The 449,418-nt window shown below is 54.1% G+C and overlaps 22 protein-coding genes and 1 long non-coding RNA gene across 58 annotated transcripts; 8 read left to right on the forward strand and 15 right to left on the reverse strand.

Moving 5' to 3' along the window:
• Positions 1-7,530: 7,530 nt before the first annotated feature.
• Positions 7,531-16,308, reverse strand: CATSPERQ (catsper channel auxiliary subunit theta). 4 transcript variants are annotated; one of them, XM_034420049.3, is made up of 6 exons: positions 16,232-16,306; positions 15,390-15,532; positions 12,442-12,539; positions 11,288-11,480; positions 9,481-9,566; positions 7,531-7,720 (listed from the first exon to the last, which is right to left on the reverse strand). In XM_034420049.3, exons 2-6 carry the CDS (start codon positions 15,517-15,519, stop codon positions 7,574-7,576), a joined length of 654 nt encoding a protein of 217 aa, XP_034275940.1. In that variant the 5' UTR covers positions 15,520-15,532; positions 16,232-16,306; the 3' UTR covers positions 7,531-7,573. The 4 variants fall into 4 exon arrangements, with proteins under 4 accessions (XP_034275940.1, XP_034275941.1, XP_087747601.1 ...); XM_034420050.3 differs by having other exon boundaries at positions 16,032-16,256; XM_087891475.1 differs by lacking the exon at positions 16,232-16,306 and adding an exon at positions 16,124-16,166.
• A 3,613-nt stretch (positions 16,309-19,921) lies between these two features.
• FBXL6 (F-box and leucine rich repeat protein 6) lies at positions 19,922-25,450 on the reverse strand. Of its 2 annotated transcripts, XM_034420043.3 has the most exons (9): positions 25,218-25,450; positions 24,967-25,125; positions 24,821-24,884; positions 24,603-24,734; positions 24,373-24,480; positions 23,502-23,615; positions 23,131-23,362; positions 21,647-21,896; positions 19,922-20,361 (listed from the first exon to the last, which is right to left on the reverse strand). In XM_034420043.3, exons 1-9 carry the CDS (start codon positions 25,433-25,435, stop codon positions 20,193-20,195), a joined length of 1,446 nt encoding a protein of 481 aa, XP_034275934.2. In that variant the 5' UTR covers positions 25,436-25,450; the 3' UTR covers positions 19,922-20,192. The 2 variants fall into 2 exon arrangements, with proteins under 2 accessions (XP_034275934.2, XP_087747593.1); XM_087891467.1 differs by lacking the exon at positions 24,967-25,125.
• Positions 25,451-25,653: 203 nt separating this feature from the next.
• On the forward strand, positions 25,654-34,330 carry SLC52A2 (solute carrier family 52 member 2). Its single transcript, XM_034420028.3, has 6 exons — positions 25,654-25,818; positions 26,853-26,938; positions 28,956-29,097; positions 29,731-30,595; positions 32,035-32,158; positions 32,907-34,330. The coding sequence occupies exons 3-6, from the start codon at positions 28,965-28,967 to the stop codon at positions 33,117-33,119; spliced, it is 1,335 nt and encodes a 444-aa protein (XP_034275919.2). The 5' UTR covers positions 25,654-25,818; positions 26,853-26,938; positions 28,956-28,964; the 3' UTR covers positions 33,120-34,330.
• Positions 34,331-40,336: 6,006 nt separating this feature from the next.
• LOC117666947 (riboflavin transporter 2-like) lies at positions 40,337-45,825 on the forward strand. The gene is made up of 4 exons (XM_034420031.3): positions 40,337-40,694; positions 40,857-41,940; positions 42,925-43,048; positions 43,803-45,825. Exons 2-4 carry the CDS (start codon positions 40,997-40,999, stop codon positions 44,013-44,015), a joined length of 1,281 nt encoding a protein of 426 aa, XP_034275922.2. The 5' UTR covers positions 40,337-40,694; positions 40,857-40,996; the 3' UTR covers positions 44,016-45,825.
• Positions 45,826-46,268: 443 nt separating this feature from the next.
• Positions 46,269-50,363, forward strand: LOC148114998 (uncharacterized; the record flags this gene model as incomplete). Its single annotated transcript, XM_087890776.1, has 9 exons — positions 46,269-46,576; positions 48,130-48,185; positions 48,417-48,467; positions 48,671-48,727; positions 48,909-48,944; positions 49,074-49,205; positions 49,489-49,533; positions 49,711-49,752; positions 50,223-50,363. Coding segments are annotated over 9 exons (738 nt in total), but the record flags the coding sequence as incomplete, so codon positions are not given.
• A 2,460-nt stretch (positions 50,364-52,823) lies between these two features.
• On the reverse strand, positions 52,824-90,655 carry HSF1 (heat shock transcription factor 1). 2 transcript variants are annotated; one of them, XM_034420023.3, is made up of 14 exons: positions 90,229-90,589; positions 78,966-79,074; positions 76,931-77,067; positions 75,054-75,178; positions 60,144-60,219; positions 59,761-59,822; positions 59,546-59,642; positions 58,057-58,187; positions 56,458-56,679; positions 55,639-55,731; positions 54,475-54,580; positions 54,311-54,376; positions 53,850-53,919; positions 52,824-53,584 (listed from the first exon to the last, which is right to left on the reverse strand). In XM_034420023.3, exons 1-14 carry the CDS (start codon positions 90,340-90,342, stop codon positions 53,379-53,381), a joined length of 1,614 nt encoding a protein of 537 aa, XP_034275914.1. In that variant the 5' UTR covers positions 90,343-90,589; the 3' UTR covers positions 52,824-53,378. The 2 variants fall into 2 exon arrangements, with proteins under 2 accessions (XP_034275914.1, XP_034275915.1); XM_034420024.3 differs by lacking the exon at positions 55,639-55,731 and having other exon boundaries at positions 90,229-90,655.
• BOP1 (BOP1 ribosomal biogenesis factor) lies at positions 90,654-145,162 on the forward strand. Of its 2 annotated transcripts, none has more exons than XM_034420011.3 (16): positions 90,654-90,980; positions 93,105-93,290; positions 105,818-105,922; positions 140,299-140,453; positions 140,621-140,738; positions 140,853-140,954; positions 141,485-141,697; positions 141,821-141,982; positions 142,144-142,224; positions 142,442-142,511; positions 142,930-143,062; positions 143,507-143,687; positions 143,768-144,056; positions 144,236-144,320; positions 144,561-144,668; positions 144,754-145,162. In XM_034420011.3, the coding sequence occupies exons 1-16, from the start codon at positions 90,660-90,662 to the stop codon at positions 144,905-144,907; spliced, it is 2,463 nt and encodes an 820-aa protein (XP_034275902.2). In that variant the 5' UTR covers positions 90,654-90,659; the 3' UTR covers positions 144,908-145,162. The 2 variants fall into 2 exon arrangements, with proteins under 2 accessions (XP_034275902.2, XP_034275905.2); XM_034420014.3 differs by lacking the exon at positions 90,654-90,980 and adding an exon at positions 91,744-91,924.
• Positions 128,573-137,043, reverse strand: SCX (scleraxis bHLH transcription factor). Its single transcript, XM_034420052.2, has 2 exons — positions 136,046-137,043; positions 128,573-129,095 (listed from the first exon to the last, which is right to left on the reverse strand). The coding sequence occupies exons 1-2, from the start codon at positions 136,595-136,597 to the stop codon at positions 129,057-129,059; spliced, it is 591 nt and encodes a 196-aa protein (XP_034275943.2). The 5' UTR covers positions 136,598-137,043; the 3' UTR covers positions 128,573-129,056.
• A 1,893-nt stretch (positions 145,163-147,055) lies between the features above and the next one.
• On the reverse strand, positions 147,056-180,285 carry MROH1 (maestro heat like repeat family member 1). Of its 11 annotated transcripts, none has more exons than XM_034420001.3 (43): positions 180,120-180,285; positions 176,457-176,753; positions 170,418-170,563; positions 170,057-170,188; positions 169,612-169,774; positions 168,491-168,589; positions 167,159-167,310; positions 166,839-166,979; positions 166,532-166,624; positions 166,186-166,264; positions 165,987-166,100; positions 165,467-165,540; positions 164,744-164,863; positions 164,156-164,266; positions 163,772-163,916; positions 162,898-162,938; positions 162,428-162,569; positions 162,038-162,090; positions 161,526-161,633; positions 161,158-161,277; positions 160,634-160,756; positions 160,409-160,555; positions 160,284-160,310; positions 158,921-159,043; positions 158,569-158,648; positions 158,156-158,291; positions 157,880-157,975; positions 157,692-157,796; positions 157,465-157,600; positions 157,071-157,183; positions 156,711-156,863; positions 156,128-156,282; positions 155,452-155,617; positions 154,571-154,767; positions 152,959-153,096; positions 152,195-152,309; positions 150,940-151,086; positions 150,376-150,564; positions 149,506-149,661; positions 149,287-149,421; positions 148,629-148,731; positions 148,474-148,539; positions 147,056-147,318 (listed from the first exon to the last, which is right to left on the reverse strand). In XM_034420001.3, exons 2-43 carry the CDS (start codon positions 176,476-176,478, stop codon positions 147,233-147,235), a joined length of 4,947 nt encoding a protein of 1,648 aa, XP_034275892.2. In that variant the 5' UTR covers positions 176,479-176,753; positions 180,120-180,285; the 3' UTR covers positions 147,056-147,232. The 11 variants fall into 11 exon arrangements, with proteins under 11 accessions (XP_034275892.2, XP_087747576.1, XP_087747573.1 ...); XM_087891450.1 differs by having other exon boundaries at positions 160,296-160,310; positions 162,898-163,007; XM_087891447.1 differs by having other exon boundaries at positions 162,898-163,007.
• On the forward strand, positions 180,278-190,219 carry LOC117666943 (testis-specific serine/threonine-protein kinase 5-like). Its single transcript, XM_060682188.2, has 8 exons — positions 180,278-180,783; positions 183,980-184,087; positions 185,689-185,891; positions 186,922-186,977; positions 187,914-188,046; positions 188,130-188,245; positions 189,210-189,392; positions 189,527-190,219. The coding sequence occupies exons 1-8, from the start codon at positions 180,580-180,582 to the stop codon at positions 189,967-189,969; spliced, it is 1,446 nt and encodes a 481-aa protein (XP_060538171.1). The 5' UTR covers positions 180,278-180,579; the 3' UTR covers positions 189,970-190,219.
• LOC148114999 (uncharacterized) lies at positions 183,728-185,803 on the reverse strand. Its single transcript, XR_015733624.1, has 2 exons — positions 185,731-185,803; positions 183,728-184,013 (listed from the first exon to the last, which is right to left on the reverse strand). It is a non-coding gene; the product is annotated as an uncharacterized LOC148114999 (long non-coding RNA).
• Positions 190,220-190,961: 742 nt separating the features above from the next.
• Positions 190,962-193,372, reverse strand: HGH1 (HGH1 cochaperone). The gene is made up of 6 exons (XM_034420034.3): positions 192,613-193,372; positions 192,436-192,536; positions 192,261-192,359; positions 192,065-192,156; positions 191,445-191,567; positions 190,962-191,355 (listed from the first exon to the last, which is right to left on the reverse strand). Exons 1-6 carry the CDS (start codon positions 193,242-193,244, stop codon positions 191,212-191,214), a joined length of 1,191 nt encoding a protein of 396 aa, XP_034275925.2. The 5' UTR covers positions 193,245-193,372; the 3' UTR covers positions 190,962-191,211.
• Positions 193,373-194,707: 1,335 nt separating this feature from the next.
• On the reverse strand, positions 194,708-276,603 carry WDR97 (WD repeat domain 97). Its single transcript, XM_087890777.1, has 54 exons — positions 276,399-276,603; positions 273,439-273,574; positions 273,192-273,349; positions 271,715-272,307; positions 271,216-271,337; positions 270,181-270,841; positions 269,706-269,854; positions 267,794-268,030; positions 267,596-267,686; positions 267,006-267,138; positions 266,777-266,904; positions 266,127-266,202; positions 265,842-265,997; positions 265,169-265,324; positions 264,789-264,860; positions 264,321-264,494; positions 263,751-263,855; positions 263,065-263,217; positions 262,338-262,472; positions 260,872-261,066; positions 260,667-260,789; positions 259,474-259,674; positions 259,135-259,256; positions 257,718-257,877; positions 257,172-257,243; positions 256,827-256,907; positions 255,694-255,753; positions 254,721-254,857; positions 246,727-246,879; positions 244,688-244,891; positions 244,357-244,462; positions 235,859-235,936; positions 228,997-234,165; positions 225,478-226,400; positions 224,848-225,073; positions 224,456-224,668; positions 222,958-223,164; positions 222,235-222,416; positions 221,584-221,704; positions 221,201-221,275; positions 220,966-221,085; positions 220,627-220,810; positions 212,841-212,974; positions 211,876-212,076; positions 210,404-210,552; positions 207,259-207,418; positions 206,999-207,107; positions 205,683-205,816; positions 203,259-203,370; positions 200,114-200,319; positions 198,615-198,823; positions 197,627-197,729; positions 196,144-196,192; positions 194,708-195,756 (listed from the first exon to the last, which is right to left on the reverse strand). Exons 2-54 carry the CDS (start codon positions 273,461-273,463, stop codon positions 195,641-195,643), a joined length of 14,118 nt encoding a protein of 4,705 aa, XP_087746903.1. The 5' UTR covers positions 273,464-273,574; positions 276,399-276,603; the 3' UTR covers positions 194,708-195,640.
• Positions 276,604-276,982: 379 nt separating this feature from the next.
• On the reverse strand, positions 276,983-283,066 carry MAF1 (MAF1 negative regulator of RNA polymerase III). The gene is made up of 8 exons (XM_034420045.3): positions 282,777-283,066; positions 281,045-281,184; positions 279,894-280,022; positions 279,380-279,545; positions 278,666-278,787; positions 278,466-278,585; positions 278,253-278,372; positions 276,983-278,127 (listed from the first exon to the last, which is right to left on the reverse strand). Exons 2-8 carry the CDS (start codon positions 281,125-281,127, stop codon positions 278,106-278,108), a joined length of 762 nt encoding a protein of 253 aa, XP_034275936.1. The 5' UTR covers positions 281,128-281,184; positions 282,777-283,066; the 3' UTR covers positions 276,983-278,105.
• Positions 283,067-286,748: 3,682 nt separating this feature from the next.
• Positions 286,749-300,333, forward strand: SHARPIN (SHANK associated RH domain interactor). Of its 2 annotated transcripts, none has more exons than XM_034420015.2 (14): positions 286,749-287,165; positions 287,272-287,446; positions 287,977-288,060; positions 291,164-291,305; positions 291,396-291,486; positions 291,648-291,918; positions 292,028-292,164; positions 292,312-292,485; positions 297,414-297,574; positions 297,672-297,783; positions 297,926-298,105; positions 298,533-298,631; positions 298,758-298,901; positions 299,771-300,333. In XM_034420015.2, exons 1-14 carry the CDS (start codon positions 286,956-286,958, stop codon positions 299,849-299,851), a joined length of 2,061 nt encoding a protein of 686 aa, XP_034275906.1. In that variant the 5' UTR covers positions 286,749-286,955; the 3' UTR covers positions 299,852-300,333. The 2 variants fall into 2 exon arrangements, with proteins under 2 accessions (XP_034275906.1, XP_034275907.1); XM_034420016.2 differs by having other exon boundaries at positions 286,904-287,165; positions 291,167-291,305.
• Positions 300,334-300,467: 134 nt separating this feature from the next.
• CYC1 (cytochrome c1) lies at positions 300,468-303,574 on the reverse strand. The gene is made up of 7 exons (XM_034420042.3): positions 303,399-303,574; positions 302,308-302,501; positions 301,758-301,884; positions 301,365-301,522; positions 301,101-301,261; positions 300,925-301,025; positions 300,468-300,786 (listed from the first exon to the last, which is right to left on the reverse strand). The coding sequence occupies exons 1-7, from the start codon at positions 303,489-303,491 to the stop codon at positions 300,682-300,684; spliced, it is 939 nt and encodes a 312-aa protein (XP_034275933.1). The 5' UTR covers positions 303,492-303,574; the 3' UTR covers positions 300,468-300,681.
• A 1,274-nt stretch (positions 303,575-304,848) lies between these two features.
• On the reverse strand, positions 304,849-309,772 carry GPAA1 (glycosylphosphatidylinositol anchor attachment 1). 2 transcript variants are annotated; one of them, XM_034420017.3, is made up of 12 exons: positions 309,473-309,772; positions 309,196-309,378; positions 309,007-309,118; positions 308,773-308,923; positions 308,582-308,683; positions 308,086-308,282; positions 307,624-307,820; positions 307,379-307,532; positions 306,837-306,929; positions 306,449-306,645; positions 306,157-306,327; positions 304,849-305,462 (listed from the first exon to the last, which is right to left on the reverse strand). In XM_034420017.3, exons 1-12 carry the CDS (start codon positions 309,544-309,546, stop codon positions 305,219-305,221), a joined length of 1,875 nt encoding a protein of 624 aa, XP_034275908.2. In that variant the 5' UTR covers positions 309,547-309,772; the 3' UTR covers positions 304,849-305,218. The 2 variants fall into 2 exon arrangements, with proteins under 2 accessions (XP_034275908.2, XP_087747584.1); XM_087891458.1 differs by lacking the exon at positions 306,837-306,929 and having other exon boundaries at positions 304,855-305,462; positions 306,449-306,637; positions 307,317-307,532; positions 309,473-309,606.
• A 70-nt stretch (positions 309,773-309,842) lies between these two features.
• EXOSC4 (exosome component 4) lies at positions 309,843-310,842 on the reverse strand. The gene is made up of 3 exons (XM_034420046.2): positions 310,672-310,842; positions 310,370-310,576; positions 309,843-310,276 (listed from the first exon to the last, which is right to left on the reverse strand). The coding sequence occupies exons 1-3, from the start codon at positions 310,840-310,842 to the stop codon at positions 309,917-309,919; spliced, it is 738 nt and encodes a 245-aa protein (XP_034275937.1). The 3' UTR covers positions 309,843-309,916.
• A 7-nt stretch (positions 310,843-310,849) lies between these two features.
• OPLAH (5-oxoprolinase, ATP-hydrolysing) lies at positions 310,850-324,265 on the forward strand. 3 transcript variants are annotated; one of them, XR_015733622.1, is made up of 27 exons: positions 310,915-311,262; positions 311,536-311,727; positions 312,492-312,600; positions 312,709-312,832; positions 313,267-313,462; positions 314,050-314,215; positions 314,299-314,437; positions 314,676-314,743; positions 314,835-315,088; positions 315,402-315,514; positions 315,734-315,904; positions 315,986-316,123; positions 316,205-316,343; positions 318,897-319,009; positions 319,241-319,392; positions 319,487-319,647; positions 319,789-319,890; positions 320,104-320,278; positions 320,371-320,555; positions 321,047-321,193; positions 321,748-321,882; positions 322,002-322,151; positions 322,457-322,614; positions 322,763-322,815; positions 322,942-323,102; positions 323,458-323,555; positions 323,644-324,265. XR_015733622.1 is itself a non-coding variant. In XM_034420004.3 (26 exons), the coding sequence occupies exons 1-26, from the start codon at positions 311,089-311,091 to the stop codon at positions 323,803-323,805; spliced, it is 3,882 nt and encodes a 1,293-aa protein (XP_034275895.2). In that variant the 5' UTR covers positions 310,850-311,088; the 3' UTR covers positions 323,806-324,265. The 3 variants fall into 3 exon arrangements, 2 of the variants coding, with proteins under 2 accessions (XP_034275895.2, XP_087747581.1); XM_034420004.3 differs by lacking the exon at positions 322,763-322,815 and having other exon boundaries at positions 310,850-311,262; XM_087891455.1 differs by lacking the exons at positions 310,915-311,262; positions 322,763-322,815 and having other exon boundaries at positions 311,588-311,727; positions 312,460-312,600.
• A 6,531-nt stretch (positions 324,266-330,796) lies between these two features.
• On the reverse strand, positions 330,797-340,214 carry LOC117666940 (sphingomyelin phosphodiesterase 5-like). 5 transcript variants are annotated; one of them, XM_087891462.1, is made up of 9 exons: positions 340,106-340,192; positions 339,475-339,896; positions 338,147-338,802; positions 337,829-338,062; positions 337,464-337,536; positions 336,472-336,792; positions 336,226-336,289; positions 335,472-335,622; positions 330,797-332,839 (listed from the first exon to the last, which is right to left on the reverse strand). In XM_087891462.1, the coding sequence occupies exons 3-9, from the start codon at positions 338,735-338,737 to the stop codon at positions 332,735-332,737; spliced, it is 1,539 nt and encodes a 512-aa protein (XP_087747588.1). In that variant the 5' UTR covers positions 338,738-338,802; positions 339,475-339,896; positions 340,106-340,192; the 3' UTR covers positions 330,797-332,734. The 5 variants fall into 5 exon arrangements, with proteins under 5 accessions (XP_087747588.1, XP_034275910.2, XP_087747586.1 ...); XM_034420019.3 differs by having other exon boundaries at positions 330,800-332,839; positions 336,472-336,561; positions 336,652-336,792; ... (1 more) ...; positions 339,475-339,600; positions 340,106-340,214; XM_087891460.1 differs by having other exon boundaries at positions 330,802-332,839; positions 339,475-339,600; positions 340,106-340,214.
• A 26,256-nt stretch (positions 340,215-366,470) lies between these two features.
• SPATC1 (spermatogenesis and centriole associated 1) lies at positions 366,471-400,881 on the reverse strand. 2 transcript variants are annotated; one of them, XR_015733621.1, is made up of 6 exons: positions 400,577-400,881; positions 399,607-399,834; positions 373,173-376,367; positions 371,506-371,530; positions 367,389-367,528; positions 366,471-366,869 (listed from the first exon to the last, which is right to left on the reverse strand). XR_015733621.1 is itself a non-coding variant. In XM_060682153.2 (5 exons), the coding sequence occupies exons 1-5, from the start codon at positions 400,761-400,763 to the stop codon at positions 366,540-366,542; spliced, it is 4,080 nt and encodes a 1,359-aa protein (XP_060538136.2). In that variant the 5' UTR covers positions 400,764-400,881; the 3' UTR covers positions 366,471-366,539. The 2 variants fall into 2 exon arrangements, 1 of the variants encoding a protein (XP_060538136.2); XM_060682153.2 differs by lacking the exon at positions 371,506-371,530.
• Positions 400,882-407,422: 6,541 nt separating this feature from the next.
• Positions 407,423-436,124, reverse strand: GRINA (glutamate ionotropic receptor NMDA type subunit associated protein 1). Of its 9 annotated transcripts, XM_087891470.1 has the most exons (10): positions 435,554-436,094; positions 435,033-435,176; positions 434,687-434,872; positions 428,783-429,111; positions 410,549-410,854; positions 410,134-410,246; positions 409,306-409,506; positions 409,047-409,175; positions 408,437-408,580; positions 407,423-408,295 (listed from the first exon to the last, which is right to left on the reverse strand). In XM_087891470.1, exons 5-10 carry the CDS (start codon positions 410,835-410,837, stop codon positions 408,146-408,148), a joined length of 1,026 nt encoding a protein of 341 aa, XP_087747596.1. In that variant the 5' UTR covers positions 410,838-410,854; positions 428,783-429,111; positions 434,687-434,872; positions 435,033-435,176; positions 435,554-436,094; the 3' UTR covers positions 407,423-408,145. The 9 variants fall into 9 exon arrangements, with proteins under 9 accessions (XP_087747596.1, XP_087747595.1, XP_087747597.1 ...); XM_087891469.1 differs by having other exon boundaries at positions 434,687-435,176; positions 435,554-436,124; XM_087891471.1 differs by lacking the exons at positions 434,687-434,872; positions 435,033-435,176; positions 435,554-436,094 and adding an exon at positions 432,622-432,770.
• Positions 436,125-436,173: 49 nt separating this feature from the next.
• On the forward strand, positions 436,174-443,924 carry PARP10 (poly(ADP-ribose) polymerase family member 10). 3 transcript variants are annotated; one of them, XM_034420007.3, is made up of 10 exons: positions 436,174-436,664; positions 437,231-437,476; positions 438,041-438,277; positions 438,367-439,211; positions 439,466-439,678; positions 439,809-439,932; positions 440,115-441,041; positions 441,193-441,326; positions 442,244-442,418; positions 443,291-443,924. In XM_034420007.3, exons 1-10 carry the CDS (start codon positions 436,508-436,510, stop codon positions 443,626-443,628), a joined length of 3,396 nt encoding a protein of 1,131 aa, XP_034275898.2. In that variant the 5' UTR covers positions 436,174-436,507; the 3' UTR covers positions 443,629-443,924. The 3 variants fall into 3 exon arrangements, with proteins under 3 accessions (XP_034275898.2, XP_034275896.2, XP_087747582.1); XM_034420005.3 differs by having other exon boundaries at positions 436,394-436,664; positions 441,193-441,500; XM_087891456.1 differs by lacking the exons at positions 442,244-442,418; positions 443,291-443,924 and having other exon boundaries at positions 436,396-436,664; positions 441,193-442,061.
• The last annotated feature ends 5,494 nt before the right edge of the window (positions 443,925-449,418 follow it).

A 449,418-nucleotide genomic window follows, 5' to 3' on the forward strand; every position in this document is an offset into this window, starting at 1 on the left:
CGTCTGAAAGCATGCAAGTGCCTGTGGATAAGCTCCGTTTTCATTGGCAGAGGGTTGCAGGAGACCAACTGGAAACGGAGGTTGGGAGTGCATTTTTGCTGGCAGAGGTGCCAGGGGCCGGTCCTTCGCTGTTTCCAGGGTGGCCACGTGAGCCAGATCTAAGCACCCAGCAGGCCGTATCTGTCCTGTGGGCCTTGAGTTTGATACCCCTGTGCTAAACCAAAGATCAGGAACACCTATGCAAAGTGAGGGTTTTTTTTCCAAAACAGAAAGTGCCTTAATTGTATTGGGAGGAAAGGGGTCCGGAAGACAGGCCTCCTTGGGAATAGCCCTCCCCCACCGTGAACCCCCTCCCCCTCCTCGAGATCAGCTCTGTTTCAGGATCCTTCTTGAGTTCCAGACGGGCTCATAACCCGTTTTATGTGGATTTGACTTTGCAATGAGGGCGCCCAGAAGCCTCAGCGCAGGATTCTTGATTCCATTATTCTATGAAGTTGTAACCTGATGGCTTCTATTTCTTTCTGCTTCCCTCAGTAATGCAGGGAAGGGTTCCCCGCCTTTTTTAATTGGGACGGTCTAGAAATATCATGCTAGATAAATATCGATATGATGCATAAATAAATCTAAATAGGCAAGAGAGGAAACTGCAGAGAGAGGAAACTGCAGTGCTTTCTTCCTGCATCTGATGAAGTCAGCAGTGTGCCACAATTAAGAAGCGAAGCACCGAGGCGCATTGGTGCATTTCAGCTCTTCTGTGCTCCAGATTCAGGAAAGGCAGCGGAGCCCCACAGAGTCTTTTGCAAGGAGGGGGGGCTGCTTTCACTCTGTCCCTGCAGCAGGAGCCACCCCTCCCCAAAGCCCCAGCCTCAAGGACAGGGGCCCTGCCCACAGCAGCTGAGGAAGCTGCCCCTGGCGCCCCTTGCAAGATCGGCCAGAGAGGAGCTCCCACTGCCAGCCGCTCCTCCCTGGGCAGCGCCTCCTCCCCGCCGCACCCCCCCCCAGGAGAAAGGGGGCGGGAAAGGCCAAGTATTGGCAGCCCCTCTTCAGATTCTGCCGGCTGCATCTTCCGGCAAGAATGGGGAGGGGGCGCGTGTGTAAGGGGCGCTCTGACGTCCTTGAACGGCCAGTCATGGCCCCGCCTGAATGGGCCCCCGGGGGTGCCCAGTTCCAGTAGAACCAGCCTGCATTGGGGGGGGTTGGGATTTGAATCTGAAATGCTGCTTGTGAGCCAAACCAACCCCCCCCCCCGCCACTTCCCTGCTACTTCTGGCATGGGCCATCCTGACCCGCTGCCCACCCCCAGGGCCCCGAGTCTTATGGGCTCCTGGGTCGCCTGGAGTTGACGAGGGGCCCCCGCCGAAAGGCTTCCGGGCTAGCAAACCGGGCTCTACCTCCCGCTCCTGGGCTCCTGACTACAATGCCCATTCTGCGCAAAAGCCTCGGTCAAGGACACGCTGCTGGGGTTGTCAGCCGGCGCTAGGACCCAGAGGGCTCCCTCAGCCCCGCGCCCCTCCCCAGCCGCCAACAAATGAAGCGGTGAAGAAAGAAAGAGCGCAGCGCCCCCAGGGACGCCCCGCACTCGCCCCCCCCCCACTTCCCCCGGGAGAGCCGCTTTGGGCTGCGGGGCTCCATTGTTCGCTCCAGAGCCCGTCGGAGGAAGCGCTGCATTGGCTGGGGACTGACGGGGGGGTCTGGTCCGAAGGGGAGGGAGGCGCCCCCCCCCCAGCTCTCTCGCACGCGCTCAGACTCCGCCAGGCGGGCGAATGCAACAGGCCGCCGCTCAGGCCGGGCTCTGCACGGCATCCTCCCCGAACTAAGAGGGCCTCGGGCCGGCAGAGCCAGTTTGGTTGCGATCCAAAGGGCCGCCTAGATCCGAGGAAAGTTTTGCCCGAAACGTGCCGCTCAGCCTGGCCGCCATCGCGCAGAGCCCGGCCGGGGGGCTCCCCTCGCCCCATTCCTGGAAGCCCCTGTCGCCACGGGAGGAGGGGGCTGCCGGCCCCCCCCCACTTCTGGAAGGCGCCCGGGGAAGCCCAGGCTGGGGGGGCGGGTAACTGCCGTGGGAGCCACCCCGATTATCCCCTCCCGGACCATCATTCTCCCCTCGCTCCACCAGCAGCTCCTTCGGTAGGGAAAGTGAACTTTGAGCAACAACCCTGCGAGGTAGGCTGGAGCAAAGAGTGACGTGCGCTTCCCTGGCGAACCTCGCCCCGGCGCTGCTCACGGGGGGAGGGAGAAGCCGCCCCCTGCTCGAAATGGGAAGGGGCGCCAGAAGCAGGAGGCCCCGAGCCCTCCCCGCCCCGTTTGGATGCTGCTTCCCTTGAGCCGGGAAGGACCCCCCGCCAAATGGCCCTGCCCCCCGCCCCCCCCCGGGGCTCGCGGGGTCGAGATATGCAGGTTTCAGGAATAGCCCCACCAGCCACGCAAATCTCGCGGAGAAGCAGCCGAGCCGGCCCTGCGGTGGAAGCCCAGAAAGCAGCGGCGGACGGGCTCGGGGCTTGCTGCGCTCCGCTCCCTGCGAGGAGGAAGGCCAAGCGCTGCGTGGAAACGCCGCTCCCCCCGCGGCCGCCCCGGGAGCTTCAGCTGCGTGGGCTGCGATGCCCAGCGGAGGCGAGCCAGCAGCGCCACCTATTGGCCGCGCGCGGAACCGGCTCGGGCTGCCCCCTGGGCTGCGTCGCTGGGCGCCTGTGGGTGGGTGGTCGCGGGAGCCAGGACAAGAAGCAGCAGGAGGAATAGCGTCGTTGGGTGCCGGAAGGTCCCGTCCTGCCCGGGATCCTGAGCTGGTTGTGCCACTTTCCAAGGCCATCTCCGTTGGCACAGCCGGGAACTTTTGCTGGCACCTCCCATCCCCCTGGCTTTTCTGTCCAGGATGGTCCCTGATGTAGAAATGGGTTGAGCAGCTCTTGCACTGTCCTCCCTTTTGGGCCGCCCCCCCCCAGGCACTGCAGAGAGCCCCTCCCCACATGACTTTTCCTGCTCCCAGCCTCTTCCAGCAGAGGCCGTTGTCTGCAAGGACAGCTTCAGGCTCAAGAGAGGCACCAGGTGCTGCTGAGGCCCCAGAGCCAGCCTGTAGGTTTCAGTCAGTCAGTCAATCAGAAGGGACCTTGGAGGTCTTCTAGACCAACCCTCTACTCAAGCAGGAGACCCCGTACCATTCCAGGCAGGTGGCTGTCAGTCTCTTCTTAAAAACCTCCAATGATGAGGCACCTCCAAGGCCAGCCGTTCCACTACTTAACTGTCCTCACTGGTAGGAAATTCCTCTTTAATCCCACGTTGCTTCTCTCCTTGATTAGTTTCCATCCGTTGCATCCTGTCCTGCCCTCAGGGGCTTTGGACAATAAGTTGAGCCCTCCTCTTTGTGGCAGCCCCTCAAATACTGGACTACTGCTATCATGTGCCCCTGATCCAGTGATGGCTAACCTTTTTGCCATCGCATGCCAAAAGCGGGGGGAGCCCACACCCATAATTCAATGCCCCCCACCCCCCGCACATGTGCACGTGACAAACCCCCCCCCCCGGATTCCACTCGCTTTTGGCACACACTGGCAAAAAGGTTACCGGTGGGCCCATTTTTTTGCCCTCCCCAGGCTCCAGAGGCTTTTTTGGAGCCTGGGAGGGTGAAAACGGCCTCCCCCACCACCACCCCGGAGGCCCCCCAGAGGCCGGAAACGGCCTGTTTCCCGACTTCCGGAGGCCCTGGAGGCCCAAAAATCAGGTGGCTGGTGTGTGCATGCGTGCTGGAGCTGAGCTATGGCAACGCTCTAGGAGCAGGAGCAAGAGCAGAAGCAGAAGTGAATGAACTTCCTGCCTTCCTTTATATGTCTGCTTAGCACAGCCAGTTAGTCATCTTTGTAGCAGTTAAAGTTACAGAACATAGTTTTCTATATATTATCTACCCAACCGTAGGATAAGCATCCAACAGCGTGCCCACAGATATGGCTCTGGATGCCACCTGTGGCACATTTATTTATTTATTTATTATCAGATTTATATACCGCCTTTCTCCCGAAGGACTCAGGGCGGTGCACAGCCAAAGTAAAAACATAAATACAAACATTAAAATACAGTTAAAAAGATATATATGCGTTTGGCCCCATAGTTAAAAAACAATAACAAACCTATTAAAAACATTTTAAAAAGTGTTAAGCCAGCCCGGCTTGCTGAAAAAGAAAGGTTTTAAGGGCACGGCGGAAGGCACCGAGGTCTTGGATTCTTTGTATCTCTGGGGGCAGCTGATTCCAGAGGGCAGGTGCCCCCACAGAAAAGGCCCTCCCCCTGGGGGCCACCAGTCTACATTGCTTGGCCGATGGCACCCTGAGGAGGCCCTCTCTGTGGGAGCGCACGGGTCAATGGGAGGTCGTCGGTAGCAGCAGGCGGTCTCGAAGCTATCCAGGTCCTATGCCATGGAGCGCTTTAAAGGTGGTAACCAACACCTTGAAGCGCACCCGGAAGACCACTGAAAGCCAGTGCAGCTCACGCAGGAGAGGTGTTATGTGGGAGCGCCATGTGGCTCCCGTAACTACCCGCGCGGCCGCATTCTGGACCAGTTGGAGCCTCCGGGTGCTCTTCAAGGGGAGCCCCATGTAGAGAGCATTGCAGTAGTCCAGGCGAGAGGTGACGAGGGCATGAGTGACTGTGCACAAGGAATCCCGATCTAGGAAGGGCCGCAACTGGCGGATCAGGCGAACCTGATAAAAGGTCCCCCTGGCTACAGCCATCAGATGTTCCTCCAAGGACAGCTGTGTATCCAGGAGGACGCCCAAATTGTGAGCCCTCTCCGTGGGGGCCAAAGACTCGCCCCCAATAGTCAGTGATGGTGTTAACTGACTATATCGGGATGCCGGGAACCACAGCCACTCAGTCTTGGATGGTTTGAGCCTGAGCCTGTTCCTCTCCATCCAGATCTGCACGGCCTCCAGGCACTGGGACATCACTTCAAGGGCATCATTGGGGTGGCCCGGGGTGGAGATGTACAGCTGGGTGTCATCAGCGTACTGGTGGTACTTCACCCCGAAGCCACGGATGATCTCACCCAGCGGCTTCACATAGATGTTGAACAAAAGGGGCGAGAGGACCGACCCCTGAGGCACTCCACATATGAGGTGTCTCGAGGTCGACCTCTGCCCCCCTGCCAACACAAACTGCGACCAGTCCAAGAGAAAGGAGGAGAACCACCGTAACACGGTGCCCCCCATCCCCAACTCTTCCAACCGGTGCAGCATGATACCATGGTCGATGGTATCAAAAGCCGCTGAGAGGTCTAACAGGACCAGAACAGAGGAGCAACCCCTGTCCCGAGCCCTCCAGAGATCATCTACCAATGCGACCAATGTCATTTCCGTGCTGTACCCGGGCCTGAAACTCGACTGGAATGGATCCAGATAAGACGTTTCCTCCAGGTATTGTGGAAACTGTTGTGCGACCACACTCTCAACAACCTTCACCACAAAGCGAAGGTTGGAGATGGGACGGTAGTTGGCTAATACTGCCGGGTCCAGGGAAGGCTTCTTGAGGAGGGGCCTCACCACGCCTCTTTCAAGGCCGTGGGGAAGTAACCCTCACTCAACAAAGCGTTGATAATTCCCTGGAGCCAGCCTCGTGTAACCTCCCGGGAAGCCAGTACTAACCAGGAGGGACACAGGTCCAACAAACATGTGGCCGCACTAAGTCTCCCCAAAGTCCTGTCCACGTCATCAGGGGTCACAGAGTCAAACTCTTCCCAGTTAAATTCTCAAAACTATTCCTCGCCACCCTGCCCGAATCTACCCAGTCAGAGTCCAAATCCCCCCGAATCTGTGCGATTTTGTCATACAGATACTGTCCGAAATCCTCAGCCCTGCCTTCCAGGGGGTCCTTCTGCACTCCTGGATGTAGCAGGGAGCGGCTCACCCTGAACAGGGCGGCCGGACGATTATCTGATGACGCAATAAGAGCGGAAAAGTAATTAAACTTTGCCGCCTTTATTGCCACTGGGTAGGTCTTAATATGCGACAGTCAGATTCAGCGAGACTGGCCCTCCAACCGCTCTCCAGGCGTCTTTTCCGGCGCTTCATCTCCCTCAGCTCCTCGGTAAACCATGGAGCCACATGGGATCGGCACCGGGTCAGAGGCCGCAAAGGCATGACTTGATCTAAAGCCCCACCAGCCACCCGATCCCAGGCAGCTACCAGGTCTTCGGCTGAGTCGTGTGCCAGATCCTCAGGAAATGGCCCAAGCTCCGTCTGGAACCTATCAGGATCCATCAGGCGCCTGGGGCGGACTCACCTTATTGGTTCCGCCTCTCTGCGGCGGGGTGTAGCGGTTCGAAGGTCCAGGCGAAGGAGCGAGTGATCTGTCCATGACAAGGGTTCCATCTCTATATCCCCTATAAGAAGACCACCCAACCACTGGCCAGAGACAAAAATCAGGTCCAGAGTGTGTCCCCCCCTGTGAGTGGGGCCATGAACTAACTGGCCGTCATGGAAGCCATGAACTCCCGGGCCATCTCAGACGTTTCACCAACGGATGGCAGGTTGAAATCACCCCTGACCATAAGCCTGGGTGTATCAACTGCCACCGCGGCTATCACGTCGAGTAGCTCAGGTAGGGCCGTTGCCACGCGGCAGGGAGCCAGGTACGTTAGCAACAAGCCCATCTGAACCCTCTGACCCCACTTCACAAAGAGGGACTCACACCCGGCAATCTGTGGCACAGTGGTCTCCCTCGGACCAAGACCTTCTTTAATAATAACCGCCATCACCCCCCCCCACGCCCCGGGCCCTCGGCTGATGGAATGCTCTGAAGCCTGATGGGCACATCTCAACCAGAGGGACCCCTCCCTCCGGGCCCAGCCAGGTCTCCGTAATACCCGCCAGGTCCGCTCCCCCCTCCTGTATAAGATCGTAGATGAGGGGGGCCTTATTTACCACGGACCTGGCATTGCGCAGCATCAGCCGAAGGCCCCGGTCCTGAGCCATAGGTTCACCATCATAGCCCGTCCTTTTCTCTAGATCAGCCAAACCCAAATCCTGCAACCGTTCTTCACGTGTTTTTGTCTGCAGGCCCTTCATCATCCTATTTGCTACTCTTTGCACTCAACATCTTTTTTGTAGTGTAGTGACCAAAACTTACTAAGGTTTTATAAAGCAGTACTAATGATTTCGATTCTATGCCTCTGTTTATACAACTCAGGACCGCATTGGCCTGTTTGGCTGCCACCGCACACGGCTGGCTCATATTTAAAGGCTCGGCCACTGGGACTCCAAGCTCCATCTCGCACCTACTGTTTTTGAGCCAGGTGCTGCCTAATCTGCACTTGTACCTTTGGCTTTTCTTCTACCTTGCTTTGCTCCACGTTAAATGCCGTTCTGTTGGAGAGGGCCCGTTGTCCCCATCTGCCAAGATCTGGGGCTGGACCCATTGGGATGCAGGTGACCAGAGGGGCCCCGCCTCAACAGGGAGGCCGGGGCTCTTCTTGCCACTGTCAGCCCCGGTGCGGATGTCAGTCTGCACCGATAAAGAATCCTGTAACCATCCCCATCAAGGTTTGGAGCCTTTCATTTCGGGACCTTTTAATTGGCAGACGCTCTTACATGTGTTACACAACCAGTGAATCGTCTTCGTCTTCGTCTTCATCCAACTCGGGGGGGAAATGGCGGATGACGTGGAGCGTGGAGAGGTCCTCACTGTCAAAATAGTTGAGGTTCAGGTAACGGGCGATGCGGCGCCCAAGGCTGTCGACCAGCTGTTTGTGGGGGAGAGAAAGAAGTCGGAGCCGAGCTGCAGCAATCGCCCTTAGACTTTATATACAGTCTGTCATGTAGTGCTTTTCCAGCCCTCCCTAAGCGGTTTACAGAGTCAGCCTCTTGCCCCCCAACAATCTGGGTCTTACATTTTACCCACCACAGAAGGGCGGAAGGCTGAGTCAAGCTTGAGCCGGTCAGGATCAAACTCCTGGCAGTGAGTAGAATTAGCCTGCAGTACTGCATTCTAACCACTGCGCTACCATCGCTCTCCAGCATAAGGCCAGACACGGGGAGGGGTCCTACTCCAGCCCCTCCTCTCTACATCCTCTTCCCTCTTTGGGCAGCTTCTTTTGGGTTCAGGGTCCTCGGCCCGTCCACAGGCAGGCACCCTGATCCCTGCAGCAGGTGGGCCATACGAGTTGGGTTGCCCCTTCCCCTGTGCTTACTGGCATGCTTGGACTACAGTTTTCATGGGCCTCTTCCAGAAGGATGCGGTGCTGAGATTTGGAGTGTGCAGGGAGGGTGGCAGAATGGCAGATCCCCAGGCCAGCAAGACAGGCAGAGCCAGATGGAGGCTCATTTGTCCGTCTGCAGCCTGCTTCTGCCACCCTAAAGTCTCTTGGGAAAAGCATGGCCAGGCAGGGGCAATGGGGTGGGGGCAAAGCTGAGGGGTAAGGGGCTGTTCTCCTCCCTCGTGAGGCGCTCAGGGCCCCATGGAAGGGTGGGGGCTTCCTCAGCTGGGCAGGAAAGGATTCTCTCTCTCTCTGGGTGGATGCACAGACCAATCATAGAAAGCTAGATGCTCAGTTAATGTCCCTCGTCTTCCCTTGGAATTGCCAGGGCCAGGCTGGCCCAAGGATGATAAGCCACCTCCTCCCAGGGGGCTGCAGGCTGGGGGGGGAGGGTCTTTCCAACTGGAGCAAAAGACGGGGGGGGGAGAAGCAAATCTCAGGATGGAGGAGCAGCAGAATGTTGCAGAGGTGGGGGGGGGGAAGTTTGGCAATCTACTTGACCCTGTCCTAAACATAATCCCTATCACTCACATCCCACAAGCCCTGCTGGCTGGGGAGCATGGGAGTTGTGGTTCAACCAGCTAAGAACATCTATTAATATTTTTATCTGCTGTGTTTTATAATGGATGATTTTGACGTTTTCAGAGTTTTTATGTTACAAGCCCCCAGAGTCGTTAGATATGAGGTGGGCGGCAATAAATTTTATCAATAGACAGACAGACAGACATGATAATAGAAAGAGAGAGAGAGAAATAGATGATAGATAGATAGATAGATAGATAGATAGATAGATAGATAGATAGATAAGAGAGAAATAGGTGAGAGAAATGAGAGAGAGATGTATATAATAGATATATATATAGATATAGAGAAAGATACAGAAATATAGATAATAGAAATAGATGATAGATAGATAGATGATAGATAGATAGATAGATAGATAGATAGATAGATAGATAGATAGATAGATAGACAGATAGATAGACAGATGATAGACATAGAGATAGGTGATAGGTGATAGATGATAGATGATAAAAAAATGGATGGATGGATGGATGGATGGATGCCCAGATGGAGGAAGATTGTTTTGGCACATTTCCACAACCCAAAATGGGGCAGCCTTCAGGATGGGGTGAGGCCAGCTTGCCAGATGCTGGGAGGATTGGGGAGGAGATGGACTTCCAGCCATTTGCCTTCACCCTCTTGCTGCCCCATGGAACAGCCTCCTCCTTCTCCCCAGCTCTCACCTCATGGTTCTTGGTTAAGTGCACCAGGGTGAGGACTTCGAGGCGGTACCCGTTGATGATGAGGCTGTAGAAAAGCTGTCCATGGGCTGGAAGAGGACAACACCAGATGATGGCCCTGGACCTTCAACAGATGGTTTCATGCTTTACGGCAAAGGTCTTCTCAGCCACCCCTTGGTTGAAGGCCTCAAATCTCCTTTCACTGACCGCAGATGTGGCAGCTTAATGATAGTTGGAATAACTTTCAGCCATGGTTGAAACCATGGAGAGACTAAAAGTAGATCTCCCCCCATGATGCTTCTGGATTGGACTGATTCACACAACCCCAAAGCCACTGGTGGTTGGGATTTATGACTTAATGTAGCTTGTGAGTCCGGTTGCTATGCTTTGGTCAACGAACTGCTTCAGTTCATCCATGCTAGTGACTTACTCTGGTTTCTGAGTTAATTCATTTTCCAGGTTTAGACAATTACAGGCTAATCGGAAGTCCTGGGTTGCTGCAATGTGCTAAACTGGGGGTTTTAAACTTTAAGGCTTGTGGACTTCAAGTCCACAAGCCTCAAAGTTGCCAAACTTGAAGAGTCCTGGATTAAATCACCCATAAGTGAAGAAACCAACCAACAACTAACAAAGCTTATAACGTGTACTTGGTCTCTCAGTGCCCAGTTGAGCCCACCATAAACAAACTCATGTGTTGGTCCTCAGTATTGCAGGCCCACAACATCTCCTTAGTTGTGGTGCCTTAGATTCCCCAAAAACTTCCTCTCTTTCTAGTGTTGACCTTTGGGGGAGGTTGGAGGCATCGGCCAGACCTTTGCTAAGCAACTTGGAGGCCAGTGGTCATTTCCTGCCAGGAGCCGCTCAACTCCTGACCCAGAAGGAAGCCAAGGGGGGGAAGAAACGTCTGGTTTGGGTGGGAAAGGGCGATGTCCCAGGGGAGTTTCAGAAAAGTGCCTCGCCCTAGGAGGGGGCCCGCAAAGGGGGCAGGGCAAGGAGCGGGGGGGGGGAATGGCCAGAGGAGGGGTCTTTGAGGAGGACGGAGGGGGGGCTTGGGGTCTCCTCTCTTGCCTGAGCCTGGTGGGGCCCCTGTCCATTCAGCTGAGGAGCCCAGGGTGGCCGTTCCGTCCCTCAGGGCTCGACCCACCGCAGGGATCGGGCTCCGAAGGGGCTTGGATTGACTGGATCGGCTGCACAGCTGGCAAGCAAGCTACAGGCAGTCCTTCACTTGGAACGGTTCATTTAGTGACAAGAGCACTGAAAAAAGTAACTCATGACCGTTTTTCACAGCTGCGATCGTCCCAGCCTTCCCCACAGGCTCAAAATCCAGGCACTTGACAACCAACTCATATTTATGACGGTCGCATAGGCTGAGGACCTGCTTTGCAACCTTCAGACAAGTGAAATCAACGGGGGAGCCAGACTCGCTTAACCACCTCAGTACTAACTTAACAACCACAGTTGACTCATTTAGCAAGTGTCTCGCTTAGCGGCAGAAATGTTGGGCTCAATTGTGGTTGTAAGTCGAGGACTACCTGTAGTTGATTTAGCGACCATTCAAAGTTACAAGGGCACTGAAAGAGAGACCTTTGACCACTTTTCACACAGCTGTTGCATGGTCACATGATCAAAATTCAGACGCTTGGCAACTGACTCGTATTTATGACAGTCGCTGTGTCCCAGGATCACACGATCCCCATTTGTGGGGATTCTGTCACTTAGCGACAGAAATGTTGGGCTCCATTGTGGTCGTAAGTCCAGGACTGACTGGGAGAGGGAGAGGGAGAGGAGGAGCAAGGGCCCCGGGGGGTACCGTCTCGCTGGCCGACCAGCCGGACGTAGATCTGGTGCAGGGGCCCCTCGTGCCAAAGGATGCCCCGGATGTAGAACTGGTAGTACTCCCGGATGTGGTTGATGATCAGCCGCCGCTTGCAGAGGTTGCTGACCAGGACCCAGAGGCTGGCCACCAGGCTGAAGATGAAGAAAGCGGAGAGGTCCTGGTAGGCCTGCAAGGGGGGAAGGGAGGGGCCGGGCTCAGGAGGAGAGGGGGCCCTGCTCGCTCCCTTGGAGGAACCCCCGCTGGAAGGAGCTCGGGAAGAAACGGGGGGCACCCGGGGGGTTTCCTGGGAGTGGGGGGGGGTTGCCTTGGTCCCCAGCAGGGAGGCAGGGAAAGCTGGGAAGCCATGGGACCCTGCAAATCCTCCTCCTCTTTCTCAACTCTGCAATCCCCACTACTGCTAGCACAGCTGATGTTCCCCAGTTGGGTCACGAAATGTCTGCAAGAAAACCATCCAGTTCAGAGAGCACCCAGGACCCCACAGTCCTTTTCTTCCTCCTCCCCCCCTTCCTCCTCCTCTCTGCAAACCCCACTCTCTTCTAGCACTGATGTTGTTCCCTAGTTGGGTCATGAAAAGTCTGCAAGAAAACTACCCAGCTCAGAGAGCACCACAATCCTTTTCCTCCTCCTCCTCCTCCACCAGCCCATGAACCCCCCCCCTTCCAGCACTGACCATGCTACCTAGGTTTGGGCCATGGAAGGTCTGGAAGAAAACCACCAAACTCCGGGAGCAGCAAGGAACCCAGTGGATGAATCTCTCCTTCTTTGTTTTAAGTTCCTCAGCTGGAAAATGGGCTGGGAACAGGGACTTGCCTGGGTTACTGCACTGTGTCCTGAGCATGATTCGCAAGTGGGGCACCCCGCACTCAGGGAGGGGGGGCTGGGTTGGGGGGCGATGGCCGCAGAGCTGCAATCCAAGGCAGAGGCTGCCTGCCCCAACAGCTGGGTCCCTCCAGAGGTTTTGGCCAGCAACTCCCAGGCTCTCTAACTCTGGGCCCTCTTGCCTGGCCCCCAAACGGCCCCTAAGGCCAGGAGCGGCTGGGGAGCAACGCAGCCCCCAAAGGATCGGACTAGAGGTGGAGCGAGGGGAGTCCTGGGGGTCCCGAGTCAGAGCAACGAGGAGGACTCACCGCAGACATTTTGAAGTAGAAGATGCTGGCAACGACAGAGATGACAAAGCAGAGCAGGCCTTTCCAGACAGTGTCCTTGTAATACTCCATCACAAACACTGCGGGAAGGACGCACAGTCAGGGCGGCCCTCGGCTCCTGCCAGGAGGGGCCTGTGGAGGGTCTTCGCCCCAGAGCCGCCCCCTCCCACCCCCAGGCCAGGCCTTCAAAACTCACAAAGTCTCCTGTGCAATTCAAAGTCTCTCTCCTCTCTGAGCACAAGATTAAAAGGCCTCCCCATCTCTTCTGGGCAACGGATGGATCGCCTGATCTCGGATGCTGACCCACCCACATGGCCAGCAGCTTCAAGAGCCAGAAAGGCCACGGAGTCCCACATTTGGACTTGCCAAGAAGCCGGGGCTGAAATCCGGCAGGTTCTAACAGGTTCTGGAGAACCAGTAGTGGAAATTTTGAGTAGTTCGGAGAATCAGCAAATACCACCTCTGGCTGGCCCCAGAGTGGGGTGGGAATGGAGATTTTGTAATATCCTTCCCCTGCCACGCCCACCAAGCCACGCCCACAGAAGCGGTAGTAAAAAAATTGGAATTTCACCACTGCAAGAAGCCCCTCTGTGGCTCTGGCATGCGCATCCTGAGCCAGAGAGCTCTGCCATTTCCCGTGCTGGAGATCAGCGTCACATCCCGGCCACTGGCCACAGCCTCCTTCCCTAAATGCCCATGGAGATTCTCCATCCTCCAGGACACGGTTGTCTTGTCCCAAAAGTGCATTTTCCAAACGGCAACGGGACTTTCTTGGTTTTTCTTTGAAGATGTTTCACTTCTTAGCCAAGAAGCTTCTTCAGTTCTGACTGAATGGTGGCTGCGTGTGTGAGTGGAAGGAGGACTCTCAGAAAGTGTACTAATGACCAGCTGTCTGCAAGGACTGTAAGTCCTCCCATTCCCCACCATTCAGGCAGAACTGAAGAAGCTTCTGGGATGAGAAGTGAAACGTCTTCAAGGAAAAACAAAGGAAGTCCAGTTTTGGCCCCCCTCCCCAAAGGTCTCCTCGGACAGGCATTCTTCCACTGCCATTTCTGGCTCTCCATATGGAGAAGCTCACCTGTGCCAGCACCAAACGGTGGGATCTCCTGGCTGCTTTCTTTCTCCAAACCACAACCAGCTGCAGGAACAGCTGCACTCGGTTACTAAATGAGCCCATTTTCTGGATTCGCCTGAGGCCCTGAGCTGTAAGCCAGAGGTGCTTTTCCCAAAGGCAACTGGACTTTCTCGCTGGTCTCCTTGAAAACATTTCACTTCCCAGCCAAGCAGCTGAACTCAACTTTGAAAGCTGAACTTTGAGAATTGAAGAAGCTTCTTGGAGGAGAAGCGAAACGTTTTCAAAGAAAAAAACCCCAAGAAAGTCCAGTGGTCTTTTGGGGAAAGCACCTTTGGGGCAACCGGGACCTGGGTCAGTGGTCCCCAACCTCCCTGACTCTGTGGAGGTGGGGGCAGCAGGGGGCAGCAGGGGGGAGGAGTGGGGATGGGTTTGCCGCATGTGGTCACCCACCTCTGGGGCGGCCCAGTTCTCAACCGGCCACAGCCAGTACGGGCACTGTGGACCGGGGATTGGAGACCCCTGACCTGCGTGACTGAGGGTCTCCATAGACATCGAACTCCAGACTTACCCAATGGGTTGAAAACCATTTTGCCGCCTTCTATATAAGGACTGCCATACCGTTTTTTTCAACCTTAGCCCAATAGATTTACTCTACAGGTAGTCCTCGACTTACAACGGCCCTGGAAAAAGGGACTTATGACCGTATTTTACACTTACAGCCGTTGCAGCCTCCCCAGGGCCACGGGATCAAAATTCAGACGCTTGGGAACCGACTCATACTTATGACGGCTGCAGTGTCCCTGAGGTCACGTGATCCCCTTTTGCGACCTTCTGATGAGCCAAGTCAGTGGGGAAGCCAGATTCACTTAACAACCATGAGACTAACTTAACGACTGATTTACTGAACAACTGTGGCAAGAAAGGTCATAAAATGGGGCAAAATTCACGTAACCATTGTCTCGCTTAGCAGCAGAAACGTTGGGCTCGGTTGTGGCCGGAAGTTGAGTTGCCTGTACTCTGCAGTCTCTCCTTGATTCTCCTCGTTTCTAAACCTGAATTTGGGTCCAGTTGCAGACCAGCTGTTCTGGGGCTTTGGGCCAGTTGCTTTTCAACAACCTTCCCCCAACTTTGCCCTCCCAGAGATGCCACCTTTCCACCCCACAAGTGCCCAGGCAGTGGGGCTGAAGGCTCAGGGTGTAGAAGAGGCGACTGTGGCCCTGAAAGCCTCTCCGGGGGCCCCCTCATTTCCTTAAAAATGTTGCATAACATTGGGCCCCAAACACTGCGGAATAAATGCTTTGCCTGCATTTCTGACAAACCCTTCAGAGGCTGGTTGGTTGATTTATGATGTTACGCCTTTATCGTTTCTATGAATGACTCAAGGCGGTGGACACACTGAATGCGCCTTCCTTCTGTGGCAAGAAGTACAACTATAGCAAGAAAGGTCGTAAAATGGAACAAAACTCGTTTAACAATTGTCTCGCTTAGCAACAGAAATGCTGGGCTCTATTGTGGTCGTAAGCCGAGGCCTCCCTGTCGTTTGAGATTCCTTGACTGTCCTGTTTGGCATTGAAGGCCTGCGACCATCACATTCTAAGATTTGTTTCTGTGTGTTCTTCAGTGTAAAAACGAGCGGATTGCACAATCACACTTTGTTCCTCACAGTCCTCCTTACGGGCCAATTGCCCCGGCCCCTGAGGCTCCATCCAGGTGTATCCATCAACCCCCCCCCAAATCTGTGCCTGGTTGCCCAGCCGAGCCCTTCTTCACCACAGGCTGTATGCAGGACCTGGAGAGGCTCGGGGGCCCTTCCCCAACCCCCATTCTGCCCCCCCCACCCTGGAAAACTCCGTACCTTTGGGCTGCTGCACCTGGAAGGGGAAGTATTTGTTTTCCTGGAGTTGCTGGTGCAGGTACTCCTCCGAATTGACAAAGCCGCAATACCAGAGGGCCAGGGGGCCCCTCAGAATGGACTTCAGAAGCATCCTCCCAGGGGTTCTGGGAAGGAAGGAAGGAAGAAAGGGAGGGAGGGAGGGAAGGGGAAGGAACAAAAGCAGGAAAAGAGAAAAGAGAAGGAAGGAGGGAGGGAGGAGAAGGAAGGAAGAAAAGGGAAGGGAGGAAAGAAGGAAAAGAAAAAAGGAAAGAAGGGAGGGAGGGGAAGGGGCAAAAGCAGGAAAAAAGGAAGGAAAAAAGAAAAAAGAGAAGGAAGGAGGGAGGGAGGGAGGAGAAGGAAGGGAGGAAAGAAGGAAAAGAGAAAAAGAAGGAAGGAAGGAAGGAAGGAAGACGTGAGCAGAGAGGGAGGGGCAACACCTGGCAAGGAAAGGACCCCCACCTCCCTCAGATCAGCAGGATAAGGGGTAGCCCTTGGGGGGAAGGGTGGGGGGACCCTGAGCCCCTTGTCACACCCCAGGAAAGCCCACCCAGCACGTTGACACTGCCCTGAAGCTACCCTGGTAACCATCCCCCCCACCTCCCAAACAAAAGCAGGATAAAGTACTAGGCCTCCTTTTCCTCTGATCTGGAAGACCCAGCAGAGGCTCAGTGGCATGGGCAGGGGGTCTGCTCTGCCCCTCTCTGGCAGCCGCCCACCCGCGAATGGCCCCTGGGGGAGCTGCAGAGAGCACGAGGGCAGCCTTTGCGCCAACAGAGGCTCAGCAGTGTCTCTCAGGCACTTGGCTGGCACCAAAGGCCACCCACCGCCTGTCTCTCTCGGGTTCAGCTGGGTGCAGCAGCCGCCAGCCTGGCAACGGGGAGCAACAGAATGCCACCTTCATGGCAACCGGACCCCGCAGCCTCTGACCCTCAGGAACGGGGGCCACCAGGGGACAAAAATACCCCCCCGCCCCCAGTGGGACCCTGACAGATCTATTGCCACCACAATAGCCTGGCCCCTTGCAAGCAGGTCTGAAAGTTTGAACATCTTCAAGTAGTCCTTGACTTATGATCACAATTGAGCCCAAAACGTCTGTTGTTAAGTGAGACAGTTGTTAAGTGAGTTTTGCCCCATTTTACCACCATTCTTGCCACCGTTGTTCAGTGAATCACTGGGGTTCTTAAATTAGTCACTGTTTCCCCGTTGAGTTTGTTTATCAGAAGGTCCCAAAAGGGGATCAGTGGCACCAAGGACCCTGCAACTGGCATTGCCAAGGGTGTGAATTTTGATCACATGACCATGGGAAGGCTGCAACGGTCATTAAGTATGAAAACTGGTCATAAGTCCCTTTTTTCAGTGGTGCAGTAACCTCAGTCACTAAATGAATGGTTGCAAGTTGAGAACTAAGGAACTAAGCTTGTCAATCAAAAGGTCGGCAGTTCAGCGGTTCAAATCCCCAGTGCCGCGTAACGGGGTGAGCTCCCGTGACTTGTCCCAGCTTCTGCCAACCTAGCAGTTTGAAAGCAGGTAAAAAATGCAAGTAGAAAAACAGGGACCACCTTTGGTGGGAAGGGAACAGCGTTCCATGTGCCTCTGGCGTTGAGTCATGCCGGCCACATGACCACAGAGACGTCTTTGGACTGTGCTGGCTCTTCGGCTTTGAAACGGAGATGAGCACCGCCCCCTAGAGTCGGGAACGACTAGCACATATGTGCGAGGGGAACCTTTACCTTTTACCTTTTTAGCTGAGAACTACCTGCATTTGACCCAATGGATATGAAAGAAAAAAATAGTTAGCAGGTTAAAGAACAGCAAAGTTAAAGTTCAAAGTGCTCTTTTAACCGTCTGTTATCGTTGTTTCCTCGCAGAAAGTCTAAAGTATGTGGTTTCTTATTTACCACAAATCACCCCCGACCCTCATCTCTGAGTCCTGGGTCAAATACCCCCCTTTGGTTCTTCATCATGAAATGTTTCCTTAGCTTTTTCACTGGGAATTTTCCCAATAATCGCATCTTTCCATATTTTTAATTTTTGTTTTTAATTCACTTTTGAATGTTGCCTCTGTTTCAATGTTCTTTTGAATTTTGTATTTTAATCTTTGAATAAAATAAAACTGAACATAGAAAAAAGGAACGGGGGCCACCAGGGGTCACACACAAGAAGGAGACCCCCCCCACACACACCCCTGCCTGCTGCTCACTGCCCTTCCTCCTTGGGGCAAATCAGGGTGTGGTTGTGGACACGGGGTCTGCCTGAAAGGGAGGGGGCATTGCTGAGAGGGCGGGGAAGGGCCCAGAGTGAGCTGGATGGGGCAGAGGAGGGGGAGGACGGAGGGGGCCACATGTGACTCTTGACGTCAAGAAAGCTCAACCGAGGCTCAGGGCAGCTTCCTGTTTATGATCCTCTCCCTCGTTCTCCCACCCAGGAAAGCTCAGGGGGGGAAGAGGAAGCGCTACCCCTCACGGCCTCTCCTACCGTCTTCACGGTTTAAATAGGGCTAATTGAATGTCGGCTGGCAGCCCCCAGGGGGAGAGCCTTCTCTGTGGGGGCACCTACGATCTGGAATGAGCTCCCCCCGGAGATACGGAGGATCCCGGATCTATGCACCTTCCGCCGTGCCCTCAAGACCTTTTTATTCCATCAGGAGGGCCTGGCCTAATTTTTTCCCTTTTTCGAATGCAAATTTTAATCTGTTTTAAATTAGTGGGGTGTTTTAAATCTGTCTTCGGCCAAATTGTTTAATTCGGTTTCATTTTGCTTTTAAATTTTGTATTTATGTGTTTTATCTTGTGGCTGTTCACCGCCCTGAGTCCTTCGGGAGGAGGGCGGTATATAAATCAAATAACAAAAATAAATAAATAAACGTTAAGCATGTTTGGGTTTATTGTCTCAATTCCCCCCACCTTGGGGGGTCTCTGAGCTTGGTTGCTTTCTTGCAGCTGGTTCATCACCCAACTAGGTAACATCATCAGTGAACCTGGTTACACACTCCCCCCCAGCACTGATGATGTTCCCTAGTTAGGGTCATGAAACGTCTGCAAGAAAAAAGCCAAGCTGTAATGCTCTCTACATGGGGCTCCCCTTGAGGAGCACCCGGAGGCTCCAACTGGCGCAGAGTGCAGCCGCGCGGGTGGTTATGGGAGCGACATGGTGCTCCCATGTGACCCCCCTCCTGCGCGAGCTGTACTGGCTCCCGGTGGTCTTCCGGGTGCGCTTCAAGGTGTTGCGTTACCACCTTTAGAGCGCTCCATGGCTCAGGACCTGGTTATTTACGAGACCGCCTTCTGCCACCGGTAGCCTCTCACCGGCCAGTACGCTCCCACAGAGAGGGGCTCCTTGGGGTGCCGTTGGTAAAACAGTGTCGACCGGCGGCCCCCAGGGGGACAGCCTTCTCTGTGGGGGCACCTGCTCTTTGGAACGAGCTCCCCCCGGAGATACGGAGGATCCCGAATTTACGCACTTTCCGCCATGCCCTCAAGACTTTTTTATTCCAACAAGCTGGGCTGGCCTAACTCTTTTTAATTTAATTTTTTAATTTAATTTTAAAAAAGGGGTGTTTTAAATTAGTATGGGCCAAATTTGTTTAATATGTTTTAAATTGTTTGGGAAGGGCGGTATATAAATCCAAGTAAACCTAGACCTAAAAAAGCTCAGAGAGCAACAAGGCCCCGAGCTACAAATCTTCTCCTTTATCAAGAGTTTCTTGGTCTGCCTGAAACAGGAGTCCAGCCACACTTAAAACCTTCGCCTGGGTTCACACAGAGGCCTAGTCATGGTTTGCTTGAACACCGGTTGTCGGGGCTAATTGAGCTCACACATCACGGCAAGCCAAAGTCACCCCGCATTTTCTAAAGAGCCCTTGGAGCAGCAGCCCAACAACCCCCACGGGTTCCTCTGGAGTTGGCCGGTCTTAAAATTGCCAAGCTTGGAGACCCCTGCCTTAAACCACGGTCTGCTCCGAGCTCTGCCATGGAATCTGCCAACAGGGAGGGCCATTTTCAAACTTGCTCAGAGTGGAGAAATGGGATGGGGGGTGGGGGCTTTTTTTGTTGAGTTTGTATATTGAGGTTTTAAATTTGTAAATCCCCCCCCCCCGAGTCATTGAAAGTGAGCGGGTGGCCATATAAATGTTCTTAAATGAATAAACAAAGTACAAATGGAAAGAACAGGAAAGATGTGGTCGTGGGGCACAGGAAGATGAGTTGAAATCAAGATAAAACCTATGAGATTCCCTCCCCCTCTTTTTAAATGTGAACAGCTTGAAGTGCCTTTGTGAGAAAACATTCACAGCCAGCTGAATTGGAGTTAAATCCAGTTTCTGTCCACTGGTTTATCTCAGAGATAAGAGAGTCCTGGTCAGTCCCTCCCTCTCTCTCTCTCTCTCTGGCCCCCAGTGAAGAAGTGGGGGAGGGGGGGCAAGAAGAGTGAACAAAACTCCAGGATTGGAATAAGGGGGGCAGGGAGAGGGTAGAATTTCGGCACCAGGCCCAGCCGAAGAAGAAATGCTGCACCAATTACAGAAAAATCCTTTTATCTACAAACTTGAATCTACAAACGTTAGAAAAGAGAAATACGTACAAAAGCAAGAGTTAACAGTAAAGGTGCTTCAATATTTGTTTTCCTGATACTGTGGGGAGGCCCCACTTTGGACGGAGGACGGCACCTTCAAATTCGGGGTAGAGGATCAGCCATCCTGGAAAACGGGGTGTCTGTGTGTGGGGGTGCCCAACTTGGCAACTTTGGAAAGGAGGTTTGTGCTGCCCCAGAGTCCAGGAGTCGCAGCTCTTAAATTGGGCCCCCGGGGGTCTCTGGGTCCTCCGAGGTGGTCGAGAGCTGCTGCAAACACTGGCGGATTTCATCCGGACTGCGGTAGACCTTCTTGGTGCCCCGGGGCAACTGGCGGCAGGACGAGAGGTTGAGGTAGCTGAGGGCAGGGCAGCTGGCAATCAGGGCCCTTGCGTGAGGAGGAAGAAGAGGAGGAGGGGGAATTCCCATTAGGGCCATTACAGGGTTACCAAAGTTCTTAATCAAATCACGGCAGTGATTAAGTTAGTAAGACGGTTGTTATGTCAATCTGGCTTCCCCAACTGGTTTTGCTTGCCAGAAGGTCGCAAAAGGGGGGGACACTGCAACCGTCATAAATATGAGTCAGTTCCTAAGCATCTGCATTTCGATCAGGGGACCACGAGGCGGCTGCAATGGTTGTTAAGTGGGAAAAATGCTTTTTTTCAGTGCCGCTATAACTTCAAACAGTCACGAAACAAACCGTTGTAATTCAAGGGCTGCCCAAATTCTTTTCCACCTTGCAAAAGGCCTCTGTAGCCGGGGGGTGGGGGTGGGGGGACTCTGGCCATGTTGCAGCAGAGCTGGCTCATGAATTGTGGGAGTCGAAGTCCACCGGTCGGAAGGTCGCCAGAGATGCCTGTCCTGCTTTCTAGGCATCGTAGAGCCCCCTCCTCCATCCAAACAGAGTAGACTAGAATGAGCCGGAAGGGACCTTGGAGGTCTTCTAGTCCAGCCCCCTTCTGAAGCAGGAGAACCTAGCTATACCATGTCAGACAAGTGACTGTCTAGATCAGGGTTGTTAAACTCGATTTCATTGAGGGCCGCATCAGGGTGGTGTTTGACCCCGAGGGGGGGGCAGGGGGGGCGTGGCCAGCTTGACACCACTCGTGTTGGGGGCTCCTGTGGTGGCCGGAGCCTCTGCCAGCAAAAATGGGCTCCCAATCTCAGTTTTCGGCTGGGACAGCCTCCTGCAACCCTCTGTCGGAGAAAACAGAGCCTGGAAGGGCCGCTCCATTTCCCAGCCGAAACTGGAGAAGTGGAGCCCATTTTTGCTGGCAGAGGCGCTGCAGGCTGGTCCTTCACTGTTTCCAGGGCGGCCCCTGGGCCAGAATCAGCCTGCAGACTTTGAGTTTGACACCCTGGTCTAGATTCCTCTTAAAAACGTCCAGTGATATCGGCCTCTCTAAGACGGCCAGGGCCTCCAAGCCTCAGATTAGCTTCCCCCAACCAGCTGGCCTCCCCATAGCCAAGCCCCGGAAGGCACAGGGCAGCTGGGCTCCTTGGCCATGCCGATTTCTGGAGGGCACGACTGGCGTGATGCCCCCAATGCCCAGGCGGAAGGATCTCCAGATGCCCCAGTGGGTCTCTCTCTCCTCCCTTGTTTCTTGGCACTCCAAGTTGAAGCAGCAAGGAAAGAGGGAGGGTGGCCCCTCGGCGGGCACTGCCAGGCTCACCTGACGGTCCGGAGGGCAATCTTGGTCCCGGTGAGGCTGAGGGAGCGCAGCAGCGGTGCCCCTCCCTCGCCCCCTCCCTGAGTGAAGGCGGCCATGGCCTGCTCCAGGTCTTCCTGGCTGAAGCTCTGGCTGGTCAGGTCCAGCTCCCGCAGGCTGTGCCGCCACTTCCAGGTGAGGAGGGGGCTGCCTTCCAGAGGCCGGGAGAGGTTGCTGTCGCTGTAGTGCAGGCCCAGGTAGAGCTGCTCCAGATCTGCAGAAAACGCTTCGGAGGTCAGTAGGGACAAGGACACCCAGAGCCCCTTCCCTCGGGAGGCAGAAGGGGTCCCTCGGGAGTGGGTCTTGAGCAGGCCTGCCCCACCCGGTCACCATCCTCCTGGGGGCACAAGGAGCTGATAACCGGCTGCTCCAGCCACTCCACACAAGAACCCAGGAATATCCAGCTGCTCCTGATGGGACCATTTGCTAAAGAGCCAGAAAGTGCCAGTCAGGCTCCGGCACGGAAGATGCATGGGCTGGAAGGGACCTTGGAGGTCTTCTAGTCCAACCCCCTGCTCAAGCAGGAGACCCTATAGAATTTGGGAGAAATGGCTGTCCAGCCTCTTCTTAAAGAGCTCCAGTGATGGAGCACCCACAACTTCTGCTGGCAAGCAGTTCCACTGGTTAATTGTCCTCACTTAATTTGTGAACACTTAGAAAGTTTCTGCTTAATTCCAGGTTGCTTCTCTCCTTAATTAGTTTCTATCCATTGTTTCTTGTCCTGCCTGCAGGTGCTTTGGAGATTAAGCTGACCCCCTTCTTCTTTGGGGCAGCCCCTCAAATACTGGAAGACGGCTATCCTGTCTCCCCTGGTCCTTCTCTTCACTAGACTGGCCATACCTAGTTCCTGCAACTGTTTTTGGTATGTTTTAGCCTCCAGTCCCCTAACCTTCCCTCGTATCAGATCAGTTCCTCCACTGCAGGGGGCTGAGAGTCACAGGGGGTGAAAGTCTCCCTGATCTCATAAACTTCGACCCATCCACCCTCCGAAGAGCCAGAGTTAAAAGCTTCTGTTAGCAAAGTTTTGGCCCCAAATCCTCCGTCCTTCTTCCTCCCCAGGGGCGTTAAAGCCCCCCGCAGCCAGGCACTGCAGGAGAGGGGAGAGAAAGGCCCTTCCCCTTGGGTGGGTGGGCTTCAGTGATGCCATTCATGCCGCCCGTTTGGTGTGGAGGCAGAGCGTCAGGCTAGAACCCAGGAGCTCTAGTCCTGCCAGGCTCGATGCCAGCTGGGTGACCTTCGCTCAGCCCTGCAAGGAGGAGGCCGGGGCAGACCGCTCCCAGAACACTCCCGTAGTTTCCGTCCGTTGCTCCTTGTCTTTTCTCCTGGCGCTTCTGGAGAAATCTGCAGCCTACAGGGGCCAGATCCAGCAAGGTGTGGGGCTGGAGGCTTGGGGGGGGGGGGGCTAACTGGTTGCCTGGGAACAGGGCAGATCCCTCTTCTGCACCCACCTGGGCAGGTCAGCTGCTCCAGCCCTTTGGGCGTCACACGGACACAGCCACGCAGGTCGAGGACACGGAGCCGGCTGGAGGTGCTCAGAATCCGCCACAGCATGTGGTTGTCCACGTAGGAGAAGGCCGTGGTGGCCAGGCACAGCTCCTCCAGCTGCGGGAAGCCCGGGGACGGGGGGGACGAGGCGGGGAGTTGCTTTGGGTAGTAGGTGATGTTGAGCAGACGCAGCACCTGTGGGCGGCAGGAGTGGACAGACCAGCTACTGACCGGCCACGGGAAACCGGCTCCTCTCCTTGAACAGCCCCCCTCCCCCCAGCAGCCAGGAAGTCACATTCTGACTTGGGGAGGGGGCAAGAGGGACCCCACACACCTGCAGCTGTGGACAGGCAGCCTGGAGCTGTTCAATGGGCAGCTGGAAGTGCTGGGTGGTCTGCTTGATTTCGGCATTCACCTCCAGCAGCCGCAGGTCCGGGCAGCAGCCACCCTGGGGGATGAGGGGGGGGGGGCAACCAGAGGCAGATGAACAGGTTGGGTCAACTCCAGACGTCCCTGGCGCAGGAGGGGCTCCCTGGAGGGCTGTGCCCAACACAAGCCAGCAACTGCCTGCTGCCCCCGGCCTGGCCTCTTTGTGCGCTGCCGGGCGCATGCAACTAGAACTCCCAAAGTTTCTCTCTTGATGAACAGTGCAGCACAGGAGTCTCCCTTGGAATGAGTGAATTGCTGTAGTTGTTAAGTTAGTAACATAGTCGTTAAGTGAATCTGGCTTCCCCATTGCCTTTGCACCTCAGAAGGTTGCAAAAAATGATCCCATGACGCTGCAATGGTCATAAATACGAGTCAGCTGACAAGGGTTTTAATTTTGATCACAGGGATTCTGTAACGGTCGTGAAAAACAGTCATAAGGTCCCTTTTTCAGCGCTGTTCTAACTTTAAACAGCCCCTAAACACATCACTGTAAGAAGAGGACTAGCTGCAAAACCCCCGACTGGAAGCTAAAACTGGCCAGGAGTCGATGCCGCCCACAGAGATGCCACCGACTGCAGCAGCTGCAGCTCCTTCCGGGACCCCCGGCGGGCCGGGCTGCCAAGGGGTCCCCTCGGTCACCCCCACCAATAGCCGGCAGCTGCGCTCTTGGCCAACTGGCGGAGACCACCCATCGTCAGGCCGCGTCCCCCTGGGGGAAGGGGCTCCTCCGTCCGGGGAGTCAGGGCCGGCCTTCACGGGTCGCCTGGTCTGCTTACCACCAGAAGAGCAAAAATGGCACTCAGGCGGCTGCTGTAGGTCAGGGAGAGCTGCTCCATCCGGGCGCCTGCCGTTTCCAGGAAGCTGGTGACCGTCCAAGGGTCCACCTGGAGATGCAGAAAACGGCCCAAGAGCTGCCGGTCATCCCCTCCGTCCTCCAGAAGAGCCCCCCCCCAGCAGGCCAGGGCTGGCAGGCCCCGGGGACCCCCGTCCTTTGGCAAAGGCTCACCTGGGAACCCTGCAGGTTGAGGCTCACCAGTCGCGGGCAAGACGTGGCCAGCAGGCAAAGGGGCTCGGCGGTCACCCCACTGCAGTGGTTGAGGCGCAGGGTGGCCAGGTGTGGGCTGGAGGCGGCCAGAGCCTGCAAAGACAGGCAGGGAGGGGGGGGTCAGCTCCCTCGACCCCCTCCCAGGAGGACGGCAGGAACCCACCGGCCCAGAGGCTCACCTGCAGCACGGCCGGCACCAGGCTCTTCCAGTGGCCGAGCGCGAAGTGGCGCAGGAGGGAGAACCTGCGGGGCACAGAAGGCGGTGGGGAGGGGTCCTGGGGAGGGGGAGGGGGGGCGGGTGGGGGAGGGGCGTCCTGGTCCTCACCTGTGGGCCGCCAGCCACTGCAGGGTGCCCAGGGCCGCCTTCTGCTGCGCAGGGACCCACTTCTGCCCCGGGGCCGCCCAGCACCGCCCCACCGCCACCCTCTGCCACAGCACCGGCGCCGCCGCCGCCCGGTACCACAGCCGGCACACGCAGGCCGCCCTGGGGGGGGAGGGAGAGGGGGGGTCAGGCGGGGGGGTCCCGCGGTGCCATCTCCCCTCCCCCCGCCCTGCTCCCCCCCCCCGGGCGCTCACCGGCAGAGCAAGGGCACCGCGCCCCCCTCCGACGCCGCCGCCAGCCCCAGCACCCGCACCAGCAGCTCCGCCGGCAGCCGCGACCCCCACTCGCCCCCGCCCGCCCCGGGGCCCCCGCCCGCCTCGGCCACGCGCCGCCTCTTGCGCGGCCCACGCGCGGCCCCGTCGCCCTCGGCGGGCACGAGCAGCAGCGCCGCCTCCTCCGTCTCGTGCACCATGAAGCGCGGCGACGCCCCCGACGCCCCCCCCCCGCGGCGCCCCCTCCCCCGCCTCCCACTCCTCCTCTTGCGGGCGGCCGCCGGGCAGCCTCTGCGCCGCATGGCCCCGCCCCGCCACGATGCCCGGCGCGGGGGGGGGCGCGCGGGGGCCGCCGGGAGGGAGGGGGGAGGGGGGGAGGCGCGCGGGGGAGGCCGGGAAGGGCGGGGCCCCGAGCTCCAGCGGTAGACTGCGCCCAACGCTGCAGGCTCGAGGGGGGGGCGCGCAGGGGCGGGGCGCCCGGGGAGGAGGAGGCGGAGGAGGGGCGAGGGAGGAGCCGCATAAAGGGCGATGCTGAGCCCCGTGCCCGGTCTCCGGCCCCCCGCTTGGCTCCCGGGCTGGGCAGGTAAGCGGGCAGGGGGACATTCCGGGGCCCCCCGGGGAAAGGGGGAGGGCCGGAGGGGTCCGGGGAGAGGAGGAGGAGGGAGGGGGGCTTCCTCCCATAATGGCGGCGGTGGGCGGGGGTCTCTTCGGAGAGTGCTGGCCTGGGGGGGAGGGGGGCAGGAAACGTAGCTTGGATAGCCGCCCCCTCCCCTCCCCTCCCCTCCCTTCCCCGGGCGTCGCGGGAGAGCCTGGCGGGGCGATCCCTGTGGAATTTGGCCCGGGGATCCGAGGCGAGAGAGCGGGAAGGGCGGGATGGACGGATGGCAGGGGGTCTGCGTGGCGGAGCTGGGCGGCCGGCGAAAGGAAGGGAAGCAGCCAGCGAGGCTGCGGCGGAGGAGGGAAGCCCAGGACCGGCTCAGCCTCCAGACGCCTCCGCGCGGGGCGACCGTGGGGCCCCGGTCCCTGACTCCTCGGGGGGAAGATGGGGAGGGGGAGAACGCGGCCCCTTCCGGAGCTCAGCTGACGCCCGGGGCCGCCCGGCACAGCCCGGCTCCGCAGGCTGCGGGATGATCTTCAGGCTCGGGACGGGAGCTAAGCAGGGCCCGCCCTGGTTTGCCCTTGGAAGAGCAGCCGCCAGTCCCAAGGCTCGGTGGGCGTGGAAGTGGCTCCCGAATGGTTGCTGAGACAGTTTCGTGGAGGGATCCGGGAGAGTTAACTCTTTTGGAAAAACCACCGATCAGCACTTTTTCAGACCCTGAGCTGACCCTCCCACCACCCAGAAGGAGCAGTGAGGAGGTCAGGGGGCCTGGGTTGGCTGCCCTGACCTCTGAAGGTTTTTCCAAACTCCCTAAAGATAGGAGTTGCGTGGAAGGGATGCAGGCTGTGGGTTTAGCCCTTGGTGCCCAGGCGGCATGAGCCGTGGGAGGCATCGCTCTGATCTCCTTAGGAGACTAAGCAGAAGACCAGCCTGGCACGAGGCTTCGGGGGGGGGGGCAGGGGGGAGGCTGCAGGATGTCTTTGGCAGAAAATATCACCTGGCATTTTCCTTCTCCAAAGCTGTCTTGGCATGCCCATGCCCAGTTCCTGCCCTGGAATTCCAACCGACTGACTGACTTCAGAAAGAGGATTGGCCTCCAGGCCGGGTAAGAGGGGTCCCTCCCTCCCTCCTCCCCTCTCCCCCCCCTTATGTCTCTGCTCCTGCCTGGCCCCAGGGCTCCCAGAGCCTCTCTACCTCCGTGTCTCCCCTCCCCCATCAGAGGCCCCTCCTTGCCTCTCTCTCCACAGGCTCTCTGAGTCACGCCAGGCCTTCCTCCTCCTCCTCCTCCTCCTCCTCCTCTGGAGCTCTTACTCAGAGCCAGGACAGCTGGAGGGCTGCTCACCCTCCTGCCCCAGTTCACCCACGAGGCCCCACTGCCTTCCGTGTCTGCCCCTTTAGAAAAGGGGGTGCAGGTTCAACAAACGGCGGCTGCCTCGGAAGTAGCCAAACTGCTCCCGATGAAAGAAATGGAAGAGTCCTCAGTTCAGCCCAAGTGATGACTCTGCTCATTTGTGAGGAGTCCTTAGTGCCGTGTTTCACCGAAAATAAGACCTCGCCTGGTTTTTTAAGCATGCGCCTAATACAAGCCCTTCCCCAAAAAGAAGCCCTAGTGAAGGAGGGGGCGAGCACGCACAGACCGACGGAGTGCAGCGGCAACTGCTGCCTGACAAGTTGATTCCCTGTCCAGGCAGAGGCGGGGGAGGGGGCCACACAATCTGGACGCACCACGCAGGCTGCCGGAAAGCCAAGAGTCGTTGGGCCGGAGCAGCAGGTGGTCGCAGGAGGCTTGGCTTCGCACAGTGGCACCAGCAGAAGGTGGAGGCAAGGTGCGTGGGGGAAGGCAGGCAATCCGGACGGGCTGCGCAGGCCACAGGAAAGGTGAGAGTTGGGCCGGAGGCTCATTTTCGCATCTTGGCTTGTCTCCGGCCCACACGACACTTTGGGATCGCGTGCCTCTGCCTCCATTTGGTGCCGGTGTCGCTGCACGAAGAGAAGCCTCCCACGGCCGGCCGGCTGCTCCAACCAACCAACTCTCAGCTTTCCTGCAGCCCGTGCAACGCATCCGGATCACCTGCCTCTGCTGTTTGGACAGGGAATCAACTCACCTGCACTGTGTGGGCTGCACATCCCCACAGTGCATTGACCGAGGGACCAGCAGGCTGCAGCTGCTGCCAGATACCGTTGGTCCCCACATGCCTACCGCCTCTTTTGCACACACCCGGGGGGGCGCAAGGGCACCCAGCTGGGCTGATCGCCCTGAAATCGTGTTTCCCCAAAAATAAGCCCTAATGCTAAAATAATAGTAAAATTATTAATAATAAAATAAGCCTAGTGCCTAAAACATAAGACCGGGTCTTATTTTGGGGGGGAAGACAGCACTCTCAGAGTTTGGTGGTTTTCTGGCAGACATGCAGGTAACCTCATCCGTGCTAGAAGGTAGCGGGGCTTGCACCTTCTAGCACTGATGATGCTACCTAGTTGGGTAATGAAACGTCTGCCAGAAAGCCACCAAACTCGGAGAGCACAAAGGACCCCCCATTTCCACCCTGTGTCAGACCTGGAAGCCAATTTCCCCCAGAAGGATTTGTGGGAGGCCTGAAGCCTGCAGGCACAAAGGTAGAAATACGACTTAACATATTCTCCTTTATCTGCCCATTTGCGCATGGAGGAAAGAGCCGTTTTTTGTCCCTTAATATCTCCTGGTGCCACATGATAGAGCCCTAATTCCAGTCTCCAAGCTGAGCCTTGTGGGGAGGGGCTTCAGCAGCGCCCTCCGCATCTCCCCCCACAACATGGGGCTGTTCTCTGAGGAGGACTTGCAGGGGCTGCCTAACACCGCGCTCTCCAAACGTGGTAGCTGTAAGACTTGTGGACTTTAACTCCCAGAATTCCCCAGCCAGGCATGGCTGCCTGGGGAATTCTGGGAGCTGAAGTCCACAAATCTTTTAAGTCGCCACTGTTGGAGACCCCTGGCCTCAGGAAAGCAACTTCTGGTCCTGCCCCACAGACTTTGAGTTGAAGACAGTGGGGTCAATGGGTTTGTGGGGGGGGGCGTTCACTGGCCCTGCGTGCTCGGCAGCTGGAGATCAAGTGTGGTGTTTGGGGGCTTTCTCCCTCCGTAGGCCCTCAAGATGTCGTCGACCTCCCTGGGCAGCCCGGCCATCCTTCCCCACGTGCTGGTGGCCCTCTTTGGGATGGGCTCCTGGGTCTCCGTCAACTCCCTGTGGGTGGAGCTGCCGGTGGTGGTGAAGAGGCTGCCGGAAAGTGAGTGAGGGGCTCCCAGGGGGAAGAGCCTGTTTGCCTGGCAGGGGGCACTGGGGGGAGGGGTGAAGCTGCCTGGCTGCCATCCAGAGAAGCGGGGGGGAGGGGTCTGCCAGGGAAGGGATGTAGCCGCATGGCTTTCAAGGGGTGGGGGCGGGGGGGAGGAGAGGCTTTGCTGGGGGGAACTGGGAGGCCTATTTAGGAGACGACAATGAAGAATGGAATGGAATGGAATGTAGACTATAGACAAATATAGAAAGAGTACAGAACAAACAACTGGAAGGGATCTTGGAGGTCTTCTAGTCCAACCCAACTACTCAAAGAGTAGTCCCTATACGAGGAGTGTCCAACCTTGGCAACTTTTTTTTTTTTAAATTTGATATATATGCCGCCCTTCTCCGGAGACTCAGGGCGGCTTACAATGGGTTAAGCAATAGCCTTCATACTCTTGTATATTTTATACAAAGTCAGTTTATTGCCCCCACAATCTGGGTCTTTTAAGACTTACGCACTTCAACTCCCAGAATCCCCCAGCCAGCAGAACTGGGGCACCCGGCTTCCAGACGGGCAGAGCCACCCTCGGTGAGAAACTGCCAGGCACCTGGGTTGGCACCGTTGCCCCTTCTTTTTCTGCAGGCTGGAACCTGCCCGCCTACCTCTCCGTCCTCATCGCCCTGGGGAACATCGGCCCGGTGAGCGTGGCCCTGATCCACCGCTTCGCCCCCAAGAGACTGAAGGAGCAGTGGCTGATCCATGGCATCCAGGCCTTGGCCACGGCCACGGCGCTTCTCCTCGCCCTCTTGTGGGACCGCACCGCCGTGGTGGCCGGGGAGCTTCGCAGCGTGGCGTTCTTGGTCCTGGCCTTCCTGCTTGCCCTGGCCTGCTGCACCTCCAACGTCTCCTTCCTGCCCTTCATGTACCAGTTCCCCCCGCTCTTCATCCGGACCTTCTTCATCGGCCAGGGGCTGAGCGCCCTCCTGCCCTGCATGCTGGCTCTGGGGCAGGGCGTGGGGCAGCTGGAGTGCCTCAACGACACCCGGGGGAACGCCTCACAGCCACGCTACCTGCAGGAGAACTTCTCCGCCAGCACCTACTTCTGGCTGCTGGTGGCCCTGCTGGTGGTCTCTGCGCTGGCCTTCCTGGCCCTGGTCCTCTGGCACAGCCGCCGGGACACCCCGGAAGAGAGGGCCCCTCCCGAGGAGAGGACGGACACGGAGGAGGCCTTCCCATTGCGTGACGACAGCGACACGGCCTTGCATGGCGGCACCGCCGAGGGCCCCCCCGACAGGGACTCGGCCTCTCCGCTGACCTTCTGGACAGGCAGGAACATCTACCTGCTGGGCCTCCTGGGAGTCTCCAACGCCCTGACCAACGGGGTGCTGCCCTCGGTGCAGACCTACTCCTGCCTGCCCTACGGCAACACCGCCTACCATCTCTCGGTGGTCTTCGGCAATATCGCCAACCCCGTCGCCTGCTTCGTTGCCATGTTCCTCCTGTGTCGGTAAGTGCTTGAAGGGCCGCAGGGTTGGGGAGGGGGCTTCCTGGCTCAGCCCCTGTGAGGCATTGGTGGTGGGTACAGGTGGGTCCGGTGGGAACCTGAGAGCCGGGTGTGGTGGGGGATACAGGGAGTCCTTGACTTACGCCCACAGTTGAGTCCAGAATTTCTGTTGCTAAGTGAGACAGTTGTCAAGTGAATTTTGCCCCATTTTATGATCTCTCTGGCCAGAGTTGTTAAGCGAAGCTGGCTTCCTCACTGACTTTGTCAGAAGGCCACAGAAGGGGATGCTGCCACCATCCTAGATGTGAGTCCATTGCCAGGCCTCCGAATTTTGATCCTGTGGAGATGCTGAAAGGGTCGTAAGGGTGGAAAGAGATCCTAAGTCCACTTTTTTCAGTGCCGTTGTAACTGCAAATGGCCACTAAACAAATGGTTGTAAGTCGAGGACTACCTGTAGCGATGTCCACCTACCTGCCCTGCCATCTCTGGGCTGACAGGAGGATCCCTCCCGGGTTTCTCAGCCCTGCCGAGTTTAAGATGCATGGACTTCAATTCCCAGAATCCTCCTCTTTCTCCGGCATTTCCACCTGAGTCTGGGGAAGCTCAGGTGTTCATGCCCACCCGGGAAACTTGACTGCGGTCAGTGAGTTTTCCTGGGTGCAGCTGCTCCTCCTTGAACCTTATGGAGCCATTTTAGGGAGTTCTCCACTCTGCCCTTGATCCAGAGGGCTTCTCGGGGGTCTTCCTGGAGGGGGGGGCTACCCCGTCCCGTTTGCCCCTCTCTTTCACGCAAAGGTCACTTCCTGGACCAGAATCTGATTCCTCTCACATGACCGATGCGGTGGTTCCCTGGTCAAATGACCCAAGCGCCGGCCTCTGGAGACCCGTCTTTTTAATACTCGTATTTTACCGTGTTTTTAATGTAGGTGAAAGGTTAACATATATGTCAAGTCCGTGTATGATATTGCCACCTGCTAAATAAGTGGATCAATTGCTTCCCTGGCCCTCAGGCCGGTTTTGGAGCCGCCTTGCACCTCTGGAGGATGTTGAGCGCAGAGGCAGTTCCTCCAACAGACACACAAAACCACACACACACCGATTAGGATGGGGGGGGGCTTGGACTCCCAGCAGACCCAAAGGGATGGGCTTCAGTTGTTGGGTGTTTTGTGCAAAGCTGTCTAGGATTGTGCTGGACGCAAGCAGGGACGGGGGTTGGGGGGGCTTCAGCCAAGGCCTCCAGCACTTGGGGGTCTCTTGGGGGAGGAAGCAGCAAGGTGAGGACAAGGCAGTGGGAGGGGGGGGGTTCCCTTGTCAAACTCCCTTGGCCATTGCCTCTTGGTCTCCCTGGGAGGATCAGCCCACAGCTTTTTTTGGGGGGGGGAGAGTGTGCCTGGGCAAGGTGCAGACCCCTCCCCAACCATCCTTCTCTCTCCCTCTTCCAGGTCATCCCTGGTGCTAAGCACCATCTCGGCTGCCGGATGTGTCTTTGGGGGCTACCTGATGGTGCTGGCGGCCCTCAGCCCCTGCCCCCCACTGCAGGGCAGCCACGTGGGGGTCGCTCTTGTGGTGAGTGGGGTGCATGAAGGATGGGGGGGAACAGCTATGTGGTCTTCCTCCTGGCCCCCCCAGGCCTTTCCCCTCCAAGGCCTCCTTTTCCAGCGAGGGGGGAGCCATTTGGGCAAAGTGGCATCCAAAGCAGGGCCCCTTCCCACCCCCAGCCCCCCCTTCGGCCCTGAAGCTGCCGCAGAACCAGCTGGCCTCCCTTGCAGAGACGTCGTGAAGACGAAGGCAGCCCTAAAGCTCCTGGGTTCATGCCATTCCGGAGGATCCTCCTTCCTGTGTTATGCCAACAACAACCCTGTAAGGGAGGCTGGGCCATGCTCCCCAAGAGCCTCTGGTGCTGAAGGGAGACTCGTTCCTGGCTCTCCCCGGGAATCAAGAGACCCCCCCCTCTCCTCCAGAAATGACCCCCAACAGCCCCCCCCATCCCTTTACTGACGGCAGAAAAAGACCCACAAAATCTGCCCCAGTCTTTGTTTGTTTGTGTTTTCTTTTACATTTATCTTTTATTTTTTAATTACTTTCTATTTCTTGTGGTGAGATTTAATGGGTAAATAGTAACATTCCCTCGTTCATTCATTCCTGTTGAATGATAGTCGTGGGTTTCTCTCACTGCCTTGAGGACGGAGCCTCCGCTGGAGGTGGGCTCCAAGCTTCCGCCGCTCTCTCTGCCTGTGAAAGTCCGTCCGTCAGAGGAGGGACAGGGGCTTGTCTGGAGCGTGTTTAAAGTCGGCCCTCTCTTCCCTCCACCCAGGTGCTGGCCTGGACCTTCTTCTCCGGCCTCTTCGCCTACGTGAAAGTGGCCATCAGCAGCCTGCTGCACGAGGCTGGCCACGCGGCCCTGCTCTGGTGCGGGGCCGTCATCCAGGCGGGCTCCCTGCTGGGGGCTTTGGTCATGTTCCCCCCCACCAGCGTCTACCGGCTCTTCAAGAGCGGACAGGACTGCGTGGACAACTGCAGGGCGTGACTGGGGCCAGACGGAGACCCCAGCGGTGGCCTCTGCACCCCGCAGCTCTGCCTCCGAGGACGGTTGGCTCCGGCGCTGGGCGGAGGGGCCCCTCGGCATCCCTCTCGGAACGTGTGCCCCCTTTCTGGATGGAGCATCGCAGGTGATCCAGAGCTTCTCCGGGTTTCTGGGCCCTTCCGCGGCTCTTGCACTGAGCTACCTCATGCTAAGCTGGGTCCCTTCCTGGCTGCCCCAGGAGTTCCCAGCACCATCAGGATTGGTGCCTTCCAGGGGTCTGCTCCCTCTCCACCCCCTCCCCCCACCCCAAAGCTTGGCAGCAGCGAGGGAGGCCTTCCCAGGAAAGCAGATTTGCCCAGGGAGGGACCATCCGCTGCCCCAAACTCTTGGGGAGGCTGCCAGCCCCCCAAGGGAGAAGAGGAGCCTTGGGGGTCCTGCTCAGCACTTGGGTGACGTTTGCCTGTTGCCGATGCTGGGAAAGGTTGGTGCTTCTGGGTGGAGCATAGGTGATCCTCGAGTTACGACCGTCATGGAGCCTCCCCACCATCTTGTAACACGTGACGGTTGGAAAGAGGGTCGGTCCCTGACCCACCCAGTCATCACTTGTTTTGTGGCCGTTGTTAAGCGAATCATTGTAGGCATTAAGCCAGCCAATGGTTTTACTGGAAACCATCATAAATCTGAGTCAGTTACCAAGGGTCTAAATTTGGATCACGTGACCAAAGGGAGACTGCAGTGCCCTTGTAACTTCAGGTGGTCACTAAGTCCAGGACTCCCTGTAAAAGAGCCCCCTTGCCAAGCACCTAGGCTGCACTCACTGACCGCCAGGATCCTTGCCCTCGGACTTTCGAATCTGGGTTATAAGCCCCCCGCAAGTAGGTTTGTTGGAACTTCACTTAGTGACCGTTCATGAGTTGAGGACTAGGTAGTGCCTGTGAGCGAGAGAGTTTCACAGACTCCACCCCCCCCTCCCCCAGCATCCCATGTGTATCGCAAGGCCAGGTTGGTCTTTGCTTCCTCATCTCTCCCCCCCCCACCCCCCCAAGACTTCTGGATCCAGGGAGTGGTTGGGGCTGCCCCAGAGCTCCCTTTGGAGCCTTTGCCTTTTAAAAAATGATTTTCCTACGTATTTGTTTCCTCTACGTATATTTTTGTACCTTTTTAAATCTTGTTTGTATATATATTGGGAACAGAATTAAACTTTATAATTAAAACCAAAGAGTGTTTTGGAGAGGGCAACTGTGCCCCCGTCCTTTGCCAGTAGGGGGAGGTGGGGAAACTGGCCTCCTCGGCTACCTGAGTGGTCCTGTTTCTGGAAGTCCACTGCCCCCTCTCCCCCCCCCAACACACACACACACAGATCCCAGAAGCCCTGGAGGAGCTCAGCTGAGCCCAGAACCCCCAGTTTGCCTTCTCTCAGGGGCTGCCCCAAAGAAGAGGGGCTCCACCGATTCTCCAAGCACCTGAGGGCAGGAGAAGAAGCAACGGATGGAAACTTCACCAAGGAGAGAAGCAACCTGGAACTAAGGAGAAATTTCCTGACAATGAGAACAATTAACCAGTGGAACAGCTTGCCACCAGAAATTGTGGGTGCTCCATCACTGGAGGTTTTTAAGAAGAGATTGGACAGCCATTTGCCTGAAATGATACAAGATCTCCTGCTTGAGCAGGGGGCTGGACTAGAAGACCTCCAAGGTCCCTTCCAGATTTGATTTCTATTCTGTTCCGTTCCTTTCCTGCTGCAGGATTCGGCCTCCCTTCTTGGCTTTTGGCCCCCTTTGGCACTGTCAACTGGCCTGTCCTCACTCCCACTGAGCCGGCCCTCCATGGCTTCGGCAGCAGCCTTTGGGTGGGGAGAAAACGGCTTCTGCCCTTGACTTCATTATTGCCTAGAAATCCATTGGCCCCTCCCTCCCACCCTCCCTCGCTCCTCTCCTCTCCTTGCTTGGTTCTGCTCCAGTTGGTTGCTGCAAATCTGCTTCCCTTTTACAAGAGTTGAGCCCATTTCCTGAATACCATGATGGTGCAATTCCCTCGTTCTCTCCTTGGGCCCCCTTCTGCCAGAGACCCTCCGCTCGCAGCCACTTGGGTAGGGCCTGAGGGGGCTTTGCCAAAGTGCAGCCTCTTGTCTTCTACGCCGGCCTGCCTGCCTGCCTGCCTGCTGTGGGTTGTGGCATGAGGAGGGGGAGCTGCCCCCTCGCGTTGCAGGGGCCCCTCAGCCTCCAATGGAGGATGCCAGCCCTGCCCCTTCCCTGGGTGATCTGGTCTCTGGAGCCAGGGCTGTGCTGCCAGCTCAGCTGGACCCACAGCAGAGGGAGAAGGGGGGGGGCTCTTGCTGCCCTGCGAGGATGGATCAGGAAAAGGATCTAGTGTGATCTGCATTTTTTTTTTCTCTTTTTTTTGTGATGATTGGAATTGAAATTGAATACAGAAATTGAAATGAAACATGCCCAACTCCTTTGCCGTTCTTAGAGGGCCTGGTTGCAGATCTTCTCAGCAAAGTCCTCCTCTGGTCTGGGCCTGTTCCACTTTTTCTCCACTCCTTGGTCGTTTGTGCAGCGGAAGAAATAGATGCAGCACCCAAAATGTGGCCTCATTGGCACGTTCCCTCCAGTCAGTCGGCCACAAGGCTTCCCTTTCTGCAGTTCACAACCGCTTTGGCCTTTTCAGCTGCTGCATCAGGCTGCGCGCTCAGGTTTTGCTGGTGTCTGCTGGGTCTCTTGGGCTACCACCACTTGATCCTTCCGGTCCTGTGCTAAGGCCTGCAATCCCCCCCCCCCGCCCCCCAAGATGTATGAAGGGAGCCTTATCACAGCCAAGCATCGTCCTGTGGGATCTGACGGGATCGTGGGCCCATTTGGGCTTGTGGGTTTCTTTTCTTCTATCTACGGTACAATCCGATCCCCTCGGCGTGGCGTCCTCTTCAAATCTTGCCTGTGCAGCCATCCTTCAGTTGGTTGCTGAAGATGGTGAGCAGAACTGAACAGAGAACGGAGTCCTGGGGGACCCCACTGGCTCTTCCCTTCACGACGAGGCAGAACCATTTCCAGGCAGACTTTTCAGGCGTTTGGCCAACCAATTGGGGACTGGAGGCTAAAACATAGGAAGAAACGGTTGCTGGAACTGGGAATGTCTAGTCTGATGAAAGGAAGGACCGGGGTGACATGATAGCATCTTCTAATATCTGAGGGGCTTCTCCAAAGAAGAGGGGGGGGGTCAAACTATTCTCCAAAGCACCTGAGGGGGGCAGGACAAGAAGCGATGGATGGAAACTGAACAAGGGGAGAAGCAACTTAGAACTAAGGAGGAATTTCCTGACAGAACAATTAACCACTGGAACTCCTTGCCTCCAGAAGTTGTGAATGCTCCAACACTGGAAGTTTTTAAGAAGAGATTAGATAACCGTTTGTCTGAAGTGGTGTGGGGTTTCCTGCCTGGGCAGGGGGTTGGACTAGAAGACCTCTAAGGTCCCTTCCAACTCTTCTATTCTATTCTATTCTATTCTATTCTATTCTATTCTATTCTATTCTATTCTATTCTATTCCAAATCTCCCAGGCTGAAGTACCACCCGGTGCCCCTCCCCCGCCCACCTCATCCAGCAGGGCAGGGCAAGAGGTCTTGGCCAAGTGAGCTCAAGTCCAGCCCACCCCCTCAGGGGAGAGAAGTGCCCTTGATGGACCCAGGCTGGCTCCTCCGCTGCCGGATGCCCCCTCCTAGGGTGCCTTCCCAGGACACGGGTTCCTGGACTGCCCCTTCCCCTTTTTGACCATTGAGGGATGTTTTTGTGCCCCTTAGAGGTTCTCCAGCAGGAGGTTTCAGAGACTCGGTTCAGCAGCCCTGAGAGCCCCTTGGCCGGCTCTGCACAGCTGGGACCGGGGCTTCATTTGGGGGGCAAGGGGAGTCCCCAGCTGCACCCGCCTCCTGTCTCCTTGCAAGCAGCCTCTCCTGAGAGAACGCAGCTCCCCCCCCAAGAGAGCCAGGGAGTCCTCGACTTACGACAGTTCATTTAGTGACCATTCACAGTTACAATGGATCCGAAAAAAGTGAGCTATGACCATATTTTCACAGTTACCTCTGTAGCATCTCCTGATCATGTGATCAAAATTCAGATGCTTGGCAACTGACTCGTACGGACGACTGTTGCTCTATCTCAAGGTCACATGATCCCCTTTTGACAAGCAATTGGGGAAGCCGGATTCACTTAGCGACCGGGTTACTCACTTATTAATTGCAGTGATTCACTTAACAATTGTGGCAAGAAAGGTCGTAAAATGGGGCAAAACTCAACAACTGTCTTACTTAACAACAGGAATTTTGGCCTCAATTGTGGTTGTAAGTTGAGGACTAGCTGCATGAAAAGGAAATAAGGTTGACTTCCTTGCTCATGACAGGAAACACAAAATAATATGGCTTTAAAACCGGAGACGGAAGTGGTGGCCGAGTGTTGGGGTCCAAGCAGAGCCCTCATCCGGGCCTTCCCAGCCTCCAGGACTGGCCCAAGCTCTTCCTCAGCCTCCTCGCTGTCCGACTCCACTGCCAGCTCCGCAGGCTGCTGTTTGACTACAACCCTTTGGGGCTCAGCCTGCTGAGGTTCCACTGCCAAGCCTTGCCCAGAGGAAAAGGCCAGGGCTGTCCACGAGCACCACGCCTTCTGGGCAAGGCCTGGGTGGCGTCTGCGGAGCCAGGGAAGCAGATCTCCGGATAGGAAGAGAAGGCAGCCGGTTCCTCCTGAGGGCAGCCACTGAGGCGAGTCGGAGGCTCCCTCCGTCTGGTAAGAGGCAGCCTGGGGAGGGCTGGGGGCTGCCGAAGGTGCGGGTGCCCTTTCTCCCTGTTCCCCAGCGGGAGCAGCCCCTGTGGCAGCAGTGAGGGCGCCTGCCTGGCACGTGGCCATGTTTCATGCCCCAATGTCTCTGCCAAGCTTCTGACCAGGCTGGTTTCCTTGCTGCCTTGGCCCTCCTGGGCAAGCGGCTCCTGCTGCCCCTTTGGGGGTTGAGGGGGAGTTTGAGGAAGGTGACCCTTTGCTTCCTCTGAGGAACAAGCAGGAGGGGTTTGCATCTCTCAGGATTTACATATGGGAGCCCATGTAGCCCACATAAAGGGTTCCCCTGCCCAGTCGTGCCCCACTCTGGGCGCGGTGCTCATCCCCATGTCTCGGTTGTCCAAAGACTCCTCCCTGGTCATGTGGTCGGCAGGACTATACACCGAGGCACACGGAACGCTGTCACTTTCCCACCAAAGTGGTACCTATTTATCTACTCGCTTTGGCATGCTTTCGAACTCTTAGATGGGCAGGAACTGTGGCAAGGATGGCGGCTCAGCCCTTTGCATGGTACTCGGGTCTTGAACCCAGGCTGGCAGCTCCGTGGGCCATGGCATTCCCCCCTCCCCCGCCCATAGCACACTTATAGCATCCCTTGTTTTGGGCTTTGGCCGGTGCTCCCCACCTGTCCGTCTTCCCGGGTAAAGCAGGCAGGAAACGCAAGCAGAGGAATTGATTCCACTTCACCCTAAGGCTCCATGGACAGAGTCCTGCAAGTCGGAAAGAACAAACTTCCTTGTCCCGTTAGGACGGGTCCTTCCTGAGTTCCTTCCTCTGACCACGAAGCGACGGGGGGCTCCTGCCCCTCTTCTCTGGTGGCTTCCTGGACAGCCTCCCTTCCCCTCCTCCAAGGCCATCCACCCTCCCCAATACACTGCCCCTCCCTGGCCCAGAAAGAAGTGCCCGGGGGGGGGGCTGCAATGGCCCGTCCAACCGGCTCCTCACCAGAGCAACGAACGAGGGCCTGGTGGGAGATCTCCAAGGGGAGCAGGGTAGATCTCAGCTCAACGCAGCAAATGGGCTCCCTGCTGGCCTTGCTTTGCACAGGGAAGCTGCGTGGTGGGTGCCCCTCGTGCCCTGGCTGGCTATGAGGGGGGGGAGGCAGACCAATGGCACAGCCACAAGGGATCAGGTTTTCAAAGGGTCAAGTTGGAGCCAGCCCTGGGCTCTGACAATATTTGGGTGGCTCACTGGACCCTGGCCAAGAATTGGTGGCCTGGCCTGAAGGAGACAGGGAGAAGCTCTCTGGGCCAAACCTCCTCGCCCTGCTTGAGAGGAGGAGGAGGAAAACTGGAACTGCCACTATTAACGTTGACAGAAGCCATGCTTTGAAAGCCAACAGACCGTTCAAATCTGGTGAGAGGATGCAGACAACCTGCGAAGTTCCTGGGGCTGCTTGCAGTGCTTGTGGCTTTCAGGAAATCAGAGCAAGGCAATCCGAAGAATCCTGCTTGTGGGTTCCGTGAATGGGGACCCCTCCCCTCCCCCTCCCCCTCCCCCTCCCCCTCCCCCCCTCTGCCTTCATAAACCCTGGAAGGATGGAAGGAAGCCATGGTTCTTGGCTGCTGCCTCCAGTGGTTTTCCCCTCCCTCCCTCCAGAATGAGAGACCTGGCACAGAGCAGGGGAAAAGACGGTGAGCTAAATACAAATTGATTTATTAAATATATATGATTGCTTCCCGTCTATTCGATGGATGGAATTTGCTCACAGGGCTGTGGAAGTGGCCCTAAACTGTCCTACAAACATGTAAAGGGGAACAGACAAATTTAAGAGGAGAAGAAGAGAAAGAAGAGGGACAACCTAGTACTAAGGAGGGATTTCCTGACAGTGAGAACAATTCATCAGTGGAACAGCTTGCCACCAGAAGTTCCGTGGGTGCTCCAACACTGGAAGCTTTTAAGAAGAGATTGGACAGCCCTTTGTCTGAAATGGTATAGAGGGTCTCCCACCATGGACAGAGGATTGGGCTAGAAGACCTCCAAGGCCCCTCCCAAGCCTGTTAGTCTCTTATCTAACTTCCATGGCACAGAATCTCTCTCTCTCTCTGTGCAATCTATTTTGGTCGGGCTGGGAAGGGGCCTCATGTGCAACACGGCCTCTCTTGATGCTTCAGGGCACAACTGCTTCCCTCGTGCTGCTTAGCTGCTGTTTGGAAAGCCTTTTCATGCATCCTCCTCAGGCAGCTGACTAGCAGAGGGAGGATGGGGGGGCTCTTCTCCGTCAGCCTGCTCTTCAACAGGAGGGGCCACAAGGAGAGAAACCGTAGTCGGAGAGCTGCTGGTTGACCCAAGCAGAGCAGAGCAGAGCTTTGCAAGCAAAAGATGTGTGGACTTCAACTCCCAGAATTCCCCAGCCAGCGTGACAAACGTTGCCTTAGACCAGGGGTGGCCAGCCTTGGCCCCTTCAAGGCGGCTGTCGGGGGAATTCTGGAGTTGAAGTCGGTGCGTCTTGAAGAGCCCAAGGTTGGACACCTCCACCTCAGATGTCTCACTCAGCTCCCCCCCCCCCTTGTCCACGCTGACTGGGGAAGCCTGTGCAGAGTGGCTAGCAGGGAAGGTGCCTTCGTACCCAGGCCAGAGGTGGCACAGGGGGAAAGCCCCGTGGACAGGAGGGGGCACGGCTGAGCTGGGCTGGCAGGGCCGGAGGTGGCTCTTCCCTCCTTCAGGGCAAGCCATTCCTGTCCTTGATCAGCGCAGCCATTTCGGCTGCAGAGAGATGGAGCTACAACACGGGAAACCTTCCACTTACGTCCATTCGGTTAGTGACTATTCAAATTGTGGTATGAAGTGGAGGATTGCCTGCATTTTAACGGACGCAGCTCAGTGATCTGTTTCCCTGATTTCCATGGGGCTGAACTGTGTTTTGTTTATTAAACGTCCCCCCGTTTCCTCCCTCCTACTCTTCCTTTATTTCCTGCAGTGAAATAAAATCCGGGCGCATCAGAGCCTCTGAAGGAGGAGGGAGGCGACACCCCTTGGCACCCCGCAGTCTTGGCACAACTGGATTCAGGCATCGCATATTAGGAGCTACATCGATCTGAGCACAGCCCGCTCAGGAGGATGGGCTTCTTAGTCCACCTGCTGGTCTGCCTGCTGGGCACCGGCTCCTGGGTGGCCATCAACGGCGTGTGGGTGGAGCTGCCGCTGCTTGTGCCCCGCGTGCCTGAGGGCTGGCTCCTGCCCACCTACCTGACCATCATCATCCAGCTGGCCAACCTGGGGCCCCTGGCCTTCACCCTGGCGCACCGCTTCCTCCGGGGCCGGGCAGACGAGGTGGGCGTCATCTACGGGCTGCTGGCCCTGGGCTGCCTGGCCTGCCTCCTGCTGGCCTTCTTCTGGCAGGAGACGCGGCCGCTGGGCGCCTCCCAGTACAGCCTGGCGCTGCTGGTGCTGCTCTTCTTCCTGGCCCTGGTGGACTGCACCTCCTCCGTCACCTTCCTGCCCTACATGCGCCGGCTGCCACCTCAGCACCTCACCAGCTACTTCGTGGGGGAGGGGCTGAGCGGGCTCTTCCCGGGGCTGGTGGCGCTGGGGCAGGGGGTCAGCATGGCTCGCTGCGTCAATGCCAGCCTGGCGGGCAATGGCACCACAGAGGTGCTGGCCGAGTACCAGGAGGCCCGTTTCTCCGTCCGGACCTTCTTCCTCTTGCTGAGTGCCATGATGGCCTTCAGCCTGGCAGCCTTCCTCGTCCTCAACCACCTGCCTGGGCTGGCAAAGGGGTACCGTGTCCAGCAAGGGAGCCCGGATGGCGCAGCAGCCACCGTGACGGGACATCGCGCGCTCAGGGCCATCGACTCCCGCTGCGGCCCGGTCTCCTCCCGTGCTCAGAAGGCCTGCGTCTTTGGGCTGATGGCCTGGGCCAACGCACTGACCAACGGCCTCCTCCCTCCGCTGCAGTCCTACTCCTGCCTGCCCTACGGCCGCCTCGCCTACCACCTGTCAGCCACCTTGGGCAGCCTGGCCAACCCGTTGGCCTGTTTCCTCGGGATGTTCCTGGTCAGCAGGTGAGCGGAGCCATGCTAGGGAGGCCCCAGCCCCAGTCCCAGGGTGGGAACTGGCCACACAGGGGCAGCCCAGCAGGCCCCTGAGAACCAGTGGGGAGAGATTTCAATCGGGGGCTCTTTGGCGGATGATCTCCCGGCAACAGTGAAGACAGAGGGCTGCCCCAAAACTCCCATTTCATTGGCCGCCTACATAGCTGCGCTGGGCACCCCTTACCCAAAGCGCTTGTCTCCCAGCTGGGGGGCAGGAATGACGCCGGGGAGGGGGCTTAGAAGGACGTCCTCCCTTACCAAACCTAACCTGACTCTCAAGACCCTCCTTCAGGTAGACCCAGACCCTTGGTGCCCAGATGCCAACGCTGCACCTTCAAGGCAGCTGTGCAACTCCCCTGAGGTTGGGTGGGCAGCCCACCTTTGTGGCCAGAGAATCTGCCGGTGGGGGGGGGGATGTTCTGGTTTGAGGAAAGGAGCACCTAATAAAGCAGCTTCCCATTTTGAGTGGCGTCCTGCCCAGCCTCCTCCCAGACCCTGAAAAAGGAGAGCCCATCCAGGGCCCCAGGTCAATGGGACCCTCCCCACGTGGGCTTGTTTTCTCCTGGAAGAGGAAGGTGGGTCTCAGCAGAGCAGGCTTCAGGTGGGCAGCAGTGCAGAGGGGAGGGTGAAGTTGGTGGAAGACCCCCTCCTCCCAGGGAATCTGGCTCATGGGAAATGTAGGTCTGAATAATGATGCTCTCCTTTCATTTTGCACTGGTGGGAGGTGGCAGCACAGGAGGACACACACACACACACACACACACACACAGACAGACAGACAGAGGCTTTTCTGTCCTGAAGAGACAGGCCCCACATCCCAAGAGCCCTCCAAGCACAGGGGTTTCTGAACTGGGGGCAGGAGTTGGGTTTCCCAGGCTGCACCAGGCAGGCAGGTCGGTGTGGGAGTCACCCGCTGCCTCCTTTCCCACCTGTGTCCCCCCCCCCCCGTTTCAGGTCTCTGAGGCTGCTGGCTCTCCTCTCCTTGGCTGGATCCCTCCTGGCCTGTTACATCATCAGCACGGCATCTCTCAGCCCCTGCCCGCCCCTGCTCCATTCGCCCCTCGGCATTCTCCTCATCGTAAGTCCCCGCCCCACCCCACTCCCCAAGGCTGCAGGGGGGTCGGCTGGGGAAGGGTCTGCGTGCCTGAGCCAAGCCTGCCCAGCTGGTCACTATCCCTGCCCTGGCCCACTTGACGGGGCCCCTTCAGCTGCAGTGGGGCCTCTTGGCTTTGGTGTATTGTGTGAACGCAGCCTCCGTGGCTCGTGCGGGTGACGGGGTTGAGCTCAGCTAGTTGCGGCTTATTCAGAAAAGCTGTTTGGTTCAAGTCAGAGGTCTAGAATGGCAGAGCCTGCGGCTGGGCAGCTTCCACTTCGACACACAATGCCGCATCTCACAACGACAACAGAGGAGGACAGTGGCACCTTCAATTGGGTTTAGTCTATTTTGGGACCAGCTGCCCAGGAGTGAGGAGTCCACCCACACAGAGCAATTGGAGGAACAGGAGGGGGAGCCTACAACTGAGGCGGGGAGGCTGTGCCTGAAGTGCTTGTGGGGGGGGATCAAGGTGGGGGCCTATCCCAGCCTTCAGAAGGCTGCCCAAAGGGGCAGGGAATGCCTACAACTGTGCACGAGGCAGTCACGGTTGCCCAGAGTGGGGGACGCCTGAAGGGTCAAGCTGGCCACGCACAGCCATCCTCCCTTGGGCAGCCCCAGCATCCCTCTGAGCATGGGAGGTGGGGAGTGAGGCCCCCTTGTGGCCCTCTGGGGTGGGGCAGGCTGTGGTACCAGGGAGACGCCCAAGGCTTGACTGCTTCCCTCCCTTTTTGTTCAGGTCCTCTGTTGGGTCCTCTTCATCGGCCTCTTCTCTTACGTCAAGCTGATGATTGGCAAGATTCTGCGCGATGAGGGACGCAGCTCCCTGGTCTGGTGTGGGGCTGTGGTCCAGCTGGGCTCCATGGTGGGGGCTCTCATTATATTCCCCCTGGTCAGCATCTATGGCTTCTTCCACTCGGGAGACCCCTGCAACTCCAGCTGCCCCAGCTAATGGCACCCCGGAGGGGCCCACCACCACTGGGATTGTTGGCACTGGCCCTGCCACAAAAGCTGCCAAGAGGCCCCTCCCCCCCAGTCCTAGTCAGAATAGAGCTGGAAGGGACCTTGGAGGTCTTCTAGTCCAACCCCTACTCAAGCAGGAGACCCTGAACCATTTCAGACAAGTAGCTGTCCAGTCTCTTCTTGAAAACCCCCAGTGATGAAGTACCTACAACTTCTAGTGGCAAGCTGTTCCACTGGTTAATGGTCCTCACTGTTAGGAAGTTTCTCCTTAATTCCAGGTTGCTTCTCTCTTTTATTCATTTCCACCCATTGCTTCTTGTCCTGCCCTTAGGTGCTTTGGAGAATAACTTGCCTCCCTCTTCTTTGGGGCAGCCCCTGAGATATTGGAAGACTGCTATCATGTCCCCCCTGGTCCTTCTTTTCTCTAGACTGGCCAGTGGCCGTACCCAAATCCTGCAACCGTTCTTCATAGGTTTGTCTTTAAACATCCTAGTTGCTCTTCACTGCACTTTTTCCAAAGTCTCAACATTTCTTTTTTTTGTAATGTGGTGACCAAAACTGGACGCAGGATTCCAGGTGGAGCCTTATTAAGGCTTTATAAAGCGGTACTAAGACTTCACGTGATTTTGATTCCATGCTGTCTCCCCCCCCAGCCCGGGAGATTGTGCTTCAGGTCAGCCTTGGCGGGAGGTGGTCTGGCAACAGCGGGGTCTCCTCTTTATTGCTGTCCCTTTTCTATATCCAGCTGATCCCCTCTGTGGCATTTAAGCTCCATTTTCTTTTGCCACAAGTTATATAAGGTTGGCAGGTCTTTTTTAAGGTGTCCAGCTGTTCTCTGCTTTCTTTCACAAGAGCAAAGTGGGGGGTGTTCCTTTTCCAGAGCAGCAGAATTGCATCAATTTTACAATTCCATCTTTGCGGGTGGGGGCAGAGTCAGCAGTCAGAATGAGCAGAATCTTCATTGATGAGTCTGGGGGCTACAAGCCAGGCTGGGAAAGTCAAACACACACACACACACACACACAGCTTCTCTGCTGTTGCTACCAAGGATTCCCCCCCCCCCATCTGTTCACTGTCCAACACTCAGTATCCAGGGCAAATTTCACCCTGATTCAGTTCAGGCAGACTTCCAAATTTGCAGAGCAGACTCGGGGTTCCAAGTCCCACCCAGAAGAAAACTCCCCAATCCCCTCCCACCCAGGGAGTGCTACTGCCAGCCCTGCCCCATTTGCTTTCCAAAGGGGGTCAGGCAAGCTTTTTTTTTTTTAATTTTTTTAATTTTTAAACAAAACATAAAAAATCCATCTTCCATAACAATTGCAAACAGTGTGTCGGTCGGTTACAAATTCCTTGTGCTTCGTCCCCATATTCATATTTTACTAATTGTCTAATTTCTCATATCATCAACCTAATATATATCTTTGTATCATTATCCTCATTTGTTATTTATCTAACAATGGCATCATCATTCCAGAAAAAATTATCTTCACATATTATAACATTCATTTTAGATTTCATATTTCATTTCCATGTTTTAGTATCTAGCCATTGATAAAATAAGTCCCATATCTTGTAATATTGTTTATCTTCTTGTTCTCTAATTTCAAATGTCAATTTATTCATTTCAGCACATTCCATAATTTTCTTAATAACATTATCTTGTATTGGTATTTTCTCATTTTTCCAGTTTTTAGCAAACACAATTCTAACCGCTGTCAATACATTCACAATCAAATATCTCAATTCTCTATTGTATGTTTCTGGCACAATTCCTCATAAAAAAAATCTCTGGTTTAAAATCTATGTGTTTTTTTGTCATTTTTTCCAACCATGTGTGGATTTTAGTCCAGTATCTTTTAGCTTCTACACATGTCCACCACATATGGTAATATGAGCCCAGTGTCTGATGACATTTCCAACACTTTTCTTATTTGTTCTTGAACATTCTGGCTACTCTCGTCGGGGGTAGATGCCACCTGTAAAACATCTTATACAAATTCTCCTTGAGCAAGTCCTTGGAGGTAGACCCAAGGACCTCGTGCTGCAGTGCTGCTCAGGGCCACCAGAGGGCAGTAGGGCCCGTCAAAGAACCAAGAGCCGGTTCAGCCTTGGGGGGGGGGGCGGGGGGGGCGGCGGCAGAGGGCCCACCTTCAGCAAAAGTGGGTCATCAGCCCAGGCTGACCAGGCTGCCCAAAGCCTCGGAAGGGAAAAGGAAGCGGGGAGCCCCCTCCCCTCCAGCTGACCCTTCGCCGGCCGGGCATCCCTACAGGGTCCATCGGCCATCTGGCTGCCCCGGGACCCCAGCAGGCCGTTGGGAGGGAAGGTCCAAGCAAGGCAGCTGTGCGGTCCGGTGCCCTCCAAGGACGCTCCGCTCCCGCTTGGGCGAGGGGGCGTCGGGCGAAGAGAGCAGAGCCGGAAGGGAAGCCGCCCCGCCCGCCTGGGCCAGACTGGGACCCCCGCCCTCGCAGCCAGAGCGGCCGGCAGTTCCCAGCCTCGGGGAGACGGGCAGGTGCCTACCTGGCCCCTCATTACGGGGGCGGACACGGGCAGGTGAGTCCGCTCCGCCCCAGGGCCCCTTTCAAGGCAGACAAAGGCGCATTGAGCTTGGCAAAGGCCGCCTTGTTCTGCAGGGCCAGCGGGGGGGAGGGGGTCCCACCTCGGCCCCACTGCCGCCTCGCTGACCCCCGGCCCGCCCGCAGCGCCGCCTCCTGCCGCACACGGGGGCCGCCTAAGCCGCCGCGGTGCTGCTGGGGCAGAGTTGGCACGAAGGGGGCCCCGCTGGACGCCCCAGGGAGAGCACCCCGTGCCCGGCCCGCTCGCCGCCCAGCGCCCCTCGGCCTGGCCAGAGAGCCCTCGCCCTCCCTCAAAGGGCCCTGGGGAGACCCGGCTCCCTTCCAGCGCCAACTGATGGCGGGCAGATGCCAAGGGGGGCACCGATCGCCCTCCTCGCGGCCTCCTTGAGCTGTCCCCGCCCGGCCTTCCGTCGGGGAAGTGAGGCCGAGTTTCCCGGCTGAGACCGGCCCAGAGCAGGAGTCAAGCCGGGGCTGTGCGGGCTAAGGCGAAAAACGGGCCGGGGGGGCGGCGGTTGGCTGGGCTGATGAGCAAGAGCGGCCCCGAAGGGAGCCCTGGGCACGGGAGAGAGGCGGAGGCGCCCCTGCCGTCCACCGGGGCCAGAGCTGCCGGCCGCGTCTAGCGCCAGAAAGGACGCCCAGAGACCCCCAGCCGCCCCCGCTCCTGCCCTCCCTCCCTGCGCGGACCCGAGTCCGACCTGAGACCCGCCCGCAGGTGGGCCGGCGGGATAGAAGAGGCCGCCTCTCCAGCTCCCCCCCCCGCCCGGGCAGAAGTCGCTTGAGAGCCGGACCGACACAAAGGGCGCTTTGTTCTCCCGGTTGCTCCTCCCGGCCGACTTTCGGGGGGGGGTCACCACCCAGCCCGACCATCCCCCGATTGCCTAACTCTGGGTTGGGGAGGGGCCGAGGCGGAAACCCCGGGGGGCTGCAGGGGACGGGGGTGGTGCGCCAGCTCAGCCCCCGAGACCCGGCCTTAGGCAGGCAACCTGAGCCCCCCCGCCGACCCTTCCACGGGCCCGGTTGCTCCGAAGGAGGCGGAGGACGGCGGCCGCATCAGCCGGGGCCCCACTCTTGGGGCGGCCCACCGCTCGCCTCGCCCGGGCTGGCTGGGCAGTAGGCGGCTTCCCCGGCTACCTGCGGCGCCGCTTCCTTTCTGCCATCCTCGGCCGGCTCGGCGCCCCCTGCCCCGTGCTTGGGGGAGGTCCCGGCGGGCTTGCCGCTCCCCCCTTTCTGCCAGCCGGGGATTGGCTGCCCCCACCCGGCCTGGCGCCGCCCTGGCCCCCGAGGCCCATATAAGGCTCCCGGCCGGCCCTTCTGCCCAGCGGCGTCATGCGGGCGCAGCACAGGTGGGCGCTCTGGGGCGGGAGGCGGGCGAGGGCTGCGGGGCTCCCCGTCATCCCGCGGGGCCCTCAGGAGCTGCCCGAGCCGCTGGCCTCGCTCCTGGGCCGGTAGGAAGGGCGGGGGCTGGGCCCGACGGCTCCATGCGCCCCGCTCGCCCGCCTTGACTCGCGGCCCTTCTGCCCTCCGCTGCAGGTTCCTGGCCCTCGCGGCAGCCGCGCTCCTGCTCCTGGCCGTGGTGGCCGCCGACGGTGAGATGCGGCCGCTCCGGCGGCCACCCCGAGACCTCGCCCCGACCCTCCGTCTCCCGCGGGAGCACCGCGCTGGAAAGGCCGCCATCGGCTGGGAGGGCGCTCCGTCTCCAGGGGCCTCTGCGCGCCCCTCGGGACAGCTGCTTCGGTGGGCTCGAGCCTAGCTGTGCAGCCCCCCCTCTGCCCCTCCCGTTCCAGGCCTTTGTTCCACCTGCCTCCCTCTTTTCGCAGAGCCCCTGAGCTCGCCAGAGCCCCCATCCCCAGCCGCCAGCCAGACCCCAGGTATGATGTGGGGACCCCCCCCCCAGGCCTGGCAGCTGATCGGTTCCTGGGCTGCCTCCACTTTTTCAGAATCCCTGAGACCCACCAGAAGCTGTGGGGAGGGGGGGGAGGCAAGAAGCAGAAAGCAGCTTCTGACCCCTTGCAAGAGTTATGGGGGAAATGTCCAGTGGGGGAGCCCAGCCTCTTCCTCTCCCCTTTTTCAGAGCCCTTGGCAAATTCTGAGCCCCTCATCGCTGGCAAATCGGAGGCCTCTGGAGAAAGTAAGAGACCCCCCCCAGAAAGCAGGGCTCACTTAGGGTCAAAGCAGTCAAGGGGGGGAGGGGAAGGAAGCTGCCCAGGGTGAATCCCAGTTGACCTCAGTCCCCAGCAGCCCCCCAGCAGCCAGCTTTCCCTCATCTGTCTGCCAGGCGTCCTTTGATGCCTCTGCCTCTCTCTCTGCAGGTGAGATCGCCAGTCCTGTGGAGCAAGCAACGACAGGTAGGCCACGGGGCAGTCTGGGCACTCTCTGCCCCCATTCCGGCTCTTTGCAGGGCAGCCTGCTTTGGCTGGCGCCTGCCCTGGAAATTGCCCCCGGCCCAGCCTTCCTCCCCGCTCTTTCTTGGGCAGGTGGGGCCCCCGTGAGCTTTGAGCAGGCCGATCGATCTCACACTGAGGAGATGAACGGGGACCTGCTGCACAGTGATGCCTCCAACCTCGGCTCCTTCAGCCTGGACCCCCTCCCCGGAGACGCACAGAGCGGTGGGTGGGCTGCGGCAGGGCAGGGGGGCTTGGCCCTGTGTCCCACAGCTGGGAGGGAAGCCCCAAAGGCTGGTGGGCCCCGGGCTGCCCAGGGTGTCCTGTGGGAGTCCGGCCAGAGGGACCTTCTCTGGGCATCTCCTCTCAAGCGGTTGCTTCCCAGAGAAAAAACAGCCGCTCATCCTGGCTGGCAAAGCTACAAGCTGGGTGCCATCCTCTCCTGCCAGCCGCCTTCGCCACGCTTTGGTGCTTGGGCAGGGAAGAGACGGGGTCTTTGTTTCCACAGGCCCAGCCATGGAGGAGCCGTCCCACTCCCACGAGTCCCAGGAAAGTAAGTCCTCCCTGGGTTGGGAATCCGGAGAGGAAGGGGCAGCTCTGGCACCATTCCTCCTCCACCCAGCCTCTCAAGGGGAGGGGCCCACACCTGCCTATGGGCTTGGGCTGGCCAGGGAGGGGGGAGTTAGAGCCAGGGAGGCTGTGCTTGCATCGGGGTCTCTCTCCCTTCTAGGCTTGGACCATGAAGTCGATTCGGAAGAGTCCCTGACATCCCCAGATAAGTGTCCCTGGCAGTGCTCTGCCTCCCTCACCCCCTTGGAAGAGCAGGTTGCAAATCGGGGGGGTTTGCAAATGGCAAATCCTGCTGGGGGGGGGTGTCTTCTTCCCACCAGGTGGGGGAAAGAGCCCCCAAGTTTGCGAGGTGTGTGTGTGCCCTCGGTTGTCTTCCTGGTTGCCTCTCTGGCTGCTGGGGGACTTTCAGCAAGGTGCCCGACACCCAGGGATGCCCAAGTCGGTGGCCCAGCATGACTTACTTTGCTTCGGGGGTAGAGCACAGGGTCCCCGCTTGGACGGCCAGGAAAGCTCTCTGGGAGTTGGGGGGGAGGTCAGCCAAGCAGCGCTCCGGTTGGGGGGGTCCTGGAGGCGAAACCCAGCTCTGTCCTGCTGAGCCCTCGGGGGGGGGGGAATCCCGAGGGCCACCCCGGCTTCTTCCAGGGCAAGGTAACGAGGGTCTCTTCTCCTCCACAGGCATGTGAGGGGGGCTGCTGCCACCTCTTCCCACCCTTCTGGAAGATCCTGAGATGCCCCGGTCGACCGCAAAGATCTGCCTGCTCTTGTGCTATCTAACCCGGATCCATTGGCTCAGCCATTCCCTGGTTCCTGCCACAGCTAGGCCCAGAATAGGCGTGTGTGTGTGTGTGTGTGTGTGTGTGTGTGCGCGCAATTTGGGAAAGATGACAATGGCACCAGCATGTTCCTCTGAGGTTGCGGCATCTTCGTGTCCTCTGGCCAGAGGAGCGAGGCTGCAGCTGCTCTTCCAGGGAAGGCCATTTGGCCAGCCCTCCCTCTCAAGCAGTGGCCCTTTTAGGGCCTATGGACCAACTCCCAGAATTCCTCAGCCAGCCGTGCTGGGATTCTGGGAGTTGAAGTCCACAAGTCAAAAGGGGGACTGTTCCCCCCACCCCGTTCTCTAAAGCATAGATATCTATGTGCCCCCAACCCCTTACCCATCAGCGCTTGGCAGCAGCAGCAACAGTGGCCCTTTGGGGGGGGAAACTAGGTGACTCCCAGCACCAAGCGGGGCCCACCCCCAACCTGTCGGTCTCGGCCTAAGCACCTCCAGGCCCCCCCGCAGCTGCCCTGGCCTCTGCTTGGGGAATCTCCCCATGAGCCGGCGTCTCCTTGAAGGAAGGGGGCTGGGGGGTGGGCAGTTCATCCATGGTGCTCTCTTCTCTGCTGCCCACTCGTGGCCCTGGCTAGATCACCTACGGGTGGGACGGAAGATCACGACTTCCCTGTCTGGGGAGGGGGGAGGGGGGGCATGCCTGCAGAGGGAAGGGATTATGGGCCCAATCTGCAGAGCCTCAACGGAGGCTCCCTGAGATGGAGACGAGACCCCCAGAGGGGCTCCAGAGGGGCCTTCCTGGATTGACAAGTGGGCCCAAAGACTTTTATGGAGTGGATGCCAAAACAGGCCTGGCTTTATTTGGTCCACCGTGTCTGTCTAGAGCCCCGCAGGCTGGGAAACCTGCCGTCCAGTGGCCATCTTTTAAGATTTGGGGGGTGGGCCTTGTGGAGGAGGAGGGGGGGAGGTTTCTTGAGGATGGATGGTGACCTGGTCAGATGTGTGTGTGTGTGTGCTCCAGGCTTCCCCTTGACCCCGTAGAGGTGGTGGTGGTGGGCTCTGCCTTTGCTCTGCCTGGCTGCTCCTTCAGCACCTCCCCTTCTGTAGAGACGGGCAGCCTCTGTAATCAATAAAGATGTACAAACCGCTCTGGGTCTCCGTGTTGCTGACCCCCCCCCCGGCCAGGAAGCTGCTTCCTTGTGTGCCCCACAACCATGGGGCACCCGCCTCGCAGCTTGGCCAGGCCCACCTAACAGCCCTCAGGCGGGAGGATCCCAGAATTTGCCCTCAGATCCTGTGGAACCCAAATGGGGCCCTTTCAGCTCTGCCGTCCTCCGGCATCACTTCAGGTTCGCTCATTGTGGTTGTGGCCACAGATCCTGCCCCAGAAGTGGGGAAAAAAGGAGTCACGAAGCCAGGCAGGACCTGCAACACCTGGGGTGTGACAGGTGGGGGGGGGGGAGGAAACGCCCCTCTAAAATCAAGGGGTGGGGAGTGGGTGTGGGGGGGCGTTAAGGGACTGGGACCAGTAGAAACGGCCACAAGCAGCTGCTCATCCCAAGAGGCTCATCCTTCACCAACATCCCGGACCCTCCTGCTTCCCCCTTCAGGTCGGCTGCCCCCACAAGCCCCACCTGCTCATGGGGCCTGGTGGACGAAGGCTTGAGGAGACGGAAGCCACGGACCCACCGGCCTTCCTCTTTTGCCTTCCGCGGGAGGACTGAAAGCAGGCTGGCCGCCCTTGCTGGAGGGGCCACCGGGGGTGGGGGATCTCAAGGTTGACTCTGCGCTGTCTCGGACCACTGCCCATCGGCCCACCGTTCCCTGACAGCCTGCAGTGGCTCAAGGGCAGATGCCAGCCACACAAGGCCAGGCCCCCCCAGAGCAACAGCTCCCTGGCTGACCTCTGGGATAGGGTTGGGCAGCCCCAATGAGGGCGAAGGCAGCTGGGAAGCTGGAACTGGCTGAGGCTGAGCCCAAAGAGCCACCCAACGGCTGCCCTTTCTGGGTGCTGGTCATCCGCCAGCCTGGCCTGGGAAAGGGGAGACCAACGGCCAGCCCTGCAGCAGGCTGGCATTTAGCTTGGGAAAGCCGGGGGGGGGGGAGGGGGTGGTGGTGAGAGGGAAGGGGCCTGGCTTCCGCTTCCATGACTTCAAGTGTGGGGGAGGGGGCAGTCCCTTGTCAGAGGCATTGAAGGAGGGGGCCGGGCATGGGGGCCCCACGGCCTCCTTCCCAAGGGGATTCTGCAAGACCTTTTCAGAGCTGCAGGTGCAGTGGGAGGGAGTCAAGAGGGCGGGGGGGGGCTCAGGGTGCAGGCACAAAATGTAAGCCAAGCTCAAGGGGAGCTTAGGTGTTTTTCCCAAGGCGCCTGTCGGACTGGGACCAGACCGGCCACTGCCTGACCCCCCTTCCTAGGCCGGCCGGCCGGTCTTCTCCCAAGTTCCCCTCCAGAAGGAGCTGCTTCAGAGGCGTCCAAGGCAATAAAAGTTGATATCGGGATGGGCTGTTCCGTAGAGATATATATATATTTGAGCATGTATATATAGATATTTATATTGTGAGAGAAGAGAGAGGAAGGGGCGGCTAGCGTCTTCTCTTATGTAAAAATTCAAAATACAATTTTTCTAGTAACAATCAAAATGTAAATGTACAAACCCTTCACTGCTAAGCCAAGGGAAATAAAATAAACCCCACTGGGGAAAGGTGGGGGCTGGGGAACCTTCTCTCAGGGGTCCCCAGGAGGCAGGGCTGCAGCCGTCCTCCGGAGACCCCTCCATCCTTCGGCCGGCTGCTTGGAGGAGCCACCGAGTCTCGGACAGGCGGCTTCGCCTTCAAGACACGGAGAGTGACTGTCACGCAGGCGAGACAAACATCCTCTGGCCGCCACGGCCACGTCCCTCCGCGCCCCGTGCCTGCCCTGGGCCGCTCTCTCGGAAACAGGGCCCACCACACCGCCTTGCGAAGCACACACGCAGCGGCCCCCTTGTCCCGAAGGAGCTCAGCCCCGCGGCAGGGCAGGCGGTGGCTGCGGCAGGCCTTCCCGGCTGAGCTGGGCCTTAGGAGACCGCGGGGTCCTTGGGCTTGGGGTGCTCCGTCCCAGAGAGCAGGGAGAGGCTGGGGTCCTCCAAGCAGTCCTCCCCCTCTGGGAAGCCCGGTCCTTCGCCCAGCTCGAAGAAAATGGGCACATCCGCGCTGCCCACGTCCACCGTGTTGGAGTCCACCAGGAACAAGGGCTGGGCCGTGTAATGTACCAACTGTTTGCCTGGCAAGGCAGAGAAAAGGGGCAGGGGACACAGATCAGAGGGGAGGGAAAGGCAGGAAGGCCACAGCCAAAAGCCCCAGAAGCCCTTGGATCGGGGGCGGGGGCAGCTCTGGCAACTATGCCAACTTTACTGTGGACCCCCAGAATCCCTGAGCCAGCCACGGCCTGCCTGCCCTCGGGCCTCTTGGGGTCTCCCCAGACAGCACCCCCCCCTGCTCCAGCTGGCCCCTCTGGGCTGGCCCAGCATGCAGAGCCCAGTGCCCACCTGCGTCTGTCGTGGCGTCTTCTCCCTCGGCTGGCTTCTGCTGCTCTTGGGAGGAGAGGAGCTCCTGGATCTGCAAAAGAGCCCCTCAGGGGTGAGATGCCGGGGGAGCCCCTCCCTCACAGATGCACCCAAGCAAGAGACCATGTCCCCACCCCACGCTCCTTCCTTCCCCCATTCCTTGTTCCTGCAGCGGCCACTCTCAGTGCTCAGAGGAGGGGCCCCTTTGGCTCTGCGCCGCTTCCTGGCAATCAGCATGCCCCCGGGTGCTCCCACCGAGAGGGAAGCCTCTGCCGACAGGCCTATGAGCCAAAAGCCGGTCACATCTACGGCCAGAGGCCGGCCCCTCTGAAGGGAAAGAAGCCCCCGGGTGAGGGAGGGAGGACCGAGGGGGCAGCTCAGCCTCGTCTGATCAGGGCCTGCTGGAGAGGGGGTGGGGGTGGTCTCTGCCAACGCAGACTCACGCTGGCCAGGCTGCTGTCCAGATCCGGCAGGTTCATGTCCGTCACCCCCATGGAAGGGCTGAAGAGCTGTTGGGAGAGGAGGGGAAGGGGAGCTGGGGTTAGGGGGGAAGGTCCACTCGCCCTGAAGCCCCCCCGCTGCCCGAGGCTCCGGGAGGAGGGCTTACGTCCAGCAAGGCGCTCGTGTCCACGCTGAAGCTGTGGGTGGTCAGCATGTTCTGCAGGTGGTCCAGGCTGGAGTCGATGGTCTCCAAGTGCTCGTTCAGCTCGTTCCTGGGGAGGCAAAAGGGCACCTCGTGGGGCGGGGGCGGGGGAGGGCAGAGCACGCCACGGACTCTATGGGCACTGCCTGACAACACCACGAGCCTCTTGTTCCTGCTCCGGAATCTTTTGGGGGTGGGAGGAAAGCACCGAGAAAACCAGTGCCCGGGCTCCCCCTCAGAAGCTGCCCCTCCAGCTCCTCCTGCCATCAGCTGCCCCTGCGTTGGTTGCGCATGTGCAACCACACGCACGTTTCACGAGTGCTGCCTCGGGGTCTCTGAATCCACATGCAAGAGGGCCCTCAGCACAGCCGCTCTGCAGTGGCAGCCCCTCCCAAGAACCAGCAGAGCCCCCAGGAGGTGCAGGCGGTGGGGAGGGAAGGCTGGGAGGACGCCACCTTGACTCCTCTGCTGGGTGCATGTCTCAGCCCCTCTGGAGCCGAGGGGCTTTTGACACTCGACAGTGTGTCTGTGTGTGAACAGACAATGCCTGGGACGAAGAAGAGCCTGGGGCCAGCCCCCACCCCCACCCCAAGGATATGGAGAGGCCAGCTGGACCCCTAACAGCTGCGTAATCCACCCAGGGCCCCCTTCTCAGCAACCAGGATGGGCCTGGACACTCCCTCCTGTTCCTCTCTCCATCTCCTTGGATCTACTGCCAGCGGGGAACACCCCCCTCCCCAATCTGGAGAGCCTTCAAGAGAGCCCCAGGCTTGGAAGATGTAAGACCCCCTTCCTTGGGCTCAAGGGTGCCAACGCCAGCCGGCTGGCGATTCCCCAAACTCCAGGAATGGCTGCCCTCTGGGTCAGCCCAACTCTGCTCTGGCTCCCTCGGCCCTCCACATGGAGGTCAAAGGGGGGATGCCCTTGCCGCAAAATCAGGGTCTGCCCTCGGTGGGGTGAGCAAGGCTGCGTCTCTGGCGCTGGAGGAGCCCCATAAAGCTCTGCCAGCTCCGAGGGCAAAGCAGCCGCCCCCTTCGGCCCACTTCCCTGGGCTTCTCCCTCTCAGCTCCCTGCCCCATCTCCCCACACGGCTCCTGAGGGGGCAGCCACGGCTGAGGAAATGCTAACCCTTGCTGTGGTCTGCAGTGCAGAGAGGAAGAGGAGGAGGAAGGGCTGGGGAAAAGGCAGGTGACCTCAGACATCTGCGGAGCACGACCCACACTGAAAGATACAAGAAGAAGAATCGATGGAGACCCACAGAGTCTCACCTGGAGCGAGGAAAGCACGGAGGGCTTGACCAGCCAGAGAGCTGCTGAGGCCCAGCCCCCTCATGCCACGGGGCTCTTCCTGGCAGAGAGGAAAGGAGGCTTCCTCCAAAGGATGCCACCCCAGACTGAGTGGGCTCTCTCTGTGTGGGTGAGTGTCCTGGGGGGCATTCCTCTACTTCTTGGGCCTTAGCCTTTTGGGGGCTTTGAACCTCACAGCCCGGAGAGGGCTCAGAAGCGACACCCTTTACGCCACAGACGCCCCTCGCCCAAGGGACCCCCGTCCATCTTGTCCAGGCCACCTCCTACAACCCGAGACTGGAAGTCAGTTCTATCTGGCTCTGGAGCTGTTCCAGCTCAGAAGACAACACCCCCCCACTTTCTGGTTCTGGTGTGCCCACTCCCCCAAGTGCAGAAGGGCCTTTGGGGCAGAGAGGAGAATCCTGGTCCTTCCTGGCCTGCTTGTGTCAGCCCCATGAGGCCCCCATGAGGTCAGGGGCCTCCAACCTTGCAAGTTTAAGACTTGTGGACTTCAACTCCCAGAATTCCGGGTGTTAGTCTTACAGTTGCCAAGGCTGGACATCCCTGGACTACAGCAAACCTACAGGTGGAGCTCGGGAGGCAGGCTGGTGGGCAAGAAGGGGTGGGACCCCCTGCCCTAGGCTTGATGCCACACACTTACTTGTCAAGGCAGGCCACGCTGAGGCACTTTTCGTGGGGCTGCGCTTGGGTGCCGTGGGAGGGAGGGGCTGTGGAAGAAGTGCTGCCGGCCTGCTCCTCTTGGAAGATGGAGTCAATGAAGGCGGAGGGCGAGAGGGGGGTGCCCAGGGGGCTGACATCCTCTGCAGAAGGGCTGCACGAGGGGCTCGGGGGCTCTTCTTTGATACGGACCACGGGGCTGCTCCTAAGACAGTCCGGGAGACAAGGGGAAGGGGGAGAAGCAATGAAGGCAGGCAAACTGGCTAGGAAAAACACCAGGGGCTTTAAGGACGAGGCTTGTGGCTGCAGGCAAGAATGGGGAGGGTCTCGCCACCACCACAGAGCTGCCCTCCCCAGCTGATTTCTCCTCTTCTTAAGCGCAAAGGTGTCAGAGCAAACCCTGGGGACAGATAATGTAATAACAGAATTGGAAGGAGTCTTGGAGGTCTTCAACCCCCTTCTCAAGAGGGGACCCTGCACCGTTTCAGACAACTTTCCAGTCTCTTCTTAAAAACTTCAGTGATGGAGCACCACAACTCCTGGAGAAAAGCCATTGCACCAGTTACTTGTTCTCCCAGTAGGAAATTCCTCCTTAGTTCCGGGCTGGCTCTCTCCTTGCTTCTTCTCTTGCTTTCCTTCAGGTGCTTTGGAGAGCAGCCCCTGACCTTCCCTCGTCTTTGTGGCAGCCCATCAAATATTGGAAGATGCTTTCATGTCACCCCTGACCCTCCTTCTTTTCATTAGACCAGACCTACACAATTCCTGCAATTGTTCTTCATATATTTTAGCCTTCGGTCTCCTAATTATCTTGGTTGCTCTTCTCTGCACTCTTTCTAGAGTCTCCACGTCTTTTTTACATCGTGGCAACCATGGAGGTGGAGGGGACGTCCAGTGTTCACACTCCAGCAGCTCCAGAGATGGAAAAACGGAGCAGAACTGACCCATTTTGGAAAGCAACTGGGCCCCCTTGAGAAGCAGGAGCTCCTGTCTGGCCATAAATGACCTAAGTGCCATGGCTGCGTCCCTTGGCAGGGTGAGGGGTGGGGGAGAGGAAGCAATAGGTGGCTGGGGTCTTCACGGCCCTGAATCCAGGGAACGCTGGGCAGGGGACCAAGCAGGCCACCGCCCTGTCAAGGGGCCGTTCTCCTCTAGGCGGGACTCCTGGCCCCAGAGCCCCCCTGAGGCTCAGCAGCATGGGGGAAGTGGCTTCTGGGCAGATGAGGCAAAGCAGCCTCAGAGCCTGTGGTGAGTGACAGGAGCAGAGCTCACCCATCAAGCCAAGATCCTGGGGCTGCTCTACTCGGCGTGGCAGAAAAGAGACCTCGCCACAAATGACGATCACCCCAGACAGACTCGGGAGGTCCCAAAGCCACCTTAAACCGGCAATCAAGCCGTTCCTAACTTTTGTACCATTTTTCCTTTTCTCACTGGAAAAGGGAGGAGGATAAATACCCAGCTCTCCCCTTTGGGTGCGGATGCAAACTTGATCAGAGGCAGGCCAAGACTCCGAGACAGCCTCCCGCCCAGGAGAGACAGCCCACCTTCTGAGTAAAGCCCCCCCTTGCCCAGAGAAGCCCCCTACCTCTCCTCCTCAAAGCTGCTGCTGCTGGGGCAGGGAGACGGGCTGGACTGGGCCAGTTCAGTCACATCGGAGATGATCGGGCCGGAATCTGGAGAGTAAAGTTTGGGGCCGCCATATGCTGGGGAGGATGCCTGTAATGAGAAGGAAGGGGGACGGGACGAGTCTTTCCTCTGCTAGCCATGGGCCAAGAGGCAGCCCCCCCCCGAGGCAAGTGAAGCACAGGGCCCCACTCACAGGGGAGAAGGGGTCTTTCCAGGAGGGGCTGCTTCCTTACCCCCCCTCCTCCCTCCTGCAGAAACTGCCTCCCTCCCTGTCCCTCCCCCCAAATCCCTTGGTAATTAAGCTTGAGAAGAGGGCCAAGAAAGCCAAGAAGAAGAGAAGGCGGAAGAGAGAAGGGGGGGGGGTGTCAGGAGGCAGAAAAGGGGCTCAGACAGCAGCCTCAACCGCCAGGCCTGCCTTAAGGGAGCCCAACTCCTGGGTTTGCACCATGTGGGACGAGGGCTGCACCTACCGTGGGGAAAAAACAGCAGGATCCAGGCACAAATGTTAATGAAAGGCAGAAGCACCTGTGAGCTGCAGCTCAGGAAAGCCCAGATCCTTTTAATAACATTCGTTTGCTGGAAAAGGAACGCTCGGAGTTTTACTTCTGACCCGAGTGCTTGCCGGGCCACCTGCCTGAGGATTCACCCCAAGGGCTGCTTCACACGGGTCCAGACTCTGGCCGGAGTCTGAGGGGCTGCAGCAGTCAATCAATCAGAATAGAGCTGGAAGGGGCCTTGGGGGTCTTCTAGTCCAACCCCCTGCTCAGCCAGGAACCCCTGTACCGTTTTGGACAAACGGCTGTCCGATCTTTTCTTGAAAACCTCCAGAGATGAAGCACCCACAGCTTCTGGTGGCAAGCTGTTCCACTGATTAACTGTCCTCACTGTTAGGAAGTTTCTCCTTAATTCCAGGTTGCTTCTCTCCTTGATCCGTTTCTATCCATTATTTCTTCTCCTGCCCTCTGCTGCTTTGGAGAATAATTTGACTCCCACTTCTTTTTTTCAAATACCGGAACACTGCTATCCTGTCCCCCTTAATTCCTTCTTTTCTCTAGACTAGACTTGCAACTGTTCTTCCTAGGTTTTAGTCTCCAGGCAACACCTTTTTTGTAATGTGGGGATCAAAACTGGATGCTGTATTCCAGGTGGGGCCTTACGAAGGCTTTATAAAGCTGGTGCTAATCCTTCACGTGATTCTGAGTCTAGGCCTCTGTTTATGCAACCCAGGATTGCAATAGCTTTTTGGGCTGCTGCCACACACAGCTGGCTCCTGTTTAAGGGATCGTCCAGACGAGAGATGCCAGTTCTCCTGTCCTCTTGGAGGCTGTCCCTGCAGGGAATGCAGCCGGCTCTGCCCAGGGACACCCACAGGAGGAGGTGGGGTGGGGTGGGATCCAAGAGACAGCCTGAAAACAGTGGAAGCCAACCGCCCGTCCCTCTGTACTTACCGAGTAGTGGGACGGGCTGTGGAGGTGCTCCAAGGAGTACTGCCGGCCGTATTTGGGCATGCTGTGGGGGGAACTGCCGTCGTTCAACATCAGGGGGCTGGAAGGGAGCGAGAGGGCAGTGAGGCCACCCTCTGGCCAGCGTCCCCAGGCCACCCTGCCAGACCCAGAGCTTCCCCGCTGCTGCCATTCAACGGTGCCCCTGGGGGCTCACTTACATCTTCCTCTTCACCCCAAGGATACGATTGGACTGCACCAAGGAAATCAAGAACTGGATGAGCTGCAAGAAGAGGAAGAGAAGGCCCTGAGGGTGCTGCACCCGAGGCAGCCCCAGAAGAGAAGGCAGGTACGAATGGGGGCGCCTGCTGGGGGTGGCCCATTGCTTCCCTAGGCAGCGGGGCTGCTGAGGCCTTCGCCCCTGGATCTCATGGCTCAGGGCCTGAGACCGAGGATATGGCCCCCATCGCTCTGGGCTGCTTCCAACGGTAGGTGGGTGCCCTCCGGTCTTGGGGCAGGCTGAGGATTCACAGCAGGGCCCTCTGCAGGGGGAACTCTTGAGCCAGACAGGACGGGGGGGGGGGGGAAAGGGGGTCAACCTCACCTTATTGACGACCTTCTGTTGCTGTGTGTGCTTCTGACGCAAAGTGGCCACCTCCCGCCACAGAGCCTCGTTCTCGCTGCAAGGAGAGGGGCAAGCAGGCCATTAAGAGAGCCAGCCTTGTCAGCTGCCCTTAACCACAGACCTTTGAAAGGGCCTCCTGCAGACGGGCGCTGGCTCCAAGCAGCTGGCAGCCCAGGGGATGCCATGACCGGGAGGGTTGGCGGGTGCCCAATTGGAGGGAGCCGGCCAAGTTTTAGCCTTGGATGTGTGTGTGTGGGGGGGGGACGGATGAACGGACGGATGGAAACAGCAAAGGCCCCCCCATCTGAAAGGAGCCTCCTTGAGTGGGGCAAAAACGCACTCTGGAGGAGGACAGAAATGCGGCTCTGAGCTTCCCGTCCCTGAAGGTGTTGCCGGCAAGAAGAATGGCCTTGGGAGCTACATGCCTCCCCCCAGGGCCTCTGCAGGGCTCTCTGGGCAGCTCACAATGTAAGCATGATTTGCATGGGGCTCCCAACAATCGGGGTCCTCATTTCCACGACTATCCAGAGAGGCCTCTGGGGCATTCAGTGCATCTGGGCCTGGGGCTGTCCTAGAAAAACCCCACCCCCAAGGGAGACTACAGGCAGTCCTTGTTTAGTGACCACAACTGGGACCCGCAACTCAGCCATTAAGCAAAGCAGTCCCTAAATGAAACCATGGCTGCTTATGACCTTACTTCAGCTTTCCTTCACTTTACAGACTGCACAGGTTGTAACTATGAGGACTGGTTGCAAAATTACTTTTCTCCACACTCAGCAGTGCCTTTTCAGTATCTACCAATATCACCTATTATTTTTTATTATTTTATTACAAAAATAATTAAGCATACAATAGCCAAAGCGCTCTGGGCGGTTTACAATAAAATGTTCTTGTGCTCGGCACTCGGAACATGTTAAGTTCCTCGGCTTTACTATTGATTAATCATCACGGTTGCTATTGTTTTGATGTTTTTAAATTGTCTTATAATTTTAGAATTGTAAGATGAGCCACTTGGTTGAGTTGGGCATCTATAGGAACGGAATGAATAAATAAAATATTCTGAATGCTTGCCACACAGAAGGAATGAAATGCTCTAATCTTTGTTTAAGTAGAAATGGCAGATTCAACTTTTGTCAAGAACCGAAGCGTAACAGAAACTTTCACTACTCTTCCTGAATTATGCTCGCACAACGCCTCCGTTCCCAAACGCAGGCAGCTTGGTGTTGACTTGCAAGGAGGCTCCGGATCAGAGATCTCTGTGTGAGAAGCCTTGAGGTAAGGCTGGGCTTTTTTTTTTTTTTTTTTAAAAATTGATTTATATGCCGCCCTTCTCCAGAGACTCAGGGCGGCTTACAATGCGCTAAGCAATAGCCTTCATACTTTTGTATATTTATACAAAGTCAGCTTATTGCCCCCACAATCTGGGTCCTCATTTTACCTACCTTAGAAAGGATGGAAGGCTGAGTCAACCTAGAGCCTGGTGAGATTTGAACTTGCAGTAATTGCAGGCAGCTGATGTTAATAACAGTGCTTTAGTCTGCTGCGCTACCAGGGCTCTTAATACCAGGGCTCTGGCATCCTGCCCAACAGGCAGCAAAACTGATACCAAAAAAAAATCTCAGCTCAAACAATATGAATAGAGAGAGAAAAAAAACTATTTTTTGCAACTATTAAAGATGAATATTTTACCTAGAATCTTGTATCTTTTTCAGACAATTCCTGTAAAGCTGGGTAAGGAATTTTTTGCAGATTTAAATAAAATGGTTTTGAAATATGTTTGGCAGGGAAAGAAGGCAAGGATAAAACTCAAACTGTTACAAGATGCTAAGATGAGGGGTGGTTTTGGATTACCGGATTTTGAATTATACTATCAAGCGGTTTGCTTAATGTGGATTAAAGAATGGGTGACATTGAAAAATACTAGATTATTAAATTTGGAGGGACATGATTTGCTAATGGGATGGCATGCTTTCTTATGGTATAAAGGAACTAAAATTCAGGGGTATTTTAGAAGGCACCAGATACGTGAAGCTTTGTTTTTGACATGGGAGAAGATCAAAAAATACCATTATCTGAAGATTCCAGTCTGGGTATCTACAATTGAAGCTTTTTCTTATCCAGTGGTATTTGAAGGGGAACAAATTGTTAGATATAATGAATTATTGGATGAAAAGGGTGAACTTAAATTGAAACAAAACTTAGAGGATCAGGGAATTAAGATAGATTGGTTTTCATACATGCAAATACTTTCCAGATATCGAGAAGACTTTAAACAAGAAGGTATTTATAGTGTTTCGACTGGTTTAGACAAGATATTAATGGGTTCAGATGACCATATAATTAAAAAGCTATATGGATATTTACTTGAAGCAAAACTGGAAGAAGAACAAGATAAAGAACCAATAATAGCATGGGGAAAAAATTTTGGTTGTAGTATTGATTTAGAGAAATGGCAAAAATTGTGGTTATATAATTATAAAATGACAATGTCAACAGCATATAAAGAGAATTTGTATAAGATGTTTTACAGGTGGCATCTACCCCCAACGAGAATAGCCAGGATGTTTAAGAATAAATCGGAGAAATGTTGGAAGTGTCATCAAACTCCAGGATCATATTACCATATGTGGTGGACATGCGTGGAAGCAAGGAGATTTTGGACTAAAATACATACGTGGTTAGAAAAAATGACAAAGAGACATATTGACTTTAAACCAGAAATATTTTTATTAGGAATCTTACCAGAGACGTTTAATAAAGAATTACAATACTTAATTGTGAACATTTTAACAGCAGCCAGAATTGTATTTGCCAAAAACTGGAAAGGAGAGAAGATAATTACCGATGAAGAAATTATTATGAAAATGTTGGACTGTGCTGAAATGAGTAGATTGACATTTGAAATAATAGAACAGGAAGATAAACAATACTATTTGATATGGGAGATATTTTATCAATGGTTTGATAAAAAAGTATGGAGATGAGATAGCATATATGAAATGTTTAAATATTTATCTTTAGTTTAAGTAAAGAATAATTGCTATATGAGGAGATTTGGAGAATTGTAAGCACGAAATGATTTTAACCGATTGAGATGCTGTCTATAATTGTTTTTAAGGATGCCGGGTTGGCTTAAGAAATTTTTAAAATTTTTAAATTCTTTTAATTAGTCTGTGATTCTTAACTTTCGGGCCAAAATTTATATATATTTTTAAATGTTTTAATATTTGTATTCTATGTTTTTTATCTTGGCTGTACACCGCCCTGAGTCCTCAGGGAGAAGGGCGGTATATAAATTGGAAATTAAATTAAATTAAATTAAATTAAATTGTTGTTGTGGGTTTTTTTTGTTTTTTGTTTATTTTTAATCTAAAATAAAACTTTTCAAAAAAAAAATAGAGAGAGAAAAAAAAAGGAAAAATAGAACAAAAAGAAGAATGAAAAGTGAATAGGAAAGCAGCAGAGAAAATGTAGAATGGTTTTAAAGAAAACTACTCTGGAAAGGTGAAGAAGGCAAAACAAAACTGAATAAAATTCAAAGTAAGTGATGAAATGACCTGGAATGGAACTGAAGTGAGAGAAAGGGGGAAGGAGGACCGCATGCGGAAGAGAGGAAATCAAAGTTGCAAATGTATGAATTCTGATTGAAAGGGTAGAAGACACAATAAATGAATTTATGCTGGCCAATGGCCTGGCCAGATTGACTCTTTAGCAAGTCATATTCACTGAATACACCGATATGATCAAGTTTAACTTATGTTAATTGTGTTCTTGGCTGGCTTTTGTTGATCCTGGCAGCTGACTAAGCACACACCTTGGAGTCCTAGTGGACAATCATTTAGATATGAGCCAGCCGTGTGCAGCAGCTGGCAAAAAAGCCAACACAGTTCTGGGCTGTATCAACAGAAGGGTAGGATCAAGATCACATGAAGTGTTAATACCACTTTATAAGGCCTTGGTAAGGCCACACTTGGAATATTGCAACCAGTTTTGGTCGCCACAATGTGAAAAAGATGTGGAGACTCTGGAAAGAGTGCAGAGAAGAGCAACGAAGATGATTTGGGGACTGGAGGCTAAAACATATGAACATAGGTTGCAGGAATTGGGTAGTTTAATGAAAAGAAGGACTAGGGGAGATATGATAGCAGTCTTCCAATATCTGAGGGGCTGCCACAAAGAAGAGGGAGTCAAGCTATTTTCCAAAGCACCTGAAGGCAGGGCAAGAAGCAATAGGTGGAAACTCATCAAGGAGAGAAGCAACTTAGAACTAAGGAGAAATTTCCTGACAGTGAGAACAATTAATCAGTGGAACAACTTGCCTCCAGAGGTTGTGAATGATGCTCCAACTCTGGAAGTTTTGAAGAAGATGTTGGATAACCGTTTGTCTGAAGTGGTGTAGGGTTTCCTGCCTAAGCAGGGGTTGGACTAGAAGACCTCCAAGGTCCCTTCCAACTCTGTTATTCTATTCTATTCTACTCAAAAATATGGTTTTAAATTGTTGCTAGCCATCCGAACTAGTCCCTTCAGGGAATGCTTGAGACAAGCTACACGCCTCGCATTTGGACCCTCTGACCCTCAAACCGAAACTTAAGAGGCCTCCGGGGACCGTCTTCAAAGTCTTCCAGGGGAAGACAAGTCATTCTGGCTCAACCCAGTAAGTTCATTTTTGTGTTTAATTCTAAAGAAATGGCCCACTCTGCGTTCTGTCCAAGGTACTCGAGGTCCCGCAGTGGCTCAAACAGGAAGCTCCTGCATGGTGAAATGAAGGCTTTCTTTGATCCCCAGAATTCTCGGGAGAACCGCTGGGCTCTTTTCTGACAAGAGAACCTAAGAAGGAGCCTTCTCCAATTTGGCCATTAGCGAAGCTCCCTGGAAAGGCTCCGGTGGAAAGTCATGCAGGGAAACATCCACCCTGGGAGGCCCCTCCCTCCCCCCCAAATGAAAAGATCAAACAGCACTGAAAGACCGGGGGGGGGCACCGCTTCAAGGCACCTGCAGGTGGGTGGGCGGCTGATCAAAAGGCGCAGAGGGAGCCAGCAAGCAGCTTAATCAGGAGGTTGCTGGCAGATTGGCAGGGGAGGGGAGGGGAGGGGAGGGGAAGGGAAGAGAGGGGCTGTGCTGAGAGAGGCCAGGTGGAGTGACACCTGACTGCAGTGGCCCAGCCAGGTGGATGCACCTGTGCGCTTGTCCCTCCGACTGCTTTGCCTGTGCTGGCCCTCTGTCCCAGAAGGCCAGGCATCTCCCCCTGACTTGGGACGGCTCTCGCAGCGGCTCCCATCCTAAATCCGAACCAGTATCTGCTTGGCTGGCTGAGAAGGAAATGAGATGATGGGATTCGGGATTCGATCTGGCAGATGGGAAAGAGCCACCACCTTCTCCCTGATCGCATCTTCCTCAAGAAGGCAGGGCTCTGAGGGAGACGGAAACAGATTACAGCTATTCTTTAAAGGTTTCCTTTTTATTTAAAAAGCATACAGAGTGCTCTTTAGCAGAACTTTTACAATAGTTTCCCAAAGCCTACTAAAGATACTGTAAACACAACTGTGTTCCTTATGCCTATTAAAAAGGGGAAAAAAACCCTGGAGAAATGGAAGCCCCTTTGCCCAGGTCCAAGAAAGTGGCAAAGTGGTGGGAAGGGGCAGATGTGCCCCTTCAAGTAGAGCATCTACAAGAGCTTCCTTCCCCAGTGAAGCCACCCTGACCTTCGATGACCCCAGGAAAATGGCCAGACTGCCCCATGAGGCAGGGAGGGGAGCAGGTCTGCCTTATGGGGAAGTGGGCACCAAAAGGCGAGGCTACGCGTGGAGGAGGCGGGCACCAGTGCCCAGCCCTGGCCGTGCCTGTCCTCGGAATCGCTCCTAAATGTTCTCGGCCTCTGGCTCTTCTCTGTTCTGGGGATTTCAGGCACTTTTCAGATTCAGAATTCCGAGCCTGCTTTCAACCATCCCCAGCCTTAAACAAGCACATCCATATTCAAGCAAAGCACTTTGCAACTGAAGCCCCTTCGCTTTCCCCTAAACCCACAAGATACGACACGGCCTCTTCCTCACATGCTGACATTCTCCAGGAGCTGACCGAGGGCAAATTCCAGCCTGCCAGGTAGGTCAGTGCCCAAATAACACCCCTACCTGAAGTTTATGATGATCCTTCGCACCCTTTTTATCAGAATTCTGTCAAACTGCAGCCCAGGCGGGCTGCACTCACTTCCTTTGCCTCTTGGTTCTTTCTTCCCATGTCCAATATTTCTCCCCAAGGTTCATTTTAGACACTGCCAAAAACAATATTTCACACACTCAGAATCTCTTATCATCCTTGCATACTTCACTAATTCTTTCATAATAGAAGATTCGCCAGGCTTTCTTATTTTCTTCCTTTTCCATGTGTACGCACAAACGGGAGCCAGACTCACAACTGAACTGAGACGATGCCCAACTTCCAGTAGGATGGAAGCCGCCCTCCAAAACCAGCTCAGGGGACAGTAGCCACAGAGAGCAAAACAACAAGAGGAGGAAGAGATGGATGAACGCTGAGCCCAATAGGCAAGAACAGGAACACCCACCCCAGAAACAGCCGTGGGGCTGCAGAAGATGGCCTCTCTCTGCAGTTTTGCAGGTGTTTCGTCAACTTTTTTCTGTTCGAGGGGAACAGAAGAGGGATGCAGCACACCTGAGTGTCGCAATGGCATGCCAATGGCTAAGCAGGGCTGCCCTATGGAGGGATGGGTGTGTTTCTTTTATCTGCTGCTCTCTGGGAAAGGACAGAGAGGCACCAGGAGCTCTGGCCAGCGGGGCTTTAACATCCCACCAAGCCCAGGCACACACACACACACACACAAAGGTTGCTACATGTCTGGTGGTGTTTCTCTGCTCTAAAAACAAGACAAAGACTTCCAGGTGACCCTCAGATGGGCAGAACTAGACCTGGATGCCACCTCAGGGAAGACGGTGTAATGGTACGTGGGGGTCACCTTGGGAGACAGCGGGAAGAGCTGCAGCCAGGCCGGTGGCCGGAGAAGAGGCAGCTGAGCCCAGAGAAAGAACCTGGGCATGGCAAAAGTTTCAGAAAGGACCCCGCCTACTTTCTTAGGCTGCAAACATGATGAATTGGGAGAGTCCAGACTTGAGAGATTCCGTTAATACAACTGGACACTAAAGCAGAACAAATTCATCTTGCCTGGGCTTCTTCCAGGCAGCTCCCTCCTCCTTTCCCAGGGCAGCACCCAGGAGAAGGAAGGCTCCCTTGCAAGAGGACAGCCTCACCGAAGGCCTCCTCCTCCTCCTCCTTCTCGTGTGGGCTCTCAGCACAGAGAACAGAGATTGGGCTGGATCCAGCCAGGATCCTCTCTTCTGTTCTCTGCGTGCAAGATTAAACACAAGAAAAAAGTCAAGGAAACAATTGGCCCATTGCTGGGAGAAAGTGGCAAGAAGGTGACAAGCAACAGGGAAAAAGCAGAACTACTTAACTCGTTTTTTGCATCTGTCTTTACACAAAGGGAAAAAAACAGTCCAACCTATCAAAAACAGCACCACAAAAAACAGATTAGGAACACAAGTTAAAATAGGGAAGAAAATGGTAAGTGAACACCTGTCTACCCTAGACGAGTTCAAATCACCAGGATCGGATGGATTACACCCCAAAGTTCTGAAGGAACTGGCACACTGAACTATATCTTTCAAAGATCCTGGAGCACAGGGGAACTGCCAGAGGATTGGAAAATAGCTGATGTAGTTCCCATATTCAAAAAAGGGAAAAAAATAGATCCAGGAAACTACAGACCCACCAGCCTGATCTCAATGCCAGGGAAGATTCTGGAAAAGATAATCAAACAACGAATCACTGAACACCTAGAAGCAAACAAAGTAATAGCCAAAAGCCAACATGGGTTTGGCTAATCTAGATCATGCCAGACTAATCTTATTGCATTCTTTGGCAAAGTGACAACATTAGTGGAGAAATGCTGTTGATATAATTTACTTGGACTTCAGTAAGGCATTTGACAAAGTAGACTTGATAAATTACTACTTGATAAAATAGAAAAATGTGGGTTAGACAGCATCACCACCTGATGGATTCGTAACTGGCTAACCAACCGCACTCAATGTATAGTCCTCAATGGAACTGCATCTACATGGAGGGAAGTATGCAGTGGAGTACCCCAGGGCTCTGTTTTAGGCCCAGTACTCTTCAACATCTTCATCAATGATTTGGACGAGGGGATAGATGGGGAACTCATCAAATCTGCAGATGACATCAAGCTGGCAGGAATAGCCAACACTCCAGAAAATAGGCTCAAGATACAGAAGGATCTTGACAGACTTGAACATTGGGCGCTATCTAACAAAATGAAATTCAAGGGTGAAAAAAGTAAGGTTCTACATTTAGGAAAGAAAAACTAAATGCACAGGTACAGTATATGTGGTACCTTGCTCAATAGTAGTAACTGTGAGAGGGATCTTGGAGTCCTAGTGGACAACCATTTAGATATGAGCCAGAAGTGTGCAGCAGCTGCCAAAAAAGCCAACACAGTTCTAGGCTGCATAAACAGAGGGATAAAAGCAAGATCACGTGAAGTGTTAATACCTCTTGGTAAGGCCACAAGTGGAATACTGCATCCAGTTTTGGTCGCCACAATGTAAAAAAGATTTGGAGACTCTAGAAAGGGCACAGAGAAGAGCAACAAAGAGGATTAGGAGACTGGAAGCTAAAACATATGAAGAACGGTTGCGGGAACTGGGAATGTCTAGAACTGGGAATGTCTAGACTGAAAAGGACGACCAGGGGTGACATGATAGCAGTGTTCTGATATCTCAGGGGCTGCCACAAAGAAGAGGGAGTCAAACTATTCTCCAAAGCACCTGAGGGCAGGACAAGAAGCAATAGGTGGAAACTAATCAAGGAGAGAAGCAACCTAGAACTAATCAACTGAACAACTTGCCTCCAGAAGTTGTGAATGCTCCAACTCTGGAGGTTTTTAAGATGATGTTGGATAACCATTTGTCTGAAGTGCTATAAAGTTTCCTGCCTAAGCAGGGGGTTGGACTAGAAGACCTCCAAGGTCCCTTCCAACTGTTCTGTTCTGTTCTGTTCTGTTCTGTTCTCTTCTCTTCTATTCGACTGCAGGTGGTTAAGAGGACCGAGTAGTCACAACTACGCTTCACTGGATCTCTCACACACAAAGCACTTTCTACTTCAGCTTCTCAAGAAATACAAGCAGGATGGGCACATTGGATGCCAAAGGGATTTGCACTAGTGCTCTCTATTTGGCAGCAGAAAACGGCAACCCCAGCGTCCCCCCACCCCCCATTAACAAGCAAGCCTACTGTGGCATTTCCAGGTATCCCCCCCGCCCTCCAATCTCTCACCAAAGCATAATAACTCCTCCTTTGCCTCTGAAGGCTCCTCACGCTTCTCCATTGCACAAAGCTCCCTTTGAACTAAGACTCCACCTGGAGATAGACAACCTGTAGTAACACACACACACACACACACACACCAGCTAGACTGCTCAGAGCACTGGACAGGCAGCAGCTGACTCCAGCAGGCCACTCCTGGGTACAAGCTGGGTGCGGTTCTATCGGTTTGTTTTCACAGCTCCGTATCAGCAGAACTGCTCACAGTCGTTAGATACAAGATGGACAGCAAATAACTTTAAATAAATAAATGAACAAATAAACGAACAAAAACATTCATACGACAGACAGACAACCCAAAAACCCAATTCTTAGCTCATAAGCATCAATCAAGACAGATAAAACAACCCTGTTAATGTCAGACAACCTCTCCTTTCAATCTCTCTTTTAGGAACCACCCTGCCTTGACCCTTTCTGGCATGGTCTCCGAGCTGACCCGAGGGCGGCTGTTCCTCAGGGTGGGGCCACCACCCAAACCCCCAGCTACGCTCACAGGAGGTGGAGACCCTGGATGAAGGTACCAAAAAGCCAGTCCTGCTCTACCCAGGAGTCAAGATATTTCAGGCTTTAGCTGTGAATCACACCCTGAACTTATTGGCAACTGAGGCCACCCCTGCAACCTCGACTCAGCCGTGACAGCTTTTCAACCTGTGAACCCAATTTGAAGACTGTCCAATGCGGAGGATTCTGCTCATTCTCTGCTGGGCAGGATGCCATTCCTGGCCCAGGTGGCCGCAGTGAGGTGAAGGGAGAGGCCTTATGCGGCAAGAGACCTCCTATTTCTGGCTTGGGCACCTGGGTGTACCCAGATTTATCGCAAGTCCCATTCATTTGGGAATGCATAAAGGTGGGACATGCATTTCTGCAAGGCAGCAACCCCCCACCCCACCCCCCACCCCAAACACACAAATGGGAATCCTCTTGTGGCAGTACAAGGCCGGAAAGCCAGTCTCCTTTCCGGAGCCCAGGAGCCCTTCAGCTGAGAAAGAGCAGGGAGGCCCACTGACCTCAGTCCAGAGCGGAGGCAAAGTACTTGGGCCCACAAAAAGGCCTCAGGGGCTCCTCTGCAGAGCAGGTCCCCTTCTTCCAAGCAAGGTTGCTTCAGAGGGGAGGGGAAAGGGGGCCCTCTACTTCGGCTTCCTTCTGGGCTGTTCCTGACCGAGGCCATCTTTTCAGCAAAGGTTCCAGAAACAGAATATCCCTCTGCTGAGTGTCAGAGGGATAATCCATCGTGTTTCTTTTGGAACAGCACAAAAGAGCCCCGTGGGCCAAGGCTACAAACTGGCAGGCCTTCTGTGGGGGAGGGAGGCCCTCACAGCCAGGGAAGGAGGCCAGAGCAGGGGGTCTGCTTGCATTTGTTTTGACCATGGAAAAGCGAGACTTCTGCTTCGGGGAAACGAAGGGGGCACCTGGCAGGGAGGAAGTGCCCGGTGTCCTGGTGGGTCAAGCCGCTTGGCTTCCCTGCCTGGAGCGAGCAGCTTTCTAAGCACCATGGAGGTTGGCTTCCCAGCACCCTTCTCTTCCCTTCGCCCCCCCAGGACACTTCTAGGACAGACAGCCCTGCCCCTCCTCCGTTCAGGGGCCCAGCAGCATCTCCTGATCGAGTCCAGCTGTGGGAGTAAATAGCGCTGTGGGGCACTGTGATGGGCCTGGAAAGAGAGACCCCCCTGGGCCTTATCCTGAATAATCACCCCTTTCCGCCAGATTGGATCCACTGAGTGAAACCTTTCATTGCGTCCAGACCCCAGGAAGGACAAGGATGCAACATGCACTCACTTCAAGGGGTGAGTCTTCCACGCTGCACTCTGCTGAACAACACCTCCCCACCCCCACCCCCACCCCGTGGGGAATATCGGCTGGTCCAGATTCCCACGCAGCTTCTTCCTAACGGGAACCCAGGCCTTCCCAAAGGACTCCCAAGCGGAAGATGCTGCACTTTCCACTCAGTTCCCGGAGATGGATTGACGGGCTGCTGCCCAGCCTTCCCCATGGCTGCTCACAGGGGGGCCTGGTGCCCACCCCAGTTTCCTCACCCACAGCCCAGAGCAGGGGGAACCGGGGGATCCAGGCCCGTCTCCAGCAAGCCATTCCTGCTGCAGCCCAGAGGGCCCCGTTCTATGACTGAGGAGCCAACAGAAGCCTTTAAAGGAAGTGATCAGATTTAAAACCACAGCAGGAAATATCCTTCTGGCTCACGGATCCCGTTTTAAGGAGGCTGTCGGGGATCCAAGACAAACGAAAGGCAGGAAGGGGAAAGAGAGGCCCGAGAAAACGGGAGCAGCTCTTTTGAGACCAAGAGGGAAATGTTTCTAAGCGGAGAGCGCCAACTTTCCCCACACTCCCGACAGGCACAGGCAGCCCTTCTCCGGGCAGCACAAAAAGGGACCTGTGGAAGGAAGACTTGGGCCCATCGGCTATTCTACGGAGCACTGAGCAGCCCATGAGGCACCACCGCCTGCTTCCTTGGTAGACTTTCTTTTATGGGAAGAAAGCGTCAATCACCATCAAGACAGCTTAGGATCAAGGGTGATGGTGCCGAAGGTTGCGGTCTGTGCTCCCTCAGCTTCAGCTGAAATCTCCCTTCCTCCAGCCAAGCTTCCTACCCTGAAGCTTGGGTTAAATAACTTTGTCCACAAAAACGACTGACAAGCCTGCAGAACTCAGCTTCTCATCCCTTTCCCACTTCCCCTTGGCTGCTCCTTTCGCTGTCCCAGAAGGACCAGGAGCCTCTTCAGGAAGGGGGGCAGGAAATCGCCCGCAAAGCCACCCAATTCTGCAGGGATCCCCAAACTTGCCCGCTTTAAGACTCGAAGTCTTCAGCAAGGCTGGCTGGGGAATTCTGGGAGTTGAAGCCCACAAGTCTTAAAGTGGCCGAGTATGGAGACTTCTGCAAAACTGCAATGGCGCTCCTTGCCTTTGCGCTGGAACAAGGCACGAGCATGAATGAGTGCGCCCGACCAGGTGGGTGAGCAGGTCCCCAACCCTGGTGGCTGGAGACGGGAGGAGCAGCCTGCCAGACCCGATTTGCTAGAGCAGAGAAAGGCAAGCTGGCACAGCTTGGGCTTCCGTTCCCATCAGCACAGAGCGAACGGAAAGGCATGACAGGAGCTCCAGTCCCAGCGATCCCGACTTCTTTATCTCGGAGGTAGAGAAACCCAGGCTGAGCAATGCTGGGTGTGCTTGTGCACGTGGCATTTGCTCAGCTGTCCTGCAGCTAATAAGGACCACCCGGTCTGATCTCTGGGAGGCCAGCGGCTGGCACAGGCCTCTTTACAAAGAGCCAATCCGACGACCCTCTTTGGTTTGCTAGTTGAGGAACTGAAGATCAGAGCGCAGCTCAAAAGGGAACACCAAGCAAACCAAAATGGCCCCAAAGCCCCTGCTGACAAACCAGGGGCAAAGAGTACATCGGCATCTCCCGAGTGTGAGGAGGAGGAGGAGGCTTCCGAGGGGAGGGGGTGTTATGGCCCGCTGGCAGCCAGTGAAGCTGGCAGCAGAGTCGGACAGTGAGGAGGTTGGGGAGGACCTTGGGCCAGTCCTGGGGGCTGGGGAAAGCTCGGAGGAGGGCTCTGCATTCGGAGACAGAGAGGGAGCTAGACAGCAGTGAGGCAGAGGAACAGCTGGAGCCCCTTCCCAGTGTGCGCATGCGCAGAGCTGCCAGAAGACAAGAACAACTCAGAGAGCAGGATTAACTTGGGAGTAAAGCCACACCTTGGAGGTGATTGGCCCCTCCCATAGGAAACAAAAGAGGAGCAAACAGGGAGGGGGCTTTTGCAGGAAACAATTCATTTGTTCCATGACTCTGAGAGACTCTGTGCCAAGTTTTGCCTTGTACTGCGGTTGGAAACAAGTTACGTGGCAGCTTGCCAAGCAAGATAAGGTCTGTGTTGATAAATATTCCTCTGAAAGTATGTTTGGACAGGCCTTGCTGACTGTGAACGAAAGTAATTCACAGTCATGTAAATAAAAGAGGTTTTGCCAGGACCAAGACTTCCTGCTTTTTAAGGGAGCCTAGGTCAGAACAGGGAGCAGAGGAGGAAGGAAAGGGCCTCAAAGGCCCCAAGGAACTCTGAGCAAGCAGGGAATGCAAAAGCTCCTGTCCGCTCTGCAGGGAGCTGGACGGAAGGGAGGCAGTGCCTGCTGCCAAACCTACTTTGTCTCTCTAGCTTCTCCTTCTGCGGCCGCCTTGTATCAGATGCTGGCCTGGAAGCCCAGCTCTACCTCCAATCCAGGCACTCGACATAGGAAAGCAACGGAGCCTGCCACGTGTCATGTCGGTCATAAAACGCATTCATGTCGGTCATAAAATGCATTCGTCTTGTGACTGACCCAATTTTATGATGCTTTTACAAGCAAATCACCGCAGTTGCTCAGCGAATCCATGGTTCTTAAGCTAACACCACAATCATTAAGCAAACCAATCAGTTGCTGGGATTTTTTTGCCAAAACCCAGAAGTGCTTGAGGGTCACATGACGTGGAACAATGCAAGCTGGTTCAAATGCAGTTGTGTTGCTGAGAGCCCCAAATTTGATCACATGACTGAGGAGGCAGCTCAACTGTCAGCTCTTCGAATCCAAGTCCCCTTTTTTGGGTCAGTTGTAAGTGATCAGTCATAAGTCTAGGACTATCAGTACTCAAAAAAAAAAAAAGAAGAAGAAGAAGACAACTGCCTCACTTAGCAACATAAATGTTGGGCTCAATTGTGGTCATAAGTCAAGGACTACCTGCACCTCATTTGATCTGGTCCTCTACTCTCTCTTTTTTATAGAATAGCTTCTGATAGGCTCTTGAGATGCTGCTGTAGTTTTGGACCCCTGAAAACTGCCCTTTTGTCCTCCACCGTTACCCACTTTGGTAGGCAACCCGTGGCAGGCCGGGTCCTCCTTTCAGAGAGGTTTTCCTGACCAGATTCCTCAACGCCTTCCCCCAGGACAGAGCGCCTCGTGCCCTGCACTCAAGGAAAACGCTGGGAGGCATTCAGAGGGGCCTTTGCTTCTCTTGGGACTACATAGCGCAGTCAAGCATCAGCACAGGAAATGTTACATTACGCCATAAATTTTTGTGTTCTACAACCTTTGCCAAATTTCAATCCCACAGGAGTCCTGGGTCCCAAATTTTGGACATATTCTGCAAGTTAGCCCATTAGAGGTACCTTGCTTCAAAAATCGTTGGCCCAGTTCAAAGTTACAAGACTGGGAGTTTTAGGAATATACAGACCCCTGCCCCTGATTTCTCCTCAAATGTCATTTTGTGTCATGGAAACAAAGATGGGAAGAAGACCGACAAGGCTTGGTCAGAGAGGGGAAAAAAAGAAAACAAAAAAGAAAACAAGGAGACCAGTATGGCGAGAGTTTTCATGGGTATTTCCACTCTTTGGCTGCTGATGGCTCTGCTGGCACTTGCCAGGAGAGGGCGCTACAACACAGAGGAAGGGAGAGCACCACCCACCCACCCTCCCCTCCCCAGGCATGTACTTACTGCTTCATGGCGATCAGCTTGGAGTCCATGCTCTCTTGCTTGCCCTTCATCAGTTGGACATCGGTCAGCAATTTGGTCATGCTGTCCTGGCGAACCTTAATGTCTTCGTTCTTTATGCTGGATATCTGAAAGCAGGGAGGGAGGGAGGGAGAGGGGGGGAAGGCATCACTCAACTTGGTAACGAGAAAAGAGCTGGCTAATGGTCAGATGCAAGAAATCAGGAACCAGGACTGAGTTCAAACGTACTACAGGGAGTCCTCGACCACAATTGAGCCCCGGATTTCTGCTGCTAAGTGAGACAGTTGTTAAGTGAGTTTTGCCAAATGTTATGACCTCTCTTGTCTCATTTGTTAAGTGAATCACTGCAGTCGTTCAGTTAGTGACATGGTTGCTAAGTGAATCGGGCTTCCCTGTTGACTTTGCTTGTCAGGAAGTTGCAAAAGGGGAATCACGTGACCCCGGGACACTGCAACCGTCATAAAAGTGAGTTATTTGTCAAGCATCCAAATGTAAATCACATGACCATGGAGATGCTGCAATGGTCATAAGTATGAAAAATGGTCATAACTCACTTATTTTTAGTGACATAACTTTGAACGGTCACTAAGTGAACTGTTGTAAGTCGAGGACTACCTGTATTAATGGCCAAGGTGAATTGGAGTCAACAGATTCCAAGGGGGCTGAACGAAGCCCTCCGGCTCAGCCTGGTCATCTCCTGGAGGGCAGAGCGGGCGCTGTGTGCGCGCAGGGAGAGTCAGAGCCAAGTGGAACAGAAATATGACACAGAGGTTAGCCTGACCCTTAAGGAAGCGACACTTCAGGAGGAGACCCACCTTAAACCCCCAGCCCCAGCCCTGCCCAGCATGCAGGGCCTTTCCTGCTGCACCTCAAATGCAGGTTGCTCTTCTGTTCGGCATTGATGCATGAGAGTGACAGCAGTATTGAAAAAAAACCCTATGATATTGTACAGCTGTACAATATCCATAAACAGTAGAAAAATTAAAAGCATTTTGAATCTGGTTCCGATTTCTAGACGCTCGCTTTTGGGGATCAAAGTTTCAAAGAATGCATGTAAGACTAGAAAAAGATTTGAATTCTCTGAATGTGTCTGTGGAGACTGTTGTCCAGGTGAGGGGTCTCCAAACTTGGCAATGTTAAGCCCTGTCGATGTCAACTCCCAGAATTCCCCAATCAGGTTGCCGACTTGTTTAGTCGTCCCTTGTTTAGACTTGTCAGCTTGTTTAGTCGAGTTCAGAGGTCCCTGATGCAGGTCACGGTTCTCCCAAAGGTGTTTTTTTTTTTTTTCCAAATGGCACCTGGACTTTCTTGGTAAAGATGGTTGAGTTGCTTTTAAGACCATAAGACACCTTTGCTCTCAAGCTTATGCATAGCAGAGCCAAAACTCTGAAAGGCCAGGGTCTTTGTGGCGGAGGGAGGGGTAAGAGGGTCTTCTAAATTAAGAGAAAAAAGCAGTCCAGTTCTTTGCACCTGCCTCTTCTTCCTATGAACACCACTGAGAAACCGTCCTGAGAAGAGCGATTCTAAACTCAAAGGAGTAATTGGGGGCACACGATGAAAAGAGTCCCTTCCCCAAAAGGTCTTTAGCTGCCCCAGAGATTAGATTCATTCAACCCACTGCCAACCTCGGTGTCAGCTCAGCTCTCTGCCAGCAGAAGAACCAGGAATTGGGGGGGTGGGGTGGAGATGCTTAAGGCCTCAGCATCTTTCTCCGGCCATCTGTCTCCTCAGCCTCAAAGAAGCAGGTCATGGAACGAGCCCCCTTGCCACTGGCACCCCAGGAAAAAAGACCCTTCCAAGGCAAGAGGGAAGGAAGGCTCCTCTGAACCTCAGCCAGCGACTGGTCAGGGCAGACTCACGTTGGTGACTTTCCTCTTGATGTTCTCCAGGAGGTGCTCCTGGCCTCGGAGAAAGTGGGGGTGCTGGAATTCAGTGTCATCCTTCTCGGGCTTGACCAGCCCCCCCTGCTCGATGTGAACCACCTTTCGGAAACCGTCTGAAACACAAGAGGCAAAGCTTGATGGCAGCCAGAGCGGAGGAGATTGGAGAAGCTGACCCAACGGTCATGTACAGCAGGGCTCTCCAACCTTCACAACTTTTAAGGCTTGTGGACTTCAACTCCCAGAACTCCATGCTGGCTGAGGAATTCTGGGAGTTGATGTCCTCAAGTCGTACAGCTGCCAAGGCTTGAGTCCCCTGATGTACAGTATCAATTGCCCCTCCAAGGAGTGGGATGCTTCTGCTTTCCAAGACATGCACAGATAACTAACTCCGTCATTTTCATGAGCCAACTTTCCGAAATGCCAAGAAGCTAAAAGGAAACACTCTCCGTCTGCAGATAGCCAGGGGGTCTTTTGGAGAAGCAAGAAAAGGGTTCCAGATCAGAGCAGAACTGAACCAGAATAGCCTCCCGGAAGCATCAGGTGGGCCCAATTTGAAGCAGGACCTACGGGTGACCCATTTCCATTTGCTGTTTGGTGGCGCTCTTAGTCTGTGGAGATGCTCCATCATCCTGGTCAGGGTTGTCCCAAAGGAAGCTGGACTTTCTTGGGTTTTTCCTTGAAAACGTTTCGCTTCCCATCCAAGAACTGAAGAAGCTTCTTGCATGAATACAAAACGTTTTCAAAGAAAAAAAACCACAAGGAAGTCCAGGTGCACCTTTTGGAAAAAGCTCTTTTGGAGTGTGCTCTTAGCTGTAGCCTTCATCTTTGGTATCAGTTCAGAGGTCTATCCTCCAGAAAGCCCCTCCTCCTTCTAAAAGCTGGGATGAAGAGCCCACCCCCTGCCCTTGAGGGGGGTCTGCGGGGCCACCGGCACAGGCTCTGAGCCCTTTCTTCTGCCAACCGCCCAGCAAAAGCCAAGGTTCAAGGTCTCCTGGCCAATGATGCCCCTGTTTATTAACACCAACAGCAGAAGAGACGCTAGTCATCAAGGCTCCAGTGCCAAGCCTCATCTGCCTGGGGGGCTATTTCTCTGCCGTCGCTTTCCTCAGAGGCCCCGAGGCACCTGCTGTCACAAAAGCTGCATGCCAGCCAAGCAGCAAATTCAGGGAGGTTGTAAAAACAGGCAGGATCTCTGCTCTCATCAGGAACACTATAGAACGGGATAGCGGTTAGAGAGCGGCAATTGTTACAGGTCACCTGATTATTATTTCTTCTGGGCTACAGACAATGTCTGGCAGTGAGGCCTATGGATGGATATCCCAAATTCTCAGTATTTTTAATCTAAATAGTGCTATTTTAGGAACATTTGGGGTCCATTGCCACACGATGATGCTCGGTCTTGTTATGGAGAAACTGAGGTTAGGAATTTTAAAAAGCGTACCCCCAAACTGAGGACAGCTAAATGATAGCAATAGCACTTATATAGCGCTTCATAATGCTTTGCAGCCCTCTCTAAGCAGTTTACAAATATCAGCCTGCTGCCCCCAACTATCTGGGTCCTCATTTTACCAACCTCAGAAGGATGGAAGGCTGAGTCAACCTTGAGCCAGTAAGAATCAAACTGCTGGCTGTTGGCAGAGTTTTGTCTGCAATATTGCATTCTAACCAGCGTGCCACCATGGCTCTTTAAACCCCTTAAACGTTTATTTCACATTTCATGCTTCAAGGGCATTTTGTGAAGAGCAAAAAGACCAACTTTCTCTTGCCTGATGCACCCCACATCAGAAGATGCCATTGCTGTGCACCATGGACCTTGCCTTAACTAAACTCAAAGGGAAGTCCAAGAAGCCTCCCCCCACCAGGGCAGCGCATGCAACCAGAGCAGAGCACCGTCTCCTCTGGGCACGACCAGGACCGCCGCTTGGCCCTCCCGCCTCCTGCAAGCACACAAGGACCATCTCGGGGGGGGGGGGTCCTTGGCAGAGCTTTCCCAGGCGCTGAGCATACTCACACATGTTCAGCTGCCGCACAAAGCTGGCCATGTTGTTGTGTTTGAAATACTTGGGAAGGACCTCCTTGGCAAACTGGCCTTGGTCGAAAACATGGAAGCTGTTTCCAGTCTGCAACGACAGAGAAAAGACGAGTCCGTCAGCCGGCCGGCCGGCCAGAGCGCAGCTGGATGAGCCATAAAACAGAAAAGCTTAGGTGCGTACCGGAAGTCCTTGACCACAATTGAGCCCAACATTTCCATTGCTAAATGAGACAGTCGAGTTTTGCCCCATATTACAACTTGCCTTGCCACAGTTGTTAAGTGAATCACTGCAGTTGTTAACCTGGTTGTGAAGTGAATTTGGCTTCCCCATCGACTTTGTTTGTCAGGAGGTGGCAAAAGGGGATCACATGACCCTGGGACAGGCAACCGTCGTAAGTATGAATCGGTTGCCAAGGGTCTGAATTTGGATCATGTGACTAGGGGAATGCTGTGATGGTCATAAAGAGTACAAAATGATTGTAAGCCCCTTTTCAAAGGACCGTCACTAAATGAATGCTCATAAGTTAAGGACTGCTTATACCGCAGCCCTTTCAGCTCAGAAGGTTGCAGCCACGAGCAGGAGGCAGGTCCAGGCAACCAGGAGCCAAATGGGAAATATTTAAAAACATGTCTTTAATCAGGGAAAAGTCCCACATTAGGCAGAGGTGAGGTCCCACGGGGTGCCCATGCAGACACATATCTGGCTTTTTAAATTGTTTCAAGAAAAATTAAGAGGGACAATCAATGACAGAAGCTGGCATGCTGCAGCGCTAAATGACAGCATCATTGTCCTTTCAAGAATGCCGCACGTCTCCTCCCCACGGCGGCATTCCTGGGAAGTGAAAATGGCGGCTGCAGCAGCCCGCTAGCTGAGGGTTAACCAGGGACCCACCAGGAGATCCACATCCTTCCCTCCCCCCACCCTCCCCCCGGGTGTTGCCTGTTTTGCGCCTTGCATTCCATTCCATTCTCCTAGCTAAGCTCAGAGGCTTCTCTTGCCTTGCCTTTGAACAAGCATGCTGTGGATCACGGCTGTGGGGGTCTATGGGTGGCTCTGCCTTTTACAGAGCTGGTGGGAAGAGGAGCCGGTGAATGGACTGGCTCCTCAGAATCCCTCTCTGGATTAAGGAGGGGACAAGGATGCCCCCACAAGTTTGCTCCACCCAGATCCTCCCTGCAGAGATGGCAAAACAGCCCTAACCGTAACCCTGCAGACAGAAACCCAGGAAGGAACACCCGTTGGAGAGATGGCTCAACCATTGGGTAGCAAGACTACTCATGCCACGTGGCTCTGCTTTTATCAGCAGGGAATCCGTGATCAATATCATCAAATGCTTTACTGAAGTCGAAGTACGCTACATCCGTGACGTTCCCCAGGTCTACTAATCTAATAAATTAGTTTGAAATAACAGTAAGATTTGTCTGGCAAACCCATGCTGGCTTCTAGTAATTATCCTGATCCTTTCCTAAGGGCTTGCAAACCAAGTGCTTGATGATCTCTTCTGGGATTTTCACAAGTACTAAGACAAATTCTTCATTCTGCAGTTTCCGGGGTATACTTCCCCCCCCTTTTTTTAAACTAATGGCTATTTACCCATTTTTGGCACTTCCCTTATATTGTGAATTCTGTAAGGGACAATCTGTGGCACTGAGATCTCTACCCAGTTCAAGAAGTTCCATGAGACGGACCAACACCTTTCAGCCTTCACTGACTTTGGAGCCAATTCTGGTCCAGGGACAAAGCTTTAGTTGCAAAGTGGAGTCCAGGGACTTCTCCTCATAGCCCTGAGGCCTTGCGACACACAGACACATTTTCCGGATTTTTCCTTCTCTTTGGCCCATCTCCATGAGAGAGAAAGGCAAGCAAGAAGACGGGAATCAGAGTTCAGATGCCAATCACAGGTGGCAGAGTGAGTAAAGGAGATGGCCTTGAAGTACAGAAGGAAGATCCAATATCAAGGCAACCGTCAAGATCACTAGAAGTTTTCAAGAAGAGAGCAGACTGCCATCTGTCAGAAATGGTGTAGGGTCTCCTACTTGGGCGGGGGGGTGGGAGGTTGTTGGACTAGATGACCTACAAGCAGGGTGGATAAAAATCAATGATTTTTAAAAAAAAAAATCAGATTTTTTTAATTTAAATTGGATTTTTTTAAATAAAATGCTTTTTGAGGAAAATATATTACCATCCAAAGGTTATTCCATCATGAAATAAAGATTAGTTTTTTAATTATGTAGAATAAGGCTGTATATGTTTAATTTTTTTGGTAAATAAATTCCATTAATCCATTCACAATGTCATGCTCTTCCAGAGGTTTTTGTAAGATTATTGGGCAGTTTCTCTGCCTACAAGGTATTATCACGGATGCTTGGTTTACTTTTGCAGTTCTCAAAACTGAATTTGACTCAGCAGAGATCACATGCCTCTTCTTCACAGCAAAAATGTTATAACATGAACAGAGTTGAGAAAAAGACCTTAATCCTATTGTTCTACAAACCTATGAATACAGAATCAACCCCTTCAGTGCTCAGTTTCAAGAAGTTCAGTGAATAGAATAGAAACAATATTTTTCTGATTGTTTGGAGTGGAATAGATCTGCACAAGAAGAAAGTGAAACTAAGTGTGAAGAGGAAGGGGCAAGCAGACAAGCAGTACAAAATGAAAGTGAAACTTTCTGAGCACAATACTGCACAGCCACAGACAGACAAGTCTTTGGATCTTTTTGTGTGTATGACCTGAGGTTTATCACATTCTTTCCTTGGAGGAAAAAACCTATAATGGCAGCAGGCCATAAAAGAGACCCAGTTTGGCAATATTTTAATGAAGTTTCTTTACCTATCGGCAGGGTGGATAAAAATCAATGATTTTTTTAAATCAGATTTTTTTTATTTAAATCGGATTTTTTTATTTTTATCGAATTTATTTTAATAAAAAACTTTTGGGGTAAAAATCTATCGTAAGATAGTTTTCTATTTAAGATACATACATAATTTATTTTATTCAGCATGAAATGGAGCTTAGTTATGTAGCATGAGGCTGTATATTCTGCAACACTGGGACTATCGGTGAATCAACAGTGGGTCAAAGGAGTAGCAGAGATGACAGTTGCTCTTTAAAAATTATGATTTAAATCGAGTTGATTTAAATCAAGCCTTTTTACTAGTGATTTAAATCATGATTTAAATTGTGATTTAAATCAACTTGATTTAAATCAAATCCACCCTGCCTATCGATAAGGCAGGCATGCGTGCAAACTGCAAACACTGCAACAAAGAAATGCAAGGCCTGGTGGCCCGAATGAGGCAACATCATGAGAAGTGCTGTGATGAAGATGACCAAAGAAACACATTTGAACAGGCAGGATCTTCAGGTTGGTAAACATTTTTATTGAATCATATTTGTAAAGACTGCCTTGAACTGTCATGTTTGAGCAAAATTATATTTCTTATTATTACTGCATGTTACTGTCATTCGGTACAGTTATGAAGAAAAGCAAATATTCCTTTTGGGGCAGTGCTGTGTACAATAAGCAGAAATTGTATAAACAATAAAACAACAGCATTGACTTTTTTGTTTAGGGGAATTCATGGATTCTGGAAACTATCCACCTTCAAGATCACCATCCTCCTGTTCTACAGTTTCAGAGTTATCCATCCAGGATAGTGCTTCATTAGCATCATCATCATCAGGCACCCACAGCCACATATCACTATCACCTAAAAGAAAGAAAAAACCCTTCCCTCCTGGAACCACCATAGATAAAGTTTGTGATAAAAACTAGCAGATTAGAAAAAGAGTTAATTGATGAAAAAATTGCCCAGTTTGTTTATGCAACGAACTCTTCTTTTCGTCTGACTGAGAACCCACATTTCATTAATATGGTTCAGTCACTGAGACCAGGATACAGTCCACCCAGCAGAGCAGATGTTGCAGGGAAACTGCTGGATAAAGTGTATGACAGAGAAATGGAGCAATGTGCAACAGCTCTGGAAGGTAGAATTGTTAACCTAAGTATTGATGGGTGGAGTAATGTCCACAATGATCCTATTGTATGTGCTTGTATAACAACAGAAGAAGGGAAAGTCTTGCTTGCACAAACAATTGATACGTCAGGAAATGCACACACAGCAGAATACTTACAAGAAGTGGCAGTAAAAGCTATAATAACATGTGAACAAAAATTCAAATGTCTAGTATGCAGTTTGGTCACAGACAATGCTGCAAATGTATCCAAGATGAGAAGAAATTGAGAAGAGCAGGAAGGGAATACAAAGCTAAAAACATATGGTTGCAGTGCTCATTTGCTGCACTTCTTAGCCAAAAACTTAAGTGTTCCAGAAATAAAGACTAATGTTGTTGAAATTGCTAAATACTTCCGTAACAATCATTTTGCTGCAGCACTCTGAAAAGGATGGGTGGAACCAAGCTAACGCTCCCACAAGATGTTAGATGGAACTCTGTGGTGGACTGTTTTGAGGAGTATATCAAGAACTGGCCTATTCTGATGACAGTTTGTGAAGAAAATCAAGATAAAATAGATGGCACTATCACGGCCAAAATCCTCAACATCGGGCTTAAGAGAAATGTTGAACATATGCTGAGCATCCTGAAACCCATCTCTGAAGCTTTAAACAAAATAGAGAAAAATAGCTGTTTTATTGCTGATGCTGTTGAAATTTGGAAGGAACTGAGTGAACACTTAAAAGCAGAACTACACATGGACAGAATTAAACTGCAAGCATTAAAAAAACAAATGGGACAAGTACTGTCTCCAGCTCATTTTTTGGCAAATATTGTCAATATCCAGTATAAGGGTCAAAACTTAGGTGCTGAGGAAGAGGAGTTAGCTATGACATGGGTATCCAGCAATCATTCATCTGTAATGCCAACTATAATAAACTTGAAAGCTAAGGGGGAACCATTCAAGAAATATATGTTTGCTGAAGATATTTTAAAGAAAGTCACACCAGTGAACTGGTGGAAGTCACTTAAGCACTTGGGTTTAGAAACTGTTCAAGTAATGATTTCACTTTTAACAGCAGTAGCTTCTTCTGCAGGCGTTGAAAGAATATTCTATTCCTTTGGACTCATTCATTCTAAATTGAGAAATCATTTGGGACCCGATAAAGCAGGAAAGCTTGTTTTTCTTTTCCAGATTATGAACAAAGAAGAAGATGAAGATGACGAGTGAGCTACAGAGGACAGTATTTAAGTTTTTCATGTGTAGGGTGGGCTGACAGTCTAAGTTTCTTAAAATACATATATTTTGTTAAGCCAAATTAGTTAACAAACATGGATGTTTGTTTAAGCAAATAATATATGCTGTAATGTTGTTTCAGTTGAATAAATCTATTTAAATTGTTATTATTAAGGTAATGATTATTTTTCTCCTTCCTAAGTACAACAGAAAAGTTGTCCAAATATGAATGATTAACCTATTAAACTGGGGATAAAAAAACTAATATGAAAAGTTGTTATTCTAAAAATCTTCATCTACTTGCATATTAAAGTTACACCAGCAAGAATTAGTCTTTATGTAAAAAACTATGATTTAAATCAAGCCTTACTGACTAGTGATTTAAATCAGTTTGATTTAAATCAAATCCACCCTGCCTACAAGGTCCCTTCCAACTCTGTTATTCTGTTAAGATAAACAAAACCTGAACCCAGGCCAGGAAAGAAATTGGCAAAAACATCTCAGACAGAGCCCTCACGGGGGAGCAATTCAGAGAAGCAGGATTCTGTTACCGCAGCTATTGTGCTAAAAGTAGCCTTAGGTCTGCATGGTGTCCGTTTCTTCTTCTTCTTCTGACATCCCTGACAGGACAGACAGGTGACCAGGGAACGGCTGCAGCTTTCTTTCTTCAGACTAACCACCTTTGTTTTAATCTTGGTTTGTTGAACTAGCCATAAATTATTGGATTGACTAAGGAAACATTTGCAGGCCACAATGAATTAGTTATTCAACCCTCTACAAATATGATGAAATAAATATCAAAATAATTTAAGCTAAAAGAACTCATATACAGGTAGTCCTCAACTTACACCACTTCATTTTATGACCGTTCAAAGTTACAATAGCACTGATAAGAGTGACTTATGATAGTTTTTCACACTTACGACCATTGTAGCATCCCCATGGTCATGTGATTTACATTCAGATAGTTGGCAACTGACTCATACTTATGACGGTTGCAGAATCCCGGGGTCATATGATTTCCTTTTGCAACCATCTGACCAGCAGAGTCAATGGGGAAGCCAGGTTCACTTAACAACAGCGTGACTAACTTAACAACTGCAGTGATTCATTTAACAAATGTGGCAAGAAAGGTTGAAAAATGGGGCATAACTCACTTAACAAATGTTTCACTTAGCAACAGAAGTGTTGGGCTCAATTGTGATCCGAAATTGTGGGCTGTAATGGGAAAGCCCAGCCTGTGTCTTATCTCTGGTTCAAGGGGCTCTTTTGATTCAGGACTGGCAATCAGACAAAATCAGGACCTCGTCCCTTCTCTGGAACCCCTGGGTTGCTTCCAGAAAGGATGGGGCCCTTCAGCCACTCCAGACCAGTCCCAGGCAGCGTGTGGAGCAACAGTCTTGTGGCCACCCACCCACCTCAGCCCAGCTTCCAGCAAGTAGCTGCTGGTAGGAGCAATCGCTGAATGGTTTGCTCTGGTTTATTTTTTTATAGGCGTATGTTTTTTTAAGCAAAATGTCATTATTTCTATGGCTCACAGAGCAGGAATTTTATTGCCAAAATATAATGGTGTCTACAGAAGAAAAAGAAATATTTTCCAATCTGGCAGAAGAACATAAGAGACCATTGTACAACTGGATTTTCTCTCATGGCAGGAAGATGATCTGCAGTTGAGTCATCTTCCCATTGAGACAATTCCATACGGCTGCAAAACAAACACAACTGGGAAGACGACCTGGGTTGTGCCACCCTTGGCACAAACTTCAGTATGTCAGTTCAGAGAAAAGGAGGCACATCTTGGACTCCCCAAAGTACTCACTGATCCCGGAATCCTGCCACCCTCAGACTTGCCTGGATCAGGCAGGCTGCCTTCAAGTGATACTGCTGGGAAAGTCTACTTTTAAAGCAACTGTTGACAGCTTGTAGGTAATCTCACAATCCCAACCCATTCCCTGGCCTTTTCCCACTGACTGCAAAGCCAGAGCTTTCTTATACAGTAGAAGTCTCTAACTCACAGGTGGATAAGGAAGGCTATTCTTATGCAAGGCTACCATAGGCCCAATCACCACCGTGTAACACACATCTTTATTTGTGTATGCAGGGTAAAAATAGGCCCATTATATCATCCCACGTGTTTCAGGCTTCCCAGGTGCCAAGCTCTCTGCTCTGCTGGATCTCTCCTTCTTTCTGAAGTCAGAAAGGTCTCCTCCGCTCAACAGGCACTTCCTTAATTGTCTGGGTTATCTCAAAGACAACACACAAGGCTTCAACCAATCATCACCTAAGAATGCTAGGATGCAATTCACCAGGTTTGGGGGGGTTAAATTCATTTAAAGTGGTATTTCCTAACCATGCTTCAAATTTACTCCTTCATACTGCAATTAAGACACAGAAATGGAAAATATAAAGAGGACATCTGCTTTTGGGTATCTGTTAGTATTTTGCCTCCTTCAGGGAGCAGCTGGCATACTGATTTGATTCCTTTTATTTTTTTAACTTATCTAAAGAAAAGTGCCCTTTTGTTAGCATGCTTTGCTGGGCTCAGTCCATTCTGAATTTTAGCTCCTTGACAATTGGTTTCCCGTCCTCTACAACCCAACCTTGCTCACTGTCAAACCCAATGAAGTTCAGATGAGTCAGAAGTCAGCTGCCCGTATTTAGGATACATCTGTTGCTGAGTTACAGGACTGAGTCAGGACAGGCCACTACAGCCCTTGGCAGGCCAGGAGTCCACAGAGACACGTTTTCAGCAATCTCTATCAGGAAGCCCTGAAGAATATCGTGGAAGGGTTTGCCTTTGGAAGTTGTGGGTGCTCCATTGATGGAGTTTTTTAAGTTGGGACACAGCCACTCTTCCAGGGGCCCACTTGTCTGATATACAGATCACCGGAAGGGCATCTTTCCTGGAAAGGCTGCTTGCTATCACCTCTTCAGTGGACCTTTTAGAGAACTTGGCTCAGGCATATTTTTTTTCACAAAACTTTGAAAGTATTTCTCCTCTTCAGCAACTGAAAGAAAAATTTACATGATGCTCCATAATATAAACATTTTGGTCTTCCAAGAGCCAAAACACTACACAATTACCCAGTATGGAACTTCAAAAAACATGGAGAGGGCACACAAGTAAATTCAGTTGTTAAGTGAATCATGCAGTTGTTAAGCAAATCTGGCTTCCTCCACCCCACATTGACTTTGCTTGTCAGAAACCAGCTGGGAAGGATATAAATGAGTATCACCTGACTCTGGGACAGTGCAAGTGTCATAAACCAAATTTTGATCATGGGAATGCTGCAACGGTTGTGAAAACTGGTTGCAAGTCACTTTTTTCAGAGTCAATGTAATTTCAAATGGTCGCTAAACAAATGGTTGTAAGTCGAGGACCACATAAATGAACACTGGTCATTAGGAAAAGCACAGCATTGCTGTTACCTAACTATGATGTTTTATTAGGACTGATTGTATTTACAACTCTACCATTGTCTCTCATGAGATGCAATATAACCACAATCTTTGAATTACAATCTGGAATATACTTTCCTGATAATAAATTCCCTTATACTCAAGACGCTTATTCCCAAACTGACTGAATTCATCTTCAGTCCTATCTCTCCCCAGGAGCTATGAATCCATCCCATCGATTCTGGGCAGTTGTTATTCTTCAAAGTTGGATTTTTCTCAAATGTTGATTTAGCGGCACTGACTGCATTTCAAAGCGATAACTTCCCATTGAGACATTTTGGCAGAAGCTAAACAACCATCTGTTTAGAGATACTGTACACTTGCAACAATAAAACTCCTCTCAACATGTGGAGCTTACTTAGAGAGCAATTACTGTACAAGCAACTCAGCTTAAGACACTATTTTTTAGACACATGATATTCTGTTAGTTTGAGGATTGTTACAGATTTTTTTTTTACTTGTTGACTGAAACATAGATCTGAGAGGAAGTCTCATTCTAGGCTTCTGCCACTAAACAACCTGAACAGTCTTTTCCCTTTTCTCAACCTAGAATAGAATAGAATAGAATAGAATAGAATAGAATAGAATAGAATAGAATAGAATAGAATAGAATAGAATAGAATAGAATACCTTGGAGGTCTTCTAGTCCAACCCCCTGCTCGAGCAGGAGACCCTATACCACTGATGGTGAACCTATGGCATGCGTGCCACAAGTGGCACGTGGAGCCATACCTGTGGGCACGCAAGTATTGCCCTAGCTCAGCTCCAGCGTGCATGGGTATGTCAGCCAGCTGATTTTTGGGCCTTTCGGGCCCACCAGAAATCGGGAAACGGTCCATTTCTGGCCTCTGGGGGGGAGGCCATTTTCATCTTCCCCAGGTTCCTAGAAAGCCTCTGGAGCCTGGGGAGGGCAAAAAACACCGGGCCATCGCGTGCCAAAAGTGAGGGGAGCGCATGTGTGTGTGTCATATGTGCATGCACGGTGGGTGGGGCACAGTGAATTATGGGTGTGGGCACGTGCGTGCTCGATCCCCCGCGCTCCCCTCCCCGCTTTTGGCACGCAATGGCAAAAAGGTTATTGCCCCCACAAACTGGGTCCTCAATTTACCTACCTTAGAAAGGATGGAAGGCTGAGTCAACCTAGAGCCTGGGGAGATTCGAATTAGCAGTAATTGCAGGCAGCTGAATGATAATAACAGGCTATTAGTCTGCTGCGCCACCAGGCTCTTTCCTTGATTAGTTTCCATCCATTGCTTCTTATCCTGCCTTTTGGTTCTTTGGAAATTAGGTCAACCATCTCATCTTTGTAGAAGCCCCTCAAATGTTAGAATATTGGTCCTTTCCCTGTGCTTGAACACTTACCTAATTGCTAAGGACAAATCTAGTTAAGCTAAACCTCAAGAGTTCTCCCTGACTGAAAACTTGCTCTTTAAGATAAATGGCAGTTCTATTCATCTCAGTTTCTTATTTTCCAATAGCATTTCCATATGGCTTTAATTTCAAATTGTCTTCTCTTGCCCATTCACCCAAAGATTGTCACAGTTCGGCAATCTTCCAGAAGTACAGATTGCTTGAGCTCCTGTTGAGCTATACTGATAACAGATATTCCGGTGGTCCCTACTCACACCTTCTTGTAGATGCTGAATGATGGAATTCCCTAGGACACTATAGCTCAGTGACCAAAATGCTCAACAATAGTCCTATAACACCTGCACCAGGTGCAACAGGAAGGACCAGAACCTAAACCGCAATCTCTAACGATACAGGGGGGCTGAATGGTAAAGTAACTTTTCAAACGATGCCAGGCATCAGCAGCAGATATCATTTCGAGAATAAAAACTTCAAAAAGCCCCTACAAGGTCAATATATCAATACAAGGTCAGAAATGCCCTCCTATAAAACCTATAGAGGAGAAAATAAAAAGAGGCAGGTTGCAAATAATGGAGTCTCCTTAGGATAAAAGTATAAAGGAAAAAAAAAAATACCAATTGGCCCGTTTCCTATGCTTGGAAACAGTCTAAAAACTCTCTTTGGTAGGAACCGGAGTAAAGAAAGATACACAAACACATATTAGCAGAACTCCAGAGAGGGCGAATTAGGTAAAGGAGGGCCAATAACACACCAGGAGAAATAGAGAAGCCCTCTCCGCTTTCGCTACCTTCTTCATCCTCTTACTTTAAAGAGCCTCCAAACTCGGCAACGTTAAGACGTGGGGACTACAACTCCCAGAATCCCGCAAGCCAACTGTGGGAGTTGTAGTCCGCCCAACCTGAAAGGCCCCGAAGTTGAGATGCGTTGCCCCAGAGCGGCGGCTTCTCCGGGGCTTCACCACCTGAGGAAACCTCCCTTCTCCCCCCCCCCACCACCACCGAGCATCCCCTCCTGAGGGACCGCAAGGCAATTTTTGCTCCGTCCCACTTGCCGGCTGCGGAACCCGGCCACTCCCCCACCGCTCCTTCCCACCGGGAAGCCTCAGAGCCGCCTCCTCCTCCTCCTCCCCGAACCCGAAAGCCTCGAGCGGGCCGGAGGGGCCCCGGGCTGAGACCCCGGCGCGGCCTGCTTCCCGCGGGGCCCGAGGCCTTCCTCACCGGGCTCCAGCAGATGAGCGCGTCCGTGTCCGGGTCCTCCACCAGCGTCCACAGCTTGGTGAGGAAGGCCGGCACGTTGCTGCCTCCTCCGGCCACGGCGCCGGGGGGCTCCATGCTAGCGGTGGCGGCCCAGGCCCGGCCCGCTTTCCTGGGCCGGGCAGGCCCTGCGACGGGCTCCGCTGCTGCCGCCGGAGCGGGCGGCGCGGAAACGACTAGCGGCCGCGGCTGATCCGGCCTCGCCAAAGCCCGACGCCGCGCTGCGCACTCGCTCCCTCAGAAGGAACGGGCATGGCCGCCGCCATCTTGCGACGCGCAGGCGCAACGCCGCACGCACGCACGCGCCGTCTGGACACAGTGTTGTGCCTCGCGCCACGGGGGCTGCCTGTTGTAACGCGCATGCGCCCCACCTGTTGTCGGGCGCAGATGCGCGCATGCGCGGCCCTTCCACCTGTTCGAACTGTCCACGGAGCTCGCTGGGCGCCTTCCGAGTCTCAGGGAGGGGTGGGGGGGGGTCCTTCCCGGGATGCCGGCAGGATGGCTGCAACTGGCCCGATGGAGCCGCTTTGCAGGCGCTCCTTTTGCTTCCGTCTGTGCCAAGAGACAAGGAGGCAGCGGCAGCGTCCTCGGTGGGGGCGTTCGCGCTGCAAGGGGCAGGAAAACTGGGCTGGATGTCAGCATTTGGGGGAACCGGATCCGATTTGCGTGGACTATCCTCGCTCCAAGCTTCCTTCCCCCGTTGCTCGTGCAAGCCGGTAATAGATCCTTGCGGTCGTTGTTAAGTCGTGTCCAACTCTTTGTGACCCCCATGGACCATAGCATGTGAGCCCCCCCTCCATCCTCCACTGTTTCCCAGAGTTTGCCCAAATTCATGTTCATCGATGGCACTATCTGCCGTTCCCGTCTCCTTTGGCCTTCCCTCTTTCCCAACATCAGGCTCTTCTCATTTGGTGGCCGAAGTGTATTTGAGCTTCAGCTTCAGGATCTGCCCTTCCAAAGGACCCGCAGGGTTGGTTTCCTTTAGGCTTGACTGATGGGATCTTGCAGTCCAGGGGGCTCTCAGGAGTCTTCTCCAGCACCACGATTCAAAAGGCTCAATTCCTCAGCACTCAGCAGTCCTTGCGCTACTCCCTTCCAAAGTTTCACGAGCTTTAGCAATAATTCCCGAAGTAATTACTATCCCATATTGCACCAATGACTTTATCATTTAGACAGCGAGGACTTCAACTCCCAGAATTCCCCAGCCAGCCAGTCCAAATCAAGCCGCCGCCGCCGCTGCAGAAGTGGGGAGTCTTTCTTGGCGCCTCCTGTTTAAAGCTATCTGTCTCAACCCGAGATAAAGGCAGCCTTCCCTATACCACCACCACCACCCGGACAATCTGGGGATCGCCCCGAAACGAAGCGCGGCTCTTCCCGGCTTTAACGAGGGACTCGCCGGTCGCTTTGACTTGGACCAGCGGCCAAGGGGCGGGGCTCGGGCGAGAGAGGGGCTTCCCGGGTCCAAGGCGCATGCGCGGCGGCCAACGAGAAGCGGCTAGGGCGGAGCGAAGGCCTCTGCGGACGTAGCGCGCAGGCGCCACTCGGAGGGGGCGGGGCAGGGGGCTTCCGGCGCATGCGTAGTGGCTGGTGTCGGCTGAGGCGAGCGCACGCGGAGCCTTCGGAGCAGGGCTGAGGGACCGGCGGAGGCGGCTTTGGCCCGGTGAGCGCGGGGAGCCGAGTCTAGGCGGGCCGCGGGGCGTCGGCCAGGCGGGGAGGGCAAAGGCTCCGCCGCGGAGGGGCGCCGGGACGGGCGCGGCCTTGTCCGGCCCGGTTGGCGGGTCTTGAGGGTCTCCGGGCGGCCTCCCACAAAGGCGGGCTGGGGGTCTGGCTGAAGCGCGGGGCCGTTTCTCCCTCACGATATTCGCGCGGTCATAAGCAAGCGGGAGTTCTGAGGTGCCAAAACCTGGCTTTGCTCCCGAGGGACGGAGGAGGATTCGGGCAGCGTGTGGCTGGAGGGCAGAGGAGGAGTTCGTGGCCCGCCCCGTGCTCCGAAGTAAGGAGCCGGTCGCAGGGTGAGCTGTGGCGGGAGGTTGTTTTGCCGAAGAGGCACGGGCTCTCAAGGCCAGAGAGAAGGCGGCTGAGCCCGCTTATAACAGAGGCGGAAGGGGACCCCCAGAGGTCTTCTAGTCCAGCCCCCTCCTCAGGCAGGAGGCCCTATAACAGATGGCTGTCCAGGCTCTTCTCCACGACCTCCAGGGATGGAGCACCCACAACTTCCTTCCACTGGTTCTCAAGGTCAGGAAATTCCTCCCTAATTAGTTCCAGGTTGCTTCTCTCCTTGATTCTTCCTAGCCCTGGCCTTAGGAGCTCTCAGGAATTGCATATAGAACATTGCAATACTGATTTAGATTTTATACATTGAAAAATACAAATTTGGGGTATTTGGGTTGAAAGGAGAAATTAATCACGGAATGGGTTGCCTCCAGATGTTTGGGGTGTCCCCTCACTGAAGGTTTTCAAAAATAGACTGGACAACCATTTGTTATATGGCATAGGGAAGGAGTGTCCAACATTGGGAAGTTTAAGACTTAATGGACTTCAATTCCCAGAATTTCCCAACCAGCAGAGCTCCATCCTAATTCTAGGAATTAAAAGTCCACAAGTCATAACATTCCCAAGGTTGGACACCCCTGGTATAGGGTCTCCTGCCTGAAGAGGAGGTTGGAGTAGAAGACCTCCAAGGTGCCTTCCAACTCTGGTAACCGGCAAATGCTGACAGGATGACAATCCCAACCGGTCCTTTGGGGAGATAAATTCTGCACGAGTCAAGTGTGGGAGAGAGGTTATGCAGGCTTTATTAGCATTATAGTGCTTTGAATCGTATGCTTTCCCTTCTACAGCCCATTCTCAGCACCAGGATGTTTGAAGAGCAAGAAGAGGCAGGCGATCTTCTGACAGACAGTGACGAAAGTGTCTATTCTGGACTGGAAGATTCTGGAAGTGACAGCCTTACAGAAGAGGAGGAAGACCAGGATCATGGAGCTGAGGAGAAGTCAAAAGGGAAGTTGCGCTCCAGAAATAGTCAAGTAAGTTGATCATTTCAGAGGCTGGTAATACTGTGTTTCTGAAGAACAGCCAGGAAATTGGCTGGCACAGCCATGAAGAATTGGGGGTGGGGGAGGATACCAGCTTTGCCTGCTTGCCCCTCAGGATCACTCTGGAATCTGTCTGGTTTTTGTTTCCACTGTAGCCTAGAACCCACAAAACATGTGTTTTGTTATTGTCAGACCACAGTTGATCCAAAGTATTTGGACAGAATTTCAAGAATGCAATGGCTTGTTTAGGGTTTGGGAAAAAATATTTTTCATTTCATGTTCATTTGTAAGAGAAACCAAAATAGCTTTGTCCAATGTGTTCCTTCTGTGTTGGACAGTCTGTAACCCTTAAAGTGAAGCTTACCTGCAAAGGGGGAGGTAGAAAATTGCTATTTTAGTGAAAGACATAATCATGCTTTAGTCTCTTCTCATAGGTCATATCCTAAAGTTCTTGTATCATTTTTGTACCTTTCTCTGTACCTATTTTAACTAGTCAAGTTTTGTTCTTCAGTGGGCTGCTTAGAATAATGCACCATAATCAAGGTGGGGTCTCAGTAGTGCTGAGCAAAGGAGTATAAGGACTTCATGCATCTTTAATGCCAAAGGTGGGGAACAATGGCCTTTTTATGAGGACTTCAACTCCCATGCTGGCTCAAGTCATAAAGGGGGCATTGTTCCCCACCTCTGTTTACTGCTGCTTCTAATCTGGCCCAGAATTATGTTACTCCTTTTAGCAGCTATTTCATACTACTGGCTTATGTTTAGCTTGTTAATGTTGACAAATATCTGTTGCAAGGTATTTGTAGGTGCAGGTTTTTATATGTATGTGGATTTCTTGGGATATTTTTTTGTCTCAATTATTAGCAGCCTGGGGTGTCCAGAAATAGGCAGCACATAAGAACGTATATGCATACAAAAATACTTGCCATATTAGAGTGCAATCATGTTCCATCTTCCTGGGTTTTGGCCAGATCTCCCTGTTCTGTATTATCAACAAGTTTAATAAGCAATCCAATCCTTTTATCCAGTTCCTGAATAGAAGTATTGAATAATTCTGGTCCCAAGACAGATCCTTGTGGGATCCCATTGGTTGTTATCTATATGTAGCAATGAATTATTTCAGAGTGCTTTGCCAGCCAGTTGTGGGCCTCTGCTACTGTCGTACCATCCAAGCCACATTTTAGCCTGTCAATGAGAATGTCATCTGTAACCTTGTCAGAAGCTTTCTTGAAATCAGTATAGATTATATCCACACAACTCCTTTCATAATAGTTATCCTGTTAAAGCCTCTATTTTTTTTATTGCTTTTGGCAATCATGTTTGGGTTCAAAATGCTTGCAAATGGCCTCCTTTATTATCTTCTCTAAAATGTTCTCATGTTTTTGAGTCACTGCTCCATAATTAGAGGATCCTCTTTCCTGTTAGAAGAGTGGAGTCCCACTTGCTGATCTTCAGCCTTCTGGCATCTTCCTGGTTCTGCAGGATTCTCTAAAGACACCTGACATAGGCCCAAAGAGCTCTTTGCCCTTCCGCCTGCTAAGGCATATTTCATCAGGGATGGACAACATCTGGCTTAGCCAGAAGGTACTTTCCGCATCCTTACTGGCCTGCACCCTCCCGTGTTGAGTTCCTTCCTAGCCTGTGCAACACAAATCATCTTCCTCTGGATGTGTGGCGGGGCGGAAAGAGAGCTGAGTTGCTTTGCTTTCCCTTGATTAAGATCATTCATCTGGAGTGCTCCTCAATACTCTGAGAATCAGTTGGATGAACCTCAGACAGGTGAATTCATTCTATATAATCAGCTGTTCCTTCCTTCTTCCTCTCTGGTCTTGTGTTGTTCCTCTAAAACTGTGGCATATGGATTTAGTTCCCTGGCTTGACTGTTGTGCTGGCGGCATAAATCATCAGGAGAGAGAAACATGGAGAAGGAGCTGAGATAGAATAGAATAGAATAGAATTTTTTATTGGCCAAGTGTGATTGGACACACAAGGAATTTGTCTTGGTGCATATGGCTTGGGTGTGCAGTTGTGCTGTTTGAGGGCTGATGAGCTAACCTGGCTTGTTGGCAGGCAGATAGAGGCAGCGTTCCAATTGGTCAAGACTATTATGTTAGTGTTGAGGACTAAAGCAGGGAGCCTGTTACCTTAGTAGCTGGTCTGACTAGTGAAGAAAATGAGAGAGAAACAGAGATACTTCGCTACATTTCAGCAAGTCTTTCAGAACATATTGATGGAGAGAAACATTCTAGTAAGTGTTCGAGAGAGTTAATTTGTGCAGTCACAATTTCCTGGCCCAAAGGTGGAGAAGAGAGTAAAGACATTAATGTGAGACTTCCTAGCAGAAGAGAAGCAAAACTTCCACTAGAAGGACAAACTATACCCAAGACCCAAGGAAGATGGGGAAGGAGGGAGATGGCTGGCTGCCTACGGACAGTTTTCTAGACCCAGAGGGAGGTGCCTTACGAAGTCTGTGTGAATTTTGCTCAGAAAGTGGAGAAATGAGATCACACGGAGAAGAGGCAGCTTTCTTTCTCATCATGGAGGAGACAGAACTTTTATTGGAAAGCAAAAATAGAAAAGGAAGGAAAAGCATCGAGGAGTGTTTTTCTGCTTGGCCTCTGATTTTTTTCAGCTTCCCTTTGCCAGTTTTCCCCCCAGCCAGTAAAAATGTGAAGAGCTTCTGATCATAGAGTTGAAATCTTGTTCAACCGCCTGTCCAGGACAGAAAACCTCAAATCATTTCAGACATAACTATCATTATGAAAACTTAATGCTTTTTCTCTTCTTTTGGGCAAAAAATAAGAATGTTTGCTGTAAAGAAATGCCACTGGTTACAAGGAGAAAGCCTTGGAAATGAAAGTAGTTTAAATTTTACCAGAATTGGGTCACTAATAAAGGAAAATTAAGTCCTGGGTATTAATTGGCTCCAGTTTCCAAGATACAGCTTCAGGTCAAAATTGCATCAAAATAATTCAAAATTATGAGGCAGATTATGCTCGATAGCTTTTCTGCAAAATGTGATACAGCAGTGAGAATGGTGCCACACCAATCATTATAAATGTATCTTTATTAATACCAACAACATAACTTTTCATTCATTTATTGGTTTTTCATGTAACATTTTTCATGAAAAACTGACAAGCTCTAACATCAGATTAAACGACAAGGTTCCATCTTTATTTGGTTTCTAAACTGCGCTTTTTGGCTTTTCTCTTGTGAAGTGCAGTAGGATCATTCCTGGGGAGATTCCAGCAGTAATCGTCAAGGATGGATGGACTCTGTTTCCCTTGGTATCTTTTCTCCATGCCTGCGATATCCTGATGGAATCTCTCCCCATGCTCATCACTCACTGTCCCCTAGTTCAAAGGGAAATATTGTCTAAATGCAAGTGTAAGAAGTGAATTTTTAGTGACATGTTTGCACCAAGTGCTTTATAGGACTTAAGCAAATTTTCCACGTATTTTTGAGTCATCTGCCTTGCTGTTCTCAAAGTGAAGATGTACCATTTTTATTGTTCTACTGTACTCTGTCAAGAAGTTACGAGGCATCATGCTCATTAGACACCTCCCTCCCTTGTAGCGAAATATACCTGCATATAAATCTTTATTGTGAAATATCTTGAAAATTTTAGCCAACCAACATCTTTATCACCTGTTTTCTAATTCATCTAATCAAAATAGGTAAAATTATCACATTTTATCTCGGAGGTTGATAGTTTCCCAAAATTTGTAGACCAGTGTGGATTGTAGATAAGGTCTCCAGAATGGCCTCCTCTTGGGGCTTTTCTTTGTTTAATCTGAGGCTTGAAGTAATAGGGCTGCTTCTCTCCATATGCGATTCTGAGAGGCCTCAATGTTGGCACTTAACGTAAGGGACTTGATGGGACAGTTCCTGAGCCAAATGGGAGAGCAGAAAGGCCCACCTATTCTCTTGAATTGAACCATTCTACACCCATGCAGTGTTGTGGCCTGTCAGCGGCCTGTGCAGTTAGTAGCTGATTCCGACAGCGAGGAGGCTGGTGTGGTGCTGCGCCAGCAGCCTGTGCAGCTGGCGCTCGAGTCAGACAATGAGGAGGCTGGAGAAGTTTCAAGTTTATTAGATTTCTATATCGCCCTTCTCCCGAAGGACTCAGGACGGTGTACAGCCAGATTAAAACACATAGATTTATAAAATTTAAAACCAATTAAAATCAAATATAAAATTTGGCCAGCGAATTAAAACACACATACACCCATTTTAAAATTCGTACTAGGCCAGTCCGACTTGCTGGAACAGAAAGGTCTTAAGGGCGCGGCGAAAAGTACGCAGGTTGGGGCTAAGATGAAGCTTTAGGGGCAGCTCATTCCAGAGGGTTGGTGCCCCACAGAGAAGGCTGTCCCCCTGGGTGTCGCCAGTCGGCATTGTTTGGCCAACGGCACCCTGAGGAGCCCCTCTGTGGGAGCGTATTGGCTGGTGGGAGGTTGTTGATGGCAGAAGGCGGTCTCGTATATACCCCGGTCCTAAGCCATGCAGCGCTTTAAAGATGGTGACCAACACCTTGAATCGCACCTGGAAGACCACCGGGAGCCAGTGCAGCTCGCGCAGGAGGGGTGTTACGTGGGCGCGCCGAGTCGCACCCATAACCACCCGTGCAGCTGCATTCTGGACCAGTTGGAGCCTCCGAGTGCTCTTCAAGGGGAGCCCCACGTAGAGAGTGTTGCAGTAGTCCAGCCGGGACGTGACGAGGGCATGAGTGACCGTGCGCAGGGCATCCCGGTCCTGAAAGGGACACAACTGGTGCCAGAGGCGGGGATTCCGCCAGGGCCTTCAGAACCTCCAGAAGCTCCCATAAGTGAAGAGGAAGAAGAGGAGGAGCCTCTTCTCGATACATGGGCGTGCAGAGCTGCCAAAAGGCAGGAGTGGCTCCTCAGGAGGAGGTCTCCTCGAGAGTAAGGCTTGGAGCTAATTGGCCACTCCCTTAGCCTATTTAAGGAGGAACGCCGACGGGAGCAATCTGCAGGAAACAACTTCGTTCATAATTCCTTCGTGTCTTGATTCCAGAAATGTTTGATTCGGCTTTTGTTTCTCTCTTGTCAGTGTTCCTGCAAATTGCTTCTGGGCATTCTGCCAACCACAGTAAGATATTACGGTTATCTGAAATACTGTGCCTCAAAATTGAGTTATTATTCTTTGGATTCTTGTCGGCTGTTAATGAAGTTAAATTAATAGCTCTTGTTCAGAAAAGACGGATTTAAACTGTACTTGTATTCGAACAACTACTAAGAAAGCTCATTAGTAGTCCTTAATTAATAAACTAAAGTTTATACAGACTTTGTGTGTGCTGCGTTCTTTGGGGTCCGTAGCTGGGGCAGAACACGCAGGCACCTGACAGCAGCTTGTTGCTCCTGTATGAGTGGCAGGTGGAGGACCACCAGCACACACCACCTGTGGATACTCAAACAATGCTTTCTGGCTGATTTACCCAAGCGCAGCTACTAGAAGATGGGTTTCCCTCACTTCATGCAGATTCATTCTTGTGCGATACGTCATTTTCATCCAGGAATTTGCTCTCTCTATAAAAGAGCTACTTTGCAATTTGTACCAGCAGAATCAGTTTGTGCCAAGACCTCTTCCTGCACTTACCATTATGTTGTATAGTTGTCCTAGTTGTGCATCCTGCCTCTTGCAATAGCTGCTCCTGTTGACTCTGAGTTCAAATGGCCATCGGTCTCTTGTTCCAAAAGGGAAAGGAAAATAAACCTCCAATATTAGAAGCAACCTTTTACCTTGGTGCACCAAAGCTAGTGAAAGATCCAGTCTTAAGATGAACTTTAACCAGGGCACTGGTTAAAGCACTAGCACTTAGACTTCTGTACCGCTTCATAGTGCTTTACAGCCCTCTCTAAGCAGTTTACAAAGTCGGCATATGCCCCCCCCCCGCCAACAATCTGGGTCCTCATTTTATTGACCTCGGAAGGATGGAAAGCTGAATCAACCTTTAGTCTCATCAGGATCGAACTCCTGGCAGTGGGCAGAGCTAGCCTGCAATGCTGCATTCTGACCACTGTGCCACCAGGGCTCCAACCCCCTGTGTGCAACATAGCGAAGAAGGCTAATGGAGCTCTCACTCTGCCCTGGCACGCTCTGGCTTTTTTCTTTGCCTTGAGAGCCACGTAATTTGAAACCCAACCAGAGAAAAGTTGGAACAAATGTTTTCTCCGTACATGGAATGATGAGAAGAAAGCGTGATTGAGGAAAATGGTGCTTTTGAAAGGAGGCTCTAAAAATATATGAGAACATTTATCAGTGTAAACCGATTGCCAAATTTGATACCATTATTTTTATTATTTTTTAAATTTATTTTTATTAAACTTGTTTGCCGGCCATCTCGCTGTGAGCCGACTTATACCACTGGCAACCCTGACTTTTCCTTCAGGCATGTCTCATTTTATAAAAGTAGTTTTGTGCCAGGTTTTGGGGGCAACGTAGCCCTCCAGTAAAACCAGGGAAGCCTGGATCAGGCTGTTGTAGACCTCCTTTGTCCCTTTCGCTGATCGTTCTTTAAGTTTCTGAGGCTTTTGCCTCCTGAGGTTAGCATGATGTGAAATGACAGCAGGGTTGGGGGGGGGATCAGAAAGAGCAGCCGGATTGTGTGCCTCCACCTCATATAAATGCTAAACGCATTTTTCTTATGGTCTGTGCTGGTAACCTTTGGCTTTGTTCGCTTTAAACTAGAGGCAAATCTTTGGAGAAGCCTATCAAAGGTGATGGGGGAGAATTTTTTGTACTTGAAAAATATTTCTGAAAATGGCTGCCCTGGTTGTAGGATTGAAGGCATCGCAGAGCTTCAGCCGGCCCTAAAGTCTGCTTCAGACCAGTCTGATTTCCTCCTTTCTCAGCATCGGGATGCGCCCCAGTGAACATCAGTGCTGGGGGAGCTTTCAAGGACAAACCCCCCCCCCCATTCTCAAGACTGGTGTTAAGATGAAAGACAGGTCCTTGTTTTGAGAGGGATCTGGTGGACTTTGTAAACCTCCCCGAGGCCAAGTTGAACAGTCAGGCTTCCATCCATTCAGCAGCTGAGCTGCCATGCGGCTGCTCGCTCCCTGCAGCCATTTGCGGTGTCGAAGGCAGTTTTCAGCACCAGCCATTGTTCTGCTCTTTCCTCCCGTCGCCTGCAGCTCTGCTGAATCAGCTGTGCTGCTGCGCAGTGACCTGACCTCCTCACCTGCTCGCCCCCCCCCCCCCCCGCCACTGCCATGACTTCTTCCTATTGCTTTCCTGGCGAGGGATTGCATGCTGCTGCCCTCTGGCGGTTTCCGTGCCCACCTTCCTGCCTGAATTTCTTAAGTGGTTGCTTGGTTGAAGCGATGATCCTGCCTGGGGACTAGGAAGCAGCTGTTAAGCAGAAAATCAACACAGAATGAAATTCAGGAGTCCAAAGAATGCCTGATGTTTCAATGGCATCCAAAACATCTCCGAGAAAAATAGTATGATTCTTGACAAAAACTGCAAAAAAAAGCTTATTTTTTATTCACCAAGGCGAATCACGCGCCCTGGTATGTGAAGGCAGCCTTCTAGACCAGAAGACTAACACCAACAAGTATGGAGAGATAATTGGCCAAGCCTGGAAGGACACTTTGGGGAGACATTAGCAGAGAGACGGTTGTTGATCTGTGGAGCAGAGAAGAGCCTGGCACCGTGCGTCCTGGTTCTCTTCCAAATAACTTAGGCCAAACATCAAGGAAGCTTTTGGCTTCAAGCGTAGGGCTGGCTGGCACATGCCTGTCTTCAGAGCACTGTGTCCTCCGATGTACTGAGAAAGCAGCTCGAGTCCTGGAAGAGCCAGAAAGACCTAGAGTGGCCCGAGAAGAGGAGGAGACCGTAGGCCTCTGTTGCAAAGGCTTTGCTGGCTAAAGGGCTTGCTGCGCAGAGACCCCTTTTTGCCTCCTGCTCCAAGCCCACGGATGGGCTTGGAAAGGAGGAAGGGAAACGGAGACAGACAAAACCTCTTTGATGCCAAAAGCCTGGGAAAAAAATTACCTCTGATCCGCTTTTTTCAAAGTCTTTCCTAAAGCCTTTGTTTTTGCTGTAATCCCATCTCCTGGTTGGCCCTGTACTTTCTAGGCCCCCTGCCCCACTTTCTCTCCTCGGCCAGGAGGGTGGAAGTCGGAGGGGGCACATGGGACCGTATTATAGGCTGCTTCTAGCAGAAGGTGATCACACACTGTACAGATTTTACTACTCCCAGGAGGAGCATTTTGTATGGCTGCCTTCCTGATTGTTCCACCAAATCCTCTGGCAAAGCCCTCTCCAGGCTGGGTCCCCTCGGAGCGGGGGAGGAGGAGGGCAAATCTCTTTTCCAGCAAAGGATGTGCAGTTTTTCCTGCACCCGCACGCTAGGCCAGAGTGTGGGTGCAGTTTGGGCTGCCAGGCCGTGGGCTGGAGTTTGGCAGATTGGCCACGGCTGAATCTCGTCCTGTCCCAACATCTCAGTGTGGAGTATTTCACACGCTAAGCCCTGGGTGATTCTGGAGGAGGCTTTTCTTGCGTCTGGGGGGCTGCCTAGAGGGCAGGACTCATCGGTAGGCACTGGCCAGAAGGTCCCCACGGAGGGCACCAAGGCAGCAGCTTTCCTGTTTTTCTTGTATGCAGCAGAGCAAGACGAGGGTTCTTTGTAAAGTCATAACAAATGGCTGTGGATGGACCAGGCGACCTCCAATGAAAGAATCTGCAGCCGCTCAGCGCGCTCTGCCATTTGATCCCCCGTTTCATGTGTTTTGGCTTCGTACGGCCGGCGGTATTTAACCCCCACTCCCAAACAATCAAGTGTCCATCTGATCTTATAGAAGTGAATTGCAGAATAAAGCATTGTTGTCAGTGCCTCCTGTCAGTCTGTTTCCTTGCAAAACATGAGAAGGAACTTGGTAGCCAACAAATTTTAGTGCAAGGCCAAACTTTTGAAAATTTGTAGCTCACTTACACAGGCTGTGGCTAGACGGATGGAGGATTTAAATTTGGATTGCAGGGAGGAGAAATCGGGGTGATTTTGCAGTTGGCCCTGGGAGACAGTTTACCAGTACATGATTGATTAGCCATTGTGATGTGCAAAAAACCGTTTGTGTTTGTTGAAGTCCTGCAAGTTCAGCATTCCCTCCCTCAGTTGTGGGGCCTTTCCAGTCATGGAAACTTGTGGGAGGCTGAAATGTTCTGATATTAATTTGCCTTTGTTTAGGGCAAAGTGTCCAACATTAAGACCTGTGGAATTCCCCAGCCAGCTTTGGGAGTTGAAGCCCACAGGCCTTAAAGTTGCCACAGTTGGACGCTCCTGGTTTAGAGTCTTGATATCAAATGTGCATCCATCCATTCTTGCCTTTCCTTCCGATTTCTCTCACCCATCCCCACCCCCAATAGACTAGCATTGACTCCCCTTTTGCATTGTCTACAATGAGAAACATTTATGTCTTTGGGTGGCCCAGGTTCAACTATTGTGGGGAAAGATAATGGTCTGGGGGAAAGACCTTGAGGGAGGAGGGAAGAGACGCTGCCTGGGGGAAGATCAGATAAAAGGCAGAGGAGTCCACAGCTGCTTAAGAGACCAAGGAAGAAACTTAAAAAGGATCCTCTCTAATGTATCAGACTCCAACAGCGGGAGATCCGCATTTTCAGACTTGCACGATGCTGTTAATGTAGCCTCAGAGTCAAGTAGAATTAGCTCATCTGGTCCTGTTTCCTGTCTGGCTTACCTGGGAGGGCTGACGGGAAGAGAGGAGCTCGCTTGCTCTTTCTTTCTTTCTCCCCCGTCTTTCACGATGATGGATTCTTCCAGCAGAGAGAACCCCTGGGCTGCCTTGGCCAGCAGCTGGAAAGGGCTCGGCTGCAGCAGGGAGAGCACATGCGGCAGGCTTGTCTGGCTTCATAGGTTCGCCCGAGACAAGTGTGTGGCAGCTGCTCCTTGGTGCTAAAGGGACCCCTCCTCAGTTTTTTCTGAGTCCTCAACTTACAACAGTTCATTTAGTGACTGTTCAAAGTTACAACAGCATTGAAAAAAGTGACTGTTGCAGCATTCCCCATGGTCATGTGATCAAAAATCAGATGCTTGTCAACTGCCATCATATTCATGATGGTTGCAGTGTCCCAGGATCATGCTTGTGCAGGGGGTTGGACTAGAAGACCTCCAAGGTCCCTTCCAACTCTGTTATTTTGTTATGTGATCACCTTTTGAGATCTTTTGACAAGCAAAGTCACTAAGGAAGTCAGATTCACTTTACAACTGCAGTGATTCACTTAACAAATGTGGCAAGAAAGATTGTAAAATGGGGCAGAATTCACTTGCTTAGCAACATAAATGTTGGGCTCAATTTTCTGGATCGGGACTTCTTACGCACAGTCACTCATGCCCTCGTCACCTTCTGCCTGGACTATTGTAACACTCTCTACATGGGGCTCCCCTTGAGGAGCACCCGGAGGCTCCAACTGGCGCAGAGTGCGGCCGCGCGGGTGGTAATGGGAGCGACATGGCGTTCCCATGTAACACCCCTCCTGCACGAGCTGCACTGGCTCCCGGTGGTCTTCCGGGTGCGCCTCAAGGTTTTGGTTACCACCTTTAAAGCGCTCCATGGCTCAGGACCTGGGTACTTGCGGGACCGCCTACTACCACCAATAGCCTCCCACTGGCCGGTACGCTCCCATAGAGAGGGGCTCCTCCGGGTGCCGTCGGCCAAACAATGCCGACTGGCGGCCCCCAAGGGGAGAGCCTTCTCTGTGGGGGCACCAACTATCTGGAACAAGCTCCCCCCGGAGATACGGAGGATCCCGGATCTGTGCACCTTCCGCCGCGCCTTAAAGTCCTTTTTATTTCACCAGGCGGGCCTGGCCTAACTTTCTCCCTCTTTTATAAAATATTTTTAATTTTTTAGTATTTTATGTATTCAAATTTTAAAATAGGTTTTAAATTGATTGGAGTTTTAATTTGTCTGGGCCAAAACTATTTAATTTGATTTTAATTCCACTTTTAAATTTTGTATGTATGTATTTTATTGTTTGGCTGTGCACCGCCCTGAGTCCTTCGGGAGTAGGGCGGTATAGAAATAAAATAAAATAAAATAAATAAAATAAATTGTGGTCGTAAGTCAAGGACTACCTGTACTTGTCTCTGGAGAGAAAAGTAGCAATGAATTGTGGCTAAAATTTTCTGGACAAAAAGGGAGAACCCCCTTTTTTTAAAGTACTGTTCCATAATATCATAGATGTCAGATAGTTTGGCTACTGCTTTTACTCAGCCTTCTGAGCTTTCGACTCATGCTGGAGCCCATCCTCAGGGAACATCTCTCTACCGGAGTGTATTGGTGGCATTGCCTTCAAAGAACAGTTATGTGTTTTTGTTCGTCTGTATGTCAACCTTTAGTTTTGAGTTTTCAGAGACTAAGGGAGATTCCAGAATAAACTCTTGGGAAAAGGTTTTTATTAAATCACCCCTGAATACTTTCAGCATCAGAAGGATACAACCCCAAAAAGCTGGCTGAACCCAAGCAGTGGGGAGCTTGATTCACAAAAAAGCTGGCCTATAGCCCTTTTTCCTTACTCCTTGCTCTTTGGAATCCTCACCTCTGTTCTGGGATAGTCATGTTTATATTTATGGCATTGGAGTGAAAGAGATTTCAAGAGAGTAAGCAGACAGACAGTGTGGCATATGCATTGAAAGGAACGCCTCAGTGCCAGCTATTTGCTTTTGCCTTTAGTGCTCAGGCTTCTTAGGAGCCAAAAAAAAGTCTTTAGGGTGAAATTGATTAGGGATTTGCCAATGTCAGGGTCTTAATTAACTTCTTTGGGGAGGAGAGCACTTAGGGAAACCCCAGCTGGTTTAAGCAATAGCTCCACTCTGAGGGAGAAGGAAAATGGGTCAGGGTGGACACAGGCCATTATGCACTTGCAACTGTGTGGATCTGAGGGAATCCCCTGAAGCCCCCTTAAAATCTTAGCAAAAGTGAAGAATGTGTTCACTTATGTATGTCTATTGGTGGATCCCTGTCGCCAGGAAACAAATTAGATGGAAAAAAATGAGTAGTTTTTCGACTCCCTCCAGCAAAGTTTATATAACTTCTTAGTTTTTGCTTCACGGAATGTGGCTGTCATGACACTAACGCAGACAACAGTGTAATTTCTCTGCCTCCCCAAATTCTGCCTTGCTGCTTCTTTCACTTGCTTTGGTGGCTGATGGCAGAGGGAACCCTGCAAGCTGACTTTCTCTGTTACGGCAATTGTCTAAGGGATTAGGGCAGAGGTTTGGCACTATGTGCTTTTCCACTGTCTGGCCTTCCACTGACTGTGGGCGGTTGTAGTTGGAGCAGGCACCAGGGCCTGGTGGAAGGTGTGCCGTGACGGGTGCTGAAGCGGCGTTTAAGGCGTATCATCGTCCCTGAGGGATTCCTCCCTTGCGTTGCTTCTGGCTCTTCCCCAGAGCCTGCCATGGTCTCCACGCATGTCTGCTGCAGCCCTCGCTGCCTTTGCATAACTGTTCCTGTCGTCCTGTTTTGCAGGCTGGAGAAGCAACAGAGTCGTGTCCTAAAATCAGGAGTACAACAACAGATCAACAAGAACCTCCCTTGCAGAATGAGTACGAGGAAGACAGCTCCGATGAGGAGGTAAGATTGTCTCAGCTCCTTGTTGTGGTCAAGCAGCGATGGCTTCTCTGGCTGCGTGGTCCGAAGTGAGTCCAGGCCACTCTGTCAACAGTCTGCTGCAGGGTGAGAATAAGGGCTGGTAGCATTGCCCTTCATTGGATCCAGTGATGCCGGGCAGCGAGCCTTTGCTTTCCAGGGATGGTTGGGGGAAATGGATTCCCTGGAGCCATTTCAGGCTGTGATCCAGCAGAGAGGCAGTCAGAATGGGAGTCTCTCCTTGTTGTCTCTGACCTCCCAGTGGCTTTCAAACTGTCCATTATGGTGTCCTGGATGAGTTGTGGGGATTGGGAGTGAAGGGTGCCATTGTTACAGTGACAAGAGTGAGACCTCTGCAGTAGTCCTTGACTTAGAACAGTTCGTTTAGCGATTGTTCAAAGTTACAACAGCACTGGAAAAAGTGACTTATGACTGTTTTTAATACTAAGGATCATTGCAGCAATCCCCGTGGTCACATGATCAAAATTCAGACCCTTGGCAACTGACTCATTTTTATGACGGTGGCAGTGCCCCGGGGTCACGTCATCCCCTTTTGTGACCTCCTAACAAGCAAAGTCAATGGGGAAGCTGGATTCACTTAGCAACCAGGTTTCTAACTTAACTGCAGTGATTCACTTAATGACTGAGGCAGGGACTCACTTAGATTGGCCATGGGATCATCATTGGAAGGCCTGAAGGACCAAAGAGAAAAATCTATGTCTACGGTTGCTGAGAGTTAACACTGCCTTGATGGCACAAATCTCGCCCTTTTGACCCAGCAGAAACCAAGATGTGGAAGCGATTAGTCTGGAATAGAGGTTGAGAGCGTCATGAAATATATGGGCCTACCAAATGTGTGCGCGCATAAATGTCTTGAGCATAACCCAAGTTTACAGCGCTTTCATGTTGGAATCCAAGGTCTCTCCTTCGCAGTCGGTCCTCTTTCAGGGCCCCAACGGTGGGGAGGAGGAAGGAGACGGTTCAAAACCGGTTGACATCCGAGCGGCTTCCGGTGGGTTTGTTCCTGCTCACCGGCCTGCCCACTTTTCTGGAATTGCATTTATCGGTCTCCCAGCAGAGCCTGACGCTGCTTCTGCTCCCTGTGTCCAGGATGTATTCTTAGCACTCTGTGCTTCTGGCTGCATTGTGTCCCTGGTGTCCGAGGTCACCACTAGGCTTACCTATAAAATTGCTTGTAAAGCTGCAGCCCTGGCAGTGCCTGCGTCCCACGGGAATAAACAGCAGTCTTGGAGGGGCTGCCAGCCGCATTCCTCATTGGCTCTCAAGTTGCAAGAGACCCTCCAGGGATGTGGTGTCATCGCCGGAAGGGGCAGGACAGAGCCCTTTAATTGATTGAGGGGGTGATTAGAAATGGGGCAGGAAGAAAAGGGGGGGGCTAGCGGAGAAGCGCAGAGCACTTTGCAATTTGGTGAGAAATGGTTCTGTGAAGCAAAGAGAAAGAGAAGTCGCCACCCTTGCCCTCTCTCTCCGTCTCTTCTGCTTTGCCCCCTCTGGCCCCTGGAGGATTCCGCTCCACCCACTCACCCCCATCACCAGTGCCCGTACTTGCTGTGCCCATGCAGCTGCCTCGACCAGTTTCCAGATGCAGTCGCAGACAGCGGTGCTTTGCAATGAAGTCATGGGTTTAGAAAACGAAGCCCTTCCAGCTTTGCAGCTTGGTCTCTCTCCCTCCCTCCCTCCCTCCCTCCCTCCCAAGGCGAGCCTGTCCAGCTGCATGATGGTTTGCCCAGCTGGGCTGACAAGCGTTATCAGCCCAGGGAGCAGCAAGGGGGCCTGGCAAGGGTCCCTGTGGCTGGATACTGCTCTGGGAATTGGAGGGGAGGGGTAGCGGCTCCTTCCCCTGCTGTCTGTGAGACAGGGCAGGTCCCCTAGTGCCAGGCAGCTGCCCCCTTTGGGCTTTCAGGCTGTATTCACATAGGTATGAGATGGGACATAATGCAAAAGCATGCTTAGGCCTCAGGGTTCGAAAAGACAGAGTTCTGTGGACACCCCAGTGTGGAGAGGGGGGGGCTCCAGTGTGGTTACAAGATCTTCCTGTCCTCCAAGAAGCCAACCGTATTGCTGTTCGATGTACGAGGGATCTCCCAGATCCTTTGCTCACCTGGCCTCTCTGGCCACACCTTAAAAATGGGAGGCAAGTAGAGAGAGGTGAAGGGGTCTGCGTTGTGTCACATGGAACTTTCTGAGCCTGACTCTGGTGTGAGGCAGCCCCACTTCCTGGGGCCCTTGCTCAGTTCCTGCCACTTCCACCCGCCTCCCTCCCCTCCTCTCCCCTCCCACTTGGGGAGCTTTGGAAGCACTTGACAACACTCAGCAGTGCAGACTAAACTTCCTGCCCCTGAGCTCTGCTCTGTTGGCAGCCCTGGCGCTCTGCCTGGCACCTGCCCAAGTCGGCTCCCGTTGCATGTTCTGGGAAGAGACCCAGCAAGACGAATGGGCTTCCTGTACAGCCTCTTGGCCCTTCTCCTTGTGCCCCTGTCCCAGCTGGGGAAAGCTGGGCAGGTACGTCAGGTGGAGCATGGGCGGAGGGGCTGCGGCCTTTTCTTCCCCTGCCCCAAATGGGCTGAGCAAGCCCCCCCCCCCTTCAGTCGCTGGAGATGAATGGCCAGGAGCTGGAGAGGCTGTCAAGGCCACGTGGGGAGGAAGCAGTTTGGGGCGCTTGTTTGCTTCCTCCCACAATGACTATTCCATATGTCAGCGGATAAGAAAACCCCCCGCCCCCTCCCATTGAGGGCTCCTTTGTGAGCCACCGGCGGCTGTTCCAAGACCCCTCCCTGCCCTTGCCTGGGATGCAGCTGGGAGGGAGGGGGGAGCTCTCCTTCCAGTAGCAGGGGCTGAGGGGGTTGCCTGGCCAGGGTCCCTGAATGCATCACCCAGCCTGTGGGGCTCCAGCGCTCTGCTCTGCCAGATCTTTTCAGCTTCATTGTTTTTTTCCTAAGGATTCTAGTGTGGTGTGCAGAATTGTTGTCAATGAAAAATAAATTACAACTAAAACATTTAGAAGTGTTTTAACTAGCCAACTGAACAAATAACCTAGACTCCAATAGGTGCTCTGCAGGTCCCCTCTCCTTTTTTCTGTGCACCTGCATGCCAGCAAACCTTGTGGTTTTTATTGGTCTCGAGCTTGTAGAGTTTTAGGAGTTAACCTTAGCTGCTGGCCTGTCAGAGGCTCCTCGCACCTGGGCCTAGGCAGATCAAGGGGACCAGAGGCTGCTTCTGGGCACAAAGAGTCCCAGTAAGGGTGAAACTGGTGGTGTGGTGCCCCCTACAGGTCAGTAGTTAACACAACGCCTGGAATCCTTTTGAATTGTACCTAAAAACACCTGGGTCAGTTTTGTTTTGGATTTCAGAAAAAGGGCACCCCTGGGAGCCTGCCCTTCTCCCATCGGGATTTTGGCAAAGGGCCTGCCTGGAAGGTCTTTGGGCAGAGGAGCTGCCCATGCTCCCTTGGACTCTGCCCAGCAGGGAGTGGATGAGCCCCATTGAAGGAGGAGGGGACCAGGAAGGTCTGGCTAAAAGCAGAGGAAAGGAGCCAGCTTCCCAATCAGGGAAACAGCCACCCCTCCCTCCCTCCCTCCCTACACTCAAGGCCGCAAATCACTGGAGGAAAGAGGCGGCACCTCAGGAATAGTGTTGGCAGGGAGCTCCAGGCTGCACTGAGCTGGTTCCCCATTCTTTGGTCCAAGGTGCGAGAGCAGGCTTGGGCTGGAGCAGATGGGCAGGGGTGGTGGAGCTGCCTTTTTAAAATTTATTTTGTTTTTGTTCTTCCTCCTGCCTCAATTTTTCTGAACATCAGTAGGAAAGTGCTCCTTTCTCTATCGCTGGCTGCTGAGTTTCAGAGGGATGGGGAGGGGTTGAAGATTGCAGGTCACCCTGTCGGCTGTAGGCTTCCCTAGTCTTGTGAATGGGAAACCCAGCTGGGCCGAACGGGCGGGGCCAAATAGCCACATCGCCATTTTTAAAAAGGGACCCCAAAAAGCCAGTCAGCTCAGTCCCTGTTTTAGGCCAAAGAAAAACACAATCAGTCCACCTGATGAACAGCAGCAGGAGTTTCACAAAGGTGAATCCTGCCTTACCTGCTGGCCAGAGTATTTTGGGAAGGTCAGCAGGTACCGCTCAGGATTTCCCAGTTCCTTACCAGGGGTTGTCCTTCCTTGGATTTTTCCCTGTTAAAAACCAGGGTAGTATTTTTTGCCTAATAAAGCACATCTCCAGAAGCCCCTCTTTTGCTCTCCAGCTGTCAGAAGCGCTGCAGTTAAGATTTCGAGCTGCTCTTCTGGCGAATAGCAAAGAAATGACTGAAACATTTGATATCTTCTTTGTTAGATTCGTATGCCGCCTTCCTTCCAGGAGCTCAAGGCAGTGGTTCCCTTCACCCATCTTTCCCAACAGCAACCCTTGGGGTTAGGGTTGGGGTCGAGAACTGAAGGGCAACAGGAAACTTTTGCGCAGAATCTCCAGTCCTGGCAGTTCAGTTGAACAGAGCTGGGAATAATTCAACCTTGTGTGTGTCAGAGCAGGATTTATAGGCTCTCCCAAAGAGTAAAGCCTTTCAGTATCTCACTGGTTGCTGAGGGGAGACGCTCGCATGCTGACATTTAAGGTTTGGGCTGTATTCTGCAGGCTATCCTCCCCCCCAACTCCCCCCCACCCCCGGTTCAGGAGCACTTGCAGCATCCAAGCTGCATCAGAACATAAAATCCTAGACTGGAAGGAACCTCGGAGGTCTTCTAGTCCAACCCCCTGCCTCTAAGGCAGGAGACCTTATCCCATCCTGGGCAAATGGTTGTCCAGTCTCCTCTGGAAAGTCTTCCGTGATGGAGCCAGCCATTCCACTGCCTGTTTTCACTGTCACTGTCAGGAAATTTGTCCTTAGTTCTTGGCTGGATCTTTGATCATCTTCTGCCCATTACTTCTTGTCCTATTCCCGGGAGCCTTGGAGAATCAGTCAAGCCCCTCTTCTCTGGGACAGCTCCACAAGCTCTGGAAGACAGCTGTCATGTCGCCCATAACCCTTCTTTTCAGTAGGCCAGGCATATACCTGGTTCATCGTAGAGCTTAGCCTCCAGGCCCCTGATTACCTTGTTGCCAGCCTTTGTCTTGTTCTGTGTATTGGACCGGGCCTGGACGGGGGACATTGAGTGAGAGGACGGGGCACGTGGACATTCAGGGTGCTCTGGCTGAGCCAGATGGCAGCACTTTTTACTGGGGAAACTCAGCTTGTGGCTCCTGCTGGAAGAGGGAGAGCCTGCTGGTAGGTAGGTATGCTACCCACCACAGCCAGGTAGTCCAGGCTGAGAAGTGTTTGGGGCTCTCCTGGCAGACAGATGCCCTTTCCATTTGAAACGGGTGTGGTGGGGGCCCTGGGCAGTGTGAGAGATGCCCTCAAGAAAGAGGGAAGGGATCACTTGGCCTGCTCCCCCTCTCCCACCCACCCCCCCAAAAAAAATCCCAAGACGGAATCTTGAAATCCTCTCATAGAAGCATATTGATGTGGAAGGAAAAGGAGGGGGCTGGCAGGAAGAATTTCTTTATCCTGGAAAAAATGACATCAGTGAATAGCTCAAAACGATCATCTTTCTCTGACCCAGAAAGGGAAAGAAACCCACAGCAGCTTTGAGGTGAAGAGTGGAAAATTTTTTCCCATTTATTTTCCCCCTCTGTGTGTTGGATCTGTCTCAGTTTACAGGCTGCCCTTTTGGAAAGACCGGCTGCCTCTGTTTCAGAGGGGTCTGCAGGGACCCTGGCCTCGCTGCTGCCGGAACCGGAGGGGAGGGGAGGGGGAGAGGAAGGAAGGAAGGAAGGAAGGAAGGAAGGAAGGAAGGAAGGAAGGAAGGAAGGAAATGTAATCTAGCCAGCTGCGTCTGGCATGCTCGGCATTCTCTATCTGGCGATGGTGTCCAGCCTTTACCTACCATTTTGGGCTTCCCCCATTTGAACTCCATGACCCAGTCTGTGTCCTGGGTCTGTGTGGCATAAGTCTCAATGCCAAGATTTCTTTTAACTCTGCAACCGCTGAGTAAGCCCTGGCAGCACGTGGCAACTAACCTGGACACATCGCATGTTAAGGACAGAAGTGAGGTCATCGTCTGGCTGACAGCAGAAACATTTTTCTTCCTGGTGTCCCCAGTAGCTTAGCATAAATTGACAGGGCCTTTCCCCAATATCTCTGTTTCACTGAAGTCAGTGGGGAGGTTTTCCTTTCTCAGCTAGCCAGACACCCAAGGGACAGTTTGGGCCAAGCTGCTCTTGAATGGAAAATAGCTGTGAGTGTTTGTGGTTCTAAAACCCCTTCTGGGGAGATGGTTAAACTGTCCAGATAAAGGCCGTGGATGTAGCTGCTGTTCAAGTCATGTCAGTAGCTAGTTTTTCTGCTGTTTTTCTTCAATTCTGGCGTTTTAAGTCTCTTGCAAATTGGTGAATGGTTTCGATTTAACAGTGGGAGATTATTTTTCCAAAATAAACCAGAAGATCAAGCTATATGTGCTTATTTGCTCTTTTGAAGAAAGGTGCCATTTCTGTACCTGATAAGGCCCAGTTGGTTCACTAAAAATTGGATTAGGTCTGGCTCAAATATCAGGCCAACTTCTCCCTTCTTGCTTGGCAAAATATCAAAACCCTGCAAGCGTTTTGTAGACTTCGTGGGAGTTAATAAAGACGTTGCCTCAATAGAGATTGTAGACTTCTTTTCATGAACAATACGGTGCATTTAGCCTGTTATGTGACTTGGGAGCACTTTTATGAAATGAAGCTCTCTCCTCTCTCTCACCAATTCCTTTGTACCTGGTGGAATTAAAGAGGGTTGGTGAAACCCCAAAGAATTTTACCCTGAAAATCCAGAAACACCCTGGTTTTTTTTACCCTGTTATTTTTTTTTATAAATAACTCTGTGGACCCAGTGGAAAAGAACGTATAAAACAGGGATTTCCAACCTTGGCAACTTTTAAGACTTGTGGACTTCAACTGCCAGAGTCCCACAGCCATTCTGTTCTTTATTGATCTTTTATGGGGGTTTTCTTTATGCTTTTACGCTTTGAGTTGTATACTGCCCACTCTGAGAGTGAGATGAGCAGTTTCTGAATAAGATAGACAGACGGATGGGTCAGATTTTGCTTCTTTATTTGCCGAGCGTCAGGCTTCTGGAAGGCTGCTTGGTCTAGGGCAGGGGTCCCCAACCCTTGGGCTGCAGCCCATGACTGGGCGGTGAGCCATTCAGAACCAGGCCACGGAAGTGGCAGGCCAGCGCACGCACATGCACACACATCCCCACTTGCATGAGCAGTGACTAAACCATCCTCTTCTCCCCCCCCTCCCCCCATCCCCAGTTTGCAAAGCTGGAAAGGTTGGGAAATCTGGTCTAGGGCACTAGTCCTCAGGACAGGCTCACTTGGGGGCAGAGATTCGGTAACCAGCATGTGTTGATGAAGTGAATGGGGCCCTCTCTGGGGGTGAGACTGCAAAGAGACCATCAACGTGGTCTGTGGCCTGAACATCCTGGGCAACGTTTGTCCATTAGAAAAGGAGAAATCTTTAAAAAAATGATACTTTATGGAAGAAAGAAAAGGCTGAGTGGAAGAGAGTTTTTCTAAGACAATCTAAGACTCGGTCGTGGTCTCTGCAGAGCCCGCGGAGGAAGGGGAACCCGCGGCTGGGGGAGAATTGTTTTCATGCCAATTGAAATGTCTGGGAGGAGCTTTGCTGGAAATCCTCAAGTTTTATGACAACATTACAGGGAGAGGAAAATGCAGGTGGTGTAGCTATCAGAACCGAGGGCAAAAAGATGCCTGTTCCCTTTCTGCATTGGTAGGAGAGCAGCTCTCCCGCAGGGTCAATGGTTGACAGTTGGGAACGTCAACCTTCAGCTCCGCCATTCTTGATTAAGGGTTCCTTGCCGTATGCATCACTGAGTAGCCTTTTTTGGTCGAGGGAGCGGCACAAAAGTGGCCCGGAGCCCTTCCTCTGCCAGCCAGTGAGGCACCGTGATGCTTCCAAGCATCGCTCCCTTTGGTCATTTGCTGTGGTAGACGGTGATTTGATCCCTTCAGTCGAGCCCGACTCTTGGCAATTCTCTGGGCCAGGTGGTCCTCTGATCTTGCACTGCTGCTTGGAGTTGTTGCATGTTCTGGCTGGTGTCAGCTTTGATGGTGTCCAGCCAGCATCGTCTTTGGCGGTCTGGTTCCCTTTTACCCCAAACTCTTCCCAACACAATCACTTTCTCCCATGAATTCCTCCATAGGACATGGCCAAAATAAGTAAGACCCAGTTTCAGGGTTTTGCTTTCCCATGACACGTCTGATGTGTTACGTACTCTATTTAGCACTTGCTCTGCCCTCCAAGGAATATGCAGGAACCTTCTCTAGTGGCTTTGGTAGAGCCGGTCGCCAACCTGATGAATGCTGAAGGTCTACCATAACCCTCCCCACCCCCCCACCCCCCGTGTGACTCTGCTTCTGAGCAATCTTTCTGGCAAGGGGGCTTCTGGCCATGTTCCTTGTTTTGAGGAAAGAGGCAGCCAAAAGAGACCTCATTCAAGGTTCACTCCACCGTAGGCACCCCTGCCGTGCCAGGGAGACACCTGCGCTCTCCCTTCCCTTTTTACTGTCCGGAGGGCCCTGACCACCTGCCTCTCAAGCTTCCTGAAGCAAGGAAATTCTTTCATCATGATGACAATCAGCTGTCCTAATTTGCAGACAATTGAAAATTGGGTCAGTTTTGCAGCTGAAACCATCCTCTCTTCTATAGTTATTTGGTTTTATTTTTATAATTTGTAAGTGTATTTTTGAGTCGGCATTAGGGACTTCCTGTTACTTCTTAACATCCAGAGAGAGCAAGCAAAACAGGGCAGTCCATTACAGGGAGTAGTTTATAGACACCTCTCTGTGGGAGATCCCTTGCGATGTGCATTCCCAGGAAGAGGCACTTCCAGTTCTGAAAGCTGCTGGAAGAGAGCACTGTCCGCGTGTTACCAGGAGAGAGAAAGGATCTAAGAGACAAAAAATCCGGCTTCAGCATGAATCTCATTGTGTGTGTGTATGTATGAAAAAAATTGGAGAATTGATTTGAAAAGAAGGAAAAACGTGGCCAACTTGTTAAATGCTCTGTGTCTAAAGAAGGAGAAATCAGATCATAGACTTGGAAGGGGCAACCGTTGTCTGGTCAACTTCCACCCACTCACCCCCTTGGAAGGCAGGTTTCTTCCCATCAGCGTCTGGTCAAGGACTCCATGTGGAAAGCAGGTGTGCTCAGCTTGTGCTTCACTGCTCTGTGTTGCTCGAGCAAACAAGCCAAGCAACTTGCAGCAGTCGATCCTGCTAGCCCGCAAAGAGTAGCGAAAAGTGCCCTTCTTAAATTCAACCTTCCCAAAATGTTTCCTTTGAGGCCGTTGTCCAGTTGGGGTGTCGACTCATCAGGAGTCCAGCGCTTCTGAGAGGGTCTCCTGCATTTGGAGTGCAGTTTGCAAAGTGCACTGCTGCCCCTCTGCTATGAATCTGTCCGTCTCTGGGGCCAGTCCTGGTGCTCTAACAAGAGGCAGGGAGTAGTAGAAATTCTGGAAAATGGAAATTATCTGATACTTGAAGGAGTTTCTTTCTGACAGTAATCGCTAATTTGGGAATCTCTTGATGTAGAGGCGTGGTACTCGGCTATTAAAGTAAGACACATTAAAACCCCCAATTTTTGTAAATCTAGGGATTAAAAAATATTTATGGGAATGTCTCTAAAGATAATGAGTTCCTGTTACCTGTTTAAAACCACAGAGACTTCTTCCAAAATGAACAAGTGGGGTTTTTTTGCTGCCTCTGCACATCTGCGTCCTCCGTGTTTTTGGGCTGCGTGCCTCTTTTCCAATCTCCTCCGGCTGCAAAGCCGATGTAGCTTGTTAGGCAGAAGGTAAGGAAGTCTCTCCTGGTTGCACCGGTGCCTTTCCTTAGAGTATAAGGAACATCTGGCAGCAGCAGGTGGGGTCTTCCGCCCTAGGAAGGGTTGGAATTGGTTCCCCAAAGCGACGCCGGCAGGACAGTGACGCTGTGCAAACGCCTTTTCCTCTGCCTGCCCTTCTGCTTTGATGGGGATTTCCATGATGGCTGAAGTTCTGCAGTTCAATCTTGGCAGGAGCACCATGTCTGTCTCTCTCTCTCTCTCTCTCCCTCTCTCTCTCTCTCTCTCTCTCTCTCTCTCTCTCTCTCACACACACACACACACACACACACACACACACACACACACCCCTCCTCTCCCACCCCCCGCCCGTTTCCTCAGCCTCCTGCAGGAAATCTGTCTTTAATGGTCTTTATGAGGAGGAGGAGGAGAGGCAGTATTTGCCTAAGCAAGAGGAATTTTGACAGGGCAGGCTTGGCAGCTCCCTGGCTTCCTTTGCTGCGCTTCTGGAGAGGGTTGGAGTGGTGAGCCATGGAGCAAATCACCTTTTGTTCTTTGGCAATCCATTATCCCTCTGCCTGTTCAGAAGCAGCAGAACATACAGAAAAAGGAGACTGCTGGCAGGGAGACCGTGAAGGAAAATCGGCCTCCTGCACAAACAGACCTAATTGCTCAAGAATAGCCCAAGGAGCCATTGAGCACAGGAGCCAGAGGAGAAGGAAGGGGAAACGCTGGCAGTGAGGCAGAACCCGGAATGGGGAGAGCTTAATTCAACTCTGCTTAGCCGTGGTGGGTTCATGGGCAGTCATGAATAATTAGGAAATTATTATTTGCTAATAATTATCCCTTGACCTTGTCACGATTCTTGGGGCCCCAAAAGTCCTCCTCAAACTGAATGGATTGTAAAGCAACACAGTGAAATTGTGCTCCTGCTTGAGAGAAGTTCGAGGTGTAAATCTCTGACCTCCTTGGTTGATCTACAGCTGCCTGATTTCCATTGGCATAACGCCCCCAACCACGATGGTGGTTGCTCCTTACCCCATTCCTACTCAGACCCGGCTCTTTGCATTCTGGGAAGGTGATGGGGATTGATGGGGAAGCCCACCTGCCAGCTGCCCTTGAGGCAGGAGTGCTGGGCTCCCTCATGTCTCTTGAGTGACCCGTAACTGAGTAGAATCTGGTAAGTCTGAGGCAGAATTGAATTCAACTTGGAAACCATTTTTGGATTATTGTTATGAGCTTGTTCCACTCCGAAATGTGGGTTTCTCTTAACTTATCCTAAAGCCTCTAAGTATCCAGATAGAAATGACCATAATTCTATTTATACTGTGCTGACTTTGCCTATTGATATTCACATTACTTGGATTTTAACAATGACTTGTAATTTTTAAAAAGATGTCGTGGATGCTTGTAAACTCCCTGCTTATCTACATAGCGCTTTATTTTTCCCCTTTCTTAGCTTAATAACACGTCAAGTCTGGCTCCCATAGCAAGAAAGGTAAGGTGGCTCCTTTATAGGGAGGGTAAAAGAGGGGGTCGGAGCTGTTCCTGCCACCCCTCCAGGCTGCCCTGGGGTATCTCTAGGAGGAACAGTCGGTCCAGCCAGAGCTCAAGAGTGGGCAGTGGAGGGTCTTCTCTGCTTCCAAAAACTGCCCCTCTGTTGGAGCTCTCTCCAGTCCTCAGCAAGGCAGCAGCCAGTCAAAGTGCTACCATTCCTGCAGCCCAGTAATTAAACGGCTGAGCTGGGCCGGGCTGGAGGATGCAGCCCCCGCCCCCAGCAGAGTGTACCGTCTGTCCAGTGCCATGCAGAGGGCAGCCCATTAGCTGTGGGCCCAGAGTGGAGGGCTTCCATCTTCTACTGGAGAACGCTGGCAAGTCTCAGAACGGGAGAAAACGACCAAATCTGTGCCCCAGCTCCAGTGGGAGCGGCCGTTGGGAGGCTCAGAATGGAAAAGTCCAGCTGTCGTCAAAGCTTGGAGCCGGCTATGCCAACATTGGCCGTAAATTGCGACAGGGACAGCCGAAGCCAGGAGGCCTGGAATTTTGGAAGCAGAAAGGGGAAGAACTTAAGTCAGTCTGGAGAGAAAGGGAATGTGCAAGGCTTGGCATGAAGAGCTCTGGCAGAAGGGAGGCTGGGTGCTCAGGCCGGGCAAGGAGGGATTACCCCGATGCAAAGCGGGGTCTGGGTGAGGCTGAAGACATCCAGAGAGAGACTGGCTCTTCCTGGTGGCCTGGGTGCTCTAGGGCACATCTCTTTCTCTGCCAGATGACTTCACAGAGCTACCAAATCCCCTTTCCCCAGCTGACCACCTGCATTTCATTCCTTTCTGCTCATTTTCCTATGAAAATGGCCCCCTCCCCCTGCCCCAAATTCTGCCTTAACTATCAATTAAAAAAAAGAAGAAGACAGGTTTTAAATTTGCCTGCCTGATTTGCCCGTGAATGCGGCCGGGTGCAACAGGAGCCACCCGTGCAGCATCTGCAGTGATCACATTAGCTTGATGTGTTGGCTTTTTACACAGCATGAATGAGATGTGTTTATTGTTCTATTTTCCTTAATTAAATACATCGGTGCTCTTTAAAAGGAAAAGAATCCAAGGGTCCTGTAAAAATGAATACTTTTGTATGGTATAAACTTTCATGGTCTGCAGCCCCTTCTTCCGATGCATAGAATTTTATCCCGAAAGAAGAGTAGAAACTCCACAGCTGGTGTGTGTGTGTGTGTGTGTGTGTGTGTGTGTGTGTGTGTGTGTGTGTGCTGTTGAGGGGAGATTATCACCGTCTGCACCTCCTCACTGCATTTCCTTCTGGCCTCTCGGCTTTCTGTGGCCCCCTTGGAAGACTTTGGATGTGTGTGATATACACGTGTGTCCCGTGCTCTGGGCAACACACCCTGCCTCAAAGTTAAGTTCTCCGCAGACTTTTGTGTACCGAATGTGCTTACAACACTCCTTGCTGAACTCGCTGCTTTGATTTGCATTGTTGGGAATGTTCCCGACTGGTTTTCTTCTGGGCCTGCTAAACTCTCTTGGATTTGGAAGAAAGGGCACAGCCAGTCAGGGAATATCTGCATGAGTAGAAAACAGGGGTCAGCAGTGTTCTCGGATTCCAGGCTCCCCAAATGCCTTAGACTCACACTCCCATCATCCCCAGCCACTGAGGACGGTTGTTTGCCAACATCAGGAATCCTGATGGAGTCATGGCTGGTGTGACTTACCTGCATTTCAGAGGCTGCCATCCTGCTGTCTCCTGGCTGGAGAAGGGCTTGAAGCTGCTGCTGCCCCTGCTCTTTTTCAGGTGTAGGGGGGGAGGGGCTCCGGGCTCCCAGTGCCAGGAGGCCTCTGTGTCTGCAAGTGGGGGGGGGCATCTTTCTGCACCCTCTTCTGCAGGCTCCCCTTTCCTGCCCCGCTCGCTGTGACTGGAGCTGACGGGCGCTTTTGCTGGAGATAAAAAATAGCGGAGGAGTAACGGAGAGGCAGAAGGCACAGGAAGGCGGTTGGGTCGTTAGAGACAGAAGAGCAGAATTAACGTGCGGAGGGGGATTTGGAGGGAACACTGCCTGCATTGTAATCGGAGAGGGGCGAGGGGAAAAGAGAGAGACCGAGCGAGCGAGACTGACCCCCAATCCCCGGAGGGACCCCGAGAGTAGCAATGAGGAGAGAGTGAAGGATTCCAGAGGTGGAATGGCTTCCTCTTTCACCAGACAGACGCAAGGGAGGCGGGCAGCGCGCCAGCCCCGGTACCTGCACTTCCAATCTGGGCCATTGACAGCTGGAGCTACTTTGTTGGGGTGGGGGAGCAGGAAGGGGGGGCAGGCGGCTATGCAGCAACATACAACGTTGTAAGGCAGCCATTCTTGCTGCTGCCACAGACAAATGTTCCAGCGTCAGTCCTGGAAGGCTTCGGGGCTCCCGTCTCCCTCTGGCCTCTCCCAGCCAGAGATCATTGTTCAGGCAGCTGCAGACGTTATACGGGCAGCCAGTCTCCCTGGGGAAGGAGCACCCCCCACCCCCACCCAGCAATTCAGTTGAGGAAGGAAAGGCTGCCAAGGCTGGTCTGACAGCAGGGCCACACGTGTTTCTTAGCAGCCTCCCAGGTGCAAAATGGGGGTGCCAGCAGCTCATTCGCTCCCTTCCCCTTGCTTTGGGGTCAGCTGGCTGGGTGAGAATGGGTGGCTCAGGTCCTTTGTCCCATTTAGCTGCTCTTTCCCCAGCCATCAAGTCGTATTGGCCTCCCAGGGAATGGGGTCTCTAAGCACTTCTGTGTTTCTGTAACAACAAGGTATCAATTAAGGATTCCATGGGCAGAGGGTTGGACTAGAAGACCTCCAAGGTCCCTTCCAACTCTGTTAATAGTCTGTTATTCCTCTCTGGCTAGTTGAATCCTTGAGTTGAAAGGTCCGTTTTCATCAGTGAATTCAACTACCTGCACCATGCAGAAATCCAAACTAAAATATCCCTAGCCTTTCTTGCCCCCATTTGTACAAATCTAATGAAGGGGAACTCTCTCTCCCCCCCCCCCAAACCTCCCTGGATCTTCAGTTCACTTCTCTCACCGTTATACCTTTTTTCCTAGCATTGGATCGGAACCTCCTCTTCTGGACTCTGCAACTATAGAGTAGGACCTGGCCTTTCCATGCAACATCCTTTCAGGTGTTGGAGGAACGCTGTCGTGTCGCTCTTATTCTCTCTTATTCTCTCTGGGACTTCCAGCCCCATTCGTGCAGGGTTTGTCAGTCCCTCTTTAATCAAGCAGTATATCTGAGGAAGGAAGCATTTCAACAGTTCCTCTGATTTAAAGGTGCATCTCTGCCAGGTGCGGCCTGGATCTTGCCTTGGCACCAAGGGCCTGGCATGAAGAAGAGGCACTTAAAACACGAGGAAGGAAGTTCTGTGTCGGACTGAGGAATACATTGACTCTGCTGCCTCTCCCACCACTATTCATGAGGTGGTGCTGTGTTGTGACTTTGTGGGTTCTAGTGCCCTTCCTGCTTTCCCTTGTTTGGCCCTAGAAGTGGATAGGGACTGAAGGTTTTTCCAAATATGCCGTTGATCCCCAACATCTCCCAGCCCACACACCTGTGGTCCCTGGAAGATGGAGCAATGCAGGATTGAACTGCTATTGGGAGAAGTGTGTTATCCCTGATCAGCTCAGAGCTCTTTTCCTTCCTGTATTTCCAACTGTTTCCCAATATTGCCCTAAAGCGACGCAATAGTTTAAAAGATGAAAAAAAGACTCACCTTAGCCATCCTTCCCTATTGCTTGAATGAATTTACAAAAACAGACTGCTGTGAAGTGTGTAAATATAGTTCTTGCCAAAGGAATTTGTGTCGCTCTGACCTGAGCCCCGGATTCAAGAGGGAGGGGCAGCAGGGACGATGGCTAAGGGTTCCCCCTTCTCCCATTTGTGCCCCCTGAGCATGCTCTGGGCCGGGGTCTGTTCCTCCGATAAAGGGGCTTGGCCAACGGTCTGCAGGAAGTGAGCTAGGAAGGACAGCCAGGAGGAGCCAGACGGAGTCTGCCCAGCTCCCTGGTCTGAGTCAAAGCTGGACTTTTGTGCTGCTGGAAACCTCAGGCTCCTGAGCTGGTCCTGCCAGGTTTTCCTTTCTGGGGAGTGGAGAGTCCTTCTTAGCAATTGCTGGGTAACTCCCAGGAAAGCTGAAATTATGTTTGATTCGAGGAAGAAATATTGTGTCATAATTCTGAACCTGCCATTCCCAGAAAAATTGAATGGGAGATTTTCTTGAAGCTATACAGTGAGAGATGATCTGTTTCTAGGGAAAAGCGAGATCCTGATCTCCAGGAATGAGTGTCTCCCAGTTGCCGGTCAGGATTGTGTAAGATTGAGAGTGTGTCCCCTACACACACACACACCCCATTCCACATACTTTAGAGACAGTCTTCCCTTCACTCTTTAAACCTGCCACTAGACTGATGTGTCTCTGCTCACAACTTAAGCCTCGCTCAGCCCTCACTCGGGTTCAGAAATTACTCTTAATTTTGCTCTTAATTCAATTCTTAATGTTCCCAATTTATATTGATATACAATTGTAGCTGTGCCTTTGAAAGGGGTAGGAGGATTGCCTTGCAGAGCAGGGTCCTGTATAATAGGTACATCCCTATGCTCATTCATTATTTTTGTTTTTGTTTTCACTGGGCTTTTATGCTGCTCCAGGATCAAAGCTGGCATAGGTTCCACAAAGCGGTTTAAAGATGAAAATCCACCCTATTCTCTCTTATCCTGTTGTATGCATATTGATTATTAAGTCATTGTGCAGTAATTATGGGCTTTTATGTCTCTTGCAAAGAAAAACCAGAGAGATTTATTTTTCTGGTCATAAGGAAGCTGTGTTTTATCCAGCAGTCCTCAGCAAGGTCAGCAAGCGGCCTCCCTTAAGGTCAGGCTAAGAGGATGCCTTTGGCAAAAGGCTGTCCGGGTTGCTGACCAGTAGCCATGATTAGAAGAAGCTTCGAGCACCCCAAATCTCTCAGCCCTCCCCAGCTGATTTCAGAATTAAAGTTTGCCCAGCAATTTATGTGGAACGCTGCATTCTCAGAGGAAATGTCGAATTCCTTTCTTGTAGCCACAGCGAGCTCATTTAGCGTCCCCCAGGCTAGAGAGTTTGGTCATATTTCGGCAGGGTTCAGTCCCAGGTTTCTTTCTTGGGCCCTTGCACTGCAGAGGAGCAAAGCTCCCCTTTTCTGGGGCTTCTCTCATCTGCCCCCCTGCATTCTGCTAGACGCTGGTGCTTGGTTTTGCAACATGCCAGCAGCTCCCCCTGTATTTATATATCTGTTTTGACGAACAAAGTCTACCAAAAGAATGAAGGCCCCAGAGGGGGAGAGAGCTCATCTTTGGGTTGCCCCAAAGGTGCTTTTTCCAAAAGGCAACTGACTCTCTTGATTTCTTTTCCTTGAAGACATTTCACTTCTCGTCCCAGAAGCTTCTTCAGTTCTTGGATGAGAAGCGAAACATCAAAAAACAAAACAAAACAAGAAAGCCCAGCTGCCTTTTGGAAAAGCACCTTTGGCACAGCCGTGACCTGGATGGTGGAGAACCTCCAGTGTCGTCTTTGGGTTGTTTCCCTCTCAGTTTGGGCCCAGGATGGTCGTCTCACCCGGTACTCCCTGCCCTCCTCCCCTCTCTGACCTTCACCAAACCTCTTGCCAGAGAGGGGAGGGAAGACTCCATGCCTTAAGGACCTTTGGTCTCAGCCTTGCAAAGGGGTGAGGTAGCCACAACTTCCCCCACTCTTCCCCCAACCTTATCCGGAGGATGCCGAGACGGGGAAGGCTGTGGTATTTAATAGTGATCTGGTGGGATGCATTGTTCCAGCTACTAGCAAGGAAGCACATTTCATCCAGAAACCGTATGAATTACAAAATGGGAAAGTTGATCTCACTCCAGGCTTTATTCTTGCTGTTTTCAGTTACAGACTTTAGTAGTCCTGTCTTCAATTAGCCTGTCTGAAGAAAAAAGCCTTCGGATCTGCCTCCTTGGTCCATACTTGGTCTTAGCATCCGGCATTACCCATGGCTTATGTGGTGCTCGTAATACCCGGCAGCCCTCCAGCGCTTTTCATGGCCAGAAAGTGCTTTTATTGGGCGGCTCAGAATGGACCCCCCCCCTTACCCAGAAGACTGAGCAGGGTCCCCCCCTCTCCTGGTCTTCCCCGCATACTGTGTTCCCCCAGAGGAGGATCTTTCCTCCCTTTGCCTTCTGGGAAGAGGGGGGTGGTGTTGATTTAAGAAAGCAGCAGTTGAGGTGGGGGGGAATGTCCTGGGAGGTCTGCTACTGGATTTCCTGGAGCTGAGTGGGGAAAGTGAGCTAGCCTCATAGCCACTGCCTGGAGGTGGGCGGCAGGGAGCATCTAGCTCTGAAAAGGTGTGCAGAAAGCAGCTGGATCCAAGACCTTGGCAACTTTAAGAGCTGCTCTGCAACTTCCACTTTTCTTCTTCCTTTGGTCATTGGCCCTCACTAGCAGACCCTGTGAAGGTCACCTGTTCTGAGCTGGGCCTGAGTTTTCCCCAGAGTGCCTCCCCCGCCCCCCCCCCCCCGGCAAGCTGAGCCATATTGTTTCTGGGAGGGGGGGGGGCTGTCCAAATTGCATTCCAGGCGCAGATGTGTGAAACGTAGGCAATAGCAATCATATTTTTTTTTCAAAAAAAGATCAATAACATACATGACTTAGAGTTTATATCGCTATGTATGTAGTTATAGGTAAAGCCTTCTGCTCCACTCCCGCGATTTTGTTTTTCCCGTTGCTTTTTTACTTAATTAGTAAAAATGAAAATTATTGAAAGCCTTCCGACATTGGCAGGCAGTTGTATTTTTCTTGGAGGTCCTGAGCCATTTTTAAGGGAGCAAGGGAGGAGGATCCCTCCATTAACAGCTTCGGCTACTCCCACTCAGCCTCCATCGGCCTGGGGGGGAGTTAATGGCTTTGCATCCTCTTTCTTGCTGAAGGACGTTTGAGGGTCTGTTTCCTGAAGTTCTCCGAGTAGCAGAGCTCCTTTGGGCCTCTGATAGCCCGTGTTCCTTTCTCCTGCTTGAATAATCTGTGCCCCCTCCCGGCTCTTCCCTTCTCTCCGTTTGCTTGTGATCCAGCAAACAAACTTGGTCAGCGCTGCCAGCTAATGGTGGTTGCCCTTCCCAACGCCTGTCTTGTGTCCATTCTTCCTGAATAGAGCTGCAGGAGGTCCGCAGAACCAGTGTGCTCCGACTGCAACCTGCGATGTGGAGGGAACTTTCTGCTCACCTGTTTTATTCCTCCGCGTTCACTTTTTGGCATCTCACTTTCCCTTCCCAGATCTCTCACCTTTCTTTTCTGCTTAGGAAATACTCAGAAGTACTTTGCTTATGGTGGCATGCATCGTTTAGGCCTTCCACCGTATCCTCCCCCGTGCACCACATGTAAATGCTAGCCATTTGGCCCGACTGTGATGTAGAGATGGGGTTTTCAACCTGATTATAGGAAAGGTTTTGCAGAGTGGCAAACTGTGGCAAAGAATTTAAAATCAGAAATGGGTTGCTAAAATTGACATTAGTTGTTAACTGAACAAGGTTTTCAGACACTGCTGTATATGTGGGCCTGAGACTGCTGTCATTTTCTAAAGTGATCTTCATCCATGTGTCACCCTCCAGATAAAGGTGGGACTGCCATGGAATAAGCCTTGCCACAAAGCTCAAAGTCTACCGAGCAGTAGTGCTAACTACCCTGACGTATGCCAGTGAGACTTGGACTGTATACAGGAGCCACGCTAGGCAATTGAACCACTTTCACACAATCTGCCTCCGTAGAATTCTGAGGATCCGGTGGCAGGACAAGGTGCCAGACATAGAAGTCTTCTCCAGAGCAGGCTGCCATCAGTTGACACCCTGCTGATGAAAGCCCGGACACGCTGGGCAGGCCATGTTGCAAGGATGCCAGAGCATCGCATCCCTAAACAGCTCCTCTATGGTGAGCTGCCTCAAGGAAAGTGATCGCAAGGGGGACAAAGGAAACAATAAGACACATGGAAAGCCTCCTTCAAGTCCCTGGTTATCAACACCACCTCCTGGGAAACCCTGGCACAAGATTGATTGACATGGCGAACGCTGATCCACCAAGGCTGCCAGGCATCTGAGGACAGAAGAACAACCATAGCACAAGAGAAGCGAGCACTCCGCAAAGCCAGAGCTGCAAATGCTGCAACAATGGTATTGGCATGAACATTTCGTGCCCATATAGGCCTCACCAGCCACCTGCAGCCCACAACCTGTTAGATGTCAAGGTCCTCTTCGAACACAATGGACTAACATCATCACCCTCCAGATGTGCTGGATACACAACTTCTGGAGTTGTGATCTAGAACCCAAATTTCCAACCAGCATGGTCCTTGGGGAAAACTGCTCTGAAAGAGGGTGGAGGACATCCAGTGAAATGCCTGTTCTGCTGTTTTTCTTCTTAAATAATGTGGATTATTGCTTCCAGACTCTTCCCCAGTTCGCTCATGATAAGAGTTTCTGTCTCCAGAGCTTAAAAGAACAACAGAGTTGGAAGGGACGTTGGAGATCTTCTAGTCCAACCGCCTGCCCCAGGCAGGAGACCCTATGCCATTGTAGAAAAACAGTTGTCCAGTCTCTTCCTAAAAACCTCCAGTGATGGAGCACCCACAGCCTCTGGAGGCAACTTCCATTCCACTGGTTAATTGTTCCCACTATCAGGGAATTTCCCCTTAATTCCAGGCTGCTTCCCTCCTTGATCAGTCTCCATCCATTGCTTCTTGTCCTGCCTTCAGGTGCTTTGGAGAAGAGGTTGACCCCCTTTTCTTTGTGGCAGCCCCTCAACTATTGGAACGCTGCTATCAACCTGTGCTGGCCACAGGGATAGAAGGCCACTGACCATGGACAGATAGAAAGTGCTTCTGAGGAAATTAGGCTTATATTTCTGTATAGCCAAAGTTTGTTATTTGTGCCAGATTTGGCCATTCTGGTTAATTTGATTTATATGCCACCCTTCTCCGGAGACTCAGGGCGGCTTACAGTGCGTTAAGCAATAGCCTCCATACTTTTGTATATTTATACAAAGGCAGCTTATTGCCCCCACAAACTGGGTCCTCATTTCACCTACCTTAGAAAGGATGGAAGGCTGAGTCAACCTTGAGCCTGGTGAGATTAAAATTTACAGTAATTGCAGACAGCTGGTGTTAATCACAATGCTATCAGTCTGCTGAGCCACCAGGCCCTGTCTAAGAAACAGGTGCAGTTTTGTTGGGTGCCACAACTTTCTTAGTGAGCACATAGGTGGATGTAATTGAATCCCCCCACCTTGCTGCTGGATGAACCATGTTTTTTCCCCTTTGATGCAGCATATGGTGCCTCCAGAATGACAAATGTTGCTGAAAAGATGCTGGGTTTTGGGGAGGGGGACGGTTAGCCCTAAAAACAAATGCTCACTTTTTCTCAGAATAAACCCTCTTTACTTAAGATGTCTCTGAGAGCCACTTTGGGGTTGTTTCATGGCACCAGGCTAGAAACCCCAAGTTCTAACCCCACCTTTGGCTCAGGCATGGAGCCTGGGAAATTGCATGGCTTGTAGACACCCAAAAAACCAGCCACACAGCTCTGGTCATGCAAAGCCTGATGCCACTTCGCCATTGCCACTTCAGACTGTGCCACCTGAAGCTAAAGCTCGAGGTGGGGGGAGGACAAAAGCAACTGAGTATTTAAACCGGGGTGGGCCCCTTTATGACCCCCCCATGGCCGGCTCGGGAATTCCGGAAATCCACCGGTCGCAAAGGGTCCATGTTTACCCACCCCTGGTTTAAATGATGCTGAAGTTGTGGCAGGTTAAATGGGTTAAGCCCTTAGATATGGTGTCTGCTGCTCTGAATGTTGTTGTTTTTTTAATTAGGATATTTTTTCCCTCAAGAAGCTGACATTTCTGTGGTCTCAGAGCAAGAAGTAGGCAGGCTGGACTTGACCAGTCGAGCCCTCCCCTCGGCCTGGCAGAGGAAGACCAAAACCCTCTTTGCTCCAGGGTCAACCCTGGTGCAGGCTTGGGAGCTGTTGGTGCATTATTCCGGTTCTGCCCTAGGAGCCTGAATCCGGCCTCCATCCTTCTCCGCCATTCACGTCTGCAGAGCTTTTGGCATTCAGATTTTCTTTGGACAAGTAGGCAGAACCTTTGCGGGTTCACTTTTAGAAGTGAACACGTAAGCAAATGTTTTTCTCTAGTCTACCCAGAGGAGGCATCCTGATGGGCCACCAATGTTTACACCTTATGCTTTTTGAGAAATCTTCAGGTCTTCATCTAAATTTAAGTCTTACTTGGCTGCTGGGTTTGCCTTAATGTTTGAGGGAAGTGTTGCTCTTGGGCAGGAGCGTCAACTGCTTGAAGCCCTTCTGAGCTCAATATTATTATTAATAATAATAACAACAACAACAACAATACTGTGTTTGTGGGAAATCTTCCTCTCAATGAAAAGTGATGCTGGTTTTTAAAACAGGGTACACAGAAGCAGCTGGATGCTTTTCCCCTGCCCCAAACCCCCCCCCTTTTCTTGGCACCCTTCCTGGAGTGCGTTGGCCTCCTGCCACCCGAGGCAGCTCCTGACCGCCTTTCTCTTTTGCACAAGGTTGCTTGGGCTGCATCCTGCTGCCAGGGAGCATGCTCACATGGTTTGGCTAAAGTCCAAGAAAATGCTGTTATAGGTAGTCCCCGACTTACAACAGTTCATTTAGTGACCGTTTGAAGTTAACAATGGCATTGAAAAAAGTGACTTATGACTGTTTTTCACACTTATGACCATTGCAGCATCCCCATAGTCATGTGATCAACATTCAGACCCTTGGCAACTGACTCGTATTTATGACGGTCGCAGTGTCCCAGGGTCACGTGATTCCCTTTTGTAGCCTTTGACAAGCAAAGGCAAGGGGAAGCAAATTCATTCAACGGGTGTTACTAACTTCACAACTGCAGTGATTCAGTTAACAGCTGTGGCAAGAAAGGTCGTAAAATGGGGCAAAACTCACTTAGTCCTCTCACTTAGCAACATTGTGGTTCTAAGTCGAGGACTACCTGTCATTGGCTCTGGGCTTCCTGTACTAAGAAGCGTTAATTCCTTCTGACCTCTAACCCCATACTGACAGAAACACACACATGCCTTGTGTAAATTAACACAAACTACAGAGAGAGAGAAGGCATAGGACCCTGGGCATTTTAAGTTCAACTAGAAGTAGCAGGACCAAAATCAGAATGTCTGAAAGGACGTTTATGTTGCATATTTACAAAAATATCATTATATAAACAATTTGGATTTTATATTATTATCAAGGCAGGAAAGTCCAGCCAGTCCTCATGACAGCGCCATCCAGAGTTCCGACAACAGGACGGCCCATAACTACCGGAGGAGCGCCCTCCCTTTTTCTTCTGGCCTCCGAGGATGTGGGTCAGTTAGGATGCTTCCGCCAGACGCCAGTCCCTGGTGAGCAGGAGAAGCCTTTTGTCCTAGGAGCTGTGCCTCCTCCACCCGGCACGGCCCTGCCGTATTTGCTTGGCTTGCCTGCAGATCCAGCCTTCGGGCTTTCCGTCTCCCCCGGTTGCCCTTGTGTTTGTCCCGGGCACAAGCGCACAGCTCCAGGGGGCAGCCCAGGTGGGCCAGGGGAGGCCGTCTCTTTATTTCGCCCTCATAGTTCCTGCCGCCAGCCTCACCACCACCATCCTGCTTCCACGAGGGGCTAACTGCGAATCGCTGTCTTTCTTTCTCGGTCTTTGCTCTGCAAAGGGACAGAGGGAAGTTATGCAAAGCCACCCAGAACCGGCTGCAGGTCTTCACCTAGCAGCTGAGAGCCACCTGGCAGCCAGATGGGCAGCAAACACCATGATAAGCAAACAAACAAGCAAACGGGCTGTTAGCCCTGGCCCTCCACAGTGCTGCCCCTTCCCTCCTTTATTAGGACCCCTCCCCTCCTTGAAAGAAAGTGGCTCTCTGTCCTTTGCTTTCCTGCAGTTAGGAAGCAACTTGGTGGTGGGGGGGGAGTAGTGTTTAACTGGAAGTCTTTGGGCTGGGCAACGGTCAGAGTCTCCCTGGCTGCTCATCATTTGGGGGCCTTCAGAGGCAGGTCAGGGTTGCTTTACGGGAAATACAAACATCCTGAGGCAGCTTCTTAAGGGGGGGGCCTTGGGGTCAGGAGGCCCCACGGGTGGGATAAACGGCCAGTGGATGGTTGTTAATGGGCAACCCCGTCCTTCGTTAAAGAGGAGGGGCGAGCGCAGGAACAGCCGCATTGAATTTCCCAGATGTTCAGGCCCCAAGAGCCCTCTTGCTGTCTGGAGAGGAAATGGGGATCCGGAAAATGCCGCCCCATATTTTTCCCCTGATCCTATTGCTTTTCCGTTTCCCCTAAAAGCAGGAACAGTAAATTAAGGGGGCTACACAGCTGGCTTCCAGGTGCCTCTCCCTGCTTGCTGAAGTGCCTGCGGGGATCCCCGGGACCTCTCGGTTCAGCCTGCCGCTTCTGCTGGTTGTTGCCTGAGAGGGAGGGGAAAGCTGGGGAGCTTTGCCCAAGAAAAGGGTCCCTGGGACAAGGGTGCTCTTCTCAGGAGATTCAGGGCTCCTCCTGGCCCTGAACCAGAGGGAGGCTCTCCACTTGAGCCACTGCATGCCTGGAAGAGGGACACGGCCCCTTTGACACTCCGAAACACTGCAGTGGAAGAGGTGGTGGTGGGGAGAAGCCTTGAGGGGCTCCTGATGCTCTTTGGAGCACGGCCATCCAGTGACTACCAGCTGGCCTTTGCAGGAGCCCTCGAGCTGGAAGGATCCAGAAATCCCATCTGGTCTTGCTACGTGTAGAGGTCTCTTCCTACACACACACACACACACACACACACACCCAGCGCTGTGAATGCCTGACCCCTCTAGACCTCTGGAGGTGCAGCTGCCTTGGTGGAGATTAAGCCCACTTGGCTTCAAGTGGGAGCAGATTCCTGCTGTTAAAAGAAACGACTAATTCACCAGAGGTGTTAAAAAAAGCAGAAAAAAACTCTGGGCTTCCGACCCCTCCCTTCTTTTTATTTGTAATTCTGTTTGGGTTTGTGAAAGTGAAGGGCCAGACTTGGGAGACGGTCCGGCCTCTTGGAGCTAAACCCAGCTATGCTCCCTATTTCCAGTCAACCACATGGACGATTCCCTCACCTCCGGGGACATCTTGACCTTCCATCAGGAGAGCAAAAGGCGAGAATCCGTTCAGGGCACCCAGAGGCCTTTCGCATTCCCTGGGAGTCCTGGTCCCCACTTCTGATTTTTCCCCACCCCAGCAGGCTGCGGAAAAGCAAAGTCGCAAAGGGGCCCGGGGTCTCTCTGTCAGTGGGTGGGCAGAAGAGGGCCCCGTTTGGCAGAAGTCAGAGAGAGAAAGGCCGAGTTTAGGAATGAGCCGGGGGGGGGGGGCAGAGAAGAATCCTTCTTTCCTGCTTCCAGTCCTGTGATCGAGAGTGGAATTATTTTTAAGGGGAGGGATAGAATTGTATTATCTAGGCTTTTTCTGGCTTGCTGTAAATATGGATTTATACTCCTTGTAGGGAGCATTGTACATGAAATAGTTAAAGGGCAGATAACACGGCCAATGGGAGAAAAGCTGGTTTGCTTATTCTCAGTGTAGTTTGCATCCAAAATGTAGCATTGCAACCTTGACTTGGCGCCTCTGTCGCAGTAGCTGGTCATCATTTGAACATGGGAGGCCCAGCAGCTGCAACCGCCCTTATGGCGTGTTGGTGAGAGAAAGCGTGACCGCCTTTGTCAAAGAGAGAAAGGAAAGGAAAGGAAAATGCCACCACTAAAATACCAAAAGAAGCGTATGGCGGTTAAAAAAGCATTCTGTGCTTTTGAACAAGTTTCAGGCATGGAAAAAAAAACTACTACCGGGAGGCTTTCCAGAATGCTCCTTTGTTGAGGTAGTCTTCGCATCTGAGAACAATACTATGCGAACGCAACTAAAGGAACACTTGAAATAGTCCATTGCGCTCTCTTGCAAACATCTGAATCCATTCAGTGGTTGTCTACAAGTCCTTTCGGGATGGCTGCACTTAAAACTCTCATCTGTTTCTGAAGTCGCCCAAGGGGACATCTTCCAGTCAACCACCCAGTCCTGGAGCCCCTGGCACCAAAGGCCTCCTGAGGAGCTTCTTGGAATAGGCTTGGCATTGATGGGCTAGACTGCTTAGCGTTTGTTTTAAAAAAAATGATCAATAAATGGCTAGTTAATTTGGCTAACTATTGGATTAAAAGTATAATCCACGTATTCTTAAAATGCTGTAGGGACAAGAAGTAAGGTGGGAAATGGTGTAACATCAAAACAAAAATTAACAAAATCACTTGCCTTTCATTTTTGGCCACTGCTATAAGCCACATAACGCAGCAACTGTTGGGGGCTCTCTCTACTTTCGTGCAATTAATCTCCATCTGGAGATTAGGGGGGGAGGGGCCTGCCAGACTTCAAGCAGGGGGTCCCCACCCATCGTTCCACCTCTGTCCTCCATCGGCATCAAGTTGAGAGCAGCCAGAAGTGTGGCGAAAGGCATGCAAGGGAAGGAGGACACTCCCCAAGACCTTTTGGGAGGCAGCCAGTCCCAGGAAGATACTGACATGGATGGGATACGGGACCTTCTGAAGAAAAGGGGCTTCTCCAGTGTCAGAGCGCCCCTTCTGTGGGGAGAGTGACCCAGGTTCAAGCCCTGGCACCTCTCCTGGAGTGTCCTGGAAAGGCCCGTGGTTGTCAGTGAGGGGATAAGGTGGGCCTGGAGGAATCATTGACCCGACCTGCTGTAGGGCGGCTTCCTCGGTTTGTGTTTTCTGCAGCTGTGGCCGCCATGCTGTTTCCAGCAGCAGAGGAATTCTGGACTCACTTCTCTGCCTGCCTGCCCTGTTTTTCATGAAACGCCACGGCTGCTCTTTGACTTTTCTTTCCTGTTAAAAAATGTTTTGGGTTGGGGTGCTATTTTGGTGGGGTGGGTGGCTATATACATCTGATAAATAAATTCTGCCAGAATTTGCTGTCCTCGGTCCCTTCCGGTCCAAAAATGCCCCAGCTTTGAAGTCACTCAATTAACTCCAGCTGGGTTTTCGGGACTAAATAGGGCTCCCCCACATCCCCCCATTTCGGACCATTTTAGCGAAGAGCCAGGCTGCCCAGAGGTGTATTGTTTGAGGGCCAATTCTCCGCTTCTGTCTGTGTCACTTTGATTGTGAACAGGGAGAAATCTGAGGTCTGCAGATGGTCTTTCTTTTCCCAGCCTTCCTTATCCCTTAATCTGGATCAGAAAGAAATCCCACTTTCTCCTTCCTTCTTCCAACTCTTCTGGAAGTTTCATATGAGATCATTTCAAAATCCTTATTTGCGTCCTCTGGGCAAAGTAAGTGGGAGGGGATTGACACTGGCAAAGTTAAGGAATGCTGTTGCAGAAGAGCAGAGAGAGGTGCACTTCACGCTCAGCTGCCTAGCGTTGTAGTTAAGTTTTCCAATTGCAGTCCTAATGGTCAGTTATGAAGACCAAGCTAATCTACTTTCAACTGGGTCAGATGGTTGCAAAAGCAGGCTCGCTTTCCAGATAAAAATGTTCCATAAAATAGCATTGGGTTCCTTTTGGGGGGGGGCAGTTATGTCTCCCTAGTACATACTTTCTCCTTCTGGGTGATGGATGTTGCCTTCTGTGCCATGACCTTTGGAAGGTCCTCTGCTCCACAGATAGGTTTACAGAAGTGCCTGCCCAGGAGCAAAATAGGTTTCTGTTGCAAATCTCCCTTTTCACGCTGAAACTCAAGAAGGTGCGTTTTCCGTGGCTCTGTCTCTACAGCAGCCTCTGTTCCTGGATGCCACAGAGCAATGCGTGCGCACGTGGGCGCTTCTCCCTGCCCACACACCCTTTTGAAGGGCAGAGTGCAATTTTCCTTTCGCAGCCAGACTGGAAGTGGCCGAGTGTTTTTCTGTCTTCTGGGGCTTTAGGAATTGGGCTGCTGCGGAGCTCTGCTCTTGCCCTGAATTGTTGCTCAAATTCCTCAGGAGAGTAGCTTGCGGAGAAAAATGCACACACTCCCAGACGCAAGATCCCAACGCTCGCTTGCCACCATGTAGAGGAATAGAATAAACGTGCGAGAAATGAGCCCTGAAACCACAGCCTCCTCTAAACAATTACAGTAGCTGTGAGAATCACAAGCCTTTGGAATTTGCATTGCAAATTTACACCTATGCCATGTTTAAGAGGTAGCTTACTTTCTCTCCTAGTGCAAGGAGAGACTTACGTTGCACAGGGGCCCTCCTGCTTTAGAGAAGATTGGAGGCATTTGTGTGCCGTTTGTGTCATGTACTCTTGAGGGCTGCAGGTGCCGGAGTTAAGGAGAGGGAGTGTTTTTTAAGAGGTCTTTTCCACTGAGACACACTTCCTCCCTCGGATCTGTGTGCTCTGGCCTGCAGGCCGTGCTTCTCTCTTGCTCTTTGCACCTTTCGAAGGCTGAGTGTGGAAGGAAAGGCCGCCTGCTCTGATGTTCGGGTAAAGGTGGTGGGGATCCACCCGTGTTGCGGCGCTTGAGAGAGAGAGAGAGAGAGAAGAGGAGGTCAAGGGAGCCCCATTGGACGAGGCCCCCTGCTTTCCTTTCCAGAAGAAGCTTGCTTGTTTTGTTCATGTGAAGCATCTCATGGAGAATTGAGTCACCTACCCAGACTGGGCAAGATTGAATTCCGATCGTTTTAGTATTTTTCCTCGGACGCCTCTCTAGGTCCTTTTTATCTTGTCTGGTTCCATAGACTCTTCCTTTCTTTGAATGTTAACCCAAATGTGCCCTTCATTAAGATTGATTTGAGGGAATGTTTTGGTTGCCCTGTATACACAATTACATCCACAGGTCTTAATCTGGGTACCTCTGGGAGTCGTGGTCCAAGAAATCTGGAGGCGCCCCCATTTCTTGCTCCTGGAGCACCTCCACTCCTCCTCACGCGAAGGGTGGCTTTTCATGAGATCACCGGTCGGCCTTTGGGTGGCCACGGAAGCCAGGGGTTCTCCTGCTCTCGGAGGCTTTGACGTCAGCGGTGCCGGCTTCTCCCAGGTTTTGCCACGCTGCTTTCTGCCCTTGGGCACCCCGGCCTCCGTAGCCTCTGGCCCCGGACCTGCTGAGGGCCAGCTGCCTTAGAGGCTGTCCTGAGCCCCCTGTACCCCCGACTGAAATGCAGCCCTTCCTTAAGCCCTTCCATGCAAGAGCAGAAACGTGGAGATTGTACTGCGTGGAACTTTCCATTAGGCTAGAACTGCTTGCGACACATGAACTTAAAAGAGTTTCCTCCTCAGCATTGCAGGCTGTTGTGGAACTAGCACATCCAAAACGGTCAACGGGAAAATGCATTTGTTTCACTTTAAACATTTTTAAATAGGTTTTTTTAAAAAAAATCACACCTAAAATCTTCAAGGACAGTTACAACCGAAAGTGTGCCAGGTGCGGCTGTTGCCTCTCCATGTTTTTTTCTGTAACAATAATTAACATTCCTTGCTAAAGTCTCTGGGTGGAGGACCTTGCAGTCAAACACTTTCAGCCGTATTGGGGGTGGGCTTTAGCCTCTTCCCATGCCAGCCAGCCCAAATATCGGGAGCTGATGGACAGCTGTCTTAAGTACAGAGGGTCCTTGCGCTTGGCAGTCCCCGTGTTCTCAGTACCCTAATGGATACTTGGCTTGTTGTGTGTCTGTGAAGTGAGGGGTCCCCAGGCCTAAAATGTGCTTAAAGACCAGGTGGGAGAGAGCCCCTTATCCCGACAAGCAGCGGCAAGGGATATGGCAGGCAGGTGTGGGAAGATCCAAGGCTGGCATTCACCAGGCCATGGACTACTGGGCTGCAGTGTTGGTCTTTATTAGAGAGAGGGTCTTTGCCGGCAGGAAGCATCCTTGGGCTTGCAGGGTCCCTCCCCTTCCCCCAAACCCCCAGTGGATTCTGGAGCAGGCAGGATTGAAAGTCTGGGCTTTGCATGGGGTCCCCCAATGATGCTCCTCTAACCTCTCTCTTTCCCTCTCTCTCTCTCTCCCTCTCCCTGTTCCCTTCCTCTGCCAAGGGTTCCTTCCAATTGTACACATGTGCAGATATTGGGGGGGGGGTGCTTGTTGTGTGAAGGCAGTTTCTTTGCTTCCCGCTGAAGAGCTCAGTGGGCCTGGAAGGGCTTCCTCCCTTACGTAACAGTTGTGTTTGGAACCGAGTTCAGCCTCCCAGTGGGAGCCTTCTGCTCCCTGGAATTGTTGGGGCCCTTCGGGGAATAAAGCACCCGGAGGAGCCCCCCTTTTCTCCCTGGAGCAGCCCAGGTGGGTGCTCTGATTCTGAGGAGGATCCGGGTCCCTGCTTTCTGGTGGGTCCAAGGGAGCTTCGGGAAAGCCTCAGGCTGCCCTTCAAAATATTTGGGAACAGCCCTTAGCTAGTAAGAGGTTGTCAAGATGGCACAATCCTGGCTGCCCAAAAGCCAAGGACTGCTCCCCTCTCTCGCTTTGCCCGCTTGGCTTTTCTCTGTAACCCACAGATAACATTCGATTCTTCCATTGGGGGGCGGGGGGGGGGCAGAGCCGCTTATGCGGGGCTTTGCATGGGCAGCGGGGAGCCCTGGGGGGAGCCAGCCCTGCCTTCTGCCGGCCAGGCGCCGGATCCTCGGAGGGGGGTTCCCCGCTCCCCCCGGTGCTTCCCCCCCCCCCCAGCAGCCACTCACCAGCTTCCTCTGGTTGCTGAGGCAGAAAGTGCAGATCTGTTTGGGCTGGGAGCCGTCGCTCTCCGGGACGGCCGGACTGCCGCCTTTGCCGCCGCCGCCGCCGCCGCCGCCGGGGTGGAAGAAGGCCGGGCCGGCGTGGCAGGGCTGCCCGTCCCCGCAGGCCTCCCCGGCCAGGAGCACGTTGCCCAGGTGCGCGATGTAGCTGGAGGCCAGGCGCAGCGTCTCGATCTTGGAGAGCTTGCGGTCGGCCGGCTCGGTGGGGATGAGCGTCCGCAGGGCGCTGAAGGCGGTGTTGACGCTGTTGGTGCGGTCGCGCTCCCGCGCGTTGGCCGTGTGGCGCTGGCGGGGCTCGCGGGCCACGCCGCGGCTGCCCTTCTTGCCCGGCCCGCGCTTGCCGCCCCGGAGCCCGTAGGCGCCCGCCTCCAGCGCGTAGGGCTTCTCGTCCGAGCCCGAGCTCTCGCCGCTGCCGTTCTCCTCGTCCTCCTCCGACAGCATGCTGATCTCCGGGTACAGGAAGCGGCTGGGCGCCGAGCGCAGCAGGGCGAAGGACATGGCTGGGCGGACACGGACCGGCTCAGCTCCGACCTCGCATCTTGCGGCGGCTGACTCTTGATGCCCGGCGAGGGAGTCCCGCGGTCCGCCTCCCTCCGCGCTCCCCGCTCACGGACGGCCACAGACGGGGCGGCGGGCGGCTCCTGGGCGACGGCAGCGGCTGGACAGGCGCGCGCGAGTTTTATATTGTCCGTGATGGTCGGCCCGACAGGCCCCTCCCTCCCCGCCTCGCTTCACGCCTACCTGAGCGTTGCCCCGGAGGGGGGAGCGCCTCCCTACCCACCCACCCCCGCCTGGGGGCTGCAAGCTGGAGGGTTGGGAGGGGGAGGCCATGCGCTGACTTCACCTGTTGGATGCAGAGCTTGGGCTGGCTGGGGCTTCCTCCGGGACTGGGGGGGCGGGGGGGGGCGGGGGAGAACCAGTCGACTGGCTTGCCCGCAGCAGTTAGGAGCCTCCTGCCGAGGTCAGCCCAGTCCAGGCAGGAGGTGTCTGGGGAAGGACAGAGGAGGGTCTGCTCTTGGCCAGGGTGGGGAGGATTAACCCTTCCTGGGCTGCTGCTCTCCTGAAGGCCTCAGCAGCTCCAGGCCCTGCTGGGCCCCACCTGCACCCCATTGGATTTGTTGTGGAACAGAAAACCTCCCCCATCCTTCAGGTGCCCCACACGCATATTGGTTCCTTCCTCTGCCCCTGAAACATGCCCTGTGGATTACCCGGAGGACTTGTCCCCAGGGAAAGGGTGAGGGAAGGAGAATCCTCTTGTCCTTTGGGGGGGGTGAGATTGGGGAAGGGGCTCTGGTGCACAGAGACACCCTCCTGGGTTAAGGCGCAGCTGCTTCCCAGGGTCTTCAGCTGTGGCTAAGCCAGGGCACGCAGCAGTGTCCTTCAGCACGTGGAGACGTTGATCTTGAGTCCTCTCTTGATGCAGCAGCCAGGTAGGCTGCGCTTGGCACTGCAGGCTTCACCTGGTTGCTGATTTAAACTCATTCCTGATTTCAAAACAAAACCCAGCAAAGCATCAGCAGCAGGACTTGGACCGCTTGCTGGGCTGTGAAGTAGCAACCAGTCTGGCTCACTTGGCTGGGCTTTTATCTCAGCCCCCCCCCCCCCCCGAATCACTGGGCATCAGGCAGTGGGATTGATGGATGGATGGATGGATGGATGGATGGATGGATGGATGGATGAATAAATAAATAAATAAATAAATAAATAAATAAATAAATAAATAAATAAATAAATCTCTGTCTGACCTGGTCCCACATCTTGCTTTAAAGCATACAAATGTTTTAAATAACTAAACAGAACCTTGTGGGAGCCCAAGCTTTACTTCTGACCCATTGCGTGCTGGGAAGCTGGCTTGCAATTGCAGGGCCTCCTAAGCAGCCACCTTTTAGGGTGGCCAGTCAGGCCTACAATGAGGCTGAGCCATTTCAGAGGCCTTTGGGCTCGGGTGAGCACCCTGGGCAGACCCAGCTCTGCTCCTGGAGTTTTCCTTCTCTTGGCCAGGACAGCAGCGGCTCCTCTCTGGGGAACAGGTGCCTTGAGGTCCGTCCCTCGCCCTCCCCCCCCCCGACTGTTGAGGAACCCTGGCTGGGGGCTGCCAGCCTCCGCTCTACAAGGGAAGACCTTCCTGTCTGCACCCAAACAAGGAATCTCCTGGGCCAAGCAGGGGCTGAGCTGCCTTGGTGGGCCCAGGGGTCTGCTTGCTTTCCCCCCTCTGTGCGGGGGAGTGAGAGGCCAGCCAGGAAAGGGAAGGGGGCAGGGCAGAGACACCTGTGCTTTCCGGCCTCACCTGGTCAGCACGGGGCAGAAGGAGAGGCCAGGAGAGTCTGGCACGGTCTCCCTTTTGGCCCTTTGCAGAAAGGCTCTGGCCTGTGCGGTCAGTCCTTCTAAGGGCGCTCCTTGATTCTGGGCAGGGGAAGAGAACGAGGAGGAGGGAAGCCGGTGAAAAAAATGTGCCTAGCCTTGCAGGACTCCTGACCACATGGAGACCTTCCTCAGCCATGGGACGTCCCCATTGACTTTGCTCCGTTTCCCGGATGAGAGAAGTCAGAAAGAGCTCTCCCTCCCTCCCTCCCTCCCTCCCTCCTCAGTGGGCCCTTTGCGTTGGCGGTCAGTCCTTCTAAGGGCATCCGACCCTTTTGGGGGGAAGTCCTGGGGCTCCCCCCCCCCCGGAACCTGCACAGGGCCCCTCCCAGTTCAGGCCTTGCCAAGCTCTGGAGCAGGGCCAGCAGAGTCTGTCCAGGGGGGGGGGATTTCTTTTCCCTCCCCCCATCCCAAAGTCCGCCTGCCCCCCTTTCCCTCCGGCTGCTCCCCCTTCTCTTCTTTCTCCACGTGGACCAGCAATTTTCAAGGCAGAGCCGTGCCAGGAATGCACACCCAGGAATGCCTCTGCTCTTCCAAGAGCAACTTCCAGACGTGTGGCTGAGTGACGGCAGTGCCTTGGGGTGGGGGGGGGGATTGCGGGTGGGGGGGGTGTGATGTGTTAATTGTGGGAGGCAGCTGGAGGGGCGGGAAAGCTGCTACTGGCATCAGCCCCACACAGGAAAGGCCCTTGGCTGCTCTGCTGTGCTCTTGGGTGTCTACTCCACCTCCTCCTCCTTCACAGCAGCCTCTCATTCAGAGCGTCCGTGGGGACGGACAGACGGACAATGCTAGGTGGATGTCCCACCCCGGTTCTGGAAGCAGATTGAGGACTCCCTCTTTGTGAAATGCCTTTCCACCCACACCAGGGAATGGGGGGGCTAGAAGATCCCTCCCAGCAGTTCCCCTTTACCCTTTGCTGGTGCTGCTGGCTTGTCAAGCTCCTCTGGGATGGGGGGGGAGGGCAGCCGTGAGGACAATGCATTGGCCCTTGTCTGTTCTGGCCCCACGTCTCGCAGCTCTGCAGGAGGCGGTGTGTGTGTGTGTTGCGGCCTTGGAGGGACAGTCAGTCCAACTCTTCATGCCAGGCCCAGTAAATGGGCCTAAAGTAAGAGGAGGTCAAGCATGGCCATCTGCCAGCCCTGGGATCCCCTGAGTGGCTCCAGGGACCCCCTTTTCCTTCTGCAGCTTCCCTTGCCGGGGGAGGAGAGAAGCTTTGGCGATGAGTCACCTGGATATGGTCAACCTCCTTGGTTAGGAGATGGATTCCTGGCCCTGCGAGGGGGCGGGAGGCTCTTCTCCTGCCTCAGGGCCTCCCTCCTTGCTGCCATGCGCTCATTGGGACCCGGATGGTGACCCAGGTGGGAAAGAGAGGGCTCCCGGAGATGCCTCCAAGACAGGGGAGCAGCTTTGCCCTGAGTCAGCTGGCAGGGAAGGAGGTGGAGGGGGCCAACCGAGGAGCCCCCTTCCTTTGCTCCAAAGGGGCCAGAAGTGTGATTTCCAGCAGAGAGCCAGTTGGCGGGATAGGCCGCAAAGCCCCCAGAGGCGGCTGGGGGATGATTGAGCTGATCCATAACACTGAGCGCCTCTCGCCACTTGGAGGAAAAGGGATTTTGTATTCCCGCCTTCCCTGCGCCTGCAGCTCAGCCCCTCTTGCGTTGCTCTCTGGGGGCAGCTCCGTCCTGTGCCAGGTCCTCCTGCAAGCAAGTGAAGAGGCAGGTGGAGGGGGGGGGAATCAGGATGAAGTAACCCCCCCCTTAGGAGAGTCTCTTCCAAGCTTCTCCCCCCTCCACTGAAGTCCCTGACTGCCCCCTGAGCCCCGCCTGCCGTTCTTCTTCCAGGACATCCGCAACACGGTGGGCAACATCCCCATGGAGTGGTACCAGGACTTCCCGCACATCGGCTACAACCTGGAGGGCAAGCAGATTTACAAGCCCATCCGCTCCAAGGACGAGCTGGATAGGTTCCTGGAGAAGATGGAGAACCCCGACTACTGGTGAGGCTGCCCTCCCCCACCCCCCCGGAGGGCCTGGCTTCTGGGCCGAGGCTGGGTGGGGCCTGTTGCAGGGAGAGACAGGTAAGCTGGGAAGCACAGCTGCTCATGACTCACTCTGCACCCCCCCCCTTCGTGCTCTCTGTCTTCCCTCTTCCCCACCCCCCTAGGCGAACAGTCCAGGACAAGATGACCGGGGCGGATGTGAAGCTGACGGACGAGCAAGTGGAGCTGGTGAACCGTCTCCAGCGCGGCCAGTTTGGGGATGTGAATTTCAATCCGTACGAGGTAAGCAAATGGCTATTGCGCCCTCCTTTCTCCCGGGGAGCCACAATTGAGGGGGGCAGCAGTGCTTTCCTGCAGCTGCAGCCCCCCCCCCCCAAACCTCTGACTCCTTTACAGCTGGCCGTGGACTTCTTTAGCAGCCAGGTGAGGATCCACCCGGTGACCAACCGGCCTGCGGACAAGCGGAGCTTCATCCCTTCCTTGGTAGAGAAGGAGAAGGTGAGCTGCTGAAAAAAGAAAGGGCTCCCCTGGGGAGGGGGGTCTGGGCCCACCCTGACGTTGGCCTTGCCCCGAATGCGCCCCACGTCCCAGGAGTTGCTGTCCCCACACAGAAACCGGCATTCCGTCCTTTTAGATCCAGAGGGTTTGGCGGGGCTGTGTGTGACTTGCTCAGGTGTCAGGGTGATGGCGCTGAGAGGTCGCTGCCTTGTGCCAAAGCGGCCCCCAGAAGAAGCAGCCTGGGCATGTAGACGCTGGAGTGATTGGAGCCCAGACCGGGTCCTGGCCAGATCCCTTCTGGTTTACTGCCTGGGTGGGCACATCACAGCTGCTAACTTTTTTCTGAACCCCAACAAAACTGCTCAGGTGCCCTGGCTGTTCCCCTGGCAAGGCTGTCCAGTTAATGGCCCTCTTTCTCCAAAGAAGGGAAGGCGGGGAAATGCTGAACGCGGGAGAAGGCCTGGCCCGGGGCACCTGTGGCTCCCGGAGGATCATGGGGTGGGTTCACGGCGGCTCTTCTGCCCTTGCAGGTCTCCAGGCTGGTGCACGCCATCAAGATGGGCTGGATCAAGCCCAGGAGGCCCCGGGAGGACACAGGGGTCTTCTACGACCTTTGGGCCCAGGAGGACCACAACTCCATCCTGGGGCGGCACAAGATGCACGTGCCCGCCCCCAAACTTCCCCTACCTGGGCACGAGGAGTCCTACAACCCCCCTCCAGAGTATCTCCCGACCGAGGAAGAGGTGAGCAGAGCTGGGCCTGGCTTCCCTGATCCCAAGGGGGAGGAAGTCCCAGCCGGTGCCACAGGAGACCCCCTGGGATGGGGTCTTGCCCCCTCCTCATCTCTTCCCCACAACCCCTTGCAGAAACTCGCCTGGGAACAGCAGGAGCCTTCGGAGCGCAAGCTGAACTTCGTGCCCCAGCGCCACGACTGCCTGCGCCGTGTGCCCGCCTTCCCCCGCTTCATCCACGAGCGCTTCGAGCGCTGCCTCGACCTCTACCTGTGCCCGCGCCAGAGGAAGATGCGGGTGGGCTTTGCTGCTTTGCCCCTGCCAGGGTATTTGGGGGAGGGGGGGGCATGTGCATTGCCATCGTCTGATCCTGATGGAGGGCACGCCGTGGGTTCCTCCCTGAGCCAGCCTGGGCAGCTGCTCCAGCTGGAACTGAGGGTGGACGGCTTCCCTCCTAGGTCAGCGTGGACCCTGAGGACCTCATCCCCAAGCTGCCCAAGCCCCAGGATCTGAAGCCCTTCCCAACCGTGCAGGCCTTGGTGAGGTTTTGGAGGGGGCGGTGGGAGGCCCAGGGCTTCTGGCTCTGGGTTTTTGCTGGGCCACTTTTCTGCCTGGGCTGAAAACTTTGGGCGGCTGGAACAGATGTTGAAAACGGGCAACTCTTGTGGCAGGGTTGTTTTGGGGAGGTGGGCTGCTCCAGGATGCCCTTTTTGCTCTTCCTGTGGTTGCTTCACTCGCCTGCCTGTCCCTCTCTAGGTGTATCGTGGGCACACCAGCCTCGTGCGCTGCATCAGCCTCTCTCCTACTGGGCAGTGGCTGGCATCAGGTGAGTTGCCCTGGGCAGCCCCTGCTTCTCCTGCCCTGAGCACCTGCGGTGGGTTTGTTCCTGGCCACGAGGGACGCTCCAAGGAAGGGAGAGGGCAGCTGAGGGGAGGCAGCTGGACTCCTGGGCAAGATGGCCCTGGATATGGAAGGGAGGGGTGGCAGCTATGGAATGGCCCCACTGCCTGGCCCCCTTGCCCTGGTGAAAAGAGCTGCCCTTTCCGGTCTGAGATACAGCTCAAAGCCCCCCAGCCATCCAACTTGCTGCAGGCATGGCCTTTGGAGTTCCCCCTCAGGCAGATGGAGAAATCGGGACCCTTGCCGGGGCTGAGGGGTGCAAGGCCATTCAGGCTCCCCCCGTGGCTCAGGTGGAGAGGATGCCGTCCTTCCAGAGAGCCACAGCTCCCGTGTCTCCTGCCCAGGTTCAGACGACGGCACAGTGAGGTTCTGGGAGGTCTGCACGGCCAGGTGTGTGAAAACCCTCCCGGTGCAAGCGGCGGTGAAGAGCATTGCGTGGAACCCCAACCCCACCATCTGCCTGGTGGCCGTGGCTGTGTGAGTACGGCTTCCATCTGCCGCAGGAGGGGCCCGGCTTCTGGGCCAGCAGCCGTGGGGCAGGTTGAAGGGGGCTCCCGGGTGGGCAAGCATGAAGTGGGGGAGGGGCCTGGATGGCTGGGACTGGTGAGAAAGGCAACGGCGGTGGTGTAAAAGCATTGCGAAAGGAGGGGAGGAAATACTCCCCCTCCTCCTCCCCCCACAAGTGGGAGAGGGTCTGTTTGCCATTCAGGTCCAGCAGAGGAGAATCTCTGGGTGCCCCACTGGGCACAGAGGAATGGCCTCGTTTGAGGGGCTTCTTTCCCCCCAAGGTGGAGAAAGGTGGCTGTGTCCCAGGTGCTGCTCTGGGGCAAAAGCTTTTGTGCCTGGGAGGAGGGTGAACCTTGGTCCGATTGGGTTGTCCTCTGGCCCTGACGCCCTCTCTGGGCCCCCCGTCCCTTCCAGGGAGCAGGCGGTGCTGCTGGTGAACCCCGGCCTCGGGGACAAGCTGCTCTGTGGGGCCACCGACCAACTTCTGGAAGGCTACGTGGCCCCCGAGGAGGGCCGTCTGCAGCCCGTCACGTGGGAGGAAGCCACGGAGGAGGAGCACCGCCTGGGGGGGCGGCTCAGGCTGAGGTTTGGGAAGGTATGGCCTGGGCACGGGCGGGGGGAGGGGCGGGGAGGCCCCTTGACTGTGCCCTTCCCCAACCCCCTCTCCTCCCTCAGCCCTTGAAGCAGGTCACCTGGCACGGGAAGGGCGACTACTTTGCCACAGTGGTGTCGGACAACAGCCACCTGCAGGTGCTGATCCACCAGGCCAGCAAGCGCTGGAGCCAGGCGCCCTTCCGCCGGAGCAAGGGCCAGGTGCAGTGCGTCCTCTTCCACCCGCTGCGGCCTTTCTTCTTCGTGGCCACCCAGCGCTTCGTCCGCGTCTACCACCTGCTCAAGCAGGAGCTGACCAAGAAGCTGCTGACCAACTGCAAGTGGGTCTCCAGCATGGCTGTCCACCCCGGAGGTGAGCGGGGGTCCCTGGGGCCACGGGGGTGGGGGGGCGCTCGGGCCTCCCCCCCTCCTGGGCACGAGCAGAGAGGCCCCCTCAGCCCTGCCTGCGAGAGGGGCAGCTCTCCCGTCCCTGCCTTGGCACAGCGGGTGGCAGCCTTTCAGCATGTGCCCCAACGGCCCTCCTCTCCTCAGGCGACAACTTGATCTGTGGCAGCTACGACAGCAGACTGGCCTGGTTTGACCTGGACCTCTCCACCAAGCCTTACCGGGTGCTCAGGTAGGGAGCAGCCCTTCCCCACTCCCATCTACTGGAATGGCTGGCCAAACTCCACCTGCTCCAGCCCCGGAGTGCCATGCGGGTGGGCTTCTTCCCCCTGGGACGCAGGGCATCCCGAGGGCAGACCGGTTCCTCCGGCATTCTGCCTCCAGCAGCCCCCTCCCACTCCTGCCCCTCCCTTTTGGAGCAGACCCAGCCGCCTCCTTGTAGGGAAGGGTCAGCCTTTCCCTTCTCTGGCAGGCACCACAAGGCAGCCCTGAGGTCGGTGGCTTTCCACCCTTCCTACCCGCTTTTTGCCTCCGGCTCGGATGACGGCAGTGTCATTGTCTGCCACGGCATGGTCTACAAGTAAGTGTCTGCCGCGGGGAGGTGGGGCACATGGCATCAGCGGGCAGAACTGGCACCGCTGACCCTTTTCCTCCTCTCCTTCCAGCGACCTGCTTCAGAACCCGCTGCTCGTGCCGGTGAAGGTGCTGAGGGGCCACGCGCCGGCCCACGACCTGGGCGTCCTGGATGTCCTCTTCCACCCCACACAACCTTGGCTTTTCTCTGCGGGCGCAGATGCCACCGTCCGGCTCTTCACGTAGCCCTGCGCCCAGCTCCCAACAGACTTGGCAGGAGAGGGGAAGCCGGGGGTTTCCGGGCCCTCCGTGGGCTCCTTTCCCTGGGAGGCCGGAGCTTTTGATCCGGGCGAGGAGGAGGAACCTCAGACCTTGCAGGCCACTGACTGGAGGGGGGGTGGAGGGGGGGCTCCTACAGGACTGAATACTCAGAGCACCAGGCACTCTTCTGCGTTGTCCTGCTCGCTCGCTTGGAAAATAATAAAAGTGCCTGATTTGCAAGGAAGCCCCCTTGACCAGGACCAGAACCAGAACCGGGGGGTAGGCTGGATAAAGGGGGTGGGTGGGTGGATGAGGGAGGGAGGGAGGGGAGCTGCCTCTGATCCTGACCCTTCCCAAGACGTCTTGGGGCTCAGCTGTTGTCTGGGTACACGTAGAAAAGTCCCTTCTGCATCCTCTTCCTGTTCTAAATGTGCCCACCAGCCCAGCAAGTCGTGGCCCCCTGGCATATGGCTTCATGCTCAGACAGCACCATGCACATCCCCCCCCACCCCCAAAAGCCCTGGCAGTGGAGAAGGGGTGCTGCAAATGCAAGAGGGGGTGCTCTGCAGAAAAGCACCCCGAGATCTGGCCCACCTGAGCAAGGAGAGCGAGCTCCATGGCCAGAGGGAATCCGGCCCTCTCAGGCCCTGAGGGCGGCTCCTGCAGGGGTTCCCCACCTGTCCTGCTTGAAGGAGCCCCCTCCTCCTGGCTGCTTCCCTTTGAAGCTGTTGGGGGCTCCGTCTGTGGCTCCCCTCCTGCTCAGGGCCAGAACGGGAGGGGTGCATTTCCTGCACTTTTGGCCAAGGGGGAGGGGGGGCTCCTACGCCTGTTCTGGGGGGGGGGGCAGGAACTGCAGACTGCTGAGCTGCTCATTGCGCGGAACCCCTGGGGTGGGGGAGCCAACACATAAGAGTGTGCCCACCCCCAAATAGGACCAACGGCCAAGTCGACTGTGGGCAAGGGCATCCTAAGAACACGGCTCTCTCTCGTGGTCCTTGGTGGTTGAGCAGGGATCGTGGACACAGCTGGCCAAGGGGGGCAGGAAGCCTGGATGCAAAACTGGACAAAGGTCATCTGAGGCAACTAACAGAAACTGTTAGGTCACCTGGTTGAGTCCTCTGTGGCCCAACAGAAGCAATGACCCCTGAATTTGTGGAACTGCGGGGGGGGGCGAGGATGAGGAGCAGGTGGCCAGAGGGGCCCTGCGTGAGCCCCCAGTTTCCCAACGGGGGCAGCTGCTTTGGATGTTTACAGAGCGCCAGAGTCGTCCTTCAGAAACAATGCTGCTCCTTCCTCTGAAGAAGAGGAATTGGGCGAAGAGAGGCCGGGTGGAGCTGTCCAACTTCCAGAGAGGGAAGGAAGCGGGGGGGGGGCCCTTTGCGAGCATATCGGTTGCTGCTCTTTCTCCTCAATCCCCCCTCGGGGGGGCGGAGGGGCTGGCTGGGCCTGGCCATGTGGAAGGAGGACTTCAGAGGCTCCCTGCAAGCGCTCCACTGACCGGGTGGTTGGGGGCCGCTTTGGGTCAGGCCAGAAGCCGAGGGGAGGATCGGGGCTCCTTCCTGCTGCCTCCCAAGGCAATTGGCCCAACCACAGGAGGAGGAGGAGGAGGAGCTGGGCGGTGGGGGATCTGTTCCCAGCCCCCGGGGGGGTCAAGGGGGTTTCCCAGAAGCAGCAGGCTGGCCAGTCCACAAGGGGGCTTGCCAGACCCAGCCCCCAAGGCCGGCCACCAGAAGCCGCGGGGGATTGGGCGGCCCTCTCCTCTCCTGGCCAAGGAGCCAAGAAAGAGCCCTCGAGGTTCTGAGAAGCAAATCGTTTATTAAAAATAAGTCCTCTGAGTCTATGTACAAACTCCGGCTGAGAGGAAGGTGCATAAACTTTGGAAGGCGCAGCGGGACGCTCCCCTCCCCCTTGCTGGGGATGGTGGAGGGGCGGGTGCCGGAGTCAGGAGGCACCTGCTCCTGTGTGGGGCAGGGAGGGGGGAGGGTTGGTGGGCAGAGGGGGGCCACGCTGCCCCTGTGCAACACCCCTGAGTCCACTCTGCCCAGTGTTTGGTCCAGCCTACCCAAGGTGGGGGGAGGGGGTGCGGGGGGTCCCCTGCAGAAATTCAAAAAAAACCATGGAAACACAAAAAGGTGCACAGACTTCAGGTCTTCTCTTTAAGGTGTTGGGGGCAGGGAAGGCTCCAGTATGTGGAGGTGTTGCTGCTCTGGAAGACTTGTGACTCCTCCCTCGGGAGGTGTGAGGGCAACGTGGAGCTGGGGGGGGGGAAATCCCGTTTCCTCTGGAGGGGGCGTCCATGGCCGGCAGTCCCTAAATGGCCCTGCCCAGCCGGCCCAGCGTCTCCACCGCCTTCGCCCGCACTGTCGTCACGGGGTCCTTCAGCAGCACAGTCAGAGCTGGATGAGAGAAATGGCCGTCAATCAACCGGGAGCCCTGCGCATCCCTCTGCAACCCTCCCTTAACCCCCGCCCCATCCGAGCAGCCGTGGCTGAAAGCCAACCACCGACGGAAGCCCGGCTCTCAGGCCCACGGGGCCACGGAGAGTCTCGGCCCACGCGGCAGGAGCCGGGGAGGGCTCCGCCGGCTGTCCTGGGCTGCTGCTCTGCCTGCGCCTGGCCCGGGCCCAGCTGCAGAGCCGGCGAGGGGCCAGGAGTCCCTCCCAAACAGCAGAGATACAATAATGTTTTTCCAGTAGCATGTTTACACTGCAAATCCGAGACTCTCTTGTCCCGCCAGAGCAGCGAGCGAGTGAGACGGCCTGATTTATGCACAGAGCTGCTTCCCGCCCATCAGCCCCAGCCAGCTGCAGGAGCTGGGGGGAGAGGGGGGGCTGGCAGGCTGAGTGCTCGCACTCAAGACGGGAAGCTGTGGCGACCCCATCCGGAGTCCTTGCCGCTCCCCCTCCCGGCATCCCCCCCCACCCCTGCACACAGACGGGCCTCTCTTCGGGACGGCTCCATCAGCCAACGGAAAGATACTTTTCCCTTTTTTAGTGGTTTTTAAGCTCCGTTGGAAAGCTCAGAGATTTTCCAAGCCTTCCTCTGAGCGATGAGGTCACTGCTGACAAGGAAAAACAGCAGCAAAGCCCAGGAAAGTTTATTACCTAACTGGATTTTCTGGCTGGTCTCGGAGGGGCAACCCTGAGGGGAGGAGGAAGCCGGGCTGCACGCAGGAACGCGGCCCTGACCCTCTCCGTCCCACAGTCCAGGGCTGGGGCTAGCCAAGGACAAGGGGGCTGCCCCCCCCAGCAGGCAAGTCTCCGCCCCACCAGCTTCACCCAGGACTGCACCTCTTGCGGGGTGCTGCTAGGCTGGCACGAAGACCGTTTCCCCTTCGTGCTCCGCAGCCGCACTCTGCATGGAAGTGACCGGCCCTCTGGGGATGCAGCCCAGAGGGAGGTTTGAAGCCCAGGAAAACTTCCCTATTTGGAGAGGGGCCTTTCCCGGGACCACCAGCTGGATCCCTCAACGGTTCCTACACGGCATCAAAGGCCGCAGCAGCAGAGTCACATCTGGAGTCCGGCAGCCACACACCCACCCCAGGTCACTCACCAGCAATCAGTTCGTCCAGATCCAGCTGCTGGCTCTGCTCTCGGTCCACGTGCAGGATCAGGAAGCCTTGGGGGGAAGGGAGAGAAGGCCCTCTCAGTCCCAGGGGGCCCCATCCAAGAAAGCCCAGGAAGGGAGCTCCACTCTGGCCGCCTCACCTACAAACATGGGGGCAGCAGCTCGGACGTCAGCCCAGTTGCTCTTGAAGTAGAAGAGGTTGATGTTGACCAAACGACTCAGCATTTCTGGGAAGCTCTGCATCTGGACCAAGAGGGAAATCTCAGGCCATGGCAACCAATCAAGGGGTCGCCTTCATTGCTTTGGTCATGGGCCGCACAGCGCTGGAGCCTCCGAAACTTACTGTTTGGGACAATGCAGCGCTGGGTGGCCCTTGACCAGAGCAATGGAGCCAGTAAGACTAAGGTTCTGTTAGATGTTAGGTCAACACACCCAGGCCAGCATCCAAATGTTGACCCTGGAAACTGCAGATGGGCCAGAAAGCCGAAGGGCCGCTTCAACCCAGTAGCTCAGCCACAAAGCAGGACCCCTCCACTTGGGAAAGTTCCTGCCAAGCAGCAGGGGAAGCCTAGGGTGCTTCTGGACCTTCTCCTGATCCCCGGGAAAGGTCGGCATGGGCTCCTTTGGAACTAATCTGGAATTGGAACTCATCGGACTGTGCTTTGGACCTGCTTCTTTTGAAACTGGTTGTGTAGTAGCTGCTCCGGCACCTTCCCTGGCGCAGAGACTGGGAGCCGGAATGCTTTGCATGGCCTTCGCCTGCGGGAAGGACGGGGCAGCCAAAGGCCAGGCGCTCACCAGGTGTTTGCAGACGTCATTCATGAACTCGCCGTAGTGGAGGCTCCACTCCTCATGCAGGTGCTTCTGAAACATCTCGCAGAGCCCAGGGCAGCCCATGATGGGCCCACACAAGCGCAGGGCAAACTTGCAGGCCTGCGAGGAAGGAGAGGGGAGGAGTGGTGGGACCTTCCCCACAGAGGGGAAGGGAGCGGAGTCCCTCCCCGCTGGGGCACCCACCTTGACGACCTCTGGCTTCGGGTCCTGGAGATGTAGCAGCAAGGTCACCAGGCCGTTGAGGATCTGCTCAAAGAAGGCGTCTTCACCACTCCCGGAGCTGAACTTGGCCAGGTTCCCAAAGAGGCAGATGGAGGCCTTGCGGAGGTTGGGCTCCTCCTGCAAGGAAAGCAAGTCCTGTGGGGGCGGCCAGAGACCCGGGGGGGGGGAGGAGGCGTTCCTCCCCTTTCCCCACCACGACCCTCTTCTCCTTCCCAAACTTCACCCGCCTCTCTAAAACAATATCCATCCACTGTAGCCTGGAGACTAAAACATATGAAGAGCGGTTGCAGGATTTGGGTTGGGCCAGGCTAGAGAAGACTGGGGGGAGACGAAGGCAGTCTCCTAGTATTTGAGAGGCTGCCATAAAGAAGGGGCTTCACCCTGTTCTCCAAAGCACCAGAAGGCAGGAGAAGAAACAACGGGTGGAAACTAACCAAGGAGAGAAGCAACCTGGAATTAAGGAGAAACCTCCTAGCAGTGAGGACAATTAACCAGTGGACCAGCTTGCTACCAGAAGTTGTGGATGCTCCATCACTGGAGGTTTTTAAGAAGAGACTGGACAGCCATTTGACTCAAATTATATAGGGTCTCCTGCTTTGCCACCAGCCATGCTAGACCAGGGATCTCCAAACGTGGCCACTTAAGACTTGTGGACTTCAACTCCCAGAATTCCCTAGCCAACACATCCGCAATTCTGGGAGTTGTCCACAAGCCTAAAAGTGGCCACGTTTGGAGATCCCTGTGCTAAACAAACCAACTTGAACGCATCAGGGCTACCTAACAGATTTCCCCAAAGGGCTCCCCACTCCCCTGCCGGCTTGCACTCCTTACGCTGTCAAAGAAGGGCCGTATTCGGATGGTGACATGGAGTAGCACGGAGTGGATGTCACTCTCTTCAGTGAAAGCCAGGATCTTGGAGAGGCTAGACATGGCTTCCAAGGCCACCAGGTTGTGGGGATCATCCTTGTCATCCAAGCTGTTGATCATGGAAGCCAACAGCTGGGGCCCGTTCTTCCTCGCCTGCAAGAGGAGGGAAAACAGGTCAGCAGCCGAAAGTCAACCACAGCTTCAGAGCATGTGCTCTTGAGGGGGGAGACGGTCTCTCCAGGAACTGGGGTGCTCTGCCTGTCCTGATCATGAGAAGACCGCGGGGACCTCATCAGGTGATGGACAACTAGATTCTTGGAGCATCAGAGATGAAGCTGGCACAGACGGCAGATTGGTCCACTGGCAGAGAGGCTGCTGCTGCTGCCGCCATTTTTCTGCCCGGGCTGGTGAGCTTCCACCAGGGATCCCATCTCAGATGAGCAAAGATGGAGACCAGCTCAGGAGCCTGGCAGAAGGCGGCAGACCTCAACTGACCCCACGTGGCCACCCAAACCCAGGAGGCCTCACCTTCTCCGGGGAGCCCGAAGCAACATTGCCCAGTCCACGAAGGGCCAGCATTCGCACCACTGTTGAGGAGTCTCTTAGCCGGGCGGTCATGCTGTCCATCAGAGTCTCCAGAAGAACCAGATCATTTACCACGTTGCTGTTGAGGAGCTGAAAGACACCCAGCCCGTCTTTTGTGGCAGGGGAGCTTCCACCCCAAGAGGGCTGCCCACCAGAATGGTTGCAACCTTCTTCCATGCTATCGGCCCACCGAACGGCAGGACTCCTGCGTGGTTAGCTGGGCCCAACACTTGGTTCAGTTTGCCAGCCCCCAGACGGAGCCGGAGAACTCTTCGTCTACCCAACGGCCAACACCTCCCAGGGGAAGGAAGTCTGGACCTGGATGAGGTTTGTGGGCTCTTCTCAATTTGCAATGGAAATTCCTCCTCCACAAGGAAGTCCTCCCCGTTGGCCCCAATCCCGCACCCCCAGCAACTGGGATTGCTGGAGATGAAGGCTCTGTGCAACGTGCAGCTTCTCACTACTCTGCGTGCCCATGCACACACATGTGCAGGCACTTGCTCCTCAGAGCATGATTCAAACACTCTGCATGCCTCTTGGCCAAGTGTCCCCCTCCTTCCCTCCCCTCTGGCTGTGGGCTTCCCCGCCGAGCCTCTTAATCCCCGGCTGCTTCATCAGCTGAGATGTTAAGAGGCAGCTTCCTGGCGCAGCAGCCACCAGTGCCAGCCCCAGCAGGAGCAGCTGCCTTGTAACGAAGACCATTTGGGCGCCCCCAGCCAGGGCCGGCAAGTCGGCCGAGGGCGGTACGTAAGGGGCGAGGTGAAGGGTGGTGGCCCCATCCGCTGATCGCCCAGGCAGGAGCCGGATCCCCAGGAAAAACAAAGGGGGGGGCTGTATCCCCATGATGAGATAGGCAGCAAATGAATTTAGCAAATACATAACAAATCTAATAAATGGTGACGGGGGAAAGTTCACACCGGCAGGCTCAGAGCTATCAGACAGGCTGAAGGAAACCAGAGGCCAGGTGGGCCCCTCGCCTGCTCACCCCACGTGCGTCTGGACAGTAGGCTGCCCAGGGCTGGAGGCTGTGGGGCAGCCGGATCCCGCTAGAGGAATCGAGCGATCCCCAGCCGCTGCACGAGCCACGTGAAGGGAGACATTCGTTCCCCTTTGGCTCCGTCCTTTGGGTCTGCGGTTATGAGCCTCCAAGAGGGGGAGGGGGCCCTGCCCGAGAGGGGGCTCAGAGCGCGGCACTCACCTCTGCAAAGAAGGCGGTGGTGGTCAGCCGTTGGCTGTCGTAGATGCTGTTCAGCATCGGAGAGAGCAGTTTCACGATCAGAGGGAGTTTGGGCCCCACGTGCTTCGCCATGGCCCTGGAAACGGCCCCAGAACAGCTCCGGAACAGCTCCAGGAGAGCCGGCCCAGAAAATACCCACCTGGCACCTTCTCCCTCGGCCTCACATCCGCCTGGCCTCTCCGAGACCCTCCCTGCCCATACTGGGTCTGCAAGGAGCCCCCTCCTCTCCCCTCTGCCCCCCCCAGGCAAAAGAGCAAGCAAGTGGGCATCTGCTCCCCTCCCTGGGCTTCCATAACCCCTTGGCTTCCAAACTCTTGGCACTGTCAGGCCCTTGGTGCTCTCCGAGGTTGGTTCTTTGCTTGCAGACATTTCATTACCCAAATAGGTAGCATCATCAGTGCGAGAAGGGGGTGAGGTTTCCAGAGGGGAGGAGGGAGGAGGAGGGACCTTTGGTGCTCTCTGGGCTGTTTTTTTGCAGATGTCTCATTACCCAACTAGGTAATATCATCAATGCACTGATCAAGTTACCTGATTGGGGGATGAAATGAGAGCACCGATCCAGAGCAACCTTATCCTCCCCTATTGACATTCTTGGAAGTGTGAACATCCCTCCCAGGTGGCTGTGACTGCAGCTGCCAGGACCCATCAGCAGACGGGGCCACCCGGAGCAATCCAGGCCAATCCCAGGCCAGCAAAGGGCCCGATCCAGAGTGTCACCCGCTCACCTCGCCAGGAAAGCCACTCCATCATAGTGCTTCTCTGGATTTCGCAGCAGTTCCCAGCCTCCATCCTCCGTCACAGCATTGCTCACTGACTCGCTGCCCCCCTGGTTCAGCATGGCCTTGAGGGTCTCGATCGCAGAGCTGGGGAGCAGGAGGAGAGGGGTGCTGAGGCCCTCCATCCAGGAGCCCAGATGCTGGAGGATGGCCAGAGCTTAGCCCGGTGCGGATGACGCTGCCCACCTGCTCCTGAGAGCCCCTCAGGATGTCCACCTGAACACCACTCATATTTACTGGGGGGGAGGGGGGTGCGTGATGATTCCCTGGCAAAGTGAGTAAGGGTCCATCTGGGAAACTCTCCTGGCCTTCTCACACTAGAGCCACAGCAGGAAATCCCATTCCTCAGCCAGGGCTTGGGCATCCTGCTGGGGGAGGGAGCTCCAGGGTCCTCTGGCCTGAGCAGCCCCTCAGAAGCCCCCCACCCCCCCAACTCTGGACTGGATGACCATCCTGCAAATGTAGGCCTTCCAGGGCAGGAGGTGGAGTCCCCTCAGGACTGAGAGGCAAGCAGCCGCTGGCCACCAGTGACCCCAGGAGGGCTGTCCAGGCGTCTGGAGAGGGTCAGAACTTGGGCATCCTGTCCACCCAGCTCCTGCCCCTCACCTCCAGGCCTCCCCCCCCACAGCTGCAAACCCAGGTTTTGTCCACGAAGGTCCTCATCCATCCAGGTGACGGTTATTAACCCAAAGGTGCTTTTCCTTTAAAGGCAAATTGGACTGTCCTGTTTTTCTTTAAGATGTTTCGCTTCCCCTCCCCAAAGCTTCTTCAGTTCAGAGAAGGCAAAGGCTTACAGAAAAATCAGAAAGTCCAATTTGCCTTTAAAGCAAAACCACCTTTGGGAGACGGGAGGCAGGATCTGTACCACGCCCCAACCAGCCGTTGGGGCGTGGTACAAGGAAACAGGTTCAAGACTTGGGGGGGGGGGCTCCCCACTGCTCTCCTAAGCAATCCCAGCACAGCACCTGCAGCACAGCCCATCGGAGCACAGCTCTCCAGCACAATCCCCCTCCCCCCCGCTCGCCCCCCGGGTTGAACTACCAAGTCTTCGGGTCCCCCATCACGCGGGGCAGGTGGCTGGACATACAGGTGCCTCAGAAGACATGCAAGGGACCCAAGTCTCCAGGTGACCCCCCCCCCCACATACGTTGATCCCAGCTGGGGGACCTCTCCACCCCCAGGCCCCTCTGCTCTGCAGCTGGCCCAGCCCTCCCCCGGCCCAGACACCCAGGGAAGCCCCTGCAGCCCAGCCCAGCGGCTGGAAGGGCAGCCCTAGTCCAGTCCGGCCTTGGGGAGGGTGGGCCGGCCAGCCCCGTCAGAGGAATGCAGATGCAAACCACAAGGCTGCCTGCAACAGGAAGCCCAATTTAATATTTCCTGATTTCGGAGAGAGGAGCGCTAATCCCCCGGCGGAGGTCAGGCCTGGCTTCATTCCTCCGATGCGATGGGCCGTGGCGCGTTAGCCAGCCTTACTGCTCAGGAGCCAAATCAGTTCCACCTGGTGGGGAAGGAGGGGGGGCAGCAGGGGGAGGCGCCGAGGCCCCCAAGCCCCGTCCATTACCTGCAGGGGTCGAGTGCGCGCAGGCTCTGCCCCCGGCTGATGCTCTTCCGCTCCTTGGACTGCAGGTGCTTCGGCAGCTGCACCCCCACCGTGCAGCTGACCCGGAGCAGGAGGGAGACGAAGAGCTCTGCGTACAGCCCCCCCACGGCTGGTCCAGACTCCCGGACAGACATGATCTCATGCAGTGCACACGTGGCCTGGCGGGGGAGGGGGAGTCGCATCCATTTCGGTCCCCCAGCAGGAGGCACCGGCCTCCCTCCCTCCCTCCCTCCCTCCCTCCCTCCCTCCTCACACACGTCATCAGGGCTCCAGGTCAGCAGATCCCCCCCAGGCCCCTCCACCGACACATGGACTCTCCCCCCCTCCCCCCAGCATGGCAAGTGAAGTGCAGGCAGCCCAGGGCCCAAAGGGGGTCTTCAGCCCTCGGCCAGGGCTCTTGAGCAGACTCCCCCCAAGACGTCCCGAGACCCCCCTGCCCACCCAGTGCAGGGCAGAGGGCAGCAGGAGGAGGGCATGAGCCTGGTGCAGGGAACCAGCGGCCCCGAGCGTGCCCCAGAGGGCAGGCTGAGAGAGACACTGCATCTGGACGGAGGGGCCTCCCGGGGCAGGTGAGGGTGCCAGGCTCCCAGCAGGGAGGTGAACCCCACCTCCCCTCTTTGCCAGATACAGCCCCAGCAGCCCTCCTCCAAGGCAGGTCAGCGCCACAGAGGCCCTCTGGCTTCAGAAGCCCTGATTGGGGCCAAGGCAGCCACCTGCCTCGCCACAGGCTCAGCTGAAGACGGGTGCAGGGGTGACAGCAGTGCCCCCCCCACCCCCGTGCAACTGGGAAGGGAAAGGGACCGGAGGGGCTTCTGGCCGAAGGCGGCTGCCCAGACACTCACCGAGAGGGGATAGAAAGTGGCCACTCGCTCCGAGCGGCTTCCTCGCAGGAAGGACTTGTTCTCTTTGTATGGGACGTCCCGGTTCACTTTGTCCAGCAGCAGCTCCAGGACCTGGGTGGTCAGGGTGGGCTCCGAGGCCAGCGCCCTCCACATGGTGCAGCTGCAGCTGCAGGGAGGCAGAGAAGCCCCTTCACCCCCTGCCTGGACCCCCGTCCGCCTCTCTCCTTCTTTGCAAATAAAATCCAAGGAGGGCAGCTGCTTTGGGGCAGACCCCACGGGAGGCCACTCACCACCCTAGGAGCCCCCCAAGGAGGGGGGAGGGGGAAGCCCCAAACGGATTTTCAAGCTCCGACCCAGAAGCCCCTCGTGGCCCTCTGCCGCAGCCGAGCCAGGGGAACCCAGAGTGCCTTTCCGGGGTGGGGGGTGGGGGCGGAGGGGCTTCCTTGAGAGGGGAAGTGACCACCGCCTGTACAAGAGACCCCGGCTGGCCTGGGGCCACTCAGGAGCAGCCAAAGACCCTTCCCAGGAGGGCCTCAGGGTGTGTGGGGGGGTGGGAGTAAAGGGCCCCTCCCTGCCCTCCTGTCCCACCTGCACCCTGAGCGCTTCTGCCTTGCGGCAGAAAAGGCTCCGGCAGCCCCCAGGAGCTCCGAGCAGCAGGGGCTGCCAGCCCCCTTACCTGTCCAGGGGGAGGGTATGACCGAGGAGGCTGGACACCACCGCAGCCTTGTGTTGGCTGGCCAGGATGCAGACCGTCTGCTGGGTGGCCTTCCGGACCGTCTCCTCCGGCACCTCCTGCAACTTGAGGTGGATCGTCTCCAGGAGCTTCGGCACCTGCAAGGGAAGGGAAGGAAAGCCGGGCTAAGAGAAGCCCCTCCCAGGAGCCCCCTCCCACCTCTGCCAAGAGGGAGAAAAGGACTTCATCCCTTCCTGCAACCCAGAGCCACCCAGAGCCTCTTCGGCTGAAATGAAAAGAGGAAGGGCTGTGCAGGGACCCCCCCTCCCCTGACCACCCCGAAGGGAAGCCCCGGCCTGCTTCCCCATAGCCTTCCAGGGTCTGCCCTGAGCAGAAACAAAGAGCCCAAAAGGACCCCAGGAGCGTGGCCCCTCCAGCGGGCCCTTTCCAAAGCTGCCACGGGGCCTTTTTCCTTCACTGGGGCTTCCAGGCCTTGAGAGGGGAGGGACGGGGGGGCTGGGCTCCCCCCAGAACCGCAGTGCTGGAGGAGCCGCCCAAAGTGAGACGTCCCCCTGGGGCCCCCCACCTTCTCCAGCAGGACCACCCCTCGCTCCTTCAGGATGGAGTTGATCATGACCGCAGCGGCTCGGGAGCAGTTCCGGTCAGGGTCTGCCAAGCCCTCCAGCATGGAGAGCAGCAGGCTCAGCAGCTGATCTGGGGGCAAGTGCTTGGCCATGACCTGCAGGGGGCAGCAGAGAGAAAGGAGGCTGTTAAGGGGTTTTCCTCGCCAGCAGGGGGAAGAAACCTCAAACATCCAGCTGCCTCTTGGAAAGCCCCATCTCACTGCCCCATCAGCCTCCGCCTCTGCCTCCCTCGAGGGCCGGGAGCCGCTGGGGCAGCCCAGAGGCAGTCCAGAGGCTGACCCTCCAGGAAGGCCGCCCCCTACCCTGGCAATGTTGCAGCACGTCTGGAAGAGGACGGTCACATCTGGATCCTTCAGGCCGGGCTTCAGGGCTTTCAGCTGCTCCACAGATTCATCCTTGTGATCCTGGGAAAAGCCTGGAAAGAGATCCACTGGGTCACACAGCCACCTTGCCACGCCGGCCTGGGCAGCTTCCCTGGAGCAGACACTACATATGGCCCTCCCCCCTCCCTTTGCAGCTGCTGACCCCTGGAATGCAGCAAAGGAAACACTGCCCTCTGCTGTCCACAGAGGGGCACTGCCCGGAACAAAAGGGGTCCTGAGCCCCTCTGGAAAAGGCAGCTTCTTAGCCCCACTGGAGGAAGGGACAAGGGTGGGGGAGCCCGTGGAGCAGCCCCCCCAGCCCCCCAAGGGTTACCTTCATAGCACAGCTGCACGTAGAGCAGAGAATGGACGCAGTCCACCGCGTGCTGGCGGACGCTGGGCAGGGAGTCCGTGCAGCGGGGGGAGAAGAGAGCCATCAGCACCCCCAGGTTGTAGAAGGGGACCACCTTCTGCGCAAGGAAAGGGGCACTTGAGCGGTCACAAGGGAGGGGCACAGCCAGGCCGGCCAGAGCCAATCCCAGGCAGCCAAGAGGGACTCACGCTGACATTCAGCTTCTCCCGGTAGAAGAGCAGGAGGGCGGCGCTCACTTCCACGGCTCGCTCCCGCTCGTGCTCCTTCGTGGACCTGATCCAGGGGCCCAGGTGCTGCGGACAGAGCAGGCGGATGCAGTCCCCACTGGCTGGAGCCCCCTCCCCAGAAGAACGGTTGCCACCCCCGGGGTCTCTACCTCGAACATGGTCTGGAGGCCGTGCGGAGTCATGTGCCGGTGCAGGAGGCTCTTCAGCAGGTCCTTGAGGGCGGCCAGGGTGGCACACCAGAGGGGCTGGCAGGGGGGAAACGGAGCCCTTCAGTCTCTCAGCACTGGGGGAGCAAAGCGGGGACGGGCCCTGGGGCAGTGGGCAGAGCGGGTGGAATGGGCACCAGAGGGGAGGGTGGGGGTCAGGGGGCACAGACAATTCCCTGCCCGCCTGCCAGATGCCCCAGCCAGGCTCTGGGCTGGTACCTCTCTCGGCCCGGCCTCCCCCTCGGCCCGGTCTCCTTCCTTGGGCACATCCAGTGGCGGAAGAGGGAAGACGCTGTGGAGGCAGCCGTCCACCAGATCCACCTTCTCGGCCTCGCTCAGGGGGGGCTCCAGAATGCTGCCCGGCAAGTTAAGGCTGGAGTAGGAGACTCTGGGGGTGGGGGAAGTGAAGCTCATTCAGAGAAGCCCCCTCCCCAAGCACAGCCTCAGTCAGGGCTGCAGGCAGTTTGGGAGCCCTAGAGCAGGGCAGCCATTCAAGCCCCCCCCCCCCCCGGTGTAGACTGAATGGGGAAAGCCATTCGTGGAGGGAGGGGTCCCTCCCTCCCCCACCTTCCTCCACCTTCCCCCTTGGGCTTCCCCAGGAGCAGCTCTGGGGAGGAGCCGAGAAAGGATACACCAGATACATGCAGGCTGTCATGGCTCTCTGGCGGATGGCCGTCCGCAGTGCATCGGGGGGCTCGGCTTTGATGAAGTCCTGCAGAGGAGGAGGAGTGAGGACCCCCCCAGCAGCCCCCCCCCATCCCAAAGGAAGACTCTCCTCCATCCTGGCTGGAAAGGGCAGGGTGGGGCTGTCCTGAGCAGGTAGGGGGCATCAAAGCATCTCTTGGCCCTCCGTCTGTGGGCGGAATGAGACTGCGAGGAGCAGAACCTCTGCTGGGCGGGCATTTGGGGGCATCCCTGCCCTGGGCCCAGAGCTTGGCATCCTGGAATGGGAGTGGACCTGAAACGCTTCCAGCTGTTCCTCACCAGCATCTGGGCGACCACCTCGGCCTTGCGGGAGAAGCTGAAGTCCCCCGACTGGGCACTGTTGCAGATGGCCTGGCTGATGAGGCAGATGCTGCGGATGAGGCAGAGCTTCAGGGTGGCATCCTGGGGACGGAGGAGGCGGCCTTGAGGGGCTGGAAAAAGCACCAGGCAGGGAACTCCCCGCCCCCCATGCGCCAGTCAGCCAAAGTCCTCGCTGGCCCTTCACCTGTGCTGGGACTCGAACCCACTTCCGTCACTAAAGCATCACAGGAAGTTGGCCCCCGAGAGGGCCCTAAAAGGGGGTGAACCCCCAGAACGGCTCTTCTAGAAGGCAGCCCACCGCTTGGCGCTCCATCCATCCAGGTGGGACTGTCAAAGGCCAGAAGAAGCCCCCTCCCCAGCTTTCCCTGACTGTGATACGGACTCGGTTCCACCAGTCCACACAGTTCCCTGGGGCCCTGAGCCCCTCCCCACAGGGTTAGTGCAGACACTGGGAGGAAGGCGTTAGTAAGAGCAGAGCCCCCCCCAAGAAACTCTCCTGCGGGCCAGCCCTGCCCCTGCCCTTCAGCTCTTCCTGCAGGGGCAGGGGTGGGGGAGGAGGGGGGCTCAGGTAGGGCAATCCCAGCCCGGCAGCCAAGAGCCCACGCAGACCTCCCCCTGGGGGGGAGGGGGCCGTTTGCTTGGAGCACCGTGGGCTCCCCCTCTTGCTTGGCATCTCATGATTGAACTTATGTTGGCAAGCACTTTGCAAGAAGGGACAGGCACGGCCCCCCCTCCCCTCCCCTCCCCCCTCTCTCCCCCCTGCAGGGTCAGGGCAGGGAAGCTGCCTGAGCCCCCGAGAAGCCCTTGTGCCAAGCGCATCAGGGAAAGGGCACCCAAGCTGTGGGTCAAGCAGGGGGGGCCTCTCCCAGCCAGCCCCTCAGTCCTTTTCTGAAATGGTATAGGAGCTCCCTTTTGAGTGGGGGGTTGGACTAGAAGACCTCCAAGGTCCCTTCCACCTCTGTTATTCCGTCCTGCTCAAGCCTTCTGTCAGCAAAAGAGCTCCTGCCAAGCTCAGAGACCCCCCCCCCTTTTCCTTCTCACACAGAGCAGAGCTCTTGAGGTATTCGTTCAGGTTTCAAGGGCAGCCCCCGCCTGGCGAAGGGTGCCCCCTTGCGGTCTGAAGCCCCCCACCCTCTCTGCTTCCCCTGGTGCCGCCTGACCCCACCTGGCTCAGAGGGCTCTGCTGGCAGAGGGGCCACGGGGAGCCAGGGGGCGTCAGGGTAACCCCCACCAGCCCCATGGCGTTTCTGCCCCTTCTCCCCACAGCTCTCAGAGAAGCAGAAGTGGCAGAGGGCCAGAGAGAGAGACGGGAGAGCGGTACCTTGGTCTCTACCTTTATCCCCAGAACCTGACAAAATAAAGGAGACGGGCATTAACGATCCTGGGTGCCAAAGCAGGGCCCAGCTGCTGCCAGCCGCCCCTCCTGGCAGGACGCGGCGGCCTCACCTTGGTGTTGAAGTAGAAGAAGACGTTGCGGAGAATGTCGGCATCCAGGCGGGCCAGGACCAGCTCCCTGGGCGCCTGCTTGGCCACGTAGCCGTAGCACAGGATGAGGCTGCTCTTCACCTTCTCTACCTCGTGGTCGCTGCGGTCCTGGGGGGGAGGGCAGGAAAGGTCAGAGGCAAAGAACCCCCCCCCCCATGGACATCCCCGCGGCAGGAGGGCCCCCACCTTGAAGATGCTGAAGAGGCCCGCAGACTTCTTGAAGACATCTGACTTGACAAAGTCCTCCAGCTTGGCCAGAACCTCGTCCAGGTGAGTGACGGCACAAAAGCCCAAGCAGGCTGCCAGGCCCTGAGCGGCGGGAAGGAGAGCCAGGTAGGTCAATGCAGGAGCCCCGGGGGGCCAGCAGGGCCGGCCTTCTCCAGCGGAGTCCTCGCTTGGCCAAAGGCTGACCTTCTGCAGGCCTCTGGAACTTTGAAGGCTTGTGGACTTCCACAACCAGAATCCCTCACCTCCTCGTGGTTGGCTGAGGAATTCTGGGTCCACAAATCCTGAATTGGCCAAGGTTGGAGCCCCCTTCAAGATGCAGCCCCTTCCAGACCGCCCACCCGCTGCTCCTTCAACCCAGATGGGGCTCTGGCTCCTGGGCTGCCCCTCTCTCTGCCCCCTCTGGGTGACGATGAGCAGGCAGTTGGCCAGGAAGCCAGGTGAGATGCAGCAGCCCCCCTTCTCCCCACCAGCTCTGGGCCCACCTCTCGCTCCGCCTCCTCTTGGTATCGCGCCGTCTCCAGCAGCTCCTGAAGCTGTTTCTGCACCAGGTCCTTGTTGGCACAGGCAGCCAGGCTCACCCCGATGGCCTTGTAGAGGAAGTTCTGCAGGAAGGGGGGGGAGGAGGAGGAGGAGGAGGAAGGCATCTCAGGAGGGACCCCGACACACTCCAGAATTCAGGCTGCAAGAGGCTCCTTCGACTTGCCCTGGTGGGAGCTGCTGCCTGGAGGGAAAGCCCAGCCAAGACCCCACCATTCCTGCCCATCCCAGCCTGCCCAGTCAGGAGTCTGCAAGAGCTCGCCAGCCGGCAGGAGGGGCCACCCCCACCTCCCCAGAGAACCCCACAGCTGACCTTCTCCGGAGACAGGCCGTTGTAGCCACTCAGCTGCCTGCACATTTCCAAGACCAGCTGGGCAGTCCAGGGCACGTCCGAAATGGCATCCAGGGTCTCCTGGAGGAACTGCGGGAGAGGCGGGCATTTCAGGGTGGCATCCCCCCGAGGTGCCTGACATCCTGGCCCTGCTTGACTAGGGAGGGAGGCAGGGCAGCCGGACTGGTCCGCCAGAGGCATCAGCCCCCAAGGCTCTCTGGGACCCCAATGGCTCTTTCTGGGGCTTTTATATCCTTGATGTTTAGTGTTGTATGGAAGTCGCCACCTCTGAGCTGGACGGCCATATAAATCTGTTCGATGAATGATTATCACAGCAGAGCCAGGGGGAGGGGAGAGGGGGGGCAGCGCTTGGAGAAGATGCCCAGTCAGAGGAGGAGCTGGAGGGGGGATGTCGTGCCCACCCCACTTTGGCTCCATGGGCCAGGTCTGCCCCCCCACCGGCACTTCCCTGGTGGGGATTGGGGGAGGCTCACCTCGAGCAGCTGATCCTGCCAGTCCTTCAGAGACAGGGAAGCCCCCGTGTTGCCTGGAAAAGCAAAGGGGTGGTGGGAGACGAGGGGAGGGGCCCCCAGCCCCGCCCCCCCCACATCCATCCACTGACCCGAGCCCAGTGCCCCCCCATCCCCAAAGGAAGGAGGCCCACCCTTGTCAGGAGAGGAGGAGGAGATACCCGGAGGGGCCTTAATCAGCATTTGGCCCACCCAGCAGCCCAACCGTCAATGGAGGCCATTTCGGTCCACCCTGTCTACAGAGGGGTCCCAAAAGTGGGGAGGGGGTGGCATCTTCCGGTTGCAGGGAGGAAACTGGGGTGGGGGACCCCGGCAAGGCACTCGGGGGGCATGCGGGGTCTCCTCCCGCCTTACCTTCCAGGTGCTGCAGCAGAGCAGGGACCCTGGTGCTCCAGAGGGGCTCGGCTGCTGGGTGGACGCTCAGGCGCAGGACCAGCAGCAGGCGCAGGGCCCCCGCCCCATGGCCCTCCCCCTGGTACGGCTGGGAAGCCACAATCTGTGGGGAGGGGGAGCAGAGGACAGGGAGAGGAGGGTCTGGCCCAGAGCAAGATGGAGAGGAGGTCCCAAAGCCCCTTGGCTGGGGGAATCCGGAGGGAGGGAGGGCCCAGCCCATCCTAACCCCCACCCCCCCCGGCCAGGACGAGGGCAGAGAACGGCCCAAGATCAGCCGTGAAAGCATGAAGTAGAGTTTCTTGCAATGCCCCCCCCCCAGTGGAAGGCAAAGGGAGCCCTTCCAGAGTCAGAAGCACCTCATATCCCACCACCCTCTTGGCCCCCCCAAGCGGAGGGCTGTTCCCCACCTCCACCAACTCCCTTCCGCTCACCAGCAGCCGGGACATCAACGCATGAGGGGATGGGAGGTTTCCTGCAAGCAAGGCACAATTCTTCAGAATCAGTTTTTGGGGGGCTCTCTCCTCTGCCCCCAGGGCTGCCCCTAGGAAAAGATGCAGTGAATTGTATCGAGGACCCCCCCCCCCTCTGGGAAACACAGGAACCCTCCCTTGGCCATGCCTGGCTGGGCAAGCGACTTTGGGCTGCCAATGTGGGGATGGCCAGGAGCGATGGGAAGCCCCACACCAGGGGTGAAATGCTCCCGGTTCGGACCGAATCACCCGATCCGGTAGCGATGGCGGTGGGTGGTTCGGAGAACCGGTAGCAAAAATCCCTGCGCTGCCCCCCCCCACATGCCCAGCTGAGCTGTGTGATCATCAGAGGCTTTTTTTTTTTTACTTTTAAAAGCATTTTTTCTACAATTTCTTTGGCCGAAAAAATGCTTTTAAAAGAAAAAAAAAGCCTCTGATGATCACACAGCTCAGCTGGGATCGTCAGAGGCTTTTAAAAGCATTTTTTCTACCAAAGAGGTTGTAGAAAAAATGCTTTTAAAAGTAAAAAAAAAAAAAAGTTGGCCGCGGCCACCCAGTCATATTACACCCCCCCCACCAAGCCACGCCCACAGAACCGGTAGTAACAAATTTTACATTTCACCCCTGCCCCCCCCCCCGATCTGCATCTCAGAAGGGGAAGAGAGCTGGAAAGGCATGGGGAGGGGGGGGAAACGACAGCCCCGTGTCCCCAGGAAGGGCCGGCCAGCTCCAGCTGAGGCCAGAGAGCCACTGAAGGCAGGCCTCCCCCCCAGCAGAGCTGATCTTGCTGCTCCCCCTCCCCCCATGAGCTCTCCCCAGAGAGGCCAATACGAACCCCCCGGGTCGTAGAGGAGCTGCTGCTCCGAGTCTCCCTGCTCCTGCTTCTGGGCGGCCAGGGCCAGCAGGCTCTTGCAGAGGGGGCCCAAGGCGTTGGTCAAGGCCATGGGGGTCACAAAGCCCAGAAGGGACGGCCAGAGCACCTGCGGGGGGGGAGGACGGAGAGTAAAGACCTGCCAAAGCAGCAGGGGGGCCTCCTCGGGAGGAACCTGCCCCCCCCCGGAAGCCCCCCTCCGCTCCCATGAGCTGCCACCTCCAGTCAGAGGAGCCTGGCAAGACCAGGAAGCGGCAGCCCCCACAAGAAGACTTTGCTCAGGAGGCTCCACTACAAGTCCCAGCATCCCCAGCAGCCTCGCCACCCGCCCTCCCTTGGGGGACTCACGTCGACCATCCTGTCCACGGTGCTGCTGAGGAGGAAGAGGGTGCTGGCGCTGATGCTCCTGACCTGGCTGTCAGTCACCTCCTCTGGCTCCAGGGGGGGTTGCGGGGAGATCTGGGGGGGGAGAGATAGTGAGGGGGGGCAACTCCTAAAAGCCCCCTGCAAGCCCCAACCCAGCCTGGCTTCTCCTGCATCCTCGTCTCCTGGGGGGGAGGGAGCTCCCCCTTCCGTTCACCCCCAGGGCACAGGAATCCTTGGGGGGTGGGGATGCCAGGCCCGGGGGGGGGGAGACGGGGGACTTCCTGCTCTGCCCAATCCCGGCCCACGCAGGAGGGAGTGGGGCCGGCCCCAGGCTCAGCAAAGGCGGCAGAACCGGCGGGTGGCAGGTGAGCAGCCAGGCAGGTCGGCTCAGCCTCAGGGCCATCACCCCCCAAGGCAGCTCGGAAGCCCTCCTGGGACAGGCTGGAGCGGGCAGGTGCAGCCACTTCAAGGTGCCAGGCGGTTGCGGAGGAAGCTGTCTGGAACCCAGCCTCCCTTTCGGAGCATTCAACTTCTGGTCAAGCGGTCACTCCGGCCATTCCAGGCCCTCACCTGCTCGGCAGGAAGGGCGCACTGGCGGACCAGGAACTCAATCAGAGCTTCTCCGCCCGGCTGCTCCAGGTAGCCGTGGTGCGCCATGGCACTGACCATCTGCACCATGGCCCGTTTCACCTGCAGGGAAGCAAGGAGGGAGGGAGGCTGCCGTCACCCAGGCCCCCCTTGCCACCTGCTGCGCTGCTTTGGGCACCTGAGAGGGGCTCAAGGCCCACCGGGCAGCTGCCAGGAGGAGGGGGCCCTTGGCTAAGCATAGGCAAGCATGGAGCAGAATGTGCCCCCCCCGCTGGGCTTCACCACCCTTCGGCTAACATCAAGAGGCCTTCCAGAGAGGCACAACTCCTGCACCAGGTGAGGCGGTCAGCAATCCTTCACAGAGGCTGGGCAGGCAGCAGTCCAAGCGGGAGGGGGCAGGGAAGCAACCAGACTGCAAGGCCTGGCAAGGAAGCCAGGTGAGGAGAGGACAGAGCCAGCCAGGTGTTCTCAAACTTCCCTGTACCTCTCTCCTGTAGCAAAGCCCGCCCCCCTCCCAAATAACTGGCACATTGAACCCCTCGTCCTCCCTTCACCTGCAAGAGAACATTGGCCACCTGGAGAGGCGCAAATGCCCCGGGAAGGGCCAGGTGGCCTTCCGGGGCAGGGACGCATCCAGCCAAGGGAAGGAAGCAGGGCTGCTTGGGGGGGCAGAGGGGGGCTTAGCCCCTCTTGCCTTCGACTCACTTTATTGCTGTGGTCCTGCAGGGGGAGCCTCATGGAGGACAGGAGAAAAGGCTTCTTGATCTCCATCTGAGCGGCTGGGCAGAAGCAGAGCAGAGGCTCAAGGTGGAGCCACCTCCTGCCACCCACCTGGACACCCACTTTGCCTTCCCATCCCCACCGAGGGCCCATCAGGGGTCCCACGAGGCCACACAAGATCAGAGGCCCCTTCGTGCCTCCCCCCTCCTCCTCCTCCAATGCCCCAGGTGCCCTCCTCCGCCAGCAAAGCCCCTCTGGTGCCAGAGGAAGCCGGATCCTCTTGGCCAGGCTGCTCCTAAGGAGGGCAGGAGGCCTGTCACCCCATTGGCACCCAAGGGCCGGAGGGGGACGGGGCCACTTTTGGGGCAGGCGGGGGCTGGGCTTGCAGGCTTGACACCCCCAGAAGCAGCACCTCCCTTGTCCAGCCTTTCCTTCCCTCCCCCCACACCCTCGAAGGCAGAGATGCCCCCTCCCTCTGCAGTGCCCCTCCCCTCCCCCCACTTACGGACGCTGTTGATGATCTGTCGCAGGACGGTCAGCGTCCCCACCCGCGTCTTCTCGTTGCTGGACTCCAGCTTTGGAAGCAGAAACCCGAGTAAGCGGTCAGGGAATGAAGTGGCTGCAAGAGACAGAAGGCCCCCTCCCCAAGGTCAACTGGGCGACCAGGCTGAGGACCTCTCCCTGCCCCGGGAGGCTCTACTCACCTAAGACAGTGAAGCAGCGAAGAACCTCGTTGTGGTTCTTCAGGGAGGTGGGCTGGGACGAATCCAGGGGGGCACAGAGCTGCTCGGGGGGGGTTGGAGGGGGAGAGAGGGGGGAGGGGGAGAAAAGCACTGGCTTCACCTGGTGAAGGACAGCCCAGCCAGGCAGCTCCCAATGAAAAGCTCCCAGCCGTATGGAGCAACCTGCTGGCACCCCTACAAGACGATGCCCATTGCCACAGGAAGTCGGGGTGGGGAAGGATCTTATACCCACGCTAGGTGCCATTTCAGCCACGTAGCTAGGAAGGCACAAGCAGAGCCGGCTCCTCTGGCCAACCGCCCCCCTTACCTGGAGGTGGAGGGTCCCAAGGAGGACGTCCAGCTGCGTGTCCAGAGTCCGGCTACCAATATTGATGGAGGCTTCCAGGATTTGGCACAGGCTCTGTTCAAGGGGCCACATGAGGACAGTTACCCCCACCCCCCTCTTGAAAGAGCAGCTCACATGCTCATTCCATGCCCACCTGAGGCCACCCACACCTGCAGCACAACCTCATCAGCTGCCTTGGGGAAGTGGGGGAGGGCCCATCGCCCCCCCCCCGCCCCTCCAAGCTCAAGTCAGTCACTCCTCAAATGTTTCCTCTTCCTGGATTGCCTACCTTGGAGATGTAGTAGGCCTCCGCCGGCTTCCGGTACAAGGCCAGAATGCCAGGGATCAGGCGGGGGAGCTGCTCCTCCAGCTTCTCGCTGGGCATCAGGTAACTCATGGGCCCCAGGGCCTCCACGACGGCCAGCCTCACCTGCAGGGGCAGGTGGAAAGGTCATACCCAGGGGGTCCTCTCTGGGGTTCACCCCTCTTGTGTCCTGGCCAGAATCCTGGGAAATCTGTAGTCCTCTCCCCAGTGGCACTGAACTTCAGCCCAAGCCCACCGGTCAGACAGTCCTCCTCCTCCTCCTCCTCCTCCTCCCCGCTTCGCACCTTGGTCTCCCGGCTTGGCAGCCAGCAGTTGAAGAGGACTTCGTAGGCGCTGAAGATTTCGCTGGAGAAGGTGTCTCGCCTCACCGTTGGGTCTGGCGCCTTGTCTAAGTTGGCCAGGTACTCCAGGATGCTCTCGCTGAAGTACTGCAAAGCTGTGTAAGGGATGATATGCCAGGATCCTGGGACTGGAAGGGACCCTGGAGGTCTTCTAGGCCATCCCCCTTGCTCAAGCAGGAGACCCTCGACCATTTCAGTCATTCTTAAAAACCTCCACCCACATCTCCGGGAGGCAAGGTGTCCCACTGATTAATTGTTCCCACTGTCAGGAAATTCCTCCTTAGTTCCAGGTAGGATCTCCCTCTGAGGAGCTCCCAGCTGTTGCTTCTTGCCCTCCCCCCCCCCAGGTGCTTGGAAGAAGAGGTCAAGCCCCTCTTCTCTGTGGCCGCCCTTCAAGAAGGCTCTCCTGGTACCCCTAAGCTTCTCTTTGTGAGGCTCCCCAGGCCTCCTTCCTTTAACCATTCATTCATGAGATTTGTTGCTCTCTCCTGCCCTCTTTCTAGGGTCTCAGCATCTTCTCCTCCCAGAATCCGGAATGGAGGTGAGGTGAGGAGGGGGATGGAAGGATGCCCACCGCCCTGGTGAAGCGTACACTGAGATTCTACTTCCTGCTCCTCAAAGGCTCAGATGGATGGATGTTCATGTATGTTATGTATGTTAATTTCTTTTTTTTTATATGTTAATAATAAAAAAATATTTTTTAAAAAAAGGCTGGGATGGAACGCTCATCCTGACAACCCAACCTGGGAAAGTCTCCAAGCCCTGCAGGTGTCCCACAAAAGCTCAGCAGACCCCCCCAAAGAGCCCAAAGGGCAGCGGCCAGAATCACCCCCCCACCCCTCTCCACCCCAGAAGCCTTGGGATGTCCTGACCTCCCACCAACAGGGACCTCGGCAGATGATTTGGAGTTTAGCTGTTGGGCTAAAAGTCTCTCCCACCCCTCTCCCGGAGACCAGGAAGGCCAAAATGGGAGTTCTCACCCCCAAAAGAGTTCTGTCTGATTGGCAGCCATTTTTACAAGTTTGGGACAAAGCAAAAGACACAGAAAAAAGGGAGCTCAGTAAAAATCAAACCCGTAAAATGGGCTTTCTCGGTTATTTGACAAATAAGTACAAAGGAAAGCAAGATCCAAATGCTGACCCATGGCAGGTGACACCTGCACAGGTGTAGCAGTGTGCAGGCAGCAGTCCCCTGCTCTGCGCCGGAGCTGGGCCCGGGAAGCCCCGCAAACTGGACTGAACCCCCAAGTCCAGCAAGGAGACCCCGCTGTCTTACCGTAGCAGAAGACGAACTTCATGTTGTCCTGCTTGGCCATGGGCAGCATAGGCAGCATCGTCCCCAGGATGGAGTTGAGGAAGGGGACCATCCCAAACACTTTGAGGGAGAGGAAGATGGAGAGGGTTGAAACCGAAGCCCCCTCTGAGCAGGGGCTGCCCCCTGAGGAGCTGGCCCTCTCCTGACCAGAAGGATGACCGCCAACACATCACCAACACCATCGCTTCGTATGTGACATGTTAATTATATACTGCTAGTCCACGTATATGATGCGCCATACGCTAAATAAATAAGTAAACCCCCCTCTCCGAGCCTCTTCTCTGCCCCACCTGTGGCCTTCAGATGTTTTACAGACGAAGCATCATTTGAATTGACAAAACAGCTTGAAGGAATACAAAGAATTGCAACTACGGCTCGCTACTTCATGGATTTTTATGGAGCCTGAAGCTCTACGGGGATTTTCCATTGTGTGAGTCTTCTCCAAAATGCATTTTTTGTTTATTTCCAACATTTCTACATTACTCCCTCCTCAAAACTCTAGGGAGCTCCCTCACATTAATTTTGAAAGACTCAGATACTCCAAATCAACAAGTCGAGCTTCACTGAAAATGCAAAAAATGAGAATCAGGCCTCAAACTGCCCACTGGGCAACTTTTCCCTTAAGATGGAGGTGGCGTAGTGGTTAGAATGCAGTCCTGCAGGCGACTTCTGCTGACTGCTGGCTGCCTGTAATTTGGCAGTTCAAATCTCACCAGGCTCAAGGTTGACTCAGCCTTCCATCCTTCCGAGGTGGGTCAAATGAGGACCCAGATTGTTGGGGGCAAGAGGCTGACTCTGCAAACCGCTTAGAGAGGACTGTAAAAACACTGTGAAGCGGTTTATAAGTCTAAGTACTAGTGCTATTGCTAATGGGCAAGAGCCTGGAGGAGCTGCGCCACAATGCCCAGGGTGCTTTGAACCCTCCGCCAAAGGACACCAGGCTGAATTTACCAGGCTGACTCTCCGCTTGCCTTCTTTAGCACTGATCCCACCATTCACCCAAAGCTCCCCCTGCCCCCCACCCCACCCATCAGGCTGCAGGTCCTCCCCCTGAGCAGAGAGTACAAGAGGGCAGAACCTACCATTGGCCACCGAGAGGTTGGCAAAGGTCAGCACAACGAAGCAGTGAGGCAAGACCCCCGGCTGGAACTTGGTCAGCACCTCCTCCATCACCTGGTTGATGAAACGCCTCCCCACCGCGACCAGGACAGTGCTGGCAGCCTGCTGCCACTCCAGAAGAACCTCCTAGGGCGAGCCCAAGACCGGCAGCTCGGCCAATGCTCCGGCCCCACATCCCCTCTCCTCCCCTGGGGAAGCGGGCACGGCGACCCAACGGAGCAGCCACACGGGCAAGGCCAACGGGAGCAGCAACCCAGGCCAGGATGCCCGAAAGCGGCCCACGGCCCCTTGACACGGCCCCCAGGCGGCAGAAGTGGCTTCCTCCTCAGGGCCTCCAGGTGGGAAGGCCAAAGGGGCAAGCAGCCCTTCAGCTACCTGCCCGCCCCCCCCGGTGGCCCCCAGGCTTACTTTAGACTTGGTCATCTCGTTGGATGCCAAGAAGATGACGATCTTGGCCGTGCTTTTGTCAAGCTGAGCCAGGCTGCTCTTCACCACGGCTTCCATGGCCCTCAGGAGGATGACCCGGTGGGGGTGGGCCAGCTGGGAAGAAGGCAAGGGGACAGGGATGAGGGGCAGTGTCCGAGGCAGCCTCAACCTGCACCTGCCACCGCCTCTCTGGAGCCACAAGAGCATCGCCCGCCAGCCAGAAGGACAACCGCCCTTCCCAGAACAGCCTTCCAGAGTCTCCCCTTCCACCCATCCAGGCAGAAATACGCTGTCCCAGCAGCACCAGCATTTGGACTGAAACCACCACGCTGGGGTGCCCCACCTTCTCGTGCTGCCGCAGGTACTCCTCGCAGGCGTTCAAGACCTCCTCGGGCTCAGCCCGGCCCAAAGAGCAGAGGGCGCTGGAGATCTGCTCCTGGACGAGGGGGTCCTTGTCGGCCGTGGCGTCCATCAGAGTCATGGCCAGCCCTGAAAGAGAGGCAGAGGGGCTTCACCCTCCTCCCAAGAGCCCCCCGATGTCTCTTGTCCAGCTGGCACCAACTGCCCCGCTTGAGCCCTCCTGGGCCCAACATCGCAAGGAAGTCCAGAGGTCAATCTGGCCATCCGTAGATCTGGACCAATATGGAATGGCATCAGATCAGCTTTTATGCCATCAACAGCAGCCTCTGGGCCCCTCCAGAGGCGCTTCCCAAGGAAAAGACTCCAAGGGTTACTAAGAGAGCCATCATATCAAAAAGATGTTGAGACTCAGGGGAGACAGATAGCAGTCTTCCAATATTTGAGGGGCGGCCACAGAGAGGAGGGAGTCAAGCTATTCTCCAAAGCACCCAAAGGCAGGACAAGAAGCAACGGATGGAAACTAATCAAGGGGAGAAGCAACCTGGAACTAAGGAGAAACTTCCTGACAGAACAATTAACCAGTGGAACATTTTGCCTTCAGAAGTTGTGGGTGCCAAATACCTTTGGAAGAAGTAATAAAAAATTTTTAGACTGTGCAGAAATGAATAGATTAACTTTGATGATTAAAGATAAGGAGGAATCAGAATATTTTAAAACATGGAACTATTTTTATAGTTGGTTGGAAAAGAGATACAAATGATTGATACTATAATTATGTATAAATGATGATTATAATATTGAATTTAGAAATGAACTGTTAGAACAGTTTGGATGAATATGAAGATAGAAGAAATTTATGGAAGATGGAAAAGAAGCCTAGAAGATAACACCTAGACGTCACAGGGAAGGGAGAATTGATGTATTAAATGTTTGTCTTAAAAAATAAAAAAAAATTATTTTAAAAAAAGAAGAAGTTGTGGGTGCTCCATCACTCGAGGTTTTTCAAGAAGAGACTGGACAGTCACTGGACAGTCTGAAATGGTATAGGGTCTCCTCGAGCAGGGGGCTGGACTAGAAGACCTCCAAGGTCCCTTCTACCTCTGTTATTCTATGTTCTATGTTGCGGGAAGTCAGTTTAAGCTGTTCACTGAAAAAGGGGGTCCTGACAGACCCATTCAAATCAAAATGCCGAGGAGGAGGAGCAGGAGCTGGGAATAGTGGCCGTATCCTGAGCCCATAATACTCCACCTCTGTGCTTCAGAGGAGGAGGCGGCGGCGGTGGCTGTGGCACTCCGCAGATCAAGGGCCCTCAGAGCGGCCAAGGACGCCCAGCGGGGGCCTTTCACCAGCCCCTCCGGCCTCAGGAGGAGGAGCACACTGGCTGCTCTGCCTTTGCAGGAGAGGCAGGAGGAGAAGCAGCCAAAACCAACAGTGAGAATAATGAAGCAACGGGCAGCTTCCCTCACTGGAGGTTTTCACCGGAGATTGAACCGCCATTTGCCTGGGATGGTCTGAGGACTCCTGCCTTGGGAAAACCTCCAAAATCCCTTCCAACCCAATGATTCTAAAGTGTGGGATTTGCTACCCCCTGAAACATCTCAGGCAACGCAAAACACCCGGCAGCCCAAGAAGTATAAAACGGGAGTTCTCTACAACCTACAGTGGAAGGACTGCTAAAGCCATTATGTAGGACAGACAGGCAGAAGACTAGCAGATGATCATGAACACCGACTTGCTGTCAAAAGACACAATGAAAAATGATTTCACAAAACACGAACAGACTTAACTGTAGTTTAAACTGAGCCATTGAAAAACACTAGGGAATTTCTGGAAGCTTCACCCTCAGTCACCAACAGACACATAGAGATAAATCACATTTACACACCATTCAAACGAGGAAGTAAAAAGAAGAGTTAAGAAGGAAATATAAAGACCAGAATACATCTTCTCCCAAAGCTGCCTATGGAGATTCTCAGACATTCAAGCCATGATTGTCCCAGTTCTGAAGCTTCTTGGATGAGAAGCAAAACATTTTCAAAGGAAAAAACCCAAGACAGTCCAGTTGCCTTCTGGAAAAAGCACTTCTGGTACTTCCCCAACAGCCAACGCTCAGATAAGCACCAGACAAACAGAAAATAATACCCTAAACCAGGAACTACCAAGGAGAAAACCACAACTCTACCAACACTATATAAACAGGGAGCAAATTCCACTTCTAGCACTGATTACTTGCACAATACTCTCAAAATCAAGATAAGCCATTCTCCTTTGTTTGGCTTTGGTCACACTCAGAATACTACATCCAGTTCTAGACACATCTTGGGAAAGATGCTGATAATCTAGAGTGAAGAAAAACGAACAAGGAGCAATTGGAGGTCTGGGTGGAGGATGTGTTTACCCTGGAGACGAAGAGATTGCTAGGAGACAGCTGTGTTTAACCATCCAAAGTGCTATCACTGTAGAAAAGGTGGGAGAGTTGCCCATCCAAGAGTCCAGGGAGGAAGCAAAGGTTTAGATTTCAACTGGACATCAGCTGTGGAAGCTGGACAGGCAACTGAACCAGATGTTTTCCAAGGTGCTTTGATGACCTTCTATAGCAGGAGTCTCCCACCTTGGCAACTTTAGCGCTCGTGGACTTGAACTCTCAAAATGCCATGCTGCCTGAGGAATTCTGGGAGTTGAAGTCCACAAGTCTTAAGGTGGAGAGCCCGACACCCTTTTAAGTTGCACAAAGGCCGTTTCCCTCTCTGTCCCTTCTCAAGACTAAACCTTCCTGGTTCCTTTCATGGGCTTCGTCTCTAGTTCCTGATCAACCTGGTTGCCTTTGTCCGACTTCTTTCGCCTTCTCTGTATCCTTCTTAGATAGCGGAGCCCATAATTCTCGAAGAGGGGATCTGAGCGATGCAGAATACAACGGGGAGGCAGAGGGGCAGGAGGAGGCAGGGCATCTCAAGAGGCTTCCAAGTTCTAAGAGCAGGAAAAGAGCTGAAAAAGTGGACGCTGCCCTTTGAAGCTGGCCTGAAGGCAATATTCAAGAAATGTGAGATAAAAAGGAGCCCACTGCTCCAAGACCCATTCTCCGGGGCCCCTGGACACCACCCTCGGACTCAGTCCTGGGTCACTCTGGAAAAGGCTGACCGCAGCACAATGAGAACAGCGACATTTGTGCGCTGTTAAAGAGTATTTGTGGCACAAAGGAATCCAGCCAGCAGCAAAAAGCTGTCAACAGCCTCTGCGTGGAGTTCAAAGCTCAAAGCAAAAGGGCAACCCTGAATCGTCGCCCTTCACAACCCCAGTACAATCTGCAGCTGCCCGGACAGAGGAAGGGGCGTTCTGCGACCTCGACAGCATCCGAGGCAAGATGGGCCTGTAACAAGCAAGACTCCAAAGGGCCCCTTCCTCATGTTATAGGAACCACAATGGGCAGGGTGCAGCAAAGCCATCCTAACGACACCCCACATGTGCTCTCTGCATCCAGGGTGATGGGGGTGGAAGGCCTGAGGCCTTCTGGGTCATATCAAAGAGGCATCCATGTAAATCCCAGGTCCATCAAGGGGACCAGGCCCAAGGAGGAGGCCTTGCAAGGACTGAGACACGCAATCCACAGTCCTCGGGGCACCTTCTAAGAGGTCACCAAGACTGGATCCCGTGAGAGATACCAGCTTTGCCAGGGTGGGGGCTGCTCAGCGGTGGAGGGGATCCAGGATGCACCTGGCAGATTTCCTGTTCCTACATTGAAAAAATGCAAAGCCAAACAAGTTTTCTAACCCCAAATATAACCCTTCCCGCTCAGCACTGGCTGCAAAAGAGCATCTGCAATTAATCCCTCCAGGCTTTTCTAGTCTGCAGCTACTGAGGATTTTGGGAAAGAATAGAAAAACCAAGCCGGGTTATTTGAGGGACCCCCATCTCCGGTGGTTTCCGCTTGACTGCCTGGCAGAGTGGCACCCTCCACATAGCTCCCATCTACCAAGGGCAGAAAGGGCCTTCTCCGCCTGGCACCTGGAGTGAGCCTCCCTCGAGATCCAGACGGTGCTCTTGGAGGTCCCCAGGCCCTTCTCCCAGGCCTTGCGGCTGCGCCAGGCACTTGAGAGAGATTGGAGCTGCTCGTTTTTGAAACCGAGTCTTGCAAATCAAACTGTGCTTCTCTCTTTACCTCTGATCTGTTTAAATTCATTATAGCCACCCAATTCCTCCAGTGCTAATGAGCCTCCGCCTCTTTCCCTGTGAGTCAGGGAGGAACCACTCCATTTAGATGGTTGCTCCATGAACTATTTTACAAGAAAAAACAGTCCAGTTGCCTGAAAAAAGCACCGTTGAGACAACTTTGGCCTGGATGACTTAGAAAGCCTTAGCTAAATGCTTCATGCAGGGAGCTGTTTTTTGCCTAAACCTGGTTGTGTGCAATTTCGTAGCAAACCTGATTTATTTTCACATCAATTGCATACAATACGGAAAGACCTGGCTGAATGTTTTTAGAAGAGACGAGAATTTCCTGTAACGGCAAAAGGAGGAGGAGGAGGAGAACAGGAACCTGGTGTGAAATTCGCACAGGAAGATGCTTAGTCTGGCTTTTCAGTCTGAGCTAGGAAATACTGCAGCCCCTTCAGCGAAGGCTTCATTGGGGGTCCCTTAATTTGCTAAAATACAAATGATTTGGTCAGGCTGAGCTTCACATCTTAGCTCACACTCCAGTTTTAGAGAAATCTGCCAGGGAACCAAACCTTCCTTTGGCTTATCTGCTTATCGCTGTAAGCAAAGGCAGCATCTCTTTTACTTTTTATTTATTAAATCCCTCTGCCAATTTTCCCGACCAGGTGTCTCTGGGTGGCTTTTCCCAGCCTCTGTTCAGGTTGGAAACGCTCCACTGCTCTGCTGGAGGCACTGAGTTTGCCGTCCACTTGGCAGCAGCTCGGTGGAGCCCAGAAAGGAAGGTGGGCTCCAGAGGCCTTTTTCAGGACCCCCAATGCCCCACGGCCAAAGCCCCAGGGGAAGCTGTGGGCCCCGCTCGACTCCCAAGGAAATGGAGCCACGGAGGCTTTGCAGCTGCTCACCCTGTGCGATAGTTAAGCACACCGGAAGGGGAGCGACACCACGGCTGAAGGAAATACGAGGCAATTCCCCTTTCTCTGCACAACCGAGGGGGAGTTACAAGCTGTGGAGCTCTCTTCAGCGGCTACTCCAGGCAAGCGTGAATTAACCTCCCCCTCCTGCTCTCCTAGGCGGCCAGGGTGTGAAGTGCGGCAGCCCAGCTGTGGCGCCACGTTTTCTGTGAAGGTAGCAAGTTGGCAGAGAGGCCCCTTTCTGCACACAGGAGCCCCTTCCCAGATCCCGCTGGGCACTGCCATCCTCCAGGGGAAGCAACGGGGTCTTTACCATTCATGCCAGCGATACTTGCACAAAAGACTGGAAACCCTTGGGATTTGGGCGGCATAGAAATGCGAAAAATAAATAAATAAACAAACAAACCTCATTTACAGAAAGAAGTGAAAAGGCGATTTCTGGAATTGCCAATTTAAAAAAAGGCTGAACAGGAGACCGAAGGAATCCCTGTGGTGTAACCTTAAGCAGGGAGGAAGAGTAACGCTCCTTTGTAACGGCTGCAGAGGAGATTGGAAGTCCCGGCCCTGTCTTTTCCTTTTAGGGTATTTCTTTAATTGCTCTCTGCATTTTTCCTATCTAAGTTCTCTTTACACACTTTTATGTTTATCTTTTGTTTATATCAGGGCTTTCCAAACTTGGCAACTTTAAGACTTGCAGACTTCAACTCCCAGAATTCCCCAGCTCCCCCAGTCTTACAGTTGGGCCCCCAGGGTCTCTATAAAAGCCCCCAGTAAAAGGGGGGGGGCAAGGCGGCCCCCGGGCATTTCCAGGCAGGAGAGCAGAGCCCTTTGGGGGAGGGGGAGGGGCGCAGGAAAGCAGCCCAGAGGAAGGAAGGAAGGCGGGGCCAGCAGGCGGGGGGGGGAATTCTGGGACCCCCAAGTCCATCCGTGGCCTAGAGACCCCCCCCACCCCCACTTACTCTTGACGCGGGACTCGGCCATGGTCCGGGCTCCGGCTGGGCAGCTGCCGCTCCGAGTCTGGCCGGGCAAAGCGGGGAGGGCGCGGGCGGCGGAGCCAGGCGGGTCCCGCTAGAGGCCTCAAGGGCGCCCTGCGACGCCTTCCGAGCGCCCGGGGAGTGTGGCGGGGCCGCCCGGCGCCAGGGGCATCCTCCGACCGCCGCAGCTTCTGGGAGGGAGGGAAGGCTCGGGGCTGGCGCGGCTTCTCTCCTGCGGCCCCCCCGCTCCTGCCCAGCCCAGCCCAGCGCAGCGCTCGCCTCCTGCGGGACAGAAGAGAGAGAGAAGCGCCGCTCAGCCGCCAGGAGGACACCGCCGGCAGCCCCTGCCTCCCGCTCCCTCCCCTCCCTCGCCTCCCCACCTGCCTCCCCCTCCCTGGCCTGCCTGCCTGCCTCCGTTGCTGCTGCTGCCGCTGCTGCTGCTGGCGGGACCGGGACGGCCGCTCACTCACCTGGGCGGGAGCAGCGCTTCCGGGTCTTTAAGGCCACGCCCTCACCTGGGCAGCCCCGCCCACGCCCCGCCCCCCTGGCTCCTCGACCTACCAGCGCAAGAGCAGCTCCGCCGCGGGCGCCGCCGGGGAGGGAGACGGGCGTCCGAAGGGCCGAGGGGCGCCCAGTTGGAGAAGCGGCGGCTTCGGGGCGCCACCCCCGTTGACTTGCAGCGGCAGTCCGTCGCTACCGCGCCTGCGCCAACCCGCCCCCGCCCCTCGGAGATCCACTAGTGTCTCGTGACGAGCCCGCCCCTGGAGGCCGCCAAGCCCCGCCCCCGCCCCGCCCCTCCGCGGTCTTGGGCGGGGCGGGCGCTGCAGGCTCTGCCCGGGATCCCCTGGTGGCCTCCCGTCCCTGCGCCAGTCAGGCGCGCCCTTCGCCCGGCGGGGGCCCCGGCTCGCCTCGGCTCTGCGCGGCTTATGTCGGCCGCGGAGGAGGAGAAGCGCCCCCGCTCCCCGGCCGGCCGGCGGCTCCTTCGGCCCCGGGAGGACGGCGGCCCCTCCTGCCCGCCGGGACCCGAAGGGGCGGCGGGGCTGCGCTGCTCCACTGAAGGCTGGCGGGGTCCGACCGCCTCTTCCGTCCCGCAGGGCCGCGGAGGCTTCCAGCCCGAAGGCAGCGGCGCCTTCCCGCCAGGAGCCCCGGCTTCGGCAGCAACGCCAGCGCTCCGCCCGGCGGGAATGAAACGGGGCCCGGGACCGGCGTTGCGGAGCTGCTGGGGGGGGAGGGAGGGGAGATGCCGAGCGGCCTCTGCGGGAAAGCGCCGGTTCTGGCCGCCTTTCCCGGGGCTGCCCCACCGCCCTGCCTGCTTCGGTCCCTGCCGGGGCTTCCCGGTCCCGCTTCTCGGCCCGAGGACCGGGGCTGCTGCTCCGGAGCCTCGGATGAGGAGGCGCCCCAGATGTGGCTCGGACCTGCCCCCCCCCCGCCTTTGCCTTGGGGGCCCCTGGCGCTCTGCAAGCGCTGCCTCGCTTCTCTGCTTCGGCTCCTGGGCGCTGGGAGGGGGTCCGAACGGGGCCAGCAAAGCTAGACGGAGCGTGATCGGAGGGCGGTGCGTTGCCTTGAGCCAGCCCAGAATAGCCGAAGGGAAGGTCCCCCGGCGCCCGTTTGTTAGCCGTTTGGTGTGGCGTCTCTGGACGGCCTGGTTTCCCGAGCGGGACTTCCGGCTGTGCCTCCCCCTCCCCACAAAATCCATCCCGTGCCGATATGGCCTGAGCCGGTTCTGCCTCCCGAAGCCTCCAACCTGCCTTACTGGTTCCGTAGAAGACAATTAGCGTGACTTAAGCTCAGCCCTTTGACTTCAGATCTGCAGTCTTCTACCAGGGTCGCTTTTTTGGCATGAGCTCTTGGCTGTTGGCCTGTTTTAGAAGTGCTGTATGTTTCCCCCAGACGAGGCATGCAGAGTCACCTGGCCCAGCCTCTTGCTAAAACACCTTCCAACTGTCACCGAGGTTTGGAGGTGGGTGGGGTTGCAAGGGAGCAGGGGTCTCCCTCTCTTTTGCTCTCTGGCATTCAAGGACCACAGCCTTATGGCCAGGTGACCACTGCCCGCCTTAAGCCTCCGCTTGATGTCCGTGCTCTGTCTCTCTAGCTCCCAGCCTCTAGGTCAGTGATGGCTAACCTTTTTGCCGTCGTGTGCCAAAAGCAGGGGGAGTGGGGGGGGTGTCATGGGTGCGGGTGCCCACATTCATAATTCAATGCGCCCCACCCTTCCGCGCATGCTCATGAGGCCCCCCCCATTTCCCCCTGCTTTTGTCACACGATGGCACGGTGGGCCCAGTAGGCCTGTTTTTTTCCCCTCCCCAGGCTCCAGAGGCTTTCTAGGAGGGCAAAATCAACCTTCCCCATCCCCCGGAAGGCCATAAACAGCCAGTTTCCCGATCTCCGGTGGGACCGGAAGGCCTGAAAATTAGTTGGCCGGTGTGTGCATGCACACTGGTGCTGAGCTAGGGCAACACTTGCGTGCCCAGCAAAAATGGCATAGGTTTGTCATCATGGCTCTAGGTAATGAATGATATAACAAGAGTTGGAAGGGACCTTGGAGGTCTTCTAGTTCAACCCTCTCCTTAAGCAGGAGACCCTCTACCATTAGGGACTATCTTACCTGAACTGCTCTGTACCCTCAGATCCCCCCCACACCCCGGTCACCCAGGGCTGCTCTCTCCTCTCTGTCCCCTGCCAGGCCTTCCCTTCTAAGGTCACCCAAAGACCACCTCCTCTCAATGTCCCTGCAGCAAGGACCCACTTTCCAGCTCTCTCACCACCCCAAGTTGCCATCCTCTGCCGGGGGGGTGGGGGGGGGCTGGGCAGAGTGGAGTGGGAGGATCATTTCCTCCACACGAGCCTTTTGACCGATGCATCCATCATGCTGGGGGTTTGTGTTGAGCTTGTGATTTCTTTCACGTGTGCCCAGCCAGCCGGGTTGCACGATTCTAAATTCATATTTTCTCCCCAGGTGCAGAACTTGACACTTGTCCCCGTTAACTCACATCCTGCTTGTCTCACCCACTTTTCAAGGCTGTCTTTCTAAACCGCCTTCTCCTCTTCTCAAGTGCCAGATCCCTTCCCATCTTCCCATGGGACTCCTGACAGATTTCCCTGCCTTTGCAAGGCTTCCGGAGAGGTTCATAAAAGGCAGTACTCACAGATTAGCTCATCCCCTGAGGTGTGTCCAGATTAAAGATTTGGGTGCACAGAGCCCCGGTGCAACTCTGCAGCTGCCCATGCCAACCTTTGGCCTCAGCCAAGCCAGCCACAGGAGCAGGTTGGTATAATGGTGAAGGCATTGGGCTAGGAACCGGCAGATGGTGAGTTCTAGTCCTGTCTTTTGTACAAAGCCCAGTGAGTGACTTTGGGCCAGTCATTCTCTCTGAGCCCTAGGAAGGAGGCAATGGCAAACCCCTTCTGAAAAACTGTGCCCAGCGGTCTCTGAGAATCAGACACAACTGGATGGAAGGGGGGAATAGCCAGGCAGAGGGTGGTTGACTTTCTCCATCCAGATTTCTTGAACAGCTCATCTTGGGCTGGGATTGCAGAAAGCACAGAATCCTGGTGTTCAAGCCAACCGCGGGGGCTGAATTTGAACACCAGGACCAGAGAGGACCCATCCCAGTTTAGCAAGATGTATAAATCCAATCTGTGACTCACCCGGCCTCTGTGAAGCTCTGCCCAAGAGGTGCTCCCAAGGCCTCTGTGCCAAGGGCCCTTCGGCCAGCAGGGGTGGGGGTGGAGACCCAGTGCAGCGATGGGCCCCCCACCCGAGATCCGAAGTTCTACAACTGCTTGTTGTGCCTCGGTTCTAGAAGGCTGCCTCTGGAATGCCTGGGCCAGCCGGTCACTGTGGAAACTCCTCTGTCCAGAGCAACAAGGAACCCCTTGGACTGCCACTCCTTGTGCTTGGCCAGTGGCAGCACCCACCCACCCAGAAGATGAGAAAGGCACCGTGCTAAGAAGGACCCACACGCTGTGCTTGTCCCCCTTGCAGAGCTGATGTGTTTGTCTGAACTGTGCTTCTGCCGGCCTCTCCCCCAGCCCTGCGGCAGCCCCTCCTCCAGCAGCCCCCTCAGCCCGGCCGCCGGGCCATCCCCTCCTGGGCCAGTTCGGGGCCATGAAGAGCTTCTCGAAGCGCGAGGCCGACAGGAGGACGTTCTTGGAGCAGGTCCGGGAAAGCAAGGAGAATGGCTACCTCCTCTCTTCCAAAAAAATCGGGTCGGGGGCTTTCTCCAAAGTCTATCTGGGTTACGCCACCCAGGAGAAAATGATGCAGAACTACAAGCTGGCTTCAGACCTCAGGAATAAGCGGCACTCTATGGTGAGCCCCGGGAGGGGGAGGAGGAGGAGGCTCAAGGGAGTGGGAGGGGCTGGCCCAGATGAGGCTGCCCTCCTGCTTATGCCCCACTGCCATCTCTCCTGCCATTACCCGCTTTCTCTCAATAGCTGATGAAGGCAGATTTGATCTGGAGCCAGTTATGTAATATTTTAACATATAATGGAAAGAGAAGAGTAGAACAACGGGGAGGAGGGGGGGTGGACTCAGAAGTGGGGCGGGGGCACTGTTGGACCTCCCAAAGAACTCGGTTGGGACCGATCCTCCCAGAGGTCTCTCTGTGAGCCACTGACAGTCAGCACAACTCAATGGCACCTGTTCAGTCTGATGGAAGTGTTTCCGGCCATTCAGTAAATGAAGGTGGTGCTGCTGCCCATCATTCTTGGTTAAAGCTCTCACTTCCTGCCCCTGCGGACTGGCTCTCCCTTCCCCTTCAAGATCCTCCTTCCAAAAGGCCGCCTTGAACCAAGTGCTTTCAGGACTGAGATCCTTGATTTCCAGATCCTTCTCCCAGCCCTTTGGCCAAGGTGGGCAATTAAGGTGGAATGGAAGGCCTCTTGAAGGGGGTGCATGTCCACCACAGAAGAATTCTCACGTAAAGGATTCTAACGGGGTCCCCCAATTCTGTGGTGCTGGGAACCACCATTTCAAATTGAATTTCAGGTAGTCCTACAGCTTCAGGAACCTGGCCAGAATACAATTTCATTTGGGTTACAGGTAACCCCTGCCTTATAACCATTCATTTAGTGACTGTCCAAAGTTACAACAGCATTGAGAAAGTGACTTATCTTTTTCACACTTACAACCATTGCCGCATCCCCATAATTAAAATTCGGACACTTGGCAACTGGCTCATATTTATGACAGCTACAGTGTCCGGGGACACGTGATCCCTTTTTGTGATCTTGTGACAAGCAAAGTCAATAATGGGGAAGCCAGATTCACTTAACAATTACAGTGATTCACTTAACAGCTGTGGCAAGAGAGGTTCTAAAGTGGGGTAAAATTCACTTAACTGTCTCACTTAGCAAAGGAAATGTTGGGGTCAGTTGCAGTTGTGGGTTGAGGGCTGCCTGTACTCTTTCGCACAAGGGTAACTCACAGACCATAATTCTGCTTGGGGGGGCGGTTGGGTGGGGCTGACATCATGCAGTTTGATCCCCAGAATTTTACTGAACTCTTGGGCAACTTTATAAAAAGGCAGGAGAAAGATTAATCTATCAATAACTGTTATGCACATCAGGTCTTGTTAAAAAAGGAATCAATAGAAGTTATGAATTTTCATCTGCAGTTATTTTAGCCCTGGTGGACTTGATGCCCAGAATGGGAGGGGGGCTGCTTCTCGGCATGCAAAGCCCCCTCAGAGGCTGTGTTGAGCTTTCCCACCTGTCCTGCTGGGTCAAGAAGGAATCATTTTAGGCTTTGGCTGTAGTGAGGGCAGCAGAGGGAACAATGCCCCAGAATGAACCATCTGCTACTCGGAATTATTTTCTGTCATTGGCGTGTGATGAGGTGCTTTTCTGTAGATGTTTTCATCCGAATTGTTCTGCAGGGGGCATCAAAGAGTTTCAGTGGCCATTTTTGTTGCTTCTCTGAACTCCCATCCCAGATTCTTTGAATAGAATAGAATTCTTTATTGGCCAAGTGTGATTGGACAGACAAGGAATTTGTCTTGGTGCATACGCTCTTGGTGTACACAAAAAGAAAAGATATATTGTCCAGTCCCTCTGGCCCTGACCTGACCTCAGCCTGCCTTCTCCCCGGGTTCATCATAATTTTATCTGTCCCGCTGATCGATGGTCCAGAGATTGATGAGTTGCCAGTTTATTTCCAGGTGCAATTCGAAGCAGTGAGGTGGACATGGCACAAAGCCAGCATGGATTGAATTTGGACCCCCAGAGAGCGCCTGCAGGGCGATGAGGGGCTTGGACACCATGAATGTCCCCTGCAGGAATCCTGCCCAGGGAGCTTTTACCCAAGTTTGGGATGACCTGCTGTCCCACACACTGGTCACTGCAATAAGGTCGTGGTCATTTTTCATATAAAGAGGATTATTGTGTCATATTTTTTGCTACTCGTAAGCTGCTTAGAATCAGATGACTGAAGTGGCATAAAAGCATTTAAAGTAAACGAATCTGTTACATCGCGTGGTGTTAGAGGTGGCTGATGATGTGATCACACAAGTCCACAGTGGCTGGAGATGATCTGACTGGAACAGGAACGTCCCAGGTGGTAATGGATCAGGGGAGAGAGGCAGATTGGGGATCCTGCCCACCTGTGTCAATGGTGGTTCTTTCCAGATCCCCAGAGGCTGGAGTAGATCCATCCTGATCCCAGGGCACACAAAGGGAAGGAAAGGGTCAGTCATCTTCTGCCCTGGCATTTTGCAGGGAGTGAGAAGCAGGCAGGGAGCAGCTGCTCCAGGGAGATGGACGGACTGGCCCCGCAGGGGAAAATCCTAGCAGAACCAGAGGGGAGCTGGCCTTGACTGCTCCGCTGCTTCTTCATAATTTAAAACAGGGGTCTCCAAACTTGGCAACTTTAAGACCTGTGGACTTCAACTCCCAGGTCTTAAAACAGTCCAGCTGCCTTTTACACGCACACGTATGCTGCTTGTATGCAGCAGGAGAGATCGCTCTCTTACACCGGCCCCTTTGTGAGTATCCTTTGGTTCAATCGGGGATGGCTTTGCCACCTTCCGTGCCAGAACGACTGTGCAAAAGCTGGAGGCCCATTGGAAGAGAGAGGCAGCCAGCAGCCTGCTCTGCCGGAGACCCTCCCGCTACCTGGTGCGGCCACCTGAACTGCTGATGCTTATTAGCATAAGGTGTGTGTGTGTGTGTTCAACTGACAGATCAGGAACCTCTCCAGAAGGTGGTTAAATGGGCTGCTAGTGCCACAGCGGCTAAGCTTTTAAACTGCTTAAATATTTTGGTAATTCGTTTTACTGTTGAAACTGATCGCATTCCATTCTGATTATTTTAATATGATCTCTTGTTTCTTCTCTTTTTCTGTTGCTCCAAATGCTTTGTTCTGGGGCCGCCGAAGCCAATGCGATGCTTCCACACCCTGGTTAGGAAGGTCCCGCAGGGTCGGTGGCGCAGTGTTCCTCAGCCCTGAAGCTCCATGGCCAAGGACTCTTCCCAGCGCCCGCTTCACGCTCTGCTTCCTCTTCCCGCAGGTTGCTATAAAGATAATTTCAACAGCAGAGGCACCTGTGGAATACACCAAAAAGTTCCTTCCAAGAGAAATCTACTCCCTGAATGTTACTTACAAGCACCTAAATGTGGTGAGTCTCTGCAGGGGAACCCCCTACCCTGATGGGCCTCCTCTGAGTAAAGCACCCCAACACCACAAGTGCTCAAAAGTGTGTCTGAGAGCCCCCAACGGCAAAAGGGGCAGCGTGTGCAACACAAGATGGGATCCAATTCGCAGCATTGTATGCGTATGTTCTGAAAAAGCCAGAAGGGAGCCTGGGGTGTGTCAATACAGCCACCAAAGGCCTACAATAGTAGCTGCCTTTGCTGGATCCCATAATGAGGCATCCCGAGCACCAACAGGCCTGTTGTCTGCTTGCTCGTGACAATCCTTCTTCACCCATTAACTGCAGAACAGGGATCAGAACGGCTGAGTGGCTCCCATAAATTGGAAGCCCAGGATCAGAGGCAAACTGCTCCCACTTGCCCTCGGGGCCGCTTTACACTGCTCATTTGCCTCCAGACAATATCCAGTTATACCAGACCTGGGCGTTTCACTGGCCCTGGGCCACATCCGGCCCCTTGGCTGTCCCCTTGGGATCCCTTTTATTTTGAAGGCAACGGCGATTTTTTTGCAATGTACCCATGTGAAGAGGCAGAGGCGTGCAGGCTACGCCTCTTCACAGCCCTCTTCCTTCAACCCGCCAACAGCAATCCACGTTTCTCATGTGGGAAAACTAATTGCCCGTCCAAGTTATGCCCACTGCACACGCGTGTCACATGATCTTTCAGCAATGTTCTCCCCCCAGCCCCTCTCCCACCACAGCTTCCCCTGAGATAGCCCTACATGGCATGGGCCCGGGGTACTTGCAGGACCACTCCTACCGGCCTCCCACCGCCCAGCGCGGTCACATAGGACTGCCCTCCTCCGGGTGCCAATCGGCCAGACAATGTCGGCTGGTGGCCCCCAGGATGAGGGCGTTCTCACTGGCCGCACCGACCCTCTGGAATGAATTACCCACCGGGCTTCGGACGGCCCCCGACCTCCGCGCTTTCCGCGCTGAACTGAAGACATGGCTTCTTCAGCAAATTCCCTGATCTGTTATGAGATTTTAGTTGCTGGGGTTTTTACATTTGGATGTTTTTAGTTTTATTTATTGTTATATGTCTTTTATTCTGTGAGCCGCCCCGAGTCCTACGGGAGAAGGGCGGCATAGAAATCTAAGAAATAAATAAATAAATAAATAGTCCTGGTGCTGCTGGTCACCTAATCAGCAACGTTTTGCCAGGGGAAGTTGCTGTCCTGTCTTGGGCTCCAGCAGGCCATGAAATCCAGTAGGGGAAAAGGTTCCTCCAAGGCCAGAAGAACATCTTGTGCAGAAGATGGAGAAGAGACGGATTCTCTTCCGTGATAGCTTCCTGGGTGCTCTGCCAGCAAGCAGTCACTGAAGAGAACACAACTCCTCTGTCCTTGTGTGAAGAAGTAACCTCCTCATTGGACTAGAAGCCCTCCAAGCTCCCTTCCCACCCTGTTATATTCTGCTGCTGCTGCCTGAACCCCCAAAGCAAGAGGGATTCTGGTGCATCGGAGCATCAGGGCCGCATCGCTATGCCCCAGGAGGCCAGTGTGGAATGAGGGGAAGGCCGGGGGCTTCCTGATTCCATGCTCAGTGAAAGCTCGGCTGTCTTGTAGATCCAGCTCTACGAGATGTATCGGAACAGCAAGCGCACCTACCTGGTGCTGGAGTTGGCCTCCCGGGGGGACCTCCTGGAGCACATCAATGCCACATCTGACCGGAGGGAGTACCCTGGCCTGGAGGAGGAGGAGGCACGCAGGCTTTTCCGACAGATTGTCAGCGCTGTTGCCCATTGTCACAATGTTGGCATTGTCCACAGGTGAGACGAGTAGGCGGGCAGAAGGAAGAGATGCATGGCAGGGTGAGGGAGACGCTGGTATGTGCCAGATGTTCTCTGGGCCCAGAAACCTCTCCAGATCAGCAGCAGACGGTGGTCCCGGACTGGTTGGCATCCTCTTGGGAACCATAGCCATGGGGGGAGGGGCAGGCAGTGAACACAGTGAAAGAAGCAACCGCAGGCAGCACAATTCCTGTTGCTCAGGGCTAAAATCTTGAGCGGGACTCTTGAGAAGCCACAGAGGGGCAAGATCATTCTCTCCCTCTAATGAGGGAGCAGCAATCTGGTCCCAGCATATCAGCCCATGGCCTGGAAATCTCTATGCAAAAAAGAATCCCACATAAGGAGGAAGAGCATCGCGGAGCGCAGGTGGCACCCAGAGGTCATCTCTTCTCCAAATTGTTTCATGTAATATAGACAAATTTACAGATAAACGGGAACTTTATCAACTCTGACTGGGAGACAAACTGCATTAGTGGAAGATTCTAGTCTAGTATTTGTTGAATTATTTCTTGGAACCCACTATCAGAAATGTTTTAAAAAGCTCAGAAATTCAGGGCAGCTAGAAGGATCTCTTTATGCCAGAGAGGAGTTAAGTAGTCAAATTTGAATTGTTTTAAAAAGAATTCTGTGGTGAATCTGACTTCACAGGAGTAGAGTCAAGGGTTATGGATAAGTCTAAAGGTAGCTCTCCTTTGCAACCACAGCTGAGCCCAAAATTTTGGTCGCAAGGCATTATGGTCATAAGCCAAGTCAACACGTAACCACTGGATTATATGATTATTTTTGCAATGGTCATGAAGCAAGATTATTCAGTGGGCAGCATCCCATGGATTCCAGCACCTGAGAAGTTGCAGTGGGAAAGAAACCCCTCTTGGCCACATTTGAAGATGCCCGCTAGGCAGGGGTGACCCAAATCCTGGGCCAGACTGTCCCTTGTCCTGGCTGGAATAAGCAAGGGAAGAAGCATCCATGCTGGTCAACAAATGGGACTCTTCGTCTTCCCCCACAGAGATTTGAAGTGTGAGAACATTTTATTGGATGAACGTGGCTTCATTAAACTGACAGGTGAGTTTTCTTCCTGGGAGGGAGGAGAATGGGATGGCCTCGTTCTGCCACCTGCAGAATAAGGGAGCAGGATTACAGAACCGCACAGAGCAGCCCCAGGGGTCAAGGTGGCACCCTCCCCAGGTAAGCCCAGAGAATCTGGGCTTCCTACATCAAGCTGTCTTTAAACGCAAGAGCGGCTCTTTCAGGCAAAGAGATCAGAGCCTGCAGCTTCTCCTTTCAGCAGGCTCTGATCTCCCACCTGGCCGTTTGCAAGGCAAGATCCAGGCCCAAAGGAAGTTAATTAGGCCGTGAAGTGCTGTAGACTTGGGGAACATAGAGGCACCCTAATCCTCCTCACCAGCCTAGCTTAACATCTCAAGAGTTCAGTTATCATCTCAGGACAGGACAGCAGCCTCCCAGTATCTGAGGGGTTGCCCCAAAGAGGAGGGGGGTCAGTCTATTCCCTAAAGCATCTGAAGGCAGAAGAAGCAGCAACAGAAGGAACTAATCAAGGAGAGAAGCAACCCAGAATTAAGGAGAAATTCCCTGACAGAAGAATTCCACCTCTGGTGGAACGCTTGCCACCAGAGGTTGTGGGGGATCCATCAACGGCTGTCCAATCTCTTCTTGAAAACCTCCATCAAACCTCTCTTTCAAGAAGAGATTAGACAGCCATTTCTCCGGAAGTGGTCTAGGGTCTCCTGCTTGAGTAAGGGGTTGGACTAGAAGACCTCTAAGGTCCTTTCCAACTCTTGTTATTCTGTAATGCTGTTATTCTGAGTTTCGCCTAGACCTCTCTTCCACTATTGTTTTATTGGTCTGCATCCTGCCAAGCACCATTGTTTCTCCTAGTCTGCCCCTCTTATACCGGGGAGGTGGGGTGGGGGTGGGGTGGGGGTGGGGTGGCTGGGCTCAGGGCCCAGTGGAGAAGCTGACGGCTCCCCCTCCTTGCAGATTTTGGCTTTGCCAACCGCTACTCCTTGAAGAATTCACTGATGAGCACCTTCTGTGGCTCTGTGGCCTACACCGCCCCCGAGATCCTCATGAGCAAGAAATACAATGGGGAGCTGGCTGACCTATGGAGCCTGTAAGCACAGCGGGGGTGGGGCCAAATGTGACTAGGGCCCAGGCTGACCCAGAGGCCCCTCCTGACCCTCTCCTCTCGCGCAGTGGGGTCATCCTCTACGCCATGGTGACAGGGAAGCTCCCCTTCAAGGAGCGCCAGCCACACAAGATGATCCACGTCATCAAGCAAGGCCTCGCCTTCCGGCAGCCGATCTCGCCAGGTACGAGGGGACGTCTCAGCCCCCCCTGCCCCCAGGTGCTCAGCTGGAGGCAGGAGGGCTCCTCATCCCCATCTGCCCCGCCCACCCGAACGGGGAATGACACCGTCTGGGCCCTCAACTTGTGGCTGCACACAACAGCGTTGGTAGAGGACAGTGTGCCTCCTGCTGGCTCTTCCCTCTGCTGCCAGAGGGTGGGCTTGGCTCAGACCCACAAATGTCCCTGGTCCTTGACAACCCCCATAAAACCAGGAGGAAGTGAAGCCCAGGGACAGCAGCAGGGGAGAGGGGGAAGCTGGCCCTGAGGCAGTGGGACAGGGCTCTGGTCTGCTGGGATCCTCTATAGCCCCGGAATTCAGTTCTGAGGAGGGGGCTGCAGGGCCAGAGGATCAGAGAGGCTGCCTGGCTCTGGCCGGTCCTGCCATGACTCCTGGTGGTCATTACATTTGGTGGGAGCAGGAAGATCCTACAGCAAGTGCTCTCCCCCAGCCCCCCCCCAGTCCCTCTCTCCCCCTCAGCCAGCTATCATTCAGCAGCAGCTTCCTGGGGGGACACACAGTGCAGGGCCCCACAGCAGAGAGCCCCAGAGACATCTGACCACGGGGTGGGGGTGGGGGTGGGGGCGGAGGGGGCTTGGCTTGGTCTGTGCTTTGGAGCAGGTTCTGCCTGTGGGGCGTCACAGCCGAGAGGCAAAAGGAACTGCAAGCAGCTGTGCTGGGGAGGCCCTGAATTCCAGTCCCAAAAGGCAGCTGGGCTTCCTTGGCTTTTCCTTTGAAAATGTTTTGCTTCTAAGGAAGGAAACCTTTTCGAAGGGAAAAACCCAGAGACAGTCCACTTGCATCTCCATGCTCATCTAGCCCTGAATTCCAGCTGGGGGTCGCGGCGCCTCCCGGGATTGGCAGGTGGGAAGGGGTGGCCAAGCTTGTCTTCTCCCGCCCTCCCCCTCCCTGCCCCTCCCTCTCTCCAGAATGCCAGAATCTCATCGAGGGCCTGTTGCAGCTGAAGCCAGCGGCCCGCCTGGGGTTGCAGCAGGTGGCCACGCACCGCTGGATGCTCCCGGCTACCTCGGCCATCTTCCACCGGGTGATGAGCTCCATGGGAGTCCATCCGGAGTGCTCCCTGGGCCAAGAAAAGCCTCAGACGGCACCAGGTACCGGAGAGGCGTCCAGAGGGTCTCGTGTCCCCTGGCCGTCGAGTGCCAGCCGGGGGCGGGGAAGGTCGGGCTCGGCAGCGGCCCCACCCCGTGACCGGGCGCCCCCTCCCCTCCGCCCCGTCTCGTTGCAGGCGAGGTCGGCGGCCCCTCGGCCCAGCTGCCGGACCTCGAGAGCCCCGCCAAGAGCCCGGCCGAGGGCCCGGCCAAGGAGAGCAAGGTCCTGCCGCCCGCGCGCGCCTCCTCGGCCGCGGGGGCCTTCCCGCCCCGGGCCAAGGCCGAGAAGAAGAGCCCGCCGGTCACGCCGGCCAACTGCGTGCTGCAGCTGCCCTCGCCGCGCAAGACGGAGCGCCCGCCGCGCCTCTCGCTCTACCGGCCCAGCCTGCTGACCAGCCTGCAGCCCTTCCACCACCTGCCCAACTTCCGCAAGCCCGGCTCGGGCTTCTCGGCCAGCGCCTACGTGACCAGCAAGCGGCTCGGGGAGAAGGCGCCCGCCCGCGCCGCCGGCCTGGGCAGCGCCTCGGCCAGCCTCTCCAAGCAAGTGCACTCCCTCTACAGCATGACGCCCTGCCCGTGAGGCGCCCCCGACGCCCGGCCCGCTCGCCGCGGCAGCCACGCCCGCCCGGCCCGGGGCAGCGCTCGGCCCGACGCCGCCGGACCAGCCCATTAAAGCTTATTCAGAGTCGCCCCGGGCTGCTGCCTGCTGCGATGCGTGCGCCCTGCGGCGGCCCCGGACCTCAGAGGCGGCCGGCCAGGCCCCGGCGCCGCTCTCCGCCCGTCGGCACGCGCGCTTGTCCGCTCTTTCTGCATATACATCAGTGTACCGTTGCTTTGTGTGCGGCTGCTGCTGTCTGACGCCCGTTCTTCCTCCGCGGCCCCGACCACCCTGCGCTTGTCCACAGCAGCTGCTCCAGGCCCAGCCCCCCCTCCGCCCCCCTAAAGCCGGCTTTGTCCAGCCCCCCAGCTGCTGCCCCCTCCCAGCTTTCTCAGAAGGGGAGAGGGCTTTCCCTCATCCCCCCCCCATGGTTTGGGGGTCCCATCTAAGCCAGCCTGCCCCAAGCATGCCCCCCCCTTTAATTCAGGGCTTCTGAAACATAAGCATCCCTTCATGTGACCAAACATTCCCAACTATCCCTCCACAACCGCTTACGGAAGTTGTGCCTGGCCTTCTGTCTCCCCAGCTGCCACATACGGCCCACAGGACCCACCCAGGCCCTCTGGGATGGGGAAGGCAAGTCTCCAGCAGGAGGCCAACAGCAGAGGGGGGTCTTGGCTGGTTGGATTCCTGCCCTGAAAGCAGTTGGGACCTCTGCTCCCTGTCCCTTTTTGCCCTGTACCGTTTCAATGGGAATCAGCGGTACTGCCCCTTCAGAGTAGCGGAGGGGCTGCCTCCTCCCCCACAAGTAGAGCTGGCAGCCAGGAGACCCCCTTTCCCCTGCAGATGAGAGAAAGTGCCCACCTGTGTGCCTACAACATGGCACAGGGACAAGGAGCACCTGTCAGCCAGTCAGAGGCACCTGGGGCAGCTTCCCACTTCCCTGAGCGAGGCAGGAGGGCAGGGCCAGGAAGAGAAGTGCACCACAGCCTTTATTGAGAGGAGCTCCAGCCCCCCTTCACTCCCTTCTTCCTGGGGCTGGAGGGATGCCAGTTCTCTCGCTTGCCCAGACTGCAGAGAAACGGCCTTCAGTCAGTAGGCAGTGCCAAGGGGCGCCTTTGGCAACAAAGGAGGTGCCGGGATTTTGGTGCCCAAATGCCAGGACCAGCGACAAAGAAAGTTCTTTCTCCCCCACCAGTGGAGAGGGGGGGGCTCCTTCCACTTTCATGCAATTCTTTCCAGCAAGACCACCTCCTCCTCCTCCTCCTCCTCCTGGTCCAGGTGCTGCAGCTGCTGCTCCACCTCTGTGGGGATCTTCACCTCCAGCAAGTTTTCCATCCCAGCCTCCGGCTCATCGCCAATCAGGACCTACACAGGACAAACCGGCCGAGGCCTCAAACTCCCTGCCCCCTCTTCATAAGGGAAGGGTCCAGAGGCCCACTTGACTCCCCACTCACCTGGATTAGCTTTTCGCAGGCAGCGCGGACCCCATGGTCCCCTTCCCACTTATGCAACTCTCGCAGGACAAAGTAGGTGCCTTTCTCTCGCACCAGGAGCCGCCCCGGTTTGGTGGCTGTGAGCTGTCAAAGAGAGGGGGGGTGGGGGTGGGGTGACTGGCTGCGGGGCCTCTAACAGGGAAGCCGCCATTGGACTGGGGTGTTGCATCTGTGGGAGGGTCAAAGGAGGACTTTCTTGGGGGCAGAAAATCTCTGGCTCTCTTGCCCAAAGCCAGAAAGGGAATACAGCAGCCTGGCTCCATGGGGCAGGCTCTTGGGGGTGAGGGTAGAGACCCAGCCTGGGTCTTCCAAGCCTCCCCTTCAAAACCCACAGCACAGCTGATGCAAGGAAGCCAACCAGGAGGCCAAGGATGCCTCTTTTCCTGCACAGAGGGACACACTGGGGGGAGACTTGATTCATAGGGATTTGTGGGGAAGGGATGGGAAGACCCTTGAGATCTTGGGAATCTGAGTAAGCCCCATGGCCCAGAGGAAGCTGCTTCCAGGGGACACTTGGCAGTTTCCTGGGCACAGAGCAGCAGCCCCCAAGTACCCTCCCCGCACCTGACCAGCCCACCTACCAGCAGGAGGGTCTCCAGGAGCATCTTGCGAATGTCAGCTTCCGGCTCTCGCTGCTTCTCGGCTGGCAAGTACTGCAGATCCAGGGGTAGCTCTGGGTGGTTCAGGGGGGGGGGGGGGGAAGGGTCAACGAAGGGGGCGGGGCAGGGCAGCCCCCAAGTGTCTCTATTCCTCCCCCCCCCCGGAAAAGGCACCCACTTTCCATCTCGTCCTCCGGGAACTCCTCGGGGCCGGCCAAGGGGAGGAGAAGGAAGGGCAGGAGGTCCACTTGCTCGCTCAGCAGCCACTCGTGGTGCCCTGAAAAGCAGACAGCCGTGACGAGGCGGCGCCGGCGCTCCCCGCCCAGAGCCCGAGCGAGGCCGGCGGCACTCACGGTAGTCGAAGCAGCAGTTCCGCAGCGTCCCGGCCACCCCGCGCCGCCGAAGCGCCGAGCCCGCGTCGTGCAGGAAGGGCAGCAGCCTCTGCAACGCGCCCCTGCGGGAAGAGCCGCTCAGCCGCCGCGCAGCGCCTCTGCGGAGACCCCCCCTCCCCCCATCGGCGCGGCGCTTACCCGGAGCGGCGGAGCAGGGCGTCGCGGGCCTCCGGGAGCCGGCTGAGGTTGGCCAGCAGCGAGCCCAGGTGGTGCCAGGGGGCGCCGGGGCGGGGGTCGTGGGCGCAGAAGGCCTCCAGCAGCGGCGCCAGCCCCGCCTCGCCCCGCCGCAGCTCCGCCAGCAGCTCCCGGCACGGGCCCTCCTCGCGGGACCAGTTGGCCAGGAGCGCGCAGGCCGGCGCGGCCAGGGGGAAGGCGGGCTGGAGCAGGCGGCGCAGCAGGCCCGGCAGCCCCGCCCGCAGCGCCCCGGCCGCCCCCGGCTCCGCCGCCAGGTTGACCAGCGCGTGGAAGGCGGCCTCGGCCAGCGCCGCGCTCGGGTCGCCGCTCAGCGCCAGCAGCGCCTCCACGAAGGCCGGGCGGGCGAGGAGGAGGCGGCGGCCCTCGGCGGACCCCGTCAGCCCCAGCACCAGCTCCACGGCGCCGCCCCTCAGCTCCCCGCGGGCCTCCGGGCGAAGGAAGGCCAGCAGCTCCCGCGCCTCCCGCTCCTCCATGCTGGGCCGCCGCTTCCGCGATCGGCCCGCCCGCCAATCCAGCCAACCCGCGCCCGGGACCGGAGGCCTCCTCAGCCAATCGGAAGCGGCCTCCTGGAGCATCGCCTCACGGGAATTGAAGTCCGGCTGCCTCCCCGGCGGGAGTCCCTGAGAGCCTCGTCCTGGCCGCTTTCCCGGTCGGGCCCTTCGACCGGTGCCCAGAGAGGAGCAGCGCAGGAGGAGTCCGGGGAAAGGGCGAGGCTGCCGGCCTCCCCATGAATCGAGGGGGAGGGGGCGGGACCGACCCTCAAGGGACCCCCAACCAGTATGGAGTCACAAGGTCGGGATTAACGGCCTTTTTTCTCTCCGCCTCAGTTGGGCCATTGGCCGTAGAACCCCCCTCAGGCCAAGGCAGGGGGCTGGCTTTATCCATCGTCCTCCTGCATCGCCCACCCCACCAGGAGAGAAGGTGGTTGAAGAATAACCACCACCACCTTTCCTGTCACTGCACAGTGAGATTCACCCCCTCAACACAACTCAAGTGAAGACAGAAAATCCCTAACTCCATACATCGTATTAACAAACACCCAGGCCTATTGCACCAGTGTGAACGTGTTACACGCTGTGCCGGCCCTGCAAGCCCATCGTACTATGTAGTTATTTCACATTCAGAAGTCCGACAGCCCACGGATAAAAACTCTTCTTCAGCCTGTTTCCGTGGCTGGCTATGCTTCTAGATCTCCTTCCCGATGGTGGTGGTAGTTGAGCACGTCTGCCTGGCACCTCCTCCCCAAACCTCTCTGCCTGCCCAGCCAACACTTCATTGGCCATTGGTTCAAGGCAAGGCCTGGCCTTATTCTGGAAACTCATGAAGTTTTGGCTTCCGTTCATTCATTCCATTCACATTATCAAATGTGATATACGTCCATTATATGAAAACTGATTAAAATGCCCTTTGAGAAAACTTCCATGGGAAGCATAACTGGTCCCAAGTGGCACCAGGAGGGAGAATCAGGAGGGAACTGATGACCCAGCAAACCACCCTGGCCTGGGGGGGGGGGTTGAAGGTCACCAGGTGGGTTATCAAAACCTTTCCAACTGTCCTCTTGTTATTTCCAGGGTCTGCCTCTGTACCCTCTGGTTCTGCCTTTGCTCAGGATTGCCCAACCCAGCTGCCACTGCTTTGTTTGCATGCTTAATTATGCAAATGTAATTAACATAAACATAGCTAGGGCACATCTTCACAGCTATTTGTCTGCTGCAGGAGTCAGGATTTGCCCAAACAGAATCCAGGACTGAATATCATTCCCTGAAACCTTAGTTGGCATCACTCCCGAACCACTGATTCAGTTCACACCGCACCAATTACTGATCCCAATATGTTATGCGAATCCATTAGGTGTGAAATTCACTTACCTTCCCAACTGCTTTGCAAATGTGCACATGCGCAGCTGAAAATCATCGCAAAAAGGGACTTCATGACGTCCACGCAGGTGACCGTATTGCGCGATCCGGATAGAACCGGCTAAATTTCACCCCTGGTATCCATACTCAGTACAGTACTTGTTCATAAAGTAGTCTTATAATCCAGCGAGTTGTTTTATTATTCTATTATTTATACCATTTATAGGTTTACAGTCCTTCTCTTTACTATTATTGATTTTTAGAAACAACATTGTAGTTTTTTTTTAATAGAATTGTACCCTAATAAAGATGAATACTGAAACAACTAGCACAGCTATCAGAACAAAATAGCTAGAGCTACTGAAGAAATCCACTGTAGGCCAATGAATACTGGAAGCCCACCAGCAGAGGAAAAACCTTCCCCAATTGCTTACAGGGAAAAAATGATTTTTACTTGTCTTGTCTTGCACAGAAGAACTTTCCCCTCCTTTCAACTGTAAGTACCATCACCATAATCTGGATTAGTGTTTCTCAACCACGGCAGCTTAAGATACGTGGTCAACTTGAAGGTGTGGACTTCAACGCATGCTGGCTGGGGAATTCTGGGAATTGGAAGCTCACTTATATTTAACTTATCTTCAAAATACACAGAACTGTAGAGAATCCAATGGAATGGACAATTCGCAGAACGTTGCCCGGCAGTGTTAAGAGTTTCCTCTCCTTCTTCAGCAGCTGTGGACAGGAGACAGGGCTGTGGCTTCAAAGCCCACTTCCCTTGCTTGTAACCATTGGCAGGCAACCCCCCCCCAATGCCATCCGTCTCTAGCTCTCCCCAGTTAAGCTCCCAGTGATGGGGATCGTCCCCCTACTTTTGCCCAGGAGAAGCACTGGATGCTCCTAGGAAGTCAGGGAGCCCTTGAAGAGCTGCATTTCAAGGCCAAAGCTCCGAAGAGAAGGGAGGAGGAGAGGAAGGAAGGCCACGTGGCTTCTGCACAGGCAGTTCTGCACAGAAATAGGTTTTTGGCAGCCAGAACACCACATGAGGGGAGGGGGCTCCGACCCTTCCCCTGGCTTGAGCGGTGCCTGTCTGTGTGCAGAGGTGGAAGAGCTACATCTCAAAGCAAATGGGAGAGCCGGGTCTTCTGGGGTGGGAGATTCGCCTCTTCTTCCTTCACGGTGACGCTTGGAGGCTTCCTGCATCCTCCCTGGCTGGCTCCGACCCAGAGACCTGCTGTGGTTAGGAAAAGGGATTAGGCCTCCTGCCTGCCAAAAGCCCAAGACTTGCAGGTTGCCTGTTCCAGAACAAAGAGCTTCTCTGTCCTGCCTCCCTCCCTCCAGCTGAAACTCTCCTCCTCCATAAACAGAACGGGATGGACCTGGAACGCAGAGCCGGCCCTGGGTGAAACCCCAAATGCCAGAGGAGCCTTTCCTGCCCAGCCTCCTTGTCCACAGCCAGGGAGGCCAAGCCTGCGGTCACCCACATCTCTGCACTCTGGAGAACACCAGACGGGTCCTTCTCTTGTGGCAAGGAAGAAGAGCGGCTGATTCCCCAAAGGCAGCTGCTCGGCGTGGGATTCAGGGCTAGGAAGAGCTAATAGCTGCTCAAAAGCTATTGTACCTGCAGAACAGGGCACTGCCAGTGGCTCACCGTCAGGGTTCTCAGCCATCTGAAAACGAAAGTTCAGCAGCTGAGTTTGAAGAACCAAGAGGGCACCCAACCCTACCCTTCCAGTCAGAGTTCCTCTGCTGCGCCTGGCTGCTTCCTGCCGTTGGGCCTCTCCACCCTCACCTTGCTGGCTGGACTCTCCCAACAGCTGCTGCCCTGATACCAGGGGTGAAATGCTCCCAGTTTGGACCAGATCGCCTGATCCGGTAGCAATGGTGGCGGGTAGTTCGGAGAACCGTTAGCAAAAATCCCTGCGCTCCCCTCCCTCCCACCATGCCCACCTGAGCCGCACGATCACCAGAGGCTTTTTTTTTTTTTTTACTTTTTAAAAGCATTTTTTCTACAACTTCTTCTGCCGAAAAAATGCTTTTAAAAGTAAAAAAAAAAGGCTCTGATGATCACGCGGCTCAGCTGGAATGTCAGAGACTTTTCAAAGCATTTTTTTAACCGCCTCTTCCGCTGAAGAAGTTGCAGAAAAAAATGCTTTAAAAGCCTCTCTGACAATCCCAGCTGTGTTGCCTGATCGGCAGAGGCTTTTCAAAGCATTTTTTTGCATTTGCAGAAAAAATGCTTTGAAAAGTTAAAAAAAAAAAAAAGTTGGCCACGCCTACCCAGTCACATTACCCCCACACCAAGCCACGCCCACAGAACCGGTAGTAACAAATTTTACATTTCACCCCTGCCTGATACCCACCCCATCTCGGCCACCCATCACTCCCAAAAGTAGACTCTGATGGCCGAACTGGCTCTTTGAATTGGTGTCAGCCTTTGGCCATCCTGGCTGGCTGGCTTGCCAGGCAAATGCCATCTGGTGCTAGCTGGCCCCAGCAACCAGAGGCATTTTCCTTGGGGGTTTCAGCAGTCTTTCCCCAGTGCACCCCACACCCCCAGCCACAGCCAGCCAGCCTCCTGTTGAAGGCCAGTCTCACAATCCAGGAAGAAGGGAGCGGAGGAGATCTAGATGGGTGGGAGACCAGCGAAAGGGATGCCGAACTCTAGCTCTCTCCCCCCCCCCATTTATCTGCTGTGCTTTTACAGAAGTGAATCATCAAACTGAAGAGTTTCTCCCAAATACAGCTGAGACCATTCTCCAACACTCCCTGCACATCATTTTCTACTAGTCTTCCCACCTGTTTTCCCCTCGAAGGAGAGATCGGTGTGGCCTTCGTTATTCCTCAGCTCATGTTCATCTTAGCCACAAGCGTGTTCTTGGTGCCTCATCTCCTCACCGCTATGAACAGCATCAAGATGGATGCTAGCAGGAGGGACATGAAGCAACCAAGGAGAGGGTCCCTTTCCTTCAAGGGGATGCAGAAAGGAAAGCCAAGCAGCCCCTTTCTTCTGAAGTGGATTCCCCCCAACACTGGGCCGACCCAGGGCTCGGGGAGCCTGCATCTTTTCTAGTGTGGCTTTTGGGGCTACCATGAATACTTACCGGGCACGGAGGGCTGTCTGGACGGAAGGCTCCTTGTGGGCTGCAGCTCCCCAGGAGGGCTGCGGAAGAGGACGTGGGCTTCATTTCTGCACTCTGGCTGCACCTGGAGAAGGGCAGAAGGGAGCAGGGGTAGCCAGGCCAGGCCCTGCCGACTCTGCCCAGCTCCCACTGATACTTGAACCTGTTTCGCCCCTAGGATAACCTAATCCCGACTCCCTCCTTTGCCATCTTGTGTTCATGCTTTTATCTGCTCTGTTGTTTTATAATTGATCATTTTAATGTCTTTTAATGTTTTTATGTTGTAAGCTGCTCTTGAATACAAGATGGGCAGCAAATAAATTTTCTAATAAATAACTAATAAATACTCCTGCCTTCTGTGGCTAATTTGGGCTAAAAAACCAGCTCGGGGTCTCTGATCAAAGGCAGAGCAGGCGGGGGCCGAGACCTGCTTTGGAGAATAGGTTGAGCCCCTTTTCTTTGGGGCAGCCCCTCAAATACTGGAAGACTGCTATCATGTCACCCCTAGTCCTTCTTTTCACTCAATTAGCCAAACCCAAATCGTGCAACTGTTCCTTCACATGTTTTAGTCTCCAGGCCTTCAATCATCTTAGTTGCTCTTCTCCACACTTTTTCCAAAGTTTTAACGTATTTTTTGTAATATGGTGACCAAATCTGGATGCAGTATTTCAAGTGTGGCCTTACTAAGGATTTATAAAAGTGGTAGTTTTATACAGTTTGAAGGAGTCTGGAAAGCTGCTGCTGCTGAGAGAGGCAAACAAGGGGGGACCTTTGGCCACAGGTGTTGCCCCCCCTCCCCCGCCACATACCCCAGCTGAACATGGATGTTAACCCACCTGTGAGCCTCCACCATGGTCGGGGAGCATCTTCTCACTGAAACTGTCCTAGAATCGGGGCCTGGCCTGTGGGCTCCAGCCTTTAGGGGAAGACCAAACCTATTCCAAATTCAACCCAAAATACAAAAACTTACGGCAGCCAAGGGTAGCCGGCAGGCCCCAGGGGCTGAAGCTTGGCCTTCTTCTCCAACTGTGGCAGGACCGCCTCCCCTGCTCTCTTTCTGCCATAGGGGTGCCAGGGAAGAAGAGAGGGGTGCGGCTGCTGCCCAGCACCAATGGCTATGATGGGCTCAGGAGCCGAAGGCACTTGGGATTCAGGTGGCTCAGCACTTTCCGGGCTCTGCTGGGAGGGAAAATGGAGACCAAACCATGAATTGTTAGCAGGTGCTGGCCTAAAAATCAGGAGATGAGAGTTCTAGTCCTGCCCTAGGCGTGAAACCGGGTGAGGACCTGAGCCAGTCCCTCTCTCTCAACCCAAACCAACTCACAGGGTGGTTGTTCTAGGGAAAATAGGAGGAGGAAGGTGTGTTAGATAGGGTTGCTGTCCTAAGTTATCTGAAAAAAATAATAAAGGCGGGATAAAATCTAATAAAAATAATCCAGCAATAACAAAGGCTGCAAGATGGAGAAGCATTTGAATTGTGAAATACAGATGGTGTCTGCCTTCCTGCACACAGGGTGCCGGGGCACAGCTAGAGCCGGGGGGGGAGGGGGTTTCACCCAATGTACGATGCAGAGACTGCCACCCCCCAGCATTTTTTCTCCCTAATTTCCACAGCAACTGATAGCAAAACCTGAGCCAAATTTCATTTAATTTAATTTAATTAATTCAATTTATATGCCGCCCCTCTCTGAAGACTCAGGGCGGCTCACAATACATTTTAAAAAATTATTATAAAAAAACATTTTAAAATTAAAAACATTAAAAACATTAAAAACTCATTCACTATTTAATCTATTTTAAATTTCTGTATTTATGTGTTTTATCTTGTGGCTGTTCACCGCCCTGAGTCCTTCGGGAGAAGGGCGGTACAGAAATTTAATAAAATAAAATAAATAAAATAAATAAATAAATTCACACCATTCATGGCCAGATCTCGTCAGATCGCAACAGTGAGATCAACAGCCCCAGGCCTGCCGGAAAAGCCACGTCTTCACCGCTTTTCGGAAGGCCAATAGGGTGGGGATGGTCCGGACCTCAGGAGGTAACTGGTTCCAGAGAGCTGGGGCAGCCACAGAGAAGGCCCTCCCCCGCGGGCCCGCCAGCCGGCATTGTTTAGCTGACGGGACCCAGAGGAGACCAACTCTGTGGGATCTTATTGGTCGCTGAGAGCTAAGCGGCAGAAGGCGGTCTCGAAGATAACCTGGCCCTGAGCCATGTAGAGCTTTAAAGGTGATAACCAACACCTTGAATTATGACCAGAGACCAATAGGGAGCCAGTGCAGCTCGTGGAGAATTGGTGTAATGTGGGAGTACCTAGGTGCAGTAGCCCAGTGCAGTTTGGAAGGAGATTCTGCCAGTCCCGGGACTGATTTCGCTGTCACGGCTGCTGAAAACCCCGATGGCCCCTGCTGGCGTCTTCCCAAAACTTCCTGCTCTTCCCCTCGAATCCCAATGCAAGGCCTGACTTACCTCAATGGCCGTGAGGCGGGGAAGAGAGAGTCCTCCGACTCGGACATCCATGGATGTGGCCGGAAAGCTGATGCAATCCCCACTTCCCGGTGGTTTGGCCTCTGTTCCGGGAGGCTGCTCCTCTGGCTGCGGGGCCGTGGGAAGCACGTAATCCACGCCCGAGCGCTGGCAAATCTTGTCCACTTTAGCACAGAGATGCTGAAGTTCTGGAAAAGAGCAGCATAAAATTACCTCTCCGGGCTGCAACGTCCCAGGATGAGAATCGAGAATTGGTACTAGGTGCATGATGGCAATTTTCCCTTAAGAGAACTGGCAAAGGGTGGTCACACCAAATATTGATTTGGATTTCTCTTCTGTTCATTTGCTTTCCATTTTATTAATTGATAAAAATAAACTATTAACGCTTCTATTTCTGACGGCATTCTTAATTTACAGCATTTCTGTACAACTGCCTAACCCTTTTGCATAGTACTGTGTCCTGTAGGCACAAGATAGCTGGGCTTCAGGAAAGCCTCCAAGGAAGAGCCCCCCCCCCCCCCCCGTGGCCTTAGGCTAGTTAAGTTTAGTGGGCTGGGTGGCAGGACAATTAAGAGGTAAGTGGCTGCTGCAGAATTGTATTCACAAGGTGTATTATTGGATGCCACAAGATTCAGACATGGCTGTTTAATTTCATTTATTCCATTTACTGGTGGTCTTTGAGTTACCAACATTCTTTTAGTGAACGTTTGAAAAAAAGCCACTGATGACCGTTTTTCAGACTTACGACTGAAGCAGCCGCCCCCATGGTCATGTGATCAAAATTCAGCCGCTTGGCAACTGACTCATATTTATGACGGTCGCAGTGTCCTGGGTTGAGACCTTTTGACAAGCGAAGTCAATGGGAAAGCCAGATTCACTTAACAACCGTGCTGCTTATTTAACAACTGCAGTGATTCACTTAACAACTGTGGCAAGAAAGGTCATAAAATGGAGCAAAACACATCTTGCTTAGCAAGATTTGGCCTCTATTGTGGTTGTAAGTCGACGACTCCCTGCATATTCACTGTAATCAGTAGGGCTTTCAATCATTTACAAGAATATACTGAAGAATCATATAAAACCCACAGTAAAATAGGTCACATTCCTACATCCCCCCACCCCCCAATATAAAATACAGACTCATTCCTCATCTATCAGGGCTGCTTTGGTTACTGTGTGGTCTCCAAACCACTGGAGCCTTTAATGGCTCCTGAAGGGCCCCCTGGGACCACAGCTGGGTGAGAGCCCCATCCCATGGAGTAAAGGGGGACACTCTTCTCACCTGGGCTGTCCAAATCAGGGGGGCTGATTAAAGCGGGAGAGTCATTTTCAGTAATGGCTTGGAGAAGGAGCTGGAGGGAAACCTGATTAAATGCACACAGACAGACTAATGAAAGAAATGAAATTCAAAATGATCAGGACAGGCAAACGGCCAATCAGAATAAATCAATGGCTATCGTCCATATCCTGAGAGGTTAAAAACATGGGCTGAAAGTAACCAGATGAAGGAAACAGAGACACGTGCAGAGTTTTTCCCTCGGAAATCAACTGACTGCCCAGCTGTATTTATGGGTATGACAGATCTGCCATCTTTGGCTGGTGCTTTGCCAGTATCCTGCCATCCAAGGCCAGGGGACAAACGGGGAATAAACATGTATGGGGCAGAGATAGGAAATAAGGAGGGAGACTGACATCTTGACGGAGATCAGAGATGCACGGACTTCAAGACCACGAAGCCTGGGAGTGGAATGGGGATTGCCCCAAACATCCCAGCAGTTCTCAAAACACCTGTGCGGCTAGCCATCGGCCGAAGACAAACTGGTCAAGGGGGGAGGGACAAAGGGGAAAATCTGTAACCTTTTACATGGGAACTTTAGTTCTAGCCTGCTTCTATTGCAACCAACAATCCTTAATTTAAAAAAAAAAAAACCTATCACTTCAACCATAAGGAGTCGAGGGACTTTCTTTCCTAGGGAGCCGAGTGGGGCAGGTCTGACAGCGTGTAGGACAGTGATGGCTAACCTTTTTGCCATTGCATGCCAAAAGTGGGGGGAGTGCGGGAGGGGATCGCTCGCACACGTGCCAACACCCACAATTCTATGCGCCCCACCCCCCATGCATGCGCACGTGACCCCCCCACGCTCCCCCCACTTTTGGCATGCATGGCAACGTAGGCCTGTTTTTCGCTCTCCCCAGGCTCCAGAGCCTTTCCAGGAGGCTGGGGAGGGCGAAAACGGCCTTCCCTCCCCCCCAGAGGCCCTCCGGAGGCCAGAAACGGCCTGTTTGCCGACTTCTGGTCCCACCGGAAGGCCGTTTTTCACTCTCCCCAGGCTCCAAGGGAGGCCTTCCAGAGGCCGGAAACAGCCTTTTTCCTGACTTCCAGTAGGCCCCAAAGGCCCAAAAATCAGCTGGCTGGTGCCTGCATGCATGTTGGAGCTGGGCTTGCGTGCCCACCGATATGGCTCCGCGTGCCACCTGTGGCACACGTGCCATAGGTTCGCCATCACGGGTATAGGACTTTGGTCCTTGGCTTAGAAAGGGCACTTGTGGGAGTTGGCAATGTGATGTGGCTGCAAGAAACAAATACAGTTGGATCTTGAAAAGGGGTTGGACCCCATGGTCCTTCCGTCCTGGCCCCTTGGATTGCAACCGGGGTCCTGGTGCTTTTTGTAAATCATGCTGTTTGTTGAATCAGACAGTTTTTATTTAATTTGTTTACATTTAGAAACCAACCTTCTCTCTCACAGAGGACTCTGGGTGGTACACAAGCCACACCTTGAATTGGGCCCAGAAGCAAACTGGCATCCTAGCAGTTCATGCAGCAAAGGTGCTACCGGTGCCATTTTGGGGGCACCAAAGGTTGCTCATGCGGGCACATTCTGTACCAGCTGAAGCTTCCGGATAGTCTTCAAGGGTTGCCCCTCTAGCCTAGCCTCCACTGCGATGGGATCAGATGCGCCCCAGATTTCAGGGGAGAATTCCCTCCGCCACCAGGCCTGGACTCCAGCTGCTTTGCAAGGCAGGGCACATGCTCAGCTGCAGCCTCCCCCTCTTCCCCCTTGCTGTGGGGCAGATCCCCCCTCGGGGCAGCAGCAGCAACAGAACAGGTGACCGAGGCCTGCCTTACCTGGAAGGAGCTCCTTGTTCTTCTGGACCGGCTTCAGCAGCGGCTCAAATTGCATCCCGATGGACGTGGTCAGCTCCTGGGCCACAGTCTGTAAGCTGCAGCAGATGGACAGCTGGAAGGGAAAGCGGGAGTGAAGCCCCCTGACCAGCGTGGCCTCTGCAGCCCGGGAAGGGGCTCGTGCCCAGAGGGGAAGGTTGCGGTCTTCACTAGGCCGGGAGGGGCAGAATGGGGTGCAGCCGATCGACACTCAGCCTGGGAAAGGCTACAGGCACTCCTCGACTTACAACCACAACTGAGCCCAACATTTCTGTTGCTAAGTGAGACATTTATTGTGAGCTTTGCCCCATTTTATGAGGTCTCCTGACACAGTTGTTAAGCGGATTACTTGTTAAGTTGTTAAATTTTAGTAACATGACTCTGGCTTCCCCATTGAGTTTGTTTGTCAGGAGGTCGCAAAAGGAGATCACATGTCCCTGAGACACTGCAACTGTCATAAATATGAGTCAGTTGCCAAGTGTCTGAATTTTGATCACATGACCATGGGGATGGTGCAATGGTCGTAAGTGTGAAAAATGGTCATAAGGCACTTTTACCAGTGCTGTTGTAACTTCGAACAGGCACTAAATGGACGGTTGTAAGTCGAGGACTGCCTGTCCCTCTCAGCCAGCTGGCCAGGGGGATGCTGAGTGCCTCCTCTCCCAGGAAGGTGTGACCCCCGGAGGCAGCCAGGTGAAACGAGGGAGCACTCTGGGGCCCACGAACCCTCGAGTGCAGAATTCAGTGTATAGAACGACCCAATTTCTCTTGAGGCTGCCTGGGAGACCGTGAAGAGGACGTGAGAAGATCCTGTGGATGCCGGGAGGGGGGGATCGAGTCCTCCGAGGGGCTAGGAAGCTGGAGAGCCAGAAGACACACATACACACACACACCAAGCTCGGAGGCCAAATACCAGGAGGAACAAAGAATAGAACGGAGACACTGAGTCCAAAGGAGGGAGGAGTCATGACAGCCATTCTCCAGTCCTGGAAGGCTGACGGAGGGAAGCTGGTGGGCACAAGAGCCAACAGGCGGAAGCTTTGAAAAGATCCAGGAAAGGAGGATTTTCCTGACCACTGGAGCTCCCAAAGCAACGGCACACCTGCCTGCATCACTGGCAAAGGTTGGCAGCCATTGGTCTGGAACAGTCTGAAGACTCCTGCCTGAGGGGGTCAGACTAGATTACCAAGGTCCCTTCCAAGCCCATGTGAGGTGGTGGCTGTGAGAAATAGGTCCAGCATGTTTCTTCTAGGGAATAAAATGGGTTCAACCAGGGGACAGTGAGTTCTGGTCCTGCCTTAGACACGAAAGTCAGCTGGGCCAAACACCAGGAGACGGTGAATTCTAGTTCCAACTTAGGCACGAAAGCAGCCAGATGACTTTGGACCAATCACCAGGAGATGGTGAGTTCCAGTCTCGCCTTAGGCATGAAAGCCAACTGGGTGACTTTGTCCTATCACCAGGAGATGATGAATTCTAGTTCCACCTTAGATACAGGGGTGAAATGCTCCCGGTTCGGACCGGATTGCCCGATCCGGTAGCAATGAAGGCGGGTGGTTCGGAGAACCGGTAGCAAAAATACCTCCCCCCCAATGCCCAGCTGAGCCGCACAGTCATCAGAGGCCTTTTTTTATTTTTAAAAGCATTTTTTCTACAACCTCTGGACGAAAAAATGCTTTTAAAAGTAAAAAAAAAAAACCTCTGATAATTGTGTGGCTCAGCTGGGATCATCAAAGGCTTTTAAAAGAAAAAAAACCCTTTTTTTCTTTTAAATGCCTCTGACGATCAGGCAACTCAGCTGGGATCGTCAGAGACTTTTGAAAGCATTTTTTTACAACCTCTTCACGGAAGAGGTTGTAGAAAAAATGGTTTTAAAAGTTAAAAAAAAAATTGGCCACGCCCACCCAGTCACATTACCCCCCCACACCAAGCCACGCCCACAGAACCGGTAGTAACACATTTTAGATTTCACCACTGCTTAGTTAGATACAAAAGCCGGCTGGGCGACTTTGGGCTAGTCTCTCTCTCTCTCTCTCTCTCTCAACCGAACCCACCTCACAGGGTTGTTGTTGTGAGGTAAGCTATGGGATGGTTGATGGAAGAAAAGGGCTCTCCTTGGGGCCCAAGGAAATGGTCAATCTGAAGACAACGAACCTCATTCTCTCTCTTCCTGAGTGGTTCTCGGATAACTGGGCAGGGGCTCCGGACGGGCTGATGCCACACACTTCTTCCCCGCTGAGAACGGAGGGGGGCCCAGGGATCACCCCATCGGTGCAGCTGGGCCCCCCCCCTCTCTGCCTCAAGACATTTGCCGGCAGTAGCCCAGGGGCCTGGAAATTGGCCCAGAAAGACCCTGACAAACGTTTGGCCATTTTGGGGTAACTTTACCTGGACGAGGTCCAGTTGCTGCCGCATCTTCTCCACAGCCGAATCGAAGATGGCATCCTTCTGCTGGTGGATGAACTGCTCCATCTCCTCTTTCATTCTTCGGAAATACCCCGGGCCAGAGAGTTGGGAGCAGGCTGCAAAGCGATTTCAAAAGTCGGTCCTGCCCTGTCGTCCATCTGGCATCCTTGAACCTGCCCCGGGGGGGATCAGCTAACGCCAGGTAGTCCTCAACTTACAACAGTTTGCTTAATGACCGTTTGGAGTTACGACGGCACTGAAAAAAGTGACTTATGACCGTGTTTCCCACTCATGACCGTTGCAGCATCTCCATGGTCACGTGGTTTGCATTTGAATGCTGGACAACCGACTCGTATTTATGACGGTCGCAGTGTCCCAGGAGCACATGATCCCCTTTTGCGACCTTCTGACAAGCAAAGTCCATGTGGAAACTAGATTCATTTAACAACCGTGTGACTAATTTAACCACTGCAGTGATTCACTCAACGAACGTGGAAAGAAAAGTTCTAAAGCAGGGCAAAACTCACTTAACAAATTTCACTTAGCAACATAAATTTTGGTCGTAAGTTGAGGACTACCTGCAGAAACCTTCCTGTGTGGAGAATTCTGGGAGTTGAAGTCCACACGTCTTAAAATGGGCAAGCTTGAGAAACACTGAGCTACCCTTACCATGTTATTCTGTGCCTCAGAGGAGCAACCAGATTACTTTGAGCAAATAGATCCTCTCATAGTGCCAACTGTTTGCCCTTCGTTCTTCCTCCTCAGGTGCCCCAACACTGGATTCCTGGAGGAGGGAAGCCAAACCTACAACACGGCTGGTGCGCCTGGTGATACAAACTGAGCCTCTTCTGTCCTATTGGTGTGTGTGTGTGTGTGTGTGTGTGTGTGTGTGTGTGTGTGTGTGTTATAGCTAGATTTATGCATTAGGTTAAGCCAGAGGTGGGGAAAGAGGGCCCCTTTGTGACTTGTGGACTTCAACTCCCAGAATTCCTGAGACAGCATGGCTGGCCACCCACCGGTTATAAAGGCACCATAGCCAGCATGGCTGGCTCAAGAATTCTGGGAGTTGAAGTCCACCAGTCATAAAGGGACCATCGTTCCCCACCTCTGAACTAAGCCATAAATGAGTATTTTCTTAGGGCTGCTTCTAGTTTTTGTCCAGCCAAGGGAATGGTCTCCTCTGCCCTCCCACCCAACGGAGCTCCAGAAGGGAGACTTCTCCAGGCCAACCGTCAGGTTTCACTGCAGCCACTGAGTGGGAACCCACAGATGATGGGAGCCCCCATGCGATAGGTCACCTGCATAGGCTGGTTCCATGCTGGCCTGAATCGTTGGTATCAAGAGCCGGGAGACGGTCCGTTGCTTTCTCGTAATGGAACTCATCTGATCCAGGGTAAAATTGAGCAACTGGAAGGAAGGAAAGGAGGGGGAAAATCCCGTCAGTCCCCCGTCTCATAATGGGACCCTCTTTCCAGCGACCCCATCCTTATAAAGCGCCAGCTGTTGCCTTCTGGGGACCCATGGGTGGGTCACGGGTGTCGTAAAATGCAAGCATTACCCGTGCTCGAGCGGCTTCCATCTGCTGAGTGTAAATCGCACGCAGGGCTTTGGCGACCGGACCATGTGGGTGCAGTTTCTTCTTGAGGCCTCTGAAGAAGGAACTCAGCTGGTCCAGGAGGGCAGCCATGAAGGCCTCGATGGAGCTGACCAGCTTGGAGCTGCGGAAGGGGGAGAGGGTGGCCAAGGGCCCCAGCAGCCCATCAGGGAAGCGTTCTTGGGTGCTGCAGAAGCAGCCTCCAGGCTCCGAGAGTCCAGGCAGGGCCCCCGCTGGCTGCCTGGACCCTCCCTTTCCCACAGGCCAGGCCACCTGCCCAAAGAGCAGCCCTCTGGTGGAACCCCTCAGCGGGAGGGGGCTGGGATCCCTTTGCATCCGTACAGGTAGTCCTCGACTTACGACCACAACTGAGCCCAAGATTTTCATTGCTAAGCGAGACAGTTAAGTGAATTTTGCAACATTTCTTGCCATGGTGGTTAATACAATCACTGCAGTTGTTAAGTGAGTAACCTGGTTGCTAAGTGAATCTGGCTTCCCCCTTGATTTTGCTGGTCAGAAGGTCGCAGGAGGGGAATCACGTGACCCTGGGACACTGCGACCGTTCTAAATATGAACCCGTTGTCCAGCGGCTGGATTTTGATCGCGTGACCCTGGGGATGCTGCAACGGTCGTAACTGTGAGAAACGGTCCTAGGTCACTTTCTTCAGTGCCGTTGTAACTTTGAACTGTCACTAAATGGATGGTTGTAAGTCGAGGACTACCTGCCCTACTTCCTCCGCTGATGGGAGAAAACCCTGTCAGTTGGCCATTTTCTTTTGGTAGTTTTCTCTTCTCACGGCTTGAGGGCTGACACAGCCTGGAGCGAAGGGGCCGAGGGAGGGAGGGAGGGAGGGGGGCGTAGAGGTAGCTGGGGTGTTGCAGCCTAAATAAAATTCTTTCTCCTGGGAATCAAGGACGTTGGTGCAGATGTTCGAAAGGTGGAGACCGAGGTCACCTAGCAACTGGGCTGTATGCTGATTGGACCACGTGACTAGAGACTCGGGGGGGGGAGGAGTGATAAAGTTTTACTTTTAATTGGGTGAAAAGCGGGCAGCAACTTAGAGCCGGTTTTCCACCAGGAATATGCCAATTTGATATGTCCTAATAAAAATGTTCTTTGAGGAACTTGCCTGCCTCGGAGTTCTTACTGAATGGGATGTATTACTTGGAACCCTGACGTTCCCCGTGTCGGCGTTCCAGAAAACCCCCCAACTCCAAGTAAAGACTCTGAAGGAAGCATTTTCCAAAGTTCTATTTACTAGAAGAGGTAAACTGGCAACACCTGGGAAAACCTGAATCTGAGAGGTCCGGGTTTTCCCCTCAGTAAATCAAAACCCCCAAAACCATCCCCTCACTCCTCTGACGATCACATGCTCCAGTCAACCGCCATCCGTCCCATCTCGAGACATCATCACTCCGACCACTCCTTCCCCAGATGCAGGATCGCCCTGACCTTGACCGACAGGAAGAATGCTATTATGTCTACTAAATCGTAAAATTGGTTTGGTCATGTCTGTTTAATAACCAGCATGACTTAGGACTTAATTCAGGGCTCAGTTATGGTCATAATTCAAGGACTACCTGTCTTACAGGACCTCCCACCTTGCCGCCTGGGATGGGGGTATTGGGAGCATCCAGGCCGCAATCCCTCACCGCAGCCCCCCTGTGCCAGAGCATGCCAGCCAATGAATCCCCTCTCCTAGGCATGGGCCTGGCATGTGGGCGCAGGAGGTTCCCTCAACCCAGCCCTTCCTGGGCAGAAATTAGGTTCTGCTTTTGAGGGAAGGAGCTGGAAGTGCTGGGTCCACAAGGAAGCCACACCAAAGCTCCAAAAAGCAGCTGGAAGCACCTCAGGGATTTAGGGAATATCCAGAGACAGAGAAGCAGAGATTGGGAACTCAGGTTATTCCTATGAAATAGACATCTATTCTAGATTTAATTTAAGATTTAATTTAGTTTGCCTGTGAGAGTTACAAATGTGCTTTCCTCTTATTTCTCTACATAGGCACCTTATTTGATACAAGACTTAATTTTTTGGGGGAGCAGTGATATAACTTGAAAAAAATTTCTCTCTCTCTCTCAAGATTACAATGGACCAACATTATCCATTATGTGGGGCAGGGGTGAAATGCTCCTGGTTCGGATTGGATCACCTGGTCCGGCAGTGATGGAGGCGGGTGGTTCGGGGAACCGGTAGCAAAAAATCCCTGCCCCCCCCTCCATACCCAGCTGAGCCGCACGATCATCAGAGGCATTTTTTTTTTTTACTTTTAAAAGCATTTTTTCTACAACCTCTTTGGCCGAAAAAAATGCTTTTAAAAGTAAAAAAAAAAAAGTTTCTGATGATCGCGCGGCTCAGAGGTTGTAGAAAAAATGCTTTTAAAAGCCTCTGACGATCCAAGCTGAGTTGCCTGATCGTCAGAGGTATTTAAAAGAAAAAAAAGCCTCTGCCAATCAGGCAACTCAGCTGGGATCGTCAGAGCCTTTTGAAAGCATTTTTTTACAACCACTTCGCCGAAGTAGTAGTAACAAATTTTAGATTTCACCACTGATGTGGGGGCTCCAACACTGGAAGTGTTTAAGAAGAGACAGGACAGCCATTTGTCTGAAACGTTACAGGGTCTCCTGCCTGAGAAAGAGGTTTGACTAGACGACCTCCAAGGTCCCTTCCAATCTGTTATTCTGTTATCATGTGGTCTGCCAAGAGCAGTAAGCATGTTTATTTTAAAAAACAAGACTTTATATATATATAATATTTGGAGTTATTTAATAACTCTTTTGATTTCACTTATCTCTTTTGTGATTGATTGGTCATAAAAGGAAGAGGAAGGCATTATCAAAATTATTTTGGCACCAGATTGTTGGGGCCCTCCTTAACCTCCTTCCAGGATTGGGCTTGGAGAGAGGGGGAACAACAGGCGAGGCACTGCCTGGAAGCAGTGATTTTGTGTGTGTGTGTGTGTGTGTGTGTGTGTGTGACCAAGCTGGTACTCCAGGATGGCTGGAGAGTGGCAACCTCTGGCCTCCTGTCCAGTTTCTCCACTCTGACTTGGCCAAAGGGTCCATTTGGTTCAGAGGAGGAATGGCTGCTGCTGGGGGCGGAACCTACCTAAAGACCTCGTTCCAGGCCACAGAGATGACCTTGAGGATGGGGTCAGCCAGTTCTTTGTTGAAATCCACAGACTGGTACCTGGGAGAGGTGTAAACGCCACGGTGGTTGCAGATCGCCCGATAGGTCACGTGGGGGTAGCCAAACATCTGCGGGGGGGGGGCAGAAGAGGCCTCCGTCAGAGACGCCAACTCCATTCCACCCTCCCACATTCAGAATCAGGTCCTGAGGGGAGCCCACAGTTGGTGGGGTGGAGTCCTGATACAGATGCGTATCCAGGGCTTAGGGTTGAAGCAGGAAGTCCGTAAGCAACTGACACTCGTCAATGATAACAAATGTGGACCTTGATTTCCCTCAATGGCCTGAGAAGCCCCAAGTGATGGTAAATGGCTGCAAAAAGGACTTTGGGACAGACTGAAGCCCCTCCTGTGAAAAAGCCACATCCCAGATTCCAGCAAAAATCTGAAAAATAGTCACTGGACTTTGCTACCAAACTAGAAAAGACTGTTGCAGAACAGGAAACGTGCAGGAAGGAAGAATACATGCAGGCTTTCCTGCCATGCCTCCCCCCCTTTGGAATATTAAACCCTCCCCCCCTTGAGGTGAGTCTGACCCAGTTGCCCTTCTGAATGGTCTCAAAACATGGCTGGAGCCCCTTGGCTGGGGATGGCCCGGACGGGTGCAGCCTGCTGGAGGCTTAACGATGGTCGATTGGAAGAAGCCCTTGGTACATTTTACTATGCAGACCACACCTGGAATACTGCACCCACTTTTGGTCACCACACTAGAAGAAGACTTTGGAAAAAGTGCAGAGAAGAGCAATTAAGAAGATTAAAGGCCTGGAGACTGAAATATATGAAGAACGTTTGGCCAGTCTAGAGAAAAGAAGGACTAGGGGAGACATGATAGCAGCCTTCCAGTATCTCAGGGGCTGCCACAAGCTATTCTCCAAAGCACCCGAAGGCCAGACGAGGAACAATGGATGGAAACTGAACAAGGAGAGATTCAACCCGGAAATAAGGAGAAATTTCCTGACAGTGAGGACAATCAAACATTGGAACAGTTTCCCTCTAGAAGTTGTGGTTGCTCCAACACTGGAGGTGTTTAAGAAAACACTGGACAGTCACCTGTCTGAAACGGTATAGGGTCTCCCACTTGAGCAGGGGGCTGGACTGGAAGACCTTCAAAGACCCTTCCAGCTCTATTCTATTCTACAGATTAAAAACCATCCCAGATTCCTAAAATGGATCACGTCCTCCCAATTCTATGCAGGATCCTCTATAGACCATCCCAGGAGGCTTCTAACCGGGGCCTGCTCCAGGATCATTTCTTGGGAAGCAGCAGCCCTTTCATTCATGTTTGGAAAGGGTCCCCCTGCCGGCTGCTCCGGGGTTGTTTTCTGGGAGGGGGCTGCATCCCTGAAGAAAGGGGGGCTCTGACCAGACGGCCTTTGAGGGCGAAGAAGCACTTACCGGTGAGCCCCAGCCTTTGACAATGACCTCGGAGAGTTGCTTGGCCTTCTCAGCGCCATTCTGCAGGCTGCCCAGGATGAGGGCCTCAAAGGCATGCCGGAGGTCCTGAGAGCTGGCAGTGAGGACCCCCTGGAGGAGGGCAGGGAGGCCCTGCAAGGCCTGCTGCAGCATCTCCTGCACCTGGGCCTGGTGGGCAGCAGCCTGCGAGGGAGGGAAGGAAGGGAGGAAGGAAGAAGGAGAGGGAATTAAGAATAGACTGGACAGCCACTTGTCCAGAATGGTATAGGCCAGTGATGGCTAATCTTTTTGCCGTCGCGTACCAAAAGCGGGGGGGAGTGCAGTGGGGGGTCGCACACATGCATGCCCACATTCATAATTTAATGCGCCCTGTCTCCGTGCATGGATGCGTGCTCCCCCGCTTTTGGCATGTGATGGCCCAGTGGGTCCGGAAGGCCTGTTTTTTGCCTCTAGAAAGCCTCTGGAGCCTGGGGAGGGCGAAAATGGCCTCCCCCCCCAGAGGCCCTCCGGAGGCCGGAAATGGCCCATTTCCCGACTTCCGGTGGGAACAGAAGGCCCGTTTTTTCCCTCCCCAGGCTCCAGAGATTTTCTAGGAGCCTGGGGAGGGCGAAAACGGCCTTCCGCTCCCCCTAGAGGCCGTCCAGAGGCCAGAAACGCCCTGTTTCTGGTGGGCCCGAAAGACCTGAAAATCAGCTGGCTGGTGCACACATGTGCGCTGGAACTGAGCTAGGGCAACGCTCGCGTGCCCACAGATATGGCTCCACGTGCCACTTGTGGCACGCGTGCCATAAGTTCGCCATCACGGGTATAGGCTTTCCTGCTTATGCAGGGGGTTGGACTAGAAGATCTCCAAAGTCCCTTCCAGCTCTGTTATTCTGTTATCTTCCAGTCAAGATTTGGACTGCTGAATTTCTCTCGGAAGGGAGCATGTTCAGTGCTGCTCCTACCTCTGTTCTCTGGCTGTTGAGATAATTCACCATTTGGCTTAGGACACGAGCCACGTCCCGGATGACCTTCTCTGTTGCCACCATGCTGTGCTTCAGCGCTGTGTCCATTGCAAATTTCTTCAACGCAGGAATCTCTGGAGGGAGGGAGGGAGGGAGGGGAATTCGTTCTAGCCCAGCTCTTCTGCCAACCTTCCTGGCAGCCCAAGCAAAAAGATCAAGCGGTGAGATGGTCCAAAGGCTGCAAGAGCCTCTAGGAAAGAGGCTGCGTTGAACCATTGAAGGTTTTATTTGGAAGATCACAAGAAACCTGCTGATGCATCCCATTTGCCATGGAAACATCTCATCCCCAACAAATTATATTTTCTGGTTCCTAATATTGTGTAAGGTTATGTGCAGAAACTTCTAGAAATTTAATCTTCTCATCGTTCCTTTCACCCATCTCCTCCCACTTATGACTGTAACCTTATTGCTGGTATTCTTAAGATTTATATTGATTATTTCCCTAGGACTATCATTAAGTGTTGTACCTTATGATTCTTGATGAACATATCTTCTCTTTTATGTACTCCGAGAGCATACGCACCAAGACAAATTCCTTGTGTGTCCAATCACCCTTGGCCAATAAAAAAATCTATTCTATTCCATTCCATTCCATATTTTCTATTCTATTCTATTACAGGCTTTCTCAACCTTGGCAAGTTTAAGACATGTGGACTTCAGCTCCCAGAATTCGCAACCACCCGTGACTTTGGGACTCTGGGAGTTGAAGTCCACTTACCTTAAACCTGCCAAGGTTGAGAATGCCTGTTCTAGAGGTTCTCTGAAGTTCAGGGTTGAACCCTAGAGTCCTTGGTGCTCTCTGATTTCGGTTGTTTGCTTTCAGATGTTTCATTTTTTTAAAATAATTTTTTTTAAATTTTATTTTAATACAAATAATCCATTTTCCATTAAACAGTGTGTCATCTGGATACCAATGTTTGTGCAATAACAGTTAAAATTTAGAATCATATTCATTATTTAATCTATTCTTAATTTAATACCAATACATTTCCAACATTTAGCTGATTTATCTTTAAACATCTTCGTTTGTAATTTCTATCCCATAATTGTTGCCATTTTGCTAGTTCTATCCTATAACCAAATTTTTTTGCCCAGGCTATCATTATTTCCTTCACCTTTTCTTCTTCTAATTTAATACTCAGTAAATAGCTATATAGTTTTTTTATCATCCTCCCTTCTGTTCCTGTTAGTATCTTATTTAATTCTGTCAACTCCATATAAAAGCCATATAAACTGGCATCTTTTTCATACCTAGATTGTATTTGCAGTCGTATATACCAAGCCATGTCGATCCCGTTTTTCTAATTCTTGCTTGTTTTTGAGCTCCCCCATTTTAGTCAAAATATCTTTATGTCTAACAATCAGGGGTGAAATGCTCCCGGTTCGGACCGGCTCGGGCGAGTAGGTAGCGATGGTGGTGGGCAGTTCGGAGAACCGGTAGCAAAAATCCCTGTCCCTGCCCCCCATGCCCATCTGAGCCGCGCAATCATCAGAGCCTTTTTTTCCTTTTACATGGCTCTGACCAGCCAAGCTCTGACGATCCCAGCTGAGTTGCCTGCTAATCAGGCAACTCAGCTTGGATCGCCAGAGCCATGTAAAAGAAAAAAAACTTTTTTCCTTTTAAATGGCTCTGCCTGCTAATCGGTAGCAAAAATCCCTCCCCTTTCCCCCCTCAGCTTGCTTACTTTAGCTGCTGATCGCAACGCCTTGCTGTAATCCCTGCAATCGATTGCATCAGCAAGCAACTGAATCTCCCTGCCTGCAATCAAGCAGGCAGGGAGTTGTGGACTTCAACTCCCAAAATTCCTCAGCCAGCAAAGCAAAGCTGGCTGAGGAGTTCTGGGAGTTGAAGTCTACAAGTCTTAAAGTTGCCAAGGTTGGAGACCCCTGTTCAATTGGGTAAGTTTTTTCCCCTTTGGGAGCTTTAAAAAAATAGTTAATTGGGTTTTTTTTTAGTTGTTCTTTTTTTAGACCTAGCCATTTAAAGTTTAGGAAGTTTTAAATTTAGCTGCTTTTATATAAAAATAAAAATAAAATAAAATAAAATATTTGTGCAGCTTTCTGAGATTTAGTGTGTTTCTATAGTGTTTCACTCTAACTACACAATCACATAAAATTTCACAAAGCTGTATGTGGAATTTTGTGTGTGTAAAGTGTGAAAGTTGGTTTTTGGGGCTTTTTGTGGCTATGTGAGGTTCCTGCTTGTTGCTGGATCTAGCACAGCTTTTATATTGTGGGTGAGCCAGTTGTGTTGTGTTGCGTTTTGTAGGTTAAAAAAGGGCAAAGAAGTGACATTGACTTGGCCACGCCCACCTTACCACCAAGCCACGCCCTCCCACTCACCTTACCACCAAGCCACGCCCACTAATTAAGCCACACTCACAGAACCGGTAGCAAAAATTTTTTAGATTTCACCCCTGCTAACAATAATTCCTGTATTAAAATTTTTGGGGTGTATTAGTGCTTCCATCGATGAAAGCCAGACTGGTATGCTATAGTAGATAGTAAAAAAGACTATAATAGTAATAGGAAAAAAAAAAAGATCTTACCCAAAGAATTTTTTTATATGGCAACAGAATTAAACCCATGGGATGCGTGGAGAGAAACACACAATGAAGAAAAACAAAATACATTTTACTCCCACCCGCACCAATCGTGGTCCAGGATTGATCTGGCCTGGATGACAGCAGAGATACAAATAGGATTGGGAAAAATAGGGATAGGAACTAATGAATGGACAGATCATAATCCGATAAATATAGAATGGAATGGACAAAAAAAATATAAAAGTTGGACAGTCAATCAAAATATATGTAAAGATAAAGAGGATATTCAGAATATATGCTGGAAAAGGAGTTGAAAATATTTCTCAGGGTAAACAAAAAAGAAAATACGTCAATTCAAAATCTTTGGAATATGTTAAAAGCATATATCAGAGGATTAACATTAGCCTATAATGCAAGAAAAAAGAAAGAAAGAAAACACAAACAGGACAAACTTCAGAAAGAGCTTAAAAAACTAGAAGGAAATTTGCAGGAAGATCCTCAAAATAAAAAAATAAAACAGGAATGGAGGATAGTTAAACATAAAATAAATTTAATAACTCAAAAAGAAGTGGCACAGAAAATAAAGATGGCAAAACAGAATTATTTCGAACACGCAAATAAAGTAAGTAGATGGTTAGCCTATAAACTAAAAAATGGGAAAGATAAACGAACGATTTACCAATTGAAAGATGACAAAGGAATAACCCAATACAACAGAGAAGAAAAAAAGCAAACTATACATACATTCTTTTCAAAACTATATACACTGGAAGAGATAACAGAAGTAAGGATTGAAGAATATCTGGAGGGAACACATATAGGTAAAATAACAGAAGAAGAACAAGAAATGTTAAACCGACCAATAACAGAAACAGAGTTTGGAATTGCAATGAAAAAACAAAAGAATAACAAAACACCGGGCCCAGATGGACTACCAGTGGAGTTAAATAGAAATATCCAAGGATTGATAGGAGGGTTAATGCTAGAAATATTTAACGAGGCGGTAGAACAAGCAAATATACCAAATACTTGGACAGAAGCATTAATTACTCTGATACATAAAAAAGATTCAGATCATCAATTAATACAAAACTATAGACCAATCTCTTTGTTAAATACAGACTACAAAATATTTATGTCAATTACAGCCAAAAGAATAAAAACAATTCTAAATAAACATATACATTCTGACCAAAATGGTTTCCTACCAAGCCGACAAATTAAAAATAATACCAGAATAATAATGAATACCCTAGAGTTTTACGAAGTACACCCGGAAAAGAGAGCTCCACTGGTTTTCCTTGATGCCCAAAAAGCATTCAACAACTTGAATTGGAAGTTTATGACCAAACAACTAAATCTTATGGAATTTGGGACCAAATTTGAAAATATGATATACAAAACGAACGGCAAAGGTGATTATTAATGAAGATATGACCAACAAATTCAATATAACAAAAGGGGTGAGACAAGGATGCCCACTTTCCCCACTTCTCTTTATACTATCATTAGAACCGCTTTTAAAAAGGATTAGAGAGGACCATGAGATAAAAGGACTAAAGATAAAAAACAAAGAATACAAACTATAGGCCTTTGTTGACCATGTGGTTTCTATTGTGGAAGAATCAGGCCTAAACTTGATAAAAAGAATAGAAGAATTTGGTGAAGTGGCTGGACTAAAAATAAATAAAAATAAATCTAAATTATTAAAACTAAAAACCTTACAAAAAAACAAGAGGAAGAATTGGAATGTATAACAAAGATTCAAACAACTAAAAGAATAAAATATTTAGGCATCAGGCTCACTGCAAGAGGTTCTTCAATTAAACATGACAATTATGATAAATTATTACTGCAAATTAAAAAAGATTTAGACAACTGAAAAAACTTACAAATTTCACTCATGGGAAGAAATGCCACGATTAAAATGAATATCCTGCCCAGTCTTATTCCTCTTCCAGGTTATACCGGTGAAATTAGATAAAATCTTTTTCGATACATTAAACAAAGCAATTACAAAATTTATATGGCAGGGAAAAAGACCTAAAATCAGATTAAAAACTTTGCAAGATTTTAAAGATAGAGGAGGACTAGCACTGCCTGAGTGGGAGATATACTACCAAGCGGCAAGTCTAGTATGGTTGAAAGAATGGGTGGAATTGAAAAATCAAAGAATATTAGTAATTGAAGGGCATGACTTGCAAGAGGGATGGCATGCATTCCTGTGGGATGATCAATACAAAACACATGGGTATTTTAAAAGATATATATTAAGGAATCCATTGCTACTGATTTGGACTAAAATTAAAAAACACCGTTATACAAAATTACCAGTTTGGATTTCCCCTACAGAAATATTAACACACCCAAATTCAATAGAATGGGACAAGATAATTAGGTACAGGGATATTCTAAAAGATCAAGGAAAATTAAAAACAAAACAAGAATTAGAACAAGACTTAAAAAGAAAAATAGATTCGGTCAAAATACAAATAAGTCATAAAATTGAATGAGGTACAATTGGAACAAAATGAATTGAATAAAATTATACAAGGGATGGAGCAGAAACTAATTAGTAAAATATATAAATTTCTCCTACGGTATAAAATGGAAGAGGAAATAGTAAAAGATACTATGATTAAATATGGTGGCTCAGCAGACGGATAGCATTGTGATTAACACCAGCTGTCTGCAATTACTGTAAGTTCGAATCTCACCAGGCTCAAGGTTGACTCAGCCTTCCATCCTTTCTAAGGTAGGTAAATTGAGGACCCAGTTTGTGGGGGCAATAAGCTGACTTTGTATAAATATACAAAAGTATGAAGGCTATTGCTTAACGCATTGTAAGCCGCCCTGAGTCTCCAGAGAAGGGCGGCATATAAATCAATTTTTTAAAAAAAAATGGGCGAAAAATTTTAATCATACAATAGAATTAGAGAAGTGGGAAAAGATGTGGCAAACAAATATTAAATTGACACTGTCCACAACATACAAGGAAAACCAGATGAAGATGTTTCACAGATGGCACTTACCGCTGGCAAGAATAGCTAAGATATTCCCTAATAAATCCCCATTATGTTGGAAGTGTAAAAACAATTATGGAACATATTATCACCTCTGGTGGACGTGTCCAGCGGCAAAAAATTTTTGGGCCAAAATCAAGAAGTGGCTAGAGAAAATAATACAACAACCGATAAATGGAAAACCTGAGATGTTCCTACTAGGAATATTCACAGAAAAATTTATGAAGGAAGTAAAATATTTAATATTACATATTTTAACTGCCGCTCGTAGTTTATACCCAGAATTGGAAGAAAGAAAATGTACCATTTGAAGACGAGTTAATAAAAAAAATCTTGGAATGTGCCGAGATGGACAAACTGACAAAAGAACTTAAAAGAAAAAGAGGATACAGAATACTATAAGACTTGGCACAAGTGGTATAAGTGGTTGGAGGGAAGGAAAAATGAAGAAGAAAATTAGGGGGAAAAGACAGAAATGTTAAAAAAGACAGAAAGGATATGTTAAAGTATAAAAAAATAGGAAATAGATATGAATGAGAGAAATATATTGTATATATAGTAATTAAAATGTCGGGGACAAGTAGTAAATCGGAATAATACAAAGAGAAAGAAGGGGAAACTGTGAATAACAGAGAAGATCACCATGCAATAGCTGTAAAGAGAGCGCGTTTATACATGTTGTATGTCTTGTATTGTTATATTGTGTTATAAAAATAATAATAATAATAATAATAATAATAAAGAATTAAAAAAATAGCATTCTTTCCTTCGGTCATGGTGTTCCTGCATCTGGAGGAGGAGTGGTTGCAGTGATGGCTCAAGTTGAGAGGGATGGTGATTGGGCCATGTGATGGACTGATGGGCGCAGGGGATGGATTTGGGATTTTGATTTACTGAGGGAAAACCCGGAACTATCAGATTTGGGTTTTCCCAGATGTGCCAGTATACCTACTCTAATAAATGGAAGAACTGAGATGATGCCTGTATCTAAGTTTTTGATTGGAGTTGGGTTGTTCTGGAATGCTGACAAAATAATTATATGCATTTAATTATGCATATACACTATAATTTTGAAACTTCTAAACCCAAGTTTTCGCACCCCCTGGAATATCGTCTCGCACCTCCCCCGGTTGGGAATCCCTGCCCTGAGGCTTTTTTTTTTTTTGCGGGATTGTGCCTCAAAGGTTCAGATAAATCAGCCATTAACAGACACATACAGATAAATCACATTTACACGTCATTCAAGAGACAATAAAAAAGTTGAGTAGGAAACAATAAGACCAAAAACCTCCTTCCCAGAAGTCAACACCTAGATAAGCAGGGATTAGCACCAGACACACAATCAAGCAGGAAACAATGCCCTAATCCAGGAACCATCAAGGAGAAAACCACAACTCTACAACTCTACCAACACGGGCAGGGCAAGCTGAGGTACATAAAGAGGAGCAAACCCCACACTCCCTCACACCGACAATGTTATCTAGTTGGGTAATGAAATGTCTGTGAGCAAACAATCATGCTGAGAGAGGACAAAGGACTCCACATTTAATCTAGCAGATATTTGGTGCTTTATTAGTGTCCCAATGAGAGCGCACTTTCCTTTTGTCCGTACCGAAGACTGTTCTTAATTGTTGACTAATATCTGACTCCTTCGTATGCAGTACAGGTGATTTATTATTTGAATTTCTCTGGCTGCCAACTTGCAGATGATTCTGGGCATTTGCCAAATAAAACCAAAAGCAATTTAAAGATGTGACCTCAATGCTAATTCACACCTAAAGCACCAGAAGGCAGGACAAGAAGCAACGGATGGAAACTAATCAAGGAGAAGCAAACCTGGAATTAAGGAGAAATTTCCTGACAATGAGAACAATTAACCAGTGGGACATTTTGCCTTCAGAAGTTGTAGGTGCTTCATCACTGAAGAGACTGGAAAGCCACTTGTCTGAAAGGGTATAAGATCTCCTGCTTGGGCAGGGGGTTGGACTAGATGACCTCCAAGGTCTCTTCTAGCTCTATTCTGATTGATCGGTTGAGAATGAGATGGTAGCAAAACAGGCAGATCCAGAGGATTCTGCTGTTACAATCCCTAAGTACTAAATCCTTCTGCAAACCATGTACAGAGCGCTGCACAACCCCCCCCCCCACGGGGAATACCTGTGTCTTTCACGTCATGGAAAACTTGAGGTTGACCATTGCAGAGCAGCTTCCCACCAAGTTTGAGATACTCTGTAGAGCTGACCGTGAAAACCTCCAGACTGACAGGCTGCTCTCCAGCCGAGTCCCCCTCTTCCATCTCTTCTTCACCATCTTCTTCGCCCTCGGCTCTCCTGGACACTTCCTGCACAAGACCACACGTGGCCCGCTCTTACCCGCCGATCGAGACAAGGTGTCTCCCTCCACAAGGCTGCTGAGAGTGGCAAGGGGCACCGCCACAGCTTTGGTGACCATGCCAGGCGGCAGATCCTCCTGACCTCCAGCACGGAGCCTTCTTACCTGCAGACCAGCACTGAAATCCATCAAAATCCGCTGCTTGGAAAATTCATTCCGGGCCTGAACGCAGATCAGGCTGATGGCACGGAGCCTGGCATCCTTCTCCCTCTGCAAGGCACAGATCTAGAGGAGGGAGGGCAGAGGGAGAAACTGAGCACTCCCATCCTGTGGGAGGAAAACCACCCGGCTTTTAATTTTTATCTCCTGGAGCTGGGAGGGAAGGGGGGGGGAGACTTACTTTGAACTCCTTCTCCAGGATGTCATGTCTTTGAAGCCAGACGGAATCTCCGGCCGCACTTCCCCTTCTCAAAGGCTGCACAGAAAGAGGGTCATTTGCAGCTGGGCACAGAATTCTTGAGTGAGGCTCAAAAAGTGCATTTCTTTTGGGGATGGTAAAAGGCACCCTGTGAGATTCCCCCCTCCCACCTTTAAATGCGAACGGCTTGAAGCGCCCTAGTTAGGAAACGTCCACAGGCAGCTGAATTGGCCCTGAGGGGCGACAGGAGGAAGAGCCAGCCGGGAACTGATGGCCGAGCAAACCACCGTTTCTATCCACTGGCCGTATCTCAGAGACTGTCCGGCTGCATGCTGACCACGGAGGAGGGGACAGATAGGAAATACCTGTTGCTGCTGCAGCTGTGCGTAAAGGTGCTTCTTCTCTATTTCCGCTTGAGTTCTCTGATGTTCCAGCTCTTGCAACTCCTCTTCTAGGGGACGAATCTTATCTTGTAAGTTGAGGTCCCTGCACCATTTGGGGGAAGGAATATTTCTGCTGAATTCTGCTTTAGGAGCTTCTCAGCCGAGCCCAGGGCCCCACCAACCTCCCCCCTACCTCCTTTTAAGGCATCCTCTGCTCAGCCCACAATGGAGGCTCAGCTGCAGAACAGCCGGCCATCCCAGGGTCATTACAGGGTAAACCTGAAGATTCTTAAGATTTTTTTTCCCCCTTGAAAATGTTTCCCTTCTCATCCAAGAAGCTTCTTCAGTTCTCAAAAAGTTCAGATTTCAAAATTCAGCTTAGCTTCTTGGATGAGAAGCAAAACATTTTCAAGAAAAGGAACCAAGAAAGTCCAGTTGCCTTTTGGAAAAGCGCCTTAACACAAAAAAGCCTGAACTGGATGATGGGGAATCTCCATAGACAGGTAACCCCGTTTCCTGCTTTCACTCCAGAGGCAGCCTTTACACCCCAAGAGCATTATATGACATGAGGTACCCTGGGGGGGGGTGCTTCCCTCCCCCCTCCCCCCCCGGGCAGAGAGAGAGAGGCGCCACCTGACAATGTCTGTGATGCTAAAACTGTCGGTCTTGGTGCAGACGAAGGCCAGGCTCCCGTAGAGGCCGTCCATAAACAGCTGCCGGCGGAAGTTGGCGCTCAGCAGCTCCTTGGCCGTCTTGTCGTCCACGGCTCGTGTGATGCTGGCGGTCACCCACACGGCATGGCAGTCCTTCAGGTACTGGACAAAAGAGAAGAAGCCATTTCTACAAGACGCCCAAAGTTCTGGCCTTGGCCACACCCAAATTAATCACAGGCACTCCTCAATTTACAGCAGATTGTTTAGTGACCATTCAAAGCTACTGAAAAAAGTGACTTATGACCGTTTTTTCCCACAACCATTGCAGAATTCCACCTGGTCACATGATCAAAATTCAGATGATTGGCAACTGACTCGAATTTATGACGGTTTCAGTGTCCCAAAAGGGGATCACGTGATCCCCTTTTGCGACCTCCTGACAAGCAAAGTCAACGAGGAAGCCAGAGACACCTAACAACTGTGTTACTAAGTTAACAGTTGCACTGATTCACTTAACGACTATGGCAAGAAAGGTCATAAATGGGGTAAAACTCACTTAACAATCATCTTAGCAACGGAAATTTTGGGCTCAATTGTGGTCGTAAACAAAAGGCCACACAGCCTCTTCTCAGAACTTAAACACTCATGGCGATGAAGCACCCCCGGCCCCAGAGCAGAGGGAAGAGGCAGGAGAAGCGCCTACCTCTCGGGCTGTCGTGTCCCGGGCCGCGTTGGAGTCTCGGGTCCCAGGCAGGTCCACCAGCACAGCTCCTGTCCTAAGAACCTCAGCCTTGGCCACACGGATCCTCACACACTTCACAATGGGCCAAAACTCCCCACCTTTCATCTCACGCAAATTGTCGGTACGAGAATCGATAAATTTCTCAATCTTCATACGGAAGTCTGCAGCCTAGAAAGCCAGCCAGTAAGCAGGAACATTAGACTTTAGGTTTTAGATTTTTAAAAGACCTTTGGATTGCAAAGGTAGTTTAGCTTAAGAACTGTTTAAACACTTTTGTACAAAATCACCCTTTTTATTTGTGTTCCAGCCAGGACGTGGTTCAGGAACCACAATAGTGACTCTCGTGGATTGACTATGGCGGGACTTAGATGAAGGAAGCACCACGCTTCCCATCCAGTTTAGTCTCTCTGAGAAAGCCTGGAATCCTTCTGGGACCACCTCAGGGGGTCTGTTGCAGAGGTGAGACTCTTCCACGGAGGTCCCACGTCTTCCTGAATTGGCAAGTCCGGTCAACAGTGGTACAGAAGACGAGAGGAAGCCCGGAGCCGTTTCAGCACCTGACGCTCCAAGGCTCAGCCCTCCCTCATCTCATTTTATATATATATATATATATATATTCCCAGGAGCATCTCTACACCCCAGGCCACAAGGGAGATGCCGTAGAAGTGCCTGGGGGGTTGTCAGGTCCAGGAAAAGGAAGAATCGTCTCGGGTCAAATGCGGGCAAGGCCAGGTAGAAACGGGGAGCTGCCAGGGTTGCAACCTGAGCTCTGGATGGGGTTGCATTGCACTGTTCTGGGCTTTTGTAGATCAGCAGGCACTGGTGATGAGTCACTTGCACCCTGTCGTTTCATGTCTGGGATTCCGTAATTCAGTCTAGCTGGGGCTGCCCTCAAAGACCTTCCAGTAGCTTCAACTGATATAGGCCGCAACTCCCTTTTGATACTAGGAAAAAACAACTTTCGTCACCATACATCTTTGCTGTGGAGCTGCACTGGCTGCCCGCTTGTTTCCAGGCACAATTTGGGGTGCTACTTTTCACCTACCAAGCTCTACGCAATGCCTGAACTAGCAGCTGCCCGTCCTGTGTGGGCAAAGAGAGGGCACAGGCCGAGAGGTCCTGTAAGGGGCATTTGTTTCTTGCAACGCTCAGGAGGCTGACTGGCATTTTTTTCATGGAGTGTTTTAAGGACTGAGGAGTGAGACTGCCCTGCAGATATTATTGGATTGAATTCCTGGAAGAATTTTTATCCTGATGCATTTTTAATGTAGCCTTTTCATGTTTTGGTTCTTTTTTCGAACTCTAAACCTCTTAGAATCGGTTGGATTGAAAGGGGCACTGAAGTCACAGAAACAAATGCGTAAGAAATGAAAGTCAAAAGTTCCACCCTTGCCTGCTCCCACAAAGCCCATCTTCTTCCTTGCCGGACAGGGGAGCCCCCAGCAGCAGCTTTGCTTACCGTCTCGGCACAAATGTGTTTGACCGTTCCGAGATGTTGGGTCACCCCCTCCTTGTCCTCCAGCTTCTCCAGCTCATCCACTCTCCCGTAGACAGCCTTCACCCGGCTGTAGGCAGCCCCAGCTTCCGTCTTGCGATCCGGGCAGCGTTTCTTCAGAATGCCGGCTTTGTCCTTCATGTCCTCCAGGAGGGCCTCCAGCTCCTTATTCCACTCCTGGGAGGGAAGGGGATCAAGATGCCCTCTCTGCAGCTGGAGAAGCTGTGGCCAAGCCCAAGCGAAGCCCAGAGGCTCCTCTAGGCCCTTCAGGCTCAGGGGCCACTGCCAAGCTGGGTCACCCCATGGCCTGGTCCTGGAGAGGCAGGCACTGCCCGAGACAGCCCGGCGGCACCTACCTCCCGGGAGAGGAACTCCACTTCGGCTTCATATGGGCTGCCCTCTGCAGCCCTGGAGATCTCCACGACCACCGCGGTGCAGGCTCTCATGGCCGAGGTGGGCAGCATGGCCTCCTCGTCCAGCAGGGCATTGAGCAAGCAGCTCTTGCCGGCCCCCGTATTCCCTACCACGGCTATGTGGGTCTGGGGCATCTTGGTTGCCTTCTGGAGGACGGCAATCTGGTCCCTTGAAGGAGGGGAGGAAAAGGGAGAATCAAGCGATGCACTGGCACCTAGCGCCACCCACCCAGCCAACCCTCCCACTCTCTCACCTATCTAGCTCAGTATTTCTCAACTGCAACTATCCTCAGACAGGTGCACTTCAACTCCCAGAATTGGCTGGCTGGGGAATTCTAGTGCAGGTTCAGAACCGGGCTGCACAAGTGGCAGGCACTTGCGCTCGCAGTTCCATTTGCATGAGTGGCGTGTGCCACTCAAATTGTTCGTACTTGCACACCTGCCACTCCCACAAAACCATCCCCTCTCCCACTGGTCAGCCAAGCCGGAAGGTTTGGGGACTGCTAGTATAGAGTGAGTTGGGGGGGGGTCTGTATAAATTACTTTAATAAACAATAAAATAAAATAGTGTACCTCCACTTCTCAACGTGGGCGTTGTCAACACCTTCTACTGAACTCAAGGCCTGGAGGATTTCTGCCAGCACCGACTGGCACTCCTGCAGCTGGAAGGCAACGTCTTGCTCGGAGGAGGCCCACTCAGTCAGGCTGCGGCTCTCCGCTCTTTCACAGAGGCAGCTGCTGCTGTGGGACTCTGTCCGAGCAGGAGGGTCTCTGAAGAGGGAGACCCTTTCCTTGAACTCGGGTGGTGCAGGACCTGACACAGCGGCTGCCACGCGCAGGCACTCTGCATCCGAAGGCTCAGCCAGCCCTGCCTCCTCCGACTGACAGGGAATGGCAGGCTCTCTGCCTCCAAAGTCTGCCAGGTGCCAAGGTCCTTCGCGCTGCTCGTCTGCGGAGGTTTTGGGGACGTGCAAATGCCGGCAGACCGAGGGAGGTGGCGGAGAAGACATGGGATAAGAGAGGAGAGGCCAAAGCTGGTTATTTTCTTCCTGGAACGCCTGAGAGTGGAGCCTTCTATCTGCCAAGGGACTCCGTGCCAGGAGGGATCCATCACCCTGCAACGGCAAGGCACTGCGAGGTCCTCGATCACCGCAGGCGTCGGTGGCTGGGAAACAACCAGATGTGCCTGGGATCCACGAGGCTTCCCAGGAGGCAGCCTGTCCTGCCCCACGCTCAGACCTGCCAAAGTCCTTCCCAAGAGGAGAGCCCCTCTCGACAGCCTTGGAGGGGCAGAGAGCGGGCTCATCTTCCTGCACAGGTTCTTCCTTCACCAGGAGCAAAGTGGACCCCTCGGCAGGAGTTGTATCGGGGTGAGGGGTGGAAGGGCCCTCCTCAGGATTGTCACCCGCCTGTGCAGAGGCCACAGGGCTTCTTCCTGACGGAGGAGGAGACGCGTTTCTCCTGCAATCTTGGTCATCAGATTCTTCATCAGTCAGCTGTTTTCAGTGGGGGATCACAACGACCCACACTTGACTGCAGAAATATTTGGCTGCTGGATTCCCACGGAGACTGGGGGAATGGCTCGCTCGGGGCACTTTTCATATTATCTGTGGGAATATTTTTTAAAATGGAGAAAAAGACCAGTTTGCCAGAGACAGTAATGCAAAGCATGTCCCTGCCCTTCCTCAACCTCCACCTGGCTGAAAAAGGAATAGCAATCAAATGCCAGGTTGTTCCTCAGTGGGAAATCAGCCCTCAGGACCCCCCCACTCAGGTTAGAGCTGGGCCCCCACCTCTAGGACTAGCTCTGAACAAACTAAGCAACCAGTCACTGGATCGAGGGTACAAACTCTCTTTCCCTGGGGGTTTAAAACACCATCTTGATGGAAAAAAGTTCTATTTTCTGGAGAAGATACAAAATTCTTTACTAAAGTTTCCTTCCTCCCCCGTTTTTCTGGCTTCAGAAATTCTGATTCTCCCATCTGTTTTTCAAACCCAACCCTTTAAAGCCGGGGTCTCCAAACATGGGCACTTTAAGACTTGCGGACTTCTAACTCCCAGCATTCAGGGGTGGCCAAGGCTGGACACCCCTGCTTTAAACTTTGAGGGGTTCAGGGCCTTCTCATCACGAACCCCGTATCCAACACGCAGCTGAGCAGGAACCGGCATTGGATGGGCAAGGAAGCAGCAATTGCCCCGTCAAGGCAGGGAGGAGACCCTGACAGATAGCAGACAGCCCACTCTACCTCTTGCTGCACTGATGAAGTTGCTTAGCTTGGTAATGAGATGTCTGCAAGCAGGGAAACTAACTCAGAGAACTCCCACCATCCCCAAAATCCAGCAGTTCAGCCCTGAGCTATGCATCCAATTGACATCAGGGCAACCATAGCAGTTTAAAAAGAACTCGGAGAAAAATAAGTCAGATTTTGCTGGTTTATTCGGAGAGTCAAGTATTCCAATTTAGGGCAAGATGCCTCCATGTTAAATCCTTCCTTCAATAAAGCCAAGCAAGTCTTGACTGGGGGAAGCAATTATGGGCAGTCCTCGAGCTAGGACCATAGTGGAACCTGCTCATTATGGTCACAAGTGGTGACAGCCATTAAGCAAGACGTTTAACGAATGTGCAGGTTAAGCAGAGCACGGGCTTCCCACTGCCCCCATAACACCCTGAGCTCCACTCCCCCACCGCTTCCGTTCCTGCAGGCCTTAGGCTTAAATCCCCCCCCCTTCCAGGCCCCACATCCTCCTCCTCACTTGCCTGTTGAGGATCTCTGGACATCTCATGCTGGGGAAGGAGGGGAGGCCGTGGGTCCCTGGGCGGGGGGGGCTGCCTCCCGGAAGCGGCCATCCTTTTGTTTCCGTTCCTTAGCATGGCCTGCAGAATTCACACTGAAAACGACGGCTGCTTATGGGGGGCCCAGGGACCCACAGCCTCCCCTCCTTCCCCAGCATGAGGTCCGGAGAGCTTCAACAGGTAAGAAGACAGTGACAATTGGGGGGTGACAGTTGGGTGGGGAATTGGCCTGAGGGGCCCCTTAGGGGCAGGACGGGGGGGGGAGGGAGGCTCGGGGTGTGTGTGTGGTTGCTGCAGCATCCCTGCAGTGGGTCATAAGGGCAAATGGCCCCAAGGGCACTGCAGCAACTTCAAAACAGGGTTGTATGTAGCTTTTGGGGGGAGGACCTGTTGTAACTTTGACTGGCCGTTCAGTGACCAGTTGTATCTCGAGGACTACCTGTAAAGAAAGAACCGCTTCAAGGTCTGCTGGCCCAGGGTGGCAGCTAAAGGGTCTTTCCAATCACACCTGCTCCGCTGCCCCCCCCCACAGGGTCACCTGTGAGCACCACCCGAGGAAGGGGCTTCCGACTGCAGCGTCTCTCCCCCGCCCTGCCCGAGGGGAGCCTAGAAACGCCGTTTGGTGGCTCCCTTCTCGGCTCTGGTGCCCCCCTTGTGGAACCCCCCTCGCTCTCAGCCCCGTCCCTTTCGAGATTTCGAAGCCCCTCGGGAGCCACTCCTGTGACCTGGTCTTGGACACACACACCCGGGACACATCCCCCCCTCCGGGAACCAGAGAGACGGCTCCATTGCTGCCGAGTTGGCTATTTGTATTCCCTCCTTGCTCAAGGCTTGTGTTTATCGTGCGAGTAGTCCTTGACTTACAACAGTTCATTTAGTGACCGTTTGAAGGTTCAATGGCACTGAAAAAAGTGACTTACGACCGTTTCCCACACTTACGACCATTGCAGCATCCCCATAGTCACACCATCAAAATTCAGAGGCATGGCAAATGATTCACATTTATGACGGTTGCAGCATCCAGGGGTCACCCAATCACTTTTTGCGACATTGGACAAGCAAAGTCAACTGGGAAGCCAGATTCACTTAACGACTGTGGCAAGAAAGGTTGTCAAATGTGGCAAAGCTCACTTAAGAACTGTCTTACTTAACAACAGAAATTTTGTACTCAGTTGTGGTTGTAAGTCAAGGACTACCTGTATTAATCTGCTTTTAATTTGCTTTCAGTGTGTGCAGCAGCCAGAGTTGCCTTTGGCGAGATGGGCGGCTGTATAAATTTGATTAAGGAATAGATAAACCAGAGGCGGAGGGTAGAAGCGGCCTTCCCAGAACCCAAAGCGAAGATATAAAGGAGGGCTGGACAGTGAAAACCGCCTCCTGCCGTTACCTTGGCCAGGGGGGCCTCCGAGGCCGCCTTGTGGGAAAATGCTTCCTTCGGCCGGGATCCCCCTCCGATCGCCCTCAGTTGCCTTCTCCTCCGTAGCCTTCCCAGAATCCTCTCGGCAGGCAAAGCCATCAGGTTCATCTCCTCCGCCCGGTTCTCCACGCTGCAGCCAACGGCCGGGAGCCTCCTGCTCAGAGGGACTGAGGGGACGGACAGACTCTGGCCAGCTGTCCCTTGGGGCAGCCTGGCTGTCTTCCTGCCACAGCCTGGCCGCATCCGGAAGTGTCCCCGAGTCTTCATCGTAACAGTCTGCATCAGAGGGAGAATGCCACTCGGTTTCCGAGAGGGTGCCAGAGCCTTCAGAGGCACCGTCCAGCACGTGGTCTGAATTGCTCCAGCGTGGACTGGGAGAAGGTTCGTAGCTTTGAGAACTAGCAGCGATGTCCAAAGGCGAAGAGGTGTCTGGGTCCTCTTCCAAAGGCCCCTCCGGGGGTTCCCCTTTTGGCGACTCAGCAGGAAAGCTGCTGCCCGAGTCCCCCAGCGCCGAGTCCACTTCCATGGGGAAGGGCTCCTCCTTAAAGTAGTAGACATCCTCCTGCCTGGGGTTCCCTAAGCCTTTGCCTTCTTTGGCGGAAGAGCCAGACCCGGCTGACTGGCCTCCAGGGGACACAGACGCATCTTCGGGGATTTGGGCACCCTCTTCTGCACCTTCAGGCGAGCTGGGCCCGTCACAGCCAGGGATTTCCCCGGGGTCTTCTGCACCCCCTTCCAACTGGCAGCCGATGCCCTTCGCAGCTGCAGTTTCTGAAGACAGAGCTTCAAGCTCTTCTGCTTCCCTGTTTTCAGTTGCCGGTTCATTGGAGTAAATGTTGCTTTTAAAGTAATTTCTCACCATCTGAGCAAGAACATCTCCATTTCTTTCCGTGGGGTCGGAGCACAGAGGGATTCGGTTTCTACACTGATGAAGGAACTTCTCTATCGCTTTGCCTAATTGCTCAATGCTCTCCTCCAGAGGAGGAGGAGGAGGCGCCACAGGAGATGCCGCTGGATCACTCGCAGAGCCCCAAACTAAAGCAAAATTCTCCCTGCGGAGCTTCTTTGGATGGCAGGCAGCGCCTTCCAAATCTAACTCCTCGTTTTGAAGTCTTTTTCTAGGAGAAGAGCTGTTCGCTTTCTCTTCTTCCTGCAAAAGGGCCTCGTAGGGCTCCGAGCACCCTAAGCCTCCCCTGTACCCTGCTGAGGCCTCTGGGCCGTTGCCCAGCTGGCACGCACTTTCTTGGCCCAGCAGTCTGTTGTCTTGATGCACCATCCTATCCTTCTGAGCATATTCCCCTTTTCCTGAACGGGGACTGCTGGACGTCTCACTTCCTGGAAGCTCTTTAACTGCTTCCCCAAGAGGTGAAGCCACAGTTGCCGTGTCTGGTTGCCCAGGAAGTCTGCCAGCCTTGGGCCAACTCTCTTGGACCAAGCCCTGACGGCTGTTTTCTATGAAGCCCTGATCCTTACAGGCAACCCTACCATCATCTGCTGATTCTGAAGCTGATTCCAAAGGGGACTTTTCAGGCTGACCGGCCAAGTTGACAGGATCAAGCTCCATTTCCTCCCCACCTGGTTCCTCCGGTGCTTCTGATGCTCTTTTCCGGCTCTTTGATGACAGGGAGGGCCCTACAGCCTCTGTCCCTGCTGTGGAAAATGCAGCCCTTACACGACTGCCTTGGTCATGATGGGAGGAAATTTGTCCTTCCAGACTCATCTCCAGCATCTCCGTGCCCTTCAGTGGCCCAGCACTGACCTCTTGAATGGCCAGATCATGAGGTCTTTGGTTGGCTGATTCCTCAGTTGGTTCCCTAAATGCTTCCCTGCTCTCGGTCGCATTAGCTCTCTGTTCAGCTGGATCGAACCATGAGGTGCCCCTTCTTCTGTGAAGACCATCCGTCTTGGAAGGACAGGATTGGCCCATCTCTTCTTTTTCAGCTTCAGACGCAGGAATCTGCCAATGGAGCCCATCATCCCCAACAGGCAACTGCAGGGCCTCAGCAGTGTCGTCTGTTGGCTCCACTGGGAGATTGACAGCAACGCTGCCAGGCTGTAGAAGGCCAACGCTTGGGAGGGGTAGCACAGTGCTGCCTCTTGCCTTCATGCAGAGGGGATTCTTAGCAATTTGATTAGGCCAGCTGCTCTCCTCAGGAACGAGGACATCTTGCCCAGGTTCTCCTGGACTAGGCAGGCTGATCTGTTCAAGAGGAGCTTCTGGTTCCTCAGAAGCTCTGTCTTGTATAAGAGGGTCTTCAAGATAAAGCAACTTTCCCCCAACATCAGCTCCTTGGGATTTCATTTCTAAACAATTTTCCAGATTCTCAGGCTCAACAATATCAGATTTCAGTTCTTGGGGATCAACCTCTAAAGGACACTGTAGCTGGTTTATCGCATAGGAAGAACCGCTGGAGAATGCACTACAAGGCACATTCAACAACCCCACTTGCATAGGACTTGGATCAAAATCCCTCTTTGTGACAGCCAAAGGAATGTTTGGCACAGGACTGGCCCTTGACTCTTCCTCCTCCTCTTCTCCTGTGGTGGCCTTCACTGGGCCTTCTTCATTCAGACTTGTAAACCGTTCATCCTCTGTGACATACTGACAACCCAAAAGGTGGTTACTATCAGACAGCGATCTCTCTCCTGCTTCACCTTGGCTTTTCGGAGAAGGTAGTTGTGTACCCACAAGTGAACAGTCACCTAAGTGGGGAATCCTCCCCTCTTGGAGGCCATCTCTAGAGGAATCACCTTTTCCACCTGCCGAGCCCAAAGCGGACCGCTCAGCAGGCTCAGGACTAGGGCTTCTCGTGAGGGAGGCATCCGCAACAGCAGCAGCAGCAGCAGCACAGTCTGCTTCCTCCTGCTCTACAAGGCCTGTTGGTTCTTTCTGCAGGCCACCTTCAGCCTCTCGGTGCTGGTTGGCTGCATCTTCGTTGGCAGCTGCTGCTGCTGAGGTGCCAATTTTGCTTCTCTTCACCTCCGATTCTTCCTCGCTTGGTGGATCCTTAGAATCATCCTGGTGTTGTCCCTCACTTCCACTTCTGTAACTGGGCGGTTCTCCTCCTGACAACCCAACCATTGGAACCACTGGAACATCAACAATTCCCAGGAAAGAATCACCACTCATCTTGTCTGCATCCTGTAGCCTGGAATCATCTGTCACCTCATTTGAGTTGTTGCTGGATCCAGCACTTCTGGGATCCTCACGTTCCAATTTTTCCTCCATCTCAGACCCTTCCCCCACTTGATTTTCAAAGAGAATTTTGCTGCTCTGGAAGAGGCATTGCTCAGAAATCAGTTCACCCAAATTCTCGGGAGGTCCAGGAACTGAATTTTTTAAGGCCCCTGTGAGAACTATGTTTTCCCTCAAAAGAGGTCTTGCTTGCAGCCAATCTGTTCCAAGAGCCCTTCCTCCTCCTTCACGCGTCTCCGGTAGGTCTTTGGAATGGAGGTTTTCGTCTGTTGTGTCAGAAGCTTGACTCCAATCCTTCTTTTCTCCTTGGAAGAATGCACCCTTGAATTGCTCATCAAGGACCAGTGTCTGAGACAATTTCTGAAGAATCATCTCCTTGGCCGCACCTGCCTTTGAGTCAGCACCATCAGTGCCTGGCCTCTGGTTTGGGTCCATATCCTTGGAAGACTCTGTTGTGGCTACTTCCATCTCATAAGGCTTCACTCCATCAGTCCACATCCCCATTCCTGCACACATGTCTACCGTGCTGGCCTTATTGCAAACGCCTTCAGCGAACACTGGAATTGCAGAACTCATCTCTGGCTCAAGGTGGCCATCTACGCCCTCTAAGCCAGCATCTGTTGGTGGTTCCATTTCCACATCTTCACTGGCTGCAACCTTTTCTGGAGAAGCTACTGTGTAGTCCACACCACCACTCTGGGTCCCATGCGATGAACTTCTTGAAGGTAAAAGTGCATTTCTCCTCTCGGAGTCCAATTTCTCTTGACTCAAGATTTTGGTGGAAGAATCATTCATTGGTTCTTCCCCAGAAGACAAGCAGATCTCAGCCGTTCTCTTGGCTGAGTCATGTTGCTGAAGGTGCCCCAATTCAGAAGGCTGAATTTCTGAAGAGAGAGCAGCAACTGCTCTGCTTTCCACTCCTTCTGTTGAGGAGGAGGAGGTCTTTGGTGGGTGTTTCTCCATGAGCTGCTCTTTGCAGTCATCCACGGAGCCCCTCACTGCCTGAGCACGGCTCCCAGCCAATTCAACCCCTTCAATTTCTTCCGCTGGGCTGTCTGGCTCTGAAGCAAAAGATTCCCCCACACAAGCCGTTTCTTCCATACTTGGGCACAGATTAATCTCGGCCTGTTCCTCAATTTGGTCAATTTCACTAAGAGCTGGAGACTCTGGGCCGAAAACAGACGGTGCACAACCAGAAGTGCCTCCCGCCTCCGTCGGAAAGTCAGGTGTGAGCTGAAGCATTTCCTCCCAGGGTCCAGAGGCCCCAATTGCTTTTTGGGAGCCACTCTGATCAGCCGCTTCAGAAGCCTCTGGACAGGTGGAACCGGGAAGGAGAGGATGTACGCAGCCTCTCTCAGGATCACTTCCGGCATCCTCATGTTGAGACAACCGCTGTGGATGAGGCCTGTCACACTCCATGGCACTCTCACTGCTGCTGCTGCTGTGAGAAACGGAATCGCTGGATTCTGAATTTTCCTGAAGAGGAGACTCGGGGGCCGCAAAAGGGTTCTCTTCGGGAAGGATGTAATCGGGTGAAGCGGAACGGTGAACTCGGGAGGCCTGTCTCCATGGAGCACTTAGTGGAGGACCAGATGAGGAAGGAAACCTCCTTTGCTCCAAGGTCTTCTGAGAAGGGGTGGGGAGTGGAGCCATAATTGGGGGAGAGGCAGAAAGTGCTGGGTTTGGTGATGGGGCCAAAGCAGCCTGGTGGGCACACTGGGTGACAGAGCTTGCCAGAGGAGCACGGCCTGGCAGGACCCCTGGTAGTCTCATCTGAGGACCAGAAATGTTGTGTGCAAATGCCAAGTTCGGGTTGCCCGGATGTGAAACTCCTGCAGAAACCAAGTCCGGACGCTGCAGGAAGAAAGAAAATCGAGAGGTCAGCAATTAACACACTCTGCATCTTTCAGAGTTTCGTAAAGAGGCCTCAGAGTTTCCCATATACGAGTCCTCGAATTTGTCCTGGTCTCCTTTGCCTGCTGCCCCAAATTAACACACGCTGCAACTGAAGCTCTCAGAACACAGAGCACTTCTGTAGGCTCAGCCACACCAGGTGGCTACTCCGGAAAGGATCCCACCCGCCCAGCTTCCTACATGGATGGGACTCCATTTCCAACCATTCCCTATTCTGTTACCAGACAACATTAATGCCTATTAATATTCAAGAAGCCTTGGGAGATGGAGGTCCACCTCTAGACTCGGAGCCTGTCCACATTCTATTTTCAAGTGGGGAAGAAATCTGTAAAAGAGCAGCAATAACAGAGTTGGGAGGGGCCTTGGGGGCCTGCTAGTCCAGGGGTCTCCAACCTTTCCGGCTTTGCAGACTGGTGGGGGAGGGGATGATTCCGCACAAGCAGCGGGCGAGCGCATAGCTCCATTTGCACAAGCAGCAGGGCACCCACGCCTGCCACTCCCTCCCACAAATGGAGCTGCACACACCTTCGTCTGCTACTTCCGCCACCCAGTTCTGAACAGTAGTGGGCCACAGCCTGGGGGTTGGGGACCCCTGTTCTAGTCCAACCCCCTGCTCAAGCAGGAGAACCTATAGCATTTTGGACAAATATTGTCCAATCTCTTCTTGAAAACCTCCAGTGCTGGAGCACCCCCAACTTCTGGTGGCAAGCTGTTCCACTGATTAATTGTTCTGTCAGGATATTTCTCCTTAGTTCCAGGTTGCTTCTCTCCTTGATTGTTTTCCATCCATTGTTTCTTGTCCTGCCTTCAGGTGCTTTGGAGAATCGCTTGACTCCCCCTCTTCTTTGGGGCAGCCCCTCAAATACTGGAATGCTGCTATCATGTCACCTTCTTTTCATTAAACTAGACATACCCAGTTCCTGCAACCGTTCTTCTTAGGTTTTAGCCTTCAGTTCCTTAATCATCTTTGTTGCAATTGCTGTAGACAATTTCTCCTGTGCCTGCCCATTTTTTTCTGCCCCTTGCCTTGCAGAGCAGAGAGACTGCAGAGGAAAGGATTACAAGAGAATAAGCAGGCGCCCACATAATGGGGAATCCACCAGGCTTTGCGTGCCCAGGGCTGCAGGTGCCACTGCATTCTTTTCTACGTGGGATCCCCACTGTATGCCTCCTTACTGTTTTATAATCCCTTCCTCTCCATTAATTGTAAATACAAACATTAATTCCCTTCTTGATAATTATCCCAGTTCCTGAATGAGAGTTCCAAAGGGCACCGGAGTAGGAAAAGGGGAAGCATGGCCACTGTCACACCATTCCCCATTTAGCGACTACGTTGCTTAACAACAGAACTGCTGGTCCCAATTGTGGTCACTAAATGAGGACTACCTGTATTATATTTACGACCACTGACTCCTGAAAATCTTAGGTAGGACTAGAACTCATTGTCTCCTATTTTCAAGTCTGGCATCTCAACTGCTAGACCAAACTAGCTCTCTCCTGTAAACACAACTTTATTTGCTGTGTTTACAGGAGATTGTTGTAGTTTATTCAACAAGTGTTAAAGGGAAAAAAAGGGTTTCACGTGATTCATGGATTCAGCTGTTAACTGAAAACACATGTTTGTCTTTCTCACTTTTAACAGCTGAGGGAAATTTCTTCTGTCTTCATAAACACTCTGCATCTGATCAGGACAGCAATCGCAATGCTCAAACTGAAAGAAAAAAGAAAAAGGGTTACTAATGTTTGTTTTTTTCCCCCTGAAGCGTTAAATGATACAAGTTTTTAAAAAGAAAAGAATGAAGTGGTGAATAAAGATGAAAAAGAAAAAAGTACAAGCAGCAGCTTCCAGTCTTCTTTACGGCAATTACCAACTAGCCAGTTTGGCTCATGAAACGTCCACAAGAAAACCAGCAAAGTCAGAGACGCACCAGGAACTCCACAGTTCAACCCTGAAGTGCGGCAGAGGTTCTCTTCTGCGGCTACAAATAAACTTAATATCCTCTCTTTTTAAGGTGGTTTCCATGATTTCTTTCTTCCCAAATTTTACCCTTTCCAATGATCAATTCATTTTTTCCCATTTTCAGCAAAAGGTCCATAAAAGGTTTTCAGTCACTAATAAACATTCTTGCTGTCTTTTCCCTAATCAAACATGTCATAAAGATAAAAATCGGGAAGGAAGGCTCGCTGCTTTTGTGCCCTGCTGTTCCAAAGGCTTCTTTTAGCTTTGAAATAATGATAATCTAGATGTGGTTTAAGAAAGTGCAGTTTTAAGCAAACTCAGTGTCCTTAAGTTGTCCCCTATGGCTGTGAGCTTGATGACTTTTTCATGGCTTCCAGTCACCCAAAGTCATGACTTGGCTGCAAATCCTGCGGTCTCCTCATGAGAAGCAGCCTTCCAGAGCACAAGTGGCCAATCTCTTGGCCTCCCTTATCCAGGAGACTCAACTGGTCCAGGCTTCTTGCTCAGCAACTGGTACCCCCTGCAAAGTCATCCTCATTCTTTCAGACATATCTTAGTCCACTGTTGTCCTCAATCAGGAGACAAGAAATATACTTTTGATGAAGATTCATAGCCAACTAGATGTCTCTTTTTGAACAGGATGGCATCCACATGGAGAACACGGCTGGATGCAGAATCCAGACTGGCAAAAACTCTCTGGAGCAAGGAGACTGTGAGATAAACCACGTGTACTCCACACAGCAGCTCCTTGGGAGAGTTTCTTTCACCTTTGTGACAGATGTTTAACATGTGAGCGTAAAGATTTAGAGAAATAGTATTTATTCTTTTGGAATAAACAGGAAAAAGAGGTTCAAAGTGATGATCTTGGAAAGTTAAAAATAGGCTAAATGGGTTTTGAAATGAGATTTTTTTATTAAATATAATAATCCTTCCTGTGGGAAACGTTTGATTGTTTTGGTTTGCTGGAAAGAGAACACAATAAAAAGGGACTTTGATAGTTTGACACCCAAAGGAATCAAAAGGAAATAAAAATTACTTAAAGGAGAAGAACATTGATATGTCAATACAAAATGGAAAAAATATTTTAACAAGAGAGGCTTTATCAGAGTTTAGGCAGCGTGACTAGTATTATGAGATAAACCCAGGAGCAAAAACACAGCACACAGCAGACAGAGCCTTTAGGCAATCGATAGTGGTTTATATACAGCTAAATACATACAGTCTTATACGTGGTAAATACCTTATCATACAACTACTGACAGAAGGATAGCAATGAGATACACAACTAGAGAGAACATGAGGAGAAGGGACACACCCTCTAATGCAGTGTTTCTCAACCTTGGAAGCTTGAAGATGGGTGGACTTCAACTCCCAGAATTCTGGGAGTTGAAGTCCACCCATCTTCAAGCTACCAAGGTTGAGAAACACTGCTCTCATGGCTTCCCTTATATAGGCAGCTTCTTACCTGGCTTCTTAAAGTGGCAGTAACCCTGCTGCCTCATTTCCATTGCATCAGCTTTCAGTTGCTTCCGCTTATAACCTTCCATCAGTTTACAGCTATTCAATCTACAAACCCTGACAGGCTTTTATGAAGATTTGGCACTTATGGACTGAGAAATTAATGTTAAGAATATTTAACAATATAGATAGACGGATGGTGGGGCAAACACTATTACAGAAGAAGAAAAAGCTATGCCAGACAAAATTGGAATTGATTTGAATGTGGATTCAGCTGAGGCCAACGAAGGCCGGCTAAGACCACTGAAGACCCTGGGCCTCTAATTCAGCCCCAGCACGGCTGCTACCACTGAGGGGTGCCACTGTGCTCAAAGGGCAGAGATGGGGGGAGGAAATAGGTGGGTGGGGAAAGAGTTCAAGAGGAGACAGAAGAGACAGTCCCTTACCTTACCAAGGCTCGGCCCTGGGAGAGACCAAGCGAGGAATTTATTTATTTATTTATTTATTTATTTATTTATTAGATTTCTATACCGCCCTACTCCCGAAGGACTCAGGGCGGTGCACAGCCAAACAATAAAAACACATACAATACAAAATTTAAAAAATAGAATAAAATCAAATTAAATAATTTTGGCCCCGACAAATTTAAAACCCCAAACTTTTAAAACCAATTTAAAATTGAATATATAAATACTAAAAAATATTTAAAATTTTAAAAATCTTTTATAAAAGAGGGGGAAAATTAGGCCAGGCCGGCCTGGTGAAATAGTAAGGTCTTTAAGGCGCGGCGGAAGGTGCGCAGATCCGGGATCCTCCGTATCTCTGGGGGGAGCTCGTTCCAGATAGTAGGTGCCCCCACAGAGAAGGCTCTCCCCCTGGGGGCCGCCAGTCGGCATTGTTTGGCTGACGGCACCCGGAGGAGCCCCTCTCTATGGGAGCGTACCGGCCGGTGGGAGGCTATTGGTGGTAGTAGGCGGTCCCGCAAGTACCCGGGTCCTAAGCCATGGAGCGCTTTAAAGGTGGTAACCAAAACCTTGAAGCGCACCCGGAAGACCACCGGGAGCCAGTGCAGCTCGCGCAGGAGAGGTGTTACATGGGAACGCCATGTCGCTCCCATTACCACCCGCGCGGCCGCACTCTGCGCCAGTTGGAGCCTCCGGGTGCTCCTCAAGGGGAGCCCCATGTAGAGAGCGTTGCAATAGTCCAGGCGGGAGGTGACAAGGGCATGAGTGACCGTGCGTAAAGAGTCCCGATCCAGAAAGGGACGCAACTGGCGAATCAGGCGAACCTGATGAAAAATCCTCCCGGTCACGGCCGTCAAGTGCTCTTCTAAAGACAGCCGTGAGTCCAGGAGGACGCCCAAGTTGCGAGCCCTCTCCGTGGGGGCCAATGATTCGCCCCCAATAGTCAGTGATGGCGTCAACTGACTATATCGGGACGTCGGAAACCACAGCCACTCAGTCTTGGATGGGTTGAGCCTGAGCCTGTTCCTCCCCATCCAGATCCGTACGGCCTCCAGGCACCGGGACATCACTTCAAGGGCATCGTTGGGGTGATCCGGGGTGGAGATGTACAGCTGGGTGTCGTCAGCGTACTGATGGTACTCCACCCCGAAACCACGGATGATCTCGCCCAGCGGCTTCACATAAATGTTGAACAGGAGAGGCGAGAGGACCGACCCTTGCGGCACCCCACATATGAGGGGCCTCGGGGTCGACCTCTGTCCCCCTGTCAACACAGACTGCGACCGGTCAGAGAGAAAGGAGGAGAACCACCGCAACACAGTGCCTCCCACCCCCAACTCTTCCAACCGGTGCAGCATGATACCATGGTCGATGGTATCAAAAGCCGCTGAGAGATCTAACAGGACCAGGACAGAGGAGCACCCCCTGTCCCGAGCCCTCCAGAGATCATCAACCAACGCGACCAATGCCGTTTCCGTGCTGTACCCGGGCCTGAAGCCCGACTGGAACGGATCCAGATACGTCGTTTCATCCAGGTGCTGGGGGAGCTGTTGCGCGACCACACTCTCAACAACCTTCGCAACAAAGCGAAGATTGGAGACCGGACGATAATTTACCAACATTGCCGGGTCCAGGGAAGGCTTCTTGAGGAGAGGCCTCACCACCGCCTCTTTCAAGGCGGCGGGAAAGTCACCCTCACTCAGCGAAGCGTTTATAATCCCCTGGAGCCAGCCTCGTGTCACTTCCCGGGAAGCCAGTACTAACCAGGAAGGACACGGGTCCAATAAACAAGTGGTCGCGTTCAGTCTACCCAGAATCCTGTCCACGTCCTCAGGGGTCACAGGATCAAACTCATCCCAGATAACATTCTCAAGACCTGCCCCTGTCTCTCCCCCTGAGACTACCCAGTCGGAGTCCAAATCTTCCCGAATCTGAGTGATTTTGTCATACAGATACTGAACAAAATCCTCGGCTCTACCCTCCAAGGGGTCCTCCCGCGCTTCCTGGTGGAGCAGGGAGCGGGTCACCCTAAAGAGGGCGGCCGGGCGATTATCTGATGACGCAATAAGAGCAGCAAAATAACTACATTTCGCTGCTTTTATCGCCACTAAGTAATTCCTAATGTGGGATCTTACTAGTGTCCGGTCAGATTCAAGAAGACTGGCCCTCCAACTACTCTCTAGGTGTCTTTTCCGGCGCTTCAACTCCCTCAGCTCCTCGGTAAACCAAGGAGCCAATTGAGATCGGCGCCGGGTCAGAGGCCGCAAAGGCACGACCCGATCCAGAGCACCAGCAGCCGCCCTATCCCAGGCGGCCACCAGGTCTCCAGTCGAGGCGTGTGCCAGAACCTCAGGAAATGGCCCAAGCTCCGTCTGGAATCTGTCAGGTTCCATCAGGCGCCTGGGGCGGAACCATCTGACCGGCTCCGCCTCCCTGCGGCGGGGTGCAGCGGTTTGAAAGTCGAGACGAAGGAGAGAGTGATCTGACCATGACAAGGGTTCAGTAACTATATCCCCTATATCAAGATCCCTCAACCACTGTCCAGAGACAAAAACCAGATCCAGCGTGTTTCCCCCTGTGTGGGTAGGGCCATGAATTAACTGGGTCAGGTCCATAGCTGTCATGGAAGCCATGAACTCCCGAGCCATCTCTGACGTCTCACCCACGGACGGCAGGTTGAAATCCCCCATAACCATAAGCTTAGGGGTATCAACCGCCACCGCGGCGATGACGTTGAGTAGCTCGGGCAGGGCTGTTGCCACGTGGCAGGGAGCCAGGTACGTGATCAGCAAACCCATCTGAACCCCATGACCCCATTTCACAAAAAGGGATTCACAGCCGGCCGTCTGAGGAACAGTGGCCTCCCTCGGTCTCAGACCTTCTTTAATGATAACCGCTACCCCCCCGCCCCTCCCCTGTGACCTCGGCTGATGGAATGCTTGGAAACCTGGCGGGCACATTTCAACGAGGGGAACCCCCCCCTCCTGGCCCAACCAGGTCTCCGTAATACCTGCCAGGTCCGCACCCCCCTCCTGAACAAGATCACAGATGAGGGGGGCTTTATTTACTACGGACCTGGCATTGCACAGCATCAGCCGAAGGCCTGGGTCCTGAGGGTCTATGCAACCTGAGGAGCGAGTAGAGCCTTGGGGGCCGGAGCACGCCACCGCTCGTAGACAGCGAGTGCGCACTCCCCTAACACGATATGGCCCCCTGCTCCCGCCATATCTACCCCTCCCACCTACAGTACTGATGTTCAAGAAACTATCCGGACAAGCTCTAACCCCCCCCTCGATCCCGGGCCCTCCATCCCCCACACCACGCTTCACTGCCAGACCCGACCCTCCCCCTTGTGGGTTATCCCCCATACCCACAGCCCGAATTCCAATCTGACCCTCCCCCTCCCTAGGACCCCTTAAAAATTTGACTAAAAATTTTGTTAAAAAACCCCTCAATCCCCTCGTTTTCACATGCCACCTCTCTGGGTCCCAAAACCCTTCCTTGAGGTGGGCCCTCGATAGTGAGGAGGGCCACATCTGCGAGAAGGGGGAATCTCGCAGCGCAAGAAGATCTGCAGTCGTATACATCTCCAAAATGCAGCGATGGAGGCCCAAAGCTCAGACAGGGGACTTCACAAAAGATGTAACACAGCCAATTGTTCATCGATGTGCTGTTGGTGTCTCAACTGTCCTCCCACAACAGCAGGAGGGTCCTAAATTATCTCCTCCAATGGGGGCGACCTCCGGCCCGCCCTCTCACAGCGGAACCCCACGGGGCCGTAGATTGAAAAAGTTCTCCCACAGACAAGAGCCATGATGTAATAGAGGACCCCTCAACAGTTGCATCAATTTGGCTGACCATGGTCGGAAGAAAGATTTATCAGTCTATCAGTCAGTCTATGAGTCACGCCAGGGGTGAAGATGGAAAATCCTTGGCAAAGTCTTATACTCAAGATCATATTCGAGTAAGTCCCGATGAAAAAAGGGAAGAAGGGAAGGGGAAGAAGGAAGAGGGGAAGAAAAGGGGGGGGGGAGAAAGAAGATTCCCTCAATTAGGGCGAATAATAAGCCCATTTAGGCAGACACAGTACCTGGGAGGGGGAGGAGAAAAGGGCTGGTATCTATGTGACGGAAAACTCCTCCGTCGCCCCCCAGCCCTACATTCCTCAGATAGTTCAGTTCTTCCGGGATAACAAATCCAAACCCCAGCCTCCATTGGATGTCACAGGGGGCCTCCAGGTCCTCTACAGCTGCCAAGATATCCCGGGAGGGGGTCTTTCTTCTCCAGTCCGTTATGCTCCTTTCAGTTTTCACCCTCTAGCAAGGCCCCTTCTCCGGCAATAGGGCCTGAGAACAGCTCCAGTACTTCCATGGGGTGTGCCATGGCCCAGTTTAATGTTGGGGCCGGCCTCACCACCCCCGCTGATATCCACGCCACCATTCCCGGTTTCCAGGGGCCGCTGAGGAAGTTCCTGAGTGGGGCAGATGAAATTTCAACAGGCTGCCACCACTCGCTGCCCCACAGCCATACTTCCCCTTTCACCTTGCTGCTATCGCTGCCCACAAACAAACCACCATAGCACCACTTTCGGCGGCGTTGGAGCAGCGCAGCCAACTTCTTCGCCGGCGCCTCTAGGCATGTCCAGGGGCGAGGGAGATCTCAAAAACCCTCGCCCCCTCCGCTGACTGACCCCCCCGCCGCCAGCAAGCCACATCTCCATATCTCTGTTCTCCGCTCTCTGCTCTCCGCTCGGCTCGGCTCCACTCTCCCTTCTCCTTCTCCTTCCCAGCAGCGCCGCCGATCTCCACTCCCCACTCGGCTCGGCTCTCGGCGGCGTCGGCGGAGTTGGAGCAGCGCGGCCACATTCTCCCTCGCCGCCTCCGACTCTGGGGGCGTCCAGGGGCGAGGAAGATCGCAAAACCCTCGCCCCGAAGCCATCCGACCGAATCAGGGGTCACTGATGGTCGAGCTCCCCTGCAGCACCCCCTCGAGCCCCAGAAAGTCCTCCATCCAGCCGCAGCACCTCACCTCACGACTGCCATCTTGCGCATGCTTACTTACTTAATAATAACAGAATAAGAGAGTTGGAAGGGACCTTGGAGGTCTTCTAGTCCAACCCCCTGCTCAAGCAGGAGATCCTAGACCATTCCAGACAAATGACTGTCCAGCCTCTTCTTAAAAGCCTCCAGTAATGAGTAACCACAACTTCTGAAGGCAACTTCTGTTCCACTGGTTAACTGACCTCACTGTTAGGAAGTTTCTCCTTAATTCTGGGTTGCTTCTCTCCTTGATTAGTTGCCACCCATTGCTTCTTCTCCTGCCCTCAGGTGCTTTGGAGAATAGCTTGACTCCCTCTTCTTTGTGGCAGCCCCTGAGATATTGGAAGACTGCTATCATGTCTCCCCTAGTCCTTCTTTTCTCTAAACCGGGGGTCAGCAACCTGCAGCTCTGGAGCCGCATGTGGCTCTTTCACCCCTCTGCTATGGCTGTCACTCAAAATATGGGTCACAACTGCCAATGTGTGACACCTGCCAGCACGCAATTTATTGAGCTTTTCAACCCCCAGTAGGCCAACTATGGATAAATCCAAGAAAAGTTTCAGAAGAAAACAGAACGTTTAATTCAACTACGTATGCTAGTTTTGTGGCCGCTCAAGAAATAGTCAGGGACCGGAAAGGTTTTGTGGCTCCTGGTATTTTCTTTTCTGTGGGAAACAGGTCCAAATGGCCCTTTGAGTGTTTAAGGTTGCAGACCCCTGCTCTAAACTGCCCGAACCCAGTTCCTGCAACCGTTCTTCCTATGTTTTAGTCTCCAGGCCCTTAATCATCCTTGTGGCTCTTCTCTGCACTCACGTCTCAACATCTAGACTGACTTGATTGGCGTGGGGTCCTTGCCTAATGACCAGCGGGATTTGGTTGATGACAGCATGTAAGACAGCAATGCAGTCATGCCATATTGTGCTTTACGTCTGCATTGCTTGGGGATGGAAATCCCAATTCCTGTCATAACTCAAGGACTGCCTATCCAGCTAGTGGCATCCTGACCTCGTAGGAAGGAACAAAAGGTCACCAAGATCAGTTCATCAAAAACATTGCAAGGTCAGGCTGTAATTTATGCTGGGCCTGCCTTTTTCTCTTGCCATTCCTCATTTAGCGTTAAGAGCCGTTTGCAAATAAGATGGTTAATCATCACAATAAATCATTTTCTGGCCAATTGGTGCACATTGTGCAGGGAAAAGAAAAGTCTTACCAGAAAATAAAAGGGAGAATTTGGCTGCCGTGTGTGGCTTCCCAGGAGCAGGTTCTTCCCAGCAGGATGGCCAAAAGTGACCGTATCTCCTTCTCGCAAATTTACTCTACCTGCACACAAAATGATCAATTAAAAGAGTTTTCAGAATATATTTAAAGTTCAGAGGTTTTGTCACAAAGCTCCTCTTGCAACACAGACTCACAATTTGGCACGACTGTGCTGGATTTGGGATCATAACCGCCATTGATAAAATAATTATTAGTCTCCGACAGTCAACCAGGGCAGTCCTCACAGCCGTAGTCTTGCACCTCTTTAAAGCTGCTGTCCACACCTACCTTTAATGCGGATGTCGTTGACATACATGCCCGTCAGGCTGGAATCCACCAGGACATAGTCACCGCCCGTCCGGATTATCCGCGCGTGGATACGGGAGATGTAATTGAGGTCCGTGGTGGTGGCGGCAGCAGCAGGAGAGTTGAGACAGTAGTCCACTACCCGGATGTTTCGGCCGAAGAGGGTGACGGGCTTAGAAAAGCTTGGGAGAAATAAATAAGTGTTTGTAAGTTTCCTGCGTGGTTCAGTACTTGGCAACTTTAAGAAGTGTGTACTTCCCATCAGACCCCAGGGTCGTACCATCATATGTGGTGGAGATGTCCAGAAGTGAGAAATTATTGGATTGGAATTAAAACATGGTTGGAAGAAATGCTTGAATATTGATTTAAAATCTGAGCTGTTCCTATTGGGTAGCCTTCCAGAGAAAATTAGCAAAGAAAAGGTATATTTGATTATACATGTAATAACTGCAGCGAGGATAGTATTTGTGCAAAGATGGAAAGTAGAGAAAATCCCTTCAGAAGACAAAGTAATTAAGAAAATATTAGATTGTGCAGAAATGAATAGACTGACTTTGATAATTAAAGAAAGAGAGGATTCGGAATATTACAAGGTATGGAGGCAATTTTACAATTGGTTAGAGAAGAGATAGATAAATGTATTAATACTAAACAAGAAAATGTTATAATAAATGACGTATGGGGAGAATGACGTATGGGGAGAGATCTCTTCCCTTTTTAAATATGTAAATTTTAATCTGTTTTTAAATTATTGGGGTATTTTAATTTGTCTGGGCCAAAAAAGTTTAATTTGATTTTATCGGGTTTTTAAATTTTGTGTATTTATGTATTTTATTGTTGGCTGTTCACCGCCCTGAGTCCTTCGGGAGTAGGGCGGTATACAAATCAAATAAATAAATAAATAAATAAATAAATAAATAAATAAATAAATAAATAAGAATGTTATAATAAAGAAGTGGGAAAAACAAAGAAACGATGAAGATCGGAGGAGTAAGATGATGAAGACACATTAGAAACATCTAGATGATACACTGAATGATGATTATGTATTGTATGTTTGTTTGTTTATAATTTTTTTAAAAAAATTATTAAAAAAAGTATGGACTTTAACTCCCAGAATTCCCCAGCCAGCTCATGCTGGCTGGGGAATTCTGGGAGTTCAAGTCCACAACTCTTAAAAGTTGCCAAGTTCTGAGAACCCTGCTTTAGATAGCAGCTTCATTGAGGTCAGATGCTAGGATAGTTCAGGAATAGCCTAATTCCAACGTTAAAAATCAGACACAAAGGAGACAAAACATCTAATTTAGTCATATTTTTAAAAATCAGGAGGAAATGGCTGAGAGAAAATAATGAGCTGGAACGAATTCCTATGGCCGGCCAGCAGATGAGAAGGCCCGGGCAAGGAGATCCTCCATCATTTTTCTCAAAAGCCTGGCAGAGCGTCCTTGCCCCAAAGCTCCTGAGCCAAGGCGGCTGCCACCGGGGCAAAAGGCTTGACCAGGCAAAGGCAGGAGCAGCCAGGCACAGGGCCAGGGGAAGCGTGGACATCAGAAAGGGATGGAAAGAGAGAGCGGGGGATTGGGATAAACAAGATTTTCTTCGTTCTCTTCTCTTTGCCAACCTTTTTCTGAGAACTGAAGGAGGAAATAGCATGACAGACACATGTGGGTTCAACTGATAGGCAGGAATGCGAATTTAAGTAGGAGAGGAGGAGGAAGAACAGAATGCAAATCAAAGTCACTTTTTTCAGTGCCCCGTAACTTTGAAAGGTCACTAAATGAACTGTTGTAAGTGGAGGACTACTTGTATCCTAAACAGAGCTGTTGGCAGAGAGGGGGACAACCAAGTCCCTGGGTTGGCCATCATTATGTAACCAAAGCCCCACACGGCATGTCTAAGAGGGTCAGGGGGTCTTTGGTTAGGCAGTGGTGGCCACGCGGCAACATTGTTGCCCCCCCCCTTTGGAGGGACCCCTGACCACGAGATCTGTCCCCCATCAGGTGGGGACATTACTTACTGGATAACCTGACTGACGCCAGGGACCGGAGCCCAGGAGCCTATGCTGCGCAGGTGACTCAGCCGCTGGCCCTCGCCACCTGGTGGACAGGAGAGCGCCATCTCAGGAGATTCCTCCTCCCTCTCACTCCGGCTACGGCCAGGCAGATTCATCCTGTCAACAAAAAGCAAAAAAGGGTCTTTTTGGACACCTGAAGGACAGATTCCTGCCTGTGTTGCGGGACGAAGCTCCTCTCTCTTATGTGTGTGGATGCTGCCCTGCAGTGGAAACCACCTAGCCCAGAGCCCCGTCCTGCCCGCCACCTCCTCCCTCGGGAGCCAGCTGGATTCTCGCAGGGATCATTCCCACCCACCCCCCGGCTTTCCTGGGGTAGCAGGGTCTGAGGGCAGGAGTTGGCGTGACTCCACAGAGGTCCCACTTTTTTAAAAATGGAGAGGGCCCCATCAGATCCGGGGACTCCCTGACTTTCCCAGGGAGGCTGTTCCATGCCATGGAAAAGCAGAGCCTCCCTGCCTGCCCCCACCCCCACCCCCAGACTCCCCAGACTGTGGGACCTGCATCAGTTTCTCCCTGGTAGAGCTAACTCATTGGGTGCCTACAGGAGGCAGCCTGCAGGTACACGCCAACCAGATTTGGTCCTTTCAGCAGCACGCAATGAAAGCTGTCATTTGATTCATCCACAAAGCCTGTTTGCTCTTCCAAGATCGAAACAATCGGATTCCTTAGCTGCTTATTTGCTCAGATCAACTTCGGATATTGTCCTTCAAATACTCAAACTCCCATTAACCGTTGCACCATTCCAAATTCCAGAGGACTATTTAAATCAGCCGTCCCCAACCTTCCCGGCTGTGCGGACTGATAGTGGCAGTGGCAGGATGAGGGCGGATGGTTCTGCATGCTCGTCCACCACTTGCACAGTCCGGTTCCCAACAGACCATGGCCTGGTACCCGGTCGTGGACTGAGGGTTGGGGACCCCTGATGTAAAGGAATGAACAATAGCTCTTGGGTTCAATTCAGCCCATGGAAGGAGAAACAAACCAAAAGAAGACAATCCATTCAATGGCTTACATGTCCCAGTGAGATTGCCTGTTATATTTTAACGACAGCAGCAGATGGACGAGAAGTAGGACAGTCACTCCCTCTTCTAACCTTGCAATTAGCAAAGGAATGACGGCACCAATGGTCTCTTCACTGTGCTTCTGAACACATCCTTTACTAATACCTTGTCTCCTCTTTCCTCCAACTACCTATCTTAGCTATTAAGAAGCCAGAACACGTTGACAGACATCAGCAAATAGAATTGGACCCTCTCAGCCAGGAAGTTGTTCTTACTACCCAAGTCATGAAGCACAAAGGAGGACCTGTCCGGCTTTCCTAATCCGGAAGGACGCAGTTAGGGTCAGCTCTCGGGTTCAAGGCACTCAATGGCCAAGTTGGACTTGGTGAACAAACCATGAATATCATTAGCTAAGTTTATGCTCTAATCACGGATGCAGAATAATTTATGAGTTTTATGATTGTCCTACTTGAAATCAATGGAAGTAAGATATTCTGCTGCTGCTGCCTGGAGACTGGAATGTCAAATTTGGAACCATTAAGGAAGAAAATATACTTGGACTACATTGATCTCTACGTACAAGAACCTCCAATACCGAGAGATGCAGTTAGGTCACTTCTCCAAGGATTATTTGATTTGTATCCCAACTTCATTACATTATATGTAACTCAAGTCAGTGAACATACATAAAAATCCTTCCTCCTATTTACCCTAAAACAACAACCCTGTGAGGTAGGTTGGGCTCAGACACTGACTCAAAGTCACCCGGCTGGCCTTTTACCAGTTGGAAGGCTGCAGGAATTATGGACTATAGGCAAGTAATGGACAAAGAATAGGTGAAGATTCCAACCGAGCTACGGGAGGAGAACTGACCCAATGGCCAACCGATTAGAAGAGGTCAGTCTAACATATCAATACTGAAGAAAGAAGACAAAGTCACATACAATAAAAATGTTTAGAGCCCCATTTGGAAAAAGGGATGCCAGATATTTAGAAAAGGCCAATACATACGATCACCGATCTATTTTGGATAACTGGGGAAGTCAAACAAAAAGGAGTCAGCGTGTGACTCATGGATTACAGAAAGGCCTTAACAGAGTTATCCGTGTCAAGCTACGAGGTGCTCTTTGGAGATCCCAGAGGTTTTTGTAGCCGTATGTGGGGCTCATTTTGGGAGACGGGGTGAAGAGATGCTGCCAAGAAAAAGATCAGACAAAAGGGGGCATAACCCTCAACTGTATAATGGGCGGATAAAGAGGCTCAGAAGAGACCCTCCCTACCTTCTCAGGCTGCAAGGAGACAAGAGGGGAATCTGTACTATCAGCCTTTCAAACATCTGTTAACATAGCCTAAAGTAAGATTATAACACGATTGGAAGATTTGGAGAGATCTGGCCCATGGAGTCGCCAAGATATCATCATCATCAAAAAGAATCATCTCCTCTGGTCATGTTTCCTATCGGGTGCACCTGGGAAGGCTGTCATCAGGCACGCAAATCTCATGCTCCCTCTCAAGGAGAGGAACTTCAGGAACGGCCTCTGATCCTCAGGGAACCGCCCCCCCCCGGCTGACGGCTTAGCATCTGGCAGCAGCGCAGTTGCAACACCAGCAGCAAGCAGATGCCCAGAGGCCCAATCTGCAAAATGCCACGATAGAACCAAGGCAACCAGTGGCGCAGAATCTGACTCGGCTCCTGGCAGCCCAGCCGATGCTCATGTGCTCCCCTGAGAGCTTGTGGAGAAGTGCGGAGGGAACGGTGATGTCAGGGAGTCAAAAGGCAACTAGAGAGTAGAACAGAACAACAGAGTGGCAAGGGACCCTGGAGGACTTCAAGTCCAAACCCCCCCCCCCTGCTCTGGCCATTGCCATGGAGAGAGGAATCTGTTGACGGCAAAGACATTATGCTAATTGATTCCACCGCAGATCTTAACTGGCCCAGGACAAAAATCAGATCCTGCACTGATATACTGGGGACTGTTGATGATTTGGGACAGATGCATGATTGGTTGCCTGACCTACTCCAGGCTCAACATCCCACTTTCATGGAGAATATTTTAGAACTTTGTATGACGTAGAGGTTTATTTTCTCCTTGGTGTAATCCACTACCTTTTGTAAATATTGTGGAACTGAAATATCTATGGATTCTATGTAAAACTTACTAATAAGTCTCAATGAGGTGATTCCCCATTTAAAAAAAATAATTGGAAAGCTGTTATTCAGATTCTGTACATGATGAGTCTAGTCTTGTCTCTTGTGGCAATAAAACCGGTATTTCCAATTCATCTACCTAGCTCTTAATGCTCCCCGAGGCTAGATTTTGAAATGTACATCTTTAAACATATTTCTCAAATTCAGTATTAATAATGCCAAATGTTAGTTGCCAATCTGATCTTTAGACACTTGTATTGATTTTATGAATTACTTTACCCTAGCTTTGTCAGTTTATTAACACTGTATTTGTGAAAGTGCTACATGTCAAGAACCAATTTGCAAACAAAGCTGCCCTGATCCACTTTGGATGTTGAATGGAGCATATCTGTGCAATATAACCACATATGGGCATAACTACGGAAGATGTTCTACGAATGTTCGTTCACCACCTTGAGTCTCTGAGGACACAGGTTTCAAAAGCTTTTGTTTCAGGAGCAGCTACCAAGCATAAGATTTAATACTGTTACATATCCTAAGAATACAGAAGGATCTTGCTATGCTTTATAAGCCGAAACCTCATTTCAGGAAGCGGTTTGGCATAAGAATTTATCAGGTTGAGATCCAAACTGGAAGGAAGGAGGAACTTCAATTCATCAGGGGAGCCGGAGAAGCTGTGGGTGCTCCACTCTTGGAGGGTCTTAAGAAGAGCCTGGACAGCTATTTGTCTCCAATGTCCTTACAGGAGGGAGCCGTAAAACAGGTGGCTGAGAAATTCTGGGAACTGAAGTCGGTAAGGCTTACAGTGGCCAAGGTTGCACAGCCGCGGTCGAGGCTCTCCCGTTGAGCGGGGGGGGGTGGGGTGGACTAGACCACCTCTGGGGTGTGTGTGTCCCCCCCCACCCCACGGGCACGCTCATCAACCGGCCGGAACCTCCGGGACCTTCCCGCTTAGGACTCCTCTTGGGCTGCAGTTTCACTTCTCGCTAGCCAGGCCGTTTCCCCCGTTCTCTCCCTTTGGAGAAGCCTTGCCAATCGCTCTTCTATTTCTAAGTGTATTAATATGAATTGTTCCTTTTCAGGGGCTGCTTTCCGTGAACTATGAACGTCACGCAAAGCGGGAAAGGCGACCCGTTGATGCCGCCCAGCAGCGCAAAGAGCGGCGCCTCCGGGACTCGGACGCCAACCGGGAGCCCGGAGGCGCAGCGGAATGGAGCCTCCCCTCCCTCCCAGGAGGAGCCTTCGCTGCGGCGCCCGCCTGGCCCCGGCCGAGGAAAGGGGGCAGCTGCCAGCGGCGCCCGGATCTGCGCCAGCCGCATCGGCCCCCGCCAAGAAGCCCGGCCGCGTCACCCGGGCAGGAGTGGGAGGAAGAGCCGGGCTCGGAACGGAGGGAGGGCGCCGAAGAGGGACCTTTACCCAAGCCGCAGACTCTCTGCCCGGGCAGCGCCGCCGGGGCCCCCGAGGGAAGGGCCACCTCTCCCAACTGCCCTGCCCGTCGCCCCGCGGGGGATCCCGGGGCCCGAACTCGCCCGGGACGGGGGCAAAAGGGGGCTCCTCCTTGGGACCGGCCGCCAAGCCCCGCCCCCGCGGCCCCCTCCCCGCACCTGCCACCTGGAAGGGGCGCCGGAGCCCCTCGAGAAGCTGCCGGCCTCTCCTGCGCCACGCCCGCCTCCTTTCGCGCCACAGCGGAGGCCCCGCCCACCCGCCCTGCTCCTGGCCGGGGGGAGGGGGAAACGAAACCGAAAGTGGGACCGTCGTCTGCGCCTGCGCGCACCGCCCCCCCCCGACGCCTCGCAGGGGCTGCAATCGCAGCTGTGGGCGCCAGGGGGCGTCGGCCGAAGTTAGCGCGCGGCGGGGTAGGAAAGCAGGGGCTGCCCAGCCTCCCATGAAGGTCCGGGTGCTGGAGACACCCACACGCCCCCCCCCCCCCCGAGCCTCTCCCGCAGGCTTCAGTGCCTCTGCCCGACCGCCCCGGCTGCAGAGAAGCAACTTGCCCGGAGGCGCCGGGGCGTCTTCTGCGGACCCCCGTTGCGCAGAAAGAGCCTCGTTCTGCTCGCCCCTCAAGGAGAGGAGACGCCCCGGAGCTCTCCCTCCGGATGCCAACATGCGGGACCATCCGTTTCTCCCCCGCCCTTTCCTTCCGGAGCTGGCCTGGAGGGGGCTGGTGCAGCTGCCCACCTGGTGAGGCTGAGAAGGAGCGGCCCAAGCGTCAGGCCCGGTGCCCCTGGCTTTGCCTGCCCCCCTTCCATGCCCCTCTTCCCCCTTCCCTCGGCAGGGAACCCAAGGAACGGCTGCCAAGAGTCTCCCTCGTGAAAGCAGAGCTACAACTGGCACGCTTTCCTCTTTATTGGTGCTTATCCCTCCCTCTGTCCTTGCCACTTTCAATCAATACAAGAAAACATCTCTGAAGAGTCTCTGACTATTGCTACCAGGTTGGTCGGCTGGCTCCTGGGCTCCTGTGCCAGGCTCTTCAGCAAGGGACCCGTCCGATTCCCGCCCTCTGCCAGCCAGCCAGCCCTGCCTTCACGGGTAGCTGTTGGCGTAGGAAAACCTTGGGATGAAATACTTGTGCACCAGCTGCTGCCTAGCAGTGAAGGTCCTTGGCGGCTCCGGCCTCTTGGAAAGGGATGGAAACGGTTGCAAGGTGACCTTTGGCAGAGGAAGCTTCACGAAGGGGACAAAGCCTTTCATGAGGTAGCGGGGCAAGATGAAGGGGAAGTAGGACCCTGCATTGGAGGAAGGACACAGCAGAGGAGGGAAGCAGCTTCACCCCAGGCCGGAGGGAAGCTCCTATCGGGGGGCCATCGGGATTTATTTATTTATTTGTTTGTTTTAATTTGATTTATATGCCACCCTTCTCCGGAGACTCAGGGTGGCTTACAAGGAGTTAAGCAATAGCCTTCATACTTTTGTGTATTTATACAAAGTCAGCTTATTGCCCCCACAAACTGGGTCCTCAATTTACCTACTTTAGAAAGGATGGAAGGCTGAGTCAACCTTGAGCCTGGGGAGATTCGAACTTACAGTAATTGCAGACAGCTGGTGTTAATCACAATGCTATCCGTCTGCTGAGCCACCAGGCCCATGAACCAGAGGCAACTGAGAAGAAGCCTACATGGCTGGCCAGGCCACTCTATGGGGTAGATCAGCATCTACGGGGTGGTTTTTAACACTCCTGGCTTTCCTGGACCTTCTGTTGAAGGAGACACTGACTCCCCTCCCTGAGCAGCTGCCCAGCCCACATGTGGACCGGTCAGAAAACCAGAGGAAGCCACCGGCTGCTGCCCTTTGACTGTCCAACATTAGGTGGCCCTGGCACAGGCAGCACCAGAGTGCAGCAGCAGCACCAGGCTTGGCAAGGAGGCACCCAGGAGGGTGCCATGCACTTTGCAGCCGTCTCACCCGCCAGAGGGAGGAAAGGAGGAGCCCCGTTAGAGCGATGGAGCAACCCCAACACTCACGCGAAGCAATTCTCGTTCTCAGCATTGCGTTGGTCTCTCCGAGGCGCAGGATCGCTTTGGACCTGTCACAGAAAAGCAAGAGCTCGGAGAAACCCAGCACAGTAGAACCCACCAACTGAGGAGGTCAGAGAAGGCCAAATGGGCTCTCCTGCTCTCACCAAGGCTGGCCGGATGCCACCAGGGGTCCGCTTATGAGCTAGACACCAGAATGTTGCCCGGCCGTGGTGGGATTCAAGTAATTTAACAACCGGTTATTTATTGGTTCGATTTATATGCCGCCTTTCTCCGGAGACTCAGGGTGGCTTACAATGCATTAAGCAATAGCCTTCATACTTTTCTATATACCTGCTTAATAGGGCTTTTGGCCCCCCCTAAGTGGTGTTCTTTTTTATACAAAGTCAACTTTACCTATCTCGAAAGGATGGAAGGCTGAGTCAACCTGAGTCACCGCCCTGAGTCCTTCGGGAGAAGGGCGGTATAGAAATAAAATTATTATTATTATTATTATTATTATTATTATTATTATTATTATTATTATTATTATTATTATTATTATTATTATTATTGAGCCTGGTGAAATTTGAACTTGCAGTAATTGCAGGCAGCTGGTGCTACTTAACAGCACTTTAGTCTGCTGCGCCACCAAGGCTCATTTGTGCCCTAATGATTTCTTCCAACAACCAGTTTGCCAAACTCTTCAGAAAGTTAGCCGCCGGTTCTCCCGAAGTGGTGCGAACTGGTTGAATCCCCTCACTGTTGCCCGGTATCCATGGGCCGCAGCTCTTCCTGGGCAGCTGAGAGGGGCCAATCGGAGTGCAGCAAAGGGGCTGCAGCCTTAGAGAGTGAACCGTGTGCCCACCTGACCCTTAAGGAGCAGACTAATCTGCTCCCCTGGGACTTGGCTTTCCTTTCAGCCATGAGCGGGACAGACTCCAGCCGTCCTTCACCGCCTTTGGGTGTTGCTTTCCCTCTTATTCCAGAACCATCCCAGGGCAGCCTGAAGGTGGGTTGGACCTGCAGGGCTTTCTTGCCCATTTCCTCAGGGGAAATCAGGGGCTGCCAACTTCACGCCCATTGAGCATTCGGTGTCCCAAGGGGAAGAAGATTTGCACAAGGCAGCAGCAGAGAAGTCTCGTTGCAACAGAAGCAGCTCATTTGGCCAGCAGAGCAAATGAGGGGGGTCTCCAGTTCCCCTAAGCTGGTGCCTCAAAACTCCCACCAACCCGGAAGCCCTGCAGAGGCAGAGCCACACCCCCAGCAGCACCGGGTTGCCCAGGCCCTCAAGTGGGCACCTGGGCCGCAGGTTGCTCAGATCCTGCAACTTACTTCTGAGGGGGGGGCAACGCCAAGACCGTGTCCCGGGGGGAATCTGCTCTCAAAGGGACAGCCTCTTTCAGTTTCTCCAGGTCTCTCTCCAGCTGCTGCTCCGTAAAATGTTGGATGGCATCAATGGGGCGAATGGGCTGAAGGAGGAGAGAGAGGCACATGGCCGCCACAAGTCAGCAGGGCCCAAATGGAGTCAGCTGCCCTTCTGAGCTTTGCTTCGTTTGGCCTCGAATCACAACGGCCACTGAGGCCAAAACAGGAAGCACGAGAGCCGGCTGGACCGCTGCATCCGGAACCTCGTGGAACTTCCAAATGCTCTTCAAGGGCAGCCCAATGCAGAGCGCATTACAGTAGTCCAGATAGGAAGTGACCCAAGGTTTGAGGGGCTGTGAGTGTGGTGTGACTGTGCAGGAAGAATATGGAGAACATTGTTTGATGGTTATCAGGAGTCCTTGGTGCTCTCTGAGCTTGGTGGTTTTCTTGCAGACGTTTCATGACCCAACTAGGTAACACCATCAGCACTGAGGATGTTACCTAGTTGGATAATGAAACAGCTGCAAGAAAACCGCCAAGCTCAGAGAGCACCAAGGACTCCTCATTTCAACCCTGAGCTACAAACATTTGCCTTTATCGGTTGATGGTTATTGTACAGCAAATACAATAACTGCGGCGTGTTTTTTGCCCCTCAGAATGGGTGGGGGGGACGGGACGACTCTGCTATCAAGGTTCAAGAAGTCACGATCCTCAAAGCTCCTGCTCTGGAAAAGGAGGTTTCAAGGGGACCTCAAGCTGCTCCCACAAGGATGCACCCAGGAAGGGTCCCTAGAGCCCCCCTCTAAGCCATCTCCCAGCCTGGCCAAAGGCCTCTCCCATGCTGGGCTGTGCACCATGGGTGGGCTTCCTGCCAGGAAGACAGGGTGCTAACGGGCCCTTGAAGTGACAGGAGGATCTTGAGGGCCAGAGGAAGCCTCACCTTCTGGTGGTCTTCCAAGCTCTGCGTCCCCCGCCACTCCTCCTCACTTTCCGTCTCTTCCTGAGTCCAAATAGGGAGACAAGACAGTGAGAACCCATCTTTGCCATTTTTCATCCCCTCCCGACAGCCAATCGGAGATGCGGAATAAAGGACGCCCCCTTAGGTGAGATACGGCCACTTGGAAGGCAATGGACTCCCTTATGGTGGCCCCGAGAACCGTTGGGTGAGCTGAAAGTCATCATTAGGCATCATCTAAAAACAGCTGTAATGGCACATAATCAAACGACAAATTGTGCATCCAAGAAGTCCCCACCCTCTGACCCGCCAAGTCAATGACCATTAGAAGTCAGGGCAGAATGGCAGCTATGAACAGTTCTCGGAGTTCTGGCCATCCCATCCCATGGTCACATGATCGTAATCTAGATGCTTGGCAACCTGTGTGCATTTACAGCTGGTTGCCAAGCACCTCACAATCACATGATAGCCATTTGCAGCCTTCCTTGCTGGCTTCCCCAGAAGGTCAATGGGGAAGCCACCAGAGGTCACAAGTTGCTCCTCCTCCACCCATGCGCCACCCCAGCCACTGCTGCACCCTCCCTTCTTGCGCACCCTTCCCAAATCCCCTCAGTCCATGTGGAACCTCTTAGGAACTCTTGTGCAGCCTCCTCCACCTGCACAGTCCCTCTCATGCACCCCCTCACACCCCCTCCCCAACGAGAGTGAACCCACACTACGCCCTCCCTGAGCCTGTGGCACCTCTTGCCCAACCTTGAGCCTCCTCAACCCACACAGTGCCTTTCACTTGCCCTCCCCGACCTCTCCCGCACCCCCCCAATCTTTGTACCTCCTCCCTGACCCTTGCGCACCCCTCCCCCACCCTCCTGTGCCCCGCCACACATCCCCTTGCTCCCTCCCCCACCTGGCAGCAGCCACTTATTTGCCTGTGAGGCTGGGACCCACAACTTCCTGCTGACTTTGCTTGTTGAATGCAAAAGAGGAAGTGAAGATTGGGCCTTCAAGAGGCAGGGTGGTGGTGGTGGTGGTGGTGTTTCCTCACAGCAGACCACCCACTGTGCACCCTAACTCTCCCCCCACGTCCTCTGCCCCTGTCTCAAGGGAAGGCCGAGCCTTACCTTGTGGGTAGCCTTGGCTGGCTTTCCAGCCGGCTTCCTGGGTTTTTTGCGGCTCTTCTCCGGCCTCTTCCTTTCCTGGGTCTAAAGAGCACAACTGTCAGTGGTCTGCAAGTTCGGAAGCCCCCCCCCCTCAGGAGCTTCTACGTACATAAGTGCCAATGAAAGAGTCTCTCTATGTGGATGTGGCCTGTTTTCCCGAGAGCGGGGGGAGGGCTCTCTTCCTTGGTGCTCTTGGCATTGCCTGAGGCTGACCAACAAGGGGGAGAACCAGCCTCCTCAAGCAGATGGGGGAGCCAAGCTGCACCAACTGGGCAGGGCTGGGGGGGGGTCTGAGCTAGAGCCCACCTTGTGGCCAGTGTCCACGGAAAGCTTCATCCCAGAGGTGGCCTCTTCTTCCCACAGGCGAGCTCTGTGTTCCTGGGGAAAGGAAAGCAAAGGGGGACCCCGCACACATACTCAGAACTGGCAAAGGCCCGAGGAGCTCTCCTGCCAGGTCCTCCTCACTGACCACCCTGACCGGACACCCCCCCCCTTCACAAGGCTCCCAGCCGTGGCTCTTCTGCCGAGTGGAACCGTTCCCTGCACACTGCCGTCCCCTCGGAGGGAGTCCGCTGGGGAGACCCACATGGCCCAGTTCCCTCCCCTTCCCTAAGGGGGAAGGAGGCTCCGACGGCTCTGAATCCGGGTCCCAAGCGGCAGGACAAAGACCCACCCCTTGCCTGCAACCCTCCCGCAGCCACGCTTTCCCCCAGGCCTCTCTGGGCTCCAGAGCATTCAGAGGCCGGAGGAGCAGAAACATGCAACACCTGCATTCACTTTTTGCTGGGGAAGAGTGGCAAAGGTTTGGGTTGTGGGGGGGAGAGACATCCAAAGAGCGGTGAAGGGCAGCACCTTGAAAATCCTGATCTTGTCCTCCAACCACTCCCTGCTGAGTTTCCGCACAGCCTCTTTGGAGTCCTCCATACCCACCATCCAGGAGTTCATCTCCCTGAAGAAAAAGTTGTGGGGGTCCTGAAGCCCCAACTCCTTGAACATCTCCTTAAAGACTGCCCTGGAAGGGGGGGGGAGAGGAGAGCATTCCTTACCTGGAGTTTCATATCAACAGCACACCCACAAAACACACAGGGAGTGCCCCACTCCTTGCGTTGCCCCAACCTCCTGCCACAAAGAAAATAATGACAGGGGCATCACCAGGGGTGAAACGCTCCTGGTTCAGACCAGATCGCCCGATCCTGTAGCGATGGAGGCGGGCGGTTCGGAGAACCGGTAGCAAAAATCCCTGCCCCCTCCCACATTGCCCAACTTAGCTGCGCAATCATCAGAGGCTTTTTTTTATTTTTAAAAGCATTTTTTCTACAACCTCTTTGGCCAAAAAAATGCTTTTAAAAGTAAAAAAAAAAGCCTTTGATGATCACGCGGCTCAGCTGGGATCAAAAGCAAAAATGCTTTTAAAAGCATTTTTTCTACAACCTCTTTGGCCGAAAAAATGCTTTTAAAAGTAAAAAAAAAAGCCTCTGATGATTGCGCTGCTCAGCTGGGATCCTCAGAGGCTTTTAAAAGCATTTTTTCTACAACCTCTTTGGCCGAAGAGGTTATAGAAAAAATATTTTTAAAAGGAAAAAAAAGCCTCTGCCGATCAGGCAAGTCAGCTGGGATCGCCAGAGGCTTTAAAAGGATTTTTTTTACAACCTCTTCAGCCGAAGAGGTTGTAGAAAAAATGCTTTTAAAAGTAAAAAAAAAAAAGTTGGCCATGCCCACTCAGTCATAGTACCCCCCCCAAGCCACGCCCACAGAACTGGTAGTTACAAAATTTACATTTCACCACTGGGCATCACCCTGTGCAGAATGCTGCCCCAGGACCCGCAGCAGGAGAGGGACTTCCGGAGCAGCCCTCGATGATTGCCAGGAGGTGCCCCCTGGAGGTTCTCCTGCCCAGGACTGCAGAGAGGCCAGCCAGCCGTGGGGCAGCAGCTCAGGTGGTCTACCAGTACGAGGGCATCTGTCTTCTCTGCACCTCGGAGAGGACTCGGCCACAACCGGTCCTGAGTGCCAGGCTTCACGTGCCACACAGTCGGGAAGCAGCCGGCCTCAGAGCTGGCACGGTGGCTTCTTTGTCACCAGCAAGTGATCGCCTGCAGCCTGAGCTCACAGAGGGTCCAGCCTTCCCTCCTGAGAAGGTCCAGGCCGGAACCCCCCTGCAGTGCCCGGCCCGGCCCCTGGGGGCTTCCATCCCCCTCCTCCTGGGCCGAGGAAAGGCACTTTCCCCAGGCAGGAACCTGCAGGCCTGGGTCTCCCGCGGGGCTCTCACCGGATGGAGGGAGGAGCCAGCAGGTAACAGGACATCAGCTCCACCATCAAGTCCAGGCTGTCTTTGTCCAGGTGCAGGAGAACGCGCAGGGCGGCCAGGATGAACTTCTTCTGGCTCTTTTCCTAGACAGGGGAGGGGGACGCCTTAGCTGGCAGCCCTCATGGGGGAGGGGTCAGGGCAGGCCCACCTTTTCCTCCCTCCTTTCCCACGTGGACCCCTACTCTGCCCAGACGCCTCGCATCCCAGAGGGAGCCCACCTGGAGTATCCGGGGCCCTCTCGCCAGCCCCGCCCCCACCCCCGGTCTGCCCCTCGAGTACCCAGTGGCAGAGCAGCCTCACCTGCAAAGAGGGGGTGTTGCCTTCCTGATTCAGCACTTCAAACAGGGTGTACTGGATCCACCTCTTCGTCTTGTCCTCCAGCTGGTCCTCCAAGTAGGCGATGGCGCCCAGCACTTCCGTCTTGGTGTGGAAGTCGGAGGTGAGCAGCGCCTCCTGCAGCTTCCTCACCAAGGCTTTCAGGGGCATCTCAGGGCGGACACCCTGCGGAGAGGGGAAGCCCCGCTCAGGAGGAAGAGGCGGTGGAGGCAGCTGGGGCTAAGCTCACCTCGGGGACGGAGGGATGATGTCCGTGGCAAAAAAAGGCCCACTGCCTGGGTCCCACCAGAGGGAGCCCCCTTGGAGAGGGGACCCAGAACAGGGTACCTCTTCTGCTTGAACGGATGGGACGGGTCCTTGTAATCCGGAAGGGGCGGTTCCCCTCAGGGAACCTGGCCCCATGCCAAAATGTTAATGAAACACAAGCAGGGGGGCAACCCCCACATTCCTAAGGGGAAGAATGCAATCTTCCAATCCTCCAATCCACATGACCCACATTGCACATTGGGCTCAACTCGGGCTGCCTGGTTTCTAGTTCAGTGTAGCAAGCCAACATGGCCACTGTTTATGCATGGGTTGACTTCTGCATTGGGGCACTGAGTGGTCATCGGTGACTTGCTCTTCGGGATCTGGAAGGGGATTGGGGTCACCTCAAGGCTGAGCCTCAACGAAATGGGTGCAATTTTTCTATCAATAAAGGCAAAGGTTTCCCCTGCCAGGGGTGTCTGATTCTAGAGGGAGGGGCTCATCTCCATCTCCTAGCTGAGAAGGGCCAGCATTGTCCAAAGATGCTTCAGTGGCCATGTGGCCAGCATGGCTATATGCCAAGGCGCACAGAACACACTTACCTTTCCACCAAAGTGGTACCTATTTATCTACTCGCATTTGCATGCTCCCAAACTGCTAGATGGGCAGGAGCTGGAGCCAGTAACGGGAGCTCACCCCTTCACGCAGCCCTTAGGTCTTGAAAGTGGGCGGTCGTCTTTTGTCTTTAACCACTGAACCATCGTGACCCCGTTTCTATCAATGGAGGTCACTAACCCAAGGCAATCCCAAGGCTAGCCCATCCCCAAGAAGGATGGGGGGGGGATTGGAAAGTAAAAGATGTGGGGGCAAAACTCCCTTGGTGTCCTTGGGTCTCCAGGGGGCCCTCTCACCTCTGGGAAAAGATTCTGGAACCACTCTTGGTCCACAAAGGGCAAGACAAATCCCGGCACCGTCACTTGTGGTTCTGCATACTGGGACTCATCCAGCTGAGTCAGGAAAATCCCAGGCACGCTCTGAAATTAGGGGGGGGGTGACGGTGTGAGGATTGCGAGTACATTCGCTGTGCCCTGGGTGCCCCTGACACTAGGCAACTACCTTGGGATGCCAGCTAGGGGAGCCCAGCAGTTGGGAGGAGAGAGGCACCTGCTTTGTGGAGGGGGCGCCTTCCTTGGCTGGCGTGATCCAGGACTTGGAGGTGGTCTCCGGGCCCACTATCCACGGTTCTTCCTCGGACAGTTCATCCTCCTCAAATGTCCACATTAAACTGGCCTTCGAGGAGCTCTCTGACATCTGGCCAGCAGAGGAAGGGAAAGGATCCCTCACAGCCTCTCCTGGGAAGAGAGCCTACAGCCAGAGCCCCCCTTCCTGGCCCCCGAAGACCCAGCCACCTCTCTGTGCCCACAGGCTGCAGGCAGAGCAGCCCTTCTCTTCCAGGCCTTGCTATGCCAGCCAGACCTGAAATCATAGGAAGGCTGGAATTACTTTGTTGAAATTGGCTAGAATAACCGAACCTCCCAAGTCAGATGGTGCTGCATGGCCTCCCCCTCTCATACCTCAGTGAATCTGAGCCGCTTCCACATATTGTCTTCCCTGGGCTTAAAAAAATGGAGCCTTTTGCCCAGCTTGGCAACTGTGGGCTGGGGAATTCTAGGAGTCTTAAAGTTGCCAAGGATTGGGCACCCCTGACCTAGTAATGGTTCTTGCTCATTTCCATCAAGGTCAACTCCCTTATGTCCACACACCTGGAAGGACGCTGAAGAAGCTGACACTCCACCTACTGCCCATCCCAGCCAGTGAGGGTCCTCAGACCCCTTGCAGCAAAGAGCAGGGGCAGAGAAGCTAGGTGGCTCAGTGGCTAAGACGCTGAGCTTGTCAATCAGAAAGGTCGGTGGTTCGAATCCCTGGTATAGGTTTCCTGCGTGAGCAGGGGGTTGGACTAGATGGCCTCCAAGGTCCCTTCCAATTCTGTTACTGTTACTCCTCCCAGCCAGACGGTCTGCCTACCCAGAGCCCCAAGGCTGGCCGGCCTTCCCAGAGGCTCAGTTTCTCTGCTCCTTGAAAGGGCTGAGAAAAGGGGATGAATTTCCAGGTGGGGGCACTCAACTGTGCAAATTCTGCAGTGGGAACCGCCCTTGGGGGGAGGGGTCTGTAGCACCAGGGCAGGCCCCAGGCCAGTCTCTAACACGGCAGAGTGGCCAGCTCAGCTGCGGGCCTTCTGACGTTCAGGGTTAGGGTTCTGGCCATCTGGCACCTTGCATGCTTCTCAAATCACCTCCCTCAACATTACTTGTGACCTTTCATCGTTTCCATTCCTTGCAGGTGGGGGATGCATTGGCCAAACCAGGTGATATTTCAAACGGGTGGCTGAGCCTGTTCCGAGTCTTCCCAGGGAAGGGGCTGTAGCCAGGAAATGGCACCCGCTGAGTTGGGGGCACAGCCTCCGACTGCCCTGGGATGGGGGAAAGGGTCAGGCACCCCCCCCACTCTTATTTCTAAAGAAGAGCAACCTGGCTCCCTGCGTGCCATGGCAAAAGGGTCCCAGCCACCCCCGAGGGGCTTACCTTCTTGGGTCCGATCACCTTCACGAGCTTCTCCGCCTCCAGCAGGTCCAGGGTGTGAAGCTGCTGGACGACCACGGAATTGGGGATGAAGCCGGAGGATAGTCTGGGCAGCTGAAGACGCTGGCTCTTGAGCGCCTGGAGACGAGGAAGGAGAAGATTTGGGCAGCCCACCCAACCCTTCACCTCCCCCTGGAAAATCCACCCCCCCCCCACACACTAATATCACCATCAAGGGATAGGGCTTGCAACCCTCTTGCTCTTGGCTGGGGGGGGGCTGAAGGCACCCCCATCTGTTCCCATAAAGCAGAGGCAGCAGCCCAGGAACCCCAGAATGCAACAGCCGCTGCAAATGTGGGGCCACAAGGCCCGATCCACTCTGGCCAGGAGGCCTGAGAAGCTCCTTCCGACTTTTTGGCTTTACGGGCGAGCAGCTCAGCACCCGGCTTTGTTCTGCTGCAGAGCAAGAGGGGGAGGGGCCGCAGGGCGAGTACAGTTGGCAAGGTGAGCCCCAAAAGGAAGCCACAAGGGGGCCCGGAGTGCTTCTTGGCACAGGGGCTAATGGGGACAGCATGGAGCTGGGGGGGAACAGGTGGGCCACCTGCAGATCCCCTGCTGAGGACGGGGGGGACAACGCTGCCTTCCCTCCTCCTGCACAGGGTGCCCCCTGGCTCAGCCCGTTGCTGGCTCAGGGAAGGGAACGGCAGCTGCCCCCAAAGGGCTTGCTCACCACAAGAGACCCCTGGGGGCTGCTGGGCCTCTCTGGGAAGAAACCTTTGACGATGGCGGACGGTTGAGGGCTCTTCAGACGCGAGGTGGAGGCCAGAGACGTCTGGGTCTCCTGGCTCGGCTGCACTGAGACCGGTCCCCTGAAGAGCACGCTCTGGGTGCAAAACACCACAAGAGGCCGGGTGGGCTCCTTTTCACACCCACCCACCCACACCCTTCTCGCTGCAAAGGCCACCCAGGACTCCCACCTCCACCAGGAGCCCAGAGCCCCAGGCCTTGCTCTGAAAGGCTCCTGGTGGCAGAGAGTGGAGGGGGTGAAATCACGGGGGGGGGGGCGGTGCCACGGATTCTGTGGCTGCCATCTGAAGAATCTGTCCACTGAGGCTTCCTTTAGAGACCCGCAATGGGCCAGCCCCACTGGGGCTTGGGGAAGGAAGCATTTGCTGGGTCAACATTTCCTGAATTTGCAGGTGACTTGGTGCTGCTGAGCCAAGGGGAGCAATCAGCAGCTCAAAGTCCCCCCTCCCCCCTCCCCCCTGTGGGAGAGCAGGCCTTCACTCACGGACGCTGCCCCAGAGCCCTCCTTTCTCCTGCCTCTCCACCCCTGGCGCTCTCTTCCACCTCTGGGGCTTGAAACGCGCCATGGAGCCCCAACACCTGCGGGGTCAACGCAGCCAGGCCCCTTACCTTTTCGCTCTTAAAGCGCCTGGAAGGGCTGGGGGACGAGGGGGTTTCTGGGATAACCGAGACCAGAGCTTCGAACGTTTTAACCGGGCTCAAGCGCTCTGCAAGCTGAGGGAAAGCAGGCATTTTAGCGGGCTCTGGGCACGAGCCCATCTAACCGCCATTCTGATGTTTCCCTTTTGCCCGGTCTGCAGGATGGCCAGACCTGCTTCCAGCCTCCCATACTGACCTCCCCGCCCTGTGGCCCCTCCTCAATCTTCCCGGGGCAGAAGCAGACCCTTAAGACGCACGTCTGCTACCCAAACGCCCACGTCCACCAGGAAGGGCGGGCAGAGCGTGAGGGCCCCCTTTGGCCACTGCTCTTCAGGATCCTTAAGCTCAGAAGGGAAGCCAGGAAGACGGGGGCCAGAGCGGTGTTGGCCTGGAGCCCTGGTCTTGGGGGTGGGCAGGTGCTGGGACCCTTTTGCAGCAAAGGCCAGAGGAAAAGGAAGGGGAAGGGTCCAGCACTCAAAGGTGAAGGGCAGCTCTGTCGGTTGAGCGGCCTCCCCCAGACCTGCCCGCCCGGGCCCTCACCGTGGGCGCCTCCTCCGAGGGCCCTCTCAGGTCAGGCTGGTAGCCGTGCCTGCCGCCTCTTGCTGAAAGGGGCCGGGTGGTCTCCGGAGCTTCCTGCGTCAGGGCAGCTTCAGCCCTCCCCGGGGAGGGGGTCTCCTGCATCCTGGCAGAGGAGGGGGCAGTGCCAGCATCCACCTGAGAGAAGCCGGGGGGGGGCTTTCAGAGCCTGGCCTTGGCAGGAGGGGCTTCAGGGGCCCCAACCACCACAGCCCAGGCCCCCTCCCTCCTCCCCGGCTGCCAGAAGCCATTTCCCAGTTTGCAAATATAAACCTGCTGAGGGGAGACGTAATTACATTTGGGGTTGAAAAATAATCCTATTAGCTGGATCATATTTTAATTATCACCCCTCTTTTTTGGAATGAAGTCCCCAGCATACCTCCAAAGCCCCCCCCCCCAAATCTGGCACCTGGGCAAGCAGACTGTCCTCACCTTCTTCCTCTTCACCTGAAGGGAGCCAGGAACTGCAAGGGAGGAGGTGAAACGCAGGGAGGGGCTGATATCCTGGGGGGGGGGAAGAGGAAGAAAGATCCCTCTGTAAGCAGGCCCAGCAGGGGGGGAGGGGCGGAGGGCACAGCTCAGTAAACATCCTGCGTGGGGGCTGCTCCTTGCCACAGCCGTGGGGTGAAGGGTGACGCAGAGGCGGGGCAGCTAGGTGACGCTGCCCAGGGGAGTCCCCGGAGGGGGAGGGACTGCAGCCTTGGAGGCACCCCCAAGAGGGAAAAAGGGGAGGCCTTGTCGGGGTCCAGCCAGAAAACCCAAGGAGCCATTTGGGGCGCAGCAGCCACAGAGAGACTGAAAAGGCCCATTACCGCAAAGAGGGAGCTGCTCATTTTGAGACTCCTGGGCTTAGTGAAGCCCCTCAGGAACATGTGGGAAATGGAGGGTCCGTGGAGGGCAGAGATGGGATCCATCTGGCCCAGGAATTCCAGCACTTCATCGGCATCGAAGGGATCCTCTTCAGGAATCTGTGGGGAGAAGGAGCGGGGCTGAGCTGGGACCAAGCACAGGGGACCCAGGGAAGCCCCCCCCCATTTGACAGGGGAAAAAGCTGCCCGTTATTGATATTGCCAGACCTGGTCAAGGGAGGGGAGCTGGTGATGATGCCAGGTCAGGATGCCCAGCTGAGTCTGCGAGGGCAGAGGTAGTCCACCAGAGCTTCCAAGTACCAGCGGACTGCCAGTCTTGGCCCGGGTGAGCAATCGCCCAGCCTTTTGCAGAGAACAGCCCGTCCCCGATGCTTGGTGCCCAGAGGAGGCTGTTGCAGGGGAGGGCATGGGAGGGGCTCCATAGGCACAGACATGGCCTGGGGGGGACAGGACTGGAGGAGTCCCTTGGTGCCCAGGAAGCCCACCAACAGAAGGGGGCTGGCACTGGGGAGGGAAGAGCTGCGGGAGTGCTCTTGAGGACGGCAGGGGGCTGGGGTCCAGAGCCCACCATGCATTCCCACCCCGTCCCCAGCAGCCCCGCCAGCCGCAGCACCACCTCCAGGTTGAGCTGCTCCTTGTAGAAGAAGCCCAGGTAGCGCCCGAAGGCCTCCTCCCGCATCTCTTTGGTGAGGGGCCGTTTTTTGGCCGAGCTGATCTTCCCTTCCTGCAGCAGCTGCAGGTCCTGGTTCCTCTCCGCCAGCTGGGCAATGCCCTGCAAAGGACCCCCTGTTCAGGCCTCCCAGCGCAGCAAACTCCCAGGGCCTCATGCTGGGCTGCGCTCCCTCCGCCATCCCGCCCGGTTGCAGCTGCACCTGGCCTTTCTCATCCCAGCGTGACTGACCTCGAGCTTGAGCTTGGCTTCCCTGACCTCCCTGGACTCCTTCAGGGGCACCTGGAAGATGTCGGACACGCTGGACCTGCAGAAAGAGGAGCAGGTTCTTCTCCTGGCGGCTCCCAGCCTGCTTCCCCCCCCCACCTTCCTGCCCTGGAGCTGCTCTGCCACAAGAGATGCTTCCTCACAGAGGCCACAGAGGACCCCGGAAGCAGCTCCAGCAAATTCCATCCCCCAGGAGGCTTCCCCTCCACATTCTCTCCGGGCTGCTCTCCATTCCAGGGGAGCCACGGCTGCATCCCCATCCCGTCCCTTCTTCTGGGCTCTCCTCCGTGGGGGAGACATAGTGGCCCTTTTCCCTCAGGCACCTCAGACCTTTAGGACTTCCCAGTTAGAAACCGGGGCCCCCCTGAGGCATGAGACCCAGCTGGGTGACTCTATGCCAGCCCCCCCCCCAGCTCTGCCAAGAAGGTGACAAGGGCAAGACTGTCTCTGGAAACGCTGCCAAGAGGACGCAGGGCTCGAAGCAGAGAGTGCCCCAAGGCAGAGGAGCACCCGGGGCAATGGGGACAGAGTCTGCGATGGGGCAGGGTCCTGGGACCTCTGGTCTGATGCTCAGGGACTGCTACCACCCGAGCCCCCTTGGCCCAAGAGCTCACTCGGACTCCTTCACAGGCAGCTCCTGCATCAAGCGACGGTTGTTCTCTTGCACCAGGGCCTCAAAGCTGGATGGGCTCATGGGCAGTGAGACCTCTTGGAGGGGCTCCAGGAACTTTGCCCACAGCAGCTGGAGGAGGAAGAGGAGATCCAGAGAGGGAGGCCCACAGCCCTGGACCTTCGGGGGACCAGAACGCCCCAGTCCCCGGCAACGGTGCCATCTGGACCTACCTGCATCTGGTAGTAGCTGGGCAGGTACTTGGTGTGGGGGATGAGGTACAGGTGCTGCTCCAGGCCCACCAGCAGGTCCCCCTTGTGGTTGGCGAAGGCCAGGCTCTCCGGGATGGTGTTCAGCTTCAGGTGCCTGCAGGTAAGGGAACCCTGCAGGTAAGGCAAGCAGGGCTGGGGCCCTGGACCCCCAGATGGGAGGGAGAGGAGGAAATCCCACAGAACGTGCGAGACCACCCTCTCGGCTGTAAGAGACTCACAAGAAAGCACAGAAACAGCCTTGAGCCTCTCCAGTCACTACAGCAGACAGGCTGGAGGCAACCAGGCCAAGCAGAGGTGGCATTTGGAGAGCAGCCCCACTAATTGGCTGCCTGGAGCCAAGCTGGATTACCCCCCAGAACGGGGCCACTGGGGGAGGGGAAGGCAAGCAGGGCCCAGGAGAAAAGCTCAGCACTGCACTGGACCAGCCTTGGGGGGGGAGGCTTGGGTACAGCCACTCCCCTTTGCTGCGGCAGGGGTGGGGGGGGCAAGCTGCACCCACCCACTGCCCTCCGGGGACCAGTCCCTCGACCCCCCTCCACCCCGGCCCTCACCGGAGCAGCCTGTTCTTGTGGTCCCAGATCTTCACCGACCCGTCCCGGCTGGACGAGGCAAAGAGCTGCAGGTTTGGGCAGCAGCAGAGTCCTGGGAAGAGGACATTGAGAGGCTGGGGGGGAGGACGGAGCTGAGACCTACCCGGTCCTGGGGGAACAACTTCTTCTGCCTCCCCTGGTCCCCCCCCCATCGCACACCTGTGATGTCATCCTGGGCATCATCCTCAGGCCTGTGCTCAGAGCGCGTCTGCTCCATCAGGTTGTAGTGGACGATGCTGTAAGTGACCGTTTCAGGGTCCTGGAAGGCCACCGCCAGGGTCTCTCCAAGGAAGCACATGTGCCACGCAGGGGAGGCGCAGGAGAAGCACAGGAGGAGGAGGAGGCTCTCCTCCGTGTAGGGGAAGAGGCGCCACATCTTCACTGTGAGGTCAGCACCTGTTCTGGGCAAGGGCACCGCTTGGTGACCTGGGTCTGTCACTCCCTCTTCCCAGGCTGACCACCAGCTCCCAGCCTCTGCTGACCACCTGAGATTTACGGAGCTCTGCCTAAAGAATTCTGCTCACAGGTGGGTGCAAAGGGTGGGGGAATTACACGCCCTCTTCTTCTCAAGGGGGACTCATTCATTCGGGGCTCCATGGCCTCATCTGATGACCCTCCAACTACCACAAGAAGTAAATCTGTGCCGTTGGCTGGAGGATGGTTAAAAATGGGGGAAATGGGTAGAAAATGCCTCCGTTGTGCAAAGGCTGGTAGCAAGACAGCGGGTGGACTATGGACGGCTGAAAGCAACGCGTCTTTGTCAGAGGAAGCTTATGAAGAGCAGGAGACTCTGATTCCCTCCATTTTGTTACGAAGAAGGAAAGGTTGGGGAAGGAAGTTCGTTGCAGTGGGAAGGAGGGGGGAGGGCGGTCAAGAGCAAACGGACAACGGATGGAGGTGGATGGAGTATAAAAATGGACCCATGAGGAGCACCATGAGGCAGTCCAAATGACCAGATTCTGACCCAGAGGCCATGCGTGCAGGGTGGAAGCCAGGAGGGTTTGCTGGGATCCAAAGGGATTCAATTCTGTTCGTGTTCAGAAGGGTTAGGTTCGCTAAGCCCCCTCCCCTCCCCCGCCTGTCCTCTCTGCTTCCCATTGCTGACTCCTCCTCTGCCCATCACTGGTTCCAAAGGGTGATGGAGTCACTCTTCTTTTATGAGAAATGGAATGGCCGGATGCCCAGAGGGGGGGTTTAACTGGGATTTTTACAGAGAAGAAGCGCCAAGAATCCCCAAGTGTTATTGTAACACAACTGAAAAAAATACCAGCTTCAAAAAATTGTGTAGGGAGAGCAAAGGCTCTCACATGCTGCTCCCCAGTGTGGGAATAACACAGCTGGAAGGGAACTTGAAGGTCTTCTAGTCCAACCCCTGCTCAAGTAAGAATCCCTGTATTATTCCAGACGAATGGCCGCCCACTCTCTTCTTGGAAACCTCCAGTGATGAAGCACCCAGGAAGGAAGAGGGACCACTGCATTCTCAGTGGGACAGGAGATTCTGCTACCCCAGAAGCAGGAGAGGGAGAGGAGGGTTCTTTGGGGGGCCTCTGCCATCAGTTCCTGGGTCCCCTGAAGGACACCTGCCTCTCCTACCCCTTTGGCGGCAGCAGCAAAGCCTTTGCGCTCGGCAAGTCACCCCTAGAGGCAGCTTTTCCCCATAGAGGAAGGCAGCCACACCCCAGTGGAAAAGCTGCCTTCTTGTGGGGGCTGTGGAAGAGCCTCAGGCAGCTCAGCACAGGGCTGGGGGAAGCACTCCCACAGGGAGCTTCGTGGTAATGCTGCCCACGACTTCCTCCCAGGGCTGTTGGTGAACTGGCACCAAACTGTGCGCAGCCTGTGAGAAGCGGCAGCTTTTGATGCTGGTGGCTGGCGACCTCAGTCAGGTTGCTGGCAGACCTGGAGATCCAGCTGACCCTCCTGGCTTGCTCTCTCAAAATCGTCAAAGATAGAACAACTTTGGAGGGAGTTACGTAATACTGTCTTCCACTCTACCCAGTGAGGCCGGTCTCTCTAGGTCATTTCTGGGGACTCCCTGAAGCTCCTCTCTCCCCCTTGGGGCTCTGAGACTCACCTGCTGACAAGACACATATCTGCGTGGTGTACTCAGCCAGTGCCGTGACACGCTCAGGGTTATGCGCCTCCACGGTGTACTGGACTCGGCCTGAGAACCAATCTATGACACTGAGGGAACCATTTTTGTGCCCCAGAATTGGCAGGAATCTGGCGTGGAGAAACATACCGAGGGGACAAAGGTATCCCCAGCTCAGAACCGTGGCAGGAGACAGCTTGCCTGGCCCTTTTCGGCCTCTCAGTGCCTCCCAAGCCTGGCCTTTCAGGGTGTGTTTACTCAGCCAAGAGTTCCAGTGCAGATGCCACTCCCTGAAATTCAAGGCCTGTCCGGAGAAGCCAGGGCAGCACCCCCCCCCAGGCAATGGCTGGAGAAGCCCCCCCCCATGGGGACTCTACAGGATACAATGACCAGGCTGGGCAGCAGCTGCAGACTGGAATGAAGGGAGCGAGAGCTGGTGCTCCTTGAGGCCACCTACCTGTTCCTGTCCTGCATGTTGATGGTGGATTTCTGCCACTTCCTCCGGTAGCCTTGGTTCTGGGTTACTTCCAGCCACGTAGCATACACCTTGTCCGGTTCCACCACGTGGCTGTAGAGGAGGATGCAGCAGGGCTTGGATTCCCAGAGGCTGCTGCTGAAGCACCGCTTCACCGTCATGAGGCTGGTGGCAGCGTTGACACGCAGCACGTGGCCCTGCTTCAGCAGCACAAAGAGCGTCTCCCGGGGCAAGCAGTAGGCCACCTCCCGAGCCGGGGAATACTCGTCTAAGGAGAGGACAGACACGGGCGCGCCACCCTGGGCCTCCAGCAGCTGCACGGTGGAGTCCTGGCATAAGCAGAGGATGCGAACAGGGAAATTGCCCAGCAGCCTCAGGTCGAAGCAGCTGAGCCGCCTGGCAGGGGAACCCAGCACGGTGTAGAGCGAGTACAGCTGGTTGATTTTCCAGAGGTTGAGGGTGCAGCCCGAGATGGAGAAGACGTGCGAATTGGTGTGGGTGTCCAGGGACTCCACGGGCTCCGAGACGTGGACCTGGTCTACCTGGTCAACGGTGTTGAGGTTCCAGGTGCGGATGGTCCCGTCTTGGGAGGCAGAGAAGATGAGGGGGCGGTGGGGGTAGATGGTCACAGCAATGACTGGAGCTGGAGGCAGAAAGAGGAAGAAATGTCTTCTCAGAGCTGGAGACCTTTTCCAGAGTTGGGGAGGGGGAGGAAATGGCTGCTCAGAGGCCCTTGGGGAGAAGTAGCTGTGGGCTCAGCAGTCGAGAGCAGAGGAGCAGCCAGGCTCCTGCCTTCAGCAGAGGTCAGACAAGAGGTGCAGCTCTTCCAACACATACTTTCAGGCTAATAGAAGCTTCACCTGTTGAACTTCTAGCAGCCATGCAGCTCTTTTGAAAACGGCAACACTTGTGCCCACCTCATCTTCCTTGTGCATAAGAGGGCAGAAAGGAAGGGCAAGGACAGGGGGGGGCTCCTCCTCCTGCTCAACCGACGGGCACCTGGGCAGCTGAACTCACCGGTGTGCCCCACAAAGACGATCTGAATGTGCCACTCCTTGTTCCACACCTTGATGGTGGTGTCCCGTGAGGTTGTGATTACGCAGCCAATGGCTTCACAATAGGCAAGGTCTGTGATCTCTCTGCAAAGAGACACGGGGGCACCTGGAATTGAGCCCCCCCACCTGTCTCTGAGCAGGAGGGCGCCTTCTTCACGCCTAGCTGGCACCACCAGCGCCTGGCCCAAGCCCGAGGCCAGCCCTGTGCCATAATACTGCCTCCCCCTCCTTCATGAACACAGCAGCCTCAGAGGGGGTGGGGGCAGTGCCCAGATCTCTCCTTCAGCCCCCCCACACAAATGGGGGATGCTGGGGACCTGGCAAACGGCAAGAGGAGAATGGTACCTTTGGACCCCTGTTCTGTCCTGACCTTCCTGGAGCTTTTGAGAAGCATTGGACCACAGAGCGCTGAACCAAACCATGGGAACACAGGGGCCCCTCCCCAGCCATGGCAACCTCACCTGCTATGGAGCTTTGTCCTGAAGGCCAGGAGATTCCCCCTGGAGATGTCAAAGGTGGCCACACCGGTGGCACAAGAGGCAAAGCAGCGGTGGGGCTCGCTGGTGCTGCCCGTGTCCAAGGCGAGGCGGACAAAGAGGTCAGTGGGCCCCAGGCTAGCGCTCACGCTGGCTCGGCATTGGAGGCTGCGGGAGCCGTAACGGAAGCTCCAGAGGGTCAAGTTCCCGTCTCCAGCAGTCACGATCCTGTTCAGCTGCTTGCTGTAGATGCCACAGCGGATGGGCAGGGCGGATGGCACCTGCGAGAGCAGCTGGAAGTGGGAGTCCAGGACCTGCAGGCCTCCTGTGAACCAGGCCACAAACTGGTTGACGTGGGAGGCATACAGGATGCCGGTCATGGTGGCCAGGCCCTTCACGCGGTCCCTGCAGCAGCCGTCCTCCGTCAATAGGTGCAGCGTGTTGGCTGCATCCAGCACCACGAAGGCCCTTCTCTGCAGGTCGTAGGTCACGTGGCGCACAGGGCTGGGCAGGACAATGCGGCACTGGTGCTGCAGCCCATGGCTCAGGTGGAGGGTCTTCATTTCCTCGTTCTTCATCTGACCCGGAAAGAAAAGTCTGTGGCTGGGATCTGCCAGGAGGGGACGGCTGTTTGCGAGGTTGTGGCTGGCTGGGGGCCTTGTGGCAGGACTGGCCGGTGCCAGCGAGGACCCTGCACTGAGTTCTCAACCCTCTTCATCTCTACGCCGTCTGCTCCCTGGCTGCTCTGGCCCCCAATCCCAGGGGTCAAAGAGGAGACCCAAAGGGTGCTATTACCCCAGGGCTCCTGCGCCCCTCTGCTGAATTGCTGCACACCTATGGGACGAGGGGGCACTTTCCTTGCTCTGCCAGTCTCCTCACTGGTGACCCCCCCCCCATCCTCTCCAGCTCTGGATGCTGTTCTCCCTCCTTCCACAGCTGGGGACGATCGGGGCAGGCAGGGGCTGCTTCTCCTGGCCTATTCACTTTTCTCCGTCTTTTTTTTTTCATCATTAAACTGGTATGCTGCCCATCTCAGCAGAGGTGATTCTTTTATTAAATTGTTTCTTTTTTCCTACCAATTTTATATATTATTATCACAAACATAAATGTCCTTTAATTCTTATGGTGCACTTAAAAAAAAGGTCTCGGCTTGTCGTTCGTTCAGAACTGCGATAGGAAATAATCACCAGTAACACACAGAGAATCAGGGTTTACTTTGGCAATGATAAGCTTGCAGTCAAAAGTAAAGTACAAGTCGGTGTTTTGGTGTTTTAAGCCCCTCTTAATTTTTCCTCTACCAGCCCACAGAATTACCAGGGGTGGGGAGGGTCTCCAGCCCACGAAGCCGCAGAGGAAGGGCTGGCCTGCTTCTCTCCCCTGCTGAGGGGGCTGTCCGTGCTTGCACCTCCCCTGGGAATTGCCAGGCGGCCCAGAAGACAGACCCTCTGCCTGAGGAACATACCTTTTCCACAGCCCGCCGGAAGCCCCTCCGGAGGAGGCCCCAGAGCCTGCGCCCCCTTGCCTGCCCCCCTCCGAGGGGAGCTCCTCGCTCCTTCATCATCTTCTCTTCAGCGGGCGGGGACTGCTGGTGTGGCCTCTTCCTCTGCCCCACTCGGCTGGCTGCAGAAGGGGGCCAGAAGTTCAGGGGGAGAGGAGAGGGCCCCCCGCTGTCTGGCAGGTGCCCGGCCAAGGGGGGGTGGCTTGCTTACAGCTGCTGCCCGAGGACTCCACCATCTTGGCAGCCGGGCACGTCTGAAGAGTCGCCCTCTTGCTGAAGGAAGGATGTGTGGGGCTGAAGGCCCCCAATGCAAGGTTTCCAACCAAATTTCAGGGCTGGATTTGACTCTGGAACACATAAGTGGAGGTGCAGCCAGGGCTTGGTCAAGAAAGTCATCTAAGGTTGCCATCAAAGCTGATCTCTTCTTTTCATCTTTCACAGATGATCCCAGGTGGCTGGGACACCCCTTTGGCTACCAGCCCCCTTGTGCTGCTTGGGGTCCTCGGGGGGGGGGGGTCCTGCAGTTCCCCGAGGTGGATGTGCAAAAAACAGCCCCCCCCCAAGGCTACACTCCGAGCCTCCCTCCCTCCCTTTCAGGCAGATAGCAGTGGGCAGTTCCGGCTTTCATCCAGGCCCCCTTTGGTCAAGAAGGCTGCCCCACTGGCTGCCTCTGGGGAAGCCAGAAGGGGGACCTTGCTGGCCTTATAGTAGAGCAAGACCAGGATTTGGCCAATTCAGGCGCTGCAGAATAGAATAGAATAGAATAGAATAGAATAGAATAGAATAGAATAGAATAGAATAGAATAGAATAGAATAGAATAGAATAGAATAGAATAGAATAGAATAGAATAAATAAATAAATAATTTTATTTCTATACCGCCCTTCTCCCGAAGGACTCAGGGCGGTGTACAGCCTATTTAAAAACACAAAAAACACGACAACAATTTAAAATTTAAAATCATTAAATAATTAGGCTCCAATTAAAATCCCAGAAATTTAAAATACCCCAATTTAAAACGTTATGTTAATAGCCCTGCCTGGCGGAACAACAGGGTCTTCAGAGCGCAGCGAAACACCCGGAGGTCGGAAATCTTTCGTATTTCGGGGGGCAGTTCATTCCACAGGGCTGGGGCTTCCACAGAGAAGGCCCTCCCCCTGGGTGTCGCCAGCCGACATAACTTGGCCGATGGCACCCTGAGGAGACCCTCTCTGTGGGAGCGGACTGGTCGGTGGGAGGCTATTGGTGGCAGAAGTCGGTCTTGAAGGTACCCGGGTCCTATGCCATGGAGCGCTTTAAAGGTGGTAACCAACACCTTGAATCGCACCTGGAAGACCACTGGGAGCCAGTGCAGCTCGCGCAGGAAGGGTGTCACGTGGGCGCAACGGGTTGCACCCATAACCACCCGCGCGGCCGCATTCTGGACCAGTTGGAGCCTCCGAGTGCTCTTCAAGGGGAGCCCCATGTAGAGAGCATTACAATAGTCCAATCGGGAGGTGACAAGGGCGTGAGTGACCGTGCGCAAGGCGTCCCGATCCAGAAAGGGCTGCAACTGGCGAATCAGGCGAACCTGATAAAAGGCCCCCCTGGCCACGGCCGTCATGTGCTCTTCTAAAGACAGCCATGCGTCCAGGAGGACACCCAGATTGCGAGCCCTCTCTGTGGGGGGCAAGGATTCACCCCCAATAGTCAGCGATGGCACCTGCTGACTATATCTGCTGAATAGAATAGAATAGAATAGAATAGAATAGAATAGAATAGAATAGAATAGAATAAGAGGTCAGAACAGGATAGAGCTGGAAGGGACCTTGGAGGTCTTCTAGTCCAGCCCCCTGCTCAAGCAGGAGAACCTCTATCATTTCAGATGGCCTATCTGAAAGTATCCTAACGCTCTTGCCATTCAGAACAGAGGTCTTCAACCATGGCAACTTTAAGACTCGTGGACTTCAACTCTCAGAATTCCTCAGTTGTCCATCAAGTCATAAAGTTACCGAGGTTGGAGACCCCTCTTTTAGAAGGCACAAATGCCTGGTTACTTTCTTGTACATATTGAAAGCAACGTGACCGCGCTATAGCCTGGGGCTGAGAGCAAACCGCTTACAGGAGCCTCCTGAAATCTCTTCCTCTCCACTCTCTGCCCCATGGGATGAAAATGGAAAGGATCAGGTAAAGGAGAGAATGCCCACAGAAATTTTTTCTCTCCCCACCACCAGATCAGAGAGATGGAAGAAAAAGATTTTTTAAAGAGTACTGGAAGATGTTTGCTGCCAGTCCAGGCTGGGGTACAACCATATTCTTGCAATCCCTTTTTCTCCAATCTCTCTCGTCTGCAGGGGGAATTGAACCAATAAAGGAAAACACTTGAAGCTCAGGAGGGGGTGTCCTTGAGCTTGGCTGTTTTCTTGCAGAGTTACATGAGTCAAGCTGGGTAAGATCACCAGTGCTAACATCAGTGAAGATGCTGCCTAGTTTGGGTAATGAAATGTTTGCAAGAAAACAAGGAAGCTCAGAGATCACCAAGGACCCACTTTTTTTTTTTAGAACTAAAGACCAAAACACAGGTCAGGCAGAGGACATCCCCTATAGACTGTAATGCAGGGGTGAAATGCTTCCGATTCGGACCTGATCCGGTAGCGGTGGAGGCGGGTGGTTCGGAGAACCGGTAGCAAAAATCCCTGCCCCCCCCCCATTGCCCAGCTGAGCCGATCTATCATCGGAGGCTTTTTTTTTATTTTTAAAAGCATTTCTTCCACAACCTCCTTGGCCGAAAAAATGGTTTTAAAAGTGAAAAAGAAAAAAGTTGGCCACACCCACCCAGTCATATTACCCCCACCAAGCCACGCCCACAGAACCGGTAGTAACAACTTTTACATTTCACCACCGCTGTAATGCCCACCGTAAGACGGAGGGAGGCTGCCAGGATGGTCGTCTTTTCAACACCCTCGTAGCTGCGGTCGGCAAGTGAGGATTAGGCGCAAAGGCAGGGAGAAGCCTCCGGAGCGCAGCCTCCTGGCACGCCCCCGTCCCCGGCAGCCCGGAGGCGGATGATGGGCGAGCCCCCCCAAGGCAGCCCCCGCCTTTGGATCACTCGCACTGCGCCCATCCTCGGAGGAGGCCTGCACGGCTCTGCCCCCGCCCAGCGCCGCCACGCTCCCGGGGGTCGGCCGCTTACCTTGGGGGGCCGCGGGGGCTGAGAAAAGAACCGGGGGCGCCACTTGCACGCCACGAAACGGCCCTTCAGGCGGCCTCGCCCGGCATCCCCGCCACCCGGAGACCAAGGCTGGAGGAAGCGCTCCTCGCCCGAAGCCTATAGCCAACCCTCCCCCCGGCCAAGCGCGGCTCACCTGGCGGCGGCGGCGGCGGCGGCGGGTCTCCCTGGCGACGGGCGGGCGGGCGGTTGCTGCGCCGCCTCCTCCAGCCCGGGCGCCCTCCGCACACGGGCCGCGCCGGAACGCTTCGCCTCGGCGCCGGTCCTCCCGGGCAGACGGCTCGCCCCCCCCCCCCCTTTCCACCCCGTCACAGCGCCGGCTGTCCCTCGGCCGAATCCGCAAGTGGAGCAGGGAGCCCGGAGGTCCACGCGCCCCGGCGGCCTTTGCAGCCCGATTCCATTCTGTGCCCCTTTCGCTCACCCAGCCGCTTGGGGTTGTTTGGTTGGTTGAAAACTCTTGTCAACAAGAGGAGGGGCTGCCCGGCCTTTCCCCCTCGAGGGCCAAAGCAGACAAGGACGCCCAGACAAAGCCCTCCAGAGACAAGTCAGAGAGAGGAAAACCTTTTATAGCCTGGCCAACAGAACCACTAGCCAACAAGGGGGTGGAGGGAACAAGGAGGGGAACTGAATGTTGGGGGGACTCCCACCCCCACCCGTCTTCCGGAGGGACCAACCATTAAGTGCTCCTGCAATGGGGCAGATTCGGAGTGTCTTTATCCAAGGCTGAATTTTGGAGGGCGCCCTGGAGGATAGCGCCCCCCCCTTTATACTGCACCCTATTTGAAGGCAGGGGCAGGGAATTGCGGGAAATTGCTGTCCCCCGCCATTCTTTGGCCACCATTGGCTCTAGTGGGGGGAGGGGGGGAAGGCTGTTCAAATGTCTGCAACAGAGATGATGGCACCTGCCCACTCCCCCAAAACAGACAGACAAAGATACACCCCCCCCCCCAGAGTCAGTGCAGAAGGAGAGCAGGGCAGAAGGGGAGGGGGCCTGCTGTTCCGATGGATGGACGGGTAAATGGACGGACAGCCCTGGCCCCCTCAGAGCAGAGAGCGCTGCTGGGGGCTCCTGTTGGGGGGTGGCAAGCCAGCCTCCATCAGTCTCTGGGGAGGGGGAGCCGCTGCTGCTGCTGCTGCTGCAGCTGGTGAAAGTGCTGGGGAGGGGCGCAGGCGCAGGCAGACCCTTAGCAGGAATACAAAAATAAAATCTCTAGGAGCCCTTGGGGGAAGCGGGAGAGCCACGGGCTCCAAATGCCAGTCCAGCTACTCGATGCCAAAAGTCTTGGGAGGGGGAATTTCACAAGGGTGGGGGAGAGAGTCTCTCCATCCTGTTCCCGGGTTAATTCGGTTTCTCCTTCCAGGGTCTCAAGGCTAAAAGGAGCCCCTCCCATTAGCCAGCGTGAGGGCTGCGACTCCCACCCTGCAAAATGTTGTGTCCACTGGGCACGGCAGGAAAGACGCAGAGTCACAAGGCCGCTGACGGGCAAGAATCGGATCCCTGAAGGCTGAGCGGGTGGGCAGAGGACTTGCTGGCACCATCCTGGACATCTGGAGGCACCAACTGCTCACGCAGCATCCGCAGGGCAGGCAGAGCAATGCAACAATGCCAAGATGTTTGGGGAAAGAGCTGGCAGCGCCGTCCTTCGTGGGAGAAGTCCTCGGCGTGGGGAATCACATGCAGACCACCTGCCTCCTGTCGGCAGAAGAGGGCAGCCATCACTTCTGCAGCCCTGGTGAGAGGTGGCCAGGCTAGGCCCAGGAATGACCCCCACCAGACTTCAGCGGGCAGGGGCAGGAGCGGGGTGGGGTGTAACTCACTTCTCCGCCTCAATGCTGCCCCCGTCCCTGTCGCAGCTGCCGGGGGTCTCCTCAGCATCGTCCTCACTGAGGTCCATGTTCAATTCGTTCCCAGCCTCGGAGTGAGGGTAGGTGGAGCCGCTGGAAGGGGGGGAACAAAGGGGGCTCAGAACACACCCCGGGGGCCGGGAGAAGAGCCAGGGACCCCCGGGGCCTCCCCCGTCCCTCCTTCACCTGATGGAGCGACAAGTGAAGAAGACAATCCTCTTCAAGCGCTTGTTGTAGAAGAAGTAGTTGAACGACCAGAGGCTGCCCTCCTCCCCAAAAGGGTCCGAATCCAGATCCGGGTTGTAGCTGCAGCACAGAAGGGGAGCTGAAGGGGCCTTGCTCGGGGACAGCCCACCCCCCCCACCCCCACCCCCACGGCCTCCCACCTGTAGATGTCGCACTCAGAGAGGCAGATCTCCTGGTCCACTGCGTCCCACAGGTGAGGCTTCAGGGCAGTGAAATCCTCCCGGACGGCAGAAAAGAGGCTGCAGTTCACGGCATTCACCACCTGAAAAACGCCCCCAAATGGACACATCTGGGACTGCAAACGGGGAGGAACTGGCGCATCCTGCGGTTCCCAGAAAGTCTTCCCAAGGGATGGGGAAGTTGGTGGATGAGCCAATGCAGCATTTCAGAAGTGGCCTGGCACAGCACACTCGCCCCACCGCTGGACTAGGTACAGGGGGTAACAGGAAGGAGGGAGAAGCCGCCTTCTCCGAGATCTGGCCAGGCCTGATTATAGTGGGAGGAACTTGGGTGGGAAGTGGGACAAAGCAGCCCAATCCTCTACTTCCCCAAACAAGAGTGGTAGCCCTGCTGGGAGACGTCCAGTGTGAGAGGGGCCTCCGTTATGAAGCTTTGTGGAGCAGGCACTCCTTGGGCACTGCTGGGCTAGACTCCATGACGTCCTGCACCCTGAGCAACCTCAGGGCCCTCCAGCTACAACTTTCTTCTCCTTAAGCACTACCAGCCCACTAATCCCTGGGGGTCTCTCCCGGGCGCCCACTCAACTCCTAGGGCAAGCAGACCCAGGACAGAGGCTTCCAGTAGGTTGCAAGATCAGCTGCCCTGCCAGTGCGGAAGGCAAGAGACCCGCTTACCCAGTTGAGGCTGGGCTCCCGGCTGAACTCGTGGCTCTTGGCAGCGCTGAAGTCATAGTCCGGGCGGAAAGATTCGTTCAGGGTGGCAATCAGGTAGAAGAGGGTCTTGCGGCTGCACTTGTCACTGAGGGGTCCTTCTTCATCTCCACTCTGGCTCTTGCTGAGCCTGGCAAGAGACACACACCGCTTGGCCCCATACCTGCCTTGGAGGGTGCAGCCAGGGTCCCCTGGCAATCTGGGTCTTGCTTAGCTCAATTGGGAGGGTTGGAGAGATGCTGCCCGTGTCTCCCAACAGGGACTGGGTAAAGTGCTTGAAGGAAGTAGGCCGGCCAGCCGGCTGCCCTGGCCTAGAGGGGGAGGCTGGGGAGAGGCCCCTTTATTACCCCCCTGCCCCCTTGTTTTTCCGTCTCCTGTCTCCAATGGGGTGCTTGTGCAACTGACAGGAGGTGCAAACCAAATGCACCTTTGGGGGAGTGTGGCCTTTGCACAAGAGGCTTGGCTTGGGTGCACCTACCGGTTAGGGCTGATGCCGGTGGTCTGGGGCGGCGACAGAGCCTCCAGGACATGTGGCTGACCCTCCTGGCAAAACTGCTTGAAGTGGTGCTTGTCGTCCCCGGCCATCTTGCACGAATAGCTCTCGATCCTGCGGGGAGATAAAGGGATCCCTCTGAGCCCAGCCCCATATCCACCCCCAGCCAAGGTCGCTTGGCACCTGCTTTTCAGGGAAGGACCCTTTTTCTAGCAGTTTATCTTTTCAGATTATAAAGGCTGCCAGAAACAGGGCAGGTGCCAGACGGTGGCCCCTCTTGGCTGCTGTGCAGACCAGGACATGAACCAAAGGGGCCCACAGCCTCTTCCCGCCTCGGGGCTCTTCTTGGATCTTTAAACACACCAGCAAGGCAAGTCAGCAATAAATCAGAATAATTCTTGATTCATCCGTCCGTCCATTCATTCAAATGGCAAGATGGACAGCATGTAAATTTAATAAATCATAATAAATCATTGACTGCTCTGCATGGAGATGTTCTTTCAGCTAAGAGGGTCCAGAGGCTCCGCAAGGGTTCTGCCAATTCTTTCTCACAGCCCAATTTTAAGGCAGGTGCAACGGGGGACAAATCCATGATTCCTAAGGAGGCAATTAAAAACTTGCAGAGGGAAGGAGGGGAGCTACCTAGGTGGTCCCCGAGAGCAGATAAAGGATTCCAGTGAGGAGAAAATGCGAAGTTGCCAGCGTGATTACACAAAGGGCTTGATAAAGGTATGAAAACAAAAGGTTTTGACAGGAATTGAAAAGAGAGCCGGGAGGAAAAGAACAGAAAGGAGACCCCAACGGTAGAGGCTGCTCTCAGAAAAGAGAAGCCGCCAAAGCAGCTGAAGGCAGCAAAAGGAAGAACAAACATTTGCAATCAGGCATGTCCACAAAAGGAGAATCTCACGGCTCTCAAGAGAGGCGGCCAAAAGGCAGAGCAGCTGCTTTGGTTCAAAGGCTGCTCACGGGAATCGTTTAACCAGGGGGGTGGGGAGGAGGGGCTCTTTCGCAAGAGGGGTTCTGGCCCAGAACTGACACCAATTTGACATAGAAAGTCACATTAATTAGGGAAACCATAACTGAAGACTCCTGTTACAAACCTACTACCGCAGCCCTTTCCTCCAAAGCACCCTCACCTGCCAATAATATGTGCGTCTCCCGTTTCCACTGTCAACTGGGAGTTGATGGCTTCAAAACTGGAGTTTTCCAACAGCTTCATTATTGCACTTCCTGGTGCCAAAGAGGCCTTCGGTACTTAGCTGTGCAGTTGAATTCCCTGGCGGAGATAAAGAAAAGGGATCCTCCTGTTATACCTTGGCAAATGGAAGAGAGCGCTGGGCAGCTCAGCCAGGGGGATCCCCAGCGGGGCCGTCTCCTTAACACTTTGGGAGGGGCGTCCTAGTAGCTTTTGGTCTGAAAACCGGACCTCAAAAGAGATGATTTGGGAGGGGAGGTTAGAAATGGTTGGGCCGAGAAATGCCACAAAGGGAGCTGTGGCGATCATCAAAAGCCTCAAGAAGAATTCATGCCAGCTGTGCCCCCCAAGATCCCCTTTGCTGCCCCCCCCAAAATGCTACCAGACCAGACCACATGCAACTTTGCATCTGACATCCTTCTCTGCAGTCGGTAAAGTCCACATTTGTGTTCAAGATAGTAGCAAAGCTCTCCCTTGTTGGGATCGGAAGGAGGCTGCTGGAGCCCCAGCCCAGTCTCTCCAGAGAAGAGCTTCCTTCATCTGCCTCCCCACTTAAAACATTTGCCCCCTGCTCCCCGTTAATCATCTCCATTCAGAATGATTAAACTTAGCATCACCAGCAAAATCCAGAGTAGCCATGGCTGAGAGTCACTCAGGGGACCCCAGGCAACTTTTTAGAGGTGGCAGGAAAGCTGCTAGTTGGGCTTCCCGCAGCAGCCCTCCCTGCTCGAGAGTTTAGCCTTCTGCAAGAGGACCAGACAGGCCACAAGGCTCCTCCGGGGAGCCGATGGATGCTTTGGAAGGACTCCAGGCTGGCTTGGGAAAGCACCTCTGGCATGTCCTGCGGGCTAAGCAGCCAAGGAGGGCTGCTTGTGGTTCAGCAGCATCTTGCGTGGCTTCTCTGTGGTAAGCCACAGCCGAGTTGAGGAGTGCCTGTGGAGCCCCCTTGCCTTGCAAAGCCAGGCTGGGCTGGCCCCACTCAAGTCAGCACTCCGAGCAGCGGGGCAAGCCTGGTTAGGGTGCATCGATTTGGGGGGCATTTAGCGTGCAACTCCAAAGCAATTCAATTCAATGGGTTCTGTGAAACCCAAGATGGGACGACGTCCACTTGGTGGAGTCAGAATAACAGCATTTGAAGGGACTTTGGAGGTCTTCTAGTCCAACCCTCTACTCAAGGCAGGAAATCCTACATTATCCTGGACAAATGCCTATCTGGTCTCTTCTTGAAAACCTCCAGTGATGGAGCACCCACAACTTCTTGTGGCAAGTCGTTCCTCTGGTTACTAATTGTCCTCACTGTCAGGAAGTTTCTCCTCAATTCTTGGTTGCTTCCCTCCTTGATTCGTTTCCATCCGTTGCTGTTTGTCTTTGACTTCAGGTGCTTTGGAGAACAGTGGGAGCCCCCTCTTCTTTGGGGCAGCCCCTCAGATATTGGAAGATTGGGGTGGCGCAAATGTCCCGCAGGCCGAGGCGGCGGGGCTGGGGCAGAGCCCGGGAGGCTCTTCCGCCGGCCAAAACTACACTTCCCGAGAGGCCGCGCGCCCAGCACCCCCCTCCCTCCCTCCCCCCGGGCCCCATGATGCCGCGCGCGCCGCCTGGTTCCGCCTCGGAGCGGGGCATGCCGGGCGATGTAGTCCCGCGGCTGAGGGGCTTCCCGGAGGGCCGTTACTCGCCTTCCGCGGGCCGCGTCCGCCTGCGCTGCCTGGGCTCAGGGCCGGGGTGCCGTCGAGCGGCGCAGTCTCCCGGAGGAACTCGAGTCGGGCGCCGCCGTCGCCTCGGCGGCCACTCGTCTCCTCCAAGCGGCTTGCCGGAGCCCCACCCGCCTCGACATGTCCCCGGCTGGAAGAGCCACCGCGCCGTAACCGCCCGCCTGCCGCTCCCGCGAGCAAAGCTCCCGACCGGACTCCTCTCTTCGGACGGACGGCGGACGATAACAGCAGCGGGAAGCCGCGCCCTTCCCATTAAGGATTGGACGCCCGCCCGACTCGCCACTCCGATTGGAGGAAACCGACGCCAATCGCCGAGAAGGGAGGACTCAGTGGCTGCCCTCCGCGTCACTCCGCCTCAGCGCCCGCCTCCGAGGCAGAGGCTGCCTCCCATTGGCCGGGGCTTCAAGGGCGCGGTGTCGGCCAGGGAACAAAGGCGAGGGGGCGGCTGCCACTCAAGGCACGCAGGTCCCGCCCCTCGCCAGGGCTTCCTGAGGTAGGGCGGGGCCGCTGGAAGGAGGAGCTTCCCGCAGGGGCCTCCAAGGGGCGGGGCTGGGGGCGCTCAGGGGCAGCTGGTTGGACGCCATTGCTGATAAAGAGAGTCCTGGTGGGGCGGAGGGTGCGTGTTTGTGTCATACCCCCAAGCGGACTACACAAAGACACACCGGCCTTGCTAAGAATTCAGGAATTGCGTAGAGCTCCAGAAAACACTTTCCCCCTCTTCTCCCTCCTTTGTTAGTAAGAAATGGGAGAGTTCTCTGAATTTAGGTAGTTCCTGACTTACAACCACAATTGAGTCCAAAATTTCTGTTGCTAAGTGAGACAGTTGTTAAGTGAATCCGGCTTCCCATTGATCGTAATGCTGTTATTGTCACAAATACAAATTTTGATCACGTGACCATGGGAATGTTGCAATGGTTGTTAGTTTTTTCAGTGCCTTTGTAACTTCAAATGTCACTAAACGAACTATTATAAGTGGAGGACTTCCTGTAGAATGCAAAAGATGCCTCTGGGGCCTGGCTGGCACGAGGTGGGCAGTGCCAGAGCAGCAAACGTGCCCCACAGCCTCTTGATGTGTCTTCTTTGCTGAGCAAACCTTCGGGAGGAACACCTTCATTCTCTCAGAATTCGATGACTGCTTTTCAGAGAGGAGCAGCTCAGGCATCTGCCAGGCCGGTGACCTCCCCAAGGGACAAAGGAGCACCAGTGGCCAGCATTGGACCCCCCCATCCCCGTCACAGAAACAGACAAAGGTATCCACTGCAGGTAGTCCTCCATTTACAATCACAATTGGGTCCAGAATCTGTCATTGAGTGAAGCCGTTGTTAAGCAAGTGCCACACGATCACTTTGCTCAATGCCCAGTTTGGAAAGATTCTGTCTATAGAGATGTGGACGAATAAAGAAGTCTGCTTGGAAGCATCACCATGGTTGATATTTGGCTTGTCTTGGCTTTTGGAATCTGATATTGGGCCTCCCACCACACCCAGGAGACACGGGCCCTCTCTCAGCCCCACCAGGGAGAACAATCATGAGAACGGTGGAGTTGCTCCAGCGGGTGGGAGGTTTTCTCCTCCCTGCATGTAGGGGAGGGGAAATCCCTCAGTGCACTGGGGGAACTGACCGCAAATCCAATGCCCCCCCTCCACTTGCAACCTTCCTCAGAAGATTGCAAATGGTGATCACACGATCAGAGGGCACACCTATTTGCAGTCATGGGACTGGAGGGAGGAGAATGTTTTATGATGCCCAGAAGTGTTTTTAGGGGCTGTAAAGCAGCCTCCCTTGATTGGCAAAAGGAGGCTGAGCAGCTCAACTACAACACCAAACCCCTGGCTGAGTTTTGAGTTGTGGAACAGAACGTCAACCACTCATGTAGAAATTCAAGTTAAGGCAAGCAAGAAACTCAGTTGGTTTCCATGACTAAATTGTATTCATTCATTCATTCACACAGGTTTTTATAAAGCTGCCCAACTCAAACTATGCTGTACATAAAGAGGATAGCATAAATACATAATCAAAAAAGAAAAAAAACAGCATGAAACATACAAATATAAATTCTAAAATCTGAAGTATAAATTGTATTTATATTTTTATCAATTACTCAAAGAGATCATTGTACATAATCCTCCTCCTCCCTTTTTCCCCATAACAATCCTGTCAAGTAGTCAAAATTACTCAGCTGGCTTCCATGTATAAGGCAGGACTCAAACTCTCCTTTTCCCGTTTCTAGCCCAGTGCCTTCACTAGACCAAACTGGCTATTTTTATATGTGAAATAGCAACTCAGCACAGAACGAACAACTTCAGGGAGGATTCCCACTCACTGGCCCCTAATTGGGGGTGGGGGGAGGAAAGATCCTGAGGGCTTTCCTAAGCGTGAGGAGAGTTGGGGCCTGTCACTTTATAATGCCTCGGTAAAACCACAGTTGGAATATTGCATCCAGTTTTGGTAACCACAATATAAAAAAGATGTTGGATAAAATGCAGATAAAAGCAATAAAGATGATTAGGGGGCTGGAGGCTAAAACATCTGAAGACAGGTTGCAGGAATTAGGTTTATCTAGTTTAATGAAAAGAAAGGACCAAAGGTGACATGAAAACAGTCTTCCAATATTTGAGGAGCTGCCACGGAGAACAGGGGCTCAACCTATTCTCCAAAGCACTTGAAGGCAGAATAAGAAACAAGAAGCAATGGCTATATTGATGGGGTGGGGAGAATCAAGATAGTTTCAAGGAGAACATGACGAATCCTTGTGAGGTTGAGAATCTCATTGGTAGAGAAGCAGAGGGCCTGTAGAATGAACTCAAAAGAAATCCTTAAGGAGGAATGTGATAAAGAGACTGCCAAAAATGGAGAAACAGAAGAAAGCAAAGTGGATGTGAGAACAAACCATGGAAATTGCCAAGAAGGGAAAAGAACCGAAGCCAAAGCGAGGAAAGACAAGAACTCTCAAGAAGGAGTGTCACAAAGTTCCAGAGAGCTATTAGGAGAGACAAAAAAACAGTGTTACGGCTCAGGACAGCAACAGACATGGAAAACCAAGGAAAGTCTTTCAAAAGATCCCTGAACTCAGAAGGGACTTCCGACTTCAAACTGGCATATAAAGGCACCAAGGGACAGATAGTCAGCGGCTGAAAGGAGATCCGAGGAAGATGGAAGGAGTGCACAGAAACCCTGAGCAGCAGAGATGTCAGCACCCAAGAGAGGCTTCAGAAGACGCCTCTAAGCCCTAGAAGACCAAGAGAGACCCCTGTCCGGCCATCATCACCAATTCAAAAGGCTACAAGAGCCAACGGAGACAGAAACAGCAGCAGCCACGTTTGTAACTGTGCTACGCCAGGAAATCTGGACAACAACCAGTTGGAAGAGTCCCGTAACAAAGATACGAAGGAGATGAAGAGTATAGGCAGTCCTCTACTTGTGACCATAATTGAGCTTAAAATTTATGTGGCTAAGTGAGATAGCTGTTAAGTTTTGAGTTTTGTCCCATTTTATGACCTTTATGACACTTAACGTCAACCACCACGGTTGTTAAGTTAGCAACACGGTTGCTAAGTGAATCTGGTTTCTCCATGGACTTTGCTTGTCAGAAGGTTGCAAAAGGGAATCCGGAGACACTGCAACCATCAGAAATATGAACGTCTGAATTTTGATCACGTGACCACCGGGTTGCTGCAACGGTCGTAAGTGTGAGAAACGGTCCTAAGTCACTTTTTCCGGTCACTAAGCGAAGTGTGGTAAGTCGAGGACTAGTGTCGATGCCCCTGGGCTTGGAGGCGGCTGCTCAGAACTCGGTGCCCAGGCGAGGCATCCCATCCGTGCGGGGCCCGGCCCGGCCCTCCCTCGGGGCTCCAGCGATGGAGGCGGCCCTGAGGAGAAGCGGGAGAGGCGGCTCTGGTGGGCGGGAGCGCTCCCTTCGGCCACCTTCCGGCTCGCCCCGCGGTCTTGGGCGGCGTCGGTTCCTCCGGGGGGGGGGGGGGCGGCCGGAGGACTTCCGCCGAAGGACGCCGCAAGCTCCCCTCCCTCCAGGCTCGGTGGGCGGGGCGCGCGACTACGGTTCCCGTCGTGCCCCGCGGTGGCCGCCGGAAGAGGTCGACGCGCTTCCGGGAAGCTGGCGCCCGGGGCTTCCGCTTCCGGCGGCGCGATGGCGGCAGCGCCGGACTCGGCCGCTGCGCCGGGCGGGCTGGTGGTGCTGGCCTCGGCGCGGGCCTGGGTGCCGCGGCCGCCGCAGGCCTCGTCCTCGCCTGGCGCCCGGGACACTCGGCGCCAGCTCCGGCTCCAGCTGAGCGCGGCTCCCGGCCCCGAGCGCTTCCGCCTCGGCCTGCGCGGCGGCCCCGACTCGGGCCCTGAGACGGTGAGGAGGGGGGAGGGGCGGGAGGGCAGGGAGAGGGAGAGGGAGGGCGCCGTCCGGGCGGCTCGAGTGACGCTCCCTCCCCCCTCCCCCTCCCCCTCCCCGGCAGAGCCTGGTGGAGTACGGCCTGAAGGAGATCTCGTACGAGGCCAAGAGCGGCACCTGCCACGAGCTGAAGGTCCTGGCGCGGCCCGACGACCCGCTGGTCTTCCACTTCGAGGAGGAGCAGGAGGCGCAGGCCTGGTGGGCGGTGGTCAGCAGCTCCCTCCGCGAAGTGCACAAAGGTCGGTCAGGGAGGGGCCCGGCTTGCCCTGCCCTCCGCCCGAGGGGGCCGCCCGGAGGCCTCAGTCCGCGGGCGGGGGAGCAGATCGCCTTCAGAGCGAAAGGAGGCCTGCGGAAGCCACCCTCAAAGGCGGGGGGGGGGCGGGGTCCGCGTCGAGGTCAGATAGCTGCTCCCGCCTGAGGAGGTTTTGTTGCCTGCTGATATCTGAGGTTTGGGGCTTCCAGTTTCTCCCAGGCAGAAGCTCAAGCCGAATTCTGCCGGTGGATCCAGGCGCTTATCTTAGCGACCTGTTGGATTTTCAGGGTATCTTCCGTGGGAAACTCTTCAAAACAGTTGTTGCCAGAAACATTCTCCATTCCACCTGCTTGTTTAAAGGGAGGGGACTTGCTCTGCTCTGTTGGAATCAGCTCATTTATGGGGGTTTTCTCTCTCTGAAGGACTTGTGGCTGTTTGTGCCAGTTGCCAGGGCCTGTCTGCTCTCTCACCAAAAAGCCTGGGTTTCTCAAAAAGAAAAATGCTTTCTCTCTCCAGCTCCAGAAGGAACCAATGGGCTCACCGGACGGCCCTCTTCCCAGCCTTTGGCTGCCTCTCTTCTTTCGGAGACTGCAAAGACAGGTCAGCGCATGCTGTCACCTAATAACCTGGCAACAAGTGGACTGGGTGCTACTTATCTGTTATAGGCTGTCAGACTGTTCAAGATACTTAAATTGAAATATATGCAGTGATGCCAAATTTTGGAAACAGAAAAAATGTGTCCTTTTAAAAATATCAGCAGTTCTTATTTTGCTAGGTCTCTTGGCAGCTCTCGATAGCTTGAATTTTTGTGATTTGTCTGCAAGGGTTTGGAGTCGTTGGCACTGTTTTCCCCAACTTCAGTGGGCAGTTCCTGTTGCTATTCATGAGGGATGAGGAGGTTGACCATCTGCCCTGTTTTATTTAATACATGCACCTGGGGGTGCATTTGGAAGTTTGGGGTCCAGTATCATCAATATGCAGAATGATACCCAGACTGAATGGAGATACAGGTAGCCCTTGACTTACCACTGCACTTGGGCCCCAAATTTCTGTGGTTAAGTTAATTTTGCCCCATTTCATGACCTTTCTTGCCTCAGATGTTAAGTGACAACTGCAGTTGTTTAGTCAGTAACATGGTTGTTAAATGAATCTGGCTTCCCCACTGACTTTGCTTGCCAGGAGTTGCAAAAGGGGATCATTGCAATGGTCGTAAATATGAGTTAATTGCGAAGCTTTTGAAATATGATCACATGACCATGGGGATGCTGCAATGGTCATAAATCACTTTTTTAGTGCCTTTGTAACTTCAAACAGTCACTAAACAAACTGTTGTGTGTTAAGGATCACAGCAGACGTTTGTAAGGTCTCAGAAGCTTACAAGAAAGAAACACTGAGGCTTAATTTAATTAAGGCTTAATCTAGAGTGATTAATTCTGAAACTGATCCTGGTTATTAATCCAGAAACAAATTATGTGAGATCAAGGTGGCGTTTGTCTGATCTCAAGGTTCTCTGGGAGTCATAGCTCCTGCTGAGTCAGTACTTGGAAACTGTGGTCAGGAGAGCCATTGGCCAGTTTTAACTAGTGAAATCTTTCAGGACAATGAAGGCATCACTTGGCTGCATTAACTGGGACTCTGCCTTGGGTGTGGCCTCTGAGGAAGCAGTGAGAGGGCTACCTAGATGAACTTCTGCCACCTGGGAACTTCACCCATGCCCACTGAGGACAGTGGAAACTATCACTGCCCCATTATTGGAGGGGGAGTTTCCAGCAGCTTTGAAAGAAGCTGTGATTCTTTCCTTCCTTTCTGATAAGATCCTCCCTGAATCTATTGGTGTTGGATAAACTATTATCTAGTCACCAAACTTTTGACAGAATAGCAATAGCACTTAGACTTATATACCGCTTCACAGTGTTTTTACAGCCCTCTCTAAGCGGTTTGCAGAGTCAGCCTCTTGCCCCCAACAATCTGAGTCCTCATTTTACCCATCTCGGAAGCATGGAAGGCTGAGTCAACCTTGAGCCTGGTGAGATTTGAACTGCCAAATTGCAGGCAGCTGGAAGGCAGCAGAAGTAGCCTGCAGTACTGCACTCTAACCACTACGCCACCTACACCGAGAATGTAGTTTGAGACTGGGGGCATGTTGGAGAAGTCATTTGTTTATTACCGAGTTTCCCCGAAAATAAGGCCTTGTCTTATATTTTTTTAATCCCGAAATAAGTGCTTGGCTTTATTTTTGGGGAGGTCTTACTATTTTGGGGCATGTGAAACAAGATGGGGCTCCTCTTGCCATCTTACCTGATTTCCAGTTCTGTGTTTAAATATTTTTTGGGAGGGCTTATTTTCAGGGGGAGGCTTATTTTAGAGCATGTGCTCAAAAACCCGATTGGGCTTATTATCAGGGGATGTCTTATTTTCGGGGAAACAGGGTATTTAGAATTACAAGACCAACAACCACACTTAGAAAGCACATTTTCTACTAGAAGTTTTTTTAAAAACTAACTGTAAACTACCATTAAACTTCATGAGCTACAGCTCACTTCTTCAAATGCACACAGTGGCTACCAGTTTTCTTCTGATTTTGGGCTATCATAGACTAACATGACTCTTCCTGTAATGCCAATTCATTACTTACTCTAGGCACATACAGATTAAAAACAGACACAACACCTAAAACCAAATCATAGAGAACTGTAAACTTTATTTAAACTGCATGATGTATCTTGAACTCTGTTCATGTGGGACTCGGATAAGAGACTGAGTCAGCATTGGTCCTTCTTACAGTTTTGCAAAGGTTCCACTCCTCCACATGGGCTCCATCAGTTGCAGTGGGGAAGAGAGGTGATTTTGGTGGTCCTGACATTAGGGTTCCATGGGGGTCAGCCCACTCCCCTGTTTGGGGTTCAGTATCATCAGTAAGCAGGTGACACCTGACTTCACATCCCCACTCTGAATTGTCTGGGGCCTGGAGGCTGTCGGGGTCTGGATGAGGGTAGAACGGGCTGAAACTGAACCCTGATAAGACGGAAGCGCTGCTTGGCCATTAAGGCTCCCCACTCGCGCCCATATTACCTCTGGGTGATCACAAGCCCTCCTGAAGGAAGATGTTGTGCCCTCTGGATTCTCCGCTGCTGCTGGAAAGGGATGGAAACTGTGGCTCAGGAACCTTTGCCCACCTTTGGGTGGAACCCCAGTTGTTTAGACCACTGCACTGTGCGTTACCTGAAGCTAAAGACTGCTTGGATGCTTAAAGCAGCAGAGTCCATGGACTGGCTGGGTCCCATCATGGGGGATTGCATCTAGGTGCAATTTAAGGTCATGTTTTTTATCTTTATAGCTTGGTTTTCACCTGAATGGTCCCAACCTATTAAATCATCCAGGGAAAAGCTGCTTCTGGTTCCCAATCCTCCAGGTGATATAAAGGGAGCTGGAGGCAGCAACATGTCCATTAGTACGGTCATCCTGGATACTTCAGGCTGGTCCAAGGGGACCCTGGAGGAAAAGGTTGAAGATGCAGCTATTCTGGAGAGGGTTGGAACCTTTTTATGGCTCATCATTTCTTTTTTTTTCTTCTTTATTTCTTTAGTTCCCTGTTACGATTTATTTAGTTCACCAAAGATGCTTAATATTTGCTTTCTACAATGTGAGCAAGGTACAAGCCAAAACTAGAGTAAATAAACAAGTCTCCTCCTTGCTTCCTCAGAAGACTTGGTGCTCCATCTTTCTGCAGCCATCGAACTGGGAAACGAGGAGGAGGCCATGCGGTGTGCTTCCTTGCTTGCGCAGCAGCACACTGCTCTGCGCATCCAGCTGAAGGAGTCCTGCTATCCTGCCAGCCAGATCAGGTGAGTCAGAAGAGAGGGAGGCCTCTGGTTGGGCTCCTGTCCTTCGCTTTGCAAGTGGCACCTTTTTAACCGAGCTCTGCTTCCTCTTAGCATGAAGGTGCACGTGGAAGACGCCTCCTGTTCTGCCAGCATCACAGCCCAGGTCCACACGCACACCACAATCGCCGCCCTCAGGCACCAGGTACTCAACTAGCTTCATCTTCCCTCCAGGTCAGCCTCTGGAAAGGGGGCATTGGGCACAGTTGTGGGGCAATGCTTGATTGATGGTCCAGCAAAGCGTGCGTAGGAGGACTGCTTAGGCACTGGAGCTGCCCCCATGTGCCTACCTGCTTTGCCCACCAGGTCTTTCAGGATTATGGATTCCACCCCACTGTTCAGCGCTGGATTATTGGGCAATGCCTATGTGTGGACAACCGAACGGTTGGGTCCTATGGAATCCGGAAGGATGGCGATACGGCCTTCCTCTACTTGCTCTCAGCAAAGGGAGCCAACCTCTCCGAGCAGCGTTACAAGGAGGACAAGGACTGGGTGGTGCTCCAGCCACCCCCCTCAGCGATCCCTGGCAGCTCTGACGGCAGGCACAAAAGCAGCGCCGGTTCTTTGCCGAAGAAAGGTGAGCTGGGGAAACATATCCTGCCCCTCCCATGACTTAGCGCCACTGCTGGCCTTCATTTCCTGCTTGGAAGGTGGCCGGGCTGATCCCAGTGCTTTTCTGCCCACAGGTGGGAAAGACCTCAACAGGCAGTCAGATGTTGGGGAGATCACTCGCTTCCTGGACTCTGTGCATATGAGTAAAATTCTTCCGTGTCGCACTCAATCCCCCACGATCCCAGCTGCTGCCCCCCCTTCTCCTGTGCAGGTACGTTGACAGCATGGCAGGAGTTGGCTCCCCTGAGTCAGCTGACCTCTGAGCCATGCCCATATGCCCTGCACTCCTGTGGGCAGCCTCGACTCATCACTGCCCGGCAGATGGCACTGAGACAGGGCTCCCTCTCCCTTCACCCAGGCCGGCTGGTCATGTCCCACCTGCACCTTCATCAACAAGCCCACCCGCCCCGGCTGCGAAATGTGCAGCACTGACCGCCCTGCTGGTTACATGGTTCCTGTGAGCTACCGACCGGACGATGTGGAACTATGGCGGATCCAGCAGGAGAAGGAGGGCATCTTGCAGTACCAGAAGGTAGGCTGTTTGCAGTGGGAGTGGGAGAATTGGCGGGGCGGGGGGGGGGGCTCTTCCTCTCTGCTGGAAGCATTTTTTTGCACTGTTAGAGCTGGCAACCTGTGTCTGCCTGGGCTCAGGCCTTTCACCCTGTTAAGGCACGTCTTGCTGAATCAGCTCCCACTCGGCCTGGAAGAGGCTGCACATCTGCAAATGCAGGGCTGTTTTTTTTTAAATGCAGAATTTCAAAACTTTAAATTACAGATTTAGAATTTACTTAAAGACTCTGGTCCTTCAACAATTACAAGGTGGTAAAAGTACATCCAACCAGTGATTGCCCAGCTCCAGAGGGAGGGTTTGCAAACCTGGGAGCACTTCCCAGCCCTCTCCGGTGGGAGGGTGGACAGCGTGGTTGGGCCACAGCCCCCCCCCCTTCAGAAGGGCCTCCCCTTATGCAGATCTTAATGTCTGCAAGTTTCTTCCTGGGAGCAGCATCGGCTCTGCCGTGCACAATTTGTCACAATCGGTTTCCACCCCAGATATCATTGTGTCTGGGGAGCAACTGCAACCAGTCCAGGCCTTTCTCCCTGCCGGCATCCCTGGAGGCAGCTTCTAGCCCCCTTTCAGGGACAGTGCACAGAGGGTCGGGGGTGGGTGGGGAGGATGGGTTGGAATGTCAGCCGGAGGGAGGGGGGGGACATAGTTGCCTGATTCAACAGGCTCAGGAAGAGGTATAGCACCCCGGTGGCCATGGCAGAGAAGTTAGGGGAGGTGAAGGCTCCGTGGTGGGGAAAGAGGGCTGAGCCAGCCAGTTTCAGGTGTGGGTTGGTCTCCTTTAGTGGGACTGCACAGAACTCGGGACTCTTTACGTGACTCGTAAGCACTGATGTAGATGAGTGTTGTGTATTATTAAAGCTTCCGGTGTAAAATTAGAAATGCCATATACACTTTGTCTTTTTATAAGTCCTGTTGCTTTTATAAAAGTGACCTTTCCCATTTCTGTTACACTTTTGTAGAAGCCTTCTACTTTGTTTTTTTTATTTTTACTTTTCTGCGGCATCCTCTACCCTGCAAGAATTTCTCCGTCTTTGAGGTTTCCAGGGTGATTGTGGCCCCCAACCAGACTTGTGGGGAGGGGGCGAAAAGTGAGGGGGAGACGGCAATTCACGTGCCCTTGATGACTCTCTTCTCTTCTTTCTTTTTTCTCTTGTGGCAGGAAAAGGGAAGGAGAGAAGACAGTCCAGCTGTGCCCTATGCTCACAACCTTGGGCCCCTGGACGAATTCATCCACCTCTCCTCGGATTTCTCGTAGCTGCACTCGCAGCCCTGCCCAGCTCCTCTGGCACGACAGGCTCTTGCCCCGACTGAGGCAGGCAGCAGAGAGAGAGAGAAACGGGCATGGCCCTGAGGAGGGTGGGGGCTAAGCTTGGCCCTTTACCCAAAGATTCAGGCCAGGGTTGCTGTTCCCTGTTGGGATTGGGAACTTACTGGGGGGCCAAGTTACAGCCAAAGGAAGCGGGAGGACAGGCCTCTTCTCCACCCAGTTCCCTCTCTGGGGCGGAGATTGAGAGGGCCAGAGGGTGGAGCAGGCCAGAGCAGCAAGGGTCGTTCTGGGTGGAGGGCTACTCTGGCTGCTGGTGGGGACTGAGGCTTCGGTTGAAGGTCCTCCCTGCCTCCCTCCCCAATTGCCTTGTGGAGCTGCTGGGCAGGGAGCTTTGACAGGCCGGTCTCTGCACTGGGAGCAGCCCTGCCCAAGGAGCAGCCTGATGATTAGGCTGTGTGGGGTGCGAGAGGGATGCTGGAAACAGAGGTGCCCCGTTGAATTCTTCCAGTTCCCCTCTGGGGGTGGCGCTTCAGAAAGTTACAAGGTTGTCCTTTGGCCAGGTTTCTTGGCGGGAGACAGATTGGCTGAGAGCCAGTAGCCCGCAGGGGCCAGGCGTTACCGAATGTGTCCCAAGCTGGGGAGCCCCAGGACGAGGGGACCTTTTCTTGGGGTGCTTGGGCCCAGCCTGCCTGCCGGTGAGCATCAGCAGAGGGATGAATTGTAGAGAATAAGCGGCTTCCAAGTCCTTCATTAAACGTGGCTTTGGGGACCGTTCTGAGATGGGTTAATTTCTGCATCTTGTATTTGAACATTTGAAGTTTTGAAATGAATTGGAGACCTTGTTGCATTAAAGGATGACTTTGGGCCAAGTGGCCCATCCTGTGAATCGTGTTGCTTTCTTGACTGAGCCAGGGAGTGGGAGATTACACCCCTCCCCCAAAAAACAGCTGTGTGTGTGGTGGGGGGAGTCCTTGTGTGAAATTCCCTCTGGAGAATGTCTGGGGAGCAAAGAGGCCCCCTGTGAGAGGGGCCACATTAGATTCAGGGTCATCTTCTGAGGAGGCCCCTTGCTGCCCCCTGGAGCTTGAAAGGCCCCTGGTTCCCTCCCTCATCGAGGCTGGCATCACCCGAGGGAATTGTGTGGCTTGTTTTGGTGGCTGGGCTCCTGTGCAGAAATCCTCGTGGGGGCTCCCTCTGTACCTACTGGGGCAGAAGGGGAATGAAGTGGGAAGAGGGAGGGTGGAGCCCCCCCCCCCAGAAAAGCCCAGAGTCCCTTCATCACAGCTCTTGAATCAGCGTGTGGTTTCCTCTTGTGGGTACGAAGTCTCTGAGTCCTTCCTCTTCTCCTGCATAAATAAAACCTCCCAACATCTTTGCTTTCTGTGCCCTCCGCGCCCCCCCCCCTTTGCCATTCCCTGGGTTTACAGTCTAGGATGTAATCTGTGTTTCACAGCCAAGTGGCAAAAGTGTACAGGAGCTTCTGCACTGCCTGAAAGATGCTTCTGAGTAGACCAGCCTGGCCTCGGGGAGCAAAATGCAACGGGGGGGAGCATCCGTCCTCGGTCGCTGTGCAGGTTGGGCCCTTCTGAACAGCCCTGAGTTGCCAGGGGCCCAGGAAGAGGCTACAGCTAGCACTGGCAGAAAGCACGGCTGCTTGGCTTCCTGTAGTTCTCAAAATATAAGCGACCCTATTGCTTTTTTAAATAAAGGTATTCTGCAGGAAAACATGTGCATTTTTTAAGAATGGAAAGCCTGCAGTAGCAATATATGAAACCCCTCAATCCAAAGAGATGGCTCCAGAGCCAGAAGAGTCAAATGCAGGATCCGCTGCCCTGGGAGACGTTTATCCTGCTTGACTTCAGATCAGTTCAAGATCCATTTTGTCTGTTGAGATGTTGGACGAGCCCAGTCTTCGCCAGCAGAGCTGAGTCCTGGACAAACCATACCTTGTCAATGCCATATGAGCACACTTACCAAATTAGGTCACCCATCCACCGGGATTGGCAACATCCAGACCACAATTGGCTTGTTTGACCCGGCAAAAACAGCAATTATTGTGCAGCCCAAAGTGTTCAAGGAGGCAACCACAGGATGTGAAAGCCCTTGGAGCACATCCTGAACCTGCCTTCTCTGCCAGAAATGGAGCTTGGGAATCTTTTGCATAAACTCTGTGACTTCACCATTTCTTTCAATGGGAAGGGAGGCCGTCCACTGAAGGTGTGTTCAACCTTCTGGTGCCCAGGAACGAGTTGTTCTAGATCAGAGGGCCTTTCCCATTGACGTTTTGGAGGCTGAAGGCTTCCCCAGTGTCTGTCATGAAAAGTACCAGGGTTACAAGGATGAACCCTTTGCAGAGGGGAATCCTGGACCCTCGGGGTCAAGGGGCTGCCTGGGGAAGGGGCCCTTGCCTGGCTCCTATCAAGACATGCACTGGGGGCAGCCATTGGAGATGGGTTGGATTCCGTGGTGGGGCATAATGGGGGCTGGGCAGCTGAGACCCCCTGCGCTGGTTGCTCCTTTTTAGGCGCTTGGCACTAAATCCTTCAAGGGACCCCTCAATCTGCCCAGCCAGGGCAATTGCCTTCGTTGTAGGCTCTTCTTCAGCCGGTCCGCTGTGAACCCCAGCTTTCCTCCAATGATCCTGCAACATTGTTTTGAGATTTTGTAGAGAATGTCACCGGTTGGTTGGTTATGGCTTCACAGCCAACTTTGTCCTGTGCTCAGACCTTCCCCAACGAGGCTCTTCTGGTTTAAGGCTGCTCCCTGGGACGTGTTTCCCATGTTTAGGGGGCAGTTGTGAATTCTGTTGCCTCTTCTGATGCTATTGGTTCACCTTACAGTATCCAGATACGTATATTTTATTGAGCGTTCTCATTTTGGTGCTTCTGTCTGGAGTTCAGCTGCCTCAGGCTAGCTTTACAGGGAGCGAGTGGGTTTGAAAGGTGACTAAAGGATTCACTGTCAAATAAGCAGCACTTAAAATAACAGCGAAGGGCTATGGTAAACAACAGTGCAGCTTCCTCATCCTCTTAAGGGCGGTGGGAAGATTTAATTTGTGAAGCTGCTGCAGAAAAAGCTGGGACCCCTTTCTTCCTCACTGCTTGCAAAGAAGGAACCTCCTCAAAGGCAGAGACTCTGGCCGGGCTGGGCTGTGAATGTTGTAGACCCCACTGGCAAAATCTTTTGCCTCCTAGCATCCGACAGGTATGGTGCCAGAGGGGCAGAGAGACCATCTGGTCAGCAGGGACACACTGCAGGAGGATGGCCTGCGGGGGTTGGGGAGGGACAGCAAGGACTGAAGTGCCCTCAAGGGTGGCTCCGTTGTCTTCCCAGCAGCTTCAGCTGCCAAGGCCACAAAGACATCCCTGTTTCTCAGCTGTGCTGCCCTCACCCTGTGCCCTCGCAGTGCCTTCTGTGACAGAGGGCTATTTCATGTAGCTGTGCCAATAACATTTCCAGGGGTTCCGCTCAGAGAGCTGTCAGAGCTGGTGCCTTCATCCCCCCTTTCTTTCACCAACCTCAGGCTCTGCTCATGGGGTGCTCTGCCTCAGGCCTCTGCCTAGCTCCCAAAGGGCCCCCTTTTCTGCCAGCTGCCGAGCCCAGCTTCCTGCCCTTCCTCCTGCAGGCCATGGAGCAGGAGCGGCTGCAGAATTTCCAGCAGCTGTGCCAGCTGGAGGAAGAGGCCCTGGTGCCCAACCAGCAGGAGATGGAGTGCCGGATCTGCTACCTGAAGGTGGAGCCTGGCAACGGGGTGCTGCTGAGGGAGTGTCTGCACAGCTTCTGCAGGTGAGGCGCTTTGCCTGGAGGAAGAGGAGGGAGGAGGGTTAGGGTTGGGCTGGGCCTCCCCTCCAGCCGCTCTCTGAGCTGCCCTCTCCTCCTGCAGAGACTGCCTGCGCCAGCTGGTCAACTGCAGCCAGGACCCCCAGGTGTCCTGTCCCTTTCGGGACGATTCCTACGCCTGCACCAGCCACCTTCAAGACAGGGAGATACGGGCGGTGAGTCCGGACTGGGAAGCTGCCAGGGGAGCCCTGCCTTGGGGGGAGGAGGAGGAGGAGGAGGAGGAGAAGGGAACCTATGGAGGGGGGAAGCCGCCCCTGCTTTCAGCAGGGCTCTGAGCCAGCCCCCCCTCCCCTGCAGCTGGTGACCTGGGCAGAGTATGAGCGCTTCCTGGAGCGGCGGCTGGCGGTGGCCGAGAGCCGGGCGCAGAACAGCTACCACTGCCGGACAGCCGATTGCCTCGGGTGGTGTGTCTATGAGGACGACGTAAATGAGTTCCGCTGCCCCATTTGCTGGGCTCTGAACTGCCTCGTCTGCAAGGTGGGCCCAGTGGACAATGCCTTAGACACCCCACCCCCCATCCCCGCTTCGCCTGGGAGCGAGACTCAGTAGGGGGAACGCTGGCAGGAGGGGGGGCACCCTGAATTTGCACCCTTCAACTGCCCTTTCTAGACTCCTGCCATGAGACCGGCAGCCGGAAACACAAATCCCCCTTTCGTTCTCCCGTTCCTCCTCCTGTGGCAAGGAAGGCTGGCTCCTACGGCCCCGGGTCCAAGACAGTGGAACCAGGCAGAGTTGTGGCCCTCTGCCCAGCAGAGCAGTGCCCTGACGGAGGAGCCCGCCTGAAGCTTGCTGGCCAGCTGTCACTGAAAGCAGGGGCCAGCTGTTTGCTTGCTGTTCCAGAGGGGGGGCCAGAAGGGGCCTTGCAGGGTGGAAGGGCCCAGCCTGAAGCTGCCTCTGCCCACAGGCCATTCACGAGGGCATGAACTGCAAGCAGTACCAGGACAAGTTAAAGTCCCAGGCTCACAACGATGCTGCTGCCCGAGAGACTAACAACATGCTGAAGGTGAGACCAGCTCCTTCGCCAAGAAAGGCAGCCCGTCTTCAGTGTGCACCCAGCCCCCGCTCCCCCCCCCTTGCATTTTGGAGCCTATGTCTTCCGAGCAGCTGACAAGTGTCCTTGTCCCGGCAGACGCTGGTGCAGCTGGGGGAGGCCATGCATTGCCCCGCATGCCGCATCGTGGTGCAGAAGAAGGGCGGCTGTGACTGGATCAGATGCCCCGTCTGCCAGACAGAGATCTGCTGGGTGACCAAGGGGCCACGCTGGGGGCCAGGGGTAGGTGTCCTCAAGAGCGGGGAGAAGGCAAGGAGAGCCAGCCCACTTCCCAAGGTCGGCCTGCTGGGGAGGGGGCTAAGGAAGGACATTCCCAGAGAGCAGGCCAGGTTCCCTGGACATGTGCTTCCTTAGCCCTCTCCCCATCTGGCCCCTGCCTGCGCTGGCCTTGGGCCTGGCTGTCCTCCGGAAGCCCGCAGGGGTCCTGCTTTGTTCCGGCTGTGTGGAATTCTTGTAATAATTGGCCATTTCCGCATTTTAGAAGGCAGGACTGTGTGTGCGCACACGCGAACACGAGGAACAGACAGACCTGAACCAAAGAAACACCTGCCCCTTCTGACCAGCTTGTCTGATACTCTGAGCTCTGAAAGGACACCAGCAGCCCAGGAGGCAGCCTTCTTGGGAGTGCACCTTGGCCAGCAGGTCCTCTGGTGCGCCTGCCCAAGCAGGCCTCTGGGAAGAGCTGCCGCACCCAGCCCTCCCCTGGAGAGCCTAGGAGTTAGGGAGCCAAGCAGGGCCTCTGGCTCTGGCTTTAGATCTCCCGAGTTGCTTTCTGCCCCCCCAAAGGCTGGCAGGGCCCCGTTGCCACCTGGCTTTTTTCAGTCAATTGCCAAAGCGTCTTCATCTGAGCCCCATCGGATCACCTGACCCAAAGTAGGCAGGGGCTGGGATGCCCACGGCCTCTGAAGCTCAGGACTCGGGAAGATGGTAGACTTTGGAAAAGCACCGAGCCTCAGCGTCTCCCAGGGAGGCAGCCGCAGAACGCAAAGGGGCTGGTGGGAGGGGGAAGCTGGTGGGGTCCAACTCTGGTGTCATAGAGGGGCAGGAGGAGGCTGGAAAGGAAGGTCACCCCACTCACCCCTTTCTTGCAGGGCCACGGTGACATCAGCGGGGGCTGCCGGTGCAACGTGAACGGAGAGAGATGCCACCGGCTGTGCCAGAACTGTCACTGAGCGCTTGGCAAGAGGAAGCGGGCAGGCACCCCACCCCCACCCCCACCCCCACATCTCAACAGCTCCATTGGGGTCAAGCCTGCTTTCTTAGGGGGGAGGAGGTGTTTCCCTACTTGGGTCTTCCTGTCCTGCATCCTGGACTTCTGACTACAAGACGGGTAAAAACATGCAACACTTTGCAGCTCTGGTAGATGCTGTGTTACCTGCCCAGGGCCTGAGGCTCTGCACCCAGCTTGAAAGGCAGCAACCCAGGATGTCTTTCTGACTTCACTTGCAGCGGAAGAGTCAGAAAAACAGGTGGGTCTCTCCCTCCCTCAAATTTCTTGATTCCAAAGGCACCCCACCCCCACCCCCCCAGTCTTTAACTGATACTTCTGGGCAACCAAGGCATAACTATTCGAGAGTGAAACCAGTGGAGAGACTCCCGCTCTATGTTGCCGCACAGAGGGAGAGAACCTTCCCAATAAAAGGAACACACGCCAGCCTTGAGCCGGTGATTCTTTTCAGGGCCGAGGAAGAATTGCCAGGGGTGGGGGAGGGGCAAGAATGGCCGCAACTTAGGCCAGAGGGCCTCCAGGCTGAGAGGACTCTGCGCCTCAAGAAAGCAACTACCATCTGGTTGAAGAAACACGTTTATTGGGTGCCTGCCACCCCTTACCCCAGGGTCCTCTTGCCAAGGCTGCGAGAGCGACTGGATGAATGGCGAGAGACATTAAATAGCAGCCAGTGCACTCGGGAGAAGCGGCCATCCCGCCCCACCGCCCAGCCACATGAAGGACGAAGCGCCATCAGTGCTCTGTCAATGGAGGCGGGTCTGCCTCATCCAGAGGTCAGTCACGACGCTGGTAGAACATTTTCCTGCTCAGCGCAACCGAAAACTTGTGCTTTGTCATCAAGTACACGAAGGGTATCACCACGGATGCAATCAGTACTGTCTGTGTGAAGAGAGGAGAGACTGTCATGGAGTTGTCCCCATGCACAGCCCAGCAGCCGGTATGCTCTGCCCCACCAGGAAAGCAGCAGCTCCTGGCTACATCTGGCCCATCAGACCACTACCAGCAGACAACACGCACCTTGAGGCCTAGCCGCTTGCGGTCATCAAATTCTGGTTCTCCTGCCCATCGTAAGAAGGTGCAGACGTCTTTTGCAACCTGCGACATGGTGGCAGGCGTACCTGTAAAGGAGCAGACCCAAGTGACCTCCAGCCCAGTCAAGGAAATGGCCTCCTGCCACCCTCAAGCCCACTCACCGTCATCGTATTCCAGAATATCGTTGTAGATCGGAGGAGCCATAGCTATTGCTTGTCCAGTGAAGTAGGGGTTGTAATAAAGTCCCTCTCGTATAGTCACGCCAGCAGGGGGGTCGCAGTAGCCAGTGAGAAGGGAATAGACATAGTCCTCACCCCCATCCCTGAAAGGGAAGGGAAATGAGGGCCCAGCTTCTCCAAGCCTCTCCTCTGCTTGGCAGTGCCAACCGCCAAGCTGTGCCCAGGCCCCACCTCAGGCAGGATTACCTGGCTTTGAGAATGAGGCTGAGGTCAGGAGGTAGGGCCCCGTTGTTCGCTGCCCGCGCCGCTTCAGCGTTGGGGTAAGGGTTGGGGAAGCGATCAAACAGCTTGCCAGACCGCGTATACATCTCGCCGTTCTCATTGGGTCCATCCTGCACCTCCACCTAAAGGGTGAGAGGCCAGCCTTGCTTGGCAATCCTCCACCTTCCCCAGAGAAGGACCAGCTATTTTGTCCACCTCCCTCCATCACCACCTCAGCTGCCGACCATAACCATGACAAGGCCACCAGCCCCGTAGCCAGCCTCTCGAAGGCATGAACCACATGAGGCAGTCCGGAGCAGTGCCCATGACATCTGAACCAGGGTCATCTCCCTGTGGTCAACTTCACGCTTTGCTTACCTCCTCAGCCAGGACCTTGGCTTCTTCTTCAGTGTGGGTAGCACCCACAAGGTTGCGAAAGGACAAGTACTCCATGCTGTGGCAAGCGGAGCACACCTGCTTGTATACCTGGTAGCCACGTCGGATGCTGTGGACATGAATGTTTCCTTCAGGTCACGAGCCTCGCAAAGCACTGCTTTCTAACAAGCCAGCCATTGAAACAGAAAGCAGACAGGCAAGCGCAGGAACCCAGGAACATCCGGTTTCCTCTGGTGGGGGAATGGCACTGCCAAAGACCAGGATTCATCTGAATTGGCCTGGTATGCCCAATGCTACTGGAGGGAGACAGCTGGACCAAGCAGAGGACCAAGAGAGCTCAAAAATGTCTGGACTGCAGGCAGGCAGAACACGGGTGCAGGAGCAGCAAAGGAAGTGGAGCCAGCTAAAGGACTTAGGGCTATCGGACAGGACGGGACATGAGAAAGTCTGGCAGCTGCTTCCTAACCAGAGGGGGAAAAGCAAACTCAAACAGGACCCCCAGCGAACTTTGTTGGGCTATGACACCACTCACCTGCTGTGATCCAGTGCAGTCAGGAGGCCATTGTGGCTCCAGGGGTAACTGGGTGGATGAAGCTCCAATTCCGAGGCATTCACAGAGCTCTGAAGGGCCCAGGCAAGCCCTGCCCCGCCGACTGTCAGAACGCCCAGAGCGCCAAGGGCTACCCTCTTGCCCCGGGACAGACCCGCCAGGGATGCCACGTTGGCCTGCAAAGAAAGGCAACTGAGCGGATCTCCTGCAAGCGAAATGGGGCCTCGGTTCTCCAAGTCCTCCGAAGGCATTGGCAAATACAGCAGAAACTCCCAACAGGCCTGTCCCTGTTGTACCCTTGAGTCCGCTGCTTTGCTGGATTCCTCCATCTCCGGCTTCCCAAGAATTACGGCTGACTGTTCTGAATGAATAGCACACACACACACACACACACACACCCGCCCCTCTGATATACCCTGCAGAGTTCCCACTTTCTGCACAAATTAGGCCAGACCAGCGTTTCTCAACCTTGGCAGCCTGAAGATGGGTGGACTACAACTCCCACAGTTCCCCAGCCGCCCATCCTCCAAGCTGCCAAGGCTGAGAAGCGCAGGGGGGCAATTCAGAGCTCCAAAATGCCACCCCAGCTAGTGGGGGGAGGGGTCTCTTGGCCAGGGAGGAGGAGGGGGGGGCTGCAAAACCTGCCACGGGGGAGGGGAGGGGAAGTGGGGGGGGGCTCTCGACCTGCTTCCCAATCTCCCGCCCGGCGTTGGAGCTTCTGAAGCTGAAGGGGCCGAAAAGGGGGGCTGCCCGGCCTCCCTGCCCGCGATTCCCCACCGGACTCTCCGCAGGCGGCCAATCCGGAGCGGCCGCCCGATGCCGCATCCCGCTGGGCGCCCGGCAAAGGGCGAGCCTCCCACCCTTCCTCCCGGCAGCGGGCCGGTTCCCTCCCGCTCGCGTCCTCCGGGGCGCCGCAGTGGAGCAGCCGGGCCCGCGGGCGGAGGGCCGGGGGGTGGGGCCGGGGGCGGCCGGTGGAGGAGCGGGGTGACCTTGGGGCGGCCGGCGGGACGCGAACGGAGCCCGACCGGGACGGGGAGAACCGGCGCGCGCGCCGCCCGGCCGCCTCGCCATACCCGCGGATGAGGGCCGCCGGGCAGGGTCGGGACGAGGAAGCGCCCCCGGGAACGCGCCAGGCTCCGCGCCGCCGCCGCCGCCACCGCAGCCATCTTGGGGGGAGCCGAGGCGAGACAGCTTTCCCACAAGGCGCCGCGCGGCGGAAGTGCAAGCGTAGCCTTCCGCCGCTTCCGGCCCTCCGAGCGACGCCCTACCCGGCTGCGGTGGGCTAGAGCGGCGACGCGCCGGTCTCCGCAGGGCACGTGACGCGAGGCTCCTTCGGGCGCCAAGCAGACCTACGAATCGTCAAGAGTAGACCCCCCCTCACAGCCTCCTGCTCGCGGGCCTGCAGCGATTCCCTCATTGCCGCCAGGAGGCAGGGCGAAACCCAAACCGATCAGCTAAGGGGCCATCAGAGGTCATCCGTTCAACCCCTTGCAGGAGACCCTGCACCATTTCAGACAGACGTCTTCTTGAAAACTTCCAGTGTTGGGAGCATTCATAACTTCTAGTGGCAAGCTGTTCCACTGGTTAATTGTTCTCTCAGGAAATTTCTCCTCCTGTTGCAGGTTGCTTCTCTCCTGGGTTAGTTTCCACCCATTGCTTCTTGTCCTGCCTTCAGGGGCTTTGGAGAAGAGGTTGACCGCCTCTTCTTTGGGGCAGCCCCTCAAATACTGGAAGACTTCTCTCATGTCTCCCCTGGTCCTTTTTTTCTCTAAACTATCCAAACCCAAATCCCGCCACCGTTCTTCATACGTTTTGTCTCCAGGCCTTTGATCATCCTAGTTGCTTTTCTCTGCAGTTTTTCCAGTCTCAACATCTTTTTTGTAGCATAGTGACCAAAACTGGATGCAGGATTCCAGATGTGGTCTTACTAAGGCTTTATTAAGCAATTTTGATTCTATACCCAGTTATACGATCAAGGATTGTATCAGCTTTTTTGGCTGCTGCCGCACACGCCTGGCTCCTGTTTAAGGGATCGTCCACTGTGACTCCCAGGTCCCTCTCACAGTTACTGTTTTTGACCCGGATTTTGCCTAATCTGTGCTTGTCCCTTTGGTTTTTCCAGACTAGGTGTAAAACCTTGCTTTTCTCCACATTAAATTTCATTTTGTCGGATAGCGCCCATTGTTTCAAGTTAAATTTCCTTCTTCTGAGTTCATTGTTCAAGAACCCGGTCCCGGCCTTCACCTTCCACAGCTTCAGTGTTGCAATGGCCTGAAGTTAGCGGTGAAATCCACTTACCTTTGCTAGAGGTTCGGGAAACGGAGCGCGTGCGCACAGAGGTTCAAAAACAAGATGTAAAGACGTCCCGGCGAGTGGGCAGAGCCTCCCTCCGCCGGCGCTACCGGTTTGCGCGAGCCGGATAGATCCAGCCCGATTTCACCACTGCCTAGAGCCCTCATTGATTCAGGGTCTGAGAGTGTCTGAAATATGACCCGGGGGGATGGGACGCACACAAATCCACTCTTTGTGCCACAACTTCCAAAGTGTTTATTTTGTCAACAATTTTTCCAGGCAAACCACAGCTCCCGCCTCCCTCCCAGCCCTCCAGTCAGTCTTTCTGCTGTTTTGCAACCGCAGCAAAGGCCAAGAGAATCAGGGCCCTGTGGCTCTCTGTGCCCCTAGCAAACCTCTACAGCCTGCCCAGAGGGAGGTCCCAGCCTGCAGCCGGCCGAGCATTCAACATTGCAAGTTGGCAGCTGCCACTTTCTTGCCCTCTTGGAGAGCTCTCTGGGCACCAGCAGCTGCTGTGCAGGAGGGGGCTCCGGGCTCCACCTCCCCGGTCCACTTCAAAGCCTTGCTGGCCTCTGGTGAGCAGTGGCCAGGGGCGGGGGACCTACTTCCAGAAGAGCACGTTCCAGAAGAGCAGCCAGCAGGGGTACACGAAGATGGCCACGAAGGGAAAGACGATGGAGCCATAAAGGTAGTGGTCCAGCAGCCCCTCAGCAATCACCTGGAGGAACTGCTGCCAGCCCTCCAGGGGCGAAATGGGGTACTCCATCAGCTCTTGGTACAGGAAGATGCAGAGGAGGAGAGTGATGGCCGGGGTGACCAGCAGCAGCAGCCCCGCGTACAGGTACCTGTGAGGGAGAGGGGGCTTCTGATCACGCCCACCTGGCCCAAGCCCTACGCCCAGTCCCCCAGTGGCTTTGCCTCCCTCCTGCTAGCTCTCTGCTGACCTGATTAACAGGCTGAGAGGATCTTGCATGGATACAGGGCACAAGCCTCCTCAGCTGTTCCTCCCTGCACTGCCAAGGCAGCTGACTGGTTGGGCTGGAGCCACTTGCCTACTTTGCAGGTTTAAATCGGGGACGGGCAAACTGTGGCCTGCCTGGCACTGCCCCCTCCCTCCCCAAGACTGCACTGTCTCTCTTTCTCACCATGCAATGGAACCAGTGCGCAAAGGTTCTGACTAATGAATGATTCCTTCATCCGTGAACCAGAAAAACAGAAAACGGCTGTCTAGCTCTGCTTCTATCCCTGCTTTTGGGCATAATCATTCTGCACTGAGCTTTGGAGGGGGGGTGTCCCCCAACAGGATGCATGCTTGTGAAAACATTGGCTTCCTTAATGCCAGCCTTTGGTACCCAGAGATGGTTCCAGGTCTGGGGCACCAGATACAGAGAACGGCCCTCGGTTCAAAAACTCCCTTTCTCCCTGGAGAGAATCACTGGGGTAGGGAAGCAACACCCACCGCCCCGTGACTGCATGCCACCCCCCATCCCTGCTGCTTCAGAGACCCTGCAGCACCACTGTTCCTGCCCCGGGACGTACCTGGGCCCCGTGGGTTGCACTATCGCTGCCACGGGCGCCATGGTGACAGTCAGCAGGAACCCCAGGGAGAAGTTGATGAGGGCGACGCAGCTCAGCTGCATGGCCAGGTAGAGGAGTGCAAACAGCTTCAGCATCCTCCAGCCCTGGTTGCTCCCTGAGCCCATCAAGACTCTGCAAAGCAGGAAGCCCCGTTAGTCTGGGCAGAATCCCGCAGCGACTCGCCTTCCTACTCCTCCCGTTCAACCGCAGATGCAGCCACTCGCAGACGACCAGGCTCCCACCTCACCGTTACCTATGCGTGTTGTGGGGCAAAGCCAGCCCGGCCACATAGATCCCAATGCTGGTGAGCACCACAGCCTCCGACTCCGAAACCGGGAAGTGTTCGGTGGCCACCTGCTGCCCCCAGACGGGCACAAAGTACAGCGCGAGGCCTGTGGCGTGGCAGATGAGCAGCGGGGGGATCAGGGTCAGCACGTTGGGTCTGGGATCCTGTCCCAAAGAAGGATGGCCGGCGCTTAAGAGGATGCCCAGCTCCAACCCCCAAAGCAAAGGAACAGCTGAGCCGGAGCTGGCTGGCCACATCCCACCGCCCAAGGCTGGAGACTCTGATAGCAGACTAAGCGCACGGCCTGCCTCTTATCCCTGAAGAGAGCGACAAACCCTTTCCTGTCGCAACCCACCTCCACAGGAGCAGGATTTGAAGCCTGGTCTCCATCGCAGAGTTGGCTCCCGTCACTGTCGAAGCTGCTTAGCTTCACCCACAAGTCCAGGGCGTGGAGGGAGGGAGGAGTCCAGGAAAACAGGCATGACATAGGCAGGCCCCAAACATCGATGCCCGGACTGCCCCATGCCCCGGTATTTTGGTGAAAAGTGCCTCACTGCACCCTTTGGACCAGGGGCGACTCCCAGCCTTGGGCAGCTCTCTCACACCAAAGAGGGCCCTTCATGCTGGGGAAATAGGGACCCCCACTGCTGGATGGGCAGAAAGCAGGCCCTCCCTCTTCCACCACCCAGGCTCCTAGAGTGGCCCCAAGCCCCGAAGGACTCAGGCGGGATCCCCACACGCTTCTCCAGCACCCCACTTTCAAGCAGGAGCCCCGCCCCAGCAACCCTCCCCAAACTGGACATGCCTCCAGGAAGGCTAACGTAGGACCCCTCGCCCCTTCCCAGGGAGTAGGGCCACCTGCTGGCCTGGCTGGGTGCCTCCGCTGGAGGAGGATATCTTGAGGATGAGGATGAGGATGAGGAAGCCGAAGGCTGGCATGTAGAGCCCGATGGAGACGAAGCGGGAGAGCGAAGGGAGCAGGTAGAAGAAGTAGGACTGGTGCAGCCGCTCCAGCAGGTTGTTCAGCTTCCGGAAGATGCCCTCGAAGGTCCTGTGGGAAGAGCGGACAGAGGCTTGCAGCTTCCCATACCAGGGGGAGCCCAGCAGCCCCCACTCGGATCTCAGCCCGCTCCGACACTCACACGCCCATCACGCCCATGTCAAACTTGTACTGGCGGAAGCTGTTGATGCCACGGATGGTGATGGCCTCGATGTGGTAGCGGAGGAAGAGGCCATGGTCCCCCTGCGGGTGGCCCGAAGCCTGCTTCAGCACCATCAGCAGCAGCGTCTGGAGGGAGTGCAGGTAGGCCGGCAGGGAGTCCCAGTCGGAGCGCTGCAGCTGCAGGCGGAGGTGGGGGGCAGAGAAGGCTTTCAACAGGGCAGGCACTGTCTGGCCGGTGCCCCAGCTGCCCCCAAGAGCTCAGGTGAAGACTACCACCACTATCACTCCAACCACGGAGAAATCCTGCTGCAGCCTGACCACCTGCCTGCTCAACCAGTGGCAGTCTGACCCAAGGCACCTCCTCTGGCCTGGGGGAGCTGATGGCCGAGCAGCTCTCCCCTCTGGGCGGCCTCCAGACTGACCCAGGATTCCTCCCACGTACCTTGCCTTGGATGGTGCAGAGCAGCCCGTTCTTCTGGCAGAAGGAGTAGAAGAGGTTGACCAGGTCCAGGTTGGGCAGCTGCCCGTTCAGCCCCTCCACGGCCACGTCGAAGCTGGTGATGACGTCGCTGCTCAGCTCCAGAGAGATGGCGGCCTGAATGGCTCCTGCTCGGCCGAACGTCCCCGACGAATGCATCTCTGCGGAGGACACAGCGCTTGCATGGACGCCTTCGTAACAGAAAGCAGCCGGCTGATAATGTTCTTCCCTAGCGACTAGATTCGGAAGCCCTCTGAGGCTCCGGTTTGCCAAAGTTGTGAGGTGCGTAACCCCAGCTCTGCTTTACCAAAAAGGCTGAAAAGTCCTGCTCGTATTAAGGGAAGCCGTTGCTAACAGGGTGGTACCCGATGTGGGGGAGCAGGCGCCCCAAAAGGAGAGGCATGGGAGGCTGGGGGTCCTGGAGCAGGGGGAGGGGGGAACCAGGCAGCGGACCCCCTACCTGTGACGTTGACATCATGGTAAGCTTCCAGCCAGGCCTCCATGCCGATCAGGTCGTGTTCGTTGACCAGGAAGATGATGTCCTTGGCCCAGTAGATCTGGCCTGGGAGGCAGGGAGGGGCGGCTCAGCGCCGGCTCTCTCCCCCCCCCCTCCCTCCCTCCCTCCCCGCAACCGGCCCCCTCCCGACTCACCGCGGAAGTGCGCGGCCAGGGCCAGCATCAACCCCACCGCCTGGCTGTTCCGCGGCTGCCCGTCGCTGCAGGGCACGCTCAGCACCAGCGACTCGGTGCTGGCCGCGCGCGGGGCCCGCAGGATCCCGTACACGTTGGTCCCCTTCACGGTCTGCGCGGGGAGAGGAGAGGATGGGAGGCGCGTGGGCGGCGCCGCCCCCCCCGCCACGCCCCCCCCCAGGCCCCGGGCCGTACGTATCTCTCGCGCGCCTCGTCCGGGAAGGGCAGCGTCCGGGAGAAGCTCTGCGCGTGCACCTCCAGGCCCAGCGCCCGCAGGCTCTTCTCCAGCCAGGCCACCGGCAGCGCCCTGCGGGGAGAGAGAGGGGCATTGGCCGCCGCGCCCCCAGAGGCCGCCCGCCCGCCCTCCCCGCGGCCCGAACTCACCCGCCGGCCTTCTTGCGCTGGGCGGCGAACTCGCGGGCGAGGGCCAGGGCGCGGTCCCCGCGGGCGAAGCGCTCCTCCACCATGGTGGAGCCCATGGCGTTCTCCGACATGGAGGCGCGCGGCGCCAGCGGCTGGAAGGCCAGGCCCAGGAACCAGCCCAGCCCGGCCACGAAGCTCAGCGCGCTGCGGGCGAGAGACAGAGACAGAGAGAGCGGCTCAGCCGGGCGGGCGGGCGAGGGGCGGCCGGAGACCCCTCCCCGCCCGGGACCCTCCGCACCAGAGCGGCGCGTGCAGGCGGAGCAGCAGCCGGGAGAGCGCGCGGCGCCAGTGCGGGTCCGACAGCAGCCCCATGGCGCCCGGCAGGCAGAGGCGGCGGCGGCAGCGCCTCCCCGGAAGACGCGCACGCTCCGCCCGGCGCCGGGGAGGAGCCTCCCAGCCCCGAGCGCGCAGCCGGCGCCGGCCCGCCTTTGCCCCGGACTGCACGGCTGCGGAGCCCCCGAACCGCGCGGAAGCCGAGGAAAGGCCCGGAGCTCTCCCGAAAAGGCCGCGCGGCGCCACCAGTCGGCCCGAAGCCCTCTTGCCCCCCCCCCGCCCGCGGCTCCCCCCCTCCCTGCCCTGCCGCACTGCAAGAACTGCACGGGCGCTGGGTCGGTCCAAGAGGTTTATTGGGGGGGGGGGGACATCCAAAGCAGTCCGAGAGCGAAGGCGGCGGCGGCCCCGCTCAGTTCCCGGCCAGGGCGGCCCCTTCGCGCAGGTGCTCGCGCACCACCTGCTCCAGCACGGCGTGGACGTCCAGGCAGGCCTTGCGGGCGGCCTCGGCGATGCGCTCCAGGTGGTCCTCGTGCAGCCGGCCGTTCATCTCCAGCAGGGCGATCTGCTCGGCCTTGGGCAGCAGCGCCAGCGCCAGCTGGGGGCCCCCGGCCGCCTCCTCCACGTAGTTCAGGTCGGCCAGCGCGCTCTCGTCCACGAAGCCCGCCGAACTGGCGCACACGTAGTCGCGCAGCGGGATCCCGGCGTCGATCACGGCCAGGGTGGCGGCGTTCACCGAGGCGCAGTAGTTGCCGCCGTCCGCCTGCAAGATCTGAAGGCGGCCGAGCGGCGGTCAGCGCCCCGAGTCAAGCCCCGCCCGGCGCGCCCCTCGCCCGCCCCCCGCCGGCCCGGCCCGGCGCCCCACCTGCACGTAGATGTCGATCTGGGAGCGCGGGAAGAGGCGCGTGAGGATGGCGGCCTCGAAGGTCTGCTTCAGGTGCAGCGTCATCTCGCTGGCCTTGCGGTCGCCGTGGGGCCGCCGCTTGCGCTCGCCCGTGCTGAAGGTGGCCATGCTGAACTGGCAGTTGACCAGCGCCTGGTCCGGCAGCGCCTTGCTCCGGGAGCCGCGCATCTGCGGGGGAGACAGGCGCAGGCAGGCAGGGGGGGACCCGCTTAGCCCCCCGGCTCAGCTCGGCTCGGCGGCCCCGGGCGGCCCCCCCCGCCTACCTCGTGGGGCCCGTAGACGACGGCCAGCGCCTTGGTGTTGCCCTGCTCCAGGTAGGCGGAGCCGTCGGCCTGCGCGAAGACGCCCATGCGGGCGCGGATCTGCCGGAGCTCGCCGGCGCGCCGCCCGTCCAGGCGGTAGCCCTGCTCCGACAGCAGCTCCAGCCCCGCCATGCCCGCCCGGCGCTTCCCGGCCTGCCCCGCGCCCCGACGGGAGGGGCCCCGCAAGCGCCGCCCCTCGCTTCTCCGCGCGCGCAGGACGCCCCGCCCGCCCGGCCGCTGGGAAGCCCTCGGGGCCGCGCTGTCTCCGACGGGGCACCGGCCGGGGCGGAGGGAAGCGGCAGCTGCGGGAGTCGTCGACGTCCGCCCGCCCGCTCTGCCTTCCGTGAAGCCGGCGGGGAGGAGCGCGCCCCCTTCGCCATGGCTGCCCCGCTGCCGGAGAAGTTCCAGTTCGCCATCGACCGCGGCGGCACCTTCACCGACGTCTTCGCCCGCTGCCCCGACGGGAAGGTCCGCGTGATGAAGCTGCTCTCCGAGGACCCGGCCAACTACCGCGACGCGCCCACCGAGGGCATCCGCCGCATCCTGCAAGAGGTCAGAGCGCTCCCCTGCCGCTGCCTGCGGGCGGGCCCGCACCCGTCGCAGCCGCCCCTGCTTCCCGGCGGGTGGAGGGCGGAGGTCTGCGAGGCCCGAGTGGGTCGCCTCCTGTGCTGCGCGCCAGACCTGCCGGGAAGGCCGAGGGCGGCACATGACACCCCCCCCCCCGGGATGGAGGGCCCGGTCCTGGGAGCTGTGCCTCCCCGATGTTCGGGGGAGGGGAGGTTCCAGAGGAAGCGGCCGGCAGAGGTCCAACCTTCCCTCCGACAGGAGTGCGGGGTCCCCTTCCCCAAAGACCAGCCCCTCAAGACGGCCTGCATCGAGTGGATCCGGATGGGCACCACCGTGGCCACCAATGCCCTCCTGGAGCGGAAGGGCGAGCGCTTCGCCCTGCTGATCACCAAGGGCTTCCGGGACCTGCTCTACATCGGCAACCAGGCCAGGCCCCGCATCTTTGACCTGGTCAGTGCACTCAGCTGCAAAGGGGATTCTCACACACACACACACCCCCGCCCAGCTCTGCTGTGTCTTGCCTGGGAGAAGGTGCCAGCTGGTGCCCCCTTCCCCCAGCACCACGGAGGGAGGGTTAACCCAGCTACACCTGGGATTGGCAGGGATGGCCAAGCCAGTGGAGGGAACTGCTTGACTGGAAGTGCTTCCCCCCCCCCCCCCCCGTGGTGTGCCTAGGGGCAAGGGGGCGGCATAAGCAGCTCTGCTCCCACAGCAACCCCTCTGCATTCCCCTGGGGCTTCTTGGGCCAATGAGGCTGGGGGGGGGGGCGGATGACAGACTGTGAGTGCCATCCTCCTGTGCTGGGCCAGCCCTCCTGCCTCCCCCTCCTCCCTGGTCTTCCAGGCCTCACAGTCTGTTCTGAGGCCCTGGGCGCTCTAATTCCCTGGCTGGCCTGTTTTAGCCGTCCCACTTGCTAAGAGTTGGGGCCCCCAGAGGGACCTCCTCTTTCTGGACTCAGGCAGTGGCTGCGGCTGAACAGCTGCAGGCACCACCTCCACCCCAGATGGGCTTGGTGGCCCTCCTTTGGGTCTGCTCCATCTGTGGCCGAAGGGATGCGGCCCGGTCAACCACCCCAGTAAGACACTCACAAAGGGGGCTCTTGGAGCTGGAGAGCCACCCTGGCCCTTCTCCTGGCACGGGGTCTCTCTTGCTTTCCCTGCCTGTACTCCCCCCCCCAAGCAGACAGACCCAGCCTGAAGCCCTCTCCCTCCCAGGAGGTCCGGATGCCGGAGGTCCTGTACGAGGCAGTGGTGGAGGTGGACGAGCGCCTGGTGCTCCATCAGGACGGCTGCCCGCTCTTTGATTCCGGGCAGCATGTGACAGGTGGGAGCAGCAGCCAGGCCCGGGGGTGGGGTGGGGGTGGGGCTGCGGGGGAGGGGAAGAGCTGAATGCAGCCTCTGGAGTGCAGATGTGGGCCCTTCACCCCCCCAGGCTTGACCGGGGAGGCGGTGGTGGTGAAGCAGCCTGTGGACCTCCTTGCCCTGCAAGCGGACCTGGAGGCACTGCTGGCACGGGGCATCCGCAGTCTGGCCGTGGTCCTGCTGCACTCCTACCTGTGAGTTCCTTGCGTGAGGAGGGGGCGCCTTGACCCTGCAGGGCAGACAGGCGTGGAAGGAGTGCCATGGCAGACAGATGTGGAAACACAGGCAGTACATCTGGGCTGCTGGTAGCCGAGAGAGAAGGAAGCTGGGAGGGGCAACCTTCGGGTGCCAAGGGCTGCGTTTAGCAGCTGGGCATCAATGAGCTTGGCACAAACTAGGCAGTAGGTGACTTTGGACGGGTTTATGAGTCTCCTGCTGGGCGCTGGCTTCTATGTGAAAAGGCTGCCGGTGGCTGGAGGGGAGGGGCTGGGGGAGTCCGGATCTCCCTTCAGTGAGTGGGGCTGACTCCTGAGCACACCACCTGGAAGGGGGCACCTTTCCCCCTGCAGTCCATGCCAGCTGGCCCAGAGCGGGACCTGGTGATTGGAGGCCTTGGGTGTCTCTACAGGTGGCCCAGCCATGAGCAGCAGGTGGGCGCCCTGGCCCGGGAGCTGGGCTTCCAGCAGATCTCGCTGTCCTCTGAGGTGATGCCCATGGTGCGCATGGTGCCCCGTGGCTACACGGCCTGCATAGACACCTACCTGACCCCCTGCATCCTCCGCTATCTGCAGAGCTTCCGGGACGGCTTTGCTTCGCAGCTCCAGGTGAGGTGGAGGAGGGGGAGGGGGGCATTGGCTTGTATGGGCCTCCAGGGATTGCGGTCTGCCGTGGCGACCCAGGCTCCGCTCGCGCTTCTGCAGTCGTTTTGTGCAACCCGGGTTGTTGTGTTAAGGCAGAAGTTGGCTTGTTTCTGCACGTTGCTCAAGCACAGCGACTGAGCCTTGTGAACTAACGTGCGCTGCATGGGAAGCGTCTCCCACTGGCCTTTTTGGCCTCCGCTCTGGCCTCTGGCCTAGCAGCCAGGTGAGAAGCCCCTCTCTGGCTCTCCTTCTGAGTAGCCCATAAAGGCCTGGGGCGGAGTCCGACTGCTCTGCCGGTTGCTCATGGCTCAGACTTATGCACCTCCTCTCGGTCCAGGGAGGAAGGGTCCCACTTGCCCTGGGGGGCAGAGAGGGTCCACCGGCCTTCAAGGCAGAGGAGGGCCTGGGGGGGGAGACGTTTCCTTGGGGGCCTTAGGCTCTTAGTACACTGGACCCCAAAGGGCTTTGGAAAGGCACAGGGATCTGGTGAGGCCCTTGCCCAACCCTCCGCTCCTTGGTCCTTCCGGCCTTGCCCCTCCCCCTCCCCACAGGGTGTGCCGGTTGCATTCATGCGTTCAGACGGTGGCCTGACTCCGATGGAAGCTTTCAGCGGATCTCGGGCCATCCTCTCAGGCCCTGCTGGCGGAGTTGTGGGCTATGCAGTCACTAGCTACCACCGAGTGGAAGGGCATCCGGTCATCGGCTTCGACATGGGCGGTGAGTGGTGGGAGTGGAGGGGCTCCATGGCCTGTGCGGAGCAGGGGGAGGGAGGGAGGGAGGCTCACCAGATCCTCTTGCAGGGACCTCCACCGACGTGAGCCGCTACGCCGGAGAGTACGAGCATGTCTTTGAGGCCACCACTGCCGGCATCAGCATCCAGGTGCCGCAGCTGGACATCAACACGGTGGCTGCCGGAGGGGGCTCTCGCCTCTTCTTCAGGTGAGCGTCCTGCTTCAGGTCCCCCCTCCGGCCACAGGGAGGCTCTTGAGCTGCGGACGATTCATCCTCCATCTTTCTTTGAGTGGGGAGGGATGAAGGGCAGCCTCAGGCCCTGTGAGCAGGAACTGGGCACCAGCTGCCTTTTGGCCCGCTTAAAGGCTTCTGAGTTGGGAGAGGGGGAGGCTGCTTGATGCCAGCTGCTGTTCTGAATTCCCCCCTCCTGCTTTCCCCCTGACAGGTCCGGGCTCTTCGTGGTGGGGCCCGAGTCCGCAGGGGCATTCCCCGGCCCCGCCTGCTACAGGAAGGGTGAGGGAGCCGCATGCGTCGTTCTGGATGTGGGGGGCGAGGGGGGCTGGGCAGCGGATCGGTGATGGGCACCCATCTTTCTCTCCCACAGGGGGGCCGCTGACTGTGACGGACGCCAACCTGTGCCTGGGCCGCCTCCTGCCCAGCCACTTCCCTCACATTTTTGGGCCTGACGAGAAGCAGCCGCTCTCGCACAAGGCCTCCCTGCAGGCCTTCCAGGCTCTGACGGCTGAGGTGAAGGCCTCTGGGGAAGCCTGGTCTGACCTCAGCGTTGAGGAGGTGGCCATGGGCTTCATCCTGGTGGCCAATGAAGCCATGTGCAGGCCCATTCGGGCACTGACGCAGGTACCGGCTCCTCCTCTGCCCTGTCCTTGCTCTGGGTGCCCGAGAAAGGCCCCTGCTGGACTCCACGGAGCCCCTCACACCGGGGCGCAGAGGGCTGCAGACAGAGATTGTGACTCTGAGCAGCGGCCCTCCGCCCTGGAAGCCACAGAGGGGATGAAGAGCGCTGGGAACAAACAGCTGCTCTGAACCAGCCCTGAAAGTGGCACACAAGCGGGCCAGGCGCTGGGGGGTGGCTGAGCCTGGCCCTGCCCTCCGATCCCTCCACGCCAGAGTGGGGCCTGCCCCCAATTGTGCTGTTCCTTCCTCTCATTAGGCCCGGGGCCATGACACCTCTCGCCACATCCTGGCCTGCTTCGGAGGAGCTGGGGGCCAGCACGCCTGTGCCATCGCCCGGGCACTGGGCATGAGCACGGTCTTCATCCACAAGTAGGTTGCTGGTGAGGGAAGAGGCTGTCCCAAGCAGGCCTCTTCTGCCTGCACACAGTGGTGGCACATGGGTGCCCCTGGCCCAGGGAAAGGGCTCCTGGTTAGCTTTGCCCTCCCAAGCAGGGTGGAGGGGATGCACTGGTCAAAAGAGGGGAGGGGCTTTTGCCGGCGGCCTGGTGGGGGCCTGTTGCTCTGCAGGGTCTCCCCTCCCCCCCACAGGCACAGTGGGGTCTTGTCGGCCTACGGGATGGCCCTGGCAGACATCGTTCACGAGGCCCAAGAGCCGTGCTCACTGGTCTACGAGCCAGCCTCCTTCACCCAGCTGGACCTGCGGGTGGCTGCCCTGGAGAAGACGTGTGTGCAGGCCTTGGAGGCCCAGGGCTTCGCCAGGTGGGTCCCCAGGGCAGAGAGGGGCCGGGGCGGCGGCTTTGGTGTCCAGGGCAGAAGAGGTCAACTAACCCCTGCCCGCAGGTCCCAGATCACCACTGAGGCCTTCTTGCACCTGCGCTACCAGCGGACAGACTGCGCCCTCATGTGCTCGGCTAAGGGCTACCCGGCCCAAGCCGGCACCTGCAGCCGCGGAGACTTTGGCACAGCCTTTGCCAATAGGTCAGTGGCATAATCACTCCACACACCCCTCCCTCTGGGGAGCTAGAACAAGCCTTGATGCTGACCCTGCCCCCCACCCAGGTATCGGCAGGAATTCGGCTTCACCATCCCCGAGCGCGCCATTCTGGTGGACGATGTGCGGGTGAGGGGCACGGCCTGCTCTGGGATGGGCCAGGAAGAGCCTCAGCCGGTCTGCGAAGAGCCCCCCAACCTGGAAATGGTACGACTCCCCCCTTGGCTCCAGAACTGCAGTTGCCTTTTCGCTTTGGCCCTCTGGGCCCTTGCAGTCCACCCGGGGTCCTTCCCTGAAGGCGTAGGCTGAACGTCTCCTGGGAATGCCGGACTTCTCCTGGGGAGCCACACCTGGGACTGGCATTTGCCCAACGTGATTTGTGCTGCTTACAGGGTTTTATTTCCCAATTTGCACGATGCTATGAAGCGGAAACCATCCAGGCAGGCTCTCCCAGTCCAGACAGTTCCAAGGAACAAAGGTTAAAGCCCAACTGAGCCAAGGGGGCTGCCGTGTGAACGCGGCCTTTGGCGTGCCTGCCTCCCTCTTGCCTCCCCGCTGCAGAATCCCAGATGGGAGGGGCAGCAGCGCTCCTTCGGGGGCCTCCCAGAGGCAACCCCCCCTCCCCCCAGCCTCTTCCCTCTCTTGGTCCTATTGCTGTTTCCTTTCCACTGGGTGATCCCTGGGCACAAAGGGGAAGTGTGGAAATTTTCCAACAATGCAAAAAATGGTGGGATGGAAGTGTTTCTGGAGGGACTCGAGAGATCATCTAATCCAGCCGCCATTGGAAAAACTCCGGCAGGGGGAGACCCTCACCTCTCATGCTAAACTGGGACTCTCACAGTTAGGAAGATCTTGCTGATGTCTGGCCGAAATCCTCTCCCACCCCGTTTCTCCTCCTGGCTTCTGGGAAGGGCCTGGCCATCTCTGCCCCGGCGGCCCCTCCGACGCTCTGCCCTGAGCTCGTGGGCCAGCGCCTCCTCGGCCCCTGGATGAAGGCTTCTCGCTGCAGCAGAGGAACAGTGGCTGCTCTCCATCTCGGGGCCTTCGAGCATCACCTCTGCTCTTTCGGCAGCAGTGTGGCAGTTTCGGCTCACCTTCCGTTTGCAGATTGAGATGGGGAGGGGTCTTTCTTGACTCTGAGGTTGCCAACTGATGGTGGTGATGTTATCCCATCAGTCGAGTCCGACTCTTGGCCATTCTCTGGGCCAGGCAGTCTCTCCACTTCTTCTGACCTTCTTTGAGTTTCTTCTCCACTGTGGCTGGGTCTCAGCTTTGATGGAGTCCGGCCACTGTCCGTCCGTCATCTTTGGCGGCCTGGTTCCCTTTTACCCCAAACTCTTCTCACATAATCGCTTTCTCCCATGAATTCTTCCGCATGACATGGCCGAAATAAGTGAGACGCAGCATTTTGCCAACTTCTGTGTCCCCCTCCCGCCCCCCCCGGTCTTGGTGCCTTTGATGTTTTCCAGTCCAAAGGAAGGACTTTGCATTTTCCCCTCTTGAAGCTGGTTTTGCTGGTTTCTGCCTCTTCTTCCACTTTGTCCAAAGCCTCCCAGTTCACCTCCCTCCCCTCCCCCATCACTGCATCACCCGCAAACTTGATCCTCGTGTTCTCTAGCGCTTCATGGTCCTTCATAAATGTTCTAGATGACTTTTGCTGTAGCTTTGCCCTGCTTTCCTTCCACCCTGGACCTGGCAGGAGCTCCTCAGTGCCCCTCTGCAGGTGGGTTTGTGCTGCGCCACTCCCTGCATGGGCAGGCCAGGTGGCATTGCAAGGGTGGCGAGGGCCAGTTCCCCCAGTTCAAACCCACCTGCAGCGGGAAAAGCTTTGAGCGTCTCTGGGCACAGCTCCTTGCAGCCACCTCGTGTTTTGAGTCTTTGCCAGGGGCTGCCAACCTAATCAGGGCAGAGGTTGGTGTTTTTCTCTTGCCTGCCTTGAGTGACCTGGCTCAGCAGGAGCTGCCGGGGGGTGGGGGGAGCTTGTGGGTTGTGGGGCAGTCGAGGGAGACTTACTCTCAGGCAAGGAGGCGGACCTCGTTCCCCTTAAAATGCTTTGAGTAACCGGGGGAACAATTCCTGGCAGCTCCCTGCTGGCTCCTGCCAAGCAGCCCCTTCTCCAAAGGCTCAAAGGGTGTTTTGTCCAGTCCTGGCATCAGGTCTTCCTGCCCCGCCCTCCCCCTCTGTTCTTTTCAGTCCTCTGGCAGAGGCCCATCGTCCACAGTGATGAACGGGGCTCCAAGAAGGGACCTCTCAAGAGTTCAGGGCCGCCCAGTTCCTCTCCAAGGGCCTCCCGTAGTCCTTCTGCCTGGGCCTATTTCATCAGAGGAAACTCGAGGCTTGGGGGGGGGGGTTTCCTGAGGAGCCCCTCCCTCTTTCCCTCCCTGCCAGCCCAGCAGTTCCTTTAGCCTTTTAGTTTTCCTGGCTTGCTTTCTGCTGTGGATATCAAGCCACTTGCCGGTCCCTTCCTTGGAGACTGCACCCTCTCCCCTGTTCTACCCAGGAAACAAAGCCCCTGGGCTCCTCGGCCTTTGAAGCTGCCCAGTGACCTCAAGAGAGAGGGGGGGGCTTCTCCTTGGTTCCTCCCCTTCCCAGAAATTCTGCCCCCCGGGGGAGGGGCAGTTTGAGAGACCAGCTTCTAAACGATGCCAGTCGGGTGCAGTGGCCGGGGGAGGGGGGGGCGCTGCAGGGTGAGCTAGGTGTTGGGCAAAAGCGGCCAACAGAGCTGCACTATCTGTGTGATAAGCCCCTCCCCACCTACAGGTGACCCGCTGTTATTTTGAGGGGGGCTATCAGGACACCCCTGTCTACCTGTTGGAGAACCTCTTCCATGGCCACTCCATCCCTGGCCCCAGCATCTTGGTGGATAAGAACAGGTGAGGAGGGGCTGCAGCTGGGGGGTGGGTGGGCAGGGTTCAACTCTTGCCAGAGCAGAAAAGAAGTTATGGACTCGGTCAGTAGATAAAACTCAGCTGTTCCCACCGTCGTCTTGTAGCTTCCCGGGTCCCCGGACGATGATGCTCTGTGCCCAGAGGGGAGATATTGGGGGAGGGGGTGGCTGTGTGACCCAAAGGAAGCCACTGAAGGGCCCCTTGGTGCTCCTGCAGCACTATCCTGGTGGAGCCCGGCTGCACAGCCTCTGTGACGGCCCTGGGGGACATCTGCATCGCGGTGGGCTCTGGGGCCTTCCGTCCAATTGGGCCTGAGCTTGACCCCGTCCAGCTGTCCATCTTCTCCCACCGCTTCATGAGCATTGCAGGTGAGCGTGGGGGACGGGAGCTCTCTCCCCCCTCCCCATGGGCAGGATGGGCCCCGGGGGCCCCTAGAGAACAGCCGCCTCTTTTCCCGAGCAGAGCAGATGGGCCGAGTCTTGCAGCGCACAGCCATCTCCACCAACATCAAGGAGCGGCTGGATTTCTCCTGTGCCCTCTTTGGGCCTGACGGGGGGCTGGTCTCCAACGCCCCCCACATCCCCGTCCACCTAGGCGCCATGCAGGAGACGGTGCAGTTCCAGGTAGGTGCTGCCAGGGAGCCGCCTCTGGGTGGGTGAGGGGAGCCTCCTCCAGAGTGAGGGGCTGCACCCAGACCTCTGGGGGACACACAGCTGCTAGGGAGGCTTTCCTCCCACACCCCATTTTCCCTTCTGCCCCTGCAGATCCAGCACCTGGGCCCCGACCTTCGCAAGGGGGACGTGATCCTGAGCAACCACCCCTGCGCTGGGGGCAGCCACCTGCCTGACCTGACGGTCATCACCCCGGTGAGTGCTCCCCCTCCCCCCCCACTTCCAGAGGGCCCAAGGGGCAGCCGGGGATGCAGCGCTTTCCCTGAGGTGGACCCTGGGCTTCTCTTGCAGAAGAGGAGAGTTCAGGGGCTTGTGGGGCGGGGGGGGACTTGCCTCTGGCCTGCAGCTCCCCCCTCCCCCCGGTTCTGCTTGCCAGGCCCCTTGTGTAGTGACTGCTGCTCGTTCCAGGTCTTCTGGGAGAAGGAGCCCAAGCCAATCTTCTTTGTGGCCAGCCGGGGCCACCATGCCGACATTGGGGGGATCACCCCAGGCTCCATGCCCCCCCACTCCCACTCCCTCCAGGAGGAGGGGGCCATCTTCATCTCCTTCAAGCTGGTGAAGGAGGGCATCTTCCAAGAGGAAGGTTGGTCTTTGGGGAGGGGATTCAGTTCTCCAGGTGGGGGTGGGGTTGTGCCCACCAGTCCAAATGCCACTGTGGAGCCTCTTCCCTTGCAGCCGTCACCGCAGCCCTGCTGGCCCCTGGCCAATTGGCTGGCAGCAGTGGCACTCGCAACCTCCACGACAACCTGTCGGACCTGCGTGCCCAGGTGGCCGCCAATCAGAGGGGGATCCAGTTGGTGGACGAGCTGATTGGGCAGTACGGGCTGGGCGTGGTGCAGGCATACATGGGCCACATTCAGGTGAGGAAGGGTCTCGCCACTCCTGACTTGACCCCAGGACTCGCCTCCCTCTTGGGGGCTTTCAAAGACCCGGTGGAAAGTCTGCCCCATTACACGGCCAGAGGAAGTTGGAGACCCCCCTTCCATTTTTAAGGTGGGGATGATCTGCTGTGGTTGGGATCAATATCTTCTGCCACTTTCTGGAAGGGGAGAAGACACCCCTCTGCTTCACGCGCCCCAGTCCATTCAAACAGGCCTCCCGCACTCGGCACCAGCGGGTCAAGAAGAAAGCGAGCGGGGGGGTTGGGAGTCCCAGTACTGTACTATTCCCTTGTGGCAGGCTGCCCCACACTGGAGAGGGCAGTTTCGGGGTGCTTCCTCTGAAGACTGCTGGGGCCCCAATGGTGGGGGCAGTGGTGGGCCCTCTTGGGGTGCCCTCCCTGGCAGGGTGGGGAGAGTTCTGCCACCCAAGAGTCCCTGCCGTCTCGGCTCTTCCCTGGTTGTGCCCTCAGGCTAATGCGGAGGTCGCCGTCCAAACGATGCTGAGGAAGTTTGCCACACGCCATGGACACGTGGACCGACCCCTGCAGGTGGAGGCCAAGGACTTCATGGACGATGGCACCCTGATTTGTCTCCGAGTGACCGTGGACCCACAGGAGGTGAGCACATTATGGAATCCTGGAGCTCTGAGGGGTCTTTGTGATTGCCTGCTCCCCAATCCTTGGGCTGCGGCCCACAGCCGGGCCTTGAGCCGTTTGGAACCAGGCCGTGGAAGTGGCGGGCGAGAGCGCATGCACGCACACACTTCCCTATTCACGGGAGCAGAGGGGGAGCGCATGTGCGAGAGTGGCAGGTACGCTTGCCTGCTGCTCATGCAGAACAATCTCCTCTCTCCTCCCACGCCCCCCCCCCCCGGGCCAGACCACAAAGACGGAAAGGTTGGGGAACCCTGAGCTAGTCAGTGCAGGAGTGGGAAGGAACTGAGCAGAAGGCCCCCCCCTCCGAGATTTTTCCTTGGTATATGCGTGTGTGTGTTTTGGCGGGGACGAACAAGGGCAACAGAGCGGCCACTGCCGTCCAGCGCTAGCAGTGGTTGCAGCTGCCTTCTCTACTGCATGGGCGCCCTGGGGGATGACCCGACCTGGGAAGGATTGAGAGCAGCAGTGAACGTGGAGGGGGGAAGGCTAATGGAACCTCTGCCCCCTCCCACCAGGGCACTGCAGTGTTTGACTTCACGGGGACCGGCCAGGAGGTGTATGGGAACTGGAACGCCCCCCGGGCCATCACCCTCTCCGCCCTGATCTACTGCTTGCGCTGCATGGTGGGCGAGGACATCCCCCTCAACCAGGTGCAGAGGGAGGGGCAGCCCTCGAAAGAGCCGGTGGGGGGTGGCCAGCAGAAGTCGGGGGACGACGACGACTGTCTAGATCAGGAGAGCCTGAAGTGTCCCCTGCTGCTTCCTCACAGGGCTGCCTGTCCCCCGTGCGCATCGTGGTCCCCGAGAGATCCATCCTTCACCCCTCCCTGGATGCTGGCGTGGTGGGGGGCAATGTGCTGACCTCCCAGAGGGTGGTGGATGTCATTTTCCGGGCGTTTGAAGTCTGCGCTGCTTCGCAGGTGAGGGGAGCACAGAAAGGCCAGGGTGGGGGTCCCACAGCTTCTCCGCCAGGGCATTGGTGGTCTCGTCCAGATGCCAGCTGGGTCAGGAAGTTCTTTGGTTCTGTGACTGAGAGCAGGAGTGTCCAGAGGCCCTGGCTTGTGGCTGTGCCACCTTGGGAGACCCCTGGGAGCACTTCTACCATCTCTGAGTCAAAGTGTCTCCTTGCCCCAAAGCGGGGCCTTCCCTCTCCGCCCCGCCATGTGGGGAGGGCTTCTACGGTTGGCAGGAGAGCCCACATTCCGTCCTCTTCCCCATCCTCCAGGGCTGCATGAACAATGTCACATTTGGGAACGAGCGCATTGGCTACTACGAGACGGTGGCCGGAGGGGCCGGGGCGGGGCCTCACTGGCATGGCCGCAGCGGGGTGCACACCCACATGACCAACACCCGCATCACTGATCCGGAGATCCTGGAGAAGCGGTGGGTGCAGACGGAACCTGAAGGGGGCGCTGTTGGCACCGGGTCCTGGGCGATGGGCCTCCTCGTCTCACAGGGCTTCAAGGAATATGGGGATGAGTGGGGGGTCTGCCCTGGCAAGCCGGCTCACTCCGGGTGCTCCTTTTCCTAGACCTCTGCCGTTCCCCCCCTGTTGATCACCCAACTCGGAGTTCTCACCCCAAGGCAAGCGGTGTGTGTGTGTGTGTGTGTGTGTGTGTGTGTGTGTGTGAGATGGCTGTGCATACCCTCCGTCTGTTCAGCAGGAGTTTGGCAGCAGATGGCAGACCCCGCTCTTTCTCCTCCCCCCAGGTATCCAGTGGTCCTGCGAACATTCCAGCTGGCACCAGACACGGGGGGGGCTGGGCTCTTCCGGGGAGGGTCCGGGGTCCGGCGAGAGCTGCAGTTCCGGGAGGAGATGGTCCTGTCCGTGCTGAGCGAGCGTCGGGCTTTCCAGCCTTATGGGCTGCAAGGTGGGGGCTTCTGGGGCTCATTGGCTGGCTTGGGAGGTCCCAGCGAGCCAGTGGGGCTCTTCTGCTGCCTGTCGTGGGGGGTGGGGGTTTTGGGCTGAACTCATAGAATTACAGGGTTGGAAGGGACGTGACATGTCCTTCCCTGCTCAATGGGGCAGCCCCAGAACATCTCCGCCAGTTGTCCATACGGCCTCTGTTGGACTTGGTGGGGAGGCCACGGTGGGCCTGGGGGGCACAGGGGGGCAGCTGGAAGGGGGGAGAGGGAAGGCTCACCCTGCAGGGCTGGATGTGGCTTGTCCAGCATCTCCTCTCACACAGACACACCCCGGACGGCCCCTTCTCCCCTTTCTGACAGGTGGCGATCCCGGATCCCCAGGCCTGAACTTGTTGATCCAGCACAACGGACGGACCATGAACCTGGGTGGAAAGATGTCCGTGGAAGTGCACCCTGGGGTGAGGGGTCCTTGAGCGTCTCCCCGCCCTGCTGCTCTGTCCCAGAAGTCACCCTCTTGAGGGGTCTCTCTTCTTCCCTTGCCCCTAGGACGTCTTCTGCCTGCAGAGCCCAGGCGGAGGGGGCTTCGGACGGCACCCCCAGCGCTTGGCCAAAGGGCCTGAGGAGACCGGGCACCGGGCCCAGCTGCTCAGGGAACGGGGCAGTTTCTACTACTACAGCCGGTCACAGGAGATGATTGATGGTCCCTGAACCAGCCCCCAAGGAAGGTGGGGCGGAGGGGAGGACGGGCACCAACTGAGCAGGGGGCATCTTGCCCGAAAGACAGGATGGAAAGATTGGAGAAGGTGGCAGGGCAGTTTCACTTCTCACCGCAAGGGGGCAGCAGAGACCAGCTTTCTTCCTTTCTGTGTCTGGGGGGGGGGGGGGTTGAAGTAGAGATTAGCTCCCAATCTGACCCCTAAATGCTGTTTCTGCTAGTGGGGCTGCCCCCTGCCCACCTCTTTGCTCCTTGCGCTCAAGACCAGAAAGAGGGGGGGCCTGCTTTGCTCACTGTTCTCAGCTGCTGCAGACGCCACTTGCTCGCAGCCCCCCTTCCTGCCTCCAGGCCGGTGGATGGTGGGATGGATGGATGCCACCCAGGCCTCCCCCTGGGCAGAGGGGGCTGGGTAGATGCATAGCACAGCTTCACACGAATAAAGTTAGAATCTGATTGGAGTCCCTGAAGTCATTTCTGTCCCCGCAGACATCCCGGCTGGTGTGCCAAGCTCTTCTGCTCAGGGCTGCTGCCACCGGGCCCAGGTCTTCCTGCCCTAGAGCCTCCCCCCCCCCATGTGTTCTGGCCCAACAGCCCCTCCCTGTGTGACTGACGGGTGGGGGGGGCAGAGGGCCTCCCTTGGGGTCACTTTGCCCCTCCACCCATCAGAATCACACACTGCAAGGCAGAGGTGGGGGGCAGAAGCGGGACCCCCTCCCTCTAAGACAATGTTCCCGGCGGGGGGTTGGCATGAGATTAACGGAGGTCACCTGGGTCTTGGTGGGTAGACAGATGGGCTATGTGGCAGCTGGGGCACTTGCCACTCCCTCCGAGGGAAGGCCAGCAGGTAGGAGGTGGGGTCCTGTGCTTCCCCAGGGCCTCCCTGGCCATGAGATGCAAGGAGGAGCCCCTGTCTTTTGGTGACCAATTGCGCCAAGGGAAGTCAGGCAAACCTCCTGGTAACTGCTGTTGGCTGGGATTGGCCAATACTGTAAGCGCCTGGTGGGAAATGCCCACCTCTAAGGAATTCCCTTTTAGAAAAGGGGGAGATGAGGGACAGCCATGTGGCCTGCAGGGGAAGAAACAGCATTCCCCAAGTTGGAAGCCGGCAACCGTTTCTCCTGGCATCTGGGTTTATAGGCCACGGACTGCACTGTGTTGCCCTCAGAAGCTGATGGGCAGCCCTGTGGGGCACGTGGTCTTGTTGATACTGGAGTGCCAACGTCCTGAGTGGTTGTAGCTTCCAGGGGGGCTCCAGAGGCAGTCCAGGAGTGCATCGCTTAGTCCAAGCGGGTGGAGATTGGGCTGTGACACACACGCAGCCTTTGCTCATGGCGGGCAAAGGAACCAAAGGGTGAGTCCAGGGGTAACTGGTTTCTGCAAGGGGGTAACTGCCAGGCTGACCTCTTTTGCCCTCAGGAAGGTGGGGCCATGATTGCCAGGGCCTCTGGTTGTGCACACGCCTCCCCCACCCCCGGGATCCAATACTTGGTGAAATATGAAAGGCTTCTGTGAGTGGCATCTCTGTGCTGGTCATCCACACAGCCAGTCCTAACCCCCGAGTCACCATCATCTGAAGAGGCCATTTTGTTGGTTCCCTAAGGAAGCCAGCCAGCCAAAGAGGCCAATCTTAATGTCACTTGTCTTGATGAATAAAAATACCAAAATCAGTAATGAAAGTTGTAAAAACTCTGTGATGATGTATCATGTGCTGCATCCAAAAGTGATGATGACTGACAGATGAGCACAGGAAGAGGCCCTGCTTTGTTGGAAATTGTTGGAAAACTTAAGAAAATGGTAAGACCACACTTGGAATGCTTCACCTGGAAAGGGTGCAGAGAAGAGCAACAAAGATTAAGAGACAGTTGCTGGAGTTAGGTATGTCCAGTCTAGTGAAAAGAAGGACTGGGGGGACATGATACAAAGCCTTCCAATATTTGGGGGGCTGCCACAAAGGAGGGGGATCAAGTTATTCTCCAAAGCACCTGAAGGCAGAAAGAGGCAACAGATGGAAACTAATCAAAGATCCTACCTGGAACTAAGGAGAAACTTCCTGACGAGAACAATCGGTGGAGCAGCCTGCCTGCAGAAGTGGTGGGTGCGCCATCACTGGAGGCTTTTAAGAAGAGCCTGGGCAGCCATCTCTCTGAACTGGTCTACGGTCTCCTGCTTGAGCAGGGAGTTGGACAAGATCAGTGGTTCTCAACCTTCCTAAGGCCGCGACCCTTTAATACAGTTCCTCGTGTTGTGGTGACCCCCAACCAGGGGTGGGTTCTAAATTTTTTTACTACCGGTTCTGTGGGTGTGGCTTATTTTGTGGGTGTGGTTTGGAGGTCATGTGACTGGGTGGGCGTGGCTATGTATAGGGACTACTCAGAGAGCTGAAAAAAGTCATTTCTGACAGGTCCTCGCACTTTTGACTGGTCCTCACACTTATGATCATCCTCACATTTATGCCCGTGCAGCATTCTTAACAACCATGTCACTCATTTCACAACTGCTTCTCTTCAACATGGTGATAAGATAGGGCAAAAAACGTAAAATGTGAGGACAGTCGTAAGTTCGAGGACTGGTCAAAAGTGTGAGGACCAGTCAAAAATAACTTTTTCAGCCCTCTTGAGTAGTCCATATGCATAAAAGGATACAGCAATAAAGAGGGATGAAGGAAGGGAAGGGAAATTAGAGTAGGAGGGAGGGTAAGAGAGGGAGGAAGAGAGGAGGAGAAGGAGAAAGGAAGAGGAAGTAGGGAGGAGAAGAAGAGGTTGGGGGGAAGAGAAAGTAAGAAGGAAAGAAAAGAGAGAGGTGGTAGGTTTGAGGAGAAAGATTGCTGTACAATAAAAAAGATGAAATGGAAGAAAGGCAACCCCAAACAAATATAAAGATATTAAGATGAATGAATTGTTAAACTTTAAAGAATAAAAGAGAACAAATATGAATAAATAGCAATAATTAGAAACACACATACAAACATACAATGTATTTTCTTTGAACAGTGTATTTGGCCGGTTCACAAATTTAACCAGTGTTTATCATTTCAATTAAATTTACAATTTCTATATTTCCTTTTTGCCACATTTATTCTTCATCTATTTTTTTAAAAAACCAATATTACCCTTCATCTTCATCTCTAATCTTAATCAAATTCAATTTTTCCCTTCTATTCTATATTATACCCCTTCCCATTGTCATCTCTTTTTATATCCATCCTCACATTGGTTAATTATGTAATTATGTAATACAGTTGTTTAATACAAATTCAACATTTTAATATAAATCAATTAGTTATATAACTATCTTTTTTGTATATTAATCAATATGAACATGAATATTCCAATTATTTCCATGCAATCCAATTTCTTACAAATCAATTAATTATATTTACCAATAATAATAAACCAAATAATTTCCCCCATATATTCCTCCAAACCACAACTTAACCATTTCTGCTTTCAACACAATATACAATTAATAGTATCTCAATTATTACAATTCCCTAGTTAAATAGAGTTTTTTTTCTTTTGTGTTTTAAAATCTTGAACCTCCTCTTTTGCCCTAAATTTCCCATTGTTTGCAGTTTTGCACCTACCTTTTTTGGTGAGGAAAAAGAAAAAGAAACCTCTCTCTGCCTCATTTTGTCATGTTGCAGCAAAGACCCTGCTTTACTTTCAGTTTCGCTTTTTCAGCATAGCTAGGGGAAAAAATTGCTCCAGCAATTTACTTCTTTGCAGCTAGGTAGCAATAGAGCCCTCCGCAAAACAGCTGAGAGCAAATCAGCTGAGAGTAGGGAGGCTGATCAAATCAATTTATGGTAATTAACCTATGCTGAAGTTGAAAGGGGCTGTTTTTTCTATTTTTGCAGGCACCGGTCTACTCATTTGTTTTCTTTTAACACTGATCAGCTGTAGGGCAGCACTTTGAAGCCCAGCGGCAAGAATTTAAACAGTTTTTTCCCTCTAGCCATCAGCTGGGACTCAGGAGGCAGCAATAGATTGGGGGTGGGTGGGGTAAGCGAACGGCCGGCGATCCAACAGAGGCAGAGGGTGAGGGTGAGTGAAGGCGTGGGGGGAGGGGCAAGAGAGGGCTTTGGCAACCCGTGAAATGGCCGTTCGACCCCCAGGTTGAGAACCACTGGACTAGATGATCTCCAATGTCCCTCCCAACTCGAAACTATTCCAAGAAGGAATGGCACATAAAAGACAAAATGAATTGGATAGTTCTGGGCAGGCACCCCCCAAAAGGAAGCAGGAGCAAGGGCTTGACGACCAGAGGCATGGCATGGCAGTTTCATCAGGCCTTGGGGCTTTGGGAAAGAGAGGAAGCTGCAGGTCAGTTGAGGAGGAAACACAACCACATGGCTCAGACCTTCTGTCAACCACATAACGGCCACTACAATCCTTTGGCTTCCATCAAAGGAAATTGGAATGTCTGAGATTCCCAAGCCATGTAATCATAAAATAACATTATTAAAATAATTAGGTTAAAATTGGTACCATCTAGAATACATGCCTCAGATACATAGAGAGTTGCTATAATTGGCTGCCAATGCCCAGGGACAACAGATCTGAGAAAGAATGGGAAAAAATATAAATCTCACAATGAGAAAGGATAAACTGCAGATCTTGCCAAGCCATCCCTGCAATTATTGGCACATTAGGCTGAAGAACAGAAGGAAGGTTTACCAGAGCTAAATATTTTGGTCACTTCAATTGTGGATTTCTGAAAACACTCTTATCTTGCTGTCTGTATCCTATACCTTTAGATATTCATTCATTCATTCATTATCTATGGTTGCCCATTTCAATTACTCTGGATGGCTCAAAATATATTTCCAGTTAAAAATATTAAAAAAAGATTTTAAAAATAGTAAAAAGGCCAAACCAATAAAAACACCAAAAGCATCCAAATTAAATGACCATAATTAAATAATGCCGAGATTCCTCTCCTAGGAACGCGCGTCAAAGGTGTGGCCGCTTTCTGTGGTTCTTTGACGATTAGAAACGCAACAAAAACAACACCCACAATAATTGGGCCACGAGATGCAATTTCCCCAAAGAGGCAGAAGGAATTCGGCAGCCTCCATTCGGCGCTGGCGAGGTCAGCCAAGGGCTCCGTCGGGCGCTCCCGGGGCGTCCCAAGCGCTTGACTCAGAGGAAGCCGCCCGCCACCCACAATTAGCGGCCAGCAGCGCGAGGCGGCCCCCGAGGTCTCCGCCGGGCCGGACGGGATTCCTGGCGAGCCGGCCACGGGGCGGAAGCGGCTCCCCCGCGGGGCTCTTTGGCCTCCCGGTCCGGCTGACCCTCCCGGCGTTTCCAGGGCCAAATGCCGCCAGCGAGGCGCGGTTGGGCCGGCCCCGTTGCAGGAGCCCCGTCCGGATCCCCCCTCCGATGCCCCCGAAGCAGCGCTTCCTCTCCTGCCCCGGGCGTGGGGAAATGGGCGGAGGTCCCGGGAAGGCCGAGGACGGGAGGAGGCTGGCAAATGCCCCCCACCCAAGAGGGGGCTTGCAGTGCCTCTCAGGTGGTCCAGGTGCTCCTTTTGGCTAAAGCGAGACCCCCGCCCGCGCGCCCCCACGGGGCCTCCGCTGCTTTAACGGTCCCTTTAACGGGCTCCCTTGTAAAGCTTCTCTCTAGCAGGCGCTTGTGGCGGTGGGTGAGGGGTGCGGCGTGTGTTTGCACAGTGTCAACAGGCTGGAAAGAATTCCCGGGTGTGTCCTATAGGAGCAGCAGGCCTTTCCAGCATCTCTTGTCTCCAGAGGAGTCCCCAAGACCCCCCCAGACCCACCTAATTGCCCCCAAAAGCCCCCCCCCCACACAGAGTGGGCGGCTTCTCTTGAAACCAGCCCTCCTGGGAAGAAAAGGGGCAGAGAAATGGGAAGAGTGCAGGACACACCCCAGAGAGAAGGCGGGGCCGTTGGCTGCTTCTTAATCACTGCTGTTTAATGCAGGTGGTTGATGAGCTTTGCTGGGAGGGCCTCCTGGTCACCTGTTGCAAGCTTAGAAGCTGTCAAAGTCGGTGGCCGCAGGCAGAGCCCAGAGCTGCAAAGGCCGCCCTGCCCCAGCCACCGCTTCCTCCTCCTCTGGGCCCCTGTGGAGCAGCAGCCCTGCCCTTCCTTCCTTGCCGCCTGCCCTGGTCCAAGGTGGTCTTCCTCAATGAAGAAGGGCAGCACCGACCCATTGGGAGGGAAGGCAGCTTTCCAAAGGGGCCACTTCTGCAGCTACGAAGACTAGAAACCTGCCACGTCCTCCTTGTGTGCTCCACCTGCTCCTTTTGCTGATGTTCGAGTCCCGTGAACACCGTTTCTCGCAGAGTAGTGGGCATTTGAAGAGCAGCATCTGTGAGTTCGATTCCCCCCCAAAGAGTCAGAACCCCACAGAACTCCTCCTCCCAGGTTACGTCCAGCCTCCCAAGGGTCAATATGCCATCCCTGATTTACCATTCTGGCCGCTAGTCCTGGCTGCTGCTACACCCCTCAATTCTCTCTCCTATAAAACCCCTGATGCAAAACCCCCTCGGCACAGCTGCCCTGGTGGCAGAAGTGTTAACCCCCCACCCCCCCATACACACTTACTAGGGACCATGTCCTGGAGGCACCTAGCTGGTTCTCTAGGTAACACCATCAGTGCTAGAAGGAAGGGGGGTTGCTCTCATTATGTTACAACACTGATCCTATTTCCTAGTTAGGTAGTGAAAGGTCTAAGAAAACCGCCCAGCTCAAAGAGCACCAAGGACCCCACAATTCCTGGTTTCTTCCCAGGTCAGACATTGCCCCCCTTCATTGGCGGCTTCTCCGGAAAATGCTGCTGCAAGGGAGGGGGAGACGGGAGAGGCCTGCAGACCCCCGGCAGAAGTGAGGGAATGGACTGATCCCTGCTGCATGTTGCTGATGGCTGAAGGTCCACAGCAGGGTGGAAAGGGAGGCTGGCACCCCAGGCCAGCCCAGGGGAATGGTGAAGCAGGTGCCCAAATGGAGTCAGAGACGTTGACACAAACTTGTAGTTTTTTATAAATAAATATATTTTACATCTATATTTACAGCAGACAAGACAGGCGCATCATTACATCATCAGGTAAATCTTCAAGGTAAATCACAGAACAAGATTCAGAGCACACAGAAGAAAAAAAGGGATGTGGGGGAGGAAATTCTCCCTTTACCCCACACAACAACCAATCACAGCAGATTGCCTCATGCAGAAGCCCGCACTCTCCAACCAATCAGCTACAGCTCTGTGTTCTGGCCCATTGTAGACTTTATTGTTCCAGCCACTCAATTGAAATACCCTACGAGGATGCTGGAGAGTTCTCCCGGGCTTTCTTGATAGGGAAGAAATTGCCCCCCCTTTTTTTATTACTAATCCTATAATTGCTATGTTTGTTTCCCCAGCTGGTCTGGCCTCTGCCGCATGTCTTATCTGTTGGGACCTGCAGCAAAGGGAGGGGGCCCACGAGATCAGCCCCCTCCTCCCTGTGCTTTGGGGTCACCTCAGGAGAAGGAGCAGGGCAGCATGCCAGCTGGAGGAAGAATTCAGCTTGCCTTCTGAGGTTCACCCACCTGTCTGCGCGCAGGGTTTCCTTAGGCTCAAAGACGCCATTCTCTGTGCCTCTCCGGGATCCCCTTTCCGAATTGTAATTCTTCTCACTGATATACTGGACCCTCTCAGATTCTCACTGCTTTGGGGCTCAACCTTTGATTGGGCTACTGCAATTCCTGGGCTATGGATTTCAGTGGGGGGAAAGGCAATATAGGAGAGATCCTGTCGGGCGGGAAGAAAGTGGGGGCAGCGCTCAAGAGTTCCCAAAAGCCCCCCCAAATCAGAAGAGCAGAGAGTGAAGCAAAAGAAAAGCTTTGGAACTCTTCCCACCCCTTGCAGCCGCAGGTTCTGAGGGCCATCATGTTTCATTCCTGTGGACACGTTGCATCTCCCCTCTCTGGGTTTCTACGCTTGGCTTGCACGCCCGGTGGGGGGGGGCAGCGGGGTCTGTATCAAGTTCTGCAGGCTGCCCTCCTAGCCTGGGTGCTGCACCCTGTCCCACAAGAGACCAGCCTTTTGTGCCAACCAGTTGCAAAGATGTTTACTCAAGTGGTTGAACAAAGATCCGTACAGTCATCAGCACCAGGAAGCGCCTTCCTGCACACAAGGGATGGAGGGGCAAGGCCACCCCCGACCCTGCCGATCCCCACTGAAATTTGGACGCTTTGGAGCCCCGAGAGCCCAGGGAAGGAGTTCTCACATGGCTGAAAAGTGCTACAAATGAAGAACACCCCAGGAACGGTCTGCTCAAACGCAGTCAACTATTAATATTTGAGGCCTTTCAGTTTCTTGGAAACAATTCAAGTTATGCTGAAACATTCAGTTTTATACATGCCTGATGCAGGATGTGTAATCTGTGTGGTGAGATTTTTATCTTGGGAGGCTGACAACGTTTGGGTAAATAGTTACGAAACTCAAGTTGCGCCTTGTGAAAAAAATAATGATTCGATAGATTTCAGTTCCCCAGCCCAAAGTCTGCACCAGCTGTTCAACAGCCGATGTCACCCAGATGTGGAACAGGCCCCCCATGTCTCTCCCAGCCTGACCTTGTGCCAGGCTTTCATGCAGCCCTTCCTAGGAGGGCCGAGAGGAGAGGCTGACCAAGAGGTCCAGGCACTTGGGCACAGAACTCCGGAGTCGTCCTGAAGGTCCCCGCTGACCAGAACCACACTCTCTTCCACCATCTGCAGCATCCAGAGCCTGGAGTCGGTGACTTCTCCAGCACCTGCAACCTTGAAGGGCTCCCACGCCAGCCCCTCGGCCTGCACAGAAGGCCTGGCTTGGCTCTGGAGAAGCGACTGTTCCCTCTCGCTCCGGCAGGGAGAGGCCCCGGACAGCTTCCCCTCCCCGGATCAAGGGTGCAGGTCCTGGTGAGTCCTTCCATGCTGGGGCTGCCTGGTCACTCTTCCGGCTCCACCTCCGAAGACACAAGGAGTTGCAGTCCAATAGGCAAGTGGTCAGAGCAGGTGGCCAGCTGGGTGAAAAAGAAGACCTTCTCCACCGTCTGCAACGAAAGAGGGGACACAGCAGCAGAAGGGTTGAGAGCAGCAGAGCAAGAAGGGACCAAGAAGGGACCAAGAGTGAAGAGTCTGAACTGCTTGACCCCGAATCCTGGATAATTTCAAGTGGTCTGAAGACCGTCTGAGCCAACTTTCTGCTCAGGTTTAGCGGGTGGAGGCATCTTCCATCCATTTCCAGACCCATCTGTTTGCAGCCCCCTACTCTTCTATGGCACAACTTACTCCTAACATTAGCCAAGCCTACCGGTTTCCCCAGCTGCCCTGGCCAGAGCCTCAGCAGCCCCCATCCTCCTGTAGCCCTTCCCCAGAGACCCCCCTTCCCACTCTCCTTGGCAGTTTCCCCAGAGCCCTTGCAAAGGGGGAAGGACACGGTAGGGAAGGGGGCTTCTTACTTTGTTTCTCCTCCTTCTGGAAGGAGATGAACTCTCCTGGGTGGGATCACTGCTATTATGGAGACCCCTACCCACCTCTGTCCCTTCTAATCCCCCCAAGGGCTTGTGGAGACTGAGGGGATGGAGAGAACTACCTAAGAGAGAGGGAGGGCCGCTCATTGCCTCAGTCTTGGGGAGGGGGGGAAGTCAGCAGTTGCTGGGAGGCTCTACATGCTGGGAGGGGAGGGGGATGTTCTTGTTCAGGGCAAACTTTGGGCAGGTTTACTACCAGCATCAAGTTGACCATTTTGGAGTTCACGGGAGATGCCAACCTCCCTGTGACCCAGGAAAAGTGATCGGGGGTGGGGGGGGAAATCATGGATCTGATTGCTCAATCCCCAAGGACCAGATCCACCTAAGAGAGAACCTGACTGACCACAGGTGGAGGAAATGCAAATGCCGCTGCACCTGCAGTCACCCGGAAGATCCTTTCCCAAAGCCAAGAGCAGGAAGTCAGCATGATGAGAGCGCTTAATTGTGCTGCCAAGGAAGTGCCAGGCGTGCCTTGCACAACACTTTCTTTGCCGCAGGCCAGAGGTTGGTCCACGAGGGACCAGCTACCCAGATTCAATCCTCAACAAGAGGGAAGGTGGCCGCCTCCTCACAGCCCACCCCTGATTCAGGTTGGCATAAATTATGCTACGGCCACGGCCACCTTACCTATTTTAGCAAGGAGGCTGGCCACGATTTTTTTTGGGGGTGGGGTTTCTGGAGTCCTGTCCTTCTGTTCCCACCCACGCAGGTCTTTGGCTGGTGGGAGACCAGCCCCAAGGGGAGAGGGCTGGAGGTCAAGCACAGCAACCAAAATATCCTGGGAGGAACAGAACTGGACATGCGGCAACCCCCAATCTTGTCCTGGGCTGGGTCAGTGGCAGCGTGTGGTCCAATGAGTCCCCCTTTCTCTCCCCAGCAGCCCAGGATCTTCTCAGCCCAGCTGGGTCCACTGGCAGACCGGGGGTCTCTGGGCAGGAAAGACCCTCCAAGGCACAAGCAAATGCTGCCTCGCGTGGGAGGCCGTAACTCTGAGGAACCGGCGTTGCCCTTACTCGGCAGGGAGGGAAGGCAGGTGTGTGGCTCCGCTATCGGTGGGGCAAGTGTGCCCCAGAGCGAGTGGGCTAAACGGGCGTCCTGGGGCTCCACAGAGAAAGTAACTGCCAAACACACAAAGAGGGCAGAGAGGGGGGTGCCCCCCGCCCTCCCCAGAGAATCGGTGCTCTGCATAATGATTTCGTGTCTTGGGGGGCCCTGAGAACTGCAAGGCGGGCAGAGCAGACCAACCCCAGGAAGCCACGGGGGCCCATTTCCTGAGGAGGCAAAGATTGTGGGCATGGAACGGCAGGCAAGAAGGCAGGTTTTCTGCTCCTTGCCAGGCTCAGTCTGGCCTTGCCACAAGCCCCGCCCCCCCAAAGAGCCGGATGCCAAAAGTCGGTGCCAATTCCAGCAGGAAGCCCCCTCGGTGGAGCAGCCTTGCCAGGCCCTGCTGCCCACAGTGGCCCAGCTTCTAGTGCCGAGGTCCTTGGGCATGGGTCCAGCTCCGGGCACCCTCTTCCCTCACCTGCTTCCCGCCCTTCCTTTTCCTTCAGCCCTCCGACTGCTGTACGGGCTCACCTGGTCCAGAGGTACGCCGGGGGGGGCATTGCATGCCCAGATGAGAAGGCAGCTCTGGGGGCTTCTTGTTTGGCATGAACCCTGTGAGGCCATGGGTCCAGCCCCTTTTGGCAGCCCCATTACCCACCCACCCCCACCTCTGCTGCCCCACTCCAGGCCTCATTGCTGGCTCCCCCAATGAGTTATTCCCACCTCTGGGAACCTTTCCCAAGGATGCCCACCCCCACCCTTGTTGACTGTTCATGGCCATCTCAGCCTTCTCTTCTTTTTCTCCCCCCCCCCATCAGACCCAGCTGTGCATCCCTGCCTGGATCTGCCTCACCCCTGCAAAGCCAGCCTGGGGGGCGGGAGGGATCTATCTTTGGCATCCCCCACCAATGCTGCCCTGACCACCCCAACTTCCCCAGAGTGGGCATCTACCCTGCCCGGCCCCTCCTGAATCCTGTCCCCCCCCCTGCAGCCCAGAAAACCAGGAGAGGCCTCTGGAGGCTCGGCTCCCCCTCCCCAGCCATTTTGGCCCAGCAGGGAAGGCCTGTCCAGGCTTCCTCAGCTGACCACAGGCTCCCAGGCCACTCACAGTCTTCAGGTGCCCCGGGCCCGAGTGTTGCCGGTAAAGAATGTAATCAATGCGCCGCCCTTCATGCCAGGTTGCCGAGAGGTTGGCGCTGCCATCAGCCTGGAGGGGGCCCGCCAGGTACTTCCTGCGCTCCTCTGGATTCTCCAGCGTCCTGGAAGGCAACAGAGAGTCTTTGGGGGATCATTTAGTTCAACCTGCGGCAGGATGAAGCATCTGGTGCCTGCTTGAAGACATCTGGTGAAGGAGAACTCACCACTTGTGGCAGGCTGTTCCACTGGCTAATGGCTCCTATGATCGGGAGGTGCCTTCTCTTCTCTAACCTAATCCCCCCTTGTGGTTTCCACTCACTGGCTCAGGTCCTGCCTTTCGGGGCAGTGGCATAGACATGGGGCAGCTCTCCAGGTAGTTGAAGCCTGCGACCCATATCTTCCCTTCTTTGTCCCAGAGTTTAAGACTCACCCTCACCCTTTCAGGTTTGCCACCCCTTGGCAGACCTGCCCCCCACCTCCACCCTCTGGCCTAGACTTGGGCCTCCCGTTTCTTCTCCCTGGAGGTAGACCAACACGTCTCCCATTCCAGCTGCACCTGGCCAGCTCAGACCCCTTCCTTCTCGAAGGGTCAGTCATGTCTTCCCCAAGGACAGAAGCAGCCCCCCCAGCCCCTGGCAGGCTTCACCCGGGGGTCAACAAGCCTCCATCCTTGGACCCCCTATTTCTGTCCCCAGAGATCCCAGGACGGGCACCAGACCTCTCACCTCTTCAGGTTCTCTGGGGTGGCCACAGCTTCGTCGTAGATGTGCAGCAAGTTCATCAGCGTCCCTGTGAAGGGGAGGAGAGTCCCACTGGCCTCTCGTCCACAATGGGGCCCTTCCCTCCCTCCCTGCCCAACCCTCCCCTCCAGTCACACACACACACCCGGGGCCCTGGGCAAAAGGGAACAGAGCAGCCAGCCCAGGCATTCTGCCTGGGTCAGAGGCGCCACTGAGCTGGGGGTCACCCACCGATGGCCCAAGGCTCATCCTGGCGAGGACCGATGCGGCAGGGGTCTGTGTACCGGCTGAAGATCTCGTGGCTTTGTTCCATCTCATCACCTAAAGAGAAAGAGGAGCCTGAGACAGCCAAGCGAGGGGGGAAACACCCCCCCCCACTCTGTGCTCTGCATCTCCCTCCAGGACACCCACCTAGAGAGCAGGTGTCGAAATTGAGGTCCCCACAGAAGATGTCGAAGGCCACCACGTCCCCCGGCTGCGCATGGGTGTCTTGGAAGAGCTGCATCCAGAGCAGGGAGAGGCTCAGCTGCTCGTGACGGATGGGCCCGTCGGCTGTGAGAGGGGGAGGGCAGCCGCATCAGCCTCGGGGGGGGCTGGGGGGCTCCCCTGTGCGCTCTGCTCCTGGCACATGGGTACCACCAGAGCAGGTACGGGGAGCCCCCTGGCTTGGGAGACTGCCCAGCAGGCCCAAAGAGCCTCCCCCCAGTGTGCCCCCCTCGCCCCCTCCTCAAGCAGGCAAGGCAGGGCAGGGCAGGACAGGCAAGAGTGGGATGGCAAGCGGGGAGTCGCCTTTGGAGGAGGAAGGAGACCCAGAAACGTCCAGAGCAAGGAAGCCGTTTCTCTGTTTCACTTCCAGGCTTCCCCTGCCCTCAAAGGCTGACGGCCATTGTTCTGGGCGAAGACCCTGGACGGCCCTCATAGGACGCAGGTGGCCCATAGAGATCATCTAGTCCACCACATCGCTGATAAGAGACCATCCAGCCTCTATCCGGAGACCTCCAGGGAAGGCAAACTGCAGAGAGCCTGCAGAGGTTCAGCACATCTGGCCTGGACTCCTTCCTTCTACTTTGGACCAAGAGGGACTCCCCCTTGGAGAGATTGGTCCTTGCTGTCTAGCCCTTCCTGCCTTGGCAGCCCCCGGGGCTCTCCAGTTGCAGCACATCACCCCTAGAAGGCTTCACTTCTGCCCCACCGGTCTCCGTTCCCACCTTGCCTCCCCTTACCTTCGGGGGCCTGCAGGTGGGTACAGTTCAGGTATCCAATGACCCTTCGCCCCTGGCAAGCTCCCAGCTGCACCTAAGCAGACAAAGCAGGAACGCAGGTGAGCCTCTGTGGATGGGGGTGGGATAAGCTTTCTGAGAGGAGCCGCCCCCTCAGGTTGGGGAGTCCAGGGAGATACCCTCTGCTTCAAGCAGGTGTGAGAGACTGGCCATAAGGGACAAGATGAATAGCAGGACAGTCAGTGGCCACCAGGCAGCATTTAAGCCAATGGTTGAAGCCCCAGGGCCCTGCCCTGGCACGGAGGCCACATGGTGGCAGGGTCCCACTTATGCCCCTCCATTGCCCAAGGAGGCCCTGGCTGGCTCACCTGTGTGCACAGCAGGCCCTTGGCACTCAGGGCATCCTCGCCAGCAGCGTTGGGGTAACAGTGGAACTCCACTGCCAAAAGAGGGTAGCGGCTGGCCAGGAAGAGTCCACTGTTCAGCAGCTTCAGAGCGGAGGAAGCCTGCAGGCCGTAGGTGCCCACGTCATAGACGATGTGCTCAAACTGGGGGCCCAAGAACCGGCACAGGTGGGCAGCGGCCCGGGGGTCAAAGACCTCCTGCAGGCACAGGATGTCCAGGTTTGGAGGGAAGCAGACAGAGATCTCACAGGGGCCCTTGGACTCCCCTGCCACGGCCCCCACCTCCTCCACGATGGGCAGCTCCATGGTCACCACAGTGTCGCCCCGGGGGTGGCTCAGGACACCGGCAGGGGGTCCCAGCAGCCCGTGTGGAATTGCCAGGCCATTGGGGGCACCAGAGGGGGCATGGGGCATGGAGCATCGTGCCGCTTGCACCAGGGTCTGGCCGATGTGCCTGGCCCGCCATTGTGTTCGCCAGAGATTGCTGAATTTGGCCAGCCCCTCAGGGAGCAGGCAGACGTTCCCGCTGAGGAGGCCGAGGGTCCTGGCCGGCCCAGGAAGCGCCCACGCCTCGGGAGGGGCTCTGCCGGGGGTGTGCTGGTAGGCGAAGGGGCGCCGGGAGCCCTGCAGGGGCAGCCAGAGCAGGAGGGCCAGCAGCGAGACGGGGCTGTAGAGCAGCAGCAGCAACAGCAGAAGCGGCCCCCGGACGGCCACCTCCAGGCCGTGGGGCGCGCAGCCGGGCTTCTCCCCCGTGGTCCGCTGCAGGGCCAGCACTTGGCTCGCTAACCAGTAGCCGGGGAACATGAGGGCCCGCGCGGTCGTGTCCAGGCCCCCGAGGACGCGGCTAGAGTACGGCGACTCCCGGAGGCCCATGGTAGGAGGGCGGCGGGGCGACTCCCGGAGTGCCTGGAGATGCTGCCGCGGACGCCTCCGGTGCGCTGGGCAAAGGAAGAGAGAGCGAGAGGGGCGCGTGAGCTCCGCAGCGCACTTGGAGAGGCTCGCCTGGCCTTTGGGAGGACCGGGGGAGACGGAGGTCCGAAATCCCCGCGCCGAGCTCCGCACTGGCCTATGCGCCCTTCGGGCTCCATCCGCCGACGCACCTGAGCGACCCGACCGCGCTAAGCGCCTCCTGCCTCTCCCCGCGGCCACTCAGCGCGGGAAGCGCTGCCGGCGGGGTTGGGAGCTGCTGCGCTCGGCCGGCCTGCTGGGGGGGGGGGGGTGAAGGAGCGGCGGGTCCCCTCTCCTTGGGCGGAGGGGCCGCAGCAAGGCGGGACAAGGGGGCTTTGGGCGACAAGGGCGGGGGAAGGCTCCAGACTGCGGCGCGCGGCGCGGACGGTCCTGCCTCGCTCCGCTGCCGGCATCAGAACGGCCAGGTGCCGCCTCTCTTGAGGCTGCAGCCGCCCTGCCCTTCCTCTGGTCGACCCCGAGGGGCGGCGAGGAAGAGGCTAAAATGCTGCCAGGGGATACTTAGCCCCCACCCCCGACGCGCTTTCTAGAGCCGGAGCTGCAGGTGCTGAAACGGGGACCCAACGGTCAGGGACCGGCAGGAGCTCTTGGGCAGCGCTGGCTGACAGGTGGCCTGGTAAAGGCTGATTTTATTCTTAGCCTACCTTCAGGGATGTTGTGTAGGGAAATAAAAGATGCCCTACAGATTCCTTGCTGAGTGGCGGCGGCAGCGGTGGCTTCTGCTTCTCTTGGCCGCCCTTTCAGATGTGGCTTTCCCGCCTCTCCTACAACTGAGAGGGTCCCAAGTCACTCCGCTGGCTCCTGCCTAAGGCGGGGCTAAAACTGACAGTCGCCTGGTTTCGCAACCTCTTGACCGATTGCTGTCTTTTCCTGCTGAGTCGTGGTGGGCACCTTGACTCCCGGGGACTCCCAGGGCAAGATTTTCGGGAAAGTCCTCAAGGGAACGACTTGCACATCCTCCCAGGTTCAGCTGGGCTGGGGTCTAGGGATTGGCCTCATACAGGACCAGAAACTTGAATGGGAAATGTCCGGCCTCCCTATGGCAAAATGAGGCTGGTTTGCGTTCCTAGGGAGAGGAAAGGATCCCAAAGAGGACACGGGGGGAGCAAGCGGAGAGGAAAGGGCCCCGGAGCATCCGTAGAATGTCGCTGGCTCCAGGGCGCCCCGGGACCTGCGTCGAGAGACCCCGCTGCCTGGCCCCTCCTCCCCCTCCCCCTCCCCCTCTTGCTCCTAGAGCGACCGTAAGTCCCAGAGCCGCCGCTTCGCAACCCTCACCTCTGCCGGTGCCTGGCCGGAGCATCCACGGGGTTCCTCCTCATGGCCGGAGCGGTCGAGGAACTGAGGCCCCGCTGGCCTAAAGAAGCACCTGCCGGCGGTCATGTGCTCCGCATAACTGAGCTGCCCGTCATGCCTCCCCAGGATTGGGAGCCACCCGCTGAGCAAGGCAGGTCGATCCGGCTCGCAAATTGCCTGCGATCAGGCAGCTGACTAACAGGTCTTGCCTCGCTGGCTGGCCGGCCGGTTATAGATTAACTTCCGCGCCGCCATAAACGCCGCTGGCCCCGGGACAAAAGTCTAAGCGAGAGCTGGGAGCGAGGGAGGGGCAGACCCAGCGGACCCTGGCCCGAGGGTCACTTCCAGGAGAAAGTTTCTGCCGGGGCGGGGGAGAAGTCGGGGAGGGCTGTCTTCCAGATGCAGGCGTGTGCCTGAACATGCATGTTGGTCTGCCTGCTTGCCACGGGGGGGGGGAGAGGGGGGAAGCCCAGGGGGAGCCTCACCTCCTGCTCTGGCACCCTTCGGGCCAGGCCTCCCCTTCCCCAGAGAGTCTTCATGCTCTCCCTGGTTGCTTCCATCTCCCCTTCCCAGAAGCAGGCAATATCCCTTGCTGGGCTGCCAGGAAGATAGCACATTGCACCCCTCCACTGCGCTTTGCATGCTGGTGTTGCCTGCCAGCTAGAGTTGCCAAGGAAGCCTTGTGGCTCCCCAAGTGTCTCCTGAGAACTTCAAGGGTAGAATTGCCAGAGGTCCGGTTTCTGGCAGAACCTGTGGGTCCAGTGGCCCTTCTGGGGTGGCCGCCTCCCCTGAAAAAGCCCTGTTCCTCACCCCTGCAAGGCCCAGAGGAGGTGGAGGCTGCCTTGTGCCCAGCCTCCGTGCACGATCCCTTGGTGGTAGCCAGTGTGCCATCTTCCCCAGGGCATCTCATTCTCTTCATTGCTTGCACTAACAAGGGTAATTCTCTAACATTCTCCCAGACAGAAGGCTACTGAGGCAATGCTGCCATGGCTGCTTTGTCAGGAGGTCAGCTCCCTGGGTCTTGGGTCCCACAGTGAAGTGGGCATGTTGACCCCTCACACCTCCATGATGAAGGCCCTTCTTGTGGCACTACAAAGCACCCCCTCCAATTAACGGTGTAACCTCCTGAGCTGATGTAGGCATTGGCCTCATTCCTGCTCAGGCTTCCTATCCCTGAATGCCAGGAGGAGTCAGGAGAGCGATCTGGTTTAATCCTTAGCTCAGTGGAGGAAGCCACCACAGCTGCTTCCCGCAGACCCCCTTCAGCCTCCCCAGAAACCCCCCCAAGAAAGGAGAGTGGACGGCCACCCTCTGGGGAAGTCCATCCTGTGCTGAACAACTCTTTTCTTGATATCTGATTACTATCTGCTTCCTGGTAATTTGAGCCTTCCTTTCTTGCTTTGTCTTCTGGAACAGCATTGAACTGCCTGTCCGCTTTTTGGGCCCTGAAGAGCACAACCAGGTTGTGCTCCGACACTTCGGCTCTTGGGTAACTTTCCCTCCAGGCTGGGATCATCCAGCCTGCTCTGCTCCTTCCTCCGTGTCCTAAATGCAGGGCCAGCCCTGTCCTCCCCCAGGCAGAAGGATTCCTTGCCCCTGAGCTACAGGGTGTGTTGTGCTCTGCTTCCCTCTGGACCTTGGCTCCCCTCCCCCATGTCCAAAGTCAGCCCTTCAATTTTTCTCTATCCAAAGGTGGAACTTTTGGTTTCTGCCTGATTTCTGCCCAATATTCCAGCTGCCCCCCCTCACCTAAAGGCCATTCTTTGACGAGCCCCTCATCCTCGTGCTTCAGAAATGTGTGGAAGGGAGCCTGCAGTGGCCATGCCACACTTTGGCCACTTTCACATTGCCCCCCCAATTAACGCACTGGCCCCCAAAGGATGGCTCCTGGAAGGGCCAATCCTGCTGGTCTTCCCCTGGAACCGCCTGCCCTGCTCCCTCCCTGGGGCAGCCAGGCGTTGCCATAGGGCCAGCAGAGCCCTCAGCCTGGCTGCTGCACTGACCCCCGGCTGTTTCCAGAGCTGGCTGGGCTGCAATGCTTCCTCCCACGTCCCCAAATGCTATGGGGGAGCTGACCAAAGGTCTACCAGACTTACAAGTTTCTCCAATTGTTCCCGTTACTTCAGAGCAAAAAGTTACTTGAATCAGGGCTTTACACTTAGATTTTCGTAGAATAATCTTGCGGGGAGGGGAGGGGCTGCATCAAGGGTGAAATGTAAAATTTGTTACTACCGGTTCTGTGGGCGTGGCTTGGTGGGTGGGTGGGGTTAATGTGACGGTGGGCATGGCCAACTTTTTTTTTTTAACTTTTCAAAGCATTTTTTCTAATGCTTTGAAAAGCCTCTGCCGATCAGGCAACTCAGCTGGGATCGTCAGATAGGTTTTTTAAAAAATGCTTTGAAAAGCCCAGATGAGCAGCGCGATCATCAGAGGCTTTTTTTTTTACTTTTAAAAGTATTTTTTTGTCGGAAGAGGTTGTAGAAAAAATGCTTTTAAAAGTAAAAAAAAAAAGCCTCTGATGATCGTGCTGCTCAGCTGGGCATGGTGGTGGTGGTGGGGGGGTGCAGGGATTTTTGCTACCAGTTCTCCAAACCACCCGCCGCTATCGCTACCAGATCGGGCGATCTGGTCTGAACCGGGAGCATTTCACCCCTGGACTGCATGTATCTCTGCCCCCAGAAATGCAGTCTCCCTGGCACTCGGGTGCAGGCCTGCTGCTGAGGCTGCTGAGAAAGGCATCTGGCCCACTCGCTGCTTGTACAGGTAGTACTCAATTTATGACTGGCTGCTTAATGACCGTTCAAAGTTCTGATGGGCTTTCAAAAGCTACAGCCTGCCCTCAGTGTTTCAATTGCTGCACCTGCCCCCTCCCTGTGGTCAGATCAATGCATTTTGGGCACTTGGCAGCCAGCTCACATTTCCAACTGGGTGCAGCATCTCGCATTAATCTGACTGCAATTTGTGCTGTTCTCCAGCAGAAAATGGCGAAAACCAGCCATTGGATATGCCGGATTTGCTTAACGACCATGTGGTTCCATGACTCGCTTCACAAACGTTGTAAAAATGGTCATAAAATCAATTCTGCTCACGTGGTGTCTCAGCTTACAACTGCAACAATTTATGACTGAAATGCTAGGCTCCGTTTTGGCCATAAGGTGAGGACCAGCTGCAGATGAACCCAGCTCTTCCTCAGGCCGAACCATTCCCTCTTTCCCCACAATGAAACCCACTCCTTTCAAAAGGAGAGGCCTCTTCTGCCCCCTCCACCCCGCAGTATCCAGGTCCCCCCTGGCAGGATCTCTCCAGAGGGTTTGGCTGCCCAGGGAGACCAGCAGAGTCTCCACACCACCCTCCACTTCCAGGACCTTCTCCCAGGGCCTGGTGTGACCCTGGAGAGGCAGCCTTCCTGAAGAAGCTGCAAGCCACAAGAGAGACCTGCATTCCCGAAAGGGCGCTAATAAAGGAGGGGGAACTACCTCTTTGCCCCGGGGAGTCATGCGCACTGACTGCAGGTAACTGTCGGCCTCTGTGGCCGCATAGCTGGCAGCATAGCCCTGGTAGGCGTCATCAGCTGAGAGGCAGCAGCGAACAACAGGATCTGCCTGGCACTTGGGAAGCTTGGCACGTGAGTCACTTCCCTGCCCGGCAGGGACTGGAGCTCCGATGCTTCCTTGGCTCTGCTCAGCCTTCCTGAGCTGCTCCCGTTCTCTGGCGGGGGGGGGGGAGTGGGAGGAGGGTGTAAGGGGAGGCTGTGCAGACCTCCTCACCTGGCTCTCTCCAGTCAATTCTGACTTGCTGCTTGGAGGCAAGGAAAGAGCTGTCTCACGCCAGGAAAGCTGATGCTGGGAGGGACCGGGGGAGGGGGGGCAGCCAAGAGTTGCCTCTCCTCCTTGGCAGGGCATCCCGATCTGGCCCTCTTCCAAGGATGCCTTCTGGGGAGTCCAGGGCAGAGCGAAGCACTTTGGCCTCCCCAGGCAGGATCCAGGGGCTTCGATGGCTCTCTGGGGGCCAGCCTGCTGTGCTTCTGGGGCCCAAATTGGAAGCTTGAAAACGACTTCCTTTCCAGGTTGGGATGTGGGGGTGAGGGAGGGACACTTAAAGAGGGGAGGGGGGCTGTGCCAGCAAGGGCGCTCATCAGGGCCAGTGGAAGAGAGGTCTTGCAGAGACAAGGTGAGGGGGTCCGCTTTGGTGAGTAAAGTTGGGGCTTGGGCCAGGGGAGCCATTCGTCCTGCCCAGTTTCAGCCAAATTCACCCCAGAGAAAAGGACAGGAATGGAGAACAGGAGCATAAAGGGCAGAATAAACCAGTTTGAAGGGAAGGAAGAACCTGAATGTCAGTGCTGGCCATTAACCTCCCAGTTGGGGGGGGGAACCCTCCATGCCACTGGCAGACCACCAGCTCAGAAAGGCTTAGCAGTAGCTGGGCAGGAGAGGGGCCACTGCCAGTCATGAGCACTGCCTGCAGGTTACTGGTAGCTCTTCCTGGGCTCAGACTGCTGGGAGATGTTGAAGCAGCCTGAGAAAATGTGTCGTCTTGCTTGAAATGAAGCAGATGAGGAGAACGGACACGGAAGGCTTCCAAAAGCTTCAGGATTCCTAGTGAAGGAGCCCTAACTGGGTCCAACAGGGCCAAAGCAGCTGGCGTGCCAGGGCAGTGGTTCTTGGGCACGAGGGCCCCCTGCTTCCCCCTCTGCCCCGAGGCCTCCTCCCCTTGCCTGCCCTGTGGCATCTACGAGGGCCGCTGTTGTCGCCGCTGCTGCTTACCCTGGGCAGGGACGGCCACTCTCCAGCCACTTGGGGCAACCAAGGGCAGCCCTTGAGCCTGATGTGTCTCTGGCCATCAGCAGGGGAGCCCCACAAGTGCCTGATCGCCAGCAGCGGTGGCTCCTAAGGCCCACAGGCTGCCTTGTTGCTCCTGACCTTTGCCCTGGGGGCTCAGGAGCCTCTCTGGGGAGGGGGAGAGGGAGGGCCACCCAGACCCACCGAGGCTGCTGGGCCCTCAGGGGCTTCCTCTGACATGTCTCTGCTCCACCGAGGGGCGTCTGAGGAAGCTCCAAGCGCCTCCAGGGTCAGGACCAGGCTGACACCCCAGTTTGGCGGGGTGTGCATGGATGGGTGAGAGGGAGACCTGCTGCTCTGAGTCCTCAGCCACAGATGCTGCTGGGCTCCCCCAACTCGGAAAGACTTCGTGGGCTGAGGGCAGATTGGAGGCTAGGGTGGGGTTGGCGGATCAGGATATCACAAAGAAGCCGCAGGTAGTTTCTGGAACTGGGCTGGGGTGTGTGGGGGTCCAGCCAGGAGACCGGGTGGTGGGGTGGGGTGGGGGCGAGGGCTGTGGGAAAAGGCCAATTTTGCAGAAAGGCCTGGCCCTGAGCAACTACAGGCAAGGAGGAAGCCCCCCCCCAAGCCAGGGTGGGAGGGGCCACCCAGTGTTGCTCGACTGGTCCTGCCGGTCCTGGCGCTTCTCCGCCTCTGAGCAAGGGGCACTGGGAAGGCCCCCTCCCTATCCTCAAAGCAGCTTTTCCCCTGCCAGAGTGGACTCTTGGCAGAAAGCCGCCCGGGGTGCAGCCTGTGGGGTCCAGTTTAGCCGCAGCCAGGCCTGGCTGGGTGCTGAAGGGGACCTCCAGGCCCATGTTCCCCATCCTGTGGCTCTGCAGAAGAAGCAGGGGGGGTCTGGCCACTTGCATTCCACACTCAGGTGGGCCAGAGGGCGAGGCCTCACTGGCTGACCTTCTTGGGGGGGGAATCTCTCTGTGGCCCCAGGACAGTCAGCACTTCTGGGTCCTTGGGGCCTCTCCTGGGTGATTTTGGCTGGGAAAAGTTGGGGGGGGCTGCAAAGCCCAGAAATCAGTCAGGTACAGCTCCATCTTGTATCCATTCCTAGATTGGGAGAGGCTGCTCACCCTCACCACCCCAGAGGATGCCTTCCCTGGAGAACCACCCAGAAGCTGCAACTGGCCCAGCATGCGGCACCCGAGAAATTTGGGGGCACTTTGGTATGCCCACATAACCTCGGTGTTTCACCAACCACCCTGACTCAACCCTTCCAAGACCGAGTGGCTGTGGATGCCGGTGTCCCGATATAGCCAGCTGGTGCCAACTCTGGCTATTGGGGGCGAGTCAGTGGCCCCCACGGAGAGGGCTCGTAACTTGGGCGTCCTCCTGGATACACGGCTGTCTTTAGAAGAACATATGACGGCCGTGGCCAGGGGGGCTTTTTTCAGGTTCGCCTGATACGCCAGTTGCAGCCCTTTCTGGATCGGGACTCCCTATGCACGGTCACTCATGCCCTCGTCACCTCTCGCCTGGACTACTGCAATGCTCTCTACATGGGGCTCCCCTTGAGGAGCACTCGGAAGCTCCAGCTGGTCCAGAATGCGGCCGCGCGGGTAATTTTGGGAGCGACTTGGCGCTCCCATGTGACACTTTGCCTGCGCGAGCTGCACTGGCTCCCGGTGGTCTTCCGGGTGCGCTTCAAGGTATTGGTTCTCACCTTTAAAGCGCTCCATGGCTTAGGGCCCAGCTATTTGCGAGAACACCTTCTGCCACCGATAACCTCCCACCGGCCAATTCGGTCCCACAGAGAGGGCCTCCTGCTTGAGGGCCTCAAGCAATGCCGACTGACGACCCCCAGGGGGAGAGCCTTCTCTGTGGGGGCACCCGCTCTCTGGAACGAGCTACCCCCAGGAATACGACTAATCCCGGACCTCCGGACCTTCCGTCGAGCTTTGAAGACCTTCCTATTCCAGCAAGCTGGGCTGGCTTAAAATTTTAAAAGGGTTATTTTAAGGGTAATGGGTTTTAAACATTTCGGGAAGCCAATTGGATTTAATTCTGTTTTAAATTATTTTAAATTTTGTATTGTATGTATTTTAATTTGGCTGTGCACCACCCTGAGTCCTTCGGGAGAAGGGCGGTATACAAATCTAAATAATAAATAAATAAATAAATAGATAAATAAATAAATAAATAAATAAATTTAAAATATTTCAGCATTTACTTCTATATCACCATTTTTTATTATCTAGCCAATGATAAAATAAATCCCATATCAAATAATATTGTTTTTCTTCCTGCTCTCTTATTTCTAATGTCAGTTTACTCATTTTGTCACAGTCCAACATTTTCCTAATAATTTCTTCATCTGTAGGTATCATTTCTGCTTTCCAATTTTTAGCAAATACAATTCTAGCAGCTGTTAGAAGATTCACAATTAAATACTGTAGTTCTTTGTTATATATTTCTGGTAAAATCCCTAATAAAAATATATCTGGTTTAAAGTCTATGTGTCTCTTGGTCATTTTTTCCAGCCACATGTGTATCTTAGTCCAATATCTCCTTGCTTCTAGGCATGTCCACCACATGTGGTAATAGGATCCTGGGGTCTGATGGCATTTCCAACACCTCTCCGATTTGTTCTGGAACATTCTGGCAGTTCTCAATGGGGACAAATGCCACCTGTAAAACATCTTATACAAATTTTCCTTATACGCTGTAGACATTGTCATTTTATAGTTATGAGACCACAATTTTTGCCATTTTTCTAAATTTTTTGAGCTGAGCAGCAGAGGCAGCTCAAAAATGTTAATTGGCTCCACAGGTGACTTCCAGGAAGTTGACAGCCAGAGCAGGTGTGTGTGTGTGTGTGTGTGTGTGTGTGTGTGTGTAGGAACTTCTTGAGGATGCTCTTTTTAAAGGGGCACATCTGCTCCAAATTTTCTTTATTCATTTATTTATAACATTTATAGGCCATCTGTCTTACCTCATGGTAACTTTGGGTGGCATACAATCATGAAAATGAAACTATATAAATTAAAAACATAAGTTCAAATATTATCTTCTTGGAGCTGGGCAAAGGTAATTTCTGCAGGTTTTTAATTATATAGTGACTGATTGGATTGTTATAATAGGTTGTTTAGTTTATTTGCATCCCATCGTGCATTTGGAAAGCACCCTAGAAGCCATGCTGAGGAACGGCTAATAGAAAAAATTTAAATAAAGACAACCCCCACCCACCCACTCACTCCCCATTCTAAGGATTTTATTATTCTATTTTGACTATTTTGAGAACCGGATTCAGTGTTAGTTTATTCAGGCATTTTATGCATGAATGCAGAAGTTACACTGTACACACATTCACATCTGATTATTTATTATAGCAGCAATTAAAATAACAATACGATCAAATTAAGCCTGACATTTATATTAGTTTTGCTGTACATGTATTTATCACATTTAGGTAGTGCCCATTTCACTCTCAGAATCCAAAATAAGAGCTGGCAACAATTTTAAGGCATCTTTCTGTGGTGAGGAGCCCCGTGGGAGCTTTGGAGGTTCCTGGTGGGCACCCAAGAGGAGTCGGCCATGCCATCCAATGAAGAGCTTTGCTTTGGGGGAGCCCCCAGCCCAGTGGCGAAGAGAAGGAATCCCAGGAGCCCAAGAAAGCCCCCAGCACAGGGGTGAAATCTAAACATTTTCCCTACTGGTTCTGTGGGCGTGGCTTAATCCGTGGGCATGGCTTGGTGGTCAGGTGACCCAGTGGGCGTGGCCAAAATAATAAATAATAAAAATAATAAACAAAGTTGTTAGGAATAAGACTATTATCTAACTTGTTGGGTTGGCAATATATAAACCATCAATGTATGTTTGCAGTGTATTGCAATTGTATTGTATAGCTTTAAGACTGCTGTATTGCATCATACTGTGTCCTGATTGGTTAGCTTTGTTGCCAATGTCCTTAAGAGGGAGCTAGAAACATGGCTTGTTCTCTTTGTTGCTCTTGCTCTCTGATATCTCTATCTGAATTACTGTATTACTGTTTGCAACTCCAGAAGAACTGTTTACTGTGTATGATTACTACGACTGGTATGAAGATTTTGTTCATTGGACTGTGCTTTATTTTTCCTGAATGTAAACTGTAACACAACTCAGTGTATCTGTGTGGTGACTGTGCTTATTCATAACTACTCTCAACCGCTTTCATGCGCACACACTTGCTACTCAAGGGTTATTCCTTAACAAAAGTACACAAAACAATAAGAGGTACCAAAAAACAACTTTTACACTGTACACACACCCAACACAACACAACTGACTCATACACAATGTAAAAGCAGCTGCAGTTGACCCAAAATGACCCCTGCAACAAGCAGGAACCTCACACAGACACAAAAAGCTCAAGAACCAACTTTCACACTTTTTCCACACAAAATGCCATATACAGCTTTGTGAGATTTTGTGTGTTTGTGTAGTTAGAATGAAACACTACAAAAACACACCAAATCTCAGAAAGTTGCACAAATATTTTATTTTATTATTTTATTTTATTTATATTTTTAGATAAAAGCAGCTAAATTTAAAACTTCCTTAACTTTAAATTGCTATGTCTAAAAAAAGAATAAAACTCCTAAAAAAAAACCCAATTAACTTTTTTTTAAAGCTCCCCCCCAAAAAAACCAGTTACTTACCAAATTGAAGGGACAAGGTAGGCAGGCAGGCAGATCGAGTTGCTCACCAATTGGATTGATTGCAGGCAGGCAGATTGAGTTGCTAGGTGATGCAATGGATTGCAGCAGCCGAAGCAAGGCAGGAAAAGTGAGCAAGCCCGAAAGAAGCAGCAAGCTGCCAAGTGGGCAAGTGGGGACAGGGCGATTGGGTGGGCATGGGCGGGGGAGCCAGGGATTTTTGCTACCGGTTTTCTGAACTACCCGCCGCTGTCACTAACGGATCACTCGATTCGGTCCGAAACCAGGAGCATTTCACCCCTGCCCCAGCCCCAGTTCCTACTTGCATCCCTGCCCCCTTGGAGGCTGCAAGCTCTGAAGGAAGCCTTTGTGCCCCTGGTCCAGCCTCCAGAGTACACCGGGCAGGATGCCCTGCTGAACCTGGTCTGCGCTGCTCCTAGAGGTCAGGAGGGAGCTGAGGCAGGAGCATAGTTGGGGCTCAGCTCTGCCCTCCGCTTGCCCCGGGTTGGGGCTGCTGCGCTGCTGCTGCTCAGGGCAAAGCTGGGATGAATGAAGCCTTCCGCTGTTCATCTTTTGGAGTACCAAAGGGGTCGCCTGGGCACCACTTCAAGTGGGCAGCCCTTGCCCACTTGAAGCCTCAGGGCCTCCAGAGGAACCAGCTGAAGCATACATGAGAACTTCCCTGAGGAGCTCTGTCCCAGGGTAGCCCCATCTGGCTCTCTCAGGAGAAGAAGCTCCCCCTGGCATCATGAGTTGGCAAGGCTGCCCAGAGAGACTGTTCGGGAAAGACCTGCCAGCAGCTTCTGCCTCCACTGTTGTCCCCAGTTCGGGTGTGAGCCTGGTGCCGAAGCCAATGATGGATGCCAGACATGAGATGCAGGTTTTCTGATCACTTTTTATTGGAGTACCCCAAGGAAAAGAGCTCCTGGCCAAAATGCCAAGAGATCCAAGAATAAAGGACTAAGTAAGCTTTATACATTTTCACTAAAAGAGAAGGTGGGACAAGGCGGGATAATAAGAAATATCATCTAGTGAACATTTTAGTAATAATTCTACAATTTGTTCTATTGGTCTCTAGCTGTCCCTATTCCTAAGCCTTGGCTAAGGAATGCCCCAGGAGTTATCTAATACACATTTTATTTGTTGCAGGCCATCACTATTCCTAACTTTTAGCTGAGGTCTGCAAGTTGTTTAACTCTTGTTACTTTTATCAGCTTTCTAACTACCAAGAATTGTTACAAGATTTACACGTGCATATTTCCTGTAGCTAAGCATTCTTTGTTCTTGCCAGACAGACTCCACAATTACAGGCTTCCTGATTTACTTTCAAGTGTGTGCCACGACCTGGCTTTATTTTAACAGACAGCCCATCACCACCACCACCCCGGAGAGGCTTTGGTCCTGGGGAAGCCTTGCCCATCCTATGCCCAGGTGTGAAAGTGGCCCTGGACACCCCTGGCAGAGACGATTTCTGCCTCACCAGCTGCTTCCACAGAGGCTCAGCTTTAACGACTGACTTGAAAATGAGACCCTGTTTTTCTTCATAAAAGTTTTGCTTCCAACCCTCTTCGGATAAAATAAACCAACACATTACAACACATTGAGAGCGTGGTGGCACGACAGCTTCCCCGGCACCTGGATGAAGCTATCTATCTGGACCCGTACCAGTCGGGCTTCAGGCAGGGGTACAGCACTGAAACGGCATTGGTCGCATTGGTGGATGATCTCTGGAGGGCTCGGGACAAGGGTTGCTCCTCTGTCCTAGTCCTATTAGATCTCTCAGCAGCTTTTGATACCATCGACCATAGTATCATGCTGCAGCGGTTGAGAGGGTTAGGAATAGGGGGAACCGTTTTGCGGTGGTTCTCCTCCTTCCTCTCTGACCGCTCACAATTTGTGTTGGCAGGGGGGCAGAGGTCGACCTCGAGGCGCCTCGCATGGGGAGTGCCGCAAGGGTCGGTCCTCTCGCCTCTTCTGTTCAACATTTATGTGAAGCCGCTGGGTGAGATCATCCATGGTTTTGGGGTAAAGTGTCATCTGTACGCTGATGATACTCAGCTGTACATCTCCACCCCAGACCACCCTAACGATGCTCTTGATGTGATGTCTCGCTGCCTGGAGGCCGTGCGGGTCTGGATGGGGAGGAACAGGCTCAGACTCAACCCCTCCAAGACCGAGTGGCTGTGGCTTCCGGCACCCCGACACAGTCAGCAGGTGCCATCGCTGACTATTGGGGGTGAATCTTAGCCCCCCACAGAGAGGGCTCGCAATCTGGGTGTCCTTCTGGACGCATGGCTGTCTTTAGAAGAGCATATGACGGCCGTGGCCAGGGGGGGCTTTTATCAGGTTCGCCTGATCCGCCAGTTGCAGCCCTTTCTGGACTGGGACGCCTTGCGCACGGTCACTCATGCCCTTGTCACCTCCTGGCTGGACTATTGTAATGCTCTCTACATGGGGCTCCCCTTGAAGAGCACTCGGAGGCTCCAACTGGTCCAGAATGCGGCCGTGTGGGTGGTTATGGGCGCGACTCATTGTGCCCAGGTGACACCCCTCCTGTGCGAGCTGCACTGGCTCCCAGTGGTCTTCCGGGTGCGATTCAAGGTGTTGGTCACCACCTTTAAAGCGCTCCATGGCATGGCACCCGGGTACCTTCGAGACCGACTTCTGCCACCAATAGCCTCCCACCGACCAGTCCGCTCCCACAGAGAGGGTCTCCTCAGGGTGCCATCGGCCAAGTTATGTTAGCTGGTGACACCCAGGGGAAGGGCCTTCTCTGTGGGAGCCCCTGCCCTGTGGAATGAACTGCCCCCGGAAATACGTAAGATCTCCGACCTCCGGGCATTTCATTGTGCACTCAAGACCCTGTTGTTCCGCCAGGCTGGGCTATCAACATAACAATTTTAAATTGGGTTTTAAAGTCCTGGGGTTTTAAATTGAGCCAAATTCTTTTAATAATTTTAAACTATTTTAATTGATGTTGTCTTGTGTTTTAAATAGGCTGTACACCGCCCTGAGTCCTTCGGGAGAAGGGCGGTATAGAAATTTATTTATTTATTTATTTATTTATTTATTTATTTATTTATTTATTTATTTATTTATTTACAGTTGTATTTTACAAAGCATTTAACTTGATTCTGTCCACTGAAAAATGGGATTAAAAAAACTTCAAAACCCAGAGTTTAGACTACCATAAACCAAAGTTGGTCAATGTTGCACCAAGCAAGGCAATTTAACAGAACTCTTGAAGGCCTGGGATCCTTTCCAAGGGAGAAGGCCCAGTCTTTCTCCCTTCCTCCAGCCCCCCTGCCTCCCACCTCCAATTCTCTGCCTGGGTGGGCTACAGCAGTGCTGGCCAGAGGGCCCTTGAGAAATGGGCCTTGAAGCTCCCCCACAAAGGGGTGACCTGGCCTCAGGATCCTGGGACCCTGATGACCACTGCACTTCAACCCCACAGCAACAAAAAGGCCCATGTTCCTGGTCCACACCCTCAAGCAGGAGATTGCCTCCCTCCTCCTGGGTGGACAAGGAAGTTGATGCTCTCTTGCGCCACCCAGAGGCTGGTGGTAGAGAGCCAGCTGGGGACCCCAGGCCGAAAGGACAGAAAAGCTTCCCCCAATCCAGTGGTGGGTTGTCCCTGGTTTGGACTGGTTCACAAGAACCGGTAGTAAAATCAGCGGGAGGCTCCGCCCACTGACCCAGACGTCATCATAGGTGATCTGCAGAAGAGTGTGCGTGGGCACGATGTTCATTGCATTGGCATCCTTCAATCTCAAGAGACTATGGTATCGACCATCAGCCATTCCCACGACATGCTCCAGCCAGCGTAGACGTCGCTGTTTCAATAGTGTATACATGCTAGAAATTCCAGCATGTTCCAGCATGTGCTATTTGGAACTTTGTCCTGCCAGGTGATGCCAAGAATTCGTCGGAGACAGCGCATATGAAAGGTGTTCAACTTTCTCTCCTGCCGTGCATAGACTCACTGTAGTACAAGAGTGTGCTCAGGACAAAGGCTCTATAGACCTGGATCTCTGTATGTTCCGTCAGCTTCTTATTAAGCCATACTCTCTTTGTAAATCTGGAAAATGTGGTGGCTGCTTTACCAATATGTTTATTCAGCTCAATATCTAAAGAGAGAATGTCAGAGATAGTTGAGTCGAGGTACACAAAGTCATGGACGACCTCCCGTTCTTGTGCAGAGATTGTAATACAGGGAGGTGAATCCCTTGGCAGGCCTTGCTAAAACTGTCCATAAGTTGTTGAAGGTCTTCAGCAGAGTGATCAGTGATGGCAGCATCGTCAGCTAAGAGGAAATCCTGTAAGCATTTCAGCTGGACTTTAGACTTTGCTCTCAATCTAGAGAGATTAAAGAGTTTTCCATCTGATCTGGTCTGGAAGTAAATACCCTCTGTTGCAGTTCCAAAAGCATGTTTCAGCATGACAGCAAAAAAGATCCCAAATAAAGTTGGCGTGAGGACACAGCCCTGCTTCACTCCACTTCGAATATCAAAGGAATCTGAAGTTAAGCCATCAAAAACTACAGTGCCCTTCATTTCCTCATGAAAGGACCTGATGATGTTGAGGAGCTGAGGTGGACATCCAATCTTGGGGAGAACTTTATAAAGGCCATCCCTGCTAACCAAGTCAAAACCCTTCGTAAGATCTATGAAGGCTACGAAACGTGGCTGTCTTTGTTCCCTGCATTTCTCCTGCAACTGTCTAAGAGAAAATACCATGTCAGTAGTGGACCTGTTGGCTCGAAATCCACACTGTGATTCTGGATAGACTCTCTCTGCAAGCACCTGGAGCCTCTTCAGTACGACACGGGCAAGCAGCTTCCCTACAACACTAAGAAGAGAGATGCCATGGTAGTTGTTACAGTCACCCCTGTCACCTTTGTTCTTGTACAGTGTGACAATATTTGCATCCTTCATGTCCTGTGATCCAACAAAGACAAATCTTCTGTCCAACAAAGACAGAAGATTTCATGCAGTTCAGTGGAGATGTTCTCTTTGCAGCACTTCAGAACTTCGGCAGGGATGTTATTTTTCCCGGGTGCCTTGCCAGAGGCAAGGGAGTCCAGGGCCGCATTTAGTTCTTCTAAAATTGGTTCACTGTCAAGCTCCTCCAAGACAGGCAGGCAATCAATGTTATTTAATGCTTTTTCAGTTATCATATTTTCTCTGGAATATAACTCAGAGTAGTGTTGCACCCAGCGTGCCATCTGCTGTGCTCGGTCCTGGATAACCTCACCTGTAGCAGACTTCAGAGGGGCAGATTTCTTCTGTGTTGGACCTAAGGCCTGCTTGATGCCATCATACATCCCCTTGATGTTACCTGTGTCACCTGCTATCTGGATCCAAGAGCAAAGCTGCAGCCAATAATCATTAGGACATCTCCTGGTGGACTGTTGGACTTTGCTACGAGCAGCTCACAGAACCTGTAGGTTGAGCTCACTGGAACAGGCTTTATATGCAATTAGAGCTCTCCTTTTTTCCTCAATGGCTGGCGTCAACTCCTCTGAATGGGTTTCAAACCAATCTGCTGTCTTTCTGATCTCCTTATTAAATACTGACAAGGTGGTGTTATAAACAGCATTCTTGAAATATTCCCATAGTTCAGATGCATTTACTTCAGCTGGGCCTGGGAGAGTTTCCTTGAGTGCTTGTGCAAATTCCTCCACTTTGCCCTGATTGTGGGTCTTGTTGATGTCAATTCGTGGCCTTCCTTCCTTCTTCGAGTGATGCAATCTCTTTGTTTGCAGCTTTATTCTGCTGCACACCAAGGAGTGGTCTGTATCGCAATCAACACCCTGATAGCTGCGTGTGATTGTAATATTGGGGAAGTTGGAGTGCCTGGTAAGAATCAAGTCGAGCTGGTGCAAATGCTTCAATGTTGGATGCCTCCAAGAGACTCTGTGTTGAGGCTTTGTTTTAAAGTATGTATTGCTAATGCAAAGTCCATAGTAGCAGCAAAACTCCAGCGGTCGTTGGCCATTTTCGTTCATCTTTCCGACGCCGAACTGACCTAAACAAGTGGGCCAAGAACTATAATCAGCTCCAACTCTGGCATTAAAATTGCCAAGGATAAACAGTTGTTCTTTCGCAGGGATTTTCTTGATAGTAGCAGCCAGATCGTTGTAGAATTTTCATCGTAGTTTGGACCGGTTCACAAGAACCGGGAGTAAAACCGGTGGTTTTACATCATCATAGGTGATCTGCGCATGCACAGAAGCTTCTGTGCATGTGCAGATGAGTGTGTGCAGGCACGATGTGAACCTGTAGTAAAGATAAGTAAAACCCACCCGTGACCCAAATCGTGGGGACGGCACAGCAGGCAGGCAGTTTTCTTGGTGGGATTTGGAGAACCTTCGGCCCCCACTGCCTGCTCCCAATACGCTTTTCAGCTTCCCAGTTTAACTGCGGGCCTGGGATCCCATGTGGCCACTGGAGCCGGCTTCTCCTTCCCCCTGCACCAGCCTAACCCTAACCCTAATCCTAACCCAAGCCAAAGAGGCATTGGGCTGTTGGACTTCATGCGATCTGCCAAGGTCAGCTCTGTGGGGCCATCAGTGGGAAAGATGCAGGAGAAGCAGTGCTGGACCCCTCCCGCTGGAGCTGATCGGGTCTTGGGAGAAAGGGAGCCACAGAGAAGTTCCTTGCCTGCAAGGGAGGGGCCTCAAGGAATCCCCCCCTCTTGCTCCTGAAGGACATGGCCACTCACAGGTGGACATCCCGCCTTGCTCCAAAGCTCTAATGAAGGAGCCTCCCCAGCAGCTGAGTCCTTCCAGAGCTTTTCCGCGTCTTGATGTGAAACCCATTTCTAGAGCCAGATCCTTTGGGTTGGGCCTGTCCCCAGAGTGACAGCAATCTGCTGCATCCTCATTATACGACGGCCCTTTGATCTATGTTATGTGGGTGTGAGTGTCCATCCATCCATCCATCCATCCATCCATCCATCCATCCATCCATGCCTATTTGTACAAAAGGGACCTTATTGAGGAGAAATATATATGTGGGTACAGGCATAATTTTGTATTTATTTATTTATGTTGTGATGTTTATGGAGTGTATATTGGAGGTGGTTCCAAATAGCGCAATCTTGGAACATGCTGGAATTTCTAGCATGTATATACTATTGAAACAGCGATGTCTACACTGGCTGGGGCATGTCGTGAGAATGGCTGATGGTCGAATTCCGAAGATCTCCTGTATGGAGAATTAGTGCAGGGAAAGCACCTCAGAGAGACCACAGCTGCGATATAAGGAAATCTGCAAGAGGGACCTAAAGGCCCTGGGAATGGACATTAACAACTGGGAAACCTTGACCTCCGATCGTTCAACTTAGAGTCTAAAGACGCAACAAGGCCTTCTCCAATTCGAAGAGACACTTGTTCGGCAGGCTGAGGCAAAGGGGCAGTCCCGGAACCAGCGAAATCTGGGGGCTGGGCAGGGGACAGAATGTATCTGCCCTCAGTGTGGAAGGGATTGCCACTCTCGAATTGGCCTTTTTATTTATTTATTTTATTTTATTCACATTTATATGCCGCCCCTCTCCCGAAGGACTCGGGGCAGCTCACCACAATAAAATGACAACAATAAAATGAAATAGAAAAATAATTCAATTAAAAACCCAACAATTAAAACTGAATTCCCAACAGATCAGGAGATTTGTTGAAAAAGCCATGTCTTCAGGTCACCGCGGAAGGAGCGGAGGTCGGGGGCCGTCCGGAGCCCAGTGGGTAGCTCGTTCCAGAGGGTCGATGCAGCCACAGAGAATGCCCTCATCCTGGGCGCCACTAGCCGACATTGTCTGGCCGATGGCACCCGAAGGAGGGCAGTCCTATGTGAGCGCACTGGGCGCAGGGAGGCCGGTAGGAGGTGGTCCTGTTTTTAGTCACACTAGATGCTGTTTTAGGACCTCTTTCCAGAGCACAATACCATAGTCTCTTGAGACTGAAAGATGCCAATGTCAATTGGAGGTGGTGACCTTTTGAGAGCTGTATGCCACAAAATTTCATTTTAATGCATGTTGATTAGTGTACATTCAAAGCGACAAAGTTATTCTAAGTCTAAGTCTAAAACAGAAGAGATTGGGGAGAAGGGGTACTTTACTCTCTCTTTCTCTCTCTGTCTCTCTCTCTCTCACACACACACACTCACACACACTCAATCGCCCAAATTACCTGGGAAGTGGGTAATCAGTGATAGAGAATATGAGTGAAGGATCTTCGGAAAGTACAAAACTGCCAGAGGAAACAGGATCTACAAGTCCAAGGACCCAGAGCGGAATCCCAGAAGGGGCTTCGGAGTGAGGAATGGAACACTTGAGTTGTAGAAGAGCTGCCAGAGGAAATTGCTAGTTTAGCCACAGGAGAGGGGCATACAAATTGTGGCAAGCACCTGATATTCCAAAACATAGAAGTAAGAAGTGGGTCACAGTAGTCAGCAAAGCACATGCTTAAAATATTATTTGACACTCCTTATATATATATATATAATCTGCTAATTATAATGCACATGTGATATACGATGTAGTAGGTTTAAGGAGCGTCTCCAGAAAAATGTAGGAGGCGATTGGAAAAGCGTGTAACCTCATAGTACCTCAGCCAGTGGGGAACAGGGAGCGATGAGCGGCCAGGACAGGAGTGTCTAAAGAAGGGAATGGTTTGAATTGAAACTTTGGAGAGAACCAAGCTATGGTAGCTTCTCCCCGCTGATTGCAGTCAAGGAAAGGAAAGGTCTTCCCTGTGTCTTGGCTGGTAATTGGCCAAGCAAATTTGCCCCTGGTTGCGAAGGAAAGCAGGATCCAGGAGGATCACCCAGTCTGGTGATCTGTAGGGACTTTTTGTGGGACAAATTGCAGGGTCCGCTTAAGTGAGACGTTTCCACCTCCGGTCCTCCTTATGCAAGTTGGTTCTTGCACAAAGCTACAGAAAGTGGCCATTTCCAAGCAAGAGACCTGGAACCTGCCTCCCCACCCACCCTGCTCCAAAGAGAGGCTACCCAGCCCAGGGCAAAAAAGAGGGGCAGAGAAAGTGTCAGGGTAATAATGATTTAAAGCTGACCATCCCTTTAAGACTGAGGATGAGTCAGCAAGGTTACTGCCCTTTGAGAGGGCAGTTTATCTGCATTGTAGTTCTCCGTGTAGTGTTGAAGAATGATTGCTTGCCTGGCTTTGTTTAGCACGTGTATGTATATATACTGTATATAACTTGTAGATAAACCACTGTTTGAAAATATACTCTGTGTATTGTATTTTGCTCCTGGGCTGTCTCAAAATAATAGCCACACTGCACTCTGACAGAAAGAAAAGGGGCTCATGTGCCAACTCCTGAGATCCTCTCGCAATGACAGCTCTGCTTTTTGCCATGATTGCCCTCTCAGGCGCTCCTGCCTCCTCGGCCTGCCAGGCAGAAGCCCAACCTATCTGAAGAAGGCAGAAGCAGCCAGCCACTCTCTGGTGACCTGCAAGGAAATGCCAGCCATATCTGTCTTCCTCTCAGAAGGCAACAAGGACTCGGGGCCCCAAATGACCCTCTGAGGCTGGAGAACTGTTGCCTGGAGGAAGGGCACTTCCTGGATCAGGTAAGGGAGGGCTGGTGGAGAGATGAGGACCAGCCTGTCAAGAGGAGCTCATTTCTGATCTCACAGGACAGATGAAAATCCCGCCCCACAATATTGCTTTTTGAGCTCCTTGGGGATTCCAAGGGGGAGGGGGCAGAGCAAGGGCTGGAGTGTGTGTGTGACTGGGGCTCCCCACAGAGAAGAAGCAAAGCCGCTGCTTGTCACCTTCTTGGGCTCACATTTGGGAAGGGATGGAGACATTCCCAAGACCGTTAAGAGCGCTGGCAAGATGGAGACATTCCCCACTGACAAACCTCCCTCACTACTGATCCCCTGGCAGCAAACGACCCAGCCTGGCAGAGCCTTGAGGATGCTGCAAGGGGCTACAATATGCCGGGCGGGTGGGTGAAGCAGCTGGCATTTCTTTTCTCCTTCCTGTTCTAGGACCTGCCCGAAAAGAGAGAAGGAAGAGTCCTGCAAGGGAGCAGGTGGCCGTGCAAGCTGGCTCCAGCTGGCGATGGAGCGGATTTTCTGAGTATGGCATTTGCAATTGTGGGCGAGAGGTGGGCTGCACCACACAAGGGATGGAGATAAGAGCCGTGGTGGCGCAGTGGTTAGAATGCAGTTTTGCAAGCTAACTCACTGCTGATTGCCAAGGGTTTGATCCTGACCGGCTCAACGTTGACTCAGCCTTCCATCCTTCTGAGGTTGGTAAAATGAGGACCCAGATTGTTGGGGGGAAACGTGCTTACTTTGTAAACCGCTTAAAGACGGCTGTAAAAGCACTGTAAACCAGAATATAAGTCTAAATGCTATTTCTCATGCTATATATTTGGAAGACACCTTGCAAATCTGATGCTGGGTACTGTGGCATGGAGGTGTGGTGGCTCCACAAACTGCAGATCCTTCTGGTAGTGGGACCTCCATCCACAGAGTTCCACGTCATCAAGAAGGAAGCTCTGGGCGACTTTTCCAGCATCAAGCTGAAAGTTAAGGACACTAGATCCTTAGTCACCTAGTCAAAAAATGTTCTAATGTTGCACCATCACCAGGCAACCGCTGCCCCTCTCATGTCTCTGCATGCCACTTCATGCTGCCCATACAAAATGAGGGCAGCCTGGACTGAGGCAGCCAAATGCAAAGCCCCCCTCCTTGACCTGTGTGTTGGGTCCAGAAAATGGCGCAATGCCAGAGGCCAGGAATGAGGCAGCCAAGTAGGACACACAATTCCAGCAAGGAAGAGGCCACGTTGTGAAGTCTGAGGTGCGATTTTCGCCTTTTGCCTCAGAAGAATTAATCAGTGGAATAACTTGCCTCCAAAAGAGAGGTGGTATTCAGCCGGTTCACACCGGTTCAGGCGAACTAGTAGCAGCAATTTGGCTTGGGTCGCCGAACCGGTAGCGACTTTCGGCTGGCTATTCCCCCCCACCCCTGGTTGTCTGGTCACCACCAGGGGTGGGTTCTAAAATTTTTTTCTACCGGTTCTGTGGGCGTGGCTTATTTGGTGGGCATGGCTTGGTGGTCATGTGACTGAGTGGGTGTGGCCAACTCAAAGTCACTCACAGTAAGGTGGGGTGGCACCTTGCTGTGAGTGACATCAAGTTGGCCACGCCCATTCAGTCACATGACCGATGCTGCAGAGACAGGGTGATTTCCTACATACCTTCCCCCCTCTTGGGCTGACAAAATAAAAGCCTGCCTGCCAAGCACCCCGAACTGGAAAACGAGGGCGACCCTTCATGTCTAGAAAAACAGCCTTTCTTTTAATGGCCTCATCGAACCAGAAACTCCTCCGATCAGGGCTTCGGTCTCTGAATAACAGCTGGAGGTTCTGGGCCTCCTGCATCTGGAGGGCTGCCGTCTCTTATATCTCTCACAAGGCGGACAAAACCTCACCTGGCCCACAGTCTGTAGTTTGGGGGGTGAAGATGGCCTGAGCTTTCACCATCCCCCTGCAACTTCCCTACAAACAGAAGATCCAGGTATTGGGGGGGGTCTGGGAGTTAAGGGGCCTCAGTGCAGCTGTTGACAAAGGCAGAAAGGGGACTTTTCAGTCCCGGGGGGGTGGGCAGTGCCCCTTGGCTGCCCTTCCACGGGCTTCTTGGCAAGCAGCTGCCAGGCAGGAGGACCACCGGCGGCAGGAGTGCTGGGTCGGATGAAGAGCGGGAAGCGACTAAGGGGGGAAAGAGGGACAAAGCCCCTTTTGTGTGGATGCACGTAAAAAGGGGCGGGATTTTGACAAACTTCCCCCCCAAGACCAAGAAGAGATTCGCTTTCCTCTTGCCTTCCCCCTTTCCAAGAGCGTCCAACTTTGCAGCTGCTGCTGCTTCTCGCCTCTCCTGTCCTGGAAGTGTAACCGGGCGCCGTTTCCTCCCCACCCAATGGCGGCAATCTCAGAGGGAAAGAGGCGGCGGCGAAGCCCTGTCACCTGGGAGAGGGCCGCAGAGGGACAAACACACACACACACACACACACACACACAAGCCCCTGTTGCCTCCGGTGCCGCTTCTTTTGTGTTGGCTTCTCGCGGCTCTTAAAGTTGATTGTGAAGAGCTGGAAGACGTTTTCTTAGATCTCCCTCAAGTCATTGTTGGAGCATCAGAGATCTAAGAAAGAGTCTTCCAACTCTTCACAATCAACTTTAAGAGCCGTGAGAAGCCAACGCAAAAGAAGCGGCAGTGGAGGCGACACGGCAGGGCTTGTGTGTGTGTGTTCCTTCGCAAGGACTTGGAGGCAGCCCCTCTGAGGGAAAGAGGAGGCAGCAAAGCCCTGGCTGCCCCCCGGGAGAGGACCGTGGAGGGACAAACACACACACATAAGCCCCAGTGCTGGTCACCTCCAGCACAGCGGCTCTGTCTCCCCGAAGGGCCGCTCGCCCACTCACTGGCCAGGCCGGAAGGCAGACAAGCCTAGTAGGGCCATGGGGAAGGGAGCTAACTAGCCAGGCAGCCCTGACGTGCTTGCCTGCCTTCCCGGTGGTCCCTGTGGCCAGGCCCGCTTGCCTGCCATCCTCTACCTCTCTTTTCAGCTGCTTACCTTCCATGGCAGCTGGTCCAGAGTCGGGAAGGCAAGCTGACCCGAATTTTCAGCAGCCCCCAGCCAGCCACTGCTGCTGGAAATCGGTTGGCCAGGAGGCCTCAGAAAAGGTTTTTTTGCCAGCCACTTTCTCCGCAGGCTGCCGAAAAGTACCAGCGGAAAAAGCATCTGCCATCATCGCCATGTTCTTTGTGCATGTGCATCCCATTGGACTTGCAAGGCAATGGGATGTGGATGTGCAAAGAACATGGTGGCAATGAACATGGCAGCCAGGGGACCGGTTCGGGGGCGTGGCCAGCCAGCCATTACTACTGGTTCTCCGAACAATGAGAGATTTTTACTACCAGTTCTCCCGAACCAGTGCAAACCGGGAACAACCTACCACTGGTCAACACTCACTCGCCCCTTCCATCCGCTCAACGCTCACCCCACCCATTCCCACCCTATATATGTTGCCTTTGCCACATGGCCCAGCTAATCGCCTCGCCCGTCACCTCACTGATGCCCGCTCAGCTCAGCTCACCAAAGGTAAGCAATGTATGCCACCCGCTTGCCCTTCACCTTGGGCCGTCGCCATCTTTGACAGGATTGCGACAGCACTGCAGCAGCTTTTTCGGCACATTCAAGACTTCCGGTAGTTTTCGGTGGCCTCCAGCCAGCTGCCACAGCCACAAAGCAGCTCTCAAAGAGGCTCTCAAAGAAAAAAGTTTTCCTACCAGGTTCTGTAGCCGTGGCTTGGTGTAGGGGTCATGTGACTGAGTAGGCGTGGCTGTGAGTGACATCAAGTTGGCCATGCCCACTCAGTCACATGACCCCCCACCAGGCCATGCCCACAGAACCGATAGTGGAAAAATTTGAATCCCACCACTGCTCCAGAAGTTGTGAATGCTCCAACACTGGGAGTTTTTGAGAAGATGTTGGATTACCATTTGTCTGAAGTGGTGTAGGGTTTCCTGCCTAAGCAGAGGGTTGGACTAGAGGACCCCCAAGGTCCCTTCCAACTCTGTTATTCTATTCTACCCTAAATGGACACAGTGTGTGGAATGTAAAGAGAGAGCTGGACATCTGAACGAAGGAAAGCAAATGGGATTTATGGCTGTCATTGAAACTGGGGCTGATGAAGCTCACAAGTGGAATTGGAGCGATTGAAACTTATTCAAAAGGAGCAGGTCAGGGATGGGGGGGGAGGGGCCCAATGCATGACCGAAGGCCACACACAGATCGGGACCCAGAAGGTCCAGCAACAGCAGAGCCCAGCTGAGAGAGGGGTTAATGGCTGTGTGTGTGTGTGCTCTTAACTGCTGAGCCAGGCAGACTAAGGAGCTGCTGGACTGGATTCCAGGACTTTGGGAAGAAAAGAACCTGTAACCATGGAAAAACACCTGAGCCGAGATGGCAGCCCCCAAAGGTTTTCAGTGGTGGGGCTGAGTGTCTCATTTTCCAAAGGTTTCGGGAAGAGCCAAGGAGAGTCGGGGTCTCTTTCGCCCAAGCCTAACCAACAGAGAAAAGCTGGCTGCAGAAGACAAAGGAGGGTTAATTCTGGCAGGAAGGGAGCACATCTCGTTGGGATTAAAATAGCCTTTTTTCTTCAATTGTGTCCTGCCTGCATAAAGTCCCTGCGGTTTTCTTGGCAAAATTTCAGAAAGTAGTTTGCTCTTGCCTGCTTCTTAGGGCCGAGAGAGAGGGACTGGCTTGGGGTCACCCAGCTGGCTTTGTACCCAAGGCAGGACAGGAGCTACGTCCAACTGGTTCTCAAGAGCCAGGTAGTCCTCAAAAAGGCAGTCTTCAAAAAGGGGGAGAAGAGGACACAAGTAACCAGACTGGACAGCTGGACACCTGATACCCAAACAGTTTTGCATTCCATTTCTGAGGACTCAGAACTTTGCACAACTAAACCGTGTCCACCTGTCCTCTTCTTCTTGGATAGAGCGACCGGCTTAGTTGATGATGGAAATGCAGCACACGCAGCTTCAGCAAAGGAGTTGACAGACTCTTCCAAAAGATCCCAACAGAGAGGATGGCAAGAGGGGGACGGCATGGACACAGAGCTGGCTGAACAGTCGGACCCGGCGAGGATATGGGATGGGGTGGGGGCTCCATTCTAGGCAGTGCTTCTAGAAAGGCTCAGGTGGGGGAAGTTGGGCACCTCCCATTAGTACCACTTTATAAGGCCTTGGTAAGGCCACACTTGGAATACTGTGCCCAGCTTTAGTCGCCACAATACAAAAAAGATGTTGAGACTCTGGAAAGAGTGCAGAGAAGAGCAACAAAGAGGATTAGGGGGCTGAAGACTAAAACATACGAAGAACGCTGGCAGGAGTTGAGTATGGCCAGTCTAGAGAAAAGAAGGACTGGGGGACATGATAGCAGTCTTCCAATAGGAGGGGGTCAATTTATACTCCAAAGCACCAGAGGGCAGGACAAGAAACAATGGATGGAAACTTATCAAAGAGAGAAGCAAGCTAGGAATTTCCTGACAGTGAGAAAAATTAATCAGCGGAACGGCTTCCCTCCAGAAGTTGTGGCTACTCCATCACTGGAGCTTTTTAGGAAGAGAGTGGACAGCCATTTGTCTGAAATGATAGAGGGTCTCCTGCTTGACTGGGGGGTTGGACTAGAAGACCTCCAAGGCCCCTTCCAATGTTCTGTTATTCTTGTGCTGAATTTGCCCACTGGAATTTTCTTACCAGAATGGCAAACTCTTGGCTACCCTGTATTTTGTTACCAAGTTTGGGGAAGTCACTGCTCAGTTGGTTACTTCATGGTAGAAATTGCTATCCTGTATTTCAGCCTTCCAAAGGGTGGGCCGCTCCCCTAATTGAGCCACCGGGAACCAAAATGGCCACTTTCCCTCAGCATTTCCCAGGCAAGCCCTCCCATCCCCCGTTCTCCCCTTTCTTTCAAAGACTTGGCTGGGGCTCCTTGGGTGGACTATTCAGGGTTCTTGCTTTTTTTTTTTTCCCTTCCAGAAGTAAAATGAGATGAGGCTGTTGATCAGGATTCTGATAATTCTGATGATTGGTCCAAAGATTCTTATGTTGAAATGGCAAAAATAAAATTCAGGCCTTTGGAGTTGTGGAAACTTTGATAAAGAAGCCACAAGTTTACAGGGCTGTGAAGGTGTGATCATAACCACAGGACGTGTCATGGCAGCCTGGTTTGGAGGAGGAGGAGGAGGAATTGGAACTGGGACTGTCCAACAGGGATGGCAAGTCTCCCTTGGCACGTTAAGAGAGGCCAGGGGCTAAGGACGATGCTGTCCTGGGCCCCTCAGTCATGGGAGGAAGTGGTTGACCAGACGGAGAGCTGCCTGCCTTCCCAGACACAGGGGAGGATTGGCTGCTGGCAATTGGTCGTGATTTGCTCCATTCCCAAACGCCCCATAGGTGACCAAACACTTTTTCGGCCGGACGGAGAAATGATGGAGACTCAAAGCTTCGTGTGCTTGCAAAGGGGATGGTTTAAATTGGAGTGATTAGCTCCATTTCAAAGTGTCCTCTTTGCAAGCAGACAAAGCTTTGTCTCCCTCTGGAGGAAAAGGGTGCAGCAGAACCAGGCGGAGGGAGAGGCGATCGCAACGCACCACCCACTCCGTCCCACCATCTCTTGGCTTGCTTGCAGCCATGCCAAACAAGTACCCGCACGGGGTGTCGGGATCACCTGCCTCCCCCATCCCCCATGCCTCTACCTCCACCTGCTGCTGGTGCCGCTGTGCAAGCCTCCCACCAGCTTCCACCCCTTCCACCAGGCCGGGAGAAGACAGACGACCCAGATGTGCTGCACGGAGTCAGGCAGCTGTGCAGCATATCTGGGTCGTCTGTCTTCTCCCCCCCTGCCTCTGCCTCTACACTCGGACTTCTTGGTATTTGCGCCGCACCAAGGGGCTGGTGGGCTGCGGTTGCTACCCTGCGTGCCCGCCACCTCTCTTGCTGGCCATGCCCTTCCCCGCGGGAAAATTTTCAGGGTAGGGCTTATATTAGGCAGGCTAGGGCTTGTTTTCAGGGAAACACGGTAAGTGAAACGTAGAAACCTATATATGCTTGTTTCAAAATGCATTTGGGGTTCTTCCAATCTTATGGAAGGACCCACCTTTGTTCCATGCTAAATAAATGTGTTACCTAGAGAGAAAACCTGGACTCTGCCTCTTTGTTTGTGCCGAGCCACACCTGGCTTCCCTGCTTAACAAGGGGCCCAGACTGGTCCCCTCCCAACAAGGTGACTCATGGGCTAGATTTAGGCTGGTGGGCAATGGACCCTGCAGGATTCCCCAAGAGGGCACATGTTGCATTTCGCAGATGTTTTATTGCGCTTGTGGTGGATGCGAGACAGGAAGGGGGCGGAGGCAGCTTGATCACCAGATGAAAAGGGGCTTCCCATCGGCCTGGGACAGCTGTCGGAGGCAGTTGAGCAGGATCAGGCAGTCGGCCACCTTGTCCTGGGGAACCACGCTGACTATCACCTCGTGCAGGTAGTTTGGATCATTGTACAGCTGAGCTTCGGAGCCTGTGGCGTCGGGACGTTCACGGAGGATGCCGTAGGTGTTCACAATGTGCTCTGTGAACTGGGGGTGGAAGGTGGGGTTGTAGTTCTGCGGCTTCAAGCGGTTCATGATTTCATTGTAGCGGTCCATCATGGCTGACCGCTGTTCTGGGGTCAGGGGGTTGACGGTGTCATTTTCAGCCTGCGGGAAAAAAAGGCACATCTTCAGTCTCCTTCTCTTCCTCATCTGTGGGGCGCTCAAGATCGGCTGCCCAGAGCCCACTCTGCCCCTCGGGAGCAGGCAGGAGACCAGGCACCGGTGCTGACGGCGGTAACCTCACAGCCATGGAAATCCTGAAGTTGTCTGGCACTCAGGCGCTGCTGATCCAAGGAGATCCCAAGGTTCCCTGCAGGGCCAGATGTCCTGGCACACCTGCATTCTTAAGATGCGATCTCCAGGCATCAGCTCTACTGCCAGTTTTTAGTGCTCCTTGCCAGCTTCCTGTTTCTGTCCCTCACCCCAACTGAGGTAACCCACGGCTGACCTGGGCAGCACGTTAATAGCCCAAACCTTTGTCCTCCCAATAATCCTGTAAAGCCCACTCTGGGTGTTACGTAGACCTTGGAGTGGTGTGAGTTTGACACCGACTACTAAGTGAGATTTCAGGCCCGCCTCCTGACAACGGAAGGTGGAAGGGCAAAGTGCCCACCAATGTCTCACCTGCATTATTTTCTCAGGGATGTTGCCAACGGTGAAGCCGTAGAGACGGACCCGGTCGGGGAAGATGCTGGAGAGGATCCGTCGGTCCAGCTGGAAGGCCACCTCCCCCACGATACGTTCAAAGGTTGCAGCCTTGGAATCTGAGGAGACCAGAATCCCCGGTCAGCCTGAGAGGCCCCCCTCGCCTTCTTCCTGGCCTGGCCAAAGGGCTCTCTCCCACTGGGGTCGGGTTGAATTTCTTGACCTGAGTTTAGGGCCAGCTGAGTCCGGATCGAGTTTGGGTGGTTCACGATATGGCAGGACAGGATTTAAAATGCAGCAGGCAGGGATTAGTGGGCAAACGGGGTGTGGGTGTGGGTGTACCTCGTCATCCGGGAAACCCTTTGCAGAGAGGTCAAGTTGGACTCTAGCGACCAAAGGGTAGTCTCCACTTATGACCGTAATGCAGCTTGGAACTTCTGTGGTAAACCTTGACTGTCATAAGACGAGACACCCACATGACCAATCCAATTTTATGACCGTTGGGGGGGCAGTCGTTAAGCGAACACAGCAATCATAGAGTCCATTCATTCCTATGGGCTTTTTGCTAGAAACGATGATGAATTGTGGTCACTTGACCACAGAACACTGCAGTTGGCCGTAAAAGTGAGTCCGTTGCCTGGCACACAAAATGTGATGGGGGGGGGTTTGCTGCTATCAAAGCTCTAGAACCAAGTGGAAGTAACTTTTGGGGTGGGGGGATCCATTGTAACTGAGTTGTCGCTAAGCAAGCAGTTCTTAAGCAAGGACTCCCTGTGTTTGCTATTTGCGTATCCTGCCGCCCCTGGGGAATGGGCTCAGAGGGAGCTTGGGAATTCGTGGCCACCAAGGCAATCGTGGCTGTTCCACTCACCACGGAGGCCACGGGTCAGGCATCTGCCCTGGGGCGCTGGCAACGTGATCTGGAGCTGGTCGGGCTCCCTTGCCATGGACAGATAGTTTCCTGATGGCTCTGGAGTGCTCTCTGGTCAGCCCTCCCCACGGGGTGCCCTTGAGGGCCAGGTAGGATGGGTTTTGAAATGTGGGTTTTGTAGTAGTTGCACAGGCTAACATGGGTTTTCTTGTATTTTACATTTGCCTTTTTCAAATGTATCAAATACCTCTGCCAAGTCCTGGTTTATCAAAGAAAGGCCTTAGTTCTTCTTGAAGATTAAGGCTCGTTGCACGTTATTAGCAATACATTTGTAAAAGGCAAATTTAAAATACAAGAAAACTAATCTTAGTTAGCCAGTGCAATAGTACTATAGAACCCATATTGCAAGTATTACACAGTCCATCCTGAATAGCCCTCACTGAGTCCTGGAAGGAGCTTAGGGTTAGGCTTCCTGGGGCTCTGAAGCGTGGCTGATGGCATGAGGCTCAGGTTGCTGTGTGGGGTGAGAGCAGGGGTGAAATGCTCCCGGTTCGGACTGGATCGCCCGATCTGGTAGCAATGGCGGCAGGTGCTTTGGAGAACCGGTAGCAAAAATCCCTGCCCCCCCCCATGCCCAGCTGAGCCACACGATCATCAAAGGCTTTTTTTTTTACTTTTAAAAGCATTTTTTCTACAACCTCTGAAGAGGTTGTAGAAAAAAATGCTTTTAAAAGAAAAAAAAAAAGTTGGCCACGCCCACCCAGTCACATTACCCACCACCAAGCCACGCCCACAGAACCGGCAGTAACAAATTTTACATTTCACCACTGGGTGAGAGGGTGACCTGGGCCATGGGTCGGCTTGCATCCAGTGCCTCCTTATGCCCGGGGGTCTCAGAGCATCTCCTGGTTTTCTGAGGAGCTCCAGGTGATGGAAAGGCATGAGAGACACCTGGAACGCTGCAGAACAAAGCAAAGGGTGGACCTGGCCCAGCTCAGGCCTTCTTTAAAGACTACTAGTGACAGTGAAGCAGGGTCATTCTGTGTCCAGAGGGAGCCGGCCGATGGCTCTGTTTAGGGTGACTGGATCCTTCCTGGGCAGGAGGGCTATCAGATCCTCCAACCCAAGTCAGTGGGGTTCACTCAGAGTTGCAATTCAGCTGCCTGAGGGTGGTTTGCTGGGTGACCTGAGAATTTCAAATTTTTTGGCTCTGATGACATGTACAAGACCTCATGAGAACAACCTGGGCTAGTGGTTAAGGCACCAGGCTAGAAACGGGGACAATGAGTTCTAGTCTCGCCTTAGCCATGAAATCCAGCTGGGTGACTTTGGGCCAGTCACTCTGCCTTAGCCCACAATCTCCAGATCAGATGACAAACCGATTGGTCAACTCCTATTGCAACCAATGGATCAACCCATTCAAAAAAGTGGGCCCTGCACTTGCAGGAAAATGCTGGGAAGAAAAAGAGGAGGAGGAGGAAGCATGCAGGCTCCTCAGAACTATGAAGCTCAGCCATCTCTGACCCTCCAAGTGGAATTAAGTTCTCGCAGCAGCTGGCAGGGGGGTTGGTATCTTATTGGGTTGGGAATATTTACTGTTGATGATTATGCTATAAGCAGCCCAGAGTCACTTTGTAGCAAGATGGGCGGCAAATAAATTTAATAATATATAACGTAAAACTCTGTCGCTGCAGAAGGGGAGTTTTCTTCTGCCCTGAAGGTCTACCCTTCTTTAAGAGACCCTCCCTGAACCCAGCCCATCTGGGCCCGGTTGCAGCACCGAAGCAGCAGCATTAACTGTGGCTGCCAGGTTCCTCTGGAGACCTAGGACAGGGGTGGGGGATTCCACCTCCCGGCCCTCTTTGATCTCTCAGCAGCCTTTAACGCTGTCACTCGCGGGCCCTTCTGGGCCACTGGGGGTTGGCAACAGGGGCATCGTGTTGCAGCTCCTTTCTCCCGGGCCAATTCCAGCCATGGCCAGAACTCCCCCTGACCACCTGTATCATCTCCAGAGGCTGCTGGGTGAGGCAGCTGGTCAGCCTGGGCTGAGTCATCGATTGCTGGGGATGCGTCTCCACCCCAGGCTGACCAACCAACCAAAGTCAATGAGCTCCTTTCCCAGCGCCTGGAGGCGGTGGGAGTCTGGGTGGTGGAGAGAGGCTTGTCTTCTGGGATCCTGGGGGTCGCCCATCTTTAGATCTGTGTGGGGATCGCTCCCCAAGTCAGTGTGCCGTTTGGTGGACCTCTTGTGGCTCCTGCTGGAAGAGCAGATGGCAACGGGAGCCAAGAGGGCTTTGGGCATACATTGGGCCTATTCCTTGAACGGGTGGCATCGCTCGTCCAGACTACTGTAACAGAGTCCACAGGAACACGCACAGAAGTGGCAAAATGCAGGGGCGTGGGCAGTTTGGGGTCTTTCTCATTGCACCCACATAACCCCACTGCCCCATTAGCTGCCCTGGCTCCCAGGATGCAACTTAGGCTGCTGGTTATCAGCTATCAAGCCATCCAGAACATGGTCAGATTTCTTGTGGGACCACCTCTCTCCCCACCCGCACTGTTTCTGCCTGCCCCACCAGTCTTAACATACGGCGCCGTGCCAGGTCCTTTCTATCAAGCGATGCCCTCTTGCTGGGCCTGGGAGTCGAGCCTTCTCGGGGGCAGCACCTGTCTCATGGAGACCTGGGTGGCCTTTCAGAAGACAAGGCTTCCCCAGGCATTTAATCAGGTGCTTGGGGGAGCTCAGCTGTTCCTCCAATCGTTTTGTTTACAAGGGGGGTTCTTGTTTATCCGTAGGGGCCAAGGGCTGTCTGCTGCTGGGAAGAGGGCCCATGTGCTAGTCACCCACAGCCTCCTTGCACCCCAAGGCCCTGCCCCCTTGCTCTGCCACCCCAGCTGTGCGTCGCCCTCTTCTTCCTCCAGCTGCTGAGGAGGGGTGCCAGCCTGGCCCCTTGCCAGGCAGCCTCTGGGCTGGACCTCACAGGAACCCACTAAAGTTGACCTTGGGAGGAAAGCTTGGTCAGCCACCGAGCAAGAAGCCCACGAAGGATGGCTCAGGAGGGGCAGCCATGGGGGCCGGGGCCAAAAGGGTATAGATTTGGGGGGAGGGAAGAGAGGCGGAGGGAGGTTGAAGCAATCCTGTGGTGGGGGTGGGCTGCCAAGTACCCAAATTTTGATCACGTGACCGGTCGCTAATGGAAACCACAACTGTGCTGGTGAACTTACTTCAGATTTCGTTTGCTTTACAGACCTGTGAAGTAAATGCGAGGATCGGTCATAAAAGTTGCAACTGCGAACGGTTCCTAAAGGTGGCGGGCCCTGAACGAAGACCCCCTGCCTTCTGCGGGAGCCCCACTTAGAATCAATCAATGGCCATGGCTCCAAGCATGGCAAAGGGCCCCGGGGGAAATCCTCTGGCCAGGATTAAGCTAAGCAAACCCCTTGATGTATCTCTTGAATATCGTTTTCTCTGCCATTCGCCTGGCAAATGGCTCTCTGGGTCATTTGCCATAGATTTTTCTGCCAAAATGAAAACCATAATTTAAAAGACCACCTTTTTTAAAAGGGTGGGGGGGAGGAAAAGAGAAAGGGCCTCTTGGAAGTTCTGGCTGAAAAGATTTTGGTGATTTGGTCCTGAGGCTCCCTTTCCTTTTGGGGAGTGGGCTGCCTCCACATGTTTGAGGGATACGAGAAGGGGGACAGGGATGTCAGCTGTGGCTTCTGGGCTGCATTTCCCCATCACCCATTTCAGGTTTTCTCAGAGATGTTGGCTGTGTTCCTTGCAGGCTAGAAGGTGCTTTTGATGGGTCCAAGGGGCACTGCCCCCCAGGGGTTCTCCACCTCATCTTCCTCAGCCACAGCCCCCGTTCTCCTGGCCTCCTCTTTTGGCTCACCTGTCTGGGGAACCAGCTTAGCCCCTCCTTCCAAAGGAATTCTCCCTGACTGATGGTAGCCCCCCCCCATTCCTCCCTGGTTGCCTTCTTCCTAGGCTCAGAGAGAGGGACTGGCCCCAGATCACCACCGGCCTGTGTGTCTAAGGCAGGAGAAGAGCACCCCATCTCCCAAGTTTTAGCCTGGCGCCTTGAAGAGGTCTCCCTAGAGATCTGGTGTGGACCCATAGCTTTGTCCCCTTAGACCTAATGGAGGGCTTCAGGCAAAGTCCAGGGGAAGCCCACCTGAAAGCAAAGACAGCTGTTGCTACACATAGGACGCCTGCCATGTTCTCAGGGGAAAAATCTTACCTGGCCAAGCTGAAAGGTGTGCCACATATTATAACTTACAACAAACTATGGGGAGAGCCCCTCTGGCCCTCGGGATTGCCCCGGGCAGCCTCTGGAAAGCTGACCCATCTGACGGGCACATCTGTGTATCAGAAAGCCTGATTCCCAGGGTTCATGGTAGGCGGAGAGAGGAAAGTTGGCCATTTGCCATAGGGGAATGGTCCAAAAACAGGAAAGGAAGTCCAGCCTTTCCTAGGACTGGCAGGATATTCCAAATACTTGGATCTGTGCTGCCCCAGGATGAGGCTGGGCGGATGTCCAGGGACCTCTCGGTCACTCTCAGAGGCCTGAAGGCAGTCTGATTGGGGAGGGGGCCTTGAAGCCTCCAGGGGGCAGCCCCAGTGGGCTGGCATGGCTGGGCAGAGAGGGAGAGGGGTCTGCAGGTGAACTGAGCTCTACCTGCCCAAAAGTGGCAGGGAATCGTTTGCTAAGAGGGGAGGCCCAAAGGAGCCCCATGCACTTCTGCTCTGGCCTTTTTCCCTGCAGCCCAGAGAGCTGGTCCAGCCCTCCCCCCCCCAGCCTTGAGCAGTTAGGCTGAACCTGGCAGAGGCACACTGGGTGCAGTGGGGCTAGGGGGAGCCCGGTCTTCCCCCTCCCTCCACAGACTCTTACCTCTGCCCATGGCAGTGCCTTGTGTGCGGCGATCGCTCTTCTCAGTGGGTTCCGGGCTGACGGCTGGGCTCAGCATGGGGCTGGGCAGCATGGGTGACGTGATGGGTCTTGGGCCTAAGGCTGGGGTGGGTGAAGTGGCCAGTGGGGAGAACTGGATGGGCGATGGGACACAAATGGTGCCAGGAGAGCCAGCTGGACCTAATGGGCTGAAGAGGCTGGAGGGGCCACTGGAGAATAACGGGCTGCCTGAGCTGGTGGGGCTGGCTGGGACCATTGGCCCGTAGAGGCTGGAGACGTAGCTGGCCGGGAACATGGGCCCATAGAGGCTGGATGTGTCAGGGGAACTGGCTGGGGGCACAACTCCAAAAGGGCTACAGGCCCCCAGGGAGCTATAGGGACTGGGGATTGTGCCGAGTGAAGAGTCTGGGACCAGTGAGCTGAAGACGCTGTTGCCACTGGAGGCGGTTGTGCCAGACATTGGAGTCATTGGGCCACCAGAGAAGGTCATTGGGCTTCCTGGCGCCATCGGCCCATAGAGGCTGGACATATCAGGGGATCCTGGAGCCAGCGGGAAGAAAGGGCTGCCAGTGGGAGTGCCACCCATGCCAGAGCTGCCAGGGCTGAATGGACTGCAGGGGCCCAGCTGGGAGAAAGTGCCAGATGGGGAATAGGGAGAAAATTGGCCAGGACTGTAGGGGGCGCAATAAGGGTCCCCCCCGAGATTATAGATATCCCCAGGGAAGCGTAAATAGCGGGAGGGCTGTGTCGGGGAGATGCTTGGCATGGCAGGCAACTGGGGCTTCCCAGGGTCAGATCCCATGGAGAAGATGTCAGAGGAGAACTGGGAAAAGGGGTCACCGACAGGGGGTGGAAGCTGCAAACCGCCATAAGAATCCCAGGAGGGGACCATGTAGGAAGGGGGGCAAGGGCCAGAGGGACTGGAGAGGGAGCCGCTGAGGTAATTGGCCCCCTGGATGGGCTGGATGGGGCTTGAAGCCTCGATGGGCTGGAAGGGCTGCTGCTGGGTGGGGAGGGACATTGACACGTCCCTGCCACAGATGGGCTTAGGACTGAAGGCGGAGCTGAGCTGGGAGAGCAGCTGAGTGGAGGGCAGGCTGCTGCCGAAGACGGAGGTGAGGTGCGACAGGTTCTGCGTGCTGGGCGCCTCGGGAGTGCCTTGAGGGAAGGAGACCATCCCCCCTTCCTGGCCAGAAGTGGGCTTCATGTAGATGGAGGGCAGCTGGGAGGGGTACTGTGGGCTGGGCAGCTCGGGGCCGCCTAGAATAGTGGGGAAGGTGAATATCCTCTGTCTTTGCCTAACAGTGGGCTTCATGTAGATGGAGGGCAGCGTGCCAGAGAGCTCAGGGCTGCCTGGAACGCTGGGGAAGGTGAATATCCTCCCTCCTTGCCTAGCAATGGGCTTCATGTACATGGAGGGCAGCGGGGACTGCATGCTGGACAGCTCGGGACTGCCTGGAGAGCTGAAGTAATTGGCCCCCTGGATGGGCTGGATGGGGCTTGAAGCCTCGATGGGCTGGAAGGGCTGCTGCTGGGTGGGGAGGGACATTGACACGTCCCTGCCACAGATGGGCTTAGGACTGAAGGCGGAGCTGAGCTGGGAGAGCAGCTGGGTGGAGGGCAGGTTGCTGCCGAAGACGGAGGTGAGGTGCGACAGGTTCTGCGTGCTGGGCGCCTCGGGAGTGCCTTGAGGGAAGGAGACCATCCCCCCTTCCTGGCCAGAAGTGGGCTTCATGTAGATGGAGGGCAGCTGGGAGGGGTACTGTGTGCTGGGCGCCTCGGGAGTGCCTGGAATGCAAGGAAAGGGGAAAGCAGCAGCAGCCTGGGTAGGGCTAAGGAAGGCGGAGGGCAGCTGGGAGAGTAGCTGAGTGGAGGGCAGGCTGCTGCCGAAGACGGAGGTGAGGTGCGACAGGTTTTGCGTGCTGGGCGCCTCGGGAGTGCCTGGAATGCAAGAGAGGGGGAAAGTGCCCCCTCCCTGCCCAGCAGAAGCAGCCTGGGTAGGGCTAAAGAAGGCGGAGGGCAGCTGGGAGAGCAGCTGGGTGGAGGGCAGGCTGCTGCCGAAGACGGAGGTGAGGTGCGACAGGTTTTGCGTGCTGGGCGCCTCGGGAGTGCCTGGAATGCAAGAGAGGGGGAAAGTGCCCCCTCCCTGCCCAGCAGAAGCAGGCTGGGTAGGGCTAAGGAAGGCGGAGGACAGCTGGGAGAGCAGCTGGGTAGAGGGCAGGCTGCTGCCGAAGACGGAGGTGAGGTGCGACAGGTTTTGTGTGCTGGGCGCCTCGGGAGTGCCTGGAATGCAAGAGAGGGGGAAAGTGCCCCCTCCCTGCCCAGCAGAAGCAGGCTGGGTAGGGCTAAGGAAGGCGGAGGGCAGCTGGGAGAGCAGCTGGGTGGAGGGCAGGCTGCTGCCGAAGACGGAGGTGAGCTGTGACAAGTTTTGCGTGCTGGGCGCCTCGGGAGTGCCTGATATGCCAGGGATGGAGTATGTTCCCCTTCCTTGCCCAGCAGTGGGCCCGGTGGGGCTGCAGAAGACAGAGGGCAGCTGGGAGAGCTGTTGGATGCTGGGGAGCTCGGCGCTACCAATGTTCCAGCTGGGCATCCCTTCATCACAGGGGATGGAATACGTCCCCCTTCCTTGCCCAGCAGTGGGCCCGGTGGGGCTGCCGAAGACAGAGGGCAGCTGGGAGAGCTGCTGGATGCTGGGGAGCTCGGCGCTACCAATGTGCCATTTGGGCATCCCTTCATCACAGGGGATGGAATACGTCCCCCTTCCTTGCCCAGCAGTGGGCCCGGTGGGGCTGTAAAAGACAGAGGGCAGCTGGGAGAGCTGCTGGATGCTGGGGAGCTCGGAGCTAGCAATGTGCCATTTGGGCATTCCCCCTCCAGGGCTGGGGATGGAGAACGTCCCCCCTCCAGGGCTGGGGATGGAGTACGTCCGCCCTCCAGCGCTGGGGATGGAGTACGTCCCCCTTCCCTGCCGGGCAGCAGGAAGGTTGGGCAGGCTGCTGCCAGGCAAGACTGAGGTGAGCTGGGTGCTGGGAAGGTCGGGCAGACTAGTTGGTGCGAGGAGGGGAACCCCTGCAGATGTAGATGGCAGGTGAGGGTGCCATGGGATGGGGCACTCAAAGCAGTAGCCCCGTGGGACGATTGAGCTGCCGCTGCTCCGCTGAGAAGCACCGCCAACACCTGCAAGAGGGAGAGAGAGAAGGAGGTGGTAGCATCTAATAGGGGACAGGAAACGGCCGTTATCCTCCTCCCCCCCCCCCCGCTTAATTTGGGAAAGCCAAGTTATCTTCTCAGCGGGAACACAATTTTTCCTTTATTCATTCAGTAACTGTTTGAAGTTAAAACTGTGCTGAAAAAAGGAGTTATGAATGGTCCTTGAAGATACAGCTACTTTAATGCGCCCGTGGTCACATGATCAAAATTGAGATCCCTCCCCTCGCACTTACAACTGCAAGGGTGGGAGAGTGGTTAAGGCACCATACCAGAAACCAGGAGACGGTGCATTCTAGTTCCACCTTTGCCATGAAAACTCTCTCTCTCGCAGAACAGTCCAACTTCACAGGGTTGTTGTTGTGGGGGAGGAGGAGCATATGTTTGGTGCCTGGGCATGGAATGAGGCAGCTCGGCTGTGGTGAGCTGGCTGTGGCAAGTTGGCCATGGCGAATTGTCACAGACCCTGTGTGATGACCCGGGGCAAGGCATAGAGGCAACATAGTCAGCTGATAGTTTAAACTGCCCCCTTTATTCCCCCCAATGCTCCCATGTTTATGGCAAATCCCAGAGCAAAGTGATCACACACACACACACACACACACACACTCCCACAGCCTCTGGCCGTAAGTACTGTGAGCACAATGGCTGCAAAGCAAGAAATCCAGCGGGGCAAGGGAACAAGGCAATGGTTACAGGAAGCAAAGGAACAAGGCAATTAATCCAGGAAGCAAGAAATAAAGCAAGAAGTCCAGGGAAGTTCAAAGGTAGGCAACAGCAAACAATACTCCATGAATTCAGTGTTTGTTCCCGACAAATGCTCCTCCCCCTAGTGTCTCCTTTTTTCCCAAATTTTAAAAAGTTTTTATTCAATATATTAAAATTTCCATTTTTATATAAAGTGTGTTGTCTGAGTACAATTAACTTTGAGAAATAGTAATCAGTAATAACAATAATATTCATAACATCAATATTAATCACATAATAGTAATATTTGTTTTTCCATTTTAACATAAAATTAACCCTTCTCTTATATTTCCATATTTCTAACTTCTGTTTTTATTGGCTAGCCATTGATAAAACGAGTCCCATGTTAAAAAGTATTCAGCTTCTTACTTTTCCTTAATTTTAAGAGTTAATCTATCCATTTCTGCACATTCTAATTTTTTTATTATATTTTCCTCTGTAGGGATCTCTTCACTTTTCCATTGTTGCACAAATACAATTCTAGCTGCAGTTAGCATGTGTAAAATTAAATATGTATTGCCTTTATTATATTTTTCCAGTAGGATGCCCAACAAGAATATTTCTGGTTTCAGATCTATATGTTGCTTTATCATTTTTTCAACTATGTATGTATTTTTGTCCAATATTTTTTTGCCTTTGGGCATGTCCACCACATATCTGACCGTGCACAGTTAAGATCCTTCACATGAAAAGGGTGAACTTAAATTGAAACAAAACTTAGAAGATCAGGGAATTAAGATAGATTGGTTTTCATACATGCAAATACTTTCCAGATATCGAGAAGACTTTAAACAAGAAGGTATTTATAGTGTTTTGACTGGTTTAGACAAGATATTAATTAATATTAATTAATATTAATTAATATTAATGACCAGATAATTAAAAAGCTATATGGATATTTACTTGAAGCAAAGCTGGAAGAAGAACAAGATAAAGAATCAATGATTGCATGGGGAAAATTTTTTGGTTATAGTATTGATTTAGAGAAATGGCAAAAATTGTGGTTATATAATTATAAAATGTCAATGTCAACAGCATATAAAGAGAATTTGTATAAGATGTTTTACAGGTGGCATCTACCCCCAACGAGAATAGCCAGGATGTTTAAGAATAAATCGGAGAAATGTTGGAAGTGTCATCAAACTCCAGGATCGTATTACCATATGTGGTGGACATGCGTGGAAGCAAGATTTTGGACTAAAATACATACGTGGTTAGAAAAAATGACAAAGAGACATATTGACTTTAAACCAGAAATATTTTTATTAGGAATCTTACCAGAGATGTTTAATAAAGAATTACAATACTTAATTGTGAACATTTTAACAGCAGCCAGAATTGTATTTGCCAAAAACTGGAAAGGAGAGAAGATAATTACCAATGAAGAAATTATTATGAAAATGTTGGACTGTGCTGAAATGAGTAGATTGACATTTGAAATAAAAGAACAGGAAGATAAACAATACTATTTGATATGGGAGATATTTTATCAATGGTTTGATAAAAAAGTATGGAGATGAGATAGCATATATGAAATGTTTAAATATTTATCTTTAGTTTAAGTAAAGAATAATTGCTATATGAGGAGATTTGGAGAATTGTAAGCACGAAATGATTTTAACCGATTGAGATGCTGTCTATAATTGTTTGTAAGGATGATATTTTTATGTTATTGTTGTTCTGTTTTGTTTTGTTTTTTGTTTTTATTTTTAATCTAAAATAAAACTTTTTCAAAAAAAAAAAAAGATCCTTCACATGGTCTTATCTAGTGGAGATGGAGGCGGCGAAGTGTTCCTACTTCTCTGCCCTCATCGTGTCCACAGATAACCGCTTGGCCGCCCTGTTTAGGGTGTCACACTCCCTTTTGAATCGGGGAGTGGGGGATGACTCTATGGGGGGGCGGGCCGAGGAGTATAGTCAGCATCTGCTGAACAAGATCGCTCAGATTCGGGACGGTCTGGACTCTGACTGGGCAGGGTCAGACGAGGGAGAGACGACGGGTCTTGTCATTTGGGAAGAGTTCGATCCTGTTAGCCCTGAGGAAGTGGACAGGATCATGGGGAGGCTGAGTGCTACCACATGTTTGTTGGACCCGTGTCCCTCCTGGCTTGTTTATGCAACCCGGGAGGTTACACATGACTGGTTCCGGGCAGTGATTACTGAGTCCTTGGGTGAGGGTAGCTTTACGAGTCACAGCGTGTAGCCATCCACGGACGCGAATAAACCAGCGTGCCAAAAAGAGCTGAAAGGGGTGCTGCTGTGTTTTGATTGCATCTCGCACGGGCCATCTGAGACCCAATGTATTATTTTGGTATGCAAAAGCTTATAAAATTTTTCTTGCTGTTGGTTAGGAGCATATACTCCAATTAAAAATGTTTTTTTCCCTTCTATTAGAAATTCAATTCCAATATATCTTCCTTGAACATCTGCCTCAATTAATTTGGCTGTTAAATCTGCCCTAGGTTTATAACTATACCATTTTTCTTCTCTGGAGCAGATGCAACAAAATGTGTCCCCAATCTTGAATTTATCAAGTATTTTTGATCTATCACTCTAATATGTGTTTCTTGTAGGCAAATTACATCGTTTTTAAACTGTTTCAGATAATGAAATATTTTCTTTCTCTTTTGTGGTGAATTCAAACCATTGACATTCCAAGTCAAAAATTTAGTTACCATTCTTGGCACCTTGAAGCTTTAAGAGCGCCAGCTGAAGATCTTCCTTCACCTTTCTCTTCGGCCTTGCTCCTCCCACTGCTTCTGTTTTTGTAGCTTCTTGAGCTTTCATTTGGGTTTGCTGTAACTTTAAATCTTGTTCTTTTCGCTTTGCTGCAAGGCGAGTCTGCCTTTGATCTTTTGGTTCTTCTCTTTTTTCTACTACTTCCAAAGGTTGATCAGTAGCAAAAAATTGTAATAAAACTTCTTCAATAAGTGAGGTCTCTCCTGCAGCTTGTGGCTGTTTACTTTCCTTCTGTCCCTGTATCCCCAGCTCTTCTTTTCTTCTCATTTCCTGAGATGGTGGGCATCCGGCCTTTAATACGTTAGTATAAAAATCTCTTGCCTTCCAAATTGTGTTAAGACGATACCTTTCTCCCATATAATTCACCACCAGTCCAGCTGGAACATCCCATCTAAACTGAATCTGTTGATTTCTAAGTTCATCCACCAAGAAAGCAAACTCCTTTCTGCTTCTCAACATTTTTGGGGGAATTTCTTTCAGCACTAAAATCTCGTCCTGCAATTTGAAGTTTATTTTCATAGAAAGCTTGTAAAATTTCATTTCGGGTCCTCCTCGTAGTAAAGTAAATCACAATGTCTCTTGGCAATTGATTCTGTCTAGCAAACCAGGAATTAACACAATATATTTTGTCAATTTGTAATGAGAGATCTGCTTGTTGCTCCCCAGTTATCTTTGCAAAAGCCTCTGCGAAGATCTCTCTCAAGTTCTCTCGATTGTGTTCTCTCAGACCTCTTACTCTCAGGGCAAATTCCATTGCTCTATACTGTAAAATCACCACTTCATCATCTGCCCTATCCACCTTGGTCTGAACTTCATCCATTTTATTTTCCAAATTCAGATTAGACTGATTAATTTTTTCTACTTTTTCATCCAATAATTCAATGTGTTTTGCCAGACCCTGAAATGCCATTATTCTGAATTTGTATGACTTCTTTAATTTCAGTCATCTCTTCAGACACTCCCTTAATTTTCCCCTCTAAAAAAGAAGTTTGTTGCTTCAAAGCTTCCTGCAGAGATTCCTGTAGAACTTCCAAAGTCAATATTTGTGGGTTTGAAGTAGACAAAGATTGTAGTTTTGATGGTTGTGCTGGTGATCCTCCAGCACTTTTAAAGCCAGATTTTATTTGCTTAGAAGCCATTTTTAGCTTTCAATTTATACTTCCTACAGCAACTAAATCAATAAATCCAAATGTTTTTAAATCTTTTTTAAGTATTATAGTTTATTTAAAGTCCAAACTGTAGTCTTTCCACTTTAAATCTCTTTCTTTGTTGTAGAACCCAGTAATCTTAAACAGCCTTAGAAGCGCTAACGATGTTAACTATCACTTTCAGTATCACTTTCACTTTCACGCCCTGTTACAGTTCAGGCGCCATTTTTGCTTTCGTCTTAAAAGACTTAGAAGGAAGAAATATGGACACAGAGTTAAAGTTCAGTATTTGCAGTTGCTAGGACTCCTGTTTTTGTTCTGCTTGCTTTAAGCTTATTTTGAACCTGAATGTTGATTTCTGCTTGAAGCAGAAAAGCTTTGGATTCGGAGCTCAGTCAAACTACCAGGGAGCTCTCACCCTCCAAGCCCCAGAATTGCTCCTAGGGCTTTTGGGAAGCTCTACCTTTGTGCGGCTGCTCGCCTTCCTCTCTTCTCCTGAGGGGAAGGTTTCCAAGCTGCCAGACAGCTGATTTAAGCTGTCTTGGCGGTTTTAACGAAATCGCGGGGCTGACGATCCAAAAGGAGCATCTGTCAGCGCCTGCGGTGCCACCGGAAGTTTCAATTTGCAACTGTCTTTGACAGGAAGAATAGCTACTATAAAAATGAATATTTTGCTGAAATTATTATATTTATTTCAAACAATTCCGATAAAGCTGGAAAAAAAATACATTGAAGAATTAAATAAAATGATGTTAAGATATATCTGGCAAGGGAAAAAAGCAAGAATAAGTCTGAAAATGATGCAAAAAAACAAAGGGGGTTTTGGGTTGCCATACTGGGAGTCGTACTATCAGGCCTCTGTACTTACATGGGTGAAAGAATGGATTAGCTTGAGACACAAAAGATTACTAATTTTGGAGGGACATGATCTCCAACTGGGGTGGCATTTTATGGTATGGGAAAAACAAAATACATAGCTATTTTCAAAGACACTATATTAGAAATCCACTAATGTTAGTATGGGCAAAAATTAAAGAACAACATATTTGAAAATACCAGTCTGGCTTTCCACAATGGAGGCACTGATACATCCAAATATTATTAATATGGAAAAAATTACAAGATATAAAGATATATTAAATTAAAAGGGGGAGCTTACAACCAAGCAAGAATTGAGTAGTCAAGGGATTGATATAGCATGGTGGCCACAAGTGCAGATACAATCTCGATATGAGAAAGAAGCCAAAATGTATGATTTTTATAAAGAACTAACAGAACTAGATTAGATATTAACAGGGATGGTTACCCACAGCGTCTCCTTAAGTCTCAGTCCCCAGGTGTGTCTTGTGAAGAGGGGCGGGGCGCTCTCCTCCCGAGTTGTCAGGTCTGTCTGTGCTGTTCCCGCCTTCTCTCCACTCTCCGTGCTCGGGGATCAAGATCGGGTGGCCCTTGCTCATCACCTGAGCTCTGTCACTCCTCATGTTCACTGCTTGCCCCCTCTTGGTCATCCTGCCCCCGGTTCTTCCCTGCCTACAAGCCGTCCCAATCATGAAAGGGCTTGGCCTGACTCAGCCTGCTCCTCCCCACATTCCTCCGAAGCCAACAAAGCTGCCCCCTCAATCTCCATCGGCTCCAGCTCCGGCTCATCTTCCTTTGCAGAATCAGGCTCTGACGGGGGCATGTCACCCCACTGGGTGAGCCTGCAGCCTTGGCATTCCTGTGGTCAGTATAGAGCCTCATTTGCCAAAGGAAGGTTACCAGGCCCCGCCAGGGAGGAGACGTGGGAGGGTGAGGTGAAGCTCCCTCCATTGTCAGGCAAGGCTGGAGAGCCACCAGCAGCTCAAGGGGCAAGGGCGGAGGCAGGTCTGCCCCCTCAGCCAGTGCCTGGGCCAGCAGCCAGGGGAAGAAGACGGCAAAGCCAGCAGTGTGCAGGGCAGGCGCCATTGTGTTTGTAAGTCCTTCCATCCTTCCGAGGTGGGTAAAATGAGGACCCGGATTGTGGGGGCAATAAGCTGACTTTGTATAAAAAAGAACACCGCTGGGGGGGGGGCGCCCAAAAGCCCTACTAAACAGGTATATACAAAAGTATGAAGGCTATTGCTTAACGTATTGTAAGCCGCCTTGAGTCTCCGGAGAAGGGCGGCATATAAATCGAACCAATAAATAAATAAAGTCAAGGACTATCTGTATCAAAAGACGGAGCAACAGAGATATCAGTATCCAAGACGCCTTAGGAGACGCTGCCCATTCCCAAGAACCTCTAAGTCCCAGAAGACCAAGGAAGACCACCCGTCTGGCCATCTCCAATTCAAAAGGCTACAAGAACCGACCCCTGAGATACGGCAAGTGACAGAAGAAGAAGCAGTCAAAGGTCTAATAACAAATCTGGAGAATGACCCGTTGGAAGAGCCTCCTAGCAGACAAAGGGGCAAAGGTTCGAATAGGACATGGAGGCTCCTCCGAATGCCAGGGGACAGCCACGACATCAGATGAACCAGCCCAGGATTGTCCCTGAAACAAAACTGACCAGACCAGGACTCTCCTCCATCAGACGCAGGAGGTGAAGGCCTCTCAGGCACAGCTCTAATGCCAGGAAAGGCCAGGGACCAGTAACGAGGCCCCTGAGCTCCTTTGCAGCGCTGACCAGATCTAAAGACCAGATTGAAGGCAGATGGTCATGGAGAAACTCTGTATGGTCATGAAGAGCTGACAATGACTTGGTGGCCCCAAATCAATCTCTTTTCTTTTAGGAAATGCCCAAAGGTGAAAATATACAAACCCTCCAATCTCATTAATCATGTTTAATTCCATTGTCTTTTATAAACTGGGTATCTGCATATAACACAGGATGCAGCTGTCCAAATTCTTATGAAACATTCCTTCGTCTGTTTTACATCACATCTGTGTCACCACAATCTTCCTGGCCTGGGATTTGTTAATTTTTTAATCCAAACGGGATGGGGGGGGCTTTTTTCTGGCCCCCACACCTCACTTCAGGGACTCCCTGCATCCTCCAGAGCCCTCCCCCAGGAAAGGACCAGCTTTCCCCCCAGGGTGGAATGGCATCGGCCATTGGGAGCCCCCTGCCGGGCTTGGCAGGGGCAGAGACGCCTGGGCTCCGGATGAAAAGGGCGACACGGCAGCTAGTCTTTTCTAGACCTTTATTGCCTTTAATGGGGGTGCACAATGGGGGGGGAGGGGGTCACCAGATGAAGAGGGGCTTTCCGTCCTCCTGTGAGAGCTTCTGGAGGCAGCTCAGCAGCAGCAAGCAATCCTCCAGCATTTCAGCGGGGGCCACGCTCCTCACCACCTCCTCCAAGTGCTGGATGTTGCTGTAGGCAGCTGCCTCGGGGCTGGAGGCTTCTGGCCTCTCACGAAGGATGCCGAAGGTGTTCACCGTGCGCTCCGTCAGGCTCGGGTGGACATGGGGGTTGTAGCCCAGGGGCTTCAGGGCATCCATGACGCTGTTGTAGCGCTCCATGATGGCCTCAGACTGCTCCGGGCTCAGCTGCAGGAAGGGGTCCTTTTCTCTCTGGGAAGAGATGGGGAGCGTGAGAAGGGCAGGGGGGCAAGATGCCGGTCCTGGGGTGCCTGAGCTTCACTTGGAGTTTCCAAAGGGAGGAGAGCCCAGTAACCAGGACGGGTGGGAACCACGGCTGCCCCACTTCAGAGGGAGTCCAGCAAAGCAGCCTCTGTGGGCCGGGCAAGGGCTTGACGGAGTGCAGCCATGGGGGGCAAACTACCTGACCTACCCTGCCCCCTCTTGACTACAGAAGCTGGGGGAGATGCTTTCCCCATGTAAAGTCCCAAAGGCCACTCCAGGTGGAGTCGCGTGTGTGTGTGTGTGTGTGTGTGTGTGTGTGTGATGCGGCTGCCCAGACTGAGGGGCCTCAGCCGGGAGCCAGCTGACCCTGTCACACCCTGCAGGGCAGGGAGCATCTCCTCCTGCCCCAAAGATACCCTCCCCCAGGGGTAGGGACAGGTGCAAGAGGGGTCACTTCACCTGTGAGATTTTCTCAGGGATGTTGCGAACGGTGAAGCCATAGAGGCGGAGTCGGTCAGGGAAGATGCTGGAGAGGATGCGGCGGTCCAGCTGGAAGGCGACCTCGCCCACAATGCGCTCCTGCTTGTTGGCTTCTGCAAGAGACCGCCAATCAGCAGCGGCCCTTGCGGCCCCTCCCCGGCAGCCCCTCCCCCAGCAGGTGGCTAGGCCGGCTTCTCTCTTGTGGACCCGGAGCCTGGTCAGCATTGGGGGAGGGGGAAAGAGGCGAAGACCAGGCGGTCAGCAACGCTGGGGGGAGGGTTGGGGGGGCTGCCCAGGTCCCCTCCCTGCTCGACCTATTTCAATACTTTAGAAGAGGGCGGGGCCCCCGATGGGGCCGGCCAGGGGCTGCGTTGAGCCGCGCCACGGAGGAGGTTTCCGGGCACGGGAGGGCGAGCCAGGCAGGCCTGGTCAAGGGGGCAGAGCAGCTGGGCGGGACCCTGTGGGCCATGGAGCTTGGGAGCCCCTATTCGGCTTGCCTTCTTTTAATGCCGTCTGAAACTGAACGGAGTAACCTGGAAGTATTTGGCGCCGGCCTGGGCAGGGGCTCCGGGCAAAGGGTCCCGCGCTCCCCAGCCTCCCCCCGCCGCCTTGCTCACCTTGCTCTCCGGCGCCGACGGGGCTGTTGCTGCTGTCGGCGGCGCCCTGCCGCTGGACGGTGCCGGTGCTCTCCTTCGCCCGCGGGGGCTGCAGGGGCTGCGGGGCTTCCTCTGCGGCCGGGGACTCGCCTTTCCCGGCCTCAGGCGGCGGGGCCGGGCCGGGAGGGGGCGGCGGGGCCGAGGCGGCGGGGCGCGGGCCGCCCTGCGGCGGGGGCGGAAAGGCGCTCTGGACCGGAGCGGCGACCAAGAGGCCGCCCGCGCCCGCGCCCGCCGCACCGCCCGCCCCCATCCAAAAGGCCAGCGGCGGCGGCGGCGGCGGCGGCGGGGCGGCGGCGGGGCCTCCGGGGCCGAAGCCGAAAGCCTGGTCAGCGGCGGGGCTGCCGCGGGCGCAAGGGCCGGGCTGGGGCCAGCAGGGCAGGAAAGGCGAGGGGCCGCCGCCGGGGAAGGCCGGAGCCGACGGCGGCCGGTGCGGGTGCCACGGGAAGGCGCACTCGTGGCAGTAGCCGTGGGAGCCGGCGGGGTGGAGGGAGGCGGCAGGAGCGGCGAACTTCGGGCTGGAAGCGCCGCTGGCTGCAAAGAACAGAGAGAGCGTCTGCTGAGCGAGCGCCGGGCGGGACGGGGCGGGACGGGGGCTCCCCTTGCCTACCCGGAGGCCCCGGGGGAAGGGAAGGCCGCCTCCCGATCTTGTCCCTAGCCATCCCCTGGACCCCCTCCAGCCCTGCCGCCTTGTACCCCCCACTCCGCTCGTTCTGCTGGGCGCCCACCTGCCGCCCTGGAAGCAGCCTCGGCTCCCTTCTGCAGAGCCACCTGGACCCGCCCGCTCCCTCCCTCCCCGCTCACAGCAGGCCCGGGTAGCGCTTCCTCAGTTGGCCTCGGTCAGAACCTGATTTACTTCATTAAAGGGAGGGATGTAGCCCCCCCCTCCATTCATCCTCCCGAAGGAGCTCTGTGCAGAGGGGACAGGTGGATGTTGGGAGCCCCCCTTCCCTGCTCCCTCCAGCCCTAAAAGGCCGGAAGCTGCTGCCTCCATCACAAAACCTTCAGACTTTCAGGACAAAGTCCGCTTTCCAAGCTCTGGCATCTGTGCCGACTAGCACCCCGGCTCTAGAGCAGGGCACAGCAGCAATGGCCGGAGCCCTCCTGGGCACAGCATCCTTCCAAAGAGTGCCCAGAGGGCAGGGTGCGAGTGCCCACAAGAGGCGGGTCAAGCTGGAGGCAGCCGGTGAGGCTCCCGGAGTGAGCGCAGCAGTGCCGAGAGTCCATCCTTGGGCAAAAAATCAGGCATGGCTGTGGGAATGAGGCCCAGGAGAGCGGACCTGAGCAGCACAGTCTGCACACCTACAAAGTGTGCTACCCATCTTGGAAAGAGTGGCAATGGTCGTTCCTTGGCCTGGGTGCGCAGAGGCACCACCATTTGCAGCCAAAATCTTGCTCCGGCTGAGAACTGTGCCTGTAGATGACCACCTGATTTATCTCTGGCGTCTGAAATTCCTCTCCCCTTTATAACCACAGGCACTAAAACTCTTGTCCTTCAGACTTTGCCCTTTTCCAAATTTTGATAAATGAAATCTAATGGAAAAACTTTGAAAGCCGGGTGTGTGGTGGGGGTGGAGGAGCAGCGAGTGCCTCTTTGTGGGAGGGGGTCGTCCTGCCTGCCTTGAAAGGGCCGGTGGTTGGATCCCCTCCACTGGAGGTCACCCTTGGACCCCCCCCCACTCCTTCAGGTAAGGGAAACCTCTCCTGTTTGGGGAAGGCTGTCAGCTGGGGACGATCCTTTTTCTGGATCCTTTTCCCTCCGGATGATATTCTGGCTTCCATAGAGCATCCCAGAAACTCCGGGGATCCCATGATTCTGATCTTTGGAGGTGCAGAGCCTTCCAAGGCCTACGCGGACCCTCCAGCGAGGGCTGATCCCCAGGGTGTTTCTTGAAGGCAGAATTCTTACTTTACTGTTCATGGCTGGCACTAAAAGGCAGAAGCTACCAGTATTTACGTCCCTGACAGCTTCATTGCCAGTTCTAAGGCTGACTGCGCTTGTTGTCATTAATCTGGCCTTCTTTATATTTAATCTTAGTCCCATTTTTCCCTCTGCTCCTTGACTTGGATTGTTAGAACTTGCCAATCTTTTGCATTTTTCACTGTCTAGCAATGTCATCATCAGCACAGCATATTGATGTTCCGTCCTCCAATTTTAAAGCCACACTTATCTTCTTCCAACCCATAGGCTGAAAAAAAATAAGAGCAGCACATCCAGCCTTGTTACACTCCTTTGCCAACCTGGATCCAGTCTGTTTTTCATATTCTGTCCGGACTATGGGTTGTTGACCTGTAGCAGGTTTCTCATGAGAACAACGAGATGTTCTACTCTTCTGAGGCCTCTCTTGGGTGCTGACCTCTCTGCCGCTCAGGGTTTCCGTGAATCCCTTCCATCTTCCTTGGATCTCCTTCCAGCCGCTGACTACCAAGGTCCCAAGCTACCAGTTTGAGGTCGGAAGCCCCTTCTGAGTTCAGAGATCTTTTGAAAGACTTTCCTTCTTTTTCCGTGTCTGTTGTTGTCCTGGGTGTCCCTACACGAGTCGTAATACAGATAATCCCCGAGTTACGAGTATTCACATAGCACCCATTCGAAGTTACGTGATAAGCACCCACTAGTGCTTACGAACAAATCCCGAAACTACGAATGCTGCAGCACCACGGCAGTTATTCACCCTTACGAACAACCGCAGAGGCTTTGCAACATTCGCCCTGTCTGTTTTCCCCAACCCCCCACCCCCGCGCCGGGTCTTCATAGGCACTAGGCCTGTGGATGCTAACCTTGTGAAGATCTAGAGAGCCTTCCCTTCCTTGGCCTGTGTCGTCGCTTCAGGCCTTCGGTGAGTATGCAGAGAACGGAGGCCTAAAGTACCGCAACATCACCCGAGATCAGTAGCGCAAGATCTCATGCTATTGATCTCTTGTGATGTGTCAGTACGTTAGGCCTCTCTTTTCTGCAAATGGAGGCCTGGACGAGATCTGCAGCAGAAGGCTTTGCAAATGGAGGGAAACACTGAAAAGGCTGCAAAAGCCTTTGCAGCCCAAAACGGAGCTTTGGAGGGGCGGGCAAGCCCTTCCGCAGCTCCATTTTGGTGTGTGCAGGCCTCGTCTAGCACTTTGCAGCCAAAATGGAGCCATCCAAAGCTCCATTTTGGGCTACAAAGTGCTGGACGAGGCCTGCACACACCAAAACGGAGCTGTGGAGGGGAGTGAGAGGCTGAAGAGGAGATAGCTTGCTAGATCTTGACGTGGTAAGTGACCTGGCATGGGAGGTTGGGGGGAGGGGGGAAACGATTGTGGGGAGCATGAGGTATTTCAGTGGGTCGGGAGGTCTTGGGTGGTCTTAAGCAGGTGACGTGTTCCATCACTAGGCCTCCCATGGCCTTCCCCACCCTGAGATACTTCTTGTGCACTTAACGAGCCTCGTATTTGATTAGCCAATGCATGGGTGAAAGAGGGAGTGATCATGTTCAAGGCACGAGATTCACTCCTACGGATCCTCCGGTTAGGAATGGAATGGGCAGGCTCCGTTACATTCATAACTTGAGGACTACCTGTAATATTTTTTGTCGCTTCTAATAGCTCTCTGAAACTGTGAAGCTCCTTCTTGTCTTTCCTCACTTTGGCTTCGGTTCTTTTCCTTTCTTGGCAATTTCCATGGTTGGTTCCACTTGGCATCCACTTTGCTTTCTTCTGTTTCTCCATTTTTGGCAGTCTCTTATCACATTCCTCCTTAGCAATTTCTTCTGAGTTCATTCTACAGTTCCTCTGCTTCTCTATCAAAGAGTTCCAGGACTTGACAGAGATTAACAGAATAACAGAATTGGGAGGGACCTAGGAGGTCTTCTAGTCCAACCTCCTGCTTAAGTGGGAGACCTTATACCAGAAGTGTCAAATTGGTGGCCCACGGGCCAGATGCCTCCCACACAGGCCACGCCCACCCCAGCTCCATGAAGGGGAAAAACATCACAATAAGTCATGGGACGGCGATGTGACGCTGCAAGTTTGGCACCCATGCCTTATATACCATTTGGAACAAATGGCCATGTAAACTCATCTCGAAAACCTCCAGGGATGGAGGTTTTACAGTCAGGAAATTCTTCTTAGTTCTAGGTTGGATATATTCTTGTTAGGCTTCTGTTACCTCTTGTCCTGCCCTCAGATGCTTTGGGGAATATGTTGACACCCCTCTCCTCTCTATTGCAGCCCTTCAAATATTGGAGGACTGCTAGCATGTCACCCCTGGTCCTTCTCTTTGCTAGACTAGACCTGGTGGGTCCATGTTCATATCCTGGAAGCTGACTGCTTTTCTTCTTGTCAACTCAGAGCAGCTTGTGATCTGTTCCAGCCCCTGGCCAGGTCTTGGATGCTATAATTCCCTACCTCCTTTGAGCAATTACATCATTGCTCAAAGGAGTTAGAGCAGCTCAATTATAGCATCAATTTGTGCTCCATCAGGTGACATCCATGTTTACGGACCATCATTTGGGGTTCTTTGAAGGACACTAGGAAGAAATCCCTGTAATGGATAAGTCCGCCTCCTGGTTCATTGCAGGGTCCTTTGAGCCATAGAATCCAGCCAGAATTTCCTCCTCCGTCTTTCTTTGACATTCTGGTCACCAGTCCACAAGCAACACATCTCCTTTGCGTGTTCTGTCCATCTCCAGTGGATAATAAAACGCCCCCCCCCATCAGCCCTTCTTTTCTAGCCTTTCGGAAGGGCATTAAGGCCTGTTTTTTTCCCCCCTGGGGGGTGGGAGAAAGTATGGAAGGGGGGGGGCAGCTGAACCTGTTACGGGGTGAGCCAAAGGGGTGGAATTTGGTGCAGGATTTTTGTGTTTTTGTTTCAGCATTCTTATTATTGCATTTTATTTTATTTTTTGCTTATTGGTTTCACTGTTATTGTGAGTTGTCCAGAGTAGCTTAAGATCGGAGCCCTTTATTTTAAATAAAGAAATAATCCTTTTCTGCATTGGTGGTTGGAGCATGAACTAAAATGGTCATCCTATTAAAGGTTTTTCCACAAAGCCCTGTTGATATTATCTGGTCACTGATAGAAGGGTAGCCCAGGACTGTTCCTGGGAAGCCCTCCCCAGCTGTAGACCTTGCTATCCTTTTCTTAATCTTGTTTATCTACTGAATTGACCTATTCTTTTGTAATAGCAAAGCTGAAAGAAGAACCAGAGCAGCCGCAGGGGTGGGACTCTCACCTCCCAGGTCCAGGAAAGAGAGAGAAAGCGCAGTTAAAAGAAGGAATGGTTCCTCTGCCACCCACAGGCCATACCTTTCCACTCACACAAGAGGCCTGATGACTGCATGAAGTCGGGTCCAGGGTTAGGTTTCCACAATCAATAGAAAATGTCAGAGACTGGACTTGGAAGCTATGTTAAACCAGCCTCCCCCACCACACACACACACACACAAACACAAAAGAAGTTTAATGCTAACCAGGGTTAGTGTGTTGGACCAAGGCATATGGCAGCCTGAGCGGACTTAAGGTTTTGCTCGGCTCATGAGACGCTTGTCCTGCAGGCCTGTCTGTGGAGGGACAAACACAGCCAAGATGGCAGCCACCGTTGTTAAAGACTTTTGCGGGGCTGCTGTGTCTCAGAATGGGTTGCCAAGGCAGAATCCTCCCAGCCAGGACCATCCCCCAGAGAGGACCTGTTGAGCCGGACGGGCCTCCTGAGTGGTGGCCCTGCTCTCTCCCTGGGAAGTGGCGATGGTCTCCTTCCTCCTGCATTTTGGGGTCTGGTTACTCCAGTGGACGTCCAGACCCTGCTTTCTCTTGGAAAGACTTCATATATTATGGTTTTAACTGTAAACTACCAACTAGAATCCTGGTTGATTGGGGTGGATTACAAATATGGCAAATAAATAAAATGGGCTACATATATGGTAGAATATAATTCTATGAAGGCTGGGCCCCTTCTTAGGCAAACCATGTCATCTTAATTGGCACACAATAGTATTGTGTTTGTTGTCTGGACTTGTTTTATCTTCCTGTCAAAGATGACGTTTTGCTTAATTTTTTTTCTTAAATTCCATTTTATCTGTTTAGCACATGCCTGTTGTAATTTAACTCTATGTTAAAAAATTAGGACTGTTTATGTGCACAGTTATAAAGTAACCCAAATCTATCTTCCAAACATAGTTTATGGTAACTGAAGAAACTGGTATAACAGACTTTATTTCAAGAAATAAAGAATCTAAAGTCTGGGATTTAATTTAATTTATTCAATTTAATATGGCAGGAAGATTCTGGTAGTCACATTAAATGAAATAAATTAAATTTGGAAGCAGTTCGTATCTATAGCTCAAGGAGGGCTTCATCAACGAGGGTAATGCAAGCCAAAGGGACCAACGCTTACTTCAAGAGTCTCACCAATGGCCACATCGTTTCTGTACAACCGGGGGTCTCCGAAGACCCTTCTGCACATGTTGCCCAAACCTTTCCCTTTCTGGAGCAAGTCAAGACTTGGTGTAATTCTTTGTAATTCCCACGTCTCTATTGCAAAGACAAAAGCCTCTCCTCAACCAGCAAGTGGGCTGGTTCTCCTGAGTGGGCAGTGCCATCCTCGAGCAGAGCCATGCTCCTAGGCTCTTACAGGAGAAGACCACAGAAGGGAGAGATGGACCTCTAGATGCCTCCATCCACAATGGAACCTACGCTCAGAAGTTGCCTTGGTCAGCCTGATCTCTAAACTTCAGGAGGCCTGAGTGAAGTCTAAGAAGAGTAATGGTCGTTTGTAGATTACTCGCTTTTAAACCCAGCCTTGCTTATCTCCCTGGGCGGGGTGGGGTGGGGTGTCCAGAAGGGTCTAGGACTTTAGGCTCCTACCATTAGCCGCGCCTGCTTCTCCTCCAGGGTTCCGCCTCTGCGCATTATCCACCAGCTTTTTTCCTCAGCTGGCCCACCCCCATCCTTTCACCCTGACCAATGACTGAGTTAAAATGCGTCGAAACTCACTTTAACAACGCTCTTGTTTAGCAACCAAAATTTTGGGTTCAATTGTGATCGTAAGCCGAGGGCTATCTCTTCCTTCCTCTGCATGGCAGCCTTGTCCTAGTAAATTCCTTCCCTTTTCTGGGAATTTTCCTCTCTGTTAGAGGCACCAAAATAATCCAAATGATAGAGCAGGGGGTTGGGCTAGATGACTTCAGGGTCCCTTCCAGCCCTGGATTGCTGGGCTGTTTCAAAGCATCGCCTGAAACTACATCTGGTGCCAGGGTTTGTGGTCCTTCCCAGTGGTGAAATTCAATTTTTTTTACTACCGGTTCTGTGGGCGTAGCATGGTGGGCATGGTGTGACTTGGTGGGTGGTGGCAGGGGAAGGATACTGCAAAATCTCCATTCCCACCCCACCCAAGGGGGAAGGATATTGCAAAATCTCCATTCCCACCCCACTCTGGGGCCAGCCAGAGGTGATATTTGGCAGTTCTCCAAATGACTCAAAATTTCCGCTACGGGTTCTCCAGAACCTCTAGTCCTTCCTTTTTCTCTCTCTCCCTCCCTCCCTCCATCCATCCATCCATGTCATTCCCTTTTTCATTTATTTCATTTCATTTCATTTATTGAACTTCTATACCGCCCTTCTCCCAAAGGACTAAGGGCGGTGTACAGCCATATTAAAACACATATAAACCACAAAAAAAACCACCTTTCCCTTTCTTTCCTTCCTTCCCTTCCTTCCTTCCTGTCTTTCTCCCTTCCCTCCCTCCCTCTTTCTTTCTTTGTTTCCCTTTTCTTTCTTTCTTTCTTTTTCTCTCCCCTTTCTTTTCTTTCTTGTTTCCCTTCTCCCCCTCTTTCTCCCTCTCTCTTTCTCCCTTCCCTTCCTCTTTCCCTCTCTCCTTCCATGGCTAAGATACCCACCTGAAACAAAAACTCCTTTGGATGAAGCTGGGTTATTTAGCGCCCCCTCCCTCTTCTCTTCCCATTCGGTGTCAGGCATGGTCAGGTACAGGGGAGCTTCCACCCCTCCCCTTCCTTCTCCTAACAAGTGCCTGAGGCCATTTGGCCGGAGCACCTCCCGCAAAGCCTCCCAGCCCCTGCATTGATCGTGCCGTGGCTTTTGGCTGCCACTATTGGCAGTCAGCTGATTGGCTGGCAGCAAGCTGTCCCGTGCGCCCAAAAGCCCAGGGTGAAGCGTATTTTGGTGAATGGGCCGCGGCAAAGGGCCTGGGACGGAGGGGCTGAGGCCCATTGGCCAGGGCGAAAGAATGGGGGCAGGCCAGCCGAGGAGAAAAGCTGGCGGATAATGCACGGAGGCGGAACCCTGGAGGAGAAGCAGGCGCGGCCAACGGTAGGAGCCTAGAAGTCCCATTCTGCCTGCTGGCTGGCATGGGTCTAAGCTTCCACCCATGATATAATCCCCATGTGCAAATGCCATAAATCCATAGCAGAGATCCAGTTTCTAATCTTTGATATTTGTATATTGCCGAGGGTTCCTCAGAATTCAGGTCAGTCAACTTTATAAATCAGCATATAAAGTGCACGATCTCAAATAACGATTCTATAAGCAGTCATCGGTGACTATCGTTTCCCCAAACCTTGCCCCGAACAAGCCTAGGGTTCATTCATTTATCTGTCCTCTTCCCCATGGACTGACACTTAATCCACCCACTTGTGGTTTGGTCCTTTTAAACAACATTAATCTGCAATAAACAAGACCTTCTGCTGGTAAAACAAACCTCAAGTTAAGAAAACCGCTTAACTTTCCATCCCCAAAGAAATGCACCCTTATTTTGCCACATTTTTGTCATCTGCCCAGGCCACCTGAAATGCAGGTCACCCACTACCGCAACAGGGTCTGTGTTGTTATCGCTAATATTTTGTGGGGTAGAAACCTTTCCTAATTCAAAAACATCAAAATGTCACTTATGAATAAATTAGAGGCCTGGTTTTGTGCCGACCTCCAGTTGTATAAATAGCTGGATTGAGGGAGCAGTTTAAACATCTTCCACCAACCCGAAGCTTCCCATTTTCCATTTAGGAGATCAAAGGTGGCTTTCAGGTCTACCAACACTGAGAAGATTTTCCCTTCCCTTATATCTTGCTGGATTCGCATATTCAGTGCTCTAGTACAGGGATCTCCAAACTTGCCAACTTTACAATTTGTGGACTTCAGTTCCCAGAATTCCCCAGCCAGCTATGTTGAAGTCCACAAGAAACTCAATCAAATAGACCTGGAAGGGGCCTTGGAGGTGTTCAACCTCCTGCTGCAGCAGGAGAGCCTGCACCATTTCAGGCAGGTGGCTGTCCGGTCTCTTTTTAAAAACCTCCGGTCATGAGGCACCAGTGATGAAGCCTTAAAGTTCCCAAGTTTGGAGATTCCTGCTGTAGTACCAAGCCATTCTTTGATGTTAAATAGCCTTTTCTGGGTTCTTTAGCAAGAATTTAATCTTCCTTCCGCTTATTTGGTAAGTAAGTATCGGGTGTACAGTTTCTCTGCGGTGTTAACGAAGAGAGAGACGGGTCAGTTACGGGCCGAGTCCTTCCTGCCTCCTGTTTTGAATGCTCCTCCTCCAACCAGCTTGTTTTGAAGAGATTCGTTCCTAAACTCCTCATACAGATCCATATACAGATTTGGAAGCTGTTAAGAGTCAAATCTGCACCTCTGGCCTCTTTAGCCAGCTGGCAGCTTTCTCACTTTCTGACCCCATGGGTGATAAAGGCAGAGCCCTTTGGCTATTACACCCCACCTGCATAAGGTGGGGTGCAGGGCGGGCTTGAATGACCACCTGCTGGGAAGGAGCCTCTGCCGGGATCTTTGCACAGACTTCTTCAAGGATGTACTTCAGACAACAAGACTAGACTAGACTAGACTAGAACAGAACAGAACACAACAGAATAGAATAACAGAGTTGGAAGGGACCTTGGAGGTCTTCTAGTCCAGCCCACTGCTTAGGCAGGAAACCCTATACCACTTCAGACAAATGGTTATCCAACATCTTCTTAAAAACTTCCAGTGTTGGAGCATTCGCAACTTCTGCAGGCAAGTTGTTCCATTGATTAATTGTTCTGTCATGAAATTTCTCCATAGTTCTAAGTTGCTTCTCTCCTTGATGAGTTTCCACCCATTGCCTCTTGTTCTACCCTCAGGTGCTTTGAAGAATGGTTTGACTCCCTCTTCTTTGTGGCAGCCCCTGAGATATTGGAAGACTTCTCTCATGTCTCCCCTAGTCCTTTTTTTCTTTAAACTAGCCAGGCCCAGTTCCTGCAACCATTCTTCATATGTTTTAGCCTCCAGCCCCCTAATCATCTTTGTTGCTCTTCTGTGCACTCTTTCCAGAGTCTCAACATCTTTTTTACATGGTGGTGACCAAACCTGATTGCAGTATTCCATGTGTGGCCTTACCAAGTGGTAAGGGCTTTTATCCCTCTGTTTATGCAGCTTAGAACTGTGTTGGCTTTTTGGCAGCTGCTGCACATCGCTGGCTCATATCTAAATGGTTGTCCACTAGGACTCCAAGATCCCTCCCAGAGTTACTACTATTGAGCGAGGTACCACATATACTGTACCTGTGCGTTTTGTTTTTCTCTCAGATCAGAAATGGCTGCCCTGTGTCCAGGGAAGAATTTCTCAACTTCAGCAACTTAAAGGTTGAGAAATGCCAGCCTAGATATCCAAGCAGGTAAAGTCCAGGCTATTGTGTATCTCCTAGCAACTTCTCCACATTCAGGTTTCTTGCATGTTTCTTTTTTGTAAAACAGACACAAAGTTCAGCCTCCCCACCTGCACCCGTTGGGCTTATTTCAGCCCACTCTTCAGTATAAAACAAAATTCCCCTGATTTGCAAGCAATGCTTTATATGTAACCATGGAATTAATGTCAATAGGGGACAAATGCTTATTCCTTGGACAGCAAAGGTGGCTAACCAGCAAATACTAGAGTGCATAATGTCTCACTTATTTTGGCCGTGTCATGCGGGGTAATTTGCAGGAGAAAGCAATTCCATTGGGAAGAGTTAGGGGCAAAAGGCAACCAGGCTGCCAAAGAAGACGGTGGCTGGACACAATCAAAGCTGACACCAGCCAGAGCGTAGAATAAATCAAAGAAGCAGTGCAAGATTTGAAGACATGGAGAGATCACCTGGCCCTTCGAATCACCAAGAGTCAGACCCGACTGAATCGATGATAACATCATCATCATCATCATCATCATCATCATCATCATCGGTAAAATTAGGATTGTCAGGCCTACCTATTCTCCCCTTCCCCAAGCATCTGGCCTATTCCCAAGGTTGGAATGATAAAAGACAGCATCTTCCAGTGAGGGTGCCTATTTGTGGAGCAGGTCTGTTTCCAAAACTATGACCATATTATGACCTTTTTAAATATTTAACCAAATTGGGAGGGGGGGGGCATTTAAACAATCCAGTCACAGCACAGAGAGCAGCTCTTGTTTTAGTGGCTGCCATCCTGTCATAACAGAAAAGCCATGAATTTTCCAACTATTGAATGAAGAAAACAATAAACGAAGCAACATTGTCATTCTGTTCGTTGCAGGAATATCAGAAAAGCTCAAGAGGATCTTGAACGTAACCTGCATGCACACTTCAAACCCAAGAATACACTAAGGCAGAAGCTTGTTCACCCCAAGGATAAAACACACAGAGGCAAACTGAGCAATGTGGTATATGCAGTACAATGCAATGAGCCATGTGTAGATCTATACATTGGGGAAACAAAACAACCACTTCATAAACACATGGTACAACATAGGAGAGCAAGCCGATCAGGACTAGATTTGGCAGTCCATCTGCATTTAAAAGACAAAGGCCACTCTTGTGAAGACAGCAAAGTCCACAGTTTGGACAGAGAGGATTGCAGGTTTGAAAGAGGGGTCAAAGAGACCATCTATATCCAAATTGAACAGACCTCTGTCAACAGAGTGGGAGGAATACGACATCATCTATCTCCAGCCTACAACACAATCATTTCAGCAGTTCCAAGAAGTCTCCACACCCATTTGCACCATTCAGGTGGCCCTGAGGACACAGATAAATCCACAGGTGGCCTCAACGGCTCTCTAAAAGGATGCAAATGACCAGCTGTCTGCAAGGAATATAAATCCTTCCATTCCCCACCATCCAGTCAGAACTGAAGAAGCTTCTTGGATGAGAAGAGAAACATCTTCAAAGAAAGACCAGAAAATCCAGTTGCCTCTTGAAAAAGCACCTTTGGGACAACCGTGACCTGGATGGCTGAGAATCTCCATAGACATTTATTGAATGAAGGCGGATGTTAGGAAAGAGGATGGGGAATGGTGCTGTAGACTGCCAGCGAAGGATGTGGGCTTATTCCAAAAAGGGTGCTTGATTGAACAATGTGAAGTGGAAGAGACTCTGCTAAGAGAAAAATGAATATAAAAATGATTGCTACAGAAATGGAGAATGAGAAATATATAATAAAGGTAAAGGTTCCCCTCGTACATATGTGCTAGTCGTTCCCGACTCTAGGGGGCAGTGCTCATCTCCGTTACAAAGCCGAAGAGCCAGCGCTGTCCGAAGACGTCTTCGTGGTCATGTGGCCAGCATGACTCAATGCCAAAGGCACACGGAATCTTCCCACCAAAAGTGGTCCCTATTTTTCTACTTGCATTTCTTACGTGCTTTCGAACTGCTAGGTTGGCAGAAGCTGGGACAAGTAACGGGAGCTCACCCCGTTCCATGGCACTAGGGATTCGAACCGCTAAACTGCCAACCTTTCGATTGACAAGCTCAGTGTCTTAGCCACTGAACCACCGTGTCCCTTTTGAGAAATATAGTGCATATAGAAAGACAAATAGAGTGCAAAATGTAGCAAAAAAAGATCAATAAATGGTTAAGATTATAAAAAGAAGAAAAAAATACAATGCAGTTTTAATAGAAAGACAAATTGCTTCAGAAGTAGGCGAAGAGACTAAACAAGGAGCCTCTGCAAGAATAAATAGGATTAAAAATAAGAGTGGTAAAATAGTTTGAGACAAAACTTAAGTGAAGGGATGGCAGAAGGAATATTTCCGAGATGTGTATGTAGAGATACAACAAAGAGTAGAATTGAAGACCAACACTGTACATCTTGGCATCCAAGAAACAACTGCTGTCCAGAAGGTCTAGTTGCTGTGAGGATTTTAAAAAACGGGGAGGCTGCAATTGTAGCAGGAGAAGCATGGTTTGCCCATGGAGTGATTGTGCTCCTTGTTTGGGTGAAGGCTGCATCTATGGCTGTCGATTGAAAGCACAGAATTATTGTTCCCTCACGCAAAGAGAAAGATTATGTCCCCGATAAGGAAAGTGAGTTCACAGATCTTCTATATTAAAATCCAGCATTCGTCTCTCTTTTTCACTTTCTTTCATACACACACACAATTACGCAACCACACCCACAATTGTCCCTTGTGTCTCATGAGTATGAGACTGGCCTTGCATCATCTCCAGGCCATGAGTTACACCACCTTCTCATGCTTGGTTGCACATTGCACAACCAAATCTCTTGCAGACAAGATTGGAGCCAGGCCCCCGGAGCTCTCCTCTGGCCACAGTGTGGATCACCCAGAGACCCGTATCTGCACAGGCCAATTTCCCATTCAGCAGAGTGCAACAGGAGGAGGAACATATTGAATCCCTGAAGCCTTTGCAGCACTGTCGGCTCCTGTCCTCCCAGAGTCCATCATGACCTCGACCACATGACTCCCTTTGGGCAGCTCAGAATCACCCATCAGAGCGAGAAGTACGGCTGGCCCCTGCTGCAGCTGCGCAGTCTGAGCTGGCACACTTGCCCCAAGGACTCTAAACTCTGCCCGACATAGAGGAGAAAGGCTGTCTCCTCCGAGGTGCCTGGAGGGGAGGCATCCCATGCTGGATCTGGAACAGTTAAGCTTTTATGCTGCAAGGACGCAGCCGGCACCTGTGACTCACCTGAAGTGGAACCTGCGGGAGAGCAGACCTGGAAGCGGGGAGGGGAGCCCCGCAGACTGGCAGCCATGGCTCCTGGTGGAGGAGGGGGTGGAGGGTATTGTGTGGTGAGCTGGGCTGTGAGGCCAGATGGATGTCGCTGTCGAATGCCCAGCCGCAAGATGGCGTTCTGGGAATTTTGGGATTGATCCAAGTTGGAAGAGTCAAGGAAGGCCTGGTTGGCTAAAGGTTCTGTGGGGAGGACAAACAGGGAAGCCTGGGTCAGCCTCCTCCTGCTGAGGGGAAAGAACCACCCTGAGCCTTCCCAGCACCTTGGCCCCCACCCTATAATCCCATATCAGATGTCACGGATTGCCACCCCTTCTTCTTTGAGGGCATGCAGGGGGTGGGTGGAAAATCGGGCCTCCAGGTCTCCCTTCACGTGCTTCTTCAAGTGAACCTCTGCCCTGTCTGCATCCACCTGGGGGGAGGGCTTAGCGAGGGTCTCCTCTGGGATCACCCTTGGATGAGCAGGGATAACATTGGACTGAGGCAGATGACGGAGGCCACCATTGCATTCTTCTGCCGCCTTTGGAAAAATAGTCAGAACCAGGGGACGGAGGACCCTCTTTGTCCCCCCATGGCTTCACAAAGTATCCCTCTCAGCTTATCTCTGGGGAGCTCCCCTCCATGGGTGCCCCCTCAAGGAACTTTCCCCTGGCTGGCTAGATCACCAGATATGGCAACCCCTGACTGTCGGCTCTGGGTGGCACTTGATTGTGGAACTGGGGTGTCTCCCGACTTCCACTCAAACAGCCCCAAGGTCTCCAGGCCAAGGTCTTCCCCAGCTGCCCTGACCCCCTTGGGACACTGCTGCAGCTCAGCACAGGAGACCGAGTAGATGTACGGGGGGGGGGGGCTGGATTGGGGCCCGAGGACAGCCTGAGGGATTCGGTTGGCGTCAAAGGCATGCCCATATTCCCCCCCATGCCACCTTGTTGGTCCAGCCGGCTGGATTCAAAGTTGGGCAGCAGATTTCTCTCGTTGAATTGGTCGTGAAGGAGGGACTTGAGCTCCTGGTTTTCGCGTAGAAGCAGCACCAGCTGTTTCAGTTCTTCGTTTTCAGCCACGAGGGCCTTGATTTCTTTTCTCAATGCCTCATAGCGAGCAAAGATAGCCATCCCCTTAAAAATGCGTTGAAGTGGGGAGACTTTGCTGCCTCAGGGTGCCCCAAAAGAATGACATTCAGAGGGCCATGTGGGAGCCCCAGCTGCCAACAGCTCCCCTCTCCTATCCACTGCCGGGCTGGTAGGTGGCAGCTTAGACAACTGACATAGTGACATAGGCAGCCTTTGTGATGCGGTCAGGTGGGGGAGGGAAGGAACTGGAAGAGTGGGGGGGAGGTTGCTGGGCTCTGCCCCAGAGCAGAATGGAGCTCCTGGGATGGCCCAGAGGGACATCTGGGAGGGACCATTTGGGAGGGACCCTCGCCAGCCCAAAGGTGGTGCCTGGTTCTAGCCAGCTGCTTTCACAATTAAAGAGTGTGTTTTTTTGGGGGGGGGCTTCTGGGGGAATCTGCTGTTTTGGGGACTGGCCATTGGGGTTGGGGTGGGGAGACTGATTGCAGCTGGAACATTGACCTCTTCCTCTGGCCTGCCAGCCTTCTGACGAGGATCCCTGGCCCTTGTGGCAAGAGGGGAAGTTTGGTGCCCCGGAAAGAGGCAGGTGGGCTCTGACCCCAGCCTCGAGGGCAGCTCTTCTGACCAGCTCCCTTCAGTCCATGGCCAAATTGCAAGGGGCAAAGCCCAGAACATGGATGGTGCTCACGGCCCATGAATTGCCCAATGCTGGTGCAACCCAAGCCATCCAAACTGTACTTCAAAGCTTTGTTTAAAATCCAGAAAGACTGATTTAATGTAAGAGCTTTGTTGAAAACAGCTAAATGGACTCCTGTCCCTTTGTGTCCATTGGCCCCCACCAGGACTGGTCCATGGATGAGATGGACCTCTGACAGGGCACCTGGACCATCCTGGGAGCCTTCAGTAAGCAGTCAAACATTCTGGGCCATCTGTGACTTGCCTATTATAATATTCATGCTTCCTCTGGACAAGAAGTCATCTTCCCCTGTTTGGCCAACTGTTGGTGCTCTGAAAACTAATCAGGCTCAGACTTGCTGACCCACGGCCATGGGCTGGGGGAAAGTCCCCAAATTGTCCCGTGGGTGGGGTTGGGGAGCTGTGTCTTGTTCCATGAAGCCTCACAGAGCTGTGCAAGTTGAATTCCACCTGAGGAGGCTCACAGGAGGTTCCACAGAGCTTTGCCTGGAAGAGAAAACGATGCCCCCTTTCCTGGCTCAGATGGGACAGGAAGCGCCCGTTGTGCAAAGAGTGGCATCTGCTCACGCTGCAGGCTCCCCAGCCAGGCAGGGGTGGAGGGACATGGCCATGGGGAGGGCAGGGAGGTATGTGCATCACACACATTGGCACCACTCTACAGCCATGGAGACCCCAACAGATGCAGCCGAGTCCTATTATTTGGCTGTGGAAGGGTGAAGTGGGAGAATATTGGGGAGGGGAGGGGAAGGAGTTGCCTGCCAGCAACTTTGCCCCCTCAGCTTTTTCCCTGCCAAGGTCTGCCAGAGTGGTTGGGCTCAGATCAGGCGAGTGCCAAAGAAAGGACCCATGTCGTAGCTCAACAAGCAGCGTTTCCCCACAGGTGGACATCCCACATTAAGTCTTTGGGGGCTCTTACTTGTAAAGACAACCCCCCACAACTTGGCAGCATCTGATCCTCAGACCTGCTCCTATGCTTGTTGTTCATCCATCCCATTAGCCATGTTAAGACTCCGTGTGAAGTGTTGGGAGATGACTGGTCAGGCCTAGCCAGGCGGGGAACATCCTGGCACATGTTGGTCAAACCTGCAGATCCTGCAGTTGTTGCATTGATGGCTCCGGGCTTGCACAGCTGGTGCTTGTGCTGTGCTTCCGCAATGGACCTTCCTTCCCCTGCTTGGCAGCCTTCGTGGATGGGGCCACTTCAGCAGAGCAATTGTGTCTCAGTGTTTCTCTAGTGGCTGTGTCCATGACAAGCAAGTTCAAGAAGGCCTTTAATGAACCTATGCAATGCTTCTCCTACTTTCCCTCCATGCGACTGTTTTCCAACCGAGCTCCCTGAAAAGAAGGTGCGTGGGGGTGTGCTTGTTTGGCATAATCTGCCCACCTGTCTCAAGGAGGTTAGAGGCTAAAAGGTATGGAAAACAGTTGCAGGAATTAGACGTGTAGTCTAGAGAAAAGAAGAACTAGGGGTGATATGATAGCAGTATTCCCATATTTGAGGGGCAGCCACAAAAAAATAAGTCAACCTATTTTCCAAAGTACCTGAAGTCAGGAGAAGAAGCAACAGATGGAAACTAATCAAGGAGAGAAGCAACCCGGAATTAAGGAGAAACTTCCTAACAGTGAGGACAATTAACCAGTGGAACAGCTTTGCCTTCAGAAATTGCGGGTTGGCATTTGAGTTGGCACGCCTTCTTATGGTATGGGAAAAGTAAGATATACAGTTACTTTCAAAGATACTATAAAAGAAATGCTTTATTAGTAGTAGGGGAGAAAATTAGAGAACAACATTATTTGAAAATACCAGTTTGGCTTTCGATGATGGAAGCACTTATCCATCCGAATAGTATAAATATGGGAAATATTGTTAGATATAAAGATATTTTGTCTGAAAAGGGGGAGCTCAAAACTAAACAAGAATTGAAAAGGGATTGATATGGTTTGGTATACACAACTGCAAATACAATCTAGATATGAAAAAGATGCTAAACTATATGGTTTTTATATGGAATTGACAGAACTGGATAAGATACTAAGAGGAACAGAAGAGACAGTGTGTTGTGGCCAGTAGATCTGGCAGCAGGTTCGAACAGTGAGGAAGCTGGGGAGGGACATGGGCCAGTCCTGGAGTCTGGGGAAGGCTCTGATGAAGGCAGAGAGGGGGCCAGGGCCATATGCCAGTTATCAGCTGCCTTTGGAGTCAGACATCAGTGAGGCAGACGAACAGCTGGAGCCTGTTCCCACGCCGGTTGAGCGAAGCTAAAGATAGCCCCAGGCCTCTGGAGGGAGGGAGGGAGGGGGGAAGGGAAGCCCTGGCCTGCTGCTCCTGCCGCCGCCACCCCCTTGCCCCCAGCAAGAGCGGTTCTCGTGCTGCCACTTCTCCGGCAGCACCAGGAGCAACTGCCGGGTCAGAAAGGGCGGGGCAGGCTGTGGTGGCAGGCCGTTCTTGCCGGGTAACAGGCAGGCTGCTCCTGGAGCAGCCAGGAGAAGGAGAAGCTGCCAGCGGAGAGGCGAGCTACCCCAGGAGGACCGGAGGAGAGCGCAGCTTCTCACTCATGGAGATCTATTGGTGGGGAAGTAGGCGCGGTAAGAAATGCGTGAGCCAGGAAGCGGTCATGCTCCCTGGCCGGAGAGGGTTGCATGTTCATTCCAGCAAAGGTTTGACTGGAACTTTGACTTTACTTTGGGTGGAGAAAACACGGGGCTTTCAGATTCGGGTTTTCCCCAGATGTGCCAATATGACGTCTCTAATAAATCTGTACTTTGAGGAAGATGCCTGCCTCGGAGTTTTGATTCTGTTGGGGGTATTACTTGGAACCCTGACACTCTCTCTCTCTCTCTCTCTCTGTCTTCTCTCTCTGTCTCTCTCTCTCTCTGTCTCTGTCTCTCTCACTCTCTCTCTGTCTCTGTCTGTCTGTCTGTCTCTGTCTCTCTCTCTCTCTGCTCTCTCTCTCTGCCTTTCTCTATCTCTTTCTCTCTCTCTCTCTGCCTTTCTCTCTCTCTTTCTCTCTCTCTCTGTCTCTCTCTCTGTCTGCTCTTTCTCTTGCTGTCTCTCTCTCTCTCTCTCTCTGCTCATTCTGTCTCTCTCTCTTTCTGTCTATCTCTCTGTCTCTTTCTTTCTCACTCTCTCTCTCATCTATCTATCCATCCATCCATCCACCCCTCCCTCCCTCTCTTCATCCATCATCATCTATCTGTCTGTCTGTCTGTCTGTGCTCTCCTGCCCAGCTTCACCTGTCGTGTGAATTCAACCACTTGGGCTGCGGAGGGGGAGTGAAGGCTGGAAGGCAAAGCCAAGCGTTGGAAATCCACGCAAAATAAAGCAACACCAACCCGGATCCTGTCGGGGGGAGACCCCCCCTTCCCTCTCCCTCTCTCCCCCTACGGCGGGGGCTCGGACGACCTGAGGGCAGCTCCCTCCTTGGAAGAGGCCAGCAAGCAAACAAAAGTGGCGCTCCGGCTGAGAGGCGGCGACGTGGAGCCCCACCTCTTGCTGGCGAGAGCAGAGCAGGCAGGGGCTGGGCGACCTCTATACGCAAGTAGGAGGCAGAGGCGCCGCCGAGGGGCTCCTGCGGCCGCTGCGCCTTATGGGGAGCCCCGGCGGGGTCTCCTCGCTCAGCCCTGGGAAGGCTGTGGCTGCCGGCACCACTGCATTCCCTGCCAACTGGCGAGGTGGTGGCGCAGCACCTCCCGGGCTGAGGGGGGCCGGACAGGTCAGGCCAATGTCTCGGGCCGAAGAGCAGGTTGCGCGTCTCCCCAAGCGATCGAGGTGCGCGCAGTACGAACAAGGGCTGGAAGAAGCGCCTGCGAGACCCAGCAAGAGAGGAGGCAAGTACAAGGGTGTTTTGCTCCCGCTCTGAAATATGGAGCGAGTCTCCATCCCCCCCACTTACCTTCCCGACAATGACATAATAAGGTGCAACGCTTGGAGTAGAGATACAATCAGGAAGTCTTATTACAGGTAACCAAGTGGAAACCTGCACTGTTGATGAGGCAGTTGTGTTGCACAGATCTTCGGTAAGAGAGGACCTGTCCCACTTGCCCACTCTCCCAATGACTCCCACCAGGCTGCAGAAGCCCACCGTGGCCGGGCAAGATCAATGTGTTGGTGCTGCTCACTGCTGATAATAGGAGATCTGGTTCTTCAGAGAACCCGTCTTTCACTTCAGTATAACAAGAGTTGGAAGGAGGTCTCCTCCTTCAACCCTTTGCTCAGTAGAAAATCCTCTACCACTTCAGACAAATAGTTGTTCAATCTCTTCTTAAAAATCTCCAGTGATGGAGCCCCCACAACTTCTGGAGGCAAGTTGTCCACTGATTTAATGGTTCTTGCTGTTCAGAAAATTTCTTAGTTTCAGTTTGGTGAGTTTCCATTCATGTTCTCATCTTCAGGTGCTTTGGAGAATACCCCCCCCTCTTCTTTGTGGCAGCCCCTCAAATACTGGAATACTGCTATCATGTCACCCCTAGACCTTCTTTTCATTAGACTAGACATACCCAATTTCTGCATATGGTTTAGCCTCCTATCCCAATCATCTTTGTTGCTCTTTTCGGCACTCTGGAAGAGTCTCAGCATCTTTTTTTACATTGTAGTGACCCAAACTGGATGCAATATTCCCAAGTGTGGCCTCCCCAAGGCATTATAAAGCAGTATTAACACTTCACATGATCTTATCCCTGTGTTATCCAGGTTGCTCATTGTGGGGGCACGCCGGCACGGATGCTGATCAGGGAGGCCCATCGCCACAGGATTTTTTAAGAATGGTGGTGTTGAGAGTAGCGTGTAATTTGGATCTGAGTGAGAATTGCAGTGTCAGCCTCATTCTCCCATCTGATCAAGAAGCAGAGATGGGACTCAGTGCAGCGGATGGGCGGCCATCTTCTCTGCCTTGTCCTGCTCTTCACATTCCACGCACTTGCAGAGGCCACCTTCATGACCTTGAGTGGATGAGACCATTGGGCCCACCCATGGTCTCATCCACCCAGCCCACCAGTGTCTGTCTTCACATGCCAGGATGGGCAGCAAGGGTTTAAGACCCACCGGCTACCCTCACCTGCTTCATCCAGCGGGTCGTGGCTGTTGCCACAGGCAAACCGCTTTGGGGAGCCGCAGGTGAGAGCCGAGTGCAAAGTGGGGCCCAGAGGTGGGTGAACTGCCTGGAAAGGACAGGATGTGTTCCCCCGTCAAAGGTGCTCCCCTTCCCTGGCGCCCCATGCAGCCCCACCCCTTACTGTGCTTCCGGAGAGACATGACACCTGGCAGCTGAGGCGGCCTTTGCACCCCCTCCTGTCCGTGATGGCGTTGTTTCACCCCCAATTTCTGTGCCCGTCTGGTGTGTGAGCTGCCCCGACTTTTTCATGGAGAATAAATTTTTCACATTTATTCAGACTCTGCCATGACAAATGAAACCAGCCAAGAGGACCATCCTTTCCCTCTTCCCTTTTCTTTCTTCGTTTCACAATCACCCGGAGGATTTGTTCAACAGGGCTTGAAGGTATGTACTTTAAAAAAATACATATTACACCCCCGTCCCCTGAAATATATTTAAGTGCTAGAACTGAATTGCCAAAGTCCCTGTGTAGTTCAGATGCTGTAGACATCACTGCAAACTCTCTGGAACAGGAGCCCCCAACCCCTGGGCCATGGCCTGTTCACGGCCTGGGCTGTGGAAGCAGCGTGCAAACGTGTGCCAGCGTACAGCTCCAATTGAGTGCGCAGTGGCGTGTGCGCACAGCACCATTTGTGCGAGCCACATGCATGCCCGCCACTCGTACAAATGGAGTTGCATGCGCGTCCACCGCTCACGTGGAACCATCCCTTCCCCCTCCCCCCAATTGCTGATCCGCAAAGCTGGAAAGGTTGGAGACCCATTGCTCTGGAAGGCTCCTGCAGCGCACACCTCTCCATCCCTCCTTGGAAGATCAGGTAGACATTGCGCCCAGCCCAGGAAAGGCCCCTTCCTCTCCTTCCTTCCTGGCTGGCTGAAGACAAGCGAAGACCCTGCTGTGGGCATATTCTGACTTTTATTAGACTGCCATTTATACAGCTTAGTGCAGAGGCTGGCCTTGGGGGCAGAGTGGCAGTGGCTCAGCATGCGGCATTTCAAGCCCCCCAAAGCCAGCCACGTGGGGGGGGGAGGGAAGAAGAGAGAGGAAAGTGTCCTCAAGTAACATCAACATCCTGGTCAAAAGGTCTCGGCAGACCCCAACATGGAGGTGCCAAGAGAGAGACCTTGAGCTGCGCACTCTCAGGGCTGAGAGAGCCCTCCCCTTTACTGCCCAACACCCACAGCCTCCCCCCAGGGTGAAACACTCTGCCCGGGACGGCCAGGGGGAGCCAGTGGGGAAGGTCATGCCCAGCAAGCAAGGGGAAGGAAGACCATGGTGGGCATCGGAGGGACTCAGCGGGTGCTCCTGGGCCCAGGAGGAGGAGGAGAGTTCCCAAAATGAAATAAGACATTTCTAGAACAAAACGCAGTGGACAAGAACAGCAGCATATTTACACCCCTTCCTCAACTCGGGGTCACCCAAGAGATGCAGGGCGTGAATCCCTTCCCTTCCTCGCTCTGGACAGACAGACCAAAGAGGAGTGCCCACCGCTGCCACCTTGCGGTGCCGCCTTCCACAGGAGCATCAGGACCTCGACCCCAGTGCACCAACCAAGCCCACAGGGAAAAGAGAACAAAACTGGGGAGGGGGCTGTGAGGGAGGAAAGGGCTGGAGACGGCCTAATCCTTGGCACGGCCAATGATGGCCAAGATGTACAGGAAGATGTTGATAATGTCCGTGTAGAGGTTGAGGGCCGCAAAGACATATTCCTCCTGGCTGATGGCGAGCTGCTTGTTCCCCAGGATCAGCTGGGTGTCCACCGCCAAGAACTGCAATGAAGAAGCAGCTGCGTTGGTTTCCAGAAGCTCCAGTGAGCCGGCAGATGGGGTTGGGGGGGGTGTCTTCCTCTAACCCTCCTGCACAGCAGCCCCTGCTGCTCCCTTTCTTCCCAGGGGCCCCCAGACACTCACGCAGGTGAAGAGCAGGGCCCCAAGAGATGCATAGACGATCTCCAGGATGCGGTTCCGGATGAAGATGCAAAGGATGGCGAAGATGAACAGGACCATCAGGCAGACGATCAGCACTCCACGGCAGGAGGTGAAGTCGTACTTGGTCTGCAGGAGAGGAGGGGGCCACAGGGCAAGTTCAAGGGGTTTTGACATCCAGGCTGCTTTCCCAGACTGACCCCTGCTCACATGCCACACACACACACACACACACACACACACACACACACACACACACACATGGTGTTCTTGCTTCTCAAAGGCTCTGCCTCTCAGGTTGGAGAGGACGGCCGGGGTGGATGTTGCAGGGTGAAAAGTCCAGGAATGTGGGAATCCTGGATTCTGTACCCATCTGGCACAGGCACGGTGGCTTCACCAGGAATCTCACTCTCGGGCCCTTCATTCCCAGTGATTCCCCCAGAGCAGCACTGCCAACCGGCATGGGAAATGCTGGGGTCCAAAGCGAGCGAGTGCTCCCCAATCCCTCCTGCAAACATGGGAACGTGACCCCGATTTATGGTCTGAGGCCATGTGGCCCAATTCCCCCATCCCAGTAGAAGCCGAGGGACCCCACCTGCAAGGAGAAGATGACGACAGTGAAGCACACAGCAGTCGTGATGCCCACAGCCATGATGACGGCATCCGTGTTGTAGAAGCTGGCAATCATGCCCACCATGTAGGAGAGACTCAACGTCAGGATGGACTGTAGGGGGAAAGGAGGGTGTTAGTGCCTCCACCAGGGCTTGGAGGGGGGCCTCCTCGAGAGCCAGCCAGACCCTCCCAAGTCCTCGTGGAGTGCAGCCCCAAACTCTCCCGCCAGGGCCCTGCGCTACCAGGGCTATCAGGTTCCATGGGTGCTTCCGCCGGAACTCCCCGCAGCAGCTCAGGACGATGAGGGAGATGAAGAAGACCGCATAGGAGACGTAGTACGTCCAGACATTCTTGCGCACAAAGCCCTTCACGTCTTTCACAAAGGTGAAGATGGCCACAAAGGAGAAGGTCACAGAGAGCTGGATGGTCAGCACCAGGAAAACCTGCGAGTACAAGGACAGCAGCTCAGCCTGGTCAGGGCAGCCGTCTGGGGCACCAGGTGACGGAAGGATCCAGCTGGCCCCCTCCTCTCCCCTGCCTGGACTTTCCTACAAGAGGCACCCAACTCTCTTCCATGTAAGCTGAACTGCTCACAGGGCACATGGGGGACCCCGTCTAGCTCAGCTTCACCCATGAGCCTGCCCAGCCCTTTCTTGGGCAGTGTGGGAAGTCCACCAGTGGAAGCCCTTCCCCCAAAGTGGAGAAAGAGCATGGAGACCCTGCTTCATCCTGTCCCAAGAAAGTTCTGGAGATCCTCTCCTCTACATTGTGTTCTTTTCCTGCAAGGTCTACGGAAGAAGGCCCTTCTGTGTGCAGGTAGGGTCCCCCGCCCCTCCTTTGGCCGGAGAAACATTCCCTTCCTCTTGCAAGGAGTGGACAAGGTGCGCGGCCCAAGGGAGGCCATCTGAGCCGAGCCTCAACTCTGGTGGGGCCTCCCAAGGAAGGGACACAGGGGGCCTCTGACCACCTACAGCCTGACCCTGGGCAGCGTGGCAGCAACCAAAGGGGCAGCCTCTGACCCAACCAGGATCACGCTGCCCGCCAAGCCCTACAGTGACCATCCTGCTGACCTTGCGGATGAAAGCCTGCCGGATGTTCTTGTCGTCCCAGTTGCTGGGGGTGAAGCCCTCATTCTCATAGTAAGAAGGTGGACCGTCCTCATGGTGGTAGTTGTGTATCGGCCCTGCGCAGAAGCAGCAATGCAGGCAGACTGAGTGGCTCTCCGTACGGCCCCTGGACACCTGGTCATCCCGAAAGCAGGGCTGGTGCAGGTGGGAGCCTGCTCCCCAGGTCCCTCAGAGGGCGCCCCCTTCCGCCTGGTCAGAATTCAGGAGAGGTGCACCCCTGGAGGAGGCTGTGGATGCCTTAGGAGGACTCCCTCCATGGCCCAGGATGGCGGGTGGGGGGCAGAGCCACCGAGGCTTTGCAGATGGCTTCATGCCCAGGAAACTCACCCGCTCCCTTTCCCACCGGGGCACAACTTACCAGGTGGGCTCATAGGTGCTCCAGGATGCGGCTGTGCATAGGGGCCCTGGGGGTACGGCCCTTGAGGGTATGCGGCTTGTGGATAAGGTCCATAGGGCCCAGCCTGGGGGTAGGGAGAAACTGGGTAGGGGTTCGGCGGATAGCCGGTCTGGCCATAAGGTGCAGGCTGGAACTGACCCTGTGGGTGGGGGGCTACTGGATACGGAGCCTGGACGTAGCCAGGGGGCACCGGAGGCTGCGGGCCTGGATAGGTGTCCCCCGACACCAGGAAGCTCTTCTCATGCGACATGGCGGTGATGCTGGGAGCTGCAGGGGAAGGAGAGGGAGGCAGGTGAAGAGGCAGCATCTGTACAGTCCTTCCTTGCCTTGTCTATCCCCCCCCCCAAAAAAAATCCCAGGGGGAGGATCAGCCCCCACTAACAGGTTTCCTGAGCAACTGAGATGCCCTAAGTAGACTGGGTGAGAATCTCGCTTCTTGGTTAGGCGTGGCCCTTAGACACCCCCTCCCCCGGTGTTTCCCATCCACCCTCTGCTGGGGGGGGCAGATTTCCTCTCAACATCCACCACATCCCACCAATCCAGGTGCACCCCCCCCCCCCCGTTGCCCCAGTACCCAGCAACCTGCTGGAAGCAAAGGTAGGGAGAGGGGGAGTTTGGGAGGACCCTCCCCCGCCCCTTCTGAGGGCATTCACAAAAGCATTCCTTTTCAAGCTCCCCCTTCCCCCCCCAGGCGGAGCTGGCTATTCTGCCAAAGCCTCCAGAGCACCTCATCCTTCCCTGGGGGGGGGGGGGGGGAGTGCATTTCATTCCCTCCTCCCATGGGATCCCATCTGGTGACCCCCTCCCTCCTATCCTGCCACTGTGGTCTTCAGTGCAGCTGGTGGCCAATATTAACCACCCCCCTCAAAAAAGAACAGCAACCAAAGGTATTTTAAAGAGAAATGTACAAGGGGCAGTTGAGATGGCCAAAGCAATTTAGCAATTCTGGGGGCTCCCAAAGACCCACTTGGATGTGGAAAGAGCCACCCTACAAAACAGACATCTTTGGGAGAGGCAGAGCTGGACCCCCGCCCCTTCATCAGAAGGGGGGACCTGGCCCCGAGGGGGTCTAAGCCCATAAGCCACGGCACTCTCAGTTGGGGCTGCCAAGGGCTGGAGGGGCTCAGTGCCAAGAAGGACGATCTCTGGAAGGTTCCCAGCTGTTCCCCATTACATGAATGCACCCCAAATCCCGGCCCATTGCAACTGGGCAGACAGACAGGCCCCCACCCAGCCCCATGGCACACTTTGCCAGCCTCCTATCCTTCCCCAGAGCACCCAGTCGAGGCCACCTCAGGGCCCCAGGATGCATTCAGACAGCCTGGCCCACCAAGGCCAGACACACCTCCAGTGCCCTCCTGCTTAACAGGAGCAGCTCCCCACGGCTGCCACCACTGTGGGCTTCTATTATGGGCTCCGTTGCCATGGTGCCCAGGGAACCGTTATTCTCTCTGGACAGGCTTCCGGGTTGGGGGGGGCTCAACTGGCTCTTTGGAAAGAAGGGAGAAGGGGTTCCAATCCCAGAAGCAGGAAGCGCCACCTGGTCAGATAATCTGTGCACGCCCCCCCCCCCGGTAGCAATCCTAGCACTGTGCCCAGATGTGACCCTGCATCCCCCCCCCCCCCAAATCAGCAGGGACTTCCCCAGCCTCTGTCAATCCAGCAATCCTTCTGGGCCAGCTTCAGGGTGGGAAGGGGGAGGCCCTGTGTTCTCCTCCTTCCTCCATGGCCAGGGTTGGTAGGAGGGCAGGGTCAGGCCCTGGGGCCATGCAAGATAGGGTGTCTTGGGGCCCGAGCCTCCGGCCTCTCCTTTCCAATGAGAGACCCTTGGAAGAGAACTGTCCGGTGAGGCCTGGTATTCATCGTGTGCCATGAATCGCATTTGGGTATCTCCTCCCCAGCTGGACAGGGGAAGCCCTAGTGGTGCTGGCTGAGGGCCTGGAGCTTGTGAGGATTTGGCTGGGGAGGAGATGGCTCCAACTCGGTCCTGGCAAGACAGAGTGGCTGTGGGCTTTTGTCTCCCCCCCCCCATAGGCCCTGGTGATGCTTTATCTTTGGCTCTGGGTGGGTGGCATTTCCCTGGACTAAGCTGAAGCACCATTGGGAGAGGGGCTCCTGCTGAGGGTGCAGCCATGGTCGGGGAGGCCTTTGCATCAATCTCTCTGGTGGGCCAATTGAATCCCTTCCTGGGCCAGGAGGCCTTGGTCACCTCCCATCTGGATTGCTGTGATATCTCCACATGGGGCTGGTCTTGAAGACCACCCAGAAACTCCAGTCAGTCCAGAATGCGGCAGCTTCCAACCAATAATAGGGGCCAGCCAGCCCCTCTCTTGCGCCAGTTGCTCCGATTCCCAGTTTCTTTCCAGGTGCAATTCAAGGTGCCTTGTCCCCTTAAAGCCGCACTTGGCACAGAGCCAGGTTGCCTGCAGGATCACCTTTTCCAGGTCAGAGAGAGTGGGCGGCTCCCGTTTCCCTCCCCCAAACCTAAAGGGAGCCAAGAAAGGAGCCTTTTCTGTGCCCCCCCCAGCCTTTTAGTCCCCATTTCGTGGGGGTCACAGAACTGGCTTTTCCCTCAAGCATCGCCACTGGATGATAGCGCCTTCACCTCGATCCAGGCCACTCTTTTGTTTTAATCTTTCACCTTTCACCTGGTGGCCAACAACTTTATATGCCTCTTAATTTTCGGAGAGTTGGCTTTAAGATGGGCGGCTGTATAAATGCTTTAAGCCAATAAACATTCCGGGGGCCTCGCTCGGGGTCAAGACGGCGCTGCGGAGGAGATCGGGGCCCAAATGCGCACCAGAGCTTCGAAGCTCCGGGCGAGGTTCCAGGCCTTTCCAAGATGCTCGCGGGGCCGCTCCGCTCGGCCAGAGAGAAGGCGGCTCTCCGAGGGGCGCCGGGCTTCCTGCCGCCACACAGCCGCGGCGAAGCCCTGCAAGCCCCCACATCCGGGAGGGGGCCCGGACTGGGCTCGGGAAGAGGGCGGGCGCCTGGGCGGCCTGCCTCCTGCCTGGCTTCGGGGTCCCAGGGATGGCGGCGGCGGCGGGGTGGGTGAGGGCCGGGTGCCCCGCCGCGCCCCGCCACCGCCTCCCGCCCCGCGCCCGCCGCCCAATGCGCCAAGCCGGCGGAGACCCCGCAGCCCCCCCCGCAGCCCCCCAGAGCGGGCGGGGGGATGGGAGCCGCGCCCCGGGCAGAGCCGGGCAGGCCAGCCGGCGACTCCGGGGATGCGGCCTGGCCTCTGCGGGGGCGGCGCGGAAGGCCCCCGAAGCGGCGCCCCCCTTGGCCTGGGGGCCTGCCGCCCACGGGACCCTCGCGGGGGAGGCGCCGTCGGGCGTGCGGCGGAGAGGGAGGCCGGGCCGAGGCCTTCGGCTGCCGGGGGAGCGAGCGAGTGCCCGGCGGACCCCCGCCCTGCCCGCGAAGCCCCTCGCCCGCAAGGCCGCCCCTCCCGCCAGGCGACGGGACTTCCCGCGCCGCCCTTCCCGGCGCTGCTGACTCACCGCGGCTTCCCGGAGCCCGCAGCGCTCAGGCTGCGCAGGAACGGCGGCGGCGGCGGCGGCGGCGGGGCACGGAGGGGGCGGGGCCAGTGACGTCAGCGGCTCAGCTCCCCCCGCAGCCCCCTCCCCCTCCAGATGGCAGCCGAGGGAGGGAGGGAGGGGGGGGTCGCGCAAGGAGAGCGCTGCAGCAGGGGGGCTCCCCTCGCCCAGGGCCTCAGCGGGAGCGCCCGGCCGCCTCCTCGCAAAAAGCCCCTTTGGAGCCGACCCGCCACCTTTCTCGCCGGAGACCCCCAAGCCGGGCCCTGCGGGCTGGGCGAGCGGATCCTAACGGGCGGCACCTGTTCCGGTTGTGGCTGAACCGGGGCCAATCTTCGGACACGGCGCAGGCCGAACCCCCCACAGCGCCCCCTGCAAGCTGCGCGCCCGAAGGAACGGCTGCCTGGCAACCCCCTCCCCTCCCCCCCCCGCGCGATCCAGGGGCTCTTTTAGCTGTGTGTATTACGGGGAGGGGGCACCGACCGCCCTTTGTGCACCTGAGACGTTCCCCAAAGCCAACTCTCCCTCCAAAGACCCCATCAGGGTCTTGCCCTTGTCAGCATCCCCTCTGGCGCCCTCCAACCACTCTGCGGGCCCAGAAGCTACAGTGGGGTTGCACCTCCATGTGCTGTAATCCTCTTTCTGCCCCCCCCCCCATTCCATCAAGCAAAGGCCGACCAAAGGAAAAGAACCCCACGGAGCCCTCTTCTATCACCAGGACTGGATAAAACACACACCCACACTCACAACTTCATACGCTCCAGCCCTGAAGAGACGGCCGATCCCCACCTACTAGATCCCCAGCCAAGACCCACCCCACAACTGGGCCCTGATCACACACCCAATTCAGTGGGCCCCCACCCCCCCCAGGGCCCAAATCAGCCTCCCTGGCCTTTAGGCAACCCAACCCCAGCAGAGCCTAGTCCCACTTTGCTTTCACACCCTCCCCGGGTCTTCTGCTGCCCCTTACTACCAGGAGTAAAGTATATTTCTCCTTCACAGCAGGTTGCTTCCAGTTTCCTGTGCAGGACCCACAACCCTTCTCACTCCAGGAACCCTCCACACCAACTGCCCCACCACCAGGGCCAGCTACGCTGCTGCAGGGCTTTCATAGCTGCTCTTCGCTAAGCAGCTCAGCTGGTGGGGGAGAGGTCTTAAAAGGGCAGGGGCCACCAGCCCAGGGGGGGGGGCTGGCTAATCCCAGGCCGCCTGTCCTCTCCCAGCCCTCCTGGGGAAGCGGCATGAGGCGCCTGGCCAGATCAAGGGGGCTCTGAGCAGTCCATGCCCAGGTGATGATGGCGCCCACTAACCTGAGGCCTTTCCAGTTTGCCCTGGGTAGGCCTGGTATCTGTCCTGTCCCCCAGTCTTAGAGACCAGCATAAATGGCCACTGAATTTGGCCCAGGTGGGTTCATTACCACTTGTTATGCAGAAGACACTACCAGCTTTGCCAGTGACGAAGAAGAATCCCTGATTAGGGGGGCAGAGAGGCCACGTGGACGGGTCATCCGGTTGGAAAAACTGATTAGCCTGACCACTGACGTTCAGCAGTTGCCATATGCCAAAATGGAGTGGAACTGCACAAAATCAAAAGAGAATAAAGCAAAAGCAGAGCACTGCACCTTGGAAGATGCCAGCTGATGAGATCACAGCCCATTAGGCCGGAAGCTCATCTCCATGGGAAGAATTCAAGTCTCTCAGCTCCTCCTCTCAGCAAAGGACGGTTGGCACAACAGCCGAAGCGAAACACCAAATTGGTATTTGGTTTACTCCTCCGGTCCTTTGGGGAAAAGCCAAACATTCCCACGGAGGCCCAAATGCAAAGATTCCGGTCACTGAAGCTACCGAGGGGCTGAATCACGGACGCTGCTACAGCAGAGATCCCAATGTGCGGTCCCCACTGGCTCCTCAGCACCGCGTTGCTAGATCCCGTGAGAACGAAGCCAGCCAGCGGCAAAGCTGCAAGCAGTCAGCCACGGCCAAGCCCAGCTCAAAATGGCAGAGATGCTCGGGTATATTTACGGGATAGATTCTGGCAGAGACCACACAAGCTATCCTACAAGAGCCCTTGGATGCAAAACGCAGCGCAGGGTAACAGCAGATTCAGTCCAGATTCTGGGCCAGACGTGAGTGAAGCCAAAATCCCAGCAAGGGACAAAGCACTTGGCCCCGTGGCCCTCCCCTCCCCCCAATTACCAGCCACAGGGGAGCCTTGCCAAACTTGCCAGGGCAGCAGCTGCAATCCCAATTCCAGGAGTGCCGCAGCAGATTCTCCCACCGCTCCTCTCTCTCCAAACCCCGACCGACCCACCGAGGGATGGAGAGAGCCGGCTATTGCAGCTAGACGCTCCCCTGTAAGTAGGTCATTATAGTGACCGCCCAAAACAAAGCAGCTTAAAGGGAGAGGGAGCTGAGCGAACGCGACTGACAAGGGAGGGCAGGAGCAAAGCTTAGAAGCCTTTGCGGCTTACAGCAGTTCTAAAATAAACCTCCAGGCCTTCTGAGATAAGCCTAGCCTGTTTTTGTAAACGCCCCCCCCCCAAGAAGTAGCCCTTATCTCTTCTGCATTCTCTTCTCCTCTGACATAACCCTTTACCAACCCATTCCTCCCTGATTTATATATGCTGCTGACTCAGAATAATCATCTGATCTGGAAAGGGAACAGCCAGAGCCCCAATCAATCTCAGACTGACAGCTTCTTCCCCCACCCCCCTTTAAAAGAGCCCCCATTTGTCTTGGACACTGACTGGCAACCTGCTTAACCAGACCGGTTGGAGCGGAAGCGGCATCGATGCCACTGGGACGCCCGGGATCCCATCCCCACCTTTGCTGAGGCTCACTGCATCTGTAAACCCAGATCATGTTTTTTATTTGTGGTTCTTATTTGCTCTGACTTCTTTTGGTTGTAATTTTGTTAGGTGCTCAAAGTTTCAACTGTGATTTGGGTGGCCGTGTTAATTGATTGATTAAATAAACAAACAAACAAACAAACAAATGAAAATGGATGGATTCTGTTGCATACAGGCAGATCTCATTTCTTATCTGGAGAATCAAAAAGTACACTTTGAGATTTAAACAAGTGTAGAATGACAGAATAACAGAGTTGGGAGGGACCTTGGAGGTCTTCTAGTCCAACCCCTTGAAATCCTATAGCATTTCAGATAAATGGCTGTCCAGCCTGTTCTTAAACATCTCCAGTGTTGGAGCACCAGAGTTGCTCAGGGGGCCTGCAAACTCTGCCCGGGAGGTGACCGAATACCAGGGCCCTTCTCTTCTTTCTCTCCTAACAGGCTTTGCTCCCTGGCTAACTTGAAGCCCCTCCTCACAATTCAATTCAATGGACCCCTGGACTGAAACTGCCACAACATCCCATGAACAAATTAAGCCGGTTCCCCTTCCCCCCCTTTATTCCCTAGGATTACTCAACCGGACACCTCAGCCTGGGGATGTCCTAAATCAACCAAGACACTGCCCACTTCATCCTGCCTGAAGAAGAGCTTTGTGCCACCTGAAGCTCGTCCTCTGATGGAAAGCACCACAGCAACTACACAGATCACGCAGGAGGGCCTTAAGCCAATCCCAAAGGCCAGGAAGCGCCAGGCAGAAGGGTTTGAGGCCTCACAGCTGGGTGCTCTGGCAAAGCTCTGGGCAGCCCACAGGGCAGACTCCATGGTGGAAGTCCAGAAGGCGGAGGTCCTTGGCTTTTAAGGGAAAGTAAAACGGCCCGATTTATACTGGACTTGAATCAGTTCAGGGTCCTGCAAAGAAGGCTCCCAGGGCAAGGAAAGGCACTCGGGTGGGGAGGAAGTTCCTAGGAAAGGAAATGCCAAAAGCCCACTGGAAGCCATGGCAGTCAGGAGAAGGAAGAAGGGGAGCCAGAGCGGCTGGGGAGAGTCTGGCCACAATGGAAGCGGCCTGCAGGAGCCCGGAACTGCAAAGCGCTTGTCGGCGGGTTAACCAGGGATGCTCCGAATAGCAAAATTCAAAATAAAGGAAAAGAGCTGCTCGATGACTCTTCAGTCCCTCTCCAAGCTCAGCTGCCACCTGCACGTTCTGCCTGGACTCTCCTTCTGCAGGAGCCAAGACCAGAGGGCCCGCCTTCCGGGGAATCAGCTGATGCCCCCCCCCCCGAGTTTCTCTGGAAAGAAGTGAATTATTGGCAGGCCAGGCAAATGGAGGAAGAAAACTGGATGCTTAATTATTATTTATTTTGTATCCCTTTATTTTTTTTACAAATAACTCAAGGTGGCAAGCATATCCAAGACACCTCCCTCCTATTTTACCTTTGAAAAGGCGAAAAGGGTCATCCACCCCTTAAGAGGCTGACCCTTCAGCCACTATGAATTGGTCAAGGATAAAGCACACCAGAGCTCCTTACCAGTCAGTGGGAACACTGTAGTCGGAGTCTGTCTCCATTTAAGCAAAGCATTTGGCAAAGAACCCCCGTGGCACGCTGGCTAGCAAGCCAGTTAACTGTGGGCCGGATGGCATAGCCACAATGTGGGTTCATCTCTGGTGAGGAACTTCTACTCGAAGCATACATAGCAATAGCACTTAGGCTTATATACCGCCCCATACACGTCAGCCTATGGCCCCCCACAATCTGGGGCCTCATTTTACCAACCTCGGAAGGATGGAAGGATGAATCAACCTGGAACCCATCAGGATCAAACGCCTGGTTGTGGACAGAGTCAGCCTGCAATCCTGCGCTCTAACTACTGCGCCACCAGGGCTCCTACATCATCCTCATCTTCATTGGTTCTTCATCAAGCTGGAGAGATGTACTGAGTGGGGCTCGGCAGGCTTGGTCCCGGCTCCTCTCCTCTCCAACAACTCCATTACCGATTTGGGTTGTTGTAGCCAAAACCTTCTTTGCCTAAAGCAGGGCTTTCGAAACCTGGCAACTTTAAGACTTGTGGACTTTAATTCCCAAAAGAAGTTGCAGTCCAGAAGTCTTAAAGTTGCTAGGCTTGGAGATCGCTGGCTTAAAGCAACCAAACTGTTTTGAAGATACAACATAAATCTATGAAGCGTATCAATAGAGGGTAATATTCAAGGTTGAACTGTGGGGTCCTGCTGCTCTCTGTGCACTGATAATGTTGCCTAGTTTGGAAATGAAAAGATCTGCTAGAAAATACTCCAGCCCAGAGAGCACCAAGGACCCCACAGTTGTTAAGCATGCAAACAACAAACGGTGTGAACCAAATACCAACAAAGTGGTGGCACTTTGTTGGGCAGCCCTGAGCAAAACCAAAACCAGAATGTACCTTTAGCCGACTACATTGCCAGGCAAGACAAAGAGGCAGGGCCTGCAATTACCAGATGGCCTTGGGATGTTTCTGATAAGCCCACCTGGTGACCTTCGATCCCCTCCTCCGAGGTCAGCATGCAAGCCGGTGGTTTGCTCAGCCATCAGTTTCCAGCTGGCTCTTCCTCCTGTCGTCCCTCAGGACCAATTCAGCTCCCACTGGACGTTTCCTCACTAGGGCGCTTCAAGCCGTTTGCATTTAAAGGTGGGAGGGGGGAATCCCACAAGTTTAATATGAATGCTACTCATCTCTGTGTGAGTGTGTGGGGGGTGTGTGTGTAACTTTTACCACCAGAGGAGGAAGAAGTCAAGGGAACGTAGGTCAAATAGGATGGGACAGCTAATTTCCTAGAAGGCAGAAATGCAACAAGAACAGCCCAGATAGGCTGGAGAAGGTAAGAAAATGGCATTTTAAATTATTTACTTAGGAAACAAAGATGAAAAGGGTGAGCATAGAAGGGGGTCCCAGGGTTAGCAACAGGATTTGTGAAGAAGGTTGTGGCATCCTTTCAGAGCCCCCCAAGTGAGCCAGAAGGTGCCGTATTAGGCAGACCCTGTTCCTCGTCTCCTATACTGGGCAGGTCCCCCTCGTGGTTTGGGTTGAGCCCTGGGGATCCTGGTGGGGAGGCATTTGAGGAAACTGCAAGAGGTTTAGAGGGGAAAAAAAGAGAAGCCCTCCAAAACATCCCAAGTAAACCAAAAGACTCAGCAGCCCCCCCCCCCAAAAAAAACAACAAAAAACCAGGAGTCATCTACAACAAGCAGGCAGAAGACCAGCAGAGTTCATCCATGAACATCAACTAGCAGTCAGAAGACATGATGAAAACTCTTTCATTTCACGACATATGGACAGACTTAGCCATAATTTCAACTGGGAAATTGTGAGACCATCCTAAACCAAGCCAAGTCCAAAAAGAGAATTCCTGGAAGCCTGGCAAAGTAGCCATCAATAGACATAATATCTACATCAGTGGTGAAATCCAATTTTTTTACTACTGGTTCTGTGGGCGTGGCTTGATGGGCATGGCAGGGGAGGGATACTGCAAAATCTCCATTCCCACCCCATTCCAGGGGAAGGATACTGCAAAATCCCCATTCCCTCCCCACTCTGGGACCAACCAAGGAAGCGGTTGTAAGGCCCCTCCTCAAGAGGCCTTCCCTGGATCCAGCAGAATTAAAGAACTTTCGTCGAGTCTCCAACCTAGCCTTTGTGGGAAAGGTTGTAGAGAAAGTGGTGGCACTTCAGCTCCTGCGGTCATTGGAGGAAACAGATTATCTAAACCCTTTTCAGTCTGGCTTCAGGCCTGGCTACAGCATGGAAACTTCTTTGGTCACACTGATGGATGATCTTTGGTGAGCCTGAGATGGGGGTCATTCCTCCATCTTGGTGCTACTTGACCTCTCAGCGGCTTTCGATACCAGTGACCATGGAATCCTTCTGGGATGACTAAAGGAGTTGGGAGTGGGAGGCACCGTGTTACGGTGGTTCTCCTCCTATCTCTCTGGTCGGTCACAGTCGGTGGGAGGACAGAGGCCAACCCCTAGGCCCCTCATTTGCGGGGTGCCTCAGGGCTCGGTCCTCTCTCCCCTCCTATTTAATATCTACATGAAACCGCTGGGTGAGATCATCCGACGATACAGGGTGAGATATCAGCAATACGCTGATGATACCCAGCTGTATATCTCTACCCCGCGTCACTTCAGTGATGCAGTGGATGTGATGTGCCAGTGCCTGGAGGCTGTGAGGGTCTGGATGGGAGTCAACAGGCTCAGACTTAACCCAGACAAGACCGAGTGGCTGTGGGTATTGCCTCCTAAAGACCATGCTGATTGTCCATCCTTGGTTCTGGGAGGGGAGAAATTGTCCCCCTCAGAACGGGTTCGCAATTTGGGTGTCGTCCTAGACTCACAGCTTAGATTAGAGCAACATCTGACAGCTGTGGCTAGGGGGACCTTTGCACAGGTTCGCCTGGTGCACCAATTGCGACCCTACTTGGATCGGGAGGCTCTCCTCACAGTCACTCATGCCCATGTCACCTCACGGTTAGATTATTGCAACACGCTCTAAATGGGGCTACCCTTGAAAAGTGTTCGGAGACTGCAGTTGGTCCAGAACGCAGCCGCACGAGCTGTCGTGGATGCATCTAGATACACCCACATTACACCAATTCTCCGCGAGCTGCACTGGCTCCCTATTGATCTCCGGTCCCAATTCAAGGTGTTGGTTATTACCTTTAAAGCCCTACATGGCTCAGGCCAGGTTATCTTCGAGACCGCCTTCTACCGCATAGCTCCCAGCGACCGGTAAGATCCCACAGAGTTGGTCTCCTCCGGGTCCCATCAGCTTAACAATGCCAGTTGGCAAGCCCGCGGGGGAGGGCCTTCTCTGTGGCTGCCCCAGCTCTCTGGAACCAGTTACCTCCTGAGGTCCGGACCATCCCCACCCTACTGGCCTTCCGAAAAGCGGTGAAGACCTGGCTTTTCTGGCAGGCCTGGGACTGTTGATCTCGCTTTGTGATCTGGCCATGAATGGTGTGAATGTGTTCTAAGGTTTTTAATGTTTTTTAATCTTTTAAATGTTTTTAGAATGGTTTTTTTTTAAATGTATTGTGAGCCGCCCTGAGTCTCCGGAGAGGGGCGGCACATAAATTTAATAAATAAATAAATAAACCAGAGATGTTATTTGCCAGTTCTCCAAACTATTCGAAATTTCTGCTACCGGTTCTCCAGAACCTGTCAGAACCTGCTGGATTTCACCCCTGATCTACATGCTGCATACAAAAGGGACAATCAACAAACCAAAAAGGAAACAAAATGACCAAACACCTCCCCACCACTATTGATATCCAGATGAGCATAGTTTAACACTAAAATTAACATCAGACCAACAATCAAGAAGTAAACATCCCAATCTGCCAAACAAGCGAACAGTAAACAGCCCAACCAAAGAGCCTCCGAGATCAGCCCCATCAGCATTCAGAGCAAGTCACTAGAATATAAAATGAGAGCAAACCCCTCTCTTTAGTAGCACTGATGAAGTTGCCTAGTTTGTGTAATGAAACGTCTGCAAGAAAACAACCAAGCTCAGAGAACACCAAGGACCCCACAGTGCTCCTCCTCCTCCTCCAAGCCCCCTCCCTGCAAGCACTGATTGTTAGATACTGACAGCCTGGAAGGTTTTCTATCAGGTCCTGTGTTTGAGCAGGAAAATACTCAAACGTGATTGGTTGAAGCCCCTGACAGCTACCTATATAAGAGGCAAGCTGCCAGATTGTAGATAGTTGTCAAATAAAGAACTGTTGTCTGAAGCCTGTTCCAGTGTCTTCACTCGCCCAACTTAACCCTGATGATGTTACCTACTTTGGGTAATGAGACATCTGCAAGAAAACAACCAAGCTCAGACAGCACCAAGGACCCCTTGTTTAGAGAAGTCACAAGAAGGGTCAAGGGTCAAGGAACTGGGAAGGTTCAGTCTTCAAATTCCAGGAAGCCTGGCACAATCGCTCCTCCCTGGCCAGAGACCTTTGGAGGCTTCCCCATTAAAAAAAGACCATGCTAGATTGGAGGAGTTCAGAGGAGGGGGGAGGGGAATGGAGAGGGCTCCAGAAAGGAAGCTGTTGGAAGAGTGGTAAAAACACACAGGTATATTTGGCCTATAAACAAAGCAATTAAGGGGGGAAGGCCAGAGAGGGAACAGCTGTCTCCAAGCACCCAGAGAGCTGCCTGGCAGCAAAGGGGATGGGCTCGGCTCCTTGGGCTGGGAGGGCAGGAGAGAAGAGGGTCAGGCCAGAGGACTAGAGAGAGACAGTCATTCTGCAAAAAGCCTGCCCTGGTGGGTGGGCTGAACACTCAATAAGAGTTCTTCACATAGGAAGATGTGCCAGGTACAAGCAACCTGATCCACAGGTGTACAGTCCAAATGAAGTACTTCATTGTATTCTGCCTATAATACAGGAATCTTCCCCAGGGTGATTGCCTTCCCTTGGGAAGAGACAGATAAGGCTCTGTGAAGCTTGGGGGAGGGGGTCAGTCCTGGATCTCTTGTGGCTGTGCAAGGACTGGTGGAGGCTAACTGCCTGCTTAATCTCTCCTCCTCATCTGGCTGGAAGTTTCCCAACGGGATGGTCCTCTGTTAGAGTTGCTAAGGCCTTTCCAACTCCGGGATGCCGCAAGAGCCAGGCCTGATCCTGCTCAGGGCCAGCATCTCCCGAGACAGGTGGATTCTGCGTGTGCTTAAATGAATACAATCAGGGAACATGACCCCATGTAGAAGGTGAGGCCCAGAGATCCAAGTGGCCCATATTGACCTTCTTGGCTCAGTGGGTTTCCCAGAGCCAGACTCCATTTTCCAGAACTGAGCCAGGGAAGAGACTCCCTGCGGGCAGAGGTCAGCCAGGGCATCAGCCAGTTGAAAGAATCCTGCATCCTGTGAACAAACCAGCCGCCTTAGGAGGAAGGCCAGCAAAATGGATGACCCTGCTCAATTCCCAGTATTCATCTCTCACCAGACGCCACGTGGAAGAGCACAATCTAACAACCGTTAGCCCGCGATCACCGTCTCAGAGGCTTGAATGGGTCACAGTCCGCCGTCCAAGCCGAAGGAGGGGCTCCCCTTCCCGGCCATCTGTCTCCCGCCCCCCCCCCGAGCACCCCCGAAAGGACGCTCCAGGGGCCACTCTCCCCCACGGCCCCATCCAAAGTGGGCCGGTTGCACGCCTACTGCCGGAAGCGGGGACCCCTTAGTCCCAAGGCCGCGGGGCGGTTGAGCAGCGCCCTCCCCCCAAAGGCGGCGTCGGAGGAGACTCAAGGGGGAGAGGCAGAGGCTGGGTCCGCGCAAGCGCAGCTGCCCGAGAGAGGAGCCCGAGCCCGGGGCTTTTCCCAGGCGGGGCGGAGGGCCGGCGGGCAGGGGCCGTTTGCCGAGCAGGGCGCTGCGCGCTCTTCCCCGGAGCGGATCGAAGGAGCCGAGCTCGGCCTGGACGCTGCGGCCCGGGCTTGGCGCACGGGGCTCCGCCGCTGCCAGGGCGAGGTTGGCGGTGTGGCGCGGAGGCAAGCCGGGCGGCGGCCTCATCTCCTGCGCCCCCCCCCCCCCGGCCTCGCCCGCCAAGCTGGCCTCCCGACGGAGGACGGCTCGGCTCGGCTCGGCTCTGCGGCAAAGGCTCCGTCCCCGCTGCGCTCAGCTGCCCCCCTCGCCTCCCGCCTCGCCCTCACCTGCCGTGGCCGCTGGCGGGCTCCGCGTCGACTGCTGGGAGCGGACTCGGCGACCCCCACCGCACCGGCCGGCGCCGGGAACGCGGGCGGGCTCCCCAACTGCCGCGGCCCGGGAACCAACGCAGGCGCGCGCCTCGGTCCAGATGGCCGGCAGGGAAGCAGCGCCGCGACTGACGGGCAGGGTCGATTCCCGGCCTGACTGAGCCCGCCTCCCCCCCCCCCCGACTGAATCCATGCGCAGCCGCAACAGGCCCAGGATTGCCCCCCCCCCCTTTCTGCCTGTTCCCAAGGGACGGCAATCCCCCTGGGCAGATTCCTGCATTATAGGCAGAATATTAAGTAGTTCGCTTGTAGCGTAGCCCCCTGGCCCAGGTCGCTGGTGCCTGCCACATCCTCCTGTGTGAAGAGCTCTTGTTGGGCAAGGTGGCTGTGCCCAGGAAATGAATGGTGGCCTGTGCTCAAATCATCTGGCCTGCCCTCTGGGCCCAAGGAGCGGAGCAGCCAGGCAGCTCTCTGGGTGTTGGAAGAGAGCTCTTCTCTTTCCCCCTCTCTGATCAACACACGTTCATCAATTGTCCCACTAGAGGCAAGAATACTTTACACCATTGCTACACAACACTAAAAGATGCTTATCGGTCTTCACCACCAGCAGCTGTAGGACAGTCCTACTTCAGAGGATCATTAGAACGGCAGAAAAAACAATGGCTACCAACCTGCCTTCCATTGCGGGCCTGTATACTGCACGAGTCAAAAAGAGGGCTGGGAAAATATTTTCAGACCCCTCGCATCCTGAACACAAACTGTTTCAACTCCTACTCTCAAAACGATACTATAGAGCACTGCACACCAAAACTAGACACAAGAAGAGTTTTTTCCCAAACGCCATCACTCTGCTAAACAAATAATTCCCTCAACACTGTCAAACTATTCACTAAGTCTGCACTACTGTCAGGTTTTCAGGCCGTCTTCGAATAAATTGCGTCTCAAACAAAGTCTTTTTTGAAACAAACTTCCATTTTATTTAGCACGGCAACTTTTACACTGACTCCATGCAGCCAGCACTGAGGTGCTGACCCAAAACCCCTCCTCTTCCTTCCCCCACTCCTCTGCATTCATTGGCCATCTTCCCAATCATTCACCCCTAATCTACTGCTTCAACTCAAAGAATTTCCCCCCTTCCATCCATCTCCTAGGGGACATTATCTCCAGCTAAAATAAGTATGTGAAAGGCAACTGTCCTGTTGCAGACACTTGCGTTCTCCTTCTCATGTCAGCACTAGGATAAATGCATCTTGACGTGCTGACAACTACTATTAATATTCTCATCATCTCATCATTCCCATCACCCAAGTCCTCCCACTTATGACTGTATGACTGTAACCTTGTTGCTGGTATCCTTACGATTTATATTGATATTGTTTCCTGATTGCTTATTTGTAACCTATGACTATTATTAAGTGTTGTACCTTATGATTCTTGATGAACTTATCTTCTATTTTATGTACACTGAGAGCATATGCACCAAGACAAATTCCTTGTGTGTCCAATCACACTTGGCCAATAAAAATTCTATTCTGTTCTATTCTATGTGCATTATGATTGCATGTTCAAAAATGTTTTATTGACCAGAGTATGCAATCAAACAACTTTGGCGACTACTCCTCCAGGGTATCCACTACTCCAACATGAATCTGGAATGCAACAGGTACAATGAAAGGAGCACCGTTGGGGTGATGGGCCGCGCTTTCCTTCCCCTTCGTGAAGAGCCTGGCATTCTCTTGTGGGCTCCATTTTGTTTGACTCCTTTCCAGAATTCATCCATATTTCTGCCTGTTATTAAGCCATGCCCAATTCTGAATGAATTTACAGATTGTTTTATTAGATTAGATTAACAGAGTTGGAAGGACCTTAAGGTCATCTAGTCCAACCCCCCTCCCTGCTCAAGCAGGAGATCCTGCACCATTTCTGACAAATGGTAGTCCAATCTCTTCTTGAAAATATCAAGGGATGAAGTTCCCACAACTTCCAAAGGCAACTTCTGTTCCATTGGTTGATTGTTCTCACTTGAGAAATTTCCTCCAAACCAGACAGTTATAGAGGTGCAGATGACAGACTCAATAATTCCTCTGTAGAACTGTATCAGCAGCTCCTTGGGCAGTTTGAGCTTTCTGAGTTGGCGCAGAAAAGACATTCTTTGTTGTGCTTTTTTGATGACGTTTTTGATGTTAGCTGTCCATTTTAGATCTTGCGATATGGTAGAACCTAGAAATTTGAAGTCTCTACTGTTGATACTGTGTTGTCTAGTATTGTGAGAGGTGGAAGTATGGGAGGGTTTCTCCTGAAGTCTACCACCATTTGTACGGTTTTGAGTGTGTTCGGTTCCAGATTGTTCCGGTCGTATCACGAGGCTAGTTGTTCAACCTCCCGTCTGTATGCGGATTCATCATTGTCTCGAATGAGACTGATCACTGTTGTGTCATCTGCGAACTTCAGCAGTTTAACAGATGGATCGTTAGAGACGCAGTCATTGATATACAGAGAGAAGAGAAGCGGGGAGAGCACACAGCCTTGGGGGGCCCTGTGCTAATTGTACAGGTATCTGATGTGATTCTGCTTAGCTTCACCTGCTGCTTCCTGTTTGTTAGGAAGGTTATGATCCACTTACAAGTGTGTTCGGGTACCTGTAGCTGGTTTAGCTTAGTTAGAAGTGTGTCTGGAATGATGGTATTGAATGCTGAACTAAGGTCTACAAAGAGGACCCTTGCATAGGTCTTTGGAGATTCAAGATGTTGTAGGATGTAGTGCAGAGCCATATTAACAGCATCATCTGTTGATCTATTTGCTCGGTATGCAAATTGCAAGGGGTCTAACAGCGGATCCGTGATGGTTTTCAAGTGGGACAGCACTAGCCTTTCAAAGGTTTTCATGACTACAGATGTTAAAGCAACTGTCTGTAGTCATTCAGTTCCTTGATGGTGGGCTTCTTCGGCACTGGGATGATAGTAGAGCGTTTGAAGCAAGAAGGAACATAGCACATCTCTAGCGATTTATTGAAGATACGGGTGAAGATGGGGGCCAATTGGTCAGCACAGACTTTTAAGCAAGAAGGAGTTATCTGGGCCTGGAGCTTTTCCTGGCTTTTGTCTGTGAAATAGGTCTTGCACTTCCTTTTCTGTGATCACTAGGGGTTGTGAACCCAATGGGATGGGGTCAGTTGTAGGAGGCTTGGCTGTTGTTGGTGTGTCTGAGATGGGGGTTACGGAGATAGGTGGCTGTAGTTTCCTTTCAAACCTGCAGTAAAACACGTTCAGGTCATCTGCCAGTTGCTGATTTCCTTCAACCTGGGAAGGAGGTTTGCCGTAGCCGCTGATATTTTTAAGAGGTTTCCACATGTTTGCTGGTTCATTTGTTGAGAACTGATTCTTTAGCTTTTAAGAGTAGCTCTTTTTTGCTGCTCTGATCTCCCTTGTTAATACATTTCTGGCCTGATTGTACAGCATTTTAACACCTTTTCTGTAGGCTTCCTCTTTGGAACGACGTAGCTGCTTAAGTTTAGCTGTGAACTAAGATATGTTGTTACTGTATATTCGCAAGTTCCTGGTCGGTACACATAGGTCTTCACAGAAGCTGACATATGATATTACAGCAGGGGTGAAATCTAAAAATTTTCGCTACCGGTTCTGTGAGCGTGGCTTAATTGGTGGGTGTGGCTTGGTAGTCAGATGGGCGTGGCCAAGTCGACATCACTTCTTTGCCCTTTTTTAACCTACACAACACAACACAACACAACTGGCTCACCCACAATGTAAAAGCAGCTGTGCTAGACCCAAAATGGCCCCTGCAACAAGCAGGAACCTCAGACAACTACAAAAAGCCCCAAAAACCAACTTTCACACTTTACACACACAAAATTCCACATACAGCTTTGTTAGATTTTGTGTGTTTGTGTAGTTAGAGTGAAACACTACAGAAACACACAAAATCTCAGAAAGCTGCACAAATATTATTTTATTTTTATTTTTATTTTTATATAAAAGCAGCTAAATTTAAAACTTCCTAAACTTTAAATGGCTAGGTCTAAAAAAACAACAACTAAAAAAACCCCCAATTAACTATTTTTTTTAAAGCTCCCAAAGGGGAAAAAACTTACAGGCAGGCAGGCAGGCAGGCAGGCAGATAGAGCTGCTCACCGACGAGCTTGATTGCAGGCAGGGAGATTCAGTTGCTTGCTGATGCAATGGATTGCAGGGATTACAGCAAGCGAAGCAAGGCAGGCGTTGCAAGCAGTGGCTCAGGATTCAGTCCGAAGAGCGAAGGTAAGCAAGCTGGAGGCTGGGTGGGGGAAGGGATTTTTGCTACCAGTTCTCCAAACTGCCCGCCGCTATCGCTACCTACACGCTCGAGCCGGTCCGAACGGGAGCATTTCACCCCTGGAATGAACTTTTCTAGTGGTTTGGATGATGATTAAGATAGAAGAAACTGTTGGAACAAGAAGAATAAAAAGAACTGAAGAAGTTAACACCAAGATGTCACAGGGGAGGGATGATTAATGTATTAAATGTTTGTCTTAAAAAATAAAAAACTTTAAAAAAGAGTGATGGCTCTGTGCTCATCTGCGCTGATTATAAGTGCACATTGAACAAGGCACTTCAGCAGAGTGTGTACCCAATACCCATAGTCCAGCACCTTCTGCATTCCCTGGGCCCCGGAAGGATTTTCGCAAAATTGGACCTTGTGCTGCCTGTAGATGGCGCTACTTGGGGAGTGCCACAAGGGTCGGTCCTCTCGCCCCTCCTGTTCAACATTTATGTGAAGCCGCTGGGTGAGATCATCCGTGGTTTTGGGGTGAAGTGTCATCTGTACGCTGATGATACTCAGCTGTACATCTCCACCCCAGACCACCCTAACGATGCTCTTGATGTGATGTCTCGCTGCCTGGAGGCCGTGCGGGTCTGGATGGGGAGGAACAGGCTCAGACTCAACCCCTCCAAGACCGAGTGGCTGTGGCTTCCGGCACCCCGACACAGTCAGCAGGTGCCATCGCTGACTATTGGGGGTGAATCTTTGCCCCCCACAGAGAGGGCTCGCAATCTGGGTGTCCTCCTGGACGCACAGCTGTCTTTAGAAGAGCATATGACGGCCGTGGCCAGGGGGGCCTTTTATCAGGTTCGCCTGATCCGCCAGTTGCAGCCCTTTCTGGACCAGGACGCCCTGCGCACGGTCACTCACGCCCTTGTTACCTCCCAGTTGGACTATTGTAATGCTCTCTACATGGGGCTCCCCTTGAAGAGCACTTGGAGGCTCCAACTGGTCCAGAATGTGGCTGCGCGGGTGGTTATGGGCGCAACTCGTTGCGCCCACGTGACACCCCTCCTGTGCGAGCTGCACTGGCTCCCAGTGGTCTTCCGGGTGCGATTCAAGGTGTTGGTCACCACCTTTAAAGCGCTCCATGGCATAGGACCCGTGTACCTTTGAGACCGTCTTCTGCCACCAATAGCCTCCCACCGACCAGTCCGCTCCCACAGAGAGGGTCTCCTCAGGGTGCCATCAGCCAAGTTATGTCGGCTGGCGACACCCAGGGGAAGGGCCTTCTCTGTGGGAGCCCCAGCCCTGTGGAATGAACTGCCCCTGGAAATACCTAAGATCTCCGATCTCCGGGTGTTTCACTGCGCACTGAAGACCCTGTTGTTCCGCCAGGCCGGGCTATCAACATAATAATTTTAAATTGGGGTATTTTAAATTTCTGGGTTTAAATTGAGCCAAATCTATTTAATCATTTTAAATTTTAATCGTTGTTTTGTCTTGTGTTTTTAAATAGGCTGTACACCGCCCTGAGTCCTTCAGAAGAAGGGCGGTATTGAAATAAAATTATTATTATTGTTATTGTTGTTGTTGTTGTTGTTGTTGTTGTTATTATTATTATTATTATTATTATTATTATTATTATTGCCAAGGCTCAAACCATTGTAACGCACAGAAGGGCATTCAAATGTCACCGTTAACAATTTGGCGTTAGCGTTGCCCCGGGTCTTTTCCAGAGTGTGATGGAAAGACTATTGCAGAAAATTCCCGGGGTAGTGCCATACTTCGATGATGTTCTAATTACTGCTGGTGACGAGCAGCAACTTTGCTCCCATTTGATGGAGGTGCTGTCAAAGTTTAGGCCTGCGGGGCTCCGAGGGAAAGGCAGCAAATGCCAGATCGGAGTTCCCGAAGTAGAGTTCCTGGGGTACAGAATAAATGGGGAAGGCATACATCCTACCCAAAGCAAGGTCAGGGCAATCCAGGAAGCCCCAGCTCCATGGAACCAGACTGAATTGCAAGCTTTCCTGGGCTTGCTCAACTTCTATAGCGTTTTTCTGAAAAAAAAAAGGCCACCGTGGCTGAACCGCTTCACAAACTACTGGCAAAGAAGAGCCTTTGGGTCTGGGGGCACAAAGAAGCTACTGCTTTTGCTGCAGTTAAATGCCTCCTTTCAGCTGACAGTTTTTTAATTCAGTACAATGACACTCTACCATGGGTACTAGTTTGTGACGCCTCTCCTTTCGGTGTGGGGGCTGTGCTTAGCCACCATCTCCCTAATGGGACCGAGGCCCTGGTCGCCTATTTTGAATTGGTTATGGACCACAAGCTGCTTTTGGGACTCTTGGCGGGTGACTGCCCTATACCGGTGGCCTTGTCACCCCATCTTCTTGTCGGCATACCGCTACAAACTGGTGCACCAGCCCGGAAAGACTTTGGGACATGCCAATGCCCTCAGTAGATGCCCCCTGCCTGGTTTATTGGATGACCCGACCAAGGCCATTCCTGTTCTCCTTATTGACTGCCTGGACTCTGGCCTCGTGACATCTGCCTCTGTGGCTCAGCACTCGGCTAAAAGTGCAATATTCAAAAAACTTTTGAACTGGGTTTGGAAGGGATGGCCAAAGGGCCCATTTGGCGCAGAGTTTAAGCCATTTGCGGTTTGACAACACGAGATATCAGAACAAGGGGAGTGTTTATTATGGAGGGACCGGGTAATTTTACCGCCAAGTCTAAGGTATTCTATACTAAATGCATTGCATGAGAGCCATCCGGGAATTGTCCGGATGAAAGCCCTGGCCAGAAGTTTTGTGTGGTGGCCCAACATGGATCAGGAAATACAGGAATGGGTAGCAAAGTGCCAACTTTGTCAGGAGTTACGGCCCGCTCCACCTAAGGTACCCATCCAAGAGTAAGATTGCCCTCGAACCCCCTGGTCTAGGATCCTCATCGATTTTGCTTGGCCCTTTCATGGCCAAACATTTTTAGTGGTCATGGATGCCTACTCCAAGTGGATGGAGATCATCCTAATGGGCACCACTACGGCGGACACAGTCATCAAAGTGCTCCGCAAACTATTCACCAACCACGGTCTGCCTGATGTCCTCGTATCGGACAATGAGACACAATTTACGGCCACCCAGTTTGAGGGGTTTCTGGCAGAATTCAGAATACACCATGCCCTCATAGCAACTTTTCATCCAGCCAGTAACGGACTGGCTGAGAGGTCTGTTAGGTCTGCCAAAGAGGACTTGGGCAGGTGGGCACCCGGTGATTGGCAAGAGAGGGTAGACAAATTCCTCCTGTACCAACACATAACATCCAGTGTGGTCACAGGTAAAAGCCCAGCAGAGCTTCTGATGGGTCACAGGCTTCTATCAGTCTTAGACTGTCTGCACCCAAACTATGCCCCCGAAACAACAAACGAAATGCAGAACCGCACCAGGTCCTTTAGCATCGGGGACCTGGTTCACTCCCAAAACTTTGCTGAAGGACCCCTATGGCTACCTGGCAAAATAGAAAAAATCATAGGGCCCAAGTCGTATATAGTTAGGCTAAACGACAGGCGCCAATGGAGGCGGCACATAGACCAACTATGTAGCCACCTCAGTCCAAACAACAAAAATCTAGAAATTAACTCTAATCCCTTCCTAGCAGACTGAAGCCCGATGGAACTGGAGAATGCACCTGAAGAACTGGGAATCCAGCGACGCTCCTCCAGTGAACCGGTTCCCTTAGAATCCAAGGCCCTGCCTGAAAGTTTCCAGGACTTTCCAGGGGCGGAGCAAGAGGCAGCAGCAGGCACAACCTCTCAGCCTGCTGCCGCCACGCCAACTGAGCCGTGCAGGTCAAGTAGAGGTAGCAAACGCCCCGCCTACCTGTGCAACTATGTATGTAAATTGGATTGCTCCAACTAGTAGGGGAGGGGTGTTAGATATTGACAGGATGGTTTTCCCTCTAGTCCGCTGTTTAGGTGGGAAGAATACTTAAATGTGATTGGCTGGTTTCCTGACAGCTCCCTATAAAAGGGCTGGCTGCCAGAGAGGCTAGCTGCTGGATTGTAAATAGTTGCTGAATAAAGAGCTGTTGTCTGAAGCTTGTCTCCAGTCTCTTCAATCCACCTATCTAACACCTCCTGGCCAGCTGTGGCTGGGCTGGGAGGGTGTGCATGAGAGGAGGAGGAGGGGAAGAGGAGAAGGAAAGCCTCCATCGTGGCTTGCGCTCATTTCTCAGCCAGCCCAGATTTCCAAAAAGAAGAAAGAAAAGGAGTAGCAAAGAGCCCCAAGGAGAGCTTGCTGGGCTTTCCGAGAGAGTGAGAAGCTCCTTTTCTTTCTTCTTGGCAACTTTTTGGAAATCGGGGCTGGCTGAGGAACAAGCGCGAGCCACGGCAGAGGCTTCCCTCCTCCTCCTCCTCCTCCTGCTCCTCTCGTAACCCTCTGGCCAGCTGTGGCAGGGTCGGGAGCATGCACACAAGCAGGGAGACCCTCCTCAAGTGAGCGGCTGGGCTTGGCCAAAGCACATTAAAGGTGCGAGCGGGGAGCCGGGCGCTCGCTTGAGGTCTCCCTGCGTGTGTGCATGCTCCCGGCCCCGCCACAGCTGGACTGAGGGTCGCGAGAGGAGGAGGAGGGGGAGGAGGAGGGAAGCCTCTGCCGTGGCTTGTGCTTGTTCCTCAGCCAGCCTGAATTTCCAGAAAGTTGCCAAGAAGAAAGAAAAGGAATAGCAAAGAGCCCCAAGGAGAGCTCGCTGGACTTTCCGAGAGTGAGAAGACACACACACAGACATAGAGATAGAGAGATACACACAGAAACACACACAGTGGGGAGAGAGACAGAGGGGGAGGGAGAGGGGGAGAGAGAGACATAGAGAGCCACAGAGAGGGGGGGAGAGAGACAGAGGGAGACAGATACAGAGAGGAGGGAGAGAGAAGGATTTTGTGGTTCCTGGTGTGGTGTTTTTTAACAACCGGTTCTCTGCCCTAATGACCTGCTGGGTAGGCATGGCTAGGGGGTCATGTTACTGGGTGGGAGTGAGTGACGTGGAGTTGGCCCACCCAGGTATTGTGGCTCCCAGTGTTTTTATTTTTCTGTGGGAAACAGATCCAAATGGCTCTTTTGAGTGTTTAAGGTTGCAGACTCCTGGTCTAAAGTGTTCTTGCCTCTAGTGGGACAATTGACATGCTGAAAGTATTTTGGTAGCTCTTTCCTTAAGTTTGCTTTGTTTAGATCTCCCAAAATAATGGCCAGTGAATCGGGCTATTTGGCTTCAGCCTCCATAATCTGGTCAGCTAGAGTTCGTAATGCCTTGTTTACACAGGCTTGTGGGGGGACATAAACAGCAATTAGTAGAATTGAGAAGAACTCGCGTGGACAGTAAAATGGTTTACAGTTGATAAGTAAAGACCCTAAGTTTTCATCACAGAATTTATATATTATAGTTATATCCTGAGATCAGCTGTTGTTGATATATAAGTATAAGCCTCCTCCCTTCTTTTTACCTGATGATTCTGCAATTCTGTCTGCTCTGTGTATCTGAAACCCTGGAATTTGCATGCTGTTGTCAGCAATTTCATCATGTAACCAAGTTTCAATAAAGTATAGGGCAGCTGCGCTGTGAAAATCAGAGTGGCATCTGTTTAAAAGGAGTATTTCATCCATCTTGTTAGCAAGTGAACGTAAATTTGTCAGGAAGATCGAAGGCAGAGCAGTTCTATTTCCCCTATTCCTTAGCTTGTTTAAAATTCCCGCCCTTTTACCTCTTCTCCGTTTCCTCCGTTTGGTTTTCTTGGTAATCCATAGCTCCGGGGAAATTGCTTCTTCCTGTGTTAGAATCTCCTCCGCATTTGTAAAGACGGGTTGGGGTGGGGTGGGGTGGTGGGGGTTTGAGATCACAGAAAGCTGCTCCTTAAAGAAATGTTGCTTAATTCTTAGCAGATGGTCTCCTGAGTAAGAAATCCATAGTGAGTCGCAGAGAATAATTAAAAATAAAGAAACCATTAGAGAGCATTTCACTGAGGCAGCCTTCGGCGGCGCCATCTTGGATCCATCTCAGTGGTGGGTTCCAACCGGTTCTCTTCACGCACGCACTTTTTGCGTGATCACCTTTTTTCCAGTCCTCTGGTAGTTCCCCGGTGTTCCAGGATTTTTGAAAGATGTGGTGCAATGGTTCTGAGATGACATCTGCCAGCTCCTTTAGATTTGTTCAGTTTGATTTTTTTATGATCAAAGATCAGATAATCATCAAAACTGCAGCACAGAAAAACAAAGAAAACATGCCATGGTCCACCTGGGAAAGTGCACAATAACACATATAAAGTAAAAAGTAAGGATATTAGATCAACAAAGCCAATAGTTGCAGCATTTTCACTGCAACTGCCTTGTAATTGCAGTTGTGTAGTGTGGACTGCACTCCTCATCAAGACAGGCATATGATAAAAGAAATTTTATACTAAAAATCCGTCTCTTCTCCCTGGGAATTACTGAACTCAGGTGCTGAGTCAAATTCTCAAATCTCTCTGTAAAAATTGCAGTAGAGGAATCCACACTGGGCAATTAATTTCAGCCCTGCCAGCATCTCAGGAGCTTTTATGTACACCAGGAATACAGGAAGATGGAGCCCCCACCTGAAAGGGCCGAGGGGGAGATGTGCTAAGGCGGGCCTGAAACAATCTTCCCTCACACCGGAGGACCTGAATGTGTTCGGCTGCTCTGCAGATTTCCCTGGTCCTAGAAAAGGCGGTTCTGAAGCTCTTCCTCCTCCAGCCTCCCATCAGTAATCCTCCTGGCCCCACCGACGGCAGCAGAAAGAAGGAAACCTTTGGTTAATCCCGGGGGATGCCATTTCAGCATTCAGCCCTGGCCGGCCTCGCGCCTGGGGAGGCTCTGAGCGGCAGAGGACAGAGCTCTGAGGGGTTCTCGGAAGCGCTCAGCCGCCCCTCCCCTCAGGAGCGGGCTGGGAAAGCTCCAGGGCCCCCCTGTTGAAGGGGCCGTGGGGGGTGGGGGGGTAGGGGATCCCACCACCCACGCCACGCGTGCCCCCGCTGATCCCATTTTGGGGGGCGCAGGTGCCTCGGTCGCCAGCCCAGACCCACAGCCCAGCCTCCGCCTGAGGGACCCCCTCCCGCCTCCAGGCAACGGGTACAGCAACGGCCCGACAGTCGAGTCGGGGATATTGCTAAGACTCGGCTTCTCCACATCGGGGCGGGGTTTCGTGGCCGAGGGGCGGGGCAGCGGGGGTCTATTTGCCTCTTCTGGGACTCCCAGCCGCAGCGGTGCTGGGAATTGTAGTTCGCTCCGTAGCCTGGTGAAGAAGCTGCCGGACAGTAGCCCCCCCCTTGGGAAAGCTCAGTTGTCGCAAAGGGCTGTGGGGGTTGGAGTCCAGCGGCACACCTGGGCGCGATCCGAAGGCTGCCTGCTGGGCGGAGACGGGCAGGGGGCGGGGCGAGAGGAAGGCAGCTGCGGCGCGGGCGGGCGGGCCCTTTCGCTTTCGTTTCCCGCGGCGCTCCACCTGCGGGCATCGCTGTCTCCGCCCTCCCGGGCTTCCTCACTCCTCCTGGGCGGGCTTGCGGGTTTTTCCGATGGCGGCGGTGGTGGCGGTGCTCGGGGTCCCCTCGGACGTGGCCGATGAGCTGCTGGTGTTTTACTTCGAGAACCGTCGGCGCTCGGGCGGCGGGCCGGTGCAGAGCTGGCGGCGGAGGGGCGGCCGCGCCACTCTAACTTTTGAGCGCCCCGAAGGTGAGGGCCCCGGCTGGAGGGAGGCTGGGGACAGGCCGGCGGGGAGAAAGGCCTTCCGGCCCTGGGGCGGAGGCCGGCAGCCCAAGGCTTGCCCCATTCCACCGGGGCTTTCACGAAACGGCTGCCTTCCCACGACGTGGTTACCCTTACTGGGCCGTCCAGTTTTTGGGAGTCACACAATATGTGCGCTTGTGCTGTACACTAAGGCACAGAGGCTACACGTTGACACCAATTTTGCTTAGCAGGAGTTACAAAAGCAGCAGATACGTTGGCCTACAGATTCCATGTGTTCTATGACTGAGGAGGCTGGGGATGATGGAAAGCATAGTCCATTGTGCAAGGGACCCAGATGGCTATGAGGCTGAGGTCTTTAGTGCTCCAGCTTTGCCCCCACAGGCTCCCCCAAACAGCTGGCTGGGCACTTCTGGGACTTGGCTTCCGAGGGGTTTGAGGCCCTGATGGGGGGGATGGGGGTCTGGCTGGGCCTGTCCCTGGTAGTAGCTTGGCTGGCCTCTGGGGTGAGGACTTTCCTTCTGGAGATCACCTGCTGGTCTCCTCCCTTGCAGATGCCCAGAGGGTCCTCTCCAAAACTGACCATGCCCTGCAAGGGGTGCACCTGACGGTCCAGCCCGCTGCTCCTCGGGATTATGGGAAGGTGGTCCTCCAGGGCCTGAACCCCCAAAGCAGCCTGGAGCTTGTGGAGCTGTACGTGGAGCACATGCTGGATTGCGAGAGGGATGCTTACTCCGTCCACCGCAGCCCTGCCGGGGACCAGGCGCTGGTGCAGTTGCAGGCGGCGCTCAGCCACACAGGTACTTGCGGAGGGTCTCCTCTTCCCTTCAAACCGCAGCCAGCTGAGCCTCCTTAGGCTCCCTCCCAGGGGGGCACCTGAGGAGCTTTCCTGCCCTCCAAGCATGGTTGCCAGTGGGTGCCTTGAGCCTCTTCTCTGCACCCGCCCCCTTACTCTGCCCCCTCCCAACACCAGGAGGAGCAGATACCCAAAGGGCAGAGAAAGCACCGCCTTGAAAATGTTACAGTCCTGCAGTGAGGTACATCACCTAGGCTGCTGCCTTTGGCTAGCTGGGACCGTGTCCCCACCTGGAAGGATCCTGCATTATGGGCAGGGTTAGCCATCATCTGCCAGGGATTCCTGGCTTCGCTGGGTCTGGAAATCAGTCTCTGGCCTCCAGTTGTGTCATCAGTTTCCAAAAGAGGAAGGTTAGCTGGCTGCCCTCTTCTTGGAAACTCCAGAGAAGCTGAACGGGAGGTCTTTTCCCAGCATTCTGCTTGGGATGGGAGGGGGCATAACGGAAGGCAGTTCTTACGGCAAAGTCTTCATTGGCTGCCTTGACTTAGTTCCTCGGCTTCCCTGGCAGAGTTCTTGGTGCTGGCGGGTCGTGTGCAAAGCCGGATGCTGGACGGGGCCAGCCTGGTGCTGGACTGGGTGGAGCAGACAGACAGCATCCTGGTTCGGAGTCACCGTGGCAGCCAGCTGCAGCCTGAGGTGCTGACCCTCTACTTTGAGAGCAGGCGGAGTGGCGGGGGCCGTGTGCAGGCAGTGCGGCTTCTCCCGGGAGGCATGTTGGCCGTGGTCTCCTTTCAGGACCGCACAGGTGAGGGCTGTTCGAGACGCGTCTCCTGGCTCCACTTCCAAGAGGTGCTGAAAAGGCTCCTCTGATCCTGCTGCCTTCGTTTCCCACAGTGGTGGATCGGGTGCTGAAGCAGCCCCATCAGCTCCCGGATGGCAATCTGAAGGTCTCCCCTCACTACGACTTCCTGGAACCCCCAGAGGCAGCGGCAGAGCTGCAGGTGGGAGGAGCTGGCAAGGCCCTGTCCACCATCCTTCCTGTTGCAGAAGCAGCTACAAGGCGACTGCTGCAGTCCAAGGCTGTCCTGCAGGAGCTGGGGGCCTCTGCTCCCGAATGCGTGCTTCGCTGCGAAGAGGCTGGACTATGCATCTTGGGTGGGGATCTGACTCTTCAGCAGCAGCTGCGGGAGCGTATCCAGGCAGCCTTGCATACGGTGACACAGGAGCGGCTGCCCTATTCAACCTGGGTTCTTGAGTTCCTGCAGCGGGCAGATGTGCAGGAGCACTTGGTGGAACAGCTTGCGGAGCGCAGTGTGGGCGCCTGCTACATTCCCACTGCAGAGGAGGTGCTAGTCGTCGCCCTGAAGCCTTCTGTGGCTCAGCTAGCTGCTTCTCTCCTGGGCTCCTTTCTCAGCTCCATCTCCCTGCCCTTGTCTGAGCGGCAGTTGCTGGCCTTGGCGTCCCCACACTGGGCCCAAGTGCAGGCAGGACTGCGCTGCTGCTGCGTTTGTCTGGCTGAGGATGGGGAGCACCTGGAGGGCCTCACCTTGCCTGGCCTGGAGGAGGAGAATGTGGCCGAGCTGACGCGTGGCCTGCAGGACTGCCTGCCAGATGAAGTGCTGGTGACCACGGAGCCTGGCCGTCTTCACTACCTTCAGCTCCATCGCCATGAACTGCTGGCTGGCTTGGCTGATGTCACACTGCTGCCCCTGGAGGGAGCCGAGGTCACCGGCTTGCGGGTAAAAGGGGTGCAGCAGCAGGGTCCTTCCATGTCCTGCCCGCAACACACAGGGTGCCAGGCACTTGCCAGCTCTGCCCTGTTTTAGTGTCCCCTCTCATGGCAGCTGCCAGGTGTCCTTGGGAACTGGGCTAAAGACCCACTTCGGTGGCCAAAGAAGAGGTGGGGGGGATGTCAGATCCTGCTTTTGCCAATCTTTTGTCTCAAGCAAAACACGTTAGCCTGAGAAAACTGGCATGATATCTTTTTGTGCAGCTGAACGGTGATTCTTGGGCATGCCAAGCCGCAGCTGACCTCCTCCAGAGTCTGCTCTGTGCCATCCGTGTTCGGACTGTGGTGCTGCATCTGCCTGGTGTGAGCCGCTTCTTGCTGGAGGAGCGTGGCCAGGCCATCCTTCAGGGCCTGGAGAGGAGCTTCTGCTGTGCCTTTGGGCTGGAGCACCTCCAATGGCGCTCCCCGGAGACACAGGTACGTACCCTGGAGGAGGGGATGGGGCTCGGATGTGCAGTGGGGTCAGAGGCTGGTGTGCCAAGCTGGAGGGGAGAGAAGAGTTTGAAAAGTGGGGGTTGCCTCTGAAGGGCCTCTTCCCCCCCCCCAGCACGAGTTAGAGACCTCACAGGAGCCAATTGCCCTCATGTGCCGACGGGATTCCCTGTGTGGCCTCAAACAGCAGCCGAAGAGCCCAGTCGGAGTGGCTGAACAGCAAAGCGAAGCTAACCTGGGTAATGTCTGTCCAGCTACCTGTCCCTGGAGGTGAAGGACATCAAGGGGCACCCACCATCCCCTTCCTGGTCTGAGGTTGGAGCTTGGGGTGGGGTTGGGGTAGCTTCAGGGTTCCCCCTTTCTGTGCAGGCCCATCTTACGTTGCTGCTTCCCTGCTCACCGGGTCCTCCTCCCATTGCAGAAGAGATCAAGGGCCTGCTGGCTGCCCTCCAACCTCCCCGGGTGGCCCTTCCTGCAGCAGAGGAGGAGGAGCAGGCAGAGACGGCCGCGGAGCCATTGGCGGAGGTTCCCTCCACCTTTGAGCAGCAGACCAGCTTGGCTGACCTCGACACAATAGAAGAGGGGCCCTTGCCTGTCCCAGGCCCCATTCCAAGCCTGGCATTGGAGGAAGAAGAGGAGGAGGCACAGCTGCTTCTGGCCATCCAGCAGTCCATGGACAGCGCTCGGCAGGAAGTGGAGGAGCTGGCGCGTGCCACTGAGCTCTCTCTGCGCTCCTTCGAGCAGGAGCAGCCGTCCAGTCCAGATGCTGACATCCTGTCTGTCATGAGGGCCTCTCTGGAGGCAGCAGCTGCAACCCGTCTGCAGGTCTATACCACCTTGGAGGAGGATGCAGAGGCCGTGGTGCAGGAGCTGGAGCGTGCCCTGGGCACGCAGCTGCGGGAGGAAATGGTGCAGAACGAGGCCCTCTTGTCTCTGCCCACTCTCTGCCTTGACTACCTGACCTACCTGGAGAGGAAGCATGCAGTGAGCATCACGCTCACTGGCCCCATAGCCACTGTGTCGGGATTCTTGGACTACCCTGTGGCCGCCACCCGAGACCTTGCCCTGCTGCTGGCCCGGCTGCTGCACGTGGAAGTGGCCGTGGGCTGTGGGGATGCCCGCTGGGTCCGCTGGGAGCCCTCTGAGCAGGCCTTCCCCACCCCTTATTCAGCCCAGGCCAGTGCCCTGCTGGAGCAAGCATGGTGCCGTGGCCACAAGCACATGGAGGTGTTCTTTGATGGTCGGCCTTTTACTGTGGACTTTGAGCGGATGGAGGAGTACGACGTTGGCAATGGCCGCACTCTGCCCATTGGCCGCACCGAGCTCCAGCTGCCACTCGCTTCTCCAGGTAGATTCCCTGCGCAGTGTGCCCCACCCAGCGGGTTTCTGGTGTTCCTGTTGTGGCAGCAGAGGCCTCCCTGGCCATGCAGAGCGCCCCCGCCTGGCCTTGTGGGGGGGATGACAGCAGCTGTTTCTTCACAGACTGTGCTTCTCTGCAGCCCTGCTAGACCCCCCAGCTGAGGGCGAAGTGAAGCTGCTTCCACTGGCTGAGGACTCCGAGGAGTTTCAGAGGACCATCCAAGGCTTCTATGACACGCTGGCCGGGCTTCACGGCAAGCTCTGGATCGTCAAGGTGGCTGGTGGCTCCCTTTCAGTGGAGGGGCATCCCTTGCAGGCAGCAGGGCCCATCCTGAAGCCCTGGTGGCAGAGCGAGCCCTCTCTGGCCTTGAGACTGGATGGTGGGGTCTCAGCAAGGTCCAGAGGAGGGGATTTGTGGGGCTCTGAGGAGCAGAAAACCGTTAACCAGGTCAATTGGAGTTCTACCTGCTATGTTGGAATTCTTGCTTTCATGTTGGGTTGTTCCCTTGTTCCAAACCTGAAGAGGGGCTCAGTTCTGCAGTCAAGATTCCCTCCTTCGCATCTCCCGCCTGCCATGTGTTCAGTCGGCACCCTGGCTTTGCCCCACAAATCTTCTCTGGAAGAACCGAGCTGGGAAGGGCTGCCAAGCAGAAGCCGAGACCACTGGCCCTTTGGAGATGTGCCGCTTCTTTCTCTGCTGGCGGCCGGCCAGCCCTGCTGGGCTCCGCTGGGGGAGGGATGTGAGCCAGCCCCCTCCCAGCACTCATCTGGTAGAGCCCCCTTGGCCTTGTGGAGAGGCCCCTGCCTAATCTCACAACTTGGGTACAGGGGCTCTCCCCCTTTCTATGCAACGGGCAGTGGTCTGGGATTGGCCAGAGGACTCTAGGGCAGGCTCCCTGAAAGCTGGGCCAGCCTGATTCTGCCACTGGCACCACTTGCTCTGAGAGCCAAATTGGATGAGGGAGGGATTTCCTCCACTGCCCTCCCCCCCCCCCGGCTCCTCATAGCTGCCCCTCTTCGGGACTGGTTCAGAGCAGAGATGGCACCTGGGCTCCCTTGGGTGCGGGTGCTGAATGAGAAAGGGGGGGTGCTTGGAAGTAGCCCCCAGCTTTGGGATCAAGTGTGGCCAGTGGGGCAGGGAGGGAATTGAGCTGGATGTGGGGCTAACTCGTCTGCCTCCCTGCTTGGTAGCTGGAGAAGGTGATGCACCCGCTGCTCTACCAGCAGTACCAGCTAAAGAAGTCTGCCATGGAGAAGGCCTGCGGGCACCAGGCAGTGGAGCGGATCCTGTACCATGGCACAACGGAGCAGTCCAGCCACGAGATCTGCCAGCACGGCTTCAACCGCAGCTTCTGTGGCAAGAACGGTCAGTCAGTGACTATGCACAAAAGGACTCTCTTTGGTGGCTCTTAAGGGGGCGTTCCCATGGGGGGCGAGGGGGGACCCTCTATGCTAGCTGTCTGACCTGTCCTGGGGATGTGCCCCCATATCCAAGAAGTGCTCACACACACTTACCCCGCAGAGAAGCCGTGCCAGATGCAAGAGGGGCTTCAGCAGCCGCATTCGTGCCCTTGGGGGAGGCAGGAGGGGGACCAGCAGCAGCTGGAGAAGCTGAATTGGTGGGTGGGGGGAGGGGCTGGTGGAGAGGGGTTCTGGGCACTGCGCTGCCAGGAGGAGGCTTATAGGTGGCTCTGCCAGCCTTGTGACCCGAGGGTGCCAATGCCAGCCTTAGGCAGGAGGCTCACTGAGGTGCCCAGCACCAGTCAGTGTCCAGCCCGTCATTGAGACAGTGGGCAAGATGACACTGAGGTTGCTTTTTTGCATTTGGCCTCTCAGAGGGGCTCTTGGAGGCCGCATCAGCTGCTAGCCGGGCACAGGCCTGGCTTCCTCTTCGCTCCCTGAAGGGACCAGGGGAAGGGGGAGCAGAGCCCTACAGCTTCATGTGTGTGAGATACTCCGCATTATTCAGTACTAGACCTTGCATGCTCTGTTTTCTTGCACTTCAGTATCCACGTTAGCTGTAACTTGGCAGGATAGCTGATCCTTTGTCTTTTGTTTGAATGTTCATACCTTAATAGGCATTAGAGATTAGTCTTGCAATGTCTGTAAAATGTCCGTATATTTGTTGTGGGTTATTCACCATATTCCTGTCTGTCTGGATGCTTTTGCATAGTTTACATACGTTTATCTTGCTGTGCGCCAGCCGTTGACTGAATAACTCCTGTCCCCCATTTCCAGCCACGCACTATGGCCACGGCGTCTACTTCGCGGTCAAGGCGTGTCTTTCGGCGCGTGATCAGTACTCGCCTCGCAGCCCTGATGGCAACAAATACATCTTTGTGACCCGGACGCTGGTTGGGGACTACACAGCGGGCAATGCCAGCATGCGAGCGCCACCCCTGAGGGAAGGAGATGCCACCCTCCGGCGGTACGACAGCACAGTGGACAACCCAAGGAAGCCCTCCATCTTCGTCATCTTCAACGACACGCAGGCCTACCCTGAATACCTCATCACCTGTCGGTGGGTGGACCCTAAGGGGAGGCCTCCCCCCGTCTCCCCCTTGCCGCCCTGGTGAAGGACAGATGGTTTTCCGCAGGAGGGCTGCTCGGCAGGGGGCAGAGCTAGGGAAGGCAATGGGGCACTGCGGTAGGAGCAGTTCACAGGGGGCAAAGCATGGCAGTGCCCACAACAGACCCGCCTCCCCCCTCTCCCTCTAAGGTGGGCCTCAGGCAGCCCCAGGGGTGATTGTGTTCCGCAAGACACACACCGGGACCTCCTGCTCTTCAAGTGCTCCCCACTTTTTTAAAATAACTGGTTGTTTCCTTTAAAGCTACAGATGTGAATAAAAATAAATAAAGAACTTGTGTATCAGACTAAACAAGATTAGCTATAAAATACTAAACCCAAAAAGAGCAGGAGAAAAGAGCAGGATTTTATAATCCATTAATATGCAAATGACTATATTCAGTTTTTAAACAAGAAATTGAGCCTTGACCACCCAGAATCAAAAGTTTTTATTTTTTGTCAAAAAAGGAACTGATTTAAGGACAGAGTTGGCAAATTCCACCTAGCCGACCCTTAAAACCCCCCTTCCGTGATTGCAGCCTGTAAACTGGGAATTCCAGCTGCTGAGATAAATTGAACAACATTCAATTCTCCCCCAATCCAGTTTTCAATTCTAAATGTTTGAATAGCGTTAACAGCATATTATTTTTTTCTTCCTACCGTTTTTCTGCAAGCACACATTCCCCCTTTTTTTCAGATCAACTGAGAGTTGATCCATGGGGTTGTGACAGGAATTGATGAACCAGCTTGTTGCCCAGTCCTGGCATTGATGGCGGAGAGAGCGCGGCCCAAGGTCACCCAGCCAGTTTTCATGCTAAGGACTAGAACTCACCGTCTCCTGGTTTCTACTGGACAAAACGGGCTCTTAGATAGATAGTATTATTCAATTTTATTCTAGCACTTTTTCTTAAATCATTAATATTACTGGGCTCTTGGTATGCTTCCAGAAAATCCTGCCATGTATTCAAAGTTTTTGAGCTTTCAGTAGCTGCTGAGGCTTCCAGGGAAAGCAGAAGTGTTGCTACTCGGCTGATTTTAGTAAATAGTCTCATTTATTTATTAAATTTGAATACTGCCCATCTTGCTTCTCTGGGCAGCTTACAAAGTCATAAATAAGAGAATAAAACAATTACAGGGTTAAAATATTAAAACACCAGAAAGTGAAAACATTAAAATTCATATTAAAATGGGTAAAAAGAGCCAATGGATGGAAAGGGTGAGATCCTGCACTAGTCTACTATCCATAATATTAATCATCATAGCCAATAATGTCTTTTCTGTACTCTTAGAAACATTGTTTGCTCCTCAGTTAACAAGGAAGAGTAGCTGCCATTTTCCACCCATGTTCCAAGTTTTTTCCTTCCACCTTTAAAGAACGGCTATTTCTCGGGGAAACCCTGAGGCCAGGATTGGCTTCTACCCCCATAGAGCCCGTGGGGGTCTGCCGCAGCTGCTGGAAAGACACACAATTCCTCTGGCAACTGAGCAGGTCCTTGCCAGGGTCCCCACCGGGCCCTCTGCAACTGGGCAGGCTGGCAGGCCCCTGGTGGTGGTGCCATTGAGGGATGGGCCCGAGGGTGCAGTCTTGGACGTAGAACTAAGAAACTGAATGACCCCGAGGACAATTAGCCAGTGGAACGGCTTGCCTTCAGAAGCTCCGCGTGCTCCATCACGGGAGGTCTTGAAGAAGCCATTCGTCCAGAATGGTGTAGGGCAGGGATGTCAAACTCGACCTCATTGAGGGCCGCATCAGGGCTGTGCTTGACCTTGGGTGGCTGCGGTGGGCCTGGCCAGCTCGACATCACTTGTGTTGGAGGCGCCTGTGGTGGCCCGAATACTCTGCCAGCGAAAATGGGCTCCTGAGCTCCACCTTTGGCTGCAACAGCCTCCTGCGCCCTTCTGCCAGTGCAGACAGAGCAGCCCTCCTGAGCTCTGTTTTCACTGGCAGAGTCACTGTGGGCCAGTCCTTCGCTGTTTCCAGGGGCCAGGTCTAAGCACCCTGTGGGCTGGATCCGGCCCCTGGGCCTTGAGTTTGACACCCCTGGTGAAGGGTCTCCTACTTGGGTGGAGGGTTGGAATGGAGGGCCTCCAAAGTCCCTTCCAGCTCTATTTTTCTATTCTGTTCTTCTTTCTATGATCACGTGTGTCCCTCCCATCAAGCGCAAAGAAAATCTGGAATGGTATAGGATCTCCTGTCATGAACTGGGGGGGGGTGTGGACTAGAAGACCTCCCAGGCCCCTTCCAACCCTGTTCTATATTCAATTCTAAGAGGAAGCAGACAAGCAGGACAACCTGGATAGGTAAGAAGACAAGGTGAGAGGAACAAGGTATCCTTTGAGAAGAATGTATGGGAGACCTACAAGATGGATTCATGACTTGGGAGAACTACATCAGAGAAGAAGCTGAGCATGAGCCAGCCAGAGCAGCAATTCTGGGTTGCCTTAGAAAAGGGGTGTCCAACCTTGGTAACTTTAACTCCCAGAAATCTCTGATGGCTGGCTGGGGGACTCGGGGAGTTGGCCCACAAGTCTTAACATTTGGCAAGGTTGGACATCCCTGCATTAGAAAAAACCTTGTGTCACCTTTATGTTTAGCCTGACAAAGAGAAGATTGAGAGGACACCTAATATCGATGTTCATATACATTAAAAAGTCACATTTTCCATGGTCACAAAAAATAGAGGAAAAAATGGGCATACATTGCAGTTACCCAAACCCATCTCCTTATGGAAGTTGTGGGTTCTCCGTCTTGGAGGTTTAAGAAGAGGCCAGTCTTGACGATGGATTAATAATTGGTTCTCCTGTCAGACGTGCTCCAGCTTAAATCTCTGAATAGAAACCATCCTTGGCTCTCCATTTATTGAGAAAGGCATAGTTTTATTAGAAGTCAAGTGCCTTGCAGTACTGCATAGCCAGGACTGAGACTTGCACCCCAATATCCCCAAGTACAGCGTTTCCTTCCCTTAGGTGCCCCTCCCCCACTAATCAGGTTCAAGCAAGATGTTTTGAGAATGGGCGCTTCAAGCTTAGGTTGGTATGCAGCTGCCGCCTTCTCCCAGCAGGGTGACCTTGAAGCAGCGTCTGGTGTGTGTGTGTGATACAACTGCTCTCGTTTTCCCCAGGCAGCAGTCACTTTCGCTTCCCCCCCCACCCCCCCCACCCCCCGGTAGCGGAAATGTTGAGTAGTTCAGAGAATGGTAAATACCACCTGACTGCCCCGCCCCATCTATTCTCTGCCTCCAGAGTCCCAGCTGATCGGGAGGAAATGGGGATTTTGCAGTAACCTTCCCCTGGAATGGGGAGGGAATGGAGCTTTTACTGTATCCTTCCCCTGCCACACCCACCAAGCCATGCCACGCCCATAGAACCGGTAGTAAAAAACTTTGAACCCCACCAGTGGACTTCTGGATTGCAATAAAAACGGAGTAAGCAAACCCAGCCTTGGAGTCCCAAAACAGCGAAAAGGAGGATCCTATCTTCGGGGAGGGGAAACCACAAGACGGATAGCCCTGAGGCCCCACTCCTTGCCCAGGGCAGGAACCCACATTCAGGCCTCCGCGCTCTCCAGGGCGAAGCTGCCGATGCCCGGGCCAGGCTTCGCCAAGCGCCGCTGCTCCTGAGCGACCGACGAAGGGAGGCAACGGGCTCTTTCTCCCGCCCGCCTGCTTGCTTTGCTCCTCCTCGGCCAGGAGGGGCCGCTCCGGACGCGGTTCCGCTCTTTGCCTGGGACCGAGCCAAGCGCTGGGCGGGGGCGAGGCTGGCAGCTCCGCTGCTTTGTGTGCCAGGCGAGGAAATGCCCTCTTCCCCGGGGGCCAGTCTTCCCGGATTGCTCATTGCTGGCGGAACAATTGGCGGCGAGCGGGGGGGGGGGAAGAGTTCCAAGCAACAGAAAAACAACTGTGGGAAACGGGAAACGAGGCGGGGCGCTGCTGTGACCTCGTGCAGAGCCCCCCCCCCCCGGGCATCTGGCCGGGCTTTGGGGCTGGCTCCCTTGTGAAGGGATACTTTTTGCCCTCCCCGAGACTGATGCCCGGGCTTTCCCAAATGGGGCTGGGGGCGGGGGGGGGGCAAGGGACTCTGGCCAGGAAGTCTGTGCTGCTCCAAAGAGACGGCCGGCGCTCCTGCGGCCTCTCCCCCTCGCCCCTCCCCCGCGCTGCACAACAGGGAACTGAAAGCTTAGGAAACACCCCCCCCCCATTGTCCCTACAAAAGGCGGGGGAATAATGTGCCCCCTCCCCCGTCCAAAGAGCCAGATCAGAGGGGCCCTGGCTCCCCATGGGCGGATCCGGCCTGCGGCGGCTGCTTTCCATGAAAGGAGCCGCTTTTCCGGAGTGTGTGTGTCCTGGAGCCCAGAGCCTCCACCCTCCCCTCCGCGAGCCCCGCTCTGGCTTTGGGGTCCCAGGCGTCCTTCTCTGCTGGAAGGCGAGCCGCCAGCAGGGGGCAGGAGCACCGCGTGCACCTCTCCGCCTGGAGCAAAGGCAGAGAGCATGCGCAGAGCTCAGGCCGGGAGGGAGCGCGGCGAGGGGGTTCGGTTGCGGAGCTTGGAGGCGCTCCTGCGGTGCTTCCCGGCCCTTCGGTCGGCAGTGGCTCTTGGGCGAGGTCGGCTGCTCCTCCTGCCACGTGCATGCCCAGCGTCCCTTGCCTGGGAGGGGCCGGCAGCGGAGCAGTCGGCAGATTCCGAGCCTTGCCCCCCCCGCGGGGGTGGGGGGATATTCTCCGGCCCCCCAGCTGCATCCAGCCCATCCCCAAGCTTAGCCTGCCCTTTTCGAGCTTCTGCCAAGCGGGGGGGGGGAGAGGGGGGCTGTTGCGTCCTCCGACTGACAGAGAGGCCCCCTCGCCTCTTTTCTTTCTGGAAGGAACCCGGAGGGAGGGAGGGAGGGAGAGGGAGCCCGGCCTGGTCTGGGCCCAGGGAGGCAGCCCAGTGAAGGCCGGAGTGCCCGTGCAGCAGCTGCTCAGTAGAGAAGGCCAACAGTCCTGGACGTCAAGAGCTATTCAGCTTATATTTTAGTTTAATGATTTAAAGCAAATCAGAAAACTGCTTTTCACCAGAAAAATTTGAAAAGCAGGATAAAGGGTCAGCATTGAAGCTTCAGTTTGTTAAAGCTTCAGCTTTAATGTGGATTAGTTTAAATCCCCAGGAGTAACAGCTTGCTGCAGGAGGCTAAAAGATCAAGGCTAAATCTTGCCGGTTCTTTCAGAAATTCAGAAATTTTGGTGAAGTAGCCAAGACGTGTGAATATCCTGATCTTCAGGAATGGGAGACAAGGTCCAAGAAAAAAGATGTGGAGACTCTAGAAAAAGTGCAGAGGAGAGCAACCAGGATGATGATGGGACTGGAGGCTAAAACATACAAAGAACACTTGCAGGAACTGGGCATGGCTAGTCTTAATGAAAAGAAGGACCGGGGAGATAGGATAGCAGTCTTCCAATATTTGAGGGGCTACCACAGAGAGGAGGGGGTCAAGCTATTCTCCAAAACACCCGAAGGCCAGACAAGGAATAATGGATGGAAACTACGCACTGTTACTCAAGCGCTGGTCACCTCCTGTCTTGACTACTGCAAAGCTCTCTACCTAGGGCTGCCCTTGAAAACCAGAATGCAGCCGCGCGGGTTGTGATGGGAGCGTCCTGACACTCCCATGTTACACCCCTCCTGCGCGACTTGCATTGGTTACCAGTTGCCCTTCGGGTGAGGTTCAAGGTGCTGGTTATTACCTACAAAGCCCTTCATGGCCTAGGCCTGGGATACTTGTCGGATCCCCTGCAGCCAGTGACAACTCCCAATCGCCCATAGGTGTGT

This window comes from Pantherophis guttatus, chromosome 3, assembly GCF_059756535.1.
Source record: "Pantherophis guttatus breed Tessera chromosome 3, ASM5975653v1, whole genome shotgun sequence".
In the NCBI taxonomy this organism is placed as follows: Eukaryota; Metazoa; Chordata; class Lepidosauria; order Squamata; family Colubridae; genus Pantherophis; species Pantherophis guttatus.

Excerpts from the sequence above, each read along its gene's own strand:
- CATSPERQ (XM_034420049.3), bottom strand. The coding sequence starts at position 15,519 with ATGCTTCTGAAGTCCATTCTGAGGGGCCCCCTGGCCCTCTGGTATTGC. Across the intron at positions 9,567-11,287 it reads GCTGGTCGGCCAGCGAGACG|CCCATGGACAGCTTTTCTAC; the intron begins GTACCCCCCGGG and ends GTCCTCTTCCAG. Across the intron at positions 7,721-9,480 it reads ACTTAACCAAGAACCATGAG|CTGGTCGACAGCCTTGGGCG; the intron begins GTGAGAGCTGGG and ends CCCCACAAACAG.
- FBXL6 (XM_034420043.3), bottom strand. The coding sequence starts at position 25,435 with ATGGTGCACGAGACGGAGGAGGCGGCGCTGCTGCTCGTGCCCGCCGAG. Across the intron at positions 25,126-25,217 it reads GCGGTGCCCTTGCTCTGCCG|GGCGGCCTGCGTGTGCCGGC; the intron begins GTGAGCGCCCGG and ends CTCCCCCCCCAG. Across the intron at positions 24,885-24,966 it reads CAGTGGCTGGCGGCCCACAG|GTTCTCCCTCCTGCGCCACT; the intron begins GTGAGGACCAGG and ends TGTGCCCCGCAG.
- SLC52A2 (XM_034420028.3), top strand. The coding sequence starts at position 28,965 with ATGTCGTCGACCTCCCTGGGCAGCCCGGCCATCCTTCCCCACGTGCTG. Across the intron at positions 29,098-29,730 it reads GGTGAAGAGGCTGCCGGAAA|GCTGGAACCTGCCCGCCTAC; the intron begins GTGAGTGAGGGG and ends CTTTTTCTGCAG. Across the intron at positions 32,159-32,906 it reads ACGTGGGGGTCGCTCTTGTG|GTGCTGGCCTGGACCTTCTT; the intron begins GTGAGTGGGGTG and ends CCCTCCACCCAG.
- LOC117666947 (XM_034420031.3), top strand. The coding sequence starts at position 40,997 with ATGGGCTTCTTAGTCCACCTGCTGGTCTGCCTGCTGGGCACCGGCTCC. Across the intron at positions 41,941-42,924 it reads GGGATGTTCCTGGTCAGCAG|GTCTCTGAGGCTGCTGGCTC; the intron begins GTGAGCGGAGCC and ends CCCCCGTTTCAG. Across the intron at positions 43,049-43,802 it reads CCCTCGGCATTCTCCTCATC|GTCCTCTGTTGGGTCCTCTT; the intron begins GTAAGTCCCCGC and ends CTTTTTGTTCAG.
- HSF1 (XM_034420023.3), bottom strand. The coding sequence starts at position 90,342 with ATGGAGCCCCCCGGCGCCGTGGCCGGAGGAGGCAGCAACGTGCCGGCC. Across the intron at positions 77,068-78,965 it reads TGTGCGGCAGCTGAACATGT|ACGGTTTCCGAAAGGTGGTT; the intron begins GTGAGTATGCTC and ends CTTGTGTTTCAG. Across the intron at positions 59,823-60,143 it reads AACAGAAGGTCGTCAATAAG|CTCATCCAGTTCTTGATTTC; the intron begins GTGAGGTTGACC and ends CTCTTCTTGCAG.
- BOP1 (XM_034420011.3), top strand. The coding sequence starts at position 90,660 with ATGCGCGGCCCTTCCACCTGTTCGAACTGTCCACGGAGCTCGCTGGGC. Across the intron at positions 141,983-142,143 it reads CGCGCCAGAGGAAGATGCGG|GTCAGCGTGGACCCTGAGGA; the intron begins GTGGGCTTTGCT and ends CTTCCCTCCTAG. Across the intron at positions 142,512-142,929 it reads TGGGCAGTGGCTGGCATCAG|GTTCAGACGACGGCACAGTG; the intron begins GTGAGTTGCCCT and ends TCTCCTGCCCAG.
- SCX (XM_034420052.2), bottom strand. The coding sequence starts at position 136,597 with ATGTCCTTCGCCCTGCTGCGCTCGGCGCCCAGCCGCTTCCTGTACCCG. Across the intron at positions 129,096-136,045 it reads TCAGCAACCAGAGGAAGCTG|AGCAAAGACCGAGAAAGAAA; the intron begins GTGAGTGGCTGC and ends GTCCCTTTGCAG.
- MROH1 (XM_087891447.1), bottom strand. The coding sequence starts at position 176,478 with ATGGCCGAGTCCCGCGTCAAGA. Across the intron at positions 168,590-169,611 it reads CAACCTCTCGGTGGCCAATG|TGTTTGGGATGGTCCCCTTC; the intron begins GTAGGTTCTGCC and ends TCTCCCTCAAAG. Across the intron at positions 155,618-156,127 it reads CATACCCTCCCCCTGGACAG|CTGCAGCTGCACCATGTGGA; the intron begins GTAAGGGGGCTG and ends GCCTCCCTGCAG.
- LOC117666943 (XM_060682188.2), top strand. The coding sequence starts at position 180,580 with ATGAAGAGCTTCTCGAAGCGCGAGGCCGACAGGAGGACGTTCTTGGAG. Across the intron at positions 180,784-183,979 it reads GGAATAAGCGGCACTCTATG|GTTGCTATAAAGATAATTTC; the intron begins GTGAGCCCCGGG and ends CTCTTCCCGCAG. Across the intron at positions 189,393-189,526 it reads AAAGCCTCAGACGGCACCAG|GCGAGGTCGGCGGCCCCTCG; the intron begins GTACCGGAGAGG and ends GTCTCGTTGCAG.
- HGH1 (XM_034420034.3), bottom strand. The coding sequence starts at position 193,244 with ATGCTCCAGGAGGCCGCTTCCGATTGGCTGAGGAGGCCTCCGGTCCCG. Across the intron at positions 192,360-192,435 it reads GAACTGCTGCTTCGACTACC|GGCACCACGAGTGGCTGCTG; the intron begins GTGAGTGCCGCC and ends TCTGCTTTTCAG. Across the intron at positions 191,356-191,444 it reads CCTGCGAAAAGCTAATCCAG|GTCCTGATTGGCGATGAGCC; the intron begins GTGAGTGGGGAG and ends TGTCCTGTGTAG.
- WDR97 (XM_087890777.1), bottom strand. The coding sequence starts at position 273,463 with ATGGTGGAGTCCTCGGGCAGCAGCT. Across the intron at positions 212,077-212,840 it reads TCAACAGCCAGAGAACAGAG|GCTGCTGCCCACCAGGCCCA; the intron begins GTAGGAGCAGCA and ends CCTCCCTCGCAG. Across the intron at positions 207,108-207,258 it reads TGGAAGCCGCTCGAGCACGG|TTGCTCAATTTTACCCTGGA; the intron begins GTAATGCTTGCA and ends CCTTCCTTCCAG.
- MAF1 (XM_034420045.3), bottom strand. The coding sequence starts at position 281,127 with ATGAAGCTGTTGGAAAACTCCAGTTTTGAAGCCATCAACTCCCAGTTG. Across the intron at positions 278,788-279,379 it reads GGGAGCCCAGCCTCAACTGG|GTGGTGAATGCCGTGAACTG; the intron begins GTAAGCGGGTCT and ends GGCGTTTTTCAG. Across the intron at positions 278,586-278,665 it reads TCTGAGTGCGACATCTACAG|CTACAACCCGGATCTGGATT; the intron begins GTGGGAGGCCGT and ends TCTGTGCTGCAG.
- SHARPIN (XM_034420015.2), top strand. The coding sequence starts at position 286,956 with ATGGCGGCAGCGCCGGACTCGGCCGCTGCGCCGGGCGGGCTGGTGGTG. Across the intron at positions 291,306-291,395 it reads TATCCTGCCAGCCAGATCAG|CATGAAGGTGCACGTGGAAG; the intron begins GTGAGTCAGAAG and ends GCTTCCTCTTAG. Across the intron at positions 292,486-297,413 it reads GCATCTTGCAGTACCAGAAG|GCCATGGAGCAGGAGCGGCT; the intron begins GTAGGCTGTTTG and ends TTCCTCCTGCAG.
- CYC1 (XM_034420042.3), bottom strand. The coding sequence starts at position 303,491 with ATGGCTGCGGTGGCGGCGGCGGCGGCGCGGAGCCTGGCGCGTTCCCGG. Across the intron at positions 301,262-301,364 it reads AGCCTCATTCTCAAAGCCAG|GGATGGGGGTGAGGACTATG; the intron begins GTAATCCTGCCT and ends CTTCCCTTTCAG. Across the intron at positions 300,787-300,924 it reads GCAAGCGGCTAGGCCTCAAG|ACAGTACTGATTGCATCCGT; the intron begins GTGCGTGTTGTC and ends CTCTTCACACAG.
- GPAA1 (XM_034420017.3), bottom strand. The coding sequence starts at position 309,546 with ATGGGGCTGCTGTCGGACCCGCACTGGCGCCGCGCGCTCTCCCGGCTG. Across the intron at positions 307,821-308,085 it reads TCTGCACCATCCAAGGCAAG|CTGCAGCGCTCCGACTGGGA; the intron begins GTACGTGGGAGG and ends CTCCGCCTGCAG. Across the intron at positions 305,463-306,156 it reads GTGCAACCCACGGGGCCCAG|GTACCTGTACGCGGGGCTGC; the intron begins GTACGTCCCGGG and ends TCTCCCTCACAG.
- EXOSC4 (XM_034420046.2), bottom strand. The coding sequence starts at position 310,842 with ATGGCGGGGCTGGAGCTGCTGTCGGAGCAGGGCTACCGCCTGGACGGG. Across the intron at positions 310,577-310,671 it reads TCGTCTACGGGCCCCACGAG|ATGCGCGGCTCCCGGAGCAA; the intron begins GTAGGCGGGGGG and ends TCTCCCCCGCAG. Across the intron at positions 310,277-310,369 it reads AGATCGACATCTACGTGCAG|ATCTTGCAGGCGGACGGCGG; the intron begins GTGGGGCGCCGG and ends GGCCGCCTTCAG.
- OPLAH (XM_034420004.3), top strand. The coding sequence starts at position 311,089 with ATGGCTGCCCCGCTGCCGGAGAAGTTCCAGTTCGCCATCGACCGCGGC. Across the intron at positions 314,438-314,675 it reads GGCTCTCGCCTCTTCTTCAG|GTCCGGGCTCTTCGTGGTGG; the intron begins GTGAGCGTCCTG and ends TCCCCCTGACAG. Across the intron at positions 322,615-322,941 it reads CCGGAGATCCTGGAGAAGCG|GTATCCAGTGGTCCTGCGAA; the intron begins GTGGGTGCAGAC and ends TCCTCCCCCCAG.
- LOC117666940 (XM_087891459.1), bottom strand. The coding sequence starts at position 340,130 with ATGCTCCGGCCAGGCACCGGCAGAG. Across the intron at positions 338,803-339,474 it reads CCTACACAACATCCCTGAAG|CGCACCGGAGGCGTCCGCGG; the intron begins GTAGGCTAAGAA and ends TCCTTTGCCCAG. Across the intron at positions 336,793-337,463 it reads CCACCTGCAGGCCCCCGAAG|CCGACGGGCCCATCCGTCAC; the intron begins GTAAGGGGAGGC and ends CCCCTCTCACAG.
- SPATC1 (XM_060682153.2), bottom strand. The coding sequence starts at position 400,763 with ATGGCTATCTTTGCTCGCTATGAGGCATTGAGAAAAGAAATCAAGGCC. Across the intron at positions 376,368-399,606 it reads TCCCGCAGGTTCCACTTCAG|GTGTTGGCGGTGCTTCTCAG; the intron begins GTGAGTCACAGG and ends TCCCTCTTGCAG. Across the intron at positions 367,529-373,172 it reads AGGCACTGCCATGGGCAGAG|ATTCCAAGGCTGCAACCTTT; the intron begins GTAAGAGTCTGT and ends TGGTCTCCTCAG.
- GRINA (XM_034420036.3), bottom strand. The coding sequence starts at position 424,867 with ATGGATTCAGTCGGGGGGGGGGGGAGGCGGGCTCAGTCAGGCCGGGAA. Across the intron at positions 410,247-410,548 it reads AGCACCTATGAGCCCACCTG|GGCCGATACACAACTACCAC; the intron begins GTAAGTTGTGCC and ends GCTTCTGCGCAG. Across the intron at positions 409,176-409,305 it reads CATGGAACCTGATAGCCCTG|TCCATCCTGACGTTGAGTCT; the intron begins GTAGCGCAGGGC and ends TTCCCCCTACAG.
- PARP10 (XM_034420005.3), top strand. The coding sequence starts at position 436,508 with ATGGCGGCGGTGGTGGCGGTGCTCGGGGTCCCCTCGGACGTGGCCGAT. Across the intron at positions 439,679-439,808 it reads GGCGCTCCCCGGAGACACAG|CACGAGTTAGAGACCTCACA; the intron begins GTACGTACCCTG and ends CCCCCCCCCCAG. Across the intron at positions 439,933-440,114 it reads GCAAAGCGAAGCTAACCTGG|AAGAGATCAAGGGCCTGCTG; the intron begins GTAATGTCTGTC and ends CTCCCATTGCAG.